The sequence below is a fragment of the Saimiri boliviensis genome, chromosome 1 (genome assembly GCF_048565385.1).
Source record: "Saimiri boliviensis isolate mSaiBol1 chromosome 1, mSaiBol1.pri, whole genome shotgun sequence".
In the NCBI taxonomy this organism is placed as follows: Eukaryota; Metazoa; Chordata; class Mammalia; order Primates; family Cebidae; genus Saimiri; species Saimiri boliviensis.
In genome coordinates, this window is record NC_133449.1 from 167,122,386 (window position 1) to 167,672,235 (window position 549,850).

General features: G+C 43.4%; 3 protein-coding genes, 1 long non-coding RNA gene, 2 other non-coding genes and 4 pseudogenes across 11 annotated transcripts; 5 read left to right on the forward strand and 5 right to left on the reverse strand.

Annotated features, from left to right (window-relative positions):
- The first annotated feature begins 3,924 nt into the window (after nt 1–3,924).
- CTNNA1 (catenin alpha 1) lies at nt 3,925–186,997 on the forward strand. Of its 2 annotated transcripts, XM_039464507.2 has the most exons (18): nt 3,925–4,040; nt 33,431–33,537; nt 34,686–34,881; nt 60,958–61,124; nt 61,667–61,786; nt 73,701–73,970; nt 77,254–77,457; nt 136,235–136,315; nt 137,541–137,693; nt 157,449–157,541; nt 169,947–170,103; nt 176,358–176,558; nt 177,116–177,267; nt 180,736–180,846; nt 181,972–182,153; nt 182,332–182,437; nt 184,294–184,428; nt 185,783–186,997. In XM_039464507.2, exons 2-18 carry the CDS (start codon nt 33,433–33,435, stop codon nt 186,068–186,070), a joined length of 2,721 nt encoding a protein of 906 aa, XP_039320441.1. In that variant the 5' UTR covers nt 3,925–4,040; nt 33,431–33,432; the 3' UTR covers nt 186,071–186,997. The 2 variants fall into 2 exon arrangements, with proteins under 2 accessions (XP_039320441.1, XP_010342786.1); XM_010344484.3 differs by lacking the exons at nt 3,925–4,040; nt 33,431–33,537; nt 34,686–34,881; ... (2 more) ...; nt 73,701–73,970; nt 77,254–77,457 and adding an exon at nt 125,656–125,741.
- On the reverse strand, nt 20,826–21,213 carry LOC101039395 (large ribosomal subunit protein P1 pseudogene; annotated as a pseudogene).
- On the reverse strand, nt 86,021–121,703 carry LOC120363574 (DNA-directed RNA polymerases I, II, and III subunit RPABC5 pseudogene; annotated as a pseudogene).
- LRRTM2 (leucine rich repeat transmembrane neuronal 2) lies at nt 123,013–124,997 on the reverse strand. The gene is made up of 2 exons (XM_003933932.4): nt 124,909–124,997; nt 123,013–124,559 (listed from the first exon to the last, which is right to left on the reverse strand). Exons 1-2 carry the CDS (start codon nt 124,910–124,912, stop codon nt 123,013–123,015), a joined length of 1,551 nt encoding a protein of 516 aa, XP_003933981.1. The 5' UTR covers nt 124,913–124,997.
- Nucleotides 186,998–198,959: 11,962 nt separating the features above from the next.
- Nucleotides 198,960–434,322, reverse strand: SIL1 (SIL1 nucleotide exchange factor). 2 transcript variants are annotated; one of them, XM_074380000.1, is made up of 10 exons: nt 434,182–434,322; nt 369,702–369,816; nt 362,759–362,894; nt 297,281–297,389; nt 288,805–288,904; nt 274,696–274,887; nt 268,616–268,737; nt 204,232–204,328; nt 203,613–203,777; nt 198,960–199,443 (listed from the first exon to the last, which is right to left on the reverse strand). In XM_074380000.1, exons 2-10 carry the CDS (start codon nt 369,774–369,776, stop codon nt 199,087–199,089), a joined length of 1,353 nt encoding a protein of 450 aa, XP_074236101.1. In that variant the 5' UTR covers nt 369,777–369,816; nt 434,182–434,322; the 3' UTR covers nt 198,960–199,086. The 2 variants fall into 2 exon arrangements, with proteins under 2 accessions (XP_074236101.1, XP_003933977.1); XM_003933928.4 differs by having other exon boundaries at nt 362,759–362,897; nt 434,182–434,321.
- A 3,624-nt stretch (nt 434,323–437,946) lies between these two features.
- Nucleotides 437,947–441,485, forward strand: LOC101035914 (patr class I histocompatibility antigen, A-126 alpha chain-like; annotated as a pseudogene).
- Nucleotides 441,486–462,854: 21,369 nt separating this feature from the next.
- Nucleotides 462,855–462,960, forward strand: LOC120365660 (U6 spliceosomal RNA). Its single transcript, XR_005580548.1, has one exon. It is a non-coding gene; the product is annotated as a U6 spliceosomal RNA (small nuclear RNA).
- A 49,227-nt stretch (nt 462,961–512,187) lies between these two features.
- LOC104652337 (uncharacterized) lies at nt 512,188–545,671 on the forward strand. 4 transcript variants are annotated; one of them, XR_012512312.1, is made up of 6 exons: nt 512,188–512,595; nt 513,861–513,975; nt 517,436–517,520; nt 518,287–518,557; nt 519,242–519,343; nt 536,150–545,671. It is a non-coding gene; the product is annotated as an uncharacterized LOC104652337 (long non-coding RNA). The 4 variants fall into 4 exon arrangements; XR_012512313.1 differs by lacking the exon at nt 519,242–519,343 and having other exon boundaries at nt 512,190–512,595; XR_012512310.1 differs by lacking the exon at nt 536,150–545,671 and having other exon boundaries at nt 512,191–512,595; nt 519,242–521,123.
- On the forward strand, nt 517,894–518,093 carry LOC120365731 (small nucleolar RNA SNORA74). The gene has a single exon (XR_005580598.1). It is a non-coding gene; the product is annotated as a small nucleolar RNA SNORA74 (small nucleolar RNA).
- Nucleotides 522,593–523,383, reverse strand: LOC101037509 (N-alpha-acetyltransferase 10 pseudogene; annotated as a pseudogene).
- Nucleotides 545,672–549,850: the final 4,179 nt, after the last annotated feature.

The following is a 549,850-nucleotide window of genomic DNA, read 5'->3' on the forward strand; positions in this document are numbered from 1 at the left end:
ATGGTAAATGATCTTGACTTCACCTCTGCTTCCTAGGTTCAAGTGATTCTCCTGTCTCAGCCTCCCAGATAGCTGAGATTACAGGTGGGTGCACCATGCCCAGCCTAATTCTGTATTTTTATTTATTCATTTATTTATTTTTTACAAGATGGGGTTTCACCATGATGGCCAGGCTGGTCTTGAACTCCTGACCTCAGGTGATCCACTCACCTCGGCATCCCAAAGTGCTAGGATTACAGGCGTGAGCCACCACGCCTGGCCCTAATTTTATATATATATATATATATATATATTTTTTTTTTTTTTTTTTGAGACGGAGTTTCACTCTTGTTACCCAGGCTGGAGTGCAATGGCGCAATCTCAGCTCACTGCAACCTCCGCCTCCTGGGTTCAGGTAATTCTCCTGCCTCAGCCTCCTGAGTAGCTGGGATTACAGGCACGTGCCACCATGCCCAGCTAATTTTTTGTATTTTTAATAGAGACGGGTTTTCACCATGTTGACCAGGATGGTCTCAATCTCTTGACCTCGTGATCCACCCACCTCGGCCTCCCAAAGTGCTGGGATTACAGGCTTGAGCCACCGCGCCCGGCCCAATTTTGTATTTTTAATAGAGATGGGCTATCACCATGGTGGCCAGGCTGGTCTTGAACTCCTGACCTCAGGTGATCTGCCTGCCTTGGCCTCCCAAAGCGCTGGAGTTATAGGTGTGAGCCACCATGTGTGGCCCGCCTGGCTAATTTTTTTTGTATTTTTTGTAGAGATGGGATTTTACCACATTGCTTAGGCTGGTCTCAAACTCCTGGGCTCAAGCCATCTGCCTGCCTTGGCTTCTCAAAGTGTTGGGATTACAGGCACGAGCTACTGTGCTTGGTCAGTGCCACACTTTAAAACAACCATATTTCATGAGAATTCCCTTAGTACTGGGAGGATGGCACCAAGCTTTCAGGAATCCTCCTCCATGACCCAAACACCATCCCACCAGCCCCACCTCTAACACTGGGGATTACAGTTCAACATGAGATTTGGGTGGGGACAAATGTCCAAAATATATCAATTATGTTCTGAGTTAGCCAGGTGAAGTAAGGGGGCACCAAAGCCACCCTAGGCAGAGGGGACTAGAGGAACAAAGACCCTGCAGCCAGAAACAGGACAGGGGTAGTTGGACAAGAATGACCTTGTCAGGGTTTGCCTTTGCCTTTTTTTTTTTTTTTTTTGAGACAGAGTCTCACTGTGTTGCTCAGGCTGGAGTGCAGTGGTGCATCATGGTTCACTGCAGCCCTGAACTCCTAGGCTCAAGCGATTGTAGAGATGGGGTTCTGTCATGTTGCCCAGGTTGGTCTCCTGAGCTCACGTGATCCACCCACCTTGGCCTCCCAAAGTGCTGGGGATTACTTATGTGTGACACTGTACCTAGCTTTTTTTTTTTTTTTTTTTTTTGTGAGACGGAATCTTGCTCTGTCACCAGGCTGGAGTGCAGTGGCACCATCTCAGCTCACTGCAACCTCCACCTTGTGGGTTCAAGCAATTCTGTCTCAGCCTCCCAAGTAGCTGGCACCACAGGTGCCCACCATCACACCCACCTAATTTTTGTATTTTTAGTAGAAACAGGGTTTCACCATGTTGGCCAGGATGGTCTCAGTCTCTTGACCGTGTGATCTGCCCGCCTCAGCCTACCAAAGTGCTGGGATTACAGGTGGGAGCCAAGGGGTCCTGCTGCTTCTTTTGCTTAAAGGTGGTTCTCTCCCCGCTTCATGGTCCTATTGCCCTTTGTCAGCATCTCTTAACTAGCACAGGCCCACAATGCTTTGAATTACAGTGTCACCTTCACCCACAGATGTTCGCTGGGCACTCCCTAGGGGATGGACCATGTGCTGGACACTGTTGGAGATACAGCTCCTGCTTTCCAGAAGTTTGGATTCCCTTGGAGGAGAGGGAGATGTAAGGAGTAAAGGGTAAACATGGTGAGGGCAGGTCTCCCTAGCACCCTGCTCTCTGTTCTGTATAAGGCCAGCAGTGGACATTGCTGTCTTGCATTATTTCAGATTTATAGGCCAATAATGAAATCCATCTTGTTCATTATGCCGTGAGCAGGGAAAACAGCATTAGAGTTTTCTGTAAGAGGCTGACAGTGAGCATGTAGTATTTTGTTTGTTTGTTTGTTTTTTGAGAAGGAGTTTCGCTCTTGTTACCCAGGCTGGAGTGCAATGGCGCCATCTCGGTCCACCGCAACCTCTGCCTCCTGGGTTCAGGCAATTCTCCTGCCTCAGCCTCCTGAGTAGCTGGGATTATAGGCAGGCGCCACCACGCCCAGCTAACTTTTTGTATTTTTAGTAGAGACGGGGTTTCACCTTGTTGACCAGGATGGTCTTGATCTCTTCACCTTGTGATCCACCCGCCTCGGCCTCCCAAAGTGCTGGGATTACAGGCGTGAGCCACCGCGCCCGGCATTTTTTTTTTTTTTTTTTTTGTGTGTGTTATTTTGCTTTGTAATTTTTTGTTTTTGGAGTATCACCATGAAAATAAGAAAAGGTGAGAATAAAGTTCCCTAAATGACCAGAGGGATAGAGCTACAACTCAGGTTCCTCAGATTTGTCGGCGGCGGTGGGGGGAACAAGCTCGGAGGGAAGGATGAGCTGGGGGCTGGACGGGAACAAGCTCAATAAGGGACATCTGCTGTGGTGCCTCTTTTGTGTGTGTTTTGTAAATGTTCTCCCGGCAAGGTGGCTCACGCCTGTAATCCCAGCACTTTGGGAGGCTGAGGAGGATGTCTTGAGTCCATGAGTTTGAGTCCAGTGTGAGTGTGCAGTTCCAGTTACTCCGGAGGCTGAGGTGGGGAGGGTTGGTTGTCCAGGAATTTGAGGTTGCAATGAGCGGTGATTGCGACACTGCACACCAGCCTAGGAGACAGAGGAAGACCCTGTCTTAGAAACAAAGACAAGAAAAAAGCCGGGCGCGGTGGCTCACTCCTGTAATCCCAGCACTTTGGGAGGCCGAGGCGGGCGGATCACGAGGTTAGGAGATTGAGACTTGGCTAACAACGTGAAACCCCGTCTCTACTAAAAACACAAAAAATTAGCCGGGCGTGGTGGCAAGCGCCTGTAGTCGCAGCTACTCCTTAAGCTGAGACAGGAGTATCGCCTGGACTTGTGAGGCGGAGGCTGCAGTGAGCCGAGATCGCGCCACTGCACTCCAGGCTGGGCGACAGAGCGAGACTCCGTCTGAAAAAGAAAAAAGAAAGAAAAAGAAATGTCCTTAAGAGGGCTTCGGGTGTCCGCATCTGTGGAGTGAGGGGACGGGTTAGGTGAATTCTGGGGGCGCTTCCACCTCACATTATGAAAGGATGAAAGGTCCTTAGAGTCAGATCCTAGTTTGACTCTGTCCCGAAGCAGTGAGGCCTTTCCTTGGCCTCCTCTTCTCCTTAAACCAGGGAGTGGGCCTAGATCACTCTGCTAGGAGCCTGTGGCTCCGGGACACCTGTGGCTCCGGGACACCTGTGACACTCTCGAGGAGAGCGTGCCCAGGACCCCGCGGCGCCGCGGCGCGTCTCCGGGACTCCGCAGGTGTAAGGGCCCGCGCCCCGAGCCTCACCTGTGCGCCGAGCCGTGACTCACCTGCCCGCCCCCGCCCCGCTCGCCCGCGGGCTGTTCCAGGAGTCACCGCTCCTCCTCCCTCTCCGGGTCACTCCCGGCCTAAGCTCCCACCAGGGGTCGGGGAGGAAAGAATTCTGAGGTGGGCGGCGGAGAGGAAGAGTCCCTCGGGGGTCCCGGGCCGGCGTTGCCGGACTCCTCGCGGTGGGGAACCTGAGCGGAGGCCGTAACGGCCGGGAAGAGCGGGCGGGGCAGCAGCGGGAGGCGCCGGGAAGAGCGGGCCGGAGGGAGGTGCCGGGAAGGGCGGGCGGGGCCGGGGCCGGGGCCGCGCGGGGGCGGGGGCAGGGGCGCCGGGCGGCCCATTTCCTCCTCGGAGCTGGACTGGAGGGAGACAAAGCAGCGGCCGTCGGCTTCGGGCCTCCGGAATCCAGCGCTCGCCCTACTCGCCGCAGGTAACTTTGCACCTCCCTCCCCGCGGGCGCGGGCTCTCTGGCCGGGCCCAGCGGGTCCTTGGGCCGGGCCGTCCCAAGCTAGGCCCCGCGAGCGGCTGGCCGGTGGGCGGGTGGGGCGCGGTCTCTTCGGCGACGTCGCCGGGAATTGGGCTCCGGGCGGGCGTGGGGTCCGCGTCGGGCCGGCGGCCCCTTTCCCCGCGGGGTCCGAGTCTGGGACCCGGACGGGCGCGGCCGGCACTTCCTGGCGCTCGGGATGTCGGGGGGCCGCTGCGGCTGGGGAGGAGAAGCCACAGGCCCAGTGCCGCCGCCGCGTTTCGTCTTGGAAAAGTTTTCTCGCGGTTTCCAAACTTTGTTGCCGCGGCCTCCGCGCGCGCGCCTGTCCTGCACCGGGCCCCTCGGCCGCCTTCCTTCCGTGGGGCGGCGCGTCTGGGAGCCGCTTTCCGGGGAAGTGATTGTCGTCCGGTTTCGAGGCTTCCCTGCCCCCTCCGCCTCCCCAGCCGCCGAGACTTTCCCGTGGGGCGGCGGCGCGGACGCTGGCCCCGCGAACCCGGAGGCTGGAGCCCGGGGCCCGGGCGTCTCCCAGACGTCCTCGCTACAGCGAGGCGTGCCACACCCGTGTGGACTTTTGGCGTGACCGTCCACCTGGGCTCAGGGATTACTCAGCCTTTCTGGGTTTTTTGTCGGTTGGACGAACTTCGCTTTCGGCCCTAGTTTTCGGGAGTGGCATTCGAGATTTTTTTTTTTTTTTAAATTGTTGTTGACTTTTAAAGGAGCGTGTATGTGCGTGCGAGTGTGAAGCACTTGTTGGAAAAAATGTTGCCTGAATGAATGCCTGACCTTTGCTTGGCTGCAGTGGCTTCCCAGTAATGCAGACGGCGGTTGGCCCAGTTCCAGGGTTGACTCCCTCTTAAGTCTTCTTGCATCTTGGTCAAAAAAACTTTTTTTTGTGCCTGTGTTCTGTACATAATTTACAATTATTTGGAAAAGAGCGAGATATGTTAAGTCTCCAACTAAATTCGAGGCATTTTATAGTTATGATGAGGGAAATGCTTACATCATTGTATTGTTGGGACAGGATAGGCATTTTGTGGAGTGGATATTTGTGTTTAGTTAGAAGTGATTTTTTAAAGACTGGACAGGTTGGTGTTACTTTAAGGTACAGAATTTGTAAACCAAATTAATTAGGATGTGTTATTTTGTTTTACAGGAGGAATGAGTCTAGGAATTATCCATAGTTTCTGCCTTATTTACACATCTGGACTTTTTTCTTTTTTCCTTTTTTTTTTTTTTTTTTGAGACTGAGTCTCTCTCCGTCGCCAGGCACCAGGCTGGAGTGCAGTGGCGCGATCTCCGCTCACTGCAACCTCTGCCTCCCGGGTTCAAGCTATTCTCCTGCTTCGGCCTCCCGAGTAGCTGGGACTACAGGCGCGCGCCGCATGCCCAGCTAATCTTTGTATTTTTAGTAGAGACGGGGTTTCACCATGTTGGCCACGATGGTCTCGATATCTTGACTTTGTGATCCGCCTGCCTCGGCCTCCTAAAGTGTTGGGATTACGGGAGTGAGCAGGAGTGAGCCACCGCGCCCAGCCCCATCTGGACTTTTGAACAAACTTTTTTTTTTTTTTTTTTTTTTTTTTTTTAAAGACAGGGTCTCGGCCGAGCGCGGTGGCTCACGCCTGTAATCCCAGCACTTTGGGAGGCCGAGGCGGGTGGATCACGAGGTCAAGAGATCGAGACCATCCTGGTCAACATGGTGAAACCCCGTCTCTACTAAAAATAGAAAAAATTAGCTGGGCATGGTGGCGCGTGCCTGTAATCCCAGCTACTCAGAAGGCTGAGGCAGGAGAATTGCCTGAACCCAGGAGGCGGAGGTTGCGGTGAGCCGAGATTGCGCCATTGCACTCCAGCCAGGGTAACAAGAGCGAAACTCTGTCTCAAAAAAAAAAAAAAGGTCTCACTCCGTTGCCTGGGCTGAAGTGCCCAGGCACTTCCCAGCACCATCACAGCTCACTGTGGCCTCTATATCCTGGGCTCAAGTGATCGTCCCACCTCAGTGTCCCAAGTAGCTGGGAGTACAGGCGCTTGCCACCACACTCGGCTAATTTTTGTATTTTTGGTAGAGATGGGGTCTCGCTGTCTTGGCCAGGTTGGTCTTGAACTCCTGGACTCAAGTGATCCTTCTGCCTCGGCCTCCCAAAGTGTTGTGATTACAGGCCTGAGCCAGGGCACCTGGCCCCATCTGGATTTTTATTCAGTTAAAGGACAATTTTTTAATCATCTTAAGAGCTCACAGGGTAACAGAGGAGGCACACACGCCTGGTGTAGTATGGAGAGACCACAGTAAGTGCCAGTCTCTCTGTTAAACTAATAGTTTCATTAGTACTAATGAAACTGATTTAACTACTGTGTGAATCAAATCTTACCTAATACTAAAAAAAGAAACTTGTGGAGGCACTGAGAGGGGGCCAATAAGTTTTATTTGAGTAAGTCCAGAAAGGCTTCCAGGAGGCAGTGGCATTTGATCTGGATGAAATGTGAGTACGTTTTTTAAAGTGAAGGGAGAAAGTCATGAGAAGCATAAAAGGGCATAGGAATTGAGGAATTGTGGTATCACTGTCCTGATTTTCTTTTCCTTTTGGCTCATCTCAGTTTCTTTCTTTTCCTTGACATCACTCTTTCCTCTCATACCTGGGGTTCTTTCCAATGTCTCTTTGTTCTCTGTACCACTGATGTAGCATCATCTTCATTCCCATCATTGATAATTTAATTACTTCATACAGTGACTTAGAGATGAGAGGTGCCCTCTTCTTCCACGTTGAGAGTCACTGCTCTGTGCAGCCTCTTCCTAAAAGCCCAAGCTTTTATTTTTAGTGCAGATGTGTCTCCTGATGCACATGGTCACCTGAGCATTGGGAAGCTCTTTGGATGTCCCAGGCTTCTCAAACTCAAGGTGTCCAAAATGGGGACTCTTTTCTCTTCTGGAGACATGAACCAGATGTGGAGATTCAGAATAACTGCCTGGGTTTTGGGACTTTTTCTTTCACTTTTTTTCCTTCCTTCCTTCCTTTCTTTTTTTCCTTTGTTTGTTTCTTTCCTTTTCTTTTCTTTCTTTTTTTTTTTTTTGAGACGGAGTCTCCTTCTGTTGCCAGGCTGGAGTGCAGTAGCGTGATTGTACCTCACTGCAACCTCTGCTTCCTGAGTTCAAACGATTCTCCTGATTTAGCCTCCCAAGTAGCTGGGATTACAGGTGCAAGCCACCATGTCCAGCTATTTTAAAAAATTTTTAGTAGAGACAAGGTTTCACTGTATTGGTCAGGCTGGTCTCGAACTCCTGACATCAGGTAATCCACCTGCCTCAGCTTCCCAAAGTGCTGGGATTACAAGTGTGAGCCACTGCGCCCGGCAGGTCTTGGGATTTCTTTGAGAAAGTAACATCACTGTGGGACATGACAGATAGCCCTGATTGTTGCGGGTGGTGGTGTGTGCTGGTGAGGAAAGGGACAGAAGAAACAGGGCCCTCTCTTGTGTAAAGGTCCTGAGACAGGAAAGACTACATGTATTTAGAGACTTGAGAGAAGACCTGTGTAGCTTGAGTACTTTTGGGTGGGGAGAAAACTTCACATGAGATTGCCTGAGAAGGCAGAGGCCATGAGAGTTTTATTCTAGAGGTGTAAGAAGCCATTGTAGGGAGTTTCACCATCTGATTTCCTTTTTAAGACTTTGCTAGTGCTTGGCGAAGGCTTGTGTTTGTGTGCATGTGGAAGCAGAGAATTGAGCTAGGAAGATGATGGAGTTTGAGGTGGTAGGGATGAAGAGAGCTGTATTTTGGAGAAATGAGACAGGACTTAAATATGGATTGGGGCTGGACAGGGTCTCTCTGTCACCCAGGCTGCACTGACATGATCACAGCTCACTGCATCCTCCGCCTCCCAAGCTCAAGCAATCCTCCCACCTGAGCCTCCTGAGTAGTTGGGACTACAGAGCCTGTCACCATTCCTGGTTGATTTTTTTTTTTTTTAAGAGGTTGGGGGCGGGTGGGGGGGGTCTCACTAACTTGCTGAGGCTGGTCTTGAACTCCTAGCTTCAAGTGATCCTCCCAACTCAGCCTCCCCCACCAAAAAAAAAAAACAAAAAAAAACAGGATTATAGGCACTCAAGCCTGGATGACAGTGAAACCCTGTCTCAGAACAAACAAAAAGAAAATTTACCATTGAAAGTATTTTTAAGTGTTTTATGCCTCAGTGGCATTACATAATTCACCATCCATTTTCAGAACTTTTTTTATCTTCCCAAACTGAACTGCTGTACCCATAACAATAGCGCTCTATTCTCCTTCCCTTGGCCCCTAGCAACTACCATTCTATTTTCTTTATTTTTTCCTTCCTTTTTCTGCCCATTCTTTCCTCCCTCTTTCTCTTCCTCTTATTCTCTCTCTTCTCCCTCTCTCTTTCTTCCTTTCCTTCCCTCCCCCTTCCCCTCCCCCTCCCTTTCTTCTCTCCCCCTCCTCCTCCCCTCTTCCTCCCTTCCCCTCCTTCCTTCCCTCCTCCCTCCCTCCCTCCCTTCCTCCCTCCCTCCCCCACCTCCACCCCAGGCTGGTCTCAAAATCCTAGGCTGGTCTCAAAATCCTGGGCTGGAATGATCCTCCTGCCTCCCCTGGGTATAATTTTTTAAAAATGTAATTCCTAAAAAGTCATAGTAAGCAATGAAGTTACCTAGTAGGGTGTTTCTTGTTATTATTATTAATATTTATTAATTTATTATTATTATTTTTGAGACAGAGTCTCTGTTGCCCAGGCTGTAGTACAGTGGCAAAATCTCGGCTCACTGTAACCACTGCCTCCTGGGTTCAATCGATTCTCCTGCCTCAATCTCCTGAGTAGCTGAGATTACAGTCAGCTGGTACCACGCCCGGCTAATTTTTGTATTTTTAGTAGAGATGAGGTTTCACCATGTTGGCCAGGCTGGTCTTGAATTCCTGACCTCAGGTGATCTGCCTCGGCCTCCCAGACTGCTGGGATTACAGGCTTGAGCCACTACACTGACCCTATTATTGTTAATTTGCCATTGATTATATGTCTATTACCTGATAAATTATGATTCATTCCATCCTCCCTCTTTTCCCCTCCCTCCTTCTTCCCCTCTTCCCCCATCCCAGGCTGGTCTTAAAATCCTAGACTCAAATGATCCGCCTCACCTGGAAATAATTTTTAAAAAATGTAGTTCCTAAAAGGCCATAATAAGCAATGAAGTTATGTGGTGGGGTGTGTCCTGTTATTGTTAATTTTCCATTATATGTCTATTCTGATGAATTATGATAACATGAATAACATGCTCTTAGGAGTTTTTGTTTTTGAGATGGAATCTTGCTCTGTCACTGAGGTTGGAGTGCAATGGCCTGATCTTGGCTGACTGCAACTTCTGTCTCCCGGGTTCAGGTGATTTTCCTGCCTCAGCTTCTGGAATAGCTGGGATTACAGGTGCCTGCCACCATGCCCGGCTAATTTTGTATTTTTATTAGAGACGGGGTTTCTCCCTGTTGGTTAGGCAGATTTCGAACTCCTGACCTCAGGTGATGCGCCTGCCTTGGCCTCCAAAAGTGTTGGGATTACAGGCATGAGCCATAGTGCCTTGCCAGGAATTTTTAATCTTATGAGACTCAGACTGAAAGTTTGAACTTTTGTTATCTGTGTCATGAATAAGATGATTTATAATGGATATTTTAGGCCGGGTGTGATGATTTACACCTGTAATCCAGCACTTTGGGAGGCTGAGGCTGGTGGATCACCTGAGGTCAGGAGTTTGAGACCAGCCTGGCCAATGTGGCGAAACCCCATCTCTACTAAAAATGCAAAAATTAGCTGGGTGTGGTGGTGCACGCCTGGAGTCCCAGCTACTTGAGCGGCTGATGCTAGAGAATTACTTGAACTAGGAGGTGGTAGGTGCAGTGGGCCAAGATCGCCCAATTGCAGTCCAACCTGGGCGACTGAGTCCATCTCAAGGAAAAAAAAAAGGATATTTTAACTTTTGATGTAATAAAATGCTAATTTATTTTTTCAATTATGCAGTGCTGGGCAGAACATGTTTTTATCCATAATAAGTGGGTCATTATTTAGTATCTTCTGTTCACCGTGATACCTGACTCATTTCTTTGCCTGCAGCAGGTAGCAGGTACTAGTCAATAAATATTGAGTAAGTTATAATAGATATGGTATGTATAGGGTTGTGCCAGGTTGATACAGGGGTGGAAACATGGTTTGATTCCCAGCTTATTAAAATTTTTCATTTATAAAACTCATGCTTTACGACCTAGAGAAATACTGTTAACGTTTTGTGTATATCCTTTAATATTTTTTACAGGCATGTATATTGACTATATATAATTTTTGTAAAAACCAGATTTTTCTTTATGTGCTCCTTTGTAACCTGCTGTCCACTTAATCATAACTGGAACGTTTCTCTATTAGTAAGATTAACTTTTATATATCACTAGGAAGAAATGCTGCCAAATAAACTAGGAAATGCCGTCGATTGTCAGATATATTTAGATTTTAGATGTGAAATGTTAAAAAAGTGAAATAATTTGTGCTTTAGAATTGATGAAATATGATTAATTTTATAATGCTAACACAGCATGTTAATGATCCCCTCCTATTCCATTCTGTAGCTTTTTTAATCAGTCCTCTCTTGGACATTTAGTAAGCTTCCAGGGCTGCTTTAGTTTGTAGCTAAATCTTTTACCTATCCTTGATTATTGTTACTATTTTTTCCTTTGAGACAGGGTCTTGCTCTGTTGCCCAGGCAGGAGTTCAGTGGCACTGTCATGGCTGACTTTAGCACCTGCGCCCAGGCGATCCTCCCACCTCAGCCTCCTGAATAGCTGGGACTGTAGGCATGAGATACCATGCTTGGCTATTTTTTTTTTTAAAGATCATTTCTTTAGGATAACTCCTTAGAAGTAGAATTCTTGAGGGGAGAAGTATGCTATTTAAAAAATATATAGTGATTAACAAAAATAAAAGAAAAACAAAACAAATGTATAGTGATTAAACAAATATAACCTAAGATTTAGCATTTTAACTATTTTAAGGTGTGTAGTTCAGTGGCATTAAGTACATTCACAGTATTGTGGAACTGTTACTTTTCACTTCCAGAACTTAATGGTGCCTTGCAAGTTTCTTAGGCTCTCTGTTCAGTCCTTTTTCTTTCCCTTCCTCAGACTCCATAATTTCAGTTGCCCTGTTTTCAAGTTCATTGATTTATTCCTCTCACAGCTCAATTCTGCCTTTGAATTCCCCTGGTGACGTTTTCATTTTAGTCATTGTACTTTTCAGCTTTATAATTTTTTTTTTCTTGCTCTGTTGCCCAGGCTGAGGTTCCAGCAGTGTGATCTTGGCTCACTGCATCCTCTGCCTCCTGGGTTCAAGTGATTCTCCTGTCTCAGTTTCCTGAATAGCTGGGCAACAGGTGTGGACCACCATGCCTGGCTCATTTTTGTATTTTTAGTAGAAATGGAGTTTCGCCATGTTAGCCAGGCTGGTTTTGAACTCTGGCCTCAAGTGATCTGCCGTCCTTGGACTCCCAGAGTGCTGGGATTAAAGGCATGAGCCACTGCACCTGGCTGATATTTTCATTTTTAAAATACATTATTGTCTTGATTTTTCCCACACCTCCCTTTAGTTTTTTGAACGTCTTTAAGACAATTGTCTTAAAGTCTTTGTCTAGTAGGTCTACTATCTGGTCTTTCTCTGGGACAGTTTTTAAATTTTTTTCTTTTGAATGGGCCGTACTTTCCTGTATCTTTGTATGCCCCATGACTTTAATTTTTTTTGAAACTGGGCATTTGAATGTAGTGATGTGCTAACTCTGAAAATTGGATTCTTCTCATTCCCAGGGTTTGCTGGGGTTTTTTGTTCGTTTATTTGTTACAGTCTGTTACTAAGGACTTCTCAGGTCTTTTTTGAGCCTGCACCTTACCCTGGGCATGCACTTTGGTAACTTTTCAATCTCCTTATCTCCCCCTCCCCCTCATTGCTTTTGAATATCATAGTCTTTACAGTCTAGCTCCTAAAGAGGAAAAAAGAAAAAAAGAAAAATAAAAGAAGTAAGGGGATGGGGACCATTGGCCCATTAAATTCCCAGAAGTCTACTTCAGCTGGAGGGGAAAGGCTTGCAGTCACGGAGTGAGTGCAGTAATGGCTGTCCTTCTCTGTCTACTTATTTCTGATTTGAAGGAGCGATCAGCAATTAGAATACAGATCCCTAATATTTGGAGGTCAGGGTCCTTCCTTATTGCCCCCCTGGGGCTCCCACAAGCTGCTTGCAAGCTGTTTCAGGAATGCATTCTAGGTTGTCTGCCCATGACCGGGGAATGGGATAGCTGCTGCTGAACTAAGGGCTGAAATTGACCAAAATTAACCCAATTTACTGTCCCAGTCTTTACTTGGAAGTTGCAAGCTTTCTTCAACAGTCTGCAATTACAAAATACTTACATCAGACTAATTATGCCAGTGTAATTGTCTAGGTGGGGAGACGATCTTGGTGTTTCCTACTCTACTGTTTTAGAATCCAGAATCCTCTCCCAGAATTTTCTTTCTTTTAAAGGCTAATGGTCCATTATTTGTATGTATATGCCATATTTTGTTTATCCATTCATACTTTTTTTTTTTTGAGGGGAGACAGAATCTTGCTCTGTTGCCTAGGCTGGAGTGCAGTGGTGTGATTTTGGCTCACCGCAATCTCCACCTCCTAGGCTCAAGCGATTCTCCTGCCTCAGCCTCCCAAGTAGCTGGGATTACAGGTGTGGGCCACTACTGCCCACCTAACTTCTGTGTTTTTAGTAGAGGTAGGATTTCACCATGTTGGCCAGGCTGGTCTCGAACTCCTGACCTCAGATGATCCATCCACCTCAGCCTCCCAAAGTGCTGGGATTGTGGCCGTGAGCCACTGTGCCTGGCCTATTCATATGGTGATGGACATTTGGATTATTTCCAAGGTATGCTACTTTTTTGTAGCTCTTAAATTGTTTCCAAATTCCTCTCCAGAAATGTGCTTAATCATCACCTGTGGTACATCAGGTTATTTTCCACTTTAGACATTCTTGATCTAATATCTGAGTACTTGAAGTGGGTACTGTTGGCTCACTGTTGAATGAAGCTGAAAGGGAGGGTTTTGATAGCAGGTCACACTCCTTTGATAGTAGAGGAAATGTCCCTTGTGGTGGTTGGATATATAATAAGTTCTTGAAAGCCACATGCTGGTGGTGGTGTCATCCAGAAAGAATTTGGTGCTGAATTTCTGTGTAGGAATGTTCCTTGTCAGGGATGTTGGGGATCTGCCTTCTTAACTGTAGTCCTTCGTCAGTCTCTTCAGAGGTTGATGCCCACTTAGCTCTCTCTTGAAGCAGATATTCTAAGTAAATAATATTTTGTACTCCTTATATTCTGTGGTTTAGTTGTATGTACATGCTGTTGTGAAAATAATTCGTTTGACTCCTTTATATCTTGATTGTGGAGGTAATCACACAACTGTTATTTTTTATTTATTTATTTTTTTTGAGACGGAGTTTCGCTCTTGTTACCCAGGCTGGAGTGCAATGGCGCCATCTCGGCTCACCGCAACCTCTGCCTCCTGGGTTCAGGCAATTTTCCTGTCTCAGCCTCCTGAGTAGCTGGGATTACAGGCATGCGCCACCATGCCCAGCTAAATTTTGTATTTTTAGTAGAGACGGGGTTTCACCATGTTGACCAGGATGGTCTTGATCTCTTGACCTTGTGATCCACCCGCCTCGGCCTCCCAAAGTGCTGGGATTACAGGTTTGAGCCACCGCACCCGGCCAACTGTTATTTATTTTTTGAGACAGAGTTTTGCTCTGTCACGCGGTCTGGAGTGCAGTAGCATGATCTCAGCTCACTGTAACCTCTGCCTCCTGAGTTCAAGTGATTCTCCTGCCTCAGCTTCCTGAGTAGCTGGGATTACAAGCAGGTGTCACCACGACCTGGCTAATTTTTTTTTTTTTTTTTTTTCCTGAAACAGTCTCACTCTCTGGAGTGCAGTGGTACTATCTTGGCTCACTGCAGCCTCTGCCTCCCGGGTTCAAGCAATTCTCCTGCCTCAGCCTCCTGAGTAGCTGAGACTACAGACACACGCCACCATGCCCAGCTAATTTTTGTATTTTTAGTAGAAACGGTGTTTCACCATGTTGGCCAGGATGGTCTTGATGTTTTGACCTCATGATCCACCAGCCTCAGCCTCCCAAAGTGCTTGAATTACAGGCGTGAGCCACTGCGCCTGGCTGACTCGGCTAATTTTTTTTTTTTTTCTTTTTTTTTTGAGACAGAGTTTCGCTCTTGTTACCCAGGCTGGAGTGCAATGGCACGATCTCGGCTTACCGCAACCTCCGCCTCCTGGGTTCAGGCAGTTCTCCTGCCTCAGCCTCCTGAGTAGCTGGGATTACAGGCACGTGCCACCATGCCCAGCTAATTTTTTTTTTTTTTTTGTATTTTTAGTAGAGACGGGGTCTCACTATGTTGACCGGGATGGTCTCGATCTCTTGACCTCATGATCCACCCATCTTGGCCTCCCAAAGTGCTGGGATTACAGGCTTGAGCCACCGCGCCTGGCTAATTTTTGTATTTTTAGTAGAGACGGGATTTCACCATGTTGGCCAAGCTGGTTTCCAACTCTTCACCTCAGATGATCTGCCTGCCTCCTAAAGTGCTAGAAAATCAGGCTTGAGCCACCTGCCTGGCCCACACAACTGTTTTTAGAATGGTGTATGAGAGAGTGAATTTTCTTGCACATAAAAGGTAAAAAAAATTTACTGAAAAAAATTTTAGGGGTGAGTTTGGCATTCTATATGGAAGTAAGTAGTGAAAAACGTGAACCTAATTATTCTTTCTACTTTGCTTGCTCAAATCATTTTTCTCTCAAGTGACTAAAGCCACATACTTTGAAGTCTTTCTGTTGTTGTTGAGACAGGGTCTCACTCAGTCATCCAGGCTGGAGTGCAGTGGTGCAATCATGTCTCACTGCAGCCTTGACCTCCCAGGCTGAAAGTGATCCTCTCACCTCAGCCTTCTGAGTAGCTGGGAGTACAGGTGCCTGCCACCATGCCTGGCTAATTTTTGCGTTTTCTGTAGTGACAGGTTTGCCATGTTTCCCGGGCTGGTCTTGAACTCCTGAGTGATCCACTTGCCTTGGCCTTTCAAAGAGCTGACATTACAGGCATAAGCCACTGCGCCTAGCTCACTTTGAAGACTTAAAGAAATTTTGGTTATGCTATGCATGTTGGAGGATTTAAGTCTTATTGGCACCTTCTGTTTTTTATAAGGAAAAAAGTTAAAGCACATCAGGCATCTAGAAGAGTCTCAGAGAGCAGCAGTTTCTGAAACTTGCCCAGGTATGCCTGCTTCCAGGCCTTGAAGATGTTGCGTGTACAACTTGGTGTTCTGTTCTGCACCCCCACATGCTGTGGGCCTGGATTGAGGACCAACAGTGTGGGGAATTAGTCTGGTGTGACTTGCCTTGTCTCATGCTGTTTGTTCACTGGTGGGAGCCCTATACTGAATTACCCATTATTGAAAGTCAAAGCGTGCAGAAAGAACCACTCTTCAAAAATAAAATATCAACATTTCCCTTTCTCTGTTGGAGCCTAAAGTTCATTATTTTCTTTAGTTTTTTTTTATAACTATCACACTTTTTTTCTCCATGTGCAAGTATGCCACAACCCTGTTTCTAATGGAGCTTGAAATTAGCATGCATTTCCATTTAGTTGTTGATGGACTGTCACCGATCAACCACTCTTTTTGACTGGAATATAATTTGTGTTTTTTCACTGGCTGCAAGTTTGCAGTAATGCATATAATGTAAATAACAGTTCAAAGGGCAACTTCGGATATTCTAAATACTTATAACATTTGCTTGTTTGGAACAATATTGTATGAGTCGTGTGATGGGATTTTTAAAATGTCTGTCTTTTTTTCATGTTCCTTTTTTTTTTTTTTGAGGAGTTCACTTTTTTTTTTTTCTTTTTATTAGGAGATAGGCTTTGGGAGATGATTAGGTCATAAGGGTGGGACCCTCATGGAATAGGATTACTGCCTTATGAAAGAGACCCTGGAATGTTCCCTCATCCCTTCTACCATGTAAGGGTACAGTGAGAAGACTGCTGTCTGTAAACCAGAGAGTAGACTCTCACCAGACACCAAATGGATGGACCCCTTAATCTTGGACTTCCTAGCCTCCAGGACTGTGAGAAATAAATTTCTATTGTTAATAGGCACCCCGTTTATGGTACTGTGTTATAGCAGCCTGCAGAGACTAAGATACTTCCATATAGAACAGGATTAAGATTCATTATTCTTTTTTTAATTTTATTTTTAGAAAGAGAAAAAGAATAGTAAGAAAAAGAATAAAGAGGAAGAGAAAGAGGAAGAGGGAGAGAGAATGGGGCTATTGCTTTGTTGCCCGGGCTAGAATGCAGTCTAAATATGGGTATGCCTATAATTGTCCTTAATAATGGAGACATGAAAGAAAATGAGGGAAGAGAATAACAAACAAGGAGCCAACCAACATTTCGTTTAAACTTCTAAGTTGATATGATGTGGTACTGATAAGAGTGTATATTTTGTGTAAAGTGGAGAGTTCTATAAATGTTAATTACATTTACTTGTTCCAGATCTGAGTTCAAGTCCTGGATATCGTTGTTAATTTTCTGTCGCATTGATCTGTCTAATGTTAATGTTGAAGTCTCCCACTATTATTGTGTGGGAGTCTAAGTCTCTTTATAAGTCTTGTATGTCTGGGTATTCCTGTATTGGGTGCGTGTATATTTAGGATCTTTAACTCTTCTTGTTGTTGCGTTGATTCTTTTATCATTATATAATGTCCTTCTTTGCTTCTTTTGATCTTTGTTGCTTTAAAGACTATTTTATCAGAGGCAAAAATTGTAACTTCTGCTTTTTATTTGTTTTTGCTCTCTGGTTGGTTGGTAAATCTTTCTCCATCCCTTGTTTTGAGTCTTTGTGAATCCTTGAATGTGAGATGGGTCTGGATGCAGCATACCAATGGGTTTTAGTTTTTTGTCCAAATTGCCTGTATGTCTTTGAATTGGGGAATTTAGTCAATTTAAATTTAGAATTAATAATGATATATGTGAGTTTAATACTGCCATTTAATCTTAGCTGGCTATTCTGCCCATTAGTTGATGTAAATTATTCCATTATATTGATGTTCTTTACTTTTTGGTATTTTTTAGAAAGGCTGATACTGTTTGTTCCTTTCTATGTGTAGTGGTTCTTTCAGAAGCTCTTGTAAAGCAGGCCTGGTGGTGATGAATTCTCTGAGTGCTTGCTTGTTCACAAGAAACTTTATTTTTCCTTCACTTATGAAGCTTAGTTTGGCTGGATGTGAAATTCTTGGTTGAAAGTTCTTTTCGGCCCGGCGCGGTGGCTCACGCCTGTAATCCCAGCACTTTGGGAGGCCGAGGCGGGTGGATCACGAGGTCAAGAAATCGAGACCATCCTGGTCAACATGGTGAAACCCCGTCTCTACTAAAAATACAAAAAATTAGCTGGGCATGGTGGCACAGGCCTGTAATCCCAGCTACTCAGGAGGCTGAGGCAGAAGAATTGCCTGAACCCAGGAAGCGGAGGTTGCAGTGAGCCGAGACCGAGCCATTGCACTCCAGCCTGGGTAACAAGAGCGAAACTCCGTCTCAAAAAAGAAAAGAAAAAAAAATAAAAAAAAAAATAAAGAAAGTTCCTTTCTTTAAGGATGTTGAATATTGGTCCTCACTCTCTTCTGGCTTGTAGGGTTTCTGCTGATAGATCTGCTGTAAGTCTGATAGGCTTCCCTTTGTTGGTAACCTGACCTTTCTCTCTGGCTGCCCTTAGTATTTTCTCCTTCATTTCAACCCTGGTGAATCTGACGATTATGTGCCTTGGAGTTGCTCCTCTTGAGGAATATCTTTGTGGTGTTCTCTGTATCACCTGGAGTTCAATATTATCCTGCCTTACTAAGTTGGGAAATTTTTCCTGAATAATATCCTGAAGCGTATTTTCCAGCTTGGATTCATTCTGTTCGTCACATTCAGGTACACCTTTCAAGCGTAGATTAGGTCTTTTCACATAGTCCCATATTTCTTGGAGACTTTGCTCGTTCCTTTTTATCCTTTTTTCTCTAATCTTGTCTTCTAGTTTTATTTCATTGAGTCGGTCTTCGACCTCTGATATCCTTTCTTCTGCTTCATCAATTCGGCTGTTAAAACTAGTGCATACTTCACGTAGTTCTTGTATTGTGTTTTTCAGCTCCATCAATTCACTTATTTTCCTCTCTAAATTTTGTATTCTTGTTGACATTTCGTCAAACCTTTTTTCAAAGTTCTTAGTTTCTTTAGATTGTGTAAGAACAAGTTCTTTTAATTCACAGAAGTTTCTTATTATCCACATTTTGAAGCCTGCTTCTGTAATTGGAACACACTCGTTCTCCATCAAGCCTTGTTTCGTTGCTGATGAGGAACTGGGATCCCCTGCTGAGGAAGAGGCGTTCTGATCTTGGGTATTCTCAGCCTTTTTTGACTGTTTTCTTCCCTTCATTGTAGATTTATCCATCTGTGGTCTTTATAATTACCGTCTTTGTAATTGGATTTATGAGTGGACGTCCAACTTATTGATTCTCAGCGCCGAAATCTGAGCAACCCACTGTGCCGACTAAATCAGCGGCGTTAAGATTGATAGTGCTTTTCTGATTCTGCACCAAGAACCGACACTCTGAGGCGCCGGCAAAACCGCCTCGCCGGTCACAAGAGTCGCGCTGGCGACCCGTGGGGCTCCTCCGCTGGGAATCTCCTGGTGCGTGAGCAATAAGAATTCATGTGAAGGTGTGGCGTCCTCTCGTTCTTTGCACTTTCACTGGGAGCTACAATCCTGAGCTGCTAGTGATCAGCCATCTTGGATCTCTCTCCAAGGAGTTCACTCTTGTTGCCCAGGCTGGAGTGCAATGATGCAATCTTGGCTCACTGCAACCTCCGCCTCCCGGGTTCAAGTGATTCTCCTGGCTCAGCCTCCTGTGTAGCTGGGATTACAGGAGTCTGAAACGATGCCCATCTACTTTTGTATTACTTAGTAGAGATGGGGGTTTCTTCCATGTTGATCAGGCTGGTCTCGAACTTCCGACCTCAGGCAATCCGCTTGCCTCAGCCTCCCAAAGTGCTGGAATTAGAGGCGTGAGCCACCACACCAGGCCTCAGGTTCCCATTTTATTAAAATGGGAACTGTATTGTGGAAGTTACTGTAATTTTCATCTTTAAGAGATTATTTTATTTTAGACTAAAAGGGCTTAACAAGACAAATTTGTCTTTCTTAATTGCTAATTTAAAGGCTAGTTTTTTTCCTGGATTGCTTAGGTTTGACTATTTCATTCCATTATATCAAGCTGTGAATTTCCTTCATTTTCTTGTTCTGAGGTTTCATTATTAAATATTGTCAAAAATAAGTGGATCATCAGCTGTCTTGAAAGCATTTTATTGCTGTGGTTTATTTTATTTTGTCAGTATTTGACATTTTGAATTGAAGATGTGAGTTGGAAGCTTGGTTAATTACCAAGTTACATAATCCTGTATTTGTTTATTAACCAGGTTAGACTACAGACTGTTCTTGAAACTGAAAGTGCTGTTATAAGTCAGAAAACACATTCATTATGGCCTATTTCAAATTAAATGAAGGATAGAGCCTTTGATAGAGCATTTGCCCTTTGTGGCTCTGATACATGCTTGCTTTCTAGGCAGAGATGCATTGTTACCATTTTCTGATGGTATGTTGAGTGTTTTGTTAGGTTAAATATTTCAGTATTAATCCAAACTTTTTTTTTTTTTTTTTTACATAAAATCTCAAAAAATAAGGTCACCTACGCTGGAGTGCAGTGGTGTGATCTCCAGCTCACTGTAACCTCCGCCCCACTGGGCTCAAGCTGTCCTCCAGCCTCAGCTTTCTGAGTAGCTGGGATCATAGGTGTGTACCATCACACCCAGCTAATTTTTTATGTTTTTAGGAGAGACAGAGTCTCACCATGTTGCCCAGGCTGGTCTCGAACTCCTGAACTCAAGCGATCTGCCCACCTTGGCCTCCAAAATGCTCGGATTATAGGCATGTGCCACTGTGCCTCCAAACTTTTTTTTTTTTTTTTTTTTTTTTTAGCATACAATACTCATGGTTTATTATATAAATCCAAACCTGAAAAGTCGAAATTTCCATTCAGGCTACTGTCAAACAAAAACAGCTGAGTTTTTGGAACACGGGTTTGAATCTTGTTTTATCCACTTTGTGTAACTGGGGACCTTAATAGTTTATTTTCTGCATTCCTTCAGTGTTACTGTAAAACTCCTAAGCATTAGATGAGACATTACACAGCTGGTTCTTGTTGCCTGACAACCTTGGTATGTAGCAGTCAACATTCTTCATAGGTTCAAGTTCTTAGGCAGGATTGTATAGGGTAATTACCCAGGAGGCTTTCTAAAGCTGAGGTCTGTATTACCCTCTGCTCCCAGCGTAGAGGACATACATTACAATCATCAAGTTTATACAGGTAACCTGGACAAAGCATCTGCTCTGATCCTTCCTCCTGCCACCCCAGTGCAGTCTTCAACACTGTACCACGAGGTGCCGTCTTGTTAGGTGACAGGGAAAAATCCAGCCTGTGTCATGTCAGAATAGGTTGAAAGCCAATATTAGAAAACCGTGACCATTTTTGCAGAACACATTCCAAAACTATGGGCAAGACCAACAGCAGTTAAAGTTCAGTTTTTTATTGAACACATTATAAAAGGGGTTTAGTCAAAAAGACCAAAGCCCATATCATCATTAGACTCCTCAGATTCTTCTTTCTTTGCTTCCACTTTCTTCTCAGCTGGAACAGCAGCAGTGGAGGGGGCAGGACCTCCTGCTGGTGCAGCACCAGCTGCTGGAGCAGGCCCACCAGCCCCTATGTTGCCGATGAGGCTCCCAATGTTGACCTTGGCCAGGGCCTTTGCAAACAAGCCAGGCCAAAAAGGTTCAACATTTACAACGGCTGCTATAATGAGGGCATTGATCTTATCTTCCCTGATGGTCACCTCATCGTCGTGCAGAATGAGGGCCGAGTAGATGCAGGCAAGCTTGGAGACAGAGGCCATGGTGCGGGTGAGTATGGGGCTAGCACTGCCGGACATGGTGCTAGTCGCCAGATGAAGTGACGGCCTCACCCCAACCCAGCCTTAGCATCCTCGGAAGGACCGAGCACCTTGGCGGCAGCTGAGGAAAAAAGACTCCAAACTCGTAATCAGGGTTTGTGAAATACGATAGTGCAGTGAATAAGCTAGAGGCTGAAAGGGAGAGATATGTTTCTATTACTGATGAATCAGTGTTTTTGGGTGTTATATTCCTGGGGATCTTTAAATTGGCATAAGGTTTCATGAGGGATTCATTCATTACCATTCTCTTGCTTCTGTGGACCTGGGTTATCATGTTTTTAGAAAAGCTTTGGTGTGACTCTCAGGTGTGTCTTTAGAAACCTGCCATTTTGGAGAAAAGTGACTAAATGAAGTGTGAGTTTGATCCCTTGGGAGGGAAAAAAAAAGTCCAAGGAAATGGAAGATGGCAACTTTTGAGAGAAATTTATTTTGGGGTCTTTAAGACCAGTGAAAGATGTGATTAGTAGCTTTGAGTCAGTCTAAAGCAGTAGTTTGCTGTTATCTTTTGTTATTATTATTATTTTTGAACTCTCATTCTGTCACCCAGACTGGAGTGGGAGTGCAGTGGCATGATCTCTGCTCACTGTAACCCCTGCCTTCAGGATTCCAGTGATTCTTCTGCCTCAGCCTTCGGAGTAGCTGGGATTACAAGTGCCTGCTACCATGCCTGGCTAATTTTTTGTATTTTTAGTAGACACAAGGTTTCATGATGTTGGCCAGGCTGGTCTTGAACTCCTGACCTCAAGTGATCCACCTGCTTCTGCCTCCCAAAGTGCTGGATTTATAGGCAAGAGCCACTGTCTGGCCATTTTGCTTATCTCAATTGCATTGGGAAGGGCTCACTTAAATACAGTACATTTATGAAGTCTGCCTTGCAAAGCAGTGTGCTGTGTACTGGAGAGATGTTAATGTGTAAGCCACCATTGCTAACCCTAGGAAATTTATGAACTCAGGAGATGAGGTTTGGCAAAATAACTGATAGATAGGAATTGGCAGTTTATGCCCATTTTTTTTTTTTGCTCACCTGTAATGAGAGATATTTATTTCTTTGTGCATATGTCAGTGTTGCTAGATGAAACCTAAAGCACTTGAGCTAATTCAGTTAAACATATATTGAGTGTTAGATGAAAGTTACCACGGTCAAAAAAACCATGATGCATGTGCTCAAAAGAGCTCAATTTCATGGAAGGCGTGCACGTGTGCACGTGCGCGCGCACACACACACATAAAACACACAATAGTGCTATGTGGCAAGTGCTGGGGGATGTTGTGTCTTTTCGTGAGTTCTTTTTGTGAGGCAGAGATGACAGATGTCTGAGTCTTGAAGGAAAATCAGTAGCTTTCCAGTTGGAGAAGACTTGAAGGGTGCTCTGGGCAGAGGAAGTTATGTGTAAAGATCCGGAGGCATGCACATATACTGGGGAATATTTTCATGGAGTGGAGATGGGTTATAAGGCTGACAGGCTACTTTAGGCAAGGCTTATGGGAGTTTTGGCTTCATTTTGTCTGTGCTGGGGAAACAATATCATGGGTTTTTTTTCCCCCCCCAGAGGGAGTGACCCAATGATAATGATAACTGGGGCTCCCTGAGGAATGATTGGAAATTCGAAGACTTGCAGATACCAGAGATAACAAAGACCTAGGCTAGAGCCCTGAGAACAGGAAGGAGTTAGCAGGCTGAGTGAGGTGTGTACTGAGGTGCAGAGGAGAAAGAAAATGAGGCTAGTCTCCTTCTAGGGACCCAGTTTGGTGGAACTTTGGTCAGCAAAGAAGGGGAAGGCCACAGTGGGAATATACTGGAGAACAGAGGGGATGCTTGATTTGGGGCTCATGGAGTTTGAGGAACTCAGCTCTGCAGTTAAGTGCGTGGAGAAGTCCTGTGCTTGTGAAAATGCAGCTCTGGTGAAGGCATGTCTCGTCCCCTTCTTACCTTTACTGGTAACTTGAAGAGGCAGGGTTTGCTCCTTTACCTTTGTTTTTTAGGGGAAGGAGAAAAGGGGTTGTTTCCGTAAGAGTACAATGGGTCCAAATATTTTTAAGATAGGAAGTATAAAGCTCAACCCTCTAATGCCTTCTGAATTTCTTAGCTTTTCTTTCTGCTTATTCTCTGCCATTTCACTGTGCATCCTTGATTTTTCACTCACTGTGGTTCCTGGAAGGTTCTGGTGTTCTTTGGCACCATTGCCTTTCGCAACCTGAAGCAACCTCCCTCCCCCTAAAACAGTACATCAGAAACTCAGTGAGGCCTTCCTATTTGGGGACTGTCTTTTGGGGGCTCCTGGAGCACTTAGAACATTATACCTTCTATTGTATTGTAACTCTTTTCCTGTATAGACTATGTAAGCATTTTCCTCCCACTTTTTTGGGGGGAACATCTTCAAACCTACAGAAAAGTTGAAAGAAGTACAGTGAGCACTTGATTTACCAGCTGACCAACTGTTAACATTTTTCGAATTTTCTCAATTACTCTATGTAAACTTTACTTCTGAGTCATTTGAAGACCTCATGCCACTTCACTCTCCAGCATGTTATTCTGAGGAATAACATAACAGGCCCCCCTGATAATACTATCACACTCAAGACCTTTTACATTGATATGGCAACATGTAATACCTTTTAAAGAGCAATCTGAGGGGTTAGCATTGGCTCTCCCTGGGAGCTCTTGAGAAATGCAGAATCTTAGGTCCTACCCTAGACATACTCAATCAGAATCTGTGTTTTAACAAGATCCCCAGAAGTACTGATTATTTGTACAGTCCATGTGCAGATTCTCCCAGTTCTAGTGATATACTTTATGGTTTTTCTTTTTCTTCGTCTTTTTTTTTTTTTTAAATCAGGAATCCATAAAAGATCACATATTGCATTCGGTTGTTATGTGCCTTTAGCCTTCACTTCCAGCTTCCCCACTTGGGACTGTGACATTTTTGTAGAGTTTATGCCAGTTTTGTAGATGTTCTACATTTTGGAATTGTCAGATAGGTGTGATGATTTTTTTTTTGTTTGTTTTTTGAGATGGAGTCTCACTCTGTCACCCAGTCTGGAGTGTAATGGCTCGATCTTGGGTCACTGCAATCTCTGCTTTCTGGTTGAAGGATTCTCATGCTTCAGCCTCCCAAGTAGCTGAGACTACAGTCATGTACCACCACACCCAGCTAAGTTTTGTTTGTTTGTTTTTAGTAGAGATAGGGATTTATCATGATGGCCAGGCTGGTCTCAAACTCCTGACCTTCAGTGATTGACCCACCTTGTCCTCCCAAAGTGCTGGGATTACAGGCATGAGCCATCATGTCTGGCTTTTTTTTTTTTCTTTTTTTAATGGAGTCTTGCTGTGTTGCCTAGGCTGGAGTACAGTGGCTGTTTGCAGGCACAGTCATTGCATGCTAAACTCCTAAACTCCTGGATACAAGTGATTTTTCTGCCTCAGCCTCCCTAGTAGCTGGGACTGTCGTGCACGTCTCTGTACCTGGCTTGATGTTTCTTTCTTAAGGCATTCATTGGGTCAGGTTGTTCCACTGGTGATGATGCTAAGTTTAAACACTTGGTTAAGTAGCATCTTCCAGATTCCTGTGTTATAAAGACAGAATGGTCTTTTGGTCTTATTAATTAATTGCTGCAGTGATCTGCTAGCAATTTCCAATTCATCTTTCTGTCTGTGGCATCTATCGAGATTCCTGAACGTAATTGGTCAGTCATTGATGAATGGATGACTAAATAGGTCATCCAAGATACATACTACAAGTTTTAGAGGCTGTTTTTTCTTGTTTTCTTTTTTTAGTTTTTATTTTTGTAGAGACTGGGTCTCCACAAAAGACACAGGCTGGTCTGGAACTCCTGGGCTCAAGCGATCCTTCTGCATTGGCCTCCCAAAGTTCTGGGATTACAGGTGTGAGCCACTGAGCCTGGCTCACTCTTGTTTTCCTGCTCAGTCTGGGTAACTTCTCAGACTCTCTAGTCAAGTCTAGGCATCTTTTTGCCTGGCTCTCCAACAAAAGTACCTTACTCTTCTTCCTGTGGGCTTCTTAGCTGTGTGAAAGGTTTCTCCTCCCTTAGTCCCATTGTGTTTTTAAATTTGTATTGATTAATTGATTGATTGAGAGGGCGCATTCCGTCGCCTAGGCTGGAGTGCAGTAGCATTGTGCCTCCAGTCCAGATGCTTGTTTCACATTCTTTTCTTTTTAGACTAGTCATCCAGTCTCATGGAAACAGGGACTTTCCTCTTGATCCGTTAGCAGTTTTTATGAAGGCTTGATACAGCTTCTATAAAATGCTTCTGTTGTTAATGGTCTCAACTATAATAAGATGGAAGCTAAGGAAATGAATGTAGATATCCAGTCCATACAGCAAACTGTCACTTCACCTCAGGAGCTTGTTTTGTTTTCCTTCACTTGACCTCTCACTGCTTCTTGCTCTATTCCAGCCCCACTGGCCTTCTCTTTTTGTCAGTCCTGTGTTCCCTATGCCTGGAATGCTCTCTTCCCCCAGGTACTCACTTGACTGGTTCTTTCCTGACTTTTAGATTTCAGCTCAAATGTTGTCAAGACAGAAAGGCCTCTAAGGACCCTACCTAATTCCATTACCATTACGCTGCTTAATTATCTTCCTAGCTCTGATACTGTCTTCTCTGTTCAGTTATTTATGCCATTACTGCAATGAAGGCTTCATGAAGGCAGGGTTCTTTTTTTCCTTGTTGCACTCATATTTGTGAGTGAAGGCTAAATGGTTGGCTTAATATTGTTTTTTTTAAGGTTTACTTTTTGTCCTTTGCTTAGTGCTTTTTGTTTTAATCTGTGTGTCTCCTGATGCTTGTAGCACAGCAATTCCAACTGCTCTCATTGCCTTTGGTGCCCTCAATAAAATAAGAAAAGGAGCAAAATAAAAATGATGTAGGTGTTTTAGTAGTAGTATTATTTATTTATTTTTTATATTTTTATTTTTTAAATTTTTTTATTTGTTTTATTTTTTTTTTGAGACGGAGTTTCGCTCTTGTTACCCCAGGCTGGAGTGCAATGGCGCAATCTCGGCTCACCGCAACCTCCGCCTCCTGGGTTCAGGCAATTCTCCTGCCTCAGCCTCCTGAGTAGCTGGGATTACAGGCACACGCCACCATGCCCAGCTAATTTTTTGTATTTTTAGTAGAGACGGGGTTTCACCGTGTTGACCGGGATGGTCTCGATCTCTTGACCTCGTGATCCACCCGCCTCGGCCTCCCAAAGTGCTGGGATTACAGGCTGAGCCACCGCGCCCGGCCTATATTTTTATTTTTGAAACAGGGTCTCCCTCTATCACTGAGCTTGGAGTGTAGTGGCATGATCATGACCCGATGCAGCCTTGACCTCTCAAGTTCAAGTGATTCTCCCACCTTAGCCTCCTGAGTAGCTACCTGGGCCCACAGGTGTGTGCCACCATGCGCAGCTAATATATATATATGTTTTTCTTTTAAAAAATTTTTTTGTAGGGGTGAGGTCTCTCTGTTGCCCAGACTGATCTCAGCCTCCTGAGCTCAAGTGCCCACCTTGGCCTCCCAAAGTGTTAGGATTATAGGCCAGAGTGTGTCTTCATTAAGTGTTGCCTTGATTTTTTTTTGGCAGTTACCAGGCGATTTGAGAGTTGAGGTTCTGAATGCTGTGTTAACTCTGCTTAATGCAGATACAGCCTGGCATACCTGTGATGACACTAAGTAATCCACAGTCTTCTGTCTTGTGCAGTGTGACAGTTAACATTGCTTTGGGTACTTTTAATTTCTAAATTTCCTGATTTGCATTTAAATGAACCATCCTACCATTTCATCAAATTAACCTTGTTTAAAAAAAAAGAATTGGCATTGAGTAGCATGGTAAAGATAGTCTAAATCTGCCATAATATAATGATGAAAATTTAGGAGCCAGACACATTTTAAGGATGATGTGGCCATTCTGTTGTAAGTGAATGTTGAACGTCTTTGGAGAAGGTACATAATTCTTTACACAAATGAGGCAATTTGCCAATAATCAGCCCCCTTGGTTCTGTGATAGAACTACACTTTTATTTTCTCCTCTTTGCTTCTCCATTTCTCTTTCTGTTGTAAAGATTGCTAGCCAAATGATTGCATCTCTGCCCCTTTCTGAATTTATAGCAAACTTTTGTTCTATAGCTAGGATTGCCATTTATAAGGTAATGAAGACCAAATAACTACAGTTTAACTTTTATTTAGTTCCATTAAGCATGATTCCTCCTGGAAAAACCTAGGGTTGCTGTAATTCATTAAGGTTGGCTAGCTCTAGTAGGTTTTGTAATAGATCTTGCAAAGGAGTGCTCTGTAAGTTAATTGGAAGAGTAGGAACTGCCAAGAGTTTCAAAGTTATTTGTTTAGTTACTCTGAACAATACCATTAATTTTAGAGAACCAGAAGATATGACTAAAATTAAGTCAGGAGCCTTGTCTTGGGAGACTTGTAAATATTTGCAAATCATGTTGCATAAATTCAGCTGAATTAATACTGTCTGCCCTGCATAAAGCTCCTAGCCAGCAACTTAAGGGATATAAAGAAACATAAGCATAGTTATCATTTTTAAACTTAAAATATCACTCTGAAGACCATTTGCTAAACCTGAGAAAATTAATTAAGTTTAATAAAACAATTCAGTGGCTGTTGAGTGATAACATAAAAGAGCACCAGAATTTCAGGACTGGAAGGATTTGGAGTATAGAATTCAACCTCTCTCATTTTATAAATGATAAAACCAAGGATCCAGAAAGGTAAAGTGACTTACCCAAAAGTCAGAAAATAAGTGATAGAACTGATTCCAGAAGCTGATGTTTGAAGTAGAACACCACTTCTTTAGATTTTAAGCTGCCTTTATTTTTTGAAATCCTCTTAGAATTGGGATCACTAAAAACATGCCTTGGCTCTGTAGCATCATTGTGTGATATTCGGTGTCACTCTTGGCAGGAGCCTGCCTTCATGAAGCTTACACTGTAGTAATGGCATAAATAAGTAAATGAAGAGAGTACGAGCTAAAAGAAAATTAAGTAGGGTAATAAGAAATGGAATTAGTATGGTCCTTAGAGCACTTTTCTGTCATGTCACTATTTGAGCTGAAATCTGAACATTAGGAAAAAACCGGTCTTCTAGGGGAGGAGAGCATTTCCAGGCAGAGGGAACACAGATGAGGCAGTGTCTTTGAGGACTGACAAAGAGAAGTCCAATGTGGCTAGAACAGGGCAAGAAGTAAGTGATCAAGTGAAAGAAAAAACAAAAACAAGCTCCTTGGCACTTTTTATTAAAGGTGCTGTACAGGGCAGTCTGCTTCCATTATGGTTATTGAAAGTCTTGAAAATACACAGAGTTCTCAATTTTCAAGTGCAAGGGTATTTACGTTTCTTAATGTAAGTGAGTGGTTAGAGTCCTTTGCTTTAACTCCTTTAGGAGCGGGGTTAGGGAGGCCGAGTCTGGTGAATTTTTTTTTTATATGCAGAGTCTCACTCTGTTGCCCAGACTGGAGTGCAGTGGCAAGATCATGGCTTTGTTGCAGCCTCCACCTCCGGGGCTGGAGCAGTCCTCTGGCCTCAGCCTGCTGAATAGCTGGGACTATGGGTGCACAAGTTAACCTTGTTAAAAAGTTTTGTTTTGCCGGGCGCGGTGGCTCAAGCCTGTAATCCCAGCACTTTGGGAGGCCGAGGCGGGTGGATCACAAGGTCGAGAGATCGAGACCATCCTGGTCAACATGGTGAAGCCCCGTCTCTACTAAAAATACAAAAAAATTAGCTGGGCATGGTGGCACGTGCCTGTAATCCCAGCTACTCAGGAGGCTGAGGCAGGAGAATTGCCTGAGCCCAGGAGGCGGAGGTTGCGGTGAGCCGAGATCGCGCCATTGCACTCCAGCCTGGGTAACAAAAGCGAAACTCCGTCTCAAAAAAAAAAAAAAAAAAAAAAAAAAAAGGTTTTTTTTTTTTTTTTTTGAGACAGAGTTTTGTTCTTGTTGCCCAGGCTGGAATGCAATGGCACGATCTCAGTTCACTGCAATCTCTGCCTACCAGGTTCATGTGAGTCTCCTGCCTCAATAGCCCAAGTAGCTGGGATCATAGGCATGTACCACCACACCTGGCTAATTTTGTATTTGTAATAGAGACAGGGTTTTGCTATGTTGGCCAGGCTGGTTTTGAACTCCTGACCTCAGGTGATCTGCCTGCCTTGGCGTCCCAAAGTGCTGGGATTTCAGGCATGAGCTACTGTGCCTGGCCTGTTTTTTTTTTTTTTTTTTTTTTTTTTTTAATTATTTGTAGAGATGAGGTCTTGCTATGTTGCCCAGGCTGATCTCAAACTCTTGGGCTCAAGTGATTTTCCCATCATCGCTTCCCAAAGAGCTGGGATTACAGGCAGGAGCCACCACACCTTCCTTTTCCCCCCCCGCTAAAATTAAATAATTTATTTTTGCACAGTAAGACTTTTTGGAAGTTGTCACTAATGTTAAAGTTGGGAGATTCCATGTAAAAATCTTCATCCCTGGCCTCTCTTGAAAAGTCATGTATCTGGAAACCCTGGGTTCATGTAATAAAGATTGCCTGGAGCTGTTGAGCAGGTGGGTACAAGCTTTCTGATTTTGAAGTCCTGGCCCCTCCCAGTGGTCCCCATCCCCAGCCTGGAGAGACCAGGTGCCATCTGGAATTCGTTATTGTGCTGTTGTGCTTATTGTGCTGTTGTGCTTATTGTGCTGTTGTGCTTATTGTGCTGTTGTGCGTATTGTGCTGTTGTGCTACCTTTTTTAAGAAGGAGGTGAAAATATTTGTACTTCAAAGTATCAAAATTAGGAAAACAAAAGACCGAGAAAAAGTATTTTTTTAATACAAGAAAAAGTATTGTTTTGAGAAAGTGAAATAGTTATATGTTGTACATGTTTAATAATTAAACACAAATGTGACCACATATGGGCTCAGGCTTGCAGCTAGCTTCACTTGAATTTCCTCTTGGCTCCCTCCCTTTGCAACCCTGGAAGGTTCTATGCTTTATTTGTGTTAATGCAGTATCTCTGGAATGCTAGCATACGTAGGATCCATAGGGCAAACAGTTCCTTCTGAAATGTCTTATCTGTGACATTTGATGACATTTGCTTGAGCTGTCCGTCAGCCCTTTAGCAATCTAGAGCATTCCATTTCCTAAGGTTTACTGACTTGGGTTGATCAGTTGAGTAGACAAATAACCTTTAAAAACCAAAGTGTAGGCCTGACATTACATGAATGTAGAGAGCAAATTCACCCACCCTCAATAAAACAGATGACTGGGACACTGGCATTCTGTGTTACCACATTAGGCAAATGCAGATTCCTTTTGGCACCCCTATCTCTAGTGATTCTAGATTTGATGCTTGGATAATGACAATATAATGATGAAAATTCAGAAATTTAACATTGATACAATACTATTTAATTCAGTACCCATAGTCAAATTTTGTCAATGTCTCAATTTTTCCCCCCTTATCAATACAATTTCAGTCCATCACTGTTTAAGTCTCTTTAGCCTCCTTTAATCTGGAAATATTTCTTAATCTATTTTTGTTTCTTTTGGCTTTGACATTTTTCAAGACTACAGGCAGTTAATTTGTAGACTGTCTCACCCTTTGAATTTGATGTTTTTTCCAGACTACGTAAGATTATGCGATTTTTAGGTGAAATAACACAGAAGTGATGATGTATCCTTCTCAGTGCATCTTGTCAGGAGGTACATGATGTCGGTTTGTGCGCTTATTAGGGGATGTTAATTTTGATCCCTTAGTTAAGGTGGCATCCCAGGTTTCTAGACTGTAAAGTTAATATTTTCCTCATTTGTCATAAATAAATAATCTGTTGGGAGTTACTATGATACTAAGTCACACTTTACTGAGAAACTGAATGCTAATCTACTTGGCTAGCATTCTTTGATTCTTGCCTGACGCCATTAATGGTTCCTGAATGCCGATTTTTCTAAATACATGATTCTTTCTACATTTATTAGTTTGTTTCCTATTGTTTGGAAGAACTTTTTCTTTATTTATATTAGCATGGACTCATGCATTATTCAATGGATCATACTTTGTTTTATCTAATCTCCACAAAAGCTCTCTGAAGAAGACAATGGTTGGTAGTCTTCAGTGAGGGATCTAGTTCAAAGTTCTTTTTTTTTGAGATGGATTCTTGCTCTTTTGCCCAGGCTGGAGTGCAGTAGTGCGATCTCAGGTCATTGCAGCCTGTCTCCCAGGTTCGAGTGATTCTCCTGCCTCAGCCTCCCGAGGAGCTGCAATTACAGGTGCCCACCACCATGCCTGGCTAATTTTTGTATTTTTAGTAGAAATGGGGTTTCACTATGTTGGCCAGGGTGGTCTCAAATTCCTGACCTCAGGTGATCGATCTGTCTGCCTTGGCCTCCCAAAGTGCTGGGATTACAAGCATGAGCCACCATGCCCGGCCAGTTTTCACCCAATGGTTTTGACATTCATTGCTAATTCTTGCCTGGATCAGTTACCATAGTAGGGGTTGCAAATGGTCATTTTCTAATTCTATTCTAGATTTATGGTAAAGAAATTCCTTCCCCACACCCTTGCTTTTGTGGATCCCTGTGGTCTTAAGGATATTTCTTCAATTATTTGGTTATAGACAGTTACGATCATTGTTTTCTTTGATATTTGCCCTAAATTTGGCCAATGGGAGTCCTTGCTTCCTGTGTCTTTTTATATGATCTGTTAGTCTTGTCCCCTTTCCACACAATACCGTGCTTCAGACCTGGAGTCCTGGTTTCTATTAATGGGAAATGGTCCTTTTAAAAAATAAATTAAAAATAAATAAAAAAGAAATAGGGGTCTGTGTTGCCCAGGCTGTTCTCAAACTCCTGGGCTCAAGTGATCCTCCTGCCAAAGTGCTGGTATTATAGGCATGAACCAGCATGCAAATGATAGTTAATAGAAACAAAGACTTGGGCACTAACACTGTTTTATTATTATTATTATTATTTATTTCTTTTTTCTTTTTAGACAGAGTCTCACTCTGTCGTCCAGGCTGGAGTGTACTGGTGTGATCTTGGCTTACTGCAACCTCTGCCTCCAGGTTCAAGTGATTCTTGTGCCTTAGCCTCCTGAGTAGCTGGGATTACAGGCATGCGCCACCACACTGGGCTAATTTTTATATTTTTAGTAGAGACAGGGTTTCACGATGTTAGCCAGTCTGGTTGTTTTTGTTTTTTAATTTGACAACATTGTTTTAAAGAGTAGCATTGTATCCCAATGTGGTTGTTAACATAATTTATTGAACGATGTGTTGTTTGAAATTTAGGTAATTTATAATTTTTAATGATTATTTACAGTAATATTGTGAACATCATTGTATTCACGTTTTCACATGTTCCTTAACTTTAGAATAAAATTCTAGCACTAGATTTCCTGGATCATAAGAATGTACTTTCTAAAGCTTTTAAATGTCTATGAGCAGTTTGTTGCCTAGAAAGTTTATTTAGTACTGTCTTTTTTTTTCCCCCTTTAATAATTGAAGGCATTACTTTTAGAAGAATAGACTAACTTATTTTCGTGATGTTTTCTCCTTATTCTTAAAGCCGCTGTCTAATGGAAGTTTCCCTTGACACTGATACAGTGATATTTGAATAAGTATGACTTGAAATTTCTTCTGGCTATGAGTGATAACTAGCTGTGGGTGCAGAGGGCAGCCAACTTAAGCATTATGTTTTAATAGAGTAAGACAAGATGTTCTCTAAGAATCCATCAAAAAAGGAAGTGAGGCATGCCTTTTAGATACTACTATACCATAAATGTTCTGGAGTAGGAAGAATCATATTCTGTATTGGGTTTTGAAAGAATTTCTTTGAAAGTAGTTTTCATTTACTTTAGCTTTTCGTCTTGCTTCTAAAGGTGGGGCAGATAAAGTAGGAACTGAATTAGGAAGTCTTGGTGCTAGAGAAGCCCAAACGGAAACGTTCTGTGTGTTTGGGAATGCCCTCTTGTAGTACCCCTAGTATTCGTAAACCTGAAATTGTTAAATATTAAGAGATCGTAAGGTTTATTGGGTCCTCATATGCAGGCTAGTTAAAGTTTTTTCATCTGTAGCGAATGTAGCTTTCCTGATGCAAAAGTCCCAAAGCAGACGATTTGTTACATATTTCATGTTTGTGTTTGATGTTTGCCTGACCGACTTTTTCTTTCTTTTTTAGAAATGACTGCTGTTCACGCAGGCAACATAAACCTCAAGTGGGACCCCAAAAGTCTAGAGATCAGGACTCTGGCAGTTGAGAGACTGTTGGAGCCCCTTGTTACACAGGTAAGAATCTGAAAACACAAATATATTGTAATATGGTTCTATAGCATAGGCCTGGGTAACAACCTTAAGATAAGGTTATTTAGTTCAAAACCTTAATTTCCGTACTTGAGTCTAGGTGGCAGTTTTTAGATAATTTGAGTATTGATGCATGGGTTTATTTAACCCTTGAGAATGCTGCTGCTGCTGTTTTCTTCAGTCTTATTGCCAATAACTGGGGTCCATGTTATGTAGTGCAACTTTGCAAATGTTTGTGCTTTGCAGATACTTCACCTTTATTTAGAGGGGAAACCCAAGAAAGGTGGGATGTGGATCCTTGATTGTTAAGGTCTTTCACTCTGCTTGACACACCTTTCATTGTGGGGGATTAATTAGCAGGTAATTCAACTTGAGGGTTTAGGTTTGATATGTTCTGTTACAAATGTCACAATGTTAGGATAATTTATTAACTGTTAGCAACTAGCTGCGCCCCTTTAGTGTTTTGCCATAGTGTGTCTGTCTGTATGTGAGAGATTCAGAGAAAGAGAAAATGAGTCTTGTTTGGCAAATTTACACTATAACAAATTTTAATCATCTTTAACCTACAGATCATCTGGTTTTATGTTTATTAATGATGGTAATGTTCTAGGACATAAAGCATCATCACTGTAGGCTTCTATGGGCCCTTTATTAAGGGGCTTTACTAATTAATTGCTGAGATTTGTGTGAATAAACTGTGAAAAGACTTCAGAAGCAGATTATCTTAAAACATTTTGCAAGGTTTGAAAACAGTGGCAGTGTGATCTCCAGATAAAACTAAATTCATTGTTAACCTCTTTCTGGAACATATTGGTGACGTATAGTAGAGACATCTAATTTGTCTCTAATCATTTTTTATTTTGTAAAATCTAAAAACCTAATGATCATATTTGAGAAATTAAAAATATGTATATTATGTACATTGAGAAAGCTGAATTATTTTGAAAATTAAATATAGCATCATTGCTGTATATCTTAAATCTGGGGAATTGTATGTTAATGCTCAGTGGAATCTCATAAATGTGATGTCTTGTTTCTTTATGAATAACTTAATTTTGCTATCTTTAAAGATATTAGTCTGTCATTTTCATTTTAACTGACTCCAGTTTAATGTTAAAAAATGAAACTTTTAGGTTACAACCCTGGTAAACACCAATAGTAAGGGGCCCTCTAATAAGAAGAGAGGTCGTTCCAAGAAGGCCCATGTTTTGGCTGCATCTGTTGAACAAGCAACTGAGAATTTCTTGGACAAGGGGGATAAAATTGCAAAGGAGAGCCAGTTTCTCAAGGAGGAGCTTGTGGCTGCTGTAGAAGATGTTCGAAAACAAGGTAGGTCATTATTGCTTTTCATGTAAAGAGAGGCAGGCCTTTCTAGAGGATCGATCTTTGAAGAAGATTTTTACTTTGTGGTCAGTATTCTCATTCTCATGCTTGCCAATTGCTCAGTAACTTATTCAGTTATTGGAGATATATTAAGTTGGACTGACTAATATTTTAATCATGAGAGATGCTTGCAGAGTGACATCTGGAGAATCTGAATCTACTTTTCTTGGATATTTCAAGTAATAGTTAAGTCTTAGAAATGTTGTAACACAATTTGATAGGAAGCAAATGGGACGGAAGTTTACCTTTCATTCTGTGTGATAACTTCTTTTTAATTCATGCTGAAGAGATGGGTGTAATAACATGGAAAAATATCCACCTAAGTTGAAAATACTCTAGAAATTATCCTATTGTATCAGATTAGTATTTATTTGTTTATTTTTTTGAGACAGAGTCTTGCTGTCACCCAGGCTGCAGTGCAGTAGTGCAATCTTGGCTCACTGCAGTCTCCACCTCCCAGGTTGAAGCAATTCTCCTGCCTCAGCATCCCGAGTAGCTGGGATTACAGGCATATGCCACGATGCCTGGCTAGCTTTTTTGTATTTTTAGTAGAGACACTATTGGCCAGGCTGGTCTCGAACTCCTGACCTTGGGATCTTCCTGCCTCGGCCTCCCAAAGTGTTGGGATTACAGGCGTGAGCCACTGTGCCTGGCCCAGAATAGTATGTTAAATCAGCCATGCATATTTGCACTGGTTGGAGCTTGACATAAATAAACCTGGGCATAAAGGAATCACGTTTTGGGAAACTCAGAGTTGTTAAAAACTAAAATGGCAATCCACAGTTTACCAATAATTAATGCTAGGGAAATTGTCCTTATTATGTTACAAGTGTGAAAGGAAGACTTAAAATATGGAAGATAAACTTCTTGAAACCTGTAGTTTTTAGCTTTTATTTTTAGTAGAGATGGGGTTTCACCAGGTTGCTCAGGCTGGTCTTGAACTCCCAAACTCAAACAATTCGCCTGCCTCACCCTCCCAAAGTGTTGGAATTGCAGGCATGAGCCCCAGTGCCCGGCCTTGAAACCTGTAGTTTTGTGTTAGGTTTCTGTTCCAGTTGGAGAATTTCAACAAAGGTATAGGTTTTTTTAGGTTATTGGATAACAGCTAGGGTAAATCGAACCCTGCTGTGTACAGGTGCTTTACTAGCCTTTGGGAGAACTTTATAGATTTCTAGTGCCTGATAGTAGATAGCATAGTCCAGAGTCTTATGTCAAGTTCATCCCTGTGACAGCACCTAAAAATGGGCAGTGCCTTGATGGAGATGACGTCTTCAGTTGTTTTCTGAATTTGTGAACAAATAACCTTCAATGGTAAATATTTTTCAGTTTTCAGGCTGAAAATAAATATTTCTAATATTGCAAATGATGAAATTATTAGAATTCCATAGTGCTAATTAGGCAGGCATATTAGTTTCCTAGGGCTTCTATAATATTATTATAAGCTTGGTGACTTAGAATTCTAACAAAAATTTATTCTCTTAGTATTCTGAAGATCAGAAATTGAAATCAAGATGTTGGTAGGCTTGATTTCCTTGTTGGGACTTAGAAGGATATGTGCATGCCTCTTTCCTATATTCTGGCAGTTGCCAGCAATCCTTAGCATTCCTTGGCTTGTAGACACATCACTCTGGTCTCAGCCTTTGTTATCATATACTTTTCTTTTTTTCTGTTTCTGTGTCCAGATTTCTCTCTGCTTATAAGGTCATCAAGCATTGAATTAGAGCCCACCTTAATCCAGTATAACCTCATCTTGACTTGATATAATCTACAAAGACCCTGTTTACAAATAAAGTCACATTCACAGGTTCCACCTGAATTTTTGGGTGATGCCCAAAATCAAGCCTGCCAGCACCTTGATTTCAGATTTCTGATCTTGTAATTCAACCCATTATGTGGGTTTTGAATTAATTTATTTTAAAGTAGTTTAATGGTCCAGTTCAGGACAGTTTTTGAGCTTCCTGTTGAGGAAATTAGGCTGTCTCTTACTTAATTGTATTCTGCGGTACATTCTCCTCCCCAGCCCTGCTTGTCTCCAATAACAGAATTCACAGTTATATTAACAGATGAGTTTGGGTATTTGTTTGCTGGGTCTGGTGATTGATATTCCTTTTCTTTTTTTCCCCGAATTGGAGTCTTGGTCTGTCACCCAGGCTGGAATGCAGTAGTGCAATCTCAGTTTACCGCAACCTCCACCTCCTAAGTTCAGGCACTTCTGCCTCAGCTTCCTGAGTAGCTGGGATTACAGGCATATGTCAGTACACCCGGCTAATTTTTGTATTTTTAATAGAAACAGGGTTTGCCTTGTTGGCCAGGCCGGTCTCTAACTCTGACATTAAGAGATCTGCCCTCCTTGGCCTCCCAGAGTGCTGGGATTACAGGTGTGAGCCACCGTGCCTGGCCACATTTATTTTCAAAATGCATTTAATTGTTGTAGGTAATTTTAAATTTCACTCTGTATGTTTCTTATTTCAGAAGTTTCTCCGACGCAAATCTGTAGCAATCACACACATTCCTGCTTCTGAAAACCCTCACAATTTTGAATGCATATCTGAATTTCTCTTTTCTTACTATTTGTATTTATATGTGGTAATCTTTTATGTGGTTCTGAATCATAAGGACTTGTCTGTCCTAGTCCAGTTTTGCAATTACTGATTTTCATGATCTATCCACCATAATTTGCCGTCTCTTTGGGAAAAAAGAGCCAAAACCAAAATATAACTGCTTTCTGTCATCATTATTGCATCAGATATGAAAAGGTGAAATGCCTTACTTTCCCTCTTGACTTATTTTTTCTTTGGAGAATCTTTTTTTTGAGGCGGAGTTTCGCTCTTATTACCCAAGCTGGAGTGCAATGGCATGATCTTGGCTCACCGCAACTTCCGTCTCCTGGGTTCACGCAGTTCTCCTGCCTCAGCCTCCCAAGTAGCTAGGACTACAGGCATGTGCCACCATGCCCAGCTAATTTTTTTTTTTTTTTTTTTTTTTTTTTTTTTTTTTTTTTTTTTTTTAGTAGAGACAGGGTTTCACCATGTTGACCAGGATGGTCTTGATCTCTTGACCTCGTGATTCACCCGCCTCAGCCTCCTCAAAGTGCTGGGATTGTAGGCGTGAGCCACTGCGCCTGGCCCTTCTTTGGAGAATCTTCACAAATGGTGATAAAATCTTTTCTATCATAAATAGAACAAAATATGTATTATGAAAATAATGAAGCACAGATTCCTTAATCAACTGAGACTTATTGGCTGTGTTGTTGAAGCCGGTTACTCATCATTTGAAATCCTGTAGAGGTGTTAATAGGTCTGCAGATTCTTTTGACACCCCTTCCTTAGAAAAATAGAGCCTAACCCTTGAACATGGGTTGAACTTAGTGATTCCCACAATGAATAGAATATAGTAGAAGTGATACTATTTACGTTTGGAGCAAAGTTATAAAAATGGTGTCATGTCCACTTCACTTTTTCTCATGGATTATTCTCTCTGGGGGGAGCTGTCTGCTATGTCTTGAGTGCACTTAGGAGATCCTATGGAGAACTGTCAAGCATGTGAGTGAACCACTTAGCAAGCAGATCCTCCACCTTCAGTCAAGTTTCAGGTAACATCAGTCCTGACCAACCCCAAATCCCTGACCCATACAAAACTCTGGGAGTTAATAATTGTTTTTGGCCGGGCGCGGTGGCTCAAGCCTGTAATCCCAGCACTTTGGGAGGCCGAGGCTGGTGGATCACAAGGTCAAGAGATCGAGACCATCCTGGTCAACATGGTGAAACCCCGTCTCTACTAAAAATACAAAAAAGTAGCTGGGCATGGTGGCACATGCCTGTAATCCAAGCTACTCAGGAGGCTGAGGCAGGAGAATTGCCTGAACCCAGGAGGCAGAGGTTGCGGTGAGCCGAGATGGCGCCATTGCACTCCAGCCTGGGTAACAAGAGCGAAACTCCGTCTCAAAAAAAAAAAAAAAAAATAATAATAATAATAATAATAATTGTTTTAAGCTGCCACCTCTTAGAATAATTTATTAAGCAGCAAAAGAAAATTTATACAGACACTTTGCCCTGCCCTGCCTTCAGTGGTTCTGAGCATTTACATAAAACCTAACCTAACTGTTCTGAATTTTACTGATATATAAAAAAATGCCATCTACGGAAACACTTAACGTTTAAAGGATTTTTAAGATGTCTTTGTTCTGAACCAGTATTGACATTGTTTAGGATGGGGGTTGGCAAATTTTTTGTAGAGGGCCAGGTAATAAGTGTTTTTGATCTTTCTGATCATAAAGTCTCTGCTGAAACTGTTAATATTCAACTCTGTTGTTGTATTAGGAAGTAGCTAGAGACAAGATACAAAGAAATGTGCATGGGGCATGGCCGTGTTCTAATAAAACTTAGAAAAATTATGGGCTGTAGTTTCCTAACCCTGATCTAGGGTTTTCCTGGGCTGTTAAAGATACAAGCTTACTGTCTTCAAAAAAGTACTTATTTATATGTTTGTTTATTATACTTTGAGCCAAAAATTAGACCTTCTGTATCTTTGGGTTTGTACATCTCCAGTGCTTCCTTTGCAATCCTAATAACCAGAAATTTGAATGTACACAGTTTTTGATGTGTAACTTTCTTTTTGTGTTAGTCCCTGATTACGTGAGTAATGAATATGCACATTTGTGAGTATACTAAAATTTCACCATAATGCTATAAGTGAGGTTAAAAAAATTCACACTCATAAGAACTTAGAATCTTTTGACTTCAAGGCTAATGAAAGGGTCAGGTGAGCCATGTGTGATAAATGAGAGCCAGTCACCAGTTGCATGGCCTCCAAATCCCTGTGATCTAGGAGTTTCATTATACTACTAATCTGCTTGGTTTTTAAGTAGCTACCTTACATAGGCTGAGGTGTACATATGCCTCTTAGATGTGTTTTTTTCTTATTTTAGGATACTGTTTACCTCCCATGTCCCCCCCATCCTAATTAGGTCATTTTTACCTTTCTACTTTTTCTTCTTAGTGCTTATCATGGTGGCAATTTAATTGGTTGCCTTTTCCTCTCCACGCTTCAGCAGTGCATGTTCTGTACTGGTCTGGTGACAGTTCTCTTTGTACCTAAGATGATACCTGGTCCGAGATAGGCACACAAATGTTTGAGTAAGACAATGGATTATTCTCCAAGAAGTATAGTGAGAGAAAAGATTCTTTTCTCAAAATTTAAAGTGTGTTTTCCTGTCCAGTACCAATTGTAAATATGTGGGTTGGGGTGGAGAATCTTAAGTTTTTTTTTTTTTTTTTTTTTAAATTGAGATACATTGCCGGGCGCAGTGGCTTATGCCTGTGATCCTAGCACTTTGGGAGGCCGAGGTGGGCAGATCACCTGAGGTCAGGAGTTCAAGACCAGCCTGGCCATCATGGTGAAACCCCATCTTTAAAAAAAAAAAAAAAAATCGAGATATAATTTAATATACCATAAAAATCACCTCTTTAAAGTACATAATTCAGTGTTTTTTTTTTTTTTTTTTTTTTTTTTTTTTTTTTTTAAGACGGAGTCTTGCTCTGTTGCCTAGGCTGGTTTGCAGTGGCGCGATCTCGGCTTACTCCAACCTCCACCTCTTGGTTTCCAGCAATTCTCCTGCCTCAGCCTCCAGAGTAGCTGGGACTATAGGTGCCCGCCACCATGCCCAGCTAACTTTTGTATTTTTTAGTAGAGACAGGATTTCACTATATTGGCCAGGCTGGTCTTGAATGCCTGACCTCGTGATCCGCCTGCCTTGGCCTCCCAAAGTACTGGGATTACAGGCATGAGCCACCGCGCCTGGTGCATAATGCAGTGTTTCTTAGTGTATTCAGAGTTGTACAGCTATCACCATGATCTAATCCCAGAACATTTTTACCATCCCCTAAAAAAACCCTCGTACCCATTAACAGACACTCCCCCTACATGTACATTTTAACAGTAGATAAAGAATAGCAGCTGCCTTGTACATAAATATATTTTATGAATCTTTGAATAGGGCTCTGACCAGGAAAAGAAGGCTCTTAAGCTGGATAGGGGACTTTCAGGGGACAGAGATGAGAAGACCTAAATGAAGCTTTTTTGAAAATGAGGGGACATTATGAACAGAGGCCCATTAACGTTAAATTTGAAGTGGAGTGATGAGGAACAGCTTCTTACTAGAACAGTGTTTTATAATCCATTAGCCACAATTTATACTTGGATCTCAAAATTTTAATATAAAATTATATATATATTACATATAATATATTTTTTATTCCTATATACAGATTATTCAAGCTGTACCAAGGGAGATGGCATCTATGTCCTTAGCCTCACTACACAATTATTATGTTATATATAATATATATAATTTATATATTTATAAATTTATAATTATATATAATTTATATATTATATATATTATATATATAATCTATATACACACACATACATAGTTCATTGTGAATCTTGGCAAGGCAATTTTCATAAAAATAATGTATTTCATCCCTGACAAAAGGATGTTGTGCACAAGCTGTCAGGCTCTTGAGGCATGATATTCTCCCTGGCGGCTAACTAGAGTCAGATTAAAGGAGGTGAAAATTGGTCTCCTGTCCAGTTGACAGCTTCAGACTGATGTACCCAGATCTGCTATAGGCATCCTGGAAGATAGACATTAAAAGACAGATGTGATTAGGACAAAGCAACTATCAGTGACTGTTTTAAGTAGAGTTTGAGAGGTAGACAGGAGGCAGAATAGAATCTGGGTTTGCTGGGTTCATGATGTGAAGACTTAAAACATAGCTTTGAAGAGCATTGCGTGGGTGTGTGTAAGAGAGATTGCATTTTAATTTGTCTGATCTCGTAGTGTGGTTTTAATCGGGTTGAGATCATGAGCTTGATCTCACATATGGGCTCTTTAATTTTTCACAGGAGAAAGATGACAAACAAGTGTTCCTAGTTTGGAATGTTCAGTATGAGTTTCAAAAAGTGTTAATGATGCTCTGGGAGAGTGGTCGCTGGGAAACATTGAACATTTTGAAAAATATTAAAGTGAAGTTAATTAGATTTTCAGATTAGTATAATAACTATTAAAAACTAGTAAGAAATCAGCTGATTTTTTTTCTCATAGTCTTCCTTTGAGTTCTGGCTTCTCATTTGTTATCTTGCCTTTTCCCCTTGTTGTCTTGGTAGAATTTTTTTTTTTTTAATTTATTTTTTATTTTATTTTATTTTTTTAATCACATTTTAGGTTTTGGGGTACATGTGAAGAACATGCAAGATTGTTGCATAGGTACACACATGACAGTGTGATTTGCCTTGGTAGAATTTTCATCCTGTTTTCTCTTCTTTCTTTTTTGGATGTCTCTTTCCATGTGATCCCATTGCAGCTTGGTCTGTTGTTAGTAGTGCTCCCACTCCAATTCCTACCTTTCAGATGTTCCCGAGGGCTGTCATTAATTTAAAAATTGTTATTGACCCCATTCCTTCAGTTTCACCATTTATGCATTTTCTCTTGCTCTTCGTTTAACTTGAGCAGGAAAAGCAAAATAAAAATTCTGAAAAATCGTTGGCTGGTTGTCATCTGGGAATTTTATGTCTTAAAGTTGTCTGTCTGACTTAAACTATAAGTCTTTAGGGCGGAGGCTGTATTTTCTTTGACTTGGGATGTGTCAAGGATGCTGTCTGCTTCTGGATCACTTGTGTGAGCATATGCTGCTTTGCAGAGACTTGCGTTCTGCTGCAGCTAGCTTGGAAGTGAGGAAGAGTGAAGTTACTAAATTCTAATGTCATTTTGAGGTGGTTCTTTTTTTTCCCTTTTATTAAAAAGTCTGTCTTGTTAAGCTCACAAAAATAAATAACACTAAGCAGGATAATAATACTTATGAGTTACAGTGGGTAATATTACTGCCTTAATATATTTATACAGTGTAGCTGAGAAAGTTATTTTAGGTATTAAAATTTTGGCTTTGGCATGACTTCAACCATGATGTTGCAGTAACATGATTTCTACTAGTTAATTTCTTAAGAAAGTGATTCCAAGTTGAAATGCATGTTATGCATTTATTTGAATGTGTAATCAGGAAGTAAGTGCCTCTCTTTGGAGTGTTTCTGAATAGCAGCAGGGCACACTTGAATTAGTAAGGAAAATGAGAACATGAATATGTGTGTTACTTTATTTTAACTTCTTTCTTTTTTTTTAATCCATTCTGTCTGTCAACTGGAAAAGGAAATTTCAAAGCTTCTTTCCTTACCCTCAGAGGATGGGGAAGTGGGGTAAGTTGAGAGGTTTTCTAGGCTTCCTCTGATTCAGATGGGCTTATATAAATAACTTGTTATTAAATGTTTATTTCCTGGATTGACTTTTTTTTTTTTTTTTTTTTTTTGGGGAGATGGAGTGTCACTCTGTCGGCCAGGCTAGAGTGCAGTGGCACAATCTCGGCTCAATGCAACCTCTGCCTCCTGGGGTCAAGCGATTCTCCTGCCTTAGCTTCCTGAGTATCTGGGATTATAGGCACGCACCACACTCGGCTATTTTTGTATTTTCAGTAGAGGCAGGGTTTCGACATTTTGGCCAGGCTGGTCTCAAACTCCTAATCTCAGGTGATCCACCTGCCTTGGCCTCCCAAAATGCTGGGATTACAGGTGTGAGCCACCTCACCAGGCCTATTTCCTGGGTTGAGATACAGGGTTGTGTGGATTAAAAAACAAACAAAAACGAACTGTATCCCAGAAAGTTCTCTTAAGGCATCTGTCAGGGTTTCTGACAGATAAATGAATTATTATCAGTTTATCTGTACTTACAGGGGTATCATCTAGGGGTTCGTTTTTGTCAAATATTCCTCCTTGATAAATGAAAGGCTTAAGATTGAGAAGATTAAAGTGTTTTATTCGGGTTCATCTTCATGTCATAGGGCATGTGGATTATGCCAAATACGTACTACCATTTGGTTCCTTCTTGTAAGGGCTGTTATGAGGTCTGTTATTCTTTGCTGCTGTATTGCTAGTTTGTCTTCATTGACAAGTATGGAAAATATCTTATTAATCAGATCATAAAAAATGAATTAAAATTTCGCTGGGAGGGGAAGGTGGGACATGGGGATGGGATGGGGTAGGAAACATGTATTAACTTTGTATTATCTTGAAGTGAAGAGATAATTTTGTGAAGTCTTGGTCCTATTATTTTTATTATTTTGTAAAATGAAAGCTGTGGAATAACAGATGAAAATAGTTATCAGGTGGGGTGTGGTAGCCCATGCCTGTAATCCGAGCACTTGGGGAGGCTGAGGCAGGTGGATCCCCTGAGGTCAGGAGTTCAAGACCAGCCTGACCAACATGGTGAAACCCTGTGTCTACTGAAAATATAAAATATATTAGCCAGGTATGGTGGCATGTGCCTATAGTCCTAGCTACTCAAGAGGCTGAGGCAGAAGAATCACTTAAACCTGGGAGGTGGAGGTTGCCGTGAGCCAAGATTGTGCCACTGCACTTCACTCTGGGTGAAGAAGTGATACTCTGTCTCAAAACAAAAACAAAAACAAAAACAAAAAAACTACCATTTTTTTGATGAGATCTATTAATCCGATGTATTTAAGAGAATTTGGGGCCGGGCACAGTGGCTCACGCCTGTAATCCCAGCACTTTGGAACGCCGAGGCAGGTGGATCACCAGGTCAGGAGATCAAGACCACCCTGGCCAGCATGGTGAAACCACCCCCCTCCTTTTTTTAAAATAGAATTTGGTAAAAAGGTTTATGAGTAGAGCTAAAGCACCAAAAAGTAACTTTCAAGAGTTAGAAATCTCTTGGCAGGGAAGTTTTGGGTATTCATTCAAATCCAGGGCTGGATATTTTTTACTCTGTAAAACGCTCTGTAAAAGATGCCAAGTTGTTAAGTACATGGCAGTTTTATTGTGGGCTTGCCTGTGATGTTGGTTACTTGCTCTTTTGCTCCTTTTTTTTTTTTTCTTCCTCTGATACTACTCTTTGGGTAGAATTAAAAACAGTTTTAAAATGAGTGTTAATTTTCTGCAGTGAACATGTGTTTTGTTAGTAAGAGCAAAAATAAAAATATAATTTTGTAACCCAGAGATGAAACTAATGGTTAACATTTTTGTCCTAAACTCTTCCAGTTTGCCTTCTATGAATATGTTCACATGGGTAGAGATATGTTGGGTTTGATTTGCTTTTTTTCACATAATGTATCCTGAACATCTTTCAGTAATATTAAGTATTCTTCTACAACATAATTTTTAATGGCTGAGCACTGTCCTCTAGAGAGTAATATGATTCAAGAACATTATTTTATACCAGCAAACTAAAGACTTCTCTCTAATATTGTTATGTCAAGAGTTTTATTCACTTTTCACATTTTCAAAGGAGTATGGTATTTAAAAATAGTTATAATCATAGTTTTTTACTTTGAAGACAAGACTCCTATTGTTAAGTATACATCTGAGAAGAAATAAAAGGTTTTAGACAGTTAAAATCGTTTTGAGATAAAGAGAGCAAAGTTATTTGAGCAGGGTTATCTGGGAAATCTGTAGGAGAAGGGGGAGTTGGAATTCCAAGTATGCTTATGAAACTGATCCTGAAACCAGTAGTTTGAACATGTTTAAGATAGTCGATGGTGTTTAACTCCTCCTGGAAGCTTTTGTCATTTTAGCACAGGGCTGTTTTTGCTGGTTTGCAAAAGTATATTCAGGTGGGTGTCTTAAAATATCTTTTCTCTTCTGGATTTGGCAGTTGATAACAAACAATATGCTCTTGTAAAATGTTCTATTTAAGAAATGTCTACCTAAGGTCCGTGTAACCATTGAATCATCTTTCCTCCAGCAACTCAACAAAAAATTTTAAAAATGAGATTGGGGCTGTAAGTACCCGTTTATTTTACCACTTGGCTTACTCATATTTTGGATAAACCCCTCTAGTTAGCTGACTTTATAAGCTTTTACAAAAATATTTTGTAGTGTGCACTAGTTTTACTTTTTCATTTTTGCATGAACTAACAGCCATGGAATTTTTATACCTTAGAAAAAAGAAAATTTGAAGTCTGAGTTTTATTATCACACACATAAACTAAAGATATTAAAATTTTTATAATTTAAAATTTTTTTCTTACAAAAGTATATTCCTTATAGAAAGTAAAAATAAACAATAAACAATCACCCATTGGGCTGTGCGACCTTATGATTAAGCTCTGTTGATATTTTGGTATATGTTGGTTGTAGTCTTTACCATCTCATCCCTTCCCCAGGATATAAATACATTGTGATCTCCATTCTCACTTTCAGTACAGATTGTTATTTAAAGTGGAAATGAAAATCATTTTCATTAATAAAGAGACCTGGGGGGGGTGTGGATTGTATAATTTATAGAAGATAAGCTGTGTTTCTCTACTGAGCTGGCAAAAATTATTTTTTCTGGACCTTAAGCTATTTAAAAGTATCCTTAGTATTATTTGGGGGAAGAAGATATAACTTTGCCCATTGAAGTTCCTTGGAGTACTTTTCAAGGCAGTAGAGATGTTTCCATAGTGAATTTCTGAGGACCTGGGACCCTCAGCCATTACATTGTGGTTGGGAGCCTTTCTGGTTGTAGTATACTATAGAATTTTGGAATGCGACATTGTAAATGGGGTAGGTGAGGAAGATGACCAGTTCCTGAGAACTGTAAGGAATCCCAGCTTGGCTTGGAAAGTTCTTTTTTTTTTTTTTTTTAAAGATGGGGTTTCACCATGGTTGCCAGGCTGGTCTTGAACTCTTGACCTCAGGTGATTCACTCACCTCAGCCTCCCAAAGTGCTAGGATTACAGGCGTGAGCCACCGCGCCCGGCTCAGAAAGTTCTTTGAAACAAAGCTGCTTTAAATAAAAAAAAAAAAACAGTTGGTGAAACTAAGGCCCAGCAAGCCTTGGTTATAGCTTATTACACAAAAGGAACAATTGTTACTACTTTGTGCACTGTAGACAGAGGAGTGAAGGAAGCTCCCCTCATCCTTTACTGCTTCAACATTTAAAATTAAAAGCTAACATTCCTCTATTGTTTAGGAAACTTGCTATCATGACTTTATTTCTAACAAGGTAAGAAACAGCTGGTGCATGGATAATGACCATGTTCTAAATAGGTTTAAAGATTGGAAAAAGTAGATGGAAGAGTAGAAGGGGGCATAGAAGTATTTGTTGAACTTTGCATGTATTATCTCATTTAATTTTCAAAACAGCCCAGTGAGGTATGGGAGATAGAGTACTCATTTTACAGAAAAGAAAACAGCTAGAGGTAAAGCAACCAAAGTAACACAGCCGCCAAATAGTGAAGCTGGGATTTAGACCCAGTTCCAATACCTTGTTTGATGTATACCAACTAATATTCTGGGAGAAAAGTAGTGTATATTCATTAACATTACTTCATAGCATTCTTTGTTTTAAAGGAGCAATGTAATAGGCTCAGGTTAAAGCAAATAAGCCTTTTATTCTTTTTATCCATCACACAAATATTTTTCAAGCCTATCCTTTCCCTGTAACTTTATAAAGTTTGATTACTTTCAGGGGAATTTACTCATGATATTTGGTGCTTCAGAAAGTTCTTGATCTTGTCTTAATAAAGAACTGTGGGGTTTTTGTTTGTTGGTTTACTTCCTTTATAATTGCCCATTGTTTTTGTTTTAATTCCAGAGGAACCTATTTTATTCCCAGCTCAGTTAGGAGAGAACACCAGGGGATGACAGATTTTATTTCATGGCAGATGGTACAGTTTGAGTTCTCTTAAGTTTTATCTCTTATGTATCTTTTTTTTTTTTTTTTTTTTTGAGACATTTTTGCTCTTGTTGCCCGCGCTTGAGTGGAATGATGCAATCTCAGCTCAGCTCACTGCAACAGCTGCCTCCTGGTTCAAGTAATTCTCCTGCCTTAGCCTCCCAAGTAGCTGGGATTAGAGGTGTGCACTACAACGTCTGGCTAATTTTTGTATTTTTAATAGAAATGGGATTTCACCATGTTAGCAAGGCTGGTTTTGAACCTGTGATCTCAGGTGATCTGCCTGCCTCGGCCTCCGAACGTGCTGGGATTACAGGTGTGAGCCACTGTGCCTAGTCTCCTTTGTATCTTAGTTAATGCTAGATGTAATGTAGTTGACTGGAAACAGCTGGGACAAAGCCAGAGTACTCAGTTACATTCTCAGGTTTTATAACCATGGGACCTTGGACATATTTTCTGCCTGCCTCAGTTTCCCCAGTTTGCCCTTTTGTGTGCAGAGAGCACTTTCCATATCTTAGAAATTTATAAACTAATTGGCAGGTGTCTTTTTAAATTTGTTTTTTATTTTTTAATTTATTTTTTTTTTTTTTGAGATTGAATCTCGCTCTGTCACCCAGGCTGGAGTACAATGGCGTGATCTTGGCTCACCGCAACCTTCGCCTCCCAGGTTCAAGCGATTTTCCTGCCTCAGCCTCCTGAGTAGCTGGGATTACAGGCATGTGCTACCAAGGCTGGCTAATTTTGTATTTTTAGTAGAGATGGGATTACAAGCGTGAGCCACCGTGCCCACCTTTCTGGGCATTTGGGAACTCTTTTCTTGGTCAGCAGAAGCTGGTTCCCCTGTTACCTTGACATTTTTAAAGCCACATCTCTTAAATTATCAAACCATCCCTTGCTGGCATTAAATTCTCCAGCTCTAGATCTTTCACCTTCCTTTTGCTTTAAATTGTCATATAATGACTTTGCTTTTTCTCAAATCTTTCTAGTCTATAGGTATGCGTTTCTTTTAGCAGCTCTGCACCCACATAAAAACTGTGTTTTCAATATAAGATAAAGAAGTATTTTTGTAAAAAGTGCAGGGTTCTCATGCCTGCTGGTGTAGCAGCTACAGCTTCATCATTTTTTTCTCTTTTTATAGTGGTCTGCTGAATTCATTTATCTTGAAATGGTGGGCAACCACAGCTACAGACTTCAATTCACAGTACATATCAGGCACTTCAGCTTTTTCTTATAGTGTCATGGCTTTTCTTTACTTCTTAGTAGTACTTCCAACATCACTAGTGATACTTTGTATGAGCTCCATGGTGTTATTCAGCATTTTGAGTGTTGGGCTAAATGTGATGAAAATGTGCGAGAACTGCCGATGATCACTTTTTACTGCCATATGCAATTTACTGGATGTGAACTGCTCAGGTGGAGATGATTAGCATCACATGCACATGCATCATATGGCATTTTAAGCGGATATTCACAACTCCTGAGCTTACTGCAATAGCAATAGGAGATGGCTACAGAATTATTATAGTAGTACACTGTGTACTACATTTAATTTTGTGTAGTTAGGATTTAAATTGCATCTTTACATTTGTTTATATTTCTCTTGACTGCTAATGGCACCATGTACGGTCTGTGTTTGTGTGCATAAGTTTTGATAAATTTTAACTTTCTGTAATAGATTTGTGTATATTTATGGTGGTAAATGATAGACTAGTATCTAAAGATATTTTATGCATTCATGATATACCTAGCTTTTCTTAATTTTTTGGTATTTCTGGATTACATGTTTTTCAAATTGTTGCAAATCTCCAAAACAGTTTTCAATATGCTTATTGAAAAAAATTTATATATAAGTAAACCTACACAATTCAAACCCAAACTTGTTGGGTTGTGTTGTTCAAGGGTGACTGTACAATCTTCGCTGCTAGCTTTTAAGTATACAAATTGCTGTATAAATAACAGATGTGCATCATGACAAATCATGTCACTTCTTTCAAAGTCTGTTAGTGATAGTTCCCTACAAATCTGTTCAGTTTATGCAAAGCGTGTAATTGTATTGCTTCCTTTTCTCCTTGTCATAAACCCACATGAACTACTTTACGGAATTGAATAATTAAAAGAGGGAATTAGCCAAAAAAGATGAATGTGCAGCAAAGAAATGAAAAGTAATAATCCTGGAATTGAAATTTGATTAGGACATAAAGGGAAGAAATAGATGATTATGGAAATGTTGACCCTGCTGCTATTTAAAACTCTAGCTATGCAGCTAGAAGAACTTAGTGAAGGCAAAGTTCTTGATTTAAAGGAGGAACATGGTTGTGATGTCCAGAAGAATGTGTGACATCATTAAAAATGACACATTAAAGGAACTCTTGAAGATATTCATGACAAGTAAGTGTAGATGTTGGATAAAATACTGGAAATGGATCCAGACTTAGAAAGGAATATGATGATTCACCAAGGAATAAAAAAATGCTCACTCTGTGCCCTAATGTGACACAAAGAAGGCAGGGAAGCATTGTTCAAACTACTTTTGAAAATTTTTTTAACCAGGAAATGAAATATTTTAAGTCTCAGTGTTTATAATGTTTTAATTTAGTACACTGAATAAATATTGGTTGACTGTATTTATCATATCCCTATACATTTATAACAGATAATAAAGGATTTTTTTTTTTTTTTTGAGATGGAATCTTGCTCTGTTGCCCAGGCTGGAGTGCAGTGGTACAATCTCGGCTCACTGCAACCTCCGCCTGCCAGGTTCAAGTGATTCTTCTGCCTCAGCCTCCTGAGTAGCTGAATTACAGGTGTGTGCCACCATGCCCAGCTAATTTTTGTATTTTTAGTAGAGACAGGGTTTCACCATGTTGGTCTCTAACTCCTGACTTCATGATCTGCTCGCCTTGGCCTCCCAAAGTGCTGGGATTACAGGTGTGAGCCACCACGTCTGGCCCCCAGGAATTTTTAATTAAAAAATTTTATTTTATAGAGGTGGGGTCTCACTTTGTTGCCCAGGCTGATCTCAAACTCCTGGGCTCAATGGATTCTCTTGTTCTGACCTCTCAGGGTGCTGGAATTATAGTTGTGAGCTCCCATGCCTGGCTGACAAAATTTGATGGGGGCTTATTTACAAAAAAAAAATTTTTTTTTCCCTCCAAACATGGTGTTGGAAACTGACAAAATTTTTTTAAGGTCACAGGAGAATCATAAGTCTCTATGATTAATCTCTGATTAAGATAAGTTTGTCCTGTTTTCAGCTTTTATTGTATTTTCACAGTCTTGTGTTACTGTGCAAAGTGAAAATGATCAGTATTGTTATTTCAGTTTTATAACTGTGGAATCTAAGACTTATTTAGTGTCTAAGCTGCGGTTTTTGTTTGACTTCTGAGTTTATGATCTAACTTTCCATTATTCTGTTACCCCTACACAAAATTTTTATTTTCTGAGACAGGGTCTTGCTCTGTTGCCCAGGTCTGGAGTGCAGTAGTGCAATCCCAGCTCATTGAAGCCTTGACCTCATCGGCCCAAGTGATCCTTCCACCTCAGCTTCCTGAGTAGCTGGGATTACAGGCATGCACCGCTACACTTAGCTAATTAATTTTTTTATTTTTATTTTTTTAAATAAAGAGAGGGTCTCACTATGTTCCCCAGACTGTTCTCAAATTCCTGGGCTCAGTGATCCTCCTGCCTCAGCTTCCCAGAGTGCTGGGATTATAGGTGCTATATAAAATTAAAACTAAATAAAAGTAGAAAATAATTCCTTTAGTAGCCCTTGATCTTTTTCCTGAAAATGGGCCAAATTCTTTTTTTTTGTTTGTTTGTTTTGGAGACAGGGTCTATCTCTGACACCCAAGTCCTGAAGTTCAGCGGCACAATCATGGCTCACTGTAGCCTTGGCTTCCTGGACTCAAGTGATCATCCCATCTTAGCATCCCAAGAAGCTAGGACTATAGATGCATGCCACCACGCCTGGCTAATTTTTCTTTATTATTTGTAGGGGTGAGGTCTAACGATGTTGCCCAGGCTGGTCTTGAGCTCCTGGTCTCAAGTGGTCCTTCTGCCTGGACTTTTCAAAGTGCTGAGATCACAGGTACGAACCACTGTGTCTGGTCAGGCCAAATTCTTTTTTTTTTTTGAGACGGAGTTTCACTCTTGTTACCCAGGCTGGAGTGCAATGGCGCGATCTTGGCTCACCGCAATCTCTGCCTCTTGGGTTCAGGCAATTCTCCTGCCTCAGCCTCCTGAATAGCTGGGATTACAGGCATGCACCACCATGCCCAGCTAATTTTTTGTATTTTTAATAGAGACGGGGTTTCACCATGTTGACCAGGATGGTCTCGATCTCTTGACCTTGTGATCCACCTGCCTCGGCCTCCCAAAGTGCTGGGATTACAGGTTTGAGCTACTGCGCCTGGCCCGCAGGCCAAATTCTTAAAAGAGCAGTCTTATTTATAACTTGTTTTATTACCCTTGAAATCTGGTTTGTGCAGCTTCCAGAAAGCTGCTCTTCTTCATTGTCTTGTGCCAGCCACTTTGGCTTCCTTGACCTTCCATAATCTTTATAGATCTTTGACATGATGTTCCTTTTACCTGGAATGCTCTTCCTCCAGATGGCCACATCATTTTTGTCATTCCTTTGTCAAGACTGTCTTCACATCAAATGGTAATTTTCCAAGGGGGCCTACCTTTTTCCCTCTATTTTAAGTTGTACAGCCCTGTTCTCTCTTTCTGTCACTACCCCTGACCCTACCCCAGTACTAGTGTTTATTGTCTTTCTCTCCCACCAGAATGTAAGTGGAGCCAGGGATTTTTTCCTGGCCTGGTTGGTTGATTGCCTTGAGCATTTAGAATAATGCCTAGCTCATAGAAGGTGGATCAGTAAGCATATTTTGAAAGAAGTCATAAATGCTCTTGAAGGTTGCTATTGATAGGTGAATACTAATGAAACACAGTGAAGACCTTTTTTCTGTCTTCTGATCTTGTTAGCTAATATTAATCATTTCTACCAACCCTGTCTTGTCTCCTAGTTAGTGCAAAGCACTGAACTAGGCATTTTACAAGTTATCTTAATTGGCACTTACAGCAGATATTCTACACATTGTACAGAAGAGGAAACGGGCTCATGAAATCTAGTTTCATAGCTGGTAAGTGGCAAAGCCAGAATTTCAGCCTATATCCAGCTTCAGAGCCTGTGCTCTTTCATATTACTGCATTTGATACTACTTTTTTGAGCTATAACTCACATACATAAAATTCATCATTTTAAAGTGCACAATTCAGTAGTTTTTAGTATATTCATGAGATTATGCAGCCGTCACCACTGTGTAATTTCAGATGTTTTCATCACCCAAGAAGGAAACATGGTTTTACCTATTAGAAGTTAGTCGTCATTCTTCTCGCCTCCTTCCCACCACCCAGCAAGCATTACCTTCTGTCTCTTTGGATTTGCCTATTGTGGCAAAAGGCAATTTCATATAAATGGAACAATACAGTATTCCTTCGCTTAACATATGTTTTGAAAGTTCATGTTTCATATGTATCAGTACTTCATTTTTTCTTATGGCTAAATATTGCATAATGCCACATTTTTATGTCTCTTTTTCAGTTGGTAGATGTTTCAGTTCTTTCTACCTTTCAGCTATTATGAATAGTGACACTGTAAGCATTCATGTACAAGTTTTTGCTTGTATACCTATGTATTAAGTTGGTGCAAAAGTAATTATGGTTTTGGCCATTTAAAAAGAAAAGTAATGGTGAAAACTGCAATTACTTTTGCACCAACCTATATTAGTCCGTTCTCAAATTGCTGTAAATAAATACCTGAGACTGGGTAATTATAAAAGAGGTTTAATTGGCACAAGGTTCTTCTGCAGGCTGTACAGAAAGTATAGTGGCATTTGCTTCTGGGGTGGCCTCAGGAAGCTTCCAATCATGGTGGAAAGCAAATGGGGAGCTAGGCATATAACATGGCAGGAGGAGGAGTACATGGCAGGAAGAGGAGTAACAGAGGGGGTGGGGGAAATGTTACACACCTTTAAACAACCAGATCTCATGAGAACTCATTCACCATCAGAAGAACAGCACCAGGAGGGATTGGTACTAACCCATTCATGAGAAACCACCCCTAAGATCTACTTACCTCCCACCAGGCCCCACCTCCAACATTGAGAATTACAGTTTGACATGAGATGTGGGTAGGGACACAGATCCAAACCATACCCATCTAGCAGTGAAGTGACTGAGTCATATGATAACTGTTGGAAACAGATGCTTGATGCCACAAAGAAAAGTCAGCACTAAGACAAAGGATCTCTCAGCAAGCAATTTTTATTTCCTGTAGGAAGGGTACCCTTGCTAGCCATCTTGTCATGGGAGTGCAACAAACAAAGGAAAAGCAGATCCCTTACATATTTGAGGTCATCCTTTCTGCTGTGTCTGATCTTTGTTGTCTGGAGCCAGACTTCACAGTTTAAACTAAAACCTGATTGGCTAACAACTTAAAACTTTTCTAAACAGGTAAAGGACATAGGCTGCCAGTTGGGACTTGCCTGTGAGCACATCTGGCACATACCTTGGTTAAAGTACAAGGGCATAGAATATACTACGTGCCTGTAAGCATGGCATGTTTAACAGCTACATAGGATAGGGCTTAACAAAGAGATCTTAGCACACTTATGATTTATTCTTTAACAAGAAAGAAAACTTTGAAGAGGAACTTTTACTTCCCACAATAACTCAGCATTTAACCCTTGGAGGAACTGCCAGACCGTTTTCCAAAGCAGCTTTTAACATTCCCAGCATTGGGGTATGAGAGTTCTAATTTCCTCATATTCTTGCCATTTGCTATTATCTGCCTTTTTTTTTTTTTTTTTTTTTTTTGAGACAGAGTTTCACTGTGTCCCCAGGCGCCAAGCTGGAGCACAGTGGCACAATCTCGGCTCACTGCAACCTCTGCCTCCCGGGTTCAGGCAATTCTCCTGCCTCAGCCTCCTGAGTAGCTGGGATTACAGGCACGCACAACCATGCCCAACTAATTTTTTTTTTTTGTATTTTTAGTAGAGACGGGGTTTCACCATGTTGGCCAGGATGGTCTCGATCTCTTGACCTCGTGATCCACCCGCCTCGGCCTCCCAAAGTGCTGGGATTACAGGCTTGAGCCACCGCACCCGGCCTTTTTTTTTTTTTTTTTTTTTTTTGAGACTGAGTTTCGCTCTTGTTACCCAGGCTGGAGTGCAATGGCGCGATCTCGGCTCACCGCAACCTCCACCTCCTGGGTTCAGGCAATTCTCCTGCCTCAGCCTCCTGAGTAGCTGGGATTACAGGCACGCACAACCATGCCCAGCTAATTTTTTTTTTTTTGTATTTTTAGTAGAGACGGGGTTTCACCATGTTGGCCAGGATGATCTCGATCTCTTGACCTCGTGATCCACCCGCCTCGGCCTCCCAAAGTGCTGGGATTACAGGCTTGAGCCACCGCGCCCGGCCTTTTTTTTTTTTTTTTTTTTGAGACTGAGTTTCGCTCTTGTTACCCAGGCTGGAGTGCAATGGCGCGATCTCGGCTCACCGCAACCTCCACCTCCTGGGTTCAGGCAATTCTCCTGCCTCAGCCTCCTGAGTAGCTGGGATTACAGGCACGTGCCACTATGCCCAGCTAATTTTTTGTATTTTTAGTAGAGACGGGGTTTCACTATGTTGACCAGGATGGTCTCGATTTCTTGACCTCGTTTTCCACCCACCTCAGCCTCCCAAAGTGCTGGGATTACAGGCTTGAGCCACCACGCCCGGCTATTATCTGCCTTTTAAATTCAAGCCATCCTACTAAGCATGAAGTGATATCTTTGTGTGTTCTGATTTGTATTCCTGACGGCTAATGAGGTTGAGCATCTTTTCATGTGCTTATTGGCTATTTCTAAATCTTTGGGTGGAATGTCTGTTTAAATCCTTTTCCTATTTAAAGTTGGATTATTTGTCTGTTTTGTTTGTTTTTAAAGAAGCCAGGTCTCTCTATGTTGCCCAGGCTAGATGCTGACTCTTGGGTTCAAGCAGTCCTCCTGCCTCAGCCTCTCAAGTAACTGGTACTACAGGCACATGCCACTGCAGCCAACTTAAAAAAAATTATTTATTGTAAGTTGTTTTTTTTTTTTTTTGAGACAGAGTCTTGCTTTGTTGCCAGGTGCTAGGCTGGAGTGCAGTGGCGCAATCTCGGCTCACTGCAACCTCCGCCTCCTGGGTTCAAGCAGTTCTCCTGCCTCAGCTTCCCAAGTAGTTGGGACTACAGGCACGCACCACCATGCCCAGCTAATTTTTGTATTTTTCAGTAGAGATGGGGTTTCACCATGTTGGCCAGGGTGGTCTCCATCAGAGACCTCGTGATCAGCCCACCTCGGCCTCCCATAGTGCTGGGATCACAGGCATGAGCCACCGCACCCAGCCTGTAAGTTCTTTTATATTCTAGATACTAAATCCTATCATATATATAGTTTGCAGAAATTTTCTTCGACTTTTGGGTTGTCTTCTTACTTTCTTGATAGTGTCCTTTGAAGCACAAAAGTTTTAAATTTTGATGATGCCCCTTACCTTTTTTTTGTTCTATTGTTTGTACTTTTGGTGTCATAGCTAAGAAACCATTGTGAATCAGTGGTCGTGAAGACTTATACCAGTGATATCTTCTAAGTGTTACATAATTTTGAGCTCTAACATTTAAATTTTGATCAATTTTGTAAGTATATGGTGTGACAGAGGGGCCCAACTGAATTCTTTTGCATATTGCACTTGTCTTAGCACCATTTGTGGAAAGACTATTCTTCATTGAGTATTCTTGGCACCCTTGTTAAGATCGGAATGCATTTCTGGATTCTCAGTTATAGTTGATGGATCACTATGTCTACATTTGCTTTGGTTGACCAGTTTTCTCTTAGAAGTCTTACTTTGTTTTTGGCAGTCCTGGCTCTCTTCTGTTTCTTTTATTACAGGATCTTCCTTTCCTTATTCTGATGTTCTCAAGAGTTCTCTCTTTTTTTTTTTTTTTTTTTTTTTTGAGACGGAGTCTTGCTCTTGTTGCCCAGGCTGGAGTGCAGTGGTATGATCTCAGCTCACTGCAACCTCCACCTCCTAGGTTCAAGTGATTCTCCTGTGTCAGGAGTAGCTGGGATTATAGGTGCCTGCCGCCACGCCCGACTAATTTTCTTTGTAGTTTTAGTAGAGATGGGTTTTCACCGTATTGGTCAGGCTGGTCCTGATCTCCTGACCTCAGGTGATCTGCCCACCTTGGCCTCCCAAAATGCTGGGATTACAGGCGTGAGCCACTGTGCCTGGCCTTTTTATTTTTAAAAAAATCTTTCTCAACTCATGTTTTCATACAGCTTTGGCCGCCTTCTCCTGCTCAGAAACACCCTAGCTTGCAACCTTTAAATAATCTTCTGTGCTTAATCAAAGGTGATTAGATCTTTTGACCTCTGCCTTTGTAGTTTACTACTACCCTACCCTTTTCTGGGATCTCACTGTGGCTTTCTGATCCATCTCTCTGGTTAGGTTTATTATATGTACTTTAGATAGGTTAATCCTCTATAATTTGACTTTCCTCTGGTTCAGGGAATTAAATTTTGTTCGTTTATGGCCTTTCTACTTCTACCTTCTGCTGCTTCTAAACATATCCCTTACTCCTCAGACTAGATAATTCAGACTATATATTATGCCTCTAAGCCTAATTAATATATGAATTATAATACAACCTTCTTATTGTATACCTCAGTATGATAAGTGGCTCTACAAAGAGCATTAAGTATTGGCATTACAAATCCAGGCTCTGCCCTTTACTATTTAGGGGGCAGGAATTAAGTTAGTTAATCTGTGTAAGCTTTAGTTGTATTATTTATAAACAAAGGCTAATACTACCTACTTTCTAGGTGGGTGATAGAATTTTAAAAATATGTGGCCAGGCACGGTGGCTCAAGCCTGTAATCCCAGCACTTTGGGAGGCTGAGGCGGGCGGATCACAAGGTCAAGAGATTGAGACCATCCTGGCCAACATGGTGAAACCCCATCTCTACTAAAAATACAAAAAAATTAGCTGGTCGTGGTGGTGTGTGCCTGTAGTCCCAGCTACCTGGAAGGCTGAGGCAGGAGAATTGCTTGAACCCGGGAGGCAGAGGTTGCAGCGAGCTGAGATTGTGCAGCCTGGTGCCTGGCAACAGGGAGACTCTGTCTCAAAAAAAAAAAAAAAAAAAAATATATGGTGCCATAGAGTAGATATTTAATAAACGTTGGACTGTTTTTTGTTGTTTTTTGAGACAGAGTCTCGCTCTGTCACACAGGCTGGAGTGCAGTGGTGTGATCTCTGCTCACTGCAACCTCTGCTTCCTGGGTTCAAGCGATTATCCTGCCTCAGTCTCCCGAGTACTGTAACCGATACTACAGGTGCCTGCTACCATGTTTGACTGTTTGCATTTTTAGTAGAGATGTTTCATCATGTTGGCCAGGTGGGTCTTGAACTCCTGACCTAATGTGATCCACCTGCCTCAGTCTCCCAAAGTGCTAGGATTACAGGTGTGAGCCACTGTGCCCAGCCAGTGTTGGACATTATTATGTTACTGTTCCTTCTGCTTAAGGAGGTGGTAACTTCCTTAACTCTGCTACCCACATCCTTCCTATCCTTTGAGGGATGGGTTCATTTCAGAGTACCATTCCTTCTATAAAGCTGTTGCTGGCATTTCGTTTCTTCCCCAAACTGGTTGTTGGTGCTTCATCCTTTGAATTCCCATGACACTTTGTGTTTTCTTTCTTACAGCTTGTATGTTAAAATGTACATAACTTCTTAATGGTCATATCCATCTTTTCTGGATAAGTTATTTGAAGGCAGGGATGGTATATTCAGCTTTGTGTTTTGGAAATGAATTTGTTTGTTTTTAGTGTGTAGTAAGTGCTAAGTAAGGTGAAGTTCTGCTTATTATATAAGGTCAACATCTCTTGCTTACTCTCTCGTTTGATAGTAATATTGTTTAAGACAGTACACACACACACACACACACACACACACACATTGTTTAAGACCGCCCCCCACACCCCCCCAACACACACACAGAGGTTGACTCACGCATTTTTTGAGACGGAGTTTTGCTCTTCTTGCCCAGGCTGGAGTACAGTGGTGCGACCTCGGCTCACTGCAACCTTGACTTCCCATGGTCAAGCAATTCTTGTGCTTCAGCTTCCCGAGTAGCTGGGATTACAGGCACCCGCTGCCATGCCTGGCTATATTTTTTGTATTTTCTTCGTAGAGACAGGGTTTCACCATGTTGGCCAGGCTCATCTCAAACTCCAGACCTCAGGTGATCACCCGCTTTGGCCTCCCAGACTGATGGAATTATAGGCATGAGCCACTGTGCCCAGCCTAAGACAGTATTAATATTTTTTAAGGCAAATATCTCTTTCTGCAAGGCTTTGCAGATAAATTCTTCCTGAGTGAAGTATTCTTTAGTATATTTCCATAGCACCTTGTTCACGAGGCTATTTAATTTGAAGTGCATTGTAATGCTCTATAATTTGTGAACCCTTTGAGACTAGGTGCCTTGTGTTAACCAGCTGTTAATTGTCTGTCTCTCCCTCCATAGAGCTCCAGGAGGCCACTGGCTGTTTCTTGTGTTTTGGATCACAGACACCCAGTACAGCCCTTGATGTGTGATGGGTGCTCAAACATTTGTTAAACAGAAGAATGAATGCGCTACATCTTTTAAAATACCATGAGATGTCAGCGTTAATATTACGAATCCATGTAATGATTGCCATATGTCTGTGTCTTCCTGAAGATCTAAGAGAAGACTACGTTAGATCCAGGAAAACCTTTTAACTCTGTAATTCCCCTCTTCTGGTTGTACTGTGTATCCAAAGATGATAGCCAGGAGAAATTTGGTAGGTCTGTTGAGAAATAGGCAGGCTACTTGAAAGTGCCTTTTGTTGTTGTTGTTTTTAAACAAATTCATGGAAGACATGAGAGAGTGAATGGCTTTTAGGCTTTAATCTGAACTGAAGTGGGCTTGCTCAGCCAAAGTAGGGAGTAATTGCTTTTCCAGGATTCCAAAGATAGTCTCCATACAGGCCTTATTTTTATAACCAGTGGACAAGATGCAACACTGGCCCTTTAGTTGTTTCTAGCTATAAGAAAAGAGTGACAGTAGGCACTGGAAATAATTTTAGTAGACAGATTGACAGAAAATATAAGTTCCACAAGTTACTAGGAAATGTTATACATTCTTAAAATTTTTTTTTTAAGAGACAGGGTCTTGTTCTGTCACCCATGCTAGAGTACAGTGGTGCAGTCATGGCTTATGGCAGCCTCAAACTCATGCGCTCAAGAAATGCTACTGCCTTAGCCTCACAAAGCACTGGGATGGCTGGTGTCAGCCACTGTGCCCAGTCTATAAATAAATCCTTGAGCTCAGGAATATATAAATGGGATATTCCTAATAGCTATGGTAAAAGCTATTTTATATGTTTTTATTTAGTTTTTAAAAAAATTATAGATACAATACCTCTTCATTATAGAAACTGTTTATAAGTACCAAATATGTAAAGAGGCAGTGTGTAAACTAATCATAACTATTATTTGCCTTTTGACTCCAGTCTTTCCTCTGTATTTAAAAAGAAACATATACATTTATAATTTCATTTTTTTTGCTTAACATTTTTCATATATATAAAAATATTTTAATAGTCAATTGTAGCTACACCATGATTTACTTAACTACATGTTTATTGTTGAACATTTGAACTTTTGGTAGTGATTTGTGAAGGAAATGAATGAATCAGTGGCTGAACTCTGTATTTTCACATACCAGTGAGTCTCTTTAATAAAGGCTGTACACATTATATAGTTGAGATGATTAATGAAGTGTGGTGGTTCTGCATAATTGTTGCCCTGTTCTGTGTTGTTCTGTGGATGTGAGTAGATTGCGTTAGGTAAGTTTTTTTTTTTTTTCTGTTCAAATCTTGAATCTTTCTCTTTTTGGATACACATTGTCCCTTTTTTGGAAAGGAACATTAATAGATCAAAGAGAAATATTTTTAAGTCTCTTGATACATAGTATCAAGTCACTTTCTATATATTTTGCTTTCACCAGCAATATATGAAGGTGCTTTTTTAAGTGATAGCTGTAAAACAAACTAAAGTACAGCAAACAACAAAAATGAAGTCTTAAATTTGTGCATGAAATATACAATGTTTGGATTATTTTTATATTTTTTAAAATGTAGATCAGTTATTTGGGTTAATTCTTGCTGAGTTTGTTTTTCATTTTGTAAAACAGGTGATTTGATGAAGACTGCTGCGGGAGAGTTCGCAGACGATCCCTGCTCTTCTGTAAAGCGAGGCAACATGGTTCGGGCGGCTCGAGCTTTGCTCTCTGCTGTTACCCGGTTGCTGATTTTGGCTGACATGGCAGATGTCTACAAATTACTTGTTCAGCTGAAAGTTGTAAGTATACAGGCCTGTGTCAGTAATTTGTTCTATCACGGTAATACTGCTACTGACCTTCTTTAGTTCAGCATTCCCTAGGATTTAGTTTGGTTTTGAATTTGGTTTATCTCAATGGACCAGGGATGTTTTTGTTTAATTTCCACTTACTCCTCTATTCCAAGTATATATCATGCTGACTGTTGTGAGCCAGTGTTGTCTTGGCTGTAATGAAGGGCTTGTAGCAAAGATACTGTTTTGACTCCTTCCCTTTTTCCAATAGTGATTAAATATTTCCTCGTACTAGTAAGAGTTCTGGAGTTCAGAAACCAAGATACGTTAAATTTTGTACTTTTTAGTGTCTTTCCCACTTCCTATGAAGATCCTGTGTAATCACTGTTTAAATGTTAGAGGACCGTGCAGACTCAAGAGAGTTAAATTTGGATTCCTTTTTGAGTATCTGTTAACAGGAATGAAAATTTCTAGAATGTCATTGTCTTTATTTACAGACTTACATTCAGAATTTTTGTTTTTTTCTGGTCTTTTTTTTTTTTTTTTAATAGGTGGAAGATGGTATCTTGAAGTTAAGGAATGCTGGCAATGAACAAGACTTAGGAATACAGTATAAAGCCCTAAAACCTGAAGTGGATAAGCTGAACATTATGGCAGCCAAAAGGCAACAGGTACAATCATGATTTGGGAATATATTAAACAGTTGTTTATTTTACTATCTAGAGGGAAAAGCTCATTCTGCCATTTTCTAAAAGTACCATGACCTACCTTTGCCAATATAGTTCCATTAAAAACATTTAAACTAGGGTGTCTTTTCAGAAGTGTGCTGTTAATAAAGTTGTAATTACATTGCCTTCATGTTACACTCCTATTTAATTCTTGTGAACATTTTAAGTAGCTTGACAACTTGTGATGAAGGTAGTGTCTGGAGAGGTAATAGGTCTTTGTGTATTTAAGGATTAACCTGAGTTAGTGGTGCAGTTTTTTTCAGATTTTTAATAAAACCTTAATCCATTAAAACATACTGGAATTATCTGTCAGAGAGTATCTCCATACCTTGCCCCACCAGCCCTGTGTTTTACGTTTTGATTGTTTCTTACTAATTGTTAGTAGTTTCCATTGTGTGGCATGAGGATCAGTGTCACTTTTCCAAGCTCCAGGAGTACTTTGGAACTTTGACATTTTCACTGTTGGGGTGCTTTGAAACCTTTCCTTTATCCTTGCTTTTGGAGGCTGTGTGTTTCAGGTGTATATTCTCCAGGGAGAATACATACATTGCTATCCATCTTCTTATACCTTTCATAGTCCTGATCAAGCTTATACTTTGAATTCTTGTTTTAAAACAAGCCCCGAGAAGAATTGTTGTTGTTAGCTAATACCTTTATTCATTAGGATACTTTGCACTGGAGATTGCAGAAAACCCAGCTCCCAAACTGCTTGAAAAATGGGGGATTTATTTTCTCATTAACTGTAAGTCTTGAGTTACGTTAAGTGACTTCAGGGTTGTTAAATATAAGAGCTTTGCAGTATCATCAAGGATCCAGGTTCTTGTTATTTTTAATCACTGCCATCTTCAGTGTGCCTGGCACTGGGGTGGCTGCAGAAGCTTGTGCATGACATTTGCACATATCAATATGTCCACTGAGGGAAAAAAAGAACCATTTCTTCCATGTGTCTCTTCATAAGCAAACAATCTAGAAGCTCCTAGCAGACTGGTCCTAAATCTGAATTGTGCAAAATGCCTATTTCTGTTATCACTGGTAAGAGGAAAGGAGTATGGCTGACTCGGAGTAATCCAGATCCACCTTCTGCTCTGGATTAAGGGATAACCTTCCTGAGTACAGAAATACCCAACAAAAGGTCTTACAGGTAGTAGGAAGTTGTGTTGGGGGTGGGAGTAGGGAATGGATTTGTGTAAGCAACCCACAATGACTGCTATAGACTCTTTTTATTAAGGCAAGATGATTGTCAGTAAATCCTTTAAAAAAAATTTTTTTTGAGGCAGGGGTCTCACTCTGTTGTCCAGGTGCGAGTGCAGTGGTGCCATCACATAACATCAGTTTCCCCAGGTGAGGTGATCCTCCCACCTCAGCCTCCCCAGTAGCTGGGATTATAGGCACAGGATACCACACCTGGCTAATTTTTGTATTTTTTGTAGATACAAATACAGGGTTTTGTCATGTTGCCCAGGCTGGTCTTGAACCCCTAGGCTCAAGATATCCTCCTGCCTTGGCCTCCCAAAGTACTGGGATTACAGACATGAGCCACTGTGCCTAGCTAAATACTATTAACGTTTAATATATGACAGCCTCTGCTCTGGAGATGTCTTTGTCGTTTGGTTATATTTACATTAATATTAAAAATCTATGCCATAGGGTTGAGAGGATTCAATTAAATAATGTATGTATAGTATTTAATATAGCGCCAGGCACTAAGAAGGGCCTTCTTAGTGGGCAATTGGTGAATAATAGCCTATTGCTTAAATTTCAAGTCATAAAATATGATCAGACTAACTGTATGTATGAGATGCTGGTTTTGCATTTTTAGTACTTAAGATTATATTTGGTGATATAGCTAGGTTGGTATGCCTAAGTTAGTGTAGGCTCAGTGTGCTTTTATCATTTATTTGTTTGTTGGCTTAGTTTCCATCATATTAATTACAAGTGTCTTTTCTTTTTTGCTGGAGTGAATTGACCCTGAGAAGAACTTGTTGAATAGATAGTAATCCTGTAAATATGGCAAGTTGGCCAAACTGTGTTCACAGTTTGTTCTAATGAATGGTTTTGATACAAATTCTCATTGGAATATGTGAAATAAAGATTAAGTTATATTTAAAAGATACAGTTTGGCAAATACATTAAGACTGCCACTTATTAGCATGCGTCATTGCAAAATGGTGGAATAAGTAGATAGATGGTGTTCTTGAGGTGAAATATTATGATCATCTGGAATTTTGTATGCTATTCAAGAAACCTACTAGAAAGTAATGCTACCCGAGTTTTTGTTGTTGTTTATTTTCTTCCAAAGCCAAATACATCTTAGTGCCTACGTTTTCATACCGTGTGCCATGGATCTGTGGGTAGTTCCTGGTACTTAATCCCTTATGTATTTTTTTATGTTTTTTTTTTTTTTTAAAGTAGTAGTAAATGCCAAACTTTTCTGAAATAAGATGTCACAGAAATAATTGGAGTTATTATATACATTCTGGATAATCTTCTGTTTGTCCTTGCATATTGTTTCCCCTTCCATATTATTTCCCACCCTTGTTTACCCTATTCTCTGCCCCAGGGACCTAACCTGTCTAGATTTCATCGGTGGGCTCCTGCTTGGGCTTGGTGAGTGGGAGCACCAGCAGGAGGTCAAAGGAGATAGAATGAGGCTAGGGTGTTACTCTCAGGCCTCTTTCCTGCTGGGTGTCCTGGGTTGCTAAAAGTGATGGCTTTCCTGTCGGGTGGTATTCTCTACACATCTTCCTCCCTGGTTTTGATAACTACTGCCTCTTCTTGTCTCTTCATGCCTAAGTGTCCTACCAGCTTTGTAGTTTCTCTGTATTTTGCATATACTTTTGCATAATAGCATAGTCTCTAAACTGCCTTTGAGTCACCCGATTTGATTTTCTATTTTTTTCTGCCAGGATTTTGAATGATACGTATTTCCATCTTCTTTGGTTTATAGTAAGTCATGATCATTTATGGTTTTCCTTGGGCCTAATTCTTTAGGCTTTAACCTTAGCCTCCTAAAAGAGAGTTCACTGAGTAGACTGGTCATGGGCTCCTGTGTGCCCCCTGTTCACAATATGGCCTTTTATAGACTTGGGCCTTGGTGTATATTCAGTAGACTAATGTGTTTCTTGAGAATCAAACAAACTCATTTTATCCTAAGGGCCTAGCCTGACGGAAACTTATTCTTTCTTTTGGGCACTGTCCACTGGCCTCCTTCCCTAGAACTTATTCCTCCTATTTAACTCTGTGTTTGTATCTGATAACTAGCCTTTGGCTACCCACCTTTCCCCACTACACTTCCTCACTTCTATGAGTCAACTTTTTTTTTTTTTTTTTTGAGACAGAGTTTCGCTGAGTCAACTTTTTAAGATTGCGCATAAGTGAAAACATATTTATCTTCCTGTGCCTGGCTTATTTGACTTACCATAGTGTCTAAGTTCATACATGTTGCCACGAATGACAGAATGTTGTCTTTTTTTTAATAGCTAAATAGTATTTCATTGTGAATATATGCCACATGTTATTTGTCTGTTGATGGACACTTTACGTTGATTCCATATCTTGTCTATTGTGAATAGAGCTGCAGTAAACAGGAATGCACATCTCTCCTTGACATACTGATTTCCTTTCTTTTGAATACCCAGTAGTGGGATTGCTGGATCATATGATTGTTCTGTTTTTAGTTTTTTGAGGAAATTCCATACAGTTTTCCGTAATGGTTGTGCTGATTTACATTCCTACCATCATTGTATAAGCGTTCCCCTTTCCCTGCGTTTCCACCAGCATTTTTGTTTGTTTTGCTAATAGCCATTCTAACTGTAGTGAGATGATACCTCATTGAGGTTTTGATTTGCTTTTCTCTGACCATTAGTGACGTTGAGGATCTTTCCATATACCCTTTGGTCATTTGTGAGAAATGTCTATTTAGCTCATTTGCCTTTTATTATTATTAATTTTGAGACAGAGTCTTGCTCTGTTGCCAGGTGCCAGGCTGGAGTGCTGTGGTGCAGTCTTGGTTCACTGCAACCTCTGCCTCCCAGGTTCAAGCAGTTCTCCTGCCTCAGCCTCCCAAGTAACTGGGACTACAGGCGCGTGTTACCACACCCAGCTAATTTTTGTATTTTTAGTAGAGACGGGGTTTCACCATGTTGGCCAGGATAGTCTGGATCTCTTGACCTCATGATCCGCCCGCCTCAGCTTCCCAAAGTGCTGGGATTACAGGCGTAAGCCAGCATACCAGACCTATTATTATTTTTTTAAAGACGGAGTTTCACTCTGTCACCCAGGCTGGAGTGCAGTGGTGCAATCTTGGCTCACTGCAACCTCTGCCTCCTGGTTTCAAGCGATTCCTGCCTCAGCCTCCTGAGTAGCTGGGACTATAGGTATGCACCAGCATTCCCAGCTAATTCTTGTATTTTTAGTAGAGTCAGGGTTTCATCATGTTGGCCAGGCTGGTCTTGAACTCCTGTCCTCAAAAATGATCCACCCACCTTAGCGTCCCAAAGTGCCTGGATTACAGTTGTGAGCCACCGTGCCTGACTACATTTGCCTGTTTTAAAATCAGACTATGTGAGTTTTTGCTCTTGAGTTGTTTGTGTATTCTGAGTAATAATCCCTTATCAGACTAATAGCTTGCACATATTTTCTCCTGTTCTTTTCTGGTCTGTAGGGTTTCTGCATAGAAATCTGCTATTAGTCTAGTGGGGATTCCCTTTTATTTGACTTGATGCTTTTCTCTTGCTGTTTTTAGAATTTTATCTTTGTCTTTGACTTTTGACAATTTGACTATAATGTGCCTTGGGTGTATAACTACCCAGTAACTACAACTACCTTTTTGATTGAATCTCTTTGGGGACTTTTTGGGTGTTTTGGGTCTGTATGTCATATCTCTCCCCAGACTTGGAAAGTTTCCATCTATTATTTCTTTAAATAGATTTTCTATGTCTTTCTTACCTCTGGAATTCCTGTGATAGGAATATTTGTTGACTTAATGCTCTCCTATAAGTTTTGCAGGCTTTCTTCACTCTTTTTCATTCTTCTTTTTTTTTTTCCTCTCTCTCTCTTTGACTGGGTAATTTCAAACTACCTATCTTCAAGTTCTGAGATTTTCTTGATGAAATCTTTTGAAGCTTCCTATTGTATTTTTTACGGAATTTGTCGTAGTTTTTCATCATTACATTCTTTAACTGCATGATTTGTGTTTGGTTCTTCTTCATACTTTCTTTTTGTTGAATTTCTCACTCACATCCTCATTTTAGTGAATTTTCTATCTAATTTTATTGTATCTCTTAGAGTTTCCTTAAGATAATTATTTTATTATATTTTGTTATTACTTTTTTGAGACAGACTTTCACTCTGTTTTCTGTCACCCAGGCTGGAGTACATGGCATGATCTTGGCTGATTGCAATCTCTGCCTCCCAGGTTCACATGATTCTTGTGCCTTAACTCCCTTCTCTTCAGACTCCACCACCCACCAAATAGCTGAGATTACTGATATGAACCACTGCATCTGGACAAGATTTTAAATTCTTTTTCTGGCAATTTGATTTCCTTTCCCCCCACCTTTTTTTCCCTTTTTTTAAAAAAAGGGAGGGTCTTGCTTTGTGCCCAAAGCGGTGTTTTCTTGGCAGCCTCAAGTGATCCTCCAGTCTCAGCCTCCGAAATTGCTGGCGCTACAGGCGTGTCACACCCAGCTAATTTTTTTTGGTAGAGATAAGGTCTTGTGTTACGTTGCCTGGGTTGGTCCCGAACTCCTGGGCTCACAGTGACTTCCTTTTTATTGGGTTCTAGTATTAAAGAGTTACGTTCCTTTGTTGGTGTCTTATTTACTTGCTTTTTCATGTTTCTCCTGTCTCTGTTTTGATGTCTTTGCACCTGGCAGGACAGTCACCTCTTCTATAGTCTTTTAAATGGCTTTTATAGAGACTTTTCCTTGAAATTGGATTTTAGTGTGCTGGCTGGAGAGTGTGTGGTGACTCTGTGTTCAGGAGGAACATTGGTACAGTCTTCATGCAGCTTCTTCATCTGTGTTCAAAATCAACAGTAGCTTTGGGTGCCTCAGTTGCCAAGGCTGTAGAAGATGGTGGTAGTTGTGGCAGTCATGTAGGTCCTTGATGTCAAGGGCTTTTGGGATTCTCCTCCTGTTTATCCCACAGTAGGTGGGGTGATCCTTCTTTGTGTCAGGTATGACACAATGTAAGCAGCTGCTGTGGCACTGGCTTCCAGATACAGGTGCTCGGAATGGCTGTGGGACCGGGGTCCCAAGTTCAGGGTTTTGTGGACTTACTGTGGCACCTGTATCTTGGGATGTAATGAGTGCCTGGCTTTGTTCTCTCTGGCAGAGTTGGATGTCGGTTGCCCATAAAGCCAGGATCTGTGAGTCTGAAGCACTTCAGTAGCTTTGGCCTAGGGGCCTAGGTTGAGGTGTGATTCTTCCCCTAGGGAGCAGGGCACAGCATTGGCACAACTAGGGAAGAAGGGGTGCTCTGGAGGTTTGGGCCCAGGGAGCCAGGGTGTGCGTATCTACAATTTGGGAACCTGAGCCAATAGGGCTCAGTGGCAAGTTGGGGCCCAGAGGATGAGGTACCATGCAGCAGTGACTCTGGTCCCTCGGATGGTGGAGCGTGGCAGTATCCAAGGCTCTGTGAAGCCAGGCGCAACAGCAGCATGTATCGCAGAATGGCAGTTGTGTGTGCTCTGGATGGGGTCAGGGTACAGCGCAGTGATTACCTACTCTGCAAGGAGAGGAGTGTCTCAGCAGTTCAGACTCCAGGGGTTCCCACTTTAGGGAGAGGTGTTTGGCCTGTAGGGCGAGTGTCTCTGCTCAGCCACTGCTCTGTTTTCTTGGATGCAGGTTACTCTGTCAGCTTAGCCCTGGGATGCTCAGCTGCTTCAGGGCAGCAGTTCCTGAGGAGACAAGGTACTGCTTCAGCTGATGCCTCAAGGGCATGACTTTTCTGGGCAGTCCAGGCATTGTTTCCTTGGGCTGCAGGAAGCTACTTCTGCTAAGGTATTTTGTTGCCTGACTGCTCTGGGTGCCATTTCCTTGCATGCAAGGCACTGCTTCAAATTGGGCACCAGTGTGGGGTGACTCCTCTGAGCAGTGAAGGTACTGTTTTCCTGAAAGGAGAATGATACTGTTTGAATCGGCATCCCCATCCAACTCTCATGTTGAATTGTAGTCCCCAGTGTTGGAAGAGGGGCATGGTAGGAGGTGATTGGATTGCAGGGGCTGATTTCTCCCTTGCTGTTCTCCTGAGTGAATTCTCACAGATCTAGTTGTTTAAAACCTTCCCCTTCACTCTCTTCCTCCTTCTCTGGCCATGTAAGACATGATTCCTTTTTCTTTGCCCTCTGCCATGATTGTAAGGATCCTGAACGACCCCCACTTGCCACCTCCGCCAGCTCTGCTTCCTGTACAGCCTTCGAAACCATGAGCCAATTAAACCTCTTTTCTTTATAAATTACTCAGTCTTGGGTAGTCCTTCATAGCGATGTCAGAATGGGCTAATACAGGGAGAGAAGTAGGGTAGATAGAGTGGCTTCCTTTCTCCTTGGTCCCATGAGTAAGGGTATAACAGTTGCTTGCAGCTTGGGGATGTTTGGCCAATGGGTTGTGATAGTCTGGTGGTGACTTAGCCTTGGGGATGAAGGGAAGCTGTGGCTACTAACACCAGGAGCAAGACACACTCCAACTATAGTTCCGTTTCCAAGATGGTATAGTGCAGTAGTTGCATGGACCATAGAGGGCAAGTCACAGTGTTGCCCCCTTCTTGGAGGGAACAGAGCAGTGTGGACTATAGGCAGCTCCCTCAGCTGGGCTTAGTGCCTGTGAGAACTGCAGGGACAGTGGTGAGGTCTATATGTGTCCGAGGTATTGATGGGGGTTGCTGAGATGCTGTTGCTTACCTCCTTCCAGTAGGGAGGTTTTTCCTGGTTCCCAGGTGATCCTGGTTGGGATATAGGGTGGTGGAGGCCTGGTGTTTCCTTCTTTTTTTCCATGTGGCTGCCTTGAGTTTTGTAACTAGGGTTTTTGTAATTCCTCTGATGCACTCTGGTGCTCTATCTCAGTTATTTTTGTTAAAATGTAGCTGTTGAGTTGTTGTTTTGGGTGTTGTTTTGAGGGGGATGAATGCTAGGAGGTGCTAGTTGGCCATCTTATGTCACTATTTTAAACCCTTTGTAAACATAAACTCAGTTAATCTTAACAGAATAATGCGAGATGGATACTATAACTGGTCGCATATTAATTTTAATAGAGGTTATGTAATCTGGCAAGGTCTCTCAACTGACAAGTAGTGGAGCCAGGCTTAGAACCCAGATTATTTGGCTCCAGAGGACAGAGATACTGTGTTTTAATTCTTTCTATAATCCCTACTGCCTCGAACATTGCCTGGGAATAGTGGTGTTCAATAAATACTTGTTTAACAACTGAGCGACTAAACTGCTTTGCTGTACTGGAATTGGATTCTAAGTGTGACCGTAATCAGTTGCTTTCTAATTAAGTGTGGCTGGAATATTATTTGCTGACTAGAAGTGCAGAATTTCATTAGCTCTATGCTGTTCTTTGATTGTGAATGTAAAAGGGATGGCAGAAGTAAGGATGAGTTGGCATCGACCATGGCTCCTATGAGAAGGACCACCTCTGCCTCACTTTGTGGACTCTGGCTTCCTAACGTGCTAGTTATGTAATAATGCCTTGATGCTTATATTCCCTCCCTCCGTGTACAGAGAGCTTATTGAGGTATTTGGTAAGAATGTAATGCTTCTTATTTATTAGTCTATGAATTCTTGCCTTTTGTGATTTTTTTTTTTCCCTGAAATCTTGAACAGACACTGAATAGTGATGTTATTGTCAGTGTTTTATTTGAAAATAATTTGGACTGGTTGGCTTATTTGACCATGGACCACCCCCCCCTCCCTTTTTTTTTTAAGTGTAGCCATTTGTATCCAAGAGAAATCTATGGCTATAATTTTATATTGTTAAGAGAGAAATGAGAGGAGGCTTTCACTTGAATTCTCAGCTCTTGGTTAAACGCAGTGTGATAGATTGCTTAGAAGTTAATGAATCCATAGGATTCAGATTACATTGAAAGCAGTTCTTTGACTGTTCCTGAGTCTGCTTGAACCATCACTGGACTGGTGAAGTTGGGGATTATGAAAACTAAAGTAGACCAAGAGACTAATTTCATAAGTAATTAATATGTTGCTTAATAGGCCACTTTCCTCAGTAGTCTGGATTACTTATTGGCATTATATATGTTGAAAAGAATACTTTTAATCATTATTCTTACTACAATAAATAGTGCTGTATTGTGATAGTGTCCATTTCTTTCTTTATTTTATTTTATTTTATTTATTTATTTATTTTTTTTGAGACCGAGTTTCGCTCGTTACCCAGGCTGGAGTGCAATGGCGCGATCTCGGCTCACCGCAACCTCCACCTCCTGGGTTCAGGCAATTCTCCTACTCCGCCTCCTGAGTAGCTGGGATTACAGGCATGCGCCACCATGCCCAGCTAATTTTTTTTGTATTTTTAGTAGAGATGGGGTTTCACCATGTTGACCATGATGGTCTCGATCTCTTGACCTTGTTATCCACCCACCTCGGCCTCCCAAAGTGCTGGGATTACAGGCTTGAGCCACCGCGCCCGGCCCATTTCTTTATTAAGAAATTTCTTTGTGCTAAGGCAAGAGCAGCTCTATAGAGAGAAAAAAGAATAGTTTAGCAGTCAGGACAAATGATGGATTTCATTGTTATTTTCATCATAGATTAAAATATATCCCTCATACTTTGTAAATAGGAGTCTATCAGAGATACAGTATGATGAGGGCAAGACATTTAGAAAATGCCACATAGAACATATGCATCAGCTGTTTAAGCATAATGGTTAGCCCTAGCTCCTTGTCATAACTCAAGTCTTGAAATCATCACTAATTCTCTAAATCCACAGGATCCTGTTTCTGAATATTTAGCCCAATGTAGTCTTTGGAAAAGTAGAAGTTTGTACCATACCAGGCAGTGGCTTAGGAAAGTCGTGAATTACTATTCAGCAATAGTAATTATGGCACCTACCAACTTGAGATGACCATGAGTGTCTTTGGTAACTAACCTTTAAAGAGGCTATGCTGATCTAAGTCATAGATAGTTAGGAGGAATGCCAAAGCTGATTGCAAAGCATTTTTATAAAACAGTGGACGATTTAAGTGCTTTAAGGCAAATTCTTTCCTAGAAAACTTTTAGAACTCCCAAGATTGTGGTGAAGGCATTTAGAAAATGCCACAGAAAATATGAGCACCAGCTGTTTAAGTGTAATGTGTAGTCACAGCCCCTTGTTGCTTGAGTCTTTAAATGATCACTGATTCTTTAAATCTACAGGGTCCTGTTTTTGAATATTTAGCCTAATGTACTGTGTTACAGGGCATTTGGAGTGCTGTGAGCTATTACTTGGAAATTTAGATTCCAAACAAGAAAGAATTCTAGGAGGAAAAGTAAGCTGTCATATTATACAAGGTTTGAATAAAGATGCAAACCTAAATATATATACTAAGATGAAGTTTCAGAAAAAGGAAGCCAGTTTGGTGTCTCTAATGCCTAATTAGGGACTCATCTAGAAAGATGAACCACTAAATAGCTAAGTCAGACAGCTAATTGAGTAATTGACTTTGTCCTTTTTTAACTTGGGTCAATTTTCTCTTACTGTTTACACATGTAATATTCAAAATGTTCAAATGTATACTCTAGGATTCAGTTGATGACATTAACATTGACATCTTAACATGTAAAATAGAGTTGGCTACATTTAGTGATCATTTACAGTTATCACTTGTATTCTTCTGTGGTGGTGATCCACTTTTATAAAAGCCCCCCCCCCCCCCCCCAGTAATGTGGGTATAAGGGGGATACCAGAAATACCCGCTTCCCATTCCCATCTTGTTTATTTTTGGCATCATTTATTGATCACTTAGCATATCTACTCAGCCTATCAAGTGGATGCCATCGTTAGTGGAAATGATGCCAAGGACCTCAGATCCTTCATACTGTGAATTGTAATTATGGGGTAGAAGAAATTTAAGAAAAAAAAAAACGTTTTAAGACCACATCTATGCAGAGTATTGTAGTCATAGACTGGGGTTATTAAGCATATATGTCTCAACTTTATGGCTTAGTGACCTGTGAACTGTTTAATGTACTGTGTATGAAAAGCATGGTTCTGTGTCCTAAAGTGGTCTTTGGGGTGGGGAAGAGGAGGGGAGGAGTTACATGCTTGTGAGAATAGCCTTGCCATATCCTCACCTAGTTTATCTAGTTCATGCATACCTATGGTATCCTGGACCAAATTTCACAAAACTCTTAAAATGAAATTGTGTAACTTAATAAAAAATAATCTTCATAATAGGGCTTAACTCTGTTTGAATGTATTTCTTCATGATCTTTCTATTTTTGATTGGAATAGAACATATATCTATATAGAGTTGTAATCAAGATGCTAGGGAGTTTTGTCTTTTATTTAATGCCTTACTGAGTGCTGTACTAAGTACTTTACATACGTTATCTCATTTAATCCTCAAAACAGTAAGATGCCTATTACTGCTTTTCTTTGACAGAAGGGGAACCTTAGCTCTGAGGGTTTAAAATAAGGTCACAGTATATCCAGGAGAAATCTAGGTCTGTGTGATTACAAAGCTCAGAATCTTACCTGCTAACCCATACTGCCTTCTTTGATTGACTTTCAACTAGATTGTTAATGAAGATAATGTGTCTAAGTAGTAGAAATTCTAACTTTTCAGCATTTACCGACAAATTTTTACATGAGTCGAACCCATATAAAGAGTGCTCCAATTTCTTATTTTACTCTTGTAGGAACTGAAAGATGTTGGCCATCGTGATCAGATGGCTGCAGCTAGAGGAATCCTGCAGAAGAATGTTCCGATCCTCTATACTGCATCCCAGGCATGCCTACAGCACCCTGATGTCGCAGCCTATAAGGCCAACAGGGACCTGATATACAAGCAGCTGCAGCAGGCGGTCACAGGCATTTCTAATGCAGCCCAGGCCACTGCCTCAGATGATGCCTCCCAGCACCAGGGCGGAGGAGGAGGAGAACTGGCATATGCACTCAATAACTTTGATGTAAGTTATGCTTGGGTGGAGATTTCTAGCTTTTGACCATCCCTTAAAAGATAACAGGTTTCTGGGGAAAAGTGATCAAGGCTTCTAATGATAGCTCAGTTTCCACTTAGATCTGTAATCTAAGTCAAAGGAAATTATGAATCATCAGTTTACTTGATTTTAACTTGGCCTAAAACATTTATTTTTAGTTTGAATTAAACTTCTGGATTCTTTTATGTAGCTTGTGTTTCCTATGAGGTCATTCTTTATTGAGGATATGGGTTTGGTTCATTTCAACAAGATTTTGACCTTCTGGCTGATACTATGGTAGATAGAGAAACAAAGTACACATAGGGTCTGCCCCCGAGAGGCTGTGGTCTATTGGGAGACAGAGAAACATCCTAAGTGACGGCAGCAAAAGTACCATCATTCTAATCTTTGTCTGCCTAGGTATACTTCTTTTCAATGACTACAGTGGAATAATGAACAAAAATTTGATCAAGTGGAAGCAAATTTGGGATTAAAATACTTAGCATAATGCCATAATTACTTTTCATAAATGATGTTCTAGGTCTGTCCTGTGTACACAATTCTAATGTTAATTACCTGGTGGGTTATGTTTTTAATTCTACCCACAATGCCTCATGGCTTCCAGTAGATGGCAGCAGTTTAAGTTTTTTTTTTATTTATTTATTTTATTTTTTTATTTTTTTAAGGGCTTTAAAAGTAATGTTGGAGCAAATTAAAAACAAATAAAGGAAGAGAAATTTTGTTCCAGGTGGCCAGCATCCTTTCATAAAGTAGGGATGCTGTGAATTATAAAGTAATAATAATAAAAATACAGTGGAGTGCATTTTGTTTTTAATGTTTTGTTTTGTTTTGCCTTTACTTTTTCTTTCTTTCCTTTTGCCACCTTAATTTTGCTTAGGTAGCTGGTCCTTGTTGATGTTGATATACATGGCTGATTTAATACTTTTCATAAAGCAAGACGGCATGATAAAGTCTAAAGACCTTGGTGTTAGAACTCAGTTTTTACCATGAAGCTTTAAACATTAAACTATTTTATAACAGACTCTAACGGTGCATGTTAAAATTTACTAGCAATGTTGTTTTTTTCCCCCTCAAAATTTGGCAGCATTGGTATCTTTCAAAGTAGTAGCACATTTTGCCCCAAGTTGAGTAATATTTACCAGAAACCATTTAACTTCTCAGGGCCACAGGTATTTATTTGTAAAATGAGGGTTTGTACTAAATGATCTCAAGCCTATTGAGGCTCTGTTACTGTATTAAAATTCTGTGATCATTATTTTGTATTCAGTTTTGACCAGAGAAATCCTGTAATAACCTAATCTGGTAAGAAAAATGATCAGCTAAAATGTAGGTTAGTAATGAACTGAAGGTATTGGATATTCAGTTTGAAAACTGAGGGTTCTTTGGAAGGGAAGGAAGAAATGTAAACTTGTTGGAAAAGGGCAAGGTTTTGGTAGAAAAAAATTTGGCATTTAAGTTGAAATCAATAAGGACATAGTTTCTATAAAGAAAAATTAAAGCCATAATATTTGCACAGACATTTATCAGTGTGAGAATAAATTATATCAAGTGGAGAAATTGGAGGGAGACCAATAGCTGCTGTCTTGAGCAGGCTGATGTTTCACCTGGTACCTATAGTTTACTTGTGACCAGACCTCACTGAGTACTTAGGAAAGCTGGATGTAAGTGGAGTCGGGAAGGAAAAGGGAGAAAGAAAAAGGATTTATTTATTTATTTCTTGAGATGGAGTTTCGCTCTTGTTGCCCAGGCTGGAGTCCAATTTTGGCTTACTGCAGTCTTTGCCTCCCAGGTTCAAGCGATTCTCCTGCCTCAGCCTCCAGAATAGCTGGGATTTACAGACATGCACCACCACACCTGACTAATTTTGTACTTTTAGTAGAGATGGGGTTTCTCCATATTGGTCAGGCTGGTCTCGAACTCCCAACCTCAGGTGATCTGCCTGTCTCGGCCTCCCAGAATGTTGGGATTATAGGCAAGAGGCGTGGTGCCTGGCCGAAAAAGGGTTTATTTTTATTGGAGCAGTTTGTCCTCATACAGTAGTTTTTTGGGAGGATTGCTATCACCTCTTACAGAATAGTAGAGATCTTTGAGGAAAGTAAGTCTCTTAATTTAGACATAGGATAAATTTGAGACTGAATTATTTAGAAAATTTGAGCTGTGTAAGGTGAGGAAAATAGAAATTAATTATAAATGCATTTCTTTTTGAAACTTTAAGGTTAGAAATCAATCATGTGTGTGCACACATGTGTATATTTTAAGAGACAAGTTCTTGTATGGCCTATGCTGGAGTGCACAATCATAGCTCATTGCTGTGTGTTCAAGTAATACTCCTGAGTAGCTGGGACTGTTGGTGTGTGCCACCATGCCCAGCCTATTTAATTTTTTTGTAGAGCTAGGGTTTCACCTTGTTGCCTAGGCTGGTGTTGAACTGGCCTCAAACAATCCTCCTCCTTCAGTCTCTCAAAGTGCTGAGATTACAGGCATGAGCCACCACACCTGGCCTGTTTTGTTTTTGTTTTTTTTGTGGTGCAACAGTTCTGAATATCACATGGCAGTTTTATATCCTGCACGTAAAAGAGAGGTAACTTTTATTTTCTTTGTAATTCTATTTTTTTTTTTTTTTTTTGAGACGGAGTTTCGCTCTTGTTACCCAGGCTGGAATGCAGTGGTGCGATCTCGGCTCACCGCAACCTCCGCCTCCTGGGTTCAGGCAATTCTGCCTCAACCTCCTGAGTATCTGGGATTACAGGCATGCGCCACCATGCCCAGCTAATTTTTTGTATTTTTAGTAGAGACGGGGTTTCACCATGTTGACCAGGATGGTCTTGATCTCTTGACCTCCTGATCTACCCGCCTCAGGCTCCCAAAGTGCTAGGATTACAGGCTTGAGCCACTGCACCTGGCCCTTCTTTGTAATTCTTATCTGATGATTTGAATTGCTAGTATTATACAGGTTTACCTTTAGATATTCAGAATAAGTTATGTGAGCATGATATATTTGTATTTGTGATACCATCCCTTGTGCACACCGTTTGGCTGCATAGCATTACTTCTAGTACTTTCTTTGATGAGTGATCAACAGTAGGCCAACTTCTATGGGACAGCCCCTTATCTGCTAAGAAGTATAACTTTCTTTCAGATGTTGGAATCTTTGTGTTAAATCTTGATATTACTAATATCACTTTCCTCACCTTGAATAAAGGAGGGAACAGAGATGAGTACTGAATGTTAATTCAGTAATACTTCTCTGCAGAAACAAATCATTGTGGACCCCTTGAGCTTCAGTGAGGAGCGCTTTAGGCCTTCCCTGGAGGAGCGCCTGGAAAGCATCATTAGCGGGGCTGCCTTGATGGCTGACTCATCCTGCACTCGTGACGATCGTCGTGAGCGAATTGTGGCAGAATGTAACGCTGTTCGCCAGGCCCTGCAGGACCTGCTTTCGGAGTACATGGGCAATGTGAGTTTGAAAGCTTTTCTTTGAAGTAGATATTTATGAGGAGTTTTCTATAACATGTTGGATCTGAGATGTTTCATTATTAATATCAAATCAAATATGTCCTTGACTCCTCGATTTTTGGGGGTAGGCCAGATTTTTTAAGGAATGGATAAATGGCTAAATGGCTCTTCCCTCTCTCCAGCTTTTTGAGAAATTTTAAACTTACAAAAATCATGCAATATATACCTAGGAAATTTATCTGTATTCATCAGTTAACATGTAGATACATGTATAGGTGTGTGTGTATATAAATATATGTGTATATTTGTGGATATATACAAACATGCTTTTTTTCCCTCAAACCTTTGGAAGAAAGTTGTAGACGTTGTGATTTTTTACCTCTAATATTTTAGAATGCCTCTCCAAAGAATAATGACCTTCTATATCACTAAAATTTTATTGTCCCAACTAGGTGGCTGATTAACTTTGGACAAAGGGGAATGTTGAAAACTTGCCTCTTCAGTATTTGTAGTTTGTGAAATTTTTTTCATGAACCATGTTGAATGTCATAAGAGTAGATAATTGCCAAGTAGAGTTATATGAAGCAAACTCTGAATAGGGGGCTTTTGAATTTTTAAGGTTTGTGCATAAAAACCAAGGCTATACATTTGATACCTGACTTTTTTTTTTTTAAAGGCCATAGAAGATTCTGTATTTGTTGATTTTTCTCTATTGCCATATAGCTTTCTTTTTTCCTTCCCTTACACTTCTTCTATTCCAGTTATTTAATGCTAACTTAGGGTCCCTGTCATTTAGACCTTGGACCCACTATTTTACTGTGGCTAATTAGCAATTAAGTAAAAAAGTTATATGAAATCATTTTAAAGGGAAGAAGGACAGTACAAATTAGTTGTCATCACTAATGGTTTTTTTTTTTTTTTTCTTATTTAACACATTAAAAATATCTTGGTCCTTTCTCATTTGTTCGTTTGCCATATATCTTGTCTCTTCACTTACAGGCCTTTATAAGTTAATGTGTAATGATGAATCATGATGGAATTTTTAGGGTGAAAATGAATGCCTTCCTCTGTTTATCTTGGTTCTACCACACTGAAATTAGTGATGCATATTGATTTTTTTTATTTTTATTTTTATTTTTTAGTAGACAAGGGGTTTCACCGTGTTAGCCAGGATGGTCTTGATCTGCTGACCTTGTGATCTGCCCACCTCAGCCTCCCAAAGTGTTGGGATTACAGGTGTGAGCCACCCGCCCAGCCCATATATTGAAGTTTTTAAAGCCATTGTCCACTGGATATGGTGACTCAAGCCTGTAGTTCCAGCGCTTTGGGAGGCTGAGGTGGATGGATTGCTTGAGCCCAAGAGTTTGAGACCATCTTGGGCAACATGGTGAAATCCCATCTCTACAAATTATACAAGTTAACCTGCCATGGTGGTGCACGGCTGGTCCCAGCTACTTAGGAGGATGAGGTGGAAGAATCGCTTAAGCCTCAGAGGTTGTGGTTGCAGTGAAGCACAGTCGTGTCACTGTACTCTAGCCTGGGCAACAGAGCAAGAGTGTATTTAAAAAAAAAAAAAAGGCCATGTTTTGATTATAGGCAGTCTACTTCAGAAAAATGAGATTAGAGATTTTGTTGAATCAAATGGAAAAAGCCATTTTTAAGTCACAGTGAAAATATGGGACACATTTAAAAATCCATAGCTAAGATTGAATTAGAAAATTATTTTTTAAAATGGGTATGTTGAAGAATGGCTCACAATGTTGCAGTCTTAAACCGGGGAACAAAAACTCATGATAGGTAAGTGGATCAGTCAACTACTATCATGTGTAGTGCTGGAAGTGGTGTAAAAGTGTCTAATGCAGTTATGATTAGGAAACCACTTCAAAAACAGACTTTGGTGGGAAGGAGGATGTAATAAATCTGTTCTGATTGCTCCATTCTAGAGCTTCCTAATCAGTATATAAGATATTCCTTGAGTCTTGGGGTTTCACATTCTTGGGCCTGTCACGCCAGTCATGAGTACTTTGAGGTTTCTCCCTAGAGTGCCATACAAACAATGCTGTCTATTCATGCCATCGATGTAAGAAAAAGTGGGAAACACTCATTTATACTGAAGACATGGAGACCACAATAGCATTCTTAAATGAAAACTGGAACAATGTGTGATGTGAGGCTGAAATTTGAATGTTAAGGTAGGGGTCTTGAAAGAAATCTTGAGATTTAGAAATCATTTTAGGAGATGGTCTCTGGGTATGGTGAAAAACTTCAGTGTCCTTGTATGGACTCGTGTAACGGTGAACAGGCTTGGTCCTGTCAAAAAGCACTGAAGTGAGGATAAACGGAGAGGGCAGTGGAGCACACTTGAAGAAAGCTTAGCATGATGAAAGGGTCTGGAAGAAGCAGAAGCAACTGGGGATAGATTTTTGCTTATTTATAAGGCATTCCAAAACATTTAGAACCTCAAGTGAGTGTCAGAATATAACCAGCAATGTCTGCCTGTCACTCAATTCATTCTGAGAATGTGTCACATGCAGAGCAGTGTTTTGGGCACAATGTAAGAGGAGGAATGAGACTCTGATTCCTCCCTTATGGAATAGACAGTTTCTGTGGGGGGTTTAACGGGAGTGTCATAGGTACAGACAAAATGCTGTGGAAATTGCAATGAGGTTGAGGTTATTTCTAGATAGGAAATCCAGGAGGTTCTCTAAAAGATTTATTTTGAAATCTTTTGGTTGACTTCTACCTTGATTTTTTTTTAAATGGTTCATTTTAAGTTTTTCTATTGAAAAATGTTAGATAATTGTTATGTGGAGAATTGAAATGACCTACATTAATGAAAACTTGTTTACTACATGGAACTTTGTAAACATTGTTGTGAAGTCCAGAAAGGCTCACATAATACTCACTTTTTCTATTTCCTAGATTCTCTCATATTGTAATTAATACTTTTATAGTCACACATTCTTAAAGTGTCTTCATTTTGTGTTGCTTATTACCAAGCTCCACTGGCTTTTTCTCTGAGGCAGCGATTCTTAACTTTGGATGCACATTACAGTCCTTGGGCAACTTAAAAATCCTGATGTTTCATGTGTACCCCAGACCAATTAAGTCAGAATCTCTGGGTCAAGATCTAGGTGTCAGTTATTTTAAAAGGCTTCCCAGTTGATTACAATGTGCAACTAAGGTGGAAAAACTGCTCTGGTAGTTTATTCTGTTTGTCCCTTTCTGTCCCCACTGCCATTATCTTCAGTGTCTCTTCACTCTCTCCATTTTCCACTTTGTTCTGCCTGCTTAGGCCAGGCTGAGCTGTTGTCTTTAGTAGGACATTATTCATTACGTCTGGAAACTCCCTTCCTACCTTGGTAAACCTAATCTGCTTTTTCTTCAGGGTCCACATTTGGTTTTCATCTCTCTGCTGAAGGCCACTTCAAACTACATCATCTTACATTATTTCTCTGGTGACTGAAATTTTGTGCCTTATTGTATACTTCCTTGAATTATTGTTTAATTGTGTTTCCTTTATTTTATTCTACAACTAGGTTTTAAACCTTTGGAACATGACAACTGTTTAAAAATATTCATTCGTTGTCTAGTATAATGCTGTCAGAGGTAAATCCTTGCTTAATGAACTCATGCTGGTTTGGTAGAATGAATAAAACGAATAATTTTGGATTTTCATGGTGTTAAGGACACAATAGTGTTGGGGGGAAAAACCAAAGACCCTTACCCTTATGGGCCTTACATTCTACAGGGGATGAAGGAGGAGGCTGTGGTGGTTTATTTCTATTTCCTATAGATCTCTCAGTATACAGATGACATTTGTTGAAAAATTAAACCAAATACTCTGAAATAAGCAATTAAGTGAAAGTGATACCTTAAATCAGAGCGGAGTTAAATTTAATTCATCTGCTGAGGGCCAGTCCCTTTTAACGTTTCCAAGGGTCAGGAGGCTAGCAACATTAATGTTATTGCTTGCATTGTGGTTTGATGAAGAGTTGGTAGGGTAGTCCTGGCTCTGCAGCTAACTCAACTGTACAGGCTCTAAGGAAATATTGATAAAAGTAATGCATTTGACCTCTACTTACTTCACATTAGGGAAATACCACAGATGCATGACAGTGGAGGTGTTGCGACCCTCAGTGTATCCTTGTAGTTTCACAGATGACTTCCAGGTTTCCTTGAAATGAAATGTGGTTATATTGTGGTTAAGTTTAATTTGTTTTTGCTCTGTCAGCCTGAAGTTCCTCTGCCTGTGAGAGAGAAAAACAGCTTTGGATGGATAGCATAATCTTAAAAGGTTTAAAAATAAATGGATTGAAATTGAAATGTAATTTTGAAAATGTTATTACTATTTTGTTTATTTTTTTCATAATTGAAAGCCAGACATGTACATTAAATTACAGAACCACCACTACTGTTAGCATTTACGGATATATATTTCCAGGTTTTTTTTTTCCTCCTTCTGTGCAGAACATAAAGTAACAGTTTTATCTCTCAGTATTTTCTGCATATAAACATGAAATATCCATAGAACTAGGTTTCAAATTATTAAGTTAATGAGTTAAAACAGTCTGCTGTCTGTTGATTGGTTAAAATTTCTGGTTTTCAAATATATAGCTGATTTGGTTGCCCAGTTGTGTGATTTAATGTTCTCTGAAGTTATTTCTGTGCTACTGAGAAAGACTTCTGAAGGGCCCTATGCTTTATATAGCTGACCTCTTTATTCTTCTGAGGGATATGCTGACTGTTAATATGTTCATTTCTTCCTTTTTAAAGGCATGTGTTTTTCTCATAGTAGACTTTATTGGAACCAGACTTGTCTCTGTTACCATACCCCCCTTCAACCCTGACTCCTCAATGAACAAATAAGCAAGACTACCCCTTTCCCAAAACTCCAAATATGAAAATACTTAAGACAGTATTGAAATATAAAGGACCCTTAGCCTTTGAAATGAACTCATTTGTTTTTGACCAGAACATTCTTGCCCAGCAGATCATGGTCATGTTTGACTGACTGGCATTAGGGCTTATAATTGTTAAGAACAAACATATGCCGTGGGTTTGAGTAGTACTGTCTGTCTCCTGTTCAATATGGTAACCACTTGCCATATGTGGCTGTTGAGCACTTGAAATGTGACACGTGTAAATTGAAATTTGCTGTTAAGTATACACCAGATTTCAGAATGTAAATTATCTCATTGATAATATTTTAGATATATTGGTTCAAATAAAATCTGCTATTAAACTTTTACCTGTTTCTTTTCACTTATGGCTACTAGAAAAATCATATTTACAGTGATTATGTATCTATAACGTATCTGTTATAGAAATTGTATGAGTGGTTTATTTTTGGCTTGCATTGTATCTCTGTTGGATAGTTCTAACTGATAAGTAATCAACCAGCTAAGGTGAGTAGATAAGAGATTAGGATCAACCTCACTGAATGTCCAGAATGTCATGGTAGTCCATGCATAGTTTCTGTTACAGCTTGTATTTTTTAAAATACTTAAAACTGTAGTTTTAGGCAGAAGAAAACTCGTTCAGTTTAGGACCTGGTAAGGATAATGTTCCTTAAGGATTTGTTTTATCCCTGTTCTTGCCCGAAAACATTGGACATAGTAGTTGTAGGATCCCAAAAGAAGAATGCAATAACTGGACATATTTTGGTTGGACTGGACAGATTTTTGAGGAATGTGATTATGTTAATATGTCAAGTATAAAATTTTAATTTGATTTGGGTACTAGTTTGATGTGCAATTTATGAATGGTATGCAGCTAATGTTCATTTCAAAGATCTTTTGAAAAGATATATTGTTATTGTAGTGAAGTGAAGCACTCAATTTAGATGCTTATCCTTTCTCAGTTTTGCAAATGCCTTCCTGGAATCTCCTTAGCATAGCCAGCGCTTTTGAAGGACTCTGAAGAGCTTTTTATTGCATTATTTTGTGGCTGCACTTTCTTCTCTTCAAAGTTAGAGTAGCTTAATTTTTTCCTGATTATAAAAGTTCTGTATTCATTATATATTGTCTGTAATATATGCACCACTCATTTTTGTGTATAACATTCCAGACTTAATTCTGGATATGTGTATATATAGACTTATATCTGTTCTTTTCTTACCTTTTCCTCTTTTAAAAAATGTTGTTAGTAATGATTGTCCATGCTTTTATACTGCTTACCATATGCCAGCCATTGTGCTGAGAGACCTATCCCCATGATAACCCTGTTGAGTTGATCATTGCTCAAAAATAAATATAATACAGGTGCATTTGAACTTGGATCTTTCTGACCTGAAAGTCTGAGCTCTTCATACTTTTACCATTGTATATCTTCCCAAGTTAACAAATGTGATTTTATAACATCTTAATGGTGGCGGAGTTTTCCTTTAAAATTAAATACCCCAGAACTAAAATAAATATTAGAATCTAAATTTCAATATTAAGTTTCTGAAACTGAATATCCTAGCCTAAATAAAATAGTTCCAGGTCTGGGATAGCTTCTTGAAGTGGGTGGAGGAAAAGAGCTTTTTAGAGTATCTTTCCATGCTGGATTGGTGGTACTTGAGTGTCGTAGATGTTTAAATGGGCTCTGTGGTGTGCAGGTACAGAGGCTGAGTTTTGTTATACAGTTATGGTATGATTTCCATCTTTCTTTGAGCTCTTGGGTTTTCTGCAAGAATTGCTTACCTAAATTAGTAGTCCATAGTTCTGTAGAGGCATTTGAAGATTATTTTACTGAATTGTTAGTGTAAGCTTTTCTGTGAGCTACCTAATATACAGGGAGAGTTTATGTAAGTAGATATTGCATTGAATGCAGAATTTGAGTATTTGTAGGACTTGATTTTTTGACAGCAGCATTTATTTTTATTTTTTATTTTGTTTTTACTGTATATGTTTAAGGTATACAACATGATATTCAGATATGCATAGTTAAATGATTACTACAGTCATGCCATTTAACATATCTGTTATCTTAGAGTTACCTTGTGTGGGTGGTAAGAGGGCCTAAAATCTACTCTCTTAGCAAGTTTTCCAAATACAATATAATACAATACTGTTAACTATAGGCTTCACACTATAGAGTAGAGCTCTATATATTTTTTTTTTTTTTTTTTTTTTTTTTCCTGCTCTGTCACCCAGGCTGGAGTGCAATGGTATGATCATAGCTCACTGCAACCTCTGCCTCCCTGGTTCAAGTGATTCTCATACCTCAGCTTCCCAAACATAATAGCTGGGATTAGAGGCATATATTACCAAGCCTAGCTAGTTTTTGTATTTTTAGTAGGGATGGGGTTTCATGCTGTTAGCCAGACTGGTCTCAAACTCCTGGGCTCAAGTGATCCATCCACCTTGGCCTCCCAAAGTGTTGGGATTACAGGTGTGAGCCATCAAGCCTGGCCAAGAGCTCTAGATTTATTCATCCTGCAACTTTGTACCCGTTCACAATAAATGTCCCCTACTCTCACCATCTGGTAACCTACCTTCCTACTGTCTTGTTTTTATGTGTTAGAGAACATGTAAATATCATGCAATATTTTTCTCTCTGTGTCTGATTTATTTCACTTAGTATAATGCCCTCCAAGTTCATCTATGTTGCAGAGCAGCATTTATTTAATTTGGAAACCCTGTTTGTCAAAAATTAATGTGCGATTTTTTTTTTTACTGTTCAAGATAAAGAGTTTAAAAGACCTTAACTCTGAGGAAGACATCTTACCCCAGTTAAATTTATGTTGCTTTCAAAGAGGTTTGAAGTACTTCCTGTGTATAAGCTACCCTGGCATTGTGAATTACAGTATTTAGCAGGCAAGTTCTTAACCTTTATTTAATACCAGAAAGATACATGTTTATTTATTTGTTGAATTGGTGCTGGCCTGATGGAGCAGTAGTGGAGTGGGATTTTGAAATCAGGATGATGGAGCAGGCATGTAAGCCTGTCCGGTGTCAGGCTACAGATAGGAGTTTAGCTTCCTCAGGATTGCTGTTAGACTGTCCTTTATATCACTTTGTGCTCTTTAGCTGTCAAGCGGGGTTGAAAAGACTTCATATCTAAAGCAATATTTCTGGATTAACAGGTAATAACTTCTAAATATATCAGATTAGTAATTAGCTCTAGCTGATGGGGCGATGGGCACTATACATTTTCTTTGATATTTTTTCCCACGTTTTTGAAAATGTTTTTTATGTTGTTAATGTCACAAAGTTTAGAAATAAACTTAGACCCTTAGATTTGTGTGTCTTAGATTTTTAGGTTTTGTTTATAATCATACCATGTTTGTTTCCAAAGCACTATTAATAGGGACATTTGATGGTGTTTCACACATCTTAATATGTGGATTCATTCTTTCCAGGTAATGATTCATTCAGGACTGGTTTGACTAAAGGGGTTAGTTTGCGGTTTTTTTTGGTTCTGAAAGACCTTTACTGGATGGTTCCTTCCAGAGTGGGGGACAGGACACACATCCACACGCTGTGGCCAGGCATCCCCAGACACCTCAGTCTCATGAGCTCAGGGCAGGATGCTCACAGCTCATGGTCAGCTCAGCATTCGGGTGGGCTCCAGTGTGGTCACTTCTCTAGGGGCGTGTAATTGAGCAGCTTCTCAATCAGGTCCACATGGGCCAACAGCATCTGGCAGCAGCAGTAGTGCTTTAGGCCCAGGGCGTCTAGGGCATCCCCCTTGACGCCTGCAGGATCCCCAGGTAGGCCTCCCAGTTATTGCTGACAGTCTTGCCACGGGTGAAGCAATGAACGGGAATGATGATGGCGGCAGTGCAACCCAGACTGCTGTTAGTTTGGTTTTTAAAAAAATTACAGTATACATTTCTATTAAGTCTTGAAATGAGACTCAGTTATCTCTCTGTGATAGCATTTGCTTCATTCTTTCCTTGTAGTATATATTAAAGTGATTTTTGAGCTAGGAAGTATAAAATTGTGAAGTTAGAATTTGGAAGTGGTGTTTGTTATCATGTGGTCTAGGGCTTGACAAATTTTAATTATCAGGTCAAGTCTAGCCTGCCACCTATTTTTACAAATAAAGTTTTATTGGAACATAGCCATACCCATTTAGTTGTTTCTTCTTCCTCCTCCTCCTCCTCTCTTCTTCTTTTGTCTTTTCTCCTTTTCCTCTTCTTCCATTTTCTCCTCTTCTTCCTACCCCCTCCCCCTCCCCTCCCCTTCTCTTCCTCTCTTCCCTCTTCCTCCCCTCCCCTCCCTTCTCCTCTTCTCTCTTCTCCTCTTCTCCTCTCTTCTCCTCTTCTCCTCTTTTCCTCTTCTTCTCTTCTCGGTTTTGTTTGTTTTGAGGTACTGTAGTGGTGCAATCATGGCTCACTGCAGCCTTGACTTCCCGGGCTCAGGTGATTCTGCCACCTCAGCCTGCCCAGTAGCTGGGACTACCGGTGTGCACCACCATGCCTGACTAATTTTTTTAGTTTCTGTAGAGATGGGTCTTGCCATTTGGCCAAGGCTGGTCTCAAACTCCTGGGCTTAAGCATTCTGCCTACCCCAGCCTCTGAAAGTGCTGGGATTACAGGTGTGAGCCAAGCCTGGCCCAGTAGTTTCTAAAGAGACTGCATGGACCCAGAGCCTAAAATACTTGCTATTTGGTCCTTTATAGAAACTTGCCAATTTTTATTTATTTTTTTGAGATGGAATTTCGCTCTTTTTGCCCAGGCTGGAGTGCAGTGGTATGATCTCAGCTCACTACAGTCTCTGCCTCCTGAGTTCAAGTGTTGCAGTCTCCAACTACAATTGTAGATTCCACCATTCTTTATTTCAGTTCTTGGATTGCTATTCCATGTGTTCTGCTCAGGATTTTTAGTTACATTCAGTGGGACAAACAGGGTGGTATATATTTATTACATTTAGCCAGAACCAAAACTCAATCAGTGTTTTCAAAGCTGAGTCTGAAACTAGTGAGGTGTTAGGTCATGGACATACCAATGTTTGAGTAGTTAGGACTAGAACTAAGGCTTTTGATTTTTTAGTCTAGAGATTCTCCTGCGGTGTTCTTTACATGTGATGCCATGGATGATGGGCAATAAGCTGATACTTCCATAGGATAGAACTTGTTAAAGCTTGATCAAGTCATATAATCTCCCCAGGGCGCAGCTTTCTTGGCTGGAATTGGGGTCATTAGTAGCTGCCCCTTTAACTGACCTTGTTAAAATGCACAGAGAATCAAGACCAAGGAAACCATGAGGATGAGGATATAATGGGTGGTGGTATTCAAAAATACCAAAATGCCTTGGAACAAAAGAACAGAAAAAATAAAGTGTAGCAAAGAATAGGGTGAACAGGGATCTGGATGGGCGGGGACCAAGGGACATGTCTTCTGTGACAGGTGCTTTTCAGCTTTCTGTGTATGCTTCATTGCTTGCGCTCTGCCTCTAGCAAGGAGCCAAAGTGGCAGTCTTCATCTCCAGTCTGCGTGATTTTGTAGTTCAAGCATCTAATCACAGCTGACAAGTCTCTCCCTCTCCTCTTAGTGTGTGTGTGCAGTGCCAGGTTTGATGAGAAACATAAAACTATAAAATGTGTGTGCAAATATGCAAATTTGTATTTTTAGGAGAAATAGTTTCTCCTTCAGTTATTCTTTTTGGCTCAAGGAGTAGGCTTTACTTTTTGACAAAGTCGTCATGTGTTGATAATAAAAAAAATTGATTTATTAAAAACATTGTGATTGTTTAAATGTAGCCAACTAATAGTTGTGAGAGGCCACCTATTTAGCTTAGGATGCCCATATGTGACAAATACGTAAAACTAAAAGCTTATCAGTCAACCCTTATATTTTGTATCCATTCATCTTAAAACTTTTTTTTTAAATTAGGTATCTTATAGGACTTAAGGTAGTCAATAAAAACTCATTGTGACTATGGCAGTTAAGGATTAAACAAATTGGGTTTGTATGTTTGGTTTTTCTGCCCTCAAATTAGCCACAATGTTTAGTGTTTTTGTCTTTAACCCTCTCCTCCCCCCAATAAATGTAGTTACATAAAGGGATGCCATTGAAATGCTTTTCATGATGGGCAGGTTGTCATGAGCATTGAGTTTCTAAACTATCCTTTTCAGAGACAGGAAATTTCCTCTTCTCTGACTTCAGACCTTCTGTGTTGAAAGTTGCCTCTTTGGTTGATACATTTCTTAGTCATAATGCCAACTTAGAGGGGCACATGTCTGTGGAATACATTTTTATTCTTAGAGTGGATTATTTTATTCATTTTGAGTTGAGTCTTTGTTCATATCTGATGACTGCTAATGAAGTCCTTGTCAGTAACTCAGTGGCTTGCTTATTTATTATTTATTTATTTATTTTTATTTATGGAGACAGACTGTCTCTCTCTGTCACCCAGGCTGGCTGGCTGGCTTGTTTGTTTATTAAGACAGAGTCTTTCTGTCGCCCCGGCTGGAGTGCAGTGGTGTGACCTTGGCTCATTGCAACCTCTGCCTCCTTGGTTCAAGTGATTCTTCTGCCTCAGCCTACCAAGTAGATAGGATTACAGGCGTGTGCCACCACATGTGGGTGATTTTTGTATTTTTAGTAGAAATGGGGTTTCACCATGTTGACCAAGCTGGTCTTGAACTCTTGGTCTCATGTGATCCACCTGTCTTGGCCTTGCAAAGTGCTGGGATTACAGGCATGAGCCACTCCGCCCAGACTATTTTAAAGAGGAATATTGGGTATATAGAACCAAAGACTGTTGGGAACTGATTCCATTTGATCATTCTTTAAAACTGCCATTAGGGCTTTTCATAATGTCATGATTTGAAAACATAAGGAAAATATTTCCTTTGAGTTATTATATGCTGAAATAACATCTGGTCAGTAAATACCTTACAAATATTATTTTCAGATGCTTTGGAATGATTGGTCTCCTGCTCTGGTTTTAACTCCATCTGAAGATTGTTGTTGTTGTTGTTGTTGTTATTTTTATTTTGAAACAGAGTCTCAGTGGCACGATCTCAGCTCACTGCAACCTCCACCTCCTGGGTTAAAAGCAATTCTCCTCCCTCAGCCTCCCAAGTAGCTGGGACTACAGGTGTGTACCACCATGCCCAGCTAATTTTTGTATTTTTAGTAGAGATGCGGTTTCATTATGTTGGCCAGGATGGTCTTGATCTCTTGATCTTGTGATCTGTCGGCCTCAGCCTCCCAAAGTGTTGGGATTATAGGCTTAAACCACCACTCCCAGCCCCAGTTGAAGATATTTTAATGTTTGCAGTTTATAATAATCTACCGAGCTGAATATAGTGTGGCATTATATTTCAAGGCTTCCTTGCTAACCGTCCTTTAAATTTAACACTGGAACATATTAGCTTGAATTACTTCTCTTTGCTTTGAGAAAGAATTACTGGTTTTATTAGATTCAAATATGAAAGTGATCTTCTAAGAGTGAAAAGATTACTGTTTTGGCTTGGCCTTGTTCTTATGTCTGTATGAATATTGCTTACTATTTCCTGGTGTAAAATGACCAGAAATATTTTATTAGAAAAAACTATACCAGCCTAGACAACATGAAAAAACCTGTCTCTATAGAGATAAGAAGAATTAGCCCAGTGTGGTGGCACACACTTGTAGTTCCAGTTACTTGGGAGGCTGAGGTGGGAGGACAGCCTCAGCCCAGGAGGTTGAGGCTGCAGTGAGCCATGATGGCACCATTGTACTGCAGCCTAGGTGAGAGAATGAGACTTTATCTCACACATACACCAAAAAGACCTGTAATACTGAACTATAATCTTTTAAGCTCATACTAATAAATACACTTGTTGCTGGGAAGCAGAGCATATTGTTTATTTTACTTTGAAGATTCTGTATTTTTGGTGAAAAATAGCTGAAGTCACTGTATATAGGAACATTGTTTTCTAAAATTGGCCATTAATGTATACCCTATTTAGTGATTTATGTTGTGATAAAGGACACCTTTTCAAAACTGTTTTTTCTTACGCCATTAAAGTTTTTTAATTAAGGAAACAAACTCAAGGTTTTAACCCATTTATGTCAGAGTTTACAAATTTTTTTTGTGAAAAATCAGACCTTGGTGAGGACCTTGAGCAGTAGTATATAAATAACTCCCACAAGTTTAGCGTTCCAGTAGTGGAACACTAGGCCTAAATGGGTTAAGAAATTTGTTGGATTTTTCTTTTTCGAAGCAATATTAAATATTGTATCATTCAGATAAAAATCCAATTGTAAAATTAAAATTTTTAATCATGGCAGTTAAAGAATATGACATAATTGACTAGCTCTTACTTGCTTTCTATAGGGCTAATTGGGCAACTGTAGAGATTAAAATCAAACTGTTCTTTTCAACTAGGTTTTCCTAGCCAATGCTACATTAACCCGTTTCGTTTCCTTTCTCTTCCTTCTCCTCCCCTCACCTCCCCTTTCTTTTTTTTTCTCTTTTCTTTTCTACAGAGTTTCACTCTTATTTCCCAGGCTTGAGTGCAATGGTGTGATCTCAGCTCACTGCAGCCTCAGTCTTTCATGTAGCTGGGATTATAGGCATGCACCACTATACCTGGCTAATTTTTTATTTTTTGTAGAAACAGGGTATCACCATGTTGGCCAGGCTGGTCTTGAATTCCTGATCTCAGGTGATCCACCCACCTTGGCCTCCCAAAGTGCTGGGATAACAGGCATGAGCCACCGAGCCTGGCCGCCTCCTCTTTTTTGAGATTGAGTTTTGCTCTGTTGCTCAGGCTGGAGTGCAGTGGTGCGATCTTGGATCTGCCTCTGGGTTCAAGCAGTTCTCCTGCCTCAGCCTCACGGTAGCTGGGACTATAGGCATCCACCACCACACCCAGCTAATTTTTTGTATTTTAGTAGAGCGGGTTTTCACCATATTGCCAGAATGGTGTTGATCTCCTGGCCTCATGATCTGCCTGCCTCGGCCTCCCAAAGTGTTGGGATTGCAGGCATGAGCCACCGCACTTGGCCTACTTAACTTTCTTAAAACCACTCTGAACCTAAAATTACATTAATTTTAGGATTATATTAATAAATGCCAATAATTTTATATTTTGGATTTAAGGTATTGATCAAGTTTCATTTATCCTTAACCGTCATGATTTGAACAGATGTGAACATTGGTTTAGGGGGAATGGTTACATACAAGATAATTCTTTACAAAGTGAGATGTATTGATTTGTTTAAAAATATTCCAGCAGAAGAAAAACCACTGGAAAGGTGACAAATGAAACAAGAAAGCAGAAAATTGATGATTTTTAAAGTTTGATGATGGTTAAGTGAAAGAGTCCATTTGGTATTCTCAGTCCTTTTGGTGGATATGTTAGAAAAAACTTAAAAGGTTTTTTTTTAAAAAATAAGGCCATCTCATCCCCATCATAGTTAGTTGAGCAGGTGTTAGCATATTAGATGTCTAAGGGCACACTCCTTGCCATGTGTGCACCCTTTGGAGCACATTGACATGTTTTACAACCCTTGGAAGGCCTTGTTTTATCCCACTCAGCCCTCTTCTCACTCTCCAGTTTATAGGCTGGCTGGTGCCTATGCTGATTATTAGGTCAATTAGATTCTCTTGGGGATTTGTGTAAGTAAATAATGGGAAAATGATGCAATTAGCAATGGGAACTGAAGAAGGAAATGATGCCATTAAGTAGAGCCAAGGTCATAGAGGTCTTAACAAAGTAAACTTGTAGGTGAGTAGCAGCTGTGAATTAAATAGGCAGCAAAGAAAGCAAGGATGGGTCAGGCATTTGAGATTGGAGAATGAGATTAGCCAGCTAAGAGGAGCGTCCTGGGCTTTCTATATGGTCCTGGGCTTTCTATATGGACGCTCCTAAGGCCAGTTGCCCAGCTGTAATTGGGTTCTTCTGTAGATGTGTCCTTGAAGTAAACCCTTTGTCGCTATATTCAATTTGGGTTTCTGGATTCTCCCAAAAGGAGTCTACTGTAGTTACTGAACAGCAGAATTTTCTTGGCTAAATTAAAAGTAAGCACTTTTTTAGAGGGTGAAAAATGGTCATTGCCTATTCATCAGGGGGTTTCATTGTGCAATTCTTCAAGCTTTTTTGGAGACTTGGTCCTTTCCCTAGCCTTTTTTTTTTTTTTTTTTTTTTTTTTAAAGCAAAGTGAAAGCAAGCTTATTAAGAAAGCAAAGGAATGAAGAATGGCTATTCCATAGACTGAGCAGCCTTAAAAATAAAAATAGAGATGGGGTTTTGGTATGTTGCTCAGACTGGTCTCAAATTCCTGGGCTCAAGCAATCTACCTGCCTCCGTATGCCAAAGTGCTGGGATTAGAGGTGCAAGCCACTGCACCTGGCCCAGAGTCATATTTTTAAAGCTCTATCTTGTATAGTGCGAAACCTTTTGTCTCTTGTCTGCTTGGCTATTATATAATTTAGTAGTGATATTTTTACATTGTTACTAGACTTTGATTGAATTGAATTTAATAAATGGCAGTAATCAGGTATTTTTTAGTGGAGGGGTTAGCTTGCTGTCTTCAGGTTTCCTATAATTGAATTTACCTCAGCACAGTTTTAGGTGGCTGTAACACTATTCTGTTGGCCAGTATAATTTTAGATTCCTCACTTTGGTTGTTGGTTGTTTGTTAAAATGATTCCTAGTTATAGAAAGTGACTCTAAATCTGTCATTGTCTTTATCTTTCCTTTTCTTTGGTGGTCTTTTTTAGAGGACAACAATAAGAATTGAAAAGATCTGTCTTAGAAGAGATAATACTAGTACAATGGAGATTTTTAAAAAACTTATCAATTATTTTATTACAAAGCACTGGAGCAAGTATAGAACTATGTATAGTAAATAGGATATACAAAGAAAGGGTTGGAATTCATTGGCACTGGGGAGTGGGCTACGGGAGAAACAAAAGATTTAGAGTCAAAAATTAATTAGTGTGTAGGGGACAGACCTCTTGGCTTGGTGGGCATGAAGAACCATTTAATAAGCGTAACTGGCTAGAAGCAGTCTTCTTTCCCCATTAGTAGGTAGCTCACTGACATTGTCATAGGTCTTAGGAAATGTTTGTTTTTCTCCCTTTAATTTGTTCCTGTGTACAAAGTTACTGCACAAGGAGCCAGGACTGAATCAGGCTTGAGTAATAAGGGGCTTGTGGTAATAGTTGTTTTGATCATATTGTTATTTTTGTATCATAAAATTTTAGATTGGCAACTTTCTTCTAGGGTGGATTTAGCCTTTGATACATTTTCTCTGGCCCAGGAATATGAGCTGCTAAAGTAGAAATGCATAAAACTATTCCGTTTAGCCTCTAGACAGTGACACATTAAGGACTAATGACTGCCAAAAGGAAATGTCAAACACTAAGCTAGTCTACTTTCTTTGGCAGCTGAGAATCCGGTGAATCAACAGTTTTAGGGGCTGTATATTTAATGTGGGTGGAGGAAGAGAGTTTCTGACATTCTTCAAGGCCCTGTTAAGTTCAGCAAAGTTGGACTTGGAGCCTAGTTCTACTTTTCTAAACCGAAGAAAGGCACATGCTATAGAATGAGGGTGGTTACTGTTTGTCATGTAGATATTATCAAATAAGACATTTTAAAATGTGTTTACAGGCTTTATTTTCATTTAATTTTTGGTGTGAAACAGCGTGCATTTGTGTGTGTGAGGGACATACTTAAGAGTTTTGATTGCCTTGGTCCCCCTTTTCACAAACAGGAATTATCTGAAGAGTCTTAATGGAAGAGGAAGGATAAATTTGTGATCCTTGAGACATAAGGAGCAAATTTAGACTAAATTTCTACTAAATATTATTGTTAAGAAAAGGGCAACAGATTTAGAGCTTTTAAGCTTATAACCAAGTGTGATTGCCATGTCCTGGGTACTTAACAGTTTAGTACTTAAATATTCACATGTAGATCTATATGTGAATGATAGCTAAAGGGTATAGGGGGTCGGTCGGTCGGTCTGTCTGTCTGTCTGTCTGTCTCTCTCTCTCTCTCTCTCTTCTTTTTTCTATTTTTTTTGAGACACAGTCTCAGTCTTTAGCCTAGGCTAGAGTGAAGTGGTATTATCTTGGCTCACTGCAACCTCTGCACCCCGTGTTAAAATGATTCTTCTCCCTCAGTCTCCAGGTGGCTGGGATTACAGGTGCCCGCCACTACACCCGGCTAATTTCCGTATTTTTAGTAGAGACAAGATTTCTCCATGTTGGCTAGGCCAGTCTCAAACTTCTGACCTTAGGTGATCTGCCCACCTCAACCTACCATAGTGCTGGGATTACAGGCTTGAGCCATCACGCCTGGTCTACAGGTACAGGGTTTCTTTAGGAGGTGATAAGATGCTCTAAAATGGACTGTAGTAATGGTTGTACATATCTGTGAATAAACCACAAAACAGTTTAAGTTGTACACTATCACTGGGTGAATTTTATGTGACTTATATCAGTATATAGTCTATATCAGTAGATAATATCTTACATATTTGTAGAACTATTTAAAGATATTTATGTGCTTTTTCACTTGTCAGTTTGCTAATGAGGTGATAAGTATTTTAAAACATATTTCTTGAAGGACTTCAGACAATTTGTTCATCCTACATGAAGTAAAGAGTATTTACCCCATTTTGAAACATGGCCCATGTCTGTTACTGCCACCAGAATTAAAAGCCTACGTTGTGTACATTGTTGACCTCTTTAATCTTCTGGCTTTGTATGGGGCAAACTAATGGCCTGCAGCTTTCTGTGACCATTTTATTTAAATTATAAAAATGTTGACTTAAGGATTGCTGAGTCAAAAATAGTTCAAAAACTCAAGTTACACTGAAAAGGTGTCATTTCAAGCTGACTTTTTTATTTTGAAGCAGGGTGTCTTCTCTGTGAAAAAGTGTTAGATCTCCACATTGTACATGTTGTTGGCCCTTAAAGATTTTTGAGTGGTTTGGATTATCTGAAGATTCTGCACATAATCACCTAAAATTTGATTATACAACTCTGGGAACTATGAAAAGGAACTAATTTTTCTGTTAATTACACATTTGATTATTATTTGCAGTCAGAGCTTGCTTTGGGGTTGAGTATTTTGGTTGAAATACTGTCTCTGATAAACACGTAGTAGTATCTGAAAGCTTTGTTCTAGGCCCACTTGAAGGATTTGCAGAAAAAGATGTAGCACAAGTTTTAAGTGAAGTGGTTTGTTTTAGCAACATTAACTCATTTACTTAAAATAGGTTTTTACTTTTTTGCTTCTATTGGGTAGTATTTGTAGTTCAACAGCATGAATTTTCAGCTTTTTCTGTAGTGAGGAGGGCGACTGACAACATTCTTTTTTTTTTTTTTTGAGACGGGGTTTCGCTCTTGTTATCCAGGTTGGAGTGCAGTGGCACAATCTCGGCTCACTGCAACCTCCGTCTCCTGGCTTCAGGAAATTCTCCTGCCTCAGCCTCTTGGGAAGCTGGAATTACAGGCACGCACCACCATGCCCAGCTAATTTTGTATTTTTAGTAGAGACGGGATTTCACCGTGTTGACCAGGATGGTCTCGATCTCTTGACCTTGTGATCCGCCCGCCTCAGCCTCCCAAAGTGCTGGGAGTACAGGCGTGAGCCACCGCGCCCGGCCCAACGTTCCTTTATAAAGCTGGCAGAGTTCCTCCCTCTCTCCCTCCCTTTTTGTAGATACAGGGTCTCACTACATTGCCCAGGCTGGTCTCGAACTCCTGGGCTCAAGTGATCCCTCCTGCCTCAGCCTCCCAAAGTGCTTAGATTACAGACAGGAGTGACAGGCTGATGTCATAATTTCATAGTCAAAGTGTTAGTTGAATAATTCAAATATAATGTCCCCTGTCTTCTTTTCATTGTTGCTTTATTTGGGGGATATTTACTTTCTTTTATAAAAGAAAATACTTGAAGAGAAGCCTGATGGTGGGATTTCAGGCACTGTGGCAGGAAGTAAGAAAGATGTGTTATGGTAGAGATGGTCACCCTTAGATCAGTGTGGGCAGTTGCTTGTGGGACATATTTTTGAGGAAGTACATTTCTCTCTAAATTGATGTACTAGCAGATAGAGCATATTTTTGCTGCCTCAAGTAAATTTTTGATACATTACAAAAAGGAAATATTTGGGCAACTCTCATTTCTGTTGCTTTGGAGCTTAGTAGTTATGAAGTTGGTGTTTATGTAGTATTGAGTAAAAGCTAAAAGTAGCAGAGATTGTATAGGCCTGTATATCTCTTGTTAGTTTTGAACTTGTTGGGAACACTTAAATTACCTATGTTTCTAAAAGTAAATCAAGTGGCACCTCTGTTGCTTTAAATTTTCCTTTGCTTAGCTGAGATTCCGGGGTCTTGCTTCTTGGGTAATAAAATCTACCTAATTTGAAGCTTTGCTTTCCTTCCAGAGATGTTTGAACTACGTTTACCAATGCATATATGCTGTTGGCATAAAGATAAATTTGTTATTGAAGGGATTTTCTATGTAGAGGCTGCTCTAGTGCTTGACAGCTGCACTGAGTATGAAAAGTTACCTAAGCTTTCCCAAGTCTCTTGTTGTTTCAACTGTGAATTGGGGATGGTCACGGTGCCTATGCACGCATCATGGTTACAAGTGTATAGAAAAGCGTCATATAAGTCACAGCCACTGCTATTCATACTAGTGCTACTATTAACATTGCTGTAACTAATAATGTATTTTATATTTGAATTGTTCACACTTCAAGTCCTCTATTTTAACTGTTCTGATTTCTAGTAGTTTCATAGAGCCGTTGGCATTTATCATTCTCCTCCAGGAGCTTAGTTTTCTCTCTCCTCCCCCTTTCCTTCTCCCTTCTTTTTCAGTCACGGTGAAACACATTTGGAGAATTTTCCCTTTTACATATGTATTCTGGTAATATCTAAAGACTGTCCCTGTTGACTGTGTTGCATAGGTTATTTTATTGCTCTCCATTTGTCTTAACTGTCTTGCCTGAAGTTGGTGGCTTTATTCCCAGATTCATAATACGCTCTCTTTACTATTAAAATGTACATTTTGCTTGGGTCTGGTATACTTTTTTTTTTTTTTTTTGAGACATTGTCTTGCTCTTTGGCGCAGGCTGGAGTGCAGTGGTGCAATCTCAGCTCACTGCAACCTCCGCCTCTCAGGTTCGAGTGATTCTCCTGCCTCAGCCTCCTGAGTAGCTGGGATTACAGGCGCAAGCCACCACGCCGGGCTAAGTTTTGTATTTTTGGTAGAGACCGCTCTCAAACTGCTGACCTCAGGTGATCGCCCACCTCGGCCTCCCAAAGTACTGGGATTACAGGTATGAGCCACTGCGCCCTGCCTTGCATACTTCTTTATAGTTAATTCTGAGTAATGTGGCATGAGGAAGCATGGCTCTGAGTGTTTATTCTCTGAATTGAGTTTTGTGTAGGCATCTCTCTGTAAAATTTCTTCATTTTCTACTCATTTTGGATTTATTTGGTGATTGCATTTGAAGTAGACTATTTGAATACTGTAACTATATAGCTTCATGTTCGTTTTCTGTAAGTTGTATTTATATTTCCTCTGTAGTTAATTTTTTTAAATTAGCACCAGAGGAAAAAGATATTGAATAGAGTTTTGTTGTTTTTGTTTTAAGAAACCCACTAGCTCATTGTTTAGGAGAATTTACATACCCTAGAACCGGTTGAATAATTAACCAAAAACAGTAAACCTAGGTATCATAGCCTATGTATTAAAACAAAACAAAACAAAACAAAACAAAAAGATGGTGGGACAGGCAGTGTGAGGTCTAGAAGTTTTTCCCTTTCATGTTATAATCTTTCTCTCTCTTTAGACCTCTTAAATCTCTGAAGGGAAAAATCTTATTAGGAAAATCTTTTATAGTTAAGCAGGGCTGACTTTGAAGTGAGGCACACGGGCTGGCTCGTATCATCACTCCACTTCAGAAGATGTGAACAGTTGCCGTCAGATGTTATCTCTGAACTTAGTCATTGGATTAATGGTTAGTTGCTTCAGAAAAGTAAAGAGTATTCGGAGAGCATTTCATTTGCTGGCTCTCATCGGGTTCTTGTTTTGAAAAAGGTCTGTTGTTGAGCTGAGATCTTTATGGTTGCATTTCCTTGTGCCTGATAAATATTTTTTTAAAAATTCTTAAAATAGGCAATGTATTTACATGGCTTAAAGGGATCTAAGAGACTAGTGAGCATTCCCTCTCATCCCTGTTACCTAGCCATTCAGTTTCTCTTCTTACAGCTTCTTGTGTATCTTATAGAAAAATTTTTATAGATACAGTGAAACACACACACACACACACACACACACAAACACAGAGTTACTCTTAAGATTTTTGTGTCTTTTGACTTTGTATTGAAAGTTATTTCACTTGATTGTGAAACAGGTTTTACTATGATAATTTGCTGGCTTACACTTATTTTGTTTTTTCCTTTTAAAAAAAAAGTTTTCCTAAGGATTACTTACTTTGCTCTCATGGCTACCGAATCTCATTCCACATTCCCTCTTTTGACCAAACCGTCTGCAGTTTGTGCTCTCTCTCTATTCTTTTGCTCATAAGAGTTTTCTGTCTTTGCTTTCCTTCTTCTTTCTTAGATATTTAATCCTGGATGCCTCTCTTCCTATTCTCTGTACTATGGCATTAGCTTATAGTCCCTTATTGCAGCAAACTCTGTAAAACTCACATGTCTGAAATGTAATCACTTTGGCTTGTTTCATGTTTGAATTGTTTTTCAACCAAGTCAGATCGAGTGGCCGTAGGCTAGTGCTCTGTCATTGACTGTTCTGTATAATGTTGAGGATACTTGTATTTAACAAATAATAATAGTACATCTTGCTGTATTATCTATGTAGCCATTAGGTATTTACCATCTTCTTTCGAATGTTTATCTCATTGTGTTAGATCTCTTTATACTTCATTAATTAATTTTTCTCATCATAGATGGTTTAAAGTCTTCATTCACTGTAACAGCTTTGAAAATTGTATTATTTCACTATAGTCTCTTTCAGTTTGTGTATCCAACAACTCCTATGTTCTTTAGCTCTGGATTCAGGGTCTCGTCCAGAAAATCTTCATTTGTTCTTTCGTAGTTTTGAGTAATGCTTTCTAGTTCTAGAGCCCAAAAATGGATGCTTCTACAGATTTAATTTTACAAACTGTTATCACTACAAAACAAACAAAAACCCTCTCTAATAAGTCTTTCAGTGACTGATAGTAGTTTCTGCTTTCTAATATTGGATCTTTAGCCATGCACAAAGAGTTTTTATGTTCTGTTTGGGGATATTGAACATTACCTTAAGCAATGGTAAAAATTGGCATGCTGTGTTATATGAAGAAAGAAGATGATTCAGTAAACAAAAGGCATTTATTGCCTTGTGCCAGCTGGCATCAGTATAGAAAACATGCAATGTAATGTCACCCATGATATATTCCTGGGAAGTTGAGGTTCAGGATAATTCCACAAAATGGTTTCTGTCTGGAACATATGGATGACAGAGGGGAGAGAATGCACACTGCCTTTTTCGTTTTCATTATTGGGCTCTTGTCTCGCTGAGCCTCTTTTTCTACGCTGTTGGGTATTTTTGTACCTGATCTCTGTCTGCAGGGCTACTGGGGCCCTTGACTTTACATCCTCCGGAGGTTGTTCAGTTGATCATTGTAGATAGTCATCATAGAATGTGATACCACTTTGCCTGTGCTTGAAGGTGGACTCTCATAGCATCCTTGAGGAATGGGTGACTACAGTCTCTAAGCAGGGGAGATATACACCTGGTTAACATGGGTACTACCTAGCTGGGCAAATACTTTTTTTTTTTTTTTTTTTTGAGACGGAGTTTCGCTCTTGTTACCCAGGCTGGAGTGCAATGGCGCGACCTCGGCTCACCGCAACCTCCGTCTCCTGGGTTCAGGCAATTCTCCTGCCTCAGCCTCCTGAGTAGCTGGGATTACAGGCACGTGCCACCATGCCCAGCTAATTTTTTGTATTTTGAGTAGAGACGGGGTTTCACCATGCTGACCAGGATGGTCTTGATCTCTCGACCTCGTGATCCACCCGCCTCGGCCTCCCAAAGTGCTGGGATTACAGGCTTGAGCTACCGCGCCCGGCCGCTGGGCAAATACTTTTAACATTGCCTCAGCATAACCCATGAAGATGAGCCTTGCCTGTGAGGCTGTGGGCTAATAGCCAAATGCCTTCCTTCCATACTGATTTTTTGCTTCCAGGCACAGCTCAAGGAGGTACTTACTTTTACCTCTCTCTCCGACAGTGTTCTAAGATAGTGATTCCAGCATTTTCTTCATTATACATTATTTTCTCCACTGCCTTCATACTTTTCATTTTCTGCTTCGTTTGGGGTGTGGGGATACATTTTTGTCACTTGTCTTCCTTTCCAAGACCCAGGGAATCTCATGGCTATTATAGTTTAGTTATAGTTTCTTCCTATATAGGTTATATTTTGTCTTTAATATACTTGTAAGAAATCAGGCTTCATTTTAACATGTACAATCATACAAAAATCTATAAAGGCAAAGGTAATCTTTTAAAATTTACATACACACATAACTCTTCCATAAATGAGATTTTCCCCTTATTTCCCTCTTCTCTTCTCCTCCCTCCTTCCATGCACCTCTTTCCATGTTCCACATCCTCTTCCGCTAAGAACCAGTGTTATCAATCTGTAATCAATACAGTGTACTTTCCTCTGTCTATAGATCCCTGCTTCCCTTCCCTCCTTGCCAAAATGTAGATTTTTTTGTTTAACATAGGTGTTTGCTCCAAGTGGGATCATTGTTTACAAACCTGCATCTTATTATTTATCAGTAACTCATGGAAATCCTTACAAGTCTTCTGGTTTACCTCTAATACATTCATTTTACTGCTGAGTAATAGTTTATAGCATGACCACACTCTGTATTATTTGACCACTCCCCTCTTATTGCTTTTAGAATGTTTTTAAAGCACTGTGAACAGTGTTGCAGTGAATATCCTTGAAGATTTATCCATGTGTTTTGTGTTTTTATTTCTCTGTGCTAACAGTAGGTGTTACTTGTTTTAATTTTGCTGGTCTCATGAGGATGAAGCAGTTGCTCATTATAAAATTTTTTTTTTTTTTTGAGGCTGAGTCTGTCTCACTGTGTTGCCCAGGCTGGAGTACAGTGGCACCTTGGTTCACTGCAACCTCCACCTACCAGTGTTTGAGTGATTTTCCTGCCTCAGCCTCCCAAGTAGCTGGGACTACAGGTTTGCGCCACCACCATGCCTGGCTAATTTTTGTATTTTTTTGTAGAGACAGGGTTACACTGTGTTGGCCAGGCTGATCTCAAACTCCTAGCCTCAAGTGATCTGCCCACCTCGGTGATTCTCGTGCCTCAGCCTCCTGAGTACCTGGGATTACAGGTGCATACCACCATGCCCAACTAATTTTTGTATTTCTAGTAGAGGCAGGGTTTCACTATTTTGGCCAGTCTGGTCTCAAACTCCTGACCTCAAAAGATCCTCCTACCTCGGCTGCCCAAAGTTCTGGGATTACAGGCATGATCCACTGCGCCCAGCCTGCTCATTATTACTTTAAGTTGCATTTCCCTTGACCACTGTTGAGTTCAGATAATCTTTGTAATACACTTGTAAGTCGTTGGCTTTGCTCTTTTGTGAAGTGTCTATTCGTATTCTTTGCCCGTTTTCTACGGTCACTTGTATGTTTTTCTTTGCTGGAGCTCTTTGTATATTAAACAGTCTCTTGAAATGCATGTGTTTCCTCCCCTACCCCCCACCTTTTTTATCTTTCCTAGCTAGCAAAGTGTATACTTAAAGAAAAAAAGTATGAAGTTTTGTATTTATTTTCAGGTAGATGTGTTTATCTTTTGTTTTATGGCTAGAGGATTTCCTGTTTTGGGTTAAACATGTATGTAAACCTTAGATTGTTTACATACATAATAAGTTTGGGTCTATTAGGGTTAAATCACAGAAGCAGAAGAACTAGGAAAGATATAAGGAATTTATTACCGGGATTTGACATATTACAATCACGGGCCCAGATTAAAGAGTTTATGTGAGTCTGTTGATTTTATGTTGCTTTTCTAAAAAGAGAGAGGACTTTTCAATTTGGTGTTTCTAGGAAAGAATCTTTACATTTCAAATGAGGATTTGAAATAAACTGACATATTCCAAATACAGATTCCTTTGCAAAAATGTCATGGGTGATAATAAGTTGCCTGACTTTGAGCTTTTGGGTGACAATAAATTGCCTGACTGAGCTTTTGGATTAAAAAAATATATATTTTCATATGGGCTATTTTAATTTTTTAAGATCAAAATTCATTTGACCTAAATGAATGGAAGCAGCAGCCTGATCGTAGGGTTAGTGAAGGTTTTTGGTAACTTTTCCTGCTGTAACATTCTATGATAAACCTTTCCTTCACAATTATCATTGATACTACATCTGCAAGGTTTTTCTACTGGTAAGTAGTTTTAAGAATATTTATTTTGTTTTTATATTTTTACCCACATCTGCAAAAATGTATGTGGATATCTGCAAATTATTTATGTATATACAAGTTTCTGAAGGCAAGCACTAAATGTGACTCTGCATATATTCAAGTGAGTGGTTCTTTTTCTAATCAAGTAAGAGCAGTCAGTATACGACTCAAAATCAGGGGAAGCCAAACTTAAAAAAAAATCTTTTACAAGAAATGAGCTAAATAATGGCTTTCTCTTTGAAATAAATAGGGGCTATTTTGTCTTGATCTGGGGCTATGGACTGTTTGCCTCCATTTTCCCCCAGCTGAACACATGTACTTGTGTCTGTACACATTCTCTTACATAGACTTAAGTGAAAAGTGTAAATGCTTGAGAGCTAGATAAACTTAAGTGGGAGAAGGAAAGGAGGACAGAACAGTTTGACAAACTCCTCAGACTGCAATAGTATAAAATATAGAAATTATGTGGTACAGTGAAAATAGAATAAAGGATTTAATTTTAATTTTAATTTTAATTTTAATTTGAGATGGAGTTTCACTCTTGTCACCCAGGCTGGAGTGCAGTGGCGCGATCTTGGCTCACCACAACCTCTGCCTCCTGGGTTCAAACGATTCTCCTGCCTCAGCCTCCCGAGTAGCTGGAATTACAGGCGTGTACCACCATGCCTGGCTAATTTTGTATTCTTAGTAGAGACGGGGTTTCTCCGTGTTGGTTAGGTTAGTTTCAAACTCCTGATCTCGTGATCCGCCTACCTCGGTCGGTCTCTCAAAGTGCTGGGATTACAGGTGTGAGCCACCATGCCTGGCTTTCTAGAATAAATGATTTTAAATGCAAATTTGATTTGACCCACTGAGCCTCTCTATTAGAAAAACGTTTCCCAGTAAGCCTCTCTTTAGACATTTTTCAGTTCCTCCTTCTTTGGATAATTTTTTGTCATACCACATTGTTCCCCCTTATTCTATGTAGACACTAGACACTTCATTAAAAAGGGTAATGATGGCTTATGTAATAATGTCATCCTGTGTATGCACATCCTGTGTGCTTCATACTCCACGGGACATACACTGAGTGATTTCCCTCCAGCACTGGTAATGTATTTTCACTGAACTCACATTTTTGAGTACCTGTTATAACCGTTGACAGATACTTTCCATTTCAGAGAAGAGAAAAAAAATTGAGATTTAGAGTGTGAAGAGAAAAACTGGTCCACTCAAACACCAAACCTATGACTGGCTTTTAAACTGTCATGTTTTAACCAAACAAGCTAACCACCCAGCACTTGTATATTCTATAGATAGATATTAATATAATTGTGGATGCAGGAAATTACAGATTTTACAGTAGAAGCCCTTTACTGTCAATGAGAGAAAACTCATTTCATACTGGGTTAAACTGTTGTTTTTTCCGGTTTCCTAAAAATTTGCATCCAGGTGAGTTTTCATCTTCCTTTTTTAAAACTTAGAATGCTGTTTTACCAGTGGTTTTTAGTTGCTGGCACTTGCCTGGGGGTGTTGGGGAGTCCATAATTTTGTACAGTGTTTGGTGGGCAAGATGAGATATTTACTTTGCCCACTGTAAGTATGTCTCTTTCCTTATAAAAAGAGCCGGAGGCCAGGCACATTGGCTTATTCCTGTAATCCCAGCACTTGGGGAGGCTGAGGTGGGTAGATCATGAGGCCACAAGTTCAAGACCAGCCTGACCAAGATGGTGAAACCCCATCTCTACTAAAAATACAACAATTAGCTGGGCATGGTGGTGGGCACCTGTAATCCCAGCTACTTGGGAGGCCAAGGCAGGGAATTGCTTGAACCCAGGAGGAGGAGATTGCAGTAAGCCAAGATTGCACCACTGCATTCCAGTCTGGGCAACAGAGCAAGACTTCATCCCCTACCCCCCAAACAAAACAACACCCCCCCCCACCCTCCTAAAAAAAAGAGCTGGAAAAGCAGCAAGAGTTGATTTTTGGTAGGTACTTTCCATTTGGGTTGACTAAATAAAAATGGCAGTAGAATTTTGCTGTCTGGCATTTCACAATTTTTGTAGTTTGCCTAAGTAGAGAAATTTTAGTTGCTAGTCTTGATTGTAATGAAAATGTGAAAAGACATGTATATTATTACTTGAGACTTTGAAGAACTCTTGTAATTACGATTTCTGAAAGAATCTTTCTAAAGAAGAAGAAAATATTTGACCCTGGAGAAGGGAACTAGGGACCTGATAGAACTAATTTTGGGTAGAGAATGAAGGGATTCAAAAATCCTGAAACTTGTTTTTTTTTTTTTTCTTTTCTAAGTATAACCCTTAAGATGTCATTTCTTATCTTTAATTTCTGTTAAGATGGGAAGATAACATAATGGCTTGGGGCTTTTATTAAAATTACGTTGATAGCCATGCCACATAGTTTTTAACAAAACCAGCAGTTCTACTGAGATTTCTAACAGTGAAGCCATTAATGAACCTCTTATATATGAACGTAACAAATTAAACCTTTTAATAAGACACTCTTTTGTAGTATGTGAGGGAGAATGTTAATGAAAATTAACATTCTCACTACACTGTGGTGGTGCTTTTCTTTTCTTTCTTTCTTTATTTTTTTTGTAAAGAATAAAACAGATAGGGTCTCACTCTGTTGCCCATGTTCAAGTATAGTGGCGTGATCCTAACTCACCAAAGCTTCAAACTCCCAGGCTCAAGTGATCTCCCACGTCACCACCCAAGTAGCTAGGACTACAGGTGCATGTTGCCACACCCGGCTAATTTTAAAATTCTTTGTTATAACAGTGTCTTGCCATGTTGCCCAGGCTGATCTCAAATGCCTGGCCTCAAATGATCTTCCTGCCTTGGAGTCCCAAAGGGCAGGGATTACAGGCAGAAGCCACTGTGCCTGGCCTGCACTTCTGTTTAATATTTGCACCATGTTAGGCAGCTAGAAATTATTGTTTACTTTAACTTGCTAAAATTTTAAGAGTACATGGCTAAGATTGGCAAAAGGATAGATTTTACTAGGGTAATGGGACTCAAGCAAGAGCATTTCCTTTCTCTGCCCCATGTTTTACAAGGTAGAAACTGGTTCTACCTTTTCTGTGCCTAATTTATGAGTATAAATCTCCATTGAGACTTGACAAGAAAGCTGTAAATATGGAAGTATTTTAGAGAGAAATTATGTATCTTTTCAGAAAATAGTTTTAGACTAGAGATTAATAATGAACACTTGAAAGTTATCATGGGAACTCCAAGGCTATCTTTGGTATATTCTGGTGAATGAATTATTTCTTTCATGTTTTTCCCTTATGCCCCAATCTGCTGCCTGTTTCTCTTGGAAAGAATCATTTGTTCTTTTTCAACTCACCATTGGTTCTTACCTTTGCCTGACCTTTAAATAAATCTCTTTATCTCCCTTAATAGCCTTTTTGTCTCTTCTCTTCTCTTTTCTCTTCTCTTCTCTCTTCCCTCTTCCCTCTCTTCTCTCTTCTCCTCTCTCTTCTCTTCAGCTGGTGGAAGTTAGAGGGTAGAGTGTTTGCTGCAGGACAGCTGAGTGGAAGGCTAGAACAGGTGCAAATTGGGGAGGCCCAGGGGGTTGGGGAAGCAAGTAAGGGCCTGGGCCAAAGTGGGCTTAAATGTAACAGCTGCTCAGTGCCCTAAGGCTCCTAACTCTCTGTTTCCTGACCTCAGACCGGGATTGGGAGTCCTCTGGGCATCCATTTTCCTTTTCTAATAGTGGAAGTTATGGATTTTTCTTTGCAAAACAAGAAAAATTGCCAGAATACGTCTTTCTAAATCACTGCTTTGATCATCATATCCTAGCTGTCTTCAGAAATCTGGAGTGACTGCTCTTGTCAACCATGTTAAATCTAAGCTCCCTTCCTAGCCCCAAAGGCTTCTTGTCATTTGTTCCTACTTTGGCCAAGCCCAGAGTAACTTCACGATTAATGGGCATCATTGCTCAGATTACTGGCTCTGGCTATCCCTGTACCCAGCCATATTGAAATCCTGCTATTCCTTTTATACCAAATTCAGTGCTCATTTCTCCACTGCATTCTTTAAATTTTTTTTAATTTTCTTTAAGAGATGGGGTCTTTGCATTGCTTCCCAGGCTGATCTCCAACTCCTGGCCTCAAGCAATCCTCCCACCTTGGCCTCCCAAAGTTCTGGGATTACAGGTGTGAGCTCCACTGCATTCTTAAGTGCCTTTCTGTTTTCTGAATATCAGTAATCTGGGTGACACTATCCATTCATATTTAATCATCAAAGCATGAAGCATGGTACTGTTAATTCATACAGGTTAAATGATTTATACAAGGTCCCATAGCTAGTAAGCAGAGGTGCTACACTTTGAACCCAGCCTGGCTCCAGAATTTGAGCCCTTAACCACTGTGTATAACACTGTAAGGTCTACTTGAAATTAATTGTGTATTAGATTACTGTAACTTACAATTTCCTTTCAAACACTTTATTTTGAAAATTATAGATGTAGAGAAGCTGAAAGAATTAGATAATGAATACTCATATATGAATCCACTTCCTAGATGCTATTACATTTTAAAATGTTTCCTTTGAGACATATTTAGTCATCCCTATACCCATCTTACTGTTTCGATACATTTCAAATTCAGTTGCAGACCCTTGTATATTCACCTCTAAACACTGTACCATATGTGTCATTAATTAGAGCAAAAAAAGAAATTTTTTTTTTTTTTTTTTAAATTTTGAGTCAGGTTCTTGCTCCGTTGCCCAGGCTGGAATGCAGTGTTGTTAACACTGCTCACTGAAGCCCTGAGCTCCTGGGCACCAGCAATCTTCCTATCTGAGCTTCCTGAGTAGCTGGCAGCACAAGTGTACACCACGACAGCTGGTTAATTTTATTCTTTTTAAAGAGACAGTTTCTTGCTATGTCATGCCCAGTCTGGTCTTGAACTCCTGGGCTCAAGTGATCCTGCCACCTTGGCCTCCCAAAATGCTATGATTATAGGTATGAGCTACTGCACCTGTCCCAGTGTTTTTAAAGGTAACTTATATACATAGTGAAATGTACAAATCTTGTGTACTATTAATGATTTTGATAGATGCACATAACTTATAACACAAACCCCTATCAAGATAAAATTATATGATTATCCTTTTTAATGGAATGTTTGGCTGTGTGTGTGTGTGTGTGTGTGTGTATGGTTTTTTTTTTTTTTTTTTTTGAGGTGGAGTCTCATTGTGTTGCCCAGGCTGGAGTACAGTGGCACAATCTTGGCTCACTGCAACCTCTGCCTCCCTGGTTCAAGCAATTCTCCTGCCTCGGCCTCCTGAGTGGCTGGGATTACAAGCACCCACCACCAGGTCCAGCTGATTTTGTTTGTAGTTTTAGTAGAGATTGGGTTTCACCACTTTGGCCAGGTTGGTCTCGAACTCCTGACCTCAAGTTATCTGCCTGCCTTGGCCTCCCAAAGTGCTGGGATTACAGGTGTGAGCCACGGCGCCCAGCCTTTGGCTGTCTTGTAGTTCAAGTACATGAGTTCTACATTTCCCTCAGAATTAAACCCTGCCTTTCTGATTGTTCATGATCTTTCATTGGTTCTTCATTTTATTACATTGACTTGAGGACAGTGCCATCTCCACCTTACTTGCCAGCTTACTTGGCATAGAGCATAGTATGAATGATGGGCTTGTTATTGTAGTCATCATTCTCAATTCCTAACTGGTATATATGTAGATTCTTCATTGATTAAAAATTCCTTTGACATGTCATGTTTCCAGTCCTTTTCATGAATCAAGCTGACCATATTCCTTTTAGTTTTCCAGTAGAACATGATTTGTTCAAGTGGCTTTGATGTTGAGGGAATGCTTTCCTTGATACCTCTCCTTTTTTTTAATTTTTTTTCCGTGACTGCTATTTTATAGGTATTGTTTAAGATTCCTCAGACTGGTTTAGGAGAAAAGGATGGTTTTGTGAGTCTCTTCTCCATCTATACCCATTCCCTTGGTGATCTCATCTAGGTTCGTGACTTTAAATACCTCTATTCACGGATGATGACTTCTAAATTTATGTTTCCAGCCTGGACCATTCCCCTGGACTTATCACCTCTACTTGGATGGCTAATAAACATTCTAACTTTAATATGTCACATATTGAACCTTAACTGCTCCGCATCCCCCACTTTTCTGATATGTTCTACTCATAGTACTCTTAGTCTTAGTTAATATCAGGTCTTGGTATTAAATTAGTTAAAATGCTAGTTACAAATAACAGGGCTTGGTGTGGTGGCGCATGCCTGTAATCCCAGCACTTTGTGAGGCCATGGCAGGTGGGTTGCTTGAGCCCAGGAGTTTGAGACTGGCCTGGGCAACGTGGCAAAACCCCATCTCTACAATAAATACAAAAATTAGGCAGATGTGGTGCAATGCGCCTGCAGTCCAAGCTACTTGGGAGAATCACTTAAGCCCAGGAGGCAGAGGTTGCAGAGAACTGAGATTGTGACTCTGCATTCCATCCTGGGTAGCAGAGCAAGACCCAGTCTAAAAAACAAAACAAAAAAACAGAAGAGAGTAAGAGAGTCTAGCCTTTCATAAGTATATCTAACCCCTATACTCCCTTCTCAATTTAAACTGAAAGAGAGAGAGAGAGAGAGAGAGAGTGTGTGTGTGTGTGTGTGTGTGTGTGTGTGTGTGTGTGTGTGTTTATGTATGTATGTAAAGACTGATACAAAATACTGGAAAGGTGTTATCTTCAAAATATTGATTATATTCCATTGCAGTACCTCTGATGTGGAAATAATTGATGAATAAATCAAATACTGATGATTGTTTTTGGAAAGCCAGTAGGTTTATGTTTTTACTGGAAATATATTTGTTTAATAATTTCAAAGTTATTAGGGTGGTAGATTTGGTGGGATGGATTTGGTGGGAATGTCAGCTGAACTTCAGATAAACCCTTTACAGTTTATCCTGTTCTCACATCTAATTCAAAGCAAGCACAAATTGAGTGTCTAAATGATGATATTACTTATGCACTGTAATTTTTTTTTGACACTATAGGAATACTGCATCAAAACTAAGAAAATTCCTGACTGCCTGCTGTTAGGTTTTCATGTGGAATAACAGATAAATCTTAGACTGACAGTTTGTTTTGTTTTGTTTTGTCTTGTTTTTGGAGATGGAGTCTTGTTCTGTCGCCTAGGCTGGAGTGCAATGGCCCAATCTCAGCTCACCGCAACCTCCGCCTTCCGGGCTCAAGCAATTCTCCTGCCTCAGCCTCCCTAGTAGCTGGGATTACAGGCACGTGTCACCATGCCAGGCTAATGTTTGTATTTTTAGTAAAGACAGGGTTTCACCATGTTGCCCAGACTGGTCTTGAACTCCTGACCTCAGGTGATCCACCCGCCTTGGCCTCCCAAAGACTGGCAGTCTTAACACAGTAATAAAATGGGCTCTAGTTGTTGGAAGTTGACAGTAAGTATCAGAGAGCAGTTTTGCACACGTTGGCTTGAAGGAACTTTCAGGAGAAAAGAGGGAGATGTAGTGATGTCCCAGTTGCCTGCAGGAGTGTGCTGAGGATGGTCTATTATTTTTCTTTTCTTTCCCACTGCCTTTTTTTTCTCCTGGTAAATTTCAAGGGAAAATAGAGAGGTAGCACTGTCAAGGCACTCCTGAACTAATTATTTTTTTAATTTATATATATGTATATATATATATATTTTTAAGACAGAGTCTCGTTCTGTTGCCCAGGCTGGCGTGCAATGACATGATCTTGGGTCACTAACTCTCCACCTGCCGGATTCAACAGATTCTTCTGCCTCAGCTTCCTGAGTAGCTGGGATTACAGGAACGCACAACCACACCTGGCTACTTTTTGTATTTTCAGTAGAGATGGGGTTTCACCATGTTGGCCAGGCTTGTTTCGAACTACTGACCTCAGGTTATCTGCCTGCCTCAGCCTCCCAAAGTGCTGGGATTACAGACGTGAGCCACCACAACCGGCTCTGAACACCGTTCTTAATGTGTGTACCACATGGGTGATCTGTGCATGGAGTAGTTGCTAGTGCCTGATCTTCCTGTCTTTTTCTCTGTTTGGATCCAAAACTGTGGTAGAACATACTTTGACATGAAAGGTTGCAGATTTCTTGTGGCCAATTCTGTGGAATTACAAGAAAACTGGAATGAAAGATTACTGCCTATTCTTACCCCAAGAATTCTACATTTATGAAATTTTTGCCGTATCTTCTACGGCCCAATTTACATTCCCCATTCAGCAAAAGAGCAAATTTTATTAAAGATGTGAAGGTTGTTGGACTTTATTTGATCATAGAATTAGAGTGAATGCTCATTATTAAAAGAAAAAGGGCAGGTATTCTTGGACTTTTAAAAGTGAAAGCAAAATGAATAAATGGTATTTTATACTTGAATTTGTATAAAGAGCAAAGAGAAGGGTGGACTGAAAAGATAGCTCAGATGAGTGACTGTGTTTTTTTTTTTATTGTGATTTCCAAATTGTGTAGATTGTTTTGCAGCTGATAGGCACTTAGTTTTGTGAATTTGAGAGAAGCAGGTAGTAAACCCAGGGTCAAGAGATGTGGGAAAGTAGAGAAAAGTTGTGGTTGAAAGAGGAGATAAGAGGATTTTCCTTGTTGGATAAACTAGATTATGATCTCAGAAAGACAGTACCAAGAAGGAAGTTTTCTTGACTTGAAAAATCTGGGCCATAATATCTGATAAGTTCTGATAAGATTGTGTGTGAGTCTTTCATTGAGATAGGTTAATTCTGAGCAAGCTTTCTATGGAAATGAGATTTCAGTAATATGAAGGATTACTATCCAGCTATCACAAAACATATGCTCCTGCGTGCATTGAACTAATGGATTTTCTTTGTGTTTTTAAATTCTCATACCTCTCCTGCCCACACCCCTCAATAATTCTGGCAGATCTGCCTTGGAACCAAATCTGCCACAATTGAAAGGGCTGTTTCCTAAATTAGATGTGATAGACTCAAGGTACATTTTTTTCTAAGCAAATAGGAACATAATAGTGATCCTTAATTCTCAGCCATGTATTTTGTCCTAAAATATAATTGTCTGAAGCTGAGACGTCAGTGAAATGATTTCTTATGAAAAAAATAACATCTTTTTATGATAATGGGTAGTACTTGTTGTCCTATGTAATTTTGTTGACCAAAGAAAAGACATCACTTGATTTTAGGTAACTACCTTACTTCGAAGGAATTTTTGAATTAGGAATTTTAAACCTTTAGAAATTTAGCCTTGATTCATAAAGCTAAACCAAAGTAATATTATATCTACTATTATAGTACATTTTGAAAAGCAGATTACTTGACTGTGAGATAATGTGGTCAGTTTTATATCAATATTAGATGTAAAAAGTGTAATAAGGTGTTGAGGTTTACTGAAAGTTCTAGCTAATTATCAGTTCTCATTTTGAATACTGCACATTAACTTAGAGAAGAAAGACTAGAAAGCAGGGTTTTAGGAAGCAGCAAATGGGTCTAACATGTCTTTAATGTGATTACATTCTCTATTTGATGGATCTGTAGCATTTCACTCTCTACATCTTGCTATTAAAAATAGCAGAAACAATTGTGAGCACTTATTCTGTGCTGGCCTCAGGACTTTACATAAATAAACCCTCCTGTGGTGGTTTTTGCTATTAATTCTGTTTTACAGGTCAAAGGCCCAAGGCACATAAAGGTTGAAGGACTTGTCAAGGGTCACAGGCTCAAGTGTGGAGCAGGGCTGCTAACTGCTGTGCAACTTAACTTCCTCCTGTTGAAAATCCAGCTTTTTTTTTTTTTTAGTGGCTTCTAGAAAGAGACAGTTAAATTTCTGACCATTATTCAGGCTAATGATTGGTTTATCTTTTTTTTTACATGTGTAATTTATTTTTTTGAGACAGCATCTTGCTCTGTTGCCTAGGCTGGAGTGGAGTGGTATAATCATGGCTCAGTGCAGCCTTGATTTCCTGGGCTCATGTGATCCTCCTGCCTCAGCCTCCCCGGTAGTTGGGACTACAGGAAAGTATCACTACACCTGGCTAATTTTTGTACATATATATATTTTTGTAGAGACAGGGTTTTGCCATGTTGTCCATGCTGGTCTTGAACTCCTGGGCTTAAGCACACCTGGCTAATTTTTGTACATATATATATTTTTGTAGAGACAGGGTTTTGCCATGTTGTCCATGTTGGTCTTGAGCTCCTGGGCTTAAGCAGTCCTCTTCCTTTAGGCTCCCAAAGTGCTGGGATTCCAGGTGTGAGCCACTGCACCCACCTGCTTTATTTATTTATTTTTTTTTGGAGATGAAATTTCACTTTGTTGCCCAAACTGGAATGCAGTGGTGCAGTCTCGGTTCACTACAACGTCCACCTCCCAGGTTCAAGTGATTCTCCTGCCTCAGCCTCCAGAGTAGCAGGGACTACAGGCACACACCACCATGCTTGGCTATTTTTTTGTATTTTTTAGTAGAGATAGGGTTTCACTGTGTTGGTCAGGTGGGTCTTGAACTCCTGACCTCATGATCTGCCCACTTGGGACTCCCAAAGTGCTAGGATTATAGGTGTGAGCCACCACGCTCAGCTACTTTATCTTTTTAAATGTGTTCTTTCTTTTTTTTGAGACGGAATTTCGCTCTTGTTACCCAGGCTGGAGTGCAATGGCACGATCTCGGCTCACCGCAACCTCCGCCTCCTGGGTTCAGGCAATTCTTCTGCCTCATCCACCTGAGTAGCTGGGATTACAGGCACGCGCCACCATGCCCAGCTAATTTTTTGTATTTTTAGTAGAGACGGGGTTTCACCGTGTTGACCAGGATGGTCTCGATCTCCTGACCTCGTGATCCACCCGCCTCAGCCTCCCAAAGTGCTGGGATTACAGGCTTGAGCCACCGCGCCTGGCTTAAATGTGTTCTTAAGAAATTTTCAGTTATTGTCTTAAAGATTCTTACCTAAGGAGAACACATGTAAGTATCAAAAGCATTTTACAGCCCAGTTGGGTTCTTCTTGCCTACTGCACAGAAAAAGCCAGTATCCTGAGACAGTAGGAGTTGCAGCAGAGAAAGAGTTTAAAATCGCAAGGCCATTTTAGGTGGACAAGATACCTTTCAAATCCATCTCCCAGAGAATTTGAAGATTAGATTTTTCAAGATGGTTTGGTAAGCAATGGCTAGGGAATGGATACTGCAGATTGATTGGGCTGGGCATGAAATCATAGTGGTGTTGAAACAGTTTGTTGGTATGGGTCACCAGTCCAGGTGGTATCAGTTGGTCCACTAGAATGCAGTCTGAAAAATATCTCAAACACCAGTCTTTTTATCTTTTTTTTTTTTTTTTTTTTTTTTTTTTTTTTTAAGAGATGGGATTTTGCTCTGTTGTCTAGGCTGGAGTACAGTGGTGTGTTGTTCGCTCACTGCAACCTCTGCTTCTGAGACTCAAGTGATCCTCCCACCTCAGCCTCCCAAGTAGCTGGAACTACAGGTTTACCACACCCAGCTACTTTTGTATTTTTAGAAGACAGGGTTTTGCCATGTTGGCCAGACTGATCTCAAAACGCTGACCTCAAGTGATCTGCCAACTTCTCAAAGTGCTGGGATTATAGGCATGAGCCACCACTGCATTTGGCCTTTTTTTTTTTTTTTTTTTTTTTTAAAAAAAAGACAGAGTCTGGCTCTGTTGCCCACCAGTCTTAAGTTTCACAGTAGTGATGTTATTTATAGAAGCAGTTAGGAAAGTTACAAATCTTGCAACTCTTGACCAGTAAACAATTAAAGAAAGCAAGTTAGGAAACAGTAACGGGCCACTGTTTAGCTATGCTTAAACCTTATCAGAATAATTTTAACCTTACCACCTTTCATTAGTTTTACAAAGGCAGTTTCAGACCCAGAACGGGGGGTAGGGGTTGGTTTTTGGGAAGGGACTATGATCATCCTTGCTTTAAAGCTGTAAACTAAATTCCTCGGCTAAATTATAAACTAAATTCCTCCCATAGTTAGCTTAGCCTATGCATAGGAATGAACAGAGACAACTTGTGAGGTTAGAAACAAGGTGGAATCAGTTATGTTAGATTTCTTTCACTTTTGTAATTTTGCAACGGTGGTTTCATGTACAACCAGAGATGTTATGTGAAATATGCTTCTCTTCATTCCTGATGTTAGTGGAAGATGTTTTTAATTTTAAATTGTACTCCTCGTGTAGAAGATGTGTAATATAGCGTAGTAGGTATTTACTGGATGTCCCTTATGTGTTGGAGCCCTGTAGTCTGGTCCCAGGGATGTGATGAAGAGGAAACATGAGCTGTTCTTCAAGAAAGTGCTTGGTTCATTCTTGCAGAACTTGTAGGTTCCACCCAGCCTTGGGTCATGACAAAGGTTAGGTCATCACAGAGCATGCAGCATGCTTGTGCAGGCTCCTTACCTTAGCCTTTATCAAGGGTCCACATGAAGAGCATCTCTGCCTTTTCTCCAGAAGCTCCTTAGAGGTACAGTCCAGCATGGTTCCTTATTGTTCCTACAGCTGGCTCCATTTTATAAATAATTCACAGGATTTTTAACTTAAATGTCTCTCTTTCCAGAGAAACCAGTATGCTACTTTATCCAGTGAAAGCTGTTGGTTTCATTCTTTGCTTTGGCCACCAGGAAGATCAGGGCCAAATTGGTGTGTACTGTATACTAGAAGTAACGATTTCATTGCTTTACTAGGCCGATCTAACCCCTTTTGTAATTTATCAAAACGCTTTAGATCTGGTAAAGCATCTGGACCCCTACACAATATTGTATTATAATTTTAAGATGTTCTTGGATCCTGAAACATATCCTGGACCCTTACGGTTAAGGGTCCTGCTTTTGATCTTTTTATATCTTTATTTCAACTGTTCTGTACATAGTTTTATTCTAAGTTAACTTGACTTGATAGAAGTAAGTTATATGTAAATGATAAATAACATTGTTTTTAGAGGTTTGGGTACCGAGCAGTTGCCCTCCATGTATTTGACAGGTAGGCAATGGGAAATGTTTTTGTTCACCATAAGAGGAACTTTTTTGGCCCTCATAATGATTAAATTGGTGGGCTAATATAAATGTCTTTAGAGGCTATGGTGGCTCACACCTATAATCCCAACAATTTGTGGGCTGAGGCTGGTCTCTAACTACATACATACATACCTAACATACATACATACATAACATACATACATACAGTAGAGTTTTGGTCTAGTGATTTTCCAGGAAAAGCAACCTACAGATTTTGTTTTAACTCTTTTATTTATTTATTTTATTTTGGTGCAAATACCAGGGCCTAAAAGATGGAGGTCTTATGCTCTAAACGCAATTGTCAGTAGATATTCCGTAAACCTGTATGTTTATGACGTTTTTATGCCTCTTCTATGTGGTTTTTGGTAAAGTCTTAAAGCTATAAACAGGCTTTGGAAATTATCTATAGCACTGCAGTTTTAAAATCTGTTTCTGAACTAAGGCATGAGCCATTGGCCTCTGCCCATCAGGGTTGCTATTGACAGACAATTCTTCATGCTGGATCTCTAGTGGGAGTTCCTGAGTTGGAGGCCTTGGCCAAGGCTTTGCTCTTCAGCCTCCGTATATAGAGGGTAGTATTTTCATTTGTGGGCTTTGCAGGATACAATGCTTGATTATACTTGCCTTTGGAGATTTTTTGCTCTTTACTGTCCCCTTCAGACAGTAGAAGGGGAGGTTTAAGGTATGTCCCTTAAGAGTGTTCCCAAAACTAATGGTCAAATTCATGCTAAGGAGAAATGTTTGCACTAGCTATGACTTTCACTTCTTTTTCCCCTTCCCTCTTTGTAAAAGACAATTTGTAGTATATTTTGTCTAAGGGAGACATGACTACCCTAAAATTTTAATCATACCATGAGGAATCTATTATATATTTGAGTGGGAACCTGAGAATGCTGTGGCATACAAACAAAATTAATTAAAATAACTGATAAATCAGTTGTAGCTTTAAATGGGATTTTCGAAATTAAAATGTAGGAGAATTATGTTAATAAGCTCTGCTTTTTACTCTATCAAGTGTAGGAATGTGTTCCTTTGTGCAGTTTAAAACCACCATCACCTATGCCCTCTAGTGCTTATAGGATGAGTTTGACAATAAAATTGTGTTCCATGTTTCCTTCTTCTGCCCTAGTTACTGCTGAAATTCCTGGTGTGAGAGTTCTCTTAGTTGCTCTGATCCCAGCTTCCCTGAGCGTTGGAAAAAGTGTGGCTTTACTTATTCTCCCATCTGGTTCTACAATGCTGCTGTGGGGCTAGAGAAACAATAAGTGCATCTGGGCAAATATGGCAGACTCCTGGCAGTCAGCTCGTGGAAGCTAGGGCAATTTATGCCCCAGTGCTGCCCAGGTATAGAATACTGTCCTGAGGGTGTTTATCTGTACCAAGCCAAGGACATTATAGTTGACCCTTGAGCAACATGGGCGTGAATTGTTAAAGTCTACTTATCTTGGCAGGGGTGCCCCAGCTGGAGTGCAATGGCGTGATCTTGGCTCACTGTAATATCTGCCTCCTGGGTTCAAGTAATTCTCTTGCCTCAGCCTCCCAAGTAGCTGGGATTACAGGCATGCGCCACCACACCCAGCTAATTTTTTTTTTAGGAGAGACGGGGTTTCTCCATGTTGGTCAGGCTGGTCTTGAACTCCCAGCCTCAGGTGATCCACCTGCCTTGACCTCCCAAAGTGCTGGTATTACAGGCGTGAGCCACCGCGCCCAGCTGAGGTCTACTTACTTCTTTCCACCTGTGCTACCCCTGAGACAGTACGACCGACTCCTTTCTCTTCCTTCTTAGCCTACTCAACATGAAGATGATGACAAGGGTGAAGGAAGGCCTTTATGGTGATTTAATTCTACTTAGTAATAAATGTATTTTCTCTTATGATTTTCTTTTTTCTTTTTTGAGATGGAGTCTTGCTCTGTAGCCCAGGCTGGAGTGCAGAGGCATGATCTTGGCTCACTGCAACCTCTGCCTCTGGGTTCAAGTGATTCTCCTGCCCTAGTCTCCTGCATAGCTGGGACTACAGACGCACACCAGTTTGCCTGGCTAATTATCGTATTTTTAGTAGAGATGGGGTTTTACCATGTTGGCCAGACTGGTCTCAAATGCCTGACTTCAAGTGATCCACCCACCTCAGCCTCCCAAAGTGCTGGGATTACAGGTGTGAGCCACCATGCCCTGCCATAATTTTCTTAATAACATTTTATTTTATCTAGCATATTTATTGTAAGAATACTATACAGCATACATATAACATATAAAATATGTCTTAAATTTTGACTGACAGTATTAAATATGTTACTTAATATGGGCTGACCATTTATGTTATCAGTAAAGTTTCTAGTCAGCAGTAGCTATTAGTAAAATTTTGGGGGAGTCAAAAGTTGTATGCAGATTTTTGACTGTGTGGAGCAGGGGTTGGCATCCCTAACCCCAGTGTTATTGAAGGGTCAACTATAATTTAAAATCTTGCCTTTCTTTTCCCATCCATACTCACTGAGTTGGCAGCTGGGGTGGAGGAGGTCATGTAGGGATTCTTGTGGTCCCAGTGTGTCAGCACCTGTAGACCTCCCTTCTAGGAGTGGTGTGCAAGATGCTGCTGGGATGGACATCAACCAACCCCCAGGGTAGAGGCCAAGTCGCCGTTTGCTAGGTACAGGCAATTGCGTACCATTCCAAAGCTCTCTGTGGTTGCAGTTCATTGTAATGGAGGATTCAGAGAGGGGCAGCCAACCCCAGGCCCTGTGAGCCTGGGACAGCTGTTTGTCCACTTGCTCAGGCTCTTGACAGAGCAGCAGCTTATTGCATGACAGCTTTTTAGGCACTCTCCCTTCTCACCACTTTACCTTTACTTTCTTCTTTTCCTAGTTTTCCCTTTTTCTGAATGAAGACAAGTGATGATTAGCTGCCCCTTTTTTCAGTGGACACATTTGGCATTGTAGAGGAACATGGTACAAAACAATTGTTCATTTAAGATTTCTGTATGTGTCACAAATAGCTTTTCAAGTTTTACATGTCAAAATAGGTCATCAAGGAAAAGTGAAAAAAAAAAAACGTTCACTTTTTATAGTAGACACAATTTTAATAACAAAACTTTCCTGTACACTGCTCTTTATGTTACCCTCCCCCTCCCAAAACCCCCTGAATAATAGTATTTTTTTCCCACCCTCAACCCATCTGCCCACCTCCCACCCAAAAAGAAAGATGGCTCTTGAAAGTGATTGAACACAATGTATTTGGACTGTACTTTGAGTTTCCAGTCTCAGTGTTGATAGGAAGTTTCACCAAACATTCCATATATCAGATTTAAAACAAAAAAACAACCCACTGAGGACAAAATGTTAGTTGAAAGAGTTGCAGAAGTTTCCAAATGTTTGCAATAGCAGAATGAAAGCTCGAACAGTCATTTTCTGTTTGTTTTTGGCCTTATTCAAGTACTATGAGTTTGCTCCAGGTTAGAGAAATATTTAATTATCTATATAGATGGCCTTATTGTCTCTTTTCTTGTCTTTTTCTGGTTCAAGGGCTTTAACCAATAAGATATGAAAAGTATGTCCCAAAACAGACTTTTCAGATAGGTCTGTTGCTGTATTGCTGTATTAGGAAAATGATCATGTAAGTCAGCTGTTAAAAATATTCTTTAACAAATTTTGTATTGATATCCACACTTCAGAAAAAGAACAGGACATTTATAGCTTTTTCCCCTGATAGCTGTGTGTAGGAAGTGTGCCTTAAGAAAATGAAATGCCTGTTTTGAATTTTAGAATTCAAACCTAGTTCTACATGGGGCTCATTTTTATTGGAAAGATGGAGTCTAGCTCTTGGTGACTAGCATTAGAATAAGCAGATGGATTTTAATAATTAATGGCGTTGGGAAGTTCAGTCAATTCCATTTATTGAATTGGTACAGAAATTAACTTAGGCACATTAAGAAATTACATGTGTTAGTACAGATTTTTGGCTTAAAAATTAGTATCTTTGCTTTTTGATGCTGGCAGTGGGTATTCTCAGAGTTGTGTATGGATTTGCAAGTTTATCAGCCCACTCTTTTCAGAAAGGTGATTGAAATCCCTGGCAAGCTTCAGAAATGAATATAAACGATATCAAACTAGTTTTTGGTTTCTTGGTGGTATGATATCATAGTCTTCTTTATCTTTCCTAGTTCCAGAGAGGTTAATTATTTTTCTGGTTCTTAACGGTCATTTTCCCCTAATCTTAAAAATAGGAAAAAAAAAAAAAAATGGAATGAGTGGTGGTGGTGAAGAGGATAAAACCCCACCAAAAAACAAAAGCCCTGACACTGTGTAACCAAGATCCGCAGCGTTGCTGTGATCCTGTTCCGTTCTAGCCAATTGGTAAAGAAAGCACAGATGACTAACAGTCTAATCTTCAAACCTGTGCTGATTCTGAAACACAAATGGACAAAAATTAAAGGAAATCTTGCCTTCTATAGGCAATTAAAAAGGGAAATTTTTGCTTTAAATAAAAAAGGAAAATACCTTTTTGGTACTACTGTTATTCACTTTTCTTAAAGGGCATCACCAAAAAAAAAAAAAAAAAATGGAGGGCAAAAAATTTTGATTTTTTTTTTTTCAACTGGAAAGTATGCCTCACTAGCTATGTTGTTTCTCTGAATTAGTAAATGGCTTGCTTTCCAATTTGCTTTTCTCCGTACACTAAGGATTTTGCCAGTTATGGTCCTTTAAGGATTAAGGTGGAGATTCCCAGCCAAAGAAGGAGGTTTCTTCCCCATCCCAGTTTGAATCTTAATTTTGGTTGTGGTTTGGAATGATGGGAAAGACTCTGTTGCTGTCCTTCAGGGTTGATGGAATCTTGCATGCTCAGGACACAGTTCTGTTGTGACCAGGCTGTCTGTCACCTGACAAATGGCTGTGGTCACTCTGATAAATGGGTTGGTAAATTTTAGCTCACGGAACTCTTATTTGTAACAGGGGCTTCTAATTCAGCCTGTCTGTGGGGAAGTAGGATGCTGTGCTCTATCCTGTTAAATCAGCTTCTGTCTCTGCCCAGACAAGCCCAGGGTCTGGTTTAACAAGAGACAAAAATACCACTCAAGATCAACTGAATTGAACTGGGTTGAGACTTTGACAAACTAATCTGCCCACCTTAAAAATGTAGAGAACATATTGTTACTGTAATTTGTGATCTTGTCTGCTTTTTACTGAGATATGCTAGGTGAAGGGTAGTAAGGTACCTATCTCTTATTATTAAAGAAAAAAAATTGTGATTAAACCTTATGGATTTAACTGTAGTCTGTTATTTTCAGTTCAATCCTGGGAAGAAAATATGCTCTGAATGAAGGATACCATGTTAATGTTGATGTTAGGGAAAAGATCACTTTAAAAATGGTAGTGTTTTTTTCCTAAGATATTATGCCTTTTTTCTACATACAGTAAATGGCAGTTGTAAAAAATAGTAATTTTCTAAAATCAAGTTAGTGCTGTAATTTTACAGTTTTTTGAATATATGGAATGATGTTATATGAAAAAATTCTGTGTGAATGGGAAGCTTGCATCTAAATTCCAAATATGTAATAGACTTTCTGTAGAAATCATAATTGAAGAAACTGAGTACCTGTGATTCTTTTTTGCATGAAAAATGTGGCATTCTTATCATTTGTTAATTATGGAATGTTTATATTTACATTGGAGGATCTACCCCCTTTCCCTTTTCAGCAGCAGGTTCTTTCCCTGTTTGGTGCAGATTGTGTATAATCATTCTTGGCTGTCTTGTAACTCCAGCTAACCTGAGAGTCAGATTTCAAAATCTGCCTTTCCTTTTAATCCCTCACCTCTGTGCAGCCTTCAGGTTACAACTGTGTGGCTGCATAGCCATGTCGAGTTGTTCCACCATGAGATTCACCTCAGTGTTTCTTCACCTACACTGAACTGCACTTACAGTGTGAATGCGTATCTTTATTGAAAGATCAAAATTTATTATATAATAGTTAGAAAGTGCTTTTTTTCCATGGTTCCTTTATAATACAAGAATCAGTGTTATGCCTGTTACTGGCCAATTATTTTTACTTGGCTCTTTGAGGTTTGAAGATCAGGAAAAAGCAGAAGAAAGAGGTTTAAACCCCTTTGTCAAGGCATCTTTGATCATGATAGTTGAGAGAGAGAGAGAGTGAGAGTGAGAGAGAGAGAGAGAGAGAGAGTGTGTGTGTGTGTGTGTGTGTGTGTGTGTATATGTATTTGTGTATGTGTATGTGTGCTTTTACATTGGAGGGAGCATGTCAGGATTGTTAAATTGACTCAGTTTGTCTTATCTCCAAAATATTTTCTAAATCTTTTTTCACATATTGTTGTAAACATAGGATTTAGTAAGTTAGTACAATGACAATTAATACTAGTTTAAAACAATTGCCTAAATGCCACAAAAATCATGTCCATTATAAGTGAAACTAGAAATGTATGATAAGAAGTCGGTGTAATTATTTAGTATTGATTTCATTGTAATGAGACCTTTTCACAGTCACTTGGATTCATTGTGTAAATATATTAAAGTCAGTCAGCTTATTAGAATTACATTAAAGAGTTCTGCTTTCATAATAAGGACTTTTGATAATATCTACTAACCCAGGCAAAAACTCTGGAAGAAGAATGTTTAATATTTACCAGTCTTTAGCATACATGAAATTCTACTTCCCACACTGGTAGCAAATTGAAGATTTGAGTAAATACCAAATTATCATACAAGAGAACTTTACTAAGTCTCCTTTTAAGCAGCAAGATAGTTGTGGTACATGGGATGGAGAGCAATGATCAAACAGGTATTGATCCTTATCTGTTTCTGCCCAATACTTCTTTCTAAATTGTTTTCAGTAGAAAAAAATAGCATATGGAGACCTTAGTGTAAAGGTTTACACACAGTTGTATATAATTACATACATTTCTTATTTTGAAGTAAGCATTTTAGACTTTCCAACAGGAGTGCAAATTAATGTGAGCATTGATTCATTTAACACTTAAAATATGGTTCCATTTAAAAAATTAAAAATACTTCAACACTTCAAAAACTAAGTCTCCACTTAGTTTGGAAAATTAGGCTTAATGTCACCATTGGTAAAAATTAGATGTGTATTTAGCCTCTACTATGTAAAATAGGTTACTTATCTGATGTGATTTTTGATGACGGGTAGATATTATACTTCACATTCTTTGTATGGCAGCTGCTGACACTTGCACTGTCCATAACCATTAATGATGATGAAGGGTCCTTCATGGGTGGGTTCATATTCATTATACGGTCCTTGGTCTGACATGTTTGACATATGGAGTCGTGTTTGGGATCGGAGCTGCCTGTGGTTCTGAACCATTGAGCACTGCCTAATTCTTCTTAAAGTGGGAGGGCAGCACTTCCTGGAGATGAACACTATAAAAATAATAAAAAAGAAAGAAAACAATAAAGCCATTGTTCCCGTAATTACCCGCTGAGTGAAGATGGCATTGTCTGGTTCAGGAAAGTGTTCCTCAGTAGTAACTGCTATGCCTGCAGTAGTTGGGATTTCTTTGTCTCCCACATGGTAACTTGAAGAGCTTATTCTTTTTGTATATTCAGTGGTTGGATCTCTGTAAGTTGTAGCCATGACAGTCACAGTGGTTGACAAATTCCAGCAGAGCTGAAATCCATGGACTGCATCTAGAATATCCTCTCCTTGGGTGTGGTCAGGACTGTGGCATAGGATAGAGTGCTCCCACCGACCTTGGAAACTGCCCAGCCAGGAGGCCAGAGCACATATTCGGGCACTGCATTCCCATAGATTGCCAGAGAGGCCAACGGTTGTGAGGGATCTCAGGGAGTTTAAGATCTTGGAATCAAGGCTGTTTAACTTGTTGTTATCCATGAGGAGTATTTTAAGATTAGGCATTGTTTCAAACACTGTCAAGTCGATGGCTTTGATTTCATTTCCAGTCAGGTCTAGCTTTTCTAAAGTGCCCCAGGTCCACTCCATCCCACATGTCAAGTTGCTGATTTTGTTCCATTGTAAGAAGAGTGTGTGCAGACTGCTTAGCCGTAGGAAATGAGCAAAATTAATCTTCGTCAGCTGGTTGTGCTCTAGGTGAAGCTCTCTCAGTTTGATTAATCCTGCAAATCCATTGCGAGCCAAACTTCGCAAACGGTTTGTGCTCAAATCCAGAAACTCCAGACTACGACAGTCCCAGAACAGGCGTACTGGGATAGTCCGCAGGGAGTTGGAACGTAAATGCAAGGTCTGCAGCTTCCGAAGGCCATAGAAGAGCTCTGGGTGCAGAGATGACAGCTGATTAAAAGACAGGTCCAAATTTTGCAGGTTAATCAGTTGGGTAAAAGTTGTGTTTGGCAAGTAAAATATTTTGTTGGAACTTAAGATTAATTCCTTAAGTTTATATAGTCCTTGAAAAGCATCTTCTTTTACTGTTGAAATTTGATTGTGATCTAAGTGGAGCCAGGTAAGTTGACTGAAGCTGGCAAATTGGTCTCTTTCGAGCTCTGTGATGTGATTGTGCCTCAGGGACAGGCCCAGAGAGCCCTTGTCTGTCGTGTTTGGCACTGAGCGGAAGCCCTGAGAGTCGCAGTAGAAGAGCAGCTTCTCGCAGCGGCATTTGGGTGGACACGCCATACCCAGGGCAGGCAGCATTTTTAAAACCATGCTCATTGCATATATTGCTGCCAGCATAGGGGCCCCTAATGGCCACTTGAAATGTAAGCCTGCAGAATATAATTTAAGGAAAACAAGAAAATAGGATATTTTTCATCAGAACATATGGGCTATTAAAAAAAAAAAAACCAACATTATAGCAAAAGATTTCACTGCATATAACTTAATTTTCATTTACTACAGAAAAATTAACCTTATCAGTATGACTGCAACAAAACTTAAACCATTTAAAAAGAAGATAAAACATGTCTCTAGTAGCATCAGCATTATATGCTTTTGCCTAAACCTCAGAATCCAAAATATGACAGTAATTTCCCTCATAAAATGTGAATTCAGTAGCTTATTTTGAAAACGTGATTCCTTGTTGAATGTACAAGACATATAAATGCACAGACTTACCCATTCTTCTGAGCACATTGGAGGCTGCATTCAGTCGCGGTTGTTAGACTCAACGCAGTGAGTCTGTAAAAGGCTCTAACATGTAGGAGCCTTTGACCAGTTTCCTGTTTTCTGTTGTCTCAGGCTTTCCAAGTAAAATTGAATCCACCAGGATGAGTTGTTTTTTTCCTTAAGATATTCCTCTGGAAAGCATTGGTTTCATTTTCTGTGATTGCTCTGATCCTTAAATCAGTTTTGAATATAAGTTACTAAATTTCTCCACCTCTAACTGCTCAGCTGGTTAATCAAAGCTTCAGTCTCCTTTCCGCAGCCGTTAGTTCTCTTGGTCTTAACTTGTTGATGGCAGATGGGTGGCTTGTTGCAGAGAAGAGCTCCTGGAGCAGCATGAGTGCATTTACTGAAAAGCTTTTCCGAGAAACGGCACAAGAATGGATTTGCTTATGTGCTGCGACCACACAGAACTGTATATAGGCTGACGTCACCGGATGACGTGTCTTTTGTTTGGGTTTTCCAGAAGCTTTACTGTTATAAAGCACTGTGCTTTGTAACAGCATCAGGGTCGTTGCAAGACCCCCTGATTACAATAAAGCGAGAAAGAAGAAGTCTTGACTTAAAAACATGGTATTCCTTCAGTGTAGGAAGCAGCAGTGAGGTTGTAATAAAGGCTGCATTCAAGAAGACCCATCTGAACAGTGAGTTGGGTTAGCAGAGTGATGATTTTTAATGCTTGTGAGAGCCAGTGTTAGACTGCCGATTCTGCATAGAGAGATCATCTAAATGGGCAGAAGCCTGCACGATTTACGAAGTGCTGATTTAACACCAGCCTATGCAAGGTAGTGCTGCTGCTCTGGTAGTTTGGGAAGCTATTCAGTTGCCTTGTTGTCATGCTTGGTTAAAATAGAAGTGTGACTATAATTTGCTTTAGATGTGTTGATAAACTAGCTAAGTGGGCTTGGCTTCTTTGTTACCAAGAGCTTAACATTATAAACCAAGAATTAAGGGGGAGGGGAAGCTTGCAAAACAAAGCATGTGGTTATTTTTTTCTTTGAGAATTTCAGGGGAACTCTAACTCTAAAAAGATTTTCTTTCTGTCTCCTAATTTATAACAATGTTTTGTCGCCATACTGTCTGAAAAATAATGCTGAGTTGATCTTTAAATGTCCTCTTGGGAGGACAAGGCAGGTTGATACAGTCATTTTAATGCACATGCCCTAAGCATTAACAGTGAAGCAGAGATGATTTAGGACAAGTGATATGGTGTAGCTGGATTCTGACATGGTCTCTTGTATTTACCTCAGAGTCTCACCTACTCCATAACTAAAAAGCCTCCGCTGGTACTGAGGTTGGTGGTTGTGACACTGAAATAATAGAGCATTTGCACACTAGTTGCCACTGACTGACTTAACTGAGCATCCTACTGTTGTTGGAACCTATCTTGTTAATACAAAAGGTCACTCATGCTTTGGACTGGGATTTTTGTTTTGGCATGTTTTTGCTTGCCCTAACTCTGGTTTTTTCCCTGTTGAATGGTGTCATCACTTTTCAGACCTCACTTATGGATGTATTAGCTCCATGTTTAGTGTTATGTAAACACAAAAGATATTTCTAGATGAATCAGTGTTATATTTTCAGGCCTGACAAAGGTAAGGCCTTTCATACATCTTGCCTTATTGATTTGATCCAACATACCTATTTCTCCCGAATCATTGGCACTTATCCTTTGTGGGTCTTGTCTCAGACCTGAGGACAGAAATCTTTAAAACTACTGGTGGTGCCTGTGAAACAAGAACATTGTTGCAGAATATAATTTATTGTACAGAATATAATTTAAGGACAATAAGAATATAATACATTATATTCTAAATTATATTCTAAAGAACATTGTTGGCCTTTTCAGTTCTGAGGGATTCATCCCACTGGGCAGATCTAAGAAGTAATTAATTGTCTTGGGTAAAATTTTTCTGTTGTAGTGTTGTGCTGGAGTGAGAGTTGTGAGTCTCCAAGGCCCTTCCTTAGGACACTGTGTAAAGGTGCTGTGAAAACTGCAGCAATGCAGGTGTGTGGTTTGAGCCCTCCTAGAAGTGATTCCAAGATAGGATTAGAAGTACAAGGGGAAAAAATGCCTAGGAAGTACAGGGGACACAGAAGGCAGTAGGAATGCTCTGAGAGTCTTCATACCACAGGGCAGGTCTGATACCTGTGAAGGGAGAGGGGAAGCAAAGAAGATGAGATCGACAGTGTGGTTCTTAGACAAATTTCATGGGCTGAATGGAAGTTTCTAAGCTGAAGTTGCCAGTGAACAGACTCTTGGGTCCTTAGCAGTGAGCCTGCACTAGTAAGTACATCCTCTCTGTTCTTTCTTGTTGGTTAAAGAAGGGAAGGAAGCTGGGCACGGTGGCTCACGCCTGTAATCTCAGCACTTTGGGAGGCCGAGGGAGGCAGATCACAAGGTCAAGAGATCGAGACCATCCTGGCCAACATGGTGAAACCCCGTCTCTACTAAAAAATACAAAAATTAGCTGGGCATGGTGGCACGCGCCTGTAGTCCCAGCTACTCGGGAGGCTGAGGCAGGAGAATTGCTTGAACCCAGGAGGCGGAGATTGCAGTGAGCCGAGATTGTGCCACTGCACTCCAGCCTGGCACCTGGCGACAGAACAAGACTCTGACTCAAAAAGAAGGGAAGGAAGTCAGGCACCGTGGCTTACACCTGTAATCCCAGCATTTTGGGAGGTCGAGGCAGGCAGATCTACAAGATCAGGAGTTCGAGACCAGCTTGGCCAACATGGGGAAACCCTGTCTCTACTAAAAATACAAAAATAAATTAGCTGGGCACAGTGGCGGGCACCTGTAATTCCAGCTACTCGGGAGGCTGAGGCAGGACAATTGCTTAAACCCAGTTGGTGGAGGTTGCAGCGAGCCGAGATTGTGCCACTACAACTCCAGCCTGGGAGACAGAGCAAGACTCCATTTTGAGAAGGAAAAAAAAAAAAAAAGGGAAGGAAACAACAGGTCCTGGTTTAGACCCCGAGAATGCTACTCCCCCCATGACCTTAATCCTTTTTATAGTCTCTCTCAGTAGGCTAGAACTTCTTAACCTGGTTCCATAAACTGTCTGGTGAAATTTTTTTTGCTTGTTCATTTTTTTGTGGATAAGGTTGAGTCAGATTCCTACAGGGTCTCTCACCCTAGGTTTCAGAGCTACTGTTCTACAGGAACTTGCCCCCAAAAGTTCTAAGGACAGTAGTCTCATAGGAGTGGTCTCTCTTAAATTTCTGAAATGAAAATAAGCCCTTGGGATGTTGTAAATGCCCATATTGAAGTTAGCCACCTTCTGATGAAAAAAACCCTTTGCTACACAGGAGAAGCTGGATTAAATTTTTCTCTGAATTAATCACTGTAGTTCAATGGGGAGAAAAGCATTTTAGTCAGTTGGATTAGAGCCACCATGATTAGGAATGAGTTGTATGTTAACATGAAGGAGGACGAGCATCTCCTTCTCCTTAAACTCTTGGATTTTAGTCTACTTGGCCTACCTCTTATATACTAATAAATGGAAACTACTTAAATAATATTATCTGAGTACTATGATAACAGATTTGTGGGTAAGGAAAATTGCCCAGAGAAGCAATCAAGAGTAATTATTTTTTGATTGCCTCTAAAGAAGTGGGAAGTAATGCTTGCGGTATCATGGTGCCCAGAGAGCACAGCCTCTTCCAGGTCACAAGCCATCTTTCTCACCTGCCCACTCTGGATTCAAGAGGTTCAGGCTGTGGAACCAAAGAAGACGTGGAGTTTGCCTTAAAATTGGTAGAGTACAGAGTTCCCATTGATGGAATTTTGTATCATTTTTTGGTCTTTATCTTTCTTTAGCTAAAAGGGCTAAATAGATGTACCTGTTCTTTATAGTTTTTCTTGGTTTCACTGTAGAGCAGCTTTCTTCCTCAAACATACGCCTTGACTTAAAGTGGCAGTACTACTTCTGGAAGGTACTGTCCATATGATCTGTTTCAATTTTCACTGTTTTAGATGTTCATGATGAGGCAAAGGAGAAGTAAAATCTAACCCATCTCCTATCTGTAAATGGTTTTAAGCAAATTAAATGAGTCAGGGCTTAGGTGGCTGTAGTTGTTTGCATTCATCCACATGAGAGTTTGCATTCATCCACATGAGTGTTGCCGATTAGGGCGTTATTCCCCAACTCAGAGAAGCAAATGTACAGATATATTCATGAAATTTTCTATTCTTCTGTGGGAGGGAGGGTAGAAAGGGAACTTTATATTTGCTTTATGCTAAAAATGCAAATGTTTCTTTCATCATACCCAAATCCAAGAATTGTGTATGCCCTGGCACCAAAGTGTTGCCTAGAGGTGTTTTGAAGAAGCTTGTTAAAATAAACCTTGTTGCTGGCAGTCTCAATCCCGGGTTTTTTTTTTTTTTTTTTTTTTTTTTTTTTTTTTTTTTTTTTTAAAGAGCTATTTTTAGGGTGGAGGTCCTAGATTTAATGGGTCTTATGTCCTCTGCTAAGAACCTTTTGAGGTTTTAACTGGTAACCACATGCTTAGGCTTATGGTATAGCCAGACTTGTATTAGAGTAAGTAGGTTTCACTAGCTTGTCTTTTTTGAAGAAGTCCACATTAGACTACCAGAATCTGCATTTTTGCCTGGATCCTTGTCTCCATCCCTGCCTTCTGTTGATTTTATTTTGTTTTTTGTTGCTGTTGTTTTACACAGTGTCTTCCCTCTGTCACCCAGGCTGGAGTGCAGAGGCACGATAATAGCTCACTGTAACCTTGAACTCCTGTCTCAAGTGATCCTCCAGAGTAGCTAGGATTACAAGCACATGCCACCATACCCAGCTGATTTAAAAACTTTTTTTGGTAGAGACGGGGTAGGGGTGGGGTCTCACTGTGTTACCTAGGCTGCCTTCAAGAGATCCTCTTGCCTTGGCCTCCCAAAGTTTCTGGGATTACAGGTGTCAACCACCATGCCAACTGATTTCGATTTTTAAGGTCCTTTTGTTATCTTGTTAGTAAACACAATTGAGAAAGCAGTAGAAAGGGATTCTGGGTACACTAACAATGGTAAGCGTTGTTTCTTTGGATGTACCTTATACATTTTGGGATATATCCTTCTAGTTTTGGAAATGTGCATTTCAGCAGTTGTTGCTATTGGGGAGGGTTCAGAGTCAGAATCCTGTGACAGCCTGCTTCTCTTGTATTCTGTGTCCAGGGCTAGATAATTCAGCAGGAAATCTTGGAGCAGTGCATCTAAGTTGGACATTAGGTTACGAAAGATCTTCCATAGAGGTTTGGACAGATGAATGTTTATACCAAGAAGATCTTTTCTTTTTCCTATTAAAGACATCAAAACAAAAATAACAGAAGCGGTCTTGAAGTTTTTATGTGTGTTTGTTTCTTTGTTTTTGAGACAGGGTCTCTGTTGCCCAGGTTAGACTGCAGTGGCGTGATCATGGCTCACTGCAGCCTTGGCCTCCCAGGCTCCACTGATCCTCCCACCTTAGCTTCCCAAATAGCTGGGACTACCGGTGCATATCACCATGTCCGGCTAATTTTTTGTAAAGATGGGGTTTTGCCATGTTGCCCAGGCTGATCTTGAACTCCTGGGCTCAGAGTATCTGCCTACTTCAGCCTCCCAAATCTTGAAGTGTTGATTAAAGCATAGACTAAAATTTTTATGGCAACCCCCCTTTTTAAATTCTCTGCTAGTGGCTTCATTGTGTTCATGTTTCCCCTTTACTCTCTGTGTGGCATGCTCCATCTTTTATTCTGAAATAAATACATAGTTAAGCTTGGGGTTGTCCTTCCTGAATTTCTCCTCTCTACGTTTCTGAGTAGCTTTTGGTGTAGATGTATTTCCTCTTGCCTACATAGATGGCCAAGGGGTATACAAAGCCATTTGCACAGGATAGAATTAAGAGGTAAGATACCCATTCATACTTACTTGAAGAATCGTTCAATTTTTAGTGGGCTCTCTTACCCAATTTTCTAAATTTAATGGGTTAGTTTGCATGTTTGTTGACCAGATGCTAGCATTTCTGGTTGATGAAGTTTGAAAACCATGATTCGAGAACCCTCCTAATAGGTTCTGGGCTGGAGGTGCAGTGACAAGTGATACAGCAAGCCAACAAAACAACAAAACCAACATTGAATATATAATGTTGTCAGTGCAAAGAAAATTTGTAAAAATTTAGCCCAAAGAGAACAAGATCACTTCTTACTCTCTAAGGTTTATAGCAGCATGTCAACATTTCATCTACAGTTGAGATGTTGATTCCTCCTTGTATTGCACATTGCTGAAAAGGGCTTCTTGAGGCTGGAGGGAGCAGTGAGGTAAGACTATCCTCCTTGAGAGCTGGCTCGTCTTAATGCTTGTTCCATTTGTCTCTGTGTATGTCTGCAGTGTCTGTTCTGCTCTTGGTAATTTAAGGAGAGGGCACTCTTTGAAAAGAATTTAGAAATCTAGGGCTATATAATCATTGTATTCTATGATTGAGCTACTGTTGACCTTTTACATAAGGCTCCCAGCAACTCTTGTCACATGTTCAGCTTAGGCAGAGCCCACCAGCCATTTGTGGGCCAGGTAGAACAACCAAGGTCAAATTGCTTCTTCTGTTACTGATTAAATGTATGTTCTATGGCACTGTGTTGCCCAGCCCGTAGCAAGCCATTTAGCCTTACTCATGAAGACATTAATAGACACTAGTTTCCATTAGTTTTCCAACATTTTTCTCAATATTCTCTTCAAAGTTCTCTTTCTTCTTAGAAATCTTCTTGGTTGTGAGCCACAGCTTGGTTATCACTTCCTTTCTCAAGATCTTCACCTCTTGCTTTATTGAAGGTCTCTACTGTATGGATGACAGCCCAGTTCTTCTCTTTTGTACCTGGAAGTGAAGATGCTACATGATCCTTTCCATTCTTTATTGTCTTGGGTAGAAGAAGCTTCAGATGCTCATCCATACGTGGTTTTGTAAAATGCCATAATTCGTTGGTTTTTAAAAAAATTTTGTTTAATTTTCTAATGACTGGGGGAGGTATTTTATCTAATTAAGTCTTCCTGTTAAACTGATCAGACCTCCCTATTTGTTAGCTTTTTAAACAGTCCTTAAATGTTAAGGGTTAAAACACTGAATTTCACCCTCCTCTACCCACCTGAGGCCTACTCTAGATCAAAATGTGGATAGAAAGCAGAGGTTTATTTGAAGTCTTATATTTTAACTAGTGACAAGGAGGCAGGAGACTGATGACTTGCCACATAGATTACACATGAAGTCCTATGACTTTGAAACATGTGTCTGTCTAATTGGTCGTTGGTATTTCATTTCATTCATGTCCAATGGAAGACAAGTCAACAGGTAATTATCCTAAGGTATGATTTGAGAAAGTCTTTGAGAGGAAATATGAGATGGTGTGGGAGCATTCTGTGGGGGCACTGAACTTGAACTTAGGGCTGAGATTGGCCAGTGGAAGCTTCCATAAGGAAAAGTATCTCATCTGAATGATGGGTAGTTGTTGGAAGGAGGGGAGAAGAGTATTTTAGGTAGGTGAGGTAGAGTATGGCATGTCTGAAGAACAAAAATGTATGTGGACAGGTCAGCATGAAAGATGGCAGAGTGACCATAGGTCTATTAAAGCAATAGAAATGACCAGATTCCCCAGGAAGAATGTGTAGAATAAGAAGAAAAGAAAGCTTTGGCAGAAGCAATTATATGGATCTTTCCATTTAGAGCATTTTTCTCTCAGAAATACAGTGGAACGATGTTTGTTTTGTGCAGTCAGGTTGAGTAGCTTTTTTGTAGGTTCACCAGGAAACTTTAGCCTTTTCATTTAGGGACTAAAACGTGCCTTGAGACGCCAACAGCAATGCCAGGAGCATATTTCACCCTTCCAAGCTGACAAGGGTTGGAGTAAAGCTTCCTCACTACTTCCAATAATAGTTATACACTACAGGGTTGCTTTTCCTAAGGTTATGTTTGAGTAACTTAATTTTTATCCAGCTAACGCTAGAAATAAAAAATCATAACTTTTAATTTCCAAAGAAGTAGAATCTTGTTTTAAGATGAGCATGCTTTGTACTTTCCTCAAACTCAGTGTTAAGGTTTTGAGTGTGTATGTGTACTCATCTCAATTACGTTTTAAATGATTGGTACCCTAAACTTGCTATTTGGACTGTATTTTTCTAAAATGATGCTGTGATTTAAAAATGTTCTGTCTGGTATAACTTAAAGGGCTTAGTAAATAACTGCTCCTAAACTGCCCCCTTTCTGATTAATGAGGCATAAACCTCTATTTCCTGCAATAACAAGAAAGACAAATTGATTTTTCGGGTAGTTTGACAAAGACAGAATTAACAGATTCATGATGTGGGTTGCATTGCATCTTAAAGTGAATTTTGCCACGTGACTGTAATTATCTGAAAAGTCAAGTTCAAGGATTTGGTTTTACATAACTTTAACAGTAAATCTTTTACTCAAGTTGAGAAAATTCCTGGGCATTTCAGGTTGTAGGGGATTGAGTTTTCATGAAGTCTACATGCTCAACCTTTGGGTTTCAGATTCTAAATATTTTCTAGAACAAGTGATCTATTAGAAACACCAGAAAAACCTGGCTGGCTAGGAACAATGGTAAACTTTACAGGATTTATTTAGATAAATCTTATTGAAGAGAATACTTGAGTGTCTTAAGGAATATGCGGAGACTTTTCCTGTTTAAAGCATTAATTATGAAGTCAGTTTGACTGTGATTCAGTTTCAGCTACCTTTGTCTTAGATCCTGGTATTTAGATCTTTATGTCAGTAAATAATTGCACGTCTCAAGCTGACTAATGTCAACAAGAAAGAGTCAAACTCTATAGAATGCTTGAAGAAATATTCTGGGGCCTAGGCCAAAGGCACAGTCTCAAGAACATATTCCCAAAGTGGTTGGGTTACACCTTGATTTTTATACATTTTATGAGGATGGAAATCATAGGTAGACATCAGTCAGTACATGTAAGGTGTACATTCGTTTGGTCCTGAAAGCCTGGATAGTTTGAAAGGGTTGGAGGGGGGCTTCTGGGTCAGAGGTGAATTCAGAGATTTCCTGTGGTAGTTGATTGAAAGGATTAAGCTCTCCCTGAACAGCTGAAGTCAGTACCTTTTACCAGATCCTAAAAGGTGTCAGACTCTTAGTTAAATTTCTCCTAGATCAGGAAAAAAACCTAGAAGGGGAAGGAGATTCTCTAGAGAATGTAGATTTTCCCCAAAAGTGACCACTTTGCAGGGCCATTTCAAAATATTAATATTTCATAGAAATATATTTTGGAATAAAATAGTTGGATTTCTTTCAGGGCCTGCTATCTGTCATGTGATACTATACTAGAGTCCAGTTGGAATTTGGTATTTTATTGCTACAAATAATCTGCTTTGTCAGTCTTAGATCTCTGTTTTTAATGTTAGTGCTGGTCAGTTGTACCTGAATTCCAAAGGGAGGAGAGTATAACGCGGCACGTCCAACCTCCTCCTTCCCATGACGGCCTATACTAGTTTTTCAAGTTTACTTTGGACTGCCCTGGCTGAGACGGGGGTCCTTTCAGTTGGTTGGTTGACATTCATGGCCCTGAATAAATCAGTTTATTCCTGCAGGTTAAAGTCTTCCTATTTTGAATTAGTTTTTGTTGAGACCTCTTCCCCCACCATCAATATTAATGGAATACTTAATTTTATTGGCAGTACAAGAGTGCTGGGGGGGAAAGGATAAGGAATGAGACTGTAACCAGATTTGATAGTGATCATATCAATTTTTTGGTTGCCATTATTTCTTTTTTTTTTCTTTTAGACCAAGTTTCGCTCATTACCCAGAGTGGAGTGCAATGGCGCGACCTTGGCTCATCGCAGCCTCCGCCTCCTGGGTTCAGGCAATTCTCCTGCCTCAGCCTCCTGAGTAGCTGGGACTACAGGCATGCGCCACCATGTCCGGCTAATTTTTGCATTTTTAGTAGAGACAGGGTTTCACCATGTTGACCAGAATGGTCTCGATCTCTTGACCTCATGATCCACCCGTCTCGGCCTCCCAAAGTGCTGGGATTATAGGCGTGAGCCACCGCGCCCGGCCGTTGATCATATCAATTTTATTTATGTTTCAACTCTTAACTATTGCCTGTTGTCTCCTTTCTGCCCTTTTTAAATAACGTATATTCCTCAATATTTCTTCTCTTTTCTAACAGTCCATAGAGAAAAGAGTAGAGAGATAGATGGCATTTCCCCCAATTGACAGGTAAAGTGAATAACAAATGTACATTCAAGGCACTTAGTAAACAGTTCTCCCCATCCCTAACCATTCATCTGTTCTACTGGCTTATGTACTAAGAGCATACTCATACCAAAATGTCTTGAGGGAACCCAAAGGGAGGGCACAGGGCTAAGTTCCGTTGTCTGTTTGTATCTCTCCTGTGATTTACTGACATGTTTTTCAGAAAGAACCAAATATATTTTGTGAAAACAAGCTTTAAATAAACGTCATAGTTTAAACTACATGATGGAGGCAGTTCCAGGGACACAACAGTCTCCACCTGGGTTTTAAAAAGCTTTTGTCCCTTTTCGTTCAACTACTATGTTTTATTCTACTTGATTTCTGCTTAGAATGTTGCCTTGGCAAATCTCGACTTAACCCCTTGAGCTCTGAAAAAATACTGTTTTACATACTGCTTCAGGAGTGGCCAGTAGGTTCTTTTCTGTGCAATGTAACTGCATTAAAGCTTAGCCTAGGATTTTTTTTTTTTTTTAATGACTGAAGTAGTACTACAAAGCATTATGATTTGAGCTGCGTAATATACATTATTAGCTCTGACCTATCAGGTACATCTTAGTTTTTAAATTTGTTGTTTTACATTGTTTCAATGCGAGGTCCCATTTTTTCACATCTTGACATTCTTCAAATCTCAGAGTTCATCAAAATCAGGTGTACTCTGTTCTTGCTGCAGTTCAAGGAGAGCTGCTTCATTAATAAAATTGGTGTATACTGAACCTCAAAAATGTAAATTTAATTTTTAAAAGCCAAACTTAAAGCAGAGCTTTTTGTTTCTTGGCTTCTCTTATTTTTGGCAGAACTCCCTCAATTCCAATCATCTGATAATGTGAAGCCTAAGAATTGTAGGGTTGGGTTTTATGAACAAAGTCACGTATCCTCCCTCTGCTCCCCAGTATTTTCCAACTTTGGGTTTAAGAAGTTGTACTGTTTCTTCAGTGTTGATTTCAGCACAGATGTTTATAGGCTGTCATTAGGTGTCTTTGTAAATGAATAAAATCGCATCTCTTTTCCTTTTATCCAGGCTGGACGTAAAGAAAGAAGTGATGCACTCAATTCTGCAATAGATAAAATGACCAAGAAGACCAGGGACTTGCGTAGACAGGTAATCTGGATGAAAGTACTGATTGTTTTTCTGAGTTCTCAGTTTTGTAGTTTTGATTAGGATCAGATAATCTTAATCGAAATAATAAGCACTGGACTTAACATATATTTTTTTTATTGAGAGAAAGGATGGATTTTCACAAGAAAATGCCTATCTTTGTTTTCTTGCTAATATGCTTCTTAATGGCTAATCACATTTCACAAAGACATGGAATAGTACAGTCTCACTGTGTTGGACTGAATAAGTTAACTGTAGTGTGAAAGAGATGTACAGGTAGGAAAATAAATTTAAAATGACTTGGAGACCTGTGAAGATAACCCTGAAGGATCTTGTTGTATTGGCTATGTACAATACAGACCGAAATTTCAGTTATTTATTTGACTTGCCTTATTCTCATTATACACTTGCAGTTCCCTTAGATCTTTGGTGAAGTGTTTCCAGTTCCAAATATGGTAGGGAAAGAGAGATTTGAGGTGCAGAATTTTCTGAGCTAGTAAATAGAGAGTAAAAGAAATTGAGCCTTTTAATGATAAATGACCCCGTTAACATTTCGGAGTCAAATTGAGTTTTAGTCTTTAAAGAACTTAGGGTTGAATTTATAAAACAATGTATGAAGACTTGAGAAGTTGTAATATGGACAGTTTTTAAGAGTTAGTGGATAGATAGATGTTTTATTGCTTATGTCTGATATAAAGCAAAATTAAAGATAGTATATATCTTTATTCAGTTTCCTTTTAGTGAAGCAGTATCAGAAATGGTTATAGAGAACCTTAAGTTTTAAGGTTCATAGTATGTGAACCCTTTTAGATAAACCAGATAGCTCTTTTTTCTCTCTCCTCTTTTTATTTAGCCAGTTAGGTTAATTATATATATTCCAAGGCTATGTGCCAATTCAACCCAGAGCTGCTTTCAGTTCAGCTTTTGTATTATTTAAGGTGTAAGCCTTAGTTTTGTAATTCCCAAGAAAAAAGGATATTGTCTCAAAAGCTGAGATTCTGTTGCTGAAATGCTGTAACTGTAGGAATGTAAGCCGTTGTCTCCATGATCATATGTTTCCTGTGGTACAGATTACATAACTGCATGGCTTACATGAGAGGTCCTCATGGAAATGCAGCCAGTCTACCATAAGCTTCATTAGATTTAAGTGTGCAAGAGAATAAAAAGCAATCTATTTAATACCTTTTTGGTGGAAATAAAATAAATTTTTTTACAATTTAATTATCAGCTCCGCAAAGCTGTCATGGACCATGTTTCAGATTCTTTTCTGGAAACCAATGTTCCACTTTTGGTATTGATTGAAGCTGCAAAGAATGGAAATGAGAAAGAAGTTAAGGAGTATGCCCAAGTTTTTCGTGAACATGCCAACAAGTTGATTGAGGTAAGTGAATTAGCAGTTTCATTGACTGTAAGTAACTTGGTGAGGTGTGGTGAGTTTTAATCATGTTATTTAATTAGCCCTATTTAATTAGACTAGACTCAGAGCAGTCTTGTTGTAAAAGTGGAGAAACTGAGCCCTGACACGGGGCTGATCAGTTATATTTGCATGGTAGAAATCTGTATGTAAGTGGTTGGTTTGTAGGGTGGTAAGAAGAGAGTGAATTGTGATGTAATTTCCAGGTAAGTTAGGCCTACTCCTCCTTTTGCTAACTGAAATTCTGTTGTTTAATTTATCCATTACTGGTGTATTTTGGAAATGGGATACAAAATAAGCATATATTCAAGTTATTTGATTTTTGTGATTTGATTTTTTTTTTTTTTTTTTTTTTTTGAGACGGAGTTTCGCTCTTGTTACCCAGGCTGGAGTGCAATGGTGCAATCTCGGCTCACCGCAACCTCCGCCTCCTGGGTTCAGGCAGTTTTCCTGCCTCAGCCTCCTGAGTAGTTGGGATTACAGGCACACGCCACCATGCCCAGCTAATTTTTTGTACTTTTAGTAGAGACGGGGTTTCACCTTCTTGACCAGGATGGTCTCGATCTTTTGACCTCGTGATCCACCCGCCTTGGCCTCCCAAAGTGCTGGGATTACAGGCGTGAGCCACCGCGCCCGGCGATTTTTGTAATCTTAATGCAGAACATCTCATACTTGGTAAAGATACTCCATGAACTATTTGGCAAGCTGGTCTTTGTGTTAAAACAGAAAATGGGACTGTATGTAAAATGTGTGTCTGATACTTTTGGAATATTATAGTGATATTAGGCTATGTTTTGTTTCATTTTTGTTGGTTTGTTTGTTTTGAGACGCAGTCTTGCTTTGTTGCCCACGCTGGAGTGCAGTGGCGTGATCTCGGCTCACTGTAATCTCCGCCTCCCAGGTTCAGGTGATTCTCCTGCCTCAGCCTCCTGAGTAGCTGGTGCCCACCACCACGCTCGTCTCTTTTAAGTAGAGACAGAATTTCACCATGTTAGCCAGGCTGGTCTCAAACTCTTGACCTCAAGTGATCTACCTGCTTCGGCCTCCAAAAGCTTTAGGATTATAGACGTGAGCCACTGTGCCCAGCTAGGCCATGTTAATACCATGAAAATATTCCAAGGAAAGCATCAGTAATCACATCATTCATTACTAATTTTACATCATTTTCTTTAAACATTAATTTAAGTGTTATTCTGACCTGAATTCATTATGTACAGAATACATAGGTCAGTCTGCTATTCAAGTTAATGATTCTGGCATTTGGAACTAAAATTAGAAGACTTTCATTTTGTGTCTCCATTAAACATAATCTTATTCACAATAGTCACATGACAGCATGAGGTATAACCTCCAGATACACAAAGATTGCACTCAGGAAGCCAGTCTCCTATAAGTAGCATATGTATTAAAAAGTTTGTCCGCCCGGTAGGAAGCAAGGATGCTGCCAGCTCAAGGTCTTGGGTACCGGCACAGCGAAGGGCTCAGTGTGGCAGCTGAAGAGAGGGCAGTCCTTGTCTGTGCTAGAACACCCTTTATTAGGGCCAGCTGCATCATCCTCAGCCTCTCCAGCCTAAAAGAGCTGACACTTCGCACCTACTATATATCAGCAAATACAGTGTACTTCCCACAGCATTTCTCAGGTAAGGAAACAGGCTTAGAGAGGTTAAGTAAGTTGCCTAAGTTAATCTGGCTTACATCCCTCCAATAATGAGCACCGTGCACTTGAGCTCACTGGCTTGACGAACAGCCTAACACACCCACTGAAGCATTGAGTGGGCCGGGAGGTATTGGAGACCTTGCTCTAGGAGCTTTTTCCAAGCTTTTATATTTTATTTCATTTACTTCTGAACACCACTAACCAAAGGCCCCCTAGAATTGAGAGTTTGGTGTTTTCTATCACAGCTCAGTTCTGACCCCTTTTAACCTTTCTTCTCTCCACAACCCCATGAGTATTAACTATGCATTAAATAACACATGGCTTTTCATTGCTTGAGGCATAACCATAGGCTTTGTAGTCCTATTCTGCAAACAGTTAAATTACATTTACGGTAATAGAGACACTAGGATGTATAATTGCATATGTCCATGAAAAGGAAATGAATTTTTAAAGTGTTGTAGAAGCCCCAAATTCCTGACTTATGGCAGAACTTATTACTCAGTGACAAGGCTTCTCCTCCCCTACCCCATTTGTATTACAGCGAAACACTTTGAACTAGTCAGAGACTTGTTTTAAGCAAAGGTGAAATATTTAATTGTGAGTGTTTTGTTAATTTGTTGACTGCTTTATTTCTTCTTGTTCTCTCCTAACTGGATTAAATGTCTATAGGCCAACTTTGGTTTTAAGGACCATTTGCCATTTTCCCTGGGGTGTAAGGGAAGTAAGAGTGCTATATGAAAGCTGGGCAGGGCTGATGGCCATAAGCCTCTGGCAAGAAAGGAGGGGTTCAGACACTGCAGCCACTGAGAAATCTGCCAGATGTGTTTGGGTTGAGTGCTTCTCCTAAAATACTATAGTACAGTTCTGATGCTAACCACCAGAAGTTAGTGCAGACCCCAGAGGTTAAGGGCATGGTCCCCAATAAGATTGCCCTCATTTCACATGCCAGCTGCAAGTTCCAGGGTCCCCAGGCCACCTGTACTTCTGACTAGCTGTGTACAAATCTAAGGGGTTCCTATGACCCACCTCAGGTTCAGTAATTTAGTAGAGCAACTCATTGAATATTTTATTAGAAAGGATACTAATCAGGACCAGCCAAATGAAGAGACACATAGGATGGAGTCTGGGAAGGTCTCAAAATCCAGAGTGTCTATGCTCCTTCCCAGTGAAATTAAGGTACATCATCATCTTGTCACATTGATGTTTTTATCGACCAGAAGTGCTGCTGAGTTTCAGTGTTCAGAGTTTTTATTGGGGTTTCATTACGTAGGCATGATGATTGAATGATATGTTTGAACTCAGTCTCCAGTCCCTTTCCCTCAAAGCCCCAGTCCTCTAATCACATAGTTGGCCCCCTATCCTGACGAATCTCCTTGGCATAAACTATCAGGGGCTTGCCATACATGAACAACAGATATTCTTCCATTACTACTGAAATTCCAAAGATTCAGAGGTTTCCTCATAGGAATCCAGGACAAAGACCAGACCAGACAAATTATGTAATGCATAATACCTCCCCATCTTAAAGGTATGTGGAATGCATGATTTTTAGGTAGCTTGACTACATAGGCAAGCTTAGCATGCTGCAGAGTCATAAACACCACGTGGAAGAGGCAAAGCAGGGCAGGTTTGTTTCTGCAGCTTTACCGTAGATTTTTTTTTATGGTCATTACTCAGTGATTTACCACTTTTCTCATCGGGTGCTATTTGCTTTGAGCATTCCTTTTCCCTGGAGATTCTTTTTCTGAGTCAGGTTTTTTCTTCTCCCAGGGAATCTGATCACATCTCTTCACACCAGAGTAAGTGATCCTTTCTCATAGAATCATAGATTCTTACTCTGCTGTGTAAATCCCTTTCTCTTGTAATCTTTATTGTCATTTAGTCTTTCTTGGATCCTTCAGCAGTGGGAAAGTCTCCCTCCAGAGACAGCATACTTAATGGGTAGATTCTCTGGCTGTTAGGAGAGGGGAGCCACAGTTTCCTTTTTTTGGAATCTCTCCTGTCCATGTTCTTGCTGCTTACACACATGTGAATTAGAGGTACTTTAAACATAAAATAAATGGCCGGGTGCAGTGGCTCACACCTGTAATCCTAGCACTTTGAGAGGTCAAGGCAGACAGATCACTTGAGGTCAAGAGTTTGAGACCAACTGGCCAACATGGTGAAACCCGTCTCTACCAAAAATACCAAAATTAGCTGGGCAGGGTGGCAGGTACCTATAAATCCCAGCTACTCAGGAGGCTGAGGCAGGAGAATCACTTGAACCCAGGAGGTGGAGGTTGCAGTGAACCGAGATCACGCCATTGCATTCCAGCCTTGGCAACAGAGCGAGACTCCATCTCAAACAAAAAAAGATACATACGTGAAAGGAAAATAAATCTTGGGACCCCAAAATCACTAAGCTAAAGGGAAAAGTCAGTCTGGAAACTGCTTAAGGCAAACCTGCCTACCATTCTACTCAAGATCATTCCTCTGCTAACCTAGAAAAATGCATATCTGATTGATTGCTTCATTTGGAAAGGTGAATCAGAAACTCAAAAGAATGCAACTGTTTGTCTGTTATCTACCTATGACCTGGAAGCCCCTTCCCCACTTCAAGTTGTCCAGCCTTTCAGGCAGAACCGGTATACATCTTACATATATTGATTGATGTTTCATGATTCCCTAAAATGTATAAAACCAAGCCCCGGCCACCTTGGGCACAGGACTTCCTGAGGCCGTGTCATAGGCACGTCCTTAACCTTGGCAAAGTAAACTTTCTAAATTGACTGAGACCTGTCTCAGATACTTTGGGTTAACACATACTTGCATATTTTCAAGATGTGGTATAGAAAAGAATATAAAATAGCTTAGTTTTTTTTTTTTTTTTTTTTAAATTTTTTGAGACAGAGTCTTGGTCTGTCAACCGAGGCTGCAATGCAGTGGCACGATCTTGGCTCACTGCAACCTTTACCTCCAAGGTTTAAGCAATTTTCATGCCTCAGCCTCCCAAGTTGCTAGGATTACAGGTTCCTGCTACCATGCCCAGCTAATTTCTGTATCTTTAGTAGAGATATGGTTTCACCATGTTGGTCAGGCTCGGGTTGAGCTCTCAATCTTGGTCAAGTTATTCGCCTGCCTCGGCCTTCTAGAGTGCTGGGATTGAAGGTGTGAGCCACTGTGCCCACCCCAGTAACAGTTTTTTATATTGATTACATGTTGAAATAATTTTTGGTGCCTTTTTGCTTTTTTTTTTCCCCCAGAAAGAGTTTCGCTCTTCTTCCCCAGGCTGGAGCGCAATGGTGTGATCTCGGCTCAGTGCAGTCTCCGCCTCCTGGGTTCAGGAGATTCTGCCTCAGCCTCCCGAGTAGGTGGGATTACAGGCATGTACCACCACACCCGGCTTATATATATATATATATATATATATATATATATATTTTTTTTTTTTTTTTTTATTTGGTAGAGGCAGGGTTTCACCATGTTGATCAGGCTGGTCTCGAACTCCTGACCTCAGGTGATCCACCGCCTTGGCCTCCCAGAGTACTGGGATTACAGGCATGCGCCACTGTGCCCAGCCTACTTTTTTGCTTTTTGAATGTAGCTACTAAAAAATTTAAAAATTTAGGGCTGGGTGCAGTGGCTCAAGCCTGAAATCCCAGCACTTTGGAAGGCTGAGGCAGGCAGATAATGAGGTCAGGAAATTGAGACCATCCTGGCCAACATGGTGAAACCCTGTCTCAACTAAAATACAAAAAAAAAAAAAAAAAAAATTAGCCAGGCATGATGTCATGGGCCTGTAGTCCCTGCTACTTGGGAGGCTAAGGCAGGAGAATTGCTTGATCCCAGGAGGCAGAGGTTGCAGTGAGCCAAGATTGCACCACTGCCCTCAAGCCTGGGCAACAGAGTGAGACTTCGTCTCAAAAAGAAAAAAAAAAAAATCAGGACGGGTGCAGTGGCTCACGCCTGTAATCCCAGCACTTCAGGAGGCCAAGACAGGTGGATCACCTGACATTAGAAGTTCAAGACCTGCCTGGGCAACATGGTGAAACCCCATCTCTACTAAGAATACAATTAGCTAGACAAGGTGGCAGGCACCTATAATCACAACTACTCGGGAGGCTGAGGCAGGAGAATTCCTTGAACCTGTGAGGCAGAAATTTCAGTGACCCGAGATAACAGCATTGCACTCCAGTCTGGGCAACAGAGAGGGACTCCATCTCAAAATAAAATTCAAAATTCTTCTGTGGCTCTCGTACTTTTGTTGGGTAGCACTGATCTAGATGCTTTTCCTTTTCAGGGGCTCATTTTGTCCCAGGTATCTTGTGAATGCCCTCCACTCAAGTGTCAGCCCTCACGGAATACCTGCTCCAGGGTCCAAGGATGAGGGTAGAGCAGCGGAGACTGCCCAGTGTGTCCCAGGATGCCTTCAGCCTTTTGGGCAGCAGCCTCACTCTGTGTTGCCCATTGAGCTCACAGTTAGTCAGAGTCCCTAGGCTTTCCCTGCATAGGTGCTGCTGCTTAGTGTCGTCATGTTCCTTCCTATCAGTGTGGATGTGGGTGGGTGTTTGGCTCTAAGTATGGTTTTGAAGCTTACTAGTATAAACTTCTTATATTCCATCTCATGTTCTGTCCTATCTGGATTGCTGCTGCATTGTTTTATATGTTATTGGCTGTCCCCTTCCATTTGTGTCCTTTCTTTTAGAAAAAAAAAAAAAAATATATATATATATATATATATATGTATGTATGTATGTATATATATATATCCTTTCTCCCTTTATCTCACCTGATGTTTTATTTTTATTTTGTTATTATTATTTTTGAGACAGAGTCTTGTTCTGTCACCTCAGCCTCATGAGTACCTGGGATTATAGGTGCCCGCCACCATGCCCGGCTAATTTTTGTAGTTTCTGGTAGAGATGGGGTTTTGCCATGTTGGCCAGGCTGGTCTCGAATTCTGTCCTCAGGTGATCCACCTGCCTCAGCCTCCTTTAGTGCTAGAATTACAGGTGTGAGCCACCGTGCCTGGCCTCTAATGTTTTAAAAATGTTGCCTAAGACTAGGCATAAGATAGAACCTTTACTTTTTTTTTTTCATTTTTTTGAGACAAGGTCTCACTGTCACCCAGGCCCATGTGCAGTGGCACAGTCACAGCTCACTGAAGCCTTGACCTCCCAGGCTCAGACGATCCTCCCTACCTCTGGTGGCTGGGACCATAGGTGCACCACCATGCCTCGCTAATTTTTTGCCTTTTTTTTTTTTTTGTAGAGATGGGGTTTTGCCATGTTCAGGGTGTTCTCAAACTAAAGTGATCCTCTCACCTACTAGAACACCTCCTAGTAGGTATTCAACAACTACTAGGATTACAAGTGTGAGCTCCCGTGTCTGGTCTACTTTATTTCTTTGGCCACCTCCCTAGTCCACACTACCATCTTTCACTGGGCTTCTGTAGCAGCCTTCTAATTTAATAATAATATTATTATTACTTGCTTACACTAACCCTGTCCCTCCTCTGACCCACCCATCCTATGGCTTCTGTGTAATCTTGGGATAATATTAAAAAATCCAGATCCTCAACCATGGCCCATAAGTATGCCTGCCTACAACTGCCCTTAGTCCTGGGTCTCCCTTGATGAATGGCTTCTGCCATAGTTGACTAGTTCTTCATCTCTGACCATACCTCAACATGTCACCACCTGTGCCCTCTACCCAAATGTCATTTCTGCAGAGAGACTTTCCTGGAACCCTCATCCCCTCCATTACATCCTCCAGCAGTCATTTTTTTCATCCTGTCGCAGTTGTATGTCCTTTGTAGTGCTTCTTACTCTCTGAAACTATTGGATTTGTTTATTTTCTTATTTGTCTGGCCCCCACCTCATACTCCAAAAGAATGTAAGTTATCTGAGGACATGGGTCGAGAATAGTACCTAGAACATAGTAGGTGTTCCACAACTACTAAATGAGGGAAGCTGTTGGTTCTTTTTTTTTTTTTTTGGCAGAGGGGTGGTAGGAGAGTTTTGCTCTTGTTGCCTAAGCTGGAGTACAGTGGCGTGATCTCGGCTCACTGCAACCTCCACCTCCCAGGTTAAGCGATTCTCCTGCCTCAGCCTCCCAAGTTGCTGGGATTACAGGCATGTGCCACCATGTTGAGCTAATTTTTTGTATTTTTGGTAGAGACAGGATTTCTCCATGTTGGTCAGGCTGGTCTCGAATTCCTCACCTTAGTTGATCTGCCTGCCTCTGCCTCCCAAAGTACTGTGCTGGGATTACAGGCATGAGCCACCATGCCTGGCTGCTATTGGTTCTTAAAGTTAGTAGAGTTGCCCAGGTGCTCAACTTTCAAATTCCTGGGCTACCGCCTACCCCACTCCCCGAGATAGTGGGCTGAAGACTATACTTTAGAAATGCAGAGCTCTGGCCGGGCAGGATGGCTCACTCCTGTAATCCCAACACTTTAGAAGGCCGAGGTGGGTGGAACACGACGTCAAGAGATTGAGACCATCCTGGCCAACATGGTGAAACCCCGTCTCTACTTAAAATTTGTTGGGTGTTGGTGGCACGCACCTGTAGTCCCTATTCAAGAGGCTGAGGCAGGAGAATCACTTGAGGCTGGGAGGTGGAGGTTGCAGTGAGCTGAGAGTGCACTAGTGCACTCCAGCCTGGTGACAGAACGAGACTCCCTTTCAAAAAAAAAAAAAAAAGAAATGCAGAGCTCTGCATTATGACTAATCATCCGTGTTAGTGAACTTTGTCTTTTTCTGAAGTATCTGTAATATTTGCACAAAAGAGCATCGTAATGCATCATACATAAACAGTGCGTACGAGAGGGATGAACTGTGAAAACTTGTGGGATATGGAGATGATGGGGAAAAATTTGGAGTATTTTTTGAAAACGTTAACTGTCATTGATTTGAGCAGTTTTTTGGGGGATGGGACTAGCTAGAATGAAGCTTTCAAAAGCCTATAGCAAACTTTCTGCAGTTGAGGGAGAAGAAAATTGTAGTAAGATTATTATAACAAGTATTTATAGATTTATTAGTATGTCTTAATCACTGTTCTGGACACTAGGAATATAGTAGTGAATACAACAAAAATCCCTACTCACATGAAGATTGTCTTCTACTAAATATGTATTTTATATAGTGTATATGTTTTTTACAGTGTCGTAGAAACTGTACTGAGGTGATAGGTGAAAGTGGTCCATTTTATCAGCATTTGAAATGGAAGCTGAACAAAAGCTATTATTTCAGTAGCCTTTTAATAAATGACCAAAATAAATTTGGGACAGATGTGTTGACCCTTGCTAACTTGGTTTCTGGAAATCTTATATATTGCTTTAATAGAAATACTTTTCTTCCAAACCAAATAAAATAGTATAAAAAGGTTGTGCTTTAATTTGTAGTATCACATAAAGTTGCTTTAAATGTATGAATAGTTCCTGAGTAGTATTAGGAATAATACCCACTTAGAAGTGGAGTTTTATGGTGCCTTGTGTATATATCACCTTATGGAAATAGAAGATTTGTTTCAAGACTAAAAACTGCATATTGACTATTGAGATTTTATCAACAGAAGTAAATTTCTCTAGTTCCTCTGTGTATACACAGTGTTGAGGAGTCTGTGTGGTGCTGGCTGCCTATTGGATCTTTATTATTTTTTGAGATGTAGGTCTTGCTTTTTTGCCCAGGCTGGTCTCAAACTCCTGGCGTCAATATATCCTCCCTCCTCAGACTCCCAAGTAGCTAGCACTACAGGTGCACATCACTGTGCCCAGTTCTGGGTCCTTATTTTAATAAGAATCTTTTGTGATTTTACTTAAAAGCAAATAGTAGAATATTTGCTATGAGACCTCTGTTAATTATTTTGTGAGGATCTGGCTAGGACCTGTGACGGCCTCATACTGCACTGGTCGGTGGAATCTGGTAACTCCTGCATGGTATTGAAGCCACTTCTCTTGTGTAAAGGGTGCATAGATGTTGTGTATTCTCAAGGCCAGTGAGTAGGGGGAGCAGGAACTAAGGGCCAGTATTGGTGGGCTAGGTGGCTTTTCCCTTTACCATGTTCTTCTGTTCTGGAATGTAGCATAGCACTAAGGGCATTTTGTTCGTCTGTTTATAAAAAAAACATGGCCTTGCTTCAAGGAAAGGATAACACCTTTTATACTCACCTCTTTCTCCCCTATCACGTTAATGATTTCTTTATGTTGTTCTTCAATTTAAAGTGTACTGAAGTGAAGAATTTATTCGCTGTCAGAAATATTAACCTTTTTGTCAGTAATGCAGTACCCCTGTGTCCTTTTTAATTGCTTCATTTCTTTCCCACCTCCTTTGGCTGTGGGCATCTTAAACAGCTAAAGAGTATTGTTTTTCCTTTTATTTTGCTCTCTTCTGAATACATTTTGAATTTTGTGAATTGAGAGGGTGGCATGGGGAAAATGCCATTAATGAAATCCTGTGTATAAAAAGTATGTATTATTCATGTGATATACACAACTGATTGTGTTTCATCCTTTCCTCTTTGCTACCAGTAACTTCAGTCCAAAATCCTTTCCCTTCAGCTCCAGACCTTATATTTAAAATGTGGCTCTTATTATAATGAATTTGCTGCAATAGGATTATATTCCCTGCACTACCTTATGAATTAAGAACCAAAAAGTGAATGCAACTGGTATGCTTTGGAGCTGTTACCTGTATCTACCCTCTCCACCACACACTTCCTAACATACACAGTATTTCCCGTTAGCTGGGACTTCATAAGGTATGCCCTTATTGGTTTGTAATATATATTTTAACTGCACATTGAATGATCTGCATTCTAAGTTTTATTCCATAGTATTCTGATGATGTGTGGTAATGTGGCCTTGGAAAGGCTCTGTAAGGAGCGTTTGAATTAAACACTGACCTTATATGACTACCTGTGACATCTTGGGTATTTTCTCAGTGCTTTTGTATGATGCTGTAGGCTGATACTCTTGCAGAAAGCAAATTTTAAATGAAGCTTCAGTTTTCTCAGATTACGGAACGCTTTCATAAGAGAAGTTATATGTCCCTGGAGAGAATGCTGACGTTGGCTTCCAGAATAATTCTAAGCATACTGAGCTTGATTTTCCCACATTTTCAAGGGTCTGTAAGTTCAGACTCTTACTTTTGTTTCAGACAAAATGGGTCTTACATGTTCTATTTTTAACACTTCAACCAAAAATAAGATTTTTGGGCTGAATTTAACCACCTTGTCAAATTCTGGGATGATCAAGCAAAGGCAGTTGGGTGAACCTTGTTCTCAAGGGGGTATCAGAATTCTTCTTTTCTCTTGAAGCATTGGTAGGCATGATCAACGAAGCACTCTGCCCAACTTTTGCTCTGTTTCAGAAAAGAGATAACAGCTTTTGATACAGTTTGGGTATTTGTCCCTGCCCGAATCTCATGTTAAATTGTAAACTCCAGTGCTAGATGCGGGACCTGGTGGGAAGTGTTTGAATCAAGGGTGTGGATCTGTCGTAGCCAGTGCTGTTTTGTGATAGTGATGAGCTCTCATGAGATCTAGTCATTTAAAAGTGTGTGGCACCCCACCCCCTGCTTGTACTCTTACCATGTGATATGTCTCCTTCCACCTTTGCTTTGCACTATGGTTGGAAACTTCCTGAGGCCTCCTAAGAAGCGAGTGCTACTATGCTTCCTGTATAGCCTGCAGAACTACAGGCGTGTTCCACCACACCGGCTTTTTATTTTTGAGTGGGGGGAGCGTGGGTAGAGACAGGGTTTCACCATCAAGATCAAGAAAATAGTAGACAGTTGTTTACTAAACTTGCCATGCTCAAGTTTGGATTTTGGACTGAACTTATTGGTAGCAGCTGTGAAAAGATGAAACACAATTGGTTGTGTAGTTCTACTCTTTAGAATGAAGGAAATACGACCATTTACTCATGGGAAATAAGCTCATCCTAAAAATACTCAAAAAGAATTCTTACATGGATCTTTTATATTAATATGAGACACTGCATGATTAAATAGGGTCCACAACATTTTAATAATAAATACTGTGACAGATTCCATATGATTTTTATTTCTTCTAAGTGCCCCCTATGAAGAAAGTCCAGGTTCTAACATTGAATTGCCACTGAGATGTGTGTCAGAACAGCTATGATCTGGTGAGGAACTAACTCTGTGGCCTTCGGCTTTCCAGCGACAAAGTTGGGAGTACTGAGGACTCGGGGCATTCATGATCATTACTGACATGTGGATGCATCTTTACCATTACATTTTATTCTCTGTTTCTTAAGAGAACCCTCTGCTTCTACCCACCCCACCCCATTTCTTTATTTCTAACTGCTCTTCCCTCTTTTGGGCTGATTGAATCCCCCACCTTCTTTTTTTCCCCCTTGTTTGGAAGTTACACCCTTGACGGTTTTATTAGTAGAGACTGGCTATTTTAGCATGCATTTTTAACTCACAGGTTGAGGTTATTCAGTATCTTTTCCTCCTTCTGAAACAATGTAAGATCTTAGCATGGCTTAACTTCAGTTAACTTTACTCTCTAACTTAATATAATTGTTATTCAATATTTTGGTTCTTTTGATTTTTAGCCCCATGAGTTAGACCCTATTGTTAACTTATTAATTTTTTTTTCAACCTGTGCTTAAATTTACCCACCTGATATATTTTCATGCTTCCCGTTTCTTCTTATATATTAAGCCACTTTCTGGGATCATTTCCCTTCTTCCTGAGGTATATTATTTTTGTTTTGGTTTGGTTTTTTATTTTCTGAGGTATATTCTTTAGAAACTTTTTAGTGGCGGAAGAGGAGATCTGTTAGAAGTAAATGCTTTCAGAACTTTTTGTTTATTTTTTGTCTTAATGTCCTTATTTTGTTCAAATTGAAAAAATAATTTTATTGAATATATAGTTCTTCCGGAATGATTTTTTTCCCTCTTTTAGTTATTTGAAGATATTATTTCCTTGTCTTTCACTTGCATTGTGGCTATGAGAAGTCAGGGGTCGATTTTACTGTCCTTTTTTAATAGATGATTTGTTTCTGGCTATTTAAAAAAATCTTTGTTGTCCTGGCCAGGCGCAATGGCTCATGCCTGTAATCTCGCCACTTTGGGAGGCTTAGGTGGGCAAATCACCTGAGGTCAGGAGTTCAACACCAGCCAGGCCAACATGGTGAAACCCTGTCTCTACCAAAAAAAAAAAAAAAAAAAAAAAAAAAAAAAAAATTAGCTGATGTGGTGGCGTACATTACTCCCAGTTACTCGGGAGGCGGAGGTGAGAGAATCGCTTGAACCTGGGAGGCAGAGGTTGCAGTGAACCAGGATCACACCACTGCACTCCAGCATGGGTGACAGAGTGAGACCCTGTCTCAAATAAATAAATAAATAAACAAACAAACCTAAAGCCTTTTAAAGTGTGGATTTCTTTTTATTTGCCCTATTTGGAATTTGTCTTCCCAAGTCTGAAAGTAACATTTCATCCCTTCTGAAAAGTGTTCATCCATTATCTCTTTCAGTATTGTCTTTCCCATCATTCTCTATCTTCTTTCCTTTGAAATTCTTAGTAGTTATATAGCAGACTTTCTCAGGCTATCTTGCATGTGTCTTAAATTCTTTTGTGGTTTCCACATTTTCCATAAGTTGAAAATGTCTTGGTTTTTCTAAGCCAGGCATGGTGGCTCACGCCTGTAATCCCAGCACTTTAGGAGGCTGAAGCAGGTCGATCACAAGCTCAGGAGTTCAAAACCAGCCTGAACAACATGGCAAAAGACCGATTCTACTTAAAAATACTAAAAAAAAAAAAAAAAAAAAAGTTAGCTGGGCATGGTGGCACGTACCTGTAATCCCAGCTACTTGGGAGGCTGAGGCAGGAGAGTGGCTTGAACCTGGGAGGCAGAGGTTGCGGTGAGTCAAGAGCATGCCATTGCACTCCATCCAGGACAAAATAGCAAGACTCTGTCTCCAAAAAAAAAAAAAAAAAAAAAAAAATACATATATATGTATGTAAAAGAAAATGTCTTGGTTTTTCTAAAGAATTTCTTCATTTTGACTTTCTAGGTTACTAATTCTCTTTTGAGTCGAGTTTAAGTCAGTATTTATCTTAAATTTCTAGAAATGGCAGAAATTATTTTTTTCTTGAATTTCTATTTTGATCCTTTTCAAATCTGATGAGTCATTTTTGAATGTCTTTTCCTTATCTGTACTCTTCTGTTAAGATAAACATGTTTTTAATATTGCATTTTCAATTGTTTGAGTATCTGCGTCATTATGGATCTTATTACACAGGTGGTGATTTTGCTTACTCTTGCCCAAGATGGCTCATTTCCTTGTATACATTCTGTTTTTATTTTTAATTTGTGAGTTCATATTCCTGAAATTTTGTTGTGGGAATTCTTTGAGTCCTGTGTATACATTACCTTCCATGAGGGAAATTTTTAATTTATATTTGCTTCTGCCACCTGCTTAGAGGTACTACAAATACATGACCTCTTAAATGTAAAAGTTTTCTGGACCATATAGATAACATAATTGCTATACCTAAACCCCTGTGGAAGGCCAGCTTTTGATTAGAATTTGGAGTGGAGTATAGGGGCCTTTTCTTCTTTTCCTCCCTGAGCAAATGAATGCTTAGACTGACAAATACTCTTTTCGTGGTGGACTTTCTTGATCGATCTTAGGGTTGATGACTTACTAGGATTGTTGCCTGTTCCAGCTCTGTGCAAAGTTTCTGATCTGAGGCATCTACCTTGAGAGGGCCCTGGCCTTGGCCCGTTAAAAACCCAAGTTCTCATCATGAAATAGTACCTCTCCCAAAAGCCCCCACCCACCCACCGAAGAAACACTGTTTTTGGTGATTGCTTGCTTCTCTGAAGTTCTGCTTTCTCTTTTCTAGCCTCTGAGAATTTCTCTTAATTTCTCACCTGCTTAGCTCTGCATTAAAAAGTGGAAAAGCATTGTTAAAGCATCATCTCCATACCGTAAAATTACAGACTTTAAGAGTACAATTCAGATTTTGGTAAGTTTACAGAACTGTGCAACCATCACCACAAACTAGTTGCAGAATTTTTCTATTATCTATATATTTATCTATGTAAAATATATCTATATATATTTTATAATATTTCTATTATAAAAAATGAAGTACATATTTCATTTTTTAATATTTTAAGATCTCTTGTCGCTCTTAATAAGCTCACCAACACCTTTCCCTGGAAATTGGAAAGGTGCCTATTGGCATTTCCCCTGTGGGTTTGGAAGTAGTTGTTTAAAACTTCCTGAGTGGCTCTGAAATGTATATGACCTGTATTGGGGACTTCTCATTTTATGTACGACAAGTTTATAAAAGTTGAGTTTTTGATTTTATTGTTATTTTTGACTTTTAGGCATTCAGATGTTTCAAAGAAGAAAACTCAGGTGTTAGCTTGACCCAGGGGCACAAGGGGAGAGATGTATGTTTTGAGCTCTGTCCCTTTGGCCTGCTGCTGCATTGGTGGGTCATTATTTAGACTTCAGAGCTCCCTGTCCCACATCTCTTCTTAATTGTTTACTCCTACAACAGGTATAAGCTGTTATGAGAGTTGGTGATTAAAAGAAATCTTATCTTGTCTTCCTACAAACATTCCAGGGTAAGGGGAACTCAGCCAAATGGGAATCCAGGAGCAGTTACTGAAGGAAGTAGGAAACAACTTGTGTTTGAGTTCAGTAAATCATAAATCTATGTGTATTAGAGGAAGATAGTCATCATGGCTACAGAAGGAGCAGGATTGAAATAAAGTCATAATGGGATTTTTTTCCTAAATGAAATTTCATTTATCAAATTTAAAGATCATCCGTTGTGGAGTAAAGGTAGAGCCTTCCTAAAAGACTGAAAAAGCTGTCTGTCATGTACAGGTGTTTCATCTGTCGATCTGACACACTGGGGCTGTGAGTCTTCCTCCATGGCTCAGACTTAAGCTTGGGTTTTCCTGAAACCAGCAAAACCCAAGGCAGAGTGTTTGCATGTTTTCTGAAACGCACTCTTCCACAGGGTCCAAACTTCTACACAGTAGGCACAGATGGTACAAAAGAGGGCTGTCTGAGGTCAAACAGCGGTTGTGGTGTCAGTCTCAGCCCACTTCTTCGAATAGTGGGAACCAGAGACATTTTAGTTGCTAATACAAGTAACTGGTAGCAAAGATAATTTATTCTCCTAACAAATCCAGAGATATTTCTCACTGTTCTACAAAGTCTTGGCTCTGCTAGGTTGTCTGTGGAAGTTAACTGCTCCAAGTGTTCCCCTTCCCCTGTCCCCTCCCCCACTTGACAGAGGTTCGATTTGTCATCCAGGCTGGAGTGCAGTGGCGCGATTGCAGCTCACTTCAACCTCTGTCTCCCAAGTAGCTGGGATTACAGGCATGCGCCACCATGCTGGGCCAGTTTTTATATTTTAGTAGAGATGAGATTTCACTGTGTGGCCAGGGGCTGGTCTCCAACTCCTGACCTCAGGCAGTCTGCTCATCTCAGCCTCCCACAGGTGTGAGCCACCATACCTGGCCTTTTTCTTTTTTTTGGGACAGGGTCTTGCTTTGTTGCCCAGTCATGGCTTGCCACAGCCACGACCTTCTGGACTCAAGCTATTCTCCCAACTAAGCTTTCCAATTAGCTAGGACTATAGGCACATGACACCATACCCAGCCAATTTAAATTTTTTTATTTGATAGAGATGGAGGTCTTGCTATGTTGCCCAGGCTGGTCATAAACTCCTAGCCTCAAGTGATCCTCCTGCTTTGGATTCCTAAAGTACTGGGAGCCACTGCCCAGAGTGTTCCTCATTCTAACCTCAGGATCTTCTTTAGTCTTATTGTTAAGTGTCACTTCATTCTAGAGGCCCAGATTTTCCACAGAAAGAAGCATTTAGGAAGCTCCTCTCCTTTAATTGTAGTCAGGCCTGACACGAGTATGTGAGGTTAGCCTCTCAGAGAGCTATGGTCTTGATGTTGCATTTGCACATTTGTCATTGTTAGAAGTGAGTAGCCCTGTCCCTGGGGGGTGAATTGAAGCCCATTCATCTGGAGAAGACTGTTAGTGACAGACGCTCCTTCCTCCTCCCAGGTCTCCTGAAAATAGGCAGTGTGCTCTTATAGAACATTACTATTTCAACAGTACACCAGAAATATTTTAAAATAATGTTTTAAAATAAAGAACAAGACTTCCATAACTTTTGTTTTGCTAGTGTTTGTAATCATGAAACAGAAAAGATGCTTTAAATGAATCAGCCATTTAAGCCTTAGCCACACACTACCCTCATGTGTCTGATGTAGAGAGTACTTACATAATTTGCTTCTTTTTAAAAAAAATCTTTTCTTAATTTAAATATTTTTCTGAGTTTTAAGGATTCATAAGATTGAGAATACAGAAATATTTTCTATTCTAAATTCTAATTATAGAATTCTAAATATAGAATCTTTGAAATAAGATTAGGCTTGTCTTGACTGTCCTGGATCCAACATTCAGCTGCCCTCCTAAATTATGGGAATAGGCAGGGTGCTGGGCACCTCACCAGGGATCTTTGTTAGTCCCAAAAGGCTAGTTTTTCCACTGATCATCAAATTTTATGTTTGTTCAAAATGTTGTCTTAAAGCAGTGAAGCAATGGAAGTTATAGGTTTCTCTTCATTAATACATCTAATTCAGGCTTTCTCCTTCAATGAATATTTTTATTTCCTTTTTTAAAATTTTTTTATTTTTTTATTTTTATTTTTTTTTGAGATGGAGTTTCGCTCTTGTTACCCAGGCTGGAGTGCAATGGTGCAATCTCGGCTCACCGCAACCTCCGCCTCCTGGGTTCAAGCAATTCTCCTGCCTCAGCCTCCCGAGTAGCTGGGATTACAGGCACGTACCACCATGTCCAGCTAATTTTTGTGTTTTTAGTAGAGACCGGGTTTCACCTTGTTGACCAGGATGGTCTGGATCTCTTGACCTCATGATCCACCCGCCTCAGCCTCCCAAAATGCTGGGATTACAGGCGTGAGCCACCGCACCCGGCCCTGTTTCCTTTTTTTTTTTTTAAGTCTTACATTTTACAAAATTTATCTTAGGTCATATTTTGCAGTGATTTTTTTAAACAAACAAGTAGAAATATCCCTAGTCATCTCTGTAGATTGTCATCTTGAAAAGAAGTGTCTCTTTGCTTGGGTCCAGATGACAGAGAAGGTGGAACTGTAAGCTTCAAGGAGTATAAGTGTTGCTTCTTTATGTGATTTTGAAGGACTAATAAACATTAGAGATCTGACTTTCCAATTCCCTTACATTTTTATGTTTAAATGGCACGTCAGCTTCTTTTGTTTCTTTGTGTTTGGGCATTGCAGGATTCTGATAGTTAGCAGTCTTATAGAAAGCTGATAATCCTTAGCTGTTTACACTACAAACAACTGCCATAATAGTGTATAATTTTTCTGATGTGTTTATGTGCTTAAGTTGGGTGGAGGAGTGAAAATCAAAGGTTACTGCCATTGCCCTTGTCTAGCATTTAAATTCCCAGAAAGTGCCTCTGATGCTCAACTGCCTACACCTTTATCATTCATAACTCAGTTTGCAACTGGGGTAAAGATATGTCTCAGGCCGGGTGCGGTAGCTCAAGCCTGTAATCCCAGCACTTTGGGAGGCTGAGGTGGGTGGATCACGAGGTCAAGAGATCGAGACCATCCTGGTCAGCATGGTGAAACCCCGTCTCTACTAAAAATACAAAAAATTAGCTGGGCATGGTGGTGCGTGCCTGTAATCCCAGCTACTCAGGAGGCTGAGGCAGGAGAATTGCTTGAATCCAGGAGGCGGAGGTTGCAGTGAGCCGAGATCGCGCCATTGCACTCCAGCCTGGGTAAAAAGAGTGAAACTCCGTCTCAAAAAAAAAGATATGTCTCAGTACCATGTATTCAATTGGGTCCAGATATTGCTAATGGAATTGGCAAGCCTGTTCATTTAGAAACATGGATAAGTGATCACAGCCTTAGCAGTCGCTACACAGTAACATTCCAGAGCTTCAGCAAAGGAGGTATGACACAACTTGGAAAGATTGTCCCTGGCTACATGAGCTGTATAGTTGAGATGATTGGACAGGAACATAAAGATTTCAGTTCAAATTAAGCTGAATCAGCCAGGAGAGATTCAAGCTGTCAGTGTTTTGAGAACCCAGTTGAAGGGCAGTTTTGCTCTTAACTATGGAACATAATCAGTTTCCTTTTCCACTCTTGATAATGATTGCTTTTGGTCCATCTTGATGTTGTCTTCATGTAATTGTTTTTATTTGAAAAATTGCGCTGGGCGCGGTGGCTCAAGCCTGTAATCCCAGCACTTTGGGAGGCCTAGGCGGGTGGATCACGAGGTCGAGAGATCGAGACCATCCTGGTCAACATGGTGAAACCCCGTCTCTATTAAAAGTGCAAAAAATTAGCTGGGCATGGTGGCACGTGCCTGTAATCCCAGCTACTCAGGAGGCTGAGGCAGGAGAATTGCCTGAGCCCAGGAGGTGGAGGTTGCGGTGAGCCGAGATCGTGCCATTGCACTCCAGCCTGGGTAACAAGGGCGAAACTCCATCTAAAAAAAAAAGAAAAATTGCATGGAGTTTAAATAAAATTCATCTTGCCTTAAGTTAAACGTCTATTCCCTGTCAAATGAAAATAGCACCTTAGAGTTTTTTATTTCCTTCCTTCAAGAACACTGCAAAACATATTTGTATTTGAGGATAACAGCAGTTCTTCCCTGATACCCTCGATTCCTCAGCTTTTCTCACCTTATTGCCCATACTAGAAGAAACTTTTTCTGAAGTTACTGTTCAGGTGGCTTAGAGGCTGTGCAAAAGCTTTAAGTTACAGGCTCTGGGATCTTACAAGGTTTGGCACCAACCTGCAATGTGATGTATGTTATGAGTCTGTATAGTTTGCTTTGTGCAGAGTTAAAAATGTGTACTCATATAAGTAAATAATCAGGCTGCGAGAAGGGAGGCACCCTTGGTGCTCTCGTCGTCTGTTCTGGAATGGTCAGAGGTAGGGCCAGGTCTGTGTGTTTTCTTCAGCAGGTAAAAGAGAAAAATCTTTAAAGATTATTTTTTATGTTTATAGGTTGCCAACTTGGCCTGTTCCATCTCAAATAATGAAGAAGGTGTAAAGCTTGTTCGAATGTCTGCAAGCCAGTTAGAAGCCCTCTGTCCTCAGGTAAAGTATAACTGACATCGGTGACAGCATCACCAAACTGAATTTGATTAGAGTGGAGATGAGGTTTATTTTGTTAAATTTTGTTTTTAGCATTTTATATGGAAGTCTTGGGGACAAATCAGTGACACAGAACCCACATAGTTTGGCATATTTTTAAACATTAAGTGACATTTGTATGGGAGATTACATGTTACCTCTTGCTCTTCATTGAAAATGCATAGTGAGCTGGACACAGTGGCTCACGCCTGTAATCCCAGCACTTTGGAATACTGAAGTGGGTGGGTCACTTGGGCCCAGTAGTCTGAGACCAGGCTGGGCAACATAGCAAAACCTCGTTTCTAAAATCAAAATTTGCCCAGCATGATGGCATGCACCTGTAGTGCCAGCCACTCAGGAGGCTGCAGTGGGAGGCTGGCTTGAGCCTAGGAGGTGAAGGTTGCAGTGAGGGGAGATCATTCCACTGCACTCCAGCCTTGGTGAACACCCCTTGATGGGGGGGGGAGGGTATAGTGCCCCCACTGCTGGAAAATAAGGGGTGGCAGTGACCACAGTCTCCTTGAGGAAGAGTCTACACACTCCTTGAGCCTTGCATGAAGGCCATCTATGACTTCTGGCCATCCTGGAACCATGATGGTTACCCCACACTGTTCACCTACATCCATTTTAATGGCCAATATTTGGGTCTCTGTGCTGAAGGATACCAAATTCACAAGCTAGTTTCTTTATTCTGTAGTGTCTTAAAGCAGCCTTATAATACAGATAGTGTAACTTAATTCGGCCAGCTTCTGAAGTGAAAGCTCAAGAACTTGTCTCCATTCATATTGGAAGACTGGTGATTAAGTCGTGTTACGCATCTGGTACTCTAGAAAGACTCTGAAGCAAACACTTGTAAGTGCTTTTTAAGTGCCCAGTGTGTTGCCTGCCTTCTGTGAGGAGAGCCGAGTCTGTCTGGCCTGGCACTCCTTGTCATTCCAGGGATTTCTAAGGAGTAGAGGTGATGTTTCTGTATAAGAGGTTGCCTCTCCACTTTTTCATGTATAAAATGCTCATGGCACACTCTGAGGGCTTACCTCTTTACATGTTCTACCAGAAGGCAGTGGCCACAAATAAACGAGTGTAAGCAGGGGGACTAGGGTAATGAAGTAGAGGTCATAGGAATGAAGTTTCTGTGTTATGTCTACAACCAATTTTAAAATATTCTGTGACCATTATTTGGCTTTTTCATACAAATAATCCCTGACATTCAAGGCGGGCAACCAAAATAAGTAAAGCCTCTCTTGATGGTTATCAATCTGGCATTCTCGTTGGTACATAGGTTAGTTAGGGCATTTGGTCTAATCACTAACCATGTGGATTAATTTACCAATGAGAGTTGCTCTGTCTTAATATTACTGTGATGGGCCCATTGTGAATCACATCATCTGATGGACATTTTCCCATCGTTAGTTCAGTCTTGAAATCTGCCAGTCATTGACAGCTATGTAGATATTTGCAGTGGATCCAGTCACCACATCCAGAAGGATCTTGGATCGCCAAGTTGTATGAGACAGATTTGAATTTGGATTTCTAAACTGGCATTCTTTCCTCAAGTTTGTTTGCCATTTACCCTAACAGCACTTTGTTTTTAATGCCTTTGGTTTTCCATTTGGTTTTGAAATGCTTGAAAAGCGACAATGCTTTCACATATCTGTGGAAACAGATGGTAGCATACACTGATCACACCTACCACAAGAGTATTTATATAAATGATCTTAAAAACCAGGAAAAAAAATCACATGGAGAGTCTAGTAGATCCTAATGAAAATGATGGTGTGCATAACTTGTGTGGCTATGTCACATGGGCTTGAGTTAGCCATCAGAAAGCATTGTGTCTGCCTCTCCTTTGCAGTTTCATTTTTCCTACTAAAACATTTCAGGAGGAATAGGCTTTAGGCAGACAATGCCCAGACCAAACTTGGTACTGGATATGTGTCCTGCATAAAAACGTGTTTTTTCAAGTGTGATTATTCTTCAGACTCTCATCTGGGCTCATTGCTACCCTTTTTCACAAACTGCTAGGCATACAGGACTGGGCAGGTTCAGTAATGGCAAATAAAGTAGGTGTTCACAGACATGGTCACTGGGCATCATGTGCTTGTTTTGCAATAAGGCAGCTCTGACTCTACCCCAGCCCCATTATTGCCAGACCCTTTCACTGTTCTTCTTCTCCCTTCTCCCTTCTTTTCTTTTCTTCTTCTTCCTCTTTTTTTTTTTTTTTTTTTGAGATGGAGTCTTACTCTGTCACCCAGGCTAGAGTGCAGTGGCACAATCTCAGCTCATTCCAGCCTTTATTTCCTGGGTTCAAGTGATTCTCCTGCTTCAGCCTCCTGAGTAGCTGGGATTACAGGCGTGCACCACCACACCTGGCTGATTTTTGGTAGAGACAGGGCTTTACCATATTGCCCAGGCTGGTCTTCAACTCCTGGCCTCAAGTGATCCACCTGCCTCAGCCTCCCAAAGTGCTGGGATTACAGACATGAGCCACCACAAAAATTCTGCAATTCAGATTTTTCTGTCATGTCTCAATTTTAAACAATCGATAACTAATTTAAAGTTTTAAAAATCTTTGAGAAGGGTATCTCCAACTCTTCTGTGTCCTGCCTCTGGCCCACTCTAGCCCATGTGTTTTGTGCTCAGAGGGGCTCTCCTTCAAGGAAGCAAACAGCTGTCCCTTGGAGAAAGAGGGCCTTGATTGTGGAGACCTGCCTCCTCTCCAGCTTGATGTGGATGGTGATCACAGGCACCAAGGATCCTAATCTCGAGGTATTCCCTTCCAAGGTCTAGGCAAGTTAATCAACAGATTAGGTAACTAGGGTAGTTAACTCACTAGGAGCTTAACTTGATGTTTTAATATGCTGCAGCATGTAGACAAACATTTATTTTAAAGGGTTTTTTTTTTTTTTTTTTTTTTTTTTTGAGAGTCTCACTCTGTCGCCAGGCTGGAGTGCAGTGGCGCAATCCTGGCTCATTGCAACTTCCGTTTTCTGGTTTCAAGCAGTTCTCCTGCCTCAGCCTCCCGAGTAGCTGGAAGGGACTACAGGCACCCACTACCATGCCCGGCTAATTTTTTGTATTTTTTGTAAAGACAGGGTTTCACCATATTGGCCAGGATGGTATCAATCTCTTGACCTTGTGATCCACCTGCCTTGGCCTCCCAAAGTGCAGGGATTACAGGTGTGAGCCACCACGCCTGGCTGGCTGTGTTTCTTTATAGTAAGGCTACTGTTGACCTCTCTTCACAGTGTGGAAGAGGTGCTTAGTGTTTCCAGGATATGTTTGTGCCTCATGCCCAGGCTGCTGTACACAGGCAGCACTCAGTTTGGAGTTGGCTCCTGTACACTATTTTTAGTTTCTGGTGGAGAGAAATGACAGGTGGGACAACTAGAGGAGTTTTCATCCCCATTTTTAAGTTTGTCCTATAACAAATTAACTTTCGAGAGACATAGGGAAATCCATTCTGAAGGACTCACTTTTTAGCAGTTAAACAACTTTAAATGCAGACATTTGAGATAGTAAAGTTGAGTTCAGTCCCCTCTCTCCTCTCTCTCTCTCTCTCTCTCTGTCTGTCTGTCTGCATTGGCTTCTACTTGATGGCTACTCTCTCTTACTCTTCTCACTGGAAAGTCACCTGCCTCTATCCAAGCAGAGAGAGCCCCAGCCTCACAAACTTGTACAAGGAAGCAGTTTACAAATTGCTTTGGGAAGGGACCAAAATCTGTACCCTGTGTATCCCAGACATTCTGTTTTGCTTATAGATGTGCCCAAGATTTAATCTATGGTAGCTGCTTTAAATATTTTTAATTTTTCTTTTTTCTTTTTTTTTTTTTGAGACGGAGTTTCACTCTTGTTACCCAGGCTGGAGTGCAATGGCGCGATCTCGGCTCACCGCAACCTCCGCCTCCTGGGTTCAAGCAATTCTCCTGCCTCAGCCTCCTGAGTAGCTGGGATTACAGGCACGTGCCACCATGCCCAGCTAATTTTTTGTATCTTTAGTAGAGACGGGGTTTCACCATGTTGACCAGGATGGTCTCGATCTCTTGACCTCGTGATCCACCCGCCTCAGCCTCCCAAAGTGCTGGGATTACAGGCTTGAGCCACCGCGCCCGGCTAATATTTTTAATTTTTAAATTCAAAACCGTTTGGTGTGCTGGCCAGGAAGCAAAAACAAAAACAAAAAAACCCAAACTTTGCAAATGGCAGCAGATTTCTGACGATTTGAGTCTTTAAAATGAGAGGAGGGCATTTTGGAGATTATCTCACTCGATTTTTTTCTTAGTTCATTATGCAAGAATGAGTATTACACATTCATATTAATATTAAGTTAATACAAATCTGGCACTTAAATAATTTATAACGCCTGGTTTAATGCATGGCTTTTCTTGGAAATCTACACAAGGGATGAATTAAGTATTTCAAGGCTCTACTTATCTACATTTTCCTTTTTCTTTTCTTTCCTTTTTTTTTTTTTTTAGAGACAGGTTTTCACTCTGTCACCCAAGCTAGAGTGCAGTGGTGCCATCATGGCTCACTGCAGGTTTGACCTCCTGGGCTCAAGCAGACCTTCTACCTCAGCCTCAGAGTAGCTGGGACCACAGGTGCACTCTACCACACTTGGCTAATTTTTTTATTTTTAAAATTTATTTGCCCAGGCTGGTCTCAAACTCCTGAGCTCGGGTGATCCTCCCACCGAGTTTCCCAAACTGCTGGGATTACAGGTGTGAGCCCCTGTGCCAGGTCTCTTTTTTCTTTTGGTATTTCTCACTAAATTGAGAAGTTACTTCTGAAATTATTCATTCTTCCTTCTGCCTCCTAGATTTATCTTCCATATTGCTTCTTCTGTCCTTGTGCTTGTGGGAACCCTGATCATATTTGTGGCTGATATGCTTGACATGCATCAAATGAGCATAAACCCAGGCTGGCCTGGCCACTATCTGGTGGGAAAATACATAGCCCTTAAAGGAGCACCCCATACATACAGGACAGGGCAGACTTAATGGCCTCAGCTGTCACTTAACCTGTTATTTCACAGTCACGGGACCACCTGTCTTTGAATCACTTCACTTTTCCACTTCGGTATTCTCTAATCTAGTTTTTATGAAGCTGTTTCACCAAGAGCTCAAGGGACATTTTTTTTTTTTTTTTTTTTTTTTTTAGACAGAGTTTCATGATCTCAGCTCACCACAACCTCTGCCTCCCTAGTAGTAGGGATTACAGGCATGTGCCACCACTCCCAGCAAATTTGGTATTTTTAGTAGAGACGGGGTTTCTCCATGTTGGTCAGGCTGGTCTCGAACTTCTGACCTCAGTTGATGCATCCGCCTTGGCCTCCCAAAGTGCTGGGATTACAGTGGTGAGCCACCATGCCCAGTGGGAGATGTTTCTTACTAAAGTTTTTCTGAGCATTTTCTGTATCCTCCCATCTCTACCCTCCTGTGCCTCCCACCCCTCTTTGAGGTCTACAATAAGGCTTTTGTATACTGACACTGGATTGTTTTTGTTGTTGTTTTGTAATGTCTGATTTCTGTATCTTAAAATTGGAAACTGTTTCCTAATTTTCTTTCTTCTTGAAAAAAATCTGTATGTATTTGGTATTAGTTCTTTAAATGTTTGGGAGAATTTACCAGTGAAACTGAGTAACTGGTAAACTCTTGCTAGGCCTGCAATTTGCTTTGTGGTAAGGTTTTTAACGATGAGTTAAGTTTCTTTAATAGACATAAGGATATTTAGGTTATTTTTAAATTCTCGAGTGAGCTTTGGTAATTTGTCTTTAATTAATTTTCTACTCTTTATTTTCTTCTTTTTGCTTGCTTTGGGTTTAATTTGCTCCTTTTCTACTTTTAAAATTGGAAGCTTTAACTCATTGCCTTGACACCTTCCTCCTTTCCTAAGGTAACATTTAAACATTTTAATAGTATAAATTTCCCTCAAAGTACTGTTTTAGCTGCCCCACAAATTTTGATTATGATGTGTAAAATATTTTGGTTAAGATGGGCAGGAAGGACCTCACTGAAAAAGTGCTGTATAAACAAAGACCTGAAGGAAATGACAGAGCAGACCACACAGGATATCTCATGGGAGAGTGTTCAGGCAGAGGGAACACCAAGTGCAAAGGCTTGGAGGAAGGAGATCAGATATCTAAAAGAAGCTTAGGGATTGCATAGCCTTTCACGGTCATAGTCATAGGCCTTTGGCTTTTAATCTGAGATGGGAAACGATTGAAGGGTTTTGAGTAGAAAAGTGGCATATCTCACTTAGATTTGAACAAGATCTCAGCCAGGTGCAGTACCTCACTCCTGTAATCCCAGCACTTTGGGAGGCCAGGACAGGAGGATCACTTGAGCCCAGGAGTTCTAGAACAGCCTGAGCAACATAGCGAGACCCTGTCTCTACAAAAATAAAAATAAAAAATTAACCAGGCATGGTGGTGCAAGCCTATACTCTGGCCGTGTGGGAGGCTGAGGTGGCAGGATTGCTTGAGTCCAGAGGTCAAGGATACAGTGAGCCATGAGGGGATTGCGCCTCTGCACTCCAGCCTGGGTGACAGAGTGAGACCAAGATCTCTCTTGACTTCTGTGAAGAGTGATAGAAGCAGAGGGGCTCTTTAGGAAATTGCAGTATACAGAATAATAGCCTCCCAAATATGTCCATTTCCTAATTCCCTAAACCTGGGAATATATTACCTTACATGGCTAAGGGGACTTTGCAGGGACAAATAAATTAAGGCTCTTTAGATGAAAAGATGATCCTAGATTATCCCAGTGGGCCCCCCAATATAATCATAAGTGTCCTTATATGAGGGAGGCAGGAGCATCAGAGGCAGAGAAGAAAGTAACAATGATGGAAGCAGAGGCTGGAGTTTTGTGGCCACAAGTCAAGGAATGTGGGTAGCCTCAGGAATTTGGAGAAGTCAGTGACTGGCTTTTTCACTAGAACCTCCAGAAGGAACACAGATCTGGTGGTAATGTTGTTGATTTTAGCTCTGTAAGACCCATTTCAGAATTCTGACCTCCAGAAACTATAAGATAATAGATTTGTGTTGTTTTAAGCTGCTAAATGTGTGGTAATTTATTTACAAAAGCAATAGAAGACTAAAACAGATGTTATTGTACTAATCCAGGCAAGGGTACCGTGGATGTGGTGAGCACTGGTTAGAATTTGGATATATTTTGAAGGTGAAATTTACTGAAGGATTCGATGTGAAGTGAGAGAGAAAAAGAAGAGTCAGGGAATAGAACAGAGTTTTGAGCCTAAGCAGCCGGAAGGATGAAGTTCTCATATCATACTCTGATAAAGAAAGATGGTTTGTGGAAAGAGATAAGTTTGGACATGTTAATTTTGAGGTGCCTATTAGACATGCAAGATGCATGTCATGTTGAGGGAAGAGGTCTGGACAGGATGTGTAAATGTGTGAGATCATCAAGGGAGTGAGTCTACATGAAGGAAAGGTCTGGGAGTGGAACCAGGTCTCTAACATTGAGAGTTTCAGAAGGTGGGCATTGGCCAGCATAGGAGCCTGAGGAAGCGCTGTCAGGAACAGAGCCCCAGAAGCTGGCTGTGTCTTGGAAGCCAAGTGAAAGCAAAAAAAAAAAAAAAAAAGGTTTCTGGAAATAGATGAGATTGCCTAGGGGTGGGAAGAGTAGAAAGAGAAGGCAGCATAGGACTGAGCTTTGAGGAAATCCTGACACCATTAGAAGACGACAAGGCAGCAAAGGAGACAAAGACAAAGGTGGCCAGAATGTGGAAACAAAACAGAAATAGTGTTTGAGAAAATTCAACATCCAATCCTGATAAAAACACTTTACAGATTAGGAATAGGAGAGAATTTCCTTAGCCTGATAAAGAAGCTCCATGAACAATCGACAGCTAACGTTAAAGACTGAATGCTTTCCCCTGTGATCAGAAACAGGACAAGGACATCCTCCCTTGCCACCCCTTGTCACATTTTACTGGGGCTGAAGCCAATAAGAGCATTTTAAAACTTTCAGTCAGTACAGTGATGGTGCCTAGTTGGGAGCTCCTTGCAAGTTTAATAGTAACATTAATTTCCAGTTTTAAAATTATAAGTAAGAGTAACTCCCCCCCAACAGCTGTTTTCTCATCATTTGTACTTTACCTAAAGTAAGTAGTCCATTCCTTTTCCTGTTTTTCTACTGGTGTTTTAGTGTTTCCCTTACTGATTTACCTAACACTGTATATTTAATCTGTAATACATATTTAAATATAGACATACATAATTGAATTTGTAGGTTGGCTTATCCTGTTGTTATTCTGAAAGGGAATTTTCCAAGCCATAAATATTGTGACTAATGATGACTTCGTATATAAGTGAATTTTTCTTTAACTTCAGTCATGTTCATTTCTTTACAGATTGAACCTTTATATATTTCATATGAATTGCTTTGTGGGAGATCTGACACTCCCTTCATTTTTTATTCTGTTTTTTTTTTTCCTGGCATCTATATAGAAAGGCTATTGGTTGTTACTATTTTATATTGCCTTTAGTTATATTAATAAACTTTTATTCTAAGAGTTTTTTCAGTTGACGTACTTCAATTTTCTATATAATTTGCATTGGAATGTATAATTTTTTCATCCTCTTTCTAACAGCTTTTCCTATTATTTTCATTTCTCACCTTCATTGGCTAGAAAGTCAATATAATAATAATATATATTAATTTAACCAGTGGTGACAGTTAAGTATTCCAATTAATAACATCTTGATTTTTAAGGTAAATGATTCTATAGTTTCACAACTCCGTATTGTGTTGGATGATTACTTAAAGTAGTATGTTAAGGACATACCTTTATTTTTTTTTTAAAGAGAGAGAAGGTCTCACTGTCACTCAAGCTGGAGCGCAGTGGCATGATCATGGCTTACTGCAGCCTCGGCCTTCTGGGCTTAGGCAATCCCCTCCGCCTCAGCCTCCTGGAGTGTTGGGATTATAGGCGTGAGCCACTATGCTCAGCCAGGACACCTCTTTCTATTCCAGATTTAGTAAGAGTATTCAGAAATGAGTTTTGTACACATTTTTTTTTTTTTTTTTTGAGACAGAGTTTCGCTCTTGTTACCCAGGCTGGAGTGCAATGGTGCGGTCTTGGCTCACCACAACCTCCGCCTCCTGGGTTCAGGCCATTCTCCTGCCTCAGCCTCCTGAGTAGCTGGGATTACAGGCACGCGCTACCATGCCCAGCTAATTTTCTGTATTTTTAGTAGAGACGGGGTTTCACCATGTTGACCAGGATGGTCTCGATCTCTTGACCTCGTGATCCACCCGCCTCGGCCTCCCAAAGTGCTGGGATTACAGGCGTGAGCCACCGCGCCCGGCTTTGTACACAATTTTGTAATCAATATGAGAAACTTAGGCAAGGTGCTTCCCCTAATTATACTGTATGCGGTATATTACGGAACAAAGAAAGCAGTGGAAAATACTTAAAACATGTAATTAATTCCCTGCCCATGTTTACTTGGCTCTCTTAGGAAACATTTTCACTAACCAGATATTCTTACAGTGTATAGCTCCACTCTGATACATAGATACATTATTGAATTAATGAGTTAGTTAATGAAGAAAGTGGTCTTAAAATGGTGAACACATCTAGTGGATAAGGAGTGGCAGGAAGGAATACGTTTCTTGGATGAAAATGTGGGAGACCACAGCATAACATGTGAGAAAAACAAGTATCTCTCCTTGCAAATTATTGCCCAAACCCAGGCACTTATCGAAGTGTGGGGCTGTTATAGTTCAGAAACTGGGATGGGTCAATTCCCTATGCTTTTGGATCTATAATTGATAGTTGGATAAACTACCAGTTCTAAATGTTTAGGAGGGAAGAGGAATAGCGGCACCAGTCTAGTGGGTCTGATTCTTCTTTAATCTGTTATCACCTCCAGTCTTTGAGGGCTAAGTTACAACATTCTTGAATACCCCTCTAATAAATTGATAATTACACCCATGATCTGAAGCATCTGGAAACTCAACCCAGATTCCTCCACTCAGGGCTGTCCCCACACTCCTGCCTCATTGAGGTCCTGCAGTTTCTTCTTGTCTTTGCTTCCATCCCAAGTTGCATGATTATAAACACATTTACTTCTAATAACCCATAAGCACCTTGTACCTAGGAGTCCTACTAATTATCCTCTCTGCCCATTTTCATACTACTATCATTATTCACTTAAAGAACACAACCAAAAGGTTGAATAGACATCTCTTCAAAGAATATAAACAAACACTCAATAAACATATGAAACAATACCTGATGTCATCAGCCATCAGGCAGATCACTTCAGATCCACTAGCATGGCTAGAATTCTCCGAAAAGGGGGGAAATAACAAATATTAGTGAAGATGTAGGGCACTGTAACCCTCATACACACTGGTGGGATGTAAAATAGTTCAGCCTCTTTGGAAAAAGGTAAAGCAGCGCCTCAAAAGGTTAAACACAAAGTTTACTATATGTACGAGCAGTTCTGCTCCATTCCCAAAGAAATAAAAACACAGAAGCATGTTTATGAGCATTCATAGCAACATTATTCATAACAGTCAAAGAGTGGCAATAATTCAAATGTCCATTAACTGATGAATGGCTAAATAAAATGTGGCATATCCATATAATAGAATGTTATTCATCAACAAAAAAAAAACGAAGTGCTAGTACATGCTACACATGAATGAACTTTTAAAACATTATGTTAGGCTGGGAGCAGTGGCTCACTCTGTAATCTCAGCACTTTGGGAGGTGGTCAGGAGTTTGAGACCAGTGTGGCCAACATGGTGAAAACCCATCTCTACTAAAAATACAAAAATGTACCTGCTGGCGGCGCACACCTGTAAATCCCAGCTACTCAGGAGGCTGAGGCACAAGAATGGCTTCAGCCTGAGAGGTGGAGGTTGCATGAGCTGAGATCACACCACTGCACTCCAGCCTGGGCGACAAAGCAAAACTCGGTCTCAAAAAGAAAAAAACAGCACATTCGCGCGCGCGCGCGTGCACACACCCACACACACACCCACACCCACACACACACACACACAGTGTATAAAGTGAAAAAAGCTAGTTATAAAAGTTCGGATGTTACATGATTCCCTTTATCTGAAATGTCCAGAAAAGTCAATTCATAGAGATAGAAAATAAATTACTGGTTGCAAAAAAAAAGGTGGGTGGGGGGGTCGGCGATAAAGAGAATTGTGAGAAATGGCTGCTAATGGATATGGATGGGGTTTCTTTTTGGCACGATGAAAATGTTCTAAAACAATGTGGTGAATGTTGCACAATTACAAATATATATTTTTAAAAATCAGTGAAATTGTATTCTTTAAATGGGTATATTGTATGATATGTGAATTGTATCTCAATAAAGCTGTTTTTTGTCCTTTTTTTTTTTTTTTTGAGACAGTGTCTTCTTATGTTTGTCCAGACTGGTCTCAAACTCCTGGGCTTATGCAATCCTCCTGCCTCATCCTCCCAAAGTGCTGGGATTACAAGCTTAAGCCCCCGTGGCCAGCTGGTTTGTCTTTTTTGAGATGGAGTCTCACTTGTGTTGCCCAAGCTGGAGTACAGTGCTGTGATCACAGGTCACTGCAGCCTTGACCTCCTGGGCCCAAGCAGCGCTCCCACCTTGGCCTCTCAAGTAACTGGGACTACAGGCGTGTGCCACCATGCCCAGCTCATTTTCTTTATTGTTAGTTGAGATGGGTTCTCATTGTGTTATCCAGGCATTAAAATTAGTCTTAAACCTTAATAGATTATGCATTTTTTGTGCAGCTTTTTGTCAAATATGCCTCCATTAAAAAGAAAATGAAAAAATACTAATGCTTGGATCCAGCATATTTTTCATGAATACATTTTGATGATGTATCAAGAACCTGAAATACCAAATTTTCATCACAAGATTATTTGTAGTAATAGGTAACCAGAACAACCCAGACATCCAACAGTAGGAGAATAACAGTACATCTATAACAGAACAATAAAGTTAGTGTTTTAAACATATATTTAATGATGTAGAGAAGTATTTAAAATAAGAATCAGGATAGTTCATTTTATGTAGCATATACTTCTAAGTGTGTATTTTTTGATGTAGCTATGTATATGTCTGTATGAGAAGCAAAAAAGCCTAGAACTTAGTGTCACTGAAAATGGTAGATTTGCCACCACAAACGACGTTATTACGGTTTTTTGTTTTATCATTGTCCACAAACTGTCCACAGTTTGCAAATAAAATATGTATTACTTCACCATATAAAACCTATTGTTTAATACTCTTCCCCTTCATCTTTGTGGGGTGATGTCTCCTACTGAATCATGTGTAAGACAAAGCCGTGACAGTGAAAAAGAGTAAACAGTGAAGTTTAATATATTTTGTAGGTTATCAACGCTGCATTGGCTTTAGCAGCAAAACCACAGAGTAAACTGGCCCAAGAGAACATGGATCTTTTTAAAGAACAATGGGAAAAACAAGTCCGTGTTCTCACAGATGCTGTCGATGACATAACTTCCATTGATGACTTCTTGGCTGTCTCAGGTAATGAGCTGGTTCCCCAGAGAAGCATGTGAAGATGTGCATAATTACTTTTGTCTAAGTTATATTAATGGGCAAACACTCCTACGTCTTGGTAAATTATTCTAACAATAATATTGTGCTGGTTTTCATTTTAATGCTAAAAAAGCCATCAGCTACATGGTTTTCAAGTGATAGCTTCTCAGCTACTGGGGGGAGTAGCTGGGGTTGGAGATGTTTCGTTTAGGACTGGTCTTGATCCTAGGAGCATGAATTAGAAACCTGGCTATCAAAGGTTTTTCCCTGCTTGTATAGAGTGAGGTCCTCCAGCTGGGACCTGTAGAGCACCATGACCATCCATCTCTCTTGCTGCCATTGTGTTTAGAAAAAACTTTGACCTGTGTCTTGGTGGAGAAAGTGGTTATTTGTTATGAGCCCATGAAACTTAGGAGGGGAAGGGATTCTCAACACCATCACCTTTTGTTTCTTCTTTAAAATAATTTCTTTCCTTGTTAGAATGCCTCTCTTCTGTCTCTCAGGAATATCATAGTCGTAGTTTATCTGCCTACTTTTCCAAAGACTCTCTGTCTGCATGATGCATAGATAGAAAACAGAGAGGAAATATTTAAGTGCCATTTAATTATGAACTTGGAAAAAATAAATCTGGGTAATTCACCTCACAAAAACAGTTGATTTCATTATATAAACATAAACTGGTAATGACATAGTAAATTGCATTCATATAGAAAATGTCTGTCAAATGCAATTCAGTGTTTATCGCACAGAGATAAATTTCAATCCCATCTTCTTAGAGTTGAGTAACTATAAATGTGTTCTCCATTTAACGGGGCCTCTGTTGCCCTTGGCTGCACAGCTTGCTCTCTGAAAGTGCCGGACTTCATGAGGCCAGTGGCTGTGGGCAGAAGCAGAATCAGGGGCTAAGATTTTGTAGGGCTGAAACTACCTGTCACCCCAGGGAACCACAGGCTAGAACGTGGCAATGGGGCTTGAAACAGAAGCAGGGCTTAAGTATATGTACAGCACAATCCACCAGCAGTGACCTATATAAGGGTGACAGTGTGTTCTGCATACCAATGCCTCCCTGTCTTCGTGCTCTCTCCTTAGGATGGGTAGCCTTGGCTTTACATGAGAAACTGGGGAGCAGGCAATCTGTAAACTGCAAAAGGTGGGGGGTAAACCATGTTGTTGCAGCACTGCCAAATTGCAGGTGTTGGTACTTTAAAACAAAAAACTCATTTGCAAGCACATCTTTGCAGGTGCCAAAAATGCAGCAATGGCTTTTTTGGGAAATCTTGGCCTTCTGTTGTTTTTCCCAGTGAAGTACTGAATTATTCTTTTTCATCAGTTTAGAGAAAAACATTCCACCTTCACAGCACACTTTTAAGCAAACACCAAATTCTGAAATCTAAATGCAAAGCCCCCCTCCGGATAAATACTACATTCTTAAAGTTACTTTTTTGAGATTAGGTTGGGTATGTCTCAGGCTTGGTCTCGAGGGATTTTCAGTCCTCTTTAGAGCAAAATAAAATGTAACAGCATCAAATGTCCCTCATGCACCATTCATCAAATCAGCGAAAAAAGGGATTCTGCAGCAGCATTTAGTGGATTCCAGGCAGTATCTTCAGGGCACATGACATAAAAGAATGGTAAAGAGAAATCAGATTCCTTTAACAGATACACTGTTGTCTGGTGAGTGTGTTCAGTTTTTATGCAAAAGTATGAGAGTATAAGAAGGGATTGATTTGATGGAAAGGAGTTTAGACAGTTTCCATTTAGCAAATAAAATCACAGAACAGTTCTTTCAGTCAAAAGTGGTGGTGTTTTCAGAGCATCTGAATTTTAGAACTCTACCTGGTGTGTTTTTCTAATGTACTGTCACAGACCTGCTTAGGAATGTTTAAGTAAATTAAATCATGAATAGGGCAAGGCCATTCTTTACAATTCTTCTCATTCATATAATGTGCTTTTTTAGGGAGACAAAAAAGCATATTATGTAAAGAATTAAAGAATAGAGACAAGCAGGTGCCTGTGGAGGTTTCTACTGGAATGACCAGTTAATTTTCAGCATTCAAACTTCTTTATACTCTTAGGTACATACCTTACCCATGGTAGGTTTAGCATGTTTTGTTTTGTTTTGTTTTGTTTGAGATAGAGTTTTGCTCTTCTCGCCCAGGCTGGAGTGCAATGGCGTGATCTCGGCTCACTGCAACCTCCGCCTCCTGGGTTCAGGCAATTCTCCTGCCTCGGCCTCCCGAGTAGCTGGGATTACAGGTGTGCGTCACCATGCCCGGCTAATTTTTTGTATTTTTAGTAGAGACAGGGTTTTACCATGTTGGCCAGGCTGTTGGTTAGGATCATCTGACCTCAGGTGATCCACCTGCCTCAGCCTCTCAGAGTGCTGGGATTACAGATATGGGCTACCACATTAGCTTGAGCACTTTTTACGTCAGAGGACTAGAGATAGCCTCCCATCTCACCTGACACACAGCCTAGGCAAGTGTCATCTGCAGCAGTCACAGGCAGTATTTAGATGGGAAGCCACATCTTGGCCTGACTTGACCCTGCCCCATTTGCCAATGTCCCCTGGCCCTAAAGCACAGTGGTACTTTGGTGGACCCATAGTGAGATGGGCTTGTTTTTGAGTAGGGGGCTGCCTAGCAAGTGCCCAGCACAGGATTTGGCTTGAGGAAGGTGGGCTCATAGCTTTTACTAAATAAAAAGCAGGGATGCACCCTGACCTCTTGGAGTGGTTGTTTTCTGCTGTCTCTTGGGGTTTGAGGCCCTTTGGTACAGTGTGAGGTCTTACAGAATATTTGCATTTGTGATTTTCCACTGTCAAATTCTCTTACACTCCATGGGGCCTGGATATTGGTTATAGCTCTGCCCAGTCACTGAGAACCTGTCCGAGAGGAAATCGTTTATGGAATAGGGCTTCTGCTCCATTGTTCTGGATATTCTGTCCCATTGGTTCCAGAAATTCCCTCATACTTAGAAGTCATGTTCTGATCTGTTTCTCAAAAAGTAATGGTCATCTTGGTGCAGCCAACAAGACCCTGATGCCAGCATTTTATGAGGCTGTAGGGCAGGGGGAACTTCGGTCATTGTATGTCTAGTGTGAGACAGTAGCACCTGCATATAAAGAGAGGAATACGCATGATACCTCCAGGAAGGGGAGGGATAGGGTCTCTTCCTCCCCCAGCTGTTCTACCTAAATATTGCCTTGTAAAGATGGAAGATGGCTTAAGATGCTAGCATTCAGCAAACCAAGAATATATATTGACCAATCCCTTCAGGAGAGTGGTTTGAAATTTATCAAAGTGATAAAGACTCTGAATTTTATTTGGATTGTATTTGATAAACGTTTTCCATGGAAATGTTATTGATTTCCATTCCCTCACTCTGCTTATATGTTGCAGTTTTGGCTCTCTCTTTTTTTTTAAGGTGCAGGTGGGTGCTTAGAGAAGCTTTAATTTGGTTTATTAAATGTTTCGACTAAATATTCTTAGGAACAATATATTGCATTAAATGCTTTGGAGCAACACTTTGGAGTGGTAATTTATACTCGCCTTCATTAAGTATCAGTGTGTCCAAAGAATCTGGTCTGATTGAGAGGCCATTAAATAGAAAGATTATTGTACCTAAATTTTGGTTTTGTGTTTAATAGCAGAAATGCTAAGCTATAGCCAGAGTTTCTCTTTTTGGAGGAAGTGATAAGTTAGAAGTTAGATTAATGGTGTTTTTTTCTAAGCCTACTGTATAGAGAGTTTACATGTGAAGCCCTCAGAATAGCCCATGTCACTGGGTAAATCCTCTACATAAAGCCTGAAACATTGTTTTCATTTTCTTTGTGTGCAGCAGCCCTGCATAGGCTGCACCCTACACAGATACCCAGGGCAGAGGGTAAAAAGAAGAGGCTCTGTTGCCACACATTGTAGGATGAAGTTTTGACATCTTTTATGGAGAATGCCAGTTGGCATGGTTCCTGGAGAGCAATTAGGTACCATACTTCTACTTTAAACATATATGCCTTTTAACTCAGCGATCTCATGCTAGTCACAGATGTTTGCCAAAATACCTGAATAAGGATGTTTTCTTCAATTAAAATGTGTAAGAAAAGAATGAGTAAGTGAATTATGCCCCCCCTGCCCCCATCTATTCAGTAGGGTACTATGCAGCCATTAAAATGGGTGAAGTAGATCTGCAGGGCCAGACTTTGAAAGTTTTTCAAGGGAAAAAGATACAATATTGTCCATAATGTAATTCTTTTTGTGTTCATTTACATATTTTGTGGGGACTGTTAAATGTGTATGAATTTTGTTCTGTTAGAAGCACACCTATAAATCATGTATTGAACAGTTGTTGATGGGTACAGATTGGGGTGTCTATTCATATGGACCTATGCTGTTTCCTCAGCTAAAATGATGCATGGTTTCAGTTAGTGTGGGCACAGCCTGTCCCCTCCATTGACCAGTGGACTCATACCTACCCCCATCCAATTCAGTTGTGGAGAGCAGGCTGGGTGCTCTGTCGTGGGTGTGATAGCCTCAGTGAGGCTGGGGCTTTTCTAGAGACAAGTGTTTCATGAGGGTAGAGAATACTAGTCAGCTTCCTGAAGTGGGATATATTACTCTAAAATATGGCATACCTTTTTAGGTTCATCTAGAAGAATGCCAGGATGAATTCAAGAAAGTCTAAATGAAATTTTTTTTTAAAGAGGTATCTAAACGAAGATTTGAAAATCCTTGGTGGAAGTATTGGCCACTTTGTTTAGTGAATGGAAAGGAATGCTAGACTTAATATTGATTCTAAAACAGGGATGCGTTTTAAAATCAATGACATGAGAAAACATTGGTTCTTAGTTGTGTTACCAACATAACTTCTTTCCATTTTATTCCTTTCCTTTCCTTAGCAGTGCAAGTTTCATTTTAACAGTGTTGGGTTAGAGCCAGTAAAAGCAGCAGTTTTTAACCCAAGCCCTGTATGGTGGGCCTGCTCAGTATGTTTGTTTAATTCAAATTGTTATTTAGAGTTTTTATATATATATTTAATGCTTCTGATGGGCTCCAGATCCATTTATCCTTGTAATTGGTTCAAATATCCCTCTTAAAATTTGTTTTTATTAGAAGTTTAATATGTTTACTCTTTCAGTAGTTCAGTGGTATAAACTCTGGCAAGTCTCATAATTTGTAATTAATAGAGACCAAAATATGGTCTTAACTATATTGCAGTAATCTAGTTTTCCCTTCTCTAATAAGAATTCTTACCATTTCCTGGCCTTCCCTGATAAAGGTGTTTTTTGTTGTTTTGTTTTTGTTTCTGAGACGAGTCTCATTCAGTCGCCCAGCTGGAGTACAGTGGTGCAATCATGGCTCACTGCAACTTCAACCTCCCCGGTTCAAGTGATTCTCCTGCCTCGGCCTCCAGCTCTGCGTCATCCACTTTAATGGCTGCATAGTTCCCATAATTCACTTATTCACTCTTCTCTTGGAATTTTGGTTGCTTCCACGTTGTTATTAGAGATGAGTTTGAGCAAACCATTTGTTGTAGGATTCCTAAAAATTAGTGTCAGGCTTTTTGCTTTGAGGAAAAATAGTTTTCGTTTGTTGCCCAAATTCAGCTATATGACTGTTAGGAGTCACCCGTCAGCTTCATAGGTTTCTAGGGTTTTCACCTGTAGGGACCCTGCAAATATCACAACAAGCCCATCTGTGTACCATGAAGAGGGTTATTAAATAGTTCACCTCACACCTCAGGGTCCTCTAGAGGAGGCTTCAGCCTGCTTTCCAGCACCTTCTCCTGTCCCAAGGGTGTGCTGGCTTCTTGGTAGATTGTCTGAATATCATCAGCCTCTCCTGGAAGGAGAGGGAGAGGGGACAGTGGACTTTGTTCTAATTTAGCTTTCCTTTATTCGGGACATAGGGTCAGTGAAGCTAGAGGAAGAGAAGATATTGATGCTTCTATGAGAATTTTCTGCCTGGCGTACGGAACAACTGTGCTTCAGAGATGCGCATGTCTCCTTTTAAAAAAAAAAAAATATATATATATATATATATATATGGAATGAAGATTGTTATTCTTGGGGGCTGATAACAGGTTTACTTTCTGTCACTAGTCACTGGTCTCTCCAATGAAATATATGTAAAGCTTTCAGCACAGTGGCTGGCACCAAGTAAACAATAAATGATAGATGCCAGCATACAGTTGTCATTTCTTGTAGAAAGCCCCCCCGCCCATTCAGCTTTTTGCTTGTTCTCCAGAGAATCACATTTTGGAAGACGTGAACAAATGTGTCATTGCTCTCCAAGAGAAGGATGTGGACGGCCTGGACCGCACAGCTGGTGCAATTCGAGGCCGGGCAGCCCGGGTCATTCACGTAGTCACCTCAGAGATGGACAACTATGAGCCAGGAGTCTACACAGAGAAGGTTCTGGAAGCCACTAAGCTGCTCTCTAACACAGGTACAAGAACTCTTGCTTTCCAGTGCTCGCACACACTGCAGTCTTAGTGAGGCAGGCCATCCCATTGGCCCAGGCCCTGTGGTGAGGAAGAAGGAGGAAGAAGGAGGTGGGAACTCAAGATTTGGCCTCATGGCACATCAGGCTCCTAAGGAGCTGGTCATAGCCAAATTCAGGCCTCACAAGCACATTTTCTTCATGTGTATCTCATGAGTAATCACGAGACTAATTCTAAACACACTATTTAACATGAGTTTCTGAGTTAAGTCTCCTACTAGTGAGTAAATAACTAAATTTAAGGTAGGTCCCATTCTTAAGGCCTCAAGTTAGTCTCACTTCAAGTTCTCATCATCCAATCCATCTTTTGCAGAGAAAAAGATGATTTGAGTCATTGTGAAATACTGCATTTATTTCAACCATAAATACCCTTTATATAGGTAGAAGCAGAGGCTCTTCATCATAAGCCTCACCTCTTTCTGTCTGGCTGAGTGATTCAGGGAGGGCCAGGGGAATGCTGCTGCCTCCTGACCAGGGCACCTGCTGTGCCTTTTTCTCCACAGTCATGCCACGTTTTACTGAGCAAGTAGAAGCAGCCGTGGAAGCCCTCAGCACGGACCCTGCCCAGCCCATGGATGAGAATGAGTTTATCGACGCCTCCCGCCTGGTATATGATGGCATCCGGGACATCAGGAAAGCAGTGCTGATGATAAGGGTGAGTAACTGCATTTCAGACGTCTTAACAGCTTCTTTCTTATCATTTGCTAAACTTGAGCAATGCGTCATTCTAGAGCTCGGCAGATGCTATGGCAGTATATTAAAACCATGAATCTAAAAGCTGTTAGAATGAGATATATTTAATTATGTTGTCTAAAATGACTGTTAGTTACAAGTTATTGCCCAAACTTGGACCAAGAAGGGGAGCTAGCCTGAGCTGACGATTTAATTTAGGATAAACAGTCTCTACAACATGAGGCTTCAGTTTGAGTTAGGCAGGAAATTATAGAAAATAATGGCGCTCAAGCTAGTATCAGAGAAGGAAGTATTTTTGTATGCAGATTCGAGTTACTTTTCACATGGAGTGCCCCTCTCCTGGGAGGGGGATGTTGGAACCCCAGGGTGCTGGGGGAGGATTAACGGCTGTGGCGGCCCCAGGTGATGCTACCAGGCTCATGGCCAAGTGCTGATCCCCTTTCCCCATCGCCAGTGCGCCTGGAGGGCCTGTAGCACAGGCAGAGGAGAAAGGGGCCTTTGCGGCATCTGGTTGAGCTCCCGGCTTAACCATCCTGCTCTCTGACACTTTCCTGTCTTCATTCAAGAATCATCCTTCCAGCCCCTAGCCCTTTCAGTTTCTTGATATCTTGTCCTCTTCCGCCTCAGCCCCATGGCCATGGCCGTACCTCGGCTTTTGTCGCTGCCTGCCATTGTCTTTGTCATCCCAGGCGCCCAGTTTTATTGTTCAGCTTACACTGCGACTCCCAGTGATCCTTTGAGTCCACTGTGGTCTTCATTCAGGTGGTCCTCCCCATGTCACTCACTCAGCCCCTGTTGTGTTCTTGGTTCCGTCCTTTTTTTAGCTTTGAGTCCATAGTTGAATATACTCACTCCTCTGCCCTGCTGTTTCCTTACACCTGCCTTAGAAGCTGTAGTTCTAGCAAGATCCTGCTCTGTGAGCATAGTGCAGATGCTGCGACGGAGCTGCAGGAACTGTGGCCATTTGTGGGCCCTTGCTGCCCGCAATAGGTTCCTACCCACCCACACCTGTGCCCCCGTCCTATTTGGCCTCTTGCCGATTTCATTGAGGATGTTGAGACAGTTAGAGCATCCACCCTGCTGCATCCATGCCTGTGTGCTCTGCCTTCCTCCTAGGACCATGAGTATCCCTGTCAGTGCTTCTGGCCAAGGCCATCCCTTGTAGTGGCGTGCGTCTTCACCCCTTGCTTCCTGTACCTTTACCCAAGCCTAAGATGATTTCTCCCATTTTTCAGGGGGAAAAAAAAATCTCTTGACCCACACCCCTTCTCAGTCTCCTCGGCTGGTTTCTTCCATCTGTTCAGCCTGTGAAACATTGGTGTGGCCTGCTGGGAAGTCCTTGACCTCTTCAGAGTCCTGTCTAGAGGCCGACTCTCCTAAGTTCCACACTTGCCTGCGCACCTGGCCTCCCTGTCACTTGCTCCACCCAGGCAGCACATGCTACTTGATAGCAACTCTGGCTTCCCTTGCTCAGGCCCTGGCCTCGGATCTTTTTTGATGTCTCTTTTGTCCGATACCTCATATCTGCTTTATCTGTGAATTCTTTTGACTCTCCCTTCAAAGTAGAGAACCTAAACATACTCCCACCTTCATCCAAACCACCAGCACCTCTCACCTGGGTTCATCTAGGTGCCACTCAGGCAGTTCCCTGTTCCCATCCTGGGTGCCTGCAGTCTCATGAGCCACGGGGCAGCCAGAGCAATTTCTCTAAGCTTCAGTTGGATCTTGTTATCCTCTGTGCCAGCCTCTCCACAGGCCTCTGCGTCACTCACTGCTTACACTGGCCTACAAGGCCTTCTAGGAACCCAAAACCTCTCCAATCTCATCTCCTGCTGATCTCCCCTTGTACTTCTGCGGTTCGAGGCAAGCCAGTGACCTGGAGGCAGTGAGCTAAGCCCCTCTTCTGTGACTTCCTTGCTATTCACGGAGTTCCCTGGGCCATTGCCCTCCCCTGCAGCCTCCATGCTGCCACCCATCCCCCCGCCCTCCACCTCAAGAGCACCTTCTCGTGAGACTTTTGCAGATACTCGTATGGAGTTAAAATCCCCCTTTATTCATCACTGGTTTCTTTATAGCACTGGTCACTTTTAATGTGTCATATAATTCATTTGCTTACTTTGTTATCACTTCCTCCATTAAAGTATGCGTGAGAGGAATTTTTGTCTGTCATTTTGTATCTCCAGGGCCCAGAACAGTGCTTGGCACAGAGATACTGAATGAATGAGAGTGACTTGATTTTCTTGGCAAGAAAAGTTCTTTGGTCCTCAGTGGGGTGCTGGGGAAGCAGAGATGTCAGGAGGTGCTCCTTCAAAAAGCCGCTTAATGGATTGATCACATACCAATCCTGAAGGCATGTGTGATGGCAGCGTTAAAACTGTCAGTGCTGGCATTGTGTTTTGTGCCACCAAGTCCACAGGCCTCCAGGACCTCCTCCTGCTGATGTGCTCTCTGGTCCCCTGTGTGACCATCCACTGTTCTCACCTCATCTCATCAAGGGACAGCCCAGCCTTTTGCGCAACACGCTCTTGGTAGCTCCAGAGTGCTTCTCGCGTGTCTTCTTGTTTGAACCTCACAGCAAGTCCTTGGGCTGGGTTTGGACCAGGTCCTGGTGCAGATGAGGGACTTGCCTCACTGCCCTCCTGTCACAGGCCAGCCGGCTGGGCTGAGCGCCAACCCCAGCTGTTGTGCCTGCTGCCCCCTTACTGATAACTGCCAGAGGACAACATTGTGTTTCAAGTCAGTAGCTAATCACGAGAGGCTGGTAGTTTGTACAAAGTAAGAATTTTATTTCATAATTAAAGAGCTAGGACCAGTGATCAGTCTCTTAGGTATTTACCCAGCCCTTACCTGCCATATTCTCCCCTTGTTTCTTTTGATGAAAGTGAAAGAATACTTGGTGAAATCCCCGTCTCCACTAAAAATACAAAAATTAGCTGGCAGTGGTGGTGCATGCCTGTAATCCCAGCTACTTGGGAACCTGAGGCACAAGAATCTCTTGAAGCGAGGAGGCAGAGTTGCACTAATTTCAAGATGAGGCCACTGCATGCCAGCCTGTGTGACAGAGTGAGACTGGATCTCAAAGTTAAAAAGGAACAAAAAAACACTTATATCTTACAAAGAAATTGTGAGTTAATAAAAATTAACAACAAAAAAAGAAATAATGAGTTGAATCAGTGATAGCAAATGGGCCCCACACATAGTAAAAGCAGCCCAGGCCTGCTGTGAGCCAGGCAGCCCAGCATGTGCACCAGTGAAGCAGAGGCCCAAGACAAATACTGCGTGATTTTAACTTTATTCACCATACTGTTCAGAACACTGTACATTAAAATCCAGAATTCTGGGCTCTGTGCACCTGGCCAAGAGACTCAGGATGACTGGGGGCTGGTGGCCCAGAGATGTGTCTCACTTGTGATCTCTGTCTTGGTGGCAGACCCCTGAGGAGTTGGATGACTCCGACTTTGAGACGGAAGATTTCGATGTCAGAAGTAGGACGAGCGTCCAGACAGAAGATGATCAGCTGATAGCTGGCCAGAGTGCCCGGGTAAGGCAGCGCTCCGTGGGGCTGTTCAGCTTGCACTGCCAAACTTCCCCGTCCCTTTTCTTGTTTCCAGGAAAACACCCTCAGTATTCAAAACACAATTTCTCTTTTTCTCTGGCAGTAGGACTGAAGTTAAACTAAGTTGTGGCACTTGATAGTCACTTGTAGGCTTCACCAAGATACCTCCTCAGCTAGAGGCAGAGCAGGTCCTGGCCCTCCTCTGCAGAGCCCTGGGTCAGGAAAGGGCTAAGATTTAGTCAGTGCCATGTGTGTTGAAAGGATGGTGAAATTTGAAAAAGACTGCTGCCTTTGCCCATCTCAGTGATACCATGAATATGAACTATTTAATTATTAATGGGTTTTAAAAAATAACAGTGGTACATTCAAGGTGGCCAGTCAGAGCCATTGCATTCATTTGCGTCATTAAATCTTCAATCAATAGCATTTATGTTTTTGGGAGGATGCCAAGAAATATTTCTAAGGAGTCTTTTATTTCACTCCTTGGAAACCTGTTGTGAACAGCGAGCACATGCCTGCCTTATGTCCTGCTCAGCCATGAGCACTTTGGGAAGCTGACGGGGAGGAGCTCCAGCTGCAGGTCTGTGGGCTGGAGGTGGGCAGCAGGCCTTCAGGTGCTGCTTGAATATGGCCTGAGTGCCAGTACCTGAACATACCTGGCTCAGATGTATGTACCTCAGTCCTCTTTCCTCAGATATACATTCTAAAGCCCCTTTCAGCTCACCTTGAATAGTTGGAAATGTCCATCAGGGCTCACCATGGAAAGGGCTCCACACTCATCAATCCCTTTTCTCATGTTTTGTCTTATATTAAAGAATTAAGCAGGTTCCATCCCTGCACAGGTGTGATTCCAGAGCTTCCAGATTAGCCTTCCACCCCTCACACTCTTTCCTTCCATACTAAAACTTATGCTCGAAAGTGGGTCAGAAATTCAGGCTGCCATAAGTTTCTGCAAAAAATGAGAAGAAATAGCCCTTCAGGCAAAATGAAACCTATTAAAGCATTATCCTACCTATGTCATAGATTGCCTGTTGGAAATATTCTTGGCTAATGCACTCTGAGAACTTTATATTCTCTTTATGTAAGAGCTCTTTGTGCTTCTGATCACAGGCGATCATGGCTCAGCTTCCCCAGGAGCAGAAAGCGAAGATTGCAGAACAGGTGGCCAGCTTCCAGGAAGAAAAGAGCAAGCTGGATGCCGAAGTGTCCAAATGGGACGACAGTGGCAATGACATCATTGTGCTGGCCAAGCAGATGTGCATGATTATGATGGAGATGACTGACTTTACCCGGTGAGGAGCCCCCGGCCCCTGCAGGCTGCACATGGGCAGCTTTATTTCCCACAGGTCACCTGCATGGTGTTTCACACAGGCAGCCCAGCCCATGGGGCTTTGTGGACATCATCTGTTTTCTACTCATCTCCAACTGTGAGGGGCTTCACAGACAATGATCCTTGTTCTTTCTTCTCAGAGGTAAAGGACCACTCAAAAATACATCAGATGTCATCAGTGCTGCCAAGAAAATTGCTGAGGCAGGATCCAGGATGGACAAGCTTGGCCGCACCATCGCAGACCACGTAAGTGACAGGCCTGCCAGGTGGGTCTCCAAGCTCCTCCTGGGGCTCAGGCAGCCTAGCCTGGTCCATTCAGGGTAAGTTTAATGGGCCACAGCGCTTTTGCCACCCATCTCTAAAAATGGTTGTCAATCCCAGCATAGTTTGTAAGGATTCTCTAGAGCAGATGTCTAAGTTCTGGAATCTTCCATCACTTGGTAGCCAAAAATAACCTCTGCTATTGTCCATTATGTGTCACTTCCCTCTCTTCCCCTCTGGGCAGGGGCCAAGAGCAGCCAGAAGCGATGGAGACAGGTTTCTTCATCCTCAGCACTGTGGTTTTTCAGTCACCCAGCATTCGTCCTCCTATTCCCTCACACTGATAGGCACAAAAATATGGTTCCTACCACCTGGAAATTATATAGTACATTTCCTTTGTTTTTTTTTTTTTTTTTTTTTTTTTTTTTTTGAGACGGAGTTTCACTCTTGTTACCCAGGCTGGAGTGCAATGGCACGATCTCCGCTCACCGCAACCTCCGCCTCCTGGGTTCAGGCAATTCTCCTGTCTCAGCCTCCTGAGTAGCTGGGATTACAGGCACGCACCACCACGCCCAGCTACCTTTTTGTATTTTTAGTAGAGACGGGGTTTCACCATGTTGACCAGGATGGTCTCGATCTCTTGACCTCGTGGTCCACCCACCTCGGCCTCCCAAAGTGCTGGGATTACATGCTTGAGCCACCGCGCCCGGCTCCTTTGGTGTTTTAAGCATGATCAAGAGAAGCTCGTTCTCAATTACAGTTTTTTTCTGTAGTTAATAAACCCCTCACCATTTTCCCTGAAATACTTAAACTCTCAGCCTCATCTAGGCCACAGCATGTGTGAGACATGCGTCCTCGACACACACACACAATCAGTAATAGGGCCTGTTGTTTCCTTTGGCCAAATGTATCTTGACATAAACCAGTCTTGTCCTGTCTGCAGATCTCCATAGCCACTTGCTTGGACTACTGTGGCCACTCCTGATTTCCCATCCTTTCCTCTCTCGACTTCCTTCTGCATTCAGCTGCCAATACTGTCATCTGAAAATGCAAATCCCATGGCTCTGCTGTGCTTCCTCCTGACTGCTCAAAATAGAGCCCATCTTCAGCATGGCCTGCAAGGTCTCAGTTCATACCACTCACTGTGGTACACACCACTCTCTGTGGTACACTTTGCCCCAGCCTCACTGGAAGAAAATGTTTGCTATAAACACTTGAGAGGTGCTCTGTGTTTCTCCCTTTGGGTAAAGCCTTCTAGGCCAGTCCTGATCCAGGAGCCCCTAAAACCTTGAGGTGTGGGGCAGGACAGGAGCTGGGCAGAGGCCACCCTTTTCTCTTTGACCGGTCGGGACTTCACCATCCCTGACTGCTTTTTTTCGCTTTGCTTTACTCACTTGTCCTCCACCTCAGCCTATACTGAGTGGCTTCTGTCATCAGGCATTAATAATGCTAAGTGCCTCAGAGCAAAAGAGCTATTTGTTTACTTATCTCCTAACGTTCAGACTTTTCTCCATAGCTAGGTGCCTGCTTGCCAAGCAAGTGGCTTGTTCTCACTGTGAGGGGCATGGGCCTCCACCCTGCTGTGCAGGGCAAGGGGATCCTTGGCCGAGGTGGTTCCCTGCTATCACAGGAGGGAAGTTAAAGGGAGGCTCAGAAGGCCTTGGCTGTATAACCATTGCCGTGTGGCATAGGCAAGGGCTGTGACTGCCTCGGGTAATTTTGCTCCAGCAAGAGCAGAGGAAACATGTAAGTGCCACAAGGAACCTTTCAGAAACAGCCGTGGGGTGGGGGCTGCTTCAGCCAGGCCAGGGTGCTCAGTGCTAAGTCTGCTCTCCCTTCAGTGCCCCGACTCGGCCTGCAAGCAGGACCTGCTGGCCTACCTGCAGCGCATCGCCCTCTACTGCCACCAGCTCAACATCTGCAGCAAGGTCAAGGCTGAGGTGCAGAATCTCGGCGGGGAGCTCGTTGTCTCTGGGGTAAGCGTTAGCTGGGAAAAAAGAGGGTCAGCGGAGCGTGCTGACCCTTGTCAGAAATCAGGTCACCTCCTGTCCACATGCACACCTGCCCTACACTGGGAAAGTGCACTGTGCAGAAACCCCAAGTACTATCCCAGTCTCCGGAGGCCAAGGTGTGTCCATCGTCTGCTCCCTGTAGAACTGTGACCATTGCAAGGGCTGGAAGGCTAGCTGCCTCCCCTTTGCTGGCCACTCACTGGGAAAGAATTTTTTTTTTTTTTTAGAGACGGAGTTTCGCTCTTGTTACTCAGGCTGGAGTGCAATGGCCCAATCTCAGCTCACCGCAACCTCCGCCTCCTGGGTTCAGGCAATTTTCCTGCCTCAGCCTCCTGCGTAGCTGGGATTACAGGCATGCACCACCATGCCCAGTTAATTTTTTGTATTTTTAGTAGAGACGGGGTTTCACCATGTTGACCAGGATGGTCTCGATCTCTTGACCTCGTGATCCACCCGTCTTGGCCTCCCAAAGTGCTGGGATTACAGGCTTGAGCCACCGCGCCCGGCCTAAGAATTTTTTTTTTAATCTTCCTTTGGGGCCAGGCACAGTGGCTCATGCTTGTAATCCCTGCACTTTGGGAGGCTGAGGCGGGTGGATCCCTTGAGGTCAGGAGTTCGAGACCAGCCTGGTGGCAAAACCCCATCTCTACTAAAAATACAAAAATTAGCCAGGTTTGGTGGCAGGTGCCTGTAGTTCCAACCACTCGGGAGGCTGAGGCACAAGGATTGCTTGATCCTAGGAGGCGAAGTGAACTGAGATTGCACCACTGAGCTCTAGCCTGGTTTGACAGAGCAAAGACTCTGTCTCCAAACAAAACAAAACAGAAGAAAACCTTCCTTTTCTTCCCCCAGAGAGGAATTAAGAATAGACACAGATAGGATGCTTTCTCAAAAGCCCTTCACCTCAAGCACTCTGAGGGGTGAAGGGCTTTTGAGAAGGCATCCTCTATCTCATTTTACCAGGTTACAGGTCTAGGGCCTTTCTCACCTAGGGCAGGGGACAGTAGTAGTTTGTTGAGTGTACTGGGGTCCACCAAGCCCCCATGGCTTCTTTTAATCCCATTGAATCATCTGCTGGGGTCAACCAACTGGAGCACCGTTCCCTAGAGACAGGGACATTCACCATAAACATCTTACAGATCCAAGGGCAGGCACTTCCAGGCTGTTTAGACAAGAGCAGCCATTGAGGGTGTAGTTCTCTCTGACCTGCCCAGGCTCTGGTCTTGCTGAGGAGAGAGGCTCCCCTTCAGGCATAACCCACCTGTGTCCATGGGCTGGAGGTCAGCCCTGTGCTCCTCACCACCCATCTGTCTCGTAGGTGGACAGCGCCATGTCCCTGATCCAGGCAGCCAAGAACTTGATGAATGCCGTGGTCCAGACCGTGAAGGCATCTTACGTCGCCTCTACCAAATACCAAAAGTCGCAGGGTATGGCTTCCCTCAACCTTCCTGCTGTGTCATGGAAGATGAAGGCACCAGAGAAAAAGCCCTTGGTGAAGAGAGAGAAACAGGATGAGACACAGACCAAGATTAAACGGGCATCACAGAAGAAGCACGTGAACCCGGTGCAGGCCCTCAGCGAGTTCAAAGCCATGGACAGCATCTAGGTCTGCCCAGGCCAGCGGCCCCCACCCCTTGGGGCTCCTGAAGATAAGTCGCTGTTCGTCACTCACATGTATTTGATAAATACAACACTGATGTTAGATTCCACAGGGAAACAGGCAGACTGTGAACCAGTCCAGGTGGTGAATTTTCCAAGGACATACTTGTGTTTAAGTTGATTAAAAATGCTCTTAGAATGCATTTTAGAACGCATTTAGCTATATATTTTTATCGCTTAAATAAAAGTAAAAATTCCATAACCAAAGAGAATCCCACATGAAGTTGTTAGTAATGCTCTGACCAAGCCCAGATGTCCATTCTCTTAGTGGCAGTGTTAGGGTTTGAGAAAGGGAATTTGGCTCAACCTCAGTTAAGAGGGTGCAGTCCAGACAGCTTGACTGCTTTTAAATGACCAAAGATGACCTTCGGTAAGCAACCTGGGCATCTTAGGAAGCAGTCCGTGGAGAAGGAATCTTCTCAGAAAGGTCTTTAGAGGGACAAACTTGGTAAAACGTAATGTATCATGAAGAAAACTGATTACTCTCTTTATGACATGAGAATTTTAATGCATGGTTACAATTACTAATGTATGCTGCTGCAGGACATTAATAAAGTTGCTTTTTTGCAGGCTAGAGTGTCGTGATGCCATCATCAGAACACACCTTTTCCCCCTTTCTTCTAGCTTCAAATGCAAATTGATCATCAGGCTCACTTCTAATAATTGGAATGTTTGCCGCCTTGGGCTTGCAGCAGAAAAGCCTGACAAAATAGTGTTTGCTTAGGCAATAATTTAGACTTTACCTTATTTGTGATTACTATAGTGATTACTTTTAACTATAAGGCATAATTTACTATCTATCTTATTTAAATTTTATGAATTTGAAACTTTTTTACACTAACTTTTCCCAATAAAGTCCACTATGAAACCATGACATCTAAGAGGCTAAAGTTGTCTTTGCCTTCAAGCCTGGATTTGCCCACAGCATCTGTGGTGCTCTGGGCCCTCCCAGTGTCCCCGTCTCCCAGGATGGTGTTGCCTGGGGAGGGAGACTGGGACTGGCTCTAGGCTGCGTGGCTTGTGCCAGCCCATCGGGGTGGGCCATGCCCCTGCCCTATTGAATGCCCCACCCTGCACCCCCACCTTGGGAGTTCACATGTCCATTCCTCAAGGTTCAAGTCACAACTTCAGGGGTGTTCCTGTTTTCATTATAGGTATCTTCTCTCCTGCGTCCTTCCTGTCAGCACACACCAGGCTATGACGATAGTGGCCTTCGAGATGAAAACCTCCTTAACCCCGTGATCCTTCCCAGCTGACATCCCCATCCTAAGAAAGGTTCCCTAAAGATTGCTGTTTATCTCCTTCCTCACTTCCGTCCCCGCTGCCATTGTTCCCTCCACCTCCCCTCATCAAGGTGACTGCCTTCCATGCTGCCAGCCACACTGGCTCCTTTGAGACCTCACCATGCAAGCGACCCGAGGAGGAGGAGGACTACTAAACACTTTTCACTCGCTTCTGAGAGCCCCGCTCAGGTTCTGCCTTTCTTACTGGGGGCTCTGTCCCCTTTCCTGGGTCTGAGAGGTTGTGTCTGCCCCATCCCTCCTGAGCTCAGCCAGATTCCCGGCTATGAAGACATCCAAATGCCGACTTCACCCCAGAGCCTGGCTTTTATAACTGACTGCTACATTATGCTCCACTTGGATGTCTAATGAATCTCTCAGACTTGACCTGTCCAAACTGCTTTTGCCCTCTATACTTGCCAACGCCCACCCCACACCCTCCCTACTGTTTTCCCCACACCCACTGCCAGTCCCCTCCCTCCTCTCACCGAATGCCTAAAAACCAAAATTTTGAGGCGGTAGCGTAGCACAATGGACTTCTAATGATGAGAAATCAAAGTTCTGGTCTTTAAAACGTACGTACAATTTAACTGTTAACCGCCTGGCCTAAGCCATTGTGCTGTTAGTTACTGCTATGTAGCAAGTTGCAGCTAAAGCGACCTCACACGACTCCTGAAGGTCAGGAATCTGCAAGCAGCTCAGCTGGATGGTTCTGACTCGGGGTCTCAAGAAGTTGTGGCCAAGACGCCACTTAAGGCTGCCGTCTCTGAAGGCTGGACTTGGCAAAGATTTTCTTCCAGGCTCACTCGTCTGGCTATGGCAGAAGGCCTCAGTTCCACGCCACATGGCCCGTTCCACAGAGTAGCGCTCAGCGTGGTAGCTGGCTTCCCCAGAGCAGTGATCTGCGAGCTACAGCCAGATTGAAGCCACAGTGTTCCCTTAAAACCTGACATGGAGAGTGATAACCCATCATGTCTCTTCTCTGTGGCTAGATCAAGGGTGGTCCACTGTGGGAAGAGATGACGAGGCTGCCAGTGCCCGGAGGTGGGTGGCCATAGCCAGCATCCCTGCCAGTGTTCCCCACAGCCAGGTAGTCCCTGTGAGAGGTCAGCTCAGGTCATTCCGAGCTCAGACCTTCTAGTGGCTTCCACATCCCTCAGTAAAAGCCAAAGTCCTAAAGGCCTCTTGCTCTCACCATCCTCTGCCATCCTGCTTCTGTCCCTGAAGTTCTTCAACATGCCAAGCACATCCTGCCTCGGCCTTCGTGCCTGTGGTTCCTGGCCCGAAATCCACTTCCCCCGGGACCCCTATGCAGGCTTTAGCGTTTCCTTCCAGTCTCAAGTCTCCTTATCAAAAAGGACTCTGACAGGCCAAGTGCGACTCATGCCTTTAGTCCCAGCGCTTGGGAAGGCCAAGGTAGGAGGATGGCCTGAGCCCAGAAGTTCAGGCCCTGCCTGGGCAACATGGCAAAACTTCGTCTCTTTTAAAAAAAAAAAAAAAAAGTCCATTTATATATCACTCAGTCTTCCCTTGAGCCACAACGGGAAAGCAGCCCACACCATCCCTTGCTCCCTGGGCCCCTCCACCCTCTGCCAAGGCTTGCAGCACTCCGGCACCAGCCCTCACCAGACTGACCCTTGGGGAACAGCCAGGTTGGCTATGCTTATCCTCATCAGCAGCAAAGGGCCTGGCACATGTTTAACAAAAAGTAGTTGAACAATGCGGACCATTATGGTTTAAACCAACCCATCAGGTGTTGGAGGGCAAAAAGCTGGCAAATGAGGAGGTGCCAGGGTCCTGGAGAGCCACGACTGAGGCTCAGAGGCCCTGGCCTGAAATCCTGACCCTCACCTCACAGACCGGGACAGAGCGGGGCCAACCAGGAGAGGACCTGCCTGTGCATGTGGGGCCTGTGGGGTCTTCCTGCAGCGTGTGGGGCCTGCGGGGTCTTCATGCAGCCTCCGGTGTGCTCAGTGCTGCCCCTCTGCCATCTACAAAGGGGACCACCTCCCCTCTGCATCCTGGCACTTCTCATTCAGGATGGGCCCCTGCTCTCAGCAGTCCTGTTGATGCCTCTTAAGATGAGACCTGGGGGAGCAGAGCCAAAGACAACCCCAGTGTGCCTCCCCAGCCTGACCCCTCAGACCTGCTCCCTACTCCTGAACTCAGTGAGCCCACAGCCCCAGCTCTCCTGTAGCTGGCAGTACCCATGCCTCTCCCTGGATTGCTCTGCCCTGGTCCCCACCCCTCAGCACCCTGAAGGGGTTCCTGTGCCCCACCCCCCCACCCCCCCAATACTACATCTTCACAGGCCACACAGTTCACTCTCAGCCTTCATCCTCACAGCTTCCAGCTCCAGCCTGTTCCACCCTCCTCCCAGGACAAAGCCACCTCCCACAAAGCCAGAGAGAAGGAGCTGCCATGTGCTGGGCACTCAGAGCCTACATCCAGCCTTTACCCTCGTCAGTCACCCCATTTTGTCTGTGCAACTCAAAAGGTGTCAGTGCCGTTGCTGCACCTCGGGCTGCACAGCTAAAGTGACTCGGGAGGTGAAGCCACATGGTGGCAAGTGGCCCGGCAAATGGCTTCGGCTTGAGACGCACTTCCTCGAGGGCCCCAGCTTTGGGCCATCCCTCCTGGGCCCTCCCTCTGAGTAACATTAATGCCGATGGCCACTCCCTCCCCAGTCACAGCTTCTCTAGAGTCCTAGGGTTCCCTGCCCTTCACCAGCGCGTGTCCCTCATCTCCTTTACCAGCTCCTCCTCGTGGCCCCTGACACTGAGGTGGCTCCAGGGCTCCCACTTGGGTCCTCCTCTCCACGTCCAGTGACGCCCAGCAGAGGCTTGCCGGTCAGTGTTGAGCCACTGGCTCTCCAGGGCTGGGCTGAGGAAGATGCGAATACATGCACATCTGTGCATTTGGAAATCACCGGACCGCTGTAAAGGAATCACAGCACACCACCGTGCACAAAAGAAAGTCACACAGGACTCTTAACTGGGAATCCCAGCCAGCCAGTTGATTCCCACAGAAGGCTTTCAATGATTTTTGCAAGACTCTTGCATCCATGGCCAACCTAGGGTTGTAACTGAACAAACGAGACTAGTTCCAACAGGAATGCTGCTTCACAGTTGTTTACCTTAAGGAGTAAATAAATGAAAGTGAAACAACAAAAACTTATGTTGGACTGTCAGTGAGAGGCTTCTTTGCTGAGTCAGATAATAGTTGTTAAATACTTGAAGACAAATTTCTTCCTTTTTTTTTGTGCTACTGATGATGTAACTGCTATAGATAACACATATTTACATTTAATTGGCATTATTAACATTTTCTTCATCACTTTAAGTCTTGACAATCAACAAAACAAATTCAGCTTTGATCTGTCGTGTTTCCCAATTTCCATGGTTAAATGCTCCCACCACATCAGATTTCAAGCCGCAGGCTGGCAGCACTGAATGCGGAGTTGGGCAGAGAAGCAGCCTTCTACCACACAGACACGAGGACTGACTGCGGTAAAATGTCATTAGGATTACAACCTAGGTGAAAATTTACACGCAGTAAAATCCACTCTTTCTGATGTGTAATTCCATGAGTTTTGACAAACGCCGCCCTGTAACCACCAACACAAAGACGGAACAGTTCCATCACCCCTCCCTCAGGATTCCCTGGTGCTATCCAGGTATCATCAAAACATTCCCCAATCCTAAGTCCTGGCAACACCCTTCCCTATCATTTTGCCTTTTCTAGAACGTACATAAGTGGAATAATACAGTATGTGGCCTTTTCGATCTGGCTGCTTATGGCGAGGTGCATTTCAATAAGCACGGCTTCAAAATGCATGCAGATTGCTGTGTGCCTCACTGGCAGGCTCCTTCCAGCCAGTTCTGGGTCATGTTCTGTGTAAGGGTGCATCACAGTTTATCCATCCCCCAGATAGACATTTGAGTTGTTTCCAGTTTTTTATATTTTTTACAAATAAAGCTGATACAAGCATTGACACACAGGTTTTCACATGAACATTGACATTTGCTTATCTTTTTGAGACGGAGTCTCACTCTGTTGCCCAGGCTGGAGAAGTGCAGTTCTGCTCACAGCAACCTCTGCCTCCCGGGTTCAAGTGGTTCTCCTGCCTCAGCTTCCCAGGTAGCTGGGACTACAGGTGCCCGCCACCTGGCCTGGCTATTTTTTAATTTTTTTTTTTTTTTTTTTTAGTAGAGACAGGGTTTTTCCATGTTGGCCAGTCTGGTCTGGAACTCCTGACAGGTGGTCCACCCATCTCAGCCTCCCAAAGTGTTAGGATTACAGGCGTGAGCCACCGCACCCAGCCTGGACAGCCATATTTTTTAAAATGAGCCTTGACCTATTTATGGTACCTCACATCTTAAACAAAATTTAACTCAAGATCAATCAGAAACCTAAATGTAAGATTATAAAACTCTTAGAAGAAGACAGAAATCATTGTGACTTTGGAGTTAGGAAAAGTTCTTAGAGACAACACCAAAGTCACCATTCATAAAATTTAAAAATTGATAAATTGGACTTTATTAAAGTAAAAACCTCTGTGAAAGAAGCTGTTAATAGAATAAAAAGATAAGTTACAAATAGGGAGAACATATTTGTAAATCATCTGACAAATGACTTGTATCTAGAAAATGATCAGAACTCTCAAAATTCCTAAGAAAACAGTCAACCCAACAAAAAATTAGGCAAAAAGATTCAATGCCTGTAGTCCTAGCTATTTGGGAGGCTGAGGCAGGAGGATTACTTGAGCCTGGGGGACGCAGGTTGCAGTGAGCCAAGATCGCACCACTGTACTCCAGCCTGGGTGGCAGAGCAAGACTCTCCAAAAAAAAAAAAAAAAAAAAGCTGTCCAACGACTGCAGCACCATTTATCGAAGACCACCTCTTCTCCACTAAATTGCTTTTGCATGTTTGTCAAAAATCAATTAACTCTGTGTGGGTCTGGCCAGTGTCACACTGTGTTCTTACAGCTTTGTGTCTTAAAATCAGCGAATGTCAGCCCTCCAACTTTGTCCTTTTTTTTTTTTTTTTTTTTTTTTTGAGTTGGGAGTTTTGTTTGTTGCCCAAGCTGGAGTGCAATGGCACAATCTCAGCTCCCGCAACCCCCCAGGTTCAAGGGATTCTCCTGCCTCAGCCTCCTGAGTAGCTGGGATTACAGGTGCCTATTACCACGCCCAGCTAATTTTTGTGTTTTTAGTAGAGACGGGGTTTCACCATGTTGGCCAGACTGGTCTTGAACTCCGGTCCTCAGGTGATCTGCCTGCCTTGGCTTCCCAAAGTGCTGGGATTATAGGTGTGAGCCACCATGCCCAACCCTTGTTCTTCATCAAAATTGTTTTAGTTATTCTAGTTCCTTTGTATTTGCATATAAATTTTCAAATGAGACTCCTGATACATAAAGAAATCCTACTGGGATTGCATTGAATCTAGAGATCAGTTTTGTGGAGACCAACATCATTAACAATGTTGAGTCTTCCAACTCATGAACTCAGTACAGTTCACAAAGTTAGAGCTTCTGTGATTTATTTCATCAGGATTTCGTAATCTTCAGCATAACATCCTGTACATATTTCATTTTTTTCAGTTGATTTTTGTACACTGACCTTGTATCCCTATGACTGCTAAAGTCATTAGCTAGCTCTGTGAGATTTTTTTTACAGATGTCATGAGATTCTCTACATTGATAATCGTCTGTGAATAGGGACAATTCTATTTCTTCTTTTCCAATTTATATGCTTTGTATTTCATTTTCTTACCTCAAGGCACAGCCCAGAACTTCTAGCACAATGTTGAAAAGGAGTCAGGAGAGTAGGCATTCTGCCTATTTCCAGTCTAAGGGGGAAGGAATTCAGGCTTTCACCCTTAAGTTTGATGTTAGATGCAGGTTTTTATGTGGTTTCTGTTCATGAGGTTAAGGAAATTCCCTTCTGTTCCTGCTGAGAGTTTTTATTATGGGTACTTAATATTTGTCTCCATCTGTTGAGATGATGGTGTCGCCTTTTCTTCTTTAGTCTGTTAATATGATGAACTGATTGAACTAGCCTTGCATTCCCAGGGTAAACTCCATTTGGTTATATTATCCTTTTATATATTGTCACATTCAATTTGCCAGTATTTTGTTGAGGATTTTTGTAGAGACTTTAGAAAAATCTAAAGTCTTTCCCACAGCCTCCAGGATTCCCGTCACCATTACCTCCGTAATCTTGTTGATTACAAGGTTTATTGGCCTGTAGGGTATTTTTCTTGAAATATCTTTGTCTAGTATTGGTGTCTAGGCAATGCTGGCCTCATGAAATAAGTTTGGAAATGTTTTATTCTATTTTTTGGAGGAGATTGTATAAAATTGGTATTAGTTGGTACAATTTGCTAGTGAAACCATATGGGTCTGGAGTTTTCTTTGTGGAAAGGTTTTAAACAATTTCTTTAGTAGGTTTAGGGCTACACAGGTTATCTATTCTTGAATGGGCTTTAACAGCTTGTGTTAGGCAGAAGAATGGCTCCCAGATGCCCACACCCTAATTCCTGGACCTGCACATGTGTTATGTAACATGGCAGAAAGCAAATCCAGGTTGCAGATGGCACTGAGGTTGCTGATTGGCCGATTTTAAGACTGGATCTTTCGGGTGGGCCCAGTGTAATCACAGGGTCCTTAAAAGTGGAAGATAGAGGCAGAAGAGGAGGTCAGAATGGTGCCATATGAGAAGACCTTAACTTGCTTTTTTGGCTTTGAAGACAGAGGAAGGCCTAGGTGCCAAGGAGTACAGGTAGCCCCTCGCAGCTGGGAAGGCGAGGGACGGACCTTACCCAGAAAGGAGTACAGCCGTGCGACACCCAGATTTGTGCCCTGTGAGAACCGGGCAGACTTCTAACCTACAGAACTGTAAGAAAATCGTCTGGGGATGATTTAAGGCACCAAGCTCATGGTAATTTGCTAACATAGGCGGAGGCCGAGTTTCTCAAGGAATTGGTCCATGATTTCTTCTAAGTTGTCAAATTGATTTTACAATGTATTTACTTAGAGTTGTTCGTAATACTCACTCCTCACCGTCCTTTAATGTTCCTAGATCCTACAGTGACGCCCACTTTCCATCCGGGAGGCTGCTGATTTGTGTCTTCTCTCTTTTTCAAAGGACCGTCTTTTAATTTCATTGATTGTTCTCTAGTTTTACTGTCTTCAATTTTATTGGTTTCCACTCTTTATTATTTCCTTTTCTTCTGCTTCCTTTTAATTTGCTCTTCTTTTACTAGTTTTTAAAAATTACCTTTGCTTTCTTGGTGTTACTTAATTGTAGGCTTGCATCATTTAATTTTAATAATGGCTGTGTTTAACAACCAGCCGCCACATCCCAAACCCTGTGGCTCCCTTGTATGAGGTTCCCAGGCCCAGTCAGTCCCCAACAGTCTCTCCCTCAGCTCCAGGCTGTCTGCTGCTGCCAGGCAGCACCCCCACTTGAAAGTTCTGCTGATGGCTCAGTATAAACGTGAACAAATGGGGTCCAGCGCAGAGCCCCTTTGCTCCCCTACTCTCAGAGCCTCCCACTCTGGTGCCACCTGAAGCTGCCTCCTGGACTCCTCCCCACACCCCGCACCCCGGCAACGGAGTCCCTGAGCTTGGCCTCAGCGCCATCTGGAGTCTGCACACTTCCCACAGTCCTGTCTTCACCCTGCCCACATCCTTGTCTCCCCGCCCCCTGGATGCTGCCCTGGGCTCCCTGCCCCCTCCTAGCCCCTATGTCTTCTAGTCTCACTGCAACAATAAGAAAAGGTGAGGCTGGGCCCAAGGGCTCACACCTGTAATCCCAGCACTTTGGGAGGCTGAGGCAGCAGGATCACTTGAGCCCAGAAGCTCAAGACAAGCCTGGAAAACGCAGGGAGACCTCAACAAAAAATTAAGAAAATTAGCCAGGCGTGGCGACACGCACCTGTGGTCCCAGCTACTTTGGAAGCCGAGGTGGGAGGATCACTTGAGCCTAGGAGGTCAAGGCTGCAGCGAGCTGTGGTCACACCATTGCATTCTAGCCTGGGTGACAAAATGAGACCCTGTCTAAAAAAAAAAAAAAAAAAAAAAAAAAAAATTGTTTACTTCAGGTCTCTCCTCTGCACACAACTCTGAACAGACCCACCTCAAAGAAAAAACCCAAGTCCCTTCCACAGCCTCCCCAGGCGGCCCTCTCCCTTGCCAACTCCCCCTCCCATGGGCTCTGCCAGCTCTGGGCCTGGCTCTCGTGGCTCTTCCTGAAGCGCTTCGGCCTGTTCCTGCAGGACCTCTGCCTCTGCTATCCCTTGTCTACAAAGCACCCCCGTAGCTCATGCTCCTGTATCTGGCTCCTCCTCAGAGGCCTTCCCAACCACTGAGGGGAAACAGCAGCCCCCGCCCCTCTTCCCTCCCCACTGGGCTCCGTCTTCCCAGCCTGGCCCTCCCCTGGTGCATTCGTATTTGTCATGGTGCAGCCCTTTTCCCTCCAGTCCTCCCACTTACTGCCCTAGAGCAGTGCCTGGCTCCTAGGACCCAACCAGATTTGCTGAACAAATGAATGAAAGAGCGGCAGCCCAGAGATTGCCTCAACGCCTCCCCCATTTCTGCTCTGCTAGGATGAGGGCACAGCCCTGCATAGGGCTGACAAGCTGCCGGAGGACCCCATGAAGGGGACCCCTCCCGTCCCCTGACCCACACAGCTCCACCTTGGGCCACTCAACCCTCAGCCCACCACTTTGTCCGGCAACACTGCCACTCTCTCTGGCCTTCCTATATCTTCCAAGGCTGGACCCCTTGCCCTGCCTTTCCTGACTGCTACTCCCGCAGCCTACAGGGCTCAGCCTGGCCATCACCAGCTCTGGGAGGCCTTGGGTGGCCTCAGCCACCTTAGCAGCCTTCTCAGCTCCAACTCCTGACACACACGACTGCTCAACAGCCACACTATGAATGAAAAAAAAACAAACTCATAAAACCACGCTGCCAAGAGCAAGGTAAGGACCTAGGCCCACCACCCTCCCTGCCATCCTCCTACACTGGGGCCTGGGTCAGCCCTGCCCAGGAGCAGGGACCCGGTAACCACCCAGGACCTGTGGGTGTCAGCCCACACAGCTCTCAGCCCATCCCAAGACAGGGAGGAGAGAAAAGCAGGCTCCAGTCCCACAGAAGGAAGCCATGCCTCCCCCATCGCCATTCCCTGCCACACTTCCAGCCCCAGTCACGCTCCTTGACCACAGTTCCCAGGATGGCACCCAAAGGGAAGGCAGAGAAGGGGTTCCTTCCTGACCTGCAGACAACAGGCAGTGATGAATCAGGAGGTGGAGCCAGAACCCCCACAAGTAGCCCAAGCCCAGATCCTTCTCCCCAGAGCCACCCCACTGCCCTCTCCCCAGAGCGTCTGCTTAGCAGTCCAGGACAAACTTGGATGAGGCCAACAATGAGAGACTGTGGCCCCAACTCTCATCCCTGATGCTCTGTGTTTGGGGGGGGGCAGAGTGCACGTGGTCCCACCTCCCTGGCCTCAGGCTCAGCATCCTGGCGCTGGTCCAGCCTCCCTGCAGCCCCAGGTTCCTGGTCCTCGGTCCCAGAAATTCCCTAAAGAGCGCCTGGCCCAAAGCCTCCCTATGCTTTACAAAATCGCTGCTGAGGGCAGCACAGCTGGGAGCAGGGTGGACACTGGGGACGGCAGCTAGGCCCCTACTAGTGGCACTCCTCCCATGGGGACCCTTTCCACACCCTAGGCCAGACCCTGGTGGTCACAGAGGCCTCAAGGGCCAGCCTGGTCCTGACACAGCCCAGCGCCTTGCTTGGCCTCCCCGCCATGCCCCACACTCTCGCCTGTCCTCTGTTCCCACGGCCCAGCCTCCCACGAGTGCCTCTGTTCCCATGGCACTCACCTCTGAATGCTGAAAGTCCAGAACAGACTCCTCCCCAACCTGGCCCAAGTCCTCCTCTGTTCCAACCTCTGCTAGGGCAGCCCCACTCCTCAGCACACCTCCCCTGCCTGTTCCCAAAGCCACCCCGGAGCCTGCAACACTACCTCTAAAGCATCATCTGACCTTGGCCGGAGCCAGGCGCTGGCACCTCCTGTCTGAACCTTGCCCTGTCGTGGCCACACATGCCTGGCCATCTCTCCTGGTCCTCCCTCTGCCACCTGTCAATTCAACATTGTCCTATTCTAGGCGACATTCAAGCCTCCCACAGCACCATCAGCACCACGAGCCCACCTCTGCACCTCCAAGCAGATCACTTAGCCTCTCTGAGCCACGATTTCCTCATCTGTAAAATCTACTTCGAAGGCTCCTGCGAGGCTGTGAAGGCAGGAGGTACCCAACAGCTGGCAGACTGCGAGCCTGGCCCCTACTCTGCCCAAGCCCTGAGGCTTCCTGCCCTGGGGAAGCTGTTACTCTCTCACCAGCCTGGGATCCTGCTTCCTGCCTGCCCCGCTGTGAGGGGCCCCGTGCAGGCCACAGCTCTTCTCTGAGCTTCCCGGGTGTCGTGTTGTGGCAGGAGGTGAGCAGGAGAGGGGCTGAGAAGAGCTAGGTGGCCAAACAAAGGGACTGCAGGGAAGGCCACCCACTGACCCCATGGTTTTCTGGGCCTCAGTTTGCCCCCCAGCTCAGTAAAACTGAGATTTCTACAAGCAAGGCCTAGAGCCAGGGAGAGGAGAGAGTCCTGCCCCAGACTGGCCCTCCCGACTACCACCTGGGGGCTGGAGCGGCTGCCCGGGCCGACAGGAGCGAGCCTCTGGCGCACTGGGAAAGCTGAGAAACAAGCGCACCAGAACTCAAATCTGAAAAGCCCAGAGCCCGCGTTGCCATGGCAACCTGCAGCCAGCTCCGCCTGGCACTCCACCAGCCTGGGTGGGGGCCGGGACTTGCCAGGCACGGCTGCTCCCACCTCTGAGGCTTCCTCCTTGGGCTTGGCCCAGCTTCTGCTTGGACACAGGAGCAGAGCAAGGCCACAGAGTGGCACCTCTGCCCTGTCAGGTGGGCTGGGCAGATGTGGGCTCCCACTGCCAGCTTTCTCCTAGAGCAAAGCCCAGCCCCTGAGCCTCCAGAGTCCAGCACCACCCAGCACCCTGCCCAGCACCCCACCCAGCGTCCATCGCTCCAGCAGCCGCCAAGCGAATCAGCTGCCTAGGCCACCACAACACCCCTGCGTACAGAAAGGCCTCAGGCCTCTAAGCTGTTACATGGGCACCGGTAGAGGGGCAGTGAGATGATTCCCTGCCTTTCCTCACAGCTGGTTGCCAGCACTAGGGTGGCATCTCACGTGACTTTTCTCCTTTAGTGGCACTCCCTTTGACAGATGAGGAAACAAGCTCAGAGCACTTAAGTGAGTTCTGAAGGTCACAGAGCTGCTACGTGGTAAGCAGCAGAGGCTTGGAACTCCCAGGCCCAGGCCCCTGCCCTGGAGCCTGTCTGAACCTTGCCCTGTCGTGGCCACCCTGGATGCCCTGGGCTGAGCCCTGCACATCACCAGGGCCTATCACCTACCCACTCACCTGACCCCCTGGCCACAGGGTTGTGCCCAGTCTACACAGACACACAGCAGACAGAGGACGGCCTTCAGGTTTCCATTTAATGGCCAAGCCAGCACTGCCAAGATGTCTTCCTGCCTGAGGAGCCCACCCATGCTGGCATCCCTCAGCGTCACTAGCGGCATCCCAGTCCAGTCATGGTGTGGGCCTCATCTCAGCTCCTTCAGCAAGCTGTCCACAGAGCCCAGCAGCTCCCGGAAGTAGCCTTCGTCCTCACCGTCCTGCAGCTCCAGACTGGCCAGCGTCTGGTACTCAGCCTGCAGGCTGGCCAGCGTCCTGCTGAGCTGGGGGTCCTGACGGTAGCGGTCCTGGCAGGTGGTCAGGAGGACACCCAGCGTCTGCAGTACCTTTTCACGGGCATCGTGCTCAGGCAGTGCCAGGAGACGGGCTGTGATCTCGCACCAGCCCTGTTCCCGCAGGCCTGGCAGGAGGTGCACCTGGCGATACTGCTGCAGCTTCTCTGGGGATGTCTCCTGGGTCAGCTCGGCCTCCTCCTCGGCGAACATCTGCCATCCGCCACAGCCGGGTGCCAGGTGGGGCGGGGGTGGGGAGAGAACACATGGGAGCAGTTAGCTCACACCTGGCCAGCTCTGCCCTTCAGACATGAAGGCACAAGGCTGACCCCTGAGGGCCACGTCTTCCTCCATCCCCAAGTCTGACTCTATCCATTCATCCATCCACCAACAAAAACACCTGTGCAGTGCCAGGTACTGGAGAAACCCAGATGGAGACAGAGTCTTGCCCTCAAGAGACTTAGGGTCTAACAGGAGAAAACAAATTTACTGAATAATTCCTGAAGAGCATGATATGTTTAATCTCACAGTGTAGCATGGGGGCAGACAAGCTGGCTTTAAATTCCTGCTCCACGGCTGAATGACCATGGCTGGCATACAGTGACCCTGAGACCCAACATCATCACCTCCTAAGTGGAGAAACCAGAGCTCCCCATGCATGTTGGGAGGATGCCATGGAATGATGAACATGCAGTTGCTGTCCAGCACACCATGCAGACGCCACCAACAGGAGCTTGTGTATCAATTACCGCTATGCATGTCCCTTCACAAACATTAGCCACGCCAGCATCGCCATCTCTACCATCACCACCATCACTACCGCTACAAGTCCTCTGAGGACGGACTGCTGCTGCCAAAGTCTGGAGCACAGAGGAGACTGAGGTGGCCCTGAGTCTTCAGGGTGATGGGAGTCACCCAAGTGGATGGGGGAGAGGGCCATCCACACACAGAGGGCAGAGGGCCGCCGCAGGCCTGGGCCGCCTCGTGTTTGAAGAATGTCAGGTTGTTCTGGTGTACAGGCATGGGGCCTGAGGGCCAGGATGGGGCCCAGAACACACACAACCCTGCGTGCCCCTCCAAGGAGGTGACCTTTATGCTGTTGGCCTGGGGAGCTGAAGCAAGTCTGGGCTGGGAGATGCACACTCAGCCTGCCTGGAAAGTGCAGAAGCCCAGCTCCATCAGCAGAACACAGTGGGAGCCAATCCTGCCCGGCTGCCAGCAGTGGGAAAGGCAACACTTGAAACCTGACAGGCAGGCGGGTTACCCGAAGGTCAGAGGTAGAGGGTTGGGAGGGGGCAGAGATCACCCGTGCAGCTGTACGAAGCGTGCCTGTGCAGGGGAAGAAGCGATGCTTGCCCTCACCCCAGGGGAGAGTGAAGCAAGGGGAAGACGAGCCAGGAAAGAGGGATGCCCAGGAGAAGACAGCGCCACAGGGGACACCTGGTGCCTCCTGTGGCAGAAGGAAACTGTAGGGCTGATTGGAGCTGGCAGAGGAAGCTGGGGAGGGGTGCGGTCCTGCATCCTGGGACAGGAAAGGCTGAGAGGGACCCAGTGGTCCTTTCCTACTCACCCCTCAGTCCTGCCAGCTTCGCCCCCAAAACACATCCCAAACCCGTCAGCTCCGCCTTCACCATCCCACCCTCCATGCGCTGAGGTCCACTGCCTCTCACTCCCACCCTCTCCTCCAGCCCCCAAACCCTCACAGCCTGGCACTGCAGGTGATAAAGACGAAATCAATCCCTTCCCTGGGACTGTGAGGCTCTACAGGCTCTGCCCCTGCTGCGCACGGCGTGGACCCACTCACACCCATTCCTGTCATTCTAACTCTCCCCCGGGGCCTCTGGAGGCGCAGCTCCCACTCCCAGGTGCACCCCTGCATCGCCCCACTCACTCCATAGTTCCCTGCATGAATCAGCACCACTGACCGGCCTCCCCTGACTGCTCTTCTCTGCTTACATGCTACTGTGGTTTGAATGTGTTCCCTAAAAGTTAAAGTGCTGGAAGCTTAATTCCTAAGGCTGCAGTGTTGAGAGGAGGTGCCCAGGTCAGGAGGGCAGTGGGTTCCTTATCGGAGAGCAGTTGTTATTCTAGAAAGTAAGCCTGGCCCGGCATGCTTTTTTCCACACATGCTCTTGCCCCCTCACCTTCCACGATGTTACAACGGGACACAAAGGCCCCCGCCAGAGGCACCCACCCAATCGTGGACTTCCCAGCCTCCCGAATCATGAGCCAAAAACTGCCTTTTCTTTATGCATGATCCAGACCGGGGTATTCTATTACAGCAGCAGCAGACTGACTACGGCACATGCTCCGGGGAATTCTCTGACAAACATCTGCTCGAAAGCCCGGGCCCACGGGGACTTTGGACTATTTCCCCAGCATCCAGCACAGCAGACAGCACAGTTGGGCAGGGTCCCCCTGCAGCCCTTCAGCTCCTCGGATGCACCAGAGGCCATGGAATCCAAACCCCAGGTAGACATCTCACCGCTGCAGAAGCCCAGATGTCGGGGCCAGGTCTCTCAGGAGAGGCCCGGTCACAGGCCAAGGCACATATGAGGATACCCAGGGGGCTGGCAGACCCCAGCCCTGAAAGGGGTGTCACTACCCATGGGAATTCCATATTCCCCAGCTGTCATGACGACGTGCTACAGTGATCCCCTGGAGCTGCACGGTGCCTGTCCGTCATGGTGGACAGCTCAAAGCCCTCCACCTTCAGGCATCTCTGGACCCACCCCTAGTTGGGCTAGGTCTTCATTCTTTTCTAAGAGCTGCAAGAGGCTGGACTTTGTGGCACACACCTATAATTCCAATACTTTGGGAGGCTGAGGCAGGATCGCTTGAGCCTAGGGGTTCAAGACTAGCCTGAGCAACAGAGTGAGACCCTGTGTACAAAAAATGAACAAAATTAGCCAAGCATGGTGGCATGGGCCTGTGATCCCAGCTACTTGTGGGGCTGAAATGGGAGGATCACTTGAGTCCGGGAGGTGGAGGTTGCAGTGAGCCAGGATCGCACCACTGTACTCCAGCCTGTGTGACAGAGCAAGACCCTGTCTCCACTCCAGAAAAAAAAAAAAGAAAGAAAGAAAGAAAGAAAAACAGGAATCACAAGAACAGAGAAGCCCTGACTGCCTCAACCAGAGTACAGTCTGTCCTAAATCTCTCTGGCTGAAACTCATCCACTGTCCTCCCTGAAAGAAGAGGGCCGTTTCTGTGCTGTTTGTAGAGAGATACCGATCCTTCCCTCCCCAGTCACATCAGCACCCCAAAGGTTCCAGAGGCAGCCTCCCAGAGCCGGTTGCCTTGGGGCAGCCTTGGTGAGCCTGCCTGGTGGTAGTGTGCTAGCCATAGGTCAGTGCCATAGTGCCCAGGATGCCAGGGCTGGGGGCAGCAGAGACACACACCCAAGACACCAGAGAACACAGACCAGTTTCCCGTGGGAAATGCCCAGCCAGCCTACACGTCCTTCTCCAAGCCCACTGGCCCACTCCCAGAAGGTGAACTGTGGCCAGGCCTTATTAACTGGATCTGAGCACCACATAGCTGCCTGCTGGTCTAAGAAACTGGCAGAGAAGACAGAAACAGAGCGAGAGGTAAGACAGGCAAAGTGGCAGAGAGCTGGAAAGAGACAGGGACGGACAGAGCAAGGCAGCCACAGCCATCCTGACCCTCTGCCAGGGAGAGAAGGCCTGCAGGAGGCGTGTGCAGAGCAGGGTGAGGGCCCAGCCTCCACCATTCGGCAGCAGTTCCAGCGGCTGCGCAGCCCTGCCCCACTAGTCGGCATGCGGCTGCTATGGGGAGCATGAGGCCTGAGAGGCGACTAAGAAAGCCCTGTCAATGCTCACTGCAGCAGCTGAATTAAGAATCCAGGCCCGGCTGGTTTTCCTCTCTCCACCTTAATTAAGACACTTCTCAAGCTTGCAGAGAGGGCTGGGCACCAAGTCTTCTGCCAGGTGGTAAGAGACTGCGTTCCTGGGACTCTCAAGGGCAGTTGCTTTGAGGCCCTGCCCGGAGCCAAAGCCCCCAGAGGAGAGGAGGCACCTCCAGGATTCTACCATCCGCAGAGTCAGCACCATTTGGAGGAGCTCTGGGCTCCTGCACTGGCTGGAGACAGCTGCCCCATCCCTCAGCCTTTTGTCCCCTGGAGGCCTGGTCCCACCTGCTCCCGGGCTCGCCTCATGCTGAGCCCTCTGCCTGCACACTCGGCCATGACCACGGCCAGCAGGGCCCCCACCCTCTCCTCATCAGCCCTCAGGTTCTGGCTTAGCCACGACATCCACAGGACATCCTCCCTGGTGTCCCCACTCTCTTCTATCCGTCTGTCCAGCCATCCGGAAGCACACGCAAAGCAAACGAGAGGAGACCAGTAGGGCCTGGGCACTCACCTTCTCCGTGACCAGGTCGTAGAGCAGCGTGATCACACGCACGGCAAGCACCTCTGTGCCCTTCTCCTGCACCAGGCTCCTCAGGACCTGCAGCCCTCCCAGCTTCAGGAACTGCCGCTGGGCATAGGGGAAGTGGCGCAGCAGGGAGCACAGCGCAAACAGGACCTAGGGGCAGAGATCCAGGGGCAGGTGAGAGGCCAAACAAGTGGTACCTGCCCCAAGGCCCAGGGAAGGCAGCCAGAGGTGCCCCAACCTAGTGCTCATTCCTCCCAGCCCCACCCAACTCCTCAGGTACGGCTACACCACAGAACCCAGGACTGTGAGGCCAGGAGGGACTCAGGTACCTCCAACATTATCAAGTGGGTAAATGGCAGGTAAACAGAGGCCTAGGGTGGGAGGCCAGGAGTACAGCCCAAGGCCGCACCACGGGAGCTGCCCCCAGGCCTCTAGACACCTCGGCACACTGTCACCTGATTGTTGAGTGTGACCTCTCCCCCATGCTACCCAGCAGATGATGCTCAGGCCCCCAAGGTGACATGCACGGCCTGAACAGGGACCCTTTCCTTTCAGGCCCACAGGTATCCCGGGGCCGGGCAGGAGGAAGGGCATGGAAACACACCTTCTTCTTTGCTGTGAGTGGCTGCTCCGTGGCCAGGATTACCAGCAGCTTCTGTAGGGCTCCCCCTTCGATGGCCTCCACCTGGACTTTGGGGTTGCTGGGGAAGAAGCATAGGAAAGCGTGAGCACCCTGTCCAGCCCAGGAATCGGGTGGTGAGGGGACTGAGCCCACGCCAGCCATCCCAGGGGAGAAACGGGAACAATGGAGGTTCCCACTCGGGGCAAGTCGAACTCAGCCTGGGAAACAAAGACCATCTGGCACAGACCCATGTGGGAACAGCGGCCCACGCACAGATGACAGGGCTAAAGGCTCCCATGCCAGCCCCCACTCCGCAGCAGCCAAGGGGCTGGAGCCGGCTGGGAAGGTGAATCACCTCTACTACTTTAAAGACAGACAGCTCGATGCCAAAGGCACTCCTTCAGCCTCCTCCCATCCTCCCATAGGAAGCCAGTGCCGGATGTTCCTTCTCCGTGACCCCAGGCACATCACACACTGGAGCAATTACTAATGGGTCTGTTCCCCTCTGGGTCTGACGCCCCAAGGCCAGGGTCCCATTCCTCTCCTCTCCTGGGTCAGTGCTCAGACCGTACATAGAAAATGCTTGTGGGAGAAGGCAAGAACAAAGTGCAAGAGACAGGAGCCTCTGAATACCTAGGCAGATCCTGAAACAGGACAACGCACAGCCTCCCACTGGGCTCCCGCTCTATAACAGCAGCTACTGTCAGCTTCTCTGTCTCTGTATTCTCAGCACTCAGCACAGAGCCTGCCATGTCATAGGTCCCTGGACAGTAGGAAATGAATGAATGAATGAACAAATGAACAAACACACATGGGTACACCACCGGAACAGACCAACAAACAAGCTACACCAAAGTACTCAGAACCCTGAGCTGCCTCTGGAACTCCTCTCCCCATTCTTGGCTAGAGAAACAGTGATGTGATTAAAACATTTTAGGCCCAGACCTCCCGGATGAAGGGATGGGGGGCCTGGTGGGGGCCCCATCAGGGCAGGGTGTCAGGCAGGGGACATGGCTGGGATCCCTCGCAGGATACCCTTTTGCAGGCTCCTTGCTTTTCAAGATCACATTAAGGATCAATTAAGCAGCAAGTGCCAAGCACAGGGACCAGATGGTCAGGCCCTTGGGCAGGTCAGGCCTCCTCTCGCAGCAGCCTATTGTGAGGCCAGAGAGAAGAGAGGGGACACAAAAGCCTGAGGCCAGCAGCAAGTGAAAGGGACAGGCCAGCAGTCAGATGGTGGCTGTCACACCCACCCAAATAACTGGCAAAGGATGCTGCAGTCTACCAAAGCCACCAGTGCCTCTGTCTGCCTGACCTTAGCATGACCACAAGCTCCTAGAGACCCCAAAAGCACCAGTTCCTCCTAACTCCCAATGCTCCTGGCCAGGGGTCACTCATGGTGTCCCTGAGAGTGACATAGGGTGTAAGGAAACAAAGACAAATCAGAAGGAGCTGGCTCCAGAAAAGATACAGCATGCCACCGCACAGGAGAGGGCTCGACACACAGCAGGTGTACCCCCAAAGCCAGCCGAATGGAATGAAGATAGCTCCCCACTTCCATTCCAGGAGCCAGCTTCAAGGTCTAGAGCAGACCCAGGACACTGAGTCAGCATCCTAAAGGGAAAGGCTCCTTTGTACCATGTGTCACTCTGGAGCCTCCCAGCCAGAAAGGAAGAACAGGGTGGGTGCCAGCCTGTCCCACAGCAACTCCACCCTTGTGTCTGCAGAGCAGCCTGGAGATGGGCCAGAGTCCCTGGGGAAGGAGGCTGACAGCTCCTCTCCAGATAGGCAGGCAGGCGCTGGCTCAGGGGGCCTGGGAGCCGAGCTGTTCCCCTGCTTCCTACTTGAGACAGGCAGCTGCTTAATCAAAGCATGAGCTAATTAGGGCTGTCTCTGTCATCATGTGCCTAAGGAATGTTCATCCATGACAGGAGGGTCCAGGAAGAGAAGACGACCACGCTGAGAGCTTCACATAAACATCAAATGCTGCCTCCCAAAGCGGGGCTGTGACATCTGACACTGCATCAGCCTGTGGGAACACTGCCGAGGAGTCCCATCCCTCATGGGCCTTCGGAGCGGCACAGACAAGGCCCTCCAAAGACAGTACAAAGCTCATCACTGCACCCCATCATTGCAGCCCCAGTTAATTGCCCAGGGTTGGGCCACCAGAGCCCTTCCACTTTCTGCACTGGGACCAGGGCAAAGAGAAGTCCCTTCTTCAAGGTAGGCTGATGTGGGCCAAGAGCCACCCACGTCAAGCCAGCAGCAGCCCGGTCCCACTCACCCTGCCTCCCTCAGACAGGCTCAGAGCTCTCTGTCTCCCTCAGGCAAGCTCTTCCCACCTCATAGGCAAGAACAGAGCTCCAACAAGGGAGAAGTAAATTGGAGAGAAAAGAGGAAGTCTGGCCTTTTGTAAACTGCTGAAATCAGGCTCATAAGGTAATAAATTCACATTTCACCCACAGCCAAGTCCATGGGTAGAGCCAGACCATGGGCCAAACCTGGGCCGTGACAGTGCATGGCTTGGCAGCCCTGGCCCATGCCCTGCCTGACCTCTTCAGGTGATCAGCTTAAAGGGGGTGCCCAAGGAACTCTGGCAACTCTGGGCCCTATCCCAGGGTTCCCACAGCTTTGGGAGTTCCCTAAAAGGCCACCCTGTAAAGGCAAGGGGTTGGGGAAGCACAGCAGAGCAACAGGGGGAAGACGAGGCCTGTGCTTCCAGTTGCCTCTCAGTCCATCCAGCAGGGCCAGTAGAGCTGAAGGTTTCCTGAGCAATCTCCCCACAAGGGCAGAATCTGCTCCCAGAAACAGACCCTCTCTCTGCAGGCAGCTCAGCATTGGGCTCTAAATGCTTACAGCCAGGGGCTGAGGGTGGTAACTAACAAAATAGCTCAGAGTGAGGCCTAGGGATGTGCAAGGACCAGGGCCTGGAGGACCCTTGCTGGGAATCTCAGGAACAATGGCTGACGACCTTGGGCAAGCCCTCACCTGTGCCACAGAGCTAAGACTGGCTGTGTTAAAGACAGAATAGCTAATGGATGCCAAAATACCAGTGCCAGCCAATGCACTGTGGCCAAAAGACAATTACAGAAGAGGCCAGACCACATCCTGGAGAACACAGCTTTATTCAGCCTGGATGCCTCGAGCACATACACACATGCCAGCGTCATCCTCCTCCAGGCTATGGATTCCGGACCAGAGCTGCAGCCCACCCCTGGAGGGGCCAGCTCTGCTGGATGGAAGGTAGGTGTCCTGTCAGTTGGGGATCTGAGTGAGTTAAACAGGTGGAGGCCTGGCACGCCTCAAAGTGACATCAGTGGCACTGGTGTGCTCAAAGTCAACAGAAGGATATTAAGGACGTAGCTCATCTCCGATGTGATAAATGAGAATAAACCTTGTTCAGGGCTAAGCCGGCTGGACTAAATAAATACCATTAGCACTTGGATTACTGGGATGTTCACAATCAGCAGGCAAGTCAGCTGTCTGTGTGCAGAGGGACGACAGCAGCTGCTACTCTGTAAATCTTGCAGAGGGATGGGTTGGGGGTGGGGCGTGTTGCAGAAATGGAAGTGATTGCATTTGCAAAAACCAGAGAGTTTGGGTCAGGGTGACAGCAATTCGGGCAATCAGCCAAGAGTCAGAGGTCATATTTTAGCTAACTGAAGCTGAGCGAGTGTCTAGGTAGAAGGGGACTGAAGGAGCGGACAGGGAGGGCAGGCCAGCTCAGCCAGGGGCCCAGGAGATTGCTGCCCAATGCACACCCAGGGGGCTGCCTTCTCCACTCCTAGACTCAGGATTGGCTACAGAATTTTCAGGCCCAAGTGTGATATGAAAATGTGGGGCCTTTTGTTCAAGAATGATCAGAAATTTCAAGACAGTGAGAACAGAGCATGAAGCCAAGCATGGGCCCTTCTAAGCGTGGGGTGCTGTGCCCTGCACAGTGGCAGGGCCGACAGGGTGTACACAGAGCTCCTGCTTCAGGGCCGACTGGCACAACAAGGGCTGAAAAGAAAGTTTGAATTTCTGGAAAGGAGAACAACTGGAAAAGGCAGAGCTCTAGGATGGGCATAAGTAAGAGGGACTGGTTAGATGGGGGCCAAGGAAATGCTAAGATGTAACTGAAGAGAGCTTCTGTGATTGAGACTGCCAGACCAAACCAGGACACCAGAGGCACAGCAGAGGGATGTGCTCACTCATGAGTCCTCGTGACATTTCTAAGTGCAACAAATACTCTTTTTTCATTCCCTTACAACAGGGAAAAACCAGCACTTCTTGTCCGAAATGCCTCTGAGATGATGCCATGCACTGAGGGCAGAGGGCACGTCTCAGGGGTGTGTGGGGCTAGGCGTAATCATTCACCTGATACAGTGCAGACTCACCTTCTGGCCCAGAGAGAAAGATCTCCTCTGGTGGCCCCACCTTGTTTATGCCCTAATGTGTAGCCTCCATCATCTGGGAAAGCAAGAATTTGCAGGATGTGTAATCCTGAAATAGGTGGGTTAAACAGACACCTATATTCAACTGCCGTCCAGGGATAAGTGGGGTTAGGTAATCAATCAGTTAAGATAGAAACAATTGGCCCAGCACGGTGGCTCATGCCTGTAATCCCAGGACTTTGGGAGGCTAAGGCGGGTGGATCACTTGAGATCAGGAGTCTGAGACCAGCCTGGTCAACATGGTGAAATCCCGTCTCTACTGAAAATACAAAAATTATCTCAGTGTGGTGGCGGGCGCCTGTAATCCCAGCTACTTGGGAGGCTGAGGCAGGAGAATCGCTCGAACCCGGGAGGTAGAGGTTGCAGTGAGCCAAGGTCACACCACTGCACACCAGCCTGGGCGACAGAGCAAGACTCCATCTCAAAACACACACACACACACACACACACACACACACACAAACACAAACAGTTGCCGAACTGAATAAAAATGGAATAGGTTTAACAAAAAAAAAATAAACACAGGACAAATCTCCCACTGTAAAGTCAAGCTTCTAGGAGTAACAAAACACTCCTCCAGCAATATGAGCTGCACATCACTTGTGTGGTGGGACCTGAATGGTCTCAGGAGTTCCATCTGGATGCTGGGGAAAGGCAGGGCTATCATCTGACTCCTTCATGTACAATCCCCAACTGGAAGCCACCCACGTAAGCAACTGTGAGATACTCACTCCTCACCACAGTAACAGCAGCTCATAAGAGGGTCTCTAGAACCTCCTGACACACACACACACACACACACACACACACACACACACACATACACACACAGACACAATAATATGCCCTCCTCTGGGTAGATAAAGGGAACCTCAGAGGGAGGGGCAGCAAATCATCCTCCTGACGGACATCTGGTAGCTTTCCCAACATAGCCCTGCATCACAATCACCTGGGGCAGTTTATTTCCTGAAACCATTTCAGACTAGTGCTTTAAAAAATTACAGAAAATAGGCTAGGTATGGTGGCTCATGCCTGTAATCCTAGCACTTTGACAGGGTAAGGCAAGAGGACTGCTTGAGTCTAGGAGTTTGAAACTAGCCTGGACAAGGTAGTAAAATCCCCGTCTCTACAAAAATTAAAAAAAAAAAAAAATAGCCGGGCGTGGTGGTATGTGCCTATGGTCCCACCTACTCAGGAGCCTGAGGTAGGAGGATCACTTGCAGCCTGGGCGACAGAGATTCTGTCTCTCTAAAGAAAAAAAAAAATTATAGAGAAGTAATTACATACAAAAAAATAACTTACTGAAAAGTTGCAAGAATAGTAAGTGAACTCCCACCCAGATTCACAAATTGTGAACATTTACCACATCTGCTTTTTCATTTTGTCTCTATTAATATTTACACAGATTTTCTAAAATATTTGAGAGTAACTGCAGATATGAAGTCCCTTTACCCCTAAACATATCAGTGTGTATTTCCTAAGAACATAACCAAAGTACAATTATCAAAATCAGGAAACTAACACTGACACAATAATCTATAGATATTTATTCAGATTTTTGCCAACTGTCCCAACAATACTCCTTCCTCGCCACCCCCACTCCCCGTCTTTTTAAAAAGTTTTTTTTTTTTTTTAAAGATAGGGGTTCTCACGATATTGCCCAGGGTGGTCTTGAACTTCTGGCTTCAAGCAATCCTCCCGCCCCAGCCGCCTAAAGTGTTGGGATTACAGGAGTGAGCCACTGCACAGAGCGCTCTCAATAATATGCTTTTTTAGAAAAATAATTTTGATCCCACGTCCAATTGATGCCCACAGGATGTGCACAGCAGCATGTATCCTTGGTCTCCTTTCATCTGGAATGCTTCTTCAGTCTTTGTCTTTCATGACATGGAAATTTACATAGAATGTTTCTCAGTTTGGATTTGTCTGATGCGTTTTCATGGTTAGACCGAGGCTATGGCTTTGGCAGGAATATACAGTGTTGTATCTTTCTCGGTGTATCACATAGGAGGGCACGCAATGACCATAAGTACCACAATTGGATGTTTGCTTTGATTACTTGGTTATGGTGGTATCTGCCAGCTTTCTCTACTGTAAAAATACTAGTTGTTCCTCTGAAATTAGTATTTTATGGGGAGACACTTTGAGATATAAAGACAGCCTATTCCTCATCAAACTTTCATGTAGTAGTTTTGGCAATCATTGACAATTCTTGCTTAATTATCCCAGGTTAAGTATCTTAAGTCCAAAAATCTAAAATCCAAAATGCTCTAAAATCTGAAATGTTTTAGGCATCAACATGATGCTCAACGGAAATGTTCATTGGAACATTTTGGATTTTGGATTTTTGGATCAGGGATGCTCAAGTGGTAAGTATAAATGCAAATACGCCAAACACCAAAAAGAAAAAAAAAATCCAAAATCCAAAACACTTCTAGTCTCAAGAATCTCAGGTAAGGGATGCTCAACCTGTACCACGATGTTTGTCAAACGATACTCAAACTCCTACTTTATCCTTCAAACTCCTATCTTTATTTTTCTTGCTTCTAACTTTATTTGCTGGTACTCTACTTGGAAGAAGAGATTTTCCTTCTTTCCCATTTCTTCATTCATTCAATTATTGATGTCAGTATCGATTCATAAATTCTTATTTAATCTATGGAAGAGAATCCATTTCTATCATTTACTTCAGTGCTCAAATTATCCTTAATCACCAGGCCTTTTCATGCTGGCTTCTGTGTCTTTTTAAAATGTTTCCATCACTCTTTGAGAGTCTTTTCTTACCTTCTGGCACAAGATGTTCTTGTAATAAGATATTGCTCTTTTCCTATGCCAGCCATGAAATCAGCCATATCTCCAATGAACAATTGGAGCTCTTTTTGAAACTACAGATTCCAAGCCCTATCCTGCATATACTAAATCATAATCTCAGAGAATGTGGCTCCAAAGATCTGATTTTTCAAAAATGCCACATGTGATTCCTATGTTCTTAGGACCAGCATTTGGGATAACTAGAGCCAGTGCCCAATCTTTTATCCAGTACAGCATCTCTGGTAATTGGTGGCCCAGTACTTGAAAACTACATCATCAAAAAAGGGGGCTTTCTGCTAGTTTAAAACTCCTCCAATTGACAGAAAAATACATTCTGACACTGAGCTGAAATTGGCCATCATGAAGCTTATACCCTCTGGTCCTAAGTCTACTCTCACAGAAATAAAGGGTTGCCTGATGCTGTCCTGACAGGTCAGCCCTTCTGAAAGTTAGGAGCAGCCCACCATGCAAAGAATGCTCCACTCACAACATGGCCTCACAGGATTCTGCAGTCATTCTTAGTGTGACTCTTGAAACCCTCCACTTTCCTAAAGCTCTATGGGATCCTGTTCCACTTACTTACAGATCCCTACAGAGGTGGTGCCCAAACCTATATGCAGGGCTCCAGCCTGGCCAACTCCCCACCCAGAGTCCAGTGGGCCTGGCTGCCCTTGCCCCAGGGCCACTCTGCCCTAATGCCTCAGGCCACCTCTAGGCTTTAGGAAGTAGCCTCACAGAGCTTACAGTGGCCTGCCTCAGTCAAATTCCTAGAGGCTGCTCACATAATCTTCTGATGAGTCAGGGATCCCCAACATGGCTCTGAACCCAAACACAGGGCTTCAATTTTATTCTTACTAACGAATAAATATGATCAGGAGGCAAAAAGCAAATTACAAATGGTATGGGGTGATATAACATCATATACTTATTTCTGGGTGGTGAGACCCGTTTCAAACAAGGAATCTGAATCACTTAAAAATTAGAAGTTTAATAACAATAAAATTTAAAATGCCACTTGGCTACCTAGACCCTTCCTCCTAGCCTGTCACTATTCTTTTGGATCCTCACTGTCACGTATCTCACATGGTTATCCCTTCCCGATTAGTGCCATCTGTTCCCATGTCTTCACATGAGAACCAGAATACAGGTTACACAGGACAGAGTCTGCCACGAGCTCTTTGGCACATCACTATAGTGAAGGCTCTGGTGACACTAAATCATTTCTAAATAAACACTGATTAAGTCTGATTGTTCAAGCTGCTACAAATCTACATCTTTTTAAAATTATTATTATTCAGAGTCTCACCTCACTTAGGCTGGAGTGCAGTGGTGCAATCTCAGCTCACTGCAACCTCTGCCTCCCAGGTTCAAGTGATTCTCATGCCTCAGCCTAGCATGCAGGGACTACAGGCACATGCCACCATGCTCACCACTACACCCAGCCATTTTTTTGTGTGTATTTTTAGTAGAGACAGGGTTTTGCCATATTGGCCAGGCTGGTCTCGAACTCCTGGCCTCAAGTGATCTGCCTGCCTCGGCCTCCCAAAGTACTGGGATTACAGGTATTAGCCACAGCACCCAGCCTCAAATCTACATCTTTATCATCATTTCTCTATCTGATCTATTAGATTATCATGAGATTCTGTCAAATGTTTTCCTGAAACACAGGTCTTCCTCTGCTCTATTGTACCGGCCTAATCTACCAGCCTAGCAAACCTGAAAAAGAAAAGTGGAATTGGGAGGGAACTTGAGAGAGTCTCCTGGGGTACTGATAACGTTACATTTCTTGATCTCGTCATGGTTACATGGGTGTGTCTACTTTAAATAATTCATCAAGTGAAATGAGTTGAACTTTTCTGTATGGAGGGAAGTGGGAGGGAGGACTTCAGCATTAAACTAGTCCATCAAGACCGGGTTTTATGGAACCCAAACTAACTCTAAGAGATGACCTCTTTTCTTTAAAAACACTCCTAAGTCACATCTCAAAAACTTGCTGTTATTTTGAAAACCAGAACAGTTGCCCATCGTATCTCCTTGCCCCTCTCCCAATCCCCGTAATGTGATAAAGATTCCTGCACACAGTTTGATGATGGTGTCCCTAAGTTTCTGTCTGACATTTAATTTTTCAGACCCTGTCTAATTTGGAGAAAACAGTGGCTCATTTACACTTTTTTGCACATTCCTGGTCTCAAGTTCCACTTAACTCTTATGTTTTACTTTCTGCAGGAAGGTCATTCTCTTTAAAAGAGAAGGCAGAGGCAAACAGAATGAACAGCAAGGGCAGAGATACCCTCTCTGGCATCTGCTAAATCACCCGACCGAACTAGGTGGCCTAAAGCCTTCCTTGCCATCCCTCTCACTCACAACAGTAACTGCGCAGGAGCCTTTGTTGTTCTTAGTGTTCTCAGGTCTCACCCGTCTGGTGTTCCTGACAGTGTTCTCGATGGCTGCATCCTTCTCTATTTGCCCTTGGTTACAGGTCCCTTATTTAATCTCTAGACAAAATCTCTACTCGAACTGTGACCCCTGCAGCCATGTGGGTCTCTTTAGGTGGCTCCCTGTTCCCTGCAGCAATCACTCGTGACTCTATTAAGAACACTTCATTTTTCGAACTCTGAGTCATCCTTCCTTTCGAAGCTCTTGTTCAGACATTGTATGTACTTTTTCCTGGACCTTCTGAAATGTATTTTCCCTAAAACTCAGAGGCAGAGAGTTTTACCTTCCCCTTGGCTTCTCCAAACACAGTCACTTTCTGCTGAGGTTCCCAAAACTTTTTTTACCAGACAAATCCTTGTTGCTCAGAACATAATTTCAGTGAGGCCCTTCTCCTTATTGCTTCCTTAACCTCCTGAGAGAGAAAACGGTCAGAAAAGAAAATTAAGAATCAAAGCAAGTAAAGAATTTATTGGTTCCTTTTTATTTTCTAGAAGCAGATTTCCAACTGCCCAGATACCCGTATACCATGTCAGTTTGCTTCTGTGCCAGTTTTATAATTTCAATTCAAAAAGCCTCTTCTACACTGAGGGTAAAAAGCTGATAATTACGTCACAGTTGGTTGGCTGGTTTTTTGGTGGGCTTAAAAGCCAATGACCTGGACTTTTTTTTTTCCCCCACCAAAAGCCCAAACCGAGAAAGCAGAAAACTAAGTGCTGCTCTGGAGTCAGAGAGACCTAGGTACAAGTTCGCGATTCCAGTGTTCGCAGCTATGTGACTAAGTTACTAAGCCTCTCTGTACCTCAGTTTCTGAATTTGTAAAACAGGGATTAATAACAATAATATTTATCTCATGGGATTGTTGTGGGGATGAAATGTGATTTTATATATGTAAACACACACACACACACACACACATACACACTCTCTCTCTCTCTCTCTCTCTCTCTCCCCTGGCAAATGCCAAGCTTTAGGATAACAGCTGTTTTTATCATAATATACCATTTGACAGAAATTATTTTTACTTTTCTGCTAAGACAGAATGCCTCCTTCTCAGAAGGGAAAGGAGCTATCTGTGTTGGGGGACAAAGAAGACCTCCCACTGAGTGGCGTTAGATTCTCATTCTCAGCTCCTGGGACTGGATACACAAAGCCAGTAGGAAGGAATTCATGGGGGAGAAATGTAATTAACAAGCGAAAGGGAGAGATTGGGAGGAAGGATCAAAGTAGCTAATTAGAACTGGCTAAAGGGAGACCACAGGGTAGGCAACATGGAAGAAAGCAGGCTAAAGAGAATTATCTGCAGCCTCTAATTATTCAAACAATGTCCCTGAGTAATTGTCTCAGGCAGTCTGAGGGAGGCAAGGCAGGAGTAACAAGGTTAAGCAGAAGAAAATTTAGGCAAAACATATGGGAGATTTTTTCACAAGCTGAGATTTATCAACTTTATTAGAGAACACAGAGAACGTTATTTTAGGTCTTCTGTAACAGCTGGTGGTATAACTATCCCTACAGGTCTGGTGGCTGGGGGAGAGTGGAGGCGGCCAGACCCCACAGGGAAAGAGAGGATCCGAGGAAATGGCCCAGACTATACTGACTCCAAGCTTATAGGCAACACACCTTGTCAACAGGCCCTTTGAGGCTTCGGAAAGCGCTTCCTTCCTCACTCACTCAGATCTGCTCTCCCTCCAACCTCCACATCCCCTCACCCTCTCTGTGTTCTGTCATAAATTTGATAAATGTGATAAATCTCACTGTGTGAAAAATCATCTCCTCAATCAGAGCCAATGGAATCACGCAGGGCCTATTTTGTGTTTGCCACACAACTGTAGAAATGTTTATGAATGAGCCATCTCTCAATAGCGAAAGAAAAGGCAATGATCGTAGGACGGTCTATAGCTGAAAATGACAACACTGAAATACTTCGTTTACAGGATTTGGAAGTCGTATAGACTACAGATCTCTCTGCTGTGCAACATACATAACAAGTCCCCAAAATATCCTTTGTTTGCTGAGGTTTTGCTCAGATATTTAAGGTTCTGACAGTTTAAATATGGTGAACAATATGGTGAACCATCCAAATATTTTGCATCATTGGTATTTGGAAAGATCTTTAAGAACAATTAGTTCTAGTTCTAAGAGGCAAGTGCAGCACCCAGGCTCCCGGTTTTCCGTGGGGGCGGATCAACATGGCCTCCTCAGCCAGCTCCATTTCACATGGCGTCTCAGGACCCCGCTAGCATGGGTTTCCTGCACCTGGCCACCTGGCTCACGTTGTAACAGAGAAGAAAACTGGGTGGATCGGCTGACTCCCCAGCCAGACGCAGGGTTCACCAGGTCTCACTGGAGGCTGAGAAAGATACAGAGCCTCCCCTGATGCAGGAACAACACTGAGAGGCCTGATCTTGCTCAAGGCCCTTTGACCTGACTCACCAGAGGCTGGAATCGGAACCTAGAGGAAAGCGGAGCCTTCTCATTCTGTGGAAATCTTTAAGAACTAGAGAAAAGTTCCAATTACTTACAGCTTCCAGGGACAGATGATGAATGGCTTCGTTTGCGAACATGCTGTTTGTCTGAGGCTCTTTGTCCAGTCAGCTGGTTGACAAATACTGATCATGCCAAGTGTGCACAGGGGCCTCAGCTAAGAATACCAGGGCTGGAGCAAAGAACGAACATAGTTCCTGCTTCTATCAGATAAAATTAACAGCTGAAAGAGATGTGCAGAGAACTACTCTGAGAGAAGCTACTAGGCACGAAGGTTGTCTGAAAAATGGAGGTGCTGAGTGGGAGGGCATGCTGGAGGAATGACCTTGACAAGATCAAAAGTTATTAAAATAGAGGAGAGAGGCTAAAATTCTGTATGTACTGCCCAACTGAAGGCAGATAAAAACCTCCTTTTTTTTCCCCCAAAAGAAAATGTTAAGAATCGCCTTCCACAGAGCCTTTTAACTCTGTTTCTGATAAATCATTAAAAGGCCTTCTGCTGGAATCATTCTAATGCCAAAGAAAAAGTTACACTCATAAAATAGTTAATGTCAAAATGTAAATGGTTTGTTTAAGATTCAGCAATTGTTGCTGAATCAAACACAAAATCTCTATGGCTTGAATAGCAAGGGAAACAAAAGGCTTGACGATTTAGTGCTCGTTAAAGCCTGTCTGGCTGAATTTTAGATTGCAACTTAAAAGAAAAAAAACATTAAACCAGTTCAAGTGTGAACTGACATATGCACAGCAGTTTTCAGCTGCAAATGGAGCAAGGACACAGCCTGGAATGTGACTGGCACACGCCATGGCTGAGTATGGACCAATGTCCAGGGTACAAGGGCAGGGCCTGAGGGAATGTAGCCCCAACAAGGAAGTGTGGGGAAGCTGAGCCCAGGGCCCACCAAGGGCCGAGGGTGACACTGGGAAGAGGGCCAACCCCCATTAGCTCTTTCCTGAAGGGAGGCTGGGGGCTTGAGAACACTCAAATGCTAGGCAGGGGCTCCTTCCCGTCTGGGGAGGTGGGGAAGCTACAGCTTTTTGCTTTCTCTCCCCTTTTCTGGCCTTGCTTGTCAGACACTTGCATGAGCCACAGTGGGACTCCTGCCCCTACAAATCTCATCACAGGCCTGGTGATCCCCACAACCCTCAAGTCAGGTATTAGAAATAGTCGTTTATGGTAGGTTTGTGGGGTGCTAGGCAGAATCTGTGTCTAAATTCTCTTGCCTACTGGTATGTAAACCCTGAGAATTTCACCATCTGGGATTTACTTGAGCCTTAAAGACAATTCTGTCTTTCAGGGTCCTCTATTAGCATGCCATTGTCCATGGGTTGAGAGGGCCCTGCATAAGCAGGGTGACCACATAATTTATTGTCCAAACTGGGACACTTCTAAGAGTGAAAGGGGCACAATTAATTACTGCACTGGGACAAGAGGCATAAACAGAACATATGGTCGGTCACTCTGTATAAGGCTTTGTGTTAAGTTCTACGGAAGATACAAAGGTGAATAAAGCACTTTCATGGTCCGGGAACGTGGACCTTGAGCTGAGAGGCAGGGGATCCAGGGAACAGGCCAAAGCAAGACACCATGGAGGGGGATAACAGTTCTCGAGAGGGAACTTTTACAGCAGCTTAGCAAAGACCAAGGGCCCTGGAGCCACACAGATTTGACTTTGAATCCTGGACTTCTTTCTATATAAACTTGAGACAGGTCAATTAACCTATCTGAGACCCCGCTTCCTCATCTGTAAAATGAAGGTTACTTCATGAGGCTGTTGTGAGGATTAAATGAGATACCAAACATAACAGTACCTGACATGTAATTTTCAACAGGTTCAATACTGTTAGCATGATCAAGACTAGCCTTCTACTCAAACCCCCATTACTGCTGTAAATGTCCTGAGTCAGAAGGTGTGGGCAAGGTAGAAAGAATAAACCACTAAAATGGCAGACTTAACTTAGCTTCCCTCCAAACTAACCTGCCAAGGATCACCACCCAGGGCTGGGCAGTGAAAGGACCGGGATCACAGCAGCTCCTGAGAAGTGGACGACCCAGCCGCCTGGCTCTCCTGGTGCCCTGCTGTTTTTTCCCTGCTTGGGCCCTGGAAACTCTGGCTCAAGGTCAAGGAGGAATTACTCTGAAGCAGTGGTTTTCCAAGTCTGATCTCTGGGCAAGCAGCATCAGCAGTATCTGGGAGCTAGTTAGAAATGCAAATTCTCAGGCCTCACCCCAGACTCACCGAATCAGAACCATTAAAAGGGGGGCCTGGCCATCTGCGTTCTAACAAGGCTTCCAGGTGCTTCTGAGGCATGCCTAATTTTGACAACCACTAGACTACAGTATCCCTGGACAGATAACAAGCTGGGTCTCTGTCACCCTGCTGGGAAAGTCCTGCTTCAGGGGCCTGAGGCAGGGCCCAGCATTGGCCAAAAGACCCAGGCCGTGAGGGCCACTGCCCCAAAGATGAAAAGCTCCCATAAAACCCAGACCTACATGGCTGCACTGATCAAAATACAATAAAGAAGAAAGTGAGAAATCTGACAAAAAGAAAATGCAGCTTCAGTGGGGGACAAAATACAACAACCTTCTGTGGGAGATGAGAAGCATAAAAGAGACGTTAGATGTTCAAAGAACCAAATGTCGCAATGACAAAAAAAATAGAAGAATAAAGACAAAGTGTGGACATCAATGCCACATGGGCCTCAGTCTAATGATGGCAGTTGCAAGGAACAGCAGCCGTCCTCCCAGGACTACAGCCCGCTTTCCCCCGCCCCCAACACGACAGCCTATATAAATAGAGTCTTGAGGAAAAAAATTACCAGCAATTAGTCACTGAATCTGCTTGCTGGAATGAAGGGAAACTTGTGGAAAGTCACCAGAGGCTCTGGTGGGAAAAGCTCAGCTAAGGAGGCCACGCAGACAGGGCAGGAGTGAGACGATTAAGGGAGAAGGCCTGTGGGGTGTTCCTGCAACCTTTGATGCCTGCCAAGTCTTAACCTGGAAGGGAAAATGGAGGGCCTGGCCACTGGGCTATAATGAGCTCCAACCTGGGCCCACATCCAAGTCGGAAGTCCTTTAATGTGGTCTTGGGCTGGAGGCCGGGCAGGGGAATGAGGAGGAGGAGGAGGAGGAGTCGACATAACATGCCCTGCCCTGGGCTGCGGGTACCTTTCAGGGATGAAGCGGTAGAGCACAGCCTCTGACCACAGTGCCTCCACCACAGAAAGCCTGTGCCACACAGGTCCTCCTCTGGCCCCTGGGGAATATGCTTTAGAAGCAGTGACAGTAGCAGGCTCAGTGCGTCCATTCAGGAGATCTGCTGAAAATGACCCTATTTCAGGACCAAAGTGATGAGGAGGGAGGACCTCCCTTTCCCCGATGAATTTCTCAACTCATCTCAATCCTCTGAGAATCTCTCAGCGTGCTGTGCTCCCCACCGCCTCTGCCTAAGCGCCCTGCCCCTGCCCGTCCCCACCTTCGTCTGGGCAATTCCTACTCCAAGACCCCACCAGACACCATCTCCTCAGAGAAACACTCGCTGACCTCCTGACCCTCACAGGGTCCCTGCTATGCATTCCTGGGGCCCTCCTTCTTTCCATCCTCTTAACAGACCTGACAAGATCGGCTTCTCTTCCTAAACCGTGAACTCCTTCAAGGACCTGGACTGCGCCTTGTTGCCTGCTCAGCTGTGACCTCACTCTAGATGGCGAAGCCCAATGCCCGGCACGCAATTAACAGGAGCTGCCTGCAGACATGAGGCTGGCTCTGTGCCCCCTCCTGGCTGAGACACCGAGCCCCAGCACTAGGCATGTGGATGGGTTGGGCACATGACCTCCCTTTATGAGCACCTTGCCCACTCCAAGAGCTCATGGAGTCAGACTCCGCCACTGCCCTGGGTTTTGACTTCTCTCCCCAACTCCCTGCACTTTGATTCCTTGGCCATGTGTCCTCCTCACCGCATATCCCCTGGCTGCTTGAGAGAAGGGATGCAGCCCAGATGGTCAATATCCCCTTGGGGTCCCCCCTCCTGGGAATGTCTGTAATTGCTTGCAAAGAGAAGTTTATATATATATATGTGTGTGTATGTATGTATGTATAACCAAGAAACAAATTTCTAATGGTATTAATAGAATTTAGGCAGTAGCAGAATGAAAAAAAGATTTGGGGACAAAGGAGTTTCACATAATTCCTGAAATCACTTCTAGTAGGTAATGCCCACCTCTGCTGTGTCTAACATCAACCCCGACTCAATCTTTGGATTAGATACTGCCTGCCAGCCATGGCAGGACAGTCCACAGGTGGCCACTGTTCAGTCTCACCTGGCTGTCCTCCTTGACAATAGCCCTCTCGCTGTAGACTGGAAATGGGAGGCTAGAATCCTTGCTTTCTTTTCTGGTACTCTAACACAGGACCAGCCCAACTTTCCATCCCTATGTCAGGTCAGCATGGCATCAGAGATGGCCATTTGGCCATTCTCCTCCTGCAATACTTTATGCTCCACCAACCCGTTTCATCTGAGAGCCACTCACAGTCAGCTCTGCCCAAGGTCCCTGATAGACTGGCTGGTGCCAAGGATCCACTGAGGAAGTGGCACAGAGCCACGCAGGGGAGCAACAACACTGGAAGGGGGCAAGGTCAAGCTGACAAATATCATATACAATGAGAAAGAATTGCATGAACCGCGGTGGCATAATGTAGCATAACAGATGGATAATTAGATTTATTCTAAGAGCTGTAAAAGTAAGTAATTAAATAAAAATATGGAACAATGAATCTGCCACAGAATGACACCTAACAGCCTCACAAGGGCCTTGCAGCTGGCACAAGTAGCCTGGGAAAGAAGCAGTGGGCAGGGAACCTCTAACACTGCCCTGATGTTTCAGGCACAATAAATTTAGCGCCAGCTCTCACTGGGCACCAGGAAACAGCCTGATCTCAGAGGGAGATAATCACACCCACGGCTGCAGCAGTACTGTGCCATGGGAGTTGGCCTCTTCTCTACATCTGGAAGACAGCAGCCTGAGGTAGACAGATAAACGCCCCACCACTGGCGTGTTTGGCAAGGCCCCTGCAAAGCAAGACTGACAGATTGTATTTATTTTTGCAGAAGCAGAGGCAGAGAGGAAGGGAGACGAAAATGTATGCACAGATAACAGGACTCACCGCCACCAACAAAGGCAGGCTGGGAGACCCAGGTTCAGGCCTCCACTCTCCTCCCAAAAGTTGGTGGCAATGGTGAGGGTACAGTTACCACACAAGAACACAAGGCAAGCACCCAATGTGTGCAAAGCAAAGTGTTAGGTACAGGATTTCACCAGGGAAGTAGCTTCACTGGACATGAAATTAGCTATTTGGAAGAGACAGATCAGTGCAAGTTGTTTTGTATTAGGATTCTATTTTTAAGGGACCAAAATGAAATTTGAACTCATCTAAGGAAAAAAGAGTATGTTGGGTCCCATGATGAAAAGCACAGCTGGGTCCAGAGGCTCAAGCAATGTGCCAAGGCCCTCTCTCAGCCTGCACCTCTAGGCTTTGCTTCTCTTCAGTTTGCTCCTTGTAAACATGCCCATCCCAGCAAAAAGAGAGCTACAGCCTCCCAAATGGTATAGAATTCCAAGGAAGAACTTTGATTGGTCCTACTTGTGTCACATGCCCACCCCTGGACCAATCACTGTACAGATGGAAGCAATACTGAGTGGCAAGTCTAGGTCATATGACCAGCCCTAACTGGGAAGGGAACAGGTGGGGCATAAAGATTAACAGCCTCATCAGACCATGTGGCACTGGTGAAGAGATTCCCAAAGGAAAGGAAGTATTATTTTCCAAAGAGGAGAACAGAATATGTTGAGAGACCAAAAACGACATAAATCAAGAGCTTTCACAGCCAACCACATTGTTTTATACCACTCCAGGCCAAGGTACTAGATGAGAATTGACTACTTGAAGCTGGACTGGGAGGTGGCCAAGTCTATTAACAGTCTGGTTGGAGATTTGCTTGCAGAGATTCCATTTGACCCTACCGACTAGAAATGCTTCAAAGGCCCTGCCACTTGTACTTTTAAAAGCAGCCCATCCTTGCAGACCTGCCCCTGAGACCAAGCACAGGACCTTTTTGACCCAGCAGCCAATTCTGCAGGATTTTCTCACCAGCTTGAATCTTCTTCTCAGAGCAGAGACCATAGCGATTAACTCCCCCAAACCTGGAAACCTCAGCAACTTTGACAGGGGGTCGTTGGGGATGAGGCTCAGCCCAGAGTTGCTCCCCATTCACACCAATAGTTTCACAGGAAAGCTCTCTATTCCAAGAGACCCTTGCATCCTGGGGAGGGAAACTGGGCATATTAGCTGCAAAAGTAGAAAACTTCCCACATCCCCAGCACCACAAAAGCTGCCACTTTGCTCAGTGCCTGGCACAAAGGGCTCACAGTAGGGCTCTCTCCACAACCTGGCTTGAAGGAAGTGAGGTTCTTGGCCTTTCCTCACCTCCAGGGCCCACTGCACACTCTTCAAACACCCTCACTGGGCTCCGACCAACAGGCTCAGTCATCTCTCTGGCTAATTATCAAAGCAGCTTCCCTTCTCAAGGGTCTCCAGAAACTCAGGTCTCCTTCAGGCCACACAGATGACATCCTTCCTCCAAGAGCCCAGAATGAGCTCTGTAGGGACCTTGGGGAGAGCTGAGACATAGGAGACCTCATTGTTCCAAGGCCAGCTGGGGACAGGGGTTATGGAGACCTTTGGGAGCCAGACCCAGCAGAAGAATCATGAGGCTTCAGCTCCTGAGCTCTGCACAATCTTAAGTGATTCTGTTGACTTCACCAGCAACCTGGGACTCACCAAAAGCAGTGGTACTAGCCAATATCTGGCTACCAAGTTCTTTCTGCCACCATTATCTGTCCACTGAGGCCATCCCCAGAAATGTAGAAAGACAAAGCTTAGCTCCCACGTGGAGTACTTAAATGCTCTAGCCATGCTAGACAGAGGGGCAGTAAGGACAGGAGGGAGGACAGCAACCCGGGGTAGAGAAGTACTCATTCAGCATGAAGCTGAGGCTGGCCACAGTATTCCTCCAGTACAGTAGGAGCGATGCCTGCCTGGCCACCTGGCTGCAGGGATCGGGGCAAACTGATGAGTGTACCCCCAAGCCCAAGCCAATTAAAGGTTATCTTTACACAATTAAAGGTTGTATAAGGCCGGGCGCGGTGGCTCAAGCCTGTAATCCCAGCACTTTGGGAGGCCGAGGCGGGTGGATCATGAGGTCGAGAGATCGAGACCATCCTGGTCAACATGGTGAAACCCCGTCTCTACTAAAAATACAAAAAATCAGCTGGGCATGGTGGCGTGTGCCTGTAATCCCAGCTACTCAGGAGGCTGAGGCAGGAGAATTGCCTGAACCCAGGAGGCGGAGGTTGCGGTGAGCCAAGATCGCGCCATTGCACTCCAGCCTGGGTAACAAGAGCAAAACTCCGTCTCAAAAAAAAAAAAAAAGGTTGTATAAGAATAAGGAGATCCAGAGAGTGATCATGAATGCTGAAACACAGAGTTCAAAGGGCTCATGCCAGAAAACCCAACAGCAACTTCTATGTCTTAATTTTATTATTTTATAATAAGCAATTTAAATTGTAAATTATGTAAGTTCATGGTAAAAAAACAAAATCAAGCAGTATAGAAGGGTAGAAAAGCAAAGTCCCTGTTTCTCAGACTCTCAGATGTAAGAGCAGAGTGTTTTCTTTTTTCTCTTGAGACAGGGTCTCACTCTGTCGCCCAAACTGGAGTACAGTGGTGTGATCACAGCTTGCTACATCCTTGAGCTCTCAGGCTCAAATGATCCTCCTGTCTCAGTCTCCCATGTAGCTGGGACCACAGACATATGCCACTGCACCTAAGTTGTTTTTTTTTTATTACAGAGTTGAGGTCTCATTATGTTACCCAAGCTGATCTCGAACTCCTGGGCTCAAGTGATCCTCCCACGTTGGCCTCCCAGAGTGCTGGGATTACAAGTGTGAGCCACCGTGCCCAGCCTTGACTAATTTTTGTTGTTGTTGTTGTTGTTGTTGTTGTTGTAAAGAATAAGTCTCACTATGTTGTCCAGGCTGATCTCAAACTCTGGGCTCAAGTGATCCTCCTGCCTCAGCCTCCCAAAGTTCCAGGACTACAGGCATGAGCCATCATGCCCAGCCCAGATTTTTATATTCACATATTTAAAAATATATGTGCAATATAAATTTATATATAAATCTTTACCCATTTACTTTTTATATGAATGGATCACACTTCTACACATGCTATTTTCAATATAGAGACCCTACTCTCCAGAAGGAAGAGGCTCCTCGGGTCTCCTCGTGCGACCCTTGATATCAAACTGAGCAGCAAACAGAAGAGAACAGGGGTGGCTGGTCATAGTTTAAAAGACTCCAGGATAGACTAACATTTCAGAATCAAAATCTAAATCCAAAGAGCTCCTCAGGAAAGCATGAACTCAGATGCAATGGGGTCTCTCCCTGCAGCCCAGGGAGAGGGAAAACAGCCTTTGTAAACCGTTCCTCCCAGGCTCTCCAGTCTGTGGTTGGCAGCTTCGCCTCTCCGCATTTGCCATCTGAGGGCCTTCATTCTTCACTGTCATGCCTGTCACCGGCTCTGTCCTCCCGCTTTGGGCTCTGCTCTACAGCCTCCACACTGCTCTCAAACATCACCACTGGCAGGGCTTCGCAATTGAGAACAACAGGAGATGACCTCACGGCCTTTACATTCTAATGCCAGCTCCCAATTACTTGTACTGCTGAATAATTGAAAGAGGAGAATAATCCACTCAGCTGATTTGGGAAGCCAGCCAGGCACACAGATTATCTCAGAGTGAATTATTCACACTAGGGATAATTGGGAGTTGCCCAAACTTCTATTTGTGGTTCAGGCATCACGTGGAAGAACATTCAATATGGAAAGTATGAAAGCTAGAGAGGGAAGGAGACCTTGCTTCCGGGCCCAGGTTTCCTTTATGTTGCTTGGTAAGTCAGTGTCCCTCTCTTGGTCTCACTTAGAGTCAATGAACATAATGATGATATTAACATTAACAGTATTTTAGTGACAGCCCTTGCTGTCACAGCTCAGCTTCATGTGTATCATCCTACATTATCTCATTTAATCTTTACAATGAGTCTGTGAAGCACCATCGTCTTCTTCATCTCTGAGCTGAGGAAGCTGAGGCTTGGATAGGTTTAGTAACTTGTCCGGAGATGTACAGCATCAAGTGGTCTGTCCATCCATAGCCCAGGCTCTTACTCAAGAAGCTCTTTTGCCACCCACCTCTTACCTCTCCCACCTTGTAAGAGTCTTCCTTATAGAAGACATAAAACTGTAAAGGATAAAAGCAGCCCATTTTTAGTATAATACTGCCTACCCTCATCTTGAAATGACTGGATTTCAAGGTAAGAAAAATGGCTCCCTCCTGTGAAAGGTTGGCAAGAAGCTTGTAGGAAGAGGCTGGTCAGCTGGTCAATCCATTTCAAGAAATCCAGTGTCTGGAAGCACAAGCCACTGGCAAACTTCCAAAAGAGCTCGGTCTTCTCTCATGATCAAAGACTCAAAAATGAAACCACTGTCTTCCCCCTGACATGCCACCACTTCAGCCAAGAGGCAGCTACTGAGCTGGGCAGCTCAGCACCGTGAGGCCAGAGCACGGGGGAAGGGCATAGACTCTGCAAGCCACAATCAACACTTGCCTCAGCCAAGTGTCTATGAAGGGTGACTGACTGTCCTTGCATGTTTGGGGTCTCCTTCCGCAGTGTCTAGGACAGAGTCCCCGGATACTAGGTGTGGTGCCAGTCTCTGTCATGGTCACCAGCGACCCTCAGCAGCGATCCCAGCCTTTGTGTTGTTGCCTCCCACATTAACTGTAGATGATCTATGTGACGGAAAGAATAAAGAGGAGGTGATGGTGTCGAATTCTGAGGCTAGGTCACAAAAAGAACTGAAGTTTCTACCTTGCTATGTTGTTCACTCGGGGTGAAGCCACAGGGAGAACTGCACAGCCCTGTGGAGAGGCTCATGGAGAGGGAAACCGAGGCCTCTCACCAACAGCTGACACCAACTAGTTAGGCATGTCAAATGGAAGCAGATTCTCAGCCCCAGGCAACACCCAGCCTACACTTCCAAATTCCTGACCCAGAGAAACAGAAAAAAATAAACTATTACTGCTATTATAACCTACGTCGGAGAATAAATTGTTGTACAGCAACATGTAGCTAGTAAACTGGACAAGAGAGAAAAGAGCTGCTTCACAGTATTGTTTCCAGAAATGGCACATCCACAGAAGAACCAGACCTGGTGTCAGGGCCAGAGGCCACCAAAAGCCCTGACTGAGCCCCTATGGTGTTGGAACAATCTATAAGAAAAAACAATGACCTTCATGGCCCAGACATCCCAGCCCTCCAGTAAAGGAAGAGCGTGCAGAAAATATTCATGATGCCCATGCCTCTGCCTCCAGTCAGGATAACAATAACAATATTAGAAGCTACCATTACTGAGTGCTTACTGGGTGCCCAGTATTCTTATATTACCTTTTTCTTTTCTTTTCTTTTCTTTTTTTTTTTTAAGGCAGATTCTCTCTCTGTTGCCCAGGCTGGGGTGCAGTGGCATGATCTTGGCTCACTGCAACCTCTGCTCAAGCGATTCTCCTGTCTCAGCCTCTCAAGTAGCTGGGACTACAGGCAATGTGCCACCACACCTGGCTAATTTTTGTATTTTTAGTAGAGACAGGATTTCTCCATGTTGGCCAGGCTGGTCTCAAACCCCTGACCTCAAGTGACCCTCCCACCTTGGCCTCCAAAAGTGCTGGGATTACAGGTGTGAACCACCACACCGGCCATTACCTCCCTTATTCTTCATTGCAACCCTCAGAGGAAGCACATAGTAGGCACTCAAAAAATATTTGCTGCATGAATAAATAAACCACCATTAGGCAATTCATCTCTGTAACTGATCTATGTTCTTTTGGTATACAAGTATTGATCGACTTATGACCTGTGCAACTTACGACCATTCGACTTTACGACCACAATCGCTAGCCACTACTGCTCCGCGTCTGGCAGCGCAAACGTTGCCCAGCTGGGCATACGACAGTGCGTACCAGCTTCCGGCAGCACTACCATCTCCGTATGCACCATTTCAACTGTACATGTAGCCTACTCAACTTACGACTGTTCCGCGGTCCCAACCGTGGTCGTAAGTCGAGCACTAGCTGTAATTTCAACTTTCTGTGTTACATATTACTTTAATGTTTGAGAAGCTTACACTGAGGATATATTAGTCAGAGGAAATAATATATATGAAAGTAAAAAAAAAAAAAATTTGTAGAGCAAGCAAAGCTCTAATCGCTATGTGCCATCCATCACGTTTCCTAAAGAAGTGCACCTCCATTCTGAGCTGACTCTCTGAGATCTCACACATCCTGAGCTCCTTACACAGCTTCTTGAGAGCTACCTGGATCCACTAGAAAGCCCATTCACACAGTACCCTGTGTTGTTTAACCCTCCAGATTGTCTTCCACCTCAGAGGAAGGAACTAGGTATGCTGCTAGAGTGGCAGGATTGTTCTATTCATCTTACAACCAGGGCACCATGGCCAAAGACAGCTCCAGCAATGGAAAACCAGGCAGACATCATGGTCCTGAGTCTGGACAGCCACAATCTCATGATGAGAGTAGCCACAACCATGGAGAGCCATGAAGCTTTCTGACTCTATAACTAATCTGGGGAACAATAATCTTACAGTTATGAAGCGCCATCATGGCCATCAGATTTACCACCCAAAATCTTGGTGAGAGGAGGTGACTTGAACTAGATACCAGGAAGAGCTTCCTACCATGAGAGATTTAAGATAACAAGGTAGGCATACTGTAGCCTGAAAACATAAAGAGTGCATTCTCTCCTGCAAAGCCATCAGAGGAATTTTTTTTTTTTTTTTTTTTTTGGTGACACTGGGTCTCGCTCTGTCACCCAGGCTGGAGCAAAGTGGTGCAATCATAGCTCACTGCAGCCTCAAACTCTTGGACTCAAGCGATCTACCTCCCTCTGCCTCCCAAAGTGCTGGGATTATAGGTGTGAACCACTAAGCCAAGCCAGGGGATCATTTTTAAAATGTAAATCAGATCTTTTTACTCCCTTAATTAAAAGGCACCAGTGGCTTTCCGCTACCCTTAGAACAAAATCCAAATTTAGTGTACCTTGGTCTCCAGGTACACTGCCAACTTCCCCAACCTCACCTCTTCTTAGTCTGTTTGGCTTACCCCATGCCAGCCACACTCACCTTCTGGCTGCTTCCGCCACTGGCCAAGCTTGTTCCTACACCTCAGGACCCTTGCACTGGCTATTCCTGCTGCCTGGAAAACCCTTTTCCTAATGTGCATGATTCAGTCTATATTTGAGTTGAGGCCAGAATGACATCTCTTCAGAAAAGTCTCTGTAACTAACTCATCTAAAGAACCCTGTATCATCCTATTTTATTTTCTTCATAACACACATTATTGACTTTAAAATGCTAAAAATTCACATACCACACAATTTACCCATTTAAAGTGTACAATTCAACACCTTTTTGTGTATTCACAGAGTTGTGCAACACATCACCACAATTTTAAGGCATTTTTACTGCCCCCCCATACCTATCAGTAGTGACCCCTATATCTCCCCAACCCCCACTCCCTTAGCACTAGGCCCTACAGACTTGAATATTCCAGACATTCCACAGAGAAGGAATCATACAATACGTGGTGCTTTGTGGCTAGTTTTTTCACTTTGACTTTTTGAAAGTTTCATCCATTTACAGCACATATAAGTACTTCATTTCTTTTTATTGTTAAATATTCAATTGTATGGACATACCACATTATATTTACCCATTTCTCAGTCAACAGACACTTGGGTTATTTCCACTTTTTGGCTGCTATGAATAATGAGGCTACACACATTCATGTATGAGTTTTTGTGTAGAATATGGTTTCACTTCTCTTAGGTACACACCTAGCAGTGGAATTTCTGGGTCACATGATAACTCTACGTCTAACCATTTGGGGAACTAGTGTTTTTCAAAATGGTTGGATTAATGTACATTCCCAGTAGCAGTGTATGAGGGTCCCAATTTCTCCATATCCTCATCAACACTTGTTATTATCTTTTTGAGTGTACAGTGTTCTCTCATTGTGGTTTGGATTTGCATTTCCCTGGGAGTTGATGATGTTGAGCATCATTTCATGTCCTTACCGGACATCTGCATTATCTTCTTTGGACAGCTGTCTATTCAGATCCTTTGCCTATTTTTTAATTGGGTTTTTTTTTAATTGTTGAACTATAGGAGTTTTTAATTAGGTTGCTTTCTGTTGTTGAATTGTAAACATTCTTTATATATTCTAGATGCAAGTCCCTTATCAGATATATGATTTGTAAAAATGTTCTCCCATTCTGTGGTTTTCCTTTCCACTTTCTTGATGGTAACCTTTGAACCACAAGAGTATTTAATTTTGATGACCTACTGACTGACTAAAAAGTCAACTTCTGACTAAAAGATAAGGCATAAAAAAAGAAACACCTATCTGTCTTGTTCACTGTCACATCTTCAGTATAGCAAAATGCCTGGCACATAATAGGCAGTCATGACTCTTTTTAATAATTTTTTTTTTTTTTTTGAGACAGGGTCTCGCTCTGTCACACAGGCTGGAGTGCAGTGGTGTGATCTCGACTTAACGCAGCCTCTGTCTCCCACGCTCAAGTGATCCTCCCACCTCAGCCTCCTGAGTAGTTGGGACTGCCAGTGTAAGCCACAATACCCACCCAATTAATTCATAGTTTTTAATGAATAAATGAATTTTGTTTTTTGTTTCTCAAGACGGAGTTTCACTCTTGTTGCCCAGGCTGGAGTGCAGTGATGTGATCTTGGCTCACCACAACCTCCGCCTCCCGGATTCAAGCCACTCTTCTACCTCAGCCTCCCCAGGAGCTGGGATTACAGGCGCCTGCCACCATGCCTGGCTAATTTCTGTATTTTTAGTAGAGACGGGGCTTCACCATGTTTGTCAGGCTGATCTCGAACTGCTGACCTTGTGATCCACCCACCTCAGCCTCCCAAAGTGTTGAGATTACAGGTGTGAGCCACCACACCCGGCCAATAAATGAATTTTTAAGGCCAGAAGAGATGAGTGTTGGGATGGGCTATGAGAGAGGGATCCTTGCCAGAGGCAGGGGTGAATATCTGGAATCATTTCTGTCTAGAGGATCTGTAAAGAGGGAGAGAACATGGTCTTCCACAGGAGCACAGGGAAAGGAGCATGGGGGCAGGGTTAGATGCAGCACCCCTGAGAAGTGAACGGCATCATCAATAACAAACTCCCTGACTGAAATGCTCAGGTAGTCTTCCTGCCTTTTCAGCCACCCAGGGGAGCAAAAGACAGAACAATGGCTCAGGAATGAGGACAACTCAGGCAGAAGGGCCCAGTCACAGGCTGCGGGGGGAGGTTCTCTCCAGAATCTTCGGCACACAGCAACACCCCTGACGGGGGCTCTAGGCTCCTCCTTTACAAAACCGCTAGGGTCTGTGTGTCAGCATGGCTGACAGGAAGCAGTTATACTGAGTAAAAAGAGGAGATAAAGTCAAAAGATAAAGTTGATGGATATTTGGGTTGTTTCCACATTTTGCATATGAACTTGCCTCTTCTAGCCTTTGCCAAGAACAATAAAATAAGAGGTCTGAAGAGCCGAATGTCCAAGCCAGGGTGCTTCAGCAAAACACCTCAGGGATCCTGGACTTGACTGCCACGGGGAGGCATTTCACAGTCAAGCAAAGAGGTAGGAGGCGTGGCATGAGAGCTTAATGTTGGCTGAGTGCTAAAAAAAAGGTGGACAGTTAGGACAAGCAGTCTATGGGTCCCACGGCAGGGAATGAGATAACCTAGGAGACAAGCAGGAGTCCAGAAGACAGGTCTGGAAACTCATCAGTTGCAGCATCAATAAAGGGATTCAAACACAAGGGCCCTTGCCCTTCCATCCCGGATTTTCACTGTGTCACCTTTCATGATGGGAAAGGGAAGGAGGCACAGTGAGTTTTAGAGGCACATGCACACGTGCACACATACATATATGCAGTTGTCTCTGGGAAGGTAAATAAATATTCATGAACAGTTCAGTGTATGAAAAGCAAGGACAGAGGATGAAAAATGGTGCCAATTAGAAAGAAAGGGTAGTATCTATTTTTAAAGTGGATGAATAAACAATAAAGGATTGCTTGCTAAAAATACTGTGCTTGACCCTCCCCAATGGCAGAGTCCCTCTCCTGTGCTTGATGACAACAGGCAAACTCTCCCAAAGTGGCAGGTCTAATGCTGCCATGGTAGCCTCACGTTCTTATCAGAGGTTCACCCTGGGCTGGGTATGGTGGCTCACGTCTATAATCCCAGTACTTTGGGAGGCCAAGGCAGGTGGATCACCTGAGGTCAGGGGTTTGAGACCAGCCTGGCCAACATGCAGAAACCCCGTCTCTACTAAAAATACAAAAATTAGCCAGGTGTGGTGGTGCATATCTGTAATCCCAGCTACTTGGGAGGCTGAGCAGGAGAATCACTTGAACCCAGGCGCCAGAGATTGCAGTGAGCTGACATCACATCAGTGTACTCCAGCCTGGCCAACAGAGTATGACTCTATCTAAAAAATAAAAATAAAATAAAAAAAGAGATTCACCCTGGGTGCCTATCTCCAGTAAGAAGCAGATTTCTTGCGAGAAGCATTCTGGGTCTGGGACCACAAGCTGAGACAGGCACTCATGCCTCAGAGGTGACTCATGCTCTCAACAGTCCCCAGAAGCTTCCTTGGTGACAGGGGCAAGCGAATGGTGGACTCTACTGGAGAATCCAACTACAGAACCAACATAACAAAAAAGAAGGAAAGAGTCCCCAAATTATCCTCCCCAGAGTCAAGATCATATGGGAGTGTTTTACGACGGTCATGCCAAGGGACTAGTGAGGCACTGAAATCAAGTTTCTTATCCACTGCCCACTCCCGATACACATGCATCAGGATATCCCCCCTGGAATTAGATCTGACCAATGGCACATGAAAATAAAGACAAGAAGCAAAGCTCAGTATGATTCACGGACAGAGAAAACAACAGGAACCCAAATTATATGTGGGCCAGAGGCGGGCAGGGACTGCAGCGTTCCTGTTCTGTCCCAGATGCGCAAATCTCACCCAAGTCAGTCCTGCAGGAAAGGCGCTTGCTCTCCCACGCTCACGCCTGCTCTCGCGTGCTCTCAATCTCTCTCTCTTTTGTTCTCTCTATCTCTCTCTCTCTCTCTCAGCATTTATCACCACTTGGCACCATATTATGGTTAAAAGTCTGGCTTTCAAGTCACACTGCCTGGGTTCATATCTTGACTCTGACACAGTCTAGTTGGGTGACACTAGGCAAGTACTTAAACCTCCCCAAGCCTCAGTTTCTGCATGCATAAAATGAAAATAGTAATTGTTTTCACTCTGTAATAGTACTTACTTGGCCAGATTCAATAAGAAAGTGTAGTGACTCTCTTAGCTCAGTGCCTGGCATATTATAGGTATTCTTTTTTCTAAATATGCTTCATATCTTGGTCTAGACTCTAAACATTTTGAGGGCAGAAACCATGCCAAATGCATCTTTCTATCCCCTAAGAGTGTAACAGCGTTGAGGCCGGGTATGGTGGCTCACGCCTGTAATCCAAGCACTTTGGAGGCCGAAGCGGGCAGATCACCTAAGGTCGGGAGTTAAAGACCAGCCTGACCAACATGGTGAAACCCCGTCTTTAAAAAAAATAAAAATAAAGTAAAATTTTTAAAAAGTGTTTAACAGAGTTAAAATTCAGTAAACATTTGTCAAATGAGCTGGCTTCCCTGAGCATGCTTGCCATGGGCAACAAGCCCAGCTGGCATAGGCATTTGTCCAGTTCAAGGGCCTCAGTTGTTCTTATTACCTCAAGATTAATCCTCCCAACCACCAGCAAGGTGTGCAGGGTGGGCAGCATCTGCCCCTCCCTCCATTAGGAAAAGGTGAGAATAAACTGGAAAACAAACAGCCATGGGCAGTATTTGCAGCTCCTCAGAGTGATGCCCTATCGATTTCTAAGTGTCACTATTAATAACAACAACAACTGGCAGTGATACAACATTTTTCTTCCAAGACAATCAGAGCACTTTATAGGGACAATCTCATCTACCTCTCCATGGCTCCAGGAGGAGTAGGAGAATATTCCTCACTTCCAGTAAAGGGCAGGAGAGGCCAAGGGGTTTGGCCAAGGTCGCTGTACAAGTCAGTAGGATGCCTGTGCTTCTGGTCTCTGGGGCCCTCTGCATCCCTGGATGGTATCTCCCTAGGACAGAACTTCCCTAGAACAGTTCTTTTCAGATGTGTAGCAGACAAAGTTAACCTTTTAACAAAATACCTATGGGGCAGAGGGTGGCCTCAAGCACTATTCCAAAAGCATGCTTCTTCGTGAGAAGCCCTTAGACATGACCACTCCTTGGCTTAGTCCTCCTCTTCCTGTGTGTCATCAAGAATCACACCTACCAGATGGGCACAGTGGCTCATGCCTGTAATCCCAGCACTTTGGGAGGCTGAAGCAGGCAGATCACTTGAGGTCAGGAGTTCGAGGCTAGCCTGGGCAACATGGTGACACCCCATCTCTACTAAAAATACAAAAATTGGCCAGGCATGGTGGCATGCACCCATAGTCCCAGCTACTAAGAGGGGCTGAAGCACAAGAATCACTTGAACCCAGAGGGCAGAGGTTGCAGTGAGCTAAGATCACACCACTGTACTCCAGCCTGAGTGACAGAGCAAGACCCTGTCTCAAAAAATAAATAAATAAAATAAAATAAAAATCACACCTATGTAGTATTCCAGAGGCTGGTGTGCCACACAAAGGGAAGTAGGGCAAGGACAGGTCCCTTCTTATCCATGAGGCACACAGATGTGTGTCCAAGGAGATTCCTGTCCAACCACCCACTCTACCCTGCCCAGACTCCAATGCTCCATCCCTCCCCAACACAGAACTCTGCTCCCCAGAACTCTGCCTGGCAGAAACTATGAAAGTGAATGACAGTGATGCTCAAGCAGACAGACAGTCTCTGTGAGACACATGCCAAGTGAGCATCCCTCCTCCCAGAGGCGGATCCTAACCACCCCTAGACAAGAGCTTCCTCCCCTGGAAACAGCTCATCCAGCCATCTCCATGATACACACCCCGCCCACAGCTCTGGGCATTGGGCAGATAGGTGGGACAGGGGGCCACAAGTAGTGAATGTCATCCTGAAGGCTAAAATCAACACTTCCTGTCACACTGGGTTATGTCAGGGGATTAGCAAAGGTAACTAGAATGTGTACCTGGCCTAGATGATAGGTTCCAATTAAGATCTAAAAAATCAAAGGCTGAGGAAGGCACTAAATAAGTTCTCCTGCACCTTATATAACTAGCAGGCTCAAGTGTCTGGTCTGTCCTCTTGTCACTCAATAGAGCAGCTGCACTTCCAGGACTCCAGGAGAAACAGCACTCAAGGCAGATGAGAGGTAATATCCAGGCTCAAGTACAAAAGAGGAATGAACTCCTTAGAACCTGGACGCCAAGGATTACTTAGTCCAGACAGGACTGATACTACACCACTAACCCTCCCTCTCTTATTTTTATTTATTTTTTTGAGACAAAGTCTCACTCTATTGCACAGGCTGGAGTGCAATGGGGCGATCTTGGCTCACTGTAACCTGTACCTCCCAGGTTCAAGCAATTCTCATGCCTCAGCCTCCCAAACAGCTGGGACTACAGGCATGTGCCACCATATCCAGCTAATTTTTGTACTTTTAGTAGACATGGGGTTTCAACATGTTGGCCACGCTGGTCTCAAACTCCTGACCTCTGGCTATCCACCCATCTCGGCCTCCCAAAGTGCTGGGATTGCAGGCTTGAGCCACTGTACCCAGCCTCTTATGCATTCTTGAGGCTTGTAAGCTCTAGGGAATCAGGTATAGCCTCTCAAGTGGGATTACCAATCCCTATCATCCCCTTATACCCAGACAAAAGCAGGAAGGAAAATCTGAGCATTGCTTTCGTCTTGGGAGCCCAGGGTGTGGGCAAAGGGTCCAGCTGAGGCTGAGCTGGAAAGGGGGGTGATGCCTCTGATAAAAACAAAGGCTGTATCAGACACAGGGGGATGAGATGCTTCTCAGGCGCTATTCTTCACAAAGGGGACACCAGCAAAATAGGCAAATTAAACTCATTTGTGCCTGGCACAATGGCAGCAGTGGAAGCTACAGCCAGAGCAGCTAGAGGGGCCAAGGTAATGGCAGGACATGGCAGTGGGCACATGGGGAGAAGAAAAGCAGGGCTCAGCTCTTATCTCTACAGCAGCCTTAGGGTGTGGCATGGGCCCTGATTTACCTGCTCTCATGTGGGACCAAGAAACCTCACCTTCATCCCTGGGGGATATTTTAAGTATGTTCAATTTTGAGAGTGCTAGAGTTCAGAAGTGCTGTCAGGGGAGTTTTTTGTTTGTTTGTTTGTAACATCCTTCTGAGATGCTTGGCTGTCTTTCTTTCCTTCTAGAGATGACTGAGATCCCTTTATGGTTCCCTCTGACCTGACTGATTAGTGATTCCACAGGAAAACACCTACCATGACAAAATGAAAGTAGACTTCAAGCCACTTTCCTTTGGGCTGACTCCTATGCAAATGAGCTGCCTGCAGCCTGACTCACAGCAGTTCAAAATGAAAAAACGCAGAGAAACAAACCAGTGTAGTTTAACTGTAAGGGTGAGACTTGCCTATCACATGAAGCTTCTATGGGCCTACCCCAGCATGCTACCAGGGACTTGGAACGGGTATACAATTTAGGAAGTGAAGAATTCAGGGCACACTTCTGAAGCCAGAACCTCAGATATCTAGTGCTCTTGTTTCACAGAGAGAGACTTAAAGTCCCCCGGAAGTAAAATGATGGCTTTAATGCCAGTTCTCTGCCTGTCGACCCAAAACTATATCCCATGTGTCCAGACTCCTGAGTTCAGGATGAGGTCAGAGTCACACTAAGTCCGGGGCCCTTGTACTTGTTTCCATTACCTCCTGCCCCATGGCCATGGCTAGAGATAGGTGGTGGCAGAGCCTTGAGTAGGAACGTGGGCTTGCTCTCCCAGCTCCTGGCCAGTGAAGTAGAGACTGTTGATAAAGGCAAACCCTGCAATCTCTAGCTCCACAGATGATGTTCTGTACTAACAGGCCCCCTGGCAAGGCAGCAGGGCACCCATCATCCTAATGCACTTTGTGATTAACATGGCTGCAGTCTGCCTACAGCGCCAAGCCTTCTTCCTTCCCTCCCCCTGGATTGCAGGGCCCCCACAGGCAGCAGCTACCCCAGCTGTCTATTTGATCCAAACATTAAAAAAGAACACATCGGTCCATTCACTATAGCAAAGAGGCAGTTATTTCAAACCTATACATTATGCATCCCTGCTGGAAAGAAAAAAGAGCAAAATTAAAATTCTCTCTGGAAGACTTCTGCCCAGAAAGATAGAAAAGCACTCTGGAGTTGTACCTAGTTCCCAACTCCAAGCAGCTCTCTGCTGCCCTTCCCCCACTTCCCCTCCTGGCTGGACAGCTCCAGATGTGTCTGAGTCTCAACGATTCACTCTAATGATAATGCACCCTCTGAACAAATCATGGACTCTGATTGATTTAGGAGGCAACTTGCACAAATACCTGTAATCTAGTTCTAATCTTGTTTGTTTCCATTCCAATTATCCTGCATCAATGGTTTAAAAATGGGAACCGTCTGGTACATACATCCAATCCATTTTAATAGAGGATAAATCTGGGTTATTGTGACCCTTTCCTCTCCCAGACGCAGGACAGCACCAGCCATCTCAAGGCACTGATTGGGCTGAATCAACTCTAACTATTCAACTCTTCAAGGATTCAATTAATCATAAAGCCAATTCCATTCTAGGCTTCATCTGTCTTGCCTCCTTCAGGGACTAATAATCACTCACTGTGTGTTTTTACACACTCGTTGAAATGAAATTAAGACTGATTTCATCATGGAACACTCAAAAAGAAAATACATTTCTTGAAGAAAAATTTCAGAGCTACTTTTAAGTTCTGTTCAGATAGATATTTTAAACAAAAAATTTTTTAACTTTAAACTTCTTGACATTGTAAAATAATTCCTGCCCCTAAATCCTTGGAAAAGGTCAACTTCTCAGGAGGATAAGAAACTCTTAATGCTGGATCAGACAACAGAGAGACTCAATTTGTCCTTGGGCAAGACACTGGTACCTAAAACATGTGAGGGGAAAAAAAAATTGGGTCAATTTGATATTTGATGCTCTATTTTATTTCATTATGATGCATTATTTATTTTGAGACAGGTCTGGCCATGTCATTCAGGCTGGAGTACAGTGGCATGATCGCAGCTCACTGCAACCTCCTTAAGTGATCCTCCCAAGTAACTGGGACTACAGGCACATACCACCCCTCTTAGTTGCTTTTTGTATTTTTTTTTTTTTTTTTTTTTTTGTACAGATGGGGTTTCATCACATTGGTCAGGCTGGTCTCGAACTCCTGGCCTCAATCGATCCACCCACTTGGCCTCCCAAAGTGCTGGGACTGCATTACTTTTTTAAAAAATCTAACTAGTCACCCATCTTGAGACCAGAAGCCTAAAATTAAGAATTATTTTTATTTTGAATTACCTATTCATGAAGGCAGGGAGGTCAGGGAAGATAGACACCATGTTCTTTTCAATGCGTAGGACCTCTAGAACTTTTCAGCTGGTCCTGAGGAGTCTACACCCTCACACTCCTCTAAAGGGCACAATATATGGCTTTTATATTCACGAATAGCCTGGCTCTCAAGTGGCTGCCCTGGCAAACACTCTGAATGGAGCCCTCTTACCACACCCACCACTTCCCCTACCCTGAGGATAATCTCTTTACCAGGAGCATGACCATGGAAAGGGCCATGGCCCAACCAGCTGGCTGCCTGGATCTAGAGGCAAGCCTAACTTGTCAGCAGGTTTCAACAGGAAAATGAAAACAGTTGAGCTTTTTACTTTTTATTATATTTTCTGAGATGGAGTTTCATTCTTGTCGCCCAGGCTGGAGTGCAATGGCATGATCTCGGCTCACTGCAACCTCTGCCTCCCAAGTTCAAGCAATTCTCCTGCTTCAGCCTCCCAAGTAGCTGGGATTACAGGTGTGTGCCATCATGCCTAGCTAATTTTATATTTTTAGTAGAGACGTAGTTTTACCATGTTGACCAGGCTGGTTTTGAACTCCCAATCTCAGGTGATTCACCCGCCTCGGCCTCCCAAAGTGATGGGATTACAGATGTGAGCCACTGCGCCCAGCCAAACTTTTTATTTTTACTGTTCACAATTGCAAACACAAGGCATTTGGGCCTCTCCAGAGTCCAAAGCTCCTGGTGGCCATGGTACACCTAGCACAGACCAGTACACCTGGTTCTTACCAAACAGTCCCAGGACAGTGGAGGGAGCACACTGGAGCCAAAGACACACAAGCATGTGGCTTCTTTATTGCCTTAACAGATTTTAAACTAAAAATTTGAATTACAGACTCCCAATCAGAACGAATGACATAGGCATTCCAAACTTAACATCAAAGATGTTTTGTGAGTCACACTGGCTCTAAAAAGCCATCAGTAATCACTTCTTAGACACAATAATCAAATGCCTCCTTCATTTAAACAATAAATTCTGCCTAGTAATAAGTCTAATTAATTGAACCACTGTCATTTTTAAACATGGGTCAATGAAAGCATTTTCCCAAAAGTTTCCATCTGAGTCATTCTATAATTACTGAAAGCAAAGAAACTACCTCCTAATAAGCTCTTTACAGACTGATAAAGAATGATATTCAAGATAGAGCCTGAGCAACCCAGCAAAACCCCATCCCTACAAAAAAATTTTAAATTGGCCAGGCATGGTGGTATGTACCTCTAGTCCCAGCTATTTGGGAGGCTGCGGTAGGAGAATTGCTTGAGCCTAAAAGGTTGAAGCTGCAGTAAGCCATGACTGCACCCCTGCACTCTAGCCTGGGTCAGAGTGAGACCCTATCTCTATGAAACAAGGAAACAAAATACTTATATAGTTAAACAGAAAAAGTAAATTACAGAATGATGAATCTACAGTAAACTCCCTTTCATGTAAAAATAACATAAAAACAATATATGGATATATTTACTTGAACATGGAAAACTATCTCTACAAGAAACTGGCAATACTGGTTGCCTGGAGACAGGGAAGCAGGATAGCAAAGGGACACAGTGGAGGATACTTTTCATATCCTCTGGTGCCCTTTGAATTTTGAGCCATGTGACTATATTACCAAACCAGAGGTGAAAACATGAGGTTTAAATTTAAGTAAGTCATCTCAATAGACAGTAATCTGGACACTAACCAAAATACTACAGAGAAGTTTTCCCATGTTCCACAGGGAAAACAAGAATCTTACACATCCTGGCCAGGCGTGGTGGCTCACACCTGTAATCCCAGTACTTTGGGAGGCCAAGGTGAGTAGATCAGTTGAGGCCAGGAGTTCAAGGCCAGACTGGCCAACATAGTGAAACTCTGTCTCTACCAAAAAATACAGAAATTATCTTAGCCATACAGTCTGAGTGAACCTCTGTGCACAGATTTCCTGAACACCATCAAGATTAGCTATGGCAAAAGAGAAATGGGGCCACCAGTGGCCACTACACATATCTGGAGCAGATGGCAGCAACAGAGGGAGGGAGGGAAAAACGGAGATGGAAGAAAGGAAGACATGGAAGAAGGGAGAGAGAGATGGAGGGGAAGAAGGGTGGGAACAAGGGCTACACTCCTTTGTGTAGAAAACCTGTTGCCCTTTAAGGCATCGTCTAGCTTGTCTCTCCTTTGAAAAGGGAAAACTATAGCTCATTTAAGTCAAAAATTCATAGTGAGTTACAGGGCTGGAGAGGGTGGCTTTATGTGAACCCAGCAGGAACATATCACTTCTGATCCTAGGACTTCTCTAACTGCACAGGAAATGCCATCTGAAGGCCATGTCTTATCCTGAAAACTCATTGAGTTTCTGACTCATCTTCTCATTCTGGCTGCCAGCTGGCTCTGCGGTCTTGAACGAATCACTGCAGCAGAGGTAATGAGTGGGAGCAGAGGCTCCTCCATTCAGCCACTGATCACTGTCCATGGCTCTTTGGGAAAGGCATGTGTGCAATGGGCATTTCATGCTAAGCATCACAGGTAGGCACCAGAGCTTGCCTCTTCCTGCCCTCTATTCCTGGACTGCCCACCAAGTTTACTTCTAGTCCCACTTTCTCCTTGGGTCTTTGCTTCTCTCTGAATCTTCGTATCCCAATCTTCGTAACCCAATGTGAGCCTACACTTACCCAAGGGTTTTTCATCTAGGCAATGAGGATTGTGGAAAGGCACTTGCTCAGAGCAAAGGCACCAATGTGTCCACTGTGAGGGAAAGTGGTTCTAGGATACACACAGAGATCCCAGTCTAATGCCAAACAGCAACTCTACCAGGCCAGCCTTTAGTTTCAACTCCTTGCCACGAGAATCTAAATGACCAGATAACCATAGAAGGTAACCTGGGAGGACTGCTGACAATTGGGCAGGTGACTTTCATTCGATTTTTCAGATGCTTTCCCTCTGACGTTTTATTTATTATATTTATTTTGAGACAGTGTTTCATTCTGCTGCTCAGGCTGGAGTACAGTGGTGTGACCATGGCTCACTGCAGCCTCTACCTCCCAGGCTCAAGGGATCCTCCCACCTCAGTCTCCTACCATGCACGGATAATGTTGTTGTTTTTGTTAGAGATGGGATCTTACTATTTTGTCCAGGGTGGTCCTGAACTCCAGGGATCAAGTGATCCTTTCACCTTGGGCTCACAAAGTGCTAGGATTAGAGGCATGAGCCACCACACCCGACCCCAGCTGGCCTTTTTTTTTTTTTGAGACGGAGTCTCGTTGTCTCCCAGGCTGGAGTGCAGTGGCGTGATCTCAGCTCACTGCAACCTCCATCTCCTGGGTTCAAGTGATTCTCCTGCCTCAGCCTCCTGAATAGCTGGAATTACAGGCACCTACCACCACACTTGTGTAATTTTTACATTTTCAGTAGAGACAGGGTTTTACCATGTTGGGCAGGATGGTCTCAAACTTCTGGCCTCAGGTGATCCACCCGGCTTAGCTTCCCAAGGTGCTGAGATTACAGGCATGAGCCACCATGCCTGACCCCTAGCTGGCTTTTTAAAACAGCCTTTATTCTTTCCTTTTTCTCGGTGCTCTGAAAAAGGAAGGCTTCATGACAGAAGTCTCTATAGCCTACCCCACCCTGCAATTGCCAGTCAGAAAAAGTAGGAAGGCCTGAGACATTTTGCTTTCCGGCGTGTTGGCCAGATGCTCTGGATGGAGGCTGGGGCACCAGGGCCAGCTATAATCTTTTCCCAGCAGCCTGGCTGAAGTAGCTGTGGGACTAAGGCAACTGATTAAATGCGAAATAAAGGCTGAGAGAAATGGGATAGAAATAAATTGGCTTTAGACCTCAAGGTTGTGTATGCAAGTGAAATGCAATGGGGGCTGGGAGGCAGCCTGGGAAGTGAGTCTTAGAGATTTCCCTGAAACAAAGGGATTATGGATTGTCTAATACAAGGAAATCCTTCTGTTCCACAGCCACATGACAGCCTCTCTTACTCAGGGCTGTTCATTCCACATTTTGCACACACTCTGAGGTAATGGGATGCACTAACTTCCTGAAAAAGCCCCAAGACTCCCCCAGCAGGTCTTCTACCCAGGAAGCACAGGCTGCAAAGCAGGACTGTCATCATCAGGGTAGGATCGATATTTCCTGCCATCCTTCAAAAACTGCTTGACAGATTCTTCTCTTTAAATAATGGACTACTGTTACAGCAGAAGAGAGGCCAGGAGAGAAAACATCTAACTGATGAGAATTTAACAAACAAATACTCAAAAGTGTTTGGCAGAAGGAGAGAAGAGCAGAAATAAAATGGAGAAGGTTCTCCATCTATGTCCTCGTGATTTAAATATCACAGAGAACCCATCCAGAAGGGTCTTGATCCAAAAAAAAAAAGAACCATAGCAGCAGAGTTTAGAAGCATTTAACTCTGGTTAAATCAGGGCCATTTCTAAAAAGGTTGGTCTGAGCTCTTTTTCAGGTTTCCTGCCAATGGGCAGAAGCCTGGAGGTACCAGGCTCCTGATGAGGCTCATTTCAGTCAGTGCCCAGTGGACACCTTCTAATGCATAAGCAGACAGTGGAAGGAAAGCAAAGTGCAGAACAGATGTGCCAAGTCCCATCGCAATCACTACTCTGACTATGGGTGCTAGCCTGAATAACTAGACCTTGCCACAAATCCCACCTGCTTCCTCCCCATCATTACCTATATCCTCCAGATATCCAAGTCAACAGCCTGTGTTACTGATGAAGAAAGAGACTAGGGACCCCACTCAAGACCTTCAAAGTGATGACCCTTTCTGAGAGAGTCTGCTAGCTCTTCAAACTATAGAAAGAACATGGGCTTTGACACCAATGCTTTAGGTTTGAAGTCTAACCTTCCCATAAGCTAACTGCATGCTCTTGGGCAAGGACCCTCCTATGTAAACCCCTCACTCTGGCAGTTGTTGTGAGGATTATGAGACAGTACATGTAAAGCCCCTGCCCCACAGGCTCCTTTTCCACAGGCAGCCTTTCTCATATCCACAGCACACCTGGTCCAGAGTAGTCCAGTCCTCTTTTGGTATGCTATGCTCTTCTACACATAAGAAATAGAGTCATTGGTAATTTTTCAGGTTATCTTTTCAAACATCAAAAAAATAAACAATCCTAGGGAACTAATCTATGAGAACATAAAGGCCTAAGAATTATATAATGGATTTGGGGGTTCGGGGTAAGGGTAGGAGGGAGGTGAGGGATAAAAGACTAGACACACTGGGCATAGTGTACACTGTTCTGGTGATGGGTGCACCAGAATCTCAGAAATCACCACTAAATAACTTATCCAGGCAACCAAACACCACGTGTTCCCAAAATACTATTGGAAAAATAAAATTTCAAAAATAATAATTTTTAAAATATAAATAAATAATCTTACACTAAACTATTTGGAGCCAAGAGAAAAGAGAAACTTTTTCTTTTGTAACTGAAAGCTAGCTGAGGTGGGAACTGCTTGTGGTCCCCCACAATCTGTTCTCCCATTCTTCCACAGTAGCAAAATTTTTGCTGGGCAAATAAAGTATAAAAACTACATTTCTCGGCCTCCTTTGCAGGGAGGTATGGACAAAGCACTAAGTTTTGGCCAACAGATTCTAAGCAGAAGCATCATTTGACAGTCTCTGGGATCCTCCTTAAGAGATTTTTAAGTGCCCTTTATCTCCTCTTCTATCTTGCTCCTTACACCCTGCTCCCTGGAATGCAGACCTCGCCATCTGGGATGATGAGTAAAGGCTATTCCTTATGGATGGCATCCTAGTGTGACTCCAAGGAACTCAAGACCCAAGGGTCTACCCACAACAAAGCTGCCACACCAACCCTAGGCTGCCAACCTGAAGACACAGTTTACATGGGAAAAAATAAACATCTATCCTATTATGCCGCTTTCTGTCACTTCCAGAAATATGATGTCTAGGCCAAAGCCAGATGCATCCTTGTGTAATTACCTCCCCTTGAGTGTAGGAATATGGCATGCTTCCAACCAATGGAATACAGCAAAGGTGACAGGATACATACGACTATGTCTATGTGATTACACTACATAAGACCACAAAAACCATCTAGCAAAGACCATCTTTGCTAAGATGTTCTTAGCAAAAACATCTGTTTTGCTAAGAAACTCTCTCCCTTGCTGGCTCTGAAAAAGCAGGCTGCCATGTTGGGAGTTGCTTGTGGAGATGGCCATGTGACAAAGACCTGAGGGCAGCCCCCGCTAGCAAGAAACAAAGGTGTCTAAGCTGACAACCTGCAAAGAACTGAACTCTGCCAACAACCACATCAGTTTAAAAGGAAATGCCCCAGTCAAGCACCGTATTAGTGAGAATATGTGGCATTTAGTTTTCCATTTCTCCATTAATCTGCTGAGGATAATGGCTTTGCGCTCCATCCACGTCCCTGCAAAGGACATGATCTTGTTCCTTTTTGTAGTTGCATAGTATTCCATGGTGTATATGTATCACGTTTTCTTTATCCAGTCTACCATTGATGAGCATTTGGGTTGATGCCATATTTTTGCTATTGTGAATAGTGCTGTGGTGAACATAGGCGTGCATGGGATATATATGATATTTAATACATTCATATAATTTGCAAATATCAAATCAGTATCATTGGGATATCTATTACCTTAAGTATTTGTCTTTTCTTTATGCTAGAAATATTCAAATTACATTCCAGCTATTTTGAAATGTATTATATGATAGATTATTATAAACTACAGTCACCCTACTAACCTAACAAACACTGGTGCTATTTCTTCTACCAAAACTGTATTATTTTGTACCTATTAATCAAACTATCTCCATCTCTTCTTTCCCCTACCTTTCCTAGCCTCTGGTAACTACCAATCTTCTATCTTTATGAGATCCACATTTTTATCTACCACCTATAAGTGAGAGCATGCAATATTTGTTTTTCTGTGCTTGGTTTATTTCACTTAACATGATGACCTCCAATTCCATCCGTGTTGCTGCATATTAAAGGATTTCTTTTATTGTGTGTATGTGCCACATTTTCTTTATCCATTAATCCACTGATGGACATTTTAGTTCATTCCGTATTTCGGCTACTGTGAATAGGGCTGCAAGCAATAAACATGAGTATGTAGTTATTTTTTTGATATACTGATTTCCTTTCTTTTGGACACAAACCCAGTAGTAGAATTGCTAGATTATATGGTAGTGCTAATTTTAGTTTTTTGAAGGAACTTCATAGTTTTCCATAGTGACAGTTCTAATTTGCATTCCCAACAACAATGTACAAAGGTTCCCCTTTCTGTACATCCTCACCTGCATCCATTATTCCCTGTCTTTTTGATAAAAGCCATTTAAATTAGAGATGATATCTCATTGTGATTCTAATTTGCATTCCTTTGATGATTAGTGAAGCTGAACATCTTTTCATATACCTGTTGGCCACGTGTGTGTCTTCTTCTGAGAAATGTTTGTTCAGATCTTTTGCCCATTTTTAGTCAGTTTTGTTTTTTTGTTTTTGCTATTGAGCTTTTGAGCCACTTACATTTTCTGTTTATTAATCCCTAGTCAGATGGATAGTTTGCAAATATTGTATTCTATTCTGTGGGTTCTCTCTTTACTTTGTTAATTGTTTTCTTTGCTGTGTAGAAGATTTTTAGCTTGATGTAATCTCTTTTGTCTATTTTTGCTTTGGTAGCCTGTGCTTTTGAGGTCTTACACACAAAAAATCTTTGCCTAGAATAATTTCCTAGAGCCTTTCCCCAATCTTTTTTCTTCTTTTGAGACAGTATCTTGCTCTGTCACCCAGGCTGGAGTGTAGCAGCGCAACTGCAGCTCACTGCAACCTTGAACTCCAGGGCTCATGCGATCCTACTGCCTCAGCTTCTTGAGTAGCTGAACTACAGGAATGCACCATTATGCCAGCTAGTTTTATTTTTTTTATAGAGAAGGGGTCTCACTCTGTTGCCCAGGTTGGTCTCAAACTCCTGGCCTCAAGCGTTCCTCCTGTCTTGGCCTCCCAAAATGCTGGAATTACAGATGTCAGCCACTGCACCTAATGTTTATTGTAGTAATTTTTTTTTTTTTTTTATGACGGAGTTTCACTCGTTACCCAGGCTGGAGTGCAATGGCGCGATCTCGGCTCACCGCAACCTCTGCCTCCTGGGCTCAGGCAATTCTCCTGCCTCAGCCTCCTGAGTAGCTGGGATTACAGGCACATGCCACCCTGCCCAGCTAATTTTTTGTATTTTTAGTAGAGATGGTGTTTCACCATGTTGACCAGGATGGTCTCGATCTCTTGACCTCGTGATCCACCTGCCTCAGCCTCCCAAAGTGCTGGGATTACAGGCGTGAGCCACCGCGCCCGGCCATATTCTAGTAATTTCATAATTTCAGGTCTTAGACTTAAGTCTATAATCCATTTAGATTTGATTTTTGCATACAGTGAGAGACAGAGTTCAAGTTTCATTCTTCTGCATATGGTTATCCAGCTTTCCCAGCACCATTTACTGAAGAGACTATCCTTTGCCCCTTGGATATTCTTAGTGCCTTTGTTGAAAATAGGTTGGCCGTAAATGTATGGATTTACATCTGGGTTCTGGGTTCTGTTCCACTGGTCTTTGTGTCTTTTTTTTTTTTTTTTTTTTTTTTTTTTGCCAATGCCATGCTGATTTGGTCACTACAGCTTTGTAGGGTTTTGTTTGTTTTAAGACAGAGTGTTCTGTTGCCAAGGCTGGATTGCAGTGGTGCGATTTTGGTGCAATGCAAACTTGGCCTCCAGAGTTCAAGCAATACTCCCACCTCAGCCTCCCGAATAGCTGGGGTTACAGGTGCATGTCACCATCCCCGGCTAATTTTTGCATTTTTAGTAGAGATGTGCTTTCACCGTGTTGCCAGGCTGGCCTTGAACTCCTGACCTCAAGTGATCTGCCTGCCTTGGCTTCCCAAACTGCTGGGATTACAAGCACAAGCCACTGTGCCTAGCCAACTTTGTACTATATTTTGAGGTGAGGTAGTGTGATGCTTCCAGCTTCGTTCTTTCTGCTGAGGACTGCTTTGGCTATTTGGGGTCTTTTGTAGTTCCATGTAAATTTAGAATTGTCTCTTTTATTTCTGTGAAGAATTTCATTGGTATTTTGATAGGGATTGCATTTAATCTGTAAATTGCTTTGGGTAGTATTATCATTTTAACAATATTAATTAGTCCTATCCACGAGCATGGAAATTTTCCATTTTTGTGTGTCCTATATTAAACTGTTTTTATGATGCTATAGAGAAATATCTGAGGCTGGATAGTTTTTACTTATTTATTTATTTATTTACTTTGAGGCAGAGTCTTACTCTGTTACTCAGACTGGAGTGCAGTGGTGTGATCGCAGCTCACTGTAGCCTCAATCTCCCCAGGCTCCTGAGTAGCTGGGACTACAGGCACGCACCACCAACCTCGGCAAATTTTTGTATTTTTGTAGATACGAGGTTTTGCTATGTTGCTCACACTGGTCTCAAACTCTTAGGTTCAAGTCATCTGCCTGTATCAGCCTCCCAAAGTGCTGGGATTAATATGCATGAGCCACTGTGCTTAGCTGAGGCTGCGTAATTCATTTAAAAAACAGGTTTTATTTTGGCTCATGGTACTGCAGGCTGTACAGAAAGAATGGTGTCAGCATTTGATTCTGGTGAGGGCCTCAGGAAGTTTATAATCATGATATAAGGCAAAGCAGGAACAGGTGTCCCACATGGTGACAGTGGGAGAAGGGAACAGTCCCAGACTTTTAAACAACCAGATCTCATGTGAACTAACTGAGGGAGAATTCACTTATCACCAGGGAAGTGGTACTAAACCATTCATAAGGTATCTATCCCCTCTGATCCAATTATCTCCACCAGGCCCTACCTCTAACAATGTGAATTATCTTTCCTTTTTGTTTCTCCCTCATGAATAAAGTAGGATGCAGAGGATTACTTTTTTTTTTTTTGAGACTGAGTTTTTCTCTTGTTGCTCAGGCTGGAGTGCAATTGCTTGATGTCAGCTCACTGCAACTGCCACCTCCCAAGTTCAAGTGATTCTCCTGCCTCTGGCTTCCAAGTAGTATTACAGGCACCCACCACCACACCCAGCTAATTTTTATATTTTTAGTAGAGAATGGGTTTCACCATGTTGGCCAGGTTGGTCTCAAACTCCTGACCTCACGTGATCCACCTGCCTCAGCCTCCCAAAGTGCTGGGATTACAGGCATGAGCCACCACGCCCAGCCACTTTCTTGATTTCTTTTCCAGATTGTTTGCTGTCGGCATATAGAAATGCTATTGTCTGGAAATTATGGCCCAAGCCTGTAATCCCAAAGGTTTGAGAGGCCACAGCATGTAGCCCAGGATGGTCTTAAACTCTTGGCCTCAAGCTATCTTCAAGGAGTTCAAGACCATCCTGGCAACATAGCAAGACTCTATCTGTGTAAAAAAAATAAAAATATGGCCGGGCGCGGTGGCTCAAGCCTGTAATCCCAACACTTTGGGAGGCCGAGGCAGGTGGATCACGAGGTCAAGAGATCGAGACCATCCTGGTCAACATAGTGAAACCCCGTCTCTACTAAAAATACATAACATTAGCTGGGCAGGGTGGCACGTGCCTGTAATCCCAGCTACTCAGGAGGCTGAGGCAGGAGAATTGCCTGAACCCAGGAGGCGGAGGTTGCGGTGAGCCGAGATTGCGCCACTGCACTCCAGCCTGGATAACAAGAGCAAAACTCCGTCTCAAAATAAATAAATAAATAAAATAAAAAATAAAAATATTAGCCAGGCATGCTGGAGCACACCTGCAGTCCTAGCTACTGAAGCTGAGGCAGGAGGATTGTTTCAGCCCTGAGGTTATATAGGGACCTATGACTGCACCATTGCACTCCAGTGTGGGTAACAAAGACTCTGTCTCTAAAAATAATAATAAAGAATAAATGCTACTGGTTTTTGTATGTTTATTTTATATACTGCCACTTTACTGAAATCGTTTATCAATTCAACAGCTTTTTTTGGTGGAGTCTTTAGGTTTTTCTAAGCAGAAGATCATGTTGTTTGGAAGCCTAAGGCAGTCTTCCTGCCTTAGCCCAGTAGGTCAAGGCTGCAGTGAGTTGTGACTGCACCACTGCACTCCAGCCTGGGTGAAAGAGTGAGTCTCAGAAAAAGAAAAAAGTCCACATTGTCTAAATCGTCTCTTCCTTTCCAATTTGGATAGCCTTTATTTTTCTCTCTTGCCTAATTGCTCTGGCCAGGACTTCCAGTATTCTGTTGAATAATAGTGATTTAAGTAGGCATCTTTGTCTTCTTCCTGATCTTACAGGAAAAGTTTTCCATTTTTCCCTGTTCAGTACAATGTTAGCTATGGGTCTGTCATATAGGGCCTTTATTATTATGAGGTATGTTCCTTCTATATCCAGTTTGTTGTGGGTTTTTATCATAAAGTTAAATTTTATTGTCTGCTTTTTCAGCATCCAATGAAATGATTATATGGTTTTTGTTCTTGATTCTGTTAATGTGATATATCACGTTTATTGATTTGCATATGTTGAACCATCCTTGCATCCCTGATCCAAGGCAATTTTAAAGAAGAATAAGGATGAAGGCTTTGTTCTATTGGATGTCAAAAATTATATAAAGCTACAGTAATTAAAATATGAAATTGGTGCAAGGATTAAAAAAAGAGACCAATGAATCAGAATACAAACCAATACAAGTAAGATAATTCAGTATATAGTAGAGCAACCATTATACTTCACTGGGGAAAAGATAGACTCTTCAGAACCTAATGCCAGGACAATTCGTTGGCCACATGATAAAAACTAAAATTAAATCTACATCTCACGGCATACATAAAAATGTTAAAAACCTGTCAAAACTTTATACTCTTAGAATATATGCAAATATCTCTATACCTCAAGGAAGGATTTCTTAAAACACACAGAGCATAAACTTCAAGAAAAAGATTGATAATTTTGACTTCCTAAAAATACTTTAAAATGTCTGTAGCAAAAGGCAACATAAGCAATGTGAAATGACCAGCCACACACAAGAATATATTTGCTATGCATACAACTGACAAAAGACAGTATCCAGACTATATATAATTTATGAAAAACATATAAAATACATAAGTACCCAGATTATATATATAATATGTAAATGCCAACTAAAAAATCTATGGGAAAAAATAGGCAAAAGATATTAAGAGGCAATTTAAAAAGACAGTAGCCTTGACGGTTGTATTGAAAACACCAAACACGGCCAGGTGTGGTGGCTCACACCTGTAATCCCAGCACTTTGGGAGGCCAAGACAGGCAAATCATGAGGTCACGAGTTCAAGACCAGTCTGACCAACATGGGGAAACCCCGTCTCTACTAAATACACAAACATTAGCCGGGCGTGGTGGTGGCCACCTGTAATCCCAGCTACTCAAGAGGCTGAGGCAGGAGAACTGTTTGAACTCAGGAGGTGGAAGTTGTAGTGAGCCGAGATCATGCCATTGCACTCCAGTGTGGGCAACAGGGCAAGACTCTGTCGAAAGAAAGAAAAAGAAAGGAAAAGGAAGGAAGGAGGGAAGGAGGGAAAGAGGGAGAGAGGGAGAGAGGGAAGGAAGGAGACGGAAAGGAAGGAAGGAAAGGAGGGAAGGGAGAGAGGAAACAAACAAACAAACAAACAAACACACACAAGGGCCGGGCGCGGTGGCTCACGCCTGTAATCCCAGCAGTTTGGAAGGCCGAGGCGGGTGGATCACAAGGTCGAGAGATCGAGACCATCCCGGTCAACATGGTGAAACCCTGTCTCTACTAAAAATACAAAAAATTAGCTAGGCATGGTGGCACGTGCCTGTAATCCCAGCTACTCAGGAGGCTAAGGCAGGAGAATTGCCTGAACCCAGGAGGCGGAGGTTGCAGTGAGCCAAGGTCGCGCCACTGCACTCCAGCCTGGGTAACGAGCGAAACTCCGTCTCAAAACACAAATATATACTTAATCCAAACCAAAAAAATCTCAGAGCAATCTGTATGGTATAATTCCAACCGTGTGTGGGGGGTGAGGGTGGGGGCAGGGAATACTCAATTTATAAAGTAGTCAGGAAAGAGTAAATTCAGAAACGAGATACTATGCCATACCCATCAAACTGGCAAAAAATAGAAATTCTAATACAAAACATTGACAGGGATATGGAGAAATAGAAACTATCAAACACAGTACGAGTTTATTTCCACCAGCAACCACTTTGGAAAACAATTTGGCATTATCTAGTGGTACTGAAAATGTTCAAATGACCTAGCAATTCTATTTTAAGGCTATACCCTAGGGAAATACTTGCATATGTACCCAAGGAGTCATGCATAAGGATACTCATTGCAATGCTGTGTGTAATAGCAAAAAAAAATTGGCATCAACCTAAATATTCTTTAACAAGGGAATAAATAAGCATATTCAAACAGTGGGATGCTAAACAGAAGCTGTATACAGAGCTACATGTAACAATACAGAAAACTACTAAAACAGTTTCTATGTGTGTATGTGGTGGGGGGGATACAATGAAGATAGATTTCACAAACTATAAAAAATACATACAACAGGCCAGAAGTGATGGCTCACGGCTGTAATCCTAGGACTCTGGGAGGCTAAGGCGGGTCTATCACTTGAGCTCAGGAGTTTGAGACTAGCCTGGGCAACATGGTGAAACTCTGTCTCTACAAAAAATATATAAATTAGCCACGTGGCACTTGACTGTGGTCCCAGCTACTTGGGGGACTGAGTCAAGCCTGAACCCCAGAGGTCAGGGCTGCAGTGAGCTGAGACTGCACCACTGCACTCCAGCCTGGGTAACAAAAATGAGAACCTGTTTCCAAAAAAAAAAAAAGAAAGATATGATATGCACCAAATTCTTAGCAGTGGTTACCTCTTGGGGGAGAACAAATGGAAACAGAAAGAATTATGAAAGGGTCATCAATTATATCTAATATCTTTCTTTCTTTCTTTCTTTATTGCATTTTAGGTTTTGGGGTACATGTGATGAACATGCAAGATTGTTGCATAGGTACACACATGGCAGTGTGGTTTGCTGCCTTCCGTCCCCTCACCTGTATCTTTCATTTCTCCCCATGCCATCCCTTCCCACCTCACCACCCCCCCGCCCCTCCCCCATTTCCCCCCAACAGACCCCAGTGTGTAGTGCTCCCCTCCCTGTGTCCATGTGTTCTCATTGTTCAACACCCGCCTATGAGTGAGAATATACGGTGTTTGATTTTCTGCTCTTGTGTCAGTTTGCTGAGAATGATGGTTTCCAGGTTCATCCATGTCCCTACAAAGGATGTGAACTCATCGTTTTTGATGGCTGCGTAATATTCCATGGTGTATATGTACCACATTTTCCCTATCCAGTCTATCATCGTTGGGCATTTGGGTTGGTTCCAGGTCTTTGCTATTGTAAACAGTGCTGCAATGAACATTCGTGTGCACGTGTCCTTGTAGTAGAATGATTTATAATCCTTTGGATATATATCCAGTAATGGGATTGCTGGGTCAAATGGGATTTCTATTTTTAGGTCCTTGAGGAATCGCCACACTGTCTTCCACCATGGTTGAATTAATTTACATTCCCACGAAGCAAATACAGCAAATTCTAGTTTATTAAATCTGGGTAGTGAGTATAAAATTTTCTGAACTCCTCATTTAAATATTTCATATTTTTGAAATAATATGAAGAACAAATATATGCTCATTGCAGAAAAGGCTTTATTAAGTATATCATAAAAAAAAACCATGAAATAATAAGTTATCAATTTTCTCTAAATAAACATTTTAAACTTCCATATAGAAAAGTAGCCTAAATAAGAATGAAAGAGAAACAAAAATTGGGGAAAATATGTGCAAAACAAAAGGTTAATCCCTGAAATATAAAGAGGTCTATTGTTTTCAATGGTGTCCTAGGGCACAAATTGCTCCACAAAAGGATCAAATCAACTTTGTCCCCTTTGAAGGAATAGTTTCTGAGGTCCCTGTTTGATATTTCTTCTGATCCTAGGAGGACTCCTTCCAACTGGCTTACTCCCTGGTTCCATCCTGCAAATTAGCCCACCTACAGTTTGATCCTGAAGCTATATCCATGAATCTCCTCCCAGTTTCCTTTCACCACAACCTCCACAGTTCTTAAAAGTGTCCTTAGGCACAAACAGATGGAGAAACATTCCATGTTCATGTCAAGTAAGAATCAATATCGTGAAAATGGCCATACTGCCCAAAGTAATTTACAGACTCAACGCTATTCCCATCAAGCTACCAATGACCTTCTTCACAGAACTGGAAAAAAAATACCTTAAAATTCATATGGAACCAAAAGAGAGCCGGCATAGGCAAGTCAATTCTAAGCAAAAAGAACAAAGCAGGAGGCATCACACTACCGGACTTCAAACTATACTACAAGGCTACAGTAATCAAAACAGCATGGCACTGGTACCAAAACAGAGATATAGACCATGAACGGAACAGAGGCCTCAGAGGAAACACAACATATTTACAACCATCCGATTTTTGACAAACCTGACAAAAACAAGCAATAGGGAAAGGATTCTCTGTTTAATAAATGATGTTGGGAAAACTGGCTAGCCATGTGCAGAAAGCAGAAACTGGACCCCTTCCTGACACCTTACACTAAAATTAACTCCAGATGGATTAAAGACTTAAACATAAGACCTAACACCATAAAAACCCTAGAAGAAAATCTAGGCAAAACCACTCAGGATATAGGCGTAGGCAAGGACTTCATGACCAAAACATCAAAAGCATTGGCAACAAAAGCCAAAATAGACAAATGGGACCTAATCAAACTCCACAGCTTCTGCACGGCAAAACAAACAGTCATTAGAGTGAATCGGCAACCAACAGAATGGGAAAAAATTTTTGCAGTCTACCCATCTGACAAGGGGCTGATTTTCAGAATTTACAAAGAACTAAAACAGATCTACAAGAAAAAAACAAACAAGCCCATTCAAAAGTGGGCAAAGGATATGAACAGACACTTTACACAAGAAGACATACAGGAGGCCAACAAACATGAAAAAATGCTCATCATCACTGGTCATTAGAGAAATGCAAATCAAAACTACATTGAGATACAATCTCATGCCAGTTCAAATGGCGATCATTAAAAAATCTGGAGACAACAGATGCTGGAGAGGATGTGGAGAAATAGGAACACTTTTACACTGTTGGTAGGAGTGTAAATTAGTTCAACCATTGTGGTAGATAGTGTGGCGATTCCTTAAGGACCTAGAAATAGAAATTTCATTTGACCCAGCAATCCCATTACTGGGCATATATCCAAAGGATTATAAATCATTCTACTATAAGGACACATGCACATGAATGTTCATTGCAGCACTGTTTTCAATAGCAAAGACCTGGAACCAACTCAAATGCCCATCGATGATAGACTGGACAGGGAAAATGTGGTATATATACACCATGGAATATTATGCAGCCATCAAAAATGATGAGTTCGTGTCCTTTGTAGGGACATGGATGAACCTGGAAACCACGATTCTCAGCAAACTGACACAACAGCAGAAAATCAAACACCGCATATTCTCACTCATAGGCGGGTGCTGAACAATGAGAACACATGAATACAGGGAGGGGAGCACTACACACTTCGGTCTGTTGGGGGAAAATGGGGGAGGGATGGGGGGTGGGGAGGTGGGGAGATATGGCATGGGGAGAAATGCCAGATATAGGTGAAGGGGAGGAAGGCAGCAAATCACACTGCCATGTGTGTACCTATGCAACAATCCTGCATGTTCTTCACATGTACTCCAAAACATAAAATGTAATTTTAAAAAAAAGTTTTTTTTAAAAAAGAGTGTCCTTAGGTTCGAACTTCTGCACGCTCTGTTGCAAATGCAGTCAGTTCCTTTAGGAAGAAATTAGGAGCTACCTGTTTTATGGCCTGCTTCTTCCTCAGGCACAATCTGAGTTAGGACCCTGGAGCTAGAGGTAGAAATAATAACAAGGTTTTGAGTGCTCAGTGAGTTGGGGGACAACAGCCTAAGGCCCTTTTTCACATGGAACCACCATCTCAGGAGCTGGGGAAAGGCAATTAGGGCTCCAGTATTCTCTGTGTGCCACAGCCAAGATCTAACATCCAGCTTCCATTCTACAAGCAGGAGATGGGCTGAAGAAGTGACTCTCCCACCCCCCGACTCCCAAACTCTCAAATGCACTGGCCTGGGAGTTGGACTTAGCAACAGGCCCTTCTGGGAAGAAAGCCCTTGGGCTGGGGAGAAGGGAAGCTCTGGGTGCTTGGCTGCAGTAGTTTGGAATGGAGTCTCCACTTCACCAAGCTGGAAGCAGACAGTGAAGGAGAAGTCTTATGTCAGATAACATAGACTCCCACCTTTCACACCAAATTTCATAGAGTTTCTTGAGCAGATGTTTCTTTATTTACTATTTGTCCTTGGGACTATTCCCAAAGACTAATTTTTAAATAATGTGCACCAGTTTTACTAGGAGTGGGTCAGTGAAGGTCCTCATACTGTCATGCCAGAAGATGATGTCTCCTTATCATTTAAATATTTTATGATGAGCCTGTATATTCTCTGCAAAACCAAGGAGGACACTAAAAATAAAAACAGAGAAAGAGACAGAAACTGAAATCTGGTAGGAGGTAAGAAAGTAAGAACTTTCAGAACAGTAAGAGGAGCCCATGCTGGCTGGTTGCCTCCTTGCCAGTCTCTATAGTTCCACTCTTCTCTTTGCTCCGAGAGATGAATTATACTCTTTCTAATAACCTCAGCCCAACAAGAAGCCCTTAATGAAAAAACAGGCAGACCTGAAGTAGCTCCAACTTTGGGAAGCATAGTGGATTATTCCTTGAATCCAGATGTCTGAAAGGATGCAAATGGAACCAAGACAGAAATGTCTTAGGCAATGGGACCATGGTGGAAACTGCTGTAGAGAACTGATGAAAATTATCAGAGCCTAGCATCAGGCCAAGCAACTAGGCTAAGAATACCAAAAGCACTGTCTTCCCTCTTTTCCCACTCCTGGTACTTTGCAACTAATCTGTCTTTATCATCATCATCATCATTTACCTGCTTTAGTTTTTGATTATTATTAGTTTTTGAGATAGGGTCTTGCTATGTTTCCCAGGCTGGTCTTGAATTCCTGGCCTCAAGTGAACCTTCCACCTCAGTGTCCCAAAGTGCTGAGATTACAGGTATGAGCCACTGTACCTGGCCTCTGTTTTTATAACCCACTCTTTCTGTGGTTTCACTATGTCACTAGAAATGGATTTCTTCTGAATCGTGCTTGGGATTCAGTGGATTTCCTGAATCAGAATTCATGTCTTTCATCAATTTAAAGAGCTTTGAAAAAGTATCCGCCACACCTCTTTAAATACAGCCTATCTCATACATATTCTCTTTATTCTTCTGAAACTCATGTGAGAACTTTTTTTTTTTTTTTTTTTGAGACGGAGTTTCGCTCTTGTTACCCAGGCTGGAGTGCAATGGCGCAATCTCGGCTCACCGCAACCTCCGCCTCCTGGGTTCAAGCAATTCTCCTGCCTCAGCCTCCCAAGAAGCTGGGACTACAGGCGTGTGCCACCATGCCCAGCTAATTTTTGTATTTTTAGTAGAGATGAGGTTTCACCATGTTGACCAGGATGGTCTTGATCTTTTGACCTCGTGATCCACCCGTCTCAGCCTCCCAAAGTGCTGGGATTATAGGAGTGAGCCACTGTGCCCGGCCCTTGTGAGAACTTTGCATTCAAATCTTCACATCTCTTAACCTCTTTTTCATTTTTCTGTCTATGCTGCACTTTAGGTAATCTCTTCAATTCTATACTCTAGTTTACTTAATTACTCTTCAGCTGTGTCTGACCAGGTATTTACCTTGTCTACTGAATTCCTTTTTTTTGAGACAGAGTCTTTTTCTGTCACCAGGCTGGAGTGCAGTGGCGCAATCTCAGCTCACTGCAACCTCCACCTTCTGGGTTCAAGCAATTCTTCCACTTCAGCCTCCCAAGTAGCTGGGACCACAGGCGTGTGCCACTATACCCGGCTAATTTTTCTATTTTTAGTAGAGACAGGGTTTCACCATGTTGGCCATGATGGTCTTGATCTCCACCCACCCCAGCCTCCCAAAGTGTTGGGATTACAGGCGTGAGCCGCCACACCCGGCCACGACTACTGAATTCCTAACTGCAATTATTAAATTTTCAATTTCAAGAAGTTCTATTTGCGAATCAACCTAACTGTCCATTAATGGATGAATGGATAAAGAAAATGTAATATATGTACACAATGGAATATTATTCAGCCAGAAAAAATTAAGGAAAAACTGCCACTTGTGACAACACAAATGAAGCTAGAAGACATTATGTTAACTGACATAAGCCAGGTGCAGAAAGACAAATACTGCATAATCTCATGCATATGTGGAATCTAAAAAAATTGATCTCATAAAAGTAGAGAGTACAATGGTAGTTACCAGGGACTGACGTGGTTGCTGGGGCAGGGGAGTATTGAGATATTGGTCAAAGGATATGAAATTTCAGATGGACAGGAGTAGGTCCAAGAGACATATCACACAGCATGGTAACTGTAGTTAATAACAATATATAGCATTTTTGAAAAATGCTAAGGGAGTGATGTTAAGTGCTGTCACCACAAAAATAACTATGTGAGCAAGATCACTCTGGAATGTATATATACTTCAAAATACCATGTTTTACAAAATAAATACATATAATTTTATCTGCCAAGCAAAAAAATTTTTTTAATTTTAAAAGTTCTATTTGCATCATTTTCAAATCTGTCCATTGTCATTTTTGATAGCCTACTTTTTGCCCATACTTTTGATAAAATCTTATTTAAGCATATTATTTTGTATTCCATATTCTGTAAATTTTACTACCTGTAATTTTAAATTATTTATTTATTTTTAAAAATTATTAATAGAGACAGGTTCTCACTTTGTTGCCCAGGCTGGTCTCAAGCTCCTGGCTTCAGGTGATCCTTTTGCCTCGGCTTCCCAAAGTGCTGTGATTACAAGCGTGAGCCACTGCACTCAGCCTATCTATAGTTTTGAAGGTCTGATTATGTTGTTTCTGCTGTCTTTTACTCATAGTGCCTTACTTTTTATGTGCTTTGTGATATTTTGGTTGTGAGCTCATGACCATTGAGGATTTTTGTGTGTGGGGGTGTTCTGAAGCCTGGATATAAGTTACTCCAAAGAGGATTTGTTTCTGCATCTACCAGTAACCTGGAAATTCTGCTAACTTCAAACCACATTTTTAAAAAACTTTATCTCATGGAAATGTTCATGTATATACAAAAGTATAGAGAATGGTATAATAATCCCCATAGACTCTTCACTCAGCTTTCAAAATTATGAAGTCATAACTAGTACTGTTTTATCTATACTCCAACTCACCCACCTACCCACCTCCTCAGATCTCAAAATAAAGCACAATGGAGATACCCTATCTCTGATGTTTGTTGTTGCCGTTTTCTGAGATGGGAGTCTCACTCTGTTCCCCAGGCTAGAGTATGGTGGCATGATCATGGCTCACTGAAGCCTCAAACTCCCAGGCTCAAGCAATCCTCCCACCTCAGTATTCTGAGTAGCTGGGACCATAGAAACACACCACCAAACCCAGCTAATTAAAAAAAATTTTTTGGAGAGATGGGGTCTCCTTATGTTGCCCAGGCTGGTCTTGAAATCCTGGGCTCAAGCGATCCTCCCACCCTTGGCCTCCCAAAGTACTTTGATTATCTATGACCATGCCACCCTGAATATACCTAATCTCATCTGATCTCAGAATCTAAGCAAGGTTGGGCCTGGTTAGTACTTGGACGGGAGACCAAAGTGCTGGGATTAAGTCATGAGCCACCACGCCTGGCCTGACAACCTATCTTTTACCCATACATTTTTCAGCATAGTTCTCTAAAAAGGCTCTTTTCTACAAAAACAGAACAATACCTTTTTCATGCCAAAAACTTGATATTAAATATCAAGTAATTGTTTAAATGTTCCCAATTATCTTATAATTTTTTTTTCTTTTTCTCCCCTCCTCCCCCCGACAGATTGCTGATTTGATCAAGATCTAAATGTATTGTAGAGCTCCGGCATGGTGGCTCACACCTGTAATAACAAACACTTTGAAAGGCCAAGGCAGGAAGATCACTCAAGCCCAGGAGTTTGAGATAAACCTGGGCAACAAAGTAAGACCCTGTCTCTACAAAACAATAAAAAATAAAAACTAGTCAGGCATGGTGGCATACGCTTGTGGTCTCAACTAGATGGGAGGCTGAGGCAGGAGACTGAGTCTGTAGTGAGCTGTGTTTGTACCACTACACTCTAGGCTTGGGTGACAGAGTGAGAGCCATTGTAATTATAATTGGTTGATATTCATCTTAAATATCTTTTCATTTATGGAGTTCACCCCATCTCTTTATCTTTTTCTCTTGTATCTTATTTTGTGAAAAATCCAGTAGTCTGCCCGCTCCAGTTTCCCACAGTGTGGTCTTTGCTGATTCTATTATATCATTGAACATATCTCCTGTCTCAATATTTCCCTTAAATTCCAAGTCAGATCTAGAAGTAGGTTCAAATTCAGATTCCATTTTCTATCAAGATTGCCTCCTATGTGGTGTTATGCATTTTTCAGAAAGCATGTCAGACTCAGTTTCCCTAGAAAACAAACTGAAGATTTGTGGGCATTTTTCTCCCTTCCACTCAAAGCCAATTTGCCTTAATAATTCCTATTAAGTGGAAGATTTTCATTTTTCTAATTTTCTCTTTCATGGCCCCTAAGCTTTGTCTCTTGTCCCCCAAATTATGATTCCTGTTGAAACCAAGAGCTCACAGCCACTAGGGAACAGCAGATATTCCCAGGTCAGCTGTCAGTTTCAGTGTTTTTTATCTCTTAGGATTTGAGCTTTCTATTGTATTTGGCTTTAGAATTTCTCTTTCTTACAGGGCTACCACATAAAGAATATGACATTATTAAATTCCCCTGCAGCTATACAAAGCAGTGGCCCTATAGTTTCTTGTTGGCTGAATTAAGCATTTAAACAAATACTTAAATATTTAATACAACATCTTCAGGTATTTGAACTAAGAGTTTCTTATGAAATGTGCCATTTGACAGACTGAGAAGTCTCCCAGGCTGTTTTGCTTTGTTTCATTACTATTTAAATTTTAATTACAAAAATAATACACACTCACTGGAAGAAAAATCAAACAAAACAGAAGCATAGAAAAATTTTAAAGCCTCCTTACTTCTGCTGGCTTTCTTTCTCCCACCAATTTTTGATTTCAATTTTTGTGTTAGACCATTTATGTTCTAAGCAGCTACAGGAAACTTACCCTCTATAAGGTGCTGTGAGCACCACAGACTTGGGTACGAGTTTCCATGCTCAAAAAGCCTTCAATTTTGTTGGGGAAACAGATAAAAGATCTGGCTAACGACAGAGAAGTAGATGTGTTAAAGAGTCAGTTTAGGAATCCAATAACAAATGCTAATAAAGATGAAGATAAAACAAAGAACCTTGTGTGCTGGGGGTTATGTAGGGAAGAAATTAAGAAGAGGATAGTAGTGAAAAAATCTGAAGACAGCCACATAAAGGATGTGGAGAAGGCAGGGGTATATCACAAAGATAAATTCAAGCGAAATGCTAAAGGGACAAGTTTATTAAGCAAAGTGGTGCTTCCCTCCCTAGTATGAGGGCTTAGTTTCTGCAGTACTCAGGATAGCTGGTCACAGTCAGAGGTCATTTTCCTTTTGTCATTATTTGCCATTTGAAAAAAGTAATCAGACTTTGAATGGAGCTTAAGAGAGCTATGGCTATCCAATTTCCTGCGCCAATCTCGGTTAATACGCTAATCAATTTATCAGATGCAAAAGGCTTGAGCACCTCTCCTGTCACTGTAAGAGTGTGAAAAAATTAGCAACTAGAGACAAGAGGTCAGACAAGTGCTAGGGGTCACATTTGAACTTTTATTCAACACTGGCATCTCTAGCGAGTGACCTCATCCCAATCCCTTACCTTCTTTTTTCTGGGCCCTCAGCCAGTGGGGCTATACACTCATCCCCATGGCCTTAGATTTTAAAGGGTCAAGGTGCGGTATCTGAATCATCCATGATTACATCATTAATAATAAAAACAGCACTGTCCACTCAGCCTCCAGTGTTCTCTGAAAAACAATTCATTTCCGAGGTATCAATTTATTCTTTTGTTTTTCATGTATTCATTCAATAATTATTTCCTGAGCATCCACTCAGTGCTAGGTCCTATGCTACATACTAGAGAGACAGCAGCATAAAGATAGAAAAGGGAGCCTATCCCCTAAGTACTATCTAATAAGGGATATTAACAGTAAACAGGTAACGAAACAACTATATAACTGCAAATTGAGATGAATGCCATGAAGTTCAAAATGAATTTTTTTTAATTTAAAAGATCTGAGAGGGATTTTGGAAATATTCAAATGAATTCATATCAATATGAATATATGTTCAGTTGCAAGTAATGGAAACATGATTAACACTGATTTTAAAAAACAAAGACATTTCATTACCTCTCATAAGAAAAGTCTGGAAGCAGACAGTTCCAAAACATAGAAGTGGCCAAACTACATCATAAATAACCCAGTTTCCGCCCCGTGCCTTCCCCTCTATTATCCTTCTCAGCATGTTGGCTTTTTGTTCTTGTGCTTCTCACCTCACTGGTCCAAGGCAGCTACTGCAGCTCCAAGTCAGCTGCAGTTGAGGCAAGAAGAAGTGGGCAAGGCCTCCTTAATATCTTTTTATAAGAACAAATCCTTCCCAGGGGCTTGCAAGCAAACATCTCTTTATGTCTCATTGGTCAGAACTGGGTCATATGCCCATCTCCAAACTAGTATACATCCCTAGAAAATGGCATTTCCAAGGTTGTTTTAGACCATTTACGGCTCATTTCCTAGAACTGGGGAAGGGAAATTTCTGCCTGAACATGTTGCTGCCCTGACATTATTGAGGTTCCTTAGCAGATGAAAAAGGGGGAAACCAGGCACAGTGATGCACATCTGTAATCCCAGCCACTCAGGAAGCTGGGGTAAGAAGACTGCTTGAGCCCAGGAGTTCACGCTGTAGTACACTGCGTGATACTGTAGTATCCATTATAAGAGCACATAATCTCATTGTGTTGCAGGGGCACTCCGGCCTGGGCAACACGAGACCCTGTCTCTCTGGAAAAAAAAATACCTTAAAAACCAGAAAAACAGGGAATGGTTGTCTAGTAGACAACAATAGTAGAAATTTAAATGCACAGGACTTGTTCACCAAGTTAATGAGAAAGTGAAGGAAGTGGACTCATAAATATCACTCAAAAGTTTCAAACCTGGAGAACTACAATAATCGCAATGCCAAGAAGAGATAAAAAGAGAATGTGGGAAGAAAAGTCTAGTTTGTGAGGCAATAACGAGTTCCACTTTGTTAAGTTTGAGTTGTGGTGAGACAGTGTGGTAGCAATGTAGGAGAAGATCTCAGGAGGAAGGCTGGACTTAAATGTAGACACTGCAGTCATCCACAGTGAGGCTGGATTTGAAACCACAGGAATAGATAGGACCACTAGCGGAGAAAATGAAAAGAGAGGAGAACAAGGCTAGAGGAATCTGTGAATAGCTATAATTATTAACAGAAGATAGTAAGATGATGATGTTGCCAAAAAAGGAAAAGGGGAATGATTACTTACAGTCATCCCCAAACTAAGGGACTATAATGGCATGGCAGCCACGAGGTAAAGTTCCCAAAAGAAAGTAATGGCCAACATTTTGACTACCACAAAGATGCCAATGATGCCAAAGTATTCTTGAAAAATTTCAGAGACGGTACAGACAGAAACAAGATTGAAGGAATAGTAGTTTCAAATACATTATTTTATTTTTTTATTTTTATTTTTTATTTTTTTGAGACGGAGTTTTGCTCTTGTTACCCAGGCTGGAGTGCAATGGCGCGATCTTGGCTCATCGCAACCTCCACCTCCTGGGTTCAGGCAATTCTCCTACCTCAGCCTCCTGAGTAGCTGGGATTACAGGCACGTGCCACCATGCCCAGCTAATTTTTTGTATTTTTAGTAGAGACGGGGTTTCACCATGGTGACCAGGATGGTCTCAATCTCTCGACCTCGTGATCCACCCGCCTCGGCCTCCCAAAGTGCTGGGATTACAGGCTTGAGCCACCGCGCCCGGCTCAAATACATTAATTTAATGCTCGTGTGCACTCGTTTGTATTCCTTTTTGTCTACTTTATTTTTTTTTTTTTTGAGAAAGGGCCTTACTTGGTCACCCAGACCGGAGTGCAGTGGTACGATCATGGCTCACCACAGCCTTAACTTTCCAGGTTCAAGCAATCCTCCACCTCAGCCTCCCGAGTAGCATAGCTGGGACCATAGGCACATGCCACCATGCCTGGCTAATTTTTGTATTTTCTATAGAGACAGGGTTTCATCATTTTGTCCAGGTTGGTCTTGAACCCTGGCTCAAGCAATCTACCTGCCTTGGCCTCCCAAAGTGATGGGATTATGGGCGCAAGCCATGGTGCCCAGCTCCCAATAGCTAAAATTAATTGGTAAACCCTCAGTAGGAAGAGCACAACTGAGAAAATAAGAGAGCCAACAAAGCATGAGGTGGGAGGGAACAGGGTTGAGGGAGGGGGGTGTATTCATTTTACGAAGGGAGGGAGGGAGGGAGGGAGGGAGGGAGGGAGGGAGGGAGGGAGATAGGGAGATAGGGAGATAGATAGATAGATAGATAGATAGATAGATAGATAGATAGATAGGTAGATAGATAGGTAGAACCCAAAATCTGCCAAGGAGGTTCCAAGGAAGATGCCAAGGACAGAGAGGGAAGAACAGAATCTTGTTCCAGGGATCCATTATAAGAGCACATAATCTCACCAAGCCTAATGGCACTTGTACATCCTTTTTTGTACTAGGTTCAGTTCCATAACATCTGCAAACTGTGGAAAGTTCAAAAGTACTATAAACATGAATGCTTAGAAGCCCATGTAATTGCATAATAATTTATAAATGTGCAGATGATAATATGAGTTATTTAAAGATGGATATAGGACTCTAAAGATGACTGAGGCAGGGGCATGAGAACAACAAAGCCAGTGTTGCATGGGGCAGACATACGAGTTACCTGATAGTTTAACTCTCTTGACAATAAGGAGGTAAAGGTAATATATAGGGAGCTAAGAGAAAAACAAAAGCAGGCGGCCAGTTTGCTGAGACCCAAAACCAAATTACAGAAGGCTGCTGGCCTCTGAAATTCACAAAGTCTTTTTGAGACTCCCCTTAAACAGAAACACAAATGACTAGTCTGAAACTCGAGAGACTCCTGGTAGGTCAGACTGCAGACAGACACACACAAGTGCCATCATGAGATTTAATCAGGTCACAGAAAGGCCAATGAAAATACTTGACTTGAAGAAGGAAAAAGCAGGTTTGAGATAAAAGAAAAACCATGAAAAGATAAAGCTACTAAAAGCATTAGTGCCCCTACCACTGCCTATCTTTTGATGCAAGAGCTTGACCTGCCTTATGTGTGGGCAACAAACAGCAGAAAATAAATGTGTGTGATCCATATATAAGTGTGAATAATATTTAAATAAACTTTACTTCAGTGGCCATATAACACTTAGTAGTCATGTCAATTCCATTTACATGAATTCTCTCTTCTTGATCTTGGAATAATTGCTTCATGTTTAACACCAGGAAAGAGACCTCTTCATCCACACAAATGTATATGGAAGCCTTATTAAGCAATTAGCCCAAGTAAGCAAATAAATACCCTCAATTACGCAGCAGGATTAGCAAAGAGGCCAGACGCAGTAGCGCATGCCTATAAGCTCAGCACTTTGGGAGGCCAACGATGGATTGCATGAGCCCGTGAGTTCGAGACTAGCCTGGACAACATGGTGAAACCCTGTCTCTACAAAATAATAAAAATTAGCCAGGTGCAGTGGTGCACACCTGTAGTCCCAGCTACAGAAGTGGCTGAGTGGAAGGATCACCTGAGCCTGGGAGGCAGATGCTGCAGAGAGCCAAGATCCAGCCACTGTACTGTAGCCAGAGCAACAGAGACCTTACCTCGGGGAAAAAAAAAAAAAAAAGGATTACTAAGAGATACATGGTAGAATATGTGTCTTTACAGAAGAGAAAATGAATGAGGAGGATAAAGGTTTTTATTGTAGAAACAAAGGAACTAAGAATTTCTATAGCAGAAACTTAGTATAAAGGACACATTCTGATGAGGGTGATGATGTTGATACCGCCTTGTCACTGACAGGTGCTTTACAATCATTTTCACAGGTCATTGTATATTATTTGATACTCACTCAACTTTATGAAATGCAGAGAACACCTATTATTATCCCCTGTTAACAAAATTAAAAGGTAAGGCTTAGAAAGGTTGCCCATGGGCACACAGATAGGAAATGGTGGAATCTAAATTTGAAACTAGATTATTTGACTCTAGGTGCAGTGGTCTGCCTAATCCTCTTAAATGCCCAAACATCTGGACTGACTGAGCAGTATTCTTGCCCATCGGCAGAAAACCAGAAAGAATATTGTCTAGATACTATACCCAGCACTAGGACTCCATGATTCCAGGTTGCTTACTATTCCCTGAACACCCTCTTGACAAAGAGCAAGCTCATCACATCACTGTGTGTTTGTGCACAGGTGTGGCAGGTGTGTACACACCTGCAGACTAGGAGTAGTTAGGGAGGTGCAGAGCCAATACTTAAGACATTAAGAGTAAATGATGAATATCAGACTAGAGTACTGAAACCTACCTCTCTTCATAGAGATATCCTTACCTTGCATCAAGTTCCTCTTTGCAGAAAACACTGATATTTCTATGGTGTTTGGGAGCCTGCTGTGGCTTCCAAAACCTCTGGTGCCATACCATGCTGTCACAGTAATAGCCCTTCAGTGAGCCATCAAAAACCCAACTAGAACGTTTTCAATACAGCAATTTGCTTGCCACCAAAACACTAAATTGCAATATTTTATATTTATCTCTATTTAAATTTTAGTGATGCTGCATACATGTCAGCATGGTCTTAAGCTAATACAATCACAGAAAAGTCTTAATAACACCACACATTGGCACAGCCCCTGAGTGAGTTATGGGTCTGCAAAGAAGGCCCAATGCATGTTTCTCAAGTCACTTAATTAGTCCCCTTTAACTAGGATGTGACATGAAAATTCTACAGGGTTTCCCCTGAGAAATTATTTCCAGAAGCAATGCCAAGGGACATATAGTATAATTTGTTCATCTTAAAGGTAGAATAAAAGTACTTGGGAGTAAGGCAAAGATTTCCAAAAAGGGTCTGGAGAGAGAGGGTAATAAGGTTTGATTCAGTTCTTTCCTGGCCTAAGAAGTAAAAAGTGAGCTTTAGTAAGTTCTCAAGCCTCTAAAGCCTTATAAGGCTAAGACCCTGGACTTCCTGGACTTCCTCATGACTGGAACCGCAGCTACTAAGGTCAAACATGCAGATTTTCCATCTTTCCAGTGGCTGCACAGGAGGAGATTTCCCTGGACCTCCTGGGAGACTCTGGCTCTAGGAGGTGAGACCAAGGGAGGTGGAGCTTCCCTGGAGGCCAGAGCCTTGAACGTCAACACCATCAACACAGGGAGCCAGAGCTTTAAGATCCAGGCAGAGTGGTGATAAGGGAAACAAAGGCCGGCAGCGCCTCTCCTCACTGAACAACTCCTCCAGCCTTCCCAGCTCTGCCCTTCAACTCACAAAGAAAAGATGCTGAATTCCTTTCAGAGTGAGAGAGCATCACACTGAGATTCTGATTTAAAACACAAGCAAAGATAAAGCACAAAGGAAATCTTTTTGAAACAAAGTCTAAATGGTAAATATGTTCAGAATAGCTTTTCTCCTCTAACATCGTGACCTGCATCTAAGCATCTAATAGTCTCCACCCATGCCCTTGCAGCAAGAATCAGAATATTTGTTCCTGTTTTAAAGGCACAAATGGTCCTTAAAACAGATTTTCAAAAATGGGAGGAACAATAGCTCCAATGGACCAATTGCAGTATGCAGACATCTTGACCTTTGTAGGAGGTGTAGAATGATGTGGGGCCTACATATCTTTCTGCATCTACTCTTTTGAGATGCTACCTCCCCACTCCTCTTACCTTATCAGTATTCCATCACAAGCCAGACTAACTAAAATTCTCAAGAATTCCCAACCCAGAGAGTGTGATAACCTGACTGCATGTACATTGGTTCCAGACAACTAGGACAAGACACATTCCTCTCTGAAAGGTCCCCCCTTGGTCAGGCTTATTTATTCACCATTAGATGTAGCTTTACTGCCAAAAGGATCTACTCCTGTTTATTCCCCTCCCTCTCTACTATTTATAGTTCATCTTACTTTTTATAAATTTTATATATACTATGGAGACAAAAGTCAGAAATATGTATTTAAATAAATATACAGAAGTAACATAATTCAAAATATGTTAAATAATTGTCAAAAAAGTGGCAGAGATAATTCACTTAGTTTCCTGAGAAAGGAGGTCTTGATTTAGTTAATGGTAGAATTTGATAGGTATTCACATAGCTGATACCATGTATTGAACATGTATTAAGTGCGAAGCTCTGAACAAGCACTTTATATACATTGGTTTTTCCCTGGCTAATAACTCATCTCCCTGCTTGCACCTTATGACTGCTGCTCCCTTGCTGGACAGTCTACTCACAACACTCCCTGTGCCTAGCTGACTCCTTGACTCCTACAGCACCAAATGAGTTTTCCAAACACTGCAGATCATTATCGCTCCTCAGCTCAAAACCTTCAAAACCCTCCCATTTCCCTCAGACTAAAAGCCAAACTCTTTTTTTTTCTTTTTTGAGACAGGGTCTTACAGTGGCATCAAGATGGTTCACTGAAGCCTCAACCTTCCAGGCTTAAGTGATCCTCCCATCTCAGCCTCCCAAATACCTTGTATTACAGGTATGCACCACCACACCTTACTAATTTTTCTATTTTTTTTTTTTTTTTTTTTTTTGGAGACAGGTTTTCACCATGTTGCCCAGGCCAGACTCAAACTCCTGGGCTCAAGAGATCTGCTCACCTTGGACTTTTTATAAGCTTCGAATTAAACAGAGAATGTGACCTAAGGTGTTATTAAATGTCCATACACATAAGATGGGGGAACAAAGAGTCACAGATCGTGACAACCTGGTAAAAATTCATATCTACTTAGAATAAGGGCAGAATCAAATTTTACTCTAGCTTCACTGAGATTATACTGAAATGTCAGTAGCAATACGCACGAATTCAAGTGTACCCTTCCTCCAAGCAGATCAGGCCAAGAAATTCTGGCCAATGGGATGTCCATTACACTGCTCACCTGGAAAAGGCAGCCCCCAGCACAAACGCAGCATACTCCTTCACGAGGGGCTCCGTGCTGTTCAGCCCGTTGATCACCACTTGAAGACCACCGAAGGAAAGCAGGTCCTGTGCATTGTCCATCTGCAACAGAGGCACTGCTTAGCATAGCACGGCCATCAGGGAAAGCAAAGCTCTTTCTTTTGGTGACTATCAAAAAACAAATTTAAAAGACATGTAAAAAGCAATAATGGCCTTTCTGACTAACTAGGAGAAGGTTTATAAAAACCAATTTTTGAATAATCTTAAGTTTGAGAACTCCTAATTCATCTAACACGATTGATGAGCACCTGCGTGGGAATCAGCGGAAATGACACCTAGCTATTGCTTATGCCAAACATGTCCTGGAAAATTCTAATATCGTAATGAGTCACAAAGCTTACTCCTAATGTACAAGCTGTTAACACAAAGAATCTGGCGTCATCAGCACCACTAAATGGTGCCACGCTTCCTGTTGATGTCCAACCCCAATGGGGACAATGGAGGCAGCAGACTTTTTTTTTTTTTTTAAAGCTGATTTTTAAATTAGAAGCTAGAGACTATAAAAGGAGCCCTGTTATTGGAGGGGGGAGTTGCTATAAGAGTGCTAGGAGTGGAATAACAATAGTACCTTTCTCTTCCATCTAAGATTGACTGCATCAGAAGACATTCATGATAAAATATGCAAGAAAATCATCCTCCCAAAGGCTTTAGTCTAAGCCTGTGCTACTGGCTAGTGGCTATGTATCAGATAATGCAGAACATTTCTATAACTACATAAAGTTCTATTCAACAGCATTGATCTAGGCTATCATTTAAGCTCCAAATCCCCAAGTTCAGATTCTCTCTTTGACTCTATAGGGGATCTCATTACCCACGCTTCATTAGTACCCTGAAACAAGACAACTCACTTTCCTCAGAAAGGTCACTGGATCCTGTTTTCTACACGTAGCAGCTACAGCCTCCCTTGAATATATCTTTGCTGTCACAAAGCCTTCATCTTGCCCATATGCTAATCGCACTCTATCAATCATAAGGAAAATTCAGGAAGCTGGAGCCCAACAACTGTGGCTGCTACCCACCCTTCTCCTCCAGATTCCACAGGGTCCCTCCCTTTCCACCCACATCCTTGGCTCTCTGAACTAGGACTCTGACAGAGAAATCAAGTGTGAAGATTGGTATCTGACTCTGCCAGTGTTTTGTGGTGGCCTAGCCTATTGTTGCCACTTGAAAGATCATTCACACATATTTGGATGGAATCTCTATGAGAGCAGGGGTTTTGTCTGTCCACAGTTGTAGCTCCAGGGACTAAGATAGTGCTGAGCATATGTTTAGGTGCTCAATGAGTAACTGTTGCATTGATGCATATGAATGTGATAAGAAAAAAATGTTCCCTAAATAAAGCTCCAGTGTGAATAAAAAGGCAATTTGGGGTATCTGTGCCAACAAAATGAATGGGCCTCTGGTACTACAGACATGAAGTAATGGCTAAACCAGGTTGTGAGGTGAGCATGAAGTCTGCTCTGCCATGTGGCCCAGGCCATGGACATTTTTCTGCCCCAAATTGTTCTGATGAAGCAGAATAACTATTGAGCCACAGCCCAGCTATCTACAGAGACTCAGAGGCTGGTGCTTTGCTGACAATAAGAACCTCCCTTCCTTCCACATATGCTCTGATTTTACAATATAAGAATTCACTGCCTAAGGCCACGCCTGTAATCCCAGCACTTTAGGATGCTAAAGCTGATAGATCACGAGGCCAAGAGATCAAGACCATCCTGGCCAACATGGTGAAACCCCATCTCTACTAAAAATACAAAAATTAGCTAGGTATGGTGGCACGCATCTGCAGTCCTAGCTACTTGGGAGGCTGAGGCAGGAGAACTGCTTGAACCCGGGAGGTGGAGGTTGCAGTGAGCCAAGATCGTGCCAATGCACTCCAGCCTGGTGACCCAGTGAGACTCCATCTCAAAAAATGATAGTAATAATAACAATAATAATTCACTGCCTATTCTTTGGTTGTCCTTCCTCTAGGGTTTCTGGATATAAAACTATGGCTCAGAATCCTGTCATAGCATGCCTGGAATGGCCACTTATCAAAGCTGGTATGAGTTCCTAGCAGAGCAGCTGCCACTTGGTCAGCTCCAAAGCAACACAGCCCAGAGTCATGGACCTTCTGTTCTAGAGTCAGTTTATCTACATTACTACAATGATAATTCAGCATGATAGAAATGCTGACATTTATATAAGCACTTCAGCCTTTTCGAGGTGTTTTCTCATGTTTTATTTCACTAACAGTGAGGAAGAAACGATTCATTCTGCCCAGTGCACATCAAAAACTGGGTCCTCCCTAGTGACATACAGGAGAAGCCATGACCACAGCCCAGGTCCACAGCTCCCCATCAGGGTCTGGGGCCAAAACCGTTCTTGGGCTGCCTTCAGGGTGGGGTAGGACAGGCAGAGAGGAAGAGGAGGAGGGAGTGCAGGAGGGAACTATGCCAACATCCAGGAGGAGAGCAAAGAAGCAGGGCAGTGACAAGACAAGGAGAGAACAGGAAACAGCAAAGGGGAGAAATGGTGGCACATAACTGAGACATGTAGGGGGAGGCAAATGTACTGTCCCAGGTAGATAGGGCGGACGGAGACCACTCCTCTCACCATCTGCTTTCCGCACACAAGGTTTTGCTTTTCACATATCCTGTTTAATAATTCAAATATGGCTGTGAGGAAGCCTGGGCAGACCTGGTTTGGGTTCTTGGCAACCACGGCTCCTCAAAATGCCATTCAGTGAGTCTGGAATGAACATGGACTGGGGAAGTTCCTGGCTAAGAAAGTGCCATCTTCCTTAAAGCTGGTACTACATCACCCCAAGCTACCATCACAACCGGAACTCAGGCTGAGCCGTGTCCTACTTAATCCCCCAGTGAAATCACAGCTTCACACTGCTGCAGGGCAGCCTGGTGCACCAGACCTTCCAGTCGAAATACCAACAATCCAGAACGTTCCTCTACCAACAGAAAAATGTGGCTTCTGCCAGGGACTGGTTTGGGGATGACCTCAGGATGAGTCTGGTAAGGGGACCTGTAAAAGCAGAAGGGGGATGTCACCTTAGGGGAGACACCGCCAAGTGACAAAGGACCTACAAGGAAAAACAAAAACTTTGCTGGGGCACTGCTAGCCCAAGCCTCCTGTGGACCCATGACCTTCTAGGTATGATAAACTCTCTGGTCATTTTGGTGTTTCATGAGCAAGAGCCCACAGAGACCCGATACCTAAAGATTCATCCAAATATGTAAAAATGAAGCCTGTCAAATCAAAGGACTGAGTTGGCCAAAAACTCCTTGTATCCTTAATCCTTTAAATATCTCTAGTGGAAAAGCTGTTGGAGTTTTTGGTTTTTACCCTGGAGAGTAAGGCTGGAAAGCAGAAAAGAGAACCCAGGTTCGTTTTTTTCTCTAAGAGGATCAGAGTCCTGCTATTTGAGGCCTGAGAAACAGTTATGAGCAGAAAAAGAAGATGAAGAGGCTGCCCCATAATTCCTACGGATACAGTGCACACTCATTCCCTTTCACCACAGATGCTGGCAAAATCCTAAAGGAAGAAAGTATGTCTTTTAGCTCAGTTTATAGAGAACAAGGGCACTGTCGTGCATGGGAGGACATTGAGGATCTATGTCTTGACAAGGATCTCAAACAAGCCTTTGATTATGATTCCACAGCCTCCTGGGCCACTGTTGTCCCTAGTCTGGATTACTGTAATAGTCTCCTATCTGGTCTCTGCTTCTACCAAGCCCCCTATCTGCAGTCTAATTCTCAACACAGCAGCTGGAGGAATCCTTTTAAAAGTAAGTCAGATCACGTCATTCTTCTGCTCAATATCCTCCAATAGTATCCAAGTTCACTCTTTTCCATGGCCTACAGGCTCTCTTTATTTTTCCTCCCATTATCTCTCTGAGCTCCATCTGCTTTTCCTCTGCCCTCTCTCAACTTCAGTTGCACTGATTCAAACACACTAGGCAGGCTCCCACCACTGGGCTTTTGCACTTGCTGTTCCTCCAGGCTGAGATGCCCCTTCTCAATGCTGCCAGTTCCTAGCTCACTCTACTTTTTATTTTTCTACAATATTTATCATCTTTAAATATATTATTTATAACATATTCCTTTCTTATATTTGTCTATCTGCTTCTGCTGAAGGTAAGCCCTAATTTTGTTCAGAGACATATCTCAAGTGCCTGGAACAGTACCTGGGAATTAGTAGACACTTGATAAATTTATTTATTGAATAAATCAGTGGCTTTTATTGGCTCCTCATTAGTTCCACCTTTTGAGCTTAATTCAAAAGGTATCGGTTTCCTTTGAGAAACAGAATGGCCAAAAGTTTTAGAGCACAGAGTTAAGGGTCGGACAGACCTTGTTGCAAATTCCAGCTCTACCATTCACTAGGCTGGATGATCTTGAGCAATTACATAACCTCTCTGTGCCTCATTTTCCTCAAAACTTTTGTGCCAAAAGTTTTAGAGCACAGAGTTTAGGGTCAGACAAAATATAGAGAGCCTGTAGGAAAAATATAGAGAGCTTGTTGCAAATTCCAGCTCTACCACTCACTAGGCTGGATGATCTTGAGCAATTACATAACCTCTCTGTACCTCATTTTTCTCATTTCAGTTATGAAATGGGATTACTAGTGGTACCTACTCACAGGGCACCCATGGAAGTCAATGAATTAACATGTACAGAGCACTTGAAACAGTGCCTCGTATGTAATAACGCTCAAGAAATATTAGTCATTATAAGGCTGATCAGTTACTTCCCTGCTTCAAACTCTCCAATGGTTCTTAGGATCAAGGTTAAAACCATAAAGAGCATGATATTCCCAAACTCACCTCTCCAACTTCCCCCGAAACCTTCCCACTTCATCTGTGCTCCCCTCCAGGCCACTGGGCTCCAGTCACTCCAATCTGTTCCAGGCCCTCAATCTCACCAAGCTCTTCCCTGCCCTAGAATCTCTGCACATGTTGTTTCTTCTAGCTGGAATGCTCTAATCTAAGGATTGGCAAACTTTCTCTAAAGGGCCTGGTAGCAAATATTTTTTACTTTGTTGAGCCATATGGTCTCTGTCACAACTACTCAACTCTGCCATTGTAGCATAAAAACAGCAATAAACAATGTATGAACAACAAACAGGGGTCGCTGTGTCACAATAAAATTTAATTTATGAAAGGAGGCATTGGACCATATTTGGCCTATGGGCAGTAGTTTGCCAGTCCCTGCTCTAGTCCCCCCTCTTCACCCAGCCAACCCCAACTACCCTGTAACACTCGGCCTAAATGTCATATCCTCTGAGAAGCCTCCTTATTGTCCATGACTAGGCTCTAAGTTCCTCAGTTACATACTCTTACATCACCCTCTGGAGCCCTTATTACAGTCTTAAATTATCTCATTATTTAACCATTAATTTGTTCTACTGTTACTTACTTAATTGCTTCCTCTTCCAGACTACATACAAAGCTACATACAAAGGACTATGTCTATTTTATCTCTATGGTACCCTCAGAGGTACTAAGAAGGTAACACTCCACATGAAAAAAAGGTTGGTTAGCCAGGTATGGTGGCTGACACCTGTAATCCCAGAACTTTGGGAAGCCAAAGTGGGTGGATCACTTGAGGTTAGGAGTTCAAGACCAGCCTGGCCAACACAGTGAAACCCTGTCTCGATTAAAAACACAAAAAATTAGCTGGGCATCTCTAATACCAGTTATTCAGGAGACTGAGGCAGGAGAATAGCTTAAACCTAGGAGGCAGAGGATGCAGTGAGCTGAGACTGCACCACTGCACTCCAGGCTGGGAGACAGAGTGAGACTCCATCTCAAACAGAAAAAGAGGTTGGCTCTGGCCTCTAAGACTGTACCTTACTAAAAAAGACAATATGCCTGGATTAAAAATAGTCTATGCTCTGGGAGAGTAGTAAAGATGCTGATGCTATTTTCTTAGGGCTTAGAGAAGGGGGATTTATTTTTGGAGCTGTTGTTTAAAAGTCTGACTTATGGACAAAGAAATATAGTACCTGATGGACATAATACTCAAGATCAAAGAGTGCCGCAATCTTTTCTTCCAAACTGGAGCTGGTACTGTTGAACTTGTTGATCAGCCGTACCATGATCTGCATATCAGTCTCAATGACAACATTCAGCTCATCAAAGTCCTTCTTCAGTTCCTCAATGGGGCGGAAAAGCCGCTTTACCTCGGCCTGTCTTGCCTAGGGAGAGGAGCAAAGAGATGATTACATTGGTTGGAGACATCTCCCCAATATGTCTGTGGTCTACCATGGATACTCATCCTCAAAAAACTGCTGCTGTAAGCCTCAGTCTTCTCTAATCTGCACTATCAAAAATACTAACACTTTCTAAGATGCTCAGAGAAGAGAACCCTCAAAGTCCACCTATATAGGACTCTGCTCTAAAAACACACTCAAGATGTTCCAAGGTTCACTTATTCAATTCCAATTTCCAATGTTCAGGAAGAACAGAAAGGCTTCTTGCCACCATCACTGAGGTAAGGGGAAGCAATGCAAGCTCATCTTCAACCCCAAACATCACATGAAACAGCTAGACCTAAGGTAGGATAACCCACACCCTGCTTCTCCACCTTCCACAATCAGAATACCTTGGCCTTGCAGTACCCAACCCAGCAACATTTTAGGTTAACTTGGACAGAGAAAACTATGGGTAAGAGCTGTCAGAGCAGGAGCAATTTGCTGATGAAAATTAAATCACTGTCATTACTGTCACTCTAACCACAGGTATACGATTTGTTCAACTGTTTGAAATGGCTAAATTACTATATGTACTATACTTAAATGTTGAACGATTTTCTCTCAATCGCTCCCCACTCCACTCACATATAAAGATTTTAAAAACGAAATTACATTAAAGGTGTATAAAAGACTTTAATTAAATATTTTATACATGTGACACTGTTTTCTTCCCAATTTGAGAGGATACTGCCCATAAAGAGAGTCTGAAAAGTCACAGTAGTTTATGTATCTGTCTTCCAAGAAAAATTAAAAGGCACAGATATTTATAAAAAGCCAGATGAACAGCTGTCATCTCCAAATTGCTCATCTACTACCTATGGTTTTTTTCTCCCCAGTTACAAAGCACTCCATAGAAACACCAACCAAAGAAATCAATCAGCCTCTCTTAAAAAAAAACCAAGCTCCTAGAGGAACAATCACATCCATGGGGTACCACATCCTGATTCTCTGGGCTAAAACAACATGAGATACTCTCCCTGAAGCCAGCTAGTGGTCTCTGGATGGCTGCCAAAGCCAAGCAAAGAGGTCTGGGAAGGCTGAGTCACTTTCGAGAGCTGTGAGATGACGGGTAAGTGACCACATTAAGAAACTAGGGACATTTGTCTCACAAAAACGCTGTGCGCCTGGCTCTCAAGAAGGCCTTCCAAAAAAGAAAAAACAAAAAAGTTTTGGCCAGAAGCAGCAGCTCACCACTGTAATCCCAGCACTTTCAGAGGCTGCGGCAGGTAGATCACCTGAGGTCAGGAGTTTGAGACCGGCCTGTGTGACATGGTGAAACCCCATCGCTACTAAAAATACAAAAACTAGCCAGGTGTGGTGGCACACACCTATAATCCCAGCTACTCAGGAGGCTAAGGCAGGAGAATTGCTTAAACCTGGGAGGCGGAGGTTACGTCAAGCCAAGATCACACCACTGCACTCCAGCCTGGGTGACAAAGCGAGACTCCATCTCAAAAAACAAACAATTTTTACTTTCAAATAATTATAAATTCCCAGGAAGTAACACAAATAGTACAGAGAGTGTCATATACCTTTCATCCAGCTTCCCCCAATGTTAACATTTTACATAAAGATATTACAATGTCAAAATCAAGAAAAGGGCTGGGCACAGTGGCTCACGCCCATAATCCCAGCACTTTGGAAGGCCAAGGTGGGAGGATCACCTGAGGTCGAGAATTTGAGACCAGCCAGACCAACATGGAGAAATTCCATCTCTATAAAAAATAAATAAAAAATCAAGAAAAGGATATAGGTACAATACCATTGACTATACACGTTGTTCAGATTTCACCAGTTTTTACATGCATTCATTTACATGTATGTGTACCATTCTATGTAATTTTACCTGAGATATAAACTTATCTAATTACCCGAACAATCATGCTAAAGAACTGTCCCACCACGATCACAAAATCTACTATGTGCTACTCCTTTTTTTTCTTTTTTCTTTTTTCTTTTTTTTTTTTTTTTTTGAGACAGAGTCTTGCTCTGTTACCCAGGCTGGAGTGCAGTGGTGAGATCTCAGCTCACTGCAACCCCAACCTCCTGGGTTCAAGTGATTCTCCCGCCTCAGCCTCCCAAGTAGCTGGGATTACAGGCACTCGCCACCACACCTGGCTCATTTTTTGTATTTTTAGTAGAGACAGGGTTTCACCGTGTTAGCCAGGATGGTCTCAATCTCCTGACCTCGTGATCCACCTACCTCGGTCTCCCAAAGTGCTGGGATTACAGGCATGAGCCACTGTGCCCAGCCTGTGCTACTCCTTTATAGCTACACTTTATCCTCCCATTCTATTCTCTTACATCCCTGTGCCCTGGTAGTCACTAATTTGTTCTCCATCTTTATATTTCTGGCATTTAAAAAATGTTATATATACACAGTGGCTCATGCCTGAAATCCCAGCACTTTGGGAGGCCAAGGTAGGTGAACCACTTGAGCTCAGCAGTTCCAGACCAGCCTAGCCAATATAGTGAGATTCCATCTGTATTTACATTTTTTAAATTATATTTTTTAAAAAGAGTACTGGCCAGCAAAGATAAAAGAGCAGCAAACAAATGAAAGGTGGTAACTTTGCCAATGAAATTCGAATTGAATATACATGGAGTTATAGAAGAAATGGCTGACGGTGGAAATGTTAACACTGCCACTGTTTGATAAGCTCTGGATGTGCAAACAGAGGAACTTAGCAAAGGCAAACTTACAGACACAAATTAGGAAAGTGATAAAAAGGCTGAAATGACACTGGCAACAAACTTCACATTACAGGAATTCCCTGAGAATCTCACAACATTAAAAGTACAAAGGGTGAAATGTTGGAGGCTCATTCATACTTAGAAGTACAGTAATCAGCCAAGAGAAAAGATGCTTGCTCTATATTATTATTATTTTTTTATTTTTATTTTTATTTTTATTTTTGCATTCAGGGCCTCGAGCTATTGCTCAGGTTGAAGTGCAGTGGTACAACCACAGCTTACTGCAGTCTCGCTCTCCTGGACTCAAGTGATCCTCCCACCTAAGCCTGAGTAGTTAGGACTACAGGTACACGTCATCATGTCTAGCTAATGGGTAAGTTTTTACAGAAAACTTAAAAAACTGACTGGGTGTGGTAGCTCACATCTGTAATCTCAGCTCTTTGGGAGGCTGAGGTGGGTGGATCGTTTGAGCCCAGGAGTTCAAGACCAGACTGGGCAACATGGTGAAATCCAGTGTCTACAAAAAACACAAAAATTATTTGTATGTTTTGGACAGGTGCAGTGGCTTATGCATGTAATCTCAGCAGTTTGGGAGGTCAAGGTGAGAGGATCACTTGAGGCCAGGAATTGGAAACCAGCCTAGAGAAACCCCTTCTCTATCAAAAATACAGAAAGGAGCCAGGCATGGTGGCACATGCCTGTAATTACAGCTACCTGGGAGGCTGGGGCAGGAGAATCACTTGAACCTGGGAAGCAAAGGCTGCAGTGAGCCAAGGTCATACTACTGCACTCCAGCCTGGGTGACAGAGCGAGACTCTGTCTCAAAAAAAATTGTACTTTTTGACTTTTTGGTGTGGCATGCTGGAACACACCTGTAGTCCCAGCTACCTGGGAGGCTGAGGTGGGAGGATTGCTTCAGCTGTAATCCTGCCACTGCACTCCCACCTGGGCAACAGAGACCCTGTCTCAAAAAATAAAAAAAGAATTAAATGGAATTCTCCTTAAATTTATCTATTAGTTTAGTGCAATTTCTATCAAAATTGCAGCAAGATTTTTTGGTAGATTTTTTTTTTTTTTTTTTGGTAGAAAAAACTTTATTTTTTGTAGAAAACATAGACCATCTCTAGGCTATGTTGCCCAGGCTGGTCTCAGACTCCTGGAATCAGGTGATCCTCCCAAAGTGCTAGGATTGCAGGTGTGAGCTATTGTGCCCAGCATAATTCTAAATGTTTCTAATGTTTTAAATTACAATGTACTAAATATTAGTATTGCTTTTTCATTTATATATATGTTTATAACCAATAGCAATCTAGTTGTTTTAATGTCTGGCAAAACATTTTAAAGATCATGGAACAATCATAGTTTTTCCCTTGATTATGCTAAGATTGTTTTGCATAGTTTCAGTGTGCACATTTTTACAATTCCACATAACATAAAATGAGGACTGCTGGTATATGATACGCAAATATTTCCTTCCAGTAGTTTATCTTCTGATCATCTTAACAGGGCATTTCACAAAACTTTTTAATTTTGGTGAAGTTCAATTTATCAGTTTTTCCTTTTATAAATCTTGCATTTGGTGTCATGTCATAAGAGCTGTTCATCTGGTCCTACTTCCCAAAGATTTTCTACTATGTCTGGTCCTAAAAGTTTTTCATTCTTTTTAGTTTCACATTTTACATTTAAATCTATGATCTATTTTGAATTATTTTTTCTTTTTCTTATTTCTTTTGCCAAAAACTCCAGAGACTATACCAAGTAATCAATTACTTTTTTTTTAAAGGTATGAGGTTTAGATGACAGCTCATTTTTTTTTATTATGGATCCCCATTATTTGCTGAAAAGATTATTTGTCTTCCATTGAATTACTTTTGCACCTGTCAATTATCAGTCAGGTGTATTAGCGTGGGTCTATTTCTGGGTTCTCTACGCTGTTCCATTGATCTATGATTGTCTCTCTCCACCAACACCACATTGTCTTGATCACTGTAACTACAGAGTAAGCCTTAAAATCAGGTGGTGTGTTTTCTTCCACTTCTTCTTCTTTTTAAACTTTTAGCTATTCTAGTTCCTTTGATTTTCCACACAAACTTTAAGCTAATCTACAAAAAAATCTTGCTGGAATTTTGATAGAAATTGCACTAAACTTACAGATAAAGTTAGGGAGAATTAACATTCTAATTATGTTGAGTGTTTCAATCCACGGACACAGTATGTCACTCATTTAATTAAATCTTCTTTAACTTCATTATCATCTTTCACCCAGCTTTTATACTCTTCAGCATACAGATCTTGTATTTGTCTCATCAGATTTATTCCTAAATACTTCATTTTTAGGGGAGCAACTGTAAATGGTACACATTTTTAATTTCAATTTCCAAATATTCTGTTAGTATATAGAAATACAGTTGATTTGTGTTGTCTGTGTATCTTGTGACATTGGTAAACTCACTTATTAATTCTAGAAGGCTTTTTCTTTTTTTTGGAGGCTCTTTGGGAGTTATACCTGGACAATCATGTCATCTGGAAAATAAGATAGTTTTATTTTTCCCTTTCCTTGCATAACTGCATTGGCTAGGACTGTGCTGAATGAGTGGTGACAGTGAACATCCTTGCCTTGTTTCTGATCTCAATGGCAAAGTATTCAGTCTTTCACTGTTAAGTATAATATTGCATGAAGACTGTAAATGTTCTTTATCAGGTAAGGTTTTTATTCCTAGGTTTCTGAGTTATTACCATGAATGGGTACTGAACACAGTCAAATGCTCTTCGTGTACTAATTGACATATGATGTGATTTTTCTTCTTTAGCCTACTGATACGGTGGGTTATACTGATTATATTTTGTACACTGAACCAACTTTGCATTCAAGTAATAAACCTCATGTGGTTACAATGCATAATTCTGTTTACATATTGCTGGATTTGATTTGCTAAATTTTGGTGAGGATTTTTGCTTCCATGTTCATGAGGAATATTGGTATGTAGTTTATTTTGCACTCTGGTTCAGGTGTCAGCACGATACTGGCCTCATAAAACAAGGTGGGAAGTGTTTCTCCTTCTTACATTTTCTGGAAGAAATTGTGTAGAAATGATGCTAGTTATTTTTAAATGTTTGATCGGTATCTCCAATGAAACTATCTGAACCTGGAGGCTTCCTTTATAGGTTTTTCACTACAAATTCAAGGTTTTTTTTTAATGGTTATGGGACTACTCATATTATTTCATATTGGGTAAATTTGGGTAATATACTATTTCATGCATGTTGTCACATTTACATGCATAGAGTTGTTCATAGTATTCTCTTACTGTATTTTTTTTTTAATGTTTGTGGGATCTGTAATGATATTCCTGGTTTCATTTTTGATATAAGTAATTTTTATCTTAGTGCTTTACATGTTTGTCAGTCTTTTGTTTTATTTTGTTTGAGATGGAGTCTCACTCTGCTGTGCAGGCTGGAGTGCAGTGGCACAGTATCAGCTCACTGCGGCCTCTGCCACCTGGGCGCAACTGATTCTCCGCCTCAGTCTCCCGAGTAGCTGGCACTATAGGAGTGCACCACCATGCCATGTTCATATTTGTCTTTTTAGTAGAGAAGAGGCTTCACCATGTTGGTCAGGTTGGTCTCAAACTCTCGACCTCAGGTGATCTTCACGCCTCAGTCTCCCAAAGTGCTGGGATTATAGGCATGAGCCACTGTGCCCGACTATTTTTTTAGTCTTGATAGAGACTAAAAAATCACCTTTTTGGTTTCACTGATTTTTCTCTACTGTTTTTATGTTTCCAATTTCATGGATTTTTTTTTTTTTTTTTTTAGATGAAATCTCGTTCTGTCACCAGACTAGAGTGTAGTGGTGCAATCTTGGCTCACTGCAACCTCCACCTCCTGGGTTCAAGCGATTCTCCTGCCTTAGCCTCCCAAGTAGCTGGGACTACAGGTGCCTGCCACCATGCCCAGCTAATTTTTGTATTTTTAGTAGAGATGGGGTTTCACCATGTTGGCCAGGATGGTCCTGATCTCTCGAACTTGCGATCTGCCCACCTCATCTCCCAAAGTGCTGGGATTACAGGTATGTGCCACAATGTCCGGCTTGATTTCTGCACTTTATTTCCTTCCCTCTGCTTGCTTTGAGCTTGTTTTGATCATCTTTTCCTAGCAGGACCTTCCATTGTAAATACAAGACCTTACTTCTTCTCTAATAAAAGCAAATTTCTCTTTCAGCTTTAGTTGGTTGTATCCTGTAAACGTTGATAAACTGTGTTTTCATTTTTATTTAGTTCAATATATCTTTTTTTTTTTTAATCTCCCCTGAGATTTCCTCTTTGACTTGAATGTTTGGAGATTTTCTTCCTATCTATGAGCCTTCCAGTCACCGGCTGCCTTGGCAATGTCATCATCAACCTTTTTTTGGAGACAGACCCAGGGGGCCAATCTTGGGGGCCAGTGTCAGATACCAGCATTGATACCAGTGCCAGCACAGACGTGGCACCGACTTTACCATCTGTGCACCTCAGGTATACAACTTTCATCTCATTAGGGTTGAACTTCAGCAGTTTGCCCACTTTTCAATGGTTTTATTTTTTTCCTGTTATTTTGTTCAAGTTTCTTATAGATGCTGGATATTAGACCTTTGTTGGATGCATAGTTTGTAAAATTCTGTAGGGTGTTTGTTTATTGACAGTTTCTTTTGCTATGCAGAAGCTCTTTAGTTTAATTAGATCCCATTTGTTAATTTTTGCTTTTGTTGCAATTGTTTTTGGTATCTTCATCATGAAATCTTGGCCCGTGCCTATGTCCTGAATGGTATTGCCTAAGTTGTCTTCCAGGGTTTTTAGTTTTAGGTTTTATATTTAAGTCTTTAATCCATCTTGAGTTCATTTTTGTATATGGTGTAAGGAAGGTGTCCAGTTTCAATCTTCTGTGTATGGCCAGCCAGTTATCCCAGCAACATTTATTGAACAGGGAATCCTTTCCTCATTGTTTGTTTTTGTCAGATTTGTCAAAATAGCAAAGACATGGAATCAACCTAAATGCTCATCAAAGATAGACTGGATAAAGAAAATGTGGTTCATATACACCATGGAATACTATGCAGCCATAGGAAAAGAATGAGATCTATCCTTTAGAGAAACATGAATGGAGCTGGAGGCCATTATCCTTAGCAAACTAATGCAGGAACAGAAAACCAAATACCACGTTCACTTACAAGTAGAATCTAAATTATGAGAACACATGGACATGGAGAGGGGAACACCACATTCTGAGGCCTATTGGGTGGAGGCTGGGAAGCAGGAGGGGATCAGGAAAAATAACTAATGGGTACTTGGGCCTAACATGTGGATGATGAAATAATCTATACAACAAACCCCCATGACACAAGTTTACCTACGTAACAAACCTGAACTTAAAAGTTAAAAATTAGAAAATAAATAAAAACTCAAGAAGAAAATAATAGGCTGCATTTTCCCCTATTTTTTATTCATTTCATTGTTCGTTCTTTCTTCCTGATACTTCAAGTTTCTTTCTGTTCTTTTTTCATTCTATTTGGAGAATATCCTTTAGCCATTCTTTCAGAGTAGGTTTGCTGGTGAGAAATTTTAATTTTCCCCCTCTAAAAGTGTCTTGATTTCCCCTTCACTCCTGAAAGATACTCATGGCTATAAAATTCTGTGTGGACAGTTCATTTTTCTCCCAGCAACTGAAAAATATTCCACATACTCTGGCCTCTATAGTTTCAGATAAAAAATTCACTATCACTCAATTGTTATTACCCTATAGTTGTGTTGCTTTTTTCTAGGTGCTTTAAAGATTTTTCTGTCTTTAGTTTGCAGAAGTTTAACTGTGATGCATTCTGGTGTTGATTTCTGTGAGTTTATCCTGTCTGGAGTTCACTTGGATTCACTTGATGAATCTGAGTTTCTGTCTTTCATCTCATTTGGGAATTTGTTACCCATTGTTTCTTGATTATTTTTTAACCCCATATTCTTTCTACTTTCCATCTGGAATTCAATGACACAAATGTTAGATCTTTTATTACAGTCACCCAAGTCCCCAAAGCTCTGTTATTTTTTTTCTCCAATCTATCTTCTGTTGTTCAGATTGTGTATTTTATTTATCTGTCTTTAAGTTCACTGATTCTTTTCTTTGTCATCTCTGTTCTGCCACTGAGCCTATCTGGTAACTTTTAAATTTTTAGTTATTATATTTTTCAGTTCTATAATCCCATTTGTTCTTTTCCTATCTTCTGTTTCCTTGCTGAGACTTTGTTTCAAGAATGTTCACACTTGCTTGTTGAAGTGATTTTATAATAGTTGTTTTAAAATTCTTGTTAGACTAATTTCAACTTCTGAGTCATGTCAGTGTTAGCATCTGTCTCAGTCTCCTCAGGCTACCATAACAAAATGCCATATATTGGGTAGCTTAAACAACAGTCATTTATTTTTCACAATTCTGGAGGCTGGGTAAGTCCAAGATGTAAGAGTCGATGTGGTTTCCGGTGAGGGTCCCCTTTTTGGCTTACAGATAATCACCTTCTAGCTGTGTCTTCACATGGTAGAGAGAGACAGTGCTGGTCTCTCTGATTCTTCTAAGGACATTAATCCCTTTTGAGCCCAACCCTCATGACCTCTCCTAAACTTATTAACTCCCAAAGGTCCCACCTCCAAACAACATCACACTGCAGGGTTAGGGCTTCAACTTATGAATTTGGGGGAGACACAAACATTCAATCCATAACAGCATCTGTTGATTATCTAATTCAAGTTGTGATTTTCCTAGTTCTTGTTATGAGGAATAATTTTTAATTATATCCTAGACATTTTCGGTATTAAGTTATGAGATTCCAGATCCTACTTAATCTTTTTTAGTAGGTAGCCATCATATTTAAGGTTAGTATACCGGTTCTGGCTTACTTGTGTGGATTGTGGCTCCAATGACAATTTAGTTTTCAGAGCATTGTAGTGCTATTCTGGTCTGCTTCCTTTGTGTGCTACCCAGAGGCCAATCTAAAAACCTGGGCAGCATTCCACAATATAGTTCAGTTCATAAACTTTGTTGTATTAATTCTGGTCAGTTTCTTGCATGAGGCCTATTGGGTGGAGGCTGGGAAGAGGGAGAGGGTCAGGAAATATAACTAAAGGGTATGTCTAGGATTTCATATGCAAAATCCCTTTCTCTAGCTCCCCTCTCTCCCAAATCCTACCCCTACTCTCTAGTTGGGAGGGGAAACAGCTTCACCTGCCACCACTGGATGCTGGCCACTGGGATTGGGAGTCTAGGTCCTCTACTGACACCACTTTGGTGGGAGAATCAAAGCACTGCTTCATTGCTGCTGGCCTGAGGGTACAAGTTCATACTTCTCACTTATTCCACTGGCCCTACCCCAGAGAAGGAAGCAGAATGCTGCCTTACAGTCTCATTGCCTCTGAGTTGGGAATGGAAGTACAGACTCTTCATTCACCCCAACTGGTACCATGTCATCAGGGAGAAGTGAAAAAACATGTTGGTGCTGCCAGGCAGAGGACAGATACTCAAGTTCACCACTCCAGCAGGATAAGCAGCCTGCTACCGACAGATAGGGGTTGGAAAATCAGGATCCACACTTGGTCTCTCTTGGTAATACACCAGCAGGGGAAGCAGAGAGCACCAACTGGGCAGAGGGTGAAAAGTCAAGCTCTCTGCTCAACTCCCACTGATGACACCATCTTGGTGGAGGAAACAGAGCACTGCCTTCCACCACTGTTTTGCTATCAGGAATGGATATGAGTTCAGGCTCTCCATTTGGCTTCCAGTGACCCCAGTGGAGGAATCAGAGTACAGCTTGCTACTACCATCAAATAGGAGGTAGTAGTCCAGACTCTCCTACTCAATGTCCACTGCACTAGCACTAAGTGGGGTGGGGAGATTTTCATGATCTTGGGCGAGGTAGGACAGGTATCATAAATAAGGTTTCTGTCCTGTTAGGATGTGCTTTGCTCAATTCTTTGTCTAGAAATAGCAGGCTTTTCTTATAACTTTTTAAAATCTGCACCAGTTGACATTTCCAGAATGTGGGATTTGCCAACCCTCAGTCTAGAATATATAGAGGACAAAAAGAAAATCCAAGGAACTCACTGCCATGTCATTCCTCAAGCTCCAAGATCCCTAGCCAGTCTGCTTCCTTCTGACAGTGTTTTAGAGTCTTCCTAAATTTGCTTTTAGTATTATGTGCAAGGTTTTTAGCTACCCTTAGCTGGGGGAATAGGGAGAAATTAGCGTATTTTATCTTGCCAAGATTCGAAAGCATAAGAAGGTGGTATCTTAAAATGCAATAATTTATAGAATACAGGTGAACAATAGCTGACATAATAAAACATAAAAGCATCAAGCAATTTGTAGGGAAATAGAGAGGTAAGTAGATGAGATTCAACAATAACAACCCAAATCCGCTGGGAGAGAGAGAGCTTTTCCAAGAACCAAGGAACTCCGGGAAAGACTGATTCACTTAAACCTACTAAGCTACCAGTGGATACAACGTAATTGATGTTCTTCTCCCCCAAAACATCACATTCCCAAAAACCCACTAATTTAATCAAGAGGATATAGCTGAATATCTGATACTATTATATATATATAAATCACAAAAGTACCATCCTGTACTTGTAAGACACCACATAGGCTAGGTTTAAAGATTAATAAACAAAAAAAGAATGGCATCTGTAGCCAGGAGCTTGAGATATGTAACAAACTATCTAACCAATTTCAAATCCATTTATTTGCCGATCCCAGAGCCAGCTCGGATAGCACACTGGCAGTGAGCGGAGTCAATCCAGACGGGCTCCAAATGAAAGCAGGAGAAGGACCCCAGGACTTAGCACCTCAATGACGGTGCTAACAATCTAAGTTCCACAGCATCACGGAAAGAGTATGATAGCCAGATTATCAGAGGTGGGCAGCTGGTACAAATGAGCAGGAGCTAGGGTCTTACATTTTGGTGCTGATACTGGGATCTCCCTGCAAGGGGAGACAACTTTATTTTTTCTTTTTGAGACAGAGTTTCACTCTTGTCACCCAGGCTAGAGTGCAATGGCACAATCTCAGCTCACTGCAACCTCCACCACCTGGTTTGAAGCGATTCTCCTGCCTCAACCTCCTGAGTATCTGGGAGCATGCCACCATGACTGGCTAAGTTTTTTTTGGATTTTTAGTAGAGACGGGGTTTTGTCATGTTGGCTAGGCTGGTCTCGAACTCCTGACCTCAGATAATCCACCTGCCTCTACCTCCCCAAAGTGCTGTTATCACATGCGTGAGCCACCGTGCCTGGCTGAAAGGAGTATTTTTAATTACAAAAACAATTAGAACTTTTAAGTAATCTCTTGCTTTTACATTTTTAAATACTTTTATAAATATTCGTACTTTTCTACACTGATTGAATTACCAGGGTGGGGGAAGTGCCATCACCTGAGAAAAGGAAATCCACACACACTCCCAGGGAAAGCAAAGAGAAGAGAAAGGGTTAAGTGGGTCCTCTATCCACAGAGAAGACACTGAACAGGAGCTGACTTGTTAATGTTCCCATCAGTTCCACATGCAACCGAGTGAGTGGAAAGAAGCCAAAGCCCTAACCAATCCCAGGCACCCAGGTACTCAGGCACCCCTCTCCTGGCCTCACCTGTTCCAGGCAGGAGACATGCTTCTCCTCAGCCCCTCAGCTAATGCATCTGTGGTAGGATGCAATTTCAAGCACTGCCTTCCTTCACCCACTGCTGCTGCCACTGTGCCACACCACATATACTCTCCATGTCGGAGAAGTGATTTTGGCAAGATGAGTAAAGATATGGAGACTGGGCCTGTATTTCACACATCTTAAATAGGTAAACACCAGCTTCCCAGCCCCCAAGAGGTTCATTTTCCCAGAAATATTTACTTCTAAAAGATCAGAAGAACCTATGGCTTCTTCCAGTAATATACAAGCTGTCAAGAACCTAATGCTGCCTCTCTAAGATACTACCTCGGTTCAGGGGAAGGAGTAAAGAGATAAATAAAGGTAAATGACTGCCTAGAGAGGTGGCTCATGTCTGTAATCCCAGCACTTTGGGAGGCCAAGGTGGGCAGATCATTTGAGGTCAAAAGTTTGAGACCAGCCTGGCCAACATGATGAAATCCCATCTCTACTAAAAATATAAAAATTAGCCGAGTATAGTAGCAGGCACCTATAATCCCAGCTACTCAGGAGGCAGGAGAATCACTGGAACCTGGGAGGTAAACCTTGCAGTGAGCCAAGATCGTGCCACAGCACAAACAACCAGGCTATCTGGGCAACAAAGTGAAACTCCATCTTGGGGAAACAAACAAACAAAAAGGCAAATAAGGACTGTAAGGAGAAGGAGGAGGGAGAACTTAGGTCTCCAAGGCAGCATCATAGAAGCTTCTTTCAAAAACTGACAGGACTCAAACAGAAATACAGAGAAATGACTCTAGGAGCTCATGATCCATCTAAGAGTGAGACTTCTTCCTGGTATAGACCTGCACCTGTGAGCCCTCCCAGACATTAGGGGCATGGCCAAGGGGCTATAATTCTTCACCTTTTCCTCCTCTCAGTCTCTTAGCTTGTAGAGAAATTTAGAGCTAGAGGAACCCTCAGTCATCCTCTTGTTCTAGCCCCATGTTTTAAATTTAAAGAACCTGAGGCCCCGAAGAAACACATTTTGCTACATGTTCAAAGGACAAGGACAAGGACTCGGGCTTCCTGCTTCCTGGGCCAGCTCCTCTGTTCTTTTGGAACAAGCTTGTGCCTAATCCAAATGTAAGTGAGGCAGAGATCTGGGCTGTAAAATCTGCTCACTCCACTCAGGCTTATGATAATGGAGAGAATGGCTACCCCTGCTCAGTGCCTTCATTTCTCAAAACATGGAGAGCTGTTTGAAGAAACAGGATGGCAAACAGAATTCTAAGCTAAACCACAACAGAAATGCTCCTAGCACTGTTTATTTATATATATATATATATATATATATATATATATATAATCTAAAAGTGTTTCTTATTTGTCGTTAATGGTTCTTTAAATTATTTTACAATATTATTATCCCATGTTTATTTCAAGAGTTCCCATAAAAATGATTCCCTTCTCTGCAAAAACAAGGCCATTCTGCAGGCTTATACTCACAGGAAAAATCACCACACACCTTGTCTTCCTTTGAACTCTCCATCTCTGCTCCCTCCTTGAATTTTGCCAGTGCACTCTTGAGGTCCTGAGATGTATAGGTGTTGGTGTTGATATTCAGCCTGTTCAAAGAAAACTGAGAGTAAAGAGGAAGGCATGGCTGGGCTTGGTGGCTTGCACTTGTAATCCCAGTACTCTAAGTGGCCACGATGGAAGCATAACAAGATCCCATCTCTACAAAAAAAATTTAAACATATTAACTGGGATGTAAAGGTACGTGCCTGTAGTCCCAGATACATAGGAGGCAGGAGGATCACTTGAGCCCAGGGGTTCGAGGCTGTGGTGAACTATGACTGTGCCACTGTACTCCCACAGCTGGGCAACAGAGTCAGGCCCTGTCTCTTAAAAAAAATAAGAGGGAAGCACTATAGTCCCCAAGAAAGAAAATGTCCCTGGGTGAATGGCACCCTAAGGTAAGAGAGGCCAGGCCAGCTCTTTCAGTCAGCTAGGTGTCTAACAAAGTGACCTTACCCTGAAGCTAGAAGAAAGGCTCAGCTGAGAATTGGATTATTTCATGAAAAGGAAGAAATGGCATGGGGCACACAGAAGCCAACCACAAACAGAGGGCTCTCAGCCAGCTTCTCAGGCAGAAATAAGCCTGGAATATCTGTGCAATGCTCCTCCCTCAGCACACTGCCAGGGCAGGACCTCTCGGAGAGCAGTGGGCAGAGACACAGGAAGTAACAGGCACCCTTATTTACTAATATATTTTTCCATGAAAGGGGACAACAGGGCCCTGAGCCCTACAGCATGTTCCTGACCTGATTAAACAAGACAGCCTGTCTTCACAAAAACAAGTTGGATAGATTCACACCATAAGACCAATCTCTGAGTATAGAGGAAAGGCAGGAGGTATGTCTCAACCTGACCAAGGAATGGATTTGAGATACTAAGGAGTACAATCAAGGTCAGCCACCTTCCACAGCCAGCCTCCAAGGGGAGGAGGGAAAGGAATCAATGTGGCTATAATCTCGGGAACCTGCCAAAGACCAGACTGGTCTCCTCACAAAATTCCCTGGAGCTGATCCAAGCCACAGCTATACATCTTGACCGGAGAGAAGACATCCATCATGGGGAAGCAAGGTTTTACCACTAACATTCATTTTAGTTCAATGAACAGAGGTAAGCACAAGAATGATGTGGACAAAGGAAATAGTGGAGTGTGGACTGTGCTTAACAAGACTGGCTGGCTGGCATTGGGTTCAGGATTCCATATATCCTGGAATGCCCACAAGATTTCAGAGGTGAGGAGGAAGGGGCTACTGGCCTGCTCTACTCCAGGCTGGAAGAGCTCATCAGTCTCACAGTCTGAGATTCCAGCAGGCCTCAGCTCTCATGTACTAGGGCTTTCATTCTTCCTAGAGACCTTTCAGGACCCTGAGAAAAACACTCTTCTTCTTTAAACCTCAGTCCTCCTAAATTAATTAACAATAACTAGTAACTCATTTATTGAGCACTTAGCCATGTGTTAAGCAGTGTATTAGTCCCTTAAAAGGAATATTTCATTCAAATTGTTATCACAATCCTACAAAGTAGGGGGAGAATCCTGAATCCCTCTCCCCACAGAGCATCATCCACTGCCAGTGCATGAGGATAACACTGCTCCACCCGACACACCCAAAAGGGAGCTAAGTATTCAGGAACCATATCTTCAACACATTACCTCCTCCCTCCTCTAAGACTTGGTCAAGACTAATCCCATTATGCTGTGTATCTCCGTTTATGCTTCCAGTCTCACTCTCTAAAGCCATCTCTCATCACCCACTCTCAGTCCCAGCAACATACACACAAGCATGCACATGTGCACTCAAGTTCAGGCACACACATTAAACAGGCATGTGGTGTTCTCACTTCATTCTTCACTATGAAAAATAAATTAAAACTTCATTTTCCCATGATCAGCTCTACAAGCCAACCTGCACCTAAGTCTATGTTCTCTACTTTCCTTCCTAGTATAATGGATGAGTGTCCCTGTTCCTATTAAACTTAGTTCCAGATTGTACTTGTCTTTACAAAAGCTTTAATTCCCATAATTACACCAGTCCCTCCTGCCTGCATCATCAATTTCTCCCTTCAGCTGGATGATTTCCATCAGCACGTCAACTCCCCTTTGACCCCACAGTCTCTTCTGGTTATCCTAGCATTTCCCTGCTCTCAATCAGAGTAACACTTTATGAACACATTATTTTCACTCACTACCCCCAACTTTTTAATGCCTATATTGCCATTTACTGTAATCTGGATTCTGTCCTCACAACTCTACTCACACTGCTCATCAAAATAACCAATAATTGATGATCAAATCCCATAGACCCTTCTTCACTCACTTCACATTCCTCAACCACTAAGCAGCATTTGCACAGTTCACCCTTTGTTCTTGAAAACCTCTCAGTTGGGTGTGGTGGCTCATGCTGGTATCTCAGCACTTTGGGAGGCCGAGGAGAGAAGATTGCTCGAGTCTAGCAGTTCAAGACCAGTTAGGGAAACATAGTGACTCTATCTCTACAAAAAAAGCATGGTGGCATGTGCCTGTGGTCCCAGCTACTCGCAGGTCTGAGGTGGGAGGATCATTTGAGCCCAGGTTGCAGTGAGCCAAGATTACTCCAATGTACTACTCCAGCCTGGGTGACAAAGTGAGACCATGTCTCAAAAAAAAAAAAAAGAAAGAAAGAAAGAAAAAGAGACACTCTCCTTTCCTCGCTTCTGTTACCTCATTCCATGGCTCTTCCCCTTCCTTACTCCTCTTTAACTCTTGCTGGTTCCCCATCTCCTACCTGAGCCACATAGCCTGGAATGGCTTGGAGTTCAACCCCGGCAATCTTCTCCACCTTGACATCTTCCCCTAGTTACTTTAAATACCTATCTGTCAGTGATGCCCACATTTACGTCTCTAGCTCAGCCTCTCCCCTGAGCACCAATCAGACTCTTGCACAACTCCCTGATAGATCTGTATCTCAGATGTTTAACAAGTACTTCAAACTTATTGACTCTAAAACATAGCTCTTGTTAATCATCTAAAACATAGCTCCTTGTAAATCTGTCCCTCTCCCAAATTTTCTATTTCAACAAATAGTACTTACAAGCACCAGTTGCTTAAACTCAAAAATGTGGCTTTATCTTCAATCCATGCCCCTCCCTGCACCTTCCTTCTATCTCTACATCAAAATCAGAAGCAAGTCTTCTCGGTTCTACCTCCAAATTAAATCTCCAAATTCCTTCATTTTCCACTATGATACCCTAGACTAAGCCACCATTATGTCCTACCTGATCCACTGAAATGACATCCTGATTCTTTTGTCTACCTTCAATCTCAGGGACACACAGCAACTAAATCACCATTCTGCCTAAAATCTTCCAGTGACAGGTAGGCATGGTGGCTCACACCTGTAATCCCAGCACTTTGGGAGGCCAAGGTGGGTAGATCAGGAGGTCAGGAGTTCAAGACCAGCCTGGCCAACATGGTGAAACCCCATCTCTACTAAAAAATATATAATTATTGTATTTTTTACAGGCATGGTAGTGTGCGCCTGTAATCCCAGCTACTTGGGAGACTGAGGCAGGAGAATTGGTTGAACCCAGGAGGCAGAGTTTGCAGTGAGCTGAGATGGTGGCACTGCACTCCAGCCTGCACAACAGAGCAAGATTCTGTCTTGGGGAAAAAAAAAATCTTCCATGGTTTTCCATTACAATGAAGAACACACAACATGTTCCTCAAAACCCACATGATCTGGCCCCACATACCTCTCCAATCTCATCTCATATAGGTTTCCTTCCTTCTCTCTTCTCTTCTAGTCACCTTGATTGTTTTCTTGCTTCTCATACTTGACAAAGCCTTTTCCTTGATAAAGCCTGGGACTTCCTGTTGCTCCATCTGCCTGCAATGTCCTAATTCCTAAACCTATAAACCTAACCCAATTATTCTTTTTGTCCATATCATCCTTATTCTTGCCTCTCCCTTAACTGAGTGCTAGTGGTAAAAACCTTGCCCATCCCAACCCCCACCCCACCGGCTCCGCAGCTATCTCCTCTCATGCATATCTGAGGCTTGCATCAGCTCCAGGGATCTTGGAGAGGATACCATTCTAGTCTTTGGCAGGTTTCTGAGATCAGCCACATTGGTTCCTTTCCTTCCTCCCTTTGGAGGCTAATTAATCCATGATCAATTCCCAATACTTACATGTTTTAGAACAGGGTCAGCAAACTATCAGTAATGACAAGATAATATCTTACTTCTGTGCTTATATACCTGGTTTTCTGTCTGCCAGCTTTATGGAGACTGTTTTTGTTTGTTTGTGTGTTTTTTTTTTTTTTTTTTTTTGAGACGGAGTTTCGCTCTCGTTACCCAGGCTGGAGTGCAATGGTGCGATCTCGGCTCACCGCAACCTCCGCCTCCTGGGTTCAGGCAATTCTCCTGCCTCAGCCTCCTGAGTAACTGGGATTACAGGCACGCGGAGACTCTTTTGTTTACTACTATATCCCAATGCCTGGTGCATGGGCACTCAATTGGTTTTTGTGAAATAAATAAATAGATGAAGTGAATGGCCCTATCCTTGGCCCAACCTCTTAACCACCATGCCATATTTGACCATGGTAAATGCTCAACCCAAGATGGCACAACTTGAATGTTGTTTTACCATCAGACCTCCAAACCTAGGAGGAAGAGTCAGAGATGCTGGTTATTCCAGGGCAAAAAGAGAAGTACTATAGAGATGACAGGGATATAGACTAAAACCACTAGAGATGGCAATGCCTAAAGCATAAATAGCAAGTAGAAACTTGTTGCTAAGAGCCAACTATGCATTGAAGTAAGGCAGTGCTAAAGGAACCCTTTGTGACAAGCCAGAGGCAGGGTCTTCTGTCCCAAGCTTTAGAGCCCACAAGCATTGTAGCTCTACGTAGCTATGTGACCAGCCACACAACCAGTAAAAATAGTAGAGAGACTGCCACAGATTTTAGATGAACAGACTGTCCCCATCTCACTCTAGGCCAGTGGTTCTTAACTCTGTGGGATCACTAACTTCTTTGACAATCTCATGGAAAGCTATGGATTTTGTCCTCTAAACAGAATAAGGGGGCAAGCAAATAGGGTAACAAGTTCAGCGAACTGGCCCTGCCCTTAGGCCTCTGTTCCCATTCCAGTGCTAACGGGCCAGGAAGATACTATGAAATGGAATTGGAGGAGCTCCATCCCAGAAGTAGGAAGTCATCACCAAAGGCTCACTGAGCTCAGAGTACTGAATGTCCACACCACCTTGTCAATACCTTTGGACTTCTATTCAGATAGGTTTGTCATTAGCTATAAATGCTGAGAAGGAAGAAGAAATGTCCTACATATGCTGGGGGCCTTCCAGGCAGAGCCCTCAGAAACTCTCCAAAGGAGGAAAGTAAAAAGGCAGGAGCAGGGACAAATATTTCTCTCTTACGGTGTGTCTCTACAGATCACATGGATGGCTCTGCTGTCTATTCTTAAAAGATATGAGTAACAGAGAAGGCAGTAAGTGTTCACACTGATAATCTACAATCAGGAAGTAACTTCTCATAGTATAAAAACCAATAAATAAACTCAAAATTAATCAAATTCCAAACTCAGTATGATTTTTGTAAAGGAATTTTCTTTATTTTTCATTTATATATTTATTTTACTTGTTTGCTTATTTTTTGAGACAGGGTCTCACTCTGTTGCCTAGGCTAGAGTGCAGTGGCACAATCATGGCTTACTGTAGCCTCAACCTCCCCAGGCTCAAGTGATCCTCCCACCTTAGCCTCCCAAGTAGCTGTGACTACAGGCATAATACACACCACACACCCCGCTAATTTTGGTTTTTGGTGTTCTGTTTTTTTGTTTTATTTAGAGATAGGGTCTGGCTCTGCCACGCAGGCTCAGGAGTACAGTGGCGCAACCTTGGCTAACTGTAACCTCTGCCTCCCGGGCTCAAGTGATCCTCCCAACTCAGCCCTGTGAGTAGCTGTAACTACAGGCATGTGCCACCACATCCAGTTAATTTTTGTATGTTTTGTAGAGACAGGGTTTCACCCTGTTGCCCAGGCTGGTCTCGAACTCCTAGGCTAAAATGATCCACCTGTCTCAGCCTCCCAAACTGTTGGGATTATAGGTGTGAACCACTGTGCCCAGCCCCTAACTCAACATTCATAAACTAAGAAAAAAATAGATTTTTTTCTTCAGAAAATAAAACTTGGATTACATGTGAGAAAAGACTTCCTAAAAGTACTTTGAGACACTGAAGCAAGAGAGAGAGAGAGAGAGAGAGAGAGTGTGTGTGTGTGTGTGTGTGTGTGTGTGTGTGTTGCAGATGAAAGAAGTCTGGCAGGGGCCATGACAGTGACAGCTGATTATTTCTTACACGGTTGAAAGAAAGGAGTAATTGTCTGACCTGGCCACTCTAAGTATAGGCCTATCTGGAGGGATAAAGGAAGATGAAAGATCTTTCCCAATTTGGGGTGACTGCAAGGAGAACAAATGCCTCTATCTTAATATAAAGTATAGAATTTTCCAACAGTGAAAACTGTCTAAAACTGAACAGGCTGTTTTGCAGGGTGAGTGCCACCTGACAAAAGTATACATGGATCAGCCTAGTGACCTTCTGGCAGGCATGTCAAGGAAAAGACTAAGGTAAGAAGTGGGTCTCTAAAGCCTCCTTCTGACTTACTTCTAACTGGATTTTTGTTTTAGATTTTTTTTGGAGACAGAGTCTTGCTCTGTTGCCCAGGCTGGAGTGCTGCAGCACAGTCTTGGCTCCCTGCAACTTTCTCCTCTTAGGTTCAAGCGATTCTTCTGACTCAGGCTTCTGAGTACCTGGGATTACAGGTGCCCTCCACCATGCCCAGCTAATTTTTGTATTTTTAGTAGACAGGGTTTCCCCAAGTTGGCCAGGCTGATCTCGAACTACTGACTGACCTCAGATGATCCACCCACCTCGGCCTCCCAAAGTGTTGGGATTACAGGTGTGAGCCACCACACCCAACTTGCAAAATACTGTTTAAATTATAAATCCAGGCTGGGCACAGTGGCTCACATCTTTCATCCCAGCACTTTGGGAGGCCAGGGCAGGAGGGTTGCTTGAGTCCAGGAGTTTAAGACCAGTCTGAGTAACAAAGTGAGACCCTGTTTCTACAAAAATAAAATAAAAATTAGCCAGGTAAAGTGGCACACACATGTAGTTCCACCCTACTTGGGAGGCTGAGGCAATGAGATTATTTGAGCCCAGGAGTTTGAGGTTACAGTGAACTATGGTCATACCACTTTATTCCAGCCTGGACAACAAAGCAAAACCCTCTCTCTAAAATAAATAAATAAATAAAAATAAATCATCACTCAAGGACTATGTAACACTAACCACACTCAATCCGTAACTAATAATTTCCAATGCTTACATGTTTTAGCACAGGGTCAGCAAACTGTCTGTCATGACTGGACTCTTTCAGGCTCTGTGATCCATACGGGGTTCATCCCAATTAATCAACTCTGTCATTGTAGCAAGAAAGCAGCCATGGACAACATGTAAACAAATGAGCATGGCTATGTCCCATTAAAACTTTATAGACACTAAACTGTGAATTTCATAAATTTTCATGAGTCATGAAATATTATCTTTTGATTTTTTTTCCCCAACCTTTAAGAAATATAAAAACCCATTTCACTTGCAGGCTGAACCAAAGCAGGAAGCAGTCGCAATATGGCCCACAGGCCATAATTTGCTGGGCGCTGTGTTAGAAACTTTGTGGCTGGTATTTCTACTGAGCTTTCAAACTGCACACTTTCAGCAACCCCTGCAACTCCATGCCTCAACCTCCTTCCTCCTCATTCAGGAAGTAACAAGCAAAGAAAGCATGCTGATTCAAGGCAACAAAAAGAAAAACAGACACTGAATTCTCTCAAATTTAATAATCTAACCTGGTTATTAAGAAATAAGGCAACCTCTAGCCAGTGGAGAATGGCAGTAGCTTCTACTTTTACACTACAAGAAAGCCTGTTTTAATACTGACTAATGAGAGGAAAAGTTAGTCTGAATTAAAGACTTTAAAATGCAATTTTATTGTTCACCAAGGAAGTATTACTGCAAAGCAGAAGGCCTAACAGGCCTGTTTTAATGAATAGATGACTCATCTGTAATCAGCGCATTAATTGTTGGGATTCAAATGGGTGCTCTTAAAGTACTGGGAAAAATAGCTTCATTTTTAAAGCAGGTTAAGCATTCCCCCTACAGCCCTTTTTAAAGTATCAATTTGCTTTGCAAACAGTTTCTTTCCAAAGACTGTAGAAGTAAACTTTCATAAAACCCTGACAGATTTATCACAAATTCTATGCTATTAAATTTCAAATTAAAAAAAAAAAAAGGCACATGATTTGGATAACATTTTCAGTATTACAAAATCGATGTCATCACTTAGCCTTCCAGTCCCTAGGGCTGACACTGTACCTTTTGCCTTTCAAATTATTTCGGAACTTGTCCTCATATTGGAGTTTTGCCTCTCTTTCCCCAGTCTGAAGATTCAGCCGTACATAGGATCCTGCAGGGACAGCTTGCCCTAAAAGCCAAGAAGAGAAAAGGCTCATGAGGTACAGGGTCCTTGGAAGGTCACAGAGATGGCCAGCTAACAAGCCAACAGGACTTACTAGCAGTTCATGAAGATGCAACTCAGCTGTGTTCAGTTATCTCTTCAGTCTAGCCATCTCTCTCCCTGGAACACACACACCACTCACATACACTCACTTTGCTAATCTATAAGGAAATCTGTAAGGAAATGAGGTAAGATGGGCAAGAGGATACACACTTGAATCTAGAGACCAATGTCCCCCAATTAGAACCTGCATATTTAAGCTACTCTGTTTTTTTGAGCTAATAAAAGCTTTGTGTTATGTGCAGCAGGTAAGTGGCAGATGCCTACTGACTCCTCAGGACATGCGACATTACTGTCTCTTCCATGACACCCTTCCTGCCCCTCCCCTAACAGTCAATCCCACAGAACCCCAGACAGCCTGCCATCCCAGCCAGCTTACACCTCACTACCTTCATCTATTTAATTAAGCTTCTTCTATGAAGCTCTCTCCTCCGTAAGCACAGGGACTAAATTTCCTCCTTTTTGATTTCCCAGCCCTTAGGCCAGAGCTTCGCACATAAAATGTGTGGCACTTAATGTTATGAAAAGGAAGAAGGAAGAGACTGGAAGGCAAGAGGACAGAGCAAGCCAAGGAGGCAGGGAGTGGAGCCAAGAGAAACTGAAAACCTGCACCCACCTATCTATGGAGCTGATCCATAGCCCAGTAAAACAAACGTTGTGAATGGATGGGCTATTCCTAAGCACCGCACAAAACTACTCAAGTATAGTTAAAAAGCAACTGTGCAGTAGCACATACTATAAATGGAATGCTACACCCATTCATTCATTCATGGAACTGCCGTAGGGATGGAGAATTTCCAGGAAAACGCTTTTCAGAAGACTGGAAATTTGAGGCAAAGATGGTGCTTCTGACACTTGAACTTTGACTCTGCTTTTTCCTGCCAGAGGACAGCATTGCCTTGCTGTTGTTAAGTTTAAGAACCCAAATCAATGGCTTTCAGAAAAAATTCCTCCCATGGAAGCACACAGCACAAGTTCTCTTGAATAATCAGGTAAACTCAAGAAGGATAATGATACAGGCAAGAATTCAACAATTCTGGAAGCCCCATAGAGAACTCTTGAGTTCTCTATGGCATGAACATGTAATTAGTCATGTTAATAGTTATTTTTAGTAATAATGGTACTAATACTAGTAATAATTACAATAGTATTTTACATTTTCAAACTTTTGATCCAAGTTAGAACTGGAAAAGAATAAAGTATGTGAGTTTATAAGCTTCAGACATAATAGGTTATAGTGTGCTAAGGTTGCCAAAGAAGAGACTAGGATCTTATGTGAATCAACTTATTTTATTTGAGGAAAATACCAAAATCACTCCCTTCACATAAGCCACAACAGGGGGCAAGAGCAACCACAATACCATTAACTCAAAACACAGGTTGTGCTCGTTTAAAATACACTAAACATGTAATGGCAGCAGCAGTGGCAAAAGCAACAGGAAATGCAGTATTTCAAATACTTTTACTCCACTGGGGAAATGTCCAAGTTAGACAGATAGCATAATCTGACCTGCATCCTTTGAGAGCCCCTGCGAAGGAAGAAAATGTACCAGAACACAGGGGAAGGGCAAATCAAAGCAAACAGAAGCCACAAGATACATACAAGTAACAAGTCAGGGGGATGGAGAGCAAGGGGACAGGAAGAAAATAATGTCTGGATCCAGGAAAGCAAACAGGCCTACATAGTCTACAGCAGGTGTCCCCAAACTTTTTACACAGGGGGCCAGTTCACTGTCCCTCAGACCGTTGGAGGGCTGCCACATACTGTGCTCCTCTCACTGACCACCAATGAAAGAGGTGCCCCTTCCTGAAGTGGGGCAGGGGACCGGATAAACGGCCTCAGGGAGCCGCATGCAGCCCGTGGGCCGTAGTTTGGGGACGCCTGGTCTACAGTGTCTGTTTTCCCACCACTGGCTCCTTTGGAGCTGATTCCAAGGCTGAGTATCCCAGCCTGAGAAAGTCCTGTCCATATTAAGCAGAAGCCCTGTCCATATTGAGCAAGGCCACCTCATGCTTGAATTTCTACTCCCACTGGGACTGTCACTGATTTCAGTCACAGGCTAGGGCCCAGATAACAACTCTAGTTTTCTGGTATAGGGGGTAATCTGTGGTAGACTGCAACACCGTCACCAATTTTTTTCCTTCCTGCTTGTCACACTCTCTGCCACGTGACTTTACAGTGCCTGCTACTGCAGCGTGTACCTTCCCACACCTTGACTTTGGATTTTGCTTATCACATGCTCTGGCCAGTGGGATGCTGGCAAATGGGCCACAAATAGATGTTTGAAATATGCTTGCATGGCTGTCTCAATATTCTGCTATCATCATGAGAAGAGCATGCCACTGCTAGCCTTCTGGTCCAAGAAGGATGAGACACCCATGGAGAAGAAACAGTTAGGGCTTCATGTGCACATGGTTTATTGAGTGGTGCTCTCCAGATGACAGGAAATGAAAACCCAAGGAGGACTTTGTACCCCACCTAACCCCTCCAAGCAGTCAGAGGCCACAGGCTACCAGAGTGGTGGAGGCAGCAGCCCTGGGCAAGGAAGTTTTGGCTCCCCAGAGGGGTCCAGGAGCAGGTGACAAGAGTCTTGAGCCCCCACAGCAGCTGGGGAGGACATACCCCCTATAGAAAAAGGAGATCCCAGGGGGTCTGGGCAGGGAACCGAAAGCATCTGGTATAATGGCTTAAAGGTTTAGAGTGTGTCCTGGTCCGTTAGGGGTCCTATAACAAAATAACTAAGACTGGATAATTTATAAACAATACAAATTTGTTGCCCACAGTTCTGGAGATTGGGAAGTCCAAGATCACACCAGCAGTTTCAGTGTCTGGTGACGGCCTGTTCATCATAGAAGGTGCCTTCTAAGTGTTTTCACGTGGTGGAAGGGGCCAGAGGGCACCCTCAAGTCTTTTTTACAAGAGTACTGATCCTATTCATGGGGCCTCAACACCTCCTAAAGGCCCCACCTTCTAATACTATCATATTGGGTATCTGAGAACAACCTAAATGTCCATCAATTAATGAACGAATAAACAAAAGTAGTATATCCGTATAATACTATTTGCCATTAAAAGGAGCAAGAAATACTGATACATCCTACAGCATTGACAAACCTTGAAAACTTGAAACAAGTGAAAAACAGATGTGAAAAAAAGCCTATATCATATGATTCATTTTACATGAAGTGTGCAGAATGGGCAAATCCATAGAAACAGTAGCTTAGTGGCTGTCAGAGGCTGCGGGAAGGAAGGAATGGGGATTGACCACCAGCAGTCTGGTGTTACACAGCGGCAGTAACTGCACAACACTGTGGACATACAAAAAAACAAAAAAACGAAAACAAAGCCCACCAAATTCCCCCGCAAAAAAAAAATCATGAGGGAAATAATTTTGGGTTATACAAATCCCTTTACTTGAAAAACCATTGCATGCCTTCAGGGAATCCATCTGCAACTGTGGTAATCATCTAATGGCAATTTTCTACTTCCCTCCTTCTTTAACACATTTATTAATTGGGATTTATTTCACTGCAAGAAAAAATTGTAACTCCTCTACCTAATTATTTATATTAGTATGAACTCATGGATATTTTATTCTAAGGGTCCAACACTATTATTTATTTTGTTGCTCAAACTGTTTCAGCCTGAGCAATCAGAAATGCCTTCAGCTTGGCTCTTACACTGCTTTGAAAAAGCTTTTCTCCCCACCATCATTTTCTTTTTAAAAGCATTTCCTTACTTTCTGATTCCATAAGATGTTCCAAGTTCATCTTGTATTTTCCTTTCCCCAGCCCTGGAATCAGTCACTTTTCAAGAGCCCTACTTTTTTTGTCTTTTGTCATTTTTTTTTAATTGGATAACAGTGTTTAGAAGCCAAGATCTGGGTGCTAGGTGTGTTCATTACTACTAGGGTATTTCTAAGCCCTCTCAGTAGGTGGGGCAAAAAATGTGTGTGTATGTATGTAACAAAATACCTTAGACTGGGTAATTTATAAACAATACAAATTGTAAGTACACACACAAATTTTAATTATATATGTATACACACATACCTATACACACACACACACACACACACACACGGTGATAAGGCTTGGCTGTGTCCCCACCCAAATCTCATCTTGAATTGTAGCTCCCATAATTCCCACGTCATGGGAAACACCCAGTGGAAGGTAATTGAATCATAGGGGTGAGTCTTTCCTGTGCTGTTCTCATGATAGTGAATAAACCTAACAAGATCTGATGGTTTTATAAAGGGCAGTTCCCCTGCACACACTCTCTTGCCTGTTGCCATGTAAAGAGGTGACTTTGCTACTTGTTCACCTTCCATCATGATTGTGAGGCCTTACCAGCCATGTGGAACTGTGAGTCCATTAAACCTCTTTCCTTTACAAATTACCCAGTCTCAGGTATGTCTTTATAAGCAGCATGAGAACTAACATATGTAGTTTGGAATATATATATATGGTTTAGAGTAACCTCCAGGCCCTCCGTGTAATCATCAATCATTAATGTTTAAGGGACACTGAGTTACTTTCTCTGATTATCTGTGCCATAAGCAACAAAAGAAGACATCAACAGATGTTCACATATCTATACATACAGACATCTATATACATGCACACACCTGTATTTCTTGCTATGTTACTGTTGTGTGTATATATATCCATACATCTATATTTCTATATTTATCTGTATATATATATATTTAAAACTACAAGTTTATACTGATACTTCAGATTCCAATCTAACACATGGGCTCATTTGTCTTCTCAATTTATTTATTTATAACTTCTTTCTCTAACACTGAGAAACCTGGCTCTTATTATCTACAATGTATTTTGTTCTAGTACACAAATAAACTAGTTTCAAAATTGTTAATCCACATCCCTGTGAGAAATACATTTATCAAACTAGATTACAGTGTGCATGTACGGTTCTGTCTTTAGCTTTACAGTACCTGGGGTCAAGATACTGTTTCACAAAGTTGCTTGGGCTAGTTCTTCCCTGTCCACTTCATTAAGGTTATGTTATTAATCAGTAATACTTGCTTCATTTGTTAGTATTTGTATTCCATTTTATGGCTCCTGCCCCCTCCATATCCTGGTTGGCTTAATTATTTATTTGGGGAGCCCATCAAGAGTATGTGAACTATAACTACAGTTCTAAGAGTCAGAGCCATACAAAAAGAACAGTGTTCTGTTCTCTTCCATACTTTTTTTTGTATAGTTACTGTTTTTTTAAGCCATCAGGCTTTGAGGTGTTTTGTTTATTGTGGCATCCATTCCAATGGGCCTAAAACAAGAAATTGAAAGTATCATACAAATAACAGTTCTTTTTTCTGAAATTATATAGTTTCTTTTTTGTGTTAAAATGTCCTTTTAAAAAAGGAGATAATAATAGTGTGTTGATTCCATATTAAGGCCCTTAACCCAGCAAAATAAAAAGTTGGCCTTGATCCTCAAAAAAAATTATTTTTTTTTTCGTTTCAATTCATTCACTTCAGAGGGCAAAAAAAGAAAAAAATTTATTTTTAAGTTTTTCTGGTCCATAAAACACCACAGCCTAGAAACCACCTCTCCATTCTACCAACCTTCCCTAGGACATTTGAGAATTATTCCCACTTTACACTTTAAATACGTGAATTGAATAGTATATAAATTATATCTCAATAAAGTGGTTGTAGAAATGTATTCCTCCGGATAAAGCAATACCATCTCTTTTTGAAGCGCTGAATAGCAATTAGTCTATCAGATGCTGTTCAGTGTGACAGCAAATATTTCTAGGGACCAGGAAAGAGAGCTAAGGCTTAGGGCCTAGACACAGATCCAGGAGTGCTGTTCTCAGAATGTCAGGAAGAGGAAAATTAGCCTAGGAAGCCTGAGGCCATGAAGCACCAGGACAAGAGGAATCCTGGCCAAACGACAGGGAAGAAATAGTGACCAGGAGGTAGGAGCCACGTCAAATGCCCACAGGAGGCAGGCGGCAAGAGAGTGAGGAGGTTCATCTGTAAGAAAACAGGAATGATGAGAGCTGTGAAAAATGCCCCTTCTAAAAGTATTCCATTTTAAATACAGAAAAGACAAAACATATGGCCAGTTTGTAGCTAAAAACTATAGTTTACCTATTAACAAATAATACCTGGCTCAGTCTTTGCCCCAGCACATCCCAGTGCTTAGAAACTTGTCCCTCCCAGACTCCCAGTGACAGGGCCTCCTCAGCTGGTGCCCACAGTGAGGCTGCTATGGAGCCTGGCTGCCCGACTTCAACCACAACAGGCCAGCTGGAATTAATGCATGGTGCTCTTGGGTCTGCCTTGACATTAGGAGCCTTGTTAGTTATGAGACTTCAGGAGGGTTGAAAGGGATCAGATGTCCTCCCCAGGCTCCTGCCTGGAAATATCCCACTTCAGGGACTTCCAGTCCCACGTGGACACAATGGAAAAAGTCAGAGGTTGCCCCGGCTGGCCGGCTGGCCGTGCTACAAGCCCTGGGACTCTGCTCCTCACTCGGCTGTCTTTGTTGGCTGGGTGAATTCAGCCAAATTCCTTTATCTTTCTGAATCTTCATGCCCTTATGTGTCAACTGAAAAGAATTTATCACGTCTGTTTTCCCTAATGTGCTACATTGTTGTGAAGAACAAATGAAAAAAGAACTGTGTCAGTGCTCAGAAGAAATAAAAAGTACTCCAGGAAAAGCAGTCCCCTAAACAGCCCAAAAGGTAAATGTCAACCCAGATGAAGCAAAGACAGTTTATTTGTCAAGTCCTACAGATAGGTGTTAAGAGTAAAAACTCCCAGTTATGCTGAGTTTCTGAAGGGCAGGAACCAATTATTTGTGCCCACAGCTCAAGCTCAGCTCCAGGCACACAGTGGGCCTCCAGAAAGGTCAGCTTGAATGCCAGCTCCCTATTCCCCAGACCAAAAGGAATACAAAAATATAGAACAGGAAGCAATGACACTCACCTCGCTGGGGCCTCCAAGCTCCTAACTAGGACTGGTCAGAGCTGAGACTTTACAGGCCCAGTTGCCATGACTACCAAAGCCCTCTCCTCCTGCTTCTTTATTCAAAACCCCCAAACAAGTCCTGGCAAGAGCCCTGCCTTACACAAATGAGCATCTATCCTGTCTCCGAGGCAGGACTTGAACGGAACCAGTAACAAAATAACACGTACAAACCTCTCTAGGGTGCTGAACTCTGAAACAACACTTGATGTTATTGTGTTTTTAAGGGAACCAAAAAGGGAAACCTTTTTTTAAAAACAGCAAAATATATAATGAGCCATTCTGGTTCATAGTTACATTTACGTATTTTTTTAGAAGGACTACACAATGACAAACTCAGAAAAAATAGAAATATTCTCCAAACTGATTTTCACTCTGAATCATAGAGAATCTAGAATCCGGGCGGGGCCTTAGAAGGGTTCTCCAGCATAGCTTCCAGGCAAGAGCAGAAATCTCTAAGCTGCATGAAAGCCACTCAGAACAAAAGACTCCAGTTTCCCTCAGGGAACAGCTACCCTGACAGCTCCCACCATCCTCCTCCACCACTACCCCACTATCCTCCAAAATCTCATCTGTGGCAGCCTAACCCACGTCTCCTTTCTAGTCCTCAAGGAGGACAAACTACAGCTGGTCACCAACCGTTCTACACAGAAATTACAAGAGTAATGCTTTCCACGGACAAGGACTATCAATGCTACTTAGATTTCCTGTGTTCTAGTGAGAGAGGTACCTTGAACCGTTATCAGGACAAGGCTCAAAGTAACTACATCTGGGACATGGTGAGCCTCTGTCCACAAGTGGCTGGTCCACAACCATCCCCTGAGGACAAGGCAAGAGTATGCTCTTTTCCGAGCATTCTTTCTGCCACAACTTACCGTATGCCCACAGAGGGCCACTGCTGTGTTGGGCACTGGGAAGTATACTACGGTGAACAAGACCAATGCCTGCCATTGAGAAGTATGAAGTAAATGGGGAGAAAGGTAGCAACACTTAGATTTCCAAGTCCAGAGAACAGCTTTCAAGCAAGCAATGAGTAACTCCCTATGAAGCATCTGGAGCTCAGCATATAAAAAAGGCAGACAAGAAATAGGGAGGCCACTTGGCAAGCTGTTATAATTGTCCTAATCAGACGTAATGAAGCCTGAACCAGAGGAATGGAGAGGGAATGAGAAGACTGACACAGCAGTAAGGGATGATTTTGACCAGAAAAACTAGGAATTCTGTCGTGGTCCTGCAGCACTCCTACTGAGAAGAGCACCAGGCCTTTAAGCACGTGCAGTTACTCACTCCTTCCACCAGCCTAGGGGACCTACCACAGCCCCCAAATTTAATAAATTCAGGGATGGAATAAAGAAAACTAGGGGTGAAGGGGGCTACTTTCATGTAGGGACCCATCATGGGCATCACACCTGTTTCCTAGCCAGTTGACGCCTCGGCTCCCCTTTGATCTCTGCTCTCAATGCGTCTCACGTTCCTCTGACTTAGAGGAAGACCCACAGCCCCTTAGTCAGAGCACTTGGGCTTTCACACCCATGCTGGGAATCTGATCTTCAATAACCCAGCTGACTGCTGTGGTCCACTAGCTCCTGCCATTTCACTGTTTTTAAGACAAACTCCCCATCTCCCACCTGCTTCCCTCACCCCTCCAAAACTTTGAACACGTTCAGACTTCATTCAGTTTTCAATTATATATACATGAAAAGTATGCGTTGAGGGTGAGGAGATTGAGAAAGGACTCGAGAAAATGAGAAGAGAAAGGAAACAGCCAAGAAACCAAAGGTCAGGCAGTTGGGAGTAAACCACGTCAAAAAAATTTTTTTTTAATTCTCACCATAATTGAAGTTAACCCTGAGATACTGATAATGAGCTTTACTTCATAGTAAGGAGGGAAACAAACTGGCAAATTGGAAGTGAAGGAGTTAAATGTGTGTTTCCCAGAGGCCTTAGCACCACACTGCTCATTTTCTGGAGAAGACTCTTGAGGATTCCAGAGTGCCTGCATTTCCCACCCAGGCACAATTTCATTAGCAGCTCATTAGCAGGAGTGGTGCAACCATTTCTGACTCTTGTTTTTCATAATATTTATTGGTTAATTGACACTTTGAATACAGGTTGACTGAGACCCAAATGAAAGTGCTAAAACCACTCATTAAATTTAAAACACACAGATTGTATTCTAAATATACCCTTTGTTCTCATTTATTTTCCTCAAACAGAAGTCATAATTTAATAAGAGGGTTAAAAAAGCAAAGTGCCAAGACATTGTGCTTCAATTGTTAATCCTTTTCTTCCCCTATCAGTCCCCAGGAATCCTCTCTTCATAATTGACTCTTATTTGTTCTCATTTACAGCACCTGTTACCACAGATAAACATGGTTCTATGAAGTATTTCAGACCAGTATCAGCTACTACTGACCTCTACAATTTCCCTAGTGCCCCTACCACAAAAGCCCCTCAGTTTGGATACTCCCAACAATAGAAAAGAAAAAAAATCCATAGGGATGCCTGCAGCAAAATTCTTACGGTAGGATTTCTCTCTAGACCAGCTCTAAAGAATGGAACTCCACATCTATTTTATTTATTGCGAGGGGGTGGTGTGTGCAGGGGACAGGGAGGTGAAAATACCAATCAGAGTGGGAGAAGAGACAGATGAAGCAATAGGTACAGTGTAGAGACGGCAGTTACAGAAACAACTGGTCCTAAGTCCTTGTCCACCTCCCATTGGAGGAGCCCCCCCCCCCCACTTAAATATAGGCAACTAACAAAACGAGGTTAGTCACTTGAGCCTCCTTTCACCTGTCAAAGTGTAATGACAATCCCAATTTTCTGCCTTTTAGCTTAAAGTTCTGGATCATTGGTATTTAGATACCTACTAGTGTTGTGCTTTGCTTTCTTCACTTGTATTGCTGGTTTCACTAGAAAGAACTGCAGCCTTTAGCACCTGGATGACCTAGGCGATTGTTTAGCCTGATGGTAAAGGGCACAGACTCAGGAAGATCCAGTTCCAGGTCCAGTTCCACTACTTAATAGCTCTGAGACCTTAGGCAAATAACACCTACGACTCATCTGCAGAATGGGCATCAGAGTACCTACTTCACAGGGCTCACAGGGTTCACTGCAAGGAATAAGAGATCATGCATAGGAGATGCTTAAGGCTGACAACAGATAGCTCTCAATATTATTCTCTGCCTGGCTCTTGCCTCTCTGTGACTTGTTCAGTTTTCCCAGCTGTGAGAAAGGAACCAGTGCCATGCCATGATAAATGCTCAAACTGAGTGTTAATCGGCTCTCAATACATACCTGATTGAGTTCTGCAGAGGAAAGAGGAGTATATGATTTTTTGGAATATTCATGTCAGGCTGCCTCATTAAGGCTGCAAAAAATTCAGTAACAATGAAGGCTGCAGGGCATCCAAATTGAGAGGGCAGCAAATGAGCTGTTTAAACTTAGCCTGTACCACACGGAAGACACCCACTACAGCTTTCCATGGCTCAACCAACCTGCAGGCCACCAAACCCATTTAAGATGGGTCAGCCTCTGTTCCACTCCCAAAAAAATCAGAACAGAAATCAGAGGCCATATCCAGCAGCAAAACTGAAGCAAATGTGGGGAGGATTTAAATGAGCACAACTGCCAGCTGGCAACAAGGAAGAAAGGCTTCAGGTTTCCTGATAAACTTAGCTCAGTCACAAACTTAAGCCAGTTTTGCAACAATGCACCAAAGAGCTTACAAAAGCAGCTAACCTGCTCTGGCTTTCTGCTCCTCAGAGGGCTGTGCTGGCAGGTGCCCACCCAAGCATGGGCAAGGAGGTCTGGATGTTCTGGGCCAATGCGCACAGGTTAGTGCTCCAGCAAGCCTGCTGCTGTGCACACTTCCAACAAGCAGCCTGCCTCACACCTCCACCCCACCCTCACAACAGCTGATGCTGCCCCAGCTGCACCCCCATACACCCAATCCTGGGCAACTAATGGGAACTCTGCGCTGTCACTTGATTATAAACACTCTACCCACTATACACTCCCGAGACCTCTCCACGTACCCAGGAAGAAGTATATGGAACCTCTGGCCTTGGCGATCCCTCCTATTCATAGGCAGATTCAAGCCCTACTGACTACTTGTGGCCTGGATCCCTTTTGACTGAAGTAGTCTCCCAACAAGTCATCTCCCTGATATCCTCTTTCAAACCTCCATTTCAGATTTATAAAAAAGAAGGCAAATCCCTCATAACTGCAAGATCTCAGCACCCTGAGCTAGAAAGAACTTCAGGAGGTCATGAGACCCAACCGCCACTGAAAAAGATAAATGTTCCCTCCGTGTGCCACTGCAGTTAAGTATAGCATCCCCCAAGACAGCCTTGTTGGAACTCTCCTTCTTAAAAACCTTCAGTGGCTCCCTGCTGCCCTCCAAAGTACCAATAATACTACCTCATGGTGTTCAAAGACCTGCCTAACCTAATGAAATCCTTGCTGATATTCTCTGCCTTATCGCTCCTCATCCACAGGTACCCCAGGTACCCCATGCTCTGGCTAAACTCTCCCTATGCTTTTCTTAGTCCTTAATGCCAATTCTTTCCTTGCTTTTTGCCTGTCAAATTTCAATGCTTTTTTTTTTTTTTTTTTTTTTTTTGACATGTTTCGGTCTGCCACCCAGGCTGTAGTATAGTGGTATGTTCACAGCTCACTGCAGCCTTAACCTCCTGGGCTCAAGTGACAGTCCATTTTTTTAATAGCCTAGCTTGAATAACAACTCGATGCAGTTTTACACATTACCTGCCTATCCTTTCAATGTCTAGTGCCTTGCTTATTCTTCTCTAATGACACTTCCTCATTTTCTCTTAGTCATTTGGGTTCTTGTTAATCATTAAACAGACATTTACTGATCACCTACTATGTGCCAGGTTTTAGGAAAATTAAAAGTGAGACATGGCCTCTCTACTCTTTTTACTTTTTTATTATTTTTTTGAGACAGGGTCTCACTCTGTTGCCCAGGCTGGAGTGCAGTGGTATGATCACAGCTCACTGCAGCCTCAACCTCCCAGGTTCAAGTGATCCTCCCACCTCGGCCTCCCTAGTAGCTGGGACTACAGGCATGCACCACCACATCCAGATAATTTTTATATTTTTTGTAGAGACAGGGTTTCACCATGTTGCCTCTCTACTCCTGAAGAGATCACTGTGAGGGAAACAAATACATAAAAATTATGATATATTCTTAAAGTCTAGTGAGGGAAATACATAAAATATATTATTTTTTAATAAATAATTATTATATATTATCCTTAAAGTCTAGTGAGGGAAACAAATACATAAAAATTATATTATTCTTAAAGTTAGAACATCTTTATATTTCCTACAGTGCTGCACAGAGTGCTTTGTACATAGTGACTGTCCATTGTGTACATGTTGTAAAACAAAGATGAGTGAGCATTATGGAAAGAAAAACAATTTCCTCTTTCTGAAATGTGGGGCAGAAGGATGCGTTGTTGCAAAGACAGCCTTTAACTTGGGATCAGGGGAAAATAAACTTTTTATATTTAAATGTATTTAAATTCAACAGTATCACTCCTCGACCCACAAGGAAAATATGAGAAAGGTACAAAGACTGAGAATTGCAAAGACAGAAACAAGCAAGTGGTATAGATCAAAATAGAATGGGAAAGAAATGTTGTTTAGTTCTTAACTACTACTAAACCACATGCATCAGACTTTATCATGGGCTTCAGAGTATTATCACCTCTGATCACAGGATTTGATGAATGAACTATTGGTCATAGCTCTACAACTGCTCTTTCTTTACTAAGTAGAGAAACTAAGTAGCTGAATGTTTAAGAAACATTCAAGTATTTCCTAGTTCATTAAGTGGAAGGGGCTGGTGGTTAGGAAAGCAAGAAGAAGAACAACATTACTAGAGACCAGCTGGTGAAGCCTCTGAGATTATATGTGAAAGTTTTAAGTATACAATTACATTTTTCTAAAAAGGTCCACAGGTCTCATTAGTTTCTTAGAGAAAACTGTAACTCACTCTCCAAACATATATATAAACACTCATACCTTGAGGAGCCTCTGGGCCAATAATGACAAGGCCATGCACCAACAGACATTCTTACACTGTAGGTAAGGATAAATTAGTGAAATGCTTTTGGGCATCTGGCAACATCTATCAAAACTGTTACTGCTCATTCCATTTGACCCAGAAAACGCTATGTTTAGGAATTTATCTAATAGAAATGTTCGTGGAAATGCACAATGATATATGGATAGAATGTTCACTACAGCATTCCATTAATTGTAAACAACAAGAACCAATACAAATGTCCATCGGTAGGGGGTTTGTTACCCAATACAGCATATCCCTTCCATGGAATGTATTAGTCTTCAACAAAAAAGAGGGAGATTTGTACTGACATAAAAAGATCACTAAAACTAAGCAAAAATAAGTTGCACATATATGATTTCATCTTCCTTTTTAAAGAACATATGTCAATGTGGCAAGGGCAATGTCATCTAATCTACCAAATCCTCACATAAAAGCAGACTCCGACTAGATAGCAAAACTAAATCCTTGAGCAACATTTATAACAAAACCAAGTGAAAAAGGATTGGGAAGCAGTAAGTTGGCTGAGAGACCTGAAAAAAAAAACAACTAAGTAGCTGATAGGCATTCACTAAAAATTACAACGGGCCAGTGGGTAACAGCAAGTGAACTTATGTCTAACAGTGGACAAGGACAAGAAGTCTGGGGTAAGACTTCAAGGGGCCATAGCTGTCTAGCCCCTTGAATTCCCAAAATTAATTAACCAGTGCTCCCTACCAGAACAGGGCCCCACATTTCTGCTAAAAGCGAAATCAAAACTGAGTAGACTTGGAGAACAGAAATAAAGGAAACAGAGTCCAGATGAAACTGGAGGAGAAAAACAGAGCCAGGAAACCTCATAAAGCAAGCTGCCATGTTTTTGATCACTACTTGAAAACAAGAGAAGAGAAAACTTTCTCAAGCTTGACTCAGAATGAAAAGAGAGAGAAAAAAAGAAAGCACTATGGATTTAGAAAAGGTAATTAAAGCCATGCTTTTTTCTAAAAGTTCAAGAAACCTAATTTCACATAAAAATGAGCAACAGAAAGTATTATGGTACAATCCTATACAATAAAATTATAAAGAAGAAAGAAAAGAATAACATCCCTACATACAATGAAAGTATGCCAGAAAGACGTGGCCACAAACATAAAAAAACAGTAACCTCCTATTTCAAAATGCACTAAAGACATTTGTTAAATGATACAAGATATTCAATAATAAAAATCAGAAATGAGGCACTAGAGGCTATGTATGGTGGCTCACACCTGTAATCCCAGCACTTTGAAAAGTTGAGGCAGCAGGATCATTTGAGGATAGGAGTTTGAGACCAGCCTGGGCAACTAGGAGTTCAGGATCAGCCCAGGCAACATAGTAATCTCTACTAAAAATAAAAAAGTTAGTCAGGAATGGTGACACACACCTGCAGTCCTAGCTACTTGGGAGGCTGAGGTGGTAGGATCACCTGAGCCCAGGAGTTGAAGGCTACAGTGAGCTATGATAGCACCACTGCACTCCAGTCTGAGTAATAGAGCAAGATTCCGTCTCTAAAAAAAAAAAAAAAAAAAAAAAAAAAAGAAATGAGGTGCTAGAAATCAAGGAAGAATCAGAAATAAAAGAGCAAATATTCATAACAGAAAATGCCTTAAGATAAATAGAACATGAAAAGGAGGAAATTGGAAAAAACTGAACAAAAATGGGGAAAAGTAAGATTTGTAACAAACTAATAAACAATGAAGAAAGGCAAAGAAGATCCAACGTAAATATAAGAAAACCTAAACAGGGAAACAGAATGCCAAAAGCCATGTTTCTTTTTAAACGCTCAAAAAACCTAATTTCACATAAAAATGAGCAACAAAAAAGTATTATAATTTAAGAAACCTTTCCTGAAATTAAAAAATACTTAAAACTATGTATTGAAATAACACACTGCATACCTGAGAATATTGACCAGGAATGTCCAACAGTAAGGCATATTCTAGTAAAACAATTGGATTTTAAAGGCAAAGAAAAGATCATTTGGGCAGACAAGCAAAAATCAGCAACTAACTTATAAAGAAATTAGATTGTCATCAGTGTTTTTAACAGCAAAGCCTACTGCCAGCAGAAGATGAAAGAAAATGTGAGCCAAGGATTTTATATCCTACCAAAGTGCTTTGGGATGTAAAGAACACAGGCAAAGTTAACATACAAAAACACAAAGATTATTGTTTCAATGGGCTCTTCTTCCTGAAGAATTTATTAGAAAATTCATCTCAGACAACCGAATTAAGACCAGTGGTAAGCATTAAATATATAGTTATTTGTATAAATGACTTGAATAAGGGCTAAAAATAGAAGGAAGTATGTAACAGCTATATACTCTGAGAATATACATACAACACAGCTGGTAAAGAACAATGAGAGCATACACACAAAACAAGTTTTAAATTGTTTTCAGTAACAATATCAGGGATAGTATTACTGCCATTCAGAAACTGTTGTATGTATAAAATGAGATAGATCAAATAAGTAAAATTATTAGATATTCTAATTGTATAATCCCCTGTGTCCAGAATCAGGACTCACTAGTGTGGGAAAAAAAGAAACAGATGTAATATCAAAGAGATTAAATAAAAACCCTGTCGTCCTGAACATGAATAGGAAGCACCCATTTGAATGCATGAGGAATATTGTAACATACCTTTCCTATTTGTTGTCAACAGAAAAGGCCTAGAAACGATGATCAACACAATAGTAATGAGCGATCTAATGGCCAGAATGTAGTAGAGAAATGGCTAATTCCAGTCCTGAGAAGGAAATGTACAAGATGAGCTTAGAAGAGCTTGTCAAACCAGACAGCAAGAAAACTATCAAAGACTATTAGGGTAACATGAAAAGAACTCACAGAACTCACTTGAAAACCTTCCACTGGGCCGGGCGCGGTGGCTCAAGCCTGTAATCCCAGCACTTTGGGAGGCCGAGGTGGGTGGATCACAAGGTCAAGAGATCGAGACCCTCCTGGTCAACATGGTGAAACCCTGTCTCTACTAAAAATACTAAAAAATTAGCTGGGCATGGTGGTGTGTGCCTGTAATCCCAGCTACTCAGGAGGCTGAGGCAGGAGAATTGCCTGAACCCAGGAGGTGGAGGTTGCGGTGAGCCGAGATCGCGCCATTGCACTCCAGCCTGGGCAACAAGAGCGAAACTCCGTCTCAAAAAAAAAAAAAAAAAAAAAAAACAAAACCTTCCACTGACCACAGATTGAGCAATTTCAACTTCAATAAAATTAATTACAATGAATTAAAGCCCATATAATCCATGAGTTCAGAAAGGGAAAATAAATCATCTTAATTGATCATCTTCAGAGGATGACTAGGAACCAACTCATTATCTCAAAAACTGGTAAATAAGGAAAAAAGAACCAAACATTTATCCTGTCTTTCCTGTATGAACTTTACCACTGAGTAACAAAATAATACATATTGGGAAATATCTCTTTATAAAAGTAATGCAGCTAAAAATAAAAAATAAATTATATATTTGAATACCATCGTCTTGCAAGCCCACAAAAAGAGAATCAGTCAGACATTGAGCACTTTCTAATGAAAGAGCACAAAAGTGCCTACAGTTTTCCCAAAGGAATGGAACCTGTACCTGATTGAGCCTCTGGATCCAGCTGACAATTTGCAAGAAATACAGAGGTTAGAGAAACATGTTGAACTGTATCATTAGTATGAAATCAGTCTGGGAAATGGCCTGAGCTCCTCAATAGACAATTTATAAGTGGGTGGGTGGGGGGGACACATAGGAGGTTGAGGGGAGGGAATAGGTAAGTAACCTGTAAATTCAAAGAGACTTAAAAGATATAATAATTTTGTTTTTGTTTTTGAGATAAAGTTTTGCTCTTGTTGACCAGGCTGGAGTACAATGGGGCAATTTTGGCCTCCAACCTCCACCTCCCAGGTTCAAGTGATTCTCCTGCCCCAGCCTCCCAAGTGGGGCAGGAGCATGTGGGATTATAAGCATGCGCCACCACACCCATTAATTTTGTATTTTTAGTAGAGATGGGGTTTCACCATGTTGGCCAGGTTGGTTTTGAACCCATGACCTCAAGTGATTCACCTGCCTCAGCCTCCCAAAGCGCTGGGATTACAGGTGTGAGCCACCGCGCCTGGCACAACAACTTTTCTTAAATGGGCAACACTAAACTATAGTCCTGGGTGCAAAACTGAGTCATAAACTATTTTTAAAATGCAAAGAAGCAAATATTGTAAAAATCAGGAGAGTAGTTATATTTGATAGGAGGGAAATATTACAGTTGGAAGGACCTACTGATGTGCTAAGCAAAGTTCTCTTTCTTGACTTGGATGTGACTTCACCTGCTAATAACTCATTAAGCTACACATTCTGTATAATTTTCTGTATCAGTGTTTAATTTTACAATAAAAGCTTTAAAAGAGTAGACATTAGTATATGTTGTCTCTGGTGAAGAAACTGGACTTAGAAGGACTTGTATTTCCTAAATTATACATTTCTATAATTAGAACTTTTTTATAGTAAGCATTCATCCCTTTTATTATTAGCAAATTTTTATTTATTTAATTTTTCTGGGATTTCATATTGCTAAAAACATGATACCTTTATGGAAAAAATACGTAATTCCTTTTCTAGGCACAAAATAAATAACTTCAAAACTATTAAAAATATAAAACTGGCATATATTTTAAAAAGAAAAAGGGAAGGTAGCTGCAAAGAACAAACCAACAATTTGGTGTCTTTTATTATAGGAAGGGTTTGTTTGGGCTCCTTTAAAATATGTTGTTATATAATTGTAGTTATTATAAATTCTATACCTAAAACATATTAATACATTCTAAAATTAAAAGTAACTCAGAATACCACAGCCATAATCAACATATACTATTCAAACACATACTAACACATCCTGCTAGAGATGAATCCAACCAATCAAAAGTATATTGTGAACATAAAGCCAGAAATAAATTCTTGCATGCATTTACAGCCAACTGATTTTTGACAAAGGTGCCACAAACACAAAATGGGGAAAGGACAATCTTTTCAAATAAATGGTATTGGCAAAATGAGATATCCACGTGTAGAAGAACGAAATTAAACCCTTAGTATATTTTTGCATATACCATATGCAGAATCAAATCAAAATGGATTGAAGACTTACATGTAAGACCCCAAACCATCAAACTACTATAATAAAATACAGGAGGAAAGCTCCATGCCATTAGTCTAAGACTGACCTTTTAGATATGACCCCCAAAAACACAGGCAACAAAAGCAAAGTAGACAAACAGAATTACATCAAACTAAAAAGGTTCTACACGGCAAATAAAACAATCAACAGAGTGAAGAGACAACCTACAGAATGGCAGAAAATACTTGCAAACTGTACATCTGCTAGGGATAAATAACCAAAATAAATATGAAACTCAATATCAAAAAACAACCTGATTTTAAAATAGGCAAAGGACCTAAACAACTTTGGGCAAAGTTCCCAAAAGAAGATATACAAACGGCCAACAGGTATATTAAAAAATGATCAACATCACTAATCATCAGGGAAACACAAATTAAAACTACAATGAGGCATCATCTCACATCTGTCAGAATGGCTACTATCAAAAAGACAAAAGAGAAGTGTTGGCAAGGTTGTATAGAAAAGAGAAGCTTTGTACAATGCTGATGGGAATGTGAATTATTATAACCATCATGAAAGACAGTATGGAAGATCCTTAAAATTTTTTAAATAAAACTACCATATGATCCAGCAATCCCACTACTGGATAAACAACCATAGGAAATAAAATCAGCATATTGGGACCGGCGCCATAGCTATTGCCTGTAATCCTGGCACTTTGGGAAGCTGAGGCGGGTGGATCACTTAAGGTCTGGAGTTCAAGACCAGCCTGACTAATGTGATGAAACTCTATCTCTACTAAAAACACAAAAAGTATCCAGGTGTGGTGGCGCAAGCCTGTAATCCCAGCTACTCGGGAGGCTGAGGCAGGAGAATCACTTGAACCCGGGAGGCAGAGGTTTCAGTGAGCTGAGATCATGCCATTGCACTCCAGCCTGGGCAAGAAAAGTGAAACTGTCTTAAAAAAAAAAAAAAAAAAAAAAAAAAAAAAAAAACTCAGCATGTCTAGAGATGTCTGCACTCCCATGTTTACTACAACATTATTCACAATAGCCAAGACATGGAATCATCCTCAATGTCCATCAGTGCATGAATATAAAACAGAAAATATGGAATACTATTTAACAACAAAAAAAAATTAGGAAAAACTGTCATTTGCAATAACATGGGTGAGCCTGGAAGAATTATGTTAAGTGATATAAGCCAGACACAGAAAGTCAAATACCACATGATCTCCCTTACATGTGGAATCTAAAAAGGTTAATCTCATAGAAGCAGAGAGTAGAATCATAGTTAACTGGGACTGGGGTGGTTGAGGAGGTGGGGTAGACATTGGGGAGATGTTGGTCAAAGGATACAAAATTTCAGTTACATAGGAGGAATAACTTCAAGAGATCTATTGTATAACATGGTAACTATAGTTAATAATATATTGTGGCCGGCTGCAGTGGCTCACGCCTGTAATCCCAACACTTTGGGAGGCCAAGGCAGGTGGATCACCTGAGGTCAGGAGTTTGCGACCAGCCCAGCCAACATGGTGAAACCCCGTCTCTACTAAAAATACAAAAAATCAGTGAGGCATGGTGGCAGACGCCTATAATCCCAGCTACTCAGGAGGCTGAGGCAGAGGTTGCAGTGAGCCAAGATCGCACCATTGTACTCCAGCCTGGGCAACAAGAACAAAACTCCATCTCAAAAAAAAATTAATTAATTGATAAATAATATATTGAATTCCTGAAAAATGCCAAGAGAAACCATGTAAAGTGTTCTCACCTATATATATATACACACACACACACACACACACATACTATGTGAGATAATAGTAATGCATATATTAGTTAGATTTAGTCATTCCACAACATATATATACTTTGTTTTGTTTTTTGAGATAAGGTCTCATTCTGTCACCAAGGCTGAAATGCAGTGGTGCAATCACTGCAACCTTGAACTCCTAGGATCAAGTGATCTTCCCACCTCAGCCTGCCAAGTAGCTAAGACTACAAGCATGCATCACCACACCCAGCTAATTTTTAAATTTTTTGTAGAGACAAGGTCTCACTATGTTGCCCAGACTGGTATTGAACTCCTGGGTTCAAGTAATCCTCCTACCTCAGCCTCCCAAAGTGCTGGGATTACAGGCGTGAGCCACCATGGCTGGCCTGTTTATACTTTAAAATATCATGCTATACATGGTAAATACATACAAATTTGCCTGTGAATTTTTAATAATATAAATAAAAATGTAAACTATATATTCACAATGAAATACCTGACACAGTTTGCTAGAGTTAGGATTTACAAGGAAATGGTCCAGAAGTCTGGGAACAAGGGCCTTGGGCAAACACAAACCAACAAGTTGCTGAGCTCAACCTCAATGCCTTTATTCCCACATGACCTTGAACAGAGCCCTCACCTGACTAGCCAATCTGACCCTCAAGGATTACACAGGGAAGTCAGAGTGGAAGAAGATGTGTACTTCAGGAGGATTTGCTCCCACATTGGCAGTAGTTTGTGAGATGGGAGTGGAAGGGATTAAAGAGTTTTTTAAAATAAGAATCATTTCCCTTCATCCCCTCTTGCCTTCAGAGCTAAGCAACTTTTTTTTTTTTTTTGAGACAGAATCTCTCTCTGTTGCCCAGGATGGAGTGTGCAATGGCATGATCTTGGCTCACTGCTTCTCCGCCTCCCAGATTAAAGTGATTCTCCTGCCTCAGCCTCCCAAGTAGCTGGGATTACAGGTGCATGCCACCACATCTGGCTGATTTTTGTATTTTTAGTAGAGATGAGTTTCACCACGTTTGCCAAACTGGTCTCAAACTCCTGACCTTATGATCTGCCCGCCTCAGCCTCCCAACATGCTGGGATTACAGGTGTGAGCCACCTCGCCCGGCCAGCATCTCTTTTGATGAGGTTATGCTTAATGCTAAACACCTATTATAACTGAGAAGCAGTAATTACCAACCAGAATCTGTAAGCACTATCCACAGAAACCTCTGAAAGAAGAATGCCCTAACCAACTTCGACAGGGTTCAGTGCAGTTCTGCCTAAAGGCAGACGGATGGAAGCATGAAATTTTAAAAATTCCCATCCCCTGGAACTTTATTTTCCCTCTGCAGCATGAGATATCTCAAAACAAGGACATTAGTCCAAAGTGCTCTACAGAGGAAAAGCAATAATCCAAGGACTTTTCTGAACACGTGGCAGTCACTGAGATGCATGAAAATGATACATGTGCCTAGTTTTTAATGTCCACTCCTACTAACTATGCAAAACTGAAACTAGTTCCCTAAAAATCAACTGCTCCTGGATGTCCTACACAGTTGCTGCCACCTCCCTGGCTCTGCAGACATCAATAACAGAGCATGTCACAGGGAATAAAACACGATCATAAGATAATACTACATAAACACCAGTGTGTTTATGGGGAATAAATGTCAAGGTAAAACAGGAATATTTATTTTCTGTGTGGGAGATGGTGATTCTCTGTGTCAATGCCCCATTATACTGAATTGATTTTAGTTTTGCCAAATCACTAAAATATTTCACAATCTAATTTTGGAGGCTGTGACTGTCATAATGACAGAACCTGCAATGACCTTTCATAAGGTCTACTTTCCAGACATCTGGACTTCACAATCTCCTCCATCCTAAGATTCCATTTTCCTAGGAAAAGAGGCACAGTAGGGCATGGAAAGCTAGCAGGTTGTGATTCATTCCCAATACGATCTGCCAAGCAGGCCCATCCATGATCTTGGCCTCTTGAAATTCCAGAGAAGCTAGACCTCAAGTCCTTCCCAAGACCCTAATGTCCTGTCATTTAGTCTCTTCTGAAAGTTGCTTAAAGTGACATATAGGAAGCAGCTAATTTACAGTCCTATTCTTTTAATCTTGGTCAGCCAGATTTTCACAGACATCAGTTTATTTCACTTCATAATATATTAGACAAAACAACAGTACAGGAGTCAGCTCCAAGGCAGCAACTCACTCTCAGGGGTTCTGCTGACATTTATAAACTGATCCTATTTCTCTCTTGTGTTTTACGTTATCAGCTAAACCTGTCAACTTAAATTATTGCCTTGTAACAAAATCAGAGTTATCTATTACACTGGTATGTGTATATTTCTGAAGCTTTGTACCTATATCAAGTTTTGCAAGGGTAGAAAACAAGACCATAAATAAACAAACAGAAAATAGAATATGTTACCATTACGTTAGCAACAGAAGCTAAAAGTCAAATGCATTACATGGAAAGCCACTAAAACAGCTGAATATATAGACCTCGGGAACAGCAAAGCTTGATACTGACACAGTCACTTGTGCATTGCCCCATCCTGCAATCAATCTCTGGGCTACAGTACCTCAGAGTTCCTCCATTTCAAATTTAGAGGAGTAAACTTGATTATTCTTAGGGCCTGTGACAAGTGAGTAGACATATAAAAAACTGAGGACACAGTGTCAAAAAGGTCAGATTTATAGCCACCTCATTATTTCACCAGTACAGCAGATTAATAAACCAATTCCCCTTCTATTGGTATGGCTAATGGTCACTCTTATTCAAAGACCACTGTGACTTAAACTGAGCAATAAAAAAGCCCCAAGAAAGAAAGAAAAAAAACAATTCTCAGCCCGGCATGGTGGTTCACATCTGTAATCCCAGCACTTTGGGAGGCAGAGGCAGATGGATCACGAGGTCAAGAGATCAAGGCCATCCTGGCCAACACGGTGAAACCCCATCTCTACTAAAAATACAAAAATGAGCTAGGTGTGGTGGAGCATGCCTGTAATCCCAGCTACTCCGGAGGCTGAGGCACGGGAATCACTTGAACCTGGGAGGCGGGACTGCAGTGAACTGAGATCACGCCACTGCACTCCAGCTTGGGCAACAGAGTGAGATTCAATACAAAAAAAAAAAAAAAGAATTCTCCCCCTTCACACCCAACCCTGCCCCAGGGCTCATTCTGGTTCTTTATTCCCTCTCCCACATTCAAACTAAAAAGTTGTTTCCCAAATTTTTCTGGAATTTTATGTGGCTTAATATATAATACTTTTATGAACAAAATACAATTACTTTTGTGGGTACAAAATGAATAAATCACTTCCAAACTACAAAAAGTATAAAACTGTGACATATATCTCAATTTCCTCTACATTTCCATTATCCAGTTCCTAAGCCAAGATTTTCTTATTTCACATTTTTTAGATACTTTACAGTGACCCAATCTACAATAAACTCCATCTCCCTAAACTGTTGTTTTATAAACTGTGATTCCGGTCTAGCAACCTTTTTAATTGACTCAGAAATTTACTGTTTAATCTCCCTTAGCTTTTCCCAACAGCTACCACCATACCTCTTAAGGTCAGAAACAGAGATCTCACCACACAGCAAGAACTTTTCCAAAAGCCTCCTCTTTGAGAAAACCTCAACCTGAAAGGGCAGAATAGAGGGCACAATTCCACACAGAGGCACCAACATAGTCACTGGAGTGATGGGAGTTGAGAGGTATCAAAAAGACGCTTGATAACCCCAACACGCCCAAAATCCTACTAATCAAATCCCATTGTTAGAGAGTCAGCTCTTTGGTCCAAATCTGCAGCTTATGCTAAGCCAAGTCATATGCTTTAGTGCACCCTGGGAGGAGGAGATTGCAATGTAGGGGGAGTGGTATACGTGATTGTGCATCCCCATCGTCCTCATTCTCTCTAACACACTCCAGACAAACTACAACACGGAGCAAGGAGGCACCCATCCAGAGGGGACCTGGGAGATGAGATATTTACTTGTACAATGTGGATGTATTTTTCCATGCAAAATCTCGCATTTGCATCTCTGGGTACACAAACAATATTTGATTACTATACACTCTTGTTTGACAAATCTTACTTTGCCTAAAAATAGTTACACAGGGCCAGGCCTGGTGGCTCACACCTGTAATCCTGGCACTTTGGGATGCCAAGGTGACAGGATCTTTTGGGTCCCTTTGAGACCAGCCTGGGCGACATAGTGAGACTATATCCCTACCAAAAAAAATGTTTTTAAGTTACAAAGAATTATAATGGGCAAAAACTGTAACTGACAAAAAACTTAATTCTCATTCCAGGTTTCAAAGGAATTTTTTTTTAAAAAGGCCTGAATTTCTGGAATCGACTCTCCTGAAACCCTTTGGACTTTTTTGGAATGTAAGTCTTGAAAGCTTACATTTTCTCAGATGATCCTTTAGATTTCACCAGACCTACTTTCTCTACCCCTTCCTGCTGGGGAGAAGCAGAGCGGCAGAAGGCAAGACAACTCACAGAGGCCAGCTACATGACCAGTTGCAGGTTCTCTGCTCAGCCTCACAACCTGCATGTCAACGCTTCACCTTCCCAGTGGATAAAGAACCTCTACCACACTGCACACATCAAAGGCCAGGCAACACGAGGCAAAGAACCTGGCAAGCCACACTCATAGAATTTAAATTAGTTTTGGCTGGGTGCGGTGGCTCATGCCTATAATCCCAGCACTTTGGGAGGCCGAGGTGGGCGGATCACTTGAGGTCAGGAGTTCGAGACCAGCCTGACCAACATGGAGAAACCCTGACTCTACTAATAATACAAAAACTAGCTGGGTGTGGTGGCACATGCCTATAATCCCAGCTACTCAGGAGGCTGAGGCATGAGAATCACTTGAACCCAAGAGGCGGAGGTTGTGGTGAGCCGAGATCCAGCCTGGGCAACAAGAGCAAAACTCCATCTCAAAAAAGAAAAGGAATTTAAATTAGTTTCATTTTCTATTTAAGCAGTGTTCCATATATCTGTCTTTTACTAAAAGCTAATTAAAATCCTTTTTATTAGCAGGCAGCACTACAAAAGAGTTGGACCACCTCGCTGAGCGCAGCACTATTATTGCGATACGGCGTCAATGTTGATTCACATGATAAACAGAAGCACACTCATTAGATTTGTCCCATAAAAGACACACTCATAGAACACCACTTTCTTATAGGTCCTCAAATTTTGTTCAGGGTCTATTATATAAGGAACAGACTACACAAAACATTTCTGTCTTTTCTGAAACAGCTTGTCATCGCCTAGTACATGGTTAATGTCTGTGATAATGTTCTCCATCTATGCTGTCCATTACAGTAGTCCAGGTCACATGTGGCTTTTGAGTACTTGAAATGTGACTAGTAATACTAAGAAACTGAATTTTTTATTTTTAAAATGTTAATCAATTTTAATTTTAATAATCACAAATGGCTAGTGACTGCCCTACAAGATAGCACAGAAGTAGATCTTCATTTCACAAACACTGCATCCCTGGAATACTGTGGGCACCCAGTGAAACATCAGATGAAAAGGGGCTTTGAGAGGCATGATGGGCAGCACAAACATAAGCAGAATCCTGGCACCTTGCAGCAGAGGCCCCTTTGGGGGACTCAAATCTGATTTACCACACTGAGTAACTCCTGCCAGTTCCAATTCAAGAGACCCTGAGCCAAGGAGTAAACAAGAGCAGTGGTTCTCCAGGGTAGTCAGCTAGGACACCAGGGACCCATTAGCACTACATCTCTTCTGAGGACAAGAATTATGGGTAATTCCCTCTCTCCATAGCTAATTGTTATAACAGATACCCAACTCCTTGAAACAAAAAAGCTCAAGGGCCATCTCCATAATTGAAAGGAAGGCTGAGTATAATTGAATGCAAACATAAATAATGGATAAAAACAAGAACAGAATGTGCTGTCCTCCCAAACAATTCAAGAGAACTCTTTCAGAGATGGAGGAAGACAGGATAGAAAATAACTTACTAACAAGGGGCAAAGGGACAATGCACTGAGCTATATTTTAGTTGAGGTGGCTGCAAACAGAAAAAAATGAAAAGTTAAACTCTACTGAATAATGTTTTATAAGACTAAAGCGAAAAGTTCAACCAAGTAAGAAAATCACCTCACAATCATTTTACTCACATACAGCCCTTGGGGTTTTCCCACTTTCTGAGGTTTGAAGGAATGATCTCCATTAGCAAATCTCCACTGGCTACACCAACACTTTCCAGTGACTTTTGTCTTCCCTACACAAAGTCCAACTTTAGAAAACCAAAAGCAAGTACCGGAAAATCTCGGAGTTCTACTTTCTCTCATGTAGCTACAGCTATCATTTCTCAACAAGTCTCCAAAGCCTATATTTACACTTCAGATCTTAAACAAAATAATTTCTTACACAGCTGAAAGCTACCAACTTTACTGGGGGGAAGGGTGGCACATATTATTGTACTTGGCAATAGACTGTGAATGACGTATTTTTCTACAAATAAAACTAAATATAAACATAAAGCTTGCTTGATACAGATTTTACCACCCATTATACACACTAAGGAAAACAGTTAAATAAATCATGAGGTTTTTTATTAACATCAACATATGTCCATTCATTTTCATACAATGTATACAGTGTGGACACAAATGAACCATTCCATATAAAGAGCTATGAGCTAATGTTGTCCTGAAAGACTGAACACTGGCTAGCTAGATTATTCCAAGTCCTCGCTAGTTTTTAATCTTAATCTGACTACTGTGGAGTCCCTACCAAAAACCAACCTGACAGAGCAGACATCTGAGAAAGATAGCCTAAAGGACAGGCTCTTTATCCATTCTGCTAAGAGGATTCTATATTGTACTCTAGTACCAACTTAAGACAGAAGCATACTCACTAGATATGTCCCATAAAAGACAAACTCATTGAACACTGCTTTCCTGCATGTCCTCAAATTTTGTTCAGGGTCTACTATGTAAGAAACAGACTGCAAAAAACATTTCCATCTTTTCTGAAATAAGCTTGTCACTGTCCAGTAAATGGTCAATGTCTATGATAAAAATGCTTTTAGATCAATTCTTACCAGCACCGGGAAAAAGCTGCTTTCTCAACACACTGTTGAAAACTATTAGCTTTTTAACTGAGTGATAATTATGTGATTCATCATATTCCCTTTTTCTCTTGGCTACCAGGACGTTCAGAACTATATTTAGTATTTGGAACCTATAACCAAAGTAGCCAAATTGGTTATGATATGTTTTTTGCCAATCCCACACCCATATAATTTAATTAGCTTCAATTTATATTTAAGCAGTCTTCCATATATGCATCTTTTACTAAAAACTATTAAAATTCTTTTTATTAGCAGGCAGCACTACAAAAGAGTTGGACTACCTCGGTGAGCACAGCATTAACCACTGTTATCGCAATAGGGCGTCAATGTTGATTCACGTGATAAATTCTTGTCCTACAACAGACATCAGAGGGAAGGGAAATGGGTGAAGGCAGGATACTGGGAAGGGTGGCATGCTACAAAACACAGAATCACTCAAGAACAATGAAGGTGAGAAAATGCCCTTTCAAAAACAATTAGATCTGGACTGCAATATAAATTTATTTATTTATTTTTCTGAGACAGGGTCTCACTCTGTCGCTCAGACTAGAGTGCAGTGGCATGATCATGGCTCACTTCAACTTCTGCCTTCTAGGCTCAAGCCATCCTCATGCCTTAGCCTCCCAAGTAGCTGGGACTACAAGTACATACCACCACACCTGGCTAACAATATAAATTTTAGACAGAGTAAATATTATTTTCTATGGACAAGAAAATATATCAAAGACCTAAATAAACCTTCCCCAGTTCTTGGTCCTCTACACTGTACCACACTGCTGTGCCATGAACCACTGCCATGAATGGAGCCTCCGTAGACTATGTGGATGGCTACAGGAACCACAGAAGGCCAAGTATAGTGGCTCGCACCTGTAATAACAGTACTTTGGGAAGTCAAAGTGGGTAGATCACCTGAGGTCAGGAGTTCAAGACCAGCCTGGCCAACATGATGAAAACTCCATCTCTACTAAAAATACAAAAACTAGCATGCCTATAATCCCAGCTACTCAGGAGGCTGAGGTAGGAGAATCGCTTGAACCTGGGAGGCAGAGGTTGCAGTAAGCCGAGATCATGCCACTGTACTCCAGCCTGGGTGACAGAGCAAGACTCCATCTCAAAAAAAAAAAAAAAGAACCACAGAAGATAATGACAGAAAGGGAGAGAGGCCACAGCTGCTAAAAACTGAGACCAGCCCAAGCCATTCTCATTGCAGCCTAATAAATATGTAACAAAAAAGTGAGAAGACTTCTAATCTTTTAACAGCATAAGGGGGAAGCAGGCAGAAAAAAGAAAACTAGCATTACAAATTACCACTAGGTACTGGGCATTAGAATAGCTGCTATACACACATTATCTTGTTTAACTTTCACAACAATCGTATGGGTAGGTATTCCCATTTTACAGATGAGAATTCTTTGGTTACACAACTAGTGCAATTCAACAAATGTTTACCAAACACAAATTACAGGCATTTTGTATCCTGCAACTCACAGTGGTCCCTGCCTAGAGCCTTCAGGCTGATGATAGAAGTGAGTCTCCAACCAGGTCTGTATGGCTTCCAAAGTGGTAATTCCATTGCCCAACACTGCCTCCTCTCTGTGTCTGAGCCAGAATGAAGGTACGCAGAGTCTGACAGCACCTCAGAAACAACCAAATCCTGACTAGCTGTTGACACCTCCCCTGCCCACCCCAAGAAAGCTGATTGAAGCAAAATAGGAAAGTCTCTCCCATGTGCTACAATATAACTCTTTTTATACAAAGACCAGAATCTATGTTCCAAGATCGGGCTTGGAAACCCTTGCAAAGCAGACATTATTAAAGCTCAAAAGAGAAATTGGTGGAGACTGATAAAATAATGGATTCCCTAAGGGCTTGATAGCTCAGTCCCTTTGGCCCAAAACCCTTCTATCATTCTTCCTGTCATTCTTGGAAGGCAGCAATCCACACTGCAATTACTTGGTGTCTTGATGGACTGCTGAACTGAATTTATCTAATGCCAGGTTAGGGCCTAGGTTGCTATGTTGGAATGGATTCCTCTAGGGATCAGCAGGAACACACGTGAGGCTTCCAATCATGTCCTTATCAATCATAATCAGTGAGATCCTAGTCAGGAAGCTGGTCATGGATTAAGCCCAAGACCAACAGATAAGCCACATCAGTCATATAGCTCCAGCCATGGGAAGTCAGTCCCTCCCAAACCAGAGGAACAGGAAGACCTCAGGATACCTAGGAGACAGCAGGCCAGCTCAAAAAGCACTGATGCAGCAGCCTTTGAGCATGGGCACTGGGCCAGGCCCTGTAGGGGCTCAAGGATTCAAATGATACCAACTGCTCCTGATTTAGGAGCAAGAAGCAGGGAATAAGGCAAGTCCATAAATTACTGTAACCTGAAGCTTGATGTGAGCTTCATGAAAGAGGGTGTGGAGGAGAAGGGGAATATAAGTAAGAGTACCTGTCACTGGGAGAAATTAGAGAGATGAAAATTCAGATGTACCCTGAAGGTTGAGGACAACTTTTTTTCTTGCTTTATGTTTTCTCATCACTACAAAAATAGACAACCATTATTCTTTTTTAAATCAAATGTTACAGGAATATATTCTTACCCTGTAATTCCTATAATCATCATTTCTCTTCAAGTATAATAATTAACAAGGGCACAGTTTTGATTTTTTTTCTCTATATACATTTACACTTATTCTTACTAATACTTTTCTCAAGAATGGAATCACATCGTACTGTTGTGCAACATGCTTCACCATCTAGCAGCATGCTGTGAACAGCATCCTGGGGCAACACATGTACATCTCATCAGTGTCACAGTATTCCACTGCAAAGGATATAAAAGAAGATTGTTTAAACAGGTAGAAATGATATAGACTAAGGGACAGGGGAGTGGAGAAGGAGAGAAGACAAGAAAAAGCTACGGGGTAAAAAGTAGCATAAACAAAGTCAGGGAGGAAGGAAAGTCCAGGGCACAATCAGGGGAAACAGAAGCAGTCCCATGGCTAGAAAACGAAGTCAGTGTGTATAAGTGGAAAGAAAGGGAGAGGTTGTGGGGCCTCACCGTTCAGGTTGAGGAGCTGGATCTTAATTCTAACCAGTGGGAAACCCCTTCGGTTTCTTCAGGGAAAAATCTTGTGACAATAAGAACAGTAGTTTTGAAAGACTTAGACATGGTGGCCAGGAATTGTATGATGCACCGAGATGCAGATATACCTGGAGTTGGGGAAACTAGGTAGGGGGTTGTTGCCACAGCTTGGAAAGAAGTCATGGAGTGGAAACAAGAGAGGGCAGTGGGAATGGAAATAAGTGAAGGGACAGAGCAAACCAAGTGACTACGCTGGGAGAAAGGAAGGAGGGAGTGAGGGGAGAATGCTAATGTCATGATTAAATAGGAAGAATGAGCTTAGAGGGAAATTATCATCAGGCTGGCTTAGAAGACTGTGGAGCATGAATGGGACAGATAAATATATATCAGGGGGCTGAAAACATGGGATGGGGCACAGCGAATGAGGCTGAGGCTGGAAACATGGGCTTGGAAGTCATCTGCATGGCAATCAGGGCTCAAGCCAGAAATCTCTGAGGCAGAAAGACAGAAGGAACAATGTTTATGACAGCCTTGATAAATGGCTACATCTTTCCAGAAGGAAGAAGAAAAGGAGTCAGGAAAGTGCTAACAGTGGACTCCACTGAAACAACAGATGTAGAAGCAATTTGCCGGGGATGGCTTGGTGGTTCACATCTGTAATCCCAACTCTTTGGGAGGCCGAGGCAGGAGGATGGTTTGAGCCCAGGAGTTTGAGACCAGCCTGGCCAACATGGTGAAACCCTGTCTCTACTAAAAATAGGAAAATCAGCTGGGCATGGTGGCAGGTGCCTGTAATCCCAGCTACTTGGGAGGCTGAGGCAGGGGAATCACTTGAACCCAGGAGGCAGAGGTTGCAGTGAGTTGAGACCGCACCACTGCACTCTAGCCTGCATGATGGAGTGAGACTTCATCTCAAAAAAAAAAAAAAAAAAAAAAAAAAAAAAATCAAATTCTGTTCCACTGGTAAAAGTTAAAAAAAAAAAAGAAAGAAAGAAAAAATAATAATCAATTATATTTCTTTTCTAAAATATATTTATATAAATAGAAATGGGGTCTTGCAATGTTGCCCAGACTGGACTCGAACTCCTGGACTCAAGCAATCCACCCACTGCAGCCTCCACAAGTACAGGGATTACAAGTATCAGCCACTGCACTTAGCCAATACATTTCTTTCTTCATTCCCAACTCATACTCCACTCCTTGGGCTAACAATCAGAAATCAACAGCAGCCCAGACCCCAGGACCCTAACTTCCACCCTCTAGGCATTACTTCATTCCTAATCCAATATCCTGCTACAGTCCCATCTCTTTCCCATATGACAACAAGGTAATGGAATCAAAGGGGTTGATAAGTGTCTTAGAAATGATAGGTGCCGTGAGGTCCACGCTGTGTGGGAGAGTGGGGCCACAAGGACACTGAAAGACTGTAAGAACCAAGACAGGCCTGTAATCCCAGCTACTAAGGAGGTAGAAGCAGGAGAAGTGCTTGAGCCCAGGAGTTTCCTGGCTACAGTGAGCTATGAAGGTGCCACTGCACCCCAGCCTGGGTGACAGGGCGAGACCCTGTCTCAAAAAAGGAAAACAAGATGACCACTAATGCGCTATAGTCCTGGCTCCCTGATGTGAAACAATAAGCTTATGGGAATTGGGTGAGCAATCATACTATTTTGAGGGAGCAGTCATACAGTTTTAAGTTCTAGGAGAGAAGATGAGGCTGTTAGGCTATAAGAGGAAAATGTCAGAAGTAGGGGAAGGCCACAGGAGAAGAGGGTATGGACCCTGGAGTTTCTCAGGATATAGGAGGAACTGAGCTTAAGAGAAAACCTTCTCCCTTATACCAAGTTCTCAAATGATGGAGAGAAGAAAAGGCCTCCTCAGGGAGAGGTTACCAGACCACCACCCTTCCACATCCCAAGTGGCTACATGTGGCTAGCATCCAGCCACCTACCCACCTACAGCCAGGTGCCCACCCCCCACTCCAAGCTGGCCAAGGCAGCTGGCACCCATGTCTACTGTAATGTGGGTACCGCCGTAGCCCACCCTAGGACACTGCCTCTGCTCCAGGTTCTATCCTTCACCATCTCTTTCCATGCTAAGCAATCATTAGGCCTGTGGAGCTGCTGCCACTGGAGCTCAGACTCCTCTGAAAAGATGACAGAGAATCTGACCCTCCGCTTCCTGCTGCTGTTCTGCCCACAATGATTCTTTCATTCACTTGTTCGGCAAACAGTTGCTGACTGCTGACTAGGTGCCCTTTCCTTTTTGTCATTTCTCTGACAAATAATAGTGAAGTCAAAAACATCATGAAACATTTTCAAAATCCAAATCATTCCTGGTCAGTTGACTGGCTGACAATAAAGCCTTTTTAATAAGTGGGATTTCATTCCCCATGGAAACGCATGCTCCTGTCCTCAAAAGCCATTCTACCTGAGCTCATTCTACCTGAAAAGCAGAGTGTAACTGCTGGTGCCAGCTCCACAACCCCACCCAGTTCCTCTACCCCGCCCAGCTCCTGTCCATCTTCTCAGTTTCTAAGAACAATTTCTGGAGTCTTTGTGAAGAAGTCTAGTTCGCATATGCCTGGACTCCAAGCTATTCCAGCTGGACTCCCAACTAGACTGCCTATACTGTGGCAGATAAGGCCAGAATCCGCCACGGCCCTTTCAAGGGAAAACTTGGCTTTGGTCAGCAGACAGTCTACAATTTTCAGCTCCTGTAGGGTCTGCCTCAGTTGCAGAGAGCTACTTTGCATGAAGTCATGATCGTTTAGGGCAGCCTGTAACTGAGTCAGGCATGGATATAAAAACCTAATCATTTTGGCCTAATTCGGGATAATCTAAAGGACAATATTCACTTCACAACTCCCCACTGGGATGCACAAGGCTTCCTCAGACTTGCATCAGAGTTTGACTGCTTCCTCTGCCCAATCCTCCTTCCTCCCCCTTCTTCTCATGGGGGTCAGTCTCTAATAAACATACTGTATTCAAACCTCTATCTCAGCATCGGCTTCAGGAGAACCCAATCCACAACACTTACCAAAAGCTTTTCAAATTTGAGAAGCTGCTACACCTTGTGGGTTCTGTTTGTGGCAAAACTCCAAGCTCTAGTATATGTGGCTGGGACACTGTCTTAAGAGGGAGGCAGAAATAGTAACTATCCCCTCTGTAACTATGTAACATTTGGAGGACTCCTCAGAAGACCTTTTCTGAACTGAAACAGTGGGAAAAGATTTAAACTGTCCAGCACCACCCACAAATCATAACCACATTCTCTAGTTAGCACATACTATTCACCACTCAATCACTAGTTCACATTCTTACCCTTCCCTTGAACTTCTGACTCTCCACTCTCAGTGGATGCCTGGCCTTCTACAACACAGAGCAAACAGAAGGTATCAGATGGGGTCTCCCCAGCTTTCCACTAGCAAATGGAGGGAGTCCACCTTTTGAAGAACCTCACTTCTTACCCACCCTCTCTCCTGAATCTTCCACTTGTCCCTATGTGGTAGAGTCTCTCATCAACATTTATAGTCTCTAATTTATTTTTTGTTAAAAAAGACAGAGTTGGCTGGGCACAGTAGCTCACACCTATAATCCCAGCACTTTGGGAGACCAAAGTAGGCAGATCACAAGGTCAGGAGTTCGAGACCAATATGGTGAAACCCCATCTCTTAAAAAAAAAAAAAAACCAGAGTCCATCAGTAGATAAACAAATTTGTCCATACAATGGTATCTCCATACAATGATATCATCATTCAACCATAAAAAGGAATGAAATATTAATACATGCTACACCGTGAGTGAACTTCAAAATTATTATGCTAAGTGAAACGAGACAGACACAAAAAGGCATGTTGTATTACATGACTCCATTTATATGAAATATCCAAAATGGGTAGAGATCCAGAAAGACAGAAAGGAGTTTTGTGGTTGTCAGAGGTTAGAGGATAGGGAAATCTGAAGAAACTGCTCAGTGGGCATCGGATTTCCTTTTGAGGTGATGAAAATGTTTTCTGATTATATAGAGATGGTGACTGCACAACATAATGAATGTACTAAATACCACTAAGCTCTCACTTTAAAATGATTAATTGTATATTATATAAATTTTACCTCAATTTAAGAAAAAGAAAAAACTTCCCTAGGCCCCTTCTAGGTACCACCTTTTCTCATCTCCTTTCATTTCTCTTATACTGACCAACTTCTCAAGGAATGTCTACACCTCTTTATCCCCCATTCACTCCAAAGCTCACTCCACTCTCACTCAGTGACAACCACTGATGCTTCCCACTCCTCCCTTCCTAAGATTTCTTGGCAGCACATGACACAGGAGGCCAGTTCCTCATTCCTAAAGTAAGTACTCTGCCCTGACTTCCTTGAGACTGTACACCTGATGAGTTCCTGCTTCTACAGTCTCTCCTTTGCCAGCTCACCCTCTTCTACCTGACTATTAAGAGCTGAAACTTCAGCCAGATGCGGTGACTCACACCTGTAATCCCAGAATTCTGGGAGGCAGAGGCAGACGGATCATGAGGTCAGGATATCGAGAGCATCCTGGCTAACACTGTGAAACCCCATCTCTACTAAAACGCAAAAAATTAGCCAGGTGTGGTGGTGTGCACCTGTACTCCCAGCTGCTCAGGAGGCTGAGGCAGGGAAATTGCTTGAATCCGGGAGGCGGAGGTTGCTGTGAGCCAAGATAATGCCACTGCACTCCAGCCTGCCTGGCAAAAGAACAAGACTCCATCTGAAAAAAAAAAAAAAAAAAGAGCTGAAACTTCTCAGGATGCTTCTTGGCTCTCTTTGGGGCTCATCAGTTCTCATGTTTCCAACCGCCATCTAGATATACATACACACACACAAAGAGGTGTGTACAGAAATAAAACTAGAAGGACCTACTAGATAATAAAATGTTGCAAAGCCTCTGTAATTAAAACAGTTTGGTACTGGCACATGAATAGACAGAATTACAATGGAACAGAAAAGAACATTCAAAAACAGACCTAACTGCACACAGAAATTTAATATACAGTAACAGCAGCATCTCAAATCTATAGGGAAAACACTTTTTTTTAAGACAAGGTCTCACTCTGTCACCTGGGCTGGAGTGCTGTTGTGTGATCATTGCTCACTGCAATTCCTGGGCTCAAGCGATTCTCCCACCTCAGTCCCTGGAGTAGCTAGGACTACAGGCATGTACTATGATACCATGCTAATTTTTTTTTTTTAATTTTTTTGGTAGAGACAAGATCTCTCTAATGTTGCCCAGCCTGCTCTCAAATGCCTGGCTTCAATCCATCTGCCCACCTCAGCCACCCAAAGTGCCAGGATTATAGTAGGACTGAGCCACTGCACCTGGCCAAGTCAAACTTTTTAATAAGCAGTGTTGGGATAACTTAACAGACATACTGAAAAAGGTAAAATTAACCCCATGCCTTATGCCTACATATCAAGATAAATTCTAAACAAATATTTAAATACACAAAATGAAAGCATACAAGTACCAAAAGCAAGCATAGGTCAACTACTCTATAACCAGGGAGATAAATAACTTCCCTAATTATTACTCAAAATCAAAACTAAACCCAGAAGTTTAATAAATTTGGTTATGCAAAAATAAAAAGTTTTCTAAAAAATAAAAATGCATGGAAAAATATAAGCAAAAAAGACAAATGTCAAACGGGTAAAGTATCTGCAATTTAATATCATAGACAAAGTGTTAATACCTCTAATATATAAAGAGCTTTTAAAAAAATAAGGAGAAAATGACCAAAAACACAATAGAAAAAAAAGGACTACAGGCATGAACAGGCAGCTGACAGAAAAAGAAATACAATGCTCTTTAACTCTAGGAAAAGATGTTCGACTTTCCTTGTGACATGAGAAAGGTAAAATAAAACTACAGTAGAAAACTGCTTTCTACCTATTAGGTTGTAAGTACTCTGCAGGTGTGACTAGAGAAACAGAAATTTGCGTACACCAATGCTAGGAGTGCAAAATGGTACAGCCCGTACAAAGGGTAATTTGACAACATCTAATAAAATTATACCTGCATCTACCCTCTAGGAAATGATTGCAAAGATATGCTGGCAATAACCTGGATGAGCCTGGCAGTAGATTCTTTTCCAGAGACTCCAGAAAGGGACACAGGCTGGCTAACACCCTGGTTTCAGGCTGTCAGACCCTAAACAGAAGATTCAGCTAACCAGGACCTAGATTTCTGACCGACATAAGCTATGAGATAATAAATGAGATGGTGTTTGAAGCCACTAAGTTGGTGGCAATTTGTTTCACAGCTGTAATTTGCATATACAGCCCTGCAGATAGGGGAAAGGGTTCACACCAAGGCTGGAAATGGGAGTAAGTGGGCTGTGTGAGATCTCAGCCCACCTAGCTTGGCTGAAACAGGCAGAGCAGACAGGCAGAGCTAAGGACTCAGAACAGCTGAAGTTCTTGAGACCAGCCCTCCTTGTCCGACCATCCAACAGGAACATGGGAGCAGGAAGTGAGGAAAAGGGTCAAGGAGGGGAAGCCCTGGCAGGCTGCATTGCTGGTATTAATAAAAAGCATATGATCACTAAGACTTCAGATTTACCCTCAAGAATCTATAAGTACTTGTCTTTCTTCTACTTTCCCTTCTCTCTCTAGGGTCCCCCCCCCGCCCCTATTCTTTCCTGGACACTCAGATTTTAAACTAGATGACCTTGAAAAAAGTAGAGAAAACACACACACACACACACACACACACACACACACACACACACACAAAGGGAATCCATCATTTGGTAGAAATTTCTCCTTTGTAAGTTTCCCTTTTATATAAGACTATTTCTGTAGATAAATTGAACCCAACTGTGATATTTAAATAGTTTTAAGAAAGTGCATTCTGTTTTACTTGTAAAAAGAGGGGACCCTTGGCCTCTTCCTTGAGACAGGCAAAATGGAAGGGGATACAAGATACCCTGCTTATTTATCTCCAAAAGAAATCTATAGCCCCAGCCCCAGGCCCAGCCCAATTTTTGTGCCCAGCAGGAAGAAGCCTTTGTTCAGAGAGCACCACAGGTATGATGGGCACCACACCAAAGGCAGAAAGCAAAACTGCTCTATCTTTTGGCTCAGGACAAGGGGAACACGCAAACAACAGGAGTTGGAGAGTGTCAGGCACAAGGGAAATATCTTTTATCTCACATTTTGTTGCTCCTAATGACCTTGTTCAGGCCTCAAACCAATACGACTTCATTCTTTGGGAAGTGTATTCTATGGAAGCTTTAAAATATATTAAGAGGGTGCTATGCTTTAAATGTGACCTCCAAAGTTCATGTGTTGGAAACTTATTCCTGAATACAACCATGTGGAAACGGGTGATTAGGTTATGAGGGCTCTGCCTTCATGAATGAATTAATGTCACTATCATAGGAGTGGGTTCATTTTCGCAAGAGTAGTTTGTTTAAAAAGCAAGTCCAAGTCCAGTTGGGTGCAATGGTGCCCGCCTATAGTCCTAGCTTCCCAACTACATGTAAGGCTGAAGTGCAAGGACTTGCTTGAGTCCAGGAGTCCAGCCCTGGTAACAGCAACACTCTGTTTTTTGTTTTTTTCCTAAAAGGCAAGTTCAGCCCTGTTTTGCTCTCTCTCCAGCACCTGCTCTGTCATCACATGATGTTATGTCACAGCAACTAGGCCCACAACAGATGCAGCTCCTCAAACTTGGATATCCCAGGCTCTAGAATTCTAAGAAATAAATCTATACTCTTTATAAATTATCCAGTTTCAAGTATTCTGTTATGGCAGCATAAAACGTACTAAGAGATAAATCAAGTTGTAACACAGGCAAAGATAGGTGCTACTGAACAGGTGCTGCCCACAATCCTTCAGAGCGCAGTTAGCTCCATCTCTCTTCCCACACTAACCCAGTCTGTGCATGTGAAAAGTTACTAACCTGACATCATCTCCATAAAAGTCTCAGAGGACCTCCTGGCATGGGCGCTGAGGGTAGAAGAGATTGGTCCTTCTCCATGATCGTTAGTGGAGGTCTTCAAAACTCTTTTCATCCCTCACCCATTACATTTTTCTAAGGTACTTTTAAATTCTTTCAACCCTGTATCTACTACACTCACTGTGTGAGGTAGATTTTCTTTCATTTGTCCCAAATTTAACTCCCTTGGGATCACATGATGTCAGGCTCTACTGAAAAAGATGTGTTGAACCAGTCTACATTCCCACTACCTTCACCCTTCAAATGTTCAGTGCATGTACAGAGAAGCTCAACACATATTGTGAGTAGATGAATTTTCTTCTCTGGCTTTACTCCAAAGTAAAGAGTCCCATGCTTTTCCCACTGTCTTCACATCCACGCACACTCCACATCTGTCATGGGCTGAACTACAATCAGAGTAAGTGTTCCTCCTCTCAGAAGTCAGTCCTGGATCGTGTTTCCGATTTACAGACGAAATGGGGAAGGTATCTCATAAACCAGCCCTACCTGCAGCAGAAACAATTTCTGCCAGGAAAGTAGTAAATGAAGCCATTTATCTGCTCTTCCTGCTGATGGAGTAAACACATTGTGTTTCTGTACAACCCACCTCTCATTTCCATGCTGAGCAAAAGTGGAAAAGAAACAACAGGAATCATGCCCCCATTGGAATGGGAAACCACTGGTAATCTCAAAAAAGAAACAAAGGCCAAAACATAAACTCCTCACACACCTTAAGAAAAAGTAGGCAATACAACAGAATTCATTCTATCATGCATTAGCTAATCTTTATTGAATACCTGTTATGAGCCAAGCCCAGCCCTGAGCTCTGATGACCTAGATGTAAGCAAGACAGACCAAAATCTCTGTCCACTCAGGGCTTACATTCTAGTAGTGGAAACAGACAATAAACAACATAAATAAAATCTATAGATTTAATAAGTGCTAAGGAGCAAAATAATGCAGGGAAAGGGATATGAAATATTAAGAAAGGCTAAAACATTTTTGAGAGGGTAGACAGATGGCGTCAGAGAGAAGGTTACTCTAGTTTTTTGGTATTATCTTGGACTTAAAACTCAGTGATAGTACAGAGAGTTTCTAGAATTTCTGTATAACATTTACCCAGTTTCAGTTCCCCTAAAGCTATCATGTTATATTGCCATAGTACATTTGTCAAAACTAAGAAATCAACATTGGTACATTAGTGTTAACTAGGCTCCAGACACTTCATGATTCACTAGTTTTTCCATGAATATCCTCTTTTTGTTCCAGCATCCAATTTGCAATACCACAAATGCATTTAGATGTCATATCTTCTCTGGTCTAGGCCAGTTTCTCAGTCTTTCTTTATCAAAACCGTAATAGTTTGATAATAATAGATATTTTACAGAATGTCTGACAATCTGGTTTGTCTGATGTTTTTCTCATTAGACTGGGGTTGTTGGTTTTGAGGAAGAATACCACAGAGGTAAAGTGCCCCTTTCTCTCATCATACCAGAAGGTGCATCATATCCACATGACAACAGTGGTGATATTATCCTGGCTCACTTGATATCCTTGACCACAGGTAGTACTTACCAGATTTCTCCACTGTAAAGTGACTATTTTTCCCTTTCCAAAAAGTGTTTTTTAGAAATGAGTCAGTAAGTCTAACCCAACTGGAAAGACGTAAGCTCCACCTTCTAGAGGGGAGAGTATCTATATATATTACTGGAATTTTTTTTTTTTTTTTTTTGAGAGCCGTCTCACTCTGTCTCCCAGACTGGAGTGCAGTGGTGCAATCTCAGCTCACTGCAACCTCCGCCTCCTAGGTTTAACCAATTCTCGTGCCTCACCTCCTGAGTAGCTGGATTACAGGCTTGCTAAGTTTTGTATTTTTAGTAGAGATGGGGTTTCACCATGTTGGCCAGGCTGGTCTTGAACTCCTGGCCTCAAGTTATCTACCTGCTTGGCCTCTCAAAGTGCCGGGATTACAGGCGTAAGCCATCACACCCAGTCCTATTATCGGAATTCTTCTGCAGAAAAGATTTAACTTTTGGTTATGTGTGGTGGCTCATGCCTATAATCCAAGCACTTTGAGAAGTGCAAAAAGTACAAAATTACAAGAAATGCAAAAATCAGCCATTGTGGTGGCACACACCTATAGTCCCAGCTACTCAAGAGGCTGAGGTAGGAGGACTGATGGAGCCAGGGAGGTCAAGGCTGCAGTTAGTTGTGACTATGCCACTGCACTCCAGCTGGGGCAACAGAACAAGACCCTTTCTCAAAATTAAAACAAACAAACAAAAAAATACCTCTTGGGTTCAAGCAATTCTCCTGCCTCAGCCTCCCGAGTAGCTGGGACTACAGGTGCATGCCAACACGTCCAGCTAATTTTTTTTTTCTTTCTTTTTTTTTTGTATTTTTAGTAGAGACAGGGTTTCACAGTGTTAGCCAAGATGGTCTCAATCTCCTGATCTCGTGATCTGCCTGCCTCGGCCTCCCACAGTGCTGGGAGTACAAGTGTGAGCCATGACACCCAGCCCAAAACAATTTTTTTAAAGAAAGAAACATTTAACTTCTGAGAAGAGACAGAACAAGATGGTGGAATAGAAGGCTCCATCAATTGTCCCTCTCTTAAGGACACCAATTTAACAACTATCTGCACAAGAAAAGCACCTTCATGGAAACCAAAACTCAGGTGAACATTCACAGTACCTGCTTTTAACTGTATCGCTGTAAGATGCACTGAAGAGATAGAAAAGATATTCTTAGATTGCTAACACCCACGCCCCAAAGTGGCAGTGTGGTACGAAGAACATCTCTGGGCACTGACGGAGGGAGAGCACAACCATTGCGAGGCACTGAACGCGGTGCTGCCCTATGAGAGCAGATATAAAACCTGGACCAAACTTAGCTGACGCCTACCCAGGGAGGGAGCATTTAAACCAGCCCAAGCCAAAGGGGAATTACTGATCCCAGCAGTTTAAACCTGAGTTCCCACAAACCTTGTCACCACAGGCTAAAGTGCTCTGAGTCTCTAAGTAAAGTTGAAAGCCACAAGGACTGTAACTCTCAGGTGAGTCCAAGTTCTGAACTGGACCCAGAGACAGTAGACCGCTGAGTGGAGGAGGAGCGGGAGCACAATCTCCCAAGACACTAGTGAAGGCACCTAAGGGAATGCTGGCATCAACCCTCCTCTAACCCTAGGATGCACAACTCGCGGCTCCAAAACAGGCCCCTTCTTTCTGCTTGAGGAGAAGAGAGAAAAGAGTGGGGAAGACTTCATCTTGCCTCATGAATACCAGCTCAGCCACAGCAGGATAGGCACCAGTCAGAGTTGTCAGGCACCTGTTCTAAGCCCTAGCACCCAGATGACATTTCTGGATACACCCTGGGCCATAAGGGAACCTGCTGCTTTAAAGTGAAGGACCCAGTCCTGGCAGCATTAATCATCTGCTAACTAAAGAGCCCTGAGACCCTGAACAACCAGCAATGATACTCAGGTACTATGCTGAGTCAGCCTCTGAGATAGCTCAGCCAGGGTAGAGCATCAAGCAGGCCCTTGGGGTCCCCAATTCCGGGATCTGCCTCTTCGATGACATTTCTGGACCTGCCCTGGGCCAGAAGGGAGCCCACTGCCCTGAAGGGCGAGTCCTAGGCCAGGCAGCATTTACCACAAGCTGACTTAAGAGCCCTTGGGCCTTTAGGGAACATCAGCGGTAGTGAAGCAGTACTCCTCATGGGTCTGCAGCGGTTGTGGCCACACAGTGAGTCTCCTCTGCCTTTGGAAAAGGGAGAGAAGAGAGGGAAGACTGCGTCTTGTGGTTTCAGTGCCACTTCAGCTGCAATACAATCGAACACCAGGTAGACTTCTAAGGTTTCTGACTCTAGTCCCTGACTCCCAGACGGCACTTCTACATCAAGGTGCCGTCAGGGAACATATGTCCCAGACAGCACCTGGGGAAACTGGCTGCCCTGAAGGAAAGGACATGGGCCTGGCTGGCTTTGCTACCTGCTCCCTGTAGAGCCCTCCACCAAAAGTGGAGTCTTTAGGTTATTTAATAAACAAATTTAGCAAAGTTGCAGGATACAAAATGAACATATAAAAATCAATAGCATTTCTACATGCCAACAGCGGACAATCTGAAAAAGAAATTTTAAAAGTAATCTCATTTACACACATAAAATTAAGTATCTAGGAATTAACCAAAGAAGTGAAAGGTCTCTATAATGAAAACTATAAAACAATGATGAATGAAATTGCAAAGGACACCAAAAAATGGAAAGAGATTCCATGTTCATGAATTGAAAGAATCAATGTGTTAAAATGTCCACAGTACCCAAAGCAATCTACAGATTCAATGCAATCCCTATCAGAATACCAATGACATTCTCCATAGAAATAGAAAAACCAATCCTAAAATTTATATGGAACCACAAAAGAACCAGAATAGCCAAAGCTATCCTTAGCAAAAAGAACAAAACTGGAGGAATCACATTACCTAACTTCAAATTATACTACAGAGCTATAGTAACCCAAACAGCATGGTACTGGCATAAAAATAGACACATAAGCCAATGGAAAGAAGAGGGAATCCAGAAACAAATCCACATGCCTACAGTAAACTTATTTTTAACAAAGGTGCCAAGAACATACACTGGGGAATAGACAGTCCCTTCAATAAATGGTGCTGGGAAAACTGGATATCCATCTGCAGAAGAATAAAATGAGACCCCTATCTGTCACCATATACAAAAATCAAATCAAAATGGTTTAAATACTTAAGTCTAAGATCTCAAAGTATGAAACCACTACAAGAAATCATTGGGGAAAATCTCCAGGACACTGGATTGAGGAACGATTTCTTGAGCAATACACCACAAGCACAGATAATCAAAGCAAAAATGGACAAATGGGATCACATCAAATTAAAAAGCTTCTGCAAAGCAAAGGAAACAATCAACAAAGTGAAGAGATAACCCATAGAATGGGAGAAAATATCTGCAAACTACCCATCTGACAAGACACTAATAACCAGAATATATAAGGAGCCCAAACAACTCTATAGGAAAAAAAAAAAAAATCTAATGATTCCGTCAAAAAGTGTGCAAAAGATTTGAATAAACTTCTCTCTCTTTTTTTTTTTTTTTTAAAGGGAGTCTTGCTTTGTATTCCAGGCTTGAGTGTAGTGGCACAATCTCAGCTCACAGCAACCTCTGCCTTCCAGGCTCAAGCGATTCTCATGTCTCAGCCTCCTGAGTAGCTGGAATTACAGGCAACTGCCACCATGCTTTGTTAATTTTTTTTTTTTTTTTTTTTTTTTTTTGTAGAGACAGGTTTTCACCATGTTGGTCAGGCTGGCCTCAAACTCCCAACCTCAAGTGATCTGCCCGCCTCAGCCTCCCAAAGTGCTGGGATTATAGGTGAGAGCCACCACACCCAACCTGAATAGACATTTCTTTAAAAAAAAAAAAACATACAGGCCGGGTGCGGTGGCTCACGCCTGTAATCCCAACACTTTGGGAGGCCGAGGCGGGCGGATCATGAGGTCAACAGATCGAGACCATCCTGGCCAACATGATGAAACCTCGTCTCTACTAAAGATAGAAAAAAATTAGCTGGGTGCGGTGGCATGCGTCTCTAGTCCCAGCTACTGGGGAGGCTGAGGCAGGAGAATTGCTTGAACCGGGGAGGCGGAGGTTGCAATGAGCCAAGGTTGCGCCACTGCACTCCAGCCTGGCGCCTGGTGATGGAGTGAGACTCTGTTTCAAAAAAAAAAAAACATACAAATGCCAAATGGGAATATGAAAAGGTGCTCAACATCACTGATCATCAGAGAAATGAGCATCAAAACTACAATAAGATATTATCTCACCCCAGCTAAATGACAGGCAACAGCAAATGCTGGAGAGGATATGGAGAAAAGGGAACCCTCATACACTGTTGGTGAGAATGTAAATTAGTACAACCACTATGGAGAGTAATTTGGAGGTTCCTCAAAAAACTAAAAATAGAGCCACCATATGATTCAGCAATTCTACTGTTGGATATATACCCAAAAGAAAAGAAATCAGTCTATCAGAGAGATATCTGCACTCCATGTTTGTTGCAGCACTGTTGACAACAGCCAACACTGGAAGCAACATAAGTGTCACTCAACAGGTGAATGGATCTTTAAAAACATGGTACACGTACGCAATGGAGTACTATTCAGTCATCGAAACAAAAAGAATGAGATCCTATCATTTGCAACAACATGGATGAAACTAGAGATCATTATGTTAAATGAAATAAGCCTGGCACAGAAAGATAAACATCATATGGGCTCGCTTATTTGTGGGATCTAAAAATCAAAACAGTTGAACTCATGGATATAGAGGATATAAGGATAGTTACCAGAGGCTGGGAAAGGGAATGGGGGAGAGAAATGGGAGGATAGGAGTGGTTAATGGGTATTAAAAACAGGAAGAATGGCCGGGCGCGGTGGCTCAAGCCTGTAATCCCAGCACTTTGGGAGGCCGAGGCGGGTGGATCACGAGGTTGAGAGATCGAGACCATCCTGGTCAACATGGTGAAACCCTGTCTCTACTAAAAATACAAAAAATTAGCTGGGCATGGTGGCTCATGCCTGTAATCCCAGCTACTCAGGAGGCTGAGGCAGGAGAATTGCCTGAACCCAGGAGGCGGAGGTTGCGGTGAGCCGAGATCGCGCCATTGCACTCCAGCCTGGGTAACAAGAGCGAAACTCCGTCTCAAAAAAAAAAACAAAAAAACAAAAACAGGAAGAATGAGTAAAACCTACTATTTGATGGCACAATAGGGTGACTATAGTCAATAATAATCTAACTGTACATTTCAATAATTAAAAGCGTATAATTAGACTGTTTATAACATGAAGGACAAATGCTTGAGGTTAAGGATATCCCATTCTCCATGATGTGATTATTACCTATTGCATGCCTATATGAAAACATCTCATGTACCTCATAAATATATACACCTATAATGTATGCACAAAAATTAAACATAACTTTTTTTTAAGATTTAACTTTTTCTCTCCTATTTAGTCAATTATTTATTTATATAAGTTTAGACTCATGTACATTTTATAATTTGATTTATAATCCAATACTACCTTACCTATTTTGTTGCTTCATATCAATCCAGCTTTGGCCACTGGAAGAGAAAGTCACTTCTGAGGAAGGACTAAGGAAGTGAGGGAGCTAGCCACAAAGCCATCCAATAGAAGAGAATTCCAGGTTCCAAGGTGTGGCACCCTGATGTGTTTAGGGAATAAGAGCAAGGCCAGAGTGAATAGAAGAGAGGAAATGTAAGGAAGAGCAGCACAAATGAAATGACAGAGGTAGTGGTGAGCCACATCATACAGCTGTGCAGGCCATAGAAGGAGCTAACCCTTACTTTATGTGAGAAGGAACACCAGAGAATATTTCTAAGCACAGGAAGGCATGGTAAAAGGATCACCAGTTGCTGTGTTGAGAAATGACTGCAGGTAATTAGGACAGAAGGAAGGAGGGCTGGTTAGAGGTCTACTCAATAATCCAGGTAAGAGATCACAGTGACCATGAGGATGATGAGAAGTGGTCAAATTCTGGATATATTTTCAAGACAAACCTGCTGGGATTGGCTGTCAGATAGAATGTGGGGTGTTAGAGAAAGAAAGGGGTCAAGAATGACTGAGTATTTTGACCTGAGAATTAAAGGGATAGAGCAGCTATTAACTGAAGTGGGGAAAGTTGCACAAGTTGTTTTAGACTTGTTAAATTTAAGATGCCTATCCAAGCAGAGATGTCTAGTAGGCAGATGGATCTGAAATTCAGAGAAGTCTAGGTTGGAGATAAAAAACCTAGGAGTCATCAGCATAGAGATGAAACATGAAGCCATCAGACTACGTGAGTCAGCAACTGCGTAAGTGTAGACAGAGAAGAGCAGAGGTTCAATGACTGAGCCTGGGGCATTCTGGCACTGAGAGAAATCAAGACTTTCTTACCTTCCCTTTAATCAGAGACAAATATAGCAACTTTTTCTCTCAGTCACTGTGTACCTAGTACTCTGGATCCCATAGCTCTCAGGACTCTCAGAATATAACCTTAATTCTCCCTCACTTCTCTGTAATTGTCCATCCTCAGTCTGTTCTGTGATGCTGTATATCTGCTCACCATCATAAGACAGTCATTACTGCCATCACCTCTTTGCAAGCTGTTCTTCCCACCTGGAAAACCCTTTACACTCCACCTCAACAAATACCAGCTTTTTCAAGCCCCAACTAACCTCCTATCTTCAAAATTTACCTAATTACTCTCACAGTGAATGAGCCTCTCCACCAACGCAATCCTAACACCCCAATGACCACCAACGTTAACCTCTGTAACACCTGATGTCTGTACAACCAGATATTTATTAGTTATTGAACTGTGTGGCTAGCTAACTGTACCTATAAATGTTGTAGCTTCCTTTAAGAAGAACAGCATATCTACCTTTTCTCTTTCTACCAAAACAGCCTAGAACAAATACCTACCACATAGCAAGTGCTCGATAAATTGTGTGTGAATTGTTTCATGTCAATTCTGTTATTCAATCAGTCACCATGCTCCCTGAGAGTAGAGACTGTTTTGTATCTCCTCCGATTCTGGGTGAGACATAGGCAGGCATTCAATAACTGCTTGCTATCAAAGGGGCTGATGACAATGTGAGGTCCCTGGGGACCTTATAATCTTGGCACAAAACAATGAGAATGTGTGTTCTGCTCTTGCTGCCCCATCTCACCTAAACCCAGCTATTTCCTGGACAAAGAAGAAGAATCCAGAGACAACACAGAAATGAAATTCCAGGGCATCTGATGTTTAATGCAGAGAGATTCTCAAAATCATGGTGTTATCTAAAAAGCCTGGACAAGAGGTCATCCTCACTGAAATGCTGGGCAAAAAGAATCAGAAAAGATGAGCACTTCTACTATGGTGAACCCTAAGAACACAGAGAATACATCAAAATAAATATAAGTATAGGCCGGGCGTGGTGGCTTACGCCTGTAATCCCAGCACTTTGGGAGGCCGAGGTGGGTGGATCACGAGGTCAAGAGATCGAGACCATCCTGGTCAACATGGTGAAACCCCGTCTCTACTAAAAATACAAAAAATTAGCTGGGCATGGTGGCACGTGCCTGTAATCCCAGCTACTCAGGAGGCTGAGGCAGGAGAATTGCCTAAACCCAGGAGGCGGAGTGAGCCGAGATCGCGCCATTGCACTCCAGCCTGGGTAACAAGAGCGAAACTCTGTCTAAAAAAATAAAAATAAAATAAATAAAAATAAATAAAGTATATTCACTGAAGAATTATTTACAACAGTGAAAAACTGGAAACCATCTAAATGTCCAACCGTAATAATTAAGTTTAATTTGGTATATTCGTACGCTTGAATATATTAAAGAACAGCACCTGGAAAATGTTCACTTCATGCCTAAGACTTACTTTATACCTATGTGTGGGGCAAGCGGGGGCTAACTTTCATCTCCATTTCTTTTTTTTTTTTTTTTTTTTTTTGAGACGGAGTTTCGCTCTTGTTACCCAGGCTGGAGTGCAATGGCGCGATCTCGGCTCACCGCAACCTCCGCCTCCTGGGTTCAGGCAATTCTCCTGCCTCAGCCTCCTGAGTAGCTGGGATTACAGGCACACGCCACCATGCCCAGCTAATTTTTTTGTATTTTTGGTAGAGACGGGGTTTCACTATGTTGACCAGTATGGTCTCGATCTCTTGACCTCGTGATCCACCCGCCTCGGCCTCCCAAAGTGCTGGGATTACAGGCTTGAGCCACCGCGCCCGGCCTCATCTCCATTTCTAAAGGGAAAGTATCTGTCTCAAAATAGTCTGTACAGTAAGACTGCACTTTTCTGCAAACAACTGGAAGAACACAAGCCATAATGTTAATTTTACATCTGCACAGTGGGATCTGGGTGATTTTGTTGTTGTTGTCTCCCTTTGTGTTTTTCTGTTTTCCAAGTATTCTGCTTTGAAAACATATTACTTTGTCAGCAGGCAAAAAAAGAGAGAGAGAGAGAAAGTCATTTTAAAAACAAATATGTAAGAGCCAATTTCTCAACTATCTAGGCATCTGACTGCTAAAAGTCTCCTATTTCCAATATAAAATGCAAGAATCCGAAAGTCCTGCCCCCTCCTCTCATTCCTTCCCCTCCCATGCCACCCAAGACAGAAAACAGGTGAAACCATTAAGACCAAGAGCTTCTTTTTTTTTTTTTTTTTGAGACGGAGTTTCGCTTTTGTTACCCAGGCTGGAGTGCAATGGCGCAATCTCGGCTCACCACAACCTCCGCCTCCTGGGTTCAGGCAATTCTCCTGCCTCAGCCTCCTGAGTGGCTGGAATTACAGGCACGAGCCACCATGCCCAGCTAATTTTTTATATTTTTAGTAGAGACGGGGTTTCACCATGTTGACCAGGATGGTCTCGATCTCTCGACCTCGTGATCCACCCGCCTTGGCCTCCCAAAGTGCTGGGATAACAGGCTTGAGCCACCGCGCCCGGCCATACCAAGAGCTTCTTAAGGGAAAGATCTTGTCCTTTTGGTCTTTGGTCTCCCACCTCAAAATTCTCAGCACCCTGTGAGGCATTAGGTGCTCAGTAAACAAAGGGAGGGAAAAAGACATAGTGCACTTACAAGGCATAATTACCACTACTGTAATGACATCACCACCCAAGTACCCCTCCACCCTATTCTAAGTCTGATCCCTTTCCCTCCTATCTCTGAGCATTGTACAGGCCCGCCAAGCAGCTCTTAGAATAAGAGCTCTGATTGTACCATAGCAAGTATTGCTCTTTTGCCTTTCCCCCTTCCCCTTTCCTTCCTCCCTCTTCTTAAAAGGTGATCTTGCCTTTCAACTAGTACAATGTGCTGCACTGAACCAGCATGCCAGTCAGTCTGTGGAGAATCACTGAGAGAATGAATTTGAATAATAAAAGCCAGAACAAGGCGATACCTTGGAGAGAGACTTGGTATAGTACCTTCAATTCAGAACCTCATTTCAGTGGCTAATGCAGTTGTTGGAGACATTAGCCTAATTTTTGCCAGGAGAGTCCAGCAACACAGCAGTACTAAACACGGGCACAGAGGATCCTGCTCATCTCAGAGACAAAGTGTAGAGAATGAAATTAGCAGCACTGCACTTTTAGTGCAGAGGAAAGCAAACTCTCACTCCCCTCCCCCAATTCATCACCAATCATCTTTAAAATGAAAAACACAGAAATGTGTATGGGAGTCAATACAAGCATGAAGTTCAAGGGAAGCCAGGACCCTGAAGAAGCTCCCAGGGGGCACTTAGGGACTATGGGAAAGTTAATTTCAAAGGACATCCAATAAATGCAGCCCTACCACAGATCTTGTCATTGCCAAGCCCTGTTTGCTGCAGGCCTGGGAAGGCTCCAGAACCTGCTGGCAGGTCAGTCCGTTGAGGCCAAAAACGGGAAGGAGAGCCCACAAAGGCAAAACTGGAAGAAAGCGGCTCCACTCCAGACAGATCTACACAGACTGGAGTGGGGTTCCTAAAACAAGTGCTTCTTATTGGCTAGGTTAAAAAGAAGCCACACCTGGTCTGGTCTAGATTTGTCCTATGTCTCTCCCTATGCATCAGCCTCCACACTACAGGAGCCAAGGAGCTCAGGATCTTTGGCTTTGCTCTAGCTATGAGCCTTTAAAGAGGGGAGCATGCAGCTCAGAGGTAACAACAATAATCCTAGGTAACAGACTCTGCAAGGGCTTCCTGGCTCCTCCTAGACCATGCCAATAATGGGTTGAGCGTGGGTCTCCCTGGCTAGCCAGGCTGAAGAAGGCACTCCTTTCTCTTGTTCTAACAGAATGGTAGGCCAGAAGTGCTCTCTCTGCTTCTGCTGGTGTCTCATTGCCTCTGATTCCCCAAAGTCCCACTCTGCTCCCTACTCTATTATTCTGGGTCCTTTTGTCTTATCTAGGGATAGATGAAAAGAAGACAAAGTTTAACCAAGTCTTCACAGCCAAGGATTTTCTACAACCTAATGCCCCTTTTTCTCTCCTCTCCCCCAGCAGAGGACAATGTTACCAGTAACTCACGTTAACAGTATCATGGCTTTACCAGCACTAGCCTGGCGGTCTCAACGACCCCGACGTGTAAACATTGTAATGACAGACACAAGGACACCTGTATACCCAGATCTTTGAATGGGTTAGTAGGACTGCCAATCTTTTTGTTTGAATTGATTCCCAGGTAGGCTGTGGTTAAGGCTTAAGGCCTGGGCATTCCAATATGCCCTCACTGTATTTAACGCAGCAGTAGGCACATGGCAAGTACTCAAACACCTCAGGACTTGAACTCTTCCCAAGGGTCTCTCTGTGAAGTCCCAGGGATACGAGAGACTGTCAGAGACTGTCCTCTTTTCCTGACAGATACTAAAGGCGAACCCTAGAGAAGAAGGAAGGGCTGGTCAGAAGAAAAGCAGAAGAAATGAGAGGCTAGACAACCCAGACTCCACCCAAGAGGCACACGCAATAAGGGGAGCAGAGCAGGGATAGGGAGGCAGGACTCACTCTCCATACACACAGCCTGCCTGCCAAAATTTACTGGATGGCAGGAATCCTAGATCCGTGGGTGAGGATTGAGTCATGTTATGAATCTCCTTTTTCTAAGCAGCATGTGAAAAAACTCCTCCATCTCAGGAAGAGAAGGTGGGGAAGAGGGGGGCGATATGTGTTGGAAGATGGTGGTCGGCAACTGGAAGCACAGATTTCATTCTCATGCTAGAACAGCCTCCTCAAATTACAAGGGGTCCATTCCAGAGGAAGCTAGGCAGGCCAAGGAGACTAGACTGGGGCTTTGGATAAAGTCGAATGAAACTGTACCATCACAGTGTTGATAATTTCCCTGGAAGAAGCAAATCCTCCCATAGCCATAAATCAATCCCTCACTGCAACTGCAGAAATCTATTTAAAAAAAAAAAAATCAGCTATTACCAGAAATTCTAAATGCTCCACACTAGAAGCATAATTAGGGGAGATTCTGAAAGGTGCCCTGAGGCAGGCCATACACAGAGTAGAAAGGAGTTATATACCCTTAGAAAGCTCATTTAGGGAATGGGCTGTGCATAATGCATGCAGGCCCAGGAGTGCAGACACTCCCTCCCTGTGGCCTGCTCAGAGGCAGGCTGTGAGCCGCGACACTGGCAGATGGCTGCCCCGGTAGCAATCGTGCACGCTCCAACGGCCGCCTCCTCCCGTCCACCCTTGAGCACAGGCTTATATGCTCCCACAAGGGGTGGGGAGCACCGGCAGACATTACCTCCAAAGAATAGTGCCTTTCCCTAGGGAAGGTAAACATTTCCATCAGAAGGCAGAAGCCAGCACAAAGGCAATTTCTCTCTGTGCAGGGAAAAGGAGCCACAAACATAAAGTTGCTCAGTCAAAAGAGACAGATGATCTCTGCAAGCTGAGCCATGCCAAACTGTCTGTAAAGAGTTTGCACATCCATCAGCCCAAGTGGCTGTGTAGGGGAGGGGTAGGTAGGAGTGGGGAAGGCCCACAGAGGGTACAGGACTCTCTGGACTAAGAAGCCCCAGGAGAGGAAAAGCCAGTCATTTTTCTGCTAGGGCTCTAGCCTGAGCAAAGGTGCAGCAAAAGGCTTCATTTCCAGCAGATTTTCTCTCCTCTCTATCCTCCCAATCCATACCCAAGGTCTGTCCACTTCAAGCCTCTGCATTCACAAGCTTTTGGGGCCATTGGCTGTTCAATTTTGAGCCAGCCACTTCTCCTTCCCACTGGCATCCTCTACCTTTTTAAAGTCACGTGTGATTAAAAGAGAAATGGCAGTTCACTAGTCTTATGCCTAAAATAACCTATAGAGAAATATGGTTTATGAACTCCCCCGTAATACAATACATAATTCAGAGCCCAGCCATTTGTCACAGCATTGAGTAATCCACATGCATCCCATGGGTCTGACGATAAAATCTGTAAATCAATAGCAAAAAGCAGTATACCTTAGCCATTGAGTTAACATTTTTTAGCATTGATTTTTTAACTTAGAAAATATGGACTTCTGAGGGGAAATGCTTGTAAGGGAGTTGTGTGCTAGAATGAAAAACTCTATACTTTCCAGAACCCCCTGATAGCTGACTTCAATGCAAAAATAAAAACTCCAAGACTCACATTCTCCCAATGATGATAATGGTTTTCTTCTACAAACCCTGCTATTAGCATGACAGGTATGACCACATCAGTCAAAAGAAAAGCACACGTACCTTTTACACTCAAGAAAAGCAAGCAAAATACCTGCTTTGTGCAAGAGCAAGGCACTTAGCAGGAAAGAAAATAATAAATTATTGCAAAGGCTTCATCTTATTTTTCTTTCTTCTGAATGATCAAACAATGAACCCTGCATAGGGGTAGGCATCACAATCCACAAATATACTGCCATAGTGATTGGTGCTTAGGTACAGGGATAAAACATGCAGAATTACATTTATATTCCAAAGAACAGAGACAAGTGCCCTGATCACTTAGCCCTGCCGAGAGTCCGAATGCCAAATGAGTGGCCTCCTCCCCAGTCTGTGTGGCACCACGGCAGGATCCCATCTGGGGTGTGTGTCTGTATTGCTATCTGACCAATTATCTGCCTAGAACAGACCCTGCCTCAGGATGCAGCGGGTGTGCAGGTGCTTAAGAGGCAGGTGTTGGGGTCCCTGAGTAAGAGCCCTCCCTCTGACATGGGAGGTAAGACTGACTCAGGTGTTACCTGTATGCTGGGGGCACAGCTATACCCTGATGAGTTTCTCCTTTACTTAAAAAAATCACTTAGACATTATTCTATTTTAGCTTTTTATTTTGAAATAATTTTAGACTTACAGAAAAGTTGCAAAAAAGAAAAGAAGTACAGAGTTCCCATATACTCTTCACCCAGATTTCCCTGCTATCAACATCTTACAAAACTATAGGACAATTATCAAAACTAAGAAATCAACATTTATACAATGGTGGTAACTAAATTTAGGCTTTACTTGGATATCACCAGTTTTTCCACCATTTTTTTTCTCTTCCACAATCTAATCCAGGATATCGCACTGTATTTGGTTGTCACATCTCCTTTGTCTCCTCCAATCTGTGACAGTTCCTCAGTCTTTGTCTTTCGTGACCTGGACATACTTGAAAAGTACTGGTCAGTTATTCTGCAGACTGTACCTCAATTTGCATTTGTCTGATGTCCACTGATCTTTAATACAACAGAAAAAAACGGCAGCTAACATTTACTGAGATATTACTGTGCACCTGGCACTAAACATTTGTTTACCTTATATTTACTCTTTAAAATAACCCTCTGAAATAGGCATTATTACTACCCCTATTTTACAGAGAGGAATAGTTCATTAACCTTTGGTGGAATTAAGCAACTTGCCTAGCAACTAGCTATAAAAGACAGAGCTGAGGTGTGAACCCAGGTAGACTGACTCTAAAACCCTATACTATACGCTATATTCAAGGCACAGCAGCAACAAACAAATGCCAAAATAAAACCTGGGCTCTGCCCTTGGCCATTCCCTCCCTGAAGAGCACATCTCATTGAAGAAAGGGTATTATAGGCTTTATCTTCCTTCCAAAGGAGATGAAATACTCCACTTGAATTTCTGCCCATACAACCAGATTTTTTTTTTCTCTTGACAAGAAGCACCTTCCTGGATTAAGGGCAAAGAAAAGTCCATTGTTCTCCTGAGACCTTACTCTGAACTGGTGCCAGATGGAGGGAAAACAGATGAGCACGTAAATGTGCTTAATTCAAGAGAATTCTCTTCTGAAGCCTTCTCAAGTGTATGGAAACAGAGATGACAAAAAAGGGAAAGGGCTTCTAAGATTGTTTTTTTTCCCATGTTATGCCCAGAAATATCCAATGATGGGCAACACAAACGAACACCTTGCCTTTAATATCAGGCTCTTTGGGAAAATTGAGGTACAAACTATTCATGTGGCACATGGTGTGCATGTCAAGGGACAGGGCTATGGGAGGCAGGCTGGGAAGAATTCCAACTGCACTCCAGGATTTGTATTTAATGTTTATGACTTTAGATCACTCAGTTCCACAGACTTGATTTTTCCCAAATCCCCTCTCTGACAATGCTAATGTGTTTTTCCTCTAGTTCTGACTGATCAGCGAAATATGTGGCTGGAAGGACTGGCTTGGAAGTCATTTCTTTGATGCTAGCAGAATTGAGAAAATATTCCCCCAACTACAGATCCCTCCATTTATTTATCCCTGCCACCTGCCACTCAGCTGCAGGTAGAGGCAGCTAGGGAGGTAAGGTGGCAGGGATGGCAGGGTGTGAAGGAGGGGAAAAGGGAAAATGGCTGAGAGCATGAATACAAGGAAAAGAGAGAAAAAGAGCATTGTGTTCAAACAGCCACTTTAGAACCAAGACTTTTATTGATATGCACCAGCAGTGTCAGAAGAGGCCAGCAAATAGGTGAAAAATTCTCAGCCTTCCTTAGAACTTTTTTTCCTACTTCTCTTCACCCCACAAAGCACATCCCTCAAGTCCAAAATGAAGATAGACTCCTGTAAATGAAACACTTTATCTGGGTGCCTCCATTACTGCCAGCTTTGTAAAAGAGCCCTCCCCTTTGAAATCTACTATTCTATCTATACTGAAATATACTGTTCTATACTTTGATCAACTACTGGGAGCTGAAATGCTAACCGTCTATAGGGAACAATTCCTCCAGCCTCTCCATCTACAATTTAACCCAGTATGAATCTAAAGCCAGCAAACAGCCCTCAAATCACACTGTGCACAGGAACACTTACTCCACTGTGTTTAGGGGCATCAGAATCGATCCCTAAGATCCAACCTAGAAACCCAAATAGGGCAGCTTGGTAATTCTGCATCTGCTTGAATAATTTCCCCCTCTCAGTGTCAAAGACCTCTAAAATTCACATTATTTTGTTCCCATGCAGATGTCAAATAAAACTGCTTTCAGACCATGATCCTGCAGATTCCATCATCAGAAGAAAGGAAATCTGGAAAAAGCAATGGGATCTGAAGACCTTGTACCAATGGACCATGGGCTTCAAGAGAGACCAAGAGAAAACATAACTATTACTTTATGGGGTATCTTGAGAACTTAATATATACAAAGCATCTAGCACAAGGGGATGCTAATTTAAAAATGTTAGTTTTCTTAGTTTTCTTTTTTTTTTTTTTTTTGAGACGGAGTTTCGCTCTTGTTACCCAGGCTGGAGTGCAATGGCGCGATCTCGGCTCACCGCAACCTCCGCCTCCTGGGTTCAGGCAATTCTCCTGCCTCAGCCTCCTGAGTAGCTGGGATTACAGGCACGTGCCACCATGCCCAGCTAATTTTTTTTTGTATTTTTAGTAGAGACGGGGTTTCACCATGTTGACCAGGATGGTCTCGATCTCTCGACCTCGTGATCCACCCGCCTCGGCCTCCCAAAGTGCTGGGATTACAGGCTTGAGCCACCGCGCCCGGCCCGAGTTTTCTTAGTTTTCTTCCTTTCCCTACCCAACTGCTAGAATGGACTTCCTCGGTCCTATTTCCCCTTTTTTTTATTTTTATTTTTTATTTTTGTAGGCCCCTTCCAATCTAGGATTCCCTCAGTCATTTCTTGGTTATGAGATTCTAAAGAACCTCCTCACCTCCTCTCCCTCTAAGAGCCTGAATGACTTGGCCGGGAGCGTGGCTCATGCCCATAATCCCAGCACTTTGGGAGGCCAAGGTGGGCAGATCATGAGGTCAGGAATTCGAGACCAGCCTGGCCAGCATGGTGAAACCCCATGCCTACTAAAAACAAAAAAAAATTAGCTGGGCATGGTGGCACACCCCTGCAGTCCCAGCTACTTGGGAGGTTAAGGCAAAAGAATTGCTTGAACCTGGCAGGTGGAGGCTGCAGTGAGCCTAGATCGTGTCACTGCACTCCAGCCTGGGCAACAAAGCGAGACTCCATCTCAAAAAAAAAAAAAAAAAAAAAGAGCCTGAATGACTTGACAAAACGGGGAGATGATGAAATAGAGATTAAAAAGATGTTTGTGCAACATTTAGAGGGCTACTCGGGTAGGGGGTAGGAGCTGTTTCCTTTTTCCCCTAAGGAAAAAGAACTTTACAAGTATACCATATTACTATTCCTTAAAAACTCACCCCTGCCCAGATAAACTAATTATGGCCATCAGTAATCAAATCTGAAAACTTTTAATCCAAAGAAATGGTTCTCTTCTTCCAAACAACTGCATTACTCAAACCATAAGCAGACTGTTCTGGGAATTAAAGAAATTAAACTAAAACTCAATCTTTGTTTGCCCAAATCCACATATTATGGGGAAAAAGGCAAAACCAACAACTTACAAGTTTATGAATAATAGCAAAACAAAACCCCTACATGAACAGAAATATAATCAGCTTGATTAGCACCCAAGCAACACAAGGCTCACAAAGCCCCTGCACACAAGGCCCTGCTTCATGCAGGCTCTTTATAGGCTACCAAAAGATCAGTGGCTAGTGGCATGCCACCCCCACTCTGCCCTTATGCACTGCCAGGGCCTCAAAAGAGTTCCCTTGATGTTCTTTGCCTTCAGAAGATAGAAGGTTGGAGCAGGTTCAGAGGAGCTTCCAAAAAGCTCTCCAGAGCTTGCCAGAAACCTGGTTTCACAAAGCCCCACAGGCCAGATGGACAAAGGTCTCCCTCACCAAACCCATAGACAATCCGAGAGTCCCCATAATGATCCACCTATCATTCCTCAGACTCCAGTCATCCCACTGTCCACCTATGCACTGCCCAGGGCTCAGATCGCTCAAGAAAGTCACCAAACCTCACCCACCAGAATGTCAGGTTGTCAGGTGTCAACTGGACATTTCCTAATACTGGGTGATGCTTAGTTCTGACCTCTTGGTTATCCAAGCACCTTCCCTACAGTAGTTCTTCCCAACCTTCCATTTCTCAAGCACCCAAATAAGTACTTCCCTTTCATTGTCCAAAGCAGATGCCCATCCTCAGCTTGGCTCAGAAAACTGAAGACATCTAACAGGAGCTTCTTCAATTTCTGTTTATATCCCTCCCACCTTTCTGTGTCCCTTTCTAGCCTCTGCTTCTAATTTTCAGTCTCATCACATTTATGAAGCCAGGACTGTCCATCTGCTACCTAAATAACTTTGCCCCATCAATGATGTCCCCTATAGGATTTTTTAATCTGTCAACACTGATTCCTTTCCCCTCTGCCTTCCAACATACACAAAACCTCTCTCCAGCCAGCTCCGACGACCTCACTCAGGGAAGCCTTTCCTTCAGTGCCCTCTGTGTTCTCACTGAGCCACCTTCCTATTGGGGGTCCTCCATCACTATAAGCCCAGATTGGCAACCTATGGCATGGCCACCATGGTATCCCTGGCATCAAGCACTATATTTCCAGGAGTTCAACAAATGGGACACAAAATAAGCAAGGTTTTCAACATTGCTATTTCTAACTGAAATCACCCTTTTAGTTATCCTCGTATACTTAACTATCAAACTCCTCAAACCCAGAAGTTTACATCACCTTTCTTCATCTCCTCATCTCCCAGCACAGCTCCTGGTTGAATTCTATGACAGACTCATCTGATACACTTAGTTTCACACCTTTAAATCTACTGGCTTGTCAGTTCTCCTGCTGATCTCGTCCCTCGCCCTCACTGGCCCCCACTTCTGACGGAGTGAATGCTGCCCACCCCGGCCACCTCATTTTTTCCCCTGCATGTACCTGCCACTCCAGCCAAGCAGATATACTCTCACTTCAGGTCTCTGTTCATATTATCCCCACCAACACCACTACTCATACTTTGTTCTCTATCTAGTGAAGTACTACCTCTAAGTTATAGAGCAATTCCTACCTATAAAGCTCTGACAAAACTAAGAATGCAACAGGTTCTGTGAAAGTGCCTCTGATACAAGCTCTAGGCCGGCCTTTGAGAACTACTCCTAGCCCTGGTTAGTCTTAACCTTGGAGATGGCGTGGGCTGTCTTAGCCAGTGGGATGAGGCCAATATTAGAAAAGGAAGCAAACTCAGAGCTACAAAGATTCTCTGAATTAAAACAAGGTCTGTGGCATGAGGGCTGGACTATTTGGCAGCTAGTTTTCCATCATTCCTACTTGGTCTAAGTTTTCCATCTCAGCCATTTGGGTGTCCCAACCTTCATGAGCTGAGGTTATGCTACTCTGCTCAGTACTCCTGATTAAACCTCAGAAAGAACAGGTGGATAGAAGCAGAGGAAGGGGAGGATAAGGGCTTTGGGGTATACATTAAGCATACAAATGCTTGTTAGAAAGAGGATGGCCAACAGCTGCTCTCCATCACCACCCAAATGCACAGATTGCAAACTGGACCCTGGCCTCCCCCATCCGGGTAATGAAGGCCAAAGCCAGGGCAGAGACACTCTGGTGCCAGAGCAGAACTCAGCCAGCCGGCTGCAAAGTGGCCTCAGTCTTGGCAGTGGCTGCCATGGAGGTTGCAGACCTTCCTGGCCTGGCCTCCACCTGCTCTCCCAGGGGGCTGTGGGATTTAGCTGCTGAGGGGAAGTGATCAGCCATACTAGGAAGCGAGTCAAGAGGAGATCTCCCTACATGAGAAATGAGGTCTCTCTGCAATGAAGAGATGTAAACCATCCTCATGGAGCTTCCTGGGGCCTTCCTGCATTCCAGCCCACCATCTTTTTTCCTCTCCCAGTACAGGATAATTTGAAGCCTCAGAAACTGCTCCACAGGCCTCAAGAGACCTGGCATCCTGCCATCCTCCAAGTGGTTCTCTCTGACAAGCCTGTCTTACCAAGGAGAAAAGGAGATGCTCAGAGTGGAGAATGCTTAACAAAGGCTGGGGAGGTGGACATTATAGAAGGAAGGACCAGAAGTATAGGTAGAAGAGGAACAAATGAAGTTCTAAGGAAGTCCCCCCCAGAAGACTAGAAAGCCCTCAAAGTAAGAAGGGTGGTGTCGTGTAGAAGGAAGTAGCACCAAAGGTAAGCTCTGTTGAATATTTCATCCTCTGTTGAATATTTCATCCTGAAAAGTTGCCAGAGATAGCAACTTATGTCCAAGAAGACAGACCACCCCAGCACCACACACAATCAGACTGTTTCTTCTCTTTAGCCCCTGCCCCACCTTTCCAACACTGTCCTTCAGCCAGGGTGAAAGATCATTCAACAAAGACCCCTAGCTACACCCCTCCCTTAAGTTATTACTTCCTTAACAGCAGCTAATAAGTCCCACTGCCACACTGTGATGAGCTGCAGGGGCTTAGACATGAAGTGCCCTGAACCAACAACCTCACTCCCACCCACTCTCATAGGCCTCACATGTGTGTGCTTGTCTGTGTATGAAGGATGGGACAGAAGAGATCATACTCTTGGGGACCATGCAGAATGAGATGACCCATAAGGAAGATACCTCCAGGATCAGGGATGGAGAGAGGGAGGGTCACCTGCCTCCCAACCACAGATCCGGGAAGTGGGCAGAACATACTGGGAGCTTTGCCCCTTAGTCTCACCTTCATTGCAACTGTGGTATAATAACGTGTGGTCTTTTTCCCTGGTTCCTGGCTGGCTCAGTGTTTCTAAAACTCTTGGAATTTTTTGAGCCGTAAGAGTGTATTTTGTTATTCCTAACAAACCCCTTTCAACTACAGGGCTTTAATGCTAATTAGGTGACTCCTGGTTGGGGGTTCTAGATAGCTTCAGTATGGAGGCTGGTTGCCAGAAAGACCAACCCAGGATTAGAGGGCTGGAACTTTCAGGGGAGAGGAGGAGGATTGGAGATTGAGGTCAATTATCAATGGCCAATGCAATAATCCATCATGCCTACATAAGGAAACCTCCATAAAGGCCCTGAAACAATGAGATTCAGAGGGCTTCCTGAACTCCACTTGAGCATGAGGGTTGGTAGACACACTGAAGTGCTGGGAGGCTCTGTGTACCACCCCCCACCCCTACTCCAGTATCTTGCCCCATGCATCTACCTGTTATTTGAATTTAATTGCTGCACACCCACTTGGTGTCAGAGGACTGGAGAACCACACTGCCCCTCCAAAATCTGCAAACAGTGTCACAGAGTCACCCAGACCAGAGTCAGGTGCTCCTTCAGACAGATGTCCAGAGCCTGCAGGAAATCAGACTCCTCTCTTAAATGCTTGAAACCAGAGTAGTTGGTCTACTATAAATGAGGTTTTTAAAATTCAATTCCCTCTTATTGCTCGTGCAGATCTGAAATGATCTGACCAGATGGCTGGTGCTCTATAATTCTTGGATTGCTCTCATCAGTTGTTGATGATTTGGATTTTTTTCTTTTTCTTCCCCCTCCCCCATATGAACGTGTTTTTGCACAGGCTTCCTGCATGCTCACATTGAGTGAGTGGGCTCTTTGTGCTAATGCCAGTATTTCAGAGACTCACAGCCACCTGGAGTCAGATCAGGTCAATAAGGAGCCCCAGGTCTGTGCCTGGCTATGCTTCCCTGAGCCCACATGGGGCCAACATGCAGCACTGGCTAATGAGCAGAACAAGGGGGCCTCTGCCAAGGATGCCTCCTTATCTCTACTTCTCCTTCAGGTCCCCAAGGAAAGGGAGATAGCAAAGATGTATATACATAGATATATGTTTTAAAAAAGACAGTGTGTCAACTATGTTGCCAAGGCTGGAGTGCCCCTGATTGGCTATTTACAGGTACCGATGATGCAAACTCCTGGGCTCAAGCAATCCTCCTACCTCAGCCTCCTGAGGAGCTGGGACTACAGTCACACACCACCATACCCAGAACAAAGGTATATATCTTTTTTAATAACAACTATAGCCACTTATTGAATATGGCCAATGTGCCAGGCCCTGTGTTGAACATTTTACATGTTAACCTTGTTTCATTCTCACAACATCTCTGTGCAGTATTGTATTTTCATTCCTATCTTCAGATGAGGAAACTAAGGTTCTGAGATTCTAAGCAACCTGAGCAAGGCCACAGAGCTCAAAAAGAGAGCTGCAGATGGAGTTGGAGATTCAGCATCATAAAATTTGATGAACTGCCCCACACAGATCTCAGGGTTAAAGAGAGAAGGCCCTGGCCTTGCCATACCATCCTTTATGCCCTCACTGAGCAAAAAACACTTCCACCAGGGCATCCAAAATGCTTTGGTGGCTGCTTTTGTCTTTGTCTGTGTATCCTTTGTAAGATTATGAGCTGAATAGAGGGCAGGGGTCATGTCCTTTTTGCTACAAGATAATAAGGCACAGTGGTTAGGAGCTGGAGCTTAGAGCCAGACAAATCTAGGTTTCAGTTCCGACTCTATCACTTTTTGGTTATTTGGCTAAGTCATTTCTTCTCTCTGAGACTCAGTTCTATCTGTAAAAATAAGGAGAGTTATAGCGCCTGCCCTCAAAGGAAGCCTGGCAGAGTCACTGCTCAGTAAACGTGAACTATTACCTATATCTCTGGCTACAGATGATGCCTGGCACAAAGCAGGATCTCAGAAGATGCCCAGGGGGCAGGAACCCATTGAAGCTGGCTGTGACTGGCATACACAGACACAAAGTCCTGGTGTTCAGGGGTCCTCAGCCCCAGGACAAATTCCTGAGTTCCCTGCCCAGAACCCACAGGACCTGCTAGCAAACAGCTTTCCTCTGCTTGCTTGTGAACAGCTGATGCTGTATCCACACTCAAATGCTTGCTATGCCTCTTTAAGGTGAGGCAAATCCCAAAATAAACCAGAAGAGACAGGAAAATCACTTCTAGGAACAAGCAGCTCCCAGTAAGGATGCTGACAGTAATAACAGAGGCAGGTAGACTTCAGGAGATTCACCCGCAGCTGTTCCAGGACTGAGTGGCCAGGGCCCAATTCCTACTTGGACTGCAGAGAAGGCCCACGAAGTCATGGGTTGGTCCCCTGGTGTTCCAGGCAGCAGGCAGTCTGGAAATCTGCTTTCAAATGAGCACAGCCAAAACAGCCCATGAACCCCAGTTCCCCACTTGGGAGCCTAAGGACAACAGAGCTGTGGTCCTCCCCTAAGAGTCCTGAGGGGACAGAAGGTACTGAATGGGGGGCAATAACTGTCCATATAAACTTGCCATTTTCTTAAAGTCCACCACCTTCCTGTGCCATGCCACTGACTCTGAGACAGGAAACACTCTGCTAACCCTTTTTGTTCGTGCTTACCCCTTGCTCCGTGATCAAAGTCTCTGTTAAGGAAGGGAGGACACTGCATGAACATGCAAGTCTCTTCTTCACATCGTAAGTTCCCTTCCCCACGTAAAGTTACAGGGACAGAAACCAACATGCTCATGTACCCTCACTGGCATCCAATGATTCCACAATTGGATTGAGGGGGTGGCTAAGTGGAGAATTTACCACTGAAAATCAGAACAGCTGTGTACTGACTGATTTCTCCATGTTAGGAAGTGGGCAGAGGGCTTTGCATCTACCATCTCATGGCATACAACAGCCTCTGCAGCAGGCAGGGCAGGACACTTCCCCCATGCCACCAATGAGAAAAAACAAAGAACAGAAGGATTCCATGACTTGCCCAAGATCCCCTAAGTAGCAAAGCTAGGATTTGAACCCAGAACTGGCTGAGTCTAGTCTGTCCTCTTTACCACTAAATTATACCACCTCCCATTTACCTACCCATTCAGTTCCCAGGACTGACTACATTCCTTTTAACCTTTAGGTAGATGTGTTAGAAGCTCCCAGGCAAAATTCAGAATGTGGTAAATTAAATATCATAATCTGGTTGAACACATTTGCCAGCTATCCACACAGACCTCTGAATTTCCTAACAGTATACACAGAAAACACGTCAATCCTGTACTGGGGCCTCCACTGGTCTGATGCCATGATGCCAGATTCTTAATCACCCCACATCAGACACTGAGGCCAGAACAAGCCTCCCACCTGACCTCCCCTCACCAGTCCTGCTTTCGAGATGCAGTGTAGGCAAAAAATGCTCCTGGGATGGGGCAGGCACAACTGGAACCAGAGTTGCTTAGCCCTCTGAGCTACAGGGCCTCTGCGTCTAGGTGTAACTGCAACATACCAGCCTTTGGGACAACTCCAAGGGAATTTTGTAAAGAAGAGTTTACCACAGACTCTTGAGAACCTCCAAGGCAGAGGGTGATGTCAATGAAACATCAAGTTAACTATAAAAATCAGTGCTCTACTCTAATTCTCTGGGAGTCTCTCAGTGTCCACAGCCCACTCTTATCACAGGCTCTGGTTGTCCCTCCCCTCAAGGATACAGAGAGGGGCTCTTTTCTCTAGCCTTTAATAGCAGCCTCACTGCCCCGAGGGCTGCGCAAGGGGCCAAAGTCAGACCTGTCATCATTGTTCAGTCTGCAACGTGAATCAGGATGCTACTGGTTGAAGGGAGCTACTGACTCAACCACAGGGACAGATAGGGTAGGAGCTGAAGCCACAGGACACTGACTTCCATCTGCTCTGGGAACTTGCCTGGTTAAAAATGGTAGAAGGCGGCCAGGCATGGTGGCTCATGTCTGTAATCCTAGCACTTTGGGAGGCTGACACAGGTGGATTGCTCGAGCTCAGGAGTTCAAGACCAGCCTGGGCAAGATGGCAAAACCCTGTCTCTACAAAAAAATACCAAAATTAGCTGAGTGTGGTGGCTTGCAACTGTGGTCCCAGCTACTCTGGAGGCTGAGGTGGGAGGATCGCCTGAGCCCAGAAGGCAGAGCCTGCAGTGAGCTGAGATCACAACACAGGACTCCAGCCTGGGTGACAAAGCAAGACCCTGTCTCAAAAAAATAAAAGTGGTACAAGCAACACTATATACATAAAAACAGTGGATAGTCTGTATCTTCCACGCTCTACCCCTGAAAGCCTCCGGTTGTAGTCCTTAAGGACCAGTGGGGCTCAGGTCTCAAGTGAAGGCAGGTCGGGGAGGGGTGAGTGATAGCAGGCAGAGGTTGGATCTGCTGAACCCAGTACTTCTATTCCTAAAAGTTCCCTCTGCTCAATGCCATTAGCTCCCAGTTGGCTTCCTCGGTGCTTCATCACTCTTCTGTGGCAGCAGCTACCCATGTGCAAACCCGGCAGGAGCAATATTGCTACCAGAAAGCTGGCTGGCACAGCAAATGCTGCCCTGACAGCACAGCAGCAGTGGGGGCAGTGAGGACATGGTGATGAATATCAGCAAGGAGCTGATGAAACTACACTGTGGAAGCTGCCAGGGTTTGCTATCCACCTTGCCACTCCTGAGGACAGTCCCAGTTGTCAGTAGAGTAGGCACCAGCCAAGGACAGCTAGGACGGGGAAGCCATAGGAAGAGAGTTGGCCCAGGCTCTGGGATCAATGGCATAGGGCAAGTTAGCTGGATGACATAGGACAAGTTACCTAACCTCCCTGAGCCTCATTGCTTTCCATCTGAACGTAAAGATAGTAATAGTTCCTGTTACAGTGAAAACTGAACAGGATTACGCATACAAAGCACCTAGTACAGTACCTGAATATGGTACTGTACTCTACAATATGGTAAAGACTCTGCAATTGCTGACTATTCTCATTATTTTAAGCCCTGGGCCCAGGCTCATGAAAGGGTTAGAAAATTGTTTCTTCTGAGGATGCACTATTTAAAAACCAGGCCAGGACCAGCCCCTGTTTCTTGGAACAGGTTTAACAACAGAACACTCCTGCCCCACACTGGTGCTCAGGACTCTCCCATGAACAATATTTCAGCAGCACTGAGCCGAGCAGCAGAGCCCAAAATAGCATTTGCAGAGCGAGGCACATGTCATTGCCTCTCCAGTGCTTCAGAAGTGCAAGGAAAGTAAGTTTTCAATCACTTGCTCAGAAACCATGGCCACCCACCACCTGCCTTCCTTCCAGGGCACTCAGATGTTGCAATCTCTGTTCTGCTGGAAAATGAAGGTCCCCGAGTCCTGCAGCAGCAGCTACCACTCTGACAGACCATGCTATTCCCCTCCCACAGGCCAGAAATGAGCGGCCTGAAGGAGCAGCCCGGTAGGGACAGAGGACATATGTAGTTTGAATTTACAGTGTGTTTTGCGGGGACAGGGCTGGGCCTGGTACCTGGTCGAAGGGCCTGCCACTCATGTGTCGGGTGGAACACCTCCAGGACCTCGGCATCGAGCTCCTCCTCTGCTTTGGTTTCTTTTCTCTCTGTTTCTTTGGTGCTGCTCTTCTCTGGGTTGGTCAGGGCAAACTCCTTCTGAGAAGGGAAAACACAGGGCATGACCCACCGCAACTAGGCCCCAGGTAAGCAGAAAGAAAATAGCCTGAGGTGGCACATTCTTTTCCTCCATGCCTCCTCTCCAACAGACAGACATGTCTGGATACCCACAATTCCTTTCACAAGGTCAGTCTCAGAACCAGCACATATGAAGTAATAGGGCTAAACACATGTTGTCATGCATGTAAGTGGCACTTTTGAAAACGCATAGGGAATGACTCTAGAAGATCCCATGGTATCTTGAGCAGGTTAAGGGAACACATTAGGGACAGGGGCTGGCAAAAGGAAACAATAAGAGTCTTACTTTCTGATATGCTATTATACTGTTTGATGTTTAAAACTCGCATGTATCATGTTTACAATAAAAATAAATATATTTAGAAAAGAAAAAAACACATACATAAATTGGAGAGTAAGGCCTCAAATGGTCACTACAGATGTACAAAAGCTGGCAGCTAAGGCCCAACTGAGTCCCAAGGAGCCCAGCAGGGCACAATTCCCCAGAGTGCCTATGAGCCATTCAAACCATGCAGGAAGGGTACAAGTGGGAAGGTGGGGATCCAGCTGGGCTAAGGGAGGAAGATGCTCAGGTTGGAAACCACTTCTGTAAACCTGTTTCCTTCCACCCTGTGCAGAACATAGAGGATTAATGAGATCGTGTCTCTGGAGCATTCTCAGCTCAGGTGACAGTGATGCAAGATAAATACAAAGTATTATTCATTTTGCTTTTTCCTGGACTCTCATCCTTCCTATCCCATTTTTAAACCTATTCTTGCATAAAAGCAATAAGACCTCAGGAAATTCGAACCAGAGGGTTCCAGAGCTCTGGAAATTGCATTTGGGAAAGCAAGGAGGAACCCACATTGGCAGACAGGGAATATTTCAGCCTGCCCATCTCCCTGGTCATCACTTTTTCTCTGCTTCCCAATCTCTCCCCTAGCAATAAGAAGTATATTTCTTGGAATCTTCCTATGAGGCTGAATCCGTGCTGGTTACTTTACATAGATCTCACTTTGGTCTTCCAACAATTCTAACCACACCTGGGAGATGTTATATGCATACATCTGGAAAGTTAGTTAACTTTCAAATAACACCTCAGTCTTGGCTGGGAGCGGTGGCTCACGCCTATAATCCCAGCACTTTGAGAGGCCAAGGTGTGTGGATCGCTTGAGCCCAGGAGTTCAAAACAGCCTGGCCAACATAGCAAAACCCTGTCTCTACAAAAGATACAAAAAAATTAGCCGGGCGTGGTGGCGCACACCTATAGTCCCACTCGGGCAGCTGAGGCAGGAGGATCGTTGGAGCCCTGGAGGCAGAGGCTGTAGTGACATGAGATGGTACCACCACACTCCAGCCTGGGTGACAGAACAAGACCCTGTGACAAAAAAAATAAAGTGCTTCGCTCCAGCTCCAGTTAAGACCCCCTCCTACCTGGGACCCTCAATGATCTTTAGTTGTTAGAGAAAAGGTTAAAATGCTAAGGTACTGGTGATGACAACAGACCCCTCTAAGAATTTTTATCTTTTTTTTTTTTTTTTTTTTTTTTGAGACAGAGTTTCGCTCTTGTTACCCAGGCTGGAGTACAATGGTGCAATCTCGGCTCACTGCAACCTCCGCCTCCTGGGTTCAAGCAATTCTCCTGCCTCAGCCTCCCAAGTAGCTGGGACTACAGGCATGCGCAACCATGCCCAGCTAAGTTTTTGTATTTAGTGGAGATGGGGTTTCACCATGTTGACCAGGATGGTCTCGATCTCTTGACCTCGTGATCCACCTGCCTTGGCCTCCCGAAGTGCTGGGATTATAGGCGTGAGCCACCACGCCCGGCGGATTTTTACATTTTAACAAGAAATCAAGGCATGAAATTTAGATGGCAGAATTTCAGGCCTTACTAAGGACCAATAAGGAAAATATCTTGGCAAGAAGCTGCTCTCAAATCACACCACAAGTAATGAGAGGCACTGACTCCAGCATAGTGGTTAAGATGCTGGAATAATTCAAATCCCAGTTTCTCGTGACTCTGGAAAGTTATATAACTTTCTAAGCTTCAGTTTCCACATTTTGAACATGAAAATACTAACACCTAGCTCACAGATTAGATGGGGTACTATATTGTAAACCACTGCCCCTGGGTATATGGTAGCTGTTACTGTTATTTCTTGCAAAGGCAGACACAGATTCCAGGCTGGATGAGCCTGTGCTGTGACAACCAGGAGTGACTATACAATATGGCATCATTCAAGCAGGTCACCTGCACAGCCTGGTGCCTCATACCCCTCCTATCCCTTCAACTTAAAGTTTGCACAACTGTGAGCTCAAAAGAAAACTAGGAATAGAAGAGTAGGTGTACTTATGAGACCACAGAGAAGACAGACTGGCAGGAGGCACCCTCCATTCTGAGGACATGGACATCAAGGACTTCCAACAGCTGAGTTTCCAGAGGGCAGGCACCATGTCAGTCTGATGCCCCCATGCCTAGCACAGGGCTTAGTTTGAAACTGCTGAACAAACGGATGAATGAATGCCCCTTCCCATAGGCAGGTGTGTCTTTTGGGAGCCTTAGACTGAAGCAAGCCCGAAGTACCTGAGTCTGCTGCAGGTACTCGCCTCATATTCCAGAACAAGACCACCCTGTCTGCTAAGTACCCAGGCCTATATATACTACGATCACCCCTGGTTAGAAGCACTAGACTGAGGGATGAGGAGGTGGTTAATAAAATTTACCTTGGAGGTGTGTCAATGAAATGCCCCAGGGGCCAAGCAGGGATGCCAGTAAATCAGTGGACCAGGTGTAAACAACAGGGAGCGGTGGGACTGTAGAAACTGGAGCCCTCCTGCCTCCTTCCTAAGGGAAGCAGCTGCTACTCCGCTGGTCTACCACTGTCATGCAGGCATTCAACTTGAAAACAGAAATCCAGATTTCTATGTGAAATGTTCTTATTTTTAGAACACTAAAAGTGCCAAACTAAAATATCTAAGCATCAACTTGCAACTTTTTCTTTTTTAATTTTTAGTAGAGACAAGGTCTCCCTATGTTTCCCATGCTGGTCTTGAACTCCTGGACTCAAGCAATCCTCCCTCCTCTACATCCCAAAGTGCTGGGATTACAGGCATGAGCCACCATGCCCAGCCTCCATCCTTGCTTCAGTTTACCTATTAGCCAGATAATTCCTGGCAGGCTGTAAGCAAGCAGCCAAACTCTCATCAAGAGAAGCAGAAAGGGGAAAGGGAGATGGTGATGATGATAAGAAGATAGCACAGGAAGCCTTTCAAAACCCAGGTAGGCTGATGTTCATTCTAACTACTAAGGGTTAGGAAAGCCTCTTTTTCTAGGTTTCATTAACAAGATTAACAGAGTAGATTCAAGAAGGAGGGTTAGAATGAGACTGCTGAGCTACATGCTTCAAGTCCTAAGGAGGCCAGACTCTTGCAACAATCCTGCCACTGTTCAAAATGTTTTTTGTACCTCCTCTTGATATCATCTTTGAACCAGATTTTATGACACAAACACAAAATCTGTCATTATTTTAAAGTACACCAATCCCCTTAGTGGGGATTGACACAAAATTGGTACTCCCCAATCTAAGCTCATCTTGTTCACCAGACCTGGCTATGAGAGTCTTTAGATGCTTTGCCCAAATCACACCTAGCTATCCTCAAAGGCCAAAGGCTCAGAAGCACTGAGAGAGGTTCACTGATATGAACAAACCACAGGCTGGACAGTGAGTTCAAAAGCAGAGTTCCAGAGGAGCTTTTGAAAAAAGCAGCATCAAGAGGATGAGGTTGTAATGTTAACAGCAGCTACCATTTATTAAGCCCTGATCATATGTCAGGCACCCGGGCAAGATGCCTTCCATGCCTCAATTCATCCAAGTCTCATCGGTGAAGCACATATTGGTCCCATAGGAGGACAGATACAGGGCTTTTCAAAATCATGCTGCTCAGAAAAGCAGAGCAGAGATTAAAGTCCAGACCTGCCTGGCTCCAAAGCCCATACATAAGTTTTGACTCACTTCTATGATTATTTCATGGTTAGATGTCCTAATAAGTTGTGCCCTGAGAGCTGAGGGAATGATGCTGGGACAATGAGATCGCTTAGTATACCTACCAGCCCAGGCCCTTCCTTGGCAAAGACTTCCATGGGCCAGGTAAGAAACCATAGTCCAAGAGAAAGAACAAGCACAACTAGCCTCGCTCTGCCTAGGCAGTGTTCTGAACAGGAGAGAGAGACGCAGGCCAGCCTTTGGTCAGCTGTGAAATAAACCCGTGCTCTGCTGCCTTCCCAGCTGGCTCCTCAGGGCTCCCTTCCATGTTAGATTATGAGTACTCTCTTCTCCCTATCACCATCACTCCAAATACCAGTTTCCTCTCAAGTGACTGGCAAGAAATGCTAGATAAGGTGTTAGCTGACAACAGCTTACCATGTCACACTTCCTTGCACTTGTATCTGAATAAGAGATTCTTAAAAACCAAAGCCTACAAGATCCAAGAGAATGAATGAATCTCTAATGGTGGGTTGATAGACACTGTAACAGAGAGAGACTGCCAGGGCAACATTTTGGGACAGAAGCCTGCCTGACATAGCCCAAATTAAACCACAGAAGCAGCACTACCATACTAAAAAATTAACAGCTGACATGTATTAACCATTTACTGACCACATCGGGCCAATTTCAGTGCCAGGTGCTTTATATATAATCACATTGAATCTACACTAAAACCTTAAGAGGGAGGTACCAACACTGTTTTACAGATTAGGAAACAAAGCTCAGAAAGGGTCAAATTGCCAAAGTGAGAGGCAAAGGGATCTTACAAAGGGCCTGTGCTCCTTCCACAAGGCTCCACTACTGTACCTTCTCCCATTGTTCACCACCTTTTTAAAGCCCAATAACACACAACCACAGCCCTTCAGTGTCTACATACCTCCTGACATGTGGCATCCCGGGGAAGTACCACAGCAGGAGCCAGGGAGGAAGGCTGGCTCCAGATCATACTGTGATACATACAGCTGGCCTTTCCTAGTTGGGCATCAACCTGCCCAAATGCCTTTCTGGAGGACAATTCCAGGTCATCAGGAACACTTACCTGGACTCCAGGCTCTGAAGAAAGGATCATAACCACCTCCACCCCATTTTCACTGCTGTGAAGGTGGCTGGCTGTGTAATTTAGATTTTTAAATGACATCAGGGCAGCAATTTTTATGGTATGACAGAAAAGATGCTTCAACTCCTACTTGTGCTTAGCACATGATGAAAGATTATGACAAATGGATACAGCTTAGGAACAGACATAAGGATAAAAGCAGCTTCTGTTGATGAAAGTCAGTATTAACATTTTTCTGAGACTAGACTCAATCGAGCTAATATAAATGGGCCAGAATAATTATGCTCTGAAAGCTCATCTATTTGGTTGGACTATTATCCAAAAGGGACTTCCTAACTCAGTCCTTAAGTAAATTCATCAGCATGCCTTTGTTAATTGTGCATCTGCTAAAGCTCACAATGGGGAGCACGGCATCCTCATAAGCTACAAAGTTGGGGAGGGGACACAACCCTGGTCCCTCAAGGCTCTTTTCTGGGCCATTCTATCTCCAACCCATGCCAGAGACAGCCCCAACCTCATGCTGTAGCCAGTCCCATTCTCAGGGGCCTCTGGGATCCCATTCACACTGTCCTTGAAGAAGACACAAATAAACAGCACCAACAGGATCTCAGAGAGCAGTAAAAACTCAAAAGGTCTCCTGACTCCTAACTGTATGTTATCTCCTGCTCCACAAAGTGAGGGGAAAGGCAGAGGGAAAACAAACGATTTCAGAGACAAGGTGGAAGCTTGCCATGAGCCAAAGGTGAAACACAGCTAAGCTGGATTGTTATTAAATTCATCACAATTGTCATTTGCACTTCAAGGACCTCCAGCTCCAGAGCTTCAAGCGCTTTATCTAACATTTAGAGGGAGCCCTGGGGGTTGGGGAAGGTGGCCAGGGGAGGGTGAAACTGTCAAAGAACTGACAGTGAGAGCTTCTCAAGGGAGAAGAGAGGGAGGGCATTAGGAGCTGGTCAAGGGCAGGCTGTTGCTGAGACAAGCCAAGGAAACGGGGTCAGGAACCATAGTGTGCTGCACCAGGCCAAGCTCAGGGCCTTTTTGTGCATTCTCCTCCTGCCAGTGGCAATGGCAGAAGCCCTGAGCAGTGAGGTGTAGATCAACAAAGAGTGGTCCAGAAAGAACAGGGAGCTACAGACAAAAGGAAGGAGAATAGAGATAGAGATAAACTGAGAAAGTATAAGGAAGAGAGTAGAGGGGAAAAAAGTCTTACTTGGAACTGATGCCCACCACACAGGCACTCAGCTTTTGAGAAGAATTCTGACATTCACGGCTCTCACAAACTGACTGGCTATGTGATTTTGGCCAAGTTACTTAATGTCTCTGAGTTTTAGTCTTCTAAAAACGAAGACAAAAGCTGTAGCTGCCTACTTCATAGTGTTGTTGGGAGGATTAAATGATTGAATACATATAAAGTACTCACTATAAGATTTGGTACATGGAAGATTATATTAATTTGTCATCATCATCATCTAATTCCCAAAGGGAACTGTGCCAATAGTTTTAAACAAAGGCCAGAAGACACACAGGGATTGGGGGAAGAAGTCTACCTACTCCACAATCCACTGCCAGCCACACTCACATAAGAAACATAAAAGCCCACCCTACTCCCACAGCACCCCTGGTGAGAGGGAGGCCTTCGCAGACTTCATCAGGAATCCCTCCCATTTGCAGTAAGACATTTACCCGGTTCTGATGACTGAGGCAGAAGGTGAAGCAGGCAGCCATCAGCAGCCCAAGGAGCCTGCCCAGAGGAGCCATCCTAGATGAAGGCAGGCTCTAGTGAGCCGTAGTCAGGGACCTGTAGGTGCAAGCACAGAAAACAGAAGGTCAATGAAAAACTAGTGCTTGGTGTCCCTGCACCGATTCCCATGTCGCCACTTGCTCACAGATGTCAGACATTTCCTGCACAGAGGTATAACAAGTCTTCTACCACTTCTAGATAACTCTGAGGCCTCCATCTCCCATGGTGGGTCCAGCCATCCAACAAGAGATATGCCCTGGCTAGAACCATACAGTCAACCAAAACTCCTGCATAAGCTGTAACAGCCATGGCCCCTTCCTTTTTCATTAACAACTTATTATCAGGTTGTGGTGGGTAGCCTCAACTATGATAAGGAGAGAAGGAAACTAACCAACTGATCTGCATGTGAACAACATGGACCCAAATCCACATAAGGCTTTGTAACCATCCACTTCTAAAACATACCCCATTATCCTTCTTGAAGACAGATGGCATCAATATTGTCTAAGCGAGCAAAGTTCAGTATCTCCAAGCCACCAAACCTCTCACAATATCTTTCAGTCAAACAAATCAAAGTACAAGCTCCAGTAGCTACTACAAGGAAAGGCAAAGGCGGGAGGATCACTTGAGGCCAGAAGTTCAAGACCAACCCGCACAACATAGTGAGACCCTGTCTCTACAAAAAAAAAAAAAAAAAAATTTAGCTGGGCGTTGTGGTGTGAACCTATAGTTCCAGCTACTCAGGAGGCTGAGGCAGAAAGATCACCTGAACCCAGGAGGTTAAGGCTGTAGTGAGCCGTGATTCCACCACCGCACTCCAGCCTGGGTGACAGAGTAAGACCCCATCCCTACTAAAAAACAAAAAAAAAATTAAAAGGATATAAGGATGGGAGGATATCCCATGTTCATGAATTAGAGACTTCATACTGTTAATAACAATACTACCCCAAAGCAACATACAGATTCAGAGCAATCTCTGTTAAAATCCCAATGGAAAAACATATCCTAAAACTCATATGAAATTTCAGGCGACCCAGAATAGCCAAAATAAATCTTAAAAAAGAAGAAAGGGCTGGGTTTGGTGGCTCAACACCTATAATCCCAGCACTTTGGGAGGCCAATGGGTGGATTGCCTCAGCTCAGGAGTTTAACACCAGCCTGGGAAACATGACCAAAACACCATCTCTATCAAAAATACAAAAACTTGCTGGGTGTGGTGGTGCATGCCTGTAGTCTCAGCTACCCAAGAGGCTGATGTGGGGATCGCTTGAGCCTGGGAGGCAAAGGTTGCAGTGAGCTGAGATCGTGCCACTACACTCCAACCTGGGTGACAGAGTAAGTATCCATCTCAAATAAAAGAAGGTAAAAGAAGAAACTCAGAGGACTCACTCTTCCTGATTTCAAAAGTTACTACAAAGCTACAGTAATCAAAGGGTGATACTGGCGTAAGGATGGACAGACAGACCAATGGAATAAAATTGAGAGTCCAGAAATAATCACAAATATGGGCAATTTTTGACAGTGGTACCAAGACCATTCAATGGAGAAAGGACAGTCTCTTTAAGAAATGGTACTGGGACAATTGAATATCCACAGGTAAAAGAATGAAGTTGGACTCTTAAATCATTTATAAAAACTAACTAGAAATGAATCAAAAACCTACATTTAAGAGCTAAAACATAAAACTTGGAAACACAGATGTAATCTTAACGACCTTGGATTTGGCAAAGATTTCTTAAATATGACACCAAAAGCATAGGCAACAAAAGAAAAACAAATAAATTGGGCTTCATCAAGATTAAAAAGCTTTTGCATCTCAAAGGATATTATCAAAATAGGGAAAGGACAGAATGGGAGAAAATATTTGTAAATCACATCTCTGTTAAGGGTGTATTGACCAGAACATGTTGAGAATTCCTAAATCTCAACAATAAAAAGCATCCCAATTTAAAAATGGGCAAAGGCATGAGTTCAAGAACAGCCTGAGCAATATAGCTAGATCTCATCTCATAAAAATTTTTTTTTTAATTTTAAAAAAGCCAGGTGTGGTGGTGTGCACCTGTAGTCCCAGCTAATCAGGAGGCCAAGATGAGAAGATCTCTTGAGCCCAGGAGTTTGAGGCTTCAGTGAGCTATGATAATGCCACTGTGCTACAGCCTGGGCAACAGAGTGAGATTCTGTTGCTTAAAAAAAAGTAAGCATGGCCGGGCGTGGTGGCTCACATCTGTAATCCAAGCACTTTGGAGGTCAAGGCGGGTGGATCACCTGAGGTTGGGAGTTCAAGACCAGCCTAACATGGTGAAACCCCATCTAAGAAAAAGAAAAAAAAAAGTAAGCATTAAAAAATTAAAATGGGCAAAGGACTTGAATAAACATTTCTCCAAAGAAGATATACAAATGACCAATAGGGACATGAAAAGGTTCTCAACATCACTAACCATGAGGGAAATGCAAATCAAACCACAATGATACACCACTTCACACCCACAAGGATGGCTGTAATTTTTTTTAGTAAAATAACAAGTGTTGGTGAAGACATGGATTAATTGGAACGCTCATACATTGCTGGTGGAGATAGAAAACAGTGCAGCTTGGTGGCTCCTCAGAAAGCTAAATATAGAATTACCATATGTCCCAGCAATTCCATTCCTAAGCATATTCCCCAAAGAATTGGAAACGGATTTGAACAGATATATGTACATCAGTGTTCACTGCAGCATTAATCACAATAGTCAAAATGTGGAAGCGATCCAAGTGCCCATCAAAAGACGGAGTTTTAAATGTGGTATATACATAAAATAGAATATTATTCTGCCATAAAAGGAATGAAATTCTGATACCTGCCACAACATGGAAGCTTGAAAACATTATGCCAAGTGAAATAAAGACACAAATGCTCAGGCACTGTATGATTCTAATTATATGAAATGTTTAGACAAATTCATTTAGATAAAAAGTAGAAAAGCAGTAACCAGGTTGAGGAAAAGGGGAAATGAAGAGTTACTCCTCAATAGGTGAAGAGTTCTTGTTTGGAATAGTGAAAATATTTTGGTCTATTCTACTAAACTGGAAGAGAAATCAAGAAAACTTAATCCAAATTAGCAAATGATCTAGGAAAGAAAGGCAGAAGGAAAAGCAAAACAAACCAGAAAACCTTAAGAAAATTCAGGATGTGTCAGTATTAGTCCAGACCCTTATAGGAGGTTTTAATATTTATCCCTTAGCCCCAGTATACCTCATTAGGCAGTTTACTCAACTGAAGCTTAAGTGAGTTAATTACACAGCAGCACCTCTGAAGAGTGTGGTGTTTACCTTTTATCTATCCCACTCCTGCCACATGCCTCCCTGCTTCACCTTCAGAAACTGGACATGTGGCATGACTGCAGTGGGACCTAAAGCCTGCCTGAATCCACTCTCAGAAGTCACTACCCCTCTGCCCAGCCCATCTTCTCAGGGGTAGACAGAAACTTTCCCTAAGGACATCTGCAGCCATGAAGGAAAACAGCCCTGCTGGACCGCCACTGTGCTAAAAAAGCACAGCCAAATGGAAAAGCAAAGGCTTGGGTACTAAAAATAGCTGCTACACTCACCCAGCAGCAAAAGCCTTAGCTTTATGCCAGTTCCACCCCTTTTTTGCCGACAAAATGGAGTGGCTAAGTGCCACGAGAGCTTCCCCCAGCAACCTGGCTCCCTGGTGCACCAATCACACTGAAAGGCAGGGAGTGAGTTCACAGCACCACACTAGGTTCTGGACAGGTGGCTGGCCATCCCTGGGTTTGAGCAGGAGAGGGGCCAGGCTGGGTGAGATGAACAAGGGGCAGGGGTCGCCACATCAGGAGGGAGAAGGCTGGGGAGGCCTAGGGAGATAGCTCCTAAGAGGGCACAGCCCTAGAGCTTCCTATACTGCTCTACACTTTTCTTAATCCTGCAGCCTTGGCTGTGGGAGAAAAAAAAATAAAGAAACAGCATTATCAGGACAATGTATGATAAAACAAAAGATTAACCCAAAGCCACAGATGTCCCTCCCCTTCTACGAGAGCCTCATGTGTATACACACACACACACACACACACACACAGCGCTATGCGCTCCCTTCTTACAGCCTGGGATTAACAATGAAACCAGTCGTGCTGGGGAAAAAGAGGAGAAGGAAGAGCTAAATGAGAAGGAAATAGTCAAGGGCAAGGAAGACAAATGAGCAGAAGGAGGAGGCTCAGAAGGGACTGAAGAAGAAGAGGTCAGGGGCAGCTGATGCATAAACAGCAGCTTCCCCAGCTCCTTGGAGTGGGAAGGGGAGTGGAGGGTGAGAAAAATGGCAGCTCCCAGAGGGCTCCCAGCCATCTCCATCTCCTGCACACACACTAACCCTGTCAGAAACATTTTCTGCCAATACTAAGGATGAGAGATGGATTTACAGTGGATCCTTCATCTTCCCTCAATAATTCCACATGGACTGCATACCTGACCCAGTTATTGCCTCCATATATTTCTCCACAAAACAGGGAGCGAGAACGAGAAGAGAAAGAGAGAGAGGACAAGAACATGGAGCTGAGGTGGGCAGTGCGAGAGGGATGGGGAGATTGGGAGGACTGAGGAGAAACCTAGGTGAGGCTGGGAGAAAGGAGTGAGACAGTTTCTCAGGCTTCACCAGGGTATTCAGAGAGCAAGACTCTGCAGCATGCAGGCCCAGAAAACAGTGTTCTCTGTCCTTTTAAGGCCTGGCCTGCAGCCACCTCACCTGGCTTTGGTCCTTACTCAAGAAGTGGCAGGCATAGTTTACCCTGGGCTTTATGCTAAAGCTGAAGGAGAAAGGCAAGTGGCACACAGCTATGCTCTGCCAGAATGGCCCACCATCACAAGCAGGGACAGAGGCAGTAGCAGCAGCAGCAGCCAGCTGCAATCCCTGGCATAAGTAAAGCCAAAGTCATGGCATCCTGTTGAGGCACAGTTTGGCATGCCTGGCCTGATGATAGTGCCCTTCCCAAATCACTTGCCACCCCTAAACTCTGGGTTCACCTCATCACCTCATCAATGGCCCCTGCATACCCTGCAAAAAAAAAAAAAAAAAACGAAATCCTTCTCATCATCCTTGGCTTTCAGTGGAAGACAGACCTACATCTTTATATTTACAGCCCTCTTCTGACTTAAAATACCATCACTCTGTCCAGGAAAGGGGAAACTATTTTAATGTTTCACCAGTAACTCTTTCCTTAAGTGTCCTTGGGCTTTGGGACAAAAGAGATAATAAAGTACTTGAGATGGCCATTTTTCTATCAAAAGTGGCCATTTGTAGGCTGCACCTCTGCTTAAACAGAGGTTGGATGCACTCACCAATCTGTATTGCTAGCTTACTGCAGTCCAGAGCAGATGCTTGGGGAGCAGGTGGGAGGAGGCCACTCAGCCCCCACCTCCCTCAGTGCCTCCTGTCTTCCATGCAATTCAGACAAAACTGGGGGAGGGGACTGGGCCCCGTGTAAACAAGACATCTCTCCTTAATGCCTTTTCTCCAGAATGGAAAACCAAAGAATGGGAATGAGGATGGCAAGAAGCCAACAAAGGGAGAGGGAGCAGGACTGCTGGGTCTCTGGCAGCTTTTGACACGCCTGGCAGGGCCCATAGACAGTAGCTGCTTAAAAATTTCAGGACCAGAGCACAGAAAGAACCGGAAAAGGTTCTAAGTGTTCTGGGCAAGCAAAGACAACTCAGTAGCCTGCCCCTGAAGCCCTTAGAATTCCATCTTATAAAATGTTCATGTTATTAACCTACAGTGTCTGTTCACGTATTTCCCGAATCTTCTGGAGAAAGTGAAAGGGCAAGAATTCCTACTTCCATTCTATAAGGAAGAAAGTGAAACGAAAAGACAAAAGAAAAAAAAACACTGGGTAGTATAACACATGGACTTAAGAGTCAGACAGACCTAAGGCCAATTCTTGGCTCTGCCACTTCCTACCTATGTGATCTTGGATACAACTTCACTAGGCCTCAGTTTCTTCACCTATAAAATGGGTATATTAAGAATTTCTACTTCAAAGGTTGGTAGCAAGGATTAAATAAATAAATAGAAAGTGCTTGGTATAGCACCTAGCACCTAATCATCACTCCATTTTTTAACTGGTTGTTTTTTTGAGACAGGGTCTCACTCTGTCACCCAGTCTGGAGTGCAGTGACACAATCTTGGCTCACTGTAAGCTCCACCTCCCAAGCTCAAGCAATCCTCCCACCTCAGCCTCCCGAGTATCTGGGACTACAGGTATATGCCACCATACCTGACTAATGTATTTTTAATTTTTGTAGAGATGTGGTTTCACCATGTTGTCCAGGCTGGTCTTGAACTCCTGGACTCAACTGATCCACCCATGTCGGCCTCCCAAAGTCTTGGGATTATGGGCCTGAGCCACAGTGCCTGGCCCACTCCATCACTGGAATGGAAATGATGACTGCTGCCCCTGGACCCACAGCCCATCAGGGCCAGACCAGGCAACCACTCTCCAAATCTGCTTCCTGCCAGACCCACACTCTCTCCAGCTGACCCAGGCCTCAAACAAGGACCAAAGCCTTTTGTCGGGTAGCTACTCCTAGGAGGTAGGAAATACAAGTTCAAGGATGACTCCCTGGCTGAAAATGAAGAAACCCGAGGGAGTTTTCTGCTGAGCCCCAAGACCCAGCCCACTCAGCACTTGGCCCAGCATATTGGCATCCAGAGAGTCAAGCAACCAGCACGTAGAACTGCCAGCTGCAGGAACAGCTGTAAGACAATCACCTGCTTTACAAACTGACGGTTAGAGGATGAGCTCTTCCACAGACACACATTCATTACTATTTATGGGCTGCACAAAGTCATATGCACACATATAATCACTCACCTCTAAACAAACAGAAGTGCACTACCTAATTTAAGCAGACAAATATGAAGCTGAAGAAATAATGCCAAGAGGATGCTGAAAGGACGCCCCTGACAAGAGAGAACAGTGTGCAAAGGCTTAAGAAAAGAAATAGAATTTTAAAGAATTTGAAAGACAAGAAAAACAAGTTTGGAGTAGTCAGGCAAACAGGCTTTTTCCCCCTAAGACAATACTAAACAGAAAGTCAAGAGGTAGATAGCAATTAAATGGGAAGTCTTTGAACAGGAAAACAAACGTGGCTTCTAACTAATCCAGCCCCTAATTGGCAAGGCAGCTGTACTGGAACATCTCTGAGCCAGTGGTCATTCGTACAATGGGGACAGTATCTGCCCCGTGTTTCGAAGCCATGCCTTTGGCCAAGCAAAGAGGGACTGCTCTCAACAAACCCAAGGCACCCAAGAAAAAAGGTTATTAGAGGAGGCTGTTGGAGGGTAGAGGGTTCACAATGAATCCAAGCCTCTGCCTAACCAGAGAGCTACAAAGCCAAAATCCACTCTGCAGCCTGCAAGGGAGAAGAGTGGCAGTACAGATGTTAGCCCTGCCAGAGGGCACAGGGAGCCAAGAAGGGCTCCACAGGCCCAGCTGGGAACAGGCACTAGGAGTGAAGGCAATGTGGGATGGGATGAAATGGAAGGGCAGTGAGGGGCATTCCTAGCCCTTTCTCTGTACTCCCAGAGGTGGAACATAACCTACAGTCCATTCTCATTCCAGTAGAGAAGAAGGGAGCAAAACAAACTAGGGGAAAAAAAACAAAAACAGAAACTGCAATCACAGAGACGAAAGATAATGCCTCCAATGAAAAGAAATCAAATGACACGACCGGGCGTGGTGGCTCACGCCTCTAATTCCAGCACTTTGGGAGGCCGAGGTCAGGAGTTTGAGATCAGCCTGGCCAACATGGCGAAAACACATCTCTAAAAATACAAAAAAATTAGCCAGGCATCATGGCGCACACCTGTAATCCCAGCTACTTGGGAGGCTGAGGCAGGGGACTCACTTGAACCTAGAAAGAGAAGGTTGCGGTGAGCCAAGATCATGCCACTGCACTCTAGTCTGGGTGACAGAGTGAGGGTCAGTCTCTAGAAAAAAAAAAAAAGAAAATAAAAAGAAATCGCACGACAAGCAGAGTGTCTGAATAAAAAGCCTAGCTTGGCCCTCTCCAGATCTGTCCTACTTGGCCACAGCTTTCAAAGAATCTGAATGCTAGAAGAATGCAAGCTTAGGACTCAATCTTTATTTGGACTGCTGAAGACCCCAGAAGACATGGCAGGCACTCAATACCTACATAGAGAACAACTGGAATTCAGTGCCATTAGGCATGGAACTTATCAATAGATCCAGGAAGGCTGTGGCAACCTCATACCTGTTGAAGACAAAGGAGCAGACAGGGCTAAGGCAGGGCAAGAGTTTCAGTACTATCTGCACGGAGGTGATAATCAAAGCAACAGGAGCAGAGTGACTGTCTTAGGGAGAAATCTTAGAGAGAAAAAGACAGTAGGCCAAGGACAGTCTTCAACTCATGGTTGCAGGTCAGAAAAAGGAAAAAAGCAAGGAAATCAGAGGAGCAGCCACAAGATTAGTGCAGAACTACACAGGTCAAGAGAGTGGAGAATCATGAGAAAATCAAGTTGTAGACAACAACGTCAGGTGATCAGTCACTGGATTTGGCAATGAGGCAGTCAGAGGGCCCTCCAAAAGAGGGTCCACACATGAAGACATAGAGGCACAAGGGTAAGCCACTCCGAAAGGCTGAATGGGTCCATTAAAGTTTGAAGATTTGAGGCCACATTTCGAAATGTGATTTTCAACATTTCACTAGAGTGTTAATGAGAATAAAGAAAAAAATCCCTCTGGTGGTGCAACAGAGGGATTCTTCAATGCCATACATAAGTTCCTCTGATTGGCGTAGAGCCACCCCGCAACACACACAACTTCAGGGCAACGATGCACACAGTCACTCCAGCAGAGGGAGAGGGCAGGGAGGCAAATTTTCCCAAGAAGAAAGTCCCATCAGACACAATTCTACCTTCTCTGGGCTCTCAGCCATGCCTCAGACTGCCCAGTAGCTTTAGTCCTTACACTTTGTGGAACTGTAATATAACTGTAGTAATCAGCATGGCAGAGAGAGAGAAATACCCCAGTGCCACCTCTTCCTCTAGTATTCAAATGTACTACCTGGGCATCCCAGAGGAAAATTAATTCTGTCAAATAATAATTATAGTCAACACTTACAGAGACCTTTCCATGTTGCAACCAAAGTATTAAGCTCATTTACTCTCCACAACAACTCTCTGAGGTGTTTCCAATATGCTGCTCATTTTACCCATGAGGGGACCAAAATTCAGAGAGGTTAAGTAACGTGCCAGAGTTCATGCAGCCAGAGAGCAGTAGAGTCAGGATTCAAAGCCACTTTGGCCCCAAAAGCCATGCTCTTTCCACAACTGTGCTGTCTCTCCAGGGGTCTGTGAAATCAGCTGCAGAAACTGGACTCGCCATTTTATTTGTTCTGCAACAGTATAAATAAAAAGGCACATTTTGTGTCAGGACAGAAATTTTTAAATGAGCCTACTGGGGCCCTCTTGTGGAAAGACCCACCTCTACCATGTTCAAGTTTCTGCACGACAAACACACGCACACACACCACACACAGCAGCTTGATTACTAAATGCCCTTGGCACAGTCCAGCCAAGGAATAGGCACAGGCATTCAGGAAGAAGAAATCCCTTAACTCAGATTACAGCCAGGCTTCCTTTGTGACTTGCTCCCTTAACCTCCTCTACCATTCAAGTTTCCTAGATGTATACGACGCAAAACCGTCCCTGCTCCCCTTCATGGAGCCCAGTGCCAGGTGCACATGCGCACGCACACGGGCGCGCGCACACACACACATACACAAACAACCACAACCACAACCACACACACCATGTATATATACACACCCAATTATCTGGCAAGAACTTGACACCTCACCCCTCCGTGTAGAAAATACACAAGACGGAAGTATTTCTACGTGGCAGACAAAAATGGAGTCTTCTTTGATGAATGGGGCTTGACTAAGCATACCAGCAGGTGACCAGATGAATCAGAGGACTATTCAGGTCCTGGTCTGTACTTTCCAGTAGCTCCTAGACTGTAAGCTTCTAGCAAGATATAGACAAGGAGACCTACTCCCTGTACCTGATCCTTGACCCTGCCTAAGGTACTGGGAGTGATCAGCCCATGTCTGATAACAACCAAGGTTACCAGAAGCTCCATTCCCTTCCATCCCACTTCAGTGTAATAGAAAGAATGTGGGCTCTGGATTTCAAGCCAGGTCTCCTCAACTAGCTGTGTGACTTTGGGCCAGATGCTTAACCTCTACAAATTTCAACCCCTTCATCTATAAGGGGACTTGATAGTGACTATTTTGTAGTATGGCTGTCAGTATTAAATGAGATGACATAGAGCACATAGCACAGTGCCTGACACAAAATGAGAGCTCAAAAAGCTTGTAGCTCTCACTACTATTATTAGAGAAAATTCTGAGCAAAGAACAGGATAAGCAAAAGCAGCTAGGGCTTCTCCCCCATCCAGAACCGTCTTCTGTTCTGACAACCAAGCCCCTCCTTGGAGATTAGCTTCCCTGAGCCACAAGTCGGCCCACACACCTGGACTATACTCTGGGTGGTTATAGACACATTGCCATTGAAACCTTTAAGCGATGCTGGCTGGTTCTGCATCAGTGCCAGCTGACTGACATCAGACACTTCAGAGTCCGGCTTCCTGATGACTCAGGCCTGTCTCCAAATTCCTGCTGTCATTCTCCTACCTTTAAGGGGGAATAGGGGAGAGTAGGTACAGCCAGGGCAAATATGCAGCTGACTTAAGACTGCTGGGACCACTGTAGACAGAGGCAGCTGGAATCCAGGAAGTAAAGGTCCAAGGGCTTCTTTCTTCCCTCTCCTTTTAAAATAGTAACTGGATCTCCTTGACAGTATGCACGATGTGCTTTCTCTATAGCCTGCTCCCAAAGAACATGAGGGACTTTCACACCACCATCCACATACCACAGTCGCGGTTTGGCAGGGAGAGAGGAGAGATCAGAATTCATCTTTCCTTTCCCCTGCTGTCTCTAAGCTCCCAGAAAACATCAGGGCCTCTTAATGGGGCTAAAATAGGGAAGAAGGTATGATTTCCAATCTATAGCTCTAAATGAACTATCTGCTAACTTGTAAGTACAATTTGTGTGCCATTTTTATTGCAAGCATTCAGCATTCACACTCTAGAAGCAAATACCACACAAAGATAATTTCAGCATTAATGTCAGCTCCTTGAGCACACCGGGAACCTTACTACGGAAAAGAACATACAAAAGATATTTTGTCACTTGCCTCAAGTGGATGATATCCTGTTCACATTCAGTGGATAATGTAGCCTTCCAGATCTTAGTCTTAGACAACATAATTATTAAAAAGAAAAGGCCAGGCTCACACCTGTAATCCAGGATTTTGGGAGGCCAAGGCAGGCAGATCACCTGAGGTCAGGAGTTTGAGACCAGCCTGCCCAATGAGGTGAAACCTCATCTCTACTAAAAAATACAAAAATTAGTTGGGGCCAGGCACAGTGACTCACACCTGTAATCTCAGAACTTTGGGAGGCCAAGGCAAGTAGATCATTTGAGGTCAGGAGTTCAAGACCAGCCTGGCCAACATGGTGAAAACCTGTCTCTACTAAAACTACAAAAAAAAAAAAAAAAAAAAAAAAAAAAAAAAGGTGCCTGTAATCCCAGCTACTTGGAAGGCTAAGGCAGGAGGATCGCTTGAGGTAGAGGTTACAGTGAGCCAAGACTGAGCCACTGCCCTCCAGGCTGGGCAACAGAGCAAGACTCTATCTTAGGAAAAAAAAAATAAAGATACAAATTACAGCTTTGTAATAATGAGCTAGGCAATAATTAGGGTACTCCTTAAACTGATTGGGGAGCACCAAGAAAATAGCATTTACTTACAGAAACACGTATCATCAATACAAGGATGGGTCCCCAAGCACAGGACTTGCTACTACCATGTTGGTATTGACTATGTCTTCCAGGTAAGTCAGCAACTGAAACATTTTATTTTTAACACTCTTGAGAGCCTAAGACTATTTATAATATCAGATCCTTAAAAACTTGAAAGAGAGATGAATTTTAAAATGTACACATTTACATATGTGGGCAGAAACACAAAAATCAGATGCCTCTCAACACAGCTCAGGGAACCATAACTCACGGCTTTCACAATCCCACCTAACTCCCAGAGAAAATCCGTGCACCTTCTCCAAGGGATGGTAGGAAGCTGGGTAGGTGGCCAAGAAACAAAGAAACCTAAACTCAGCACTTGGCAGGACAATTAAGGAGTGGAGGATTTTAAATGCATTGTTTCTGACTCTAAATATGGCTACATTTATTACCAATTTGGGATCAGAAACCACATTTAGTTCTGTCATGACCACATGCTAAAAATATTAAGCAGAGTATTGCCTAGGAAACAGCAGTTGTCCCTGCTGCGGCAGTTCCACTTCAGAGCCACCTCTGCCATGGTCACAGGGTTCCCATCCTGGGCTTTACTGAGAGCCCAGTTACAAGCAGAACTGATACTGTCCTGCCAAGACTGCCTGCAGTTTAGAAGGCAGTGATAGCAACCAGAGCTAGGGACCGTTCAACCTCTTCATCTTCTCCAGGGCTGTTTTAGGTGTCAGTGAAGCTCTATTTCACGGGCCTATAACTAGAATCCATCTGACTGGGAGCTCCACAGGGGAGGGACAATTGTCTGTGTATCACATTGCTTTATTCTCAATGCCCAGCACTTTGCCTGGCACTCAAAAAATACCCATTGATTTAATAAAATCAATAATCTGAAAAGAACCATCTGGAAGAGTATAACGGAAAATAACATTGCCATTAAAATAGGTAAAAATATGGACTGTGGTGATACATAAAAACAGGTGCTGGCCAGGCACAGTGGTTCACACGTCTAATACTAGCACTTTGGGAGGCCTAGGTAGGAGGATCACTTGAAGCTACAAGTTCAAGACCAGCCCAGGCAGCAAAGTGAGACTCTGTCTCTACCAAAAAAAAAAATTTTCATTAGCAGGGCATGGTGATACACCTATAGTCTCAGCTACTCAGGACGCTGAGGTTGGGGGATGGCTTAAGCCCAGGAATTTAAGGCTGCAGTGAGCTATGATCACACACTGCACTCCAGGCTGGGCAACAGCAAGACCCTCATCTTTAAAAATAGGTGCATAAAAATTTGTTGAGTGCAAGTGGAAGCAGCAAAACCTAATGGCACACATCTCTAAATTACTACTTTGTGTGGTCACCTCTATGATCATATGTGAACTTAGAACTACGGAAAACTGTGCTCAGTGGAGTTTTTCCACCCTAAAATGTTAAATATCTGAGAAAACACTTTAAAATACATTATTTTCAGAACACAACCTACTCCCTAATCAGCTGACTTGTTCTGATCTCTTGGACGGCTCAGAGGCCTTGTTTTTGTTCAGCAAACCCAAGATTACACCATACACTCGTCAGCCCAAGGAAACACTGAACCCATGGAAAAAGCCACAGTCTTAAAATCCAACTTATCAACTTGACCCTGTTTGCCAGGGCAGCTCCCAGTCTACGTCATCAGTATGGCTGGCTGCCTAGACAGGTGGCCAAGATGGAGGTGTAAAGACAAAAAGTATGGAAAAGTTCACCTGGCCCAACTTCAAAGCCAAAGCTCCGAAAAGGTAGGAGCTTAACAGGCACTTACTGGCCAGTGAGGTGCCTGTTAAGAAGATTAGCGGTACACCAATCCTTCTCAAACTCTTCACAAAAACTGAAGAGAAAGGAAACACTTTCTAATTCATTCTATGAAGTCCGCATTACCCTGAAACCAAAGCCAGACAAAGACACTATAAGAAAACTCCAGACCAAAATCTCTTATGAATATACATGCAAAAAATCCTGAACAAAATACTAGCAAACCAAAACTCAGCAGCATATTGAGAGAATTCTACAACATGATCAAGTGGTATTTATCCCAGGAATACAAGAGTGGCTCAACATATGAAAAGCAATCAATGTAATACACCACATTAACAGAATGAAGGAAAAAGCCACGTGATCATTTCAATTGATACAGAAAAAGCAATTGACAAAATCCAATACTCTTTCATAATAAAAAAATACCCAACGAACAGGGAATAGAAGAGAACATCCTCAACATAATAAAAGGCATATATGAAAACCCCACAGCTAGCATCATATTTAACGGTGAAAGACTGAAAGCTTTTCGCCAAAGATCAAGAACACGACGAAGATACCCACTTTCACCACTTCTATTCAACATAATACTGAAAGTTCTAGCCAGTCAATTAGGCAAGAAAAGAATAAAAGGCATCTTTTATTGGAAAGGAAGATGCAAAACTATTCTATGTGCAGATGACATACATATATATGTATATGTAGAAAATATATATATATACATATACATACACATATATATATATATTTGAGATGGAGTTTAGATCTTGTTGCCTAGGCTGGAGTACAGTGGTACAATTTAGGCTCACTGCAACCTCTGCCTTCCAGGTTCAAGTGATTCTTGTGCCTCGGCCTCCCAAGTAGCTGGGATTACAGGCTCACACCACCATGACCAGCTAATTTTTTGTATTTTTAGTAAAGACAGGGTTTCACCATGTTGGCCAGGCTGGTCTCGAACCCCTGATCTCAGGGGATCTGCCCTCCTCAGCCTCCCAAAGTGCTGGGATTATAGGCATGAGCCACCGCGCCTGGCCAATGATATGATCTTATATGTAGAAAACCTTCACTAATTGGCCAGGTGCAGTGGCTCACACCTGCAATCCCAACACTTTGGGAGGCCAAGGGGGCAGATCACCTGAGGTCACGAGTTCAAGACCAGCCTGACGAACATGAAGAAACCCCATCTCTACTTTTGCATTTTGTAAAAATACAAAATTATCCGGGTGTGGTGGTGCATGCCTGTAATCCCAGCTACTGGGGAGGCTGAGGCAGGAGAATTGCTTGAACCCAGGAGGCAGAGGTTGCAGTGAGCCGAGATGGTGCCAGCCTGGGCAACAAGATCGAAACTCCATCTCCAAAAAAAAAAAAAGAAAAGAAAAGAAACCCTTCACAAATCTAGCAAAATAAAACCTGTTAGAGCGAATAAATTCAGTAATGTTGTGGGACATAAAACAAACACTCAAAAATCAGTTGTATTTCTATATATCAGAGATGAATAATCCAAAAAAGAAACTAAGAAAGCAATTCCACTTAAAACAGCATCAAAAAGAACACTTAGAAATAAATTTGACCAACAAGGCAAAAGACTTTACACCAAAAACTACAAAACACTGCTAAAGAAAAGATCTCCATTCCAATTTTTCTGCGTGCGCACATACACACACACACACACACACACACACACACACACACACAGAGATAAATAAGTAAGACATTTTAGGTTCATGATTCAAAGATTTGATATTGCTAAAATGATAGTATTACCCAAAGCAACATGGAGATGCAAAGCAATCCCTTTCAAATTTCAGTGTCATTTTTTGCAGAAATGGAAAAACCCACCCTAAAATTCACATGCAGTTTCAAAGGACGCTGAATACCCAGAACAATCTTGAAGCAGAAGAACAAAATTGATGGGCACAGAGATTCATGCCTGTAATCCCAGCTACTTGGGAGGCTGAGACAGGAGGATTGCTTGAGGCTAGGAACTCAAGGCTGCAATGGGCTATGACAGTGCACTGCATTTTAGTCTCAGTGACAGAGCAAGATCCCATCTCTTAAAAAAACAAAAACAAAACAAAAAACAGCAAAGTTGAGGAGAAAAAAAGAACAAAGCTGGAGAATTCACAAGTTCAATTTCAAAATTTACCATAAAGCTACAGTAATCAAAAGTGCGGTAATGATGTAAGGAGAAACATATAGACCAATGCAATAGAATTGTGAGACCAGAATTAAACCCTCACGTCTATATTCAACTGATTTTTACAAACATGTTATTCACTAAAAGGAGATTTAAAAAAAAAAACAAAATTTTAGGTCGGGCGTGGTGGCTCACACCTGTAATCCAAGCACTTGGGAGGCCAAGGCGGGCGGATCACCTGAGGTCGGGAGTTCAAGACCAGCCTGACCAACATGGTGAAATCCCATCTTTTAAAAAACAAAAAAAAAAAAAATTTTAAGCTAAAACTGGCAAGGCGCAGTGGGCTCATACCTGTAATCCCAGCACTTTGGGAGGCTGAGGCAGGCAGATCACCTGAGGTCAGAAATTCAAAACCAGCCTAGTCAACATAGCAAAACCCCATCTCTACTAAAAATACAAAAATTAGCTGGGTGTGGTGGAAGACACCTGTAGTCACCCTGTGCTGTGGCAGGCATTTGAACCGGGAGGTAGAGGTTGCAGTGATCTGAGATTGCACCACTGTACTTCAGCCTGGGCAACAGAGCAAGACTGTCTCAAAAAAAAAAAAAAAAAAAAAAAAAAAAAAAAAAAAAAAAGGTAAAACTATACAATTCTTAGAAGAAAATATATGGGCAGGCAAAACCTTCATGACCTTGGATTTGGCAATAATTTCCTAAAAACTGCACCAAAATCACAGGTGCTAAAAGAAAAATAAATTGAATTTCATTATAATATTTTAAAACGTTTGTGCAAAGGACATTATCAAGAGAATGAAACAAAATATTTGCAAATCACACATCTGATAAAGGTTTAACATCCAGAATAAAGAATTAACTCCTACAACAGAAAGACAAACAACCTAATTTTAAAATGGGCAATAATCTTGATTAGACATTTCTCCAATGATGTACAAATGACCAGGAAGCACATGAAAAGATGCTCAGTATCATTAGTCACCTTCAGGAAAATGCCAATCAGAGCCACTTCACATCTACTAGGTACGGTTATAATTATTAAAGAAAAGGAAAATAACAAGTGTTGGTGAGGATGTGAAGAAACTGGAAACTTCATACATCACTGGTGGGAATATAAAATGTTGCAGCTGCTATGGAAAAGTTTGGTGGTTCTTCAAAAAAGCTAAACATAAAATTACCATATGACCCAGCAATTCTTCGCTTAAGTAGATATCCAAAAGATGTGAAAACAGTGACTCAAACAGATGTCTGCATGTGAACGTTCACTGCAGCATTATTCACTATTAACCAAAAGATGGAAATGACTCAAACAGCCATCACAGATAAGTGGGTTTTTATAAAATGTGGGTGTGGGGGCATGTGTGTGTGTGTATATATATCTCCAACAGAATATTATTCAGCCACAAAAAGGAATCAAGTTCTGATACATGTTACAATATGAATGAACCTTGAAAGTCCTATTCTAGCCGGGCGCGGTGGCTCAAGCCTGTAATCCCAGCACTTTGGGAGGCCGAGGTGGGTGGATCACGAGGTCAAAAGATCGAGACCATACTGGTCAACATGGTGAAACCCCGTCTCTACTAAAAATACAACACATTAGCTGGGCATGGTGGCACGTGCCTGTAATCCCAGCTACTCAGGAGGCTGAGGCAGGAGAATTGCCTGAATCCAGGAGGCGGAGGTTGCGGTGAGCCGAGATCGTGCCATTGCACTCTAGCCTGGGTAACAAGAGTGAAACTCCGTCTCAAAAAAAAAAAAAAAGAGAGTCCTATTCTAAATTAAATAAGCCAGGCACATAAAGGACAAATATTGCTGGGTGTGGTGGGAGGATAGCTTAAGCACAGGGGTTTGAGGCCAGCCTGGGCAACACAGAGAGACCTCTATCTCTTAAAAATTAAAAAAATTAAAGGGGCATCATAATGACAAATTTTATGTTCTCTCTGTATATATATATGTAGCTAAGTATGTGAGTGTGAGTGTGTGTGTGTGTGTGTGTGTGTGTGTGTTTTGGTAGCGATGGGGGTCTCACAATATTGCCCAGGCCACTCTCAAACTTCTGGGCTCAAGTGATTGCTCCATCTTGGCCTCCCAAAGTGCTGCCATTACAGCTATGAGTGGCTGTGCCCAGCCTTATGCTATATATATTTTATCACACTAAAAAATTAAAAAGCAATGTAAGATTGCCCATGAGTTGGGAATTGTTAAAGCTGGACATTGGATACATGAATACATTATATTACTATCTTCTAAAAATTTAAGAAGGCCAAGCATGGTGGCTCACGCCTGTAATCCCAACACTTTAGGAGGCCAAAGTGAGACGATTACAAAAAACTAAAAAATCAGCCAGCCGTGGTAGCATGTGCCTGTGGTCCCAGCTATTCAAGAGGCAGAGGTGGGAGAATCACTTGAGCTCCGGAGTTGGAGGCTACAGTTAGCCATGATCGCACCACTGCACTCCAGCCTGGGTGACAGGGTGAGACTTCATTAAAAAAAAATGTTTAATAAAAATAAAAAATGTAATTAAGAAAAAAAGGATCTTTTCTGGTTTTGGTAGATATTCTTTGTCAAGGTCTTTTCCTAAAATGCTAAGAGTTTTATCATGAATGTGTGTTAAATTTTATCAAGTGTGTTTTCCACATCTACTAAGATGATCATACAGTTTTACTTTTTTTTTTTTTTTTTTTGAGACGGAGTTTCGCTTTTGTTACCCAGGCTGGAGTGCAATGGCGCGATCTCGGCTCACCGCAACCTCCGCCTCCTGGGTTCAGGCAATTCTCCTGCCTCAGCCTCCTGAGTAGCTGGGATTACAGGCACGCATCACCATACCCAGGTAATTTTTTGTATTTTTAGTAGAGACGGGGTTTCACCATGTTGACCAGGATGGTCTCGATCTCTGACCTTGTGATCCACCCGCCTCGGCCTCCCAAAGTGCTGGGATTACAGGCGTGAGCCACCGCGCCCGTCTAGTTTTACTTTTAACCTATTAATATGGCTAATTTTATGTATAGATTTTCTACTATGAAACCAACCTTGAATTCTTGGAATAAGCTCAATTTGGTCAGATAATCATTTTTATATTCTGCTGGATTTTATTTGCCATATTTTGTTGATTCTCCGTGTACTCCCATAATTCTCTGTGCAACTATGGTAAGATCCACAACTGTACTATAAATATGAATTGCCTGAGTACATGGACTCCTTCCTCATCTACTGTTTAATCCCTAGCTAGGTCTAACATACAGCAAGCACTTGATAAAAGCATGGCTGATGAACAATTAGATGAATAAATGGTTGAGTGGAGAGATGAACAGACGAGCAGATAAGTGTCACCTGACACTAGATACCTGACTAGTGTCACCTGCCCTAGTAGGGCAGAGCAGGTCTTCTCAGGCAGGGAGACTTCCCAAGGGGTTGCCAACCACTCCAAAGAGGTATCTGCTCTGTCTGTGGACAACTGAGTTTGTCCGCAGATCTGTAAGCTGAACCCTACACCCTGAGACTCTCTTCTCACCACTTACCCTCATCAACAACATTACACAAATCAGTGCCTGCCTTCAACAGGATACAGCCCTGGTATCACAGCACACCCCATAGCTTAGATCCTATGCGGGGGTTGAGGGGAAATGTGGCTTCAAACTCAGTGTTCCTCCCAATCTGAGTTTATTCCCAACAATCAAAATGGCCTCATCCCAACACTGATTGGCACAGCAAGAGCCCATCCCATTAACAATTCACTGCCTCAGCAGTACAGAGGAGGAGAGCAATCAGCAAGGGAAACAGCTGAATTATTTCAGCAGCTGTAAATTATGTGTTCTCTCTTCCCCTCCTCCAAGTCCATGTTCAACTGTGCCCCACGCCTCCACAATGAACTTCGGTCTGTCAAGCATCTATGTCAACCGCAGTAACCAAACTTAAGTTCAAGAAGCAATATTAAAAAGCATTCATTAGCTGATATTTAAATAACTGTGTTTAATGTCAACAAAATCACACTTTAACTTTAAACATCCCCTAGTCTATTAGTTGCTTAATTAAATTCCTTAAGATCCTTAGACACTGGTACAGAGCACACTGCCCTTGGGAGCCCTTCCCAGGCCCTGGCCTTGGCAGGCTGTGGAAGGGGAGGAGCCCTTATCCCTGGGGAAGTGCCAGGAGAGCTCTGGTTTTCTTCTAGAGTCTCCTAATGAGGTGATTTCTCTTCGCAGCTCTGCTGGTCTCTATAGGGCAGCAAGAACATGACAAATAAACATATTCTAAGCATGGAAAAGTGCCAAACCAGGCTACAATTTACTTTTCAAAGTGCATTTAAAAAACAACACACACACACACACACACACACACATAAACCCAAGAGAGTTACTTTTCCCATCTGGTATCTGTTCTCCCTAAGAGTGGTATATCACGAAACATTCAGGCATGTGAACAAGGGGTACACAATAGGATTTGTGACAGCAGGTAGGGTCAGGGGCCCTGCAAGATGCCACCAACCAAATCCCAGCCTGCCAGGAGTCATCAGCCTGCAACTGACAGGGGTACAGCTTAGCCAACAGCAGTGTCCTAGGCTGGAACCTGCAAAGGGACTCTGGGTTCCAGTGAGTGGGCTTGTGATGGGGATGCCAGAGGGACCCCAGGAAGTCTCTCCTGCCACAGTAGGCTCCATGGGGACAGCTTGCCAGCCAGCTTTCTCACCAAACCAGATTTGCTGTAAGGAGACGACATGCCAGCTACCTGCCCAGGTAAACATATCCTGGAAACAGTCCATCTCACTAACTGCCTCCAGGCAGAGCACATTCAGCCAAGAATCAGTAAGCATTAGGAGTCTACATTTTGGGCAGCAGATGCTCCGAACCCAATCTCACTGGGTCATGAATAAGAAAACATCATTTTAAGAGCAACAAGGGTGTGAGAGAGGCTAAGTGGCTGTCCCTTGCCTCACCGTTACAACAAGAGCCCCAGTGCTTTATAGTTTCCTTACAGAACTACCAGCTCACCTCTCAGTAAGTCTTACTTTTTTGTCCCTATCACTCAGCCCCTTCCTACACCTTCTATTTTGCCTAAAGGGCTTGCCCTCCTGCAAAGTAGGAGGCAATTCTTTCCAATTATTGCATCCTGTCTCTCACTGCTCAGGGATTCCTCTTGTGGCAGCTCTCCTTAAAACAGCCACTGCAGCCCCTGGTAATGCCAGCAGAAAACACTGGGTAGAAGAAGCTTGGTTAATATCACAGACTCTCACCCCGAAAGGCAACCATTCCCATTAACATCGAGGCACAAACTCCGGCCTCAGAGAAGCCAGATGCTGGGATTATAGCTCACAAAAATGTGAAGAGTACCCAGGGGAAAAAAAAAAAAAAAAACACTAAGCTGGCCAGACACATTGCTCACCTACTACCTGTGGTTACACACCTATGCCAAAGCCATTTCAACCCCAGGTGGGCAGTTAACAGCCATGCCAATCTAGAAAAATATATTTTTGCAAAAACATTTTTCACTCTCCCATATAGGAAAGCTACCAAAAGAGCAAACATTTGTGCACTATGAAAAGATGAATAAATCCATACTGCCTACTAGGGGCCGTATATCAAGTTGCCATCCCAAACGCATCCAACCAGAAGATTATTCATCCTTCCACACATATTTGTTGAGACCTGCTGCAACTCAGACATGTGCCAGGTGCTGCAGATACAAATAGGGGTCCTGTCCTCCAGGAGCTTCCACACAGGTAATGGAGACAGATTAGTAAATCGGCCATTACAGCAAATACTGAATTTAAAAAGAGCCCTGACAGATGACTGAAGCAGAACAGAACAGACATCTCGATCAGGAGATGGGGTCAAGGAGGAATCCTAGAAAAGGTGAGCTTTGGAGATTAAAAGAAGAAAAGGAATTATGGAAACAAAGACAATAAGAAAGGCATCCCAGGCACAGGCAATAGTGCTTTTTTAAAGGCCTGGAGGCGTGAAACTCGGAACATGCATTAATTTCAACAATATATGCCGAAGCAAAGTGCTTATGGGGAGCAGCATGGTGATATACATGACCTCTTTGCCAGACAGGTTAGATAGATTTCAAACACTAGATAGATAGCTCACTGCACTGTCTTAGCAAATCTCTGGAAGCCCTCTCCTTTTTAGAACTTCCGCATGGTGAAGGAGAGATAAGAGAAGGAAGAAGGAAGCCTGCTATAAGCCTGCAACTTGGATAAGAGGGTCACAATATCCAGCCAAACTAAGCTTTGTAAGTGAAGGAGAAATAAAATCCTTTATGGACAAGCAATTATTGAGAGATTTTGTCACCACCAGACTTGCCCTACAAGAGCCCCTGAAAGAAACACTAAGCATGGAAAGGAACAAGTACCAGTCACTGCAAAAGCAAACCAGTCAGCAAAGACCAAAAATGCAATGAAAAAAAATGAGTCAACTAATGGGAAAGAAAAGCAGTCAGTAACAAAATGGCAGAATCAAATCCACACATAACAATATTAACATTGAATGTAAATGGCCTAAACACCCCAATCAAAAGACACAGACTAGCAAACTGGATAAAAAGTCAGAACCCATCGGTGTGCTGTATTCAGGAAACCCATCTCACATACAAAGACACACACAGACTCAAAATAAAGGGATGGAAGATATTATCAAGCAAATGGAGAACAAAAAATCCATCCCAGACCCAGTCCCCCCACCCAGGGAGTGGATCAGCTGGAAACCCTGCAGGCAATCACAGCTCTCAGCTTCTTTTCTCACATCATCCATCACTGACCCCATCAGTTCGGTGCCTTCTATGTAGTACCCCTTGGCCCAGTTGTTTGAGGCCCCGCGCTGACCAAAGATGAAGTTGTCTGGCCTGAAGATCTGCCCGAAGGGCCCTGAACGCACTGTGTCCATGGTGCCTGGCTCCAGATCCACGAGCACAGCACGGGCCACATACCTGCCACCGCTGGCCTGCTTTTTTTTGTTCTCCATTGCAATCCTAGTCTCTGATAAAATGGACTTCAAACCAACAAAGATCAAAAGAGACAAAGGAGGACACTATATAATGGTAAAAGGATCAATCCAACAGGAAGAGCTAACTATCCTAAACATATACGCCCCCAACACAAGAACACCCAAATACATAAAGCAAGTTCTTAACCTAAAAGAAGATTCAGACTCCCATACAATAATAGTGGGAGACTTCAACACTCCACTGTCAATATTAGACAGATTGATGAGACAGAAAATTAACAAGGATATCCAGGACTTGAATGCAGAGGTGGACAAAGTGGACCTAATACACATATACAGAATGCTCCACCCCAAATCCACAGAATATACATTTTTCTCAGCACCACATTGCACATACTCTAAAATTGACCACATCATTGGAAGCAAATCACTCCTCAGCAAATGCAAAAGAACAGAAATCATAACAGTCTATCAGACCACAGCACAGTCAGGCTAGGACTCAGGATCAAGACACACACGCAAACCCACACAACCACTTGGAAACTGAACAACCTGTTTCTGAGTGTCAACTGGAAACTCTGTCTCAAAAAGAAATACTAGACTTCCATAAAATCAACCCAAATGCCCATCAATGATAGACTGGACAAAGAAAATGTGGTACATATACAACATGGAATACTACACAGCCATAAAAAATGAGTTTGTGTCTGTTGTAGGGACTTGGATGAATCTGGAAACCATCATTCTCAGCAAACCAGCACAAGAATAGAAAGCCAAACACCGTATGTTCTCACTCATAGGTGGGTGTTGAAAAATGAGAACACGTGGACTCAGGGAGAGGAGCATCACACATTGGGGGCAGTTGAGGGGGGTCAGGAGAGACAGCGGAGGGTGGGGAGGGAGAGGAGGGTAGGAAGGGACAACATGGGGAGAAATGCCAGATGTAGTATGCACCTAAAGTAAATAAATGAATTTTTTTAAAAAAGAGGGTCACAATAGTTTGTGACCTCTGATTTTGAATTCATTCCTTTGCCTGGCAACTCAGTGGTTTGTTAGCTCTTGCAAACTCCCAACTTCTATTTTGCTTAATAGAAGGAGTCAGTAAACAGAAGTTGGTGTTGGACTGTATTATCCACCCGTAGTGGTATAAACCCCAGCGGATAACTTAAACAGAAAAGCAGCCTGAGATTTTAGGTAGTCTTCCTGCCACCTCTTCTGAAGGATACGCCTGCTATACTTGCTTCTTGTATGTTTCACACTTAACAAGTCCAAAGTTGAGCTCCTGCCTGTCCCCCCCACCCACATCTCATCCACCTCTAAGACTGCCTAGCTCTACTGTATAAGCTGGAAACCCAAGAGCTCTCAGTCCCTTCTCTCCCTTCCCCACCTTCTCTCTATCCCCTGCCCAGCCATCATCAACTACTGCCAATTTTACCTATGTCCCTTCCCCTATGCTCCTGTTATCATGTCCAAATTGCTATAGCCACTCCCAGCTTCTCAAGTGAGAGCAACCCTTGCAAGCTGTCAACAAAGCCAGACCCAAGCAGAGCAGCACAATGAGGAAGCCAAAGGCACATAGCTTTGATGAATCTCTCATTTGCTCAACTCAGGGTTTCTGGAATACTCAATATCCAGTCTCCTGAGCCCCTCCTAAAGGCTCTCAATAAATGCCACTTTCTTCTTGGGATGAAGGGAGGCACTCACTCAGGGGGCCTATTCAATAGCAGAAACAAGCTAGAACGTGGGCTGCGGGGAAGGTTTGGTGCAGGCATGAGTACTCTGGAAATGCCAACACTTTGGGAGCCCAGCCCAAAGCCAGGCATTCAATTATGGAAATTATATCCCAGACAAGGCAAGCTTGGCTCCCCACAGCCCCACCACAGCACATGGAGACATTACACAGCCCCAGAGCTGAAGAGGCTTCACCCCTACTCCCTCTGCCACTCTCCCTTGCCATAAGGAAAACCATTTGGTGAAAGCAGGTAGAAGGCAACAATTTTCAAGAGGAGGATGTTGCTACTGATACCTTGGACATCTATTTTCCAAAATAAAGGACAAAATAGGTATTGAAGAAGGAGAGATCTGACCATGCCTCCCAGCCTCAACTCAATGGAAATCTTCCCTTTACCCCATTCCCAACCATTGGCCCCCACACCAGCCTAGAAGGAATAAACATATTTTGAATGAACGAACAAATGAATGAAAGAAATAGACTGAGGACAGAGGAAGGGGGCAACAAGAGAAGATGACGATCCTACTCAAAACTATCCTTCTCATTCATTCAGTTATCTCCAAGCACCTACTGTGTACTAGTGCAAGGTGCTGGGAAAACACGGGCATGCACCAACTGTGAAAGAGAAGGAAGATGGGGAGAAAAACACTCCTTCATCTCTCTGGAATGGCATCTTTCCAAATGCTACTTTAACAACACCTCCTGTTTTTCTGACATTAAAGCCATGCCAAACAGCACACATTGCAAACAAAAACTGCACATCTGATTGTATCCAGTACTGTGGGGCCTTGTGGTTTCTTTTCTAAGGAAAAGCTCGTTATTCATGTCCTTGATTAAAAATTTATCTAATTTGGCTTTCATTAGGTAGGTACAAGGGGAAAACACAGATTCACAGAGAGAACTTGCCCAGCAACAGGACTGTGATGAGCTCCAGCGAGTGCACAGTTGGGTCCCAACCCACCACCAACGAAAGAAAATTAAAAAGCTCACAACGTGGAGCATAAGCTACAGCCAAAAGGAATTATCTTCCCACAAGCATTTCTGTCGGATTTTTGGCTAATGGAAAAAAAACTTTCAGAAGAGAAGGAAAGGAAACCCCAAGGATATTTAACATATAACTTAGAATTTCTATATTTTTCAAATTCCCTTGCAGGGAGAAAAGGCAAAGAAGTCTTTATTTCTCAATCCTACTTTTCAAAACTTTTCCCATTGATATAACATCGTCATAAAAAAATTCAATTTGTAGACAGGATGGAGCAGAGGAAGTACAGTGGCTGAGGAATTTTAAGCTGCTGCAAAGAGGCTCTGAGGTGAGAGCAGGCAGAGCCACAGCAGAGGTGGGAGCAGCAGCCCTGAATACCAGAGCCTCAACAATGCTGCCTTGGGCCGTGGGTCTACGATCAAACACCAGGGACTCAGGTCTGCCGCAGGCCACACTCTCCACAATTCTTCAGGCTCCTATGCTCAGATAGTGATTTGGAGCAAATGGTCAGGCTTTAATGCAATGTCAAAGTATCCTGGGGTAAAAGATCAGCAAATTGCAAGTATATGTCTTGATTAAATGTTTATTTAGAATGCAGAGGGACTGGCCGGGAATGGTGGCTCATGTCTATAATCCCAGGACTTTAGGAGGCTGTGGTAGGCAGATCACCTGAGTTCAGGAGTTCAAGACTAGTCTGGCCAACATGGTGAAACATGGTCTCTACTAAAAATAGAAAAATTAGCTGGATGTGGTGGTGGGCACCTGTAATCCCAGCTACTCAGGAGGCTGAGGCAGGAGAATCCCTTGAACCCAGGCAGCGGAGGTTGCAGTGAGCCAAGATCATGCCACTGCACTCCAGCCTGGGTGACAGAGTCAGACAACATCTCAAAAAAAAAAAAAAAAAAAAAAAAAAAAGGAATGTAGAGGAATTATTCTATAGCCAGAGCATGAATTTGACCCTATCTCCCCTGCCTGAAACCATTCAATGGTTTTCCATGACCCTCAGAATAAAGGCCAAATTCCATACTCACAAACCTCCACCATCCAGCCCAGATCTACATCAGCAGCTTCATCTCCTTCCTCTGTCTAGAATTGGTCTTATACAACATTTCTTCCAGTGCTGAAGACATCTCGTCTCCCACCTCCAGGCTTTTGCACATGTCATTCCCTCTGCTTGGAATGCCATTTCCCCTCCTCTTTATCTGACAAATTCCTACTCAACCTAAAGGCTACAGCTTAAAAGACACTTCCATTTTGAGGCTTTCCCCAACCCTCCCCACTACAGCAAATTCAGTGCTGCCAGAGCACCTGTACTTCCCTGATCATAGCACTATTATACTGTCTTATATAGTTGTCCTTCTGCCCTTCCAGACCTTAAGCATCGCAAGGACAGAAACCATGTTCATTCTGCCTAACTAGCTCAACATTTGAGACAAAAGAGATGCTTAATAAATTATTATTATTATTTTTTTACATAGTCTTGCTGTTGCCAGACTGGAGTTCAGTGGCACGATCTCAGCTCACTGCAACCTCTACCTCCCGGGTTCAAGTAATTCTCCTGCCTCAGCCTCCCCACTAGCTGGGACTACAGGTGCATGCCACCATGCCCAGCTAATTTTTTTTTTTTTTTTTTTTTTTGAGACTGAGTTTCACTCTTGTTCCCCAGACTGGAGTGCAATGGCACAATCTCGGCTCACCGCAACCTCTGGCTCACCGCAACCTCCGCCTCCTGGGTTCAAGCAATTCTCCTGCCTCAGTCTCCTGAATAGCTGGGACTACAGGCGTGCACCACCATGCCCGACTAATTTTTGTATTTTTAGTAGAGACGGGGTTTCACCTTTTTGACCAAGATGGTCTCGATCTCTTGACCTCGTGATCCACCCGCCTCGGCCTCCCAAAGTGCTGGGATTATAGGCGTGAGCCACCGCGCCCAGCCTAATTTTTGTATTTTTAGTGAAGACGGGGTTTCACCATGTTGGCCAAAATAGTCTCGATCTCTTGACCTCGTGATCTGCCCGCCTCAACCTCTCAAAGTGCTGGGATTACAGGCATGAGCCACTGCACCTGGCCATTAAAATAAATTATTAAGAGATGACTTAGAGTCTTGTTAGACTCACTTCTCAGCTCTATCCTGGTTCACCCTCTAAGCCAGTTACACGCTTGCCACCACAACACCCACTCGCCTCCATGAACCCCTCACATTTCACAGTCCTTAGTGAATGGCTCACCCAGGCTTTGACCTTGAGCATGTTCGTCAGCCATCTGTGGCAGCATTTGCTATGTGATGGACAGAGTGTTAAGCAGCTGAGATACAGAGGTGACTAAGCTCCCTCTCCTGCCTTCTAAGAGAAAAAAGGGGCATATAAACAAATAAGCACCACATAGTATGGCAAGTGTCATGACAGTGAGATACACGGAATGTAGATGTTATTAAACCATTTTTCCCAGTGCTCCTCTTTCCACAGTACCCCAAGCTAACTGCACGCTGTCTTTCCTCATTCTCACAGACAGAAATCCTTCTAGTGCTCTTTCCCAGGAGTGTCCAGCCCAGACCAGACTTCTCCAAGCTGGGCTCCCATTCTGTTCCAGATTAATTCAAATTCTTTCTGGCTTCTCCTTTCTCACCTTCTTCAGTTCTTTTCTCAAGCATCTCACATACATACCTGCCTCTTTTCTTATCCTGAGCCAACTTGTCCAAACTATTATTTCTCCATCTCCTCTCTCAACTGTCTTGGATGATCACTTGGCATTTATAAGACATCTGCATTTACACAAAACGTACTTAACAGTCTCTGTCTATGATAAAAAAAAAAAAGGGGACTAATGAGGCCAAACTATCAGTAAAAAAAAAAAAAAAAAAGGCAAAATAAACCATCATCAAAGTTTTCCTCCTCTACTGCTTCTGATTGTAGATCCAAGTGCTAGGGCTTCACAGCCTTCAGAAAATGTTACCAATTCTGTCACATTTCCAGGGAGGTTATAGTGCCCCTTATTCACTAATGCCCAGGCAGTGACCCTCTGGCCTGCCCTTTCAGTCTCTCTGAATGCCAACGCCACTCTATCCGGCCATGTACTCATTTAATCAACACGTGCTAAGCACCCCTGTGAGCCAAGAATCATGTCTACCACAATGCTGTGCACACATCTTATACCTAACACATGTTTAATGTTTATGATTGAATCACTGATAAGAAGGAAACCAGGTGAGCCTCTCCTGTCCCTTGCCCAGGAATACCCCAATGTAAAAAACATTCGCCAATATAACTGAGGTCAGAACCTCCACCCCGAAAGCCTCTGATTCATTTAAGCCTAGACCAGGGAGACCTTTACTTCCAGCTAAGGAGATGCTGGCACAGCCCTCCCATCACCATGCCAAGTGAGCCAGAGAAACCACTGTTGTAAAACACCTTTTTAATCAAGTGACTTGTCTTCTGTTAGTGTAGATTTAGGGGAAATTTTTCTCAAGGAACCAAAATAAATGGAGGGGAAGAACAGAAGAGAAACTAATGAACATCGTAATTATCCCCCAAAGTTGCAAATCAGAACAATTCTTCACCTGAAGACAAGTATGAAAAACAAGATTAAAATGCTTCAGGGATGTGTTTGTGAAACAGCAGGTAATAGAACAGATAGAATGTATTTACAGTACCTCACTGGGGACACGTACCTTTTGGCTAATAGCTAACAGACACTAAATACCACTATAAAAATAATATTCTTCTATCCTTCATTATGGAGTTACAGTTATCCATGGGAAAGCAGGAACACAAACTATTTTGAATAAAATAAAATTCAAATTTCATTCTATTTTTTGAATGGAAAAAAATTAGGGATAATTTCAGAGTTCAAGCTTATTCTTAGATGTCTGGGCAGAAGTGAGTCTGAGCCAGGTTATACCCACTGTATTAGCCTGCTTGGCTGCTCTAACAAAATACCATAGACTGGTGGCTTCAACAACGGAAAATGTTCTCACAATTCTGAAGGCCAGAAATCGAAGATCAAGGTTCCAGCTGACGGCTCTCAACTTGGCTTGCAGATGGCTGCCCTCTTGCAATGTCCTCACATAGCCTTTCCTCAACGTACACACACACAGAGAGAGAGAGAGAGAAAGAAAGAGGAGAGACAGAAAGAGGAGGGAGAGAGAAAGAGGGGAGAGGGAGAGAAAGAGAGAGAGAGAGAGAGAGCGAGCACGCACGCCAGCGAGCGCTCTCTTTAATCTCTATGGAGACACTAATCCTACAGGATCACGGCCCAACCCTGATGACTTCATTTAACCTTAAGTACTTCCTTACACCAAATACAGCCACACGTGGTGTTAGAACTTCAACATATGAATTTTGGGAGACAACAAACATTCAGTCGGTTCATACCCACTAAAGGGAGAGACCTGTTTCCCATGCACTGATAAAAGAAAACAGAAGACTGGATAAGAGGGTGCCCTTCGGGATACCTATTGACCATGTGGGTGACAGCCAAAGAATCCAGGGCACAGGAGGCCGAAGCAGGCATAAGGGGGAACTGTCCCAGGTCAAATAAATTCTTTTTGTTTGTTTGTTTTAGACAGAGTCTTGCTCTGTCACCCAGGCTGGAGTACAGTGGCGGGATCTCGGCTCACCTCCCAGGTTGAAGCAATTCTCCCACCTCAGCCTCCCAAGTAGCTGGGATTACAGGCACATGCCACCACGCCTGGCTAATTTTTGTATTGTTAGTAGAGATGAGGTTTCCCCACGTTGGCCTGGCTGGTCTTGAACTCTTGCAAGGTCAAATAAACTCTTAAGGAACTATCCTCTCCCTTTCATTTAAAAAAAAAAAAAAACAACTAAATAATAATAGTAATATAAAATACATGTACACATAGCTACAATGCTTTCTGGATACCAGGCATCAACTACATACCTGACACATTACCAGGTGTTTAGCAAGCAAGATTTCATTTAAATCTCATGGCAATTCAGTACAGAATATATGATAAACATTTTTATTTTACAGATAAGAAAATAAGTTCATATTGGTGAAAATCACTTGTCCAAGGTCACCCAGTACGGTAGGCAGAAAAATAACACACCAAGATATCAGGTCCTAATCCCTAGAACCTATAAATGTTACCTTTTTTTTTTTTCTTAACATCTCCTTCTTGAATTAGTTATCTTATTTTTAAAAAAGAAGAAGCCAGGTGTGGTGGCTCATGCCTGTAATCCCAGCTACTTGGAAGGCTGGGACAGAAGGATCCCCTGAACCCAGGAGTTCCTGGCCAAAGGAGGGACGGAGGGAATAAGAGAAGAAAAGATCTTTGCAGATGTTATTACGTTAAGGAACTTAAAATGATTATCCTGGATTATCAGCGTAGGCCCTAAATCACAAGTATCTTTATAGGAAAGAGGCTGAGGGAGATTTGACGCAGACACAGAAAAGAAGCTGACAGAGATTTGTAGACATTAGACTTGAAGACTGGAGTAATATGGCCACAAGCCAAAGAATGCTGTTAGCCACCAGAAGCTACAAGCAGCAAGGAAGAACAGATTTTGCCCTATAGGATATAGAGGCAGCACAGCCCTGACAATACCTTAATTTCAGCCCAGTGATACTGATTTCAGATTTCTGGCCTCCAAAACCGTGAGAGAACAAATCTCTTGTTTTACGCCACTAAGTTTGTATTAATTTGTTACAGTAGCCAAGGGAAACTAATACACCCAGCTAGTAATGGCAAAGCCAGACTCTGATCCTGGGTCCTGTGACTCCAGCCCAGCACTCTCAAGCCCTGTGCTTTTCTCCTTTTCTGTACACAGCCTCCACTCTGATGGGTGACCCTTTCAAGAACTGAAGCAATCAGGACTGACAGCTTCTCTGCTACGGAGCCTTCTGACAAGCCTCTCCTTTCTCCCACCAAGATCACAGCAAAAGCTTATTGGAGACTGAATTATCATCTTAGTGTTCCAATTATCAGGTGTAGAGAGAAACAGACCAGAATCTACCATCTGCATGAGAAAGTAAATCAAACTATCTAACAAAGGTTTTCTTCTAATTTTTTGTTTGGACTTGTTTTTTCAATCACCGAGAAGCTCCAACCTCTGTTGCTCTGCCCACAATTTCTTCTTTCCCACAGAGACATGTTTGGAAGGATCAGACCACAAGTAATTCAGTTTCCTCTCTGCCCCCAGAGAAGGACTGCTATTCACCACTTTGACTTCCCAGGAACAATGAGAGATGGAGTGAGCCACCTGAGTCCCTCCCTCTCTTGAAGTTTTCAGGGTGAGTGTTGGTGTGAGCAGGCTGGCCCAGAGGTGCCTCTGGTTAACCAATTCTGGAATTAACAAGGAAGCTAATAAACACATTGTCAGGACAAAGGTAAAGCAACCCAAAATGCACTTTTTGAACCTATTCTGACAAGTGTGGTTCAGCTTTAATTATATATGACACTTCAAAACGCAGGTGGAGAAACACAGCAGTATGTTTTGTAAAAATAATGATGTCCTGGTAACAGAGGACACTGTAGCTGCTGTGGCTATGAGATCTTTGCAGAGGAGCCCGTAGAACCAATTTGGGGTTTCTGGGAGAAAAATCAGTTTGGTGGAATAACAAAGGGGAACACTTGGAATTTATTAATGTAGTGTGCAACAACAGTTAAATCATTAAAGTACGCAGAGGTCTACTTTTCTTTTTGCTAAATGCTCTTCCTCTCCCTCAACCCTATGTCTTCCTTCAATCCTTCAAGGTGCTTCTAGCAACTCTCTGCCTTCTTTTCCCCTGTCAAGAAGGTTCAATCTGATTTTTCATCAGTATCCCAAAACAATTATAGCTAACATTTAGAAAGTTACTCACCAGACACTGGGTTCACAACAATCCTACGTCATAGGAACCATCATTATCCCCCTATTACAAATAAGGTAGCTGAGATCAGAGAGGTTAAGGCACCTCCCCAAGGTCACAGAGCTAATCAATGGCAGAACCAGAATCAGAAAGCAGGTCTGACTCCAAAGCCCAAGATCTTAACTACAATATCAAACTGCCTGCCTCCAAATGACACCAAATGAATTGGGGAAGGTTACTAGTGTCAGCTAGAGAAGACCTAAAGGAGACAAGTTAACACATCTTTCTTTGGGTGAGCCTCTGAAGTGCTCAGACTCACAAAAATGTTCTCAGAACTCTGTATAGAAAATGTCTTCCATTCCTGCATCCTCAGAGAGAATCATCTTGAAAATGCAGTTAGGCCTGTAATCCCAGCACTTCGGGAGGCCGAGGTGGGTGGATCACGAGGTCAAGAGATCGAGACCACCCTGGTCAACATGGTGAAACCCCGTGTCTACTAAAAATACAAAAAAGTAGCTGGGCATGGTGTTGTGTGCCTGTAATCCCAGCTACTCAGGAGGCTGAGGCAGGAGAATTGCTTGAATCCAGGAGACAGAGGTTGCAGTGAGCCAAGGTCACGTCATTGCACTCCAGCCTGGGTAACAAGAGCGAAACTCCTTCTCAAAAAAAAAAAAAAAAGAAAGAAAAAGAAAATGTAGTCAGTCCCTAAGAATCCTTGGGGGAGGCAAATGGATCTAGACAGATGAGCCAAACTCCTCAGATTTAGCAGTACCTGAAGGGAGCCCACCGCTGCTCCTTCCACTTGCCTGATCTTAGGAGGCTGACACCAGCACGATCCTCATTCATTCCACCATGAGGGAAATAATGAAGAGTCCCCAAGTGTGGGGGAGAAAATAAAAAAATAATGTAAAAAGGAAAGGAATAAGAAGAGTACAAGGCTCTCTCAGTTAACGGCAGATGAGGAAAAAAAAAATGTAAAATAATTTGTTTTTAAAAAAAAAGAACAAAGCTCCAGCTCCTATTTATTATGTATCGGCAGGTTCCAATTTTTTTAGACAGTCTCGCTCTGTCACGCAGGCTGGAGTGGAATGGGGTGATCTCGGTTCACTGCAACTTCCACCTCCCAGGTTCAAGTGATTCTCTTGCCTCAACCTTCTGAGTAGCTGGGACTACAGGCACGTACCACCACTCCTGGCTAATTTTCTGTATTTTGAGTAGAGACAGGGTTTCACCATGTTAGCCAGGATGGTCTCAATCTCCTGACCTCGTGATCCACCCACCTCGGCCTCCCAAAGTGCTGGGATTACAGGCATGAGCCACCACACCAAGCTGCTTAAAATATTCTGGCTCCAAATTAGTTTTCTTTGTTGAGTCCTAATTATTGCTTTAGCTCTCTCCAAATGGGCCCCTAAAGATGTTGAAAAAATGTAACTGAAAGGTCAGCTTGTTCCGTGGGAACTGCAGGGAGACTCCCTGACATCCTGCTCTGAAACGCTATTTTGTAACTTTATAGGATAATACTTCAGAATTAATCATGGTAAAGAATTTCCCATTTCCCTTGGCAACCAGGCTAATAATGGAGGCTACAGGGTACAAGGAGAAAGAAAGATGGTACTAAAAGAGAAAAAAAAAGGCTCCATCTCCTCATTTAGCAGCACATGTGCAAAACAGGTTCCCGAATTCTACCCAAATCACTAGGCTAATACTGATGCCATCAAATTCCAAAGCAACATGACACTGTCCTTTCTGATGGAAGAAAGGCCAGCAGGATGTGAGGAAGTAAAGAACTGGGGCAGCAAAGAGAAGGGATGGAGAAGAAATGTAAACGGTAAATTAGGGCCAGAAGCCCTGCTGCTTCTCCTGCCAGGAGCTGGCAAGGAAGGAATGAATCAAGTTTCTGAAAGGTAAGACCATGAAAGGGGATGTTAAAATAAATTGAGAGAAAACGGAAAAAGATCAGAGGAGAGAAGAGTCTTATTGCACCAGGTTTGCAATTTGTCTACTTTCAGAGCTGAAGCTTTGAGTACCAGATTTTTAAAGGTTTATTTTAAGAGCTTTGAGGCCTCTTGGGGGTTGGGGGGGACCACTAATTGTACCTCTTTCAAAGTTTCCTGAATTTTGCTGCAATGGAGGGTATTTGCATAAAGCAGGACTAGTTCCTCTTAGAGAAGTGCCTATTCTTTATAACACAGTTGTGCTTGTGTGTGTGTGCATGTGTAGGAGAACAGAGATATTTGGAAGCTGTTTCCACCACAGCAGTATATTATTCTATCAGGTGCACAGGTGAAGAATACAGGGGCTGATCCATTAAATTATTGTGAACACAAAACGTAGGCAACTGATTTTGAAGTTCTTACTCGGGATTTAAGAAAGAAAATGAAATCAATGCAAGTCAAAATAAAAAGAAATGCAAGTATGTTTACTTTCTAAAAAAATAAGATAAGATAAAAAACCTCAACCTAAAAAAAATTTTCTTTTAAAGGTAGCCTCATTAGGCATCACAGAAGTGCAGGCTGTTACCATCCCTCAAAGTCAGGAGCATCTCAAGTTTGCAGACCCTGGCTGAGGTACCTTTACATGACACAGAATCATGAATGACAGTCACAATGAGGTAGGAGACTGTAATGGTGCCATTTTACCCATCCCAATCATATTTCCACAATCATACACACACACACACAAAAGTTATAGCCTGGAGAAGTAGAAAAGATGGAGCCTAACATATTACCTACAACCACAGCCAGAAGACAACTGTGAACATTTCTGAAAGAAAACACTCCTTTCAAGAACTCCAGAAGCAACACAGGGGCCAAGAAACAGAGAAAGAGAAAAAAGATTAAAGGAATGAGGATCATTAGCACAAAGACTGAAGAGGGGCAGCAAAAGAAGTGAGAAGAGCTTTAATAATGATTTTTGAGACCAGAGAAAGTTGCTTGAGAGCGCCACTCTATCAAAAAGCTGTTCTGCCAAAAAGCTGCCATCTGGTAACTACAAGAACCTTCAAATGCCTGTTTTGCTGGCTTATAGTTGAAATTCTTGCATAAAAAAGGGAGTGAGTTTGGGTGTGGTAGCTCATGCCTGTAATCCCAGCACTTTGGGAGGCCGAGACAGGCAGACCATTTGAGGTCAGGAGTTCGAGACCAGCCTGACCATCATGGTGAAACCCCATCTCTGCTAAAAATGCAAAAATTAGCTGGGCATGGTAGCACACGCCTGTATTCCTAGCTATTTGGGAGGCTGAGGCAGGAGAATTGCTTGAACCAAGGAGGTGGAGGGTGCAGTGAGCCAAGATCACACCATAGCACCATAGCCTGGGTGACAGAGGGAAACTCCGTCTTCAAAAAAAAAAAAAAAAAAGAGAGAGAGGAGCAAGAGCTTCACTAAAAGTGAACTTCTACATAAGTATAAACATAAAGACTATTCCAGAAGGATAGAGGATACTCAGTAACTAAACAAAGTTAAGACACTAACTTTTAGAGTAGTAACAAGAGTAGCCAAATACCCTTAGTCAGCTACAAGGCCAAGTCCTTTAAATAAGGGAAATGAACAAAGGAGAAAGCTAACAAGCAGGCTGTCCAATAGCCTTCATATGAGGGGATTATAGTGAAGAGTCAATAATATGCAAGTGAGGTTAAGGTAACCATGTGCTGTGAGAAAAGGAAAAGGGGAAGGCAGCTTCAGGTGGCAGAAAGGGTTCCTAGACATGAGTAGAGACCAGTACCTGCAAGGCTACAGTTCTCAACACACACAAAACTGTTTTTAGGAAAGCTAATGAACCTCTGGTGGCTAACCCTGTTGTAGACACTCTCTCATATCCACCCCTGGGATTTTATTCTCTTAAGAACCAGGTCTTTGAGGGCCAATAGCATTTAGGACTCAAATATTTTGGGCTCAGTTGATGGTAAAAATGGCCCAGAAAAAAAGTAATAAAATAAAAAAGAGAAGAAAAAAAAAAGGAAAAGGACTCAAATATTTGCAAAAGTGACTGGAGTCCCACATCTTCCTTACTCCAAGGAGCTTGGAGCACTTCCCTAGAAAAGCAAATAATTAAGATTGCCAGCCAGGTGCAGTGGCTTACACCTGTAATACTAGCACTCTGGAGGCTCAGGTGGGCAGACTGAGTCCAGGAGTTGGAGACCAGACTGGGCAACATCGCAAAACCATGTCTCTATTAAAAACACAAAAATTAGCTGGGCATGGTGGCATACGCCTGTAGTCCCAGCTACTTGGGAGGCTGAGGTGGGAGGTCACCTGAGGCTGGGAGGTGGTCGTTGCAGTGAGCCAAGATCACACCACTGCACTCCAGCCTGAGCGACAGAGTAAGATTGTCTCAAAAAAAACACAAAAAGTAGGATTGCCTAGGCCTTACCAGGTGGGCACACTAGCACTGAGCAGCTCCCCTACAGTCTCTATAGCTCCCAAATTTACTGGCCCTATGAAAGAACAGTTACACTGGTCCAGGGTCTCACTCCTATGGCCAATATTTGCCATGAAAAATCAGGCCACTACCAGAAAGAGAAGCACTATCCCCTCTGACCTCTCCATGTCTCACCCTACTATCAACTCACATTCTGCTAATTTGTTTCTTTCTGGCCATTGTCAACTCCTGTCTAATGACCTTATCTAAGAACTCAGGGAGTACTACAAAAAATGTCAGTAGAAAATTGGAGTGAGATAAATTTGCTGTATCCTGGCGAGCTTTTGTGTTTGTTTTATTCCAAACAAATTCACTAAAGCTTGTTTCCTTATAACAGAAATCCTAAAAAATCAATGCTCAACGCCTAGCAACCACAAACTCCCCTTTCCAATAACAAAATGCCAGGAAGAAAAAGTCATATAAAATGAAGTAACAGGGCCGGGCGCGGTGGCTCAAGCCTGTAATCCCAGCACTTTGGGAGGCCGAGGCGGGTGGATCACAAGGTCAAGAGATCAAGACCATCCTGGTCAACATGGTGAAACCCTGTCTCTACTAAAAATACAAAAATTAGCTGGGCACGGTGGCACATGCCTGTAATCCCAGCTACTGAGGAGGCTGAGGCAGGAGAATTGCCTGAACCCAGGAGGCGGAGGTTGCGGTGAGCCGAGATCGTGCCATTGCACTCCAGCCTGGGTAACAAGAGCGAAAACTCCGTCTCAAAAAAAAAAAAAAATGAAGTAACAGAAAAATAGCCTCTCCACAGACTGTTCCAATGAATGGAAGTGGGGGAATACAAAAGTTAATGACCAAGAAATAAAATCATCTTGATTATTTAAGGAACAAAGTAGTATGAATGTGAACACCTGTGTACCCAGGTTCTGAGTAATAAAAGAACACATTCTCATTCACAGCTCTTTAATTCAACAAATGTTGTTTGGTCATCTACTATATGCCAGGTACTGCTCCTAGGCCTGTGAATGTGACAGATAACATCTCTACTCTCACAAAACTTATATTCTAGTGGAGGGAAAACAGACTCGGCAAGCAGCAGAAAAGCAAGAAAAATACCAAGTGGTTAAGTTATGGTAACTTAAGTAGTCACTTTATACCAGATAAAAGGAAGAGCCTTTCTTGTAAGTAATAACAGAACTGATGAGAATGACAAAGAACTAATCTAATGAAGAATGAGAAAAGAATATTCTAGGCAGAGGTACAGGTGGAGCAAAGGCCCTCTGTTTAAGAAGCTGAAAGGAGCCGGGCGCGGTGGCTCACGCCTGTAATCCCAGCACTTTGGGAGGCCGAGAAAGGTGGATCACGAGGTCAAGAGATCGAGACCATCCTGGTCAACATGGTGAAACCCCGTCTCTACTAAAAATACAAAAATTAGCTGGGCATGGTGGCGCATGCCTGTAATCCCAGCTACTCGGGAGGCTGAGGCAGGAGAATTGCCTGAACCCAGGAGGCGGAGGTTGCGGTGAGCCGAGATCGCGCCATTGCACTCCAGCCTGGGTAACAAGAGCGAAACTCCGTCTCACCAAAAAAAAAAAAAAAAAAAAAAAAAGCAGCAGAAAGAGGCCAGGTGCAGTGCCTCACCCCTGTAATCCCAACACTTTGGGAGGCCAAGGTAGGTGGATCACAAGGTCAAGAGATACACTGGCCAACATGGTGAAACCCCCATCTCTACTAAAAATACAAAAATTAGCTGAGTGTGATGATGCGTGCCTGTAATCCCAGCTACTCAGAAGGCTGAGGCAGGCAAACCACTGGAACCCAGGAGGCGGAGGCTACAGTGAGACAAGATCACGCTATTGCACTCCAGCCTGGCGATGGAGTGAGACTCCATTCCCCGACAAAAAAAAAAAAAAAATAGCAAAAAGAAAGTTACTGTGTCCAGAATACAGAGGCAAGCAGAAGAGAGTGGGGAGGTTAGGAGATGAAGCTGCCAAAGCAGGCAGGTAGGGATCAGAATATGAAATGCCTTATAATAACCAGGGTAAGGAGTTTGGAGTTGATTCTAAGTATGATGGTGAGCCATCAAAGGGTGTCAGGCAGCAAAGTGATGTGATCCTTAAGAAATTAATGAGTGATTTAGTCTTTCCCAAGGGAAAAAAAAAGAAATTATTGAGAAAATTGGTAACTAATTCCAAGATGTAAACTGACTTTTCAAAAAAGTTATCTAACCACAGAAATTTAAAACAGTTTAATTTCCCAAGAGAAACGCTTCACTGTTTTTTGTTTTTTGAGACAGGGTATCACTCTGTTGTCCAGGCTGGAGTCCAGTGGAGCCATCTTGGCTCACTGCAACCTCTGCCTCCGAGGTTCAAGGGACTCTCCTGCCTCAGCCTCCCGAGTAGCTGGGATTACAGGTGCCCACCAACACACCCAGCTAATTTTTGTGTTTTTGGTAGAGATGGGGTTTCAGCATGTTGCTCAGGCTGGTGTCGAACTCCTGGGCTCAAGTGATCCATCTGCCTACCTCGGCCTCTCAAAGTGCTGGGATTACAGGTGTGAGCCAATGCACCCAGCTGCTTCACTGTGTTTTAATCTATCAGTTATTAAATATGCACTAAGTGAAGGGCACTGTACTAAATGTACTAAATATTAGGTTGGTACAAAAATAATTGTGGTTTTTGCCATTTAAAAGTAATTACAATTATTTCATCCTCACCCAACACTGTAAGTAGATATTATCATCTCACCTATAATTCCTATAATTCACAACTATAATTCCAGCACTTTGGGAGGCTGAGGTGGGTGGATCACCTGAGGCCAGGAGTTCAAGACCAGCCTGGCCAACAGGATGAAACCCCATGTCTACTAAAAATAGAAAAATTAGCCAGAGTGGTGAACTGCGCCTATAATCCCAGCTACTCGGGAGGCTGAGGCAGGAGAATCACTGAGGCCGGGAGGCAGAGGTTGCAGGGAGCCGAGATTATGCCACTGCACTCCAGCCTGGGCAACAAAAGCAAAATTTCATCTCCAAAAAAAAAAAGCATACTATGAGCAGGTTTACACTGACAAGCCTGATAACGTAGATAACACAAAACCTACCGAGACTGAATCACAAACAGAAATTCTGAATAGACAGACCTGTAACTCGTAAGCCAGCTGAACCAGCAATCAAAAATCTCCCAACGAAGCAAAGCCCTAGACCTGAAGTCTTCACCAGTGAATTCTACCAAATATTTAAAGAACATCAATCCTCTCAAACTTTTCCAAAGTATTGAAGCAGAAGGAATACTCCCTCTAATTCATTCTGTGAGGCCAGCACTACCCTGATACCAAAGCCAGACCGGCCGGGCAGGGTGGCTCACACCTGTAATCCCAGCACTTTGGCAGGTTGAGGCGGTTGGATCAGTTGAGATCAGGAGTTCAAGACTAGCCTGGCCAAAACAGCAAAATCCCCTCTCTACTAAAAATACAAAAATCAGCCGGGTGTGGTGGCACAGACCTATGATCCCAGCCACTCTCGAGGCTGAGGGATGAGACTCACTTGAACCCAGAGTGGAGGGTGCAATGAGCTGAGATACTGAGATAGTGCCACTGCACTGCAGCCTGGCGAGACTCTGTCTCAAAAAAATAAATAAATTAAATAAAGCAAGCAAGCAAGAAAGAAAACTACAGACCTGTATCCCTTATGACCTTTTTTGGGAGACAATGTCTAACTCTGTGGCCCAGGATAGAGTGCAGTGCCACAATCATAGCTCACTGCAGCCTCAAACCCTTGGTCTCAAGCAATCCTCCCACATTGGCCTCCCAAAGTGCTGGGATTATAAGCATAAGCCACTGTACCCCGATTCTTTGCTGAACGAAGGTGGCCTTTCCTTCAGTTTCCAATAACATGTTCCTAATTTCCATCTGAGACACCATCAGAATGGCCTTTGCCATCCAGATTTCTATCAACATTCTGATCAAGACCACTTAGATAATCTCTAAGAAGACGGAGGCTTTCTCTACAGCTCTCCTCTTCTGAACCCTCATCAGAATCACCTTAAATCTCCTTTCGTTGCAGTGCACCTCAAAACTACCCATTACCCAGTTCCAAAACTGCTTCCACATTTTAGGTATTTGTTACAGCAGCCTACTTCTCAGAACCAATTTCTTGATCTGCTCGGGCTGCTATAAAATAAAAATATTTTAGACTGGATAATTTATACATAACAGAAATGTATTGCACACAATTCTAAAGGTTTAGGTTTCAATATATGAATCTGGAGGGGACACACATTCAGACTATGGCACTATCATTATTCTAATATCATTTAGAGCTGAGAAAATTGGGTAGAAAAGTGAAGTAAATAATCCAAGGTCACACTACCTGCAAGTGGAGAAGCTGAGATTCTAACAAGTCAGCCCCAGTCCAAGAGCCAAGCTCCTAACCATTATGCAGCATGGCCTTCCAGATGATTAAGTGAAAGGGGTAGTGGGCAAGGCCACAGTATCACTAACGGTCTGGTCTAGGATCTATAACCACCCACCATGCACTTAACACTTAGTTTGGCAGCATGTGACTCTGACCCAGTTTTCTTTATACCACAGACAACTCCTGTACCTCAGTTTTCCTGGCCACACAGTGGGAGGAACAACTCCAGCCCATTTCCGGCCCTCCAGACATTGGTTGCTGCCAAGAGAGAACATGTGCACACCTATATCAACCAGAAGCAAATGTTACACAAACCACAGGTGCTGGCTTTGCTAACTTGGCACATCACATCTCTGGGAGTTGCCAGTGTCAGTGGCTTAAGTGGTCCAAGGTGAAAGGGGTAGCCCTTACCCAGTAGTGACAGCCAAGAGAGGGATGGTGACACAGCAGGTTACAAAGGACTCTGTAGCTGTCAGCCGTTAACATGTGACAAGCCTGAAACCTCCACACCTTTTTATGTGCAGATGGAAAGATGCCAAGTGCTGGCACCCTGGGCCACCATGTCTGCTGAGTGGCCAGGTGCCCCAACAACACACTGACTCCTGGCACTGAGAGAGCACATGAATCAGGAGGAACAAGGCTATACTTCAGGGGATTAGTCTCAAGACTACCATTTAGCTGACTGAAGGAAAACATCTATTACAGTAATGTTCCTTTTCTGATCTTCATTTTCACTCCTTCAACAAAATCCATCCAATATCCAAGAGGGTGCTGTTCATCTGCAAACCCAATCATTTCACCACCAAAACCACCACCAACTCTCCAAAGGCTTCCCCTGTTGCCCAGGTAAATATAAAATGCTTTGCCACAGCTGACAAGACCTGCCCTCACCAACCCCTCCAACCTCAGCTGTCTCCTCTCATTCTCTGTGCTCCAACCCTACTTTCAGTTCCTCATACAACTCCCCACTCCCCCACCCCCACCTCCCTGCCTGCTTCCAGAGCCTTTGCAAATCTAGGCCCTCAGCCTGAAATGTTCCTCAACCTCATGTCACTCTGCTTGGTAAACACTTGTTTGGTGTTCACAATATTAACTCGAACATCACTTTCTCAAAGAAGCCTTCTCTGATACCCTCTTAGCCCTAGGACCAAGTGAAATCCTTATCAAATGTTCTCAACTCTTTCAATACACTTATTGCAAGTGTAATTTCACTAACTTTGACATATGCATCAGTACACTCTAAGCAGGAACCCTATCTGACTTGGTCAAGCTGTATCTCAGGACCTAACAGTGTCTGGAATGTAACAGATGTTCTATATACAGTTGCTGATTGAAAAAATTTCAGAGAGAAGGAAAATGAAGCTGTATCCAAATCAAAGGGTTCTACTCAGAGCTGTTCTCCTCCCTATGTGACCTTAAGGCAAACTACTATCTCCCCTTCTTACAGAAGTTACTTTCTGTCCTGACATTCTTTAGGCTGGTGGTAGCCATAGTGATAAACTGGCCTACAGCCAATAACAGTCTAAAAAGATACCACCTTGTCTGAGTGCTCGAGGCTTCCAAAATAAAAGTCCCCCAGCAAAGGCCCAGGCAGACAGAAACACAAAAGCCTTTCCCCTGTGAAGACACTGAACCAAACCAGCAGCCCCTGAAAGAAATGAGTAATCCCCAGAGCAGGCGGTGCCCCCAAGTGTCCCACCCAAAGGAAGAAAGAAGGGGAGGCAAGGCTACAGGGGCAGAAGCAGGCATTCTGTGGCCTGATGAGATTTTAAATCCTCTTTTACTCCTTGGATAAAGCAGAGATGTACCCAAATACTAAATATCAAAGTCTCCCCTGATGAGGCAGCTTCCGAGGAAGTCCACAGATTGTGGCTCAGAAAAGCAGTATCAGCGTCTAAAGAAGTTCACATAAAGCTCTAATTAAGGCCATTTCCCCCCTGTAGAAAGCAGGAGGATCTTCTCTTTACCCTTCTATTCTGTGGAGTAGGCAGGTGGGGGGCGGTGGCATGAAGGTAGGCAGGAGTATTTATTAAGTACCACTTAGTGCCAGGAATAGTGACAGGTTCTTTATAGACAGAGCTATTAATGAAAAACAAACAGGAAATGAATGAGCACATACACAGATGGGTAGCTGATGCTCAGCAAGGTTAAGCAACTTGTCTAGCTACTGAATGGCAAGGTCAGGGGTCACACCCACAGCCGGATGTGGTGGCTCACACCTATAATCCCAGAACTTTAGGAGGTTGAGATGGGAGAATCATTTGAAGCCAGGAGTTTAAAACCAGCCTGAGCAACACAGCAAGATCCCAACTCTACAAAAAATTAAAAGATTAGCCAAATGTGGTGGTACATGCCTGTAGTCCCAGCTACTAGGGAAGCTGAGGTGGGAGGATCTCTTGAGCTCAGGAGGTTGAGGCTGCAGGGAGCCAAGACTATGCCACTGCATTCCACCCTAGGAAACAGAGCAAGACCCTGTCCCTTAAAAAAAAAAAAAAATCACACCCAGCTCTGCCTGAATCCGACTTTTTTCTCATACCCCAATGCTGCATTTGTGGGTCATCGCTTAGTCCCACTCTGCTCCTAACCCCTTTACCACCACATTCCTAACCAGAATTGGGAATGCAGCTCCTGGTAAGCTCTCTGGGAAAGTAGTCTTCTGTGAGCGCAACCCACCACAATTGATACATATAAAACTGAGACGCACCACCACTTCTCAGATTTGGAGCACAGTTTGTTGTAGGGAACAAAGTTCATCATCTACAACTATGGGCATGAGGCTAGGTTTTCTGAAAATCCAAAATGAGACTACAGTGATGAAGTCTCTGTCAAAGGACGGTGTGCTCCATCACACCATCAGAAAGACAGTACCTGCAGGATAGACAATCCCAGCTGAAGTCTCCATAGCTCCTCTAGCTAGGCAGAGGGTAGCAACTCCATACCTGAGTCATCTACCTCCACACAGCACCTTTTGCAAGGTTAAGCATCCATTCATTGTGCTGTAGTTCAAGGTTAACCCTTCCCCCTGCACTCATTTCAGGATCTGCCTCTTATCAAAAGCTACGCCAGCTGATTATTATAATGATAACTATTATGCCATTATAATAACATTATTGCGCTTTTTTCCTGCACTTGACATCTGTTGGCTGATAGGTTCAAACAGTACATAAGCAATAATTACGCAGTGCTCTCTCCTTTCCAACCAAGCCTCTAGTGTGACTCTTAATGTTACATCCAACTGCAACAAATGCCCAGCCTGGGCAGCAGTGGGAAACATGGCTCATCTGGGCTCACCCACCATGCCTCTAGTTACAGTGCCAGAAGCAGAGGCTCAACTAGGTCCCTAATTGTTAACACACTCCCCTGCTACAGGGATTTGGAGGAAAATACCACCCAGCAAGCAATTTATTGTTGAAAACCCCCCACAGGGCTGGAGGAGTTATATACAAGTCTCAGTACTGCAGAGGGACAAGCAGTACCAAATCACAACAGCACACACCACCACAAGAGAAGTACAGGAAAATGCATTCCTCCACTGGGAGTTCCTAAACAAATGATTCCCAGAGAGTCATTCTGCCTGCTTCTCCACACACAGATCTTGGCAACTGCTGGTAAAATTGGCAAAAGGGAGAGGAGGGGTGGGGCAGAAGGCTATCTCCAGGCTTCTATTTTGAAGCTGAGAAATCACTAAACTGGCTGCTTGGCCTTCTTTACAGGACCAACCAGGGGCCAGGATAGAGTCTAGAGGCCAAGGCAGAGAAGTCCCACCTCCTGTCAGCTAAAGCCATTGCATCTACCTTTCACACTGTTGATGACAATCAAGGCAGAAAAAGATGTGAGATTCTATAACTGCAGACTATCAATATGCCTGAATTATACATTAGCCCTATTAAAGTAAAGGCAACCCACAGTGAGACTACATAAAAAAACACACATGTTAAAACAAACCCCGCCAGGAGACCAGGGCTAGCCTGCTTTGTTTTCTACCCTGTAATACACACAGCTTTTTTTTTTTTTTTTAAAGAGGGTGGAGGAGGGGGTGGAAGGTTATTTGAATTTAAATTACCAGTGGACACTATAATCTGTGTGCAACGAAAAAAGGAACATTCAGGAGTGCCAAGTGCAGACTCTTGGGACATGTGTGGCCAGGGCAGTAGTAGCTAGGGGGACTTTCTCCTTCAGCCTCAGCACGCTGCTCTCATTGCTTGAGAGCAGGCAAGCCAGCAGGCAAGGTCCATGTGCCACAAAGAAGCACTGTTCCCTAGGTCCAAAGAGAAGATTGCTCTCTCAGAAGGAAATTAACATAACAAAACACAGAATGAGCAGGGTCAGTCATCCACAGAAACCACCTATCTAAGGGAGGGGGTTGGAAGAGGTGTTACTCAAGGCATGGATCACATCTGTCTCATTCATCACTGTATTCCCATGGCTAAGCAGGTCCTGGCACACAACAGTCCTCATCAAATAATGGTGGACTAAATGATAACCAGAAAGCAGCCTTAGGTTGGAAGCCACTGACAATAGCTAGAATCTAATTGTTCCTATTGTAACCTGTGGTAACAGAAGAGCCGTGGACGGCAACGAATAAAAATGAGTCTATCTCCAGTACCTGGTGCCTTAACAGACTGACAAATGTATTCTGGTCAGATTACAATATAGCCCTAGAAGGACAACATGGGAAGGAGAGAAGAGGAGAGGGAAAGAGAGAGAGGAACAAATCAGACAAAACATTTACTGAGTGCTTACCATGTATACATCTGAAAAGCCCAGGGGGTTTTACAGATGAGGACACAGGAGCAGGGAGGTTAAGTAGCGCCTCTAGAGTCACACAGCTGTTACATGGTTTAAACATGGGTGTATCTGATGCTATGACCCAAAAACTTTCCACCATAATTTGCCTTGGTTTCCTCCAGAGGGGAGCTAGCTTCCCAGTTAACCTCTCCTATAGAGGAGAGGATGCTCTCACATGTCCACATAAATCAACTTAGTCATCATGTTTCTTGCAGTTAGTTAATTGGAACTGTGACTCGATGATCTCTTGAGAATTTCTCATGCCTGCGACAGCCCCCCAGGAACTGAAACCTGGATAAGCTAAGTTTCCAGGACTGCCAAGCTGCATACCAGTAAGGCCCTAAGTCATCAGGTGGTACCTCTTTCTAGGACAAACCTCTTTTGCACAGCACAGGCCAGGTCTGGGCAAGGAAAGAACCTAAGTATGACCTTACATGCCCCTAAGTTTTCCTCAGAAATTCCAAAGAAGCCTTCCCTACTCCACCTGTGCCAGTAATGCACAGAATTCTATTTGAAGGCTTTAAATTCTGATTTCAGTAGGACTAGCAGAAATACAAAGCCAAGGATTTCTACGTGGTCCTTAGAAGCAAACGAGCCTTCCTTCCATGTCCATGGTGTTCCTGGCTCCCCGGAGCTCCCACAGACCTTCCACGACCACGTCAGGTGCAGCAGAGTAGAAAGGGCAAGGTGATTTTCCATATTGCATTCAGAAGAGACCAGAGGTAAGGATCAGCCAGTGCTTCTAATGGAAGTGAATACCCTGGACAAACTCAGGCAGCTTAGGTTGTACTAAAATACATTTTCAAGGTTGTCTGTTTATTTCACCTCCTGTATGAGGGCTTTCATCAGTTAAAATGGGTTTTTTCAAAGCACAGGAAAGCTGATGACTCACCCAGGTGCACAACAGCTGCTGCGAAGACCTGTGGGAAGAGGCCACCCAGCAAAGGCAGGCTGTGTAAAAGGGTCTCCAAGGAATGCCCTACATGCCAAGCCATATGCTATCAGGATATTAATCCAAACCCATCTTGCACACTTTACAATGTTTACTCTCTCTGGGATGTGGAGCATTAAATTATATCCAAGGACTACACAAGTCCTTCCAATTCTATTTCACACTTACTTCTTTGCTAAAAAGATTTGTAACCTGGAAACAAAGCCCTCTGCCTAATAGAAGCAATAATTCTCAGCAAAGAATAGGAAGCCAGACTGTCAGTTCAAACTCTCCTAAAAGGTCTTGCCCCAATGAAGCTTTAGTTTAGATTTCTCCAAGAAGTGGAGAAACCTACTACTGATCCCCTTTTTCCAGAGATGACAGGCCTGTGTGACTAAGTGTCCTGAGAGGACAGCTCAAACCAAAATAGGAAAGAGGGATCACCCCCACTCCATTCCTGCCCTAACTGCAATGGCCCTGGAAATGGTGAGAGAATTCCAAAAGGGACCCCTTCATTGCTACAAGAACTAAGAACAAGGCACGTGAATAGGCGACAAGGCTACCTGGGTTAGTCATAGCCCTATTCTGGCTAGCATTATGACCCTAAATGAGACTTTTGGACTCTCTAAACCTCAGTATTTTACTATTTAGACTTTCCAAACCTCAATATTTTACCACCATAAAATGGGTATGTTGTGTGCCCAGGCACAGTGGCTCATGCTTATAATCCCAGCACTTTGGGAGGTCAAGGTGGAAGGATCACTTGAGGCCAGGAGTTCAAGACCAGCCTGGGCAACATAGCAAGACCCTGTCTCTACAAAAAAAATTTTTTTTAATTAGCCAAGCATAGTGGCCAGGCACAGTGGCTCACACGTGTAATCTCAGCACTTTGGGAGGCCAAGGCAGGCAGATCACGAGGTCAGGAGATCAACACTATCCTGGCCAACACAGTGAAACCCCATCTCCACTAAAAATACAAAAAAAATTAGCTGGGCATGGTGGCACATACCTGTAGTCCCAGCTACTCAGGAGGCTGAGGCAGGAGAATCGCCTAAACTGGGGAGGCAGAGGTTGCAGTGAGCTGAGATCGCCCCACTGCACTCTAGCCTGGGCGACAGAGTAAGACTCCATCTCAAAAAAAAATAAAGAAAAATTAGCCAGGCATGGTGGCATATGTCTATAGTCCCAGCTCAGGAGGCTGAGGTGGGAGGATATCTTGAGCACAGGATCTCAAGACTGCAGTGAGCTACGATCACACGCCTGTACTCCAGTCTGGGTGTGAGTGAGACGTTGTCTCTAAAAAAACTACAACCAAAAAAATAAATAGGGATGTCATAAGGATCAGACTGAAAACAGTAAACAGTAAAATCTGAAAACAGTAAAATGTTGGATATGCTTTAGGCCTGACTGTTATTCCAAAGATCCCTGCATGAGAAACCCTAAGACATTTCTGGGGAGCAGACAGGCAAACCTATCATCTCTGAGAGGAAGTTTACAGCAACCAGGTCTGGCTGTTTACAGAGAAATCCATACATCAGGAGTAAAGTGAAGACAGAGTAAAATTTTAAGAGAAGACCACACATGGGTCTGCTCAGCTACTTTTAAAAAATAATAATATGGCAGTCTCCAAATAACATTGCTTCGATCAACATCATTTCCATTTAACACCGATGAGAAAAAAATAATTGGTTCCCAGCCAGGGCCACTGTTTGTGTGCAGTCTGCCCATTTTCCCATGTCTGTATAATCCCAGGTTTTCTCCAAGTCCTCAGTCTCCTTCCACATCCCAAAGACATACCTGTTAGGTTCACTGGTATGTGTAAGGGGTCCAGTCTGCAGGAGTATCAGGGTGTGTGAGTGCATCCTACAATGGGGTGGTATCCCATCCAAGGCTGGTTCCTGCCTGGTGCCCTGAGCTGCCGGGATGGGCTCTGGCCACCCAAGACTCTGAACTGAAATAATTGGGTAATAATTCCTTCCTAAAGGTATGTATAGTTCACATTTATCTCAATTTTAATATTAGAAGGGTTTTGGTCTTTAGAAATTTGGTCATGCCGGGTGCGGTGGCTCATGCCTGTGATCCCAGCACTTTGGGAGGCCGACGTGGGTGGATCACAAGGTCAAGAGATCGAGACCATCCAGGTCAACTTGGTGAAACCCCGTCTCTACCAAAATTACAAAACATTAGCTGGGCATGGTGGCGCGTGTCTGTAATACCAGCTACTCAGGAGGCTGAGGCAGGAGAATTGCCTGAACCCAGGAGGCGGAGGTTGCGGTGAGCCGAGATCGCGCCATTGCACTCCAGCCTGGGTAACAAGAGTGAAACTCTGTCTCAAAAAAAAAAAAGAAAAAAGAAATTTGGTCACGTTTCTATAACAAGAAATATGCTATAGGAACTTAACTCTTGTTTATACATATTAGCCTATAGTAAAATTGATTTTGTATATATAATTTCACATAAAGTCAGTTTCCAAGAACTTATGACTAATGTCAAATAAGGACTTACTGTACATGCATATGTTTCAAATTTGAAAAGACACACAAAGACATAAGGTGAAAAGTAAGTCTCCCTCATCCCCCATTCTCTAGTTACCCAGGGCCTCTCACTAGAGACAAACCACCGTTTTCAGTTTCTCATGTATTCTTCCAGAGATATTCCAGGCAGCTAATTTCTACAGGAGATGGCAACACTCTCACACCTAGATGGTGATGCCAGGCAAGTAAGCACTGCTGGGGCACTTAGGGACTATGAAATGAATGGGACAGCCAGAGGATAAGATATCACCTTGCAAAAGGTTCCATGGAGATGCAGACTTCCTTCTGGCTATTACACTGTTTCACTGTTTTGCCCCTTGACTGATCACATTTAAGCAGTGATTCTGTACAATGTATTTCCCTTTCAGTTGTATTTGTTCACCCAGAGCTCTTTCTCAGAGATGTCATTAACAGAAATGGTCTCTGGGACCTCGTGCTGCACCAGCCTGACCACCAGGTCCTTCAAAGTAGCCAGAAGCAGGAACAACCATCAAACCTGCCTTAGTAAAAGCTGGGCAAAAAGTGCAAAAGTCCTTGAGTCACATTTCTAGGGACAGAAGTTGCTTTTCACAGCCCAATAAAATCAGAATATAAGGGAGGATAAAGCCCAGACCACAGATGATGCTTTCTACAGGACCAAATCCAAGAGATTAAGTCACTACCCACAGAAAATCATAGGACACTTTTATCCAAAGATAGGCTTTCACCAAACATCCTCAAAAGTTTACAAGCTATGTCCTCCCCTCCCTTCATCATTTTATAAGGAATTTAAATGTGTGAAACTCCAGCTTCTACCCAAAGAATAGAGATGGGTAGCCTATAGGTCAAATCTAAATCACAAATATGCTTTGGTAGTCCCTAGAGATTCTGAATATCTGGATTCCCATATGACAGGAAGAGGCCATACTCACTAGACCTGTATGCACCCACAACAATAGCCCAAGTAGCAGCCAGCCCTCGTGGGGCACATAAGTACTCCAGTTTGACACAGGCCCACCATTCCCTGCTGCTTCTCTGTTCTTCATTTGGCCCTAAAAACATCTGAGTTGGAGACTCCCAGCCAGTGAGTAACGCAGGAGGCTCAACTGGCAAGTACATCAGCTGACCATTTACTGAATACTCTCTATGTGCCAGGAACTATGCTCAGGATTGGGTGCATGAAGAGGAATGACAGAGGCAGTGTCTTCCCTCCAGGAAGTCCTAATCCAATTGGGTTTATAAGGCTTATAAGGTTTATACTCCAAGGAATCCAACTGCTTCAGAAACATGCCCTCGGAGTGGAGCATGTGAACTCACTGTGGCTGGGAATCAAGAAATGCTTCAGGGAAGTAGGATTTCAACAGGATTGTTATCATTTAAGTTTTCATGTAAACATCCATTCAGCAACCATTTATAGTATCCATGTTACACTCAGCATTATGCTAAGAGACACATAATAAAGCACAACCCATATCCTTGAGAAGCTCATATGAGACAAACATCATACATAATAAAGTGTGCTGAATTCTATAATAAAGGTATTGCAATGGGGATACAGATGAGTACACATCAGGTAAGGCTCACTTCAGCACAAAGTGGGGAACTAGCCGGGCATGGTGGCTCACATCTGTACTTTAGGCACTTTGGGAGGCCGAGGTGGGCAGATCACAAGGTCAGGAGCTCAAGACCAGCCTGCCCAACATGGTGAAACCCCGTCTCTACTAAAACTACAAAAATTAGCTGGGCATGATGGTGCACCTGTAGTTCCAGCTACCTGGGAGGCTGAGGCAGGAGAATGGCTGGAACCTGAGAGGCAGAGGTTGCAGTGAGCCAAGATAAAGCCACTGCACTCCAGCCTGAGCAACAGAGCGAGACTCCATCTCAAAAAAAAAAAAAAAAAAAAAAAAAGGTAGGGAACCGGAAGAGACACAAACATGAAATCCATCTCAAAAAAAAAAAGGTAGGAAACTGGAAGAGACACAAACATGAGGCATACTGAGAGGATCATACGGATCAGTTTATCAGGAGCAAGGAGTACACGTGGGTGATGGTACGGGGCATATTAACTGAAGTGGTAGTATGGGTATACACTGCAATAGGCTTGAAACACCAAGACAGCCTGATACATTTAGAATTTATTCACCAGCCAGTGGGTGCTATTGAAGACTTCTGATATGATTTGAATTTGTGTCCCCACCCAAACCTCATGTCAAATTGTAATCCCCAATATTGGAGGAGGGGCCTGGTGGGAGGTGACTAAATCACAGGGGTGGATTTCCCCCTTCCTGTTTTCATGAGAGTGAGTTCTCACAGGATTTGGTTGTTTAAAAACGTGCAGCACCTCCCCTTTGCTCCCTTCCTCCTGCTCCAGACATGTAAGATGTGCCAGCTTCCCCTTCGCCTTCTGCCATGATTGTAAGTGTCCTGAGGCCTTTCCAGAAGCAGAACCCTGTACTTACAGCCTGCAGAACCATGAGCTAATTAAACCTCTTTTCTTTATAACTTACCCAGTCTTATATATTTCTTTATAACAGTATGAGAATAGACTAATACAGCTTCCAAGCATAAGTATTCTCTAATAAGCACAATATAAAGGAAGACCCAAAGGGGCAGTGGTATATCGTGTCCTGGAGGAAGCAAAAGCAAGAAACAGAAGGGTACTTGTGTAATAACTCAGGAACACAGTAACAGGAAACAGGGGAAGCAACAAGATTAGGTAAAAAAGATACTGCAGAGGCTCACCAAAAAGAAAAAGACAGTAGCATTTTCTTGAATATACTAATTCCTATTGTTTACCGATTCAGATTGGCCTTCCCTCTAAATAATGAGTTTTTTACCTTATTTGTTTCATACAGAGAAGGCATGGTTTATAGTCATAGTGCTTAGATTTAAAAAACAAAAACAAAAAAACTCAGCTTGAGATCAAAATAATGGGATTGGCTCCGGGGGCTTTTTCCTCACTCCCTTGCTACATCGAACCAGTTGTACATCTCAAAGGGAGAAACGGTCAACTCGAGCACAAGATCTGGGTCAGTGTATTCGACTGTGCCTCTGTGACTTTGCACAAGGACCAGAAATGAGCATACAAATCAGAGGAAAGCCACAACAAAAGTCAACCTTCCCTTTATGAGCTAATGGCTTCATGTCTGGCTGAGGAGCAGAAAGCAAAAGATAAGGAGAACACACTCTCTGAGGGATTAGGCAGGCTCCAGACTGGCCAGCCCTACTCCAGTAGAATCTCCATGTCAGACACTGCCCAGGAAACAAGGCCTGCTGGCTTAGGCACCTGATGAGAGAGAACCTAGGAAAGATGAGCACCAAGCTCAGTAAGGAAGGAGATGGCAGAGAAGCAGCAAAGCTCCTTGCTACTTGCAACTTCCAGTTATTCAGCATGAACTACCTATATCTGTTGATATAAATAAGATATAATACCAATCAACTAAGAAGAAAAGGAGGTAATAGTTAAGATAAAACTTGCTTGGTCAGCATAAACTATCCTCAAACCAAGTCTTGGCTCAGAAACTGGCAACTACTGTCGTCAATAATGATGGCAACACAGAGCATTTACATCAGGGGTCCCAAACCTCTGATACTGTAGCCTGTTAGGGACCCAACCAAGGAGGTGAGTGAGCAAAGCTTCATCTGTATTTACAGCCGCTCCCCATTGCTTACATTACCATCTGAGCACCAACTCCTGTCAGATCAGTGAAAGCATTAGATTTTCTTAGGAGCACAAACCCTATCATGAACTGCGCAAGTGGGGGATCTAGGTTAAACACTCCTTATGAGAATCTAATGCCAAATGATTTATCACTGTCTCCTATCACCCCCAGATGGAACCATCTAGTTGCAAGAAAAGCAGCTAAGGGCTCCCACTAAGTCTACATTATGGTGAGTTGTGTATTTCATTACATATTACAATGTAATAATAATAGAAAAAGGCCTGGCATCACGCCTGTAATCCTAGCACTTTGGGAGGCCAAGGTGAGTGGGTCACTTGAGGTCAGGAGTTCAAGACCAGCCTGGTCAACATGGTGAAACCCCATCTCGACTAAAAATACAAAAATTAGCTGGGTATGGTGGCACATGTCCATAATCTCAGCGACTCAGGAAGATGAGGTAGGAGAATTGCTTGAATCTGGGAGGCAGACGTTGCAGTGAGCCGAGATTGTGCCACTGCACTCCAGCCTGGGTGCCAGAGCGAGACCCTGTCTCAACAAAAAATATTAACAGAAATAAAGTGCACAATAAATGTAATGCGCTTGAACCATCCCAAAACCATTCCTCACATCCCCCAGTCCATGGAAAAATTGTCTTCCATGAAACCAGTCCCTGATGCCAAAAAGGCTGGGGACTGCTGATTTACATTATGCCAAAGGAAGTATTTACCACATATATTCTCTCAATTCTTTTTGTTTGTTTATTTACTTATTTGAGATGGAGTTTCACTCTTGTTGCCCAAATTGGAGTGCAATGGCGCAATCTCAGCTCACCACAACCTCTGCCTCCCGGGTTCAAGGGATTCTCCTGCCTCAGCCCCCTGAGTAGCTGGGATCACAGGCACGTGCCACCATGCCCATCTAATTTTGTATTTTTAGTAAAGATGGGGTTTCTCCATGTTGGTCAGACTGGTCTCGAACTCCTGATCTCAGGTGATCCACCCACCTCAGCCTCCCAAAGCACTGGGATTACAGGTGTGAGCCACTGTACCTGGCTTATTCTCTTGCTTCTTAAGACAGCTACAAAAATACGTATCATTTCCATTCAACAGATCATAAAACTAAGGTTTAGAGAAAATAAGAAACTTACAATCAGAAATGAGTAAGCAGATATCAGAATGTGAATCCAAATGAGTCTGATTCCAAAGTGTGTTTAAACCACTCTGACATACACTCATACCTTCTTTCTCTTAGAGATGTATTAAAGGTTTGCTTAAGTCACCAAATAAGGTCCACTGTTATGACTGGCCTCATTCTTTACAGAAAACAAACAAGTATGGCCTGAGCATTGTTTCTTTGTTTCTAACATGGGGGAAGACTTCAAATCCATTTCCTCTGAGGTAAGAGCAAGAGAAAACACATTTCGACAGGAGTAGGAGAAAAAAAACAGCATGACAGCCAAAATCTTAAACCATGAGGGTATAGGATCATGTACAAGGCAGTAAGTGGAAACAGGGCCTCCTCCTTCCCTGGAGACTTCTAACTGCAAAAGCATCTTGCATCTTTACAGTGCTTTAAACAGTTCTATCAGCTTCTATGGCTACCCTTTGTAAGCCCCCTAGCTTATGTCCCAGCTCTAACAATACTAGAGTCCCACAATTATGTGGGTGGCCCAAAAAAGATACTACCATCAGGTGGCCCACTTCACTTCTCTGGAGCTCAGTTTTTGTCATCAGAAAAATAAAAACTCATCAAATGCAAAATTGAGGCACTGAGCAGTAGCATAACTACAAGTGTATTTCTGGACTCTTCACTCATCCACGGTACCACGAACAGCTGGCCCTGATGTTCGCAAGGAAATAAAGACCTCTAGAATGATATCTTCCAGCCCAAAACACCATCATTTTAGACTTTAGCAGCTGGTCCAAGGATGGAAACTTAACTTCAAGAATACAGTCAAACCCAACTCCCCATGAGTATGTGATGGGGTGCAGGGAAAGACAAGAAGCAACCTTAGGCCGGATGCAGTGGCTCATGCCTATAATCCCAGCAGTTTGGGAGGTCAGGGCAAACAGATCACCTGATGTCAGGAGTTCGAGACCAGCCTGGCCAACATGGCGAAACCCCATCTCTACTAAAAATACAAAAATTAGCCAGCCGTGGTGGTATGCACCTGTAATCCCAGCTGCTCGAGAGGTTAAGGCACAAGAGTCACTCGAACCCAGGAGGCAGAGGTTGCAGTAAGCTGAGATCACACCATTGCACTCTAGCCTGAGTGACAGTGAGACTCCGTTTCAAAAAAAAAAAAAAAAAAAAAAAGCAGCAACCTTAAATACCTTCCTTACAAGCTGGCCCCTTAAGCTTCCAATAGCTACTATCCACAGCACTCAAAGCAAAACCAATCAATGTTGTCTGTATTGATTGACCTACTTTGTTATTCCACTGGGCTGAAACCTGCTAGTTTTCTAGAGTTTGGTCAGATGGCTGCTGTCCCCTTGGGACCCTCACAGAAATTAAAGGTATTTAAGCATGAGATTATCCCCAGAGGTAAAGAAATGTTCATTTAAAAGTCCACTGGTACAGCTGGACATTGTGGCTCACACCTGTAATCCAGTGCTCTAGTAGGCCAAGGAAGGGCATCACTTGAGGCCAGGAATTTAAGATCAACCTGGACAATGCTGCAAGCAAAACCCTCTCTCTTAAAAAGCAAAACAAAACAGGCCGGGCGCGGTGGCTCAAGCCTGTAATCCCAGCACTTTGGGAGGCCAAGGCGGGTGGATCACGAGGTCAAGAGATGGAGACCATCCTGGCCAACATGGTGAAACCCCGTCTCTACTAAAAACACAAAAAATTAGCTGGGCATGGTGGTACACGCCTGTAGTCCCAGCTACTCAGGAGGCTGAGGCAGAAGAATTGCCTGAACCCAGGAGGCAGAGGTTGCGGTGAGCCGAGATTGTGCCATTGCACTCCAGCCTGGGTAACAAGAATGAAACTCCGTCTCAAAAACAAAACAAAACAAAAAATTAATTAGCCAGGCATGGTGGTGCACACCCAGGGTCCTAGCTATTTGGGAGGCTGAGGTCGGAGGATTACCTGAGCCCAGGAGTTGGAGGTTGCAATGAGCTATGATCACACCACTGCACTCCAGCCTGGGCAACAGAGTGAGACCCTCTTAAAAAGGGCCAGGTACAGTGACTCACACCTGTAATCCCAGCACTTTAGGATGCCAAGGCAGGCATATCACAAGGTCAGGAGTTCAAGACCAGCCTGGCCAATATGGTAAAACCCCATCTCTAGTAAAAATACAAAAATTAGCCAGGCGTGGTGGCGCTGGCCTATAGTTCCAGCTGCTCAGGAGGTTGAGGTAGGAGAATCACTTGAACCTGGGAGGCGGAGGTTGCAATCAGCCGCAATCACAAAAAAAAAAAAAAAAAAAAAAAAGGCCAGGTATGGTGGCTCACGCCTATAATTTCAGCACTATTTTGGGAAGAGTAGGCAGGCAGATCATGAGGTCAAGAGATCAAGACCATCCTAGCCAACATGGTGAAACCTCGTCTCTACTAAAAATACAAAAATTAGCTGGGCGTGGTGGCATGTGCCTGTAGTCCCAGCTATTCAGGAGGCTGAAGCAGGAGAATCACTTGAACCTGGGAGATGGAGGTTGCAGTCAGCCAAGATCACACCACTGCACTCCGGCCTAGGCAACAAGAGCGAGACTCCGTCTCAAAAAAAAATCTACTGGTGATGGGGGCATGGTGGTACATGTATGCAATCCTAGCTACTCAGGAGACTGAGGTGGGAGGATTGCTTGAGCCCAGGAGTTCAAGACAGCCTGGGCAACACAGCAAGACCCCATTTTGGAAAAAAAAAAAAAAAAGTCCATTGGCATCAGCTTTCCTCACCAGAACTTTAGGATGTGTCTCTGATTCTTCTTCCAGTTTCTAAATCTCTTTCCCATCACAAGACTGAAGGGCCAAACTACTTGCAGAGAGGGAAGTAGCTAGATGTGGAGATCAGTTCACTGACTACTTTGATGTTCTTCTGCCAGTGATGATAAGTGGTAATTAAATGCCATAATCAAGAACTTCCTCAGTCACAACATAGCCTGTGAGCAGACCTCAGAAACATACCCCTTTCTGTTTCTCTGTAGGTATGAAATGTGACAAGGGCCAAACATCAGACCCTTCCCAAAGGCTCCAATATCCAGTCTGGGAACACCTGGGCCAACACAGCAGGCCCAGCTGTGAAGACAGAAGGCCTAAGAGGTACCAGAGAAGCAGATGGTAAATGGACCATGTCAAAAATCCAAAGACTGTAAGAAAATTAAAGAATAAACTTGGCTGGGTGTGGTGCCTCACACCTATAATCCCAGTACTTTGAGAGGCCGAGGCAGGAAAAATGCTTGAGCCCAGGAGTTCAAGACCAGCCCGAGCAACATAGTGAGACTGTCTCTACAAAAAAATAAAATTACAGGTGTGATGGCACATGCCTGTAGTACTAGCTACTTAGGAGGCTGAGGCAGGACGCTAACTTGTGCCCAGGAATTCAAAGCTATGATCATGCTATTATATTCCAGCCTGAGTGACAGAGACCCCACCTCTATTTAAAAAAACAAAAACAAAAACTAAAAACTCAACTCCAGCCAGCCTCTTTAGAGGAGTCCAGGTAGAAGTCATCTCTCTCACCTCCACCTTCATTCCATTTTTCCAACTCTCTTAACAGCATTAGATTTTGAGGCTGACAATTTGGAGTAACTTCAGAAAGGGACAAACGTCTGCTCTGAAATATTAAGATTATCAATAAGCAAAGCAGAATGCCATGCTTAATAATACTTGCACTCACAAATATCTAACAGCTAAGGAGTTTATCAGGCCTGCTACACCTTTTTGGTTATACCCTGCAGGCAACAAGCTCAGTGCTTAGAAACAGCTCACCTGGTTGGAAAATTAAACTAGTAGGAACAAATTTACAGCTTTGACCCTCTTAAGGCCAAGTAGCTTAATTCTTTCCATGACTGCCCTTAGCTAAACCAATCATCTCACACAAGGCCCAAACAGGAGAGAACAGCAAGGGCACTAGCCCTAAGGAGTCCCCACCCTTCAAAAACTCAGTCAGCTGCTCAACAGCAGGTCTCTTTCACTTTAGTGTCCCCAACAGATTCCACAGAGCCAAGTAGGGCCTTGAGGAAATTAAGCTGAATGTCCTGCTAATAACTTCTAACTCACAAGGTCAGGGTGGAAGGGCAGCTCAGTGAAATGGAAAGAACTTTGGCATCAGAGCTGGGTTTAAATCCTGGCTACACCAAACTTTTTTAACCTTGGCCAAATCATTTAACCTCACCGAATCTTCTTCATCTGTAAGATGGGGGTTAACAACTCTCTTACAGAGTTGACTGGATGAGATGATGTTCCTGCTTTTACTAGTTTGAGGCCCTGAAAAAGCTTGTGGTGGCTGGGCAGGATGGTTCACACCTGTAATCCCAGAAATTTGGGAGGCCACGCTGGTGGACCATCTGAGGTCAGGAGTTCAAGACCAGCCTGACCAACATGGCGAAACTCCATCTCTACTAAAGACAAAAAAAAAAAAAAATTCCAGGGCATGGTGGTGGGCGCCTGTAATCCCAGCTACTTGGGAGGCTGAGGCAGGAGAATTGCTTGAACCGGGAGGTGGAGGCTGCAGTGAGCCAAGATCATGCCATTGCACTCCAGCCTGGGCAACAAGAATGAAACTACATCTCAAAAAAATAAAACAAAAATCTTGTGGTAATAGTTGTTTCTTCTGCATAGAAAACAGACGTTGATGACTATATTAAAGAAAGAATATCGAATAAGACCATGTATCTCAATGAGTGCAGTATCACCCCAAAAGGGGTGAAAATAGATTTTTGGGGAAAAAAATGTTAGATATTAAATGCTTTGTGACCAGGCCGGGTGCAGTGGCTCACGCCTATAATCCCAACACTTTGGGAGGCCAAGGTGGGTGGATCACGAGGTCAAGAGATCAAGACCATCCTGGTCAACATGGTGAAACCCTGTCTCTACTAAAAATACAAAAAATTAGCTGGGCATGGTGGTACGTACCTGTAGTCCTAGCTACTCAGGAGGCTGAGGCGGGAGAATTGCTTGAACCCAGGAGGCAGAGGTTGCAGTGAGCTGAGATTGTGCCATTGCACTCCAGCCTGGGTAACGAGTGAAACTCCGTCTCAAAAAAGGAAAAAAAAAATGCTTTGTGACCAACCAAAGGGCCACAATACAAAAACAGATACACAGTACATCTGTATTAAAATTCCACTGGAGAAGGCCGGGCACAGTGGCTCACGCCTGTAATCCCAGCACTTTGGGAGGTCAAGGTGGGCAGATCATGAGGTCACGAGATGGAGACTATCCCGGCCAACGTGGTGAAACCCCATCTCAAGTAAAAATACAAAAATTAGCTGGGCGTGGTGGCGTGTGCCAGTAGTCCCAGCTACTCAGGAGGCTGAGGCAGCAGAAATGCTTGAACCAGGAAGGTGGAGGTTGCAGTGAGCCGAGATCATGCCACTGCACATCAGCCTGGTGTCTGGCGACAGAGCAACTCTGTCTCAAAAAAAAAAAAAAAATTAGCCAGATGTGGTAGTAGGCACCTGTAATCTCAGCTACTCAGGAGGCTAAGGCACAAGAATCACTTGAACCCAGGAGACAGGGGCTGCAGTGAGCAGAGATCATGCAGAGATCACTACATTCCAGCCTGGACGACAGAGTGAGACTGCCTCTTAAAAAAAAAAAAAAAAAAAAAAAAAAAAAGCCGGGTGCGGTGGCTCAAGCCTGTAATCCCAGCACTTTGGGAGGCTGAGGTGGGTGGATCACGAGGTTAAGAGATCGAGACCATCCTGGTCAACATGGTGAAACCCCGTCTCTACTAAAAATACAAAAAATTAGCTGGGCATGGTGGCACGTGCCTGTAATCCCAGCTACTCAGGAGGCTGAGGCAGGAGAATTGCCTGAACCCAGGAGGCGGAGGTTGCAGTGAGCCGAGATCGCGCCATTGCACTCCAGCCTGGGCAACAAGAGCGAAACTCCATCTCAGGGAAAAAAAAAAAAAAAAGCCATTGGGGAATAGACAATTGGGGGAAAAAAGTCTCAAAACATGATAATTAACAAAAGGTAGAAAAATAATTAGATGACCCTAAAGGATTGATTCTTAGATGAACCCTAAGGACAGAGTGTTCATTAATTTGTATAATGGTCATAGGTAGGGTAACCAACCTATCCTGGTTTGCCCTAGACTTTCCTGCTTTTGGCACTGAAAGTCCCACATATGGAAATCCCTCTGTCCTGGGCAAATTGGGATGGTGTTCCACCCTCCTCCTGAGAGAGATCAATGAAGGCATTCCCATTTCACAAATGAGGTGACACCAAGAAACACAGTGGTTGTCATGGATTTACAGCACTTCAACAGCATTCCTGAGGCAAGACTGGCTCTTTCCATTTGTCTAGTCCTATGATCAGAACTCTCTACCCCTGACTTCCACTTTGGCAGGGAATGTTACTCATGCATTGAATATGCCACTTTCCTCTCAATACCAAAGCCAAGAGGAGTAATACGAGAATGAGGGCAGATAAGACCAGCCAGCACAACCACACCCTTGTCTTATAGCTGGTGGAACCCCAAGTCTGGGCTGAACACAGTTCTGTTGCTACTGGATTCCGGGTAGAAATTTGCACAAGAAAGAATGCCCAGTATAAAACCCTCAGAAGTTAGGAAAATTCCATGAGGTTCTCCACGTGTGTCTGAGCAGCCTGGATCTTTTACAAGGTTTTTGTCCCAAAGATAAACTTAGTTATTGTTTATGCTAGGAATCAGGGGTTGCCCAAAGCCTCACTCTGAATGGCAACAGGCTATTCTCCTACTCAGCAGTGAAATCCTTGGTGAAAGTAAATGAAGAAAAGGGCAGGATATTCCCTCTTTAGACTATGTGTATAATTAAACTCCAAGTCTCTCTACTGTAGAAGACTAACGTTTGCAGCTTAAGGCCGACTCAGAGAAGGATAAAATATTCATGCTCACTCAGAAAGAGAAAAGATTAGCTCCACATGGATGGCTCTCCAAACTGACACCAAATCCAGGAGTTAGAGATGTCTGTGCTACAGAGGGTGATCCAAGCACCAGCTAGAGCCCTTGGAGAAAAATCCCTAGGAATAGCAACCAAGGGACTAGCGTTTTAAGAACCTTCAGATTAGCGCTCCTGAAAAGAGGCTTTCTCCAAGGACTGGCAGACAGCCTCTGCAGCAGAGCTTCACTTAGGAAAGGACAGAAATGAAGGAAGAAAGACAAGGGGCAGTCTGACCAGGTCAGAGTACGAATTCGCACGCATGTGAAAAAGAGAATCTATTTCGAAAAAGGTACAACTTCCTTTTAGAGACTGTCATGTTCTTTTGAATATTCTCATTAATAGCTCATCTTCATTCTTTGAGGGTGAAAACATTTATTGCATTCCTATGTCCCAAGAGCTTTCATGTGTATACCTCATTTAACCACCCTTCAAAATAAGTATTCCCACTTTTATGTAGCAGTACACTGAACCTCAGAGGTGAAGTAACTTGTACAAGGTTATGTGGCCAATAAGTGGTAGACTCAGAATTAAAACTCACATTCATTACCCTCCAAAAATCTGTTATTTCCACTTCAAAAGAACCGTTAACTCATCTGAAGACAGACAAGTCAGGTGACAAGGTTGCTTACTCATGCCATTCAGGGATAAATATATGTAGGCTGTATGCAGTGGCTCACACCTGTAATCTCAACATTTTAGGAGGCCAAGGCAGGAGAATCACTTAAGGTCAGGAATTCAAAACAGCCTGGGCAACACAGCAAGATCCTGTCTCTACAAAAATTAAGATTACAAAATCAGCTGGGCCAGGTGGTACACCCCTATAGTCCCAGCTACTCAGGAGACTTTGGTGAGAGTATTAAACCCAGGAGTTCACGGTTGTAGTGAGCTATGACTATGTCACTGCACTCCAGCCTGAGCCACAGAGTGAGACCTCATCTCAAAAAATAAATAAATAAATAAATATATATATATATATATATATAGAGAGAGAGAGAGAGAGAGAGAGAGAATGGTTTAATAAGAAACTGATCTCGGCCGGGCGCGGTGGCTCAAGCCTGTAATCCTAGCACTTTGGGAGGCCGAGGTGGGTGGATCACGAGGTCGAGAGATCAAGACCATCTTGGTCAACATGGTGAAACTCCGTCTCTACTAAAAATACAAAAAACTAGCTGGGCGTGGTGGCGCATGCCTGTAATCCCAGCTACTCAGGAGGCTGAGGCAGGAGAATTGCCTGAACCCAGGAGGCGGAGGTTGCAGTGAGCCGAGATTGCGCCATTGCACTCCAGCCTGGGTAACAAGAGCGAAACTCTGTCTAAAAAAAAAAAAAAAAAAAAAGAAACTGATCTCTCACATGGTTCAAAAAGTTCTCTGAAAACAATTCCAAAAGCAGATTTTTAAAACTGCCTTGGACAACAGCCAAGTAACTTAGGCGATGCCACACTCAACTCCTACCACCTACACCTGCACACACCACTCTAAAGGAGAACATTCATTGGTGGATTAAGTTCCCAGGTGCCTGTTATTTTAAAACCCATTTAGTTACCTTTCAGTTTCACTTAATTAGCCTTTTCTCCTGGCAATGAAACACACCAGGGCTCACAGGTGGCCTCAGTAGAGAAGTAATAGCTGGCCATCAGAAAACAGGGAAGGGGAAGTGGGATTCAAGGTACTAGGCAACTTTTCATTCCTGGACTGCCACGTCCTTACTAACATTTCTATCACTTGTAAAATGGGAGCAGACAGTCTCTTCTATTGCCAATTTCATCAAAACAGCACACGTAATCACGAGCAGATAAAATTCACTAAACTAAAAAAAGGTGAAATAAATCTGGTGTGACAAAACCATCTTGAAAACCCAGCCACGTTCTCAACTAAAAGCATACACCAAGTTCTGACCCATGTTGTACCAGTTTCAATCCCAATATCGTTACACTCTGACTTCCATCAAAATCCTACCCATTTCCAAATCTGGCTATACTTTTATCAGAAAAGAAAAAAACTTGGGTGGGGTGAGAGCTGAAAGGCCACACACAACAAAATACCTTTCACAATGCCCAAAAAAAAAAAAAAAAAAAAAAAAACCTGTTTATAGGCCCTAGCAGTGGTTCACACCTGTAATCCCAGCACTTTGGGAGGCCGAGACGGGCTGATCACCTGAGGACAGGAGTTCAAGACCAGTCTAACACGGAGAAACCCAATCTCTACTAAAAATAGAAAAGTAGACGGGCATGGTGGCGCATGCCTGTAATCCCTGCTACTCAGGATGCTAAAGCAGAAGAATCGCTTGAACCTGGGAGGCAGAAGTTGTGGTGAGCCGAGATCACACCATTGCACTCCAGCCTGGGCAACAAGAGCGAAACTCCATCTCAAAAAAAACAAAAAAAAATGTTTATAAGCACATCAGTTTCTTCTCTTAGCAAATACAGAAGTTTCATTCTCCTCCTGTCTACTTAGTGTGGGTTGACTTAACCCCCTCCTCATCTCTCAGAGCAGTTTATGGTTTTATTTCGGTTTCTTGACGTGGGCTTTAATCGAAGCCAGGCATTTAAAAATCTTAGAAAACTGATCTTACATGTATAAGTAGTCAAATATTTTTTAAAGAAATCAAATGGCATTCTAATTCCTCCGGTGCAAAGAAAACCCCAGCCCCGGCCTCACAGGTGTTAGCATTTCCTGATTCCTGGCTTTCCCCACGCAGAACCCCATTCCAGGGACTCATAGGTCAAGGCTTTCTCTCCTGACTTCTGAACCAAGGATTTCCAAAGCCGGGATTCTGGAACCACCTGAATGAGAACCTCCTGGGATAATAAGCACTGCAGCTGCCCACGCACCACCTTATCCGAAATCCCTGGGGATGGAGTCCAAAGCTTAAGCACAAACCCTCTCGATCTGAGAGATAACACTAACCAAAGTAATGTTAACATCTAAATGCTAATTTTCTATCTTCCAGTTCAAAAGAAAACAAGCAACAGGAGAGTGGCAATACTTCCACATGGGAGGAGACATACGGTCTCGGAGATCAACACCCAAACCACCCCTTCTTCGGACAGATATGGAAACTGAGGCCAGGAAAATGAAACAGGGAAGGACATTAAAAACATGCGGAGCCAAAGCCACTCTCGAATTTCCACGGCCTCATCTCCTGCCAATAAAGACGTGAATGGAGACATTCCGAGTGCGAAAGGCAAGAGAGGTGGGCCTTAGGCAGGGAGCCCCGGGCCCACATGGACGACCCGCTTTGGAGACACTAGTGAGGATGTGTGGGTCCCGAGAACACTGCTGCGAAGGCGCCGAGGCCGCCGGCAGGAGGTGGCCCAGGAAGCGCCCTGAGCCCCCCGCCCAGCTCCAGGGCCGGGCGGCCCTCACCACCCCTACCTTCGGCTTCCCGCAGCCGAGTGGCAGACACAACCCCCACAATTCCAGGCGGCCGCGACGGCGACAAGCTCCCCCTGCGCAAACGCGGCGGCGACCGTCTGAGCCCGTGAGCTGGCGACCGTTACGCCTCTCGCGGCCTCGCCCAATCGCGGGCTGCCAGAACAGCGCGCCGCGCCCGCGTCCGGCACCAAGTCCGGAGCCCCACCCCTGGCACCGCCCTTCGCAGAGTCCTGCACGGGCTGCCCCCGTGCCCCTCCTCCGGAAGAGAGAGGGCTAAAGAGATTCCTGCACACCTGCTTCTGCTTCCAGGCTGGAACTGCAAGTTTCCTCTGATTTTCCAACGGCGTTAATTTCTTCCTAGCGGAGGGACCATCAGAAAGCAATCAGAGGGGTGTAGAGTAAAAATAAATCAAGTTCTTATGATTCAGTTTGGGACAGAAGCCGAGAGTCTCAAGCAATAAAGTTTCCCACAAATTTAGCAAAATAGGACACCTGTAAGTCACTCACTTTATATACTTGTGTATTGTGTAAATTTTTGACAAGGGCCAATTATTTTTAAAATAGCAGCAGGTGGCCGGGAGCGGTGGCTCACACCTGTAATCCCAGCTCTTTCGGAGGCCGAGGTGAGTAGATCGTTTACGGCCATAAGTTCGAGACCAGCCTGGCCGACATGGTGAAACTCGGTCTTTACTAAATATACAAAAATTCGTTGGGCGTGATAGTGGGCGCCTGTAATCCCAGCTATTTGGGAGGCTGAGGCAGGAGAATCGCTTGAACCCATGAGGCAGAGGTTGCAGTGAGCCAAAATCGTTCCACTGCACTCCAGCCTAGGTGACAAAGTGAGACTGTCTCAAAACGTAATAAAATAAAGGTCACTTGCAGTTCTGATTTTTTTTTTTTTTTAAGACAGGGTCTTGACGTCCCAGGCTCAAGGGATCCTCCCCCTCAGCCTCCAGTAGCTGGGACCACAGGCGCGTGGTCCCGCTAATTTTTTTTTTTTTTTTTTTTTTTTTTAACGGACAGGATGTTGCTATGTTGCCCAGGCTGGTGTCAAATTCTGCTTTACCATTGAATATCACATTTTCTGTGCCAGGTGTTACATATACATTATAGTTACTTATAATGTCCTCTGAGCAGAATGGTCATCCCCTTTTTATAAATGGGGAAGCTGAGGCTCAAAGAGGCTAAAGGAGTTATACAAAGTCATACGGTCAGAAAGTGGTAGAACTAGGAGTTCAAGCTTTTAGGTGCCTCCAAGGTCTTGTTCTCTTTACACTGTTCACCTTCAGACCTTCCCCTTGCCCAGACACGCTTAACCTGATGAGTAAAATGGCTGCCCCCTGCCGGGCTCGGTGACTCATGCCTGTAATCCCAGCACTTTGGGAGGCTGAGGCTGGTGGATCACAAGGTCAGGAGTTTGAGACCAGCCTGGCCAACATGGTGAAACCCCCATCTCTATTAAAAATACAAAAATCAGCTGGGCATGGTGGCAGGCGCCTGTAGTCCAAGCTACTCAGGAGATTCAGACAAGAGAACTGCTTGAACCTGGGAGTTGGAGGTTGCAGTGAGCTGAGATCACACCACTGTACTCCAGCTTGGACGACCGAGCAAGACTCTATATCAAAAAAAAAAAAAAAAAAAAAAAAAAAGGCTCCCCATTCCTACCCTCAGAGCCCCCACACAGTGATTCCTAGTCATTCATGAGTGGAGAAAAGGATAATCCAGACAAGCAGTGACCTCCCCAAATGGCAATATTCCCCAATAGCAAACAACCTAGCTATGGAGTTCTTTGCCTTTTCCATGTACTATATGAGTTTCTAGTAGTCAATTTAACTTCTTGATTATGTTTACTGCAAGCAGATGGGAAATTGACTTCATAGCCACTGAGCTTAGTTAGTAGTCTGGGAAGGGAGAACAAGCCCCTGGGCAGTAGTTCAGTGAATAGTGCCAGTTTATGAGAAGGGTCTAGATAAAACACCTGGGGCCAGAGTTGGAAAGAGAGTAGCTCACTTTTCTCCTGGAACACACAGGAGACCGGTGAGAAGAACTGGGCCTAAGAATAATTCTAGCTTACATCACTCCCTAGTACCATGAGGATAAATAATAAATGTTCAACAAATACCTATCTCATGAGTAATAAATTACAGAATGAACATATAAATTATAATTGAGACTGGCACAGATTATAAAAAAGATATTAATAAAGTGCTACAAGAGTAAGAGCCTTAAAAATAGAATAAGTTCAAATCTTATAATAGCATGAATAAATGAATGCTTGGGCCAAGAGAAGAGTCCGGCTGAACACAGCTGCCAGTGCTCAAAGCAGGGCCCGTCTTTCTCCTTGGGACAGATCTAACCAGCTCAAATCTGTGGTAGGAAAGGGATAGTCTGCCTCCCACGCCCACCCCAACCCCAGTCTCCAAACCTTGAAAAACCCTGCCATGGTCTGAATGTTGGTGTTTCTCCTAAATTCATGAGGTGAAACCTAATATCCAATGTGATTATATTAAAAGGTGGTCAGGTTGAAGGGAGCTGCCTTGCCTCTTCTGCGATGGATCTCTGCTTCTACCATGTGAAACTAAGGCAGCAAGGCACCATCCCTGAAACAGGAAGCAAGCTCTTACCAGCCCCTAAATCTGTTAGCACTTTTATCTTGGATTTCCCCATCTCTAGAACAGTAAGCAGTACATTTCTATTTATAGATTCCACAGCCTAAGGTTTTTGTTATAGTAGTTCCAAGACTAAGACATACCCTGACACAACAACTTTCTCAGAGGAACTTGCTCTGAAATCAAGCCTGTTGAGCTGCTGAAGCCAGTGTGCAGGGTTGGACCTAAGCAGACAGCCTCTAGTACTTACACAGTCCCCAAGCAAGGAGGCCCACTGTATAGGTGAGAAGTTTGAAGTCCAGGGATCACTGTGGGTGCTGGGATTGTGGTAGTCTCCTGTCTTTGTTTCCTTGTATAAGTCTTGGACCTGGGCAAAAGTAAATTTAAAATTTTCTTTTGGACCAGGTGTGATGACTCATGCCTGTAATCCCAGCACTTTGGGATGCCGAGGCGGGTGGAATACCTGAGGTCAGGAGTTCAAGACCAGCCTGGTCAACATGGCAAAACCCCATCTCTACCAAAAAATATAAAAATTAAGACCAGGCACAGTGGCTCACACCTGTAATCTCAGCTCTTTGGGAGGCTGAGGTGGGCAGATCATGAGGTCAGGAGATCGAGACCATCCTGACCAACATGGTGAAACCCCATCTCTGCTAAAAATACAAAAATTAGCTGGGGCTGGTGGTGCGCTACTGTAATACCAGCTACTCAGGAGGCTGAGGCAGGAGAATCGCTTGAACTGGGGAGTCAGAGGTCACAGTGAGCTGAGATCACAACACTGCACTCCAGCCTGGCGACAGAGCAAGACTGCGTCTCAAAAATAAATAAATTTTAAAAATACAAAAATTAGAGAGCCATAGTGGCGGGCACCTGTAATTCCAGCTACTTGGGAGGCTGAGACAGGGAGAATTGCTTGAACCTGGGAGGCAGAGCTTGCAGTGAGCCAAGATCATGCCACCGCACTCCAACCTGGGAGACAGAGTGAGACTCTGTCTCGGAAAAAAAAAAAAAAAAAAAAAATTCCGGATTCTCCCCAGACACCGAGGATGGGATCATGGCGCCCCAAACCCGCCTCCTGCTGTTTTTGGGGGCCCTGGCTCTGGCCCTGACCGAGACCTGTGCTGCGACGTCCTGAGTGGGAGAGGCCCCAAGTGGGATGGAGCAGGAGGGGCCGGAGTATTGGGACCGGGAAACACTGACCCTCAAGGCCAGCGCACAGACTCACGGAGGGAACCTGGGGACCCTGCTCCGCTACCGCAACCAGAGTGAGGCCGGGTCTCACACCCTCCAGACGACTTATGGCTGCGACCTGGGGCCTGTTGGGCGCCTCCTCCGCGGGTATTACCAACATGACTTTGATGGCAAGAATTATATTGCCCTAGAGATCCAAGATGGCTAATCACTAGCAGCTCGGGATTGTAGCTCCCAGCGAAAGCGCAAAGAACGAGAGGACGCCACACCGTCACCTGAATTCTTGTTACTCACGCACCAGGAGATTCCCAGCGGAGGAGCCCCACGGGTCGCCAGCGCGACTCTTGTGACCGGCGAGGTGGTTTTGCCGGCGCCTTGGAGCGTCGGTTCTTGGTGCAGAGTCAGAAAAGCACCATCAATCTTAATGCCGCTGATTTAGTCGGTGCAGTGGGTTGCTCAGATTTTGGCGCTGAGAATCAATAAGTTGGACGTCCACTCAGAAACCCAATTACAAAGACAGGTAAATACAAAGACCACAGATCGATAAATTTATAACGAAGGGAAGAAAACAGCCAAAAAAGGCTGAGAATACCCAAGATCAGAACGCCTCTCCCTCAGCAGGGGATCACAGTTCCTCATCAGCAATGGAACAAGGCTTGATGGAGAACGAGTGTGTTCCAATTACAGAAGCAGGCTTCAAAATGTGGATAATGAGAAACTTCTGTGAATTAAAAGAACTTGTTTTAACCCAATCCAAAGAAACTAAGAACTTTGAAAAAAGATTTGACAAAATGTTAACAAGAATACACAATTTAGAGAGGAAAATAAGTGAATTGATGGAGCTGAAAAACACAATACGAGAACTACGTGAAGTATGCACAAGTTTTAACAGCCAAATTGATCAAGCAGAAGAAAGGATATCAGAGGTCGAAGACCAACTCAATGAAATAAAACAAGAAGACAAGATTAGAGAAAAAAGGATAAAAAGGAACGAGGAAAGTCTCCAAGAAATATGGGACTATGTGAAAAGACCCAATCTACGCTTGATAGGTGTACCTGAATGTGACGAAGAGAATGAATCCAAGCTGGAAAATACGCTTCAGGAAAATTTTCCCAACCTAGTAAGGCAGGATAATATTCAACTCCAGGTAATACAGAGAACACCACAGAGATATTCCTCAAGAAGAGCAACTCCAAGACACATAATCGTCAGATTCACCAGGGTTGAAATGAAGGAGAAAATACTAAGGGCAGCCAGAGAGAAAGGTCAGGTTACCCACAAAGGGAAGCCTATCAGACTTACAGCAGATCTCTTAGCAGAAACCCTGCAAGCCAGAAGAGAGTGAGGACCAATATTCAACATCCTTAAAGAAAAGAACTTTCAACCCAGAATTTCACATCCAGCCAAACTAAGATTCACAAGTGAAGGAAAAATAAAGTATTTTGTGAATAAGCAAGCACTCAGAGATTTCATCACCACCAGGCCTGCTTTACAAGAGCATCTGAAAGAATCACTACACATAGAAAGGAACAAACAGTATCAGCCTTTCTAAAAAAATACCAAAAAGAGCATCAATATAATGAAGAATTTACATCAACTAGTGGGCAAAATAGCCAGCTAATATTAAATGGCAGTATTAAACTCACATATATTTATTATTAATTCTAAATTTAAATTGACTAAATCCCCCAATCCAAAGACAGACAGGCAATTTGAATAAAAAACTAAAACCCATCAGTATGCTGCATCCAGACCCATCTCACATTCAAGGATACACAAAGACTCAAAACAAGGGATGGAGAAGGATTTACCAACCAAACAGAGAGCTAAAATAAATAAATTAAAAGCAGAAGTTACAATTAAGCAACAAAGATCAAAAGAAGCAAAGAAGGACATTATATAATGATAAAAGGATCAATGCAACAACAAGAAGAGCTAAAGATTAAATATATACACACCCAATACAGGAATACGCAGACATACAAGACTTACAAAGAGACTTAGACTCCCACATAATAATAGTGGGAGACTTCAACATTAATATTAGACAGATCAATGAGACAGAAAATTAACAACGATATCCAGGACTTGAACTCAGATCTGGAACAAGTAAATGTAATTAACATTTATAGAACTCTCCACTTTAAATATACAAAATATACACTCTTATCAGTACCACATCCTATCAACTTAGAAGTTTAAATGAAATGTTGGTTGGCTCCTTGTTTGTTATTCTCTTCCCTCATTTTCTTTCACGTCTCCATTGTTAAGGACAATTATAGGCATACCCATATTTAGATTGCATTCTAGCCCGGGCAATAAAGCAATACCCCCATCCTCTCTCCCTCTTCCTCTTTCTCTTTCTTCCTCTTCTTTATTCTTTTTCTAAAAAAAAAAAAAAAAAAAAAAAACAATTACATTGCCCTGAATGAGGACCTGTGCTCTTGGACAGAGACTGACAGGACTGCTCAAATAACCCAGCGCAAGTTGGAGGCCGCCCATGAGGCGGAGGGCTCAGGGCCTACCTGGAGGGCACATGCCTGAAGTGGCTCCGCAGATACCTGGCCAAGGGGAAGGAGACACTGCAGCATGCAGATCCCCCAAAGACACATGTGACCCATCACCCTGTCTCTGATGGTGAGGCCACCCTGAGATGCTGGGCCCCGGGCTTCTACCCTGCGGAGATCACACTGACCTGGCAGCGGGATGGGGAGGACCAAACTCAGGACACCGAGCTTGTGGAGACCAGGCCAGCAGGGGATGGAAACTTCCAGAATTGGGCAGCTGTGGTGGTGCCCTCTGGCGAAGAGCAGAGATACACATGCCATGTGCAGCACAAGGGATGGGAGATGGGAGCCCCTCACCCTGAGATGGGAGCCGTCTTCCCAGCCCACCATCCCCATTGTGGGCATCATTGCTGACCTGGTTGTCTTTGGAGCTGTGGTCATTGGAGCTGTGGTCACTGCTGTGATCTGGAGGAGGAAGAGCTCAGGTGGAAAAGGAGGGAGCTGCTCTTAGGCTGCATGCAGGGACAGTGCCCAGGGCTCTGATGTATCTCTCATGGCTTGCAAAGCCTACGACAGCTGCCTTGTGTGGGACTGAGATAAGAGATTTCTTCATGCCTCCCCTTTCTGACTTCAAGAGCCTCTGGCATCTCTTTCTGCGAAGGCATCTGAATGTCTCTGCATCCCTGTTAGCATAATGTGAGGAGGTGGAGAGACAGCCTACCCCATGTCCACCATGACTCCTGTCCCCACGCTGACCTGTATTCCCTCCCCAGTCATCTTTCCTGTTCCAGAGAGGTGGTGCTGGGCATCTCCATCTCTGTCTCAACTTCACAGTGCACTGAGCTGTAACCTCTTACTTTCTTACTGAAAATGAGAATTTGAATATAAATTTGTTTTCTCAAATATTTGCCATGAGAGGTTGATGGGTTAATTAAATAAGTCAATTCCTAAAATTTGAGAGAGAAAATAAGGACCTGAGAACCTTCCCAAAAAAAATTCCTTTTAAATAACTAAACAACAGGCTAAAAACCATGTTCCTCTTGCAGTTCTGTTGGAGAGTTTCTAGATTCCCTCTTCTACTCCCCAGAAGAGCAAAGGAAGGCTTGGAAGGGTAGAGAGCCTGAGGAATCACCTTCAACTCAGCCACCATCAATCAAATCAAAGGAAACCACAGCACCCACCTCCAGAGCCCTGGCTAGGCAGAGATTTATAAGATCAATTTGGCCTTCCTCAACAAGCAGAATGTGTTGAGTAGATCATTTCTCCTCTGATCAGCCTTTCTCAATTAATCTCCCACAAGCCTCATACCCTGTTGTGTGAAAGCATTCCTGGCATCAGGAATTGGCTCCCTGCTCTCTCTGGAAGGGCCTTGAATGTTGAATGGGGAGCAGGAGCCCTCGCTCTGTCTCAGGACTGTATTGACCTGCTTTCTCCCCTCCACCCCTTCCTCTTTGCCCACCCAGCTTTCAGAACACACCTCAGATCCTGCTGCCAGGAGTCCCTTCTGGACTGCAGACATTTTATTCATTTGAACATGAGCACCAAGCTACATGCCAGCCATTGACTCTGGGGATACAACTGTGAAACAGTCCTACTGGTTCTTATCCTTGAAGAGCTCAGGGTCAAATGAAAGACACAGAAATGTAAACAGAGCAAAACAGCCTGACAAGCACCATTTAACAGAAATATTAAAGGGCTAGGTGCAGTAGCTTATGCCTGTAATCCCAGCACTTTGGGAGGCTGAGGTGGGCAGATCACCTGAGGTCAGGAGTTCAAGACCAGCCCCTGACCAACATGGAAAAACCCTGTCTCTACTAAAAATACAAGAATTAGCCAGGCGTGGTGGCACACGCCTATAATCCCAGCCACTCAGGAGGCTAAGGCAGGCGAATCTCTTGAACCCAGGAGGCAGAGGTTGCAGTGGGCTGAGATCACGCCATTGCACTACAACTGGGGCAACAAGCGTGAAATTCAGTCTCAAAAAAAAAAAAAAAAAAAAAAAAGCTCCATTGTATAGCTTTCGAGGTTCTGAGAGGCAGTACAAGGCAGGGGTGTGAAGGAAGCCAGAGCACTCAGCATTCCCAGAAAAGCTAAGTCAAGCAGCCAACATAGAAGAAGCAGGAAGCTAAGGGGCGTTCCAGGGAAAATCAAGAGGACCTGCTCCCGAACCAGATTTCTCCACTGCCTGGGCCGCACTCGGATGGAGTGGGCTGCCATGGCCGAGGCAGGGCAGAGACCAGATGTTCTCTACTGTAGGACCCAAGCAGCACCTGAGCAGCTCTTCACGACAGTCAAGAATTCTAGATCTCTCCACCCCAAGGGGGTTCAAGGACTATAGTAACTATGCTTTTCTCTGTCTCTGGCTTATTTCTGAAAATGTCAGAAGCAAAAAAGTGCTGGTGGCGGAGGGTGGGAGGAGCGGGAAGGAAGCATTTCCAGCCCCTGTCAAAGGGATGTGAGGGTTCTGTATGGCAGCCTCCCACCTGCGGGAAGGCTTTGGCAGTTCCAAGGCGCTTGGACCAGAAGAAGGTCAGTAAATTTAAGCTGTATTTGCTCTCAGCTAAACAAGCCTTTTCTGGTTCAAAGGAAAAACACTCAAAAGAAGAGATCCAGAAGACAGACAAAATTTCAAAGTGTTCTCACCAAACAGCTTCCCACTGAGGCCAAAGCGAAGCCCCAAGAACCATGACTCTGTCTCCAGAAGCACCTTCAACCACACACCTATTAATGTACACAGACACCTGACACCAATGCACTGCCTGCAGACAACCACAAAAGCACAGAATCACAGGAATCCATACACAGGGCAGACACAGCCACAGCCCTGTCCCAGTTATCTACTGCTGCATAACAAAGCATCCCTAACTTGGTAGCTTAAAACAACAATAATTTATTTAGCAGTTTGGACAAACCTTAGCAGGGAAGAGTTGACTCTGTTCCATACACTCTCAGCTAGGGTGGCCCAACAATGGCAAGATGCTCGCCCTCATGGCTGGCAATTGACGACGGCTGCCGGTTGGAACCTCAGCTGGTGCTGTCAGCTAGGACACTGACAAGTGGCCTCTCCAAATAGCTGCTTGGCCCCCTCACAGCTTGGTGGTTGGTTTCCAAGAATGAGCATCCCAAGAGAACATGGCATAAAAGTATGTGGTATTTCTATGATCTAGCCTCAGAAGTCCCGTAGCATTACTTCTGCTGTACTCTATTGGTTGAGTGAGTCACAAAGGTCAGTCCACATTCAAGGAGAAAGAGAACCCACCTCTCATTGAGAGGAGTATTAATATCCTGTTGTAAAGAGAACATGTGGAATGGGCTGTATCCTGGCAGACACTTCTGGAAAATACAGTTTGCCACAGCCCTGGCATACAAACTTACGCGCATGAACACAGCTTACACATTCAGACTCATATAACACACAGTCATGTTTATACATATAAATTAAAACATTCTGCATTCACTTACATGAACACTCTCACACAAAGATATGCACATTGCTACAGGTATATTATTTACATAATTATACAACTAGATATGTATAATCAGATGTGCCAACATACACATATAGAGTAGCCTTGAAAACTCTAAGAGATCCTAAAGAAATCAGACTGGGCTGGGCACAGTGGCTGACACTTGTAATCTCAGCACTTTGGAGGCCAAAGCGAGTGGATCACAAGATCAGGAATTCGAGACCAGCCTGGCCAACATGGTGAAACCCTGTTTCTACTAAAAATACAAAAATTAGCCAGGCGTGGTGGCACATGCCTGTAGTCACAGCTACTTGGGAGACTGAAGCAGGAGAATCACTTGAACCTGGGAGGCGGAGGTTGCAGCGAGCCAAGATCATGCCACTCCAGCCTGGGCGACAAAGTGAGGCTCCGTCTCAAAAAAAGAGAAAGAAATCAGGCTGGAAGACTGGGCACAGTGGCTCATGCCTGTAATCCTAGCACTTTGGGAGGCCAAAGTGGGTGGATCACTTGAGGTTGGGCGTTCAAGACCAACCCGACCAACATGGAGAAACCCTGTCTCTACTAAAAATACAAAATTAGCTGGGTGTGGTGAGGCATGCCTATAATCCTAGCTACTCGGGAGACTGAGGAAGGAAAATTGCTTAAGCCCAGGAAGCACAGGTTGCAGTGAGCTGAGATCTCACCATGGTACTCCAGCCCGGGCAACAAAAGCGAAACTCGATCTCAAAAAAAAAAAAAAAAAAAATCAGGCTGGAGAAGGTGGAATATATATCAGCTGTCCCCTACCCCTCCTCCATTTTTCTACCAAGAATTCATACCTACAAAAGTATGAGTGTGAAATGCAGAATTTACCAAAGGTATCATAGGAATGATGGAGGAGGGTAATACCACACTCCCCAAGCAAACAACTTGAAAACCCACAGAAGCAGTCCCAGCAAGTCCCTCTCCCGCCCCGTATTGCCTCCATGGATCACTTTTTACCTCCTCTTTCCCTTGCACCACACCCATTGAGCCAGTTTACATTTCCCTCTTCTGAATTCTCCCTCAAGCTTCCAGATTCCTTACCCCTTTATTATACAGAGCAGTTCAGATTTGCTTAGCCCCACGATAAAGGGTTGATATAAAGACAGACATCAGCTGTAAAGGAGGTGACTCCCTCTCATGGACCACTTGTTCTCTTATTCTTGTCATCTGCATCACACCAAGATGTCTGACTGGCCAAGAGGAATTCACTCTATATTCCAAATTTGGGCCGAGCCAGGTTGTCTGGTGACATAGTTTGGATATTTGTCCCCACCTAAATCTCATGTTGCAATGTAATCCCCTGTGTTGGAGGTGGGGCCTGGTGGCAGTGTTTGGGTCATGGGTGCAGATCTCCCATGGCTTGGTGCTGTCCTCACCATAGTGAGTGAGTTCTCACGAGATCTGAGTGTTTAAGTGTGTAGCACCTCCCCCCACCGTGCTCTTGCTTTTGCCATGTGGCGTGCCTGTTCCTGCCTCACCTTCCTCCATAAGTAAAAGCTACCTGAGGCCTCCCCGGAAGCTGAGCAGATGCCAGTGCCATGCTTGTACAGCCTGCAGAACAGTGAGCCAATTAAATCTCTTTCCTTTAAAGTTACCCAATCTCAGGTTTGTTTTTTTTTTTTTTTTTTCTTTGAGACGGAGTTTTGCTCTTCTTACCCAGGCTGGAGTGCAATGGCGCGATCTCGGCTCACTGCAACCTCCGCCTCCTGGGTTCAGGCGATTCTCCTGCCTCAGCTTCCTGAGTAGCTGGGATTACAGGCACGCGCCACCATGCCCAGCTAATTTTTTGTATTTTTAGTAGAGACGGGGTTTCACCATGTTGACCAGGATGGTCTCGATCTCTTGACCTCGTGATCCACCCGCCTCGGCCTCCCAAAGTGCTGGGATTACAGGCTTGAGCCACCGCGCCCGGCCAAGGTATTTCTTTATAGCAATGCAAGAAGGACCTAATACAACTAGAATTGTTCATTGCAATCTTCACCACCACCACCCTCACACCTGCCCAACCTGGAAGAGTCCTATAAACCAAGCCATTGCACGGCTGTTGTAGGACCTATGTTGTAGGGCCTATGTGGACCCCCATTCCTGGCCCAGTCTACACCTACCCGGACACAAGAGCCAATGCTGTTTCCTCAGCCAGGGAGCTGCAGAAGGGATGGATGGTATCTGCTGTAAGAAAATCCTGAGCATGCTGAGTGCAGTAACTGACCACAGCAGCATAGTCCTTGGTGAGCAAGCCAATGATGGGAGAACCCATCTCTCTGCTGACACTGTCTCTAACAAAGGTTCCCACATGCCAGAGCTCTGGGACACGTGGAGAATAAAGATTGCTGTGCAGCGTGTCTCAAACATTAGAAAATCGAAGCCAATATAATTGTCTGCATAGAACCTGAATTTGGAATTCTGTAGCAGTTAAGACAACTTTGAAATCAGACAGGGCCAAGTCCTTACTGCCTCTCACTAGCTAAGCAACTCACTCAACTCTAACCAGCCTTAGAGACTAGCTTTCTCATCTGTAAAATGGAGATGATACTAGTACTTACCTCAACCATTGTTATGGAGATTAAATGAGATAATAACAAGTAAAGCATTCAGCCTAGTGCCTGGCACACAGGAAGTTCTGAATATATCTTAGCTATTTTTTTATTTCTTTTTTTTTTTTTTTTTTTTGAGATGGAGTTTTGCTCTTGTTACCCAGGCTGGAGTGCAATGGCACAATCTCGGCTCACCGCAACCTCCACCTCCTGGGTTCAGGCAATTCTCCTGCCTCAGCCTCCTGAGTAGCTGGGATTACAGGCACGCGCCACCATGCCCAGCTAATTTTTTGTATTTTTAGTAGAGATGGGGTTTCACCATGTTGACCACGTTGGTCTCGATCTCTTGACCTCATGATCCACCCGCCTCGGCCTCCCAAAGTGCTGGGATTACAGGCTTGAGCCACCACGCCCAGCCTATTTTTTTATTTCTTATTTTTTGAGACAGAGTTTCACTCTTGAGGCCCAGGCTGGAGTGCAATGGTGCAATCTCGGCTCACTGCAATCTCTGCCTCCCAGGTTCAAGTGATTCTCCTGCTCAGCCTCCCAAATAGCTGGTATTACAGGCATGTGCCACCACGCCTGGCTAATTTTTTATATTTAGTAGAGACAAGGTTTCACCATGTTGGTCAGGCTGGTCTCAAACTCCTGACCTCAGGTGATCCACCCGCCTTGGCCTCCCAAAGTGCTGGGGTTACTGGCGGGAGCCACCGCACTCAGCCTATCTTAGCTATTATTAGTATTACTCTTGTGCTAGAAGCTGGGCAAAGTTAAATCACACAGGTGTGGGTACTTACAAACTCACACAGGGGATTCTGCTTTATGTCCCTACTTAACATTCCAGACAATTACCTCACTCTCAGACCTACACATCATACATCATGCCCAGATTATATGGATGCTTCCATGAAAAGGTTGAAAGAAGAGGTATTACTCAGGTAGACAAACTCTCCCTCCAGCTAAAAATGAGACACACCGGAAATGAGACACACCAGTATGGGAACGTTTCTGGACCAGAGAATTTTGGGTACTTTTCTGGGGAAAGGATTACTGCATCCCCTGAGCTGGAGGAGGATGACAAGCTGACTGGTTTTTCTCAGAAGTGTCTTTATTACTCCACATATTGGTGCACACAACAGGCTGACTCAGGCAACAAGAGGTTGGCCACAAGCAACTAATCATTCTTATTTGTTTAGCTATTGCAGCTTCCCATTCCCCGTGGCCTCTGCAGAGATGCCCAGGGTGAGAGGCATTAGCTCCAAGATCATTATGGAATTATGAGACCCATCGAACTATCATTAGAGCCACTGTTGGGAAGTAAATATTCCTCGGCTAGGACTGGGTTGCATAGCCATAGGAATCCTGCTCCTCAGGAACTGGTAGGGGTAAGAGCTGGGGACTGGACTGAGGTTGAGGGGCCCTTCTCCAGAGCAGGGGATCTAAAGACCATGGCCTTGTCTACACCTCACTCTGGGCTACAATGCCAATAAAAACCTAATGTTAAACAGAACCTTACAGTTCATAAAGTTTGCTCACATTCCTTATGCAATTTAATTCTCACAGGAATCCCGTGAGATAACCATTTTATTGCCCCTCATTAACCAAAAAGGAAACTGAAGTTCAAATGCGCTGAGAGATGCAACATATCCTGGGGCCCTTGACAGCCCCAAATTGGAATATGTGGACCGACGTGCTCCCTAAGGGTCCAGGAAGCCCTCAGCCTTGATTTAGCTCCAAATCTAATACTTTCATATTACAAATAGGTCAGATTCCACCTGCCAGAGTGTGTCCATTAGTTAACAGATTTATTGAGTTCATGTGCTGGGTGCTGGGCTACACACTGGGAATACAATTGTGAGTGAAGACTGTTAAAGATGGCCTCCAATTCTTTGCCACTCCCGTCCTCAGGAGGTGAGGCATCTTTTGTCACCCTTTGAATCTAGGCTGGCCTGTGACTGCTTTGACCAATAGAGAAGTGATGCTATCCAGTCATGAACCTAGTCTTTTCTTTTTTTAGACAGGGAGTCTCACTCTGTCGCCCAGGCTGGAGTGAAACGGAGTGATCTCAGTTGACTGTAACCTCCACTTCCCAGGTTCAAGCAATTCTTCTGCCTCAGCCTCTTGAGTAGCTGGGATTACAGGTGTGCACCACCGTGCCCAGCTAATTTTTGTATTTTTAGTAGAGATGGTTTTTCACCATGTTGACCAGGCTGGTTTCAAACTCCTGACCTCAAGTGATCTGCCCACATTGGCCTCCCAAAATGCTAGAATTACAGGTATAAGCCAATGCACCTGGCAATCAGCCTAGTCTTTAAGAGCTTCCACTTTGGTTGCTTGGATCCATTAGCCACTCTATAATAACTCCAACCACCTTGACAGGTGTGGAAAGGGAGAGGCGCCCGGCTGAGAGCAGCTTTCCAGTCTCCTGCTAAAGCACCAGACATGTGAGTGATGCCTTCTTAGATCTTCCAAACCACACCACTCTATAGATGGTGTGCCATGGAGAGGTCCCAGTCAATATCACATAGCACAGAAGAACTTCCTAGCCAAACCCTTCCTCAATTCCTGACCCACAAAATCATGACATACAACAAAATGGTTGCTTCAGTCCATGGGTGGACAAACTATTCCTATAAAAGAACAGCTAGGCTGGGTATAGCGGCTCATGCCTGTAATCTCAGCACTTTGTGAGGCCAAGGTGGGCAGATCACCTGAGGTCAGGAGTTTGAGACCAGCCTGGCCAATGTGGTGAAACCCCTGACTCTACTAAAAATAAAAAAATTACCTGGATATGGTGGCACACGCCTATAATTCCAGCTACTCGAGAGGCTGAGGCAGGAGAATCGCCTGAAACAGGAAGGCAGAGGTTGCAGTGAGCCGAGATCACGCTACTGAACTCAAGCCTGGGTGACAGAGCAAGACTCTGTCTCAAAAATAAATAAATAAATAAAAATAAAAGACCAGATAGTCTTTATGGGTCACATTACCATCTCTGTCACATATTGTTCTTGTTTTTTCTTGCATTGGGTTTTTTATTACAACCCCTTAAAAACTTTTTTTATAACAGTTCTTAGCCGGGCGCGGTGGCTCAAGCCTGTAATCCCAGCACTTTGGGAGGCCGAGGCGGGTGGATCACGAGGTCGAGAGATCGAGACCATCCTGGTCAACATGGTGAAACCCCGTCTCTACTAAAAGTGCAAAAAATTATCTGGGCATGGTGGCACGTGCCTGTAATCCCAGCTACTCAGGAGGCTGAGGCAGGAGAATTGCCTGAGCCCAGGAGGCGGAGGTTGCGGTGAGCCGAGATCGCGCCATTGCACTCCAGCCTGGGTAACAAGGGCGAAACTCCGTCTCAAAAAAAAAAAAAAAAAAAAAAAAAAACAGTTCTTAATTTGCCAGTATGCAAAAAAAAGACCACGAGCCGGGCACAGTGGCTCATATCTGTAATCCCAGAACTTTGGGAGTCCAGGGCAGTTAGATCACTTGAGGTCGGAAGTTCAAGACCAACCTGACCAACATGGTGAAACCCCTCGATACTTAAAATACAAAAATTTAGCTGGGTGTGGTGGTGCACTCCTGTAATTCCAGCTACTCTGGAGACAGAGGCAGGAAAATCACTTGGGCCCAGGAAGCAGAAGTTACAGTGAGCCGAGATCCCACCACTGCACTCAAACCTGGGCAATAGAGTAAGACTTCGTCTCAAAAAAACAAAAACAAAAACAGACTGTGGGCTAGATCTAGTACATGGGTCCTATTTCATCAGCTTGTTTTAATCCATAAAGGTATTGGGTAGTTTATAACCTAGCAATAGCTAGCCAGAACAGTTCCTTTTTTCAGGAAGCTAAAATTCTGCATATAACACAGGCATAAAACAAAAAATAAATAATAATTAGTAATTAATCAAATTACTACACATAAAGGAGATAAGCCAGGCGCTATGGGACTTAATGTCATTGGGGGCTCCAGGAAAGGCTTCCCCCAGAATCCAACACTTACAGGTGAGACTTGAAGGATCACTTGAAATTTGCAGATTAAGAAAAGGAGAGAGCTGGGCGCGGTGGCTCAAGCCTGTAATCCCAGCACTTTGGGAGGCCGAGGCGGGTGGATCACGAGGTCAAGAGATCGAGACCATCCTGGTCAACATGGTGAAACCCCGTCTCTACTAAAAATACGAAAAATTAGCTGGGCATGGTGGCACGTGCCTGTAATCCTAGCTATTCAGGAGGCTGAGGTAGGAGAATTGCCTGAACCCAGGAGGCGGAGGTTGCGGTGAGCCGAGATCGCACCATTGCACTCCAGCCTGGGTGACAAGAGTGAAACTCCGTCTCAAAAAAAAAAAAAAAAAAAAAAAAAAGGAGAGAAAAATACAGTGGTTCAGCCATTTTGGCCCAATGTGGAAACTTCTGAAAGCAATGCTTAATCCAGAGCTGTCTACTGGATTGACCAAGAGCCTGAATCACATTTGACTTATTCCTCTGCCCAATTCTGCTTCTGGTTCCTTCTTTTTACAGGTGTTGTTCCACAGTAAACATCTTGAACCCTGAACTGTCCCAGTACCTGCCTCCGGAGAACCCAACCTGTGAGGCTGGCAAAAAACAAAAAGAGAATTTTAAAAAATATATTATTTTTTGAAACAGAGTCTTACTCTGTGTCACCCAGGCTGGAGTACAGTGGCAGAATCTCAGCTCACTGCAGCCTCCACCTCCTGGGTTCAAGCAATTCCCCCGCCTCAGCCTCCTGAGTAGCTGGGATTACAGGCATGCACCCCCATGCCCAACTAATTTTGTATTTTTAGTGAGAAGAAATGGGGTTTCGCCAGGTTAGCTAGGCTGGTCTTGAGTTCCTGACCTCAAGTGATCCACCCACCTTCACCTCCCAAAGTGCCAGGATTATAGGCGTGAGCCACCACATCTGGCCGAAAAGAGAATTTATTGACTCATGCACAGTCATGCATTGCTTAGTGACTGGAATACATTCTGAGAAATGTGTCTTTAGGCAATTTTGTCTGTGCAAACATCAAAGAGCATATTTACACAAACCTAGATGGTATAGCCCAGGGGTCCTCAGCCACAGACTGGTACCATTCCATGGCCTGTTAGAAACCGGGCCTCACAGGAGAATCGCTTGACCCGGGAAGAGGAGGTTGTAGTGAGCCCGGATTGCTCCACTGCACTCCAGCCTGGCAACAGAACAAGACTCCGTAGAACAAAAAAAGAAAGGGGGAAGCGGGAATGGGGAAGGAGGGGGAAGGAGGGGGAAGGGGAAAGGGGGAAGGGGGAGGGGGAAAAGGAGAAGAAGTAGGAAGGGAGGGAGGGAGGAAGGAAGGAGGGGAGGAAAAAGGGAAGGAAAGAAAGAGAGAGAAGAAAAAAAAGAAACAACAGAGAGAAAAGAACACCCCCTCCATTTACAGCCCCTTCCCATTTTTCACATTACTGCCCCAGCTCCGCTTCCTGTCAGATCAGCATTAGATTCTCACAGGAGCACAAATCATATTGTGAACTGTGCATGCAAGGGATCTAGGTTGTGTGCTCCTCATAAGCACTAACTAATGCCTAATGATCTGAGGGGGAACAGTTTCATCCTGAAAGCACCACTACCCTCACTCCACGCCCACATCCATGGAAAAATTGTATTCCCTGAAACCATCTGTGGTGTCAAAAAGGTTGGAGACCACTGGTATAGCCTACTACACACCTAGACTGTATAGTATAGTCTATGCTCCTAGGCTACAAACCTGTACAGCATGTTGCTATACTGATTACTGTAGACAATTATAACACAATGGTATTTGTGTATCTAAACATATCTAAACAGAGGGCCGGGCACAGTGGTTGATACCTGTAATCCCAGCACTTTGGAAGGCCAAGGTAGGTGGGTGAATCACCTGAGGTCAGGAACTCTAGACCAGCCTGGCCAGCATGGCCCATCTCTACTAAAAATACAACATTAGCCAGGCATGGTGGCACATGCCTGTAATCCCAGTTACTCGGGAGACTGAGGCAGGAAAATCGCTTAAGCCCAGAGGCAGAAGTTGCAGTGAGCAAAGATTGTGCCACTGCACTCCAGCCTGGATGACAGAGTGAGAATCCATCTCAAAAACATAAAATAAATAAAAATACAAAAATTAGCCAGGTGTGGTGGTGCACACCTGTAATTCCAGCTACTCAGGAGACTGAGGCACAAGAATTACTTGAACCCAGGAGGCAGATGTTGTAGTGAGCTGAGATCATGCCACTGCACTCCATACTTGGTACAGAGTGAGACTCTTATCTCAAAAAAAAATTAAAAATTAAACATATCACCGGGTGCTGTGGCTCATGCCTGTAATCCCAGCTCTTAAGGTGGCAGAGGCGGGAGGGTAGCTTGAGCCCAGGAGTTCAAGACCTGCCTGGGCGATAAAGCGAGAACTTGTTCTCCGCAAAAGGGAAAAAAACAAAAAGACAAAAAAATAAATAAGCGTAAAAATCAAACATATCTAAACATAGAAAAGGTGCAGTGAAACTATGGTAGTATAGTCTTATGGGTTGACCATCGCATATTCGATCCATTCTTGACCAAAACATTATTACACGGTGGATGGCTATAATTGAGAAGCCCACAGCTACAAGCACAGGTGGATTGGGAGCTCCACCTTAGCATGATACACAGACCTTCAGTTCTAAAATCAGGAAAGTCCCTGGCAAACTAAGACAATTAATTATTCTAGCTCCAGTGTGTAAACAGGTCTTGGCATCTCCATTTCTTGGTGTCTCCATTTCTTGGCTCTGCTTTCAGCTGAATTGGATAAATCAGTCTCTGGATCTACACACAGCAAGACAGGGCAGCAGCTCCAGACCCTGTATTCTCTCAAGTTAGAGTCCTGAAAGAAAGGAACTAGTTTGCCTCCCTCTTGACTCAGTCTTACTAGCTCTTGTTGGTCTACTTGAGACATGCGTCCACTGTTTTATTTTATCTGGTTTAGTTTTTAAATTGAGATATAATTCACATTTCCATAGCTGGCAGATCACTTGAGCCCAGGAGTTTGAGACCAGCCTGAACAACATGAGAAACCCCATCTCTATAAAAAATACAAAAATTAGCTGAGAACGATGATGAGTGCCTATGGTCCCAGCTACTCCAGAGGCTGAGGTGGGAGGAGTGCGTGAGCCTGGCAGATAGCCACTGTACTCCAATCTGGGCAACAGAGCCAACCCTGTCTCAAAAAAAAAGAAACCCTATACTCAGTAATAGTCACTACCCATTCCCCCTCCCTCTGGTGCCTGGCAACCACTAATCTTCTGTCTCCATAGGTTTGCCTATTCTAGATATTTTATATAAATGGAATTATGTAACATACGGCCTTTGTGTCTGTCTTCTTTCACTTAGCATAATGTTTTCAAGGTTCATCCATGTTGAAACATGAATCAGTACTTTATTCCTTTTTATTGCTAAATAATATCCCATTGTATCAATATAAAAAGTTGTACATGAGAGGCCGGACGCGGTGGCTCAAGCCTGTAATCCCAGCACTTTGGGAGGCCGAGGCGGGTGGATCACAAGGTCAAGAGATTGAGACCAACCTGGTCAACAAGGTGAAACCCCGTCTCTACTAAAAATACAAAAAGTTAGCTGGGCATGGTGGCACGTGCCTGTAATCCCAGCTACTCAGGAGGCTGAGGCAGGAGAATTGCCTGAACCCAGGAGGCGGAGGTTGCGGTGAGCCGAGATCGCGCCATTGCACTCCAGCCTGGGTAACAAGAGCGAAACTCCGTCTCAAAAAAAAAAAAAAAGTTGTACATGAATGTTCATAGCAGCGTTCTGCTGCCAAGTGGTAGACAGTTGGTTTGCTTCCACTTTTTGACTATTATGAATAATGCTGCTATAAGCATTCTTAGACACTTGACCCTTGAACAACACAAGTTTGAACTGCAAGGGTCCACTTATATGCAGATTTTTTAAACCAAATGCAAATTGAAAATACAGTATTCACAGGATGTGAAACCTGAGTACATGGAGAGCTGACTTTTTGTATACTCAGGCTCTGCAGAGCCAACTGCAGGACTTGAGTTTGTGTGGATTTTGGTGTACTCGGGCATCTGGAACCAATCCTCTGCATACACTGAGGGTTGATCGTACCAGTTTACCTAGAAGTGGAATTGCTGGGTCAAATGGTAACTCTATGCCCCTATTCTTGAATCAATCACTGTGGCCTGATAATAGTATGGTATGAATAATTTAAACCTAAGTCACATGTTCTTTTTTTTTAATTAAAAAAAAAGGCAGGGTCTCACTTTGTTGCTCAGGCTGGAGTCCAGTGGTGGAATCTCGGCTCACTGCAACCTCTGCCTCCCAGGTTCAAGCGATTCTCCTGCCTCAGCCACCTGAGTAGCTAGGATTATAGGGGTGTGCCACCACACCCAGCAAATTTTTGTACATTTAGTAGAGATAAGGTTTTGCCATGTTGGCCAGGCTGGTCTCGAACTGCTGGCCTCAAGTGATCCACCTGCCCCAGCCTCCTAAAGTGCTAGAATTACAGGCGTGAGCTACAGCACCCAGCTTGAGCCACATGTTCTACTCCTCATGCTGAGGATGGAGTTAGTTTCATTAGAACCAGATGGAATGAGAAGAAAATGATGGTTCACCAGGAAGAAACGGAGGACAAAAGGAATCTAGGCAGCAAATCTACAGATGGTCATTGCAAATAGCTACATTTATTGAATGCTCACTATGACCCAGCACTGTGTTAAGTACATGCATTATCTCATCTAACATTTACAACAACATCATAAGGATTCTATTATTCTATTACTCCCCTACAGATGCAAAAACTCAGCTCAGAAAAGGTGAATAAGTTGCCCAAGTTTATATAACTGAAAATTGAGGGCTTGAACCCAGGTCTGATTGCAAATTGTCAGAGAAAAACAGATCTTGAGTTAGGTTAAAATATACGTGCTTTGCCGGGCGCGGTGGCTCAAGCCTGTAATCCCAGCACTTTGGGAGGTCGAGGCAGGTGGATCACAAGGTCAAGAGATCGAGACCATCCTGGTCAACATGGTGAAACCCCGTCTCTACTGAAAATACAAAAAATTAGCTGGGCATGGTGGCACGTGCCTGTAATCCCAGCTACTCGGGAGACTGAGGCAGGAGAATCGCTTGAACCCAGGAGGCAGAGGTTGCAGTGAGCCGAGATTGCACCACTGCACTCCAGCCTGGGTGACAGAGCGAGACTCCACCTCAAAAATAAATAAATAAACAATTTAAATAAATAAACAAATATGTGTGTGTGTGTGTGTGTGTATATATATATATATATATATACACATATATATATATATATGTATATATACACCTGCTAAAGTCTCTTTTACATCATTTGCCCAATATTTTTATAATCATTTGGAAGGAGTCTGTGTAACCAAAAATTTCCTTTCACACCAAGGACAAGGAAGAACAGGTTTTTATCATGAAAGAAATCATAGTTGACATTTTTTCCCTTTAGATTTCCAAGTAAGCTTCCCAATTTTGTCAGATATCACATTATTGGCATTGAGATTAAGCAGCTATATTTCTCAGAAAGTCTCCATGCTTTTTGTCACCACTCATCTTTTCCTAACAGGCCTAGAAATCCAGCTAAATTCTGCTTGCCATGAGCTTAGGAAGTACAGAACTCCACACCATGCTCATAACCTCCTCCAGATAAGATTTACATGAGCTCTTCTGTAGTCCTCATGATGAGGACCTGGGGCCAGGGATCTCTGACTCCCTACTCTCTACTCCTGTGGACCAGAGCCCCAGTGGTATGAGATGGGTAGGACAGAAGATGTGAGGTAGCCAAAGAGTTGAAGAATATAAGAAGTTGCATTTCAGATGAGCAAGGTGGCTCACGCCTGTAATTCTAGCACTTTGGGAGGCCAAGGCAGGAGGATCACAAAGTCAAGAGATTGAGACCATCCTGGCCAACATGGTGAAACCCTGTCTCTACTAAAAACACAAAAATTAGCTGGGCATGGTGGCATGTGCCTGTAGTCCCAGCTACTGGGGAGGCTGAGGCAGGAGAATCACTTGAACCTGGGAGGCAGAGGTTGCAGTGAGCCAAGATCACACCACTGCACTCCAGCCTGTCAAAAGAGTGAGATTCCGTCTAAAAAAAAAAAAAAGTTACATTTTATTGCCACCACCCGCCACCAATTGCGAAATGTCAGTCCTTAGAGTATCACAGCAGAATAACCTCATATTAAACTGTGTAGTATATTAAGCTTCATACTAAGCTACAGGCTTACAGCACCACACTGACTCTTCCTTGAGAGACCCCATTCCACCACCCTCTCCTCCCTAGTACACACACATCTCCATCAAAGCAACTTGCATCCCAAGCCCTTGAAAGATTTACTGCCAGTACTGCAGACAAATTAGTGAATACCCGGCAGTCGATTCCAAAGACAGGATGCTCATTTGCATGAGGAGTTGCATGTCATTTGCATTATATTTGCAATCCATTTGCATATCACGTCTGCCCTGTCAAAATGTACATAAATGCTTTATACTTTCACTTTTTTTATTTTCTAAAGAGGACTACACCCCCACATCCTGCCCAGACTGTCTGGGAAAATTACTGGTTGAGTATTCCCAGCTTGATTGTAAAGAGCCTCACGTGCCATGCTGAGATTTCAAACTGTGGAAGAGCCCCAAGGATGTCAGAACCTAGCTTGAGAAACTTCATTCATTCATTTATTCAACACATCTTTATTGAACACTTATGATGTGCACTGTTGTTCTAGGTACTGTAGATATATCTGTGAACAATGAGATAAAAATCATTACAGCATTAAAAGTTAAATGCTGTCATTTCAGACAATCACTTGGCACCAACCCAATCAATAAATACAAGTGCAAAACAAGGCACTAAAATCTCCTGAAAGTGCTTGGTTATAAGGTCATCCGAGTGTTACAGACTATGCTTATGTTGTTATTATTACTTTGTTAAGATTAATCCTGGCCAGGCATAGTGACTCAGTCTGTAATCCCAGCACTTTGGGAGGCTGAGGTGGGAAGATTACTTGGGCTCAGAAGTTCGAGACCAGCCTGGGCAAAATGGCAAAACCCCATCTCTATAAAAAATACAAAAATTAGCCAGGTGTGGTGGCTTGTGCCTATAGTCCCAGTCCCAGCTACTCTCGAGAGTGAAGCAGGAGGAACATTCGAGCAGGGGAGGTCAAGGCTGCCATAAGCCATGATCCTGCCACTGCATTCCAGCTTGGGCAACAGAGCAAGACCCTGTCTCAAAACCAAAACAAAAGATTAATCCTGAAATTAAACAAATACTAAGCTTCTTATTATTTTTCTTTTCTTTTTTCTTTCTTTCTTTTTTTTTTTTTGAGACGGAGTTTCGCTCTTGTTACCCAGGCTGGAGTACAATGGCGCAATCTCGGCTCACCGCAACCTCTGCCTCCTGGGTTCAAGCAGTTCTCCTGCCTCAGCCTCCCGAGTAGCTGGGACTACAGGCGTGCGCCACCATGCCCAGCTAATTTTTGTATTTTTAGTAGAGATGGGGTTTCACCATGTTGACCAGGATGGTCTCGATCTCTTGACCTCGTGATCCACCCATCTCGGCCTCCCAAAGTGCTGGGATTACAGGCGTGAGCCACCGCGCCCGGCTCTTTTTTTTTTTTAAAAATAGAGACGAGGTCTCACTATGTTGTCCAGGCTGGTGTCAAACTCCTAGGCTCAAGTGATCCTCCCATCTCAGCCTCCCAAAGTGTTAGGATTACAAGCATGAGCCACCATGTCCAGCCAGTAAACTTCTTCTTTTTTTTTTTTTTTTTTAAGACATCCATACATATTCTGCTTATGTAAGCAAACTTCTTAAAGTGTACTCAAGACACCTGAGAATGTGTCCCCAGGGATCCATGAACACCAAATTTGAGAAACACCAGTTAGGGAGCCATTAAACGATTTAAGTAGGGAAGTAGCCTGGGTTTACATCTCAGATCACTCTGCAGCCATGTGGAGGGGACATTGGAAGGGGCAGAAGGCCAGAGGCAGATAGATCAATAAAAGACGTCAATAATCTAGGTGTGACTCAGATGTGGGACTGTCCACATTGCCTGCCTCATGAATCCTATGGCCCCCTCACTGATGTCCATCTGAAATTGGGTCACACCACACACTGGGCGGCTTCAGAGGTTTTCAGTGAAACTTCATAGTCATGTGGGAGTCATAACATGCAATGTTTCACTTGAAAATTCAGCTTGGTGGTAGGCATGGTGGCTGATGCCTGTAATCCCAGCACTTTGGGACGCTGAGGCAGGTGGATCATTTGAGTTCGAGACCAATCTGGCCAACATGATGAAAACCTGCCTCTACTAAAAATACAAAAATTAGTCTGGGTGTGGTGGTGGGCACCTATAATCCCAGCTACTTGGGAGGCTGAGGCAGGAGAATCACTTGAACCTGGGAGGCAGAGATTGCAGTGAGCCAAAATTGTGCCATTACACGCCAGCCTGGCCAACAAGAATGAAACTCCGTGTCCAAAAGAAAGAAAATTCAGCTTTGGGCATGTCTCTCCAAATTCTCACATAGTCACTAGTCCTTCTCAGTTCTTCCTTCACCCAGCTCTCAACTGACTCTAGCCTCTTCTAGTTTCTCTTTTCTTGATCTCTTAAACCCTGGGACTCCGAATTCATCATCCCTTTATTTTGTGGAGCAATTGAGCTTCTATTCCTAAATCTCAGGATGTGCAGGAAAACAAGGGCCCTTCAGTTCCAAGATGTACCCTATGGGAGGTTACAAATAACTTTTTAAAGTCTGTCCTTAAGAAAAAGCCAGTAAGGTCCTTATCAAGAGCAAAGCTCTGTAATGGAGACGAGAGATTGAGACATGGGAGAGGGAGAATGAGAACATAGCAGGGAAGACCAGCCCATGGCCCAAACACAAGAGTTCAAGGGGTGGGTCACTAACGGTTCTCATTAGGTCTCAGAAACATGGTTAGTATGGATTGGCTGGTTTAGATGCTCAGAGGTGCCCAGATAGGGTCTGGTTCAAAACCCAGGGTGATACCAACATATAAAGAGGAGAAGGGTAGCGAAGGGGAGCCCAAGGAGAGGAAATGATGAGTGGGGTAGAGAGAAAGAGTAGCAGAAACTAAGAGAAGAGTTTCAAGAAAGAGGGAGCCAGCAATATAAAACTCCATGAAGAGGTCCAGTACCAGAAAAACTGGAGAAAAGTCACTGTATCTAGCAATTAAGGTGACTTTCTAAGAACAGTTTTGATGAGGTCTTATGTGAGATACTCTTGATTACTGACCCAAAACCCATTTTCCCACTCTTTTTCCTTACCAGCAGGGACTACCTCACATTATAAGGCCTCAAAACTGCTAGATACTTTCCCAGCATCCCTCCCCCCACCTCCTTTAAACCTAGGGGTGGACATATGACCAGTTCTGGACGATGGAACTTAGGAGGAAGTTTTCTGGAAGATTGTAGAAAAGAATTTTTTCCCTAATACAGTAAATATGTTCAGGGAGAAATCTTCAATCCCTTGCTTTTCTTTTCTTTTCTTTTCTTTTTTTGGTTTGAGTTTTTTCGTTTTCTGAGATGGAGTCTCCCTCTGTCACCCAGACTGGAGTGCAGAGGTGTGATCTCAGCTTACTGCAAACTCTACCTCCCAAGTTCAAGCAGTTCTCCTGCCTCAGCCTCCAAAGTAGCTGGGATTACAGGAGAGCACCATGACTCCCAGCTAATTTTTGTATTTTAAGTAGAGACGGAGTTTCACCATGTTGGCCAGGCTGGTCTCAAACTCCTGACCTCAAGTGATCCACCCGCCTCAGACTCCCAATGTGCTAGGGTGACAGGTGTGAGACACCACGTCTGGCCAGCCCTTGCTTTTCTGCCTGGGGAGTTGCCATGTGAGCTCATACTATCCAGAGCTGTGATAGCCATCTTAGGACTATGAGAAGCCCAAAATGGAGCAAATACCTTGAGGATGGCTAAAAGGAAAATGAGAAAAGCCTGGCTATTTGATGACATTACTGATGGCTGAACTAACCAAACCTGGAGCCACCTATCTCTGGGTTTCTTGTTATTTTAGATAAATACTATTACTATTTAATTCACTGTGGGTCAATTATTCCATTATTTACAATCACAATACATGGTGGCCAGAATTACAGTTATTTAGGAGGGATTGAAAAACAAGAAAGATACTAAGGTATTCTCCAGTGGTTTCTAAATGCCAGTCAAAAAACTACCTACATTAAAATCACATGGGGCTGGGCAGAGTGGCTCACACCTCTAATCTCAATACTTTGGGAGGCTGAGGCAGGAGGATTGCTTGAATCCTGGAGTTTGAGACCAGCCTGGGCAGCATAGGGAGACCCTGTCTCTACAAAAAAATAAATAAAAATTATAAAAGAAACTTAGCCAGTTGTGGTGACATGTGCCTGTGGTCCCACCTGCCTGGGAGTCTGAGATGGAAGGATCACTTGAGCCCAGAAGGTTGAGGCTGTGATGAGCTGTGATCGTGCCACTGCGCTCTAGCCTGGACAATAGAGTAAGACTGTGTCAAGGAGAGGAGAGGATGAGAGGGGAGGGAAGGGGAGGGGGGAAAATTACACAGGAGATTCTTTATGTCCTTTATTTTGATAATATTCTGATACGGTACATTCAGCACAGATCTCAGGGATCTTCCTCTTTAATAAGGGCCAATAAGGGCCTCAACCAGTACACCGCTGTGGAAAATCATTGTCACTTTTTTTTTTTGGAGGCAGCGCCTCACTCTCTAGCACAGGCTGGAGCGCAATGGTGCACGCAGTCTCAGCTCACTGCAACCTCTGCCTCTCAAGTTCAGACTATTCTCCTGCCTCAGCCTCCTGAGTAGCTGGGACTGCAGGCGTCCACCAGCATGGCTAGTTGTTTGTGTGTTTTTTGTTTGTTTGTTTGTTTTGTATTTTTAGCAGAGACAAGGTTTCAATATGTTGGCCACGTTGGTCTTGAACTCCTGACATCGTGATCCGCCCCCTCAGCCTCCCAAAGTGCTAGTATTACAGGCAAGAGCCGCCACGCCCAAACTTTTTCCTTTTTTTTGAAATGGAGTCTTGCTCTTGTCGCCCAGACTGGAGTGCAATGACACGATTTCTGCCTCCCAGGTTCAAGCGATTCTCCTGCCTCAGCTTCCCAAGTAGCTGAGATGACAGGCACCTGCCACCATGCCCAGCTAATTTTTTTTAAATTTTTAGTAGAGAGGGTTTTTAACCATGTTGGCCAGGCTTGTCTTGAACTCCTGACCTCAGGTGATCCACCCGCCTCAGTCTCCCAAAGTGCTGGGATTACAGGTGTGAGCCACCATGCCCAGCCTATTGTTACTTTTGTTTTGTTTTGTTTTGAGACAGAATTTTGCTTTGTTGCCTGGGCTGTAGTGTAGTGATTCAATCATAGCTCCCTGCTGTCTTGAACCCCTGGGCTTAAGCCATTCTCCCACTTCAACCTCCTGAGTAGCTAGGACTATGGGTACACACAACCGTGATCAGATAATTTGAGGAAAAAAAATTTTTTTGTAAAGATAGAGGTCTCACTCTGTTGTCCAGGCTGGTCTCAAACTCTTGGCCTCAAGTAATCCTCCCACCTCAGCCCACAAAAGGCTGAGATTACAGGTATGAGCCACTTTGTTGAGCTTCATTTTTTAATAAAACTAAATATATACCTATCCTATGACTGGCAAATCCACTCTTAGATATTTTACCCAAGAAAAGTTGAAACATGTATCCACAAAAAGGCATGCATGAGAATGCCCATAGCAACTTTGAAAAAATATAGCTAGGGGTCTCGCTTTGGTGCCCATGCTGGTCTCAGATACCTGGCTTCAAGCAATCCTCCTGCTTTAGCTTCTCAAAGTGAAGGGATTACAGGTGTGAGCCACCCTGTCCAGCCCATAGCAACTTTATTTATAATAGCTAAAACTGGATACAACCCCAAATGATCATAACAAAAGAACAAAATAAATTGGAGACTGGGGACAATCTATTGTAAGGATTACCAGTCAGATGTCGTGGCTCATGCCTGTAATACCAGCACTTCAGGAGCCTGAGGCAGGAGGATCATTTGAGGCCAAGAGCCTGAGACCAGCCTAGGCAATAGAGCAAGACCCTATCTGTAAAAAAAAAAAAAATTTTTTTTTAATAGACAGGGTTTCACCATGTTGGTCTGCCTGTAGTCCCAGCTACTTGGGAGGCTGAGGCAGTATAATCCCTTGAACCTGGGAGGTGGAGGCTGCAGTGAGCCAAGATCACGCCACTGCACTTCAGCCTGGTGACAGAGGGAGACTCTGTCTCAAAAAAAAAAAAAAAAAAAAAAAAAAAAAAAAAAAAAATGCTCCCTTTGCCAACACATATATTAAAATTAGAAAGATACAGAGAAGATTAGCATGGTCTCTGAGCAAGGATGACAGCAAATTTTTGAAGCGTTCCATATTTTTAAGAAAGGATTACTAAGTAGCATTGAAGGCCTGATCACAACTGAAAATCAGACATTGGAGCTAGTTCTATGGTTTTCTCTAGCAGCCTGGAGGCAAGAGGCAGAAAAAAAGAAAATGAACCTTGTATGATCTACTTCTGGAAATTAGAGTAGGAGGGACAAAATGGCCAGAGGCAAAGGAAATAGACATAGTAATGAGAATGGAGGGAAATGGCTCTATTTGTCCTAGAGTGGTTTAGAAGCATCCTGTCCAGAGTTTACCTTCTTCTGTTCCCCACACTTCTGTGCTTCATGACTCAAAGGTAAGAAAATCAGCCAATCAGCCAGAAGCGGTAGCTCACGCCTGTAATCCCAGCACTTTGGGAGGTCAAGGCAGGTGGATCACCTGAGGTTGGGAGTTTGAGACCAGCCTGACCAATATAGAGAAACCTCATCTCTACTAAAAATACAAAAAATTAGCCAGATGTGGTGGTGCATATCTGTAATCCCAGCTATTCAGGAGGCTGAGGCAGGAGAATTGCTTTAACCCGGGAGGCAGAGGTTGCGGTGAGCCGAGATCATGCCATTGCACCAACCTGGCAACAAGAGCAAAACTCTGTCTTAGAAAAAAAGAAAGAGAGAGAAAGAGAGAAGGAAGAAGGGAGGGAGGGAGGAAAGGGAGGAAGGAAGGAAGGAAGGAAAGGAAGGAAGGAAGGAAAGGAAGGAAGAAAGAAAATCAGCCAATCCTCTTTGCACATTGGGACTCAGGCTTAAAGGAGAGAAGGTAGTAGAAGTCACAGTTCATGTTAAAATGAGGCTCAGCAACAGATCCAGGACAAGGCAGGGGTGCCCCTAAGATGTTGCTCTAATCTGGGAATGCCAGGAAGGGCAGGAGTAAATCCTGACTTTGTGTGGCCACGAAGGAGGAGGAAGCTGCTCTCACTGAGGGTATGAGGAGCTGTCATCTGTAAGGTATAGCAACTCACAGCCTAAAAAACTAATTGGGCTGCTCCAGATAGGAAATAAAATGAAAATTCTGTCCAAGCAGGTGTCCCACTAGCTCAGCAGGAAGCTGGGCACTGATTTGCATGTGCCAACATCCTCTTCTCTCTCCCTTCTCCCTAGTCACAGCTGGGTTTATGCTACGCTCCAGGGAGGGGCATCAGAGATATAGAGTCTTACAGAGCTGGGAAAGAAGCTTCCTTGGGAGCGAAGTCTAGGAAAAGAGAATAGAAATGGCTGTACCATTACAGCTCTAATTTCACTTCCTCTCTGTCCTTGCAGGCTCAGTGTAGAAGGAAAAAGAAATAAACTAATACTTATGAAAGATCTACTTCATATTGGCCAAGCATGGTGGCTCATGCCTGTAATTGTAGCACTTTGGGAGTCCAAGATGGGTGGATCACTTGAGATCAGCAGTCCAAGACCAGCCTGCCCAACATGGTGAAATCCTGTCTCTACTAAACATACAAAACGTATCCAGGCGTGGTGGTTGGCACCTGTAATCCCAGCCCCTTGGGAGGCTGAGACAGGAGAACTGCTTGAACCTGAAAGCAAGAGGTCACAGTGAGTTGGGATGGTGCCACTACACCACTACACCACTGCACTCCAGCCCAGACAACAGAGAAAGACTCCATCTCAAAAAAAAAAAAAAAAAAAAAAAAAAGGTCTGCTTTGCATCTAGCCCTATGCTGAAGTCTTTCACATTAATCTTCCCGACAACTCTGCAAGTCCAAAATCATACTCATTCTTTTTTCTTTTTGAGATGGAGTCTCACTCAGTTGCCCAGGCTGGAGTGCAGTGGTATGGTCTTGGCTCACTGCAACCTCCGCCTCTGGGGTTCAAGCAATTCTCCTGCCTCAGCCTCCTGAGTACCTGGGATTACAGGCACCTACCACCACACATGGCTAATTTTTTGTATTTTTAGTAGAGATGGGGTTTCACCATGTTGGGCAGGCTGATCCCAAACTCCTGACCTTGTGATCAGCCCACTTTGGCCTCCCAAAGCACTGGGATTACAGGCATGAGCCACTGTGCCTGGCCACTCATTCTTACACATAAGGAAAATGGAGTTTGAGGGAGCAGAAATGTCACACAGCTAGCAAGGGGCAAGCCAGGAACCCAACACAGGGCAGTTTTACTCAAACTCTGAAATTTTCTACTCTAGTAAGCTGAGTAGGGTTTTCTGTGTGTATTAAAGATTAATTGACCCTATGGTTAGTGTAGACACTGAACACAGTTTATACAGCATTGACTTGCAGGAAAGGGCTCAATTGCCCAATTCCCAGGGCTCCTAGTGACACACAGAGCAATGACTGAGACTGATATTCACCAATAATAATAACATCAACAATGAGAGCCACCATTTCTTGAGATTTTACTAAGTGGTGAGCAACTTTTTAAGTGCTTTGTATTATCTAATATTTATTCTCACCATAACCCTGAGAGGCAGTCAACAATTATTCTTTCATGAATCCATGCAACATCTGAAAAAACTGATCACATGCCAGGCCAGAGAGCACATCTCATCAGAAACCAAAAAATCAATTTGTTAGCAGCAGAACTCATCCTAGTCACAAGTCACATGGCACCAGAGTATATTACCGGTGGCGAATCTGCATGGGTCTGTAGCAATGTCAATTCTTGCCTCCTCAGAGGAAATAATTTGACCAAGGGGCACAAGGCAGAAGGAGAGATGGAGACAAGTTTTAGAGCAGGAGTGGAAGTTTATTACAAAGCTTCAGAGCAGGAATGAAACAAAGTGAAATACAGTTGGGGCCGGGCACAGTGACTCTCGCCTATAATCCCAGCACATTTGGGAGGCAGAGGCGGGCAGATCACCTGAGGTCAGGAGTTTGAGACCAGCCTGGCCAAGATGGTGAAACTCCGTCTCTACTAAAAATATAAAAATTAGCCAGGCATGGTGATATGTGTCTGTAAACCCAGCTACTTGGGAGGAACCCAGGAGGCAGAGGTTTCAATGAGCTGATATTTGAGACTTTGTCTCAAAAAAAAAGTGAAAAAGGAGGAAAGTACACTTGAGAGATCACATGCGTGGCATGTATATGTTGCCAAACTTGTGGGGTCTTGTGTTGCTTCTGTCCTTGGGGCCTTGGGGTGGGCTGTCAGAATGAGCAGTGTCCTGCGAGCTCTTAGGAAGGGAGTATGCGCAGTATGCTTACTGGAGTCATAGCATGCTCGCTTGAGGTGTCCTTCCCTTACCAGTCTAGCATTTCTAGAGGAAGGTCATATACCAGTTAAATTCCATTTTGCCTCTTAAAGTGCATTTTTGGGCCCACTTGCTCAACTCCTGAGATCTTATCAGAAAGCCGCTGATAGCAGTTTCAGGTGTTTCCTAGTAGGAGACTGACTTTCCCTGGTGCTATGACCAATCATTATTTTAGAGAGACAGTTAACAACTGCCTAACCATCACCTGATGGTCACCTGGCACTCCTGGTGTGTGGGTATCGAGAGGAGCCCTCTCCTGCCCTGCTTATGCCTGACTAGCTACCTACTATAACAAATTGACCACTTTCTCTCTCTCTCTCTCTCTCTCTCTCTCTCTCTCTCTCTCTTTGAGACGGAGTCTCCCTCTGTCACCAGGCTGGAGTGTAGTGGCACAATCTTGGCTCACCGCAACCTCCACCTCCCGGGTTCTAGTGATTCCCCTGCCTCAGCCTCCCAAGTAGCGGGGACAACACAAATTGACCACTTTCTCTAATCAAAATAGAACTCAAGGTCAGGCACGGTGGCTTATGCCTGTAATCCCAGCACTTTGGGAAGCTGAGGTGGGGAGATCACTTGAGCTCAGGAGTTTGAGACCAGCCAGAGCAACATAGTGAGACCTCATCTCTACAAAAAATAAAAAATCCTTCATCAGCCTAGGGAGATAAAATAAATAAATAAAAATAAGTTAAAATTTTTAAAAATTAGCTAGGCATGGTGGAAGGTGCCTGTGAGCCCAGCTACTCAGGAGGCTGAGGTAGGAAGATCACTTGAGCCCAGGTCGTCAAGACTGCAGTGAGCAGTGATCACTCCACTGCACTCTATTCTGGGTGACAGAATGACACCCTGTCTCAACAACAACAACAAAAAAAAAACACAACAAAATAGAACTCAATCACAGAAAGATAACAGGAGCCCCATGCATTTGGAAACATTTCTAGAATCAAAATGCAGATATTTACAAATAAAAAATAAATCAAAATGCAGATATTTACAAATAAAAAAGTAGCCATAGAAGACAAAGGGTTTTTGTTGTTGTTGTTGTTGCTGTTGTTGTTGCAACAGAGTCTTGCTCTGTTGCCCAAGTTGGAGTGCAATGGCACGATCTCAGCTCACTGCAACCTCCGCCTCCCAGGTTCAAGTGATTCTCCTGCCTCTGCCTTCCAAGTAGCTGGGACTACAGGCGCCCACCACCACGCCCAGCTAATTTTTGTCTTTTTTTTAGTAGAGATGGGGTTTCACCATATCGGTCAGGCTGGTCTCGAACTCCTGACTTTGTGATCTGCCTGCCTCGGCCTCCCAAAGTGCTACAATTACAGGCGTTAGCCATCGTGCCCAGCCCAAAGTGGTATTTAAAGGGAAATGTATGGCTTTAAATGTTCATATGAGAAAAACAAGCTGGGTGCAGTGGCTCACTTCTGTAATCCCAGCACTTTGGGAGGCTGAGGCGGGCAGATCACCTGAGGTTAGGAGTTTGAGATCAGCCTGGCCAGCATGGGGAAACTCTGTCTCTACTAAAAATACAAAAAATAGCCAGGTGTAGTGGTGGGTGTCTGTAATCCCAGCTGCTCGGGAGGCTGAGGCAAGAGAATCTCTTGAAGCAGAGGTTGCAGTGAGCCAATATCACGCCATTGTACTCTAGTCTGGGCGAAAAGTCTTGAGTGAAATTCCATCTCAAGAAAAAATAAATAAATAAAAATACAAATATAAAAATTAGCTGGGTGTGGTGGTGGGTGCCTGTAATCCCAGCTACTTGGGAGACTGAGGTAGGAAGATAGCTTGAACCTAGGAGGCGAAGGTTGCAGTGAGCCAAGATTGCCCCATTGCACTCCAGCCTGGGCAACAAGAGCAAAAAAAAAAAGAGAGAGAGAGAGAGAGAGAGAGAGATACTATAGAGAATCAACAAAAATTTTTTGACAAGCTCAATCAAGAAAAAGGCATTTAAAAAAGCATAAATAATATTAAAACATTTAACAGGAGATAGAGCTGTATAGCAGAAAATTTAAAGTCATAAGAGAACACTGTAAAAAAAATCTTTTAAAGCAATAAGCTTAAAAATTTTGATGAAATGGATAATTTCCCTTAAAATGGAAAAAATCCTGTAATAGAAATGTTATTATTTTTTCTTTTCTACAGATGAAAAAACCAAGGAGCAGAAAAATAACTTGGTCAGATTCCCATTGCTAGTAAGAGATAGAGTCTAGATTTGAAGTCCCAAGCAGTAGACATATGATTCTTCTTCCCTCCTTCCCTCCCACAGACATTTACACTGAGCACCTACTAGACACCAGTTATTGTGCTAGAGATTACAGGGATAGAAGACAAAATTCTTGCCCTCTAGAAGCTCCCAATTTAGGAGACGAGACTGGGGCCAAGATTAGAATGAGTTAAGTAAAGCACCCAGAGCACAAGATTTAAAGATGTGTTCATTCTCAGTTGCAAAACTACTTAAATTTTGTGCCCTCGCCCCGGCCCTTCTAATAAGCGTAACCACAGCTGCAAAAATACATGCTTTCAACAACTTGAAGCCAGTAAGACTTCTATGCTCCAGATATGAGGAAAGGGCATTCTAGGCAGGGGTACTAGTACAAGCAAAGGACAGAGCAGAGAAGCAGCATGATCCCTGGTGGGAACTATAAGCAGTTTGGTTTTTCTGAGGCACACAAATCAATGCAAGGTGGAAAACGGCAAGACGAGAGGGTGAAGGAGTGGCCAAGGTCTGGATCATCACTGGCACTTTATACCATGCTAAGGAGCTTAGACTTTAAGGGTTTAAGCAAGGGAGTGATACAGGCGTAACAGTATTTTACAATAATCCTTCTGGCAGGAATGTAGATGGTGGTGAGGATGGAAACAAGGCAGAAAGCAGAGCGATGAGTTAGGAGGCTGCAGCAGCATCCAGGCAAGAGAGGAAGAGAGCCTGCATTAGAGCAATAGCAGTTGAAATGAAGAAAAGGAACCGGGCACAGTAGCTAACGCCTGTAATTCCAGCACTTGGGGAGGCTGAGGCGGGAGGACTGCCTGAGGTCAGGAGTTGGAGACTAGCCTGATCAACATGGTGAAACCCTGTCTCTACTAAAAATGGAAAAGATTAGCCAGGTGCGGTGGCGGGCACCTGTAATCTCAGCTACTCTGGAGGCTGAGGCTGGAGAATCACTTGAACCCAGGAGAAGGTTGCAGTGAGCCCAGATCGTGCCACTGCACTCCATCCTGAGCAACAAGAGTGAAACTCCGTCTCAAAAAAAAAAAGAGGTTGGGCGCCGTGGCTCATGCCTATAATCCCAGCACTTTGGGAGGCCAAGACGGGTGGATCCGAGGTCAAGAAATCGAGACCATCCTGGTCAACATGGTGAAACCCCGTCTCTACTAAAAATACAAAAATTAGCTGGGCATGGTGGCGCATGCCTGTAGTCCCAGCAACTCGGGAGGCTGAGGCAGGAGAATTGCTTGAACCCAGGAGGCGGAGGTTGCAGTGAGCCGAGATTGCACCATTGCACTCCAGTCTGGGTAACAAGAGCGAAGCTCCGTCTCAAAAAAAAAAAAGAAAGAAAGAAAGAAAGAAATGAAGAAAAGGAAATGGATTTAAGAAATATTTGAGATGTTGGCCAGGCGCGGTGGCTCAAGCCTGTAATCCCAGCACTTTAGGAGGCCGAGGTGGGTGGATCACGAGGTCAAGAGATCGAGACCATCCTGGTCAACACGGTGAAATCCCGTCTCTACTAAAAATACAAAAAATTACCTGGGCATGGTGGCGCGTGCTTTTAATCCCAGCTACTCAGGATGCTGAGGCAGGAGAATTGCCTGAATCCAGGAGGCAGAGGTTGCAGTGAGCCGAGATTGCACCATTGCACTCCAGCCTGGGTAACAAAAGTGAAACTCTGTCTCAAAAAAAAAAAAAAAGAAATATTTGAGATGCAAAATTGGCAGGACTTAGTGGTTGATTGAATGTGGGAGGTGAGAAAGTGGGAAAAATTATAAATGAGGCCCCTCATTACCTAGTTTTTATCCTGAATAACTAAAGAGTATAGTAGCAGCAGCAAAGTCCATCCGTCTGTTTCTCAATTCATTCGTATACCCAACAATGTATCCATCTGGTTAGTATTCATTCATTCATTTGTCCATTCATACATGCATGTATCCATCTATCAATACAGCTATACTTTGATCAAATTCTTATGACACAACACAATGAAGAATGCATATGTAAAAAGACACAATACTTGGCCTTATTCATTTATTAATTTATTCACTAAGCTTTTATGGATATCCTCCTATGTGCCAGATACTATTCTAGATAATGAAGGTATAGCAGTGAACAAGCAGAAAAGGTCCTGATTTTAAGGGCCTAATGTTCTAGTGGGAGATACAGATAGAGTGCAAATAAATAAATTTTTTTTTTTATACACAGTTTCGTTCTTGTTGCCCAGGCTGGAGTGCAATGGCTCCATCACGGCTCACTGCAAACCCTGCCTCCTGGGTTCAAGCAATTCTCCTGCCTCTGCCTCGAAAGTAGCTGGGATTACAGGCATCTGCCATCACGCCTAGCTATTTTTTTGTATTTTTAGTAGAGATGGGTTTTTAACAGGTTGGCCAGGGTGGTCTCGAACTCCTGACCTCAGGTGATCCACCCATTTCAGCCTCCCAAGGTGCTGGGATTACAGGCATGAGCCACCACACCTGTCCAGAAATAACAATTTTAGATAGTGAAACATCTTTGTAGTAAAAGAAACTGAGAGTCCTTGGAAAAATGGCTGATTTTAGATCGGAGCAGGAAACATAAAATGTAAGCATGGAGAATCTTGTAGTATCAGAAGGAAAGGAAGGGCTCAGACAAAAACACATGTTGGGAGTGTGTCAAAGGGACATAGGAACCAACTGAAAGAACTACCAGTGACCAAAATTGGTACCATTTGAGCAAAATGAAACATTATTGGATTAAAACCCAAAGTATAAAATAAATATCCACAATGATATAAATGAATTAACTGAATAAACAAATGGCAAAGAGAAAAATCTTAATTGCAGAATTCTGAATAATTTATTTAGACACTTCAAGGACGTGGATCACAACTCCCCGCTCCTTAAGTGTAGGCTGTGAATAGTAACTTCATTCCAAAGAGTATAGGATGAGAAGAGGGAGATAACTTTACAGTGTAGAAACCTGGCAAACTTAAACTTAGGTGATCAAGCTTAAAATCAACAGCAGTAAGTCATGCTGCTTGATATGATGTGATAAGAATGTCATTTTATTTCTGTGCTCTTCCTTCCAAAACCCCATAACTCTAATCATGAGAAAAACTTAGATAAATCCCTGTCAAAGCACGTTCTACAAAATATCTGACCAATACTCCTTCCAAGTGTTAAGGTCATCAAAAATGAAAAAAGTGTGACTGCTGGGTGCAGTGGCTCACACCTGTAATCCCAGCACTTCAGGAGGCTGATGCAAGTGGATTGCTTGTGCCCAGGAGTTTGAGAGCAGCCTGGACAACATGGTGAAGCCCTGCCTCTACAAAAAATATAAAAATTAGCAGGTGTGAACAAAACAAAAGAAAAGATTTTAAAAAAAACGAAAGATAAGAAAAAGAAAAAAAAAAATTAGCAGGTGTGATCATGCACACCTGTAGTCCCAGCTACTTGAGATGCTGAGGCAGGAGGATCGCTTGAGCCTGGGAGGTCAAGGTTGCAGTGAGCTGTGTTTGTGCCACTGCACTCTAGCCTGGGTGACAGAGTGAAACACTGTCTCAAAAAAAGAAAAAGAAAAGTGGCTCAGAGCAGTGTAAGGAATGTGGGGGTCTGCAAAATTTATCAGGCCCAGAGAGACATGAGCCTGAGACTCAGTTACATCCCCAGCCCATGCCTGGGAGAAATTGTTTAAAGGTATTTTGTTTTTTCTTTCCTTTCCTTTGGTTTCAGATTAGCTGATAAATTATCTAAAATGTTGCCACAAGTTGCACAATATGATCCTCACTCATTATTTTCATGTTCCTGGAATTTGTGATGCAAAGAACAATGTATAACCAATCAATAGCTTATGTTATTTTAACGAACCAATAAATTATTGGTAAACAATTTAGGAACTATCCTCTCACTTTTTTTTTTTAAATCTCTTGAAGACTCATAATTGCTGCTAATTAGAGCATATATTCAGGGGAACTTGAACCTATGGCTCTGGGCTACAGTTTTCAACCTGGGTCCATGTAACTTATCTATATTAACTTTGCTTCACTTTCTTCTTTTAGGCCAACAGTGCATACTACAGTAAGATAATAATAGAGGGAGTGTGCAGTATATAGACACTCTATTCTGTCTTTCCAACTTTTCTGCAAATCTGAATCTATTCTAAAATTAAAAGTTTGGCCAGATGCAATAGTTCACACCTGTAATTCCAGCACTATGCCAGGCCAAGGAGGGAGTGTTACAGCCTCACCAATGCACCACCATGTAGCAGTCTCTTTTTGTGAGTTAACTCCGAAATACCTCACATGATCAAGATAATTAAGGAGCATGGACACAAAGGGTGAGGTTGGAGTGAAAGTTTAATAAGCAAAAGAAGAAAGTTTGGCCAGGCATGGTGGCTCACACCTGTAATCCCAGCACTTTGGGAGGCTGAGGTGGGTGGATCACTTGAGGTCAAGAGTTTGAGACCACCCTGACCAACACGGAAAAACCCATCTCTACTAAAAATACAAAATTAGCCAGGTGTGGTGGTGCATGCCTGTAATCCCAGCTACTTGAGAGGGCTGAGGCACAAGAATTGCTTGAACCTGGGAGGTGGAGGTTGCAGTGAGCCGAGATCATGCCATTGCACTCCAGCCTGGGCAACAAGAGTAAAGCTCCATCTGAGGGGGGAAAAAATCAGCTGGGCATGGTGGCACATGCCTGTAATCCCAGCTACTTGGGAATCTAAGGCAGGAGAATTGCTTGAACCCAGGAGGCAGAGGTTGCAGTGAGCAGAGATTGCGCCATTGCACTCCAACCTGTGCAATAAGAGCAAAACTCTGTCTCAAAAAAAAAAAAAAATTAGTTTTCAAAGGACAGTTTATTAGTTAAGAACATTCCCATTGTTGTGCATACAATCTCCAGTACTCTTTTCACCCCACAAAACTGAAACAACTCTGTACCCATTATGTGGAATCTTTTTTTTTTTTTTTTTTTTTTTTTTGAGACAGTCTTGCTTTATAACCCAGGCTGGAGTGCTGGAGTGCAGTGGCAAGATCTTGGCTCATTGTAGCCTCCAACTTGTGGGTTCAAGCAATTCTCCTGCCTCAGCCCCTCAAGTAGCTGGGACTACAGGCCTGCACCACTATGCCCCACTAATTTTTGTATTTTTGTTTTGTTTTGTTTTGATATGGAGTTTCACTCTTGTTGCCCAGGCTGGAGTGCAATGACATGATCTCAGCTCACTGCAACCTCCGCCTCCCAGGTTCAAGCAATTCTACTGCCTTAGCCTCCCAAGTAGCTAGGACTACAGGCACATGCCACCATGCTTCAGCTAGTTTTTTTTTTTTTTTTTTTTTTTTTTTTTTGAGACGGAGTTTCACTCTTGTTACCCAGGCTGGAGTGCAATGGCGCGATCTCGGCTCACCGCAACCTCCGCCTCCCGGGTTCAGGCAATTCTCCTGCCTCAGCCTCCCGAGTAGCTGGGATTACAGGCACGTGCCACCATGCCCAGCTAATTTTTTGTATTTTTAGTAGAGACGGGGTTTCACCATGTTGACCAGGATGGTCTTGATCTCTCGACCTCGTGATCCACCCGCCTCGGCCTCCCAAAGTGCTGGGATTACAGGCTTGAGCCACCGCGCCTGGCTTCAGCTAGTTTTTGTAGTTTTTTTGTAGAGATGGGGTTTCACCATGTTGGCCAGGCTAGTCTCAAACTCCTGACCTCAGGTGATCTGCCCACCTCGGCATCCCAAAGTGCTAGGATTACAGGTGTGAGCCACTGTGGCTGGCCTAATTTTTGTATTTTTAATAGAAATGGACTTTTTCCATGTCAGCCAGGCTGGTCCCTAACTTCCAACCTCAGGTGATCCACCCACCTTGGCCTCCCAAAGTGCTGGGATTACAGGCATAAGCCACCATGCCCAGCCCCCATCTAGGTTTCTATGATGTTTGCACAAGTACAAAATCACCGTACAACTAATTTCTCAGAGGATATCTCCATTGTCAAGCAATTCATGACTATGTGCCACAACTGATTTAGCCATTCTCTCATTGGTGTGCATTTGGGTTATTTCCAATTTGGGGCTATTATGAGTAAGATTTCTTGGAACATGTCATTTTTTGTAGACATATGCACTCATTTATCTTTGGTAGTTACCTAGGAGTAGATTAATAGATAGTACAAAAGGTATATGTTCAGCTTTAATAGAAACTGCCAGGTACTGCCAGGTTACCTAAGTGCATGTATCAGTTTACATTCACACCAGCATTGAGTGAGTATTCCAGTTGCTCCATATCCTTGCCTCCAATTGGTATTGTCAGAATTCTAGCATTCTGGTTTGTATATAGTGGTATCTCAATGTGGATTTAGTTTGTGTTTGTAAAACTGCCTTTGTAAAATTATGACAGTAAAAGAAGTCTGACATGGCTCATTCTATGTTACTTCTAACCTGTAAACGATCTCTGCTCATTCCTAAGCATAGGCCAACCCAACCATGGGAAGAATTATAGTTGATAGTTTAACTTGAAAGCAAGGATGATAACAGTCCTTCCCTAAAACTAACAATCTCCTTGCTCAGGGACCAAAAATTCAGCTTTGTAAAACTGGTGAAAGACCACGAGATTAGGATTATGGGAGGAGGCTGAATTCTGCTAAAATGTAGGCATAGCATAATTCTGCTAAAATGTAGGCATATGATCCCTTACTACTCAGGAGTCCTGTGGTCAGAAGCCACCAGATTTGTGACTTCCCCAATTGTTCCAATAGATAACATCACCATTGTAGAATCTAAGATTGGTCTTTTGAGGTTTATTTTTAGACATTCTGGCAAACAACTGATCCTGCCTAATTCCTCAGTCCTGAGACTCATGACTTAATGGGTCCTGTGACCCTACCCAGAGGCAGACTCAGTGCAGGGGGACTGTTTTTCCACACTCCAATTATTTCATGCCCAGCCAATCTGTAGCACTCATTCCCTGGTCCCCTGTCCACCAAATTGTCCATCAGAACTATCATCTCTGAGTTCTTAGGGAGATTCCAGTTCTCCTGTGTGTCTGGCATTGCATCAATTAAACTTTTTTGTTGTTGGGACAGAATCTTGCTCTGTCACCCAGGCTGGATTGCAGTGGCACAATCTCAGGTCACTGCAGCCTCAACCTCCTGGGCCCAGTTGATTCTCCCACCTCAGCCTCCTGAATAGCTGGCACTACAAGCACTCAAGCACTCACCACTTTCCCAGCTTTTTTTTTTTTTTGAGACGGAGTTTCGCTCTCGTTACCCAGGCTGGAGTGCAATGGCACGATCTCGGCTCACCGCAACCTCCGCCTCCTGGGTTCAGGCAATTCTCCTGCCTCAGCCTCCTGAGTAGCTGGGATTATAGGCACGCACCACCATGCCCAGCTAATTTTTTGTATTTTTAGTAGAGACGGGGTTTCACCATGTTGACCAGGTTGGTCTCGATCTCTTGACCTCATGATCCACCCGCCTCGGCCTCCCAAAGTGCTGGGATTACAGGATTGAGCCACCGCGCCCAGCCTCCAGCTTTTTTTGTTTTTGCAGAGACAGGGTCTCCCTATGCTGCCTAGGCTAGAAACTTCTTTACTGCAATACCACAGTCTCAGTGAACTGGTTTTGTCTGTGCAGTGGGAAGGAAGGACCTGTTGGGTGATTACATTTCCTCAATGAATAATAATATTGAGTACCATCTCTCTTTTTTTCATGAATAAAGTAGGATACATTATTATTTTAACAATGTGGACAACTTTGAGAAGAGGGCAGATAATATTTGACTTAATAGTCTTTTTTAAAATTATTATTCAAGATGGCATCTCACTCTGTTGCCCAGGCTAGGGTACAGTGGCACAATCTCAGATCGCTGCACCCTCCGCCTCCCAGATTCAAGTGATTCTCTTGCCTCAGCCTCCCAGGTAGCTGGGATTACAGGCACTCACCATCATGCCCAGCTAATTTTGGTACTTTTAGTAGAGACAGAATTTCATCACGTTGGCCAGGCTGGTCTCAAACTCCTGACCTCAGGTGATCCACCTGCCTCTACCTCCCAAAGTGCTGGGATTACAACAGGTGCAAACCACTGCACCTGGCCTGACTTAATTTTTTCTCTCTTTCTTTCTTTCCCTCTCTCTCTTTCTTTCTTTCTCTTTCTTCCTTTCTTCCTCTCTTTCTCTCTTTCCTTTCCTTTCTTTCTTTGATGGAGATTCACTCTTATTGCCCAGGCTTTAAGCAATTCTCCTGTCTTAGCCTCCCAAGTAGCTGGAATTACAGGCATGAGCCACCACACCTAGCTAATTTTTTGTATTTTTAGTAGAGATGGGGTTTCTCCATGTTGGTCAGGCTGGTCTCAAACTGCCAACCTCAAGTGATCCACCCGCCGTGGCCTCCCAAAGTACTGTAATTACAGGCCTGAGCCACTGCGCCTGACCTGACTTCATATTCTTGAAAGACGACTCTGACTACTGAGTTTAAAATAGACTATGAAATAAGGTGGATGAGGATGATGGCTCAGACTAGAGTGGTAATGACAAAGTTGGTGTGAAGTGGTCAGATGCAGAATATATTTTGAAGACACTGCTTACGGAACTGACAGATTTTGTGGAGACTAAGAGGAAGGAGTCAGGGATCATCCCTAAATGTTTCACTTGAGCAAAAACTTAAATGGAGATATTACTTGGGGAGAATTGGGTCCTAAGCAGGTACAGGGGATGGTGCACAAGGAATCAAGAATTCTCTTTTGGACATACCAAGTTTTCGATTCCAATTAGACATACAAGTAGAGATGTCGAGGAGGCATTAGATATCTGAGTCTGGAGCTCAGAAGAGAGGGTTCAAGCTAGAGATATAAATTGGGAGTTGTCAGTATTGATAATACTTAAAGATTAGTGCTGGAGAACATAACTCAGAAATGAGCATGAACACAAGACAGCTCGCTGGGCATTCAACATGCAGAGGATAAAGCTGTCCTCACAAAGTTAACAAGAATTCTGGACAGAAACACAATTACAATTAAGCATTAATCAGGCAGCACTTTGACTTTCTGCCTTGTAACTGAAAGTCACGTAACACTAGATGCTGACCATCTGTATCCTTGTTGTTCCTATAGATAGGATTTCTCACATTAGAATCATAAGGCTTCTATTTAAGAATTGCTTAAGTAGATCCTGAATTCGAGCAGAACAGCTGATACTAAGTGGTTTAAAGACCCCTACAGAGGAATCAAATCAGTATCAGAAGAGTTTCTTCATCTCCCTGTTCCGTAACTTCACCATGAACTCTTCAGCCAATCCACGGTATCCATACCTTGGCTCACTTCAAAACCCTTAAAAACCCTAGCCCCAAACTCCTTAGGGAGATAGATTTAAGGATTCCTCCCATCTCCTCATTCAGCAGCCCTACGATTAAAGCTCTTTCTCTGCTGCAACCTGGTGTCTCAGCATATTGACTTGCCATGTGTATCAGGCAACAGAGCTATGGAGTTACAACAGCATGAAGACAGAGGAAGGAGCTGCGAGGAAAACAGGAGGAAAACCAAGGGAATGTTGGTGCCCAGGAGGCCAAGTGAAGAAAATATATCAAGAGGAAGGGTATGTATGATAAACTAGGTCAAATGTTGCTTAGACCTTGAATAAATGACAGCTGAAAATTGAATAGATTTGGCAAGAGGCTTCAAGTTGCTTCTTATGCAAGAGAGGCGCTAAGAAAAGTGAGAAAGAAAAGGGACCACCTGTGTTGCTCTGGGGAAACGCCAGAATATAATGCTTAATCAGGCTGCCTGAGGGTGAGGGTGGAGGATGTTTAGAAAAAGAAGATGAAATGCTCCAGATCGTCCACTTCAAACACCTGTGTCTCAGGCCATCAGCCCAAACAAGGCAATTACTGAATCTTATGGCTAGAAGGATCATCACTGAACAAAAGAATCTCTCATCTTCCAGGGAACTACACCCAAACTAACCACAGGTCTAAAATATCCTATCCTTTAGTCTCCAGCATTTATTCTTTCCAAAACGTATTAGTTCCTGGTGGGGAAGGGAGGATATTGCAAAGAGAAGAACCTCCTGGCTGAACGGATCATTCTGGGATTTTATTCCTTCATCAGGTATTTATGGAACTCCTACTATGTTCCCAGTAGTATATAGATACTATGGAAACAGCAGAGAACTAATCAGACAAAACTCCCTGCCCTCAGAGAGCTGATAGTCTCCAGCATCCCTGTACTTTCCTCTAGTCTCATTCTCTTTCTTCCATGCTCAGAGGCCCTACCTAAGGCTGTCAGGCAGAATTGGAGGGTCAACCCATTAACCCCTGAGCCTTCAGAGGACATATAAAACTCTCCCTTTTAGAACAAAGTACAAAGACCAACTCCCTTCTCAGAGGGTACATTTTCCCCGGGAAAATTTCCCAAAACTCAAGCTGGGAGCAGAGGCCCCACATCTGGAGTGCAATTAGTTTGGATGTTACTGCAATTACCACGTAGGCTCCAGACAAAGCCCAGTCACAATTGAGGACAGGATTTTAAATCACGACTTTCCAGAGTCTCATTAGGTAATTGATGCTGATCACATTGCTTAATGGGGAACCATAAAATGTTTGCTATTTATATTACAGTGGGTAGAGAAAAGGCTCAACTAACCAGATAATTAACAGATGATATGAGTGACTAGGGTGAAGGGGTAGAAAGAGGCAAGGAGACCTGGTGAAGTGTACCTGTCTCTGGGTTTTAACTTTTTCATGGTAACAGTTGTTTGGCCAGATTCAGAGGAGAATGTGTCCTGGTCTTCACAAAGCCCAAAGCTGCTCTTCCCGGGAGCAAGAGACTGAGATAAGAATTGTCGTTTAATAGGATTTTCTACAGCTGGCTACATCATTTGCTAAATGAGCAATTTCAATCATCCTTTCTCTATCCACTAGGAGGGAGTTAAGCTTATTTATCCTCCAGCCTGTATCCCCACCTCTCATAGCTTCACTCCCTCACCGTTTTTAGCTGGAAAGATGGTCTGGTTGAGGTACAGAAGGCACAGATTGAAGCAAAACATTTTGGGTCCAACTGAGTTCACCTTATCATGAGGCTATAAGGGTCAACCCCATTCCCCACCGTGCACACCCCAGAGCACTCTTAGGGACCCATAAACACCATCCGTATGCCAGTCTCTCCAGAACAGAAGTCCCAGGGCAGGCCAACTCCCCTGATACTTACCAAAAAGGGTTGTAACACTTCCCACTGCAGAAAGCGATTGGCAATGAGATTCATTTATTTCCATTATTGAGACACGGGGCTTTTCAACAGAGAGCTTTCATTAAATCCCATAAACCAAGGCATATAAGGCATCCCCATAACCACCAGGTATTTGGAAGAGATCCTGGGGAGAAGAGGGGGATGATTTGGGGAGGGAGAAAGCCAGACCACCTACTAACACATGGGCTAAAATTGGGGTAGAGTATGTACCTGTTGAGTTAGAATTCATTTTTCCCAAGATTCTGCCTCTTGATCGGCCTGGGACCTCCCCACCCCTGGATTCACTTCAGCTTGCTTCATATGGATGCCCATTCTTCCTTTCTCCTGTCCCTCCTTTTCTCTTCTCTCTCTCCCCTCTTATATGTTTTTCCCTTCTCCATTTGCACTGGAATGGAGAGATGGTATGGTGCCCTAGCTAAGGGCAAGGGCTTTCTACCCAAATTGATCTACAGCTTCAATAGAATCTCTATCAAAATCTCAACTGGCTTCGTTGCAGAAATTGAGAAGCTGATCCTAAAAATTATATGGAAATGCAAGAGACATAGAATAACCACAACAATCTTGAAAAAGAACTAAGTTCTTTCTGATTTCGAACCTTACTACAAATCTATAATAATCAAGACAGTATAGTACTGGCTTAAAGACAGACATGTAGATCAATGGAATAGATTTGAAGTGAAAACACACCTGTAGCACCAGCTACGTAGGAGGGTGAAATGGGATGATCACTTTGAGCCAAGCAGTTCAAAACCAGCCTGGGTAATATAGCAAGACGTTGTCTCTATAAAAAAAAAAAATAAATAATTTTTAAAATAATAAAAATGGGCAAAGGATCTAAACAGACATTTCACTAAAGAAGATCTGCAAATGTTGTTCTCTATGCAGTACCTAGAAAAAAAAAAAAAAAAGAAGGTCTGCAAATGGGCAATCAACACATAAAAAGATGATCAGGATGGGTGCAATGGCTCACACCTGTAACTCCAGCATTTTAGGAGGTCAAGGCAAAAAGATTGCTTAAGCCCAGGATTTTGAAGTCAGCCTGGACAACATGGCAAGGCCCTATCTCCATAAAAAATAAAGAAATTAGTCAGGTGTGGTAGCATGTGTCTACAGTCCTAGCTACTCGGGAGGCTTCACCCCAGGAGTTTGAGATTGCATTGAGCTATGATCATGGCATTGCACTACAGCCTGGTCAAAAGAGTGAGAACTTGGCCGGGCGCTGTGGCTCACACCTATAATCCCAGCACATTGAGAGGCCAAGGTAGGTGAATCACACCCAAGGTCAGGAGTTCAAGACCAGCCTGGCCAATATGGTGAAACCCTGTCTCTACTAAAAATACAAACTTAGCTGGAAGTGGTGGCATGTACCTGTAATCTCAGCTAATCGGGAGGTTTAGGCAGGAGAATTGCTTGAACCCAGGAGGCAGAGGTTGCAATGAGCCAAGATTGTGCCATTGCGCTCCAGCCTGGGCAAAAAGAGCAAAACTGCATCTCAAAAAAAAAAAAAAAAAAAAAAAAAAAAAAAAAAAAAGAGAGACTTTGTCTCAGTAAAATTAAAAAAATATATATATATATATATTTATAATCAACAGCATTAGACATTAAGGAAATGAAAAGTAAAACCATTGGATACCACTTCACACCACTAGAATGGCTATAATTTTAAAGATAAATAATAACAAGTGTTGGAGAGGATCTGAAGAAATTGGAACCTCCGTAAACTGCTAGTGATATTACAAAATGGTACAGCTGCTTTGGAAAACAATCTGGCAGTTCCTCAAAATGTTAAGCACAGAACTACCATATGGCTCAGCAATTCTACACCTAGATATATACCCAAGGGAACTAAAAAACGTGTTCACACAAAAATTTGTACACCAATGTTCACAGCAACATTATTCATCATAGCCAAAAAGTGGAAACAATCCAAATGCTCATCAACTGATATATGGATAAATACAACGTGGCATATCCACACAATGGAATATTATTCAACAATAAAAAGAAATGAAGTACTGATACATTCTGCAACATAGACCAATTGTGAGAACATTATGCTAAGTAAAAGAAGCCAGTTGGCCAGGAGCAGTGGCTCATGTCTATAATCCCAGCACTTTGGCAGACCAGGCAGGTGGACTCCCTGGGCTCAGGAGTTCATGACCAGCCTGAACAACACAGTGAAACCCGTCTCTACTAAAATACAAAAAATTAGCCAGGTGTGGCAGTGTGCACCTGTAGTCCCAGCTACTCAGGAGGCTGAGGCAGGAGAATTGCTTGAACCCAGGAGGCAAAGGTTGCAGTGAGCCAAAATCACGCCACTGCACTCCAGCCTGGGCGACAGAGTGAAACTCCATCTTAGAAAAAAAAAAAAAGCCAGTTAAGAAAGGCCATACATTGTATGTTCCAGTTATATAAAAAGTCCAGATTAGGCATATCTATAGAGATAGAAAATAGATTAGTAACTGCATACAGTTGGGGGAATTTGGAATTGACCACAAATGGGTATGTGGTTTCTTTCTGTGGTTATGAAAATATTCTAGGATTGGTTGTGTTGATGGTTGCACAGCTCTGTATATATACTAAAAACCATTGAATTGGGCATTTTAAATGGGTGAATTGTCTAGTGTATAAATTAAATCCCGGTAAAGAAACAGACAACCCACAAAGTAACAGAAAATTCTTTATGAAATTGTTACCACTAAGAGGTCTAATAATCATATTTAAAAATAATACTCCAATTTGGGAAACAGAGCAAGACTCTGCCTCAAATAATAATAATAATAGTTTCTTTCTTTCTTTCTTTCTTTTTAGATGCAGTCTCTCTCTGTCACCAGGCTGGAGTGCAGCAGTGTGATCTTGGCTCACTGCAACCTCTGTCTCCCAAGTTCAAGTGATTCTCCTGCCTCAGCCTCCCGAGTAGCTGGGACTACAGGCTCGCACCACCATGGCCAGCTAATTTTTGTAATTTTAGCAGAGACGGAGTTTCATCATCTTGGCCAGGAAGGTCTCAATCTCTTGATCTTGTGACCTGCCACCTTGGCCTCCCAATGTGCTGGGATTACAGGCGTGAGCCATGGCACCTGGTCAGTTTCTTAAAACAAAAAAGTAAGGGCTTTGTTGTCAAATCTCAGTTCTGCCACCTGCTGACTCTGTGACCTTGGACAAGTTACTTAACTTCACTAAGCTCAGTTTTCTCATCTGTAAAATGGACATTAGATCATTTTGAGGATTAAATACATGAATATGTAAAGACATCTAGCACATAATAGGTGCTCAGAAATGGAAACTACAGGGAAGAGCCAAGGAATGGCAACAATTAAAGGAGTGAGAAAGAAAAAACAATATTTTTGCAAAAATGCTATATCCATACATTTATGCCTAACATTTGGCTGGGTTCTAAGGACATAAGGAGAATCCTGACTTTGAGGAGCTGAAAGGGTGAGGGATAAGGCATTCCTGGAATAAAAATCCTCATAAATGAGCCAAGGGCTCAGAGTCATGGGCAGGTTGCACAGGGGCAGAGAGAAAGGCTTTGAAAGGGGAGGAGACTTTAAGAATTGGCCACGTGGAAAAGGGCAGAGTAGGCATTTGTCCTTTCCCCTACTGTGGGTGACCAAAAGGATATAAAATAGCCCCCTCTGGAGAAAACTGGATAGAGTTTACTCAGGACAGGCAGAAGCAGAAATCCGAAGAGAAATTGTGGGTTGATTTTTCATGGCCAGGATGGGGAATGAAGCTGGCACAGGAGGTGAAAGATAAGGCCTGCCTCCCTGGCCTTGCAATAGGTGAGCTGAGCCCTAGAACTCCTGCCCTGTCCCTGGACTAGCTCCCCTTGGCCCCTAAGCCCTGGATCTCCTGCTCCCTCCCACCAGTCCTCTTTTGGGGAACAGAACCTGATGCTTTGTGGGCCGAGCATGATGCCTCCAGCACTCCTCCCTCTAGTGACTCATTCCCAAGACTGGGGGTGGCAGGAAGTGCCAGGGCCCCAGAGTTGCAGCCCCATCCGGATTCTGGCAGCTTACAGACATCCTATATTCTTCCTTCCTCCCCCCACCCCCGCCACCTCCCTCACTTTCAGCTCTGACTCTTGACATTTCTACATAAGAGACACCCACCTCCCCCAAATTTCTTCTTGCCTTTCTATTGCCTCCTCCAGTACCTCAACTCTAGCCCCCAGGGGCTGCTGGGTTGATACAGCCTGATCCCAAGGGGAATGGGCAAAATCCACATCTAAGGGCCGTTTCCTAGGAAAGGTGACCAGGCAAGGTCTGTATCTTCACAGCCAGGTCTTTGACAGGCAAGGCCCATGACTAGAAAGCATTCTGATTGACACTTAAAACAACAACAAAATTGTTTTGCTCCATGCTAAGCTCTTCACAAGCTTTGTCTTATTTATTCCTCACAACAACTCTAATACAGATGCCATTATCACTGGCATTTTGCAAATAAGAAAAGTAAGAGGAAATGTGAAAAGTAGCAGAGCTGGGACTTAAACCCAGGACTCACACCCCGGGCCTTTAACTGCCAGGCTCCTCTTCCTGTCTTGGGAACAGAGGGCAGTGGAGGCCTCTTTGAGCACAGCCCCTAAGTCATCTAGGGCAGTACATGCAATCCTTATGCCCTTGGCACAGCTGCTCTGGGTTCTGGTTTCAACTGTAGCCTCCCTTCTAGTTCTCCATCCCTTGGTGAGCATGTCCCACTCTCCGCTCCAGTGGGGTGGAAATGTGGAAGACTACACAGAGGATTCTCAGTCCCCTCAACAGCTTATCTTCCTATTCAACTATTAGGACAAACAGACATCAGTGTGATTCCAGGGTTCCCAGGGACTCCCTAGAAAGAGGGAAATCAGATAGTAATGCTTATATGTGGAGGCAGGCAAAAGTAGACTATAGACACCCAAGCATGGGGTTAGCTGAGGTTTACAGGCAGAGCAGACATCTGTCAAACCAAAGAGGCATAGAGACAGCCCACATGACAATAAAAATAATGATACCCTTGAATTATGTAGCACTTTATAATTTCTCAAGCACTTTGCAAACATTCGATCCTCCAGATGACCTCCTAGGGCCCAAGGAAGCAGAAAGCATCTTTTATAAGCTGTCACCACCTGTCAAGCTGTCCCCCAAGAAGGGGAGAGCCAGGAGCCAGGCAAGGCAGTGAGTGAGTTAACCAAACCCAAGCCACAGTAAGTAATTGATAGTTTTTATGGAGACTTTATCCTCAGACTCCTTAGATATCATATTTCCATTAGATTACATTTACATAACAGTGCAGGGTGAGAGACCCTGATAAATCTTCTCTGCATGGGGATGAATACTGTGGAAATGTACTTTTGTTGACAGCGATTTGTTTTACTACACTATTGCCCTTCAATCTAGGGAGGAAAGAGCAAGGCTATTGCTTTATGGAGGGAGGGAAGGAGGGAAAGGAGGAGAATGGGAGGTATAAAGATAAAAAAAAAAAAAAAAAGAAAAAAGAAAACAAAACCAATTATATACCTAGCACCTTGAACAGTCTCTGATCCAAAGTAAGTTCTTTTTTTTTTTTTTTTTTTAATTTTTAAAATTTTTTTATAGAGATGGGGTTTCACCGTATTGGTCAGACTGGTCTCAAACTCCTGACCTCAGGTGATCCACCCGCCTCGGTTTCCCAAAGTGTTGGGATTACAGGCATGAGCCATTGCACCCAGCCCCAAAGTAAGTTCTTAATAAATATCTGTTGTAGGAATGAAGGAATGGAAGAACGAGAAGCTCACAGGGAGCAATTGCTGCCCTGCCTCTCCTGAAGGGTGCTAGCGAGGGTGGACTGAGCGCAGGTGCTGAAGTTATTATTATCGTTCCGTAGAAACAGAGGGGACAATAATCAGCTGGCATTCATTTCAGAGAAAGTGCATTTTCTCCTCCATACTCTTCAGCTGTCTTTTTTTTTTTTTTTTTTTTTTTGAGACGGAGTTTCGCTCTTGTTACCCAGGCTGGAGTGCAATGGCGCAGTCTCGGCTCACCGCAACCTCCGCCTCCTGGGTTCAGGCAATTCTCCTGCCTCAGCCTCCTGAGTAGCTGGGATTACAGGCACGTGCCACCATGCCCAGCTAATGTTTTGTATTTTTAGTAGAGACAGGGTTTCACCATGTTGACCAGGATGGTCTCGATCTCTTGACCTCGTGATCCACCCGCCTCGGCCTCCCAAAGTGCTGAGATTACAGACTTGAGCCACCGCGCCCGGCTCAGCTGTCTTTTTTTCTTTTTCTTTTCTTTTCTTTTTTTTTTTTTTTTTATAACTTTCCTCAGACATTCTGCCCTTTCCTGCCACCTGATTAATCTGCATCCTCTAACAGTGTCCTTCTCAGGTTTTCTAGCTCTCATCTCGTCCTTTTGGCTTTCCTGCTTCTTTGTTTGTCTTTCCTATGCCTCTCTTGAGGGAAAGTTCACCCAGCTGAATTGTAATTGGTGATTTCCAAGGCCAAGAGGAAGTTCAGTCTCACACCAAAGTCTTCTGCCTGCAGAGGGCACTTTTCTCCATCTGTAGAAAGGGGTGAGGTTTTTGCAGGGTTTTTTGAATAAGTGCTGGTGAGTCTGTGGGGGAGGGGCCTCAGGACCACAGCACTCACATTAACTTGCTATCCAGAGGCTTGCCAAAGACTTGGCCACAGGAGCCCCATATACCAACAGAACAATTTCCTCTCCCTCTGTATGTGCTATTTGGTGTTATTTACAGTAATACTAATTAGAGGAAAAAACCTTCTGGGTTTTGAGAACTCCTCAGTCCATGGCATGGCAGGGTCTGCTGCGGGTATAACTGGCAAGACCATGAGTTAAGGGCAGGAGGGCCTTGTCACATAGGACCAGCCATGTGTCGGGGTAGGACTTGAAATTCAGACAGCTCTGAGTTTGACCTGGCTCACCTCACCCACCTCCTGCAAGCCTCATAGAAGGATGGTTGCCATTAAAGTGGACACAGAAACACCTCTGGGCTTTTGTGAATGCTATGTTTTCTGCCTAGCAGTCCCTTTCTGTCTTCTCCATCTAGCTAACACTAAATCTCTTCTTCAGTTCTTTCCCCAAATTAGACATTCCTCCTAGCACCCTCAGAATCCCTATGCTGAACCAGCTGTAGTACTTAGCCAGTCGTGTTGGAATTATTTCTTGCAGGAATGTCCAACCTACCCAACTCTGAGCACCTCAAAGTCAAGAAATAAATTTTATCTTCCCTATATGCCCTGAGTCAAGCCACATACTGAGCATAAAAGAATAATGTCCAGGCCGGGCGCGGTGGCTCAAGCCTGTAATCCCAGCACTTTGGGAGGCCGAGGCGGGTGGATCACGAGGTCGAGAGATCGAGACCATCCTGATCAACATGGTGAAACCCCGTCTCTACGAAAAATACAAAAAATTAGCTGGGCATGGTGGCACGTGCCTGTAATCCCAGCTACTCAGGAAGCTGAGGCAGGAGAATTACCTGAACCCAGGAGGCGGAGGTTGCGGTGAGCCGAGATCGCGCCATTGTACTCCAGCCTGTGTAACAAGAGCGAAACTCCGTCTCGAAGAAAAAAAAAAAAAAAAAGAATAATGTCCAAACCCAGAGACTTTCACTTGCTCCTCTTCACACTGCTGCTCCTTGCTCTGTTGTACTGAGCACCTGCTATGCACCAGGCACCCTAAATGTGTTGTCTTATTTAATCTTCATAATGGCCCTTTAGTTAGATATTAAATGAGGTAATAACCATTATCTCTTACCTGGACTGTGGAAAGAGCCTCCCCCTGAAGAAACACTGAGCAGTTTTTCCTCATCTGACACCCAGCTTCCATTCTTGCCACCTACAGTCTATTCATACAGCAGCCAAAGTGACCCTTATATTTTTTTATTTTTTTTTTTGAGAAAGAGTCTTGCTCCATCACCCAGGATAGAGTACAGTGGTGCAGTCTCAGCTCACTGCAACCTCCATCTCCTGGGTCCAAGCAATTCTCATGCCTCAGCCTCTTGAGTAGCTGGGATTACAGGTACCCACCACACACCTGGCTAATTTTTTTGTATTTCTAGTACAGACAAGTTTCACCATGTTTGCCAGGCTGGTCTCGAAATCCTGACCTCAGGTGATCCACCCACCATTTCAAAATGCTGGGATTACAGGCATGAGCCATCATGCCCAGCTGAGTAATCCCTTTAAAATCGTATCTTGGAGGCCGGGCGCGGTGGCTCAAGCCTGTAATCCCAGCACTTTGGGAGGCCGAGGCGGGTGGATCACGAGGTCAAGAGATCGAGACCATCCTGGTCAACATGGTGAAACCCCATCTCTACTAAAAAAAAAATACAAAAAATTAGCTGGGCATGGTGGCGCATGTCTGTAATCCCAGCTACTTGGGAGGATGAGGCAGGAGAATTGCCTGAACCCAGGAGGTGGAGGTTGCGTTGAGCCGAGATCGCGCCATTGCACTCCAGCCTGGGTAACAAGAGCAAAACTCCATCTCAAAAAAAAAATTAGATCTTGGACCAAGTGTGGTGGTTCATGCCTGTAATCCCAGCACTTTGAAAGGCCAAGGTGAGCAGATCACCTGAGGTCCAGAGTTCAAGACCAGCCTGGTCAGTATGGTAAAACCCTGTCTCTACTAAAAATACAAAAAATTAGCCGAGTATGGTGGCTTGTGCCTGTAATCCGGCTACTAGAGAGACTGAAGTGGGAGAATTGCTTGAACCTGGGAGGTGGAAGTTGCAGTGAGCTGAGATTGCCCCACTGCCCTCCAGCCTGGGCGACAGAGTGAAACTCTGTCTCAAAAATTAATTAATAAAATAAAATAAAATAAGTTCTCTCCCCAGCTCAAAGCCTTTCAATGGCTCCCTATTTCACCCTACATAAAATTCAAATTCCTTACCATGTCCTACAAAGCCCCACATGAACTTCCTCACTCTCAATCCACAAACTTTGACCTCATGCCCTAACACTCTTCCCCCTTGCTCTCTCTGGTAAGCCGCATGGGCTTTCTGACTATCCCTCAAACATTGCTACTTACTCACACTCCTGCCTCAGGTCCTTTGTACTGGCTGTTCCCTGTGCCTACAGAGCTTTACCCGTGATATCCCCATAATTTGTTCATTTTCTTAAGTTTTTGTTCAAATATCACTTCATTAGAGAGGTCTTCCCTGACCATTTTTTGGTGCTTTTAAAATCTGCGCACAAAAGCCGAGGGTGGTGGCTCGTAATCACAAAAGCCAAGGAGATAGCTCACATGCCTATAATCCCAGCACTTTGGGAGGCCAAGGTGGGCAGATCGCTTGAGCCTAGGAATTCGAGACCAGCCTGGGCAACATGGCAAAACCCTGTCTCTACAAAAAATAAATATAAAAATTAGCCAGGCATGGTGGTGCATGCCTGAAGTCCCAGCTTCTCTGGAGGCTGAGGTGGGAAAATCACTTGAGCCCAGGACGTTGAGGCTGCAGTGAACTGTGTTTATGCCACTGCACTCCAGCCTAGGTGACCCCCCAAAATAAATAAATAAATAAAGCCTAGAGTGAGATCCACACAAATAAACACATAAAGTAAAATATGCCCACAAATTCTTTGATACTCCTTCCTTCAAGAGGCAGAACTAATTCACCTCCCCTTAATTGTTTTATGTACTTACTGACGCCCCTCTAAAGAATAGAATGGACGGCCGGGCGCGGTGGCTCAAGCCTGTAATCCCAGCACTTTGGGAGGCCGAGGCGGGTGGATCACGAGGTCGAGAGATCGAGACCATCCTGGTCAACATGGTGAAACCCCGTCTCTACTAAAAATACAAAAAAGTAGCTGGGCATGGTGGCGCTTGCCTGTAATCCCAGCTACTCAGGAGGCTGAGGCAGGAGAATTGCCTGAACCCAGGAGGCGGAGGTTGCGGTGAGCCGAGATCGCGCCATTGCACTCCAGCCTGGGTAACAAGAGCGAAACTCCGTCTCAAAAAAAAAAAAAAAAAAAAAAAAAAGAATAGAATGGAATAACAATAATGGTATGTGACTTCTAAGGCAAAGTAATAAAAGGCATTGTGCTTACCTCAGTCTGCTCATAAGAAAGCATAGACAAACCCAAAGTGAGGGATATTCTACAAAAGACCTGATCAGTACTCTTCAAAATTGTCAAGGTCACAAAAAAGACAGACTGGGAAACTGTCACATGTTGAAGGAGACTACAGAAACATGATGACTAAATTCAACATAATATCCTAGATGCGATCTTAGAACAGAAAAAGAACATTAATGGAAAAACTGATGAAATCTGAAAAAAGTTTCATTAACAGTAATGTACCAATTTATTTTTATTTATTTATTTATTTTTGAGACAGGGTCTCACTCTGTTACCCAGGCTGGTGTGCAGTGGCGCAAACTCTGCTCACTGCAACCTCCACTGCCTGGGTTCAAGTGATTCTTCTGCCTCAGCCTCCCAAGTAGCTAGGATTACAAGTGTGCACCACTATGCCTGGCTAATTTTTTTTTTTCACATTTTTAGTAGAGACTGGTTTCACCATGTTGGTCAGTCTGGTCTTGAACTCCTGACCTCAGATGATCCACCCACCTAAGCCTCCCAAAGTGTTGAGATTACAGGCGTGTGAGCCACCACATCCGGCTATTTTTTTTATTTTTTTGAGACAGGGTCTCACTCTGTCACCCAGGTTGGAGTGCAGTGGCACATTCTCGACTCACTGAAACCTCTGCCTCTCAGGCTCAAGTGGAGGATATAATAATCATTATTATAATTATTATTATCATCAACAATTCTAAGGATGGGCCAGGACAGGGAGACCAAGGAGAGCTCAGTTCTGGAGATGGAGGAAAGGAGAGGGAGCGAAGAATCTAGGCCACGTGCGTGGCTCACACCTGTAATCCCAGCACTTTGGGAGGCAGAGGCAAGCAGATCGTTTGAGATCAGAAGTTTGAGACCAGCCTGGCCAACATGGCGATACCCTGTCTCTACTAAAAATACAAAAATTAGCCAGGCATGGTGGGACATGCCTGTAATCCCAGCTACTCAGGAGGTTGAGGCACGAGAGTCACTTGAACCTGGCAGATGGAGGTTGTAGTGAGCTGAGATCCCACCACTGCACTCCTGCCTAGATGAAGGAGTAGGACTTTTTCTCTCTCTCACACACACAAAATGTACTCTCCCTCTCCTTTCCTCATTTTCCTCCAGGTCCCAGGACCAAGCACAACCTGACTCCATTCATGTTGTGCTCATCACTTGGAAACCCTTTCCCATTTGATAATCTCCTCTTCTTCCAAGGCCCAGCTCCTCTTCTCTGTGAAGCCTTTCCATGCTCCACTGGGCTGGGTTAGTCATACCTTTTTCTTGGCTTCCACAGTCCTTTGTACATGTCTTTCTTTCTTTCTTTCTTTTTTTTTTTTTTTTTTTTTGAGGCGGAGTTTCACTCTTGTTACCCAGGCTGGAGTGCAATGGCGCAATCTCGGCTCACCGCAACCTCCGTCTTCTGGGTTCAGGCAATTCTCCTGCCTCAGCATCCTGAGTAGCTGGGATTACAGGTGCGTGCCACCATGCCCAGCTAATTTTTTGTATTTTTAGTAGAGACGAGGTTTCACCATGTTGAACAGGATGATCTCAATCTCTTGACCTCGTGATCCACCCGGCTCGGCCTCCCAAAGTGCTGGGATTACAGGTGTAATTACCCAACGCGCCCAGCCCCTTTGTACATGTCTTTCTAAAGCACTTTTCAGATAACTGGACCTCTGTACCCTGGGGCTTAGGTAGAGGCTCCTAAAAGGAATAAGCAGGTCCTTGGGCTACAATTCCAGGCTTGCAGTTACCTCCCAGGGAACTTGGCCCCTACTGGAAGGCAGGAGGGAGAAAATAGGCAAGGAGGTGGAGGGCAGGGCTATGCTGGGGCTTCCCTAAACCTTTCTACTTTCCTTCTTCTCTTCTAGTCTTATCCTCACTACCAAGGCAAGCCTGCCCAAGACCTGCCTGCCCGCCCCTGTCTCACCTAAGCACTCTGTCAAACGTCGTTTATTTGAGCCATATTAACTTTTTCAGGCACCTCCTTCTCCTTAGTGCATGGTGCTCCTCTCATAATATATACACTGAGTTCCTTCCTAACATCTGCTCTAGGGATCTGAAGGCCTCATGATATTTGGTGTTGAAGACAGGTTTGAGGGAGCATTTCCTTTCCAGAAGAACGGCTTGTGCAAAGGCTTGAAGAGCCTGGTATGTTCTGGGAATCACAAAAGGTGATAAAACACTTAGTCTGGCCGGGCGCGGTGGCTCAAGCCTGTAATCCCAGCACTTTGGGAGGCCGAGGCGGGTGGATCACGAGGTCAAGAGATCGAGACCAACCTGGTCAACATGGTGAAACCCTGTCTCCACTAAAAATACAAAAAATTATCTGGGCATGGTGGTGCGTGCCTGTAATCCCAGCTACTTAGGAGGCTGAGGCAGGAGAATTGCCTGAACCCAGGAGGCGGAGGTTGCGGTGAGCCGAGATCGTGCCATTGCACTCCAGCCTGGGTAACAAGAGGGAAACTCCATCTCAAAAAAACAAACAAACAAACAAACAAACAAAAAAAAAAAAACACACACTTAGTCTGTAAAGTGAGGTTGCGAACAGTGGGTGATGAGGCAGGACAGGTAGGCAGGAACCAGCCTTGGTGGAGGGTTTTCCTTCGTAGGCTATGAAAGCCATAGAAGGTTTCTCAGCATGCCGAAACTCACTCCCCTTCCACTCAGTCCTCCTCTTCTACATCCCTTCCTAGCTCTTTCTGCCTTAGTAACACCAAAGAATTCTTGAGAACCTTCACTATGTTAGCTTTCTGTTCACATTACCTTATTTCAAGCTTTTAGTACCCATAAGCGAGAAAATGGGTTCAGTAAGTTATTTGCCCTAAGTCACAGGTCAAGGAAGAAGTGTCCATACTCTCTATCCATTTCTAAATCTCTTATTTGAAGAACAAATTAGAGATTTTTTGTTTTTGAGACAGAATCTGACTGTTGCCCAGGCTGGAGTGCAATCGCTCAATCTCAGCTCACTGCAAGCCCTGCCTCCTGGATTCAAGCAATTCTCATGTCTAGCCTCTCGAGTAGCTGGGTTTACAGGTATTCACCACTATGTCCGAGTAATTTTTGTATTTTTAGTAGAGAGGGGGTTTCGACATTTTAGACAGGCTGGTCTTGAACTCCTGACCACAGGTGATCCGCCTGCGTTGGCCTCCCAAAGTGCTGGAATTACAGGCGTGAGCCACGTCGCCCAGCCACAAATTAGAGGTATCTATCAAGGCACCTTTGAGATCTGGAGGCAAAAGAGTAAAGATTGAGTCCAGGAGCTGGGCAATTCTGCAGGAGAAATTTCCAGATTCTGATGAGGTCCATGTCATTCAGTCTTAACGCACCTCTTTGTGCTTGGCAGACAGTCTTTTCCCATTCTCCTTAGTTATTTTCTTAGTTCACATGCTTACTCCATTTTCCAGGTCCTCCTTCACGTCCTTGGACATTGTTTGCCCTTGTGTTCTGGGTTGTGGGAGATAGGTGTGTTGTGAAAATGCTTGGATGGATCATGACCCTTGGGAACCCATCTGAATATTTTGGATAACTGCAGAAGATCACCATACCTCCCCTCTCCTCCCCCAGCTGTAACAGAATGGCTTTGGCCTCACCCTGGGCTTCCCAAATACTTTTTTTTTTTTTTTTTTTTTTTTTTTTGACGGAGTTTCACTCTTGTTGCCCAGGCTGGAGTGCAATGGTGCATTCTCGGCCCACCGCAACCTCCGCCTCCTGGGTTCAAGCAATTCTCCTGCCTCAGCCTCCCAAGTAGCTGGGATTACAGGCATGTGCCACCACGTCCGGCTAATTTTTTTTGTATTTTTAGTAGAAACGGGGTTTCACCATGTTGGCCAAGATGGTCTCGATCTCTTGACCTCGTGATCCACCCTCCTCCAAAGTGCTGGGATTACAGGCTTGAGCCACCGCGCCCGGCCCGCTTCCCAAATTCTTTAACAAAGGTTGGCTCCTCCCAACCTCATCTCTAAATACATAATCACATGTGTTTCCCAGAACATGCCAAGCTCTTTAATCCTTTGTATGTGCATTTTCTCTCTTTGGAATGCCAGTATTCCCCCTACTCCAAGTTTTAGACCAGGAAAATTCCAAACTATTCTCAATCTCAACTCAAATATGACCTCTCCCCCACCAACATCATTATCATAACTCAGAACATCATTTCTTGCCTGGACTCCCTAACTCATCTCTAGGATTGACACTCTGGCCCTACCCCATCCATTTTTCATACTGCACCCAGAGTAATTTCTTTTAGAGACAGGGTCTGGCTCTGTCACCCAAGCTGGAGTACAGTGGCATGATCATAGCTCACTGAAACCTTGAACTCCTGGGATTAAAGGATCCTCCTGTCTCAGCCTCCAGGGTAGCCAGGACTAAAGTTGCATGCCACCATGCCTCACTCTTTAAAACATTTTTTTTTTAGATGGAGTTTCACTCTTGTCCCCCATGCTGGATTGCAATGGCGCCATCTCAGCTCACTGCAACCTCTGTGGCTTCAAGTGGTTCTCCAGCCTTAGACTCCTGAGTAGCTGGCATTACAGGCACCGCCATCAAGCCCAGCTAACTTTTGTATTTTTCATAGAGATGGGGTTTCACCAGGTTGGCCAGGCTGCTCTTTAACTCCTGATGTCAGGTGATCTGCCCGCCTTGGCCTTCCAAAGTGCTGAGATTACAAGCGTGAGCCACCACACCCAGCCTAAAAACAAATTTGTTTTTGTAGAGATGGGCTGTTGCTCTGTAGCCAAAGCTGGTCTTGAACTCCTTGCCTCAAGCAATTCTCCTGCCTCAACATTCCAAAGAGCTGGGATTACAGGCATGAGCTACCTCACCTGGTCTACTTTCTAAAATGCAAACTTGATTTTTCACTCTCCTTAAAACTCTTTTTTTTTTTTTTTTTTTTTTTTGAGACCGAGTTTCACTCTTTTTTTTTTTTTTTTTTTTTTTTTGAGACGGAGTTTCGCTCTTGTTACCCAGGCTGGAGTGCAATGGCGCTGTCTCAGCTCACCGCAACCTCCACCTCCTGGGTTCAGGCAATTCTCCTGCCTCAGCCTCCTGAGTAGCTGGGATTATAGGCACGCACCACCATGCCCAGCTAATTTTTTGTATTTTTAGTAGAGACGGGGTTTCACCATGTTGACCAGGTTGGTCTCGATCTCTCGACCTTGTGATCCACCCGCCTCGGCCTCCCAAAGTGCTGGGATTACAGTCTTGAGCCACCGCGCCCGGCGGAGTTTCACTCTTGTTACCCAGGCTGGAGTGCAATGGCGCGATCTTGGCTCACCGCAACCTCTGCCTCCTGGGTTCAGGCAATTCTCCTGCCTCAGCCTCCTGAGTAGCTGGGATTACAGGCAAGCGCCACCATGCCCAGCTAATTTTTTGTGTTTTTAGTGGAGACAGGGTTTCACCATATTGACCAGGATGGTCTTGATCTCTTGACCTCGTGATCCACCTTAAATGGTTTCCCCTGCCCTAAAGGTAAAGTCATAACTCCTTAACCTGGTTTTAGGCTCTTTTACCTCACTCCCACCCACTTCTCTTGCTTCTTATTTTCTGGCCCCATCTACTACCATGCTAGTACTTCAGCCAGAGTTCCTGACATATATTCTCAGCTCCTTGAAACTTGCCTCTCTTGACCCTATATTGATGTTCCCTTGGCTTGGAACTCTCTCTCTTCTTCTCCCAGCTAACTTCTACTGGCCCTTCAAGTAGGTCTTAGCCTGAACTCACTTCACCATGAGCCCTTCCAGAATCCCCAGACTAGGTGAGCTGCCTCCACTTCCTGCTCTTACTGCCCAATATTTTCCCCAATACAGCAGTGATCCTGTTTTTTAACTGCCTACTTATTTATTCATGTTTCTCACACCCAATAGGGAGCTCTCTGACAACAAGGGCCTACCTTATTCCTTGCTTAGCCCAGGGTCTAGTAGGCTCTTTATGAATAATTGTTGAATTGGTGAGTGAACAAATCCTTCCCTGTCTTCATAGCACAGACTCAGGGACTGCTGCAGCTTCTACCACCATCATTCTCACAGTTACTATTCCAGATCATAAGTAATAGTCTGGGTATTCTTTTCTTTATGGACTGGGATTGCCCTTTTAACATTTGTACCCCTATTGCTTAATACAGAGCTCAGCATTCATCTTTTCATCTACAAGGTAGACAGGGCCCTGCCCTCAAGCTCACATTCTAGTGGCAAACAGTGAGTCCTCAGTGAACAGGAAGCTCAACAGATCTCAGCCCTACTGGGAACCCTCTGGAGTCTTTCCTTCAGGAGCTACAAAGCAGGAAGACAGGTTCTGCGGGAGGAGAGTAGATTCTCTTGGTGACCTCTGGACCTCTCTTTGTCCAGGTCTTCTTGGGACTGGCCATCAAGCATCAGTAGCAGGGAGGGAAGAAATGAGGGAGGAAGAGAGAGACAAGTATAGAGAAGGTATGAGTCCCTAAAGACAGGCAATGGTGTAGGGCTCAATGCCCATGGCCACTTTGCCGAGGCAGTTTGGTAATCAGCTTTCTTTCCTACACTAGAGCAGAAGAAAGAAATACAGCCACATAGTGAAAGACATAAAAGGATAGAGATGACAGAAGAAAAGGGAAGGAGAGAAAAAAATGGAACAGAGAAGGAGGAGGAGGAGCAGTGGGGATTGGGGGAAGGAGGAAGAGGTGGAGTGGGGTTAGGGGAAGGGGAAGAGCATAAGGAGGGAGGAAGACTGAGGCACAGACAGAAGGCCTGCAGGAATGAGCCCTGCCCGAGTCGTTGGTGGCCAGCTCTGGAGTATAGCTCTTCATTTGGGTCACCTGGGGAAAAAGAGGATTCAATTTGGAACCCTTGGAATTCCCTAGATGCTTTCAGGAGCTCACTAATCCCTCAAGTTGTCTCTGGCTCCATCTGGCCATCCCAGGAGGCTTCTGTCAGGGACCTGCCAGCCCCCAGACCAAGATATATTCATTACGGACTCTCTCAAGCAAAGGGCAAGTGAAGGAAAAACAGCTTCTCTGGGAACAGCAGCCACTGATTTTCTTCTTTAAAAAAAAATTTTTTTTAGTACATATATAATTGTGGAAACCACTGGTTTTCATATTTCTCAGAAAAGACCCTGTGTTGATCTGTTTCCTAACTAGGGGTTTCAGGCCCTACTCTCTGAGATACTGGCCTGACAGTATCCTAATCTGCAGGCACAAAGCAGAAACTTCTCTGAGCTGGGAGCTGGGGAGGCAGGGCTCCCAGACACCAAGCCGCAGACTGGGCTCCTTACATTAATGCTGCTCTTGCCAAAAACCTCAGCTGCTCGCTCCTGAGGCTGGGATGCCATCTGCTGCTCAGCTTAAGAAACTGGCTGATGGGCTGCACAGCCCAGGCTGAGTCTGGTGGGGGCTGGGCAAGAGGCCCACCCTGGGTCTCAGGAGAGCCATGTTGTTTGTTTCTGGATAAATCCAGTACTGGCCTTCAGGGACAGAGCAAATACTCTGTCTATTCCTTGTCCTCAGTCATTCTTCTTAGACTAGACAGGATGCCTCTCTTCTACAAGAAGAGACCTAGGGATTTTAGGGGATGAGTGGTCTGCTCTGCCCTTAATAAAGTTCAGTGTCATCTCAAGGTTAAATTACCCAGAGAGGTCTCAGGCTGCCTTTGAAATTCTATAGATTTCCTCAAAGGGTTTCTTTTTTTCTTTTCTTTTCTTTTCTTTTTTAATTTTCAGGTTTAACTAAGATTATTACAAGTTGAGTTAATTGGCTGAATGAAATAATGAGGCCAGGCCTAGAGGAAGTGGGGCTTTGAAGAAAAAAGCATGCTCATGCAGAACTGAAATAAAACCTTCAGACTCCCAGCAGTTTTTGAAGCCCCTGCTCTCTGGGTTGTCCTCATTTAGGCTTCAACCCAGATAGGGTTGGAAACTCCAGTATTTTAGGGACCACATATTTGTTGGTATTTCTTGAAGAAGTGGTTATTCTGAGGAAATTTTCTACAAGCCACTGTAGTGGCCAGTCTCCAAGATGATCCCCAATACTGTCCATGTCCTGATATTCATGCACTTGTAAACCTCCTCTCCCATATGGAACCAGGGTTTGTCTATGTGGCAGAAGTAATCAGAGTATGGCAGAAGTAATCATATGTAACGTACAAGATTAGGTTATAAAAGACACTGTAGCTTCTTTCTTGGTCATTCTGTCTCTCTGACCACTTGCTCTGGGGCAAACCAGCTGCTGTGCAGTGAACAGTGCTGTGGAGGGTCATGTGGTAAGGAACTAGGCCTTCTATCAACAGCTACATGAGCCATCTTGGCAGCAGATTCTCTCGCCCTCGTCAGGTCCTCAGGTGGCTGCAGCCCTAGTGGACGGCTTGACTACAACCCCATGAGCAACCCTGAGCCACCTTAGCTGAGCTGCTCCCCAATCCTGACCCCCAGAAACTGTATGAAATAAACATTTGTCACTTTTAAGTTATTAAAGTTTTGGGATACTTTGTTTTGCAGCAACATAATAAATTTGTTATATGGTATTATTATATCATGATACATCATCTGTGTTATATCACCTTTTTTTTCTTATAAGGTCTGCTGTCTGGACTCCACCCCCTTAATCTCTCTAACCTCATCTTTTACCACCCTGCCCCCAACCAACCCGCTTAGTCTCACCCTTGGCTCAGTCTGCCTCAGACCCTTTGAATTTGCTTTTCTCTGATGAACTCCCTCCCACTCAACCAACCCCAAAATCTCCTTCAAGTCTTCATTCAAATGTCACCTCCGCAGTATAGCCTGTCTTGACACTCTTTACTCCTTGTATAGCAACTCCTACATCTTCCGTTGTTCCCCCTACTGTATTCTTAGCCCTTATTGTTATATAACATGTAATAAAATATCTTTTACATATTTATCTTGTAATTTCTATCTCCCTCCACTAGAATGTAAGGTCCATGAAGGCAAGAATTTGTTGTTTTGTCTACTTTAGTTAATGTTGTATTCTTAGCATCTGGAATAGTGACAAGCACATGGGAGATATGCAATATATTTAGTTGAATGGAAAAAAAATGAATGTCATAACTTACCATTTATATCTTCTAGATGTCATATATCATATGATAGGTGACATATATGTTATCTTTAAATGCAGTGCAAGGCAGTTCAGAGATACAAGGACCATAAATAAGAAGACCCAGCCAGGCACGGTGGTTCACACCTCTAATCCCAGCACTTTGGGAGGCCAAGGCAGCAGATCATTTGAGGTCAAAACTTTGAGACCAGCCTGGCCAACATGGTGAAAACCTGTATCTACTGAAAATACAAAAATTATCTGGGCATGGTGGCAGGCGCCTATAATACCAGCTACGCAGGAGGCTGAGGCAGGAGAATAGCTTGAACCCAGGAGGTAGAGGTTGCAATGAGCCAAGATCATGCCACTGCACTCCAGTCTGGGAGACAGAGCAAACCCCTGTCTCAAGAAAAAAAAAAAAAAAAAGAAGAAGACCCAGCTTTGTTGCTTGCTGGCAAGCTATGTGACCATGAGCCAGGCATGTAACCTCTGTCTGCTTTACTCATCTGTAAAGTAAGACTAATATAACTTCCCTGTCCCATCATATAGTAGTTGTAGGGATCAAATAAGATGATAAATGTTACAGCATTTTTAAACAGTCTAACACATGATGTAAGTGTTTCTGAAATGTATTCCAAAGACTACTTATCCCAAGGTGTGAAGAAAAAGAAAGATCAAAGAGATTTGAAAAATGTGGGTTCCCATATTCTAAATCCTGATGGACATTTGCAATTCACATTAGCACTTGACATGCTCTGAAAGTTCTGCACATAAACATCTACTCCAGGTGTACCTGACTATACATCGGGAAACCATGCTCTACACAAATACAGAGCATTATCTTTATTATCAGAATAGTACTGTTAGTTTATAATTATTATTATTATTTGAGACAGAGTCTTGTGCTGTCACCCAGGCTGAGGTGCAGTGGCACAATCTCGCCTCACTGCAACCTCCGCCTCCTTGGTTCAAGAGATTCTAGTGCCTTAGCCTCCCAAATAGCTGAGATTATAGGCGCCCACTCCCAAGCCCAGCTAATTTTTTTTCTTTTTTCTTTTTTTATTTCTTTTTTCCCATACATCCTCTGAAAAAAAATTTTGTATTTTTAGTAGAGACAGGTTTTCACCAAGTTGGCCAGGCTGGTCTGAAACTTCTGACTTCAGGTGGTGCGCCTGCCTCAGCCTCCCAAAGTGCTGGGATTATAGGCATGAGCCGTCGTGCTTGGCCTGTTGTTACTTTAGATCAAGAAGGAATGCTAAAGTTCCTGGAACAAAAATTCCAGTGGGTTGGATGATGAGATCCAGCAGCTTAAATGGAGATTGGAGGAGGGAAGAAGGAGAAGGAGAAAATAGAAAAGGAGGTGGCACAAGAGAGGAAGGAAGGAAAATTAGAAAAAAGAAGAAACAAAAATGGCGGTGAAGGGAGAAAAGCACAGCTAAACTAATCCCCTTTGAAAATAACTAGAAAAAGGCCGGGCGCGGTGGCTCAAGCCTGTAATCCCAGCACTTTGGGAGGCCGAGGCGGGTGGATCACAAGGTCGAGAGATCGAGACCAACCTGGTCAACATGTTGAAACCCCGTCTCTACTAAAAATACAAAAAATTAGCTGGGCATGGTGGCGCGTGCCTATAATCCCAGCTACTCAGGAGGCTGAGGCAGGAGAATTGCCTGAACCCAGGAGGCGGAGGTTGCGGTGAGCCGAGATGGCGCCATTGCACTCCAGCCTGGGTAACAAGAGCAAAACTCCGTCTCAAAAAAAAAAAAAAAAAAAAAAAAAACGAAAATAACTAGAAAAAAAGGTAGCCTGGAGGTCTATGGATGGGGTGGGAGAGGGAATCCTGGAATCTTAGCACTGCCTGCCGAGCCCGGCTTATTCCTTTAAGTATGGCCTCTGCCAATTTCCACAGTTGGAGCTCAGGCTTCCTTTACAACTTTAGGGAACCTCTGATTGAAGAGATTTTTTCTTTATATTCTTTATAAAAAAATAAATAAATCAGGTAAACCAAATCAGCAGTTTCTTAATTTAGTGTACTTATTAAGTGCCTGAAATGGCAGCTGCCATTTTTTCCTTTCCTTATGAGCAATAAGCCTTGGCAGCATGCCTGGCTTGGAAAAGGAAGAGGACCAGTCATTCCTCCCGAAAGGATTCCTTAGGCTAAATGGGACATGAAGGGGCCATCAGGTTTATTCTTGACCTCCAGGTAGGCCTGCTCTGGCCCAGCTGAAAAAGATGTTCCTAGAAAAGGAGATTTTGCAGCTCTCTCAGGCATCCACTCAAATTTCCAGACCTCATAGTGAAGAAGTCCTTTATTATATCTCATTGCAGTCTTTTTCCTATAATTTCAATTTTTATTGCCTTTCTCTTATTCCAGAATAAGGGAGTGATCTGTCATAAGATGCATGCATAGTACAATTTTATAGTAACCAGTATAGAAACAACCCATCTCTCTAGTCGTATAATTGGTGAACACCATTTGAAAATCCTCATTTCCAGTCAATTGAAAGACTAGGTTTTATCTTTATTCATTTATTTAAATAAATAAAGATGAGTTCTCACTGTGTTGCCCAGTTTGGTTACTTATTTATTTTAAATTGTGGGATTCAAGTTGAGGGGTCTTTAGTTTCCTTACACTGCTGTGAGATATTTGGTTTACTGTCTAATATACATGCTGAGGTTCTGACTATTTTACATGCCCATTTACTGTTTGGTAAACTTAGTACCAGGAAGGTACCAGTAACTCCACCAAAGGGATGCCTGAGAAAGCTGCAGAATTTCCTTTTTTTAAAAGTATCTGTTTGAGCTGGGCCAGGGCAGGCCTACCTGGAGGCTTTTCTGTGACCAAATCTGAACTCACTTTACCTGATGTCCACTGTAATCTCCACAATGGTGAGGACTGTGTCTGTTTCATTTATCATTGTATCCCTCCTAGAGCCTAGCACAGGGCCTGCCACATGGTAGATACTCAATATTGGTTCAATGAATGAATGATGAAGTCAAACACTCTTTAAAAAAAGGTAAGAGAACCAACCTGGTACAAAGATTTTTAAAGGCCAGTGTTTAGTTTAAAAAAGAAACAAGGAAGAAGAGAGATAGCCAGGAAAAGAACAAGAGACAGCAAGATAAGAAAACTCAGCACAAACAAGCAAGATAAAAATAGCCTCTCACCACCACTGTCCTTTTAAAATTACTTTCTATATTTGAGTCTAAGTGACAAGTGAAATCTCCTCTGTAATTTCCCATGTGTTCAGTTTAATGAATTTCCGGCAAATGGTTTCAGTATTGGAGGGCCAATTTGGACATTGTGGGGGTGGGGTTGGTGAGAAAATGAGGGGTATGGAAATAGACTAACAAACTGAGTCTAGAAACCAAATGAAGGGGTGATTGAAGGCATGTGAGGAAAGAACCAAGTCCTGGAACTTGTTCAACTCTAAGAAGGACTGGGAATTGGTCTTGCTCTAGCTGATGTCACCATGATGTTTCCCTACATGCTATAGAGGGAGCTCACAATCCCAGGCTGCCTTGCAACTATGCTCTGTACCACATTGCCTATTTTTTTTTTTATTGCATTTTAGGTTTTGGGGTACATGTGATGAACATGCAAGATTGTTGCATAGGTACACACATAGCAGTGTGGTTTGCTGCCTTCCGTCCCCTCACCTGTATCTGTCATTTCTCCCCATGCTATCTCTTCCCACCTCCCCACCCCCCCGCCCCTCCCCCATTTCCCCCCAACGGACCCCAGTGTGTAGTGCTCCCCTCCCTGTGTCCATATGTTCTCATTGTTCAACACCCGCCTATGAGTGAGAATATACGGTGTTCGATTTTCTGCTCTTGTGTCAGTTTGCTGAGAATGATGGTTTCCAGGTTCATCCATGTCCCTACAAAGGACGTGAACTCATCGTTTTTGATGGCTGCGTAATATTCCATGGTGTATATGTACCACATTTTCCCTATCCAGTCTATCATCGTTGGGCATTTGGGTTGGTTCCAGGTCTTTGCTATTGTAAACAGTGCTGCAATGAACATTCATGTGCACGTGTCCTTGTAGTAGAATGATTTATAATCCTTTGGTTATATACCCAGTAATGGGATTGCTGGGTCAAATGGGATTTCTATTTTTAGGTCCTTGAGGAATCGCCACACTGTCTTCCACAATGGTTGAATTAATTTACATTCCCACCAACAGCGTAAAAGTGTTCCTATTTCTCCACATCCTCTCCAGCATCTGTTGTTTCCCAATTTTTTAATGATCGCCATTCTAACTGGTGTGAGATGGTATCTCAATGTGGTTTTGATTTGCATTTCTCTGATGACCAGTGATGATGAGCATTTTTTCATATGTTTGTTGGCCTCCTGTATGTCTTCTTTTGTAAAGTATCTGTTCATATCCTTCGCCCATTTTTGAATGGGCTTGTTTGTTTTTTTCTTGTAGATCTGCTTTAGTTCTTTGTAAATTCTGGATATCAGCCCCTTGTCAGATGGGTAGGCTGCAAAAATTTTTTCCCATTCTGTTGGTTGCCGATTCACTCTACTGACTGTTTCTTTTGCCGTGCAGAAGCTGTGGAGTTTGATTAGGTCCCATTTGTCTATTTTGGCTTTTGTTGCCATTGCTTTTGGCGTTTTGGTCATGAAGTCCTTGCCTACACCTATGTCCTGAATGGTTTTGCCTAGATTTTCTTCTAAGGTTTTTATGGTGTTAGGTCTGATGTTTACGTCTTTAATCCATCTGGAGTTAATTTTGGTGTAAGGTGTCAGGAAGGGGTCCTGTTTCTGCTTTCTGCACATGGCTAGCCAGTTTTCCCAACACCATTTATTAAACAGGGAGTCCTTTCCCCATTGCTTGTTTTTGTCAGGTTTGTCGAAGATCAGATGGTTGTAGGTATGTTGTATTTCCTCTGAGGCCTCTGTTCTGTTCCATTGGTCTATATCTCTGTTTTGGTACCAGTACCATGCTGTTTTGATTACTGTAGCCTTGTAGTATAGTTTGAAGTCCGGTAGTGTGATGCCTCCTGCTTTGTTCTTTTTGCTTAGAATTGACTTGGCTATGCGGGCTCTCTTTTGGTTCCATATGAAGTTTAAGGTGTTTTTTTCCAGTTCTGTGAAGAAGGTCATTGGTAGCTTGACGGGAATAGCGTTGAATCTGTAAATTACTTTGGGCAGTATGGCCATTTTCACGATGTTGATTCTTCCTAACCATGAACATGGAATGTTTCTCCATCTGTTTGTATCCTCTCTTGTTTCGTTGAGCAATGGCTTGTAGTTCTCCTTGAAGAGGTCCTTTACGTTCCTTGTTAGTTGTATTCCTAGGTACTTTATTCTCTTTGTAGCAATTGTGAATGGCAGTTCGTTCTTGATTTGGCTCTCTTGAAGTCTATTACTGGTGTATAGGAATGCTTGTGATTTTTGCACGTTGATTTTGTATCCTGAGACTTTGCTGAAGTTGTTTATCAGTTTCAGGAGATTTTGGGCTGAGATGATGGGGTCTTCCAGATATACAATCATGTCATCTGCAAATAGAGACAATTTGATTTCCTCCTTTCCAATTTGGATACCCTTTATTTCTTTTTCTTGCCTGATTGCTCTGGCTAGAACTTCCAGTACTATATTGAATAGGAGTGGTGAGAGAAGGCATCCTTGTCTAGTGCCAGATTTCAAAGGGAATGCTTCCAGTTTTTGCCCATTCAGTATGATATTGGCTGTTGGTTTGTCGTAAATAGCTTTTATTGTTTTGAGATACGTTCCATCAATACCTAGTTTATTGAGGGTTTTTAGCATAAAGGGTTGTTGAATTTTGTCAAAAGCCTTCTCTGCATCAATTGAGATAATCATGTGGTTTTTGTCTTTGGTTCTGTTTATGTGGTGAATTACGTTTATGGACTTGCGTATGTTGAACCAGCCTTGCATCCCCGGGATGAATCCTACTTGATCATGGTGGATGAGCTTTTTGATATGCTGTTGCAATCGGTTTGCCAGTATTTTATTGAAGATTTTTGCATCTATGTTCATCATGGATATTGGCCTGAAATTTTCTTTTCTTGTTGAGTCTCTGCCGGGTTTTGGTATCAGGATGATGTTTGTCTCATAAAATGATTTGGGAAGGATTCCCTCTTTTTGGATTGTCTGGAATAGTTTCAGAAGGAATGGTATCAGCTCCTCTTTGTATGTCTGGTAGAATTCAGCTGTGAACCCATCTGGACCTGGGCTTTTTTTGGGTGGTAGGCTCTTAATTGCTGCCTCGACTTCAGACCTTGTTACTGGTCTATTCAGGGTTTCGGCTTCTTCCGGGTTTAGGCTTGGGAGGATGCAGGTGTCCAGGAATTTATCCATTTCTTCCAGGTTTACTAGTTTATGTGCATAGAGTTGTTTGTAATAATCTCTGATGACGGTTTGGATTTCTGTGGAATCTGTGGTGATATCCCCTTTATCGTTTTTTATTGCATCAATTTGGTTATTCTCTCTTTTCTTTTTTATTAATCTGGCTAGTGGTCTGTCTATTTTGTTGATCTTTTCAAAAAACCAGCTCCTGGATTTATTGATTTTTTGAAGAGTTTTTTGTGTCTCTATTTCCTTCAGTTCTGCTCTGATCTTAGTTATTTCCTGTCTTCTGCTAGGTTTTGAGTTTTTTTGATCTTGCTCCTCTAGCTCTTTCAATTTTGATGATAGGGTGTCAATTTTAGATCTCTCCTTTCTTCTCATGTGGGCACTCATTGCTATATATTTTCCTCTAGAGACTGCTTTAAATGTGTCCCAGAGATTCTGGTATGTTGTGTCTTCGTTCTCATTGGTTTCGAAGAACATCTTTATTTCTGCCTTCATTTCATTGTTTATCCAGTCAACATTCAAGAGCAAGTTATTCAGTTTCCATGAAGCTGTGCGGTTCTGAGTTAGTTTCTGCATTCTGAGTTCTAACTCGATTGCACTGTGGTCTGAGAGACTGTTTGTTATGATTTCTGTTCTTTTGCATTTGCTGAGGAGTGATTTATTGCCAATTATGTGGTCAGTTTTAGAGTAGATGTGATGTGGTGCTGAGAAGAATGTATATTCTGTGGATTTGGGGTGGAGAGTTCTGTAAATGTCTATTAGTTTTGCTTGTTCCAGGTCTGTATTCAGGTCCTGGATATCCTTGTTGATTTTGTGTCTGGTTGATCTGTCTAATATTGACAATGGGGTGTTAAAGTCTCCCACTATTATTGTGTGGGAGTCTAAGTCTCTTTGTAAGTCATTAAGAACTTGCCTTATGTATCTGGGTGCTCCTGTATTGGGTGCGTATATATTTAGGATCGTTAGCTCTTCTTGTTGCAGTGATCCTTTTACCATTATGTAATGTCCTTCTTTGTCTCTTTTGATCTTTGTTGCTTTAAAGTCTATTTTATCAGAGATGAGAATTGCAACTCCTGCCTTTTTTTTGCTCTCCATTTGCTTGGTAGATCTTCCTCCATCCCTTTATTTTGAGCCTTTGTGTATCCTTGCATGTAAGATGGGTTTCCTGGATACAGCACACTGATGGGTTTTGGCTTTTTATCCAATTTGCCAGTCTGTGTCTTTTGATTGGGGCATTTAGTCCATTGACATTTAGGGATAGTATTGTTATGTGTGAATTTGATACTGTCATTTTCATGCTACCTGGCTGTTTTGTTGGTTAGTTGATGCAGATTCTTGATTGTGTTGATGCTCTTTTACCATTTGGTGTGTTTTTGGAGTGGTTGCTACTGGTTGTTCCTTTATATGTGTAGAGCCTCTTTCAGGAGTTCTTGTAGGGCAGGTTTGGTGGTGATGAAATCTCTGAGTGCTTGCTTGTTCACAACCACATTGCCTATTGTCTAAAGAGTTTTGTTTGTTTAAACAGAAGGCCATATGTTAATAACAATTTCAAAGATTAGAGGGAATAAAGAGACTGTGGCTCTTTCAGGTCCCGCGTGCCTTCTACATAGCAAGTATGCCATACATATTAAACTGAGTCACAGTAAGGGGATTGAGTTACGGAGGGAAAGCATGGGGATGCCCAGTACACCCCTCCGCATCTGTTTGTGCTGCCTTCAGTTTTTCCAGAGATGAGGGACAGAGCTCTGAGAGGCCACAGGACCCAGAATGCAAAGTCCTTTTTCTTTTTGTCCTTAAAATTGATAATAACAAGTCGGGCATGGTGGATCACACCTTAATCCCAGCACTTTGGGAGGCTGAGGTGGGCAGATCATTTGAGCCCAGGAGTTCAAGACCAGCCTGGACAACATGGTGAAACCTGGTCTCTACAAAAAATATAAAAATTAGCTGAGGGTGGTGGTACATGCTGGTAATCCCAGCTACTTGGGAGGCTGAGGCAAGAGAATCACTTGAATCCAGGAAGCAGAAGTTGCAGTGATCATGCTACTGCACTCCAGCTGAGCTATAGAGTAAGTGAGATTCTGACTGGAAAAAAAAAAAAAAAATTGACAATGACCATGCAGCCCACAATTACAAGCAGAATTGTAGATTTTTTTCAGGCCCTCAAGTATGCTGTTTTTCTTTTGTGTATGTGTGTGTGTATTTTTTTTTTTTTTTTAAAGATGGGGTTTCTCAGGCCGGGCGCGGTGGCTCAAGCTTGTAATCCCAGCACTTTGGGAGGCCGAGGCGGGTGGATCACGAGGTCGAGAGATCGAGACCATCCTGGTCAACATGGTGAAACCCCGTCTCTACTAAAAATACAAAAAATTAGCTGGGCATGGTGGCGTGTGCCTGTAATCCCAGCTACTCAGGAGGCTGAGGCAGGAGAATTGCCTGAACCCAGGAGGCGGAGGTTGCGGTGAGCAGAGATCGCGCCATTGCACTCCAGCCTGGGTAACAAGAGCGAAACTCCGTCTCAAAAAAAAAAAAAAAAAAAAAAAAAAAAAAAAAAAAAAAAGGGCCGGGCGCGGTGGCTCAAGGCTGTAATCCCAGCACTTTGGGAGGCCGAGGCGGGTGGATCACGAGGTCGAGAGATCGAGACCATCCTGGTCAACATGGTGAAACCCCGTCTCTACTAAAAATACAAAAAATTAGCTGGGCATGGTGGCACGTGCCTGTAATCCCAGCTACTCAGGAGGCTGAGGCAGGAGAATTACCTGAACCCAGGAGGCGGAGGTTGCGGTGAGCCGAGATCGCACCATTGCACTCCAGCCTGGGTAACAAGAGAGAAACTCTGTCTCAAAAAAAAAAAAAAAAAAAAAAGGCCGGGCGCGGTGGCTCAAGCCTGTAATCCCAGCACTTTGGGAGGCCGAGGCGGGTGGATCATGAGGTCAAGAGATCGAGACCAGCCTGGTCAACATGGTGAAACCCCGTCTCTACCAAAAATACAAAAAATTAGCTGGGCATGGTGGTGCGTGCCTGTAATCCCAGCTACTCAGGAGGCTGAGGCAGGAGAATTGCCTGAACCCAGGAGGCGGAAGTTGCGGTGAGCCAAGATTGCGCCATTGCTTTCCAGCCTGGGTAACAAGAGCGAAACTCCGCCTCAAAAAAAAAAAAAAAATCATATGCCCTAAAACCTACACATTTAAAGAGTGCAATTAAATAGTTTTTGTTATAGTTACATGTAACCATTGCCACAATTTTAGAACATTTTCATCACATCAAAAAGAAAGTCCAAGCCCCTTAGCTATCACCTTGTCCCAACTGCACCCTAAGCAACCCCTAATCTACTTCCTATCTCTACAAATGTTCCAATTCTGGACCTCCATATGGATGAAATCAAACAATATGTGACATTGTATGACTAGCTTCTTTAACTTAATGTTTTCAAGGTTTATCTATATTGTAGCATGAATCAGTACATGATTCTTTTTTTTTTTTTTTTTTTGAGACAGCGTCTCTCTCTGCTGCCCAGGCTGGAATGCAGTGGCACAATCTCCACTTGCTGCAACCTACCCCTCCCTGGCTCAAGCGCATGCCTCAGCCTCCCAAGTAGCTGGGACTACAGGCATATGCCACTATACCAGGCTAATTTTTTGTATTTTTAGTAGAGACGAGGTTTCACCATGTTGGCCAGGCTGATCTCAAACTCCTGATGCCAAGTGATTTACCCGCCTCAGCCGCTCAAAGTGCTGGGATTATAGGTGTGAGCCACCACACCTGGCCTCTTATTTATTTATTTATTTTTTTTGAGACGAGCTCCTACTGTTACTCAGGCTGGAGTGTTATGGCATGATCACAGCTCACTGCAGCCTCAACCTCCTAGGCTTAAGCAATCTTCTCACCTCAGCCCCCTAAGTAGCTAGGACTACAGTTGTGTATCATCATCCCCACCTAATTTTTTTATTTTTCGGAGAGATGGGGGTCCCACTATGTTGACCAGGCTGGTCTTGAACTCCTGGACTCAAGTGATCCTCTTGCTTCAGCCTCTTCAAAGTGCTGAGATTACAGGGTTTATTCCCTTTTATGGCCAAGTAATATTCCATTGTGTGGATTTGCCATATTTTGTTTATCCATTCACCAGTTAATGAACATTTGGTTTTGGAGGGCTATTATGAATAATGCTGCAATAAACATTTGTGTACAGGCTTTTGTGTGACAGATTTTCATTTATCTTGGGTGCATACCTAGGACTGGAATTGCTGGGTCATAAAGTAACTCTATGTTTAATCATTTGAGGAACTGCCAGACTGTTTTCCAAAGCAGCTGTATCGTTTTACTCTCCCACCAGCAGTGTATGAGGGTTCCAATCCTCCATATCCTTGCCAATCCAACTATGCCTTTTTTTTTGAGATGGAGTTTTGCTCTTGTTACCCAGGCTGGAGTGCAATGATGACACAATCTCAGCTCACCGCTATCTCTGCCTCCCAGGTTCAAGCAATTCTCCTGCCTCCGCCTTCCAAGTAGCTGGGATTACAGGCATGCACCATCATGCCTGGCTAATTTTGTAGTTTTAGTAGAGACAGGGTTTCTTCATGTTGGTCAGGCTGTTCTCAAACTCCTGACCTCAGGTGATCCACCGCCTCAGCCTCCCAAAGTGCTGGGATTACAGGCGTGAGCCACCACACTGGGCTCCAACTATGCTTTTGAGAAATAACAAGGACAACTGAAGAGCCTAACTCTAATTTGGGTAGCTAGTACATAGCAACAAGAGGAGTGCAGGGACAGAAGAGGGGTTCCTCCTCTATTCTAAGCCCTTAGAATCAGCCAGAAAGAATACAGCTATCTCTAGTACTCTTCCTGACCTCCTAGGCTATGTTAGCTGCCCCCGAAATGTGCCCAAGAATACATATAGTACTTGTCATTCTTCTCCACTAGACTGTAAGCTTTAGGCAGGCAGGAATCTCTATTGTTCTGACTTTATCTGCAGCACCTAAACAGGGTCTGGCACATAACAGATGCTTCGTAAATGCTAATTGAATGAGTAACTAACTAAACAAATGACTAGATATTTCTCTACTGGTGGTTCCTGTCCAGGGAGAAAGGAAAAGAGCAGTCTTAGAGGCAAAAGGCATCAAGGAGGGAAGCAAGAATGAGAGGAGAGATGGAGAAGAAAATGAAAGTCAGTCCATAAGCCTGGGGACTTGGTGTCACTTGAGGTCAGCCTTAAGTTATAAGGTCAAACTCAGAGCTAATGGACTTGCCCTAATTCTTTGCTTTCCATGTGGCTGCATTTTTTTCTAGAAATGCTCCCTTTTATTTTTTGTTATTATTCCCAACAATTTTGTCTTTGCAAGAAAAAGAAACAAAAAAGTAGAAAAGCAGTTGTTATTACAGGTAAAAGAAAACATAAATCGACCCAACAAAATTAATTCAGAATTTACAAGGATGGAGGTCCCATGGAGGAAAAAAATAAATCATCATCTAGGTTTTTCTCCAAAGGTCATTGAATGGCCTATAGCCCAAAAAGTTGATCACAGGACATGAGAATATGGCTCACCTCACAGCCATATTGATAATGGCTGGCCTTTCACACAAATCCTGCCTTCTACCTGGACTAATCTGAATCCAATGATCACCAGGCTATTCGTCCCTCTCTCCCTAAAAGCCTGCATAGCTTCCTGTCCTTGGTTATTTCCTGTCTCTCCTCTGAAAACACACATGCACATGCACACACACCCACACACACACACACACACCCACACCCTGATCTTTCCTTTTCATGAATCCTCAGGGTAATTCTACCCTCTCCACTTTATGTGTTTGGAAGGAAAGATAGCAAAATACATAAGATGCCAATGCAATTCCTCCTTTAGCAGAGCTCCGCAGGACAATTACCCACCCAATTTGCCTGGTTTTATAGCTCTCAGAACCCTCCTTTATGAACATGCTGTGACAGCCGGATGTGGGCATTGATTATGGCAGCAGTCTTCAGCCACATTCCTATTTAACTGCAAAGCAGAGCTCCTGCCTACCAGCCCAGCACTGATCATGTGACTTTTTAAATTACTATATTTATGTAAGCCCTTTCCCTACCAGAGCCTGTGTCCAACTCCATCAAAATGGGGAGGATTTGAACTTGCCACTTCCCCTTCAGTGGCTCTTTGGCCGTATAACCTAGGGTCTCTTGCTGGAATCAAACTGGGGCTCTGGGCTTTCTTAGGAGAGATCTGCAAGGGTTGGGGTGCACAGGAAGCATATCTTTTTCATTATGAAAGAACTGAGAAAATCGACAATGAAACATATTGGCAGGGCTGGGCGCGGTGGCTCACGCCTGTAATCCCAGCACTTTGGGAGGCTGAGGCGGGTGGATCATGAGGTCAAGAGATCGAGACCATCCTGGTCAACATGCACTCGATGAAACCCCGTCTCTACTAAAAAAAAAAAATACAAAAAATTAGCTGGGCATGGTGGCGCGTGCCTGTAATCCCAGCTACTCCGGAGGCTGAGGCAGGAGAATTGCCTGAACCCAGGGGGCAGAGATCGCACCATTGCACTCCAGCCTGGGTAACAAGAGCGAAACTCCGTCTCAAAAAAAAGAAAGAAAGAAAGAAAGAAAGAAAGAAAGAAAGAAAGAAAGAAAGAAAGAAAGAAAGAAAGAAACATGTTGGCAGATGCCAAGGGCAGTGGCTGGTTCCCAGGGACTCACCTGGCAATGGTGCCAGGTGTAAGAAATCAGCAGAACTCACAGGATTGGTGGTTGCTGTTGGGGGGCGGGTGTCGGAAAGGAATTTAGGGGAATTAGAGAATGGAATAAGGAATTGCTGTTTGTAGGCCTTTTCCCTCTGGACCCCAGCTTCACCACCTGTTTAGCAGGACAGAATAATACTGACTCTAGCCAGTAGAAGAAGGAAGTTTAAGTGTTCCAAAGAAATCCTGGTAACCTTGCAGGCAGTCTGTCCTGACCAAGGACTCTGCCTGATTGTGCCATGGTGCAGGGCAAGTTTAGCAGAGAAAGCCACTGTTCTTCAGCTGCGGCTGTTCAGTGAAAAATTCCACTGCAGGGCACTAGGGATGCGATCCTGCAGTGGTAAGCAGTAGGAGTGACTGGCTTAATCTATTCGAAAACCTCCTGGGAAGATCCCGAAGACCGCAAACCAAGGTGACCTGTGTGGGTGGGCAATCCATTAGCCGAATGACAGAGCTGCCGCAGAAAGCCAGAAAAAGGATATGCGTGGGAAGCGCAAAACCGTGGGCTGCGTCTGCAGCAACGGAAAGGCGCCACGCTCGTGAGGGGAACCAGCGTTCCGGGGTCGCTCAGTGTGGGCAGACAGAAAGCCTGGCTCCACTAGGATTCACAGATTCTCTCCTGAGCAGCAGCGAAGTCTGTGCCCTTTCTATCCTTGAGAGATGGGATGGGAGTCCAACAAACGCAGCCATTGCTGAAACCCCAGCCCTTTTCTCCTATAAGAAGCAGGATTACCTCCGCCAACGAACTCGCATTTTTTTTTTTTTTTAAGTCCGGCCTTTCCTAGGTGGGGTCAAGGGCCCCGCCCACCGAAGCCACGCCCAGCAGCCGCCCCGGGGCGGGGCTCTCCTGGGCTCCCGCCTGCCCTTTCCCCTCCGGCCTCTGCCGGTGCTGCTGCACCCTGCGGAGCTCCGAGCACGTGCGCGTGAGTAAGGGCCCAGTGGGGAGAGTCCTTGGAGGTTTCCCAGCCCAGGGAATGAAGCAGTGCAGGAAGGCTTCTGCCGGTGCACGGGACGAAATTAGGGTTCGTTCCCTCGTGACCCCGAGCTTGGAGGGCATCTGAAAGAGACCTAGGCCCCAGAGTCATCCCCTGTTGTTCCACCATCCCTCTTTCCTCTTCTCCCTAGGGAGTTCTCTAGAGCCTGACTCCGAGAGCGTGGATCTCCCAGTGCCAGGGGCAGGGACTTTGGGAGGTTTGTGAGGAACAAATGTCCGATGGAACTGAGTCAGCGCCTTTAACCAGAGCTTTGAAAGGGGCAGGCTATTTTTAGATCTGTTTTTAGACCCAGCGAACATGAACCCTCTCTATTCATTTTCCTGTTCCTCTAAATTATGTGGAGGAAGGTAGGAGTGAAATTTAGGGATGGCTGGAAAGAGATATGATCTTTGCCTTACATAAATTATAACGGTGACTGTGTAGGAATATTATCATCTGTGCAAACATTTTGTTTATTGCCTTTAATCAGTAGTTGAGGTCTTGGCACGACTACTACCTCCAATTCCCCTCACACCCAATACTGCAGTTATTTTTCTAAGTGTTAATTTTTATTGTCCTTTAAGAAGTCCCATATTGGAGGCCCTCTTCTAAACACTTTTAACCGGTTTTCCCATTGTTCACTGCCCATTTCTCTCACGGGATAACTTTTCCCTTTCTACTCATGCATATTCACCATCTAAGCCTTTTTTGGAATGTAACTCCTCAGGTGTTTATTGTGTGCCCACACTGTACCAGACATTATCCTGGGAGTTAGCTTATATTCCACTTAAGCCTCCCAATCACCCCATGTACAGAGTACTATTAGTAATATCCCCATTAGGCTTGGTGCACTCACTCGCGCCTGTAGTCATAGCTACTCAGGAGGCTAAGGCGGGAGGATTATTTGAGCCCGGGAAGTGGAGGCTGCAGTGAGCCATGATTGTCCCACTGCACTCTAGCCTAGGTGATGGAGAAAGACTCTGTAATAGAATATCTCCATTCTACAAATGAGGAGACTGAGGTATAGAAAGGTTAAGTTACTCACCCAGTGTCATTTGGCTAGACGCTGGTTAGGTGATAGAGCATCCTGATACTTGTTTAATCTACTCTTTTGCTACTGTTGAACTTCTGTGGTGTATAAGTAACAAGATGTGAAAACAAAGCTAAACAAGGATAAGCTTTTGGTTTTATTGTCTTCTGTTTCTGTGGCTCAGGCCTAAGTTACCGAGTTTTGAGGGCAGGGACTCTGAGCTGCACACGTGTTCTCTGTTGGCTGACTAACCTGGAGTTTCATTGCAGAGAGGCCAGCTATGGCAGATGGAACTGCAGGTGAGTGCAACCCCTTTAGCCCTCTTGGTTCCAGCTGTAGGCAGCTGCCTAGGTTGTCTTGTACCTAGGCAAGTGTTACACTGCTGGGAGAACAGCAGCCAATAGCTGGTTGGCATTCTGGCCTTGGTTCATGCCAACTCTGTGTTGACTACCCCAGGATGCCAGCATAGTTGCTTATCCATTAAGGCCAGGGGTGTTTTTGGCTTCCCTGGGCCAAGCACTGAAAGAATAAGAATTGTCTTGGGCCACACATAAAATACAGTAATGATAACTGATAGCTAAATTTTTTTTTTAATTGCAAATAAAAAAACACAGCACTTTGGGAGGCCGAGGCGGGTGGATCACAAGGTCAAGAGATCAAGACCATCCCGGTCAACATGGTGAAACCCTGTCTCTACTAAAAATACAAAAAATTAGCTGGGCATGGTGGCGTGTGCCTGTAATCCCAGCTACTCAGGAGGCTGAGGCAGGAGAATTGCCTGAACCCAGGAGGCGGAGGTTGCGGTGAGCCAAGATCACGTCATTACACTCCAGCCTGGGTAATAAGTGAAACTCCGTCTCCAAAAAAAAAAAAAAAAAAAAAAAAAAAACCTCATAATGCCTTAAGAAAGTTTACCAATTTGTGATGGGCCGCAGGTTGAAAAAGCTTTCATTAAGATTTAATCTGAGAACATGACTTTTTGCAGAGAGAGTAAGTCCGGACCTTCCTGAATAGTTCTGGTCTAACAGGTTTGGCTAGTATGAAGTTACTTGAATCATACCTTGGAAACAGAACAAAGCTAAGGAGAAAGGGGAGTTGGTTAAAATAAATGGAAAAGTCACACCTTTGTTTTTAGTGCCTACCAAGTGCTCAAAGAGGGCCAGATGCAATGGGATTTTTGCTAATTTCATTAAAATTAAAGTACATGGCTCCCACTACTCACCATAAAACCTAGTCATGATACCCTTTGTAGAGGGATTTTTTTTTTTTTTTTTTTTTTTTTTGAGACGGAGTTCCGCTCTTGTTACCCAGGCTGGAGTGTAATGGCGCGATCTCGGCTCACCGCAACCTCCGCCTCCTGGGTTCAGGCAATTCTCCTGCCTCAGCCTCCTGAGTAGCTGGGATTACAGGCACGCGCCACCATGCCCAGCTAATTTTTTGTATTTTGAGTAGAGACGGGGTTTCACCATGTTGACCAGGATGGTCTCGATCTCTCGACCTCGTGATCCACCCGCCTCGGCCTCCCAAAGTGCTGGGATTACAGGCTTGAGCCACCGCGCCCGGCCTTGTAGAGGGATTTTATAGCCATAGTTATATATGGGATGCCTTATTAGGGAAACTGATGCAAATTCACTTTAAAATTATGGGCATTCTCTAGCTTTTTTTTTTTTTTTTTTTTTTGAGAGAGAGAGAGAGAGTCGCTCTGTCACCCACGCTGGAGTGCAATGGCACAATCTAGGCTCACTGCAACTTCTGCCTCCTAGGATTAAGAGATTCTCCTGCCTCAGCCTCCTGAGCAGCTTGGATTACAGGCACCCACCACCACACCTGGTCTTGAACTAACCTCGTGATCTGCCCACCTTGGCCTCCCAAAGTGCTGGGATTACAGGCGTGAGCCACCACCCCTGGCCTCTCTAGCTCTTTAATAAAATATTAAATATTGCTGGGTGCAGTGGCTCACGCCTGTAATCCCAGCACTTTGGGAGGCCAAGATGGGCGGATCACGAGGTCAGGAGTTCAAGACCAGTCTGGCCAACATGGTGAACCCCTATCTACTAAAGATACAAAAAATTAGCTGGGCATGGTAGCACGTGCCTGTAATCCCAGCTACTAGGGAGGCTGTGGCAGGAGAATCGCTTGAATCCAGGAGGCAGAGGTTACAGTGAGCCGAGATCATGCCATTTCACTTCAGCCTGAGTGACAGGGCGAGACTCAAAAAAAAAAAATTGATTAAGAGGGCTCTGGGAACTGGCTAACTACAACCACCCTAATTTCTCCTTTTCTCCTTTGGGCAGACAATATATATATTCACTTTAGTTGCTTATTGATTTTTGGAAATGAATAGTTGGCTGCCCCATTAAAGTGGTAGCTATTGAGTCCTCTTTGTAGTAGTTTTGTTCCCAAGTAGTTGGGATGATAGGTGCAGGCCACCATAACCAGCTGGTTTTTTTGGTTTGTTTTAAGACAGGAGTCCTGTCGTCCAGGCTGGAGTGCAGTGGCATGATCTCTGCCCAGTGCAACCTCCACCTCCCAAGTTCAATCAGTTCTCCTGCCTCGGCCTCCCAAGTAGCTGGGATTACAGGTGTGTACCACCATGCCTGGCTAATTTTATATTTTTAGTAGAGATGGGGTTTCACCATGTTGGCCAAGCTGGTCTCAAACTTCTGACCTCAGGTGATCTGCCTGTCTTCTGACCTCATGATCCACCCACCTTGGCTTCCCAAAGTGTTAGGAATACAGGTGTGAGCCACTGTGCCCGGCCTTTTTTTTTTTTTCCCCCCTAGTTTATAAAGAAAGTCTCACTATGTTGTCCAGGCTGGTTTCGAACTCTTGGGCTCAAGGAATCCTGCCTCCCAAAGTTCTGGGATTACAAGCATGACCCACAGCACTGCGCTGGCCTGGAATGCTAATCTTTTGAGAAAAAATGACCCTCAGTTGCTGTGAAAAGTGACATCCTAGTTTCCACAGGAGGAACTGGGGAGGATACTAGGGGGCAGGGGGAGTTGTTTATCAAAGCTTGTTTTGTTAGATCAGTTGGCATTCCCTTAACAGGATTCTCTCAGCTAAATGTGAGTGCATTGTGTGAATGCCTCAAGTGTTAACTGAATAGCCTTTTACATATGGGGTCTTAAGACTAGCAATATCTGTAGGGCTTGGGGGATGGTTAACTTCATGGTACTCTAGGCAGGGAAAAGGCAAATTATGGTAAATAAAGTAATTCCTGACTGAGGCTATAGAAAAAAGAGTAATTGTATATGTTACATGGGGTACAATGTGATGTTTTCATGTATCTTTACATTGTGGAATTAGTAAATCATGCTAATTAAATCTAGCACCTCACCTACTTATATTTTGTTGTGGGGAAAACATTTAGTATCTTTTCACAATTTTGAGATACACAGGCCAGGCTCAGTGGCTCACACCTGTAATCCCAGCACTTTGGGAGGCTGCGGTGGGAGGATCATTTGAACCCAGGAGTTTGACCAGCCTGGGCAACAGAACGAGATGTCATCTCTATAAAAAATAAATCAGGTGAGCATAGTGGCATGCACCTGTAGTCCCAGCTGCTTGGGAGGCTAAGCCGGGAGGATTACTTGAGCCAGGAGATTCAGAGTGCAGTGAACCATGGTCATGCCACTGTACTCCAGTCGGGACGGAGTGAGATATTATCTCATATATATATATATATATATATATATGTGTGTGTGTGTGTGTGTGTGTGTGTGTACATACGCAATGCTTGTTTGTCTTCCTTTTTAGGATGCCTTGAAAGTAGGGCATCCTTCAGCCATCTGAAGAGAGGAAATAATGGCAGATGACCGTCTGCATATGCAGTTTTTTTCAGGTAAATATCCCCGTTCATTCCAATATTGACTACCTCCTCCGTACCAGGCCTGTTGGCTAGTTGGTATCTATCAGGAAACAATTGGGAGGCAAATTAGCCTATATTTGTAAGATCCATGAAGGAAAAGACAGGATGTCTTGTTTTATTTACTGCTAGATCCCAATCACAGCGCTTGGCACATGGCAGGGACTTTCTGAATGTTGGATAAAACAACTGAAAACATGAGAAAGGGATTCCTGTTAAAAGGTTTGACAGCAGGGTCTGCAATCAGTGCTTCCACACCTGTTTTGCAGCCAACATTCAACTGATATGTCTTTTACCTGGAGTGCCTAGGTATCTGAAACAAATAATGAAAAAGCTGTTTCAGGAATCATCCAGCGGTTGTCAGCTATCCAGGCTCATGTGATGCCTGTGATGGCGTTACACTGTTGGAAGAGCAAGCACTGTCTTATTGAGGTTTGGCTCCAAGCACTGTTCTGGTGTTGTAGCTGAGTACCTTTGGGCAGTGTTTTGCACCTCTGAGAGTGGAATGACTCCTCCTGTGGAGTTGGTCCTAGTCTGGGTGCGAACAATTTTTTTTTCTGTTAGAAAAAGGACCCTTTCGACTGGGCACAGTGGCTCATGCCTGTAATCCCAGCACTTTGGGAGGCCAAGGTGGGCAGATCACCTGAGGTCAGGAGTTCAAGAGCAGCCTGACCAACATGGAGAAATCCTATTTCTACTAAGAATACAAAATGAGCCACTGGGATTTTGCCTGTAATTCCAGCTACTCGGGAGGCTGAGACAGGAGAATCGCTTGAACCTGGGAGGAGGAGGAGGAGGTTGCAGTGAGCCAAGATCGTGCCATTGCACTCCAGCCTGGGCAACAAGAGCAAAACTCCATTTCAAAAAAAACAACAAAAAACAGAAAAGGAAAAGGACACGCTTACTTAGAGGCAGTCTGTCATTTGAATCGTAGATGCCTTCACCTGAGTGACATCTAACTCCATCAGGACCACAGATGTCTGACAGCCCTGTGCAACACCAAGATAACTAATGTATGTATGTATGTTGTCTTTTTGTCATGTAGGTCTCAATTAACTTATTATAGCTCAGATGGGGATGGGGGCTTAAAAGTATGTTTTTAAAATTTATGTAGAGAAAAATAAAAATAAAAATAAAAAAAATTTATGTAGAGTATCAGAATTTTAGAGAATTCTTAGAATCTAAAGTCCAGCCCCTCATTTTCTAGAGCTCTGCTGTGCAATAGCTATATGCTACATGTGGCTGTGTAAGTTTGTAAAAAGTGAAATCACTGGCTGGGCACAGCGGCTCATGCCTATAATCCTAGCACTTTGGGAGGCTGAGGTGGGTGGATCACTTGAGGTCAGGAGTTCAAGACCAGCCTGGCCATCATGGTGAAACCCCATCTTTAAAAAAAAGTTAAATAAAGCTTTTTTTTTTTTTTTTGACGGAGTCTCACTCTGTTACCCAAGCTGGGGTGCAGTGGCATGATCTCAGCTGACCCCCCCCGCCCCAGGTTCAAGCAATTCTGCCTCAGCCTCCAGAGTAGCTGGGACTACAGGCATACATAACTATGCCTGGCTAAGTTTTGTATTTTTAGTAGAGATGGGGTTTCACCATATTGGCCAGGCTGGTCTTGAACTCCTGACCTTGTGATTCACCTGCCTCAGCCTCCCAAAGTGCTAGGATTACAGGCATCTTTTTTTTTTTTTTTTTAGAGCCGGAGTTTTGGTCTTGTTGCCCAGGCTAAAGCATGATGGTGCAATCTTGGCTTACTGCAACCTCCGCCTCCTGGGTTCAAGTGATTCTCCTGCATTCAGGTAATTCTCCTGCCTGGAACAGCAGTGCATGATAAAATTTCTGCATTAGTGGAAATGTTCTCTGAGCTGCCCAATATGTTAGTCACTAGCCCAACAGATTCTGAGATTAAGAAACTGATTTATAGGCTGAGCACGGTGGCTCATGCATGTAATCCCAGCACTTTGTGAAGCGGAGGTGGACAGATCACGAGGTCAGGAGATCAAAACCATCCTGGCTAACACGGTGAAACTCTGTCTCCACTAAAAATACAAACAATCAGCAAAAGTTTGAGATGTTGTTTTGGTTTTGTTGCCCAGGCTAGAGCACAATGGCGCAATCTCAGCTCACTGCAACCTCACCTTGTACTGTCACATGCCTATAGTCCCAGCTACATGGGAGGCTGAGACAGGAGAATCCTATGAACCTGGGAGGCGGAGGTTGCAATGAGCCAAGATTGTGCCACTGCACTCCAGCCTGGGTGACAGAGGGAGACTCCATCTCAAAAAAAAAGAAGAAGAAAAAAATAAACTGATTTATTAAGGCCAGGCACAGTGGCTACGCCTGTAATCCCAGCACTCTGAGAGGCTGAGGCAGGCAGATTACGAAGTCAGGAAATTGAGACCATCCTGGTCAACATGAAGAAACCCCATCTCTACTAAAAATACAGAATTAGTTGGGTGTGGTAGCATGCCCATCCTAGCTACCAGGGAGGCTGAGGCAGGAGAATCACTTGAACATGGGAGGCAGAGGTTGCAGTGAGCCAAGATTGTGCCACTGCACTCCAGCCTGGCACAGAGTGAGACTCCATCTCAAAAAAAAAAAAAAAAGAAAGAAAGAAAAGAAAAGAAAAAAAAATCAGTAGTAAAAATAGTCTGTGTTTTTTATGTGTTTGGGATTTGTTTTTTGGTTTTTGGTTTTTTTTTTTGCATGGGTTATTTATAGCCATTCTTTCCACTTTTGCTGTGCTCCAAGGGAGATGTTTTAAGAAAGAATAGCAGTCTTCGCTTCTCAAACTCAGTCACAATCTCAGTCTGAGCTGGTAAAACCAAAATGACTCCTAAGGAAAGAGAAAAATTTCCTGTCATGAATAGTCACAGTGTTTTAAATCTGGGGCCTCAAGTTCTAAGCATAGAGGTTGTCTTCCTGACTACAGTAGGGCTATCCGTGTGCAGAGAGAGGTTCCTGTGTTGCTACTTGAAAAGAGATAATTCATTGGTATTTGTGTTTCTGTATTTAATATCCCAAAAGGTATCAATGGTATAGTCATGTGCATTAAAATAATATGATGGAGTTTTCTACTTTGATAAATGAAGTTAATTACTCACCTACTTATCCCTGTTGTGTTAGAGACAAGCTACCCCAGAAAACCCCCTTAGTGCAGCTGACCCCCACTCTGATGGCTCTGCAGCTGGATTCCTAAACTCTTATCCAGGTGCCACAGCAAGGCTACCAGACATTTCACGTTGAGCAAAGCCTGGTTACAGCTATCTGGGCAGCACAGGAGAGGTCATGAGAAACAAACCTTTGTTACATGTACTTGTAAATTCTTGTTTTACACATACCTGTAAATTCCTGTGTTTTTTTTTTTTAACTGCCACCACAAAATTCACAGGATGATGTATTTGCAAGTGTTTCACAAGCTGAAACTATCTTCTTGCTTGTTACAAGCTGATAGACTATCTTAGTCTGGAAACTTCCTTAGGCCCCTCTCATCCCATATAAACCCCTCATTTTGTAATCTCAGGGCTGCCTCTGACTGTTATGGAGCAGCCTGGCAGGTCAATAAACTTGCTTGCCTGACTTTGGGTCTACTCGTCCTTTCTCTTGGCTGAACTTACATTTTGGTGCCAAAACCCGGGAGTGGGTAGGCTCTAGCCTGGCACCCTTAGAGAGCTCTTTCTCTATCCCTCCCTCCCTCTCTGATCACCCCTCTCCCAGCCACCCTCCCCTTCCCAAACCAGCTGAAGACCTGGAGGATCTCCCAGACTCTTGCCATCTACCCAGAACCCTTGACCGTCTCTGCCTTCCTGAAAGACCCAGCACTGGGCCAACGGCTTATTCAGCCTCCAGGCCTCTGGTTCTTCCATTTCAGGTATGCCTGACTCAGCAGCTACCTCCTCTATTCCGGACAAGGCCCACAGGAAAGGAGGCACCCTCTCCTGCCGTCCTTGTCATCGGCAGTCTGTTTTTCCTCTACCTACATCCTCATTTGCTACAGGAGCCTCTCAGTCTACCCCTCCCAAAACTACTCCCGCTGGGTGTCTCCTGCATAATCTTAATCTCGGCTTCCATTCAGAGGTTCGTCCTAAGAGACTTATCTTTTACTGCAATACTGCTTGGCCTCAATACAAACTAAACAATGGCTCCCGGTGGCCTGAAACTGGCACTTTTGACTTCAATATACTTAGAAACTTAGACAGCTTTTGCCACCACAATGGGAAATGGTCTGAAATTCCTTATGTTCAAGTTATCTTCACTCTCTGTAGCCATCCTTCCCTCTGCCAGTCCTGTTCTACTTTCCAAATTATCCTTGCTTGCTCCAAACCTGACTTCTTCCCATGGCCCTGGCCAATGACTCATCTTCTGCCACACTCCCCATAGCCCCAGCCAACTACTCCTTTTCCTCTGGCCCTACCTCTTACCCACACCAACCACCCTGCATCTGACTGAGTCCTCCCTGTCTCCACCCTTTACCTGCCCAACATGCTCAGCAACCAGCTCTCTTGCTTCCCCTCTGGGAGGTAGCAAGGACCAAAAGGATCATCTGTGTCCACCTCCCCTTCTCCCTCTCTGATCTCTCCCAGATTGAAAAACGTCTCAGGTCTTCCTCCAATCCCGATACTTATATCAAAGAATTTAAATATCTAACCCAGTCTTATGAACTCACTTGGCATGATCTCTATATTATCCTCTCTTCTACCTTCCTTCCGGAAGAGAAGGGAAGAGTCGCTCACAGCTCGGGCACATGCCGATGATCTTCAGGCAAGATCCTACTAGCTGTAGGAGCCGCTGCCATCCCCTGGGAAGAGCTTTTCTCGGAGTACCATCCCATAGACCCTGGCCAGGTGTCCTTTAACCATATGATTACTTGCCTTATTGCTGGCCTTTACAAAGCTACCCATAAGGCCATGAATTTTGAAAAACTTAAATTTCCCAAAAAGCAGATGAAAATCCTGCCCAATTCCTTTCCCACCTTACAGAGGCTCTCCAAAAATATACTTGTGTCAACCCTGCCTCCTGAGCAGGAACTATTGTTCTTTTTTTGCCATGGAGCAAATTTATTGTGAAAGCTCATGGAGTGAAGAAGGGATGGGGCAGGCTCTAGGAGGCTGAGTCAGAGGCCTCTGAGCTGTCTTTGACATCTGTGCTCTCTGTGGTCTCACTGACCTCGCTGAGGTCCTTGCTGTTCCCACCACTATCATCGACAGCCAGGCCCTTCTCCTCATGACAGGCCTCTCCTGAGCTCGGAGGTGAACTGCCTTTGCTGTCCACCTTATTCTCAATGGCACCCAGCACCACGTGCCTGCCCTTCTTCAGCTCCAGGTGCCGCCTCAGATCATTGGCCATGTGCGTGAGATCCTGCTTCATGGCGAAGGCATCCTCCACATCTGCATAGTATCTGGGCTCCACTTCACAGATCTGAAAGTTGAGTGTGTTGGAATAGAGGTGCAGGGCAGCCCGGTTACTCTTCCTGACACGCAGGGAGATGTACTTGGCATTGAAGTTCTCTATCATGGCTCGAGAGGCCTGGACCATCAGTTTCTGTGCCAGACTGAGGTGCCAGTGGGAACGCTTCACAGCCAATGATGTGATATGTCCATGGGGCACATCATCTGGGTCCCCTTCCATTTTGGCCAGGACATACATACCCCACAATCTTCCCATTCTCACCCTCAGCAATGTAAGAGAACTGGGGCCAGGAGAGGCCATGGTAGAAGTAGTATTTCATCTGGTAGTTCTCGGGCAGGCAGAGGAGGCTGCATCAGGTCCTCTGGCCTCGCACTGCAGATGTTCATAACAGTGGCAGGGCTCGCGGGTCCCAGCAGATTGTGAAGGCACAGTCAGCTGCTGCCACGCTCAGAAGCAATGCCAGGAGTGCCAGGGCTGGGGCTTGGGCTGTGCTAGCTAGGGTGGAGCTATTGTTCTTAATACCCATTTTATCTCCCAATCTGCCCCCAATAAGATGGCCCTCAAACAAGATCTTAACCTGGCTTTCAAAGTCTTAAATAACAGGGATAAGCAAAGTAAATTAGATAAAGCCTGAAGAGAATGTGCCAAATACCAGCTTCTAGCTGCAGCTGTCCATCATCAGCCTAGCCATTGTACCCAAGGGCACAAAAGACCTGATAGCAGTAGCCTCCCAGGCCGTGTTTTAAGTGCAGCAAAGGAGGCCACTGGGCGTGGGCATTTCCTAACCTATGAGTGCCAAAAAGCCCTTGCCCAGTCTGCCAGCAGACAAGCCACTGGAAGTCTGACTGCTCAACAGACAGAAAAGCCTGCACCTCAGAGCCACCACCCCTTCAGCAAAACAAAAAGTGACACATTGCTTGTACTCCCACAGCTCCTCAGCCTAGTCACTAAAGACTGATAAGGCGCAGGGCCCCCAGCCCCATCTGCCATCACTGCATCAGAGCCCAGGGTAACTCTACTAATGGCATGTAAGCCGATGTCTTTTAATTGATACCGGGGCCACCTACTTGGCTTTGTCTAAATTCTCAGCACCAACTCATCCCTCTCAGGTCTCAGTTGTGGTTGATGGACTCATCTGACATCCATGCACCACCAGACCTCTTACTTTTTCCCTGTTTGATACTGTTTTCTCACATTCTTTCCTTATGCCTTGTTGCCCCATCGTAGGCTGAGACCTAACCAAATTCAAAGCTTCCATCACCTTTTTCTGTTTCCCACAACCAGATTCTCTCCTATTCCTCTCTGGTACCACATCAGCCCTTGACTCCTCCCCCCATTATTCACTCCCCACTTCTCTTGTTAATCCAATAGTGTGGGATACCACTACCCCTTCTCTAGGAGCTCAGCATGATCCCATCAAAATCCAGCTAAAAGACCCCTCCAAATTTCCTAATGTCTCTCAGTATCCCATTTCATTAAGGCACCTAAAGGGCTTACAACCCATCGTAAACAGACTCCTCTTGCAAGGCTACCTTAGGCCAATTCATTCTCCATACAGTACCCCTATACTCCCTGTCACAAAGGCAGGTGGCTTATATCAGCTAGTCCAAGACCTCCGGCCCATCAGTCAGGCAGTCCTTCCCATCCATCAGGCAGTTCCCAATCCCTATAGGTTCTTTTCCCTTATCCCTCCAAACACAACCCATTACATGCTCATTGATCTAAAGCAGGCGTTCCCAAACTTTACACGGGGCCAGTTCACTGTTCCTCAGACCATTGGAGGGCCGACACATACTGTGCTCCTCTCACTGACCACCAATGAAAGAGGTGCCCCTTCCTGAAGTGCAGCGGGGGCGCCGGATAAATGGCCTCAGGGGGCCGTATGCAGCCCGCAGGCCATAGTTTGGGGACGCCTGATCTAAAGGATGCCTTTTTTATCATTCCTCTTCATGCTGACTGCCAAAGTTTTTTTGCTTTCACTTGGACTGACCCTGAAACCCTCCAGTCACGACAACCTACTTAGACAGTCAGTCCTCCCCTAAGGCTTTAGAGATAGCCCTCATTTCTTTGCACAAGCTCTAGCTCAAGACGTCCCCTCTCTAGACTGCTCCCCTAGCCGGCTCCTCTAGTATGTGGACAACCTCCTCCTCTGCAGCCCCTGCCTAGAGGACTCTTACTCACACTATTACCCTTCTAAACTTTCTTACCACCCTTCTGTGCTTTCTTGCTTCCCCCTCCAAAGCACAACTCTCTACTCCAACAGTGACTTAATTAGGAGTCCCAACTGTTCCCTGGGGCTGGAGCCATGACCCTGGCACAGGCAGCATTAATAGACAGCCTACCTCCACCCTCCTCTAAGAGTGAAATCCTTTCTTTCTTAGGACTAGTAGGCTTCTTCAGAATATGGATTCCCAACTTTGCCCTCCTAGCCTGCCCCCTCTATGAAACAGCCAAAGGCCCTCTAAATGAGCCTCTAAACCAGGCGTCCCCAAACTTTTTACACAGGGGGCCAGTTCACTGTCCCTCGGACCGTTGGAGGGCCGCCACATACTGTGCTCCTCTCACTGACCACCAATGAAAGAGGTGCCCCTTCCTGAAGTGCGGTGGGGGGCCGGATAAATGGCCTCAGGGGGCCGCAGTTTCGGGACGCCTGCCCTAAACCCTTCACACAACATAATCCCTAGCTTCCACAGACTTAAAGCAGCCCCATAACCGCTCCTGCTCTATCTTTGCCTGACATCTCAGCCTTCACTCTCCACAGCCGAAAACCATGGAATAGCCCTTGGTGTCCTTGACCAACAAAGAGAAAGTCCTCCTTCCTTTGCTCCCATAGCTTACCTATCTAAACAACACTGCCCGAGGGTGGCCGACCTGCCTCAGCCCTGGCAGCAGCCACCACCCTAGTCTTAGAAAGCAAAAAACTAACATTTGTTCAAGACACCATAGTCTACAGCCCACATAATCTACAAGATCTCCTCTCCTCCCGAGTACTGAGCACACTTTCTCCTTCTTGTATCCAACTACTCCATGCCCTCTTTCTTGAAAACCCTGAGTGCTGCCTCTCCAAAAGTGTTCCCTTGATTCTACATCTCTATTTCCAATATATTCCTCCCCTCCCACCCACTCCTGTATTGAAATCCTTTATCTCCTACAGCCTCATTTCCCTAATATCTCCCCTGAATCTCTCCCTGACCTTGATGACCAGTTATTTATAGATAGTTCCTCTTCCAAGTCAGTCGACTCCCATAAAATCACTAGGTATGCAGTCATCTCCCTTGACCAAATAACTGAAGCTAAACCCCTAATGCCAAGGACCTCCTCCCAAAAGGTGGAACTTATAGCTCTCACCAGGGCTCTAACCCTCTCCAAAGGCAAACAAGTCAACATTTTTACGGACTCCATATATGCCTATCACATTCTCCACTCACACCGCCATCTGGCAAGAGAGGATTTCTTACTACATAAGGAACTCCTGTCACTAATGGTCCCCATATTTACCAGCTCCTCCAAGCTGCACACCTCCCAGCTAAATAGGAGTTATACACTGTTGAGGACACCAAACAGGATCAGATGAGATCTCAAGAGGAAACAGAAAGGCTGACGAGGAGCAAAAGAAGCCTCACTTTCTTCCCCTGCCCCTCTCCTCATTACCCCCACAATCCAACTCCAATATTCCATCACTGAAAAAGCTTCACTGCTACAAGGGGTCTCCTTCCAAAGGAACTGGACAGTCAAAGATCAAAAACTCATCCTCCTCCAAGAACAAATCAAAGAAATTCTAACATCTTTTCACCAGTCCTTCCATATCAGTGCATGCCCCTTGTACCTTCTCCTTCGCCCTTATTTCTCTTCCCCCACCTATTTACCTCACTGAAAGACATAACCTCAAACTGTCATATATGCTCTGTCACTTCCTCCCAAGGAGACTTCTGCTCTCCTATCCCTACACATCAGCTAAGAGGAACACTCCCAGGGGAAGACTGGCAAATAGACTTTACCTACGTGCCTCCTGCCAAGAAGACTAAGTTTATTCTTACTCTTGTAGATAAACCTTCTCCGGGTGGGCAAAAGCGTTTTCCTCATCTCCTCAGAAACAGCTACAGTAGTCTCTCAAATTATTTTAACAGAAATCATCCCTAGATTTGGTCTCCCACACTCCATACAATTAGACAACAGCCATAGCTTCATCAGCCAACAAGTCTCTCAGTCCCTCAGTGTCCAGTGGCGCCTCCATATCCCATACCAACCCCAGTCATCAGGAAAAGTTGAAAATGCAAATGGGATCCATAAATTCAGTTAACCAAATTCACTCTTGAAGGCCAGAAACCCTGGACCTCCCTTCTGCCCATAGCCCTAGTCTGCATCAGAGCCAGTCCAAAAGCATCCTCCTTCCTCAGCCCTTTTGAGTATGTATGGATGCCCTTTCCTCTTACAAAACAGATCCCCTTCTAACTCATCTAGGAGAATACCTCCCAACACTTTCCCTCATCCGCCATCTTCTCCGTGTACAAGGAGACCTGGCCCTCCCAAAGCCCCACAAAGTCCCCACCAACTGGACCCTCTTACCAGAACACATCTTCCTAAAAACTCTTAACCCATCAAGCCTTAAATCAAAGTGGGAAGGTCCCTTTCAAGTTCTCACAACCCCCACCACAACTAAACTCTCAGAACGTATCTCTTGGTACCATATTTCCAGATTAAAAAGAGCTCCCCAAACACCCACTGACTCACCAGTTGGCATCCTCCACTGATTCTCCAGTACTCTTCTCAGCCCAACCAAACTCCACCTTATGCCTGTTCTTGAAGAAGACCCACTGCTGTCAGCACCTAAGTCCCCCGCTCCAGTAAACACATCTCTAGAGTAAAAACTGGCCATCAACCTTCCTCCTCTTAAAAGCCACAAGTACTTCCCAAATCCCTAAAGAAACTTAAATGCCCTGCCCCTCCCTATATTGCCACTTTTTCCAAGGCACTCTGTGTGACTTCTGAGATGAAATGTAGCTGTTTACCTTTTTATTCGCTATTGCCTATCTATCCCTCCTACTCCCTTGGCTGCCCAGCACCACTGCACCCCTCCTTCCTATCATCCCTAACTACCTCTAAAAAACACTCAGCTTTGCTGAACCAGTCCAACTCGACCCTAGCAAAAGACTGCTGACTATGCCTCTCCCTGTCAGTTACCACGTATACTGCCATTCCTGCCTCTGCAAAAACCTGGTTTTTACCAATTTAACCTATCACCCCCAATATGAAGGTAAAAGCCCCTCTTAAACATGCAGTTATTAACTGGATTTTGCATCTCTGAAACAACCAAAAATACCTTGACAGGACGTACAGTACAACTTCTGTGTTCCTATATCTCCAGTCTCACCCAATATACAGACAATAATAACAAGCCTATACACAGCCCCATAACCATGAATAAGCTTTAACTCTCCAAGCACCAATTTGCTTTCAACACAGTCTTCAGGCCTACCTCTGGGGCTCCTACTGCCCCGTCAATGCAACGAGACCTTATAGCTTTAGGCCCCAACCGACTACGAAAACTTGTAAATTGGCGGGGGGCAGTGGCTCACACCTGTAATCCAAGCACTTTGGAGTCCAAGGTGGGCGGATCACCTGAGGTCGGGAGTTCAAGACCAGCCTGACCAACATGGTGAGACCCCGTCTTTTTAAAAAAACTTGCAAGTCTCCCAGGCAACTCCATTTAAGCATCCTGTCTGTTTTTCAGGACCCCCTAGAGTCATTAGCAACTTTCTACTTAACAATCAGGATTGGCTGGACGCGGTGGCTCACGCCTGTAATCCTAGCACTTTGGGAGGACAAGGTGGGTGGATCACCTGAGATCAGGAGTTCAAGACCAGCCTAGCCATCATGGTGAAACCCCATCTTTTAAAAAAAAAAAAAATCAGGATTTTGCAATGGAAGGCATACCCATTGTATGACTATACACCCGTGGACCCCTTGCAGCACACCAGCCACCCCTGAAGAATGCCTCCTTATACCCACATTTAACCACTCTTCTGAATGGATCCTAGTAGAATCAAACGACTTTCTCCAATGGGAAAACAAAACACACGGAGCTACTCGCCTTTCCCCACTAACCCCTATTGAGAACAATAGACTCACACACGTTTTCAACATACACAACCAGTTCTGTCTGCCCAACCAATGCATATCTTTCATGTGCAGGACCTCAACTTACCTCTGCCTCCCCACTAATTGGACTGGCACCTGCATCCTAGTCTTTCTAAGCCCCAAAATAGACATTGCCACAGGGAACCAAAGTTTACCAGTACCCATCAAAGCTCAAGTCCGCCAGCGCCGAGTCTCGAAGTTAATACCCCTACCAATAAAACTTGGAATTACCATAGCCACAAGGGATAGCAGGGCTGTCCACCTCCCTGTCCTACTATCACACCCTCTCCAAAGATCTGTCAGATAGCTTACAAGACATAGCAAAACCCATCCTTGACCTCCAATCTTAAATAGATTCTCTGGCGGCAGTCACACTCCAAAACAATCGAGGTTTGGACTTTCTTTTTTTTTTTTTTTGAGATGGAGTTTCACTCTTGTTACCCAGGCTGGAGTGCAATGGCACGATCTCGGCTCACCGCAACCTCCGCCTCCTGGGTTCAGGCAATTCTCCTGCCTCAACCTCCTGAGTAGCTGGGATTACAGGCACGCGCCACCATGCCCAGCTAATTTTTTGTATTTTTAGTAGAGACGGGGTTTCACCATGTTGACCAGGATGGTCTCGATCTCTTGACCTTGTGATCCACCCGCCTCGGCCTCCCAAAGTGCTGGGATTACAGGCTTGAGCCACCGACCCGGCCGAGGTTTGGACTTTCTCACTGCCGAAAAAGGTGGACTATGCACCCATGTAGGAGAAGAGTGCTGCTTCTATACTAACCAGTCTGGGCCAGTACAAGATGCTGCCTGACGGTTAAATGAAAAAGCCTCTAAAATCAGATAGTAACTCAGGCTCCTGGATTAACCTTTGGAATGGGCAGCACGCTGGCTGCTGCCTCTCCTAGGCCCTGCCATAACTCTTTTCCTCTTTCTAGCATTTGGCCCCTGCCTCTTACTTCTCTTTACCCAGGTTTTACAGGACTGAATTACAGCTTTCACCCATGGGACAATATGAGACATGATGTTGCTCCAAGAATACCGACAGTTTCAGGAATGACAGTCCCTACAATCTAGCCTCTCCCACCAACTGTTGCCCCTCTAACATTACCTATTAAAAGGCTGGAATGTTAGGGACAAGCTGCCCCAGAAGACCCTCTCAGCACAGCTGACCCCCACCCTGATTGCTCTGCAGCTGCATTCCTAAACTTTTTTTTTTTTGAGACGGAGTTTCGCTCTTGTTACCCAGCCTGGAGTGCAATGGCGCGATCTCGGCTCACTGCAACCTCCACCTCCTGGGTTCAGGCAATTCTCCTGCCTCAGCCTCCTGAGTAGCTGGGATTACAGGCATGTGCCACCATGCCCAGCTAATTTTTTGTATTTTTGGTAGAGACGGGGTTTCACCATGTTGACCAGGATGGTCTTGATCTCTTGACCTTGTGATCCACCCGCCTTGGCCTCCCAAAGTGCTGGGATTACAGGCTTGAGCCACCGCGCCCGGCTTTTTTTTTTTTTTTTTTTTTTTTTTTTTTTTTTTTTGAGACAGAGTTTCACTCTTGTTACCCAGGCTGGAGTGCAATGGCTTAATCTCGGCTCACCACAACCTCCGCCTCCTGGGTTCAAGCAATTCTCCTGCCTCAGCCTCCCGAGCTGGGATTACAGGCAGGCGCCACCATGCCCAGCTAATTTTTGTATTTTTGGTAGAGACGGGGTTTCACCATGTTGACCAGGATGATCTCGATCTCTTGACCTCGTGATCCGCCCGCCTCGGCCTCCCAAAGTGCTGGGATTACAGGCATGAGCCACCGCGTCCAGCCTCCTAAACTCTTATCTAGGCACCACAGCAAGACTACCAGACATGTTACATTGAGCAAATCCTGATTACAGCCATCTGGGCAGTGCAGGGGATGTCATGAGAAACAAATCTTTGTTACACATACTTGTACATTCCTGTTTTTTAAATTCCTGCCACAAAAGTCACAGGATGATGTATTGTAAGTCTGTCACAAGCCAATAAACTATCGTTGTGCTTGTTTGATAGATTATCTCAGTCCGGAGACTTCCTTAGGCCCCTCTCACCCCATATAAACCCCTTGTTTTATAAGCTTGGGGTTGCCTCTTCTGACTGTTAGAGAGCAGCCCGGCAGGTCAATAAAATTGCTTGCCTGAGTCTATTCGTCCTTTCTCTCAGCTGACCTTACATGTTGACCTGATTTTTTTTTTTTTTTTTTTTTTTTTTTTTTACAGAGTCTTGCTCTGTTGCCCAGGCTGGGGTACAGTGATGCAGTCTTAGCTCACTGCAAACTCTGCCCTGGGATTCAAGTGATTCTCCTGCCTCAGCCTCCCAAGTAGCTGGGATTACGGGGGTGCACCACCACGCCCAGCTAATTTTTGTATTTTTAATAGAGATGGGGTTTCACTATGTTGGTCAGGCTGGTCTTGAACTCCTGACCTCGTGAGGCACTATGCCTGGCCTGAATTTCTTTGTTGTTGTTCCCTTGAAAGGCTCAGAATTTTTTTTTTTTTTTTTTTTTTGAGACGGAGTTTCGCTCTTGTTACCCAGGCTGGAGTGCAATGGCACGATCTCGGCTCACCGCAACCTCTGCCTCCTGGGTTCAGGCAATTCTGCCTCAACCTCCTGAGTAGCTGGGATTACAGGCGTGCACCACCATGCCCAGCTAATGTTTTGTATTTTTAGTAGAGATGGGGTTTCACCATGTTGACCAGGATGGTCTCGATCTCTCGACCTCGTGATCCACCCGCCTCGGCCTCCCAAAGTGCTGGGATTACAAGCTTGAGCCACCGCACCCGGCCAATCTTGAATTTTTAAAAAATTGAGGGAACCACAATTAATAAACACTATTCCTGGCACCTGTCCATGATTTCACTTGCTGAGTTGAAACAAACTAGTGTCAGTGGGATTTTATGTTGAAATTTTGGATCATGTCACTCAAATTTCAATCAGGAAAGCAAAACCCAGAGGGATAAATTCTGCAAGTCCCAAAGGGACACAAAAAGGTGGCTAAGTGCCTGGGAATTCACACAAAGGAAAACATCATGCTAAGAGCAACTAATTAAGAACTTAAAAAGAGTGACAATGACTCCTGTGAATATTGTTGCTTAATTAGGGCTTTACAAACAGCTCCAGTTAATGGACCTGTCAATATACTCTTGAAAAACAATTTCACTGAATTAACAAATTAACTGTAATAACTTAAAATTTCTGTTTAGCAACATCTTTCTCCTTAGCTATTTAGGAACACTTGTAATGAGCCAACTTGCTGAGTCATAAATTTGTCAGTTTAGTAGACTACGGCTTGTTCAGAGGAATCCCTGTTATTTATTTGGCCTTCCTTGCCCTCCAGTAAAGGCCCTTTAGGCTGTGAGAATGTTTGGTGCTGCTTCTTAAGGGTGATATACTTCTTGGGAAAGTATAATAAGAAGGACCTTAAAATGTATTTTATTTTATTATACTTTTAGATTTATAGAAAAGTTGGGAAGACGGTACAAAGAGTTCCCATATATGCCATGCCCAGTGTCCCCTAATAACATCTTACATTGGCATATTATGTTTGTCACAATTAGATGCGCTAATATTGATACATTAATATTAACTAAAGTCCATACTTTGTTCAGATTTCTTTCTTTCTTTCTTTCTTTCTTTCTTTCTTTCTTTCTTTCTTTCTTTTTAAGGCAGGGTTTCGGCTGGGCATGGCGGCTCACGCCTGTAATCCAAGCACTTTGGAGGCCAAGGCCGGTGGATCACCTGAGGTTGGGAGTTCGAGACCAGCCTGACCAACATGGTGAAACCCTGTCTTAAAAAAAAAAAAAAAAAAAAAAAAAAAAAAAAAAAAAAACGGGGTTTCACCATGTTGGTCAGGCTGGTCTCGAACTCCCGACCTCAGGCAATCTGCCCGCCTCAGCCTCCCAAAATGCTGGGATTATAGGTGTGAACCACTGCGCCTGGCTGGATTTCATTAGTTTGTATGTAAAATTTTTTCTGTTCCAGGATGCCTTTGAAGATACCACATTGCACTTACTCATGTCTTAGGCTCTTGTTAGCTGTGATAGCTTCTTAGACTTGTTTTTAATGACCTTGACAGTTTTAAAAATTCCTGCTTAGGGCCAGGCGCAGTGGCTCGCGCCTGTAATCCCAGCCCTTTGGGAGGCCGAGGCGGGTGGATCACGAGGTCAGGAGATGAGACCATCCTGGTCAACATGGTGAAACCCCATCTCTACTAAAAAAATACAAAAATTAGCTGTGTATGGTGGCGTGTGCCTGTAGTCCCAGCTACTCGGGAGGCTGAGGCAGGAGAATTGCTTGAACCCAGGAGACGGAGGTTGCGGTGAGCTGAGATCGAGCCATTGCACTCCAGCCTGGGTAACAAGAGCAAAACTCTGTCTCAAAAAAAAAAAAGTTCCTGCTTAGGTATTTTGTAGAAAGCCTCTCAGTTGGGATTGAGTTTTACTCTTGGGTTCATGGGGTTTCTGGGTTTGGGGGAGGAAGACCACAGGGGACTAATCATATATCATAGGTGCATTAATGTTAACCTTGATCACCTGACTGAGGTCTTATTTACCAAGTTTCTCCACTGTAGTTACTTACTCCTTTCCTCCTATTTTCCATACTGTACTCTTTGGAGTGAAGTCACTAGGCATGGTCCACATTAAGGGAAGGAATGCGGAGTTGTGCTTTCCTTGGAGGTAGAGTATCTAAGTTATTTGGAATTATTCTGAAAGACTTGTTTTTTATTTCCCATTTATTTCATCTACTTACACCACCATGAACTCCTGGATATTATTTTATGTTTGGATAATAGTCTAATAATTCATTGTTCCAGGTTTGACTATTGAGATCCTTCAGTTATCCCTTTGGGGATAACCTTGTAAATAGCTTACATCTCGTTAACATACTATCATAACTGTTGCTGTTTTTAATTAAAAATAATTGTTTAAAAATTGAGATGGAGTCTTGCTCTGTTGCCCAGGCTGGAGTGCAGTAGTGCAATCTCAGCTTACTGCATCCTCCGCATTCTGGGTTCAAGGGATCCTCCTGCCTCAGCCTCCTGAGTGGCTGGGATTTCAAGGGTACACCACCATGTCTGGCTAATTTTTATATTTTTAGTAGAGATGGGGTTTCACCATTTGGCCAGGCTAGTCTAAAACTCCTGACCTCAAATTATCCATCCACCTCAGCCTCCCAAAGTGCTGAGATTCCAGGCATGAGCCACTGTACCTGGCCTGTTGTTTTTATTTATTTATTTATTTATTTATTATTATTATTATTTTTAAAAAGATGGGGTTTCACCATATTGGTCAGGCTGGTCTCGTACTCCTGACCTCAGGTGATCCGCCCACTTCAGTCTCCCAAAGTGCTGGGATTACAGGCGTGAGCCACCATGCCCGGCTGCTGTTTTTTAAAATAGTTCCTCACTTTATGGCACCATAAGATGTTCCAGGTTCACTCTTGTATATTGTTTATCTCAGTGCTATTTCTCCAAGAAGCCTTGGTTCTTTTTATTGGAAAATGGTATGGAGGAATCAAAATCTGAGTGTTGGATATACTCTCGATACTGAGGTGTTCTGTCAGCTGACAGAACAAGGTATATGTTTATATTACCTTGAGAATATGAATCCTGAGTTCATTGCTTCCTTAATTTTTTTTTTTTTTTTTTTTTTTTTGAGACGAAATTTTGCTCTTGTTGCCCAGGTTGGAGTGCAATGTAATCTTGCCTCACCGCAACTTTTCTGCCTCTCAGGTTCAAGCAATTCTCTTGCCTCAGCTTCTTGAGTAGCTGGGATTACAGGCATGCACCACCACGCCCAGTTAATTTAATATGTTTAGTAGAGATGGGGGTTTCTCCAAGTTGGTTAGGCTGGTCTTGAACTCCTGGCCTCAAATGATCTGCCCGTCTTGGCCTCCAAAGTGCTGGGATTAAAGGCGTCAGCGACCATGCCTGGCCACCTCCTAAATTCTTTAAACCTTCCATTTTAATTTTGTGGTCTTAGTTAATTCTGCCATGTAGAGAATAGTGGTTAAGCCTGTTGTCTTTGATAATGGATACTGTGGTCCTTAGATGCCTGATTTTCACCCCATAAGCTTAGAGGGTGGGGATTATGTTATCATTTGTAAAAGGGAGAAGCCAAGTGCAGAACTAAGGATTTTGATGAGTTGAAGGAAAGGAAAAATGCTCCTCAAGGCAAATGCCTTTGAGTTGGAATCTGGGCTTCAGCAGAGTGACAGCAAGTAATGGTTTGGACATAAGGCAAAGAACAGGAGTGGTGGAAGGGGAAAGAACAGACAAGTTCTCTCCCAGCCTCTGCTACCTCTAACGCCATAGCATTCTACCCTTTTCTACACTGGGCTTCCATTTCTTACCCCAACCATGATCTGTTCTTCCAGGCACTGTCATTTAATTTTCCAGATGCTTGACCTTCTGATTTGTGTACTGCCTCCAAGGCTGAGTTGCAGTGAGTGACAATAATCTGTGCTAATTACTCATCTTACCAGAAGACTTATACCCCTTTTAAAGGATTTATGGCTTTTAATAACCGAACTCTATGCTAGATATTGGATAAATGGTTAACAGGACACAGTTCTTGCTTATCTTGCTATGGTCTGTCAAGCTTTATACAGTCTAGCCTTATCTCTCTCACCCTCTTATCTTTATAACCCTTAAATTCCCTGGTTCGGAACACTGGTTTCTTTTAGTCCTTAATTAATTAGCCTTTTGTCACTACCTCTCTATACTTGCTGTTTTTCTCTTCTGGTTCCATCTTGATATTGCCTACTTGGAGATCTCAGCTCAATTAACACTCTGCAGAGCAGCTGCCTTCCCCGTCTGGCCACCCATTATATGTGTCATAGCACCATGTTGTACCATAGAGCTAGACACAGGAGCCATGTTGTCTTGAAATGTATTCACCAGCTTCCAAAGGTTTACCTCAATCCCCTTTACTCAAGAAGCCTCAATTCTACTGACAGCTGACTAAAGAGCTTCAGCTGGTAATAATTACCTCTCTGTCATAATGTACCCCAAATAGAGTAAGAATATCATGCTTTTCAGGGCCGGGCGCAGTGGCTCACACCTGTAATCCCAGCACTTTGGGAGGCCGAGGCGGGTGGATCACGAGGTCAAGAGATCGAGACCATCCTGGTCAACATGGTGAAACGCCGTCTCTACTAAAAATACAAAAAATTGCCGGGCGCGGTGGCTCAAGCCTGTAATCCCAGCACTTTGGGAGGCTGAGGTGGGTGGATCACAAGGTCAAGAGATCGAGACCATCCTGTCTCTACTAAAAATACAAAAAATTAGCTGGGTAAGGTGGTGCATGCCTGTAATCCCAGCTACTCAGGAGGTTGAGGCAGGAGAATTGCCTGAACCCAGGAGGCGGAGGTTGCGGTGAGCCGAAATCACGTCATTGCACTCCAGCCTGGGTAACGAGAGTGAAACTCCGTCTCAAAAAAAAAAAAATACAAAAAATTAGCTGGGCCGGGCGCGATGGCTCAAGCCTGTAATCCCAGCACTTTGGGAGGCCGAGGCGGGTGGATCACGAGGTCGAGAGATCGAGACCAACCTGGTCAACATGGTGAAACCCCGTCTCTACTAAAAATACAAAAACTAGCTGGGCATGGTGGCGCGTGCCTATAATCCCAGCTACTCAGGAGGCTGAGGCAGGAGAATTGCCTGAACCCAGGAGGTGGAGGTTGCGGGGAGCCGAGATCGCGCCATTGCACTCCAGCCTGGGTAACAAGAGCAAAACTCTGTCTCAAAAAAAAAAAAAAAAAAAAAATTAGCTGGGCATGGTGGCGCGTGCCTGTAATCCCAGCTACTCAGGAGGCTGAGGCAGGAGAATTGCCTGAACCCAGGAGGTGGAGGTTGCAGTGAGCCGAGATCGCGCCATTGCACTCCAGCCTGAGTAACAAGAGCGAAACTCCGTCTCAAAAAAAAAAAAAAAAAGAATATGATGCTTTTCAGTAATACTCTGGTGAGTAAGGCTGAGTCTCGTTTTTGTTTTTGTAAAAGAATTTTTTTTGGACATGAGTACAGTGGTATCAGATTACCAAATCATTTGCTAGTAGAACCTATTTGAAGCTGAATGTAGCCTCTAAACATTAAGTGTTAATAATGGATGTGGCTGGGCACAGTTGCTCACGCCTATAATCCCAACACTGAGAGGCTGAGGTGGGCAGATCACTTGAGGCCAGGACAGGACCAGAATGGCCAACATGGTGAAACCCCGTCTCTACAGAAAAAATACAAAAATCAGCCAGGTGTTGTGGTGCATGCCTGTAATCCCAACTACTTGGGTGGTTGAGGCACAAGAATCCCTTGAACTCGGAAGACAGAGGTTGCAGTGAGCTGAGATCGTGCCACTGCACTCCAGCCTGGGCAACAGCGAGACTGTCTCAAAAAAAGGGGGAAAATAATGGATTTGCAGAGCCCTGTTATTTAGATTTCAGACATCTGTTAACTAAAACACATGTGTGGGCTTTTGTTACTTATTTTGGTAATCTGTAAATATCTTTATATTTGAGAAAATTTGTGAAACATCTTTGTGTAAATTATGACTTGCAGAACCTCTCTTACAAGCAGGCATACTGGTAAGTAGCTGCCAGAATATAACTTATAACCAGATTGAAGTGTATAATTATAACATGGTTATTATTCTGGGGTTCTATATAAAATAAAATCTTTGAATCTGTGGCTTTTGTCATTAGGGTATACTTTGGGACAAGTGGCAACAGAATATCAACACCATTTACTACATGTTGACCATGTTAAATTCATTTAACACATCTCTTAATCCTTTCAATAGCCCTACAATGTACATGTTATTATTTGCCGAAAGTCACACAGTCACACAAGAACTTGTATGGTGTTCAATGAATCTGGCTCCAAAAGTAGCTTTAAGTTTAATTTAGGACCTTTCATGTATAGTGCCCTCAAGTCTTGTTGTAGCTATCTGCTTCGTCAATCATCAACCTTGTTCAATCTAACATTTTGAAGGGACTACTCCAATGCTTTACTTCCATTCCAAATTTTTTTTTTCTTTTTTTTTTGAGACAGGGGCTCTGTTGCCCAGGCTGGAGTGCTGGAGTGCATGGCGTGATTTCTGCTCACTCCTGCCTCAGCCTCCCAAGCAGCTGAGATTACAAGCATGCGCTACCACATTCAGCTAATTTTTATATTTTTAGTAGAGACGAGGTTTCACCATGTTGGCCAGGATGGTCTCGATCTCTTGACCTCATGATCTGCCCACCTTGGCCTCCCAAAGTGCTGGGATTACAGGCATGTGCCACCTCACCTGGCCCAAATTCAATTTGTCACATGGTCTGAAGTGCAATGGCACAATCTCATCTCACTGCAGCCTCCTGAGTAGCTGGGATTATAGGGGTGTACCACCATGCCTGGCTAAGTTTTTTTTTTAAAGACGGGGTCTCACCATGTTGGTCAGGCTGGTCTTGAACTCCCCACCTCAGGTGATCTGCCTGCCTTGGCCTCCAAAGTGCTTGGATTACAGGCATGAGCCACCAGGCCCGCCCTGGTTTTGTATTTTTAGTAGAGACCAGTTTCACTGTGTTGGCCAGGCTGGTCTTGAAATCCTGACTTCAAGTGATCTGCCTGCCTCAGCCTCCCAAAATGCTGGGATTACAGATATGAGCTACCACCCTCAGCACTAAGGCATTTTAAAATTAATTTCTCAAGGGTTTACTTAAATTTTTAGAAGATGAAGATGAAGTTGGACTCCCCTTTTATATAAATATAGTGGTATATGCCTGCTAAATTGCGGGATATAATAAGACTTGAGGTTGGGCCTGGTGGCACAAGCCTGTAATCCCAGCTTGAACTCAGAAGGCAGAGGTTGCAGTGAGCAGAAATGGAGATTGCACCACTGTGCTCCAGCCTGGGTGACAGAGCAAAACTGTCTCAAAAGACTTAAATAATCACATTGTAAACAAATTATTACATGATAATGCAACACAAAGTAATCGTTGGATTATTTCAAGAATATTTGCAGTTAATTGGTCTCAATAAAAATTACATAATCTCCCTATATGCTAAAACATTTGCTGTCTGGGATTGGTGACTCGTGCCTATAATCCTACCACTTTGGGATGCTGATGCAGGAGGATCCTTTGAGTCCAGGTATTCAAAGCTGCCATGAGCTATGATGATGCCATTGTACTCCAGCATGGTGACAGCAAGATCCTGTCTCAAAAGAACCATTTGCTAAAATGGTTGAGATTCAGCACTCCTAAACTTACGAAATTTATCTGACACCAAAAGCCACAGTAATGCTTAATGGAGAAACCCTGAAAGTCTACCAATTGAAAAGAGAAAGCTTAGGCCAGGTTCAGTGGCTTACACCTGTAACAGCACTTTGGGAGGCCGAGGTGGGTGGATCACGAGGTCAGTAGTTTGAAACCAGCCTGGCCAACATGGTGAAACATGGTTTCTATTATACAACATGGTCTCTATTAAAAATACAAACATTAGCAGGGTGAGATGCTGTGGCGGAGGTTGCAGTTAACTGAGATCCCACCACTGAACTCCAATCTTGCCGACCGAGCAATACTGTCTTTGGGGAAGAAAAAAGATCCTGTGGAATGATTGAGCTGTAGCCAACTGGAAACTCCACTCTGACTTGTAGATGCCATGATCTCTCACCTGGAAGCTCAGCTGGGCCTGCTGACTGTGGCATCTTTGTTCTTTTCTATGGCTTGAGATTCTCACAAGCAGGTTCCAAGTGGATAAAAGCAGATTTTAAAAGTTCATTTCTGGGTTATGCATGGTAGCTCATACCTGTAGTCCCAGCATTTGGGAAGGCCAAGGCGGGACGATTGAGTGAGCCCAGGAGTTGGAGACCAGCCTGGACAACATGGTAAGACCCTGTCTGTAAAAAATAAAAAAAGAAAAAAAAAAAGAAAACATTAGCCAAGCATGGTGGTAGGCACCTATGCTCCCAACTACTGGGGAGGCTGAGATGGGAGGATTGCTGGATACCGAGAAGTCAAGGCTGTATTCTAGCCTGGGCAACAGAATGAGACCATCTCAAAAAGAAACCCCACCAAAACCAAAACAAAAGATTATTTCTGTATTCTATTTCTATTGGTTAAAGCCAGTCACAGGACCTTCCAGATATAGGGTGAGGGGAAATTAATTGCATCATTTCATGAGAAGAGCAGCACAGAACTTGTGGCTATATTCAGAATTATATATATATTATATATATATATACACACATAATATGCTTTTTATGCATATAGGAACTTCTTAGAACACCTAAGAAATGGCTGATAGTCATTGACTTTTTTTATCGTAGGGATATATAAATCAGGGGAAACTTCATAGAACATCAGTAAGGTGGCAGAATAGAACAGTCTGGTGCTTAGTACCTCACAGAAATACCAATTTGAACAATAATCAATTCAGGAAAAGAGCTAAGGAAGCCAAGTGGCAGATAGTAGTACCTGGATAAGGCACAGAAATAAGAAAAGATGCAAATGAGAACCGGATTTACCTTGTATGCAAACTCCAGCCCCACCTCAGTAAAACCCACTGGCAGGCAGGCCCTCACAGCCTCATACTCCAGGCTGGTACCTGGGACCCCAGGTCAGGCTCAAGCACCTGTGGACCTATACTTCAGGCTAGCTCCCATGTACAGGCTTCAGGCCCACTGCTGCACACACAGGTGGCAGGCTAGCCTACCATATGGTGTGCTTAGTTTCTCTGGATGAGCTGACTGCTAAAAAATTTTCTCAGCTGAAGCCAGTCGTAAAGACCAGAATAAGTGTCACTTCAAATATGCAGATATAATGCATGGCCATAAGGGTCATAAACAATCAGGAAATCACAAAAAGGAGCAAAATAAATCACTAGTAACCCTAAAGCAGTGGCGATTTATGGACTGCCTATTAAAAATAATGATTTTGAGCTGGGCACATTGGCTCACGCCTGTGCCCAGCACATTGGCTCCCAGCACTTTGGGAGGCCAAGGCAGGCAGATCACGAGGTCAAGAGATCAAGATCATCCTGGGCAACATGGTGAAACCCTGTCTCCACTAAAAATGCAAAAATCAGCTGGGCATGGTGGCACATGCCTGTAGTCCCACCTACCCGGGCGGCTAAGGCAGAGAATCACTTGAATCCAGGAGGTCGACTTTGCAGTGAGCTGAGATCATGCCACTGCACTCCATCCTGGTGACAGAGAAAGATTCCATCTCAAAAAAAAAAAAAAAAAAAAAAAAAACGGTAATGATTTTGTTTTACAGTATTTTGTTTTTGAGAGTCTCCCTCTGTTGCCAGGCTGGAGTACAGTGGTGATCTTGGGTCACTGCAACCTCTGCCTCCCCGGTTCAAGCGATTTTCCTGCCTCAGCCTCCTGAGTACCTGGGACTACAGGCATGTGCCACCATGCCCAGCTAATTTTTGCATTTTTAGTGGAGATGGTGTTAGCCAGGATGGTCTCCATCTCCTGATCTCGTGATCTGCTTGCCTCAGCCTCCCAAACTGCTGGGATTACTGGTGTGAGCCACCGTGCCAGGCCAAAAATAGTTATTGAAGAAGCTCAGTGAGCTACAGGGGACATCCAGATAGAGAACTAAATGAGGGCTGGGTGTGGTGATTCACACTTGTAATCCCAGCACTTTGGGAGACCAAGGTGGGTGGATCACCTGAGGTCGGGAGTTTGAGACCAGCCTGACCAACATCGAGAAGCCCTGTCTCTACTAAAAATACAAAATTAGAGCCAGGCGCGGTGGCTCAAGCCTGTAATCCCAGCACTTTGGGAGGCTGAGGCGGGTGGATCACGAGGTCGAGAGATCGAGACCATCCTGGTCAACATGGTGAAACCCCGTCTCTACTAAAAATACAAAAAAAAAAAAACTAGCTGGGCGTGGTGGCACGTGCCTGTAATCCCAGCTACTTAGAAGGCTGAGGCAGGAGAATTGCCTGAGCCCAGGAGGCGGAGGTTGCGGTGAGCCGAGATTGCGCCATTGCACTCCAGCCTGGGTAACAAGAGCGAAACTCGGTCTCAAAAAAAAAAAAAAAAAAAAAAAAAAAAAAAAAAAAACCAAAATTCGACAGGTGTGGTGGTGCATGCCCATGATTCAAGCAACTTGTGAGGCTGAGGCAGGAGAGGAGAATAGCTTGAACCTAGGAGGTGGAGGTTGCAATGAGCCAAGATTGTGCCATTGCACTCCAGCTTGGGCAATAAGAGCAAAACTCCCTCTCAAAAAAAAAAAATCAGGAAAACAATACATGAATAATATGAAGTTCAACAAAGAGAAATCATTAAAAAGAACCAAATTCTGGAGTCAGAGAACACAATGACTAAACTGGAAAATTCCATAGGAGCTTCAACAACAGACTCAAGGAAAAGAATCAACGAATTTGAAACAGATCACTTGAAATTACTCAGAGGAACAAAAAAATGAAAAAGATAGTCCAGGCACAGTGGCTCACGCCTATAATCCCAGCACTTTGGGAGGCTGAGGCGGGCAGATCACCTGAGGCCGGGAGTTCGAGACCAGCCTGAGCAACATGCAGAAGCCCCATCTCTGCCAGGCGCAGTGGCGCGTACCTGTAGTCCCAGCTACTCGGGAGGCTGAGGTGGGAGGATCACTTGAGCCCAGGAGTTCTGGGCTGTAGTGCGCTATGCTGATTGGATGTCCACACTAAGTTCAGCATCAGTATGGTGACCTCTCAGAAGCGGGGACCACCAGGTTGCCTAAGGAGGGGTGAACCAGCTAAGGCCGGAAACGGATCAGATCAAAACTCCCGTGCTGATCAGTAATGGGATCACACCTGTGAATAGCCACTGCACTCCAGCTTGGGCAACATGGCGACGTCCTTTGTGGACAAGGTTTTTGATAGTACAGCTTATGTGAAATAGGAATAATGGTACATTGGCCAGGCACAGTTAACTCACACCTGTAATCCCAGCACTTTGGGAGGCTGAGGTGGGCGGATTGCTTGAGTTGAAGACCAGTCTAGCCAACATGTGAAATCCTGTGTCTACTAAAAATACAAAAATTAGTCGATCATGGTGCCATAGGCCTGTAATCCCAGCCACTCAGGAGGCTGAGACAGGAGAATTGCTTGAACCTAGGAGGCAGAGGTTGCAGTTAGTCGAGATTGTGCCACTACACTCCATCCTGGGCAAGAGAGCCAGGCTCCGTCTTAAAAAAAAAAAATGGAATAATGGTACATTACCCTTAATGGTAATTAAAATGTGTTATCAGTATAGCATGTATAGTGGTCTATTCTTTTTTTTCTTTTGGTAGAGACAGAATCTCATTCTGTTGCCCAGGCTTGAGTGCAGTGGTGCAATCTCGGCTCACTGCAACCTCCACATCCTGGGTTCTAGAAATTCACTGCCTCAGCCTCCCGAGTAGCTGGGACTACAGGTGCACACCACTACACCCAGCTAAATTTTTTGTATTTTAGTAAAGACGGGGTTTCACCATGTGGCCCATGCTGGCCTCGAACTCCTGAGCTGAGGCAATCCACCTGCCTCAGGCTCCCAAAGTGCTAGGATTATAGGCATGAGCCACCACGCCTGGACTAGTGGTCTATTCTGCTAGACTCTTGAGCTCCACGAGAGCAGAGACCTTTTATTTTGTTTACTACTGTGTATTGGCAAATGTATACCAAATGTGAATTTGAATACTAAATGTGAATACAGCTTTTGACCCATCCCTCCTCACAAAGAGGCCCACTTTGAGGCCAAAATCCTTGTCAATCTCCATCAAACCAAGATCCTTAAGATTTGTCTTTTCCATTATTGTAGAATGTTCTTCATGAAACAAGCATTTGATGAATGAAATCTTGCATTAACTTTTGTTGTCAGGACAGGGTGGTTCACACCTGTAACCCTAGTACTTTGCAAGCCAAGGCAGCTGGATCACATAAGCCCAGGAGTTCGAGACTAGCCTAGGCAACATAACGAAACCCTGTCTCTACAAAAATATCACCAAAAAAAAAAAAAAAATTAGCTAGGTATGGTGGCGTGCTCCTGTAGTCGCAGCTACTAGGGAGGCTGAGGTGGAGGAACGCTTGAGCCCAGGAGATCAAGTCTACAGTGAGCCAAGATTGCACCCCTGTACTCCAGCCTGGGAAACACAACGAGACTGTCTCAAAAACCAACAAACCAACAAACAAAAACCAAACTTTTGTTTCCTTTTTTTCTTTTTTTTTGAGACAAAGTCGCACTCTGTCGCCCAGACTGGAGTGCAGTGGCACAATCTTGGCTCACTGCAACCTCTGCCTCCCAGGTTCAGGCAATTCTCCTGCCTCAGCCTCCTGAGTAGCTGGGATTACAGGCATGTGCCACCATGTTCAGCTAATTTTTGTATTTTTAGTAGACACAAGGTTTCACCATGTTGGTCAGGCTGGTCTCAAATTCCTGACTTTGTGATCCACCCACCTCGGCCTCCCAAAGTGCTGGGATTACAGGTGTGAGCCACTGTGCCTGGCTTGTTTCCTTTGTATCTTTTTGCTGATAAGCTTCTAAGCACCTGTTATATTTCTTTTGAATCTCCCACAACATCACCAAGTTCCTCAATAAATAATTACTCAGTTGAAAAAGTTTGACTTTCTCTGCACAATCACTGGATAGCATTAGAACCTTATCCGAACATATAGGTAGCTGCATATCTGAATTGAGATTTGATAGGCAGTCATGTTTCTGTCTGCTAGAGGACCAGAGGCTGTTGTTTCATCTAAGAGTTCAGAACAACATAAGGGGATGGCTTAGCAAAGATCAGCTGGAATTAGACTTGCAGAGTAGAAAGCAGATCAGATTTTGAGTGGAAGATCCAAGGATCACTGAAAAGTCGGATAACCCCCCCCTACCCACTAAAAAATGTTGTCTTTCCAAGCTAGCTACATGGTGGGTTTTTTTGTTTTTTTGTTTTTTTTTGAGACCGAGTTTCGCTGTTGCTACCCAGACTGGAGTGCAATGGCCCGATCTCGGCTCACCGCAACCTCCGTCTCCTGGGTTCAAGCAATTCTCCTGCCTCAGCCTCCCGAGTAGCTGGGACTACAGGCATGCGCCACCACGCCCAGCTAATTTTTGTATTTTTAGTAGAGACAGGGTTTCACCTTGTTTACCAGGATGGTCTCAATCTCTTGATCCACCCGCCTTGGCCTCCCAAAGTGCTGGGATTATAGGCGTGAGCCACCCCGCCCAGCCTACATGGTGGGTTTAAACATCATCTCTTGAGGGGAGCCCCAGGCCTTGGTGAATCCTACCAAATTCCTTTTCCAAGCCTGTCAAATGATTGTAAGCTTTGTTGAAACCTTTGAAATTCAGAACATAACATACAGATGTAAAATTGCAGTTCCACTTTCATGCTGGCTATGTAAACATTTTCCCTTCCTGGGTTTGGTAGCATACACCTGTGAGTCCCAGCTACTTGAGAGGCTGAGGCGGGAGGATAGCTTAAAGCCTAGGAATTAGAGGCTAGAGTGAGCCATGATCAAGCTACTGCACTCCATCCTGGGTGACAGAGCAAGACCCCGTCTCTAAATATATACCTGTCTCTAAGTTTATATATATAATTGAAGAGAGAGACCCAGGCATCTCAGATTTAGTAGAGACGGGGTTTCACCATGTTGACCAGGATGGTCTCAATCTCTTGACCTTGTGATCCACCTGCCTCGGCCTCCCAAAGTGCTGGGATTACAGGCCTGGCCTGAAACCCTTTCCATATGTAATTCCCAAGACTACACTGAGCCGGGCGCGGTGGCTCAAGCCTGTAATCCCAGCACTTTGGGAGGCCGAGGCGGGTGGATCACGAGGTCAAGAGATCGAGACCATCCTGGTCAACATGGTGAAACCCCGTCTCTACTAAAAATACAAAAAATTAGCTGGGCATGGTGGCGTGTGCCTGTAATCCCAGCTACTCAGGAGGCTGAGGCAGGAGAATTGCCTGAACCCAGGAGGCGGAGGTTGCGGTGAGCCGAGATCGCGCCATTGCACTCCAGCCTGGGTAACAAGAGCGAAACTCCGTCTCAAAAAAAAAAAAAAAAAAAAAAAAAAAAAAAGACTACACTGAGACCCTTTTCATATGTTAAGCTATAAACCTAAGATTCTTCCACGTGTAATATCTAAAGTATAAGCCTATACAAAGAAGGAACCTTCCTTTGTTAGGGGAGCTTGGCTGTTAGGCAACTATGCCACCTTGCTCCTTGCTGAATAAACTCCTTCCTCCTGTATTCCGTGTCTGAGAGATCCGTTTCCTGCCGCTCCTGCTACATAACAACAAATAAATATACAAATATATAACTTTCCCTCTTGCAGCTCCAGCCCCCAACAGACTTTCTCAAAGAGAAAATTGACATTATCTGACTATAATGTCCATGTCTTCCTTCTACCAAATCTAATGAATTTCAGCACTATCAGCTCCATACCTCCTGTTACTGTAAAGGAATTTATCTTGCTTCTCTATCCTTTTAGGAACCTCCATTATGGATTATCCCATCTCCTTGCCTTTCCAACAACTCCTTCCCTAAGATATCCTTACTGCCAGTTAATTGTGCTCAAGTCCCTCACATAGTAAAACAAAAAACCCTTAATCCTGCTTCTCCTCTAGTCTCTTCATAGCTGAAATTTTCTGCATTGAGTAGTTTCTGTCTTCCTTCTTCCCATACTCAGCCCTTCCAGTCTGACATATCACGTTTTACTGGAAGCAACTCTCAATGTTACCACTGATACCCATGTTGCTAAGTCTTGTAGATGTCATGGGTCTTCATCTTGGCTTCTTAGTAGCATTTGACCCTGTTGATCACTTTGTCTTTGAAGTATTTTTTGTTGTTGTTGTTTTAAAAGCAACACAATTTCTGTGCTTTCCTTCCTTGCCCTTCCCTCACACATACATACATATATTTGCTTTACTCTCCCAGCCTCTGTCCACTAAGTTTCTTTTGCTGTGCTTGAGTAAAGTTCCCCAAGGATTGGTGCTCAGGCCTCTTTTTTCACTGCACCCACTTAAGGCTCTTTTTCTTTTCTTTTCTTTTCTTTGAGATGGAGTCTTGCTCTGTTGCTCAGGCTGGAGTGCAATGGCACGATCTTGGGATCTTGGCTCATTGCAACCTCGGCTTCCTGGGTTCAAGCGATTCTCCTGCCTCAGCCTCCCAAGTAGCTAGGATTACAGGCACGCATCACCACACCCAGCTAATTTTTTTTTTTTTTGAGACGGAGTTTCACTCTTGTTACCCAGGCTGGAGTGCAATGGCGCGATCTCGGCTCACTGCAACCTCCGCCTCCTGGGTTCAAGCAATTCTCCTGCCTCAGCCTCCTGAGTAGCTGGGACTACAGGCACGCGCCACCATGCCCAGCTGATTTTTTGTATTTTTAGTAGAGATGGGGTTTCACCATGTTGACCAGGATGGTCTTGATCTCTTGACCTCGTGATCCACTCACCTCAGCCTCCCAAAGTGCTGGGATTACAGACTTGAGCCACCGCGCCCGGCCAGCACCCAGCTAATTTTTTATATTTTTGGTAGAAATGAGGTTTCATCATGTTGGCCAGGCTGGTCTTGAACTCCAGACCTCAGATGATCCACCCGCCTCGGCTTGCCAAAGTGCTGGGATTACAGGTGTGAGCCACGGCTCCCAGCCACTCTTTTTGTTTGTTTGTTTTGTTTTTTAAATAGGGTCTCTCTTGATCTGTTGCCTAGACTGGAGTGCAGTACCACCTGCTCCCAGGCTCAATCGATCCTTCTACATCAGCCACCCCTGACTCTCCCTACCCCTTCCCTGGAGTAGCTGGGACTATAGACAGGAGTGCCACCATGCCCGGCTAATTTTTGTATTTTTGTAGAGATGCGGTTTTGTCATGTAGGATGGTCTTGAACTTTCTGGCCTCAGGCAATCCACCTGCCTTAGCCTTCCAAAGTGCTGGGATTACAGGTGTGAGCCACTGCACCTGGCTTTAAGTTTATTTTTCAGCTCCTGTTACTTCATTTACAGCATTAACTTGTAAATTTACCACTAACCCACAATCTTCCCCTGAGCTCAAGACCCATATATACCATTCTTTCCTTTAAAATACATGTGTCCCTAACCGAATTTGCATTGGATAGTATTAAAAAAAAAACTTGTATTCCCCAGTTTATCTTAAGATTCTGCATTTGAATTTGTAATCCCAGGGAAAAGGCCCTTTCCTAGGTCTCCAACCTTTTTTAGTGTCTATGCACAGGAGGCTGAGGCAGGATGATTGCTTGAGCCTGTGAGATGGAGGTTGCAGTGAGCCCTGATCACACCATTGCACTCCAATCCAAGCAACAGAGCAATTTATCTCCAAAAATAAACAAACAAGAAACTAGAATAAATCTTCAATTTTCCAAAGCGTACCTCAGAGTTTTCACGCATTCTGATCCCTTTGCTTGGGGATGCTTTATTCCCTTCATCTAGTTAATTGCCTACTCATCAAATATTACCTCAAATCTCAGTTTCTCAGGAAAGTTTCATCTGCATAAAATGTAAGCTCTATGCCGGGCACGGTGGCTCACGCCTGTAATCTCAGCACTTTGGGAGGCTGAGGCGGGTGGATCACGAGGTCAAGAGATCGAGACCATCCTGGTCAACATGGTGAAACCCCGTCTCTACTAAAAATACAAAAAATTAGCTGGGCATGGTGGCGCATGCCTGTAATCCCAGCTACTCAGGAGGCTGAGGCAGGAGAATTGCCTGAACCCGGGAGGCGGAGGTTGCGGTGAGCCGAGATCGCGCCATTGCACTCCAGCCTGGGTAACGAGCGAAACTCCATCTCAAAAAAAAAAAAATGTAAGCTCTATGAGGGCGGTGCTCTGTCTACTTTCCTGCGGTTTGCCTGAGACCCAATATACTGACGTAGTAGGTACTTGAGAAATATTTCTTGTATCACTGACTAAATTAGATTGAGATAAAATACTATTGTGAACCAATGGCTTACTACTTATTTTGTAGATAAAGCAATTTACCCTGGCCTGAGATGGTAACTTCACTTCACTTTTCAGATAGTGCCTAGTTGAGTCATCAAGACTCCACTGACTAGCTTTTTCACCTTTTTTTTTTTTTTTTTTTTTTTTTTTGAGACGGAGTTTTGCTCTTGTTAACCAGGCTGGAGTGCAATGGCGCCATCTCGGCTCAACGCAACCTCCGCCTCCTGGGTTCAGGCAGTTCTCCTGCCTCAGCCTCCTGAGTAGCTGGGATTACAGGCACGTGCCACCATGCCCAGCTAATGTTTTGAATTTTTAGTAGAGACGGGATTTCACCATGTTGATCAGGATGGTCTGGATCTCTTGACATCGTGATCCACCCGCCTTGGCCTCCCAAAGTGCTGGGATTACAGGCTTGAGCCACCGCGCCCATCCTGCTTTTTCACCTTTATTAAATAACATAACTTTTGTATTTTTGAGACAGTGTCCGATTCTATAGCTCAGGCTGGAGTGCAGTGGTGTGCAAGGCTCACGGCACTTGCTCAAACCATCCAGCTCCAACTCAAACCATCCTCCTTAGCCCTCTCCCATACCAGGTGAGTAGCTGGGACCACAGGCATGTGACACCACACCCAGCTAATTCTGTATTATTATTATTTTTAGTAGAGACAGGGTTTTGCCATGATGCCCAGGCTGGTCTGGAACTTTTGAGCTCAAGTGATCCACCCGCCTTGGCCTCCCGTAAGTGCTGGGATTACAGGGGCGAGGCACTGTGCCTCAAATTACATAACCTTTGAATGTCTGTTTTGTGATCTACCAAATGGTATCGCATAGTAG

What these genes read in the sequence shown, in the direction of transcription:
- CTNNA1 (XM_039464507.2), top strand. Translation starts at nt 33,433, where the DNA reads ATGACTGCTGTTCACGCAGGCAACATAAACCTCAAGTGGGACCCCAAA. An exon ending in TTTCGGAGTACATGGGCAAT is followed by an intron (nt 77,458 to 136,234) that starts GTGAGTTTGAAA and finishes CCTTTTATCCAG; the next exon opens with GCTGGACGTAAAGAAAGAAG. An exon ending in GGGAGCTCGTTGTCTCTGGG is followed by an intron (nt 184,429 to 185,782) that starts GTAAGCGTTAGC and finishes TCTGTCTCGTAG; the next exon opens with GTGGACAGCGCCATGTCCCT.
- SIL1 (XM_003933928.4), bottom strand. Translation starts at nt 369,776, where the DNA reads ATGGCTCCTCTGGGCAGGCTCCTTGGGCTGCTGATGGCTGCCTGCTTC. An exon ending in CTGGGGGCTGCCTTTTCCAG is followed by an intron (nt 204,329 to 268,615) that starts GTGAGCAGTGTA and finishes CTTCTTCCCCAG; the next exon opens with CAACCCCAAAGTCCAGGTGG. An exon ending in CACTCACAGCAAAGAAGAAG is followed by an intron (nt 203,778 to 204,231) that starts GTGTGTTTCCAT and finishes CTCTGCCCCTAG; the next exon opens with GTCCTGTTTGCGCTGTGCTC.